Below are 538,633 nucleotides of genomic sequence, written 5' to 3' on the forward strand. Positions count from 1 at the left end.
TTGTTTTCCACTTAATTAGTGGAAGGCCAAAGTGGGTGTTCTTTTTGAAATGTTAGCTTGAGGATTCTGACTTTGTCTCCTAAAAGCCTATTTCAACTTTGCCCATTTGAATTGAATTCTTCCATGTTTCCCTTTTCTTTCTTTCCTGTGCCTCTGTCCTTTTCTGTCCCAGTGATAACCAGAGTCAAAGGTTCTTACTATTTTTTTTTCTTTTTTTTTTTTTCTATTGCAAGAGAAAGATTAGAGGGAGTTTGCATATTATTGCTGAGGAAAAGTAGCATGACTCAGATTTTGAAGCTCTCAAAAATCATTTACTGAAAGCACATTTGGGGATAGAGAGCTCTGTGTCTTAACTGATCAGCAGTGAGCTGCACTTATTCTGTCCCACTATTGCTGAGATGGGGAGGGAAGAGGTCAGAAGGGCCCCAAGGGCAGTAACTGGGAGACCAGAGGCACTAATGGTTCTCCAAGGAAAACTCCACTGCCAGACTGGGCCATTTTTCCAGTATATAAAGAACTGCTTTCATTAATATAATATGTGAAGCACTATTTTTTTTTTAAAAGTCTTTATTGTTGAAAGTATTACATATGTCCAATCCCTCCCCCCCCCCCCACCTTATCCTCCTCCAGCCTGCTTCTGCCCTCTCTCCCTCAACCTCCCACCCCAGCCCAGGCCCTCACTACCCCATTGTCCATGGGCCATGCACTTATGCATACAAAGTCCTTGACTGATTACCTTCCCTCCAAGATTCCTCATTCTGTTCCAGGCTTCCATGTCTCTGGATCCACTCCGTTTATCAGTTTACTTTGTTACTTATATTCCACAGATGAGTGAGATCATGTGATACTTGTCTACTGATGGGCATTTGGGCTGTTTCCAGATCTTAACTATTGTAAATTGTGCTGCTATGAACATAGGGGTGCGTACATTTTTCCTAATTGGTATTTTGGGTTTCTTAGGGATATATTCCTAGATGTGAAATCACTGGGTCAAATGGCAATTCCATATTTAATTTTTTGAAGAAACTCCATACTGTTTTCCATATGGCTGCACCAAGACTGCATTCCCAACAGCAGGGCACTAGGGTTCCCGTTTATCCACATCCTAGCCAGCACTTGTCATTTGTTGATGGTAGACATTCTGACAGGTGTGAGGTGATATACCTCATTGTCATTTTAATTTGCATCTCTCTGCCGAACAGTGACTTTGAGCATTTTTTCATATGTCTCTTGGCCATCTGTATGTCCTCTTTGGAAAAGTGTGTAGGTCCTTTGCCTATTTTTTAATTGGATTGTCTGTCTTCCTTCTGTTATGAATTCCTTATATATTTTGGGTATTAACTCTTTATCAGATGTATCATTGCCAAATATGTTTTCCCTTTTTGTTTTGTTGATAATTTCTTTTGCTGTGTGGAAGGTTTTTATTTCGATGTAGTCCCATTTATTTTCTCCTTAGTTTCCTTTGCCCTAGGAGATGTATCAGCAAGCATTGCTACAAGAGATGTCTGAGATTTTGCTACCTATGTTGTCTTCTAGGATTTTTATGATTCATGACTTACACTTAAGTCTTTTACCCATTTTGAGTTTATTCTTGTATATGTTGTAAGTTGGTGGTATAGTTTCTTTTTTTTTTTTTTTTTTTTTTGCATGTATCTGTCCAATTTCCCAACACCATTTATTGAAGAGACTGTCTTGATTCCATTGTATGCTCTTGCCTCCTTTGTCAAATATTAATTGAGAGTAATGGCTTGGAACGATTTCTGGATTCTCTGTTCTCTTCCATTGATCTGTATGCCATGTGCCAGTACTTGGCTGTTACGATTGCAGGGGCTTTATAGTATAACCTGATATCTGGTATGTTAGTCCCTCTAACTTCGTTCTTCTGAAGATTTCTGTGGCTATTCAGGGTCTTTTATGGCTCCATATAAATACTTAGATTTGTGAAATATGCCATTGGTATTTCAATAAACAATGTTCAGTAGTATGGACATTCTAATGCTGCTAATTCTACCAATCTGTGAACACGATATATTCTTCCACTTGTTTATATTTTCCTCTATCTCTTTATTCAATGTCCTATAGTTTTCTGAGTGCAGGTCTTTTACCTCCTTAGATAAGTTTATTACCAAGTATCTTAATTTTTTTGTCGCAGTGGTAAGTGGCATTTTTTTTTAGTTTCTCTTTCTGAAAGATCATTATTGGTGTATAAAAATGCCATCGATTTCTGGGTGATATTTTTGTATCCTGCTACATTGCTGAATTCACTTATTAAGTCAAGTAGTTGTGGGTTGTTTTTTTTAAATATATTTTATTGATTTTTTACAGAGAGGAAGATAGAGGGATAGACAGTCAGAAACATCGATGAGAGAGAATCATCGATCAGCTGACCCCTACACGCGCGTGTGCGCGCGCACACACACACACACACACACACACACACACTGGGGATGTGCCTGCAACCAAGGCGCATGCCCTTGACTGGAATCTAACCTGGGACTTTTCAGTCCGAAGGCCGACGCTCTATCCACTGAGCCAAACCAGTTTCGGCCCAAGTAGTTTTTTGGTGGATTCTTTAGGGTTTTCTGTGTACAATATGTCACTTGCAAATAATGACAGTTTTACCTCCTCCTTTCCAATTTGGATGCCTTTTTATTTCTTTTTCTTGTTTGATCACTATAATTACGACTTCCAGTACTATTTTGAATAAGAGGCAACTTGCTGGATGTTTTTCTCTTTCTCCCCCTTCCTTTCTCTCTCTCTCTGTCTCTCTCTATCTCTCTGGAATCACTGGAAACATATCTTTGGATAAGAATTAAAAATATATTTTTTAAAATAAAATTCAATTTTGTCTATAACTGAAGTAAATTTTGTTTATAGATGAAGTCATAATAACCGAAATAATTTAAAATAGAGATGACACATTTATAATTAAAACAAATAACTGAAGTCAGAAAATTTTAAATACTAGAATTTATAATATTAAAGAAGTAACTATGAATGTAATTACACATCCTTTTACATTTTCAGACTAATAACAATATCATTAAATATTGTGAACTGAGCCCACAATATGTAAGAATATTTAAGAAGCAAGATAATATGCAAGACCAATTGTGTTTTCCCCCTAAAATCATTTCCAAAAACCTAAAACATAAATGCTGACCTTGTTAAAGAAAACAATGAGCCAGTGAATTTTTTTATCAGTTACAATTGATAGTAATTTGGAGAGAATATGTGAATATTTGGGGGAGGGAGGAGACTGGACTTTAACTGTGAGGAAAAATCAAACACGAAAATGAAAATGAAAACACAAGATAGAATTATCCTTCCCTCAAAGCACACAGGCTCTAGTCCACAGCTTATCTCTGCTCCTGTAATTCCAAGCCTTTGTCTCCATTAATGCCCAGGACAAAGTGAACAGTAGTACAAATCAAACTAATGCAGTCAGGCTAATACCTGGAGCGTCTCTATTATCTGGCCACTGCCTAAATAAGGTTATTTGGTCTCCTGTAATGGCATTTGTCTCTGTGAAGCCAGCCAGACAAAGCCCATCTTAGCTAAAGAGTGCTGTTGGGAACAATGGATGTGTGTGCTGGTGGTCAGCTTTTGAGTAAATCAGTGTTAATAGGTGCTTTCACCCCCTGCATTTTATCATGCATCACAAGAGTGGCATCAATTCCCCATACCACACCCAACAAATAGCATCCACCTGGGCCTGGCACTTCTAATGGCAGGGAGCTATGTGCTGCTAGTCCATTTACTTGATGTGGAACCCAAATCAAAATATGACAGATGGTGACTTGCTGTCTCCACTTCACTGAGCCCTATAGGACTGAAAACCCCTCTGTGTGCCTTTGGCTAAATTTAATGCTCATTTTAGCTGTTTTGTCTCCTGCTGGGGCACCAGCCCACAGCTGGAGCCCAGCAGCAACCCAGAAGCTTGCTCTTGGTGACTCCTACCACCCCACATCCCATTAGGTTCACCCTCCCCATTTTCCTCTCACATCTCCATGTCTCATCCTTTCTTGGCCACAGGAGCAGATACAGTCACAGGGAGTACACAGCAGAGAAGGGGGACAAAAGCGTTATCTGTCCAGGACTAGAAGGGGGAGCACCTATGAACAGGACCAGAGACCTGAGAAGATAATCTTACAAGGTTGTGAACAAACTCCTGGACATGCCCGGTGCTGCGCATGCATGTATCTGATCCTAACAGAACACCAAAGCTTTTGAGAACTAAACAACAGGGTAGGTAAGTACCTAGATATCCCTGGCCTGTGGGTGGCAAACATGCAGGATAGGTCTACAAAGCCTTTGAACATTGAATTGACATTGAAAACACAGGCAATAGAAGGCAAATCAGAACTTATAGCCTGAATCTAGCCAGGATGATTTAAAAAATTGTCCAGAGGAATGAAACAAGACTCAGAGTATCATATAACATAACATTCAAATGGCCAGATACAATCCAAAATCACTCATCATACAAAGAACCACAAAAGTCTGACCGATCTTATGGAAAAAGAAAATCAACAAACGCCAGCCCCAAGATGACTCAGATGTTGGAAATATTTGACAAAGACTTTTTTACCCCCTTTCTTTCCTTAAAAAATAAAAAAATAAAAAAATTGATATGTAACATATTCCTTTCAGGTATGCAACATAATGATTCAATATTTGCATGTACTACTGAATGAGCACCACAATCAATCCAGTTAAGATCCATCATCACACAGTTACAAATTATGTTTTTTCTTGTGATGAGACCTTTTAAGATTTTTCTATTGTAACTACTTTTGTTATTGTTGTTAATCTTCACCCCAGGATATTTTTCCATTGACTTTAGACAGAGTGGAAAGGAAGGAAGGAAGGGGGGAAAGAAGGAGGGAGAGTAAAAAAAAAGAGAGACATTGATGTGAGAGAGACACATCAACAAGTTGCCATCCACATGTGCCCCATCTAGGGCCAAGGATCAAACCTATAACCCAGGTACATACCATTGACTGGGAATAGAACCCATGACCCTTTGGTGCTTGGGCCAAAACTCTAACCACTGACCAACACAGGGCCTATCTTAACAACTTTTAAATATAAATATAGTAATACAGTATTATTAAGTACTGGAGACCCAATGCAAGAAATTAGTGCACTTGTCAGGGTCCCTCAGCCCAGCTGGTGCCCTCTCGCAGTCGAGAAGCCCTTAGGGGATGTCCAACTGATGGCTTTCTGTGGGGAGCGGGCCTAAGTCGTCAGTTGGACATCCATAGCACTGACATGGCTGCTGTGCTTGCCAGTCGTGAGCCCAGCTTCTGGCTGAGAGGTGTTTTTTCTGTGGGAGTGCACTGACCACCAGGAGGCAGCTCCTGTGTTGAGTGTCTGCCCCCTGGTGGTCAGTATGCATCATAGCAACTGGTTGTTCTGCTGTTCAGTCAATATGCATATTAGTCTTTTATTATATAGGATAGTCATGATGCTGTATATTATATCCCCAGGACATATGTATGTTTTAACGGAAGTTTGAACCTTTTGACCACCTTCAACCATTTTGTTCCTTCCCACCACTACCTCTGGTAACCACCGATATGTTCTCTGTATCTATGAGTTTGTTGGTTTTTTTGTGTTGTTGTTTTTTTAATTCCACATATAAGTGAGATCATATGGTATTTGTCTTTCTCTGATTTATTTCATTTGGCATATTGACCTCAAGGTCTATATATGTTGTTGCGAGTGTTAGTTTTATTCCTTTTTATGGCTAAACTAGAGGCTCAGTGCATGAAATTTGTGCATGGCTAGGGTCTGTAGGCCTGGCCGGCAATCACAGCCAACTGGGGCCTTCTGGCTGCTAGCCAGGGCCTTCCTTCCAGCTGCTGGCCAAGGCCTCCCTTCCCTGGCTTCCAGCTGCCGGCTGAGGCCTTCCTTCATTCCGCGCTGCCACCTGGTAGTCAGCGCACATAATAATAAGCAATAGAACTCCTGGTCTCCTGGTCCAACTCCTGTGGGGACACTTTGCATATTAGCCTTTCATATATATAGGTAATATTTTATTATATAAAATTTTTCTCTATCCATTTATGCATTGATAGACACTTATGTTTTTTCCATATCTTGGCTCTTTATATATATATAAAAGCCTCATATGCTAAGTGTCCAACCATTTGTTCTACCATTCGACCAATTGCTATGATGCGCACTGGCCACCAGGGGGCAGATGCTCAATGGAGGAGTTGCCCCCTGATAGTCGGTGTGCTTCCACAGTTAGTGCGCTGCTCAGCTGACCTACATGTGCCAGACGCCAGGCTCATGGCTGGCGAGCGCCACTGCAACTGTGCTAGGCTCTCTCATAGATACCCCCTTGCTTGCCCCTCTCCTATCCTGTCAGAGATGACATCAGGGCTGACTGGGTGTGAGCCCACAGCTGCTTCTCGGTCATGGGCGCACTAAGAAGGCCCTCGCACGGGTGTGTGGAGACCACAGTGAGCCTACCTAGTTGGGATAAGCGGGCTTGGGCTCCTCCCCAGTCGCCTGCTAGTTCACACACTACTACATCGCTCAGGGGATGTTGAATGGTTTCGGCCCGATTTCCGCAGGCCAAGCGAGGAACCCTACTGGTGCAAAAATCCATGCACTGGGCCTCTGGTTGTAAATAATGCTGTAGTGAACCTAGGAGTGCAGGTATCTTTTTGAATTAGCATTTTCATTTTCTTTGTATAAATACCCAGAAGTGGAATTGCTGGATCATATGGTAGTTCTATTTTTAATTTTTTGAGGAACCTCCATACTGTTTTCCATAGTGGCTGCACCAATTTAAATTCCCACTAACAGTATACAAGGGTTCCCTTTTCTCCACATCCTTGCCAACACTTGCTTTTTCTTGTCTTTTTTGTAATAGCCATTTTCACACATGTGAGATGGTATCTCATGTGATTTTGACTTGCATCTCCTTGATGATTAGTGATATTGAGCACCTTTTCCTGTGCCCGCTGGCCATCTGTATGTCTTCATTGGAAAAATGTCTAGTAAGTTCTTATGCCCATGTTTATATTGCATTGCTTTGGCTATGTGTTTTTGTTTGGTTTGGTTTCCTTTCTTTTTTTTTTTTAATATATATATTTTATTGATTTTTTTACAGAGAGGAAGGGAGAGGGATAGAAAACTAGAAATGTCAATGAGAGAGAAACATCGACCAGCTGCCTCTTGCACACCCCCTACCGGGGATGTGCCCGCAACCAAGGTACCTGCCCTTGACCGGAATCGAACCTGGGACCTTTCAGTCCGCAGACCGACGCTCTACCACTGAGCCAAACCAGTTTCGGCTGGTTTCCTTTCTTTTTGCTAAGGAATTGTATTAGTTTTTAATATATTTTGGATATCAATCCTTTATCAGATATATGATTTTCAAGTATTTTCTCCCATTCAGTACATTATCTTTTCATTTTGTTATGACTTCCATTGCTGTGCAGAAGCTTTTTAGTTTGATTTAGTCCCACTTGTTTATTTTTGCTTTTGTTGCTTTTGCTTTTTGTGTCAAATCCAAAAATCATCGCCAAGACCAATGTCAAGGAGCATACCACCTATGTTTTCTTCTAGGAGTTCTATGGTTGCATTTTCTTTCAAATGTAAACATAATTCAGCAATCCTACTTCTAGATATTTACCTTAAAGATATATATTTTTTTAATCCTCACCCGAGGATATTTTTTCATTGATTTTTTTTTCTTAAGAGAGAGTGGAAGAAAGAGGGAAAGACAGAAATATCAATGTGAGAGAAATACATCTATTGGTTGCCTCTTGCACGTGCCTTAACCAGAGTCTGCAGCCTAGATACTTGCCCTCGACTGAATTGAACCTGGGACTCTTTAATCCGAAGGCTGACGCTTTAGCAAAACCAGCTAGGGCTGTACAAAAGATATTTATAGGCATTTTATTCATAGTCAGCAAAAACTGGGAACAATCTGAATGTTTTTCAATGGATAAACAAACTGTGGTGCCTCCATACAATGGGCTACTACTGGGTTGTAAAGAGGAACAAACTACCGGTGCACACAAAAACATGGGTAAATCCCAAAAATATGCCAAGTGCAAGGAGCAAGTCTCCATGTTTTACAATGTACGTGGGAGAAAGAAAACCTCAAATTTGAATATAGGCAGAAGCAACAATATTCTTTCAAGTGAATGACAAGCATAATGAAGTAGAGCAGGGGTAATTTTCACACACTGTGTTTTCCCTATATCGCCTCAGACTAATGATAAAGAAGTATAAACAAATACTGGATTCTAGTTTGTAGGCTTGCTTTTCATAGTGGTATGGATTCGCAATTGCAACACTACTTCCTATGTATTATAGGTTTGAGCAAGTAAATATGTTAAGGATAATGGGGGCTGGTTTTCTCATGTTGGAAAAGGAAATTACAAGTAGGGGAAGAGAGGAAGGCTGGAACGAACCCTGCGGAGTTGGGTTAGGAATGAACGTATCAGTGAAGAGCAGTTGGTGGTAAGTGACTGTGATAGAACAGCTTCAAGAGAGCTGTGAATGGTAGGGTTGTGTCTGGCCCAGTATTTATAGAAGCCCCACACCCTGTCAGACTGTAACATTGCCCATCCACATTCTGAGATTGGCCTCACTTTTACATTAAAAAGATGATTTTCTGCCAATAGCACATTTTTTATTTGGAGACTTGGAACAATAATGAAAGAAACAGCCTGGGGCCTGTGCATTAGTCAGGCTCTCTCTGTTGCAAGAAAAGAAACCGAGCTCAAATGGATTGAAGCAATACGGGAATTTATTGGCACCTATCTTGGAAAGACTAGGAGTGGATTTAGCTTCAGGTCTATCTCGATCTGGAGGCTTGGATGCTGTCATCTGGGTGCTTTCTTCATTGCTCAGACTTTCTCTGCTGGGTGAGCATGATGGTTCGGACAGTACACGGCTCACCTCTGGTTAGCTTAGGAAGCTCAGCAGAAAGAGCCTGACCCCAGAATCTGACCTGGAGGCCCAGCTCCTGGGGTGGGAGAGAAAGGGCCCCCCTAGGACACTAGGGAATAGGGGTGGGGGAGTCCTAAAAGGCAGCACAGAGAGGAGAGTCCAACAAAGGAGTAATGACTCTCTATTGCTTGTCCTGCCACAGCCCACTTGTGAAGTTCTGACTTCTGTTTGTGCCCACCGGGCATGACTAGGTAAACTGCTCAAAGCAATGAAAGGCAAAACGACCTTAACTGCTTTTGACAAGTTCCTCTGAGCAGCTGTAAGCCCTCGTGGGCAGACCTCATGGGCAGGCTGGGCAGACCTGGGCGTGTCCTCCTCCCTATAGACCTGTTCCTAACACAGGAGCTTGCTCTTAGCATAAGCGCAGAGAACATTTGCTAACGTTTCCAGTACCTTCTAGGGGAGCCCCTTACTCTGACCAAGATCATCAGTGTGTCCTCCGTGGACCCCAGAGTACACCGGTTCTCAGGCAAGAAGTGGATATTCCTCTTTCAGAACACTTCTTGGCTCAGTCCCCAAGCCTCACCTGAAAAGAAGGGCTAATTTGTTCTAGGCACTTTATGCTTAAATCCTTAGTAGATGAATAAGTAACAGTCCACACTGAATTTGTGAGCATCGTGGCCTTTGGTGGAGGAACTTTGAGACTGAAGACTCCCCCTTCTGTGAGCTGACGCAGCCCGGTTCTTCTTGAGGAGCACCTTGGCCAGAGCATCCATGTGGCCTCACAGAGCCTGAGAGAGAAGAATTGTATTCCAGATATCTGCCAGAGTCTGTTCTTGGAGCTTGCTGCCCCTTAGATACTTAGCAAAAGCCAGTGCTTTAGCACAGGGACTCTCCAACATGAGAATCATGTGAAGTGCACGTTTAAAATGCAGATCCCTGGCCACGGCCCCTGCAGAATCAGAGAATCAGAGGCTGACCATGTGAGGAGTGGAGGGGAGATCTGTCTGCACAGGGAACAGAAAGTGCAAAAACCCTGAGGCAGGAAAGAGTGGTGGGAACTATACACAAAGTGAGCAAAAGGAAAAGGGGCAGGAGACAAAGGAGTCAGGGCCAGAGCGGGCAGGGCCTTGAGGACAGGGACAAGGCGATTGGGTTTTCATTTAAGTGTGACTGGAAGCCACTGAAAGTGTTATGTGACAGATGCTATAGATCGGATTTCCAATTTAAGAACATCACTCTGGTTATTCTGGGGGAAAAGGATTATTGAAAGGCAAGAAGGTGGAGAACCAGATGGGAGGCTTTAAGAGGGGGAGAGGCCAAAAGAGATGGTGGCTGGGCAGGGCATGGGTAGGGAGCTGGACAGCTGTTGAGACTGGGGATTTATTAACTTCACTCCTGGTGCATCTGATTATTCCTGTTTGTATTTCATTCTGTTCTTTATTTTATCCGTGCCCCCCACCTTTTTTTTTTTTTTTTTCCCAAAATGAAAATGTTCTTTTTATTATAAAAATAATACATTCTCAATGTTTAATATTTTAAAGTACAGGAAAGTTTAAAAAAAAAAAAAAAAAAGTAGTCACCAACAATCGCACCACCCTGAGATACTAGTGTCCTTGCAGACATACATCTACACATGCATTTGCATAAGTAGAACCCCACCACACATGCTACCTTATAACGCGCTTTTCTCACTGCGTAAAATAGCATGATCCCAGGTGTTTCCACGGTCTAAATTCGATGAGGGGAAGCTGAATCTGACTCAAGAGGATTTCTTTATTGTTTGTGCAAATTGTCTACGTCAAAGAAAGGTTTTTAAAGATATAGCTTTGAGTCCAGAAAGTTAGAAAACACAAGTAATTTTTCTAAAAGGCAGGGGAGGGGCTAGGGGATTTAAGAATTAAAGTTCCAGAAAATATATTCCAAACAGAGTAGCTAAAAAATGAGTGGAGTAATTTCCTCCCAGAAGGGAATGTGATGCTTGGGCAAAATTCCGTTGTTTATTTTGCATGGTCTTACCTCAGGCTACACACAAACCCAGAAAGCAGTGGCAGGAAGTGCCTTTCTGTGCCCTGGCGGGAATGGGGCTCTCCATGCGAAGCCTCTGGAGGTCTCGGGATTAGCCGGGAATCCTCAGAGCAACTTGCCCAAGACACTAATTGTATTTGTGTCTCTGTCTTTGTTTAGTGGCTTAGTCAGCTTTCGGGCTCACTATATTCATAATCATTGTGTTTTTTGTTTTTTAAATAAGGCTGAGATTCTAGTTTTATTTTCCTCCAGAAGAAAACAACTTAAAAACAGACTTACAGTTATTTTTTATACTTCTTATCTTCAGTAACTATTTAACAACCTTGATGTGGGAATGTTAAGTCTCCTTTCTCACCTTCGTCATCAAGTGGTTGAAACAGAAAGCAAAGGCCTTGGGATACTGGGACTCTGTCCTCAGCCATTAATTGCTTTCCTCAAGTCAAACATCCACCCCGTGGTTCAGCAAAGGAAAGCATCAAAGCAGACCGTGTATATTAGGAGAAGTGGGGTTTTACATTTTAATGATCTAACCTGAGCAAGCAGGACTAGTCCAAATATGAACTATACATTATAGGTGGTAGATATATGGTGTCCACTGTACATCTGGAGTCTAGGTTATTTATTGCTTCTCTTGCATTACTTAGTTTTATTAGCACAGTGTTTCCCAAACTTTTGACATATGTGTACCCCTTCTATAATTTTCGTAACACTGAGTACCCCTCGTACTCGTGAGAACGTAGAATTAGGCGCAGCTAAGCACGGTGCAGTGCATATCCCCACCAAACTCCGGTGCAACGAGTACCCACACCAAACTCTTCCCGTACCCCTGGGGGTACGCATACCACACTTTGGGAAACACTGTATTAGCGGATAACAAGCCTTTGTGGCAGGCAACGTTTAGAAAAGGATTCTTACATTTTAGCGGAGAGGGAGAATTAGGGGCTTGTCATTTTCCAGAATTTTGTGTAGGAAAAGCAGATACTGAGTATTTGAGCATGTCACCTGATTCCACAATAGGTTGTGGTCCCTTTTTAAGGGTTTTGAGATTTAATGTAGTTAATATCTTGTGTATTTGTCTGTTTTTATTTATACAAATAATATGTGAACACATTAATATTGAAAATGTGAACACATTATAAATAAAAGTTTCTTTGAAACCCTTGCCCCCCAAATCCCAGTCTCCCCACCCTCCTATATTTTTTATATCTATATTTTTTATTGATTTCAGAGAGGGAAGGAGAGGAGACAGAGATAGAAACACCAGTGATGAGAGAGAATCATCAATCAGCTGCCTCCAGCACATCCCACACTGGGAATCAAGCCTGCATCCTGGGCATGTACCTGATTAGGAATTGAACCATGACCTCCTGGTTCATAGATGGATGTCCAATCACTGAGCAAAACCTGCCAGATCCATGTTATGTTTTTAGCCATTTTTTATTGATAAACATTAAGGCTGTTTCTGTGTGTGTGTTTTTTTTTTTCAGCATTCAAAATAATAATAATGTTGCAGAAACAAGTTTGTATCTGTGCACAAATGTGACACCCCCCCCCCCCAAGATTAAATATCAAGAAGTAGAATGGATGTGGGGTAGAAATTAGAAGTTATTCATATGTTTCATTTTAATAGAAATTATCAATTTGCCTTCCAACATGACTTTCATCAGATCCAGCAAATATTTCTTTTTATTAAGCTTTGGGATAGGCTCACCCTGGGCTCCAAACAAAGCAGGGACAGGAGGAATATGAACCTGCCTTTCCCTCTAAAAAGGCTTAAGATTCATATATGGCCCCCATGTATTAATTGGCAAAATAAATCCAGGGAAATTAAACCCGATGCTAAGAAGAGACTGGTTACTTATAGAAGGTAGGGGATGGGAAAGGGATGGAAAGAAGGAAGAAATGGGAACAGGTAGTGAGAATGAAATGCCAAAATACTTCTCTGAGTATACCCACACGCTTTGTGTAGCTGGGACTCTTGGAACCAGGTAATGATTCACATACCTCCAAAATAAATAGATTATTCAAATCAACCAGGATTAGAAGGGAACCTCAAAACAGAACACCAACAATAAGGAATCTAAGTGTACTACAAATAAATAATGTAACCATATGGAGGAGGCAAGCGAGAAATAACCTAACTTAAGTAACACTGGGAAACAATAATTTGACTAGATACTATGAGACTAAAGATGAAAAGAACTGTACACACAGATTGTAGTTTGGTTAGTAAATTTGGTTCTTTCTGCGACTCTCTCAGAGGAGTGAATTATAATTCAGAACTATTTTATGTGCAAACTAGTCTGGGTCCCATTAGGAGACACAAAGCACACAGTATTTTGAATAAGGAAAGTTTAACAAGAGGTTGGAGAAATGAGGGATTGACTGGTAAGAAGTAGAGAGAATGCTAAAGAATCCTATATAATAAAAGGCTAATATGCAAATTGACCAAATGCCAGAACAACCAGTTGCTGTGATGTGCCCTGACCACCACAGGAGGTCAGGGGGCAGACACTCAACACAGGAGCTGCCCCCTGGTGGTCAGTGTGCTCCCACAGGGGAAGCGCCCCTCAGCCAGAAGCTGGGCTCACAGCTGGGGAGCGCAGCCACGTTGGAGAGAGCCTGTCCCACCTCCATGGCAGCACTAAGGATGTCTGACAGCGGGCCTAAGCCATCAATGAGACATCCCCCAAGGGCTCCAAACTGCAAGAGGGCAAGGCTGGGCTATGTGGACCTCCCCCCCCCCCTCCACCGAGTGCGTGAATTTTGTGCACCGGACTTCTAGTATAGGGATATCATGTGTAAGTAGCAGCCACTGCTTAGGGCTGAGAGAGACAAGCCAGGGAAGAGCCTGCTTCCCTCAAGGTGGAGCCAGAACCTGATGAAGGGGCCGCAGCTCACAAATGACAGGCAAGTCCTTGCGGTTCTGCGCTGTCAAAAATTGCCCAGAAATCCTCCCCCTGTGGGGCGAGGAAAGCTGTTGGGACAGAGAGGTGGCATTCTGCTATGAAATTGGCTGACAGAGGTCCAGGGAAGCCGCTGGGCACTGGCGCTTCGTGCTGTGTGTGGCAGGAGTCAGCATAGAATCTGGCGTGGGGGTGCTGTCTGCACAGGGAAGAAGCTGCCTGCACTTTGCGTGCTGGAAAAGCTACTCTTGCTGCCAGAAGGACACCCGAGACCAGGTCTTCCTCTTCCTCCCGCAGTGTCTCTCCATCGCCCTCTCCTGACAATGTAGAACCTGGTGCCAGCTGACGAAGGCAACTAAATGGATGAACTCAATTTTTGCTTATCAGGGAACGAAGGGTGGATTTGGACTTGAGAGGCAGTGCATTGATAACTGGCAGAGTCCATCCTTTAGCTATACGCGCCCTTTTACAGACATTTGAAGCCTTCCACTGCGAAACCTCTCCATAAGCCCACCTAATAAGAACACCTTCTTATCTTAGAAAGGAAGTTCTCCTGCTCTTCCCAGCCAGGTGACACACAAGCCCCACAGCTACTGTGACCATTGATGGCTGGGTTAGTTACTCCTTCTATCCAGCCACAGTCCCTCTGAAGATTCTGTTACCTAAAGACTGAACTGTAGAGCTAACACCAACAACTTGTACATAAAATAAACTCGAAAGGAAGAAATTAGCACATACAAATAAACACATATATGATAAGCCAATAGAACGGTAGTTTCTAGAATTAGCCAGGAGGCTGTAACTGATGTCTGTGACTGCCTTCTTCATGATTTCCCTCACCTTCAATCAGCTGCCTGGGGTTCTTTACCTGGTAGAGTGGCCCAGGTCTGAATTCTCAAAGACTCTGAGAACCTAATTGCCCTGCCTATCTTGGTTGCTGGTTTTCCATTATTTTTTACTATTGGACATGGAAGTACTAACAGATGGCCTAGAGAACTGGGTACATAAAGATACAGAGATAAATATAGGTGTCTGTATAAGTGTGCTAGTGTACACGCACATACAAATTTACTAGCTCTATCTCAGTGTTTTTCAACCTTTTTTGGGCAAAGGCACACTTGTTTCATGAAAAAAATCACGAGGCACACCACCATTAGAAAATGTTAAAAAATTTAACTCTGTGCCTATATTGACTATATATAAAGTAATTCTCTTGAATAGGAATCAAATAAACACAAAGAAAGTATTTTATAATTACTTTATTATGAAATATTAAGTAAACAAAATAGTGAAAAATTATAAAATTCTTGTCTTGTCTGCACCTACGGCACACCAGGCAACTAGTGTGCCGCGGAACAGCGGTTGAAAAACGCTGCTCTATCTAATGAGAGGGCTAACAGCACCCAGTAGCCATGAGCATACCTCGCGTCCATATTTTGGTTTCTAAAAATGATTTCCAATGGAAAAAAAAAAAACAAAAAACACCCGAAATCCTTGGAGAAAGTATTGATTTTAGCATTGGGGCAGGGATAATGTAAGATAGTTCCAGGACACCTTGTGTACCAGGAAGTAAGAACATGCTCAAAAACTGATGGGAGCATCTTGAAGGGACCCAGGACCCATCCTGCTGGGGCTTTCAATGGCCAAAGCTAAAACAACTTGAACAACAAAGTAAATAATGGGAGTATTGGAATAAAACCCACATAGTAAATAAGTATTCATGACCCCATACTTATGTAAACAAATAACTGAGTAAGTTAATGGGGAGAATCCTCCTAATTGCAATTAATAGAGAATAAATAAGAGAAACAGGAATGTCACCTTTAGAACACTACAGCAATAATTGTTGCATGCAAATACATTCATGGGTGCTAAAATTCGCTGGAGAAAATCTGAAGATAGACAGGATATTCACACCAACTCAATGTTTCTCCACTAAGCTATTACTTATGAGGGGAAATATTGGGTCGGCAGCTAAGTAATTGCGGATTTTTTAAAGAAAATCAAAGACAATTTTTTCATGGAACTAAATAACTTTATTCTGTAATGTATTGCCCATTTTGATCAATGACCTTTTGCCATCTTTCAGGCAGCATCATAATCCCACGTTCAAAAAACTTCTGGTTTTTATTAGCAAAAAACTGAATCAGGTACGATTTGACATCATCATCATTATTGAAATTTTTACCATTCAAGGAGTTTTGTAAAGATCGAAACAAAAAGTAATCAGATGGTGCAAGGTGAGGACTATATGGTGGATGTGGCAAAACATCCCAACCCAGCTCCATTAATTTTTGCCGAGTGACCAAAGATGTGTGTGGCCTTGCATTGTCATGATGGAATACAACACCTTTTCGATTTGTCAATTCGGGCCGCTTTTCTTCAACTGCATTGTTTAATTTCGTTAGTTGTTCAATGTAGACATCAGAATTGATCGTTCGGTTGGGTGGTAAGAGTTCAAAGTAGACAATTCCTTTGTAATCCCACCAAACTGATAACAAAACCTTCTTTTGATGAATATCAGCTTTTGATGTTGTTTGAGTTGGTTCACCTGGCCTGCTCCACGATCTTTTCCGCTTGATATTGTTGTAAACAACCCATTTTTCATTGCCAGTTATCAGTCGTTTTAAAAATGGATCATTTTCATTACGTTTCTTTAGCAAATCGCAGCTGCTAATGCATTGCGTTAACTGTGATTCTTTCAGTTCGTGAGGAACCCATGTATCGAGTTTTTGAACATAGCCAAGTTGTTTTAAGTGATTTTCAATGCATGTATGTGATACATGAAGCTTCTCTGCAATCTCACGTGTTGTACTGTGACAGTCCGAATTGATTATTGCTTTGATTAGGGCATCATCAACTTCAACTGGACGACCAGAGCGTCTTTCATCTTTGAGTGAAAAATCACCAGAAAGAAATTTGGCAAACCAATTTTGACACTGCCGTTCTTTTAAGGCTTCGTCACCATAAACAGCACATAACTTTTTATGAGCTTGCGATGCGTTTTTCCCTTTGCGGAAATAAAAAAGCAAAATATGACGAAAATGTTCCTTTTGATTTTCCATTTTTCAACGAATGCCAAACAAAAACTACAAAACAGATCAAAAAACTTTTTTTACTGATTAACAGCTGAATAGCCAACTATCAAATACAAAATGTGTTTTACATTTGTACTATGTCTGCAAACCTAAAAATTCAACTGAAGCCATATATGTGTGAAACCCGCAATTACTTAGTTGCCGACCCAATAGTAATTTTACAGTAGATACACCTGGCATACACCATCTTAACCAAATGATGAGGAGTAAAATAAGACAGAGTGATCACATACTCCTGACAGGATGCATAACACTGCTTCTCTGACATTCTTACCAAAATTTCATCACTTCAGTTCAGTCATGAAAAAATCAGACAAATCCAAATGAAGGGACACTTTTGAGCACTCCTAAGTAGTGTCAAGGTCAAGAGAGACTGAGTACCTTTCAGAGATTGAAGAGACTACGGAGACATGAAAACAAAATGCAACCCGGCCAGCGCTGCTCAATTGTTGAGCGTTGACCTATGAACCAGGAGGTTACAATTCAATTCCTGGTCCTGCCTGAGTTGTGGGCTCGATCCCCAGTGTGGGGAGTGCAGGAGGCAGCCGATTGACGATTCCTCTCATCATTGATGTTTTTATCTCTCCCTTCCTCTCTGAAATTAATTTTAAAAAAAATAGATTAAAAAACAAACACCACACATAGCAAAAAAACAAACAAAAACAAAACACTAAATGCAATGTTAGATTCTTGATTGGCTCCCGGACCAGACAAAGAACATTACTGGATCCTTGATACAGTGTGATGAGAAGGCACTTCACCCGTGCAATCTCTCTCAAAAACACATAACACATGTCTGCTCATGAGAAAAAAATCAAAGTGCAATAGAGGGGTAGCTTGCAAAAACTCTGACCAATACTGGAAACTGCCAAAGTCATCAGAAACAAAGTAAGAAGTTGTCAACAGCCAAGAGCAGCCGGAGGAGGACAGGCAACTAAATGTAAGGTGATGTTTTGGATGGGATCCTGGAACAGAAAAGCAACATGAGATAAAAACAAAGGAAATCTGAATAAAGTATTGGCTTTAGTTATTAATAATGAATCAACCTTGATTCATTTATTGTGGCAAATGTACCATACTGATGTAAAATGTTAATAAAACAGGATACTGCTTAGGAGGCAGATGGGAACTCTCTGTATTATCTTGTCAATTTTTCTATAAATTTTTAAATAATGATTCTAAAATTTAAAAGTTTAGTTTAGCCGGGACCGGTTTGGCTCAGTGGATAGAGCGTCGGCCTGCGGACTGAAAGGTCCCGGGTTCGATTCCGGTCAAGGGCATGTACCTTGGTTGCGGGTGCATCCCCAGTAGGGGGTGTGCAGGAGGCAGCTGATCGATGATTCTCTCTCATGGATGTTTCTAACTCTCTATCCCTCTCTCTTCCTCTCTGTGAAAAATCAATAAAATATATTTATTAAAAAAAAAAAAAAGTTTAGTTTAAAAACAGGGACTGTAGCGGGAAGTAGGAAGACTGGTGAAATTCCAGTAATGTCTGTAGATTACTCAGTAGTATTATATTAATGTTAAGTGTCTGGTTTGGATAATTGTGGTGTGGTTGTATAAGAGCTTAACATTAGGGGGAGCTGGGAGGAGAGTATATGGGTATGGGTACTCTTTGAACTATTTTTGTAACTTCTGTAAATTTAAAAATATTTCAAAAACATTTTTTAATGAACTTGAACTGTGGCCATTTTTTTTTTTAAGGAATCCAATCTATGGCCTTGCACGCCAGTCTCAGCGTTGGCCTGGCGACGATCTATGCATACTTTTAAAGGTATAGACTTTGTCAAGTGCAGCCAATGTACATATGGCTCAACTTTATGGAAAGCAGCTTGGAAGTCATGAACAAAGCTGGAAGCGCAACCAAGGCCGTAAATGAGCCCGCCTGGAGAGTCCCAGGGAAGCACTGTGAGACATTACATAATGGCAGCCAGCAGCGAAGGAAGAATTTGTTTTAGGTTTCCAGTTTAAAGACACATATTTATGTGCACTGGGGAAGGCCCGTGGAAGCCAGCGGCTGACCCCTCTTCGAAGGGAGGTGAGTGTGTCCCTCCCCCCTTCCCCCCTCAGGCTGCACTAGCCTGCAGGGAGGCCGCGGGGTCTCACCTGTGAGCTCAGAGGGCTCTTGTGGGAGGAGGAAGCGCCTGGCCAGGAGGGCATTTCAAGCCTCTGGGGATTCTCTGCGTTTTCATTGCTGGTGTGAGGCTGACTTCTCTTGCTCTTAAACTTGGCTCAACGCCTTGCTCGGAGGCTGTTTTTGCAATCTGTCACTCCCTTGCTCCATCTCTAGCAAAATGTAGCTCCAGAATTTCCTGCTCCAGGGCCTTAGGTTGGGAGACCAGAGTCGGGGCGCATTGCATTTTTGCACAACGGAAGGGCATTGGTTGGCCCTCCCTTGGCAGTGGGGGTTGGGGGGATTGTGCCCTAGAAGGCTCCGACACATGGGCTGCCGCCCTCGGCGTCTGGGTGTGCAAGTTAACCAACGGTGAGACTCCCCTGCTGGGAGAGATGGAGAGGCCTCCCTGCCGTTATAAAACCAGCATAGTATGCGCCACGGCCCTGGCCCCTGTTCCCCGACACAGGCCCTGAGCTAGTGCCTGCCAACGTGTGAACTGGGGTGGGGAGGCGAAGAGCCTGAGCAAATACTTAGCAACTGTTTTCCCTTTGCTTCTGTTAGTCTCATATGTCAATGTAACTGGGTTTAGGGATGGCAGATAGCTAGTGAATCGTTATCCCGGTGTGTCTGTGAAGGTGTATCTTGAAAATATTAGCATTTGAATTGGTGGACTGAGTAAATCCCAAAGGCAGATGGGCTCAGCCCCAAACTGAACAAAAAGGCAGAGGAAGAGAGCGAACTGTCTTCTCCTTCCCTGATGTCTGGGCCTCTGGTCTGACTTTCAGACTCCGGTGGGACGTTCCCCACCGGCCCCCAGTTTCAGGCTTCCGGACTTGGACTGAAAGACTCTGCCCGCTGCCCGGGTCTCCAGCTTGCAGGCAGCAGATCATGGGCCTCTCGCCTCCAGAATAAACCTCCTCATCTGCATCTCTAAGCATCCTATCCGTTCTGCCTCTCTAGGGAATCTGCACTAGCTCAACCTCCTCTTGGTTCTCTTCTGGTCCCTCTGAACCCTCCTCTCAGGGCGCATTTCTTCTGGCTTCTGTTAGTGCATAGAATGCAGGAGACATCTGGATCCATGATGCAGCATAGTCTCCAAGTAGCGGTGTGTCCTTTGGGCAAACCAGGGAAGCCCCTGCGCCTCCCATCCTTCATGTGTGAAATGGGACTCTCTGGCTGCCTCCCAGGCTCGAGGGCTCTGCGAAGTGTGGGCACCACCCTGGAGGGTGAGGGCAGGGCTCATGACCTGGAGCGTTTCTTCCCAGTGCCACGCACAGTGCGCAGCATACAAGTGATACTCAGCTGAGTGCTTGCTCAGTAAACAGTTGAATATAAAAATGTTAGTCATTATGTTATGCGTTTACATATGTCACAAACCGTGCCATTCACATTCACAATGGTATTGGGAAGAGAAAAAAAAGAATGAATCTGGTGGTCATAGGTATAGTGAGATAATTTGAGAAATAAATTGGCTAAGAGTTGGCACCGTTGCTTCCGTTGTTTATTGGCCGTATCTCATGTGAGTGGCTCTGTGGGGCCTCTTTCCTCCTGACATAGGTGACCTGTCTGGGAGCTTTGTTTCTGGGCATTGATTACCCAGCTTAAATCCTAACCTGCTGACATCACATGTCCATTTCCTTAAGAGTGACTTTAGAGGAGCCAGGAAAGGCTGACTCCCCTTTAAAAGTTCAAACAAGCCAGCCGAAACCGGTTTGGCTCTGTGGATAGAGCCTCAGCCTGCGGACTGAAAAGTCCTGGGTTCAATTCCCGTCAAGGGCATGTTCCTTGGTTGCGGGCACATCCCCAGTAGGGGGCATGCAGGAGGCAGCTGATTGATGACGCTCTCATTGATGTTGTTTCTAACTCTCTCTCTCCATTCCTCTCTGTAAAAAAATCAATAAAATATATTTTAAAAAAATTAAAAAATAAAAAAAGTTCAAACAAGCCAAAAGGCATTCAGAGGAAACAGAGGAAAACTGTTCCTCAGAGAGATAAGGAGAGGAATTACTTCCTTTAAGCAAGAACTAGCTGTACTGCAAGAGAGGCCACTGCTGAGTAAGAAAGAGCTGCTCTTGGGTACTGAGGAAAGTGGTAATTGTAATGGAACTTCCCTTGCTTTTAAAGACCTAGTTGAAATTTGTTTTAAAGCATGAAATAATGTGACTAGGAAATGGAAAATAGTCAGTAATGATAGAAAATTGGAAGATAAACTTAGGATACCTATCATCCCACTCAGGAATTCCAAAAAGAGAGTAAACAGAGGAAAAGGAGGAGAGAAAGAGGTCAAAGAAATACTCAAAAGAACTTTCTAGAATTCAAGAACATGCACCTCCAAAGTGAAGGGCCACAATGAATGAAGATACTCATATCTGTTAAACTTCAGTACAGTAGTCTAAAGAGTGCAACTTTAAAGCTGAGAGAGAGAGAGAGAGAGAGAGAGAGAGAGAGAGAGAGAGAGAGAGAGAAGAAAGGCTTTCAAAGGACCAGGAATAAAAAGGCTATCAGACTCATAAACCACAACCTCAGGAGCTGAAGGGAGAGCAACAGTGCCTTCAACATTCCAGTGGAAATTTGCTTTCAACATAGAATTCAATACCCAGTCAAATTATTAATCAACTGTGATCTTCAATAAAGATACTTTTTAGACATGCAGGGTCTCACAAAATTTACCTCGCATGCCTTTCTCAAGAAGCTAAAGAGGGCAGAGACCGGTTTGGCTCAATGGATAGAGCGTCGGCTTGGGGACTGAGGGGTCCTGGGTTCGATTCCGGTCAAGGGCATGTACCTTGGTTGCGGGCATATCCCCAGTGGGGGGTGTGCAAGAGGCAGCTGATTGATAACACTCTCTCATCGATGTTTCTAACTCTCTATCTCTCTCCCTTCCTCTCTGTACAAAATCAATAAAATATATTTAAAAAAAAAAAAAAAAAAAAGCTAAAGAGGGATATGCCTCACCAAAATGAGTGAGAAAACCCAGAAAAATACATAAGATCCAGGAAATAGGATTCCAACACAAGAGAGAAGGAAAGGGAATGACAGCTGGAGAACACGGTCCTGACTGGGGCAGGAGCATGTGGACTCCAGGGAGAATTCTCCCAAAATAGCAGGAACTGAGAGGAGAGTGAATGCCCTGACCTGGGAAAGGTGTGTGGGAAGAGTTAACAAGGGGGTTACATGAAACAAAACAAACACTTAAAAAAAATTATTGATTTTTTACAGAGAGGAAGGGAGAGGGATAGAGAGCTAGAAACATCGATGAGAGAGAAACATCGACCAGCTGCCTCCCGCACACCCCCCACTGGGAATGTGCCCTCAACCAATGTACATGCCCCCGACCAGAATTGAACCCGGGACCCTTCAGTCCACAGACCAATGCTCTATCCACTGAGCCAAACCGGTTTCGGCAAAAAAACACTTTTAAAACAGGTAAATACTACACGCTACACGTGCATGCACACACACACTCACACACACGTTATAACAAGAAAGGAAACACTATCACCCAATACTGCTTGCCTTATGGGTGAATAATGTTTTACATGGCTGTGATAATATAAACACGGACTATTGATTTAACTAAAATCCTAATACTGTATCTTAGTCAAGCTCCCAACAAAAAACAGTTCTCAAATGGGGTGCAATTTTAGGAGAATTTCGTAAGGAAGTTTGTGGGCCGGGTGAAAAGAAACTACAGGGGCTGACACCAATACAAAATAATATTGTAAATAAACTGGTAATTAAAAAAAAAATCCCCCTATTATTTGAGAGGGGAAAGAAACTATAAGAGAAGGAGAAGTCCCAGTATGGGGGTTCGATTACTCCCTGACCCCTACCTGAGGAGGCAGCCATCAGAAACTGGAGAGAGAGCTGAAACTGGTTTGGCTCAGTGGTAGAGCGTTGGTCTGTGGACTGAAGGGTCCCAGGTTCGATTCCGGTCAAGGACATGTGCCTTGGTTGCAGGCACATCCCCGGTGGGGGATGTGCAAGAGGCAGCTCGTCAATGTTTCTAGCTCTCTCTCTCCCTTCCTCTCTGTAAAAAAATCAATAAAATATATTTTAAAAAACTGGAGAGAGAGAGAGCTAAATGGATAGGCTGCCTGGCAGCGAGCGGAGTCAGGACTCAGCCTCCCACAGCAACCTGACAGGGACGCAGCCCAGAGCACAAATACCTCTCGCTCTCTTTCCCCCCCACCTGCCTGCCTGATCCCACATTGGCCTGAGGGTAGGAGAGCCCATTGATGTGGTCTGTGCAGGTCAGAGCGATTCAGGAAGGACTAGGGAAGACATCCAACATAAATCTTAGTGGGCGGATAGAGGAAGGGAATGTAAGGAGGCACAATTCTCATGTGTCATAAAGAACAGGAAGTTAGGAGCCAGTGTCTGATCTGGCCATTCAAGAAAGGCAAGACCAGAATGCCATTCAGAAATTTGGCAGCGAATGCCGGCAAAGAGCTCAGAGAGCTGAAGGAGGGTGCTGTGGGGAGTGAGAGTCAGAAGGGACAGGTCAGATGACTACTGTTTTATTTTATACGTCTATCAGTACTAATAAGACTTTAAAAGTTTGTACATAGCCCGGCTGGCGTAGCTTAGTGGTTGAGCGTCAGCCTATGAACCAGGAATCATGGTTCAATTCCCGGTCAGGGCACATGCCTGGGTTGCAGGCTTGATCCCCAGTGTAGGGCATGCAGCAGGCAGAGGATTGGTGGTTCTCTCTCATTATTGATGTTTCTACTTCTCTCTCTCTCTCTCTTTCTCTCTCTCTCTCTCTCTCTCTCTCTCTCTCTCTCTCTCTCCCTCCCTCCCTCCCTCCCTCCCTCCCTCCCTCCCTCCCTCCCTCCCTGCCTCCTTCCCTTCCTCCTTCCCTTGCTATATGAAATCAATAAAAAGATATTAAAAAAAAAAAACTTTGTACGTATATAACTTTTAATTAATATGAAAAAAATATCCAGTCTAATCATGAGAAAACATCAGACAGATTTTAATAGAGGGGCATCCTACAAAACATCTAACCAGCACTACTCAAAATTGTTAAGGCCATTAAATACAAGGGAAGTCTGAGAAGTTGTCATAGTTAAGATGACCCTAAGTCATAGCAGCTAAATGCTATGGCATGAAGTACTGGTAAAAACTAAGGATTGAGCCCACAGCCCAGGCATGTGCCCTTGACTGGAATTGACCCTGGGACCCTTCAATCCTCAAGCCAATGCTCTATCCACTGAGCCAAACCAGCTAGGGCTCCCTAGGCTTTTTAATTTAATTTTTTTTTTTTTTTTTTACATTCAAGACATTAAATCCAAGACTCTCGTCAACAATCCAGGTTATTCATTAATTAGTTAAGTATGTACAAAATGTGACTACAAGCTTGGCACTTGGGAAATGGGACCTTTTCAAAATACAACCCTGTGATTATTGCCCTTAAACCCTCAGAAGCTGCCAGTGTCATGTAGGTTTAGATTCAAACCAGGGTAGAAAGGCCTGCCTGCCTCCTCCTGCAGGTCTCCCAGCTCACCTTACACCATCCCTCCACACCTCTCTCCCCTCCAATCACCCTGGCCTCTTTGGGTCTTTGAAGATGCCATGTTCCTTACTGTCCCAGGACCTTTGCATACGCTGTTCCCTCTGTCCAGAGCACTCTTCCTCTCTCTGCTCCCCTCCCTTTTGCCCAGTGGCTCTTATACTTGGAAGCTCAGCTCAGGTGTCACTTCTTTAGAGACAACCATCTACTTGTAGTTATCTCCTGGTCCTGTAGCTACCAGAGTAAGGCCTGTGTCCCCATGGAATGATTGCTTTAGGTTCTGTGACAGCTGGGACAGTGAGTTGTCAGAGATAGTGTCTGTGTTGTTCACACTGGTCTCTAGCTCTTGGCAGAATACCTGATATGGTTCAGACACTGTGAGTATTTGTTGAATGAATGAATGAATGAATGATAAACATGTTATGGTCCAGAGCCTGCGCGTCCCTGCGGTCCCGAATCGCCATCACTCCATCCCACTGGCATCACCAGCATCACCGCCTTCACCTCCTTCACCACCATCCCCGCCTTCACCACGGTCCCCTCCATCCCTTCCATCTCCCCCATCCCCCCATCCCCCCATCCCCTCCATCCCCTCCATCCCCTCATCCCCTCCACCCCCTCCACCCCCCCCACCCCCCCCACCCCTCCATCACCTCCATCCCCTCCATTCCCTCCACCCCCTCCATCCCTTCCACCCCCTTCATCCCCTCCACCCCTCCATCACCTTCATCCCCTCCATTCCCTCCATCCCCTCCATTCCCTCCACCCCTCCATCCCTTCCATCCTCCCCATCCCCCCATCCCCCCATCCCCTCCATTCCCTCCATCCCCTCATCCCCTCCATCCCCTCCACCCCCTCCACTCCCTCCATCCCCTCTACCCCCTCCATCCCCTCCACCCCCTCCATCCCCCCATCCCCCCATCCCCTCCACCCCCTCCACCCCCTCCACCCCCTCCATCCCCTCCACCCCCTCCATCCCCTCCACCCCCTCCACCCCCTCCATCCCCTCCACCCCCTCCACCCCCTCCATCCCCCCCATCCCCTCCACCCCCCCATCCCTTCCATCCCCTCCACTCCCTCCATCCCCTCCACTCCCTCCATCCCCCCCACCCCCTCCACCCCCCCATCCCCTCCATCCCCTCCACCCCCTCCATCCCCTCCATCCCCTCCATCCCCCCCACCCCCTCCATCCCCTCCACCCCCTCCATCCCCTCCATCCCCTCCACCCCTCCATCCCCCTCCATCCCCTCCATCCCCTCCATCCCCTCCACCCCCTCCATCCCCTCCACCCCCTCCATCCCCTCCATCCCCTCCATCCCCTCCATCCCCTCCACCCCCTCCATCCCCTCCATCCCCTCCACCCCCTCCATCCCCTCCACCCCCTCCATCCCCTCCACCCCTCCATCCCCTCCATCCCCTCCACCCCCCCATCCCCTCCACCCCCTCCATCCCCTCCACCCCCTCCATCCCCTCCATCCCCTCCATCCCCTCCACCCCCTCCATCCCCTCCATCCCCTCCATCCCCTCCATCCCCTCCACCCCCTCCATCCCCTCCACCCCCTCCATCCCCTCCATCCCCTCCATCCCCTCCACCCCCTCCATCCCCTCCACCCCCTCCATCCCCTCCATCCCCTCCACCCCCTCCATCCCCTCCACCCCTCCATCCCCTCCATCCCCTCCACCCCCCCATCCCCTCCACCCCCTCCATCCCCTCCACCCCCTCCACCCCCTCCATCCCCTCCACCCCCTCTATCCCCTCCATCCCCTCCACCCCCTCCATCCCCTCCACCCCCTCCATCCCCTCCATCCCCTCCATCCCCTCCATCCCCTCCACCCCCTCCATCCCCTCCACCCCCTCCATCCCCTCCATCCCCTCCATCCCCTCCACCCCCTCCATCCCCTCCACCCCCTCCATCCCCTCCACCCCCTCCATTCCCTCCACCCCCTCCATCCCCTCCACCCCCTCCACCCCCTCCATCCCCTCCATCCCCTCCATCCCCTCCATCCCCTCCACCCCCTCCATCCCCTCCACACCCCATCCCCCCCATCCCCTCCACCCCCTCCACCCCCTCCACCCCCCCATCCCCTCCATCCCCCCACCCCCTCCATCCCCTCCATCCCCTCCATCCCCTCCACCCCCCCATCCCCTCCACCCCCTCCACCCCCCATCCCCTCCACCCCCTCCACCCCCCCATCCCCTCCACCCCCTCCATTCCCTCCACCCCCTCCATCCCCTCCACCCCCTCCATCCCCTCCATCCCCTCCATCCCCTCCACCCCCTCCATCCCCTCCACCCCCTCCATCCCCTCCATCCCCTCCACCCCCTCCATTCCCTCCACCCCCTCCATCCCCTCCACCCCCTCCATCCCCTCCATCCCCTCCATCCCCTCCATCCCCTCCACCCCCTCCATCCCCTCCATCCCCTCCATCCCCTCCATCCCCTCCATCCCCTCCACCCCCTCCATCCCCTCCATCCCCTCCACCCCCTCCATTCCCTCCACCCCCTCCATCCCCTCCACCCCCTCCATCCCCTCCATCCCCTCCATCCCCTCCATCCCCTCCACCCCCTCCATCCCCTCCACCCCCCATCCCCCCCATCCCCTCCACCCCCTCCACCCCCTCCACCCCCCCATCCCCTCCATCCCCCCACCCCCTCCATCCCCTCCATCCCCTCCATCCCCTCCACCCCCCCATCCCCTCCACCCCCTCCACCCCCCCATCCCCTCCACCCCCTCCACCCCCCCCATCCCCCCATCCCCTCCATCCCCCCCACCCCCTCCATCCCCCCACCCCCTCCACCCCCTCCACCCCCTCCATCCCTCCATCCCCTCCACCCCCTTTATCCCCTCCACCCCCTCCACCCCCCCATCCCCTCCACCCACTCCATCCCCTCCACCCCCCCATCCCCTCCATCCCCCCACCCCCTCCATCCCCTCCATCCCCTCCATCCCCCTCCACCCCCTCCACCCCCTCCATCCCTCCATCCCCTCCACCCCCTTTATCCCCTCCACCCCCTCCACCCCCCCATCCCCTCCACCCCCTCCATCCCCTCCACCCCCCCACCCCCTCCACCCCCTCCACCCCCTCCATCCCCTCCACCTCCTCCATCCCCCCATCCCCTCCATCCCCCCATCCCCTCCACCCCCTCCATCCCTCCATCCCCTCCACCCCCTTTATCCCCCCATCCCCTCCATCCCCCCATCCCCTCCATCCCCTCCATCCCTCCATCCCCTCCACCCCTCCATCCCCCCACCCCCTCCATCCCCTTCATCCCCTCCACCCCCTCCACCCCCCCATCCCCTCCATCCCCCCACCCCCTCCATCCCCTCCATCCCCCTCCACCCCCTCCACCCCCCCATCCCCTCCATCCCCCCCACCCCCTCCATCCCTCCATCCCCTCCACCCCCTTTATCCCCCCATCCCCCCATCCCCTCCATCCCCTCCATCCCCCCATCCCCTCCACCCCCTCCATCCCCCTCCATCCCCCCACCCCCTCCATCCCCTCCACCCCCTCCATCCCCTCCATCCCCCTCCACCCCCTCCACCCCCTCAACCCCCTCCATCCCCTCCACCCCCTCCACCCCCTCCACCCCCTCCACCCCACCATCCCCTCCACCCCCCCACTCCCTCCACCCCCTCCACCCCCCCACCCCCTCCATCCCCTCCACCCCCTCCACCCCCCCACCCCCTCCATCCCCTCATCCCCTCCATCCCCCCCATCCCTTCCATCCCCTCCATCCCTCCATCCCCCTCATCCCCTCCATCCCCAGAGGGAGCCCGTGCTGGGTGGGAGCGGGCGCCTGGCTCGCTCCCTCGCGGTCTGCAGCGTCCTGGCCTCCTGGCCGGAGAGAGGGAGAGAGGCCGGGAGAGGACAGGGTGGACAGTGTCACTGGCAGCCAAAGGGAAGCGAAGTAAACAGTCCCATTGGCACCAGAGCCCCAGTTACACAGGAAGCCGCTGGGCGTTATGTGAGCATTCAGTAGTCACAGGCCGCCAATTCACACCGACGTGTGGTGGTCTCCACCAGAACTCCTCTCTAGCAAAGCAGACTTGTCCCTTTAGCACCCCCCCCCTACCCCCCGCCCCGGCTCCACCCCTGCAGCTTCCTCCGTGAGCCTCAGCGGCGCTGGGACCTCACCGGGCCCACCTCAGCCCCTGCACCTGCCGCAGGGTCCGGTGGGTGGGGGCCACGGGCACCCGGGAATCAGGCCAAGGGGAGGAGGTGTGCCCTGTGGGGTGGGGCGGCCGGAGGAAGGGGGGCAGGGGGCAGGGGCGTGAGCAGAGCCGCCAGGAGAGGCAGCCCCGGAGGCGTCCAGGCTGCTCTGGTGCGGAGGCGCTGCCGGCTGGCTCCAACAGCCCCCGCCCCGTCCGGTTGGATGCACACCCGCCCGAGCCTCTCACCGCTGGAACGGGGTGACCTGGGCGTGCCCACCTCACGGCGCTGCCGGGCCGAGCTGGGTGAAGGGAGGAAGGTGGCGACATGGGACCTTCTGCTCATCCGTCAGCTGCTCACACCGTCACATCGCAGCTGCCAGCGGCCAGGGGGGCCTCGCCCGCACCCGCAGGGGCTGGGCTGCAGGGACGACTCCGCTTTCTCCTTTAAAACCTGCACGTACACAGGTGTGCGCGCCCAGCACCCCCCCCCCCCCCCCCCGCCCCTTGTTCTCCGCAGGTCAGCCCCTGGGCTGTTCCTAACTCTCGGCCAGCAAGCCCTCTGTCCTGGGGTGAGGCCTGTGGGGGTGGGCTGCCAGCACCCGGCGTTTCCCGGGCCGGCCGTCCCTTTCCCGTGGGCTCTCACATGGCCTTGGGGGCAGCGGGGAGCCTGTGGCCCTTCCACACAGCCCCGGGGCGACCATGTCCACGGACATGAGGTTCGGGCCCCCCTGTCCCGATGGTGTGACCCCCGTTCACGGGGAGGGCCGCTGTGGTCCCCACGGCCGGCCCCCAGGCCCCCGCGGCACGGGGCGGGCTGCCCGGCTGATGTGGGCGACAAGGAGCGGAGCAGCTCAGCGGGTTCAGCGCAGACCCCGCTCGGGTTGCTGCGTGCGCCGGCGTGTTTCCCGGCTGTGGAAACGGTGTTTGTCCACTTGTGCAGGTTCCTGGTTGATTTTTGAAGAAGGTTTGCCGACCTCTCACTGGCTGGCATGGAAGTCGGACTCCTGCGCACGCGGCCACCTGCCACCGCTGTGGGCAAGTTGGGGCTCCTCGGTGTGTGTGTGTGTGTGTGTGTGTGTGTGTGTGTGTGTGTGACAGAGTGGGAGGTGGGTGTGAAGCTGTGAAGGTTGGGGGCAGCAGAGGCCCCCTCAGGAGAGGAGCACATCCCCTCCATCCAGCCAAACAGGAAGCGAAGTTTAGCCGCTCCGTGGGAGGGGATTCCCCAAGTTCTCCACTCTGTCAGCGGAGTGTGGACATGAACCAGGCTCTGCCCACTCTGAGTCACGTGCCCTTTCCCTTCCACTGAGTGCTCTTCACTTCGGCAGTTATCATTGGCAGTACGAGTTCTAGGATATTTTCACCCACCCACCCACCCATCCATTCACCCACCCATTCACCCATCCACCCATCCACCCATCCATCCACCCACCCATTCACCCATTCACCCATCCACCCATCCACCCATCCACCCATCCATCCACCCACCCATTCACCCATTCACCCATCCACCCATCCATCCATCCATCCATCCATCCATCCCATCCATTCCATCCATCCATTCCATCCATCCATCCATCCACCCAATCCATCCCATCCATCCCATCCATCCATCCATCCACCCATCTACCCACCCATTCACCCATCCAGCCATCCATCCACCCACCCATTCACCCATCTACCCATCCATCCACCCACCCATCCCATCCATCCACCCATTCACCCTTCCACCCATCCATTCATCCACCTAATCATTCACCCATACATCCACCCACCCATTCACCCACCCACCCACCCATTCACCCACACATCCACCCATTCACCCACACATTCACCCATTCACCCACCCACCCATTCACCCATCCATCCATCCATCCCACCCATCCACCCACCCATCCATCCACCCATCCACCCATCCATCCAACCACCTACTCATTCACCCATCCACCCATCCATTCACCCACCCATCCCATCCATCCACTCATTCACCCTTCCACCCATCCATCCACCCACCCATTCACCCACCCACCCACCTATTCACCCACACATCCACCCATTCACCCACCCACCCACCCATTCACCCACACATCCACCCATTCACCCATCCATCCACCCATCCATCCACACATCCACACACCCACCCACCCATCATTCATCAATTTATCCATTCATACATCCATTTACCCATTTATCCACCATCGATCCATCCACACACCCATCCATTTACCTACCCACCCATTGATCATCCATCTACCCTCTTACCCATCCATCACCCATTCATCTATCCACCCATCCATTCATTTATCACCATTCATCCATGCACATATCCATTCACCCACCCACCCATCTCCTCATCCATCCATCCATCCATCCAACCACCCCCTCAGTACTTGTTAAGTTCCCACTATGTGCCCAGAACTGTGCTGGGTCCTGAGAATAAGTGGAAGATAAAAAGTGACACAGCCCAGAGTCATGACCCTTGTATCTCAAGGGACACGGGCCTCAGGAAAGGCCTTGCAGACCCTCCTGAGCTCACTGTTAGCCTGGATGACGATAGGCCCTTCCTGGGGAAAGCAGTAAGCTTTAATTACCCTCCGAGCTGAAGTCCCTAAACCCATGATTCTCAACCCAAATTTTATTTGTGGAAAAAAGTGTGCAGAGCATTTACATTAAAAAAATTCGTTTCGCCAAAACCAGTTTGGCTCAGTGGATAGAGTGTCGGCCTGTGGACTGAAAGGTCCCAGGTTCAATTCCGATCAAGGGCATGTACCTTGGTTGCAGGCACATCCCCAGTGTGTGTGTGTGTGTGTGTGTGTGTGTGTGTGTGGTGGAGGGTGCAGGAGGCAGCTGATCGATGTTTCTCTCTCATCGATGTTTCTAACTCTCTCTCTCACTTCCTCTCTGTAAAAAAATCAATAAAATATATTAAAAACAAAAACAAACAAAAACACATGTTATGGTCCAAAGCCTTCCAGTCTAGTGTAACTCCAAACCAGAGTATTAGCTTCTGAAAGGGAGAGAGGTGGCCATTTCCCCAGCTACTGTCTGGGTCTCAGCTGCCCTTGGGTCAGACTGCCTCAGCTCCTGGCCCACCTCCCTGCAACAGTGACATTCACACAGCCATTCGTTTATTTCAGTTTCACAAAAATACACTGAGGTCTGCATTCTCATCATTCCTGCTGCTGCTGAGGAATCGGACATCTAGAGAGGTTAAGTGAACTGCTCAAAGCCACGTGGTTAGTGAAGCCCGTATTTGACCTGGTTTTCTTACCACCTCCTGGACTCTACTTCTCTGAAACAGCACCAGTTTTGGGGCAAAAGAGAGTATTTACACCTGTGCTGGGGGGTTTGCCTCAAGAATTTTAAAAGATGCAATACCTGCCGAAACCGGTTTGGCTCAACGGATAGAGCTTTGGTTTGAGGACTGAAGGGTCCCAAGTTCAATTTTGGTCAAGGGCATATACCTTGGTTTTGGGCACATCCCAGGGGGTGTGCAAGAGGCAGCTGATTGATGATTCTCTCTCATCATCGATGTTTCTAACTCTCTATCCCTCTCTTTCTCTCTGTGAAAAATCAATAAAATATATTAAATTTTAAAAAAAGATGCAATACCTGACTAGTCAGGGGCACTGACCTCTTTTCCCTTGGATCGTCAAATTCAAAAATGACAACAGCTGGGGGGGAAAAGAGACAGACATAATACCTTAAACAATAAAGAATTTAGAACGTGAAAGAAAATGACAACAGCCAACAAAACAGTAGCCCTCCAGCGTGAATGAATCAAAATTATACCCACTTTTTATGTCAGATCGACACAAACAATACTATATATATTTTGGTGTGCCATTGGATTTTAGTAATTCGTTTATGTGTGCCATGAGATGAAAAAGGTTGAAAATCGCTGCCCTGGAAAGATGTGCTCTGTTCTCGTGCTGTCTGGGAGTGTTAGGGTGTCTGAGATCTGGACCGGGAGCGCCCCCTTGCGGTTACCATGGAGACTGGGGTTTCGTTAAGTGGCCGTGGATGCGGAGCCATTGCCCTGGCACCAAGTCCGCGTCTGGGGATTTCGAGGTTCAGGGTTGGGTCATCCGCCCCGGGTATTCCGGCCGTCCCTAGCCTGGGCCTCTTGGGTGGCCGGTGGCTCCAAGGCTGTTTTGGGAAGGATGCGGGGCCGGCACACAATGCAAAGTCAGGGGGAGGGGGTAAGAAGGGGGTGGGGGTGGGGTAAAGAGAGAGTCATTTGAGTCTAGGGTCTCCTCGGGGGAGGGGGTAAGAAGGGGGTGGGGGTGGGGTAAAGAGAGAGTCATTTGAGTCTAGGGTCTCCTCCCTGACAGTCTCACTTCCTAGCTGTGAAGAAGAGATGATGAAAACTATCCCTTGGAGCTTGGCATCCAGGCAGCCTTGGGGACTAGGGCAGAGGCTGGGCTCTCAGGAGGGTGCCAGTGTTCAGAATAAAGCCTCGCCTGGGAGACTGGAGAGGGGAGTGGGGGTGGTGGGGGTGGAATCATTACCTTTAATGTCTTGATTAGAACATAAAACACGACTTGACCACAATACCGAAAATAGATGAGAATTTCGGCCCACTGCTTCTAACTAACCCCTATTTATAAAAATGGTCTTTAGTTGGCTAAAAATAATTCAGGATACTAACAAAATCCAAGCATTCTATTAAGTGTTTTTCTTTTATTGATTTCAGAAAGGAAGGGAGTGGGAGAGAAAGACAATGATGAGAATCATTGATCAGCTGCCTCTTGCACACTCCTCACTGGGGATGGAGCCCACAGCCGGCATGTGCCCTGACTGGGATTTGAACTCTGACTTTCATAGGTTGACGCTCAAACACTGAACCGTGCCAGCCGGGCTTAAGGATTTTTCTTATCTGGTTAGGTTCCAGGTGCATTCAAGAAGTATATTTGCATTTTGTCAACAGTTTATTTTAAAGCAATTTAATCTGTTTAATTCCCAGCTTCATTCCAAATGGGAATGGAGGCAGCAACAGTTTCTTGCCTTCTGACGTGTGCCAGGCGCTGGAGGCAGAGAGGGGACTCAGACAGGGCTGGGTCTGGGGGATGAATGCGGTTGTGTCTGGGCCACAAGCAATCCTGGCCTTGGTGGGTAGACCATGCGTTGTACTTGGGGAGTACTTCATTCTCTGGTCAACCACACAGCTAGCTGTTGCCTGGAGGAAGGTGTGGTCCATAAAAGCTGGGGTGGGATGGGGAGGAAACTGGCCCCTCATTTTATCTCGGTTCCCAGTAAAGAGGTTTACTTCTTGCAGCCTCACAAATAGGTGTAACCGGACAATCAATGGGTCCATGCTGCCTGTCACTACTTAAGCCAATTAAGCCGAGACAGGGTTGAATCATATATTAACAAGAGAGGCCCGGTGCCCTGGGTATCAGTGGGGTCCCTTGGCCTGGCCTACAGGGATTGGGCTGAAACTGGCTCTCCGACATCCCCTGAGGGATCCCAGATTTCAAGAGGGTGGTTCTCCGGTGATGTACCTTGAAATCAGGTTCCCTCCTCTCTGGTTCTGGGCGTATCATCTGAGAACTGCAGCTGCCAAGTCACCGCAGCTCGGCAGCTCCTGCACTGAGCATCTGCCCCTGCTGGTCATTGGGCGTCATAGCTACCAGTCAGACAGTTGGACGGTTTCTTAGACTCTTATATATATAGATTTATTCTAATACTGCTGGCAGTATGAGAGAACAGCAGGTCAGCCACAAATCTGCTCTGAAGCCCCCCATAAGCCTGTTGCTTATGCAGTAGATCCTCGGGTTACATCAGAGATCTGTTCCTAAGTCAGAACTTACCTACATAAGCACCTACGTCACTCACATGGAGCACATACACAGCAGTAATGAAGTGAAACAGTCAAAACAATTTAAGAAAAAGATAACAATTCCTGACCTTTACTTGTGGTAAATAAATAATAAAAAACATAAAGCACATATGTACATGTTGAAATGACGGAACTTTTTTTTTAATAAATAAATGGGAGATTGCGATGTAACCATGAAATGACATCTGTTGAGTCCGAGGTAACCTGAGGACTGCTGGTATAGGGTAGGAAAAGGATTACATGGGGAAGTAGGGATTACAGGCATGGGGAAGTAGGAGCCTGGCGTGGGACTCCATTGTTTGGGCACCAAGGTTGTCAATCAATCTTTCTATGATAATAGGCAATTCTTGGAATGAGAATGGACTGCATTCCAAGGTTGACTCCCTGGTCCAAGGTTGACTCCCAGGTCTCAGGGGCACACAACCCCCAGCCAGTTTAGAATGTCCTTTCTTTATCCAAAAAGGCAATTGTGGTTAACAGAGCATGATTAATATTTCCCATAACCAGCCCTAGCTGGTTTGGCTCAATGAATAGAGCATCAGCCTGCGGACTGAAGGGTCCTGGGTTCGATTCTGGGCAAAGGCACATGCCCAGGTTGTGGGCTTGATTCCCAGTAGGGAGCACATAGGAGGCAGCCAATCAATGATTCTCTCTCATCGATGTTTCTATCTCTCTCTCTCTCTTTCCCTTTCCCTTTCTCTCTGAAATTAATGAAAATATATTTAAAAAAATATTTCCCATAACCATAACTAGTCTCCAATATTCTATTTTTGCTCCTAAGAGGTCTAGTCAGTTTGGCTCAGTGGATAGAGTGTCAGCCTGCAGACCAAAGGGTCCGGGGTTCCGTTCCAGTCAAGGGCATGTCTCTGTCTTTCCCTCTCTCTTCCACTCTCCCAAAATATCAGTGGAAAAAATATTCTCAGGTGAGGCTTAACAACAACAAAAATGCTGCCCCTAACGAAGCGTTAGGATAGATAAAGGGGATGAGAGGAAAAGAATCAAGAGAAAACCAGAATGGGGAGGGTGTTGCCTAATGCCAATTTCTCTTTATTTCCTGACCAAATTTGACCCTTTGATGTGTGTGGTTCTTCCACCCCCCACCCCACAGGAATGTCTGTGGCCTCCCTAGGGAGGGAGGGCCTTTCAGTCCCTGGCCTGAGGTACGTCATTCTGACCGTGACTCAGAGTGGACACGCTGTGTCCTCTGCACGCCTTTAGAAAAGCTGGAGCGTTCTCAGCTCTGCAGCCTGTTTTCAGAGCTGTCAGTGGCCAGCCTGGGCAGTGAGCTGTGGTGGAGGGAAATACAATGGAGGGTGTGGTGGTTAGAAAGGGAGCAGGAACTTTTCTGGGGCATCCCTGACACTCAACCATATGGTGACATGAGTAAAAACCAGGAAGAAACACTCTCTTTTCCCCAATGCCCTCAAGTCCTCCCTCTATCCTGAGCTCCAAGAACCCCTTCTTTTTACTGGAGTTGAACTCCAGGACAAAGGAAGAAATGCAAATGCCCCTTAAATGCCTGGTCAGAAAAGCCGATTAACATGGCCATGAGCGATGGAGCAGTTTGGCAACTTTAAATGAGCATCATCTAGCTGTTCTGATTCTAGGAGTGTATCTTTAGGAAACAGTTGAGTCAAGATAAATGTGTGAGGATATCTTTGAATCACTGATTATAAAAGAAGTCACTCGGAAGGAGATTGGATAATAAATTATGGAGCATATCTAAGGCTGCAATGTCATAGGTTCAGGAGCCTAAGGAGACCGCAGCCTCATGATTTCTTTAGTGTTTCACCAACACCCATATGGTCCTGGCCTCCTGTCAGCCCCTCACATTCACGGTAAAAACCTCTGACTTCCCCTGCTGTGGGGGCTGGGGAGGATTTTGTGAGGAGCTCTAGTGGAGGAGAAGCAGAAAGGGGGGGGGGGGTTGGTCCAGACAAAGGAGGGAGCAATGAAGAAGAGCATGGTGGTTGGATTCAAGTGCAAATATACAAAACAAAGCAGGGAGGAAGATTGTGGTGAGAAGTTGTGTGATCTTAGCTCCTCCTCGCCTCTGAGCTTCCTGTTCCAAACAGAGATACTACTGTCCAGTTCACAAGGGTGTACGTTTGACAAGAGCATTGGTTTCGTCAGACCTGAATTTGAGTCTCAGGTACCAGCTATGTGGCCGTATGCAAGTCAGTTAATGAGAGATTGTAGCATCTATTGAGTGCTTGCTGTGTGGTAACCAATAGAATCCTCCCCAGCCTAGGATACTTTCTCTTGTTTTCATTCCAGTCTACAGGGGCTGAGAACAGAAACGTGGAGAGAAGGAGACACTTGTCCGAGGTCCCAGCCAGGATTTCTGTAACCATCACATTACCTTAACTTTCCTGCGTGGAAAACTGAGATAACAATAAAACCACAATTCCCTGTGTGGTTGGAACGATTCAAGAAGAGGCCTGGCAAAGAGTAGGTGCTTATTAAATTATTATTAAAACTGTTATTATATTCTCTGCATTTTCCCGAGTTTTTGAAGGGAGCAGACATCACTTGCATAAATCCTTTGCTTAAAAAAAAAAAAAAAAAAAAAAAAAAGACCTCAGGTGAGGGGGTAGATACTGCAGCTGCCAAGTTCCCCGAGGTTATCTGGAGCGCGACAATAGGGGCGTGGCTTAGAGGGAGGGGCGGGGCCAAGAAGGAGGGCCAGGCTTGAGGGGCGGGGCTAGGACCCGGGAGCTCAGGCTGGGGGCGGGGCCTAGAGGGAAGGGGCGGAGCACAGGCCGGCGGCGCATGCTCTGTGGGACGGCCCACTCCGCCGCCGCCGCTGCCGCCAGCGCCACCGCCCACTCCGGGCTGGCTCGCAGCGGTCGTGCGGGGCGCAGACCACGGCCCGGGTGGACGAGCGCACGGCCATGGCCCCGTGGCTGCAGCTCTGCTCCGTCTTCTTCACTGTCAACGCCTGTCTGAACGGCTCGCAGCTGGCCGTGGCGGCGGGCGGCCCCGGCAGAGCGCGGGGCGCGGACACCTGTGGCTGGAGGGTAAGGAGCAGAGCGAGCGGCTTCCTCGCGGTCCCCGAAGGCGCGGCGGGCGCGGTGCGCGCAGGTGCTCGCGGGGCGGGCGGCGGAGTTGGCGCGGACTTGCTTGCTTTCTGCGGGGTCCGCTGCCGGGCTGGGGTCCCCCCGCGGCTCCAGACCTCCCTCCCTCCCTCTCGGGGCTCGCGTCCGCCAGCCCCAGCTCCGATGAGAGAGTCCGCAGACCCCCCGCTTTGTGTTGCTAATGAGACGCGGCCACTGGCTCGGGTCCGGCGCCTGGAGGCGGGCGAGAGGGGCGCCCGGCGGCGGCGGGTGGGAGAAGGGTGCCCCCCATCTTTTGTTCCTGGTCCGGGACCTCCGACGCCTCAGGGTTGTGCTCCCCGGAGCTGGGACCCTCCGAGCTGTCGGGCCGTAGGGCGCTGTCCTGGGTGGGAGCGGGCGTCTTCCCCGATCGCTGGTCCATCCGGGCTCCGCAGACTCCCGGGACCGTCCGGAGCGGACCCGGGGCGCCGGGGAGGGATGCGCCCCCGCTCGCGGCCGCTTTGTTCCTTCCAGTCCCGCCCTCTCACTCCACGTCCACACCATCCCCGACTCCTGGCTCGCTGGGTTCCCCATCCACCCCTTCCTCTGCGAATTGTCTCGCGGATGCTTCCCAGCCCCACTCCACGCCACAGCTTGAACTGGGGATAATTTTTTTCATCGCCAAAGGGAGGCAGGGGTTTGTCATCTCGGTCAGGTGTCCGGGACGGCCCTGGGGAGGCGCGCGCCGAGCGCTCGGAGCCCTGTCCCAGGCGAGCGGCGCTGACTGGGCGGCCGGGCAGGGGGTGAGGCCCCGTCCCGGAGACTGTCTGCATCCATCTGCTCCGGGAGAACCTCCCGCGGAAGCCAGGGCACTCACAGCCTTCAGCCTTGTGTAGAGGACACGGGCTGGGCTTTGTGCTCAGGCAGCTCTGCTCCTGTGCAGCCATGAGCCTCAATGTCTTCACCCGGAAAGTGGGAGGAAGTGGGGATTTCCTACTTTCCCAGCACTGTTGCTCCGAGGGATGGGTTGACCCACGTCTTCCGGAGTGCCCCGAGGGCCTCAGCACCATCAGAGTCTAAGCCCTGACCCCCCTTTAGGGCCGCGGGTGGATGCCTCTGGCTCACTTGCCCCACATCCTGAGAAACACAGCATGGGAGACCAGGTGTGAGCCAGGCAGCTGGGTTGTCTGTGAGACAGCCATGGCCCACCATCCCACAACCCCGCGGTAAATATAAAGCCTCCTCCGTTAGAGTAAAACATCGCATTTCTTTACTCCCATTTTAACAAAACGTCACTTGTGTTTCTATTTAAAGAGAAACAGATACCAAGTTTTCTTCGGTTTTCAGTTGTGAGTTTTCCTGAAAGCTATCTCATGTTGACCCTCCTCGGTGTTTTGGATCTGGACTGACAGGTTGGCTCTGGAATAACTGTAACAGCATCCCCGGCATTTTATGCCCGGATTTCGTATGACGGCATAGGCGAACCAGTCCAAGTTCCAGTTTTCCCGCCATGGCCCAAGTGGCTTCGTGTGTCAGGACACAAAGCTTGTGTGGAGTTTCAGTGCGGTGGGGAGCAGAGCCTGTGGGTGGTGTGTTCTCTCTTCCTGCGGGAATGTGTTCTCGTCCCCTCAGCCTGCACCCCCACAGAACTAATGGGGTGCCTTTCCCCCAGGGCCTCGCATTTGTGCTGAGCCCTCTCCCACCACCACTTCTCCTTGGGGCTCCGCCAGTCCTTTCCTTGGGTCATCTTCATCCCCTTCCTGAATGAGCACGGGGCCTCTGGGCCATCTCCAGGGTCTAGGCTCTTCCCTCTGGGACTTGCCCTTGGGTGCATGTGATGGAGCCACCAGCTTGTCTGCCTGCCTTGCCTATCCAGCTAGCTGCCCAGCCCCTCTCGCCCAGCTTCCTGGCTCCTGTGCCCTTCTTGCTGCGAAGGCATCCTGGGATGCCTGCTTCTCTGAGAAAATGTTTGGCTTAAGTCTCAGGTCAGGTGATGCCTCCCCTGAGAAGGCCTCCCAGAATGCCACTCCCCCTGCCTTGCCTTCTCACCAGACTACATCGTCTGCATTTATTTGTTCACATCCGCATCTTCAGGCCAGTTTCCGGCAGGCACCTAACCTCACGTGGCGGCCTCAGAGCCTGGGACCCCGGACATCTTGGCTGAAGCCAGTTAGACCCTGCTAAGTGCTGTGCACAGTGATAGATTTTAAGAAGCGGGGGAGAGATCAGAGCACCGGGCTCCAGTGTCCTCTCCACAGCAGGCTCATGCACATGCTCTTCCTGCTGGTGTTCCTTCCTTTTACACCTCAGCCTCCCTCTCAGCTCCAGCATCACTTCCTGCTCGAAGCCTTCCCCGCTCCCACCTCTCTAGCCAGGTTCTTCCAGAAGCTGGTGCCCAAGGACTGGCCAGTAAGTGCTGGTGGTGTACAGGGACCTGAGAATTTGACTCATGTCCGAGTCTCCTACCCGGTCGTGGGTGTTCAGGCCATAGGCAGATGTTGGTCTCCATTATGAGGTTGCTTACCGTGTGGCTGGGGCTGTGTGACCATACAAGACGAAGGGTCGACTGTGGGTGATGCACACAGGAGCGGGCTTCCCACGGCGGGTCCAGGCCACACAGAACCTCCGAGGGGGAGGGGGACAGCGGGGTGGAGAGAGCCTGGAGGAGGGGCCGGACTTGGGTGCTGGAGAGGAGCTCAGCGGAGATCAAGCCCCCTTGATCTCCAGGAAGCATTTGTTCCAGGAACTCTGGCCCTGCAGGAATGTGTATTTTCCCAGGACTTGTGAGGTGGCTGCAGCCAGCTCGCCCTCCCTTGGCAGCTCTGCTAACACGCCCTTCAGGGCTGCCCTCAGAGGAGCCGGCCTGGGTGACGTGGTCAGATTTCACAACCTCCCCATTATTAGCGGTGCAATTAAGGGCTGATACCATCTCGAACACAGCTCGGTGTTTTAGAAATGAGTTATGGGCACACTTCCTCCGCTACTTAAAAAAAAATCTCGTAGGGCCCTTGCCAGGTAGAGTTGCTCTTTGAGTAGTGAATACACTTTCCCCAAAAGTACCAATTTGCAAACTTGTAGCAGGGAAGTTTTGCATCGCGCTTTTTGATAGGGAGATGGGCTTGTTTGTGTTGGGTAACTTTCTGTCAATGGCTCGAGCTGAGGTTTTCCCTCCCCTTTTGTCTTGCTGAGGGTCTGAGGGGCCTGCTTATGGAGCGGACAATCAGGGGTCTGCTTGTGCAGGTTTTTATTTCGGTGGCTTCCCCGGCAGTGGGGGAGGAGAAGCATAGCTTACCTTCCTGCCTGAATGGTGGCACGCACGCCTTCTCTGGCCTCTTAGCCAGGAACACAGCTTCTAGCCCCCAAACCTGCGCTGCTTCAGGAATCCGGGAAGCTAGAATGCTGGCATTGTCTTTACAGTGAAGTTTCCCATTTAAGGCAAATCCTTCATCTCAAAAGGTAGGAAGAAACATGGTGGTGCTTGGAAAAGAAGAGGTTTCCAGCTGGTTAAAATTTAGGTCCCCGATAAACTCCAGTCCAAGAACTCTGCTTGGCTGTGGGCCCGGGCATGTTTATTTGATTCTGAATTGGATGCGTTTTCATTCACTTGCAGCCTGGGGCTCCCCCAGCCCCGCATCTGGCCTGCCTGTGGCCATGTTGTCCGTGTTCTACATGCTCGTGTGTCCCTTACCGCGTTCCTGGTGAGAAGGGACGCGGTGCCGTGGGACACGTTTTTCAGAGACGTTTTCATTCGGATGATACTTCTTCTGACCTGCCGGGCAGTGTTAAGTGGAGCCCTCCTGCCCCGCCCTCTCTCTGGAGCAGCCCTCCCTCCTCTCCCCCCTCGACCCCGAGCCCCCGCGGAGCCCGGGCATTGTGCTCCTTATTAACTCGGGAGGCGGCTGGGTGGATGTGAGGCAGCCACTTCCGAACAAGATTTCTCCGTGTGAGCCCAGAGGCTCCCAGCACCAGGATTGCCCAGGAGCTGGTTAGCAGGCAGATTCAAGGAGAAGGGGACAAGAGTGGGCGTGAGGCGGGGCCCGGGAACTGGCATTGTAACAAGTTCCTCTGATGCTCCCTCAAGGGGGAGAGGCATTGCCTTAGGGGACAGGCTCCCAGGATCCGGAGGAAGGGGAGAGAAGCCACATGCTCCAAACATGTAAAGTCAGTTTGATTCCAAACCATTTCACTGGGCTTAGAGGCGAGAGTGGAGGCTCTGCCAGCGCCCTGGACAATGGAAGGGGTCAGGTGGACTGAGGGAGGACGAGGGGAGCCAGCTGGGCGGGGCACCCCAGTCTGAGTGGGCGCCTCTGGCCTGGGGGAAGGGGACCTGACACTCCCACCGGGGTTCCTCCCCAGAACAGCTGGGCTCGTCTGGAAAACAGTCTCAGGAAAGGCGAGCAGGATCCAAATCGTATTCTCAGCAGCAGCTCAAACCTCACAGACGCTTCCCTACAAAGGAAAAAACGGCTAATGCCTTTTTAAGTCTTTATTTTAAGTTGAGTATTTTTCAAGCTCCATTTGGCCTAAAATATGGTGTGTGTGTGTGTGTGTGTGTGTGTGTGTGTGTGTGTGTGTTTAACATTTCAAACCCTCTTTTCCCACATTGGCCACTAAACTTTTACATACCCTGCCCCAGCAGATGTCTGCTGCCGCCACCGGGGCCGGCCCATCAGCAATTAATTGTCCTTTCATTCCCCCTCGCTGCCTGTCGCGCCTGCCTCTGACGGATGGGTTTTTAGGCTTCCGGAAGCGTGGGCCCCCACCCTTGATTCCTAAGGTGGGAGCTTCTCTGGCCGGGGCCGGGGCAGGGGCAGCGCCTGCCACCCTCGCCTGGCCGCTGAGATCTTTTCCATGTTGCACTCGGAGGGTCTCCGTGCCTCCCGGGGGGCTGTCTGTGCCGGTCGGTGCTGCGGGGCCCCCTCTGCCCGCCGGCGGGGGCCATGCCCTCCTGGGCAGTGTTTGTCTTGGCCGCTGCGTCCTCCCGAATGGGGCTGCCACACGTTGAGGTAACTGATGGCCCAGCAGCACATTGTCTCCTCCGGGGCCGGGCCTTTGAAGCTCTTCCTGGTGGGAAGTAAAGAGACTTATTTGCTCTATTAAAATGCCTCGGTATTTCCTCTGTTTAACCACAGGCCACTTCCTTTCTGCCACTCTAAACCCCGCGGGGCCACCGGCTGATTGAAAAGACACCAGCCCAGGGGTGATCACATCCCATTGAAACAGATAGTCTTACCACAGATGAAAGCGGGGGCCTGTCTCTAAGAGGAAGACAGATCTGAGGGGGGGATCCTTAGATGGCGCCTTACCTTGCTCAAAAAATTTAGCCTGTTGACGCCATTCACACTTGAAGTCCTGAATGCATGAATGGGTACTTTTTTTTTTTTTTTTTTTTAAAGAAGGGAAGCCTAAATTGTCATCAAAGTAGTGTATGTTGTATCTGCCTATGGCAGGTTAAAACGATCTCATCAGCTGGATTTCCCATTGTGTGAGTTGGAAACTGCCGTGTCTGGGAAGAGCATGATGTCTGCTCGCAGACAGCCGTGCTGGGCTTACTCCCTGCTTGCAGACTCCGTCTGCTGGGTCTCATGTGCTCAGAAGTCCGAGTAGGAAGTTTGTAGCATAAATAATACCGAGACTATCTCCAGGGAGACTGGCCCTCATCCTTTCCCAAGCAGCATCTTAAAAGAAGGTTTAATTAATAACAGCAGGCAGGAAACGAAAAATTGAACAATTAAAAAATTACCTAAGTAACGAAGATTGGAAATTTGAACTCCATCTGTATCTTGTTTTTATCAAGGGGCCTAAAAAAAAAAAAAAAAAAGGAGTAACTAGTTCGTTTCTAATGGAGACTATTATTTTAACATTTACAATTCCATTGTTCGAAGTATCCATGATAAAACCAGCTTCCCCTTTCTTTGGTTCCTTGTTTGGGAATGTTGGGGGAAGGTGGATGTAGCTAATTAAGGCTACACCATTTAAAGGGGGGACTTAATAGGTACCAGCTGTCCTCAACAAATCACTACCGGTAGATGGACGACAGAATAAAGATGTGATGTGAACACACATGTAATTCTCTTCTAAAACGGAAGTTGTCCTATAAATTGTCTGATTTAATAGCGCAAATGAAAACTACCTCTACTGTGCACTCTCAGAAAGCATTTGTTTTATAGCCAAACCTAATGGTAAATGTCTTATTTGCATAAGGCTGGTACTTTGAGTTGAAAGGGCAGTCAATGGCAAGTATTGTTGGGAGTTGAACAAATTGTAATTTTATTGCATGCTTCTTCACTCTAAACTGCTCTAATAGACATTAATCACGAGGCTTTTCATGAAAGATTACACTTTGTAGGGAAGCTTGCTTGAACTTATCAGAAATGCCGTATAAAGTGGGAAGAGCAACTTTGAAAAGTGAAGGGAAATTAATAGTATTAAAGTGTTCAGATGGATATTTGCATCTCACGTTAAGTGAATACTTCAAATGAGTCCTTTTGAAATCATAAGGGAGTCGGCTTTAAAAACCTAACTCTTTAGGTTTAGAAAGTATTTTATTCTCTTGAAAACTAGGAGTCTTTCCAAGTGTTCTGTTTTGTCAGTTTTGTAGATCCTCCCCCCATTGAATGGTAACCCTTTTAAAAAATATGCTGGCTATGCCCCAGACTTCTGTTCTGGGATGGACAGTTTTACTCAGGAGGAGGAGGGTGGATGGGGATGAGGGAGGGTTTCCTTGGAACGAGGAGGTCCATTTTCCTGAGACAGGCCATATGGTTTAGAAATTTCTCTGTGGTTTATTCTGTCCAGGTGATTTCTGGTTTCTCCCCTCCTGAAACGGCCCTCCTTTTATCCCAGGAAAATGCCGTGCGATCCAGACCAAATGCAGGCGCAGCCCGCCATTGTGGGCCCCGCTGAGTGACAGCCGATGACCCTCTTCCTCTGCAGCGGGCCCATTTGCTCTGGGTGGGGCTCAGGCACTCACACGGTCAGCACTTACTGTCACTGCTCAGTATCTAAAGCGTAAACAGACTTACTTGGAGTGAGGAGGCGAGAGACTGAGCAGCTTCTCTGTAGGATTGTGGAGCGGTTCTGCAGGGATGGCAAGCCTAGCGCCCACCTTTGCTTTTCAGTCTGTTGCTCAGTTGGTTCCCAGAAACTCTGCCTTCTTGCTTGCCTTGCCTCAGTTTCCTCTGCTTTGGTGGAGGCCCACTTTTCTTTGTGAGGCTTTTCCACCATCACTTGGCCTCCCCGTGGGAATTTCGCCTGTGCCATCAGGCCTGTGGGTGGTTTAGAGCCGTGGTCGGCAAACTCATTAGTCAGCAGAGCGGCAAACCCTGGCTCGGGAGCCGCATGTGGCTTGCGTGCCGCAGTTTGCCGACCACTGGTTTAGAGGGAAGTTAGAGGAAGGGATCAGGATGGCTGAAGAGGTCAGGTCCTACTGAGGGGACGTTGAGCAGGGCCTGGTGGTGAGTGGAGCCAGGAGGAGGGGTGACTGTTTTAGTTTTCTGTTTTTATTTCAGGGAGAGGAAGGGAGAGGGAGAGATAGAAACATAGATGGGCCGCCTCCCGCACGCCCCCTACTGGAGATCAAGCCCGAAACCCAGGCCCTTGCTCTGACCTGGAATCCAGCTGTGACCTCCTGGTTCATGGGTTGACACTCAACCACTGAGCCACACTGCCTGGGCATGGGGTGACAGTCTAGGCAGAAAGAGGTGTGGGCAAAGCTGGAGGAGGGTGGCTCACTGGAAGGCAGAGGGACAGGAAAGCTGACGATGGGGTTGGGACTAGGTAATGGAGTCCCTTGAGTTTGCCTGCCTGGCCTGTTAGGCACGGTGAGGTGCAGCTTGGGAAGTTTCTCCGGTGCATGGAGTGACCTGCAGTGCCCGTTCTTTCATTCAGCGATGGCCTGAGAAGGATAGCAAAACACCCAGACGTCACTGCCCGATTTAAACAGCAGCCCCCTGCTCCTCTGTCCTCCGTGAGACACACACAGTGCTCCCCTGTCTGTCCGTCTGCCCCCTCCGCGGCAAGGTCAGCTCCGTGAGGCAGGGCCTTTCCCCGCCTGTTCCTGCGGCCTCCCTCTCAAGGTCAGAGGCAGACCCCTGGCAGCTGCTCCCCCTCTGGTTCTGCGGTGGCAGAGTGCTCTGCGCGGAGTTAAAACGGGCTGAGGAGGGCAGGCTGAACAGGCAGGGGATCTCGGGTGGCTTCTGGGAGGAGGTGACACAGGAGGCAAGCAGTTACAATACAAACTTCCTCTGAAGCTGTAGCTCCTTACGTTCTGTTAACGTTGGCCATCGTGTTGCGTTAGGGGCTGAGGAGAGCATGACGATACGCCCCACCTATGCATTCACACCACAGACTATGGGCCCGACATGCCCCGCACTGACTGCTGCTGGGCTGCAGGGACTGGTACAGGCGTGATTGGGGCCAGCGGCGGAGGCGAGTGCCCTTTGCAAGTTGTCTGTTGCTTGAAGAGAATATTTGGCCTGTCCAGATTGCTGCCCTGCAGATGAGAAAAGTCTGTAAAACGTTACTGCTAAGCTAAGGTGACCAGACGTCCCGCTTTTGGCGGGACAGTCCCGATTTTGAACAATTTGTCCCGTGTCCCACGGTGTTTTATTTATTTTATTATTTTTTAAAAATATATTTTATTGATTTTTTACAGAGAGGAAGAGAGAGGGATAGAGAGTTAGAAACATCAATCAGTCGCCTCTTGCACACCCCCTGCTGGGGACGCACTGGCAACCAAGGTACATGCCCTTGACTGGAATCGAACCTGGGACCTTTTAGTCCGCAGGCCGACCCTCTATCCACTGAGCCAAACCATTTTCGGCTCCCGCGGCGTTTTAAAAAGTCCCCCAAATCGGGACTTTTTAAAAACGCCGTGGGAGGCGGGACAGACTGTTAAAAAACAGGACGTCTGGTCACCTTATGCTAAGCACCAACTCAGCCTCCCGGCTGGGCCTGGGTGAAGCCACGGGGACGAAAGGGCCCCTCGCAGCAGCCTGCAGCGGGCGTGCATCCCCTGCCTCACTGTACTTCAGGCCCCTCTTGGGAATGCATTCCCTCTTCTGAGGCTGCCAGAGGGTCCCTCCAGAATCAGGGATGCTCTTTGCCTCCTTTCCGGGGCTGTGGGCTTGCCGGCCAGCTGGGGTAATGAGTTTTTTGCCTGGCTTTGATTTCCATGCCTTGCCTCCCTGTGGGAGGAACTAGATATTTCTGATCTTACCTCTCCGCTCATATTCAGATCCAGCCAAGCAATCAGTGACTTCCCGGGCTTTTTGTGGGAGACTGTGGGAAAAGTCCTGGTTGGCTGGCTATGAATTAATGAAATCCTTAGAAGCCTTCACTAAAGATAGCTCCTGTGGTTTAAAGAAATAGCATTGCCCCTTTTCATTTGAGAAAGAGGTCATGCCGTTTTACTGAAATCAAGCAGAGAAATTGTAACATCTGGTCGAGCCGCCCGGAGGCTGCTTCCAGGCGGGGCAGGCGCGGCGGGTCCGGTGCCCTTCCCAGCGTCCTGTGCGCCGGAGGTGACCGGCACCCTCCTCAGGCTGCTTCCCTCCCGCCCTGCTCCTTTGGGAAGCCCCGGGGAGACAGAAATTGTGTCCGGTGTCTTTGCACTTGAACACATTTCCCATCTACGGAACTCCCTTCCTTTTACTTAAAGGGAACCGTTTCTTTTCAGGGGATAGTTTTTTGAGTTGGCCTAGACCAGGGTCATCGTTTTTCTTTTATCTCATTAAGTAAATGATGGGGTTGGATAACCCCGGGAGAGTTTGGGCAGAAGGGGAGGTTTAACGAACTGATTTAAAAAGTTTTTTTTTTATATTCCTTGGAACTCTGATAAGAGGAGAAAGAATGACAAACTGCAGGAGAGTTTTCGGCAAAGGCATAATGTGGGTTTCAAAGGGACCTGTGACTTTTTAAAGAGCTGTAAGACATGAGTGTCTTAAATGTCTGTCTGCTGTGTGTCTATCTGCCCAGTGAAGTGAATGTTATAATGTTCTTATATTTATCCTGGATCTACTCTGGATTAAGACTATGTAGTTTTCCATGAAAAATATTAGTAATATTTTGGGGCATACACTTTCTGAAACTAAACAGCAAGCTGACGTTGCTGCCCAGCCCCCACCCAGACCTCAGCCAGCCAGCCAGCCAGCCACCTGTCCCTGGGACTTCTCTTTACTGGACTGTCTCCCCCGTATTTTGTATTCTGAAAATTTTCAAGCCTATGGAAAAGTTGAAAAAACAGCAACATGAACACCAATTCCCCATTGCCTAGAGCAGTGGTCGGCAAACTCATTAATCAACAGAGCGGCAAACTGGCTCTCGAGCTGCATGTGGCTCACGAGCCGCAGTTTCCCGACCAACTGGCCTAGAGTCACTGGTTCTTAACATTTTACCACATGTACCTCCGTTGTCGTATTGTCCTTCGTGATTTCATGTTGAATCACATTTTGGATTCAGACAAGGTCACTGATTACTTTTTTTTTTTTTTTTTAATCTTTATCTGAGTATATGTTTTTTTCTTGATTTTTTTTTGAGAGGAAGAGAGAGAGAGGAACATTGGTGTGAGAGAGAAACATTGATCAGTTGCCTCCTGTACATGCCTTGACTGGGGAACTATTCTGCAGCCTAGGGATGTGCCCTGACCAGGAGTTGAACCCACGACCTTGCGGTGTATGGGACCGTGCTTCAGCCAACTAAGCCGCCCAGCCAAGGCAGCTCAGTGCGTTTAGGTGGCCTGTCTGCTTTAGTCTAGAAGAGTTCCTTCACCTTTTGCTTGGTTCTTTATAACATACCATTCCGAAGAGTCCAGGTCACTTGTGTAGACAGCCCCACCATTTGGGTTTCTCGTTGTTTCCTCATGATTAGGGTCAAGTTAAATATTTTGGCAAGATCCTTCCAAAGGTGATCCTGGGAGTTGTCCTATTTTAGGTGTCCATAGGTAAAAAAAATACAGGTGCAGTTAAGGCAGTGAGAAATGTTGGTTTCATAGCAGCACAATCTATAATAGCTAGAATTTGGAAACAGCCTAGGTGCCCGTCAGCAGATGATTGGGTCAAAAAACTATGGTACATCTACATAATGGAATACTATGCTGTCATAAAAAAGAAGGAATTCTCATCATTTGCAGCAACCTGGATGGAATTGAAGAACATCATGCTGAGTGAAATAAGCCAGTCAATGAAAGAGAAACACCACATGACCTCACTCATTTATGGATAATAAAGAGCACTATAAACTGATGAACCAAAAGATAAGATATAGAGACAGCAAAGCAACAAGCAGACTGTCAAGTTACAGCGGGGAGGGGAGGGAGATCTGGGGGAGATAGATCAACCAAAGGACTTGTATACATGCATATAAGTACAACCAATGGGCACAAAACTCTGGGGAGGGAGGGTATGAATGGGAGGGGGGGAATGGTAAGATATGTACATAGATAATAATTTAATAAAAAAGAAAAAGAAAAAAGAAATGTTGGCTGCACACAGAGACCTTTCTGATGATTTAACCCAGTTTAGTCTTGCATTGTCTTTAAAAAACAAACACAATGCTTTACATGAGGCTTCCGCTTTTCGCTAGGGAGGGTCCAGAAAAGGTGCAGGGTGTTGTGTGTGCTGTGCTGGAATCTCTCTCTAAAAACGGTTTGAAATTAGCATTGCTCGCTCAAATTTAGGACCTCTGTGTCTCGAGAACACTTAAGGCTTTTGCTCTTCACGTGGGCCTGTTGCAGACAGGGGTCGATGTTGCCCTCAGCGACTGGTAACGAGTCCCCGCTAAAACCTCTCTTTGGCCGGGGCAGGTTTACGCCCCAGTGCTCCCTCACGCCAAAATCCAGCCATTTCTTTCCTTTGTGCTAAGAAAACATTAAACTTTATTTCCAGGAAAGGCCACCTCACTCACAACGTCCTCAGAGTCAGTCTCCAGCCTGTTGGCTCTGTGATTGCGTAGTGCCTGAACTACTTTACTAGACTCCCTTGCGGACAGTTTCATTAGTGTCACTGGAATTAACTATCTTTCTACCTAATCACATGGCTTTTCTTTCTTCTGTTTGTCCCTCCCCCAGACTCAGGGGCCCAGACACGTAAAGTTAATATTGATTATTTTTCCGAAGTAAGTTAAAACATCAAAAAAGCGACACATTGTTATGGCCGAGGGCACCAGGGAAACGGCGGAGACAAAACCCCCATCTTTTATTCATAAGCCCGGCGGCTGCGAGGGCAGGGGCGGGCCCGCGGGCCTCCTCCCCGCTGGCCGTGCAATGTCCTGCGGAGAGGTAATAGTGGGACATTCAGCATCCAGAGAATGGACCACAGAGGTTCCACTTTGCTTTTCATTCTCTTTTCTGGCACTGGGTCCCCATCCCCTCTGCACCCTGACAGTGAAAGGCCAGAAAGCAGCGCTCTGGATGCTGGCGGGGGCTGCGGCCGCCCAGCCCAGTGGGCCGGGCCCTGTGCTGGAATGCAGGCCCAACACAAAGGCAGGCCGGCCGGGGTGGGCCTGCCCTCGGAGGGGTGCCCTCCCGGTGCCTTTGCTTTGCCTGGTTTGCTCTGGTCACAGGAGAGAAAGTTCTTGTTTCCATGGTTCTGCTCCCCTTGGTTTTGGTGGAAGTGCCTTTGATTTCCCAAAGCCAGGGGTGGGGCTCTAAGGATTTCTGTGCTGGGGACGCACTGAGCCAGGGAACTGGACGCACTGAGGCAGAGAGCCTGAGGCTGCAAGCCCCCCGAGACCATAAGATCTACACTCCCCCCAGCCCCCCATACATTGTCTTTGAATATAGAGAAACCAGGCAGCATTTTGCTAAACGAGGCCTGAAATGTGACTTATAGCTGTGGTCGGCAAACCGCGGCTCACGAGCCACATGTGGCTCTTTGGCCCCTTGAGTGTGGCTCTTCCACAAAATACCACGGCCTGGGCGAGTCTATTTTGAAGAAGTGGTGTTAGAAGACATTTAAGTTTAAAAAATGTGGCTCTCAAAAGAAATTCCAGTTGTTGTACTGTTGATATTAGGCTCTGTTGACTGATGAGTTTGCCGACCACTGACCTAGAGCAATTGTTCTCTAATTGGGGGTGATTTTGGGGATCTCTGGAGACAGTTTGGGTTGTCACAGCTGGGAGGAGCAGATGCATTTAGCAGGTAGGGGCCAGGGATGTTGGTCAGCATCCCACAGTGCACAAGTTGGCCCTCCCAGTAAATAATTATCTGGCCCGTTTTGTCAATAGTGCCGAGGTGAGAAACTCTGATTTAGGGGTCTCATTTTAGTGTTTGAATTTCTCAGCTCACATAGCCTCATAACACTTTTCAATTTCCTTTCTGTTTAACAGAAGCTGCCGGTTCTATAAATCCGCACGCGGGATGAATTTCCATTAAACTCTCCAAGACATATGATTAAACTATTGTGGTGCTCCTAGGAGATATGCTGTGAACGCAGCTATGATTTTAAATGCAAAAGAGGATTCTGTGTGTGTGTGTGTGGGGGGGGAATGGCCATCATTTGATCAAAGTAGCATAACCTGTGCCTCTGTTTTTGTGACTCACTGATGGTCTGTGGATAACATTACATTTTTTTCAGCATGAAACCCAACACTTCAAATCCCTAAAGCAGTCTCAAATTTATGGTTAATAAAAGCATTTATTGTACTGGATGTCATCTGTTATATCACTCTGGGGCTAGAAACTGGCAAGCAGTGGACAGGAAATATTTTCATTTCAAATCGCTTCAATCTTATGGTCTAGGGGCAAAAGTGTCTGATTTCAGGAAAGCCGAGTTGAATAGCATAGTAATGAATGCATTTTTACTTGATTAAGCAGGCATTCTCTCCCTTTCAAACAATCTCCTCTCTTTGGCTTGGTGGGGCTAAATAAACATGTGATGTTAACCGATAGCATTTCTCATGTTGGCCATACTTTTTCCTTTGATCATCTTAAAACTTCTCGGTGTTTTTCAGGAATCCTCTGCAGAGCTGGAGCTGAGAGGGAGGAGGTTGGGAGGGGGGGCGGTCTGAACTCAAGGGTTAGTTAGCCCTGTTTGTAACTTAGTTTACTCTCTGAGCAGGGGTGGTTTTCTGAGATGACGCCAACTCTTCCACATTCCCCTTTAAAAATTGCCCTTGGGATCACGAATTTCGGAGGAAAAACACATTTTGATTTTTTTTTTTTTTTTTTTTTTTTTTTTTTTTTTTTTTAAGGCTGCAATTTTGCTGTTTTTTGAGTCCTGACCTCCTACATCCATCTGTGTCCGGGCAGCAGTCAGGGTGAGGAGGGCTCCAGCCAGGGGCAGCCTGGTGTGGTGGCCATCCACGCAGGACGGGTCCCGGCCGCCCAGGCCGTGGCCTGTGCGTCTAAGGCATGGCTGCCCGGGGGGCCTGGAGGGAGGCGGTTGTTTCTGATGTGGTTCCCTTCTGTCCAGATGAGGACTCCGTGGCACAGGGAGCCAGGAAGGGATTAGGGTGGGAGGCCACGTGACGCCGAGAGGCCTGTCTCCGCCAGAAACCGGAGCCAGCGCTCTGTTCTGCCCATGCCCCCAGCGGCCAGGCTCGCCCTGCCTCCCGCGCCCCCCGCCTGAGATGGACCTCTGCCATGGGGAACAAAGCAGGCGTGGGGGCGGGCGGAGAGCAAGGCGAGGTGCCGGGGAAGGCAGTGCTGATAATTAAATTAAACTAGGATTAGGCAGAGGTTCCCTAACCTGGCTGATTACCAGAAGCACCTGAGGAACATTCTTGGGGGTGGGGGGGTGGGTGAGGGGAGATTCCGGGCCTCACCCCAGACCTGCTTAAGTGGGATTTCCAGGGGAAGGCCAGGAATCTGAGTTTTCACAGAAGCTGCCAGGTTAGTGGTTGGCTGGGTTTTGGGGGAGGGAGGGCGGGTTTGACACCGAAGGGGCAGTCCTAGGGAATGTCTTGGGATCACGGAGCTGTTGTTTATGCTGATGGTGGCGGTGGATACACCAGTGCACACATCTGCACATTTAGTTGTATATTTGTACACGTGTAAGCGCAGGGGACGGTGCACCGACAAACACCCAGCTCACGAGGTGTGAACTCAGCACGCTGCCTGGGTGAGACTGAGCGAGCACGTGGGTGTCGGGTGACGCGGCAGATGGCGCCTGGTGGCGGTGGGAAGAGCCGTCCAGCTGTGGGGAGGTGTCCCTGCAGCTGCAGAGGCAGGCGGGCGGGCGGGTGCTGAGCTCCCAGCCCAGCACCATCCAGGAGAACTTCCTGTGGCAATGGATGTCCTTCCCCACACAGTCCAGGAACCATCCCTGTGGCTGACATGTGGCTGGCGTGACTGAGGAACTGAATTTAATTTACTCGACGAATCTAGTGTCAGTGGCTCCATGTGGGCGGAGGCCACTATCTTGAAGAGCCTGCCCTCGGAAGCAGACTCGGTCACGCCGGGGCATTGGCTCTGTGCCAGGTGCGCCCTGGGCCCAGTGGTCCTCGGTGCTCGAAAGACAATAGTAAGTCATCCCACGATTGGGCAAGACGGAACACCGGAGGACCTGTGGGTTGGGAAGGACAGGGGAAAAGGAACCTTGGAACGGAGACTGACGAGGGACCTGCCCAGGCAGAGGACCGTCTTGCCGAGTGGAGGCATTTGCTCGGCTTCCCCTGTGCCGGAGTCGGAGAGCACCGGCCCTGGCCCCAGGCCCTGCCCGGCCTCCCGGCCTCGTTGGTCTTAAAAGATGATGGGGATGCTCTAATTGTGCTTCTGTTGCAACAGGCTTTCCAGGAAGCCACTGGAGGGCCCAGGGGGGTGATGTACAGACTGGTTGGGGGCAGGGGGGCGGTGTCTGGTCTGACTGACTGAGGGTGAGCCCAGCCCACCTACCAGGACAGAGTGTGATGAAAAACCCGCGTGGGCATATCCTCCTCCTCTTTGGAGAATTAAGTGTTATAAAAAGGGTAACTGGCCGAAATCGGTTTGGCTCAGTAGATAAAGCGTCGGTTTGCAGACTGAAAGGTCCCAGGTTCGATTCCGGTCAAGGGCATGTACCTTGGTTGCAGGCACATCCCCAGTAGGGCGTGTGCCAGAGGCAGCTGGTCGATGTTTCTCCCTCATCGATGTTTGTAGCTGTCTATCTCTCTCTCCCTTCCTCTCTGTAAAATCTCAATAAAATATATTAAAAAAAATAAAAAGGGTAACTGGGCATAAACCTCCTCCTTGATGCCTAGAGCACATGCCCTGTCTTGGTTGGTGTTGAGGCACAGTCACCTCCCACACACGGATTTACGTTATCTTCAACAGTGCTACTTTCCCCAATGTGTTCATAAAAGAGTGAGATTCTGAGAGCGTACCTTTTTATTAGTGCGACCCAAAAGGTGAACAGAAATAATGTTTCCAATTTGTAAACGTACTTGTTCTTCCATAAATTTTCTAAATGGGTAACAAAAAATTTCATGAGCCATGAGCTTATCACTAAGGAGGTTTTGTTAATCTGGTTTTAAAATAGGATTTACTTGAAAGCCTAAGGCACGGCTTTCAAATTAGTAGAGCTAATTTTATTTTTATATATGAAAACGTCACTTTTTGGATCGGGAAGAGAAGGGCATTCTGAATCATGGCCTATTTCAGCAGAGTTTCCTTGTCTTGCCCTTACAAACGGGTAACTTCAAACTAATGCAAAAAGGAAAAATAGCTTACTGGGCATTGACTAGTCAATGCTGATTCTCTCACTCTTGAGCACACGGATACACTTTGCTGTAGAGGAGAAATCATCGTATTTATATTTGTTATGGCTGTTTTTTCCCAAGGTATTTTCATGTATTGACACAGTTCACAGACGTGCCCCTTTTAGTGGCCACGTGATATTTTCATGTTGTGTACCCTCCCCTACCCCTTGCCAACTATTTCCAGGTTATTACTGTTACAAAGCTTCTGTGAAATCTTCATACAGATCAGTTTTCTGCCATATTGGTTTGTCTGCTTGGCATGCATTCCCCAAAGCGGAGCGAAGGCTTTGCCGCTTGCAGCTCGTGCTGCGTGTTTACCAACCGCCCTGTATCATGGTCGGGACTGGGAAGAATTGTATTTTGGGAAAAGGGCCAATTTGTTCCACAAATTCTGGCTCTACCATTGATACTGTTTGTTTTGTGACCTGGGGAAATTTCATCTGTAAAATATTATCCAATAAAGAGGGAATATGCTAATTGACCCTCGCACCGCTGCAAAGATGGCAGTGCCCACAGCCAATAAAGAGGGAATATGCTAATTGACTGCCCTGCCCTCAAAGATGGAGGAGCCCACAGCCACAAGATGGTGGCACCCAGTCTCCTCAGCCCCACCGGGGCAGCAGGTGTGCAGCCTCCGGAGTCCCCTAGTCTCCTCACTCCCCCCAGCCACCTAGGGCTGGTCTGAGGTGCAGGCAAACCTCAGATGGCAGCTACCCAGCCACCCAGGGCCAGCCTGAGTCGCAGGCAAGTCTTGGATGGTGGCTGTCCAGCCGCTCAGGGCCGCCCGAGGCTCAGATAACCAGGGCTGGCCAAGGCTTGCACTGCTGGCAGTGGCAGCAGCAGAGGTGTGATGGGGCGTCACCTTCCCCTGATCACCAGCTTACCTCCCGCCCCTGTGAGAGCCGGCAGGCTGGGCTAAGGGGACCCCCCTCCTGTGCATGAATTTTCATGTACCAGGCCTCTAGTGGGTTAATAATAGTTTATCTTTCAGGATTGTCTTGAGACCTAAGTGTGATACTGTCTTTAAGACATTTATCTCTATGATTGGCCACATAGCAATTACTTAGTGATTGTTTAGTGCCAGTCTGTTACCAGAGGAATAACTGCTTATTTTCCCACAGCCTCAAAAATATTGACATTTAAAATTTCTGTTGACCCTGTACGTCATACTCGTTTCATTTTGGATTTATTAGAGAAGGACCGAATCTTGCTACCTTGTCATTTATCTTCTGAGTAAGTTTTAGTGTTTGTAAGTCTGGTAGTATTAAAGGAAGGTGTGGATGAAATGTTGCTTAGTAGAGAGCAGTAGGGCAAATGTCTAAGTGAATAGACGAGGGTTTTAAAGTAGAATATTGATTGCATGGATCTTTGGAACTTAACACATTATGAAAACAGTTATATGTAAGTATTATCATGGGAATTCTTTTTGTACCAGTAATTTGGCTAGCAAACCTTTGATTTTATATATAATTTCCAAGGTCGAGTTTGCATTGATCATGCATTTCCCATAAATAAGAAATAAGTTTCTCATAGTTTACTGGAATTTTTATAAGTCTGGATATTGAAGTAGAAGCCATTCTGTTAGACTGTCTCATTTATATTGGTGCCACATAAGAGAACCAGGCATCCCAGCCCAGCCGAGTGTGACTACATACAGGGTAGGTGACCCTTCCTCCTGACCCTCAGTTTCTTTATCTGGAAAATGGGACAGTCAGACTAGAATTAGTCTTTTTTTAAAAATACATTTTATTGATTTTTTACAGAAAGGAAGGGAGAGGGATAGAGAGAAACATTGATGAGAAAGAAACATCGATCCGCTGTCTCCAGCACACCCCCTACTGGGGATGTGCCCGCAACCAAGGTACGTGCCCTTGATCGGAATCGAACCTGGGACCCTTCAGTCCATAGGCCGATGCTCTATCCACTGAGCCAAACCGGTTAGGGCTGGAATTATTCTTAAGAATTTAGCAATGATTTTTATTGAGATAACTAGAACCTTCAATTCACAGGATGTCATTTTTCTGTCCTATCCACTCCATCTTGGTATTGAACTGATCACTTCTATTTGAACCCTGACTCTTGCCTCTTGTACTTGGGTGTCGGCTTCTGATCTCTCTTGAGAAAGGTCACCTGTGTGTGGTCCTTTCTGCAGATATACATATTTAAATATATTTTTATTGATTGCAGGGAGGAGAGAGGGAGGGAGAGGGAAAGAGAGATAGAAACATCAGTGATGAGAGAGAATCACCGATCAGCTGCCTGCTGCACGCCCCACAGCAGGGACCGAGCCCACAACCCGGCATGTGCCCCAGTTCTGACCGGGAATCCAGCCTCGACCTCCAGGTTCATAGGTTGGTGCTCAACTTTTGAGCCACGCCAGCTGGCCAGATATTTTCTAACAGAACCAAAGTATTTGTCCTTCATATCGTTTTGAAATTTAAAAAAAACAAAAAAAGAAAACAACCTTATACAGAGATTGCTTTGTTTTTGGGCTTCCCCAGTGGTCTTCCCTCCTTCCCCCCCGTCATTGTTGATTTGCCTGTTTACTCGGAACTGCCTAGGGTGTCCATCTGCCTCCATCCTTTGCATTTCCTGGGCATTTGTTCACCTGGCCCAGGGCCCTCTCAAACCGCTTGTTTTTCAACATTACACTACTGTTAATGATTGATTTCAACCCATTTAGTCTTCTGGGCCAGGAGCTTTTAGGGCCCAATCCATCACGGAATCCATAAACAAGGGCACTGCCTCAGACTCCCCGAGAGCTCAGAGTTACACGGGAGTGTTGACAGTCCCGGAGGCCTGGACTGCTCTGTCAGCAGCTGCTGGGGAGAGGACGGGGGTACGTGCTAGGTGGTGGCGGGGGCAGGAGAAAGGCAGCCACAGATAACGAGGACTAGGGGTGATCTGCATGTGGGTAATGGCTGAGCTGAGAGATTAATTTTGTTGCCCCTGCCCCACCCCCATTTGCGCCAAGCTCTCCTTAGGAAAGCTGAAGAGGTGTGTTCCGTCCACGCCCCAGCTCCTCACCCAGGCATAGCTGTCGCCCAGGCTTCCCTCTGGGTTCAGGAGCCGTCATCCTGAGTGAGCACCACCGGCCCAGGTTAGGGTGGAGTTGCTCTACGGGGTCCCCTGGCTGCGATCAGAGCCTTCTGGAAAAGCCCCTTCCCCTGAAAAGGGGAGTCCTGGCCACCCTCCACAGACAGAGCAAATACTCGCCCTTAGAATGCACGGGTGTGTGGCCCTGCGGGGCCCGGGAGGGAGCGGAGGGAAAGCGGAGCTTTGAGGAGATAAGGGGAAGGCTGGTGCTGGCTCCCCGATGGGCAGGAGGAGACAAGAATGCCCGATAAGCCGTCAGGAAGATGGTCCCCTGCAGAGGGGTCTGTGACACAGGCCAGAGCAGGAAGAGGTGGTGAGGGGCTGGGGAAGAGGTCGCCCCTTCAGAGGCCAGAAGGGCCTGCAGCGTGAGGGCCCCCAGGAAGGCGGTCTTGATGAAGAGCCTTATCTCCAGGGGTCACGCCCTCTGGAAGCTCTGGGCTTAGGCCGGGGTGATGACAGGCTGCCCTGGGAAGGCCCCGGGTGGCTGTGAACCAGGGCCTCCACCTGCAGCAGCAGAGCAGATGTGCGGGAGGGTGTGCGGCTTCCACACCGAAAGGCTCTCCCCCGATAAAGCCGGGCTGGGACGGCCTTTCCCGAACCTTCCCAACACCAGGGCGGGAGTGGGCGGGCCTGTTTGGCCTGTGGCTCGGGGCCTGTGCCAGAGGAACCCTGGACACCATGCCTAGTCTGTAATGCTCGCAAGAGTCTTTGAGGGTCTCCCCAGTGCCCTTCGCTGGTGACTCAGTGCGTCTGTGTGCTTTGGTGGCGGGGCCGGATGGCTGCATGAGGCCGGGAGGGCGGGCCGGGGCACAGCGCCTTGGAGTCCACTCCTGGCTCGGAGCTCCTTCTCCTCGCTCTGCTCTGGCTGGTGGAAGCTTGCACCTCTGCAGAAAGCTCTTGGCTGGAAAAAAACATCCTGCAATGGGCTTCCTAGCTATGGAAATGGACGAAGGAGGTCCATGGAAAGGGACCCTTCCTCTCCATGTGGGTAATAGCTGAGCTAAGAGATTAATTTCCTCTGTCCCGATGCACCTCCCGCGCCCGCAGGTACAGAAACATTTAACTCCAGAGGAGTGGCTTGAGAGGCGCCGGTGTTCTCATTTGGAAATGGGAAGCTGGCACCGCCCAAAAGGTGCCTGCCCACGCATCCAGCCTTCGATCAAGTCATGCGTCTGTCACACCCACAGGAATGCCCCTTCCCGGGCACTGCGCCCTTGTCTCCGTCCCTCTCAGGCTCTCCCCCGGGGCCCAGCAGCCCCTGCACCCAGGCGTCTGGGACCCTCTATGAATAAGGGCTGGATTGCCCCTCTGAGGACAGATACCCCGATTACACAAGTTAGGACTTTGTGTGGGGCCAGCATTTTCAGGAGCGTGTGATGCCCAGAGAAGCCCAGCGACGCGGCGGATCTGGGGTAAGCACAATCTCCACGCCCCAGGCTCCTTCCCGTAGGGTCCTGGCAGCCTCCAGGGACCACGGCTGCTCATCCAGGCACGGACCTCTGACCCCTGGGGGCCGTAAGAGGGTGTCCCCAGGGCTGCCTCTCTGGTGGGGTCACCGTGCTCACCCTCGGGACACGGATGAGGGTGTCCAGGCTTTTCCAGGAGCTTCCCCGAGTGGCGGGAGGTTCTGGTATTGAGAGTTCCCTCTGCCTCTGCGAAGGGAGCACTTCAAAGGGGATCCCGGCCCCCGCCCCATCCCGGCGGAAGGTGGCGGGAGGAAGCAGTGGCTGACAGCGGCGTTAAACAAACTCCAAGGTAGGTCACATTGCTGACATACCATTTCCTCCGCCCTGCCAGCAGCTGCCCTCTGCTTTGAAAGGGGGCTTAGCTGCTCATATAAACTCTGGTTTGTGATAATGTAAACTATTATTAGGATTATCTTTTTATTCATAATATATGCCTGCCTCTCTGTCTCCCTTATTTATGCTCCGTTTGAAACACTCATTTGCCGTCAGTACCTGGAGCCAGCAGCAGCCCTTCTGAGAAGGAAGAGCGCTTCATAAAAGGACTCTGGGAATTAACTCTGGGCGGAGGAAGCTTTAAATCTCAGCAAAGCTTCCTGGTTAAAACTGAGATGGGATGTTGGCAAAACATTTCTGTTAAAAAAATTTTTTTTGTTTTTAAGAAAAGGAAGGTTGCCGAAACCGGTTTGGCTCAGTGGATAGAGCGTCGGCCTGCAGACTCAAGGGTCCCGGGTTCGATTCCGGTCCAGGGCATGTACCTTGGTTGCGGGCACATCCCCGGTGGCGGGGGGGTGCAGGAGGCAGCTGATGGATGTTTCTCTCCATCGATGGAGAGATGTTTCTCACTCTATCCCTCTCCCTTCCTCTCTTTAAAAAAAAATCAATAATAATAAAAAAGCTTAAAAAACTAAAAGATGCATTTAAAAAATAAATAAAAAAATTAAAAAAAGGAAGGTTTGTCTCAGTGTAATTGTTTTAATACACAGAGGCTTGAATCTTACTCGAGAGAGAACCTTTGGCTTTCAGAGGCTCTCCCCTCATTTGTCACCATGCAGGACGTTCTGGAAGTCAGAGGAGTCCAGGGGCTCGGGCGGGCAGCCCTGAGGTGGCCAGGCCCTGCCCCTGCCCCTGCCCCTGCCCCTGCCCGGAGATGCCCAGAGGGTCCCCCCTCAGGTGTTCGGTGTTTGTGTGTCAGCAGAGGGCAGGTGGGTGTGGGAGCCAAGAAAAACCAATAACCTTCCCAAATTTTAATAAAATGTCTCTCCCAACCTTTTGTTTCTCCCTCCTCTCCTCCCCAAAAGAAAGAACAGACTGAATTTCTAAGCACATCTGGACACTGTTTTCGTAAAGCTCTTACCCTGAATTCCCAGAAGGAATGTATTGGCTCCCATTTTTCCAAGCAAAAACTGAAATGTCTCCTTTGTTTATAAGTACTGTGCTTGCATATTTTAATAAAACTGTAAAGAAAAGGAATTGCACCGATTCGATGGTCCTTGGCTAGGCCAGCACGCTCTCCTTTAGGCCTCCTGAAGCCTCTGGGAGGTGCTGAAAGTTTACGGCTGTTTTGGTGGGGGCGGGGGCGGGGAAGGGAGGAGAGGGGGCTCCAAGTGTCCCTTTAGAAGTTAGTCTTCCTGCTTTCCGGGCTGTAAGTGTTGGGGCGGGGTGCTCACAGCCCTGGCCTGTCTGTTCTGCTCTTGCTACCAGGCCTTCTTCATAGATATACTACGATCAGGATGTTCCAGATCTGAGCCCAGATCTGCACTGGAACCTGTGTACCACCTCTTATCAGATAGTGTCTGTCTTCTTCTTAGAGGCAAAACCTACTAGAGGCTTAGTGTTGCTAAGAATCATTGATATGTGCCTCCTAGGCAGAGTTCTTCTGTTATGGAGACAATCTCAAAGGAGCGTCAGACTTTTAAAGATGAGATAGAGAGGCATTTGCTACATTGGGAAACTTCTGAGAGGATGTGGTTGCTTTTAAACGGGTGATTGCAGAAGTTCTTTTTGTATGCCCTTAGAAACGATGTTTCTGCATTGAAGACTGGAGTGCCGTGTGGTTAAGTGATGAGGGCCATAGCGCTGTTACTACCCAATCAGTGCTCATCAGCGATAAGCACTGAACCAGTGTGGTGGTTACTGCTTCCTGGCCTGCGCCTTTCTCTAGAGCTGCTCTGGGGGTCTGGAAAGAACCTCGAGAGGTGTGATACTCCTGCAGGCCTCTTCTTAGAGACGAATCGCATTTCAGCTTTGTTTATCCCCCTGCTTTTTGGGGAAGAAGGTTGTTGGGGACGAAGCCACAACGGATCCACCAGCCTGTCAGTGCTGGGGGGGGGGGGGCGGGGGGGGGGCGCATCTGTCAAATGCCCACACGTGTTGAGTAATGTCCGAAACAGGATGGTGTGAACAATTAATGTTTGTGTTTGTGCCTTGTGGAAAAATGTACAATTTTTATGAGCTCTGGACCAAAAAAAAAAAAGATTTGTCTACATTGAAATTTAACTTGATAACTTTGAGTCCTACCAATAATGTTGTAGCTTATTTTTTTGAACTTTTATTTTTCTTTGAGTTCTGAGAAATGGTTGGTTATTCCAAATGCTGGCTATTAGACCAGGTAGCTAGGGGCATTTGGATATATTTTCCTATATAATAAAAGGCTAACATGCAAATGGACCGACCAGTGGAACAACTGACAGAACGACTGATCGCTCAGACACACACTGACCACCAGGGGGAAGACGCTCAACGCAGGAGCTATCCCTGGTGGTCAGTGCACTCCCACAGGCAGAGCGCCGCCCAGCCAAAAGCCGGGCTCATGGCTGGCAAGTGCAGCAGTGATGGTGAGAGCCTCTCCCGTCTCCACAGCTGCGCCAAGGATCAGCGAGCAGGCGGGTGGTAAAGAGTGAGGGGTCACGGACTGTGAGAGGGATGTCTGACTTCCAGCGTAGGCCCACTCTCCAGGGAGCAGGCCTAAGCTAGTAGGCGGACATCCCCCTGGGGGGTGTCCTGGACTGTGAGAGGGTGCAGGCGGTGAGAGGGTGCAGGCTGAGTTGAGGGAACACCCACCCCCCTCGGTGCATGAATTTTGTGCACTGGGCCTCTAGTATGTGTGTGTGTGTGTGTGTGTGTGTGTGTGTGTGTATGTATATATAGACCTGGTTTAGAACTAGTGATTAGTTCAACCTTGCTTGCTCCTGCATTCTTGGGGAGCACTGTGATTTGGGGTCCTGTGTTCTCCACAACCTGGGAGTTGGCAAGGTCTTGAGCGGGGTGGGTGGCCTTGCCTCTGAATGCTGGTGTGGTGTGTGCACCCTGAACCGAGACAGTGAACCGCGAGCCTTCCCAGGGCCTTTTCCAGTGCCGGTGTCGCTTGCTTTCTACGTTTCCAAGCCGACGAAAAGATTTCATTTGGACGGTTCTTAATAACATGCTTCCTGCTTTTACGGGAAACCAGGGATGAGCCTGAACCGCAGCCAACGCCGGGGAGTTTATGTGGAGGAGTTGTTCTGTGTTCTACACGATCCGTCAGGGTAAGTGTTTGCTCAGGGACCCATGTAACCAGAAAGGTGGTTTTCATGTTGAAAACATCCTCCTTGACATTCTTTTACATGTAACCTATTTGATGTTCTTTATTTTAACTTTATTTCACTCTCCTCTGCCTTTTCTGCTTCCCCTGCTGTTTTCCAATCTAACTTTTTCTTTTTTTAAAATAATGTTTTACTGATTTTTTTTTTTTTTTTTTTTTTTTTTTTTTTTACAGAGAGGAAGGGAGAGGGAGAGAGAGTCAGAAACATTGATGAGAGAGAAACATTGATTCAGTTGCCTCCTGCACACTTCCTCCTGGGGATGTGCCCGCAACCAAGGTCCATGCCCTTGACCAGAATTGAACCTGGGACACTTCAGTCCATAGGCCGATGCTCTATCCACTGAGCCAAACTGGTCCGGGCCAATCTCACTTTTTCTATGTTCTTTCCCTCCTCATGCGCCCTCTCTGTGGTAAGTCTCACGAAGCCCAGGTCCTGGTCCTTGGTTGAGTTTTACTCCTATTAGCGAGCCCGTCTGTCCTTACGGTTCTGCAGTCTGACGTCACGCATGCCTTCCTGCCTTCCCATCCACGTTTCAGAAAGCATAGTGTTAGAAGGTACCCTCAGTCACCTCATCTTCACAGTTTGTTCCACACGCCCTTAAAGCAGAAAAGACTCTCCATCCCCAGTGACCTCTTTATTGTAAAACCACTAACCTTCCAGGATGCCTCAAGAGGAGCCCCCAAGTTACTTCTGAATACTCATCCTCACGTCTGTATCTCATTCGTTGCGAGGTCCTGCCATTTTTCCCTAAAAATGCCTCTCCCACAAGCCCTTTCACCACCTCCCCACCTTTGCCACCCCTCGCACCTCACGTCTGGACAGCTGTGGTGCACGTCTGGCCTCCTGAGCCCCGCTCGTCCACCTTCTGGATTCCTCTGCAAACGTGGCTACAGCACGGTGTTATTACTGTTGTTTTTCTGCTCAGAACCTTTTTTTCTTAAACTGTGGTGAAATACACGTAACATTTACCATTTTAACACCTTCGAAGCGTTGGGTTCAGCGGCGTAAGTACATTCTCATTGTCGTGCAACCGTCACCACCACCCATCTCCAGGGCGTCTGTCTTCCTAAACTGAGTCTCTGTACTCAAACCCTGACTCCCGTTCTCCCCGCCCCTAACCCCCAACCCCGAACCCCTCCCAACCCCGAACCCTTGCCAACCCCCTTTATTCCACTGTCTGTCGCTGTGAACTTGATGACGCCAGGTACCTCACATAAGAGGGATCCTACAGTATCTGTCCTTTTGTGCCCATGTCAGATTTAAAGCTTATATTTAGTGATCCTCATCTTTAGGGATTTTGATGAAAAGCTGGTAAAAGCTAAGAAAGGGCCCTTGTTTTCGAGTCTTCTTTCTCTCTTTGGCATTGGGGAGCTGTACCTGAGAGCACGGCACTGGGTTACCCCAGGCGTAGACAGGAAAGCCGAGGAGTGCCGGAGTGACCGGGGAGATCAGAGACCGATGGAGACGCCCATCGTGGGCCTCTGTGGCGCTCATCCCAAATTTGTTGACGTTTTGTTGTCATGAAGGGACGATGGGTAGAAATTGGAGGTGGAGGGTGATTAGGACACCCCTCTCTCTTTCCTAAACGCCTCCCTCTGTCTTCGTTACAGGGAGTCAGGCCTGTCTTGAGAACAAGAGGCTGTGTGCAGTGAGACCCCAGTGCCAGCGTTTTCTGTCTTATCAGTGGCCCCTCCAGTCTGCAGGCCCTGGGGTCCAACTCATCCCTTTGATTCAACTCTCTGGTCCTTTGGGTTCATCCTTTGTAGCTGCTGTCTTATTGCCTCGTTCTTTTTTTTTTTTTTTTTTTTTTTTTTTTCTTTTTTTTTTTCAAATCAATCTTTATTGTTCATATTATTACAAAGGTTCCTCATTTCTTCCCCCCTCCACCAGGTTCCCACCCCACCCTCCGCCCCCTCCCCATCCCCCATTGTCCTCATCCATAGGTGCACAGTTTATGTTCAGTCTCTTCCTCCCTCCCTTTCCCCGATAGTAAATCCCTTTTCAGATAGTAAATCTGTTACTTAGCATTATCTCATATCAATAATACCTCCACATGCCCAATGATACACTTCACACAAAAGACATTTCCAAATAGGTCAACCAGCCTCATCCAGGCCCCACCCAAGGCACTTACAGATCAACACCCCAGCGCTATACTAACTCAACACATCCAGATCTAAGCCTTCATCACTTGATTCAGCAGACCCTCAAGTTCCCGCAAAAGTTTCCAGCCATGTCTGAGAGGCAGCCGTGGGCAGGTACAGGCGAGGAGCGAGCTGTTTCGGGCCTGGCTGCTCCGGGCCTGGCCTCTGTTGCTCTGGTTCGTTCCACAACCAGCTGCTCCGGGTCTGGTCACTGCCGCTCCCGACCTAGTTGCTCTGGACTTGGCTGTTGCTGCTACAGGCCTGGCCGCACCCGACCCGGCTGCTCTGGGACCGGTTGCTCCGGTCCCGGCCGCTCCGGGCCTGGCCGCTCCCAGCCTGACAGCCGCTGCTCCGGGCCTGGCTGCTCCCAGCCTGGCAGCCATTGCTCCTGGCCTGGCCTCACCAGACCCGGCTGCTCCGGGCCTAGCCGCTCCCAGCCTGGCAGCCGCTGCTCCTGGCCTGGCCGCACCAGACCCGGCTGTTCCGGGCCTGGCCGCTCCTAGCCTGGCAGCCGCTGCTCCTGGCCTGGCCGCACCAGACCCGGCTGCTCCGGGCCTGGCCGCTCCCAGCCTGGCAGCTGCTGCTCCGGGCCTGGCCGCACAAGACCCGGCTGCTCCGGGCCTGGCCGCTCCCAGCCTGGCAGTCGCTGCTCCGGGCCTGGCCGCACCAGACCCGGCTGCTCCGGGCCTGGACGCTCCCAGCCTGTTATTGCCTCGTTCTTGTCTCCTTTCTCCGTCTGACCCATTGCTGCCTCGGCCTGGGTCAGAGACCCTTTCCCTGAGCTCCTGCCTGCCAGGTCAGGCTCGTGCCCACACGTGAGGGACCACTGTGTTCAGGTCTTATCTGCCTCCAAGATGCACCATACGCAGAACACAGGCCACTGTCCAGCCCACCCCTCTGATGCCCACACTTCCAGGCCAGGCCGCAGAGGGTGGGGTTGCCGGACATGTCTGCTCCGGCTCCACATCATCCCGAGGAGTAGCAGCCGGGTATGGAATGTTTACCCTGTGGATGGTGTGGTGCTCCCAGGTGCTCTGTGAGTTCCCCTCCCCACCTGCACACTGGGCGTGCCCTGGGGTCCAGACTGAGACCTGCCTCTTCGGTGAGGACCGGTCCCTGAGCAGCCTTCCTCTGTTTGCGGCCCCTTCTCTCCCTTCTCTGAGATCCTACTTCACCAGGAACTCAATCGCATGATTTAGCACCATGGTCGGCAGACTGCGGCTCGAGAGCCACATGTGGCTCTTGGGCCCCTTGAGTGTGGCTCTTCCACAAGATACCACGGCCTGGGCGAGTCTATTTTGAAGAAGAGGCGTTAGAAGAAGTTTAAGAAATGTGGCTCTCCAAAGAAATATCAATCGTTGTCCTGTTGATATTTGGCTCTGTTGACTAAGGAGTTTGCCGACCACTAACTTAGCACATTCATTCTACTGTATAAGGTATCGTGTTATGGCCTCTAATCTTATGTCTTGAGTCATTAATCTAGAGTTTTTATTTAAAACGGATTTTGTTTTGTCTTTCAAAATGAATTGCAAACTCGTGGAGGTGGCTTAACGCTCCATCTCTCAAAATGGCCCTCCCAGTGGAAAGCCTATTTCTCTGAGACATCGGCGGATACATTCTGGGGCATTGGCTGCAGTTTTTCATGAACAAATGATGGATACATTTCCCAAGACACCTCTCTATAAATTTGCTTTTTGACCTGAAGATGTCACACTTGTTCCTCTCTCTTCAAATGGGCCGTCCCCCCTCTTTTCCTCTTGACCTTAGATGATGATGTCACCACACACTTAACCAAGGACGCGGCAGCTGGTGGGACCCTCACCTCCCCACCATCTCATCCCCCGCCTGAGCATCATTCGTACCACACGGGTTGCCTTCAGGGAATGGGAATGAAGGCCACCAACTCCACGGTCTCCTCTCGTCTCTCCTTTGCCTTAAATTTGTAAATTTATAAAAATAAAAAAGCCCTCTTCAACAGAGAAGCCTATCATCCCACTCTTAGGATTCTTTGTTTGAGAACCACGGTTCACACCCGTTGTGGGCAGTAGGGGAAGAGGCGGAGCAGATGTGGTACATTTCCCAGCCCCCTGCCAGCATGCCCTGGGTTGGCCTGTCTGTCTGGACATCTCCTCCTCAGGGACCTGTGAGTGTACAGATCTGCTGGTCTGACCACCTGGTCCCATGTCCACCCAGCTCCCGAGTCTTAGTTTGAGATAATTTTAACCAGAACTTTGGACTCTCTTATTTTTAAAAATTCTTAATCAGTGCTTTTGATCTTTTTTGGTAAGTTTCTGTTTCACCCTGACTTCATGACAAAAGGTTACAGGCTGCCCTGGCCAGTGTGGCTCAGTTGGTCGTGCACGGAAAGGTTTATTTCTGGTCAGGTTGCTGGTTTATTTGCAAATACTTGATATTTCTCACATCGATGTTTCCCTCCTTCTCCCTCCCCATCTCCTGTTCTTTCCTCTCCCTTCCTCTCTCTCTAGGATCAATAAAAACATTTTTTAAAAAGTTAGAGGCATCACCCTAGCTGGTTTGGCTCCGTGGATAGAGCTTCTGCCTGCGGACTGAAGGGTCCTAGGTTTGATTCTGGTCAAGGGCATAGGCCCAGGTTGCAGGCTTGATCCCAGTGAGGGCCGTGCAGGAGGCAGCTCATCAATAGTTCTCTCTCATCGATGTTTCTCTCTCTCCCTCTCCCTTCCTCTCTGAAGTCAATAAAACATATTTTTTTAAAAAGTTAAAAAATTTAACTTTTTTTTTTTTAATTTCTATATATTGCTTTGATTTTTGTAAACATGTCTCTCCCTGGGAAGCCTAAAGAAGGGGTCAGGTGCATTGATTTCTGCCTGTTGCCTGGCCTGGAAGGTTGTGAGAGGCATCGACTGGCCTCAGCCCCATGGAAGCAGAGCAGGAACCCACTGAGGCCGTTTAGTCCGGGAGGAGGTGTGCTCCTGCTGCTGCTCCATCTGCCTCAGCAGCACTATCCCCACCAGCTCCCACTCCCCGAGGTCCTCCCTGTACCTCCCCATCCACCTCTCCTGACACCTCCCCACCCACCTCTCCCTGTGCCTCCCCGCCCACCTCTCCCCGCGCCTCTCCACCCACCTCTCCCCGCACCTCCCCACCCACCTCTCCCCGCACCTCCCCATCCACTTCTCCCCGCACCTCCCCATCCACCTCTCCTGACACCTCCCCACCCACCTCTCCCTGTGCCTCCCCGCCCACCTCTCCCCGCGCCTCTCCACCCACCTCTCCCCGCACCTCCCCATCCACCTCTCCCCGCACCTCCCCATCCACCTCTCCCCGCACCTCCCCACCCACCTCTCCCCGCACCTCCCCACCCACCTCCCCACCCACCTCTCCCCGCGCCTCCCCACCCACCTCTCCCCCGCACCTCCCCACCCACCTCTCCCCCGCACCTCCCCATCCACCTCTCCCCGCGCCTCCCCACCCACCTCTCCCCCGCCAGTCACTCCAGGAGGCCTCGGAGAGGGGGTGCGGGAGACCTCCCTTCCCAGGAACTCCGCCCGCCTCCTCCACTCACGGGAACACTTATCTGAATCTGAAATGGACCGAGCCGGGGATACTTCATTTTTATATCATCATTTTCCCTCCTCGTCGGAATGACATTGTAGCTGTTCACGGAAATGAAAACAAAGCTGAATGCTTCTTGGCAAATACAATAATTTCCTGGCCTGAACCACACAGTGATTTAATTGGTATGTCATTGTGTGTGTGTGTGTCTGCATGTGTGTGCTTTAATGGGAATTCCATGTGGTATCATTGGGAAATTAGGAAAAGTAGAGTCTCGTAGATTTATTGCTTGTGGTCCAAGGGCAGACTGCTGGCTTCCCTCCGAGGAGCCGGAGACCCGAGGTGTGGGGATCGTCAGCGCTGGGACAGATCCTTCCGACGGTCTGGTCTGCTGTTTTAAAACCGGTTTGGCCAACGGTAAAAACCGGAACCAACAGGGAGACGATTTCCCCTTTGAAACGCGTGAGGCTCATCCAGATAAACGTGCGGGGGACTCGGCATCGTGTCAAGCGATGGCGTTTTACTGGTGAAGCTTGAACTGGGTTTTGGAATGTCTGGAGACGTCACAGCCGTGGCCTGTTCTTCGTTTGGAAAATGGGAGTTTCCGATCATCCCGGAGTGGCTCTTGGGCAGGCAGGTATGCATCCAAAGCCCAGCCCAGCCTTGTGTACGGACCGCAGACCCCGGGGCCTGCAGAGAGAGCGTCGGACGGCAGTGGGAAGAGCAGCTGCTCTCTCTGTCTTCTGGGCGCTCTCTGTTCCTTCCCAGGCTAGGCCGGGAACAAAGGAATAGGAGCCAGCGGCATGTTTATTTTTTAACCCGATTCAGTGAAACCGACTGCAGGCATGACATTTGTCACCTGCGATCAGAAAAGCGATAGCCGGTCTCCCCTAATGGATTCATGTGCTTAACAGCAGAAGTCGTTTGCCTTTTATATAGCTGCTTTGTAACCCTTGCGAGCCCCAACATCTTGAACAAAACGTTCATTACTGAGCTGTAACAAATACGACCTATAAAGGATTACGGCGGAGTCATTAATCTAGGGTTTTTATTTAAAACAGATTTTGCTCCCAGCCACCCCGCTCCGCCGTTTGAATTTCATTTTTAATTGCCATGGTTTCCCTCGGATCGCTACCCCGCGCCCCGTGACTTTCTGCAGACCCGCTGCTAAGCTTCCCAGCCACTGACGAGGCAGGCCTGGGGATGGGGCCCGGACGGGTTTCGCAGGCCCCGAAGCCTCCCGAGATCCTGGGTGCAAGCTCGCAGGGGTGCCCCGCTCCCACCAAATTCTCAAAAGGACCCGTGTCCCCCAATAAACAGCTCGCGGAGACGATGCAGGTTAGTAAATGAGAGGATCTCAGAGATGGGGACCCTGGCGGTGGTAGTCCTGCCGACAGGGGAAAGGTGACGGGCTTGCAGGATGCCGCAGCTCTCCAGCTCACTCTCCGGTCTGATCCGTGTTCAGAAGTCCGGGGATATCCCCGGGCCTTTAGCACACACATCTGGCACATCAGCCCATGCACACACGTGAAGGGGACCCCTGTGCTCACGGGCGCTGGGTGTTGCACAGCCTGGGACTCACGCTGTCCGAGCACCGTCGCCACCTTTGTTCGTTCTGACCCTCATGCACGCTGGACAGGTGAGGTGGCCTTGGGAACCGGCGGGCGGGCACCCGGTGCTCGGGAAGGGCCTCCGCTGGGAGGGGGACGACTGGGACGTTCACTCGGAGACTGGATAGTTTTCTCAAGTCACTCCGGTTCCCACGAGTCTGGGAAAAGCGAGACTGCTGCGAATGGCCCCCGAGTGTGTGGTGGGCCGGGGGGGAGGCTGCGGTGGGGAGCGGGGGTGGCGGGGCTTGTTCGCATGCTTGTTAACATTTGAGGGTCTTTGACAAAGGAAGTCTAATGCCTTGCCCCCGTCAGCCGGCGATTGCCCCCGGGGGGCCCCGCGGTGCACAGGAAGTCAGACACTAATGATGTTAGTGGAGGGACAAAGGCGCCCGGCCCGGGAAGGGCCTAATTGCTGTGTCCGGCTCCCAGGCGGCCAGCCCGAAGCGGGAGGGGGCTGGGCAGGATGCACTAAGTGTTAACACCTGGAGCTGGAGCTCTGCCTTCCTGGAGCTTTTTTTTCTTTCTTTCTTCTGTGTGGCTGGGTGTGTGTGCACACACATAGATACACACGCACAAATCCGGCTGCGTCGCAGAGGGGCGTTTTGGGATGTGGTATCTAAGAGACTAGAAGGAAATGGTTCAAGCAGAAGGTCATACTGAGCCAGGGCAGGGCTGACAGCCGGAGGCCTGAGCCGTCTCCGCGGCCCGAGGGGCTGGGTGACGGTCACCGTTCTCTCCTGGGAACGCCTCCCCTTGCAGATGGGCAGGTACATAGTCGAAGGGTCGCTGTGGCTTGGGCTTGGAACAGTTGAGTCAGAACCGGTGGGAGCATGCTCTGGAGCAGTGGTCGGCAAACTCATTAGTCAACAGAGCCAAATATCAACAGTACAACGATTGGAATGTCTTTTGAGAGCCAAGTTTTTTAAACTTAAACTTCTTCTAACACCACTTCTTCAACGTAGACTCACCCAGGCCATGGTATTTTGTGGAAGAGCCACACTCAAGGGGCCAAAGAGCCGCATGTGGCTTGCGAGCCGCAGTTCGCTGGCCCTGGGGGGAAGTGAGGAGGGTCTTCATCTCTATCTTGCTCGAGCCGGAGTCGCAGGGAGGAGGGGCTCTGGCAGGACGTTGGCTGACGGGGGCCCCTACCAGCACCCACGGGGAGCGAGGTTGCAGATGTGTGTATCTGAGTTCACACCCGGAAGAGTGTGTTGGAGGGGTTGCAGCCTAGGGAAGCCCAGAGGCACCCCCATGTCACTAAGTGGGGTCTCTGGATGCTTCATGTTCGCACGTGGCTGTGGCCCAGGGGCCTGTGAAGCCCCCGATGGCCGTGGGGCGCTCTGGGAATGCCCCCACATTGTGTGAGGGACGTGTCCGGGGAAATCAGATAAGGCCTATTTCACAGGGTTCCCCTGTGGGCTCTCGGGACCCTCTCCCCTTCACAGCAGCAGGGTCAGCAGAGTAAAAAGGGCACCCCCGTGCGTGGCTGTGGACCGAGGGGCCTGCCCGGGTCCCTCCCGCAGCCGGGTGGCGGGGACGCTTTGCGCACAGGTGGGTTCGCTGGGATTCCTGCAGCCAGGGAACGAGAGCGTTTCAAAAGGATCTGCGAAGCCTGTCTCCCTCCTGGAGGAAGGGGTGGGGGGAGGGGGCACAAATAACGTTTGAAAAGCGGCCTAATGTTGACTCGCTGCTTCCCACTGTTTCCGTAAGGAGGCCTCCCCGTGCCCGACCACCTCGCGGACGGGAATAACGGGCTGACAGGAGGGGTCGCCTGGCTTTCCAGCACGGCCTGCGGTGTTCCCATTAGCACTAAACCGAAAAGGGCGGGCTCCCCTAGCTTCGAGACACGTGCGATCCACCTTGAAGGAAGCACATGTGCGGAGACCTTGCCTGGCGGGAGGAGGCTGGGTCCCCATGGCAACATCACAATCCCCCGCGTCTGCAGGCATTGGTGCTGTGAAAGCAGAATCCCAGATGTGATACGGGGCTCGGAGGCTCCGTCCGGGGCCTCGGAAGCGGTATTTGAAGTCGGCACCGTTCCGCGCGCCTCCTGTGTGGTCCCGAGGCCCTTTATTAGTGATTTTGTTTTGATCCGGACATTTCCTCCGAGCTTAGGCATCACAAGCAGGCCCACGGCCTTGCCTTCTCCTCCATTGTTAATCACTGTTTTGCCCTCTGGAGCGAAGTCTTTGTGGCTACCTTCCCGGCCGGGCCGGGCCGGGCTGGGCGAGGGGAGCGGGGGCTGCTCCTCTGGGAGGGAGGGCGGGTGGGGGTGCGGATGGCGGGCTGTTCCCTTCCCGCCCGGTGTTTACGGAGCCGGCTGAGCCGCCCGAGCTGTCTGTGCCTGTGAGACTGCACATGGCCCGCGGCTGCCTTCAGAGCCGGCCCGCGGACATGCGGTTCTCATTTGCGTGGGGCGGGCGTGGCGTGTGCAGCGGAGGGGAAAGGCTGGCTCTCCGGCCAGAGGCCTGCTTTATGGCCGCCTTTAACGTTTGGAGGATTGGGAGAGTGGGACAATCCTGTCTGTTTGCGAGGATCGGCCGCAGGAGGACGCACGGCCCAGATCCCTAACAGGCTAATTGGACAAAGCGCTGGGCTTTTGGCTCCGTGAAAACCAAGGAGGCTGCCGAGCTTTGTTTTGTTTTTAAACACAGGGGAAAAGTCAGCCTGTGTGCGCGTGTGCGTGTGTGTGTGTGTGCGCGCGCTCTTTAACTTCATGTGCATGTTCCCATGGCAAAGCAATACAAAAATCATAAAGCCGGGAGCAGGGAAGGGCGTTTTAAAATGTATTAAATCCCACTTAGGCCAACACCCTTTAGAAAAGTTGCTGTCCTATTGTAATAGCCAAATGCATCAAATGTGGTATGCCTTACACTTAATACAATGCTGTATGTCCATCAGGTCTCAACTGAAAAATGAGAGAAAGCAACGTTGCTCTGTGAGAAACAAGTCATAAAAGCTTGAACACATTCTTAGCGTGCGTGAAGGGACTTCCTTGGCGGGTGGGGGTGGGGGTGGGGATGGGGGTGGGCTGGGGGAGGGTAGGGGTAGGGGTAGAGGTGGAGGTGGGGGTGGGGGTGGGCTGGGGGAGGGTTAGGGTAGGGGTAGAGGTGGAGGTGGGGGTGGGGGTGGGGATGAGGGTGGGAGTGGGGTAGAGATGGAGGTAGAGGTGGGGGTGGGAGTGGGGGTAGGGTTGGGGGTAGGGGTGGGGGTGAGGGTGGGGGTGGGGGTGGGCTGGGAAAGATGCTCAGCTGAAGGCTGGGGCTCTCCTCTCCGCTTGATAAGCAGGACACATGGTAACTTGGCATGGGCTGGCTCCGTGTTGGAGCTCAGAAACAATTGTCCCTTCAGCTTTCCTTGGGGGAGCGTGAAATTAGGAACATGTGTGTGCTGATTAGCAACATGTCAGAGATGAATCATGATTACGGCTTTGGTCTGGTGCACAGGCGATGCTGCGGAGCAGCGATTTCCTACCTCCTTGAGCAAATCTCTCTAATTAGCTTAAGATCTCTGGGTCTTTCGGGGCCGACGTGGTAATTGCTGGTGGGAACCCACGGGCACTCCCCCCAGAGCTTGTGTGTTCCCCACTAGACACCCAAGACCCCCCCCACACACACACACACCCAGACAGCTGGCTGGCACCCTCCTGTCTGAAGCTGGTTGCATTGAGATGGGGAGTGAGAGAGAACAGCTCCCCGGAATGTGGAGCGAAATATCTTGAATAGATCCAGGCGCAAGCTGGCTCTGTGATTTATTTTCCTTGTGTTTTGTGTTTGCCAGCATTCTCCTCGGCTTACATCACCTGGGGCTTCTCTGCCTTTGCCGGCTTTTTTTTTTTTAAGTGGAAGGTTTGAACCGAAGTAAGTGGGGTCTGTCTTCGTTTAGGAAACCCTCCGAACCTGCATGGAACACGTTGACCCCGTGGTCTGCCGCTTGCCCTCACCCTGTCCACCGGTCAGAGGCAGGAGGCGCCCGGCCCGCTGTTTCCTCTCAGCCTCACAGAGCCTCTGTCTTTGTGATCCCGTTGACACGCTGGAAACCCGAGACGGAGACACGGGTTACGGAAAACAGAGAGCCGGCCTTCGTTTTAACGCGTTCCTTTGCGCACCTACAAAAAGCCCAGCCTCTTCAGCTCTTTCTAATGCCTTTGTACACATTCCCCCCCGGAATCAGCTCCCTCAAACAGGACCAGCTTTCTGGAGGTTCCTTCATTGGCTTGAGAGCAGTCTTGTGTGTAAGCCTCGCTGTTGGGCCTGCCTTCCATCTGAATAGCCCCCCCCCTCCCCCATACACACACACTCAGCACCGTCCTTTTCAAAATTCACCTTGTCCAGAATGGCAGTGCAGCTGTTGTGGCGCCGGGTGGGTGACGAGCTCTGGGGAGCTGGGTCTTCAGGGCCCGGGATCTGCAGGGCCCTCAGGGAACGGGCCGCCGGTGCCCCTGGGGGCGCTGCTGGCTGCTCCGTGGCCGGCCGCCCGGCTGTCTGTGTCCAGGTCTTTGCTTCTGCCATCTCGGTGGAGCATGGGGTAGGTTTTTGCCTTTTGAATTTTATCCCTTTAGAGCACTTATCCTCGCCCCCCCTCCTTCCTGGGGAAAAGATGTTTTCTCCATTATGTTCCCGCTCCCGCGGTGCTCGCTGCAGAGCTGCAGGCACCCGGGGCCGGCTGCTCTCCTCCCAAATTAGAAACGGCCGCGAGGGTGGCGAACGGGTGGCTAATGAGCTGAGGCCGTGACACCCGCGGCCACGGCGCTGGCATTTATGGCTCTTCAGTAACAGGCAACAAACAAGTATTAGTAATTGTCAGCTTATTAAATATCAAAACGGGTGTAGTAGCTGAAAGCTTGGAATGGTTTCCTGAAGAATGACTTCCAAAGCTGCGGACCAGCTTTAGACGTTGCCTTATCTGTGCTTTCCGTGTGGGCCTTGGTTGTAAGTCCATAAATCACCCTGTCACACCAAGCCTGCTACTCCTGGGTTCTCTGTGTGCATGGTCCGGCTCGATCAAGCATTCACGAATTCAGACGGAAAACTACTATTTACCGAGGGCTGGCCGTGTGCCAGGCCGGGGCCTGTCGGACAGGCACTGGTGGGGGCACAGAGAACTGTTCTGGTCATTTTGCCTTTTGCCTTTCGTCTCTCCTAATCTGGTCCAACCCGATCTGGTCCAATGTCTCAGGGATGGAGTCCCTGGGCTGGAGTCCCCAGTTCCCACCAAGACCGTTAGCAGAGCCCCTTGGTTGGCCTGGTGGCCCGTGCTTTCTGCCACCTGCCCGTCTCCCTCTCTTCCCACAATCCCACCAAGGTCTGGAGGCCGGAGACAGGTCCCACCTGAAGGTCCCGTGAGCATCCGCTCCCCCGGCTGCCTCGCATATCCCCTGGCAGGGGATGCTTCCACGAAGTTTACTGGGGCAGGAATCTTTGCCAGAACGAAGACATAACCATTTCAAGATGTGTCCGATGCAGTGCAGAGTGCTGGGCGTGTGTCCTCACTCACAGCCCCCACCCCAGCCCTTCCAGGCAGTGTCCGTCCAGCACTTCAGAGCTCAGGGGAGGGGGCCCAGGAAGGGTTAGCGGCTTGCCCAAGGTCACACAGCTGCAGAATGGCACCGATGCGAACACACATCTGTGCCACCCCCGGAGCCCGTTCTGTTCACCACTCTCCTGCCTCAGGCAGGCCCCCGGCCCCCGAACCCCTAGGACGGCAACGCCTCGGGCAGCAGCTCTGAGGGCCGGTGCTCCGTGTCTGCTCAGCCCGGGGGGAGAGGGTGCAGGCACAAGCGGCGGGTTTGCTTGTGGGCGTGTGCGGGAGGTGGCGAGTGACAGCTCACACGTGTGTGACATTGAAATCCATTTCGTTCATACTGCAGCTGAGATTACGTGTGTGTGTGTGTGTGTGTGTGTGTGTGTGAGCGTTGACTTGCTGCTGTGGTACATGACCACAATTCAGTGGCTCACCCTGCACACATGCATCCTCTTCAAGGTTTTGAAGCCAGGATTCCAGAATGAGCATCGCGGGGCTGACATCCTGGTGCTGCGGGGCTGGTTGCTTCTGGAGGCTCTGGGACAGGGGTCGGCAAACTCATTAGTCAGCAGAGCCAAATATCAGCAGTACGACGACGATTGAGATTTCTTTTGAGAGCCATATTTTTAAACTTAAACGTCTTCTAATGCCGTTCTTCAAAATAAGACTCCCCCAGGCCATGGTGTTTTGTGGAAGAGCCACACTCAAGGGGCCAAAGAGCTGCAAGTGGCTCGAGAGCCGCAGTTTGCCGACCACGGCTCTGGGAGAATCTGCTGTTGGCCTTTCCCAGTGCACTGGGAGTTCAGGAGTTCGTCCGCATTCCTTGGCTTGTTAGCCCCTTCCTCCTCCTCCTCCTCCGCCTTCGCAGCCAGTAGCATAGCATCCTTAGGGCAGTGTCTGTCCCTCTGTCTGCCTCCTGCTTCCGTGACCACACCTCCTTCTGACTCTGACCGTCCTGTCTCCCTTTTATGGGGACCCTCGTGATTACCTGAGCCCACCTGGATAATCCAGAATAGTCTCCTCAACCCAGGATCCTCAAAATTAGTGACACAGTTCTTTTCCCTGCGTAAAGTAACGCAGGCTCAGTGTGGGATTACAATGTGGGCATGTTAGGGGTGCTGTTATCCTGTGTCCCTCAGAGGGTGAGGAAAGCAGTCCGGCTCTCTGGGCTGGCCAGGCACACCATTTCTCAGGCCGCTGAGGGCTCTGGAGCAGGGCCAGCGGGTTTTGGGTGCGAGCTGAGGACAGCCCGCTGGCATCGTCTGATGCACATCCTGAGAAGCCAGGCCCTCCGTGAGGTCCGGGCGGGAAAGACCTTCACAGCACACGCAAGCACTGGCACCTGCGGTGGTGTCCTTGCTCCAAGCTCCACGGCCCAGCTCGGATGGCCCCAGGGTCTCTGGGTCTCTGGTTTTCTGTGGAGTTAGAGGGACCATTTTATATCTCCGTCAGCAGTGACACTCCCATGCTCACATCAGGTGAGGGTGCAGGCTGGCTGATGATCAGGAACACAGTGTGGTAGCGGCTGGGCTGAGCTGGGAAGCCCACGGGGGAGCGGGATTTGGGGCGGTAGGAAGGGCATTCTGGGAATAGGGAAGAGCCCAAGAACGTGCTGAGCTGCAGCGGGGTCTGGAAGAAGAGAGAGGAGAGCAACCCGTCAGGGATGGCTTAGGAGGCACAGGAAGCGCGTGGTGGGCCTGGAGCAGAGGGAGGAGGGCAGGTTTGCACAGGAGGAGAGCACCCTGGTGGCCAGAGTCCCCTGAGGTCAGGACCCAAGTCTAGTTCAGGGCCAAGTGCCCAGCCCATCATGGCCAGGGTGGAGAGCTCAGTGGGTGGTGAGCGGGTGCCACATGCAGCCGGTTCATGAGAACAGTCCGCACGTTGTCACAGAGACCTCCTTTGGCGGGATTTAGGTTCCCAATCGAAGGATACAGCACCTCTCCCTGGGGCTCCTTCCCACCATGCATTGCTCATTGCCACTGCCTCATAATGACCTGTAAAACCATGTTGCAATAGAAGTACAGGGAAGACGAGGAAAAAATGAGAAGGTGACAGAGGCCTACAAGGACGGGGATTGGTCCTGTGTGCCGTGGAGCAGGCTGTGGACAGGTGCGTTCGTTCCCCTTTCGAAAAGTGCTTTCTCTGCGTGGCTTCACAAGGCCCTCCTGACACTCCTTCCGGGGAAGTCCGCAAACTATCCTTTAAAAAAAAAAAATTATTGGTGTTTAAAGAGAGAGGAAGGGAGAGGGAGAGGGAAATAGAAACATCGATGGAAGATAAACATCACCTATCAGCTTCCTCCTGCACGCCCCCTGCTGGGGATCCAGCCCACAATCCAGGCATGTGCCCCAACTGGGAATCCACTGGGAATCGAACCATGATTTCTTGGTTTCTGGACTAATGCTCAACCGCGGAGCCACACCGGCCGTGCCACGCAAACTGCCTTTGTAAAAACCAGTGGAGGAGGCGGGGCCCACGGGGTTTGCCTGTGGTGTCAGCGGGAGGATGAAGGACCGAGGAGGTTACTGTGGGCCCCAATTTGTGTTTTTGTTTCCCTCCCAGGACGCTGCCTTTTTCTCTCCGTTCTAGCTCCGTTATCCTCCCCGCTGCTACGCTCCGGTCACGGCGGCGCTGCCCTGACATTTCGCACACTGCATGCTTCTTTATGGCTCTCCCCCCCCCCCCCCCCCCACCCTGCTACATGTATCTTGCATGCCATCGACACGGAGTTCTTGGAAGGCCGGGTATTGAGGCTTGCCTGTGTGCCCTGCCTGTGACCCACGTACCCAGTCTCTCTTCTCTGGAAGAATGAGCTATTCGCTCCCGAGGCAGGGACCCTGGCTGCTTTGCTCACCCCTGTCCCAGCATCCTGTCCGGCTCCTAACAGATGCCCAGTGAGGCATGTCGGGGATGGAAGAGGGGAGAAGGCCGCGGCTGAGTTCTCGGGCATTACCGACGGGCTGTGGGGTGGCTTTTTCTCCTGACCTCCTGCAGGCGCTGTTGCTCTGGTCCTGGCCACCTGGTTGGTGGTGGTGGTGGGGGGGTGTCCTCTCGTTGCACACACTGGCCTCATCGCCAAGCAGTGATGGCAGAGTTTGGGCTTTTCATAAGGTGGCCACATTTTCCAAAGTGTTCTCGGTGAGAAATTCTGGGATCCTGTGCTGGTGGGGGGAGGGAGGATGGGAAGGGAAAGCTGGAGAAGGAGGGGGACAGGGAGAAGGGGAGCCCAGGAGGCGTACGTTGGGCCGGTACGTCATGTTGATTTAGACTTTCTGTGACTGCGCACTCCTCATTTTAATGAGAACGGTGTGTGTGTGTGTGTGTGTGTGTCCGTGTCCATCTGTCCCCCTCTGCACAGCTGTGCTTTCCCAGGGTCCCGTCTGTCTGAGCTCAGGGGTACGGTTTCAGCGGGCACGCCGTGTGAGCACCCGGGAGCATGTGCCGGTGCTGGGCTGTGGCCGGAGACCCCGGCTCCCAGAAGCGCTCTGACTGGGTGCCTCGCCGTAACCATTGCCCGTTAAGTGCCGGGCCGCCGGCATATGGTTTCCCCACGGCCCTCCGATGGCGTGGAAACTTCCGCGGTGTGGTTGGAATATTTTCCCATCACTTAGCATCTCAGAATTAGCATGATTGGGGGAATTCTGTAGCGAATGCCGAGGGGCACGTTTGCAGGTCGTTACAGAGACGGTGAGGCGGAGCCCCTCTTTCCCAGGGTGGGTGAGCGGTGGGTGAGGAGGAGGCGGGCGCGGGAGGGTCCCGGGGCGCCCTCTCATTAAAGCGGGAAGCCTGGCGGGGTTGTTATCCCTGCCGCTGAGCACGCAGATGGCTGACGGCCACATCGCCAAGCGTTGGAGTTAGACCTTTTAACGTCTTTTTCTTTTCTTTTTTCTTTTATAACCCACCCTATATATTCCAAGTGAAGGCACGGATGCAGAGAAGAATTTTCTCATTAAAAGTAACAGCTTGTTCCCACACTCATTCCTGGTCTTGGAACGAGAGACCCGTTTCCTTAGGCTGCAGGAATGGCCTATCTGTCGTGGCTTAATAGAGCTTTTGGACGGGTGTCTGCTAGGTGACTTGATAACCGATCCGGGCTTTCTAACCACCTGGGAGGGCTCCAGCTGGCAACTCACGTCTCTCCCCCAGCTCCACTGTTAATGAGTTGTTGTTTGAGCCCCAAACGGAGAACAGCCTGCCCCTATTGTCTTAGGGAAGTGAGTGCTCACGGTCCCTCCCCAGGGCCCGCCCACGGTTCGGGGTCTCCTGGGCCGGAGGGAGGGAGCCGGGCGGCCAGAGGGGCCCGGAGCTGGGAAAGCGTGGGGCCGGGCATGAGCCTGGGTCTCGGAGGTCCTGTGTGCGGTTTGACTCCGCGGGGATCGGTGCCGGAAGAGCAAATTGGCTTCCCTCCTCATCGTGTTTTCTTGTTTTCCCGCAGGGAGTGGGGCCGGCTAGCAGAAACAGCGGGCTGCACAACATCACCTTCAGATATGACAGTAAGTAACTGGCGTGACCTCCGAAGAATGGAGCCCTGTGAGGGAGCCAGGGCTTACACGGTCGCACTTAGCCAAGGACCCTGCAGGGCCCGGGGTGAAGGAATCTTCGGAACCCGCTCAGGTTCTGTCAGCAGAGCTAAAGCAGCTCAGTCTCAGCTAAGCCCCTCAGGAATTTGGGACAGCTCAAGCCGTCTCCGTGGTGTTTGGAGAAGCTGTGTACGGAGGCCCCCCGATTGCCTGAGGATGTGGCCGTGGCCGTAGAACAGATGCAGCTGTCTGCAGGGCCACCCGGCGCAGGGGCAGCTGGGAGCGGCCGGGGCTGTGGCCCGGGCGGCCCTGTCCCCTCGGGGGAGCCCCGTCCAGCCGCCGTGGCCCTGAGGAATTCCCCCGAGGAGAGCCAGAAGTGATTTCCAAGAAGAGCGGGAGATTTGCGTGTTTCTGTGAACATTTTTTAACACTGGCATTTATTTAAAAGTTTTCGGAGACACAGAGTGGGCCAACGGAGCCTGTTCCAGATTGGCGCGCGGGCCTTCGGCTGGCTGCCGTCTCTGATCCAGGCCTGGGTTCCAACCCCGGTTCCCCGAGGATCACATTGGGCGATTGGACTTCTCCAGGCCTCAGTTTTCTCATGGTCAAACAAAAGATCAAATTTTTATTATTTTATTATTTTTTAAAAATATATCTTACTGAATTTTTTACAGAGCGGGAGAAGGATAGAGAGTCAGAAACATCGATGAGAGAGAAACATCAATCAGCTGCCTCCTGCGCACCCCCTACTGGGGATGTGCCCGCAACCAAGGTACATGCCCTTGACCGGAATCGAACCTGGGACCTTTCAGTCCACAGACCGACACTCCATCCACTGAGCCAAATCGGCTAGGGCAAAGATTAAATTTGTAAAAAAATTTCTTCCTTAGTGTAATTTTTTTGCATATGAGTGTAGTAGTTTAATGCATGTAAAGTACAAAAGTAAGCAAACCAACCTAAGGTGTTCCTCAGCATTATTTGAGGCTTACACACAGCGACCGCTCAGCGGTAGCCGGCCTGCACTCAGTGATTGACATCTGTCAATATTAGAAGTTATTCCAACTGGAGTCGGCACACAAGCACCTCTCTGGCCCCTTCTCTCACGGCTACGTGGCCGGCTGACATGTTTCCTGAGGGCAAGGCGGGGCGCTTTTTCTGACTAAGCATGCATAGCCTCTTCCTGGGCTTTCACGCCCACGAAGGTAATTACATACAATTGTGAGCATGTTAGCCTTCGGAGCCATCATTTACAAGCAAAAATGACAAGAAGGAGCTTGACTGGTATTCAGGGACCCCTGCCCTTGGACTCACCTCTGGGGGAGGGTTAGGAGAGTCCATGGAATAAGGATGGCGGGAGGTCACATGGGGTCTCTGGAGTGATCACAGCTAGAGCAGGGCCTCCCTGGGGGTGTGTACAGTCTTAACGGTTTTGAGATACACGTATGTATGTCGAATGCATGCCCGAAACAAGGGACTTCCAGACAAAACAGTCATTTCATGTTAGTGTGCGCCCGCTCTCGGTGCATGTTGTGATTCTCATGAAGGATTTGCAAGTCCCTGATACTTAATTCAGCTAAGTAAAGACATGTGTAAGGGATCTTTCTTTGAGTTAGAAAGTTAATTTCTAGTCTATGTTCTTGGTCCTGGCAGATCTTGTATTACATTCAAAAGTTCAGGATTTTCCGGTCAGCTGCAAACAAGTATGTGCATCTCTGATTTAATAGGGGGATTTGTGAAAGAGGATCTGTACCTGTGGAACTTAAAAGTATCTTATTGTTTTCTTCATGAGACTAGATAGTTGGCCCGTGTGCCAGTGGGTATCTCTGATTTTCTTTCTAAGTTTGCAGCATTTAATTAGAATTTAATTCACAACTGAAATTGACTCCTAAGACATCTAAAGTTCAGTTGCATTTTGGCAAAATGTCATTTGGGCATACTTTTTTTTTTTTTTTTTGTAACCAAAATCCAAAACATTAGAGTTGCTAATAATTGGATCCAGGCTGTGTAAAGTACATTTATTGTTTTCCATTGAGAAATATGTTTCTCTCGTCCATAAGGAAGTTCCTGTTATGGCTTAGTTGACTGGTTGCTAGTTCTGTTTGAAATAGCTAAAAGCCAATTACCAAGTTTTCACCAAAAGTATTAAACTACAAAATCTTATTTTTCTATTCTTTTGCCGTTTGATGTTATAAAGAAAGAAAACACCTTGCCATGAAATCATAATGAAATTTCACAGGTCTCCTTGCCTCCTTTCGCATTGCATTTCTAATTTCTTCTTCAGGCTCTGAGTGGGGAAAATGCTTGAGTAGGTTGTAACACAGTTTTCTTAATTCTTTGACATTTTTGTCTAAGAATTAAGACAAAAAATTAATTCTTAGACTTTTTATTTGCATAATTGCATGTACAGAAAGCAGGAGAGTGCTCATGTTGGCATTAGGGTTGAACCAAGGATCAACCATGATTTTCTCTTGTTCACGTGTCTTTTCCTAAAGCAGTTGGAGTCAAAGGTTTCTCTTTTGGTATTGACTTCAATAAGTGAAAAGGTTTGAGCTTTGCAGGTGGGAGGGGATCGTGCTGTTTTTTTAATACTGGGCAGCGGGGCTTAGCCGGGATTTTTGCAGGCTGAATACTTCTGATTCAGAACTCGTTCGAATCATCAGCTCTGTGTTGAAGATGGAATGGCAGGAGTCCAGCATGTGCATCCAAGGCTGCTTTCTGTCCTGACCCTGGGCTGGTCCGCAGTGGATCCTGTGCCACCCAGCCGCCCTCTCTCCATGCAGCTTCCTCACTTGTGTAATGAGGATATTGCACCAGATGTTAACTCACCCCCCCGCCCCTCGTTCTAAAATTCTCTCCTGCACCCAGAGGACACATGTTGAATGCTCTGAGAGTGCATTTTCATCAGAAGTAGAATTCAGTTTTTTGGATTATTAGCATCTTTTCAGAAGACGTAACACTGCAGTGTAGGAGGGCTGTTTTGAAGCAGATGGGAGAACACCTGATGGTTCAGGCAAGAAAGGAGGATGAAAAACCGTGTGGAGGGTGGAGCTGCGAAACGGAGCTCTGTGAGTTAGTGAGCGTGTTGTCCCTCAATAAGAACGTTTTAAAAGGAGGAGGATGATGTGCTCGTTCAGAGCTTAGGAGGCTGCCCATTACTTCTTTATTTTTTAAAATATATTTTATTGATTTCAGAGAGGAAGGGAGAGGGAGAGAGGGATAGAAACATCAATGATGAGAGAGAATCACTGATGGGCTGCCTCTTAGCTCTGAACGCCCCCTACTGGGGATCAAGCCCGAAACCCAGGCACGTGCCCTTGGCTGGAATTGAACCTGGGATCCCTCAGTCCGCAGACTGACGCTCTATCCATTGAGCCAAACCATTTAGGGCTTGTCCATTACTTCTGGGACGTTCATGCTTCTTGTTCATATTGTCTCTTAATCTTTAAATAACCAGTGGACATTTTTAGTCCCGAACATGGCAATTGTGCAGTCCAGTTTTGGGGGGGCGGGGGGCGAGAGGGTGGGAGTGCAGCAGACTCGGCAGGCTGCTCAGAAAACACCTGTGGAGGCTTCGCCGCGAGGAAAACAGCCGGACCTGGGAGGGGGCGCGGGTGGCTGGGATTGAAGACCTGCGGCGGCAGATCCTGAGGATGTTTTTCAAGCTTCACCATCGAGAAGGAAAGGGAGACGGAGCAGCACAAGACTGTGACTCGGTGGCGCCGGGGATGGTGGTGGCTCCCTGAAGGAGTGGCCGGAGGGCCTGCGGCCGTTCTCGGAACCCCCGCCCTCCGCCTGGCTGGAGCTGCCGGCCGTTTAGGATCTCGCAGACTCTGACGGCGTCTTCAGTAAAACCGGTGGCCCAGCTGCTCCCGCGGTCGTGGCGGCATTGGCAGGTGGCAGTGAGCGATGGCCCCGGACAAAGTCAGCGGGTCGGGTCTTTTTCAGCCGTGTGGCCTCTGGGCCGGGGGGTGCTGTGGCGCCTGGTGAGTGGGAACACACCCTTCGCCCGCGCCGAGGCCAGCGAACACGGGAGGCGCTTTGCCAGTCACCGAGTCAGTATCTTTTGCAGCTTCTAGTTGATGACGCCTTCCCTCTCCCGCGGAGTCACATCCTCATTTTATTTCCTCTTCCCCCCAGATACCTTGCCCTCAAGCTTGCTTCTGAAAACAGGCAAACCCAGATTACCCAACCATTGTTGTGTCTCACATGACTCTCTAATGCTGAAAACTGAACGAATGTAAACGATTATTGATTCGGGTAAAATTTCACAGTAGTAAAAAACAGTTGATGCCACACACACACACACACACACACACACACACACAAACTCTAGCCCATCAAGGATACTGCTAACCTTTGTCCTGGGCTCTAATAGAGGGGTTGTGGGGGTGGGGTTGGTGCTACAAATCAGTGTCACTGCAGCATCTTCTGCTTTTCCAAACAGTCCACCTTCGACCTCGCCTTTGGGCTTCTGAGGCCCACACAGTGGATTCGGCCACCTGCAGGCATGCTTTGTGTGACTTGGGAAGATAAACTTGGAAATTAAAAAAAAAAAAAAAAAAAGGCTTTTAAACGTGACTGTTCTATTCTCCTCCCAACTCTCTCCAGACTGCACCACGTACTTGAATCCGGTGGGGAAGCACGTGATCGCCGACGCCCAGAACATCACCATCAGCCAGTACGCCTGCCACGACCAGGTGGCAGTCACCATTCTTTGGTCCCCAGGGGCCCTGGGTAAGCGGCCAAAATGGGGCCCATGGGGGAGGGGTGGCTGGGTGGGTGGTGCCCAGTGTGAGGGCCCCAGACCCCCGGCCTCCAGGGGTGAGGCAGATCTTGACACGGGCGTAGCGCTGGTTGTCTCGGGCACAGACACCTCCTGCTTGTGTGCTGGGCATGCTCAGGGCTCGAGGCTGTGCCCCGTGGCTCCTCGTTCGCTCCCGTGGCGGTTAAGGAGAGAGACGTGGGTTTGAAACACTCAGTGGTGAGTGATGCATGGCCCAGGCCTTGCTTGGCCCCGGGGCCTCGGCCGCGGGGGAGGCTGGGTGGCCCGTCCAGGGACGTGAAGGCCCATCCAGCGCGGACGGTCTCCAGCCTCGCAGATGTGTGCAGGCCCGGCTCTGGCACCTTCTGTGAGTTTTCAGGAAAACCCCAGTTGGTTTCGTGAGAAACCATGAAACCAACAATTTTTAAAATGTTGGCAACAAGCTGAGTTTTTATTTAAACTGTGTGGGCTGGAGAAACCAGGCTGGAAGGAAGGCAGAGGAAAAGCAAACCCGCGTTATCTGGCCAGATGCAGGTCAGGGCCACGCTGCGTGTCCTCTCTCGGGAGCTGATGGCACACAGGAGGGATGGCAGAGTGGAATGTGCGGCTGGCAAGGGCCCCTGTCTTCCAGGGGGGCCTACGTCTGAACCCAGAATCCCAAGAGGCCCTCAGCCCTCACGGAGCCCCTGCTTCCCCATCTGTGGAGGGCAGTTGACTGCCCCTGGGTTTGCGGTAGGAATTCTAGACACAGTACAGTACATGTTTTAGAGAGAGTTCTTAACAAACTGTGGCTATTGTTACCATCGTCAGAACCTGGTCCTTCAGCATTGCTACCCAATCTTAGCATTTAAAAAAATAAATAAACAATCTGGCCAAGGGGAAACTAAAATAAAATCTGAACTTTAAAATCTGGATGGATGCATCTCAGAAGGACCAGAGTGCAGGAGAGGTGAGTGCAGGGAGAGGGAGGAGGAGTCATACCGGTGGGCCTGGCTCCCTTATCCGTGTTAGTACCGCTGGGTCTGAACCCACCGGGTTTCCAAAAATAACATTATCTCAACATGTAAAGATACACACATTCTCTGTGGATGAAGGGGAAGTGGCCGCTCCCTGTAAGGCTAAATGGCCAAGGGGTTGGCCTGATGGGTTGCAGGCTCCCTCTTTAGGATGAAAGGAAGAGAGGTGAGCTGGTGGCAGGGAACTGAAATGTGGCACAGCATGGCAGAAGGTTGTAGTTTACCTGCATGGTGATTTGGCTGGGGGTGGAGGGAGGAGGGAGGAGGCTGGACAGGTCCCGTCTGTTTCTGTGAGGTCCCCAAAGGAAGCTCTTTGGGAGCCAGAAAAACATATGGGTTAAGAGTATTCTGGGTTTGAGTCCTACCTCTGCCATTTAATTTCCTGGGTAACCCTGGGCAAGTCATTTAATGTCTCTACACCTCAGTTTCTTCGTCAATAAAATGGGAATCATAATGCCTTTTTTTAATTTTTTTTTTATGGTTGTTAGGATTTAATGACATAAGTGATGAGAAGGGGTAAATAAGTTCCTGTAAGGGAAGCTGTCCTATAAAATTGCTGAACTCTTTATAACTACAATCCTATATAATAAAAGGGTAATATGCAAATTGACCGAATGACAGAACAACCAGTCGCTATGATACGCATTGACCACCAGGGGAGCAGATGCTCAATGCAGGAGCTGCCCGTAGTGGTCAGTGCACTCCCACAGGGGAGCGCCACTCAGCCAGCAGCCCTGAGCCAGGCGCATGGCTGCCCACCTCCACAGCAGCGCTAAGGATGTCTGACTGTGGGGAGTGGGCCTAAGCCATCAGTTGGACATCACGCGAGGGGTCCTGGACTGCGAGAGGGTGCAGGCTGGGCTGAGGGACACCCCCCCCCCCCCCCCAGGGCACGGATCTCGTGTGTCCTGGGCCTCTAGTATAATATAACTGCTAACAGAATTGTGATAAAGGTGTTACTGTGATTTAAGATTTACATTTGCTGTCTCTTCCCTCCACTCTCAGGCTTGGCAGGTCTTTTAAAAATGAGGACTAGAGCCCTGGCCAGTGTGGCTCAGTTGGTTAGTACATCGATCTGTGCAGCAAAGCGTTGTGGGTTCAATTCCCATTCAAGGCGCATACCTAGGTTGCAGGTTCGATGCCTGGTTGGGGCACGTACGGGAGGCAGCCGATGGATGTTTCTCACATCGGTGTTTCTCCCTCTTTCTCTCTCTACCTCTTCCCCTCTCTCTAAAATCAATTAAGTAATAATAATAAAGACAAGATCCACCTACTCCCACCCTGTACAGTAATGTAATTACATTAATTTTTATGTAATTGTGACGTGTAGTATTTAATCGTATTCATTACCTGGCTTTTGTTAAAGTAGTAGTTCTAGGGGGCATTGCATGAATGAAATCTTAATATAAATTATAAGAATTTGTTAAAAAAAAAATTGGGGGGAGGCCCGGCTGCAATGGCCCAGTAGTTGAGTGTCAACATATGAACCTGGAGGTCAAGGTTTGATTTCTGGTCAGGGCACATGCTCAGCTTGTGGGCTCCATCCCCAGTTGGGGGTGGGGCAAGCAGGAGGCAGCCAGTCAATGATTCTCTCTCATCATTGATGTTTCTATCACTTTCCCCCCTTCCTCCCTGAAATCAATAAAAATTATTATTATTATTATTATTATTTTTAATTCTGAGAAGGAGGAATTGCAAAAGTCTAGTTCTGTGAGATCTACTGAATAGTTGCCGGATCTTAGCAGAATGTTCGAACCTCGGGCTAGTGGTCAGCTAGGGTGTCACCCCCTCAGGAAGCTTTGTACTTGGAATATAACCGAGTTGCTACCTGCACACACCGTGTGCAGACTCCCCGGAAACAGGAAGCTCTCCTTGCCCGTCCTTTGCCCAGCCCGCCATAAAATACGTGCTTTTAATCAAATAGTTGGAGGACTGGAGAACCTGTTGGAAAGAGAAAAAGATTTCCCCGGCCTTTGCCATCCATCATTTTCCCACCTGGTTAATTGCATCCTGTGTAATTACTCTGGCCCCGGGAGGGGAAGGCGGGACACTCTGCTTGTCTGGCGCGCAGAAAGAATGCGAAATCGATATCGTGCCAGTGGAGGCCGGCGGGGGGACCTGCAGCTGCCGCTGGACTCCTCCGGTCTCCCTGGGATACGGAGCCCGGCCTGGCTCTTGCGGACATCGGAGCTTAATCCTTTTGAAAGCTTCTAGTCCGACGTGCCGCGGGGGAAGCTCAGGTGGCGGGGGCCGGGCCGGCGCCTTTCAGCGGCGCGGCGGGCGTGCGGGGCCTCTGTGCCGGGCGAGGAGCGCCCGCCGGGCAGCCCGTGGGTGCCTGCCTTTCAGGCCAGATTAGAGCCAGCCCCGCTTTGTGCACCGCACTGGCACGCTCGCCACCTGTTTCATCTCAGGCCCAGGAACCCCTTGGGAGCAGACACTCACTTTGCTGGGAATTTTGCGTGTGGCTCATTGAAACATGCCAGCCAGAACAGGACTGAAGTTTAAGGCGGAAACACAGTTTGGGGAGAGTCCCTAGGCAGCCGCGTGATTTGTCCGTTGAATACACCCTGGCTGATAATGACCTAGAAATCACGTATTCCACTGCAGACTCCTTCTGACCAGTTGTGACTGGAGTCTGAGCATGTGAGCCCTGCCGTCCCAGAGGCCGGGGGCGGTGGGTGGTGAGAGGGTGGGGTAGAAGCAGAGACGATCGCCCGGCCTGGACCAGAGGGATGCAGAGGGTGTGATTTTCCTTCCTGTGAACGCAGAGGTGCTGGCCGGGGTTAATAATTCCTGTAACTGCTGCGTAGGCGGAGAGGACGGTAATCTCGGAGGGAGGGAGGTGTGTTCCGAAGTCGTTAGGCCCCCCCTTTAATGAAAGCGTTCCGCTCTGCTCAGGCATCGAATTCCTGAAAGGGTTTCGGGTCATCCTGGAGGAGCTGAAGTCAGAGGGGAGGCAGTGCCAGCAGCTGATTCTAAAGGACCCGAAGCAGCTCAACAGCAGCTTCAAAAGAACCGTGAGTCGCACACGGGAATGTGCCCCTGAGGACCATTGTTCCGGGTCTGAATGGGCTATTCAGAGTCTGGGAAACCGGAGAAAGGGGGGCCATGGGGGCCGCCCCACCTGCTCAGGTGGGCGAGGACGGCGGGCAGCCCCGCCAACCCCGCACACTCCCCGCAGCCCCTGCGCGGCCGCACACACGGCTCCGGTTACTCACCAGACAGCCGTCCCGGGAGCGTCTGTGGGCTCCTCCCCACCATCCTCGAAGTTCAGAGTGAACAAGCTCTGGCTTCCTTGCCAAAGAGCAGATGGCATTGTTGATCTTCATGGTTAGTGAGGGATCCAGACCTAAACTGGATCCAGAAAATACAGCCCCGACTTCCTCCTTCCCTGGGAGCCGTCCCCGGCTCGGGAGCCGTGTGCGGTGACGTCCGGGCGGACCGAGCTCGCCGGGGTAGGTGGAGGTGGGTCATTTCTCCATGACGTCACCTGTGTTTTTGCTCCCTTTTAGGGAATGGAATCTCAGCCTTTCCTGAATATGAAGTTTGAGACGGATTACTTCGTCAAGATTGTCCCTTTTCCTTCCATTAAAAATGAGAGCAATTATCACCCTTTCTTTTTCAGAACCCGAGGTGAGTTTGGTCTTTCTGCCTGGTTCCCATGGTGACATTTCTGCTTTTAATTTTCCACAGATCGGTGTTTAAGAAACCCACCAGATACTGGTCTAAAACCAGCATGGTACAGAGAAAAGCAACCTTTAGAATTGAGGTTTGGCCCAGGATGCTGTGAGTCATGTATTAAAACCATTTGATTAAAAAAAAAAAAAAATAGGAATAAGCCCAGCTGGCGTGGCTCAGTGGTGGAGCCTGGATCTATGAACCAGGAGATCAGGGTTCAGTTCCTGGTCAGGGCACATGCCCGGGTTGTGGGCTCAAACCTCAGTGCGGGAGGCAGCCGGTCAATGATTCTCTTCATTATTAATGTTTCTATCTCTTTCCCCCTTTCCCTCACTCTCTGAAATCAATAAAATATATTTTAAAAAATAGGAATAAGAAATATAAGTTGTTTTTTGGGGTAAAGCATGAAATGATTTCATCTTCTGTCATCAGGAGGGTGGCCTCGGTGATGATTCCCTGTCGTTTTCAGGGTTAGATTAAGAAAAGTAAGCAGTGTTCCCGAGATCACCTCTTCCTGGAAATTTACTTATTCTTTCTACTCATTTATTTAGCACCTATGTGCTAGGCCCTGCTCTAAATGCTTTCCAAATACTAGCCTAGCGTACCCTGTGACAAAGAATGTAATCTTACCGTCTCAGTGATGAGATGTGGCTCACACACACAGGTCAAAGGGCTTTCTGGAGCTGAAACCCCAGAAGTCTGACTTCAGATCCACGCCCTCCAGCCCTAAGCATGCTGCCCGGCCTCCTCTTCATCTGCTCTGCACACAGTGTCCCCCTCCTCTCCCTGAGCCGCAGGCACCCTGAGGGCTGCAGCAGGTCTCTCTGCCTTCCCTGCCAGCCGTTCCATCTGGCATTCCAGGGTCAGAGGATCCGACAAGCCCTCCTATGTGACCTGGTTGCCCTCTTCCTCCTCCGTGGTGCTTTTATTCTCAACGCCCGTCTTCATCAGTGTTCCCTTTGCGGAACGCGTACTCTGGCTATTTTCTTCTAGTCCGTCTCTTTTTTTGTTTCCTACGCAGCAAAGTTATTTTTATAATAATTGGTCTCATTTAAAAAAAAAAAATTTTTTTTTAATCGATTTCAGAGAGAAAGGAAGAGGGAGAGAAAGAAACATCAAAGATGAGAGAGAATCATTGATGGGGACCAAGCCGTAACCTGGGCATGTGTCCTTACTGGGAATCAAACCATGACCTCTTGATTCATAGGTTGACACTCAACCCCAAGCCACACCCACTAGGCTCATTTTTCTTTTTTTTTTTTTTTTTAAATATATTTTATTGATTTTGTACAGAGAGGAAGGGAGAGAGATAGAGAGTCGATGAGAGAGAGTCATCAATCAGCTGCCTCTTGCACACCCCCCACTGGGGATATGCCCGCAACCAAGGCACATGCCCCCGACCGGAATCGAACCCGGGACCCCTCAGTCCCCAAGCCGACGCTCTATCCATTGAGCCAAACCGGTCTCGGCTAGGCTCATTTTTCTTAATTAAATAAGATTCCATTGGGAAAAGACCATTAGCACCTAACATAACCTCATACATAACGACCAGAGGGAGGATCCAAAGCATGTGTTCATAAAAAACTTGCCTAAATCAAACCTAGCATAATTTTTTAAATATGGTTTTTAAAAAATATATTTTTATTGATTTCAAAGACAGGAAGGGAGAAGGAGAAAGAGATTGAAACATCAATGATGAGAGAATCATTGATGGGCTGCCTCCTGCACGCCCCACACTGGGGATCAAGCCCACAACCTGGGCAAGTGCCCTGACTGGGAATTGAACCATAACCTCCTGGTTTATAGGTTGACACTCAACCACTGAGCCATGCTGGCTGGGCAAGTATGATTTTAATTGATTCAGAGAGGAAGAGAGAGGGGTAGAGAGAGAAACATTGATGAGAGAGAAGCGAGGACTAGCTGCCTCCTCATGCCCCCCCACTGGGGATCAAGCCTGCAACCCGGGCATGTGCCCAGATCAGGAACCAAACCGGTGACCTGGTGCATGAGTTGACGCTCAACCACTGAGCCACACCAGCTGGGCAGACTTGGCATAATTTAAGATTAATTTTTCCCGTTGGAATCAGTCAGTGTGTCTCTTTGGGACTGAGGGGTAGGCAGGAAATGTGCTTATCACTGTTTCACTACAGTGACCTTGAGGCTGCCTTTGGTTTTCTTGGACTTGTATGGGCCTCTTCCAGAGGGTTCTCCCTGGGTTAGCAACATGGCATATTGGACTAGCTACAATAGTTGGCCTCTCTCACTGTGTTTCTATTGCATTGAAATCGTTTCAAAGTATTGGCTTCGGTGCCTGGTTTTCAGCACAGATGCTACCACTCCTTAGTAAATGCCCGATGTCACTTTTAGACTCAATCAACAGGATTTTAAATTAGAAAGCTAGTGAAGGTTAAAATAGTCCGAGACCGTTAACAGGCTCACTTCGATCTCCTGTGCCCACAGGGGGCCAGGGCCAGCATCTCTTCTGTTTACAGCGAACGCAGCTCCACGTGGCAGTGGCACGAACACTCCTGCTGCCCGGGGCTGCTGGCCTTGAGACTGTGTAATGCTTGGCGAGCTTTTAAAATCCGCGTGACTCTGTGCTGTTGTCGTACAGTGACCTGCATTCAAGTTTTTAGGTTGTGCACTTTTAAGTTTTCATAAGATCCAGCTGAACTGCACCGAACATCAGTGTTGAATCGATATATTTCGTACCCTTCCCAGCAGCACCCGGTGCCACATATTCATGTTTGTTGAATTGTTGGGCAAGAAAAATGTCAAACTGTCCGATAACCAAAACACATGTCTCTCTGTCAACAGCCTGCGACCTGTTGTTACAGCCGGACAACCTGGCCTGCAAGCCCTGTAAGTAGAGCTGCCCTTGCCTGGGCGGGGTGCCCCCCGGTGGTGTCGGGGGCCGTGGGGTGCTCACGCGGGTCCCTCCTCCCCCCAGTCTGGAAGCCTCGGAACCTGAACATCACCCAGCACGGCTCAGACATGCAGGTGTCCTTCAGCCACGCGCCTCACGCCTTCGGCTTCCGCTTCTTCTACCTTCACTACAGACTCAAGCACGAGGGGCCCTTCAAGCGAAAGACCTGCAAACAGGTGGGCCACTCCGTGTTCTAAAGTGACCCCCGAGCCCCCGCCATGTGGATGGTTCAGCATGAGCATTAGGTGATGTTGACGCTCAGCAGTGGGTAGATATTCCAGACTATTATCACTGGGTGTGTCTCAGAACATTTTGCCGTCACCCCTCACTCCCCGATTACCTGCACCCCCAGCTGTCCCGGTGGTGACGCAGCCCGGTAAGGATATTACCAAGGACCCACGGTAATGAAGCATTTCTAGTTTGTTCTTCTGTAAGTCAAACATGAACCAGGTGCCCCCTGGGTGGCAGCCACCAAGCTCTGCTCATGGAAGCCTTACCACCCTGTGAAGCAGAGGCTGCTGTCGGCCCCGCTGTACAGATGGGGAGCCTGGGATCTCACAGCTGTCGGTGGGAAAAGTACATGTTGGAGCCTTGTCACTGGCATTTCAGTGGCTGCTGGCTTTCCACATAGGCCAAGGTTAAGTAGAAACTCAGTGACCAAGTTCTTACCCTGGAGGCGGTCAAGGGGAGTGGGAAAGGTGTCATGGGAGCTCGCAGGACTGCGGGGCCGGCCCCGGGAGCCGCGAGAGGTGGTCAGTGGTGGTGGAGACCCCAGCGGCTCCCTGGGCGGGCATGCTCCTGGGTGTGTGCAGTGTGGCTTTCCTGCCGGCTCTCACCGCTTCTGACCTTCTGCTCAAGTTAAAATTATGGCAAATAAACACAAACACGGGCAGGTGATTTTTCTCCCCCCTCTTTTATTAAGTAAAGGCTATTCTAAGTACATCATTTCTTTGTTTCCAAATAAAATATTCCTGCTGAGGGTACCACCAGCCAAGTGTGCAGTATGACAGGAGTCCCACACTCTCCCAGGCCTTTTACCAAAGTGAAGTTCAGATAAGGTGGCAGATGAGCACAGTTGCTTTCTGATATGATTAACGGCTCCTAGAAAAATAAATAAATAAAAAGTTTATATGTTTTGGGGGAACAGAGGGGTCCTGATGACCTTTATCCAAGAAGCAAGTTTTAAAAGTATTGTTTCTTTACAGGAGCAAAATACAGAGACAACCAGCTGCCTCCTTCAAAATGTATCTCCAGGTGATTATATAATCGAGGTGCGTATAACTCAAGAGAGCCGTTATTAATTCTACAGAATGAGTCCAGCTCATTTAAAATCCCAACTGTTTACAACACTAAATTTCAAACCATTGAAGGTGTGCAGTTATATTTTTACATGGTCCTTAACATGCTTTTTAAAAAGTTTATATGATATTGATCTTTGATTTATTTTATTAAATATCTCAAAATAAATATCTTTGTGTGACCATCTAGTCCACATAACCATGACTTAAAACTTCTATATTCCTTCTTCCTTACAAAGGTATATTTTTAAAACTTTAGTTTCTAAAATGTCTTGTTTTAGTAATGAAACAGCAAAGCAAAAGCTATGTCCACTACATCTGCCTATACTTTTCTAGATTTCTGCTGACATTGTCCTGTATAAATTTACATGAGTTCTAAGTTCTGCTTAAAAGAGCGTGTAAATGATAAGAATTTTTTCTTTTCTTCTTGTAATTTCTTTTCCAGTATCAGACATACTGCAGAAACAGGAGTAAAAGGAAAATAGAAAGAGAAATTAAAAATTGTCCATAGCCTTCCTATCCAGAGACAGCCAACATGTCTTAACATTTTGGTAGAAACACTTGGTTCTTGCATTACTCTGTAGCAATGTGTGGTTTTGAGCAGACACACCCTCTTAAAGCATTCAGTAAGATCAGTGGTAAGATGCTATTCAGTTGAAAATTGTTAGAACCTGGAATCACTAGCTGGTTTCATCAATGAACAAACACCCCTTTCATTCATGAAGAAGACATGACTTTTGACTTGGTAGAGCAGAGCTGTGTCTGACCAGAGATGTGTCTACCTCTGCTGGTGAATGATCACAGCGGCAGCCCTGCCCTCCCCGTCGTTCTCCTTCCTCCCGCCCCGCACTGCCCACGACGAAAGCATGGACTCTGTTGAGATGCTATCACTTAAAATAATAATGCAGCGTCCTCTGTTTTGCAGCTGGTGGATGACACTAATACAACAAGAAAAGTGGTGCATTATGCTTTAAAGCCAGGTAAGGCTTTTTTTTTGTGTGAAACGTTGGCTCTGGACTAGAGTATACATACCAAGGTCTCTGCACCTAATGGTTTTACAAAAACAAAACACAACAAAAACTTGAGCTCCTTTCTCTCACGGGCTGGGCTGTTCCATCAGCTCTGACTTCCCTCCGCCCTCATGTGGATGCCTGGAAGATCAAAGGCAGTGTGGTGTGTGTCTTCTGGAACTAAATAAATAGTCAATTGTCCTCCGAAGAAAAGGGTGGTGGGAGGTTTCCTTAGGCAAAATTCTCACTCAAAGGCATTTACAGTTAGCAGACTGTTGAACTGTTTCTTCAAAACGAATCCCTTTTTTAAAATTACCGAACCGACAGCAGAGAAAGGTGGTCAAGGGGCCCTACACCCTGTCATGCGGCTTAGACGGAAAAGGAAAAAGAAAACACGGGTTCTCTTTGAAGCCGTTCCGCCGCTCGAGTGTAACAGCCTTCCCTTTGGGCTTTCCCAGTGCACTCCCCGTGGGCCGGGCCCATCCGAGCCGTGGCCATCACCGTGCCGCTGGTGGTCATTTCGGCGTTCGCCACCCTCTTCACCGTGATGTGCCGCAAGAAGCAGCAAGGTCTGTGGGCGGGGTGTCCCCGCCAGGGGCAGGGCCTGAGGGCTGGTCCCCCCAGGCGGGCCTCTGGGAGGCCCTGGGGGCTCCTGGCCTCTGTGTGGCAGTGTCACCTCTTGTTTCTTGACGATGACATTAGGGCGCCCGGTCTTAGGGGACAGGACAAAGCATTGCTCATTGCTGTCCATCTTACCTTCTTTCCCAAATTTAGAAAACATATATTCACATTTAGATGAAGAGAGCTCTGAGTCCTCCGCCTACGCCACGGCACTCCCCCGGGAGAGGCTGCGGCCGCGGCCGAAGGTCTTCCTCTGCTATTCCAGCAAAGACGGCCAGAACCACATGAATGTTGTCCAGTGTTTCGCCTACTTCCTCCAGGACTTCTGTGGCTGCGAGGTAAGGAATCTCAGGTCTCTCACTTAAAAAAAATTTTTTTAAAATATATTTTATTGATTTATTATAGAGAGGAAGGGAGAGGGATAGAGAGCTGGAAGCATCGAAGAGAGAGAAACATCGACCAGCTGCCTCCTGCACACCCCCTACCGGTGATGTGCCCGCAACCAAGGTACATGCCCTTGACCAAATCAAACCTGGGACTTTTCAGTCTGCAGGCAGATGCTCGATCCACTGAGCCAAACTGGTTCGGCAACAAGTCTCTCACCTTCTGTGGGGGGCATGGGGCACATGCTCTGCACCCTCTCCTGGCCACCTTGTCCCTCCTCCAGGCCTCCTTAGGGGGTACCTGCCCTCCAGCAGTGCCTGGCTTCCAACTCGGGGTCCGCCTCGCACTCTTCATCCAGTCTCTTCTACTCATCACTTTTCTCATGCTCAGTTCTATCCCTGACTTCACTCAGGCTCAGAAGCTTTGATGGCACCCACCTGGCAGGAAGTTGTATGGGGACAAAGGGCAGGCAGCTGCCCAGGGAGCATGTAGTGGAGGTGGGGAGAGGTGGTCACTCGACAGCATTGGAAGGTCAGAGAGATCAGGGCAAGTAAAGTAGCAGGTTTGACAATGTGGGGGAACTTTGCTAAGAAGGGGAAATAATAATGCATCAAGCGCTCAAATGGTCTGCTGTGGTTTTTCATCTGTTCTTCTGAGTTAAGCTATTCAAACGTAGCTATTCTATAATGATATAGTGTTAATCTTAGAGCGAAGTTTGACGCTCTCATGGACACGTTTCTTACGAATGCAAGAATTGTACAATAATTATGTAGTTGGGTTATTTGTGCCTGCTGGAGGGTTTCTCGGAATCTCCCCATGCGGTGAGGCTGCCCCCTAGTGTAAAAGAAACGTACTTACAAGGCTGGGCCGGTTTCCCAATGCAGGGAGGTGGAGAGAGGTTGGCAGATTAGCACATGTGCTAAAAAGCAACAGCAAACGATTGCAATACTGTAGAAAATTTGGAAACTAGAAAAATATGACAAAAAATGGCCTGTAATCCCCACTTGGAGAAACAAGGAATGATGGTTACTATTTGGTGTATTTGCTTCCAGACTTTCTGCAGAGATGAAGTCATACACACAGTTTTGCATTTTGAATAGGTCGGAGTTATTTTCTCTGTCTCATTTTAATAATTGTTTACACAATTAGCAGCTTTATATAAACTGCAATTTTAATCAGCCACATGATCCATGTTATTTCAAATTGTTAAACATCTCAGTACTTCAATATTGCCTCATTTCTAATGATTTTCCAAAGACAGATTCCTGGAAATGGAATTGCTGGATTAAACATAGGAACATTTTTCAAAATGCTTGGTATATAATCTCTTAGACTTTATAATTTATAACGTTGGGAGAATTAGAGCATGTGTAAGACAATTCAGGATTATTTTCAGCAAGTGGAAAGACAGATGTTGAGGGTTTCTTCCCCTTGGTAACACCGTAGAGCAGAAGGCAAAGTCATTTTAGATCTCCTTCCCCCTCAACAGACTGTGGCTGTTGTGTTTGGGCATAACCATTGGGAATTAGTTTCTGAGCTATAGAAAGGAAGAGAAGCCCTAGTTGGCTTGGCTCAGTGAAGAGAGCATTGACCTGCGGACTGAAGGGTCCTGGGTTCAATTCCAGTCAAGGGCATGTACCTCGGCTGTAGGCTCAATCTCCAGCCCTGGTTGGTGCAGGTGCGGGAGGCAACCAATTAATGTCTCTCTCTTACATTGTTTCTCTCTCTGTCTCTCCCTGTCCTTTCATCCTTTTATTCTCTTAAAAAAAAAAAATCAATGGTGAAATACCCTTGGGTGAGAATTAGCTAAAAAAAAAAAAAAGAAAAGAAAGAAAGAAAGAAAGAAAGAAAGAAAGAAAGAAAGAAAGAAAGGAGGAGAGAGATACACTTGCCAAGAGATGATTTCAGTAGAATCAGATGAAAATGGTCTGAGAAGGTGAAGACCTCTGAGGGGGCCTGGTTTTCTTCTCCCATCCTCAGTCTCCCTGCCAGACCCCCTTTGGGGTTAAAGGCCATGTAGGATATGACTGTGAGGACCACTGTGAAGTATGGTGGGAAGTGCTGGTCACTCATGAATTAACCAGAATGGCCATGTTACTGCAGTCCACCCTCCTCTCCAGCCACTGACCAACTAGTAAATAGCATGGCTTTGAGATGGCTGGGGAGGTCCTCTTTGTCAGTCATACTCTGTGGCCATGAGTCATCCCAACATTGTGGGTGATGTGACATCCAGACCTGAACCCCATTTCTCAACCCACTTTGGGGGTCCCTCACCCACGTCCCTCCATCACCTTTCAGCTTTCTCTCTGGGACCTGACACCCCCCCCCCCCCCCCCACCACCACCACCACCCACCACCACATGTAGGCAGCCTCACTTATCAGGTAGACCAACCCCAGGGCCTACGTTTTCAATGTTCTGCATCACACATGATTAAGTCCCTTGAGGGCCTCACACATGATGTGTTTTAGGCAGGTTGTGAGAAGCTCTGTGCTTCTGTCCTTTCACGTGTAGGACAGGAGTGGTAATGACCCCACTAAACCGAGGGCATTATGCTAAACCGAGGACATGATACAGAGGGTCTGCTGTGTGACCATCACCCATGGACTGTTAGCTGTTCCTCAGGGCCAGGTCACCTTACAGCTGCCAATGATTAAGGGAGAGATAATGTGCCCTTTTTAAAAAACATATATATTTTTATTTCAGAGAAAGGGAGAGGGAGAGAGAAATAGAAACATCAATGATGAGAGAATCATTGATTGGCTGTCTCCTGCACCCCCATCACTGGGGATCAAGTCAGTAACTCCTGCATGTGCCAATGACTGGAATCGAATCCGGGACCCTTCAGTTCGCAGGTTGATACCCTATCCGCTGAGCCAAACCAGCTTGGACTGATTTGTAACAATCCTTGCGCGACACTGCAGGCTGTCTCAGTGAGTGTGGGTCCTGTCTTCCCAGGTGGCTCTGGACCTATGGGAAGACTTCAGCCTCTGCCGGGAAGGGCAGAGAGAATGGGTCATCCAGAAGATCCACGAGTCCCAATTCATCATCGTGGTCTGTTCCAAAGGCATGAAGTACTTCGTGGACAAGAAGAACTACAAGCACAAAGGAGGCGGCCGCGGCTCCGGGAAAGGCGAGCTCTTCCTGGTGGCCGTGGCCGCCATCGCCGAAAAGCTCCGCCAGGCTAAGCAGAGCTCCTCGGCGGTGGCGCTCAGCAAGTTCATCGCCGTCTACTTCGACTATTCCTGCGAGGGGGACGTTCCTGGCGTCCTGGACCTAAGCACCAAGTACAAGCTCATGGACCACCTGCCCCAGCTCTGCTCCCACCTGCACTCGCGAGGCCACGGCTTCCCGCGAGACCACGGCCTCCCGCGAGACCACAGCTTCCCACGAGACCACAGCCTCCCGCGAGAACACGGCCTCCCGCGAGATCACGGCCTCCCAGAACTCGGACACGTCAGCAGGAGGAACTACTTCCGGAGCAAGGCGGGCCGGTCCCTGTACGTGGCCATCTGCAACATGCACCAGTTCATCGACGAGGAGCCCGACTGGTTTGAGAAGCAGTTTGTGCCTTCGCAGCCTCCCCCGCTCCGCCGCCAGGAGCCGGTCCTGGAGAAGTTCGACTCTGGTCTGGTGCTGAATGATGTCATGTGCAAACTGGGGCCCGAAAGTGACCTCAAGGCTGAGGTGCCGGCCCCCGGGTCACCAGAGGGGCAGCAGCTGGGCCCCGACGAGGCCGCGGAGGCCGCGGGCGCCCCGGTCCTGCAGCCCCTGCTGCGCGCCGGGAAGGCGGTGGGCGCCTCGGGCATGCCGCGGGACTCGGGCATCTACGACTCCTCCGTGCCCTCCTCCGAGCTGTCTCTGCCCCTCATGGAAGGGCTGTCGGCGGACCAAACAGAAACGTCCTCGCTGACCGAGAGCGTGTCGTCCTCCTCGGGCCTGGGTAAGGCCGGGGCCCCAAGAGCCAGTGGGTCTGTTCGCATACAGGCCCAGCGTTTGCTCCTAATCCCGATATCGGTGAAAGTGCTTTCCTAGTTTGGGGGCAGGCCTGTGTGGCAGTGACACCTGATGGGAAGTAACACAACTGCATTGATAGTTTCAGTGGCTGCCAGGTAATGGGAGTGTTCATAGGTCTGAGCTGATGCTAAATTACGGTGAACTGCCCAGTTCTACGTTATGTAATATACAACGTGTGCCCTATGCCACCTTCCTAAACCTTAGAAACATCCAAATACCAAAATGCAGTGGTCCCCAACAGTGTTCGATGACCTGGATCTTTGTTGGGACTTGCACTGTTCACCATCCCCATGTCTTTCAAGCCACATCTGTTGAACCTGGGTTCAGGGATGCGGTGTTCTCCCCACAGCTCAGCACAGTTCCAAGTAGGGCCTGAGGGAGGCCCCATTTCCCCAGGGAGCCCCTGCAGGACGCCGTGTCATCCTTACTGTGCCTGTGACCAGCTGGAGTCAGGCATGCAAACCCTTGACTCACCACAAGGGAACTGGGGCCTCTTAGCCGCTTGAGCTGTTTGGGATGCCTGCCTCACTTGCCTAAAGCCTGTGGTCCAAACCCAGGGTCTGCCATGTTCTGGTCTGAGTGCCCAGTTTCGTGAGGTGTGACCTGTGTCCCTGCTCTCTCTTCTTTCCTTAGGTGAGGAGGACCCTCCTGCCCTTCCGTCCAAGCTCCTCGCCTCCGGGGTGTGTAAAGCAGAACCTGGTTGCTGCAGCTACACTGGTGAACTCCACGCTGTCGCCCCTTTGTAACCAAACGGAAGAGTCTAAGCATTGCCACTTTAGCTGCCGCCTCTCTGGTTCCCCAGCTCATCTCTCTCTGGCTGAGTAGCCCACTTGGAGCTGAGGGTGTTTGGAGTGAAATTCCTGCCAGTACTTGTTCTCCTTGCCCTTATCCTCAAACAGATATCTTGGCAAAGTCTCCAGTTTTCTAAAACCATATGGAGCCCGGAAAGGCATGTCCATAAGATCTGACAACAGCTTGCCATGGTAGGTCAGACCTTGGGTTAGAGCCAATCCTGAGAGGTAGAGAGGAAACATAACAAAAAGAAACAGGAAAATACCTGCACTGATCGTTCAGACTAATTTATCTCTGCAAACGTTGCCTGTTCATTGTTGGCTACTTTGATTTGAAATGCTTTGTAGAAAAAGCACTTTTAATACCTTCACAACCACAGAAATCAACTGTCAGTCTGTCTGGAACCCATGTCATTAGGGATGATACTCCTGCCCCCTTTAGGTGGGGGACTTACGATGTGGGGGCTGCTGGGCCAGGATAACTGTCTAGACTGTCTGACTGAGTTGGGCTGGTCAACACACAATGGCTCCAGAACTCAGCTCCCAGGACCACCTCTGGGTCTGAGTAGCATCACGCGAGGGCCCGGTCTGCCTGCCAAGCTCTTCTGGGCTACATTTGCTGTGCTGTATCTCAGATGGTGGTGCCTGGAATTTTATTCTTGAGAGACCGATACACAACTGGACTCTAGTACTGGAAGTTGAGGTTCATGTGTCACTTGGCTTCCGGTCTAAAAGCTGTGTCCAAAATATTCGGGGTCAGAACCCACTGAAATACAGCCGTGTGTGGAGGTGGTGGCCAGTGAATCTGCTGAACTGGTTTTGACTAATGACAAACCTCTTTTTAAGAAGGTGAAAGGAGGGAACTGTTCCAAAGATGTGTGTGCTCTTCGAATATTGTCTGAAGAAGTCATGGGACCTGAAATCACTAAGTTCTTGAATCTGAAAGTGTTCTCCCCACAACCCAGCCTGTGACTCATGTTTCACTTTTTGTTTCTTTTGTACTCACAGTGAAAGATTTATCTCTCGTACTCCTTCTTACTGAAAACAGCTATTTGGAGCTTAGAAGGAAAGAATTTTCTATAAAAAAAAAAAAAAAAAAAGGAAAATGTTCCGTTTTTATGAATGACTTCCCGATAGAATTTCTGTTTCCAAAGGGAAAATAGTTCCCTTCTCCTCCCTGTGCCCTTCGGGGTGTGAGCACCCTCTCCCACCCTTTTCATAGATGCTGTTGGACTTGGCACCCTGTCTTCTCAGCATTTTCCCCAGGGACCATGTTTTTGCCACCAGCAAAAAGCACTGATGTGAAAGGATGCTGGGAAGCAGCCAAGGCGGTGGGAGGCGGGAGGGGCAGCATTCTCTTTCCAAGCACATGCTCGGCAGGTGGGAGGGAAAGATTACACGCTCCTGGAAAGAAGAGGTTTGGGTATATTTTTGATGCAAATGCCACACTTCCTGCTCTGCACAGGCAGCTGGCAGCTTCTTGGGAGAAGAACGTGATTGTCTGTTCTCTGGCATCGAGTTTCCTGCAGCTGCTCTGAGGGAGAGACAAGTGAGCAGCAGAACTGCCTCCCCCGTGGCTTGTTGTTGGAGAAGAGACGTTCCATGTTTATCCCCGTGAAATAGAGGACAAGCACAGAGCTCCTGCCCACATGTGACCGTCCTGCCACCCCATCCTTGGCATGCTGTGAAGGAGCTCGGGCAGTTCAAACTTGCCAACATACGAACGTTATGAGAGAGATTTCTATTGAGACCAAATGGTGTATGCTCCAAAGGAACTAAGGGCCACTTTTAGGATAGATGTTCAGCTTTGCTTGTGAAATGAGGATCTATGCGAAAGTGGCCCCAGTGACAGCATGGAGGATGGGGTCAGGGGGAGCATTCCTAATGTGGGCAGAGAGCTTGCTAAGTGAACTCACTTATGAAAATGGAAGGGAAAAAAGGTGCTAGTCCAAATATCAGGTACTGTTTTAGGTTGGATTTAAGGTTTGGGCACTTATTTTGAAATACAAATATTTGTGATCAACAAAATTGAACGGTTGTACACTGGGAATGTCCAACTCAGAATAAGTTGAGAAGTCCAGTTTCCTTGATTTGCCTTATTAGTTTCACTATAATTCTCCCCCCCCCCCCCCCCCATCTCATCCTGGGAATGGGAATAATTGCCTTGTAGATTAAGGCAAAACATCTGTTTTAAGCAGAGCTCTATTTTTTTTTTTTTTATTCTCACATTGTTCTGGCCAGTGGAAATGATAAGCCAGAATTCAGATAAAGGTTCTATAAGTCACAGGCTTTTAGACATTAGGGAAACAAGCAGAGTATAGGGATGATCTGAAGTCCTTGATCCTGAGAGTCAGTGGCTTGTGGAGCTAATTTAGAAGGTGTTCTCTGGACCGAAAGACATGTATAAGTCCAAGGTTCCAGGTTACTGAGAAGCCTGCAGGGAGTTGAAGATGGTTGTTTATCTTAGCCCACAGTACCCTGCAGAAAGGACTTAGCATCTGACACAGTCATCTTTGCCAAGAGAGTAAGTGATAACAGAGGTGAGAGAAAGCCCAGGTAAAGGTGTGCTCTTCTCTCAGGTCAACGACAAGGGACCGCCTAGGAGAAACCAGCCACCCACACTGTCGGCATAACGCCCTCCAGAGGGCCAAGTCCTGGGCCTTTGAACAACACTGATCTCTAGAAAGAAGTCCTTCAGATCCAGGCCCAGGTCAGTGACTCGTAGCTAGGTAATAAGTATTTTGAGACAAACATGAGATCAGCGGCCTATAAAATTAAGAGAGAGTTTTTTGATTGACACATAAACAGTAACTGAAGATAGTGCCAGATCAGAGGTTCAAAATTATGTCTTTTGCAACCCGGACATCTTTGGAATCCACTGTATAGTAATTTAAGTTCAGGTATGTTTGTCAAAGTTTAGTCTTCATAGCCACATGTGTCTTTTTATTTTATTATTTTTTTAAACCAACCTCTAGTCTCAGGTTTCCTGACTTAAGTGTAAACAAACAGGAAAACCATTTCTAAACATGTGGGTTTATGTGATTTTCTTCAGAGTCCTCCCACGCAAAGGGTTGAGCAGCTTTTCTTTAAAAAAAAAAAAAAAAAAGAAAGAAAGAAAAAATAAAAGGAAGTAAAAACAGCTATTTTGTTGGAGAAGAAATAGTACACCCTCCTCCCCAAAGAGAGAAAACCCTATAGCAGTATGCAACTGCCTGACACTAATTCGGCTCCCTTAGAGAGAGGAATTACTCTTCATGTCCTTATTGGAGAGAAGTGGACAAGCCAATGTGAAGGTCATTAGACTTTTCTATTTTGTTGGTGAAAACTGCTACCCTTATTTAGTAGATGGTATGTCTTTAGGGGGCACCAGTGTGGCAGGCGAGGTGTAATGATAAATGCGGTGTGATTATAAGTGGCAGTGACATGCCCTCTCAGTGTTGGAGAGACATAGGGCATGGTGGGGACCATGGCAAACTGAAGGGCTCCTCTCCTTCCTACAGGCCGCAGGTACTCCAGCCAATTGTGACACAGAGTTTCCTGATCTTCCCATCTTTCAAGAGAAGCTGAGAATTTGGGTTTTTACATGAAAAATTCTGATTTGTTTAGAATTGGCAACTAAATTACAAAATATTTTAAAATGCATTCAGACCCAGTAGAACACATGGGTGGACCTGATTTGGCCCACTAGCTGCCAGTTTGTCACCAATCTCTGCTTCATAAGATTTGAAATGAAAGGCATGAATGTACATTCATATAGATTTCTGGTACCACCAGTAAATGCTCTTGCTAAATGCAGTCAGTAGCTGGAGTGCTGCTTTCCCTCATTGTTCCCCCAAAGAAATGTGATATGATTGTGAATGTATGTGAAATGTTTTGATTGCTTTCTTTACATTTTGTGTTTTCAGAGAAAGGCAAGCCAGTTGTTAATATTAAAATGAGATTTATGTTCTCCCAATTAAAAAAATATAACATTTGAAACAATTTCACTTAAGCTGTACAACTGAAGGACCTTATTTGTAATTTTAGCGCTTGGTTTAAAAAGTTTTTTAGATGATGTACAATCCAGAGCTAAGGCCAAGACTGAATAAGGAAAAGCAGACATTGTGGGGAATAGGGCAAGGGATTCAGTGTGTACTAGAGCCGGGTATTTGCATTGTCTTCTGCTTTAAATGACCCGTGAATTAATTCTGGTTCCGAGGTGTGAAATTATATACCAAGAAAAGCCTTTTTTTTGGTATTGAGATAGTAGTTAGGAGTCCTCATGGGGTATTGGGCCGTCCTTGCTCTATCTCCTCCTTTCCAGGCGCGGGGTGAAAATAAACAAAAGGAAGTCTGACTGTAAGCCAATAGCTCTGATTCCGATTTCAGAGTTCGGGGGTTGGTGAAAGTTTGGGTTATCTAGCATGCTCCCCCTGATGACAGACAAGGCTGCGCCTGAATTATTTCAGACATATGGCTGTGGATGGGATTCTGGATGTTCAGCAAAGGAGATTCTGTAACCTATCCTGCTGATCAGATAGTTCTTTGTACGTCTTCCCTATAGAAATTCAAACCAGCCTTCTTTTGTTCACATGCAGTGGAAAAAGAACAGCTGGTCACCTTCCCTGTGTTTGAAAACCATAGTGAAATCATTCCCCTGGAGTTTTTATTTCAATGATAAATAATCCCACCTACTTAAGCCATTTTTCATAGCTCTTATTTTCCAAGGACTTAGTAATTTTCCCTGCTATTCTGTTTCCCAGCTTCATACTCAGTTTAACTGCCCAAATAGAATGAGGTGTCTTATTCACATTGGTGCTTTGTGAAGGCCAAGCTCAGAATGGGGATTACAAGGAAATTCTTCTGTGCCCAGCTTCTCTTACTACTAAAAAATTGAATGGCACTTTATAAAATGATATATCACCTATATTCATTTGGGGATTGTTTGATTGCCATTTTTGTTGTCATTGTTTTTGTTCTTTTTTCTTGGTGGCAGTCAGTACTCTTAATAATAGGTGCCCCCTCAACCCCCGTGCTTAAACATTTGGTGCACATTCTTTTTTAAATATATTTTATTGATTTTTTACAGAGAGGAAGGGAGAGGGATAAAGAGCTAGAAACATTGATGAGAGAGAAACATCGACCAGTTGCCTCCTGCACAACCCCCACAGGGGATGTGCCCGCAGCCAATGTATTGATACATGCCCTTGACCGGAATCGAACCTGGGACCCTACAGTCTGCAGACCAACGCTCTATCCACTGAGCCAAACCGGTTTCAGCTGGTGCACATTCTTAATGTGTTTAATGCAATTCCTGAATTTCTTCAAGGTACTCTTTAAGACCAGCTCTTACCTTCTGAGTGGCAGGTGGTACTCCCTCCCAATTTTGGGTTTTATTTTTATATCTCTAGACATTACCTTTATGACTCTCAATATTATTAAAGGGTTCAGACTTCAGTTTGACCGCTGGTGAGATAGACAGCAGTTGCTAAAGGTTAAATTGCCGAGGTCGAATGTAGACCTCTTGGGAATTTTGGTTAGTGTCTTCTCTCCTGCTCTTTGGTTCCTTTCCAAAATTCAGCTGGGACCACAGACTCCCCTCGGGGCCTTTTTATGTTCTAAAAGGTTGCAGCCATGGCTCTGAATTAACCATGTGCTGTATTTTCACACCCAGAAGGTGTAACAAAAGCAAACCATTATGACTGGTTTATGCCACATAAAACTTCAGATGCAAAGAAGCAATCTTTGTTTGTAAGTGATGTAGACAAAGCTGACTGCTCTATTCATTCGACAAAAAAAATTATCATTGGATTATACTAATGTGTAATCATCTGTTATTTTTTTTTTTAAAGGGTGCGTGTGTGTTTTATATTGAAAAAAAAAGTGAGTGTGAACAGAAAAAACTTGTAAAAATCAAATGTGTTCACTTAGAAAATAGGTGACTTCTGTTTTCAGGGTTAGTTTTTCCTTTCCTACTACAGACGCTCCCTGTTAGCACATTCTTGGGAGAAAACCTGTGGAACATGGTGGTTACTGCCCTTGTCTTTGTTTCATCTTTAAGTTTGTCCCTTGTGGGGTCTGGTGGAATAGTGAGCACTGACAGACTAGCATTATTTTACATTGAAAAAATGTCTTTTTTGATTTGTACATAACTGAATAGGTGACAGTAGATCACAGCTGACATTTGCAAAATGTTGTTTTTGTACTTTTAGAATTTCTGCATCAAATAAAGTGTTTTGTTTTTAGAGTGTCGTGGTTCATTATTCTAGATGATCTTTCCTGTTTCCTGAATAGCTGGGGTTCCTAACCTAGTTTCCTGAGGGCTCTCCCTCTGAGATGGAGAGAGGTTGTCCAGGGTGAGGAGGCAAGGGTGTCAGTATGCCTCGTGCTTTAAATCAGAGGAAAGGAGCCTGCTGCCTTGACCATTTACCTCACCCTCCGTGGGCAGTTTCCCGCTGCCTGTGTGGCGTCTGGAGCAGGAACAGGAATACATCCGGGAGAAGCTTGGCTCTCAGAATATATGGACTTTCTTTGCAGACATTTGACAAGAGCCGTTACAAGTTGGGAGCCACTAAGACATTTCCTGTAATTCACAGAAAAAGAGGTGCCTGCTCATTCTTCCGACAGACATGGTCTCGCCTCCTTTGTGCTTGGTGCTGAGTTAACTTTTTTTTAAAAAAAATATGTTTTATTGATTTTTCAAAGAGAGGAAGGAAGAGGGATAGAGAGCTAGAAACGTCGATGAGAGAGAAATATCGACCAGCTGCCTCTTGCACACCCCCTACCAAGGATGTGCCCGCAACCAATGTACATACCCCTGACCAGAATCGAACCTGGGACCTTTCAGTCCGCAGACCAACGCTCTACCGCTGAGCCAAACCGGCTTCAGCCTGAGTTAACTTCTTGGTGCGCATTGATTTCGGAGTCAGTTCCCAGCTCTGCTACTATCACTGTGACTCTGACTGCATCTTTGGGTCTTAGTTTCTCATCCAAAGACTGGACCAGTCAAAGGCCCTGCTTCCCAGGGAGGTGAATTGAACAGGGTGATGGATGTGACGTGCTTTCTGGCACATAGTACAGTTGCCCCTTGAACAACATGGGTTTGAACTGAGCGTTCCCTTATCTGTGGATCCTCCCCCCCCCCCCCCGCCCCCCAAGTATATCAGATAAGATGCACACACGATCCCTCCATATCTTCGGGTTTCGCATCTGCTGACAAGCAGCCACGGATGTGGAGGGCCATTACCCGAAAAGAATATGGTGGCAGTTTAGATCTTAGGAGCATAAGACTTGAAAAATCAGGTTTCCTTGTTTATTGTTCCTTCCCCCTCTCTTCCTTCCAACAGAAGGAGCGGTAAAACCGCTCCCAACGGAGCACCGAGGTTCCCGAGAGGAGGGAATTCTGTCAAGTTCTTGCCTCAGATACCTTGGCCCCGCCTTCATTTTTCCTGTGTATCCATCCAGGATACTGCTGGTGGTTTTGCTCACTGAGTTCTAGCCCATGCTCTCTGCTGGTATCCATAATTCCTAAGAACCAGTGTGCGAGTGCTAAGTGCTTTATACACCATCGTCTCCGTTATCTTCACAGCTACTCCTCAAGGTGGGTCATGTTGCTGTCCCCACTTTATAGACAAGCTCAGAGAGGTGCTCACTGACTCCTGATCTCAGCTGGTTAGGCACAGAGCAAGGATATCAGCCATGGCAAACCCTGCCCAGGCTGCTTCGGTGTCACCTTGGTAAGGGTCTAGTCATCTAGGTAGTGGCGGACTCGGTGTCTGTGTGTGGTCAAAGGCAGTAGAGCTTTCCCAGGATGGCAGTGACGCCAGAGAGGAAGTGATGGCAATCTCTGAATGCCATGGCTAATACCTGCTCTGAGTGCTCCTCATGCCTTTGTCACCACAGCCCCACGTGGAAAGGTACTATTAGCATAGCATCTTCATTTTTGAGATGCTAAGGCTTGGAAATTAGGTAGTTTTACTGAGGGCACAAGCAAGGAATTGGCAGCACTGGTATTCAGATGTCTGAAGCATCCTTATTCCTAACCCATGGGCTACCCTGTTTGCCAGTACAGTGTACAGGGAAAAGAAAGAACTTTTAGTAGCAAGTTATGGTGACTTGGTTCACTTCTGAATCCAAATACTGAAGGTAAATTTGGTTTAAGGTTAAGCAGCTTGTTCTAAAATGACTCATCTGGAAGAGTCTCATAAAGCATGTGCTGCAATAAGTGAATTCCTTTCTTTTTCTTGCATTAAAAGTTATAGCTAATACTTTCTATTAGTGGGGTGGGGTGGGGAGAATCCTCTTTGGGCAGCATGAGAAACCCTATTTTTTTTTTACCATATTGTTAGAAAGCAGTCCATTTTTACAGCTGCTTAGGGACCTTAGAGTAGCCAGCATCTGTGGGGCCTCCCTACTGGGTTTATGTTGCTTTTCAGAAGCCCACACTTTAAGAGGTAGCAGAGACCAGCTTCCCCACACAGGCTTTAAGTAGAAAAACCCCTCATTTTACTTTAGTTAAGAGACTACAGGCAATAAGTTAAGCAGGGGTGGGAAAGGGAGGAGACACAAAATGTAGCTGCTGTTTTGGGTGTAGTGGGTTCTCAGTAAGAGACAGTTCTTCACCCCTCTCCATTATACCTGCGCCCACCATCCATAGGAACAAAAACAGAATTGGTCCAAGAACAGGATAGGAAGAGAATACAATGATGGGAAAGATGGACAAAACATGGAGCAAGGCCTTTTTCCATGAGAAAAAAATTCAAGTGGATTCTTTGGGATTCAGGGAAAGTAAGATCGGTGGGCGTGGTTCCCTGGCATCTTTCTGGAGCGCTATTGCACCATCTGTCACATCTATAGATGACGCAACCTTTTATAACATTTGAGAGTCTAAAGGGTGAACTGGGGACAGTGACGAATAACATGATTCTTGTCCTGACTGCATTTTTTTTTATATATGGGGCTGTGGCAAATTGCTCTGAGCCTTTGGGTGTGTGTGTGTGTGTGTGTGTGTGTGTGTGTGTGTGTGTGTTTGTGTTTTAAAGATAGTAATGATACCCATTGTGGGGATTGAATGTGATGTGGTCTATAATGTACCCAAGGCCATGCTTCACAAGTGTTAGGCACTTGGTAAATCATGGCTATTAGATAGTCTGTTCAAGAGCAGGTCTTGGACTTGGGGGGCCATAATGAGATGGGTGGGAGAATCCTCCCTCTTCTTAGGGTTTTCAGCCCAGGGACATGCCTGGCTGATTTGGTGGTGGTTTAGAAAGGAAAGGGGTGGGCATTGAGGAGGGGGAGGTGCTCCTAGAAAAATTAAGACAGTAATTCGGGGGTTATTCATAGTTGACTGTTCATAGCCTGTGACAGTTGACCCTGAACTCTTGAGATCTTCTGACATTCTATTCACCAGGCTTCTCTTTTCCTAGTTGCCTTCTAGCCCCAATAGAGACACATTTATCAAGACTTGCTGCTTCAAGGTCCCTGTGCCAGACAGATGACCACACTCCACTCTGGATGTGAACAAAAGCATTTCTGTAACCAGCTATCAGTACGGGGTCAGGGGAATGTTCCGACTTTTAGAAGTTGGAAGGGGGCAGAGATCCAATAATAGTCCTTCAGGATGAGACCCCTCTTCCTGTGGTTTCCTCCCCTCCCCCCACTCCTGCTGGTCATGAACCTTCCAGGGAGTGGGCAGGTGTCAGCTTCCAGACAAGATGTAATGTTTCCCACTGGGCTGGGCAAGGTCAGGCCATGGAGAACTTGCAGCAGAGAAAGACTGGAGCATGCCTGGTGGCAGAATGCAAACCGGTCAAGTCGTGGCTTTAGTGTGTGCACCTGAAGTTAGATGCACTTCAGTGTTCTGCACACGTGTGTGTGAGTGTGCAGTCTTATCGATGAGATTGTTTTACTATGTCATTTTCAGCATTATGATTAGAGAGGTCTTAGGCATTCTCAATTTAGATCCCAGCTCCCCCTGGCTGTGTGCTGGTAGGCAGGTGACTTGACCTGGTTAGGACTTAGTTTTCCCATTTGGAAAATGGGTCATAGTCATATACCTCACAGGGCTGCTGTGAGGCTTGAGTGGGAGGCCAGGTGTAGTTCTGGGCACGGAGCCTGGCACACAGGAAGTAGGTCAGGGGTGTGCAGTTATAAAGCAGGGTCCCCATATGTCTCCTTCAACCCTGGCCTGGGTAGCTGACGGGCTAGATAACAGAACTGGATTTCCTGTCTCCTGGAGGTCTCGGTACCGCAGGGCAGCTGGCAGTGGCCTTCCCAGGAGATGGCCACTCGATCAGGTGGCACAGTGCCCTGTTTGAAACCGCCAGTGGCCCTGGAGGTGAACACCAAAGTTCCCACCTGGCCCCCTGCACACTCTTTGTCTCATGTCCCTTTCTCTTCTGTGGTCAGACCAGACTTTATTCCTCACTCATCGTTCCCACCCTGAGGCCTTTGCATATGCTGTTTCTTCTGCCTGAAACACCCTCTCCTGGTCTCCTTTCCTCTGTCGCAGTCAAACATTCCCTGACCACAGTCCAGCCTGGTCTGGGTTCTACCAGATGCCACTAGGAGTGCTTTACTCAGCTTGTGTGATTGTGTAAGCGTCCTACCCTCTGGGCAGGCTGGATTGAACCTTTCCGTGTTCCTCTAACCAGGGTTCTGTGAGCAGAAAGGATTTGCTTTAAAAGAAGCCTCTTATTAGCTACTTGAAGAGCATTGGTTAGGCCTGAACAAGAAGACCCAACACCTTAATCCTCACACAGGCATCGCCTTCCCCTGGACAAAGACTGCACCAGGTTAGTGTTGCTACATCAGTATGTAGCACTGCTTTGACTCCCACTCACCCTGCAGTGCTACAGGCAGGAAAAGTTGAACGTCCCTTCCAGTAATTCCACTTCTAGGGTTTTCTCTTTAGGGAATAACCAGAAATATCAGTCAAACTTTATTTTGCAAAGGTTTTCATCACCAAGCATTTCTCTGATACTGAGAAATGTGGAACAAGCCAAGTACCAGTTGGAATAAATATATTAGAGAAATATGCTAATTAACCTGGACGCTGTGGTGGGTTGACCGGACAGGAGGAGGTGGCCTGCGCAGTGTCGGGGGCGGGCAGCAGGGGCCTCAGCGTGCCTGCGCTGGGGGAGAGCCTGCTCAGCAGCAGCTGCAGCTGCTGTGGGGCCTGCAGAGTGAGGCAGGAGCCAGACCAGTAACTCGAGGGTGGGGGGCGCCGCATAATTTCGAATTGCACTTTGGGCTCCTAGTTAATGATGAGAAGAGGGTACATTGACTTGGCGAGACAGCTGGGTTGGTTAGAGTGCTGTCCCGATACACCATGGTTGCAGGTTTTGATCCCTGGTCAGGGCACATATAAGAATCAAATCAACCAATGGCCCTGGCCAGTGTGGCTCAGTTGATTGAGCCTCCTCCCGTGCACTGAAAGGTCCCTGGTTTGATTCCCAGTCAGGACACATATCCAGGTTGTGGGTTCAATCCTTGGTTGGGGAATGTGCAGGAGGCAATCGATCAATACTTTGTCATTAATGTTTCTCTTTCTCTCTTCTTCCCTCCCTCCCTCCCTCCCTCTCTCTTCTTCCTCTCTCTCAAATCAATAAAAAGAAAAAACAATGTAATATGTTTTGTTTTTTTTAAGATTCAACTAATGAATGCATAAATAAGTGGAACAACAAATCAATGCTTCTTTCTCAAATCAATAAAATAAAATTAAAAAATCAGAGGGCACATTTATACAGTAGGCCAACAACTAACCCTTAACAATTACTTTGTAGAAGAATATTTCATGACGAAGGAAAAGACTCCATACATTAAATAAAAAAAGGATATAAATTAACAGTGGTTATTGATATGTTTTCTCTCACTATCAGTATACGCAGTATTTTCTACATTGTTTTACAATGAGTGGTATTGTATCATCATTGGGTTTTATTTTATTTTTTTAGAATATATTTTTATTGATTTCAGAGAGGAAGAGAGAAAGACAGAAATATCAATGATGAGAGATGCTTCCTGCATGCCCCCTACTGGGGATCGAACCCACAACCCGGGACCGAAGGTTCTCAGGCAGATGTTCTATCCACTGAGCCAAATGGGGGCTATCAGTGGGTTTTAAACAAGATGGAACCCGATGAGCACCGGGAGGCCAGGGTGGTGGTCTCCGTGTCTTGCCCTTGCCCTTGGCCATGTCTCTCCTGCAGTTGCTTTCTCTGATTGAGCTCCTCCAGGCCCTCACCCTACTTTCCACCTGGCACCAGTCAAAGTGCATTGTCCACTCTCCCCCAGGCCATTCAGGGCCCCCCTGCAGACACCCTGACTTTCTCAATTGATGATTTACTGAGGTGACTGCCCTGGTTCCCCCTTCCTAACTACCCTTTTAGAGTTTGGGGTGATGAACTGAATTTGAGAATAGACCTTTATGCACTGATCATCAATGTCTTCTGGCCTCTCTATCAGTTTCCAAACTGGACAGTAACCCACATTTCCTGCCCATCTCCTCCCCTCCCCCCACCAAAGGACTCTCTTTGGGTCTACCACCTATTCCCAGAGTCCCAGCCTCAGTCCAGGGACCAAGTTTCCCCTCCCCTTTCCACCCCAGGGCCACGCATGGAGGAGATGGGCACTGCATATAAACCCGTACGGAATTCAGTTGATTTGTTTTAACCTAGAAATTCTACTTGCAGATCTATTCTGATTTCTGGAAACCCTGAATTATTAAACGGGAAGTTAAGAAGTTGCCCTTAGTAATAATGAAAACGCATGTTGCCTTTGCTGTGTACAGGGGACTTTCAGCCACTACATCTGTGCCTCACTCAGCAGCCTGAACTTTTCAAGGGTCAAGGTCTGCTGTCTCACCTTCGCCACCAAGGGCCTTCCAGCCCCTTTGCCCCCAACCTGCCCCTCTCCAGAAGTGTGCCCTGTGCTCTCTCTCCTCCCAGCGTCCACACCTCCTGTTCTCTCCACCTTTGCTCTGCCTGGTTCCCTAGGCTGGTCAGGGCTTAGCCGAGGCCCACTTCCCACAGGAAGCCTCCCTGTGCCTGAATCTGGGCCCCGCTTCCTGCAGACTGTCTCTCGGCATGGCCTCCTCCCTAACTGCCCCAGAGGTGAGGGGTCTGTGTCCCCATCAGCTGTGAGCTCAGGAGGTCAGGGGCTGTGTCTGTCCTGGTGACAGAATTCAGCGGCATGTAGCAGATGCTCCAATCGTCGTTCAGTGGTAGCTAATGGAAATAAAACTCTCATCTTTGACCAGGCTGCTAGCACACCGGGTGCTGGTGTGCAGGTCTGAAGTGCCTGCTGAGTTCTGGGTTGTTATTAACCAGCATGGCCGGCTGCCTTGGGGAGCCTCCGCAGCGTAGAGCAGGGAGAATTACAAAGGTTTTGGGGGAAAAGGTTGAGAACGGGGGCTCTGGATACAGGTTTTGCCCTTGGAATTGTAGCGCGGGGGAGGGCATGTGCTACTTGAACAGGAAACAGATGGGTCAAGAGGCACTGAGTTTGGGGTCAAGGAGCCCCTTTGAAACTGAAGTGGAATGAAGCTGCAGCTGTTGGAATGATCGTTGGTTTGCTCAAGATGCTCCGTTTTTGGCCCAAAAGGCAGGCTGTGGGCCAGGAAGAGGCCACCCAACACTTTGAGGCTGAGTGCCTGCCTGCAAGGAGAGACGGGTTGCAACGAGGAGAGTCTCAGCTGTGCCGGAGAAAGTTCCGAACACCGTGCTGGTCGTGGGGCTGAGCTGGGAGAGGGACATCCCAGCTGTCAGGACAGGTGCCTCCCGGGGAGCCCCCGCACCCTCTCCCCTGTGCCAGGACGCTGTTTTAGCTCACCCCCGGGAGAGAGTGAGGAGGCCCCGCCTCGCCTGGCAGTCCTTGGCCCCTGAGCCAGTGCGGGCTCCATCTAAGCTTCAGTTCTTTCACCCGAGGGGTCCACACAGCCCTACCCCTCACAGGGCAGTTATGAATGTTCAAGTGCAGTGTTTCCCCAACTTTTGACATACGTGTACCCCTTCTATAATTTTCGTAACGCTGAGTACCCCTCGTACTCATGAGAACGTAGAATTAGGCGCAGCTAAGCACGGTGCAGTGCAAATCCCCACCGAACTCCGGTGCAACGCGTACCCCCACCAAACTCTTCCCGTGCCCCTGGGGGTACGCGTACCACACTTTGGGAAACACTGAAGTAGAGGAAACACCGAAAAGATATATCTGGCACAAGAAAACAACTAATGGATTTTGTATTTTTATCGTCATGGAGCCTGTTGTAGAGGGCGTTCTTTATTCCTGACTTTGTGAGGACAGTAAGCGTTTATCTGTTGAATGAATGAGTGAATGAATGAATGAATGAAAAAGTTTTATTTAGCCTGTCTGGCGTGGCTCCGTGGTTGAGTGTTCACCTATGAACCAGGAGGTCCAGGTTTGATTCTGGTCAGGGCACATGCCCGGTGGTTGTAGCTGGATGCCCCCACCCTGTGGGGGGTGTGCAGGAGGCAGCCGATCCATGATTTTCTCTCATCACTGATGTTTCTATCTCTCCCTCTTCCTTCCTCTAAGAAATAAGTAAATTATATATATATATATATATATATATATATATATATATATATATAATTTTAAAGTTTTACTTAGCCGGGACTGGTTTGGCTCAATGGATAGAGTGTTGGCTTGGGGACTGAAGGGTCCCAGGTTCGATTCCGGTCAAGGGCATGTACCTTGGTTGCGGTCATATCCCAGGTGGGGGGTGTGCAGGAGGCAGCTGATCGATGACACTCTCTCATCGATGTTTCTGACTATCTCTCTCCCTTCCTCTCTGTATAAAATCAATAAAATATATTTTAATAAAAAATTAAAGTTTTACTTAGATTCCCACGTTTATTTCCCCACGGCTGGCCCAAGGCACGTCTGGCTGCAGCTCTTTGAGGCTCAGTGTCCGCCTTCCCAGACTCCCAGCCCCCCCCCCCCCCCCCCCATGCCAGGAGAGCGGGGCGCGGGCAGGAGCCGGCACGCCCGGAGTCTGCCCGGCGGCGGGGAGGGCGCCCGCACCCCGGATTGGGCGGCCCCTCCCGCTCCCACCCCGTCCCGGAGCCGGTGTGCGCGGGGGGGGGGGGGGGGGGGGGGTAGGGGTGGGACGGGGGCGGGGGGGGGGGAACCTCCCTCCGGAGGCCGGCTCAGGTGGCGGGGATGCCCTGGGGGCCAGGTAGCCCGCCCTCCCTCCTCCCTTCTTAGCCTGCCCCGGGGCGGGCGGGGCGCGGGGAGGAGGGAGTGCCCCGCCGGGGTCCCCGGCCACCCAGTGCGGCCTCCGCGGGGGTCCGGGGCCCGCCTCCTGCCCACGTGGCCCGCAGGCCGCCCGCCCCGCCCCGGGGAGCCGCCGCCGCCGCCGCGGTGCGCCCTCCAGCCCGCCCGCCGGCCGCTCCCCGCGCGAGGTGAGTGCGGGAGGTCAGCGGCCCCACCTCCCCCGGACCTCCCGGCGGGACTCCCCGCTGGACTCCCCGCTGGACTCCCCGCTGGACACCCGGGGCGGACGGCCGGCCGGCTCCTCCCGCCCCGCTCTCAGCGGCGCTGCCCCGCCCTCCCCTCCCGGCGCGCCCTCCGTGGTCCCGGCGCCCGCGGCGGCTCTGCCCGCTCCCTCCCCGCGGGCCCCGGAGCCGCGCAGGTGCCCGGGGCGCAGGTGGGCAGAGCCGGGACCCCGGCCCGCGTCCCTGCGGCCTCCAGCTCCGGGCCGCCGTGCCCGCGCCGCTTCCGGGGCAGCCGCCACCTGTGCGGGAGCAGCCCCTCCGCTCCCGGCCTCGGGGCGCCCGCGGCGCGCAGGCCCCGGGCCCCCGGGGGCCGGGCTGCATCTTTCCAACCGCGCGGCCCGACGATCCGAGACCCCGCGAGGGCGCGGACACCCAGGGTAAGGGGAGCCTCCGGGGCCGTGGCCGGAGGGGGCGAGCGTTTCCGAGCCTGAGGCCGGCTGACCGGGGAAAGGCGCTCCCCGGCTCTGCACGAGGAAGAGCTGCCCCGGCTTTCCCAGCCTCCTGGTCCCGGCGGGACCGCTGCTGAGCGGAGCGGCGTGTTCCTAGAGGAGCTGCTGGCTTCCCTTAAAGCCTGAACGGACGGACGCACCGGACGGACTGACGGACGCACCTGCAGACACTCGTCTCTGAGTACGTGAGGCCCCAGGTGCAGTCGCTCTCTGGGCTGGGTGTGCCAGGGAAGAGCTGTGCTATGTTTTTGTCTTAGCTGTGTAATCCTGGGCAAGTTACTTCACCTACCCGTGCCTCGGTTTCTCATCTGTGAGATGAGGATGATGATAATTATACAAACCGTAAAGGGCTGGGTAAGGTCAAAGTTCTTAAAGTTGTGCCCGGTACGGGGTAAGTGCTCCCTGTGTGAGCTGCTCTTATTGTTACGGCTGACACCTGTCCGTGCTCAGCCCCAGCTCCCCAGCGAGGAGGGTGAGCAGGCTTTCGCGCCTTCCCTTCTCCCATCTGGGAGCTGCACCATCCAGACAGTGGCTGTGGTGTCCCCTCCAGCCCGGAAACCCCGGGGCTTGGCAGTAGCCCTCGGTACGGTTCGCCAGCTTGTGCAGAATGTTTCTCAGGATGTGCAACCGGTCAGGGATGGCCTTTGTCAAGGGAAATGGGGTCTCTTACCTCCTCTGGAAGCTGAGGGGTGTAGCTGGATGTTTGCCTCTCCGGGGTGGGGTGGATAAAGTTTCACTTGAATTCCTTTGGGCTTGGGCCCGGTGACAGCCTGACATTCTCTAGTCTCTGTGAGCGGAGGAGTCTATTTCGGTGCTCAGGGGCCTGAACTTGTCCCCAGCGCCCCATTCTTCCACCTCCTGCAGGCTGTCCCCCTCATCCGTGTCCCTGGGCTGCCCCAGCTCCGTTTCTTCTCGCAGTGGTGACCCCAGAAAGGAGTTCTGGACCTGGGGCTGCAGGAACCTCCTAAAAGGCAGGTGAGGGGCCTGGAGCACGGGTTTGTGTTTTCCCAGAGGGGGCCCTTTTCATCATGTTCTGCAAAATGGCAGCGCCTCACCAAAGCGGACCCCGAACTGCCGGTGGGGAGATGTTTGCTCTCACCCCCTGGGCAGGGCAGGCCCGAATTTTTAGGGAGTCAAAATGGCGTTATTACCTCTGCCTCCGGGACACGGAGGTGTGCACGTGTTCCTTCATGCCCTGGCTCAGAGCACAGCACCCCGTGGACAGGTCAGATCCAGCTTGACTTGAGGAAATCTGATGAGGGAAGCCAATTGAGGAAAGGAGGGTCAGGGCGTGGGGGAGGGGATGTCGGCCTTTGGCGGGCCTTTAGGCTGGAAGGCAGTTCATGAAAATTTGAGCTCCAGCTGTCAGGAGACTCTTCAGGGCCTTGGCACCCGCTCTTCCCTCTGCTGAGCACACTCTTCCAGCACTTCTCACGCCCGGCACCTTCCCGCCCTGCCCTCCGATGGCTCCTCTGTCCAAAGCAGGCCCTCCCCCCATTTGTTTCTGTCACCTTCTCTCATCGCATTTTTTTCTTTTCCACAGAGCTTACCTGAAATGGTCCTACTCGTGTATCTATTTATGGTTTTATTGTCTGCTTCCACCCAGGAGAATGCAGAATCCAAGAGGGCAGAAATGTGGCCTCTGGCACACAGTAGATGCTCAGTAAATGTCTCCGGAGTGACAGAATGAATGAGCATCCACTGAGTGAAATGAGGTGCGGCTGGGAACTGGTAAAAGCAGTGAAATGCACAGGAACTGGCCATTAGTCAGGAGCTCTGGGCTAAAAGTGGCACTTTTTTAACATCTCGTTCAACCTGTGCTTTCAACCACCTCTGCAACTTTTCCTCCTAGTTATTGCCAACTGGAGCTTGAATGCTCCAGTGACAGTGAAACCACTGCCTCCCAGGCAGCCCATGCTATTGGAGGAAAGATGTGGGATGCAAAGGACCAGATGTAGTCTCTGTATCCGCCCTGATAAGGACGAGAGGTGGCCTCCAGGTTTTGCACGCTACCCCTCCAGTCCTGGTCCGCTCTGCAGCCCGATCACCATCCTCCGTCACTGCCCATCCTGGCGAGCTGCCTCCGCTTCTGTGCCGTCACGGAGGTTCTTGAGCTCTCGGGTGCTACTGAGCCCTCTGTCATCAGGAGGGGCCTCAGGCACCCAGCGAAAACTGCTGTAGTTTAGGGATCTTCGAAGCCAAGCTCTGTAATGTTCAGGTGACTGGTGACTGCATTGGGCAGTGGGGGAGAGTGCGACTCGGGGAATGGAGGGTGTGGCTCCGTTTCTTTCACTCTTGTTCTTCTCCTGGGTTTTCTGAATCATTCTTTAATCAATCTACTCATTGTAGCTCTAGCTATATTAAAAAAAAAAAATGTAACCCTTGGACCCGTTATCCTGGTGGTTTGTACAAATATTGTCTGATTCATATCGCCTTGCAAGTACAGATTGAAACTCGAGTGAAAGTGAAATGTTTTTCTATGTGATTCTGATTCATTGAGTCAGTTCAGCTTTCTGTGTGGGTGTGGTGGGTGGAGTGGCGTTTGGAGATAAGCTTTTCTTTCTTCTTCACTTTAGTGAAAATTGTCCGTTTAGATATGAAAACACTTTTAAAATTAAAAAAGACAAGACTGAGGACTGTAGTTAGTTCAAGTCATACCTATACCTGTGCTTTAGACACTCAGCTTGTTTACTCCGTCTATTCCAGAATCATCTATGGAGGGAGGGCTTTGGTGCTGGGCCTCACAGCAGTCAAGAAAACCAACCGTGGTCCTCCCTTGTGGTGTTTACGCCCGGGCGGCAGAGATGGACAGCAGACAACTAAATCTAATCTATGATGCTGGGGTGTGATGGGTGTGATGAAGAAAATGAAGCTGGTTAGGGGATCCAGAGTGACTGGATGGAGGCAGTGTTGGTTTGGTCAGGGAAGGTCTCTCTGAAGCAGCAGCGTTTGAGCAGAAACCGGAGGAAGCAGTTGTGTAGATACCTGGGGAAGACCATTCCATCATACGGAACCCAGGTTTGTGGCTGAAGGCCTGTTGTGGCCAGTCTGTGTCATGCGGGAAGGCAGAGCGAAGTAAGGCCGTGTGGGCAGGACCTCTCTGTCTCCTCCCCAGCCCGGGGGAGTGGCTGCAGTAGTAGCTTACCTCCACTGCCAGCCAGCACAGGGTAACTTTGTGGGTCTGGACTTGCTGTTCTGCTGAATTCTCCAATCCTGAGCTCCGTGATAGTTTCCTGGAAGCCGGAGCAGGGCACTGGCTGCCTTTGCAGCGAATGGGAATGTCTGGAGGCTGTAGAAACTGGAACACAGTTAGGGTCCCGTGTTCCAATCTCAGCCGCGCTCTTACTAGCGGAGTGACCGTGGACAAGGTGCCCAGCCTCTCCGAGCCTCAGTTTAGTTTCATCATCTACCTCGTAGGTTTGCTGTGAGGATTAAATTGGAATTATTTGACAAGAGCTAGTCCCTGCCACAGCTAGCTTGCAGGAAGGGCTGGCCGTGGCATCATCTGATGACCCAGGCCACTGCATCACTGCTTTGTGCTCCTGTCGGGAAGGTGTGCTCACACGATGGAAGCTCATCATTCAGATTTGGAGAGGTTTTAAATATATATTTTTATTGATTTCAGAGAGGAAGGGAGACTGGGGGGGGGGGAGAGAGAGAGAGAGACAGACATCAATGGTGAGAAAGAATCATCGATTAGCTGCCTCCTGCATGCCCCCTACTAGGGATCAAGCCCGAAACCTGGGCATGTGCCCTTGACCTGAATCAAACACCCAGGACACTTTAGTCCACAGGCCGATGCTGTGCCCACTGAGCCAAACCAGGTAGGGCTGGAGATTTTTAAAAATATATATTTTTATTTATTTTAGAGAGGAAGGGAGAGGGAGAGAGAGAGAGAGAGGGAGAGAGGGAGAGGGAGAGGGAGAGGGAGAGGGAGAGGGAGAGGGAGAGAGAGAGAGAGAGAGAGAGAGAGAGAGAGAGAGAGAGAGAGAGAGAGAGAAACATCAATGGTGAGAGAGAATCATCGATGGGCTGTCTCCTGCATGCTGGCACCACCCCCCCCCCCCCCCGGGGGATTGAGCCTGCAACCAGATATGGAGATTTTACCAAGAGTAGGCACTCTCCTTTTCAGAGACAATCTTATTAGGAGCCAATCGGATAATGGAGTTGGGGTCAGCTTCTTATGAGACAGAAGCCAGGTGTGAAATGCCATCAAGGCTTCCTTCCCGGTCACAGCAGCCCGCCATCCTCTCACCCGCTGCTCTCACACCAGCCTCCCCAGCCCCCGGCCTAAGTGGTCCTCACGTGTACCCATGCCCTTGGTCCCTGAAGGGTATGCAACATCCTTGCAACCTGGCTGCTTCAACTCCCCGTCCCAATGATTTATTTTCATCTCATCCCACCCCACCCCACCCGCTGGACCCTCTGATGGAACTGAGCCTGACAGCCCCCTCCACGTTCACATCTTAGCTCCTGCTTGTCCCTCTTCTCGGAATCCTCTTCTGCTCTGTCCACCGTCAGACTTCCACTCGCCCAGCTCCAGTGGCCTCTTCCCTCTTCCCTTCCGCTTCAGCTAGAAAAATGCTTTTATTTATTTATTTTTTGCATGCAAAACCCTAATTATATCCTTAGTATACACAAATGCAAGCAAGTCGGAAGTTGTAGAGGAAATAATAATTCCACCTTCCCCATTTCAGCTTGCTTCCAGAGGAAACATTTATGATCAGGTGGCTGTATGTTTCTCTTGTGTTTTTACATTTAGGTGTGTGTACCTGGGAATAGCTTTGAAAACCAACACAACGGGCTCATTTTCCAAGTCTTATTCTCCAACTGATTTTTTTCCATTTAGTCACAGTGTCCATGGCATCGCTCCTCTTTGTTACCTGCCTTCACTCCCTGTCCCTGGGAGGAGCGTACAGGTTCCTGTGAAATACGTGTTCAGTTCTCTTGGCCATGGACTTAGCAGTGGTCCTGCAGGTCATATGATAACCCTGTGTTTAATATTTTGAGGATCTGCCTATGATTTCTGAAGTGACTGCACCATCTTCAATCTCACCAGCCATGTTTGAGGATTCCTGTTATTCCACAGCCCCACCAATAATTGTTATTGTCCTTCTTTTTTATTAGCCATCCTAGTGCACTTAAAGTGGTATCTCGTGGTTTTGAGTTTTATTTCCCTAATGGGAAGTGGTGTGGAATATCTTTTTTGTTTGTTTGTTTCTATGTAACTTTATTTTTCTTTCTCTTTTAAAAAATTTTTTTTATTGATTAAGTTATTACATATGTGTCCTTTCTCCCCCATTGCCTCTTTATCTCCCCCCCTTCCCCAACTCATGGCCTCACCCCCCTGGTGTCTGTGTCCATTGGTTAGGCCTATATGCATGCAAACAAGTCTTTTGGTTGACCTCTCCACCTTATCTCCACCTTCCCCTACCTTTCCTCTGAGGTTTGATGATCTGATCAATGCTTCTCTGTTTCTGGATATGTTTTTATTCATCAGTTTATGTTGTTCATTATATTCCATAAATGAGTGAGATCATTATCTTTCTCTGACGGACTTATTTCACTTAATATAATGCTTTCCAGTTCCATCCATGCTGTTGCAAATGCTAAGAATTCCTTCTTTTTGTACCACAGCGTAGTATTCCATTGTGAAGATATACCAGTTTTTTAATCCACTCATCTGCTGATGGTCGCTTAGGCTGTTTCCAAATCTTAGCTACGGTGAATTGTGCTGCTATGAACATAGGGGTGCATATATACTTTCTGATTGGTGTTTCTAGTTTCTTGGGATATATTCCTAGAAGAATATATCCTGGGTCAAATGGGAGTTCCATTTTTAGTTTTTTGAGGAAACTCCATACTGTTCTCCATTGAGTGGCTGCATTCCCACCAGCAGTGCATGAGGGTTCCTTTTTCTCCGCATCCTCGCCAGCACTTGTCGTTTGTTGATTTGTTGATGATAGCCATTCTGACAGATTGGCTTCTTAAACTTAGTATAGTAATATGCATCTGATTATGAGTCTTTTCATGGTTTGGTATGGTTCATTACTTTTTAGTGCTGAATAGCATTTTATTGTGTAACATACCACAGTTTGTTTATATAAAGGATATCTTGGTTGATTCTAAGTTTTGGCAATTATGAATAAAGCTGCTACAAACAGCCATGTGCAGTTTTTTTGTGGACATAAGTTTTCAGTTCCTTTGGGTAAACACTAGAGAGACCAGCTGCTGGATCATATGGTTTAAGAGCATGTTCAGTTTTGTAAGAAACCACCAAACTGTCTTTCAAAGTGGCTGTTCCATTTTGCATTCCCACCAGCAATGTATCAGAGTTCCTGTTGCTCCACATTCTTGTTAGCATTTGGTGGTGTCAGTGTTCTGGATTTTGACCATTCTAATAAGTGTGTAGTGCTATCTTATTGTTGTTTTTTAATTTGTTTTTCCCTGGTGACATATAATGTGGAACATCTTTTCATATGCTTATTTGTCATCTATATATCTTCCTCTTCTTCTTTTTTTAAATGTATCTTTATTGTTTGAAAGTGTTACAGCTGCCTGCCTTTACCCCCCATTGACTCCCTCCACCTCTCCCCTCTCCCAGCCCTTCACTGCACTGTTGTCTATGTCCATGAGATATGCATATATGCAAATAAATTCTTTGGTTAATATGTCTTCTTTGGTAAGGTGTCTGTTAAGATCTTTGGCCTTTATTTTTTCTTATTGTTGAGTTTTATGAGTTCTTTGTATATTTTGGTAACTGTCCTTTTCACGTGTGTCTTTTGCAAATATTTTCTCCCAGTCTGTGACTTGTCTTCCAGTCCTCCGTCGCTGTCTATTGCAGAGCATTTTTAATTTTAATGAAGTCCAGTGTTTCCATTACTTTTTTCATGAATCATGTTTTGGTTTATTTAAAAAGGCACCTCCATACCCAAGGCCATCTAGGTTTTCTTCTAGGAGTTTTATACTTTCGCATTTCATAATTAGGTCCATGATGTTTTGCGTTAATGTTGTAAAGGGTGTGAGGTCCGTGTTTAGATTAACTTTTTGCGTGTGGAGGTCCATTTGTTCTAGCACCATTTATTGAAGATTAGCTTTGCTCCATTGTATTGCCTTTGTTCCTTTGTCAAACATCAGTTGACTGTGTTCAATGTGGGTCTATATACGGGCTCTCTGTTTGGTTCATGGTTCTGTTTGTTTATTCTTTTGCTAGTATTACATTGTCTTAATTACTGTAGCTTTGTAGTAAATTCTGATGTCAGATAGTATCAGTCCTCCAGCTTTGTTCTTCAATATTGTGTTGGCTGAATATCTTTACATGTGCTTATTGACTATTTATATATCTTTTTTGGGACCCTTTGCCTATTTTTAAAAATTGGTTGTTTGTATTTTTATTATTGTTATCAGTGTTCTTTATATATTGTAGATTCAGTCCTTTATCAGATACATGATTTTTAAATATTTTCTCCCATTTTGTGGGTTATCTTTTAACTTTCTTGATGGTGTTTTTTTTAAGTACAAGATTTTAATTTGATGAAATCCAATTTATCTATTTTTCTTCTGTTGCTTGTGTTTTTGGTATCATACCTAAGAAACCTTTGGCTAATCCAAGGTCAAGAGGATTTATACCCAAGTTTTCTTCTAACAATTTTATAGTTTTAGCTCTTAGATTTAGGTCTTTAGCCATTTTGAGTTAATTTTTTTTGTGTGTGTTGAGGTAGAGGTCCAACTTCATTCTTTTGCATGTCGATAGCCTGTTGTGCCAGCACCATTTGCTGAAAGGTTATACTTCCCATTCAGTTGTCTTAACATCCTTGTCAAAAATCAGCTGGCCATAAATGTAAGTATTTATTTCTGCACTCTCTGTTCTATTCCATTGTCTAGATGTCTGTCCATATGCCAGTGCCACTGTCTGTACTGTCTTGATGACTGTCGCTTTGTAGCAGGCTTTGAAATCAAGAAGTGAGTCCCCCAGCTTTCTCCATTTTCATGATTGTTTTGGTTTTTCTGGGTCCCCATAAGAATTTTAGGACCAGCTGGTCAATTTTGCAGAACAGACAGCTGGGTTTTGACAGGGGCTGTGTTGAGGCTGTAGGTGAGTGATAGTGTTGCCCTCTCAACAGCACTAAGTCTGGATCCTGAAGTACCTTTTTCATCAGTCACTCAGCTCCACTAGTCAGTGAGTCTCCTGAGGAGACACTCAGAAGCCCATCCTTCAAGCTGTGCAAAAATCTAGGGCCATCTGCCTCTCTTCTCCTTGATAAAGAAAGCGACACGATACGATGTATTGTTTAATTTAAGGCCGGAGACCTTGGATAAAACATTTAACTCTTGAGTTAGACATAGGAGTACATCTGGCCCTGGCTGAGCCTGTGACTGACCTGGTTTCTCTATTCGGAGTGCGTGATGGAGATCCCTGCCGGTCCTCCCACACTCCCCTGCCTCCTGGCCTTGGGAAGGTAGGTGAGACCTGGGGGTCCTCACAGTATTGGGCTGAGACCACATTTTGACTAATCTTATCTATTGGGCAAAGATGTAGCATTTAATTTAAAGAAAAGGTCCTGCTGCTTAAGCAACTTTTGTGTCCCCACTGTCCTCAATTCACTGGCGTCCTAGGTTGAAGAATGAAATAAAATTAGGAAGGGATAAAAAAAAATAAGAAGGGAATACTATCACATATTAAAGTATTAAAATGCTAGAGGTCCAGTGTATGAAAATTCATGCACTGGGGTGGGGTCACCTCAGCCCAACCTGCCCCCTCTACAGTCTGGGAGCCTCAGGGGCAGGAGGTGACCCGGTGATCAGGGGAAGGTGACGCCCCATCACATCTCTGCTGCTGCCACTGCCGGCAGTGCCAACCTCGGCCAGCCCTGGTTACCTGAGCCTTGGGTGGCCCTGAGTATCTGGGCAGCCGCCATCCGAGGCTTGCCTGCACCTTGGGCTGGCCCTGGGTGGTTGGGGGGCTGAGGGGACTGGGGGACTCCAGAGACAGGCATGTGGAGCGGCCAGACCCGCCTGAGGGTAGACACAGCCATGCAGTGCACCTGCCTCCCCAGCAGGGCTGAAAAGACTGGGCGCCGCTGTCTTTGAGGGTGTGGCAGTCAATCAGCATATTCCCTCCTTATTGGCTGTGGGTGCCACCATCTTTGTGAGGGTATGACAGTCAATGAGCATATTCCCTCTTTATTACAATAGATAGGATTCGCTTACACCCTATATGTACTTACGAGTTCCAGGTGTAATGCTTCGGCACAAGTCGAGGATGGTATCCTCATGGAAGAAGAAATAAAAAGTGAAGAGCCTACATGAGAATTAGTAGGAACCAGGATTCCCAAACTTCAGGAACAACCTGCACATCCACTCACCTCTCAGCCTGCTCCGGGCTGGGGCGAACGGCACCATTTTAAACAAAACGGCGCTGGTGTGTGTGGTCATTGCACTTGTTTACTCTCGGTTTTTCAAAGAGGCAATTAAAGTGCATTGATATGGGTTGAGTTTTTAGCTTGTTTCTGGAGAGGAAAAAGTTATATACAATAGAAATTATTTTTCTTTAATCTTCACCCAAGAATACGTTTATTGATTTTATTATTTATTTAAATTCTCATCCGAGAATATTTTTTCATTGATTTTTTTTTTTTAAGAGGGAGTGGAAGAGAGAGGCTAAGACAGAGAGAAACATCAATGTGAGAGAAACACATCGATTGGTTACCTCCTGCACGCACCCCGACCGGGGCCTGGGCCAGAGAGGAGCCTGCAGCTGAGGTCCGATCTTTGACCAGAATTGAACTCTGAGCCAAAATGGCTGTTTATTGATTTTAGAGAGAAAGAGAAAGAGAGAAACACCCATGTGAGAGAGAAACATTGATTGGTTGCCTCCAGTATGCACCCCCGACCAAGGATCGTACCTGAAACCTAGGTAGATGCCCTTACCAGGAATCGAACCTGAGCCTTTGGTGTATGGAGGATGAGCCACCTGGCAGGACTGCTGCGGAAATTATTTTGAGATCTTTATAACCTACGCACCTTGGTTACCAGGCTCCCGTTACCTCAGCTGTCAGAGCAGGCAGCGTGTGGGGATTTTATTTTCCGTTCTTCAGTGAGGGGGGGGTGTGTGCACATGTACGTGCACTTGGAAAGTTAGGGGAAACACACGATGATATAACCCAACCCCAGAACAAGGAAGCGTGTCAAAGAGCCGAGTTTCCAGCCTCAGAAGGTGCAGCTTAGCTGGCCCGGAGTAACCTCTGTCTCTGACACATCTCCCGCGGGGGCGGGGGGGCTGCTTCTCTCCAGCATGGCTTTAATTTTACAAAAGCCCTGTGAAGTCTTGCAGACTCAAGTGGTTTTCTTAAATCACGCACATTTCATGAGTGCTGGGCTGGGCAGGGCCGCACTAATCCTCGGCCAGCATTGTGAGTCAGAAAACACTTACATGACCGCCGAACCCTTTGAGGAGAGGGAGCTGGCAGTGCGTTGAGGGCGGCGGAGTGACTCTCGCACCGCGCTGCAGCACGTGAGGGGCAGAGCTGGTCCCAGGGTTAGCAGCTCTACTGTATTGTGCTCATAAAGTTATTTTATCTCTCAGAGTGAGATGATACCGCTGTCAAATTTTATTGAGCACTCATGACACAGTGGGGGCTGGCTTTTCACACTAGCTTTTGGCAGTGACTCAGGGTAGGAAATAAATCTAGATTGCGACATGCCCTTGTGCAGATCGAAAGCAAAAGTTTGGTAAAATAATACTTGCCCTGTGAATGTCTAGTGTGTGTCCTCAGATAATTTTTTTATTTTTTTCCTGTCTGAGGCCGCCTTGGACCATTCTTTTTCTATGTTAGTGAGTTTATGCTTTTTTAAAAAGGATGGTTGTGAGACCCGCTAAATGTACTTCACTCATGGGTCAAAACCTGCTGCTTGAAAAACACTCTGCTAGACAATTTACTACCTTATGTGCTTTACAAATGTTACTATAGTCCTCACAGTGACCTCCCGGAGGGGTCTTACCAGCCCCGTTTTTATGGAGGGGCACAGAGACCTAAGCTGCCCAGAGTCACGCATTGGAGCTGGGACTGAGCCCTGTAAGAAGGTCCTGGTGTGAATCCAGGTCACTCACCTCTCTCCTGTGGTGATTAGGGAATAGGCTGTAATTTAATATCCCAATGAGTTCTTACATGTTGGAAAAGTAGTGACAAAATGGATACAAAATAATATCCCTTTTGTAACCTAGAAGTTGCATATAAAAACAAATGTATCCAGTGGGATGGCTTTGACCCGGATATGGACAGATGTCATTCTTCCTAGGAATTTTCAGGAAACGGTGGTTATGGAGGCTTGGGGGAGGGTGCAGGTCTGCAGGGCAGCAGCAGCCTGACGACTCAGGGAGGAGCTGCCGTTTGAGTGCAAAGACTGTCCGCTGGCAGAATTCCTTCTTGCTGAGGGAGGTCAGTCTTTGTACTGTGAAGGCCTTCAACTGATGGGTTGAGGCCCACCCACATTATGAGGAGCCATCTGCTTTACTCAGAGTCTACTGATTTAACTACGAATTTCACCTAAAACTTCCTGCACCTTCATAGAAATACCTAGTATAACGCTTGACCAAATACCGGGGCTCTGTGGTCTAGCCAAGTTGACACAAAAAATTAAGCATCGCAGCGGGGTAAGATACCGTTTGAAGTTGTTCAGGGGAAAGGAAAAAGGCAGTGGGAAGCGAGGGTGTGATATGTTACCAAGAGGAGAACGTTTCAGAATGAACTTTGGATGGATTGCAGAATGAGCCCCTCTCCGGTTCCCATGTCCCCAGGCGTGTGTGTGTGTGTGTGTGTGTGTGTGTGCGCGCGCGCGTGCGGTGGGGCGGGGGGGGGGGGGGGTGGGGGGTGGGGGGTGGGTTACAACCTGGGCTGGCAGATGGAGGGGGAACAGGTTTCCTTGCTTGGAGTTGAATGGATTTTTCTCACCTTTCACTTTTAGACCAGACACCTGAGACTTCGTGGCCCTAAGTAAACAGCCATTGTCTGCTCAGTGGCTTTATCTGAGGGGCCGTGTGTGCTAATGCAGCGTTTGTGTCTCAGCTGGAACATCGGACACGTGGCTTCCCTCTCCGGTGCCACAAGCCACCACACAGCCGCGGTGCCCCGTGGGTCACGGGTCACAGTAACGGTTGGATCTGGGTTGTCTGGGTGGGACTCAGGCTATACCTGAGAACATGGTATCCAGATAACACCCAATTTATTACAGTTTTTATTTCATCTTATTTTTATTGAGATGTAACTTATGTACTGCGAAATTGACCCTTTAAAATATACAGATGAGCAGATTTCAGTATAGTTGCAAGATTAGGCAGCCATTACAGCTATTTATTCCAGAACATTTTCATCATCCCAAAATACAGCTTTTATTTTGAACGTGATTTAAACGTGAAAGAACACTGTCTTCTGGATCAGCCCCATCAGCAGACAGATATGCTGTTATTTCTCCCAACTGACGGACAAGGCACAACCCAAACCCTCTTCTCTCCTGCTCCTCCCGCCAGTTGTGTCCCCGTTTCTCTTCAGTTTAGAGCCAAACTTCTTGAAAGCAGGTTGTCTGGACTGGCCGACTCCAGCTCTTTTCCTCCCATTCTCTCTCACTTAAAAACGTTCCCAGAAAATGCTCACCATAGAACACTGGCCATCCTGACTGTTGTCCAGGTCAGCAGTGTTAAGCATGTTCACATTTTTGTGCAGCCATCTCCAGAACCTTTCCATCTTGGAAAACTGAAACCCTGCATCCTTCAGGCGACAGTTTCCATGTCTCCCTCCCCGGCCCCTGGTAACCAGCATTCTGCTCTCTCTCTCTCTGAGTTCAGCCCGTATCGGTACCAAAGACGAGTGGAATCAGTATAAATAAGACACTTGCCTTTTGTGACTGGCTTGTTTTACTGAGCACCATGTTCTCAAGGTTCATCTTGTCGCATGCGTCGGGCTGAATGATATTCCATTGTACACAGGCTGCATTTTGTTCCCTTGTCTGTGGAGGGATCCTCGGTCGCTCCCCCGCTGGCTGTTGTAACACCGTCAGGAGCCTCTGCCGCCCCGGCCTGCGGTGGCTGCGGGCTGTCCATCCCGATGGCCGGTCCTCCGGCCCCAGCCTGCCTGGGCTGCAGGTGGCGCCTTTTCTTCCCCGAAGCCCTTTCTCCACCCGGCTTCCAGGGCACCGAGCTCGCCTGGTCCTCTCCCTCATCTCAGTCCAGGGCACCTCCATCCTCCGAGGCTCCGCCGGGGCTGCATCTTTGGCTCTTGGATCTCTCATCGGACACATCAGAAAATCCCACCGTCTGTCCCAGCGGTCGGCAAACTCATCAGTCAACAGAGCCCAATACCAACAGGACAACGATTGGAATTTTTTTGGAGAGCCACATTTTTTTAAACAACTTCTAATGCCCCTTCTTCAAAATAGACTCTCCCAGGCCGTGGTATTTTGTGGAAGAGCCACACTCAAGGGGCCAAAGAGCCGCACGTGGCTCGCCAGCCTCAGTGTGCCGACCACGGGTCTGTACTTTGAAAACACACCTGGACGGTGGCAGTGCTTCCTGCCCCGGCTGTGGCCACCTGTCCCCGCCTCGCTCCCCTCCCACCGGGGTGACCGTGGTCTCCTGCCGGGTGTCCAGTCTCCGTCCTGACATCCCTCCAGCTCGTCCTCCACTCAGAGCAGAGGGTCCTGCTCCAGGGCCGGGCAGATCCCCGCCGCTGCTCCGCTCAAAACCGGGGGAGCTCGCCTCTCACAGCAAAACGAGCGTCTCATCTCGGCACGGAAGCCCCACCGCCTGGCGGTGTCCGCTCCGACTCCCCCTCCACTCCTCTTCCCCTCGCCCTCCTTCCTCCACGCGGCCTCTGCGCTGGCCTCCTCCCGCAGGGGGCAGCAGGTCAGCGGTCCTGAGATCGGACTCCTCAGGCCCTCTGACCTGCTGTTCCCCTGACCGGATGCTCCTCAGCCTCTCCTCAGCCTCTCCGCACTGTCCCTGGCGATCCTGTAACTGTTACCACTTCTGTGACACCCCTCCCGCCGCCTTCCTGCTGCCACTCACTGACAGGGTGCGTTTCCTTACTCAGCCTGTGGTCTACTCCCCCCCCCCCCCCCCCCCCAAAATGTAAATTCCATGGGGGCTGGGTTGTTGTTTTTGTACATTTCGTTCCCTGCCATATTCCAGCACCTGCCCTGGCACCGCACAGACATTCAGTAAGCATTTGTTGAACCAATAAATGCAAGTTTGGAAAATAGATATAAAAAGGATTTTATGATTCCTCTATTATGACATGAATTTGCCAGCATTTTTTCTCACCTGTAAATTGTTCTCTGTGTGTGTCCCCTCTGTCTTTTCTACAACATACTCCTGCACAAGCCTCCTTTTATTTTTTTAAGTTGCTACATAGCCTTCCTGATTATTACTTGTTGAACAGCGGAATGATTCATTGAGTGGCTGTAGCAACTTTGTTTAACCTTGCTGTTTTGGTCCACACCGATGGCGGCCTCCAAGTCCTCGCTGTTGTGATTGCTCCACAGTGAGTGTCCGTGCTGGGCATGTGCCAGCCTCCCCCCCTCCCCCGGAGGGAGCCCCCCTTCTCCGGAGCCCGCTGGGGGCCCGGCCCAGGCCGGCCTGGCCCGGCGTGGTCCCCACCCTCCTGCCTGTGCTGTCGGGCTTCCCCAGCGTCATCCTCACTCGCTCAGAAGCAGCAGAGATGCTCAGGGGCACCCGGGCCCAGAGCAGTGAGGACTGGGTTCTGAGTGTGAGTGGCCACAGCATGAGGGGAGGTGGGCACATCGTCTCTGGACCCGGTCACTTGGCTGTTTGAGCTGCTCCCTTTGCACCCCCCTAGCTGGAGTTGGATCTCTCGCGGTAAGGAATGAGTCCAGGCCAGTGGTCAGCAAACTCATTAGTCAACAGAGCCAAATATCAACAGTACAATGATTGGAATTTCTTTTGAGAGCCAAATTTTTTAAACTTCTTCTAATGCCACTTCTTCAACATAGACTCGCGCAGGCCGTGGTATTTTGTGGAAGAGCCACACTCAAGGGGCCAAAGAGCCGCACGTGGCTTGCGAGCCGCAGTTTGCCGACCACTGGTGTAGACTAATATGACACGGTGTGGATCATCTCCCCATTCTGTCTTTTTAAAGTTGTTTTTTAGTCCACAGCAAGGAAAGGTGTTCAAGACCCGAGAAAAGCCTTGTTCAGGCTAGAAAATGCATGGAGGCAGAGCAGTTCGATTTTTTTTTTTTTTTTTTTTTTTTTTTTTTTTTTTTTGTCACAACTGGAGAAACGATGTAAAAGCATTGGGGTCAGATGTTGGCACTGCCATCTGACAGGGTAACCTCAGTTTCTTTGTCTGTAAAATGGGCATGGAAGTAACCACAGCCCATTTCGGAAAACCGTTCTGAGGATGAAATGGGTTAATGCACACAGTGTCCGGAGGGGGTGTGGCCCGGAGGGAGGGCGCTCCCTGAGTGCCAGCCTGGCAGCTGCTGCGTTAGGGCGCCAGACTCTTAAGAGTGTAGGAGGACTTGAGCATAGAACTACCATGTGACCCATCAGTCCCGCTCCTGGGCACTTACCCAAAGGAATAGAAAGGAAGGTCTCAAACAGATTCTTGACCACCCATGTTCACAGCAGCATTATTCACAATATCACAGTAGCTCCTTGGCAGGTGAATGGATAGACAAAACGTGATCTGTACATGTGTTAACGAAAAAAACATTGAAACCTGTAAAGAATTTTTTATGAGTTTATTTGAGCCAAAACTGTCGACATATGCCGGGAAGCAGAACCTCAACGGATCGAGATAATGCTCCGAAGAATGGTGGGTTACATTTCTCTATTTATACACTGAAATCAAAGGAGGGACATAGGTGGGTTACATGAAATTCATTGGTGATGGAGTAAGGAGGCGGGAGAAAGCAAAGCGGTGGGAAACTCCTGGGATTGGATAAAAAGTAAAATGATGGAGTGTACTCAGTTGAGTGCAGGAACAATTAACATGACAAAGAAGGAATTTGAGGCATCTGTCCTGGTGCCCACCACATTTGGTTGTTCCCCAGGGGCTCTGGAAAAAGGGAAGTTACAAGTTACCCAGACATCTCACAGATATGTTATCTTAGAGGCAAAAAGGCAAATGGGCTCAGTAAAAAGATCAAAGTTGATCTTTGTCTGGGAAAATATCTGGGACATGACTACCTACTATAACCTGTTAGATATTTAATTTCCAAACCATCTTTTGTGGTTATCTTAGGTCTCTGGGTTTGCAAGACTGCCACGCAGGCCTTCCCTGAGCTTGTCAGGTTAGCATGTGGCTTTTTCCTTTCACACATGCAAGGGAATGTAACTCAGCCATACACAGGAGGTAAATTCTGACACATGCTACCACATGGATGAGCCCGGAAACCATTGTGCTAAACGAAACAAGCCAGACACAGAAGGACACGTGTCGGGTAATGACTCTCCCACGAGGTGCCTAGCATAGCCAATTCAGAGACACCGAGTGGACCAGAGGGGCCAGGGCCCCGGGAGTGGAGGATGGGGGGTTACTGTTTAATGTGACAGAGCTGTGTGTGTGACGACGAGACAGCTCTGGAGGTGGACAGTGGTGACTGTGGTACAGCATTGTGAATGCACCTAATGCCACTGAAATGTACCTTAACAATGGTGACCGTGGTAAGCAATCTGCATGTTAGGTAATTTCACCACACTTTAAAAAAGCACAAGAGGAGTTAGAGAGTGTGAATGGGTGTGAGATGTTTGTTTACAGGTTGAAGCTAAATCAAAGTGGACCACACAGTGAGCAAACAAGCACAAACCGCAAAAGAAGTGGTGGTGGGGGAGGGGCGTAAACCACCCACAGGAGCCCAGCGGGTGCTGCTCAGACCTGACACTGCAGGCTGAGGTGTGGTGTGGCAGGGGCAGGCGCCAGGCCAGAGGGTGAAGAATGGCCGACAAAGAGAGCTCTTGGTGAGCGTGGGCAGGTCACTGAGGTCCCAGGTCAGATGGCCCGGCCCAGGTCTGGAGCCCCTGAGTCACAGCTGGGCCTCCAGTGGACAAAGGGATGTGGCAGGGAGGGGCGGGGCTATGACTCAGAGGCCACTGCTCTGGGCTTCCTCCAGGCACCCCTCCCCCCACCCCTCCGTTCCTGGCTCTGCTTCTCCCTGTGGGGTGGAGGCAGGTGTACCTGCTTCCCGGGCAGGCCCCTGGGAAGGCTCCCAGCAAACCTGGGAGCGGTCCAGAGGCCTTCGGCAGCTCCTTGGTTAGAAAACACAGGTGGCAGCTGCATTGTTGGGCTCAGGGCTCTGCACATTTCATATCCCTTCAGCCTCTCCGCCGGCCTCCTCAGTTTCCCTCTCCAGCAGAGGAAATGGGCTTGTGAGGGTTAAGCAACTTGCCTCAGGCTACACAGGCGGCAGATGGGCGAGCTGGGTTTGCACTTGTTGCTGACTCAGGAACCTGGACTTGTAACCACGCTAACACACACTCTTGCACACACGGACTCCAAAATGTGACTTATCTCTAGGTCAGAGGTTTAAAGAGAATTTTAGCAACTTTTCCTTGTGCTCGTTGTTATGCCCAAGTGTCATAAACCCCAAAGACTACCAGGGAGCCGAATCCGATGCAATTGCAGAAAGCCTGTATTTATTTCGGACTAGTCTGAGCTCAGTCCCACGTACACCAACGAGGGCATGGCAAGAAAGAGAAAGAACTTAACATATCAATGGGTTTTATAGGGAGGGTGATGCCGCTACCTTGGCTGACCTGATTGGTTGGGTTAGGCCTAGAATCCAGTTACCGGAAGCTGGACCCGCTTCACCCTGCCCTCTCACCCCGCCTGCCCTCTCACTCGTGAAAAAAAGTGGGAAAATACAGATAGTGATGTTTTACAACAAAAAGGGCATCATTAAATCCAATGGCAGTGTAGCATTTCAGGTGTTGAAGAGTGGATTATATTAAACAGATCCACTGCGTACTGAGTGCCACTCCCTGTGCTGGACACTGAGAGGACGGTAGAGACACTTCTGTCCAGCGTTCGTAAAACTGTGACGACATTTCAAAACCAGGCCCACACCGGCCAGTGTGGCTCAGGTTGAGCATAAATTCATGAACCAGGAAGTCGGTTCGATTCCTGGTCAGGGCACATGCCTGGGTTGCAGACTCGATCCCCAGTAGTGGGTATACAGGAGGTAGCTTATCAGTGATTCTCTCTCATCATTGATGTTTCTCTCTCTCTCCCTCTCCCTTCCTCTCTCTGAAATCAACTTACATACACACACACCCCTAATGCATCCTGCTTAAAACAAACAAATAAACAAACAAACAAAAAACCAGGCCCATTGGGAACAAGTGATCATAAATGTTACAATAGAGAAAATAGGTATAATGTAGATTGCCCCCTTAGGGAGCAAGCTGTAATGGTCATTTCCAAAGCTTTCGTTGTTTTTCTATGTGTAAAAGGGCACATGTCTTGTTTTATAGAAAAATCTCTTATAAGATTTTTATTTGAGGTGCGAGGTCCAGTGCATGGATTTGTGCACATTGAAAGGAAATTAGAAGGTGGCCAGCATGGCACAAGATGGGCCGAACACACCTTGGAGCCAACCTCCCCAGTCCCTCCCCGGCTGCTGCATCTGGGGCGGCACCAGGGCTTGAAGGGCACCTGCAGAGTGAGCAGGGTCCCTCTGGCAGGTGGGGTCCCTCCACATGGCCTGCAGGGATCGGGCCAAAACCAGCAGTCTGACATCCTTCCGAGGGGTCCCGGAATGCAAGAGGGCATTCTGCAAAGTTGTCGCTCAGCAGCTCTGCCCCCTGGTGGTCATTGCACATCATAGCTACTGGCTGGTTGGCTGGTTGCATAGGCTTTTATATATATATATATATATATATATATATATATATATATATATATATATATATATGGACTAGTGGCCCAGTGCGTGAAATTTGTGCATTGGGCGGGGGGTTCCCCTCAGCTCAGCCTGTACCCTCTTCAATCAGACATCCCTCTCACAATCTGGGACCACTGGCTCCTAACTGCTCACCTGCCTTCCTGCCTGCCGGATTCTCTCTAACTGCCTCTGCCTGCCTGCTTGCCTGCTTGCCCCTAACAGCCCTCCCCTGCCGGCCTGATCTCACCCCAACTGCTCTCCCCTGCCAACCTGATCTTGCTCCCAACTGCCTCTGCCTTGGCCTCACACCTAGGACCCAGAATTCCCTCCTCCGGCCAGTCACAGGCACCTGGGACCTGGGCTGGCTTCATCTGGGCCGGCTGAAGCCGCAGGGGACCACAGGGCGAACCGCTTTTCTCCCTCTCCTGGGCCACAGCCGTAGGCACTAGCGCCCAGGGCTGGCTTTGTCTGGAAGACGTCTGGTCTAATTAGCACATTACCCTTTTATCAGTATAGATTGTGGGAAATATATAACCTTTTTTGCTTTACAGTCACTTCTTGGTGAGTGGGACAATGTTAAGGGCAGGCCCAAAAAGTTAAAACCTGATAAATTCAGGGGAAAGGAAATTTATTTTAGCTAATGGTTTAACTCTTGTCTTCTGAAATTTTATCAGAGGTGCTGACTTGGTGGTGAAATTGATTCATTTAGGTGGCCTCTCCTCACCTTTTCTCCAGTCTAATATCAAGAGCAAAAATTAAGCACCTCCTTTTTGTTCATCACAGTAGGAGGCATTCATTCATCCCTTCATCCAGCAAGTATGTATGAGCGGCGTGATGGCTGGGGTTGACTTCCCTGGGAGGGCTGCGGAAGATACAGATTGGAAATGAGTGACCATTGCAGTGGTACGGTGGCCACATTCTTTCTGCTTTTGTATGTGTGCTGGGTGCTGGGAAGCCTTGTGGCCAAGACAGACTCAGGCTCTGCTCTTCTGGAGTCAACAGACAGACTCACTCAGGAAACAGATGTTAATCAAATAGTCACATGAAGGCAAGAGACATTCATTACAGCTGGGATAAGTGCTGAGAAGTCACGAGCAGAGATACAGGAGTCTGCAGTATAGACCCTGTTCCATCCAGGATTGGAGGATAAGCTGAGTTCTCAGCTGGAGGTACCATCGAGGGGGAAGGTGTGTGTGTGTGTGTGTGTGTGTGTGTGTGTGTGTGCACGTACGCGCATACCTATGTGTACTCCATGGTCAAGAGGAATCTTTATGTTTCTTTGCCTGCCTGAACCATGGTGTGATAGAAGCATTTTAGGGTAGACCAGTTGACTGCTTTTCAGTCTCAGTTTTTTTGTACAGGTTCAAGAAGGTAACGGAGATCTAGCATAAGAAACTTTTTACCTTCACCTACAATTCCCTAAATGTTCCAGCAAGACCCCCATCCCTTCCCTCCTCAGCTTGTGAGCATGCTATTCCTCCTTTTCAGAACATTCCCCTGCTCAGGGCCAGCTCCTCTGTGTCTGGGTTCAGATGTTACAAAGGGGCCTTTTCTGAGAACTTTTCCCTGTTTACTCTCCTCCCTCGCTTTTTAAAATCCTCACCTGAGGATATGTTTATTGATTTTAGAGAGAGAAGAAGAAAGAGAGAGAGCGAAATAACGATGTGAGAGGGAAACATTGATTGGTTGCCTCCTGCATGAGCCCTGACCAGGGATTGAACCTGTAGTCTTACCGTGTATGAGATGACATTCCCACCACTGAGCCACCTGTCTCTTCCCTGGGCTGTGAGCATGGTGACAGCAGGGCTCTCCGTGGTCACATTCAGTGGCCTCTGAGCTCCCGGCCTACAGATGCAGTTAGTGGGCAATCAGCAGGCCTGACAGCCTAAGCAACCAGGTGCTACCTTACATTGTGCCTGTGCATGTTCCTACTTGGTAATTTTGCATTTTAAAAGATTTTTACTCATGTACTATTGTCAAAATGGATTTATGGGACATTGTGGAAACTTCATGTGAGGTGAGAGTGTTTTGTATCTGGTTTGTGTCCAGAAATTCAAACAAAAGGAACATGGGTATCTGGATTCTGTTGGGCTGCAGGAGGCGATGTGGAATTAGATGCCGGTAAAGGATGGGGGTGTCGGGGAAGCCACATCTTCCCCTGGGGTGACAAAGATGGGTCTTTCTTGTGGTATCTGGTTTGTGGTCACATCTGATAGAATTTTACCCTAAAAGTATACCCCAGCCACCTTTATTTCATGCTATACACACAAAAATGTCAAGAGGAGTTGAGGACCTGAAGGTGGAAGGTAAATCAATGGAACTTCTAACAGAGAAGAATATCTGCATGAAATTAGGGTAGCCACCGATTTCTTAAACAAGACACAAACAGCACTACCAAAAAGGAAAAAGCTTGTAAGTTGGACTTTGTTAAAAATAAGAACGCTTTATCAAAAGACAATATTAAGAGGAAGGAATAATCAAGTCTGGGAGAAGATATTTGAAATACGTATGTCCAGTGCATATCCAAAATACATAAAGAACCCCTACAAACCAATAAGAAATAGACAACCCAATTTTAAAAAGACAGAAGACTTGAGCGGACACGTGTCACCAAAGAGGATTCCAGATGCCCGGTTAGCATATGGAAAGGTGCTTAACCTCAGTAGTCATCAGAGAAACACACATTTAACCATATACCACCACTTGTCTACCTGGAATGGCTAAAGTGAAAACGGCTGATAAGAAAAGTGGAGCAACTGAAACTCTCATGCACTGTTAGCAGGGTATGAAGTGGCACGACCATTTTAGAAAACATTTTGGCAGTGTCTGTGCCGACCTGTGTCACAGCCACTTCCCTCCTGGGTATATACCCAAGAGACATGAGTGTATGAGCCCCCAAGGCCTTGTGGGCTCATGAGTGATCATAGCAGCTTTATTCATAATTACCCCCAAATGGAAACAGCCCAGCTGCCTATCAGCAGCCATATGGATAAGCAAATCATGATCTAGCCATACAGTGGCATATACTTGGCCAGGATAAATAAAGAGCCTTAGGGTAGGGCGTTGACTAGGAGGGCGTGAACAAACCTTCTAAAATGTAGATTTTGATTTGGTTGGTGATTGCATGGGAATGTAAATATCTAAAAACCTTAGTGAGCCGAAACCGGTTTGGCTCAGTGGTAGAGCATTGGTCTGCGAACTGAAAGGTCCCAGGTTAGATTCCGGTCAAGGACATGTACAATACATTGGTTGCAAGAGGCAGCTGGTCGATGTTTCTCTCTCATCGACTTTTCTAGCTCTCTATCTCTCTCCTTTCCTCTCTGTAAAAAATCAATAAAATATATTAAAAAAAATAAAAATAAAAACCTTAGTGAATTGTATACTTAAGATTTGTGCACTTTATGAATGTCGTCAGCAGGATGGTACCTGGGGCTGGTCCTGGGAGGAAGGGTGGGGAGATGAGACAATGTCAGAGGGCAGGGCAGGCTGGCGAGGAAGGGAGGTCGGCCCTGTGAGAGGCCCGAGTGCCTTTGCATGAGCTGCTCCCTGCCCCCGAGGCTGGCCGCAGCTGTGGCTCCCATCCGTGTGTTCCTGTAGCGTGTGAGCAGTCGCTGCCGTTCGTTCCGGTCAGGGTCAGCCAGAGGGTGCAGAAGGAATCGGCGCTCGGGAGGGAGGGAGGGCGGCCTTCCCGGCTTCTGTGTTGTTTGAAGGAGAGGTGCATCGAGCTGGTGCTTGCCGAGTGGTTCTCCCTGGGCCCTCTGTTGTGGCCTCGCCCGGAGGGAACAGAGCCTGCCTGCTGGCTAGCTTTCCAGGGAGCCGCGGATGAAGTGGCGGTGGCTGCTGTGCCTGGGTGGTGGTTGGAGGGGATCCAGGGAGGAGGAAGAACCTGCCTCTGTCTGCCCAGGCACATCTCTGAGCGCCCACGCCCTGGCCGATCCTCAGTAACAAATGAAAGGCTGTCCTGTAGGTGGCCCGGGGCAGCCGCGGTCTGCGGGCGCAGAGCTCCGAGCTGGACGGGCCGCGGTGCCCAGGAGCGGGCCTGTGCCCCAGATTGTGTGTGCGTGTGCGGGGGCGCTCCCGCCGGCTTCTCTCTGAGGGGAGGCGGTCACGCTTCATCTCCAGGCCTGTGGGCTGGCTGGCTGAGCAGCACACACGCGCCCTGGTGTGGATCTGCTGGCCAGCACGGTTGGGTTATGTGTGTTTATGTCTTTGTGACTTGTTGTGTTCTGTGTTAAGACACCAGGAGACAACAAGGAAAGTGTAAGGGTTAAGAGTGAAGGCCAAGCCAGAACCGGTTTGGCTCAGTGGATAGAGCGTCGGCTTGCGGACTGAAAGGTCCCAGGTTCGATTCTGGTCAAGGGCATGTACCTTGGTTGCGGGCACATCCCCAGTAGGGGATGGGCAAGAGGCAGCTGGTTGATATTTTTCTCTCATCGATGTTTTTAGCTTTCTATCCCTCACCCTTCCTCTCTGTAAAAAAATCAATAAAATATATTTAAAAAATAAGAGTGAAGGCCAGGATGCCTGGGTTCCCAGACATGACACTGCAGCAGGAGCGGGTGGCAGCCCGTGCTCAGGCGCCGAGCACTGAGACGGGGAGAGTCGCCATGGGCTGGTGGCCTTGGGCAGATGGCTCTGCCCCTCGGTCTTCCGTTTCTTCATCGGATAACAGAGGGTCGGTGAGGGACACATCTGGACAGCATGGGAGTGGTAACCAGGCACCGTCTGTGTTGTTATGTAGATTTACCGAGGTGATTCACATAAAGCACTCGGGGCCGGGCACACCATCAGCGCCCGTAGGTGTCCGTGGCGGCGGCGGCGGCGGCGGGGGAGAGCACGTGGACCTGCCTCAGCGCCCAGGGCCCGGGAACGTGCGTGGAAAGCACCGGGGCTCACTGCGCATGTCAGCACTCGGTGCTTCGCTGTTTTTAATTATTCCATTATCCTACCATAGCATCTACCACCCCTTATCTACAGTTACAGATCAAGAAACCGTAAAAGAAGTTGGGTGCACACTCCTCTGATGACTAACCCTGACCTGGTTTAACAGGAGGCTATTTATAGCACATGGCAGAGACCGTCCCATGCTCCGCGGCAGAAACTTGGATGCTCGGGTTTGGCGTCACGTGCTGTACATGTTTAGTATTACCTTTCTGAAACACAAACGTTGCGAATGCTGAGACGCATTCGGCCCCGAGGGTCGGGAAGGCAGATGGCGGGCTCCTCCGCTGTAGTGTATTCTCCCGCTGGCCAGGGAGGCTGTTTGCTCCTTTGGGCGAATATGAAAAGGAGGCTGCAGTGCGTATCCTGGATAGACCGGGCCTGCCCCGGCCACTGGGCATGCAGGTTTTAAATCCTGGAAGCTGTCGGCAGATTGCCTTCCAGAGAGGTGAGAGGAAAGGAGAGCTCCACCAGGAGCGTGTGGATGCAAGTTGGGTCCTGTTAGCCCCCTGCTCCTGGGAGCCTGGCTCCTTCCCGTGGTGCCCACAGCCTTCCTCTCCCAGTCTGGCCTGTCCTCCCAGTCTCTGACGCCCTGGCCTTTGTGTCATTACCGGTCCTCCTTCAGGCCTCTCATCCTCGGGCCCCAGACCCGCTGCAGAGTCCCGTGGTCAGTGAGGGACCGCCCTCCCCTTCCGTGTGCCCCTGGAGGGGAGGAGGGCGCAGCCAGCACAGGGCTGCGTCTGCTCCGGGGCCGTGCCTCTGGGGGGAGCTGGGACCCCTTTCGGTTCTGGGAGTCCTGCCAGGGCACTGAGGCCTCTGAGCTCAGAGGGACCAGAGGGAGCAGACGCGGTGGGGACACTCCGTGGGAAGGCGCCGAGGCCAGTTGTTTGGGGGGAAGATTTGTATCTTCAGGTCTGGAGATTTGTATCTTCTCCGTGGGAAGCAGAGGGCTGAGCCAGGGAGGGACCTGGCTGACCGGGCTTGTGCTTTCCATCCCGCAGGTCAGGGGAGGTGACGAGCCGTGTTCGCAGTGGAGCTGGCGGGAAGGGGTGGAGGGAGGAAGGGGGTAAGGAGAGGGGAAGGTCCAGGGCACCTCCCAGGCCTCTGCGCTCCGGCTGTGGTGGATGGAGGGGTCCTGCCTCGGGAAGGGGCGGGAGGGATGACAGTGAAAAGAGCGAGCGCTCTGGCTGCCGGGGTTCAAACCCCAGCTCCGCACTTGGTGCCAGGTCCTCGCTGCCTGTCTATACGATGGCGGCTGCTGACCCCCCGGAGGGCTGTGAGTGCGGACAGTGCTAACCGGGCCAGGGGGCTGGCGCGCCCTGGGTGCTGAGTCGGTGCAGATCTTCCCTCCCTTGTGCCAGGCAGCCACCTCTCCGCCCCTCCCCCCCCCCCCCCCAGACCCGGCCTCTCCGCTGGCATTGCCTTCCAGCCGGCAGTGTGTTTCCCCGCTGGGCTCAGGGCCCCTCAGCACCCGGAGCGCAGGCTCTGGGGCCCGGACACCTGCTGAGGAGTTCCCTCAGGGGACCCAGCCGCTCCCCGCGGGGCAGCAACCGTCTCCTCAGAGCGGGGTACCAGGGCGCCCCCGGGGAGGTGCCGCTGGAATGAAGGAGCGTGGGAATGAACGCGCCACCAACCGCTGCATGGCCGTGACCTCCCACAGGTAAGCCAGCCGCTGGACCCAGGCCTGGGCCGGCTGCCTCAGGCGCCTGGAGGACCTGTGACGTGTCGGTTCTCAGGCCTGGCCTCGGAGGAGGTTCTGATCCAGAAGGTCTGCGCTGGCTGGCTCTGTGCCGCACCCCGTGTGGACACCTGCGGGCTCTGAGGCTGGGGGTCCTCCTGGCTCGGACACCCTGTGGCTCCCATGGGAGCGGACGGCCCTGGTCTGCAGGCCCCGCCCTGCTGGGCGAGGGTGGCTCTCTGGGTGCCAGGTCACCAGGTGGGGTTTCTGGGTCGTGGCGGCAGCTGCCCCCTCCTGCCATCGGCAGGAATGTAACTGCCCGGATGTTCTGAACTCGAATGTCCTGCTGCTTCCTCCAGTGATTTCCAATATCTTCATCACAGCCGATGCCCCAGCCACTTGGGGGCCTGTGCCCCCATGCTGGTGTAGGTCTGTGGTCTCATTTGCCTTGCCAGCCCCTTGGGAGGCGTCATGGGGACCAGCTCCTCTGATCCTAGCAGAGGCCAGAGCTCAAGTGCTGGGCTTTGCCTCCGGAAGCACCTGCCCCTTCCGTGGTCTGTTCCTCCCCGGACACAGGAGCCATTGTAACCAAGCGGACGGGGCCTCCTTCACGCCTCTCCCCTGCCCCCTGCACACTGCTGGGGGGTGGTGGTGGTGGTTTGCTCTTGACCGCTGCCAGTCTGCTGAGGACAGGGGTCCCATCACCGTGTCAGGGTCTCCCTGCTGTGTTTCCCGCCCGAGCAGCGGGTGAGGGCTCAGCGGCTGGTGGAGGAGGCGGCGCTGCACACGGACTCAGCCGCGGGGCTCAGGCTGCTCCCCACTCACTGTCATTCCCGCGTGTGCCATGGGCGTGTGCCTCTCCGAGGGAGGGGCGGGGAGCGGGGTGCAGCCCCGGAGGCCTCCGCAGAGCCTGCCCGGTCTCCGTCTGGGTGGGGAGGCAGGTGGTGGGCTGTAGCCTCTGCCTGTCTGGGCCAGCAGGAGGGGCGGGGGCTCAAGGGCCAGTCTGGGGCTACCGTCACTCAAGTCACTTTCTCTGTCGCTGTGGCCGAGGCTGCCAGGTCGCTGCCTCTTGAGATCCCTGAGCCTGTACCGTCTTGCCTTCTGGGTGGGTCTGGAAGGTTCTGCCCTGGGGATTTCGTATTCTCGGGAAGTGCTTCCCCCGCTTTCCATCCTCCTGTTTGCTCAGCATCCCGGCTCCTGAAGCCTCAGAGACCACGCCGTGTTACTTCAGAGCCCGAGGCTCCGTTGTTGTCTATAATGTAAATGTTATTTATAAATCACAGCGTGGATGTTTTAGGAGCTAGGGGAAAATCACGGTACTGTGTCATTATGGCACCACGGAATCACATCTCTCTTGCGTTTAGGTTGTGTAAACTAAACTAGAAGCTCTTAGAAAGAAGAAACAGTGGTTTAATCCCACTGTCCCCTGTAAGTGAGTGGATGTTTGGAGAGAGTGGGAATTTGGGGGTGATGAATCTGCAGGTCCCCCAAGCTGGCCCCACACCCCACGTGCCCCAGCTAGTGTGGGGCAGTCCCGTGTGTGAGTCTGGGGGTTACAGGTCTGTGTGTCCCCTCTGTGCTGACCGCTGACCTTACCTGCAGTCAGGGGAACACACAGCCCCTCCTCCAGCACCAGCCCTGCTGGGCTCCTCTTCCTGAGGGGCTTTCCAGGGGGGTTTGGACTCTGCAGGATTTCCTCACTGGCTTTAGAATTTGCCCCCCAGAAAGCTACAGTTGGTCCCCACTTCTCAGGGTCTCTCTCGGGGGACACGTGGTGTCAGAGCACAGAGCTGGAGCTCAGCTTTAGCCAGAGAGGTTTATTGTGTGGGGAGGCGGGCTGCATACTGACTCAGGCACCGGGGCCCAGGGTTCAGAGGACGTTTGCAGACCGGGACCCAGGGCTCAGGCCCGCTCAGCTGTGTAATCCCCGCTGCCCTGCTGGAGGCCGGCCCGGCGGCGGCTGGAGCCCACTTCCTCCCCCATAGCACGTGCACAGAGTGTGCCTCCCACGGCGTCCGCGTGTGCCTCAGTGACGTCTGCAGTAGGTTGTTGATTTCTCTTGGTCATCTCCTCCCTTTAGCTACCGCCCCGGAGATTTCAGAGGATTAGGAACGGTCTCCGTGGCTGGCTCCACACCGCTCCATGAAGCATCGCTTACAGCTGGGGCAGGAGCGTGCACGGTCCTGCAGGCGCCGGGCAGCACCCTTCGGCGTGCAGAGCACTCAGGCCTGCAGCCCCTGTCCCGCAGGCAGTGCGAGGCGATGGAGGAGCGGCCCGGCCCGCCGGCCTGAGCTGAGCTAGAGGGTGTGGAGTGTGTCCGTTCCCTGGAGGCTGGCGAAGGTCAGGCCAGGAAAACGCTCGCTGTCCGGTTTCATCCCCAGCTGGGGAAATCGACCCCAGTGCCTCCTAGGGCCACTGAGCATGACTCTTCTCCACTGTGGGCTCCGTTCTGGGGGAGGAGGGACAAGCGCCATTGTTTTTGGTGCTTCTGCCCCGGTTCTTCCGATCACCAGCTCCGTGAGGCTGGGCAGAGCTCGAACCCCTCGGTGCCTCGGTTTGCTCATCCGTGAGGAGGTAAGAGTCCCTGCCTCACAAGGTTGCCGAAAGCGGCCAATGGGTCCCGGCGTTTGGGGCTCCATGCAGGTGTGTGGGGTGAGGAAGAGGGCAGTGCTGACGGGGTGACAGGTCCCCGGGCAGCCTGCCTGCGTCCCTCAGCCCGACTCTGCCTGGACAGTGTCCATCTCATAGCAGCTGGTGCACACGGGGCCCCAGACTGCTCCGGCCATGGTCCCCTCCTCCTGCCTGAGGGTCCTCCCCGAATGGATAAGCATGGTCTCTGTCCGCCAATAAAAGGGTCCCGAGTGTCCACTGAGGATGTTATTGGACGAGCCCTGCAGAGAGGCAGGCGGGCAGTAGTAGTTTTGCACACAGTAAGGTTTTTCATGCTTATTTGTTGCATTGGAACTATTTCGTCGTATGAGAACGTACCTCCCCCCACCCCCTTAACTGAGTCATATAGGAGAGGGGATGCCCGGCTGAACACAGAGTACCCTGTGGCCTAAGGACAGGCCGCCTGCAGCTGGACAGGACCTGACCCCTGTGGTGTCCCCATGGACCCTCGTTCTCAAATCTGGGACCTGATCTTCCCCGGGGAACAAACACTGGAGACTCGTGACGAGGCCCTGAGGACCGGCCTCGCCTCCTCCCCACCCGAGCCTGAGGACCGGCCTCGCCTCCTCACCCCCGGCCTGCACCCGGGCAGTGAGACCTGCACTGCCACCCGCCCTGGGGCACGCTCAGCCCAACCTGTCCTTGTAGCTCAGTGTGGAGGGTCGGATGCTGAGCCCGAGGGCTGCCTGGCCAGAGTGTTCAAAGTCCTTGTTGGGGCAAGTGTGACCGTGGCCTTAGCCTGTTGCGTCTGTTTCACCAGGGGACACCTTGGCATTGTGTTTAGAAGTATTGTACCTCATCTCCCCATCGTACATCTTCCTCGGGAGCGTGAGGGACATAGGGCTCGGTGGGTACTGTGGGGCTTTGTGGCATGGAGCCTCCTTTTTGTGAACCTTGGTGGCCAGCTCGGCTCGGAGGCTGTTTATTTCTTCCCCTGGGTGGTGATGGCCTCCGTGGCGGCCTGATTCTGAGCAGGCTTGTGCCATCCTCATTAGGGTGCAGAACGCAGTTAGCCGGATGTGTTCATTTGTTCCACAGTACTGTTCTTGTCAGTGTGCTCACAGCTGGCGAGGCATAAACCCTGGAGAAGCTGGGGAGACTCGGCACACAGGTGGGATGTGGGTGAGGAAGGTGTGTGCGGGAGCACTGGGGGCACTGGAATAGCACTGGGGAGGCCTGGGGGTGCTGGGATAGCACTGGGGAGGGCCTGGGGGCGCTGGGATAGCACTGGGGAGGCCTGGGGGCGCTGGGATGGCACTGGGGAGGGCTGGGGGTGCTGGGATAGCACTGGGGAGGCCTGGGGGCTCTGGGATAGCACTGGGGAGGGCTGGGGGTGCTGGGATAGCACTGGGGAGGGCTGGGGGTGCTGGGATGGCACTGGGGAGGGTTGGGGGTGCTGGGATGGCACTGGGGAGGGCTGGGGGTGCTGGGATAGCACTGGGGAGGGCTAGGGGTGCTGGGATGGCACTGGGGAGGGCTGGGGGCGCTGGGATGGCACTGGGGAGGGCTGGGGGCGCTGGGATAGCACTGGGGAGGGCTGGGGGTGCTGGGATAGCACTGGGGAGGGCCTGGGGGCGCTGGGATAGCACTGGGGAGGGCTGGGGGCTCTGGGATAGCACTGGGGAGGGCTTGGGGGCGCTGGGTTAGCATTGGGAAGGGCCTGGGGGCACTGGGATGGCACTGGGGAAAGCCTGGTGGGGGCGCTGGGTTAGCACTGGGGTGGGCCTGGGGGCACTTGGATGCCCTGAGGACTGTGGGCGGTTGGTGTACAGGATTATCTCATTTAACCCGGGGTGCACGCCCCACCGGGGTGAGATTCCGTCTGTGATGCCCGCAGGCTGGTGGAGGTGCCAATCCCCTGACCGCTCCCCTGAGACTGTGCGTCCCTGTTGCCGCTTAATCACACATTTCAGTGTCAGGATTAGTGTGGGTGTTTTTTTAAAAAAAATATTTTATTGATTTTACACAGAGAGGAATTGAGAGGGACAGAGCATTAGAAACGTCAATGAGAGAGAAACATCGACCAGCTGCCTCTTGCACACCCCCCACTGGGGATGTGCCCGCAACCAAGGTACATGCCCTTGACTGGAACCGAACCTGGGACCTTTCAGTCCGCAGGCCGACGCTCTACCACTGAGCCAAACCAGTCCCAGCAGTGTGGGTGTTTTTTTTTTTTTTTTTTTTTTTTTTTTTTTTTTTTGTGTGTGTGTGTGTGTGTGTTTTAACTTTGCAATGTTTTTAGCAACCCTACAGAACATAAACACTTTTTGTGGTTGTTCTTGTAAAGCTGTGAGCAGTACAGTATAACTGAAGCCCATCCTAACCTCCAGCCAGTCCCAGGCCCCTCCTCAGTGGCAGCCGCTCACACAGAATGTCTCCTCGGTGGTCTGCACAGTCCCAGGCGCAGGCCTTCCCTCTGTGTCCCTGTGGGTACTGCCCCGGATCTGTGGGAGGACGGGGGCCGGGGCCGGGGCCAGCGGATCTGTGGGAGGACGGGGGGACAGGGCCGGTGGATCTGTGGGAGGGAGGACGGGGACCGGGGCTGGCGGATCTGTGGGGGGTGGGAGGGGGAAGAGGCCGGTGGATCTGTGGGGGGAGAGGGGGATGGGGCCGGTGGATCTGTGGGAGGACGGGGGGCTGGGGGGCCGGGCCAGCGGATCTGTGGGAGGACGGGGGACCGGGGCCGGGGCCGGCACAGGCGTGCTGCGGTGGCCACACGGGCCCGGGCTCTGTTTGGCAGCTGACTGTGGGCTGGGTCTCGGGGACTGAGTGCTCAGGCTCGGTCTCGCCGGTTCGGCTCTGTGGCCTCAGGAGCCCTCGGGCCCCGTGGCCTTGTTTTCAGCCAAGGCCTCCGGGTCACGTTCCCCGGCCGTCGGGGAGGTGAGGTCATCCGGGGCAGGTGGCGTGGGACTCTGAGGTCATAGCCTCCGTTGTCCACTCAGCCTTCAACCCTGACTTCGGTGTTGGCCCTGAGATTGGCAGACAAAAACAATACTAAAGTATCCAGCTCTCTCCCTCTCCTGATAAGAGCCTGGAGGACAGACCCTGACTGTTGTTTACTGATGAATGTGTATGAATGCCCAGCGGACGCGGAGCAGGGAGCACGCGGCCCTTTGGCGAACCTCTCGAGAGGGTGTGTCCTCTTTTGAGATCCGAGGCTGAGAGGATCTCATTTCTGAACTCCAGACCTATCGGATGATAAATGTGTGCCGTGTGGGGCCACCACGTGTGTGGCAGCTTGTTCTGGAAGCAGCAGGAAGCGAATGCAGGGCGGTTCTGTAGAGGACTGCCGACAACATTCTAGAAAATTGCCTCCTGAGGCACCTGTGTGTGTAGCAACAAATGCAGGCTGAGTGGTGACTGCCGCCGTCTGCCAGGGGGCTGGACCAACGTGTGTCCCCACCAGCAGCAGGCGTGGGAGTTCTTGTCCCGCGTCCTCACCGACACTCGCTGCCTCCCGAGCAGAGCTGTTTTTCAGGGCGGAATCAGTGGGACTTCATGTCCAGGGGACACTTCGCAGGAGGCTGGTGCCCAGCCAGGGTCGGCCTGTGCTGCCCTGCCAGCGGTGGGAGGAGGGAGGAGGGGCAGGGCCGGAGTGCCTGGCCGGGAGCCCTGCGGTCCTCTCCGTGGGAGTGCCGGGGTGGGAAGTGGTGGTAACTGCAGGTTAATGCAGGACTTCCCGGCTGAAGGGCTGGAACAGCATGCCTCTTTGTCACTTTCCGAGGAACCGAGGTGAGCGGTGGGGATCCCCGAGGTGGAAAGAAGCCTGAGCTGCTCAGCCAGCTCCTCAGAGTGTGAAAACTGCCCTGACTTACAGTGCTGCCACCTCAAGCTCATCGCAGCCTCTGGGGCTCCGGTTTTGCTGTCTGTCAGATGGGTGTGATCCTGCCTGCCCGAGGGGCTGGGAGGGCGAGGGAGTGTCTGAGGGAGGGAGTGTCTGAGTGAGGGAGGGAGTGTCTGAGTGAGGGAGGGAGTGTCTGAGTGAGAGCCTCAGTTTGCTGCCACAAACAGGTGCTGAGTCAGCAAGGCTGTGGTGGCTACTGACACCCCTATTGAGCACATGCATTCCTTTTACAGAAGTTGGCATTTCTGGATTCAGATGTTCAGGGGGCTGAGTGGCTGCCTGGAGAAGGGTCTGAGGATACCACCCGCTTGGTGGGCCCGTGGAGGGTGGGCTCTGACCTCTGCCCGTTGCTCGGGCCTGGACGTGTGTGCGGAGAGCCCCGTTGTGGGCACCGTTGGGGGAGGCAGCTGTCGGAGCCCTCTGCGGCGTCTCCTGGGCTGCAGGAGAGCATGGTGTGCTGAGCAAACGTGGCTTCCAGGCTGAGGTGAGGCGGCTGCGGTGTTCAAGCTGCCTGAGGTGCAGATGCTTGCTCTCCTCTCCCTTCGGGGCAGGGCTGCAGTGGCGCCTCTGGGACTGCCTCAAGTCCCACTACCCTTCCACCTCTCTTCCTTCCGGGATCCACGCCTTCCCTTTCGCCATATTCGGAGCCCTCCGTAATGCGCAGACCTCGGCTGATGAAGTTAAGTTCTGATGAAGGCCAGAGCAGTAGCCCAAGACCTGGGCCTCGATGCTAAAAATAACTCAAGGCACGCTCTCTGCGAGTGAGAGGAGCGGTGCTGGGAGCTGTGGCTGGGGATTCCCAGCACTGACTGCCCAACGCCTTGTGGTGCAGGGTCCCAGGACCTTGGGAAACATCCAAATGATGTTTTCATCCGGGAGTAGGCCCACCCCCGGTGGAGACTGGGCCACGCAGGCCCGTGTCGCTCAGCAGCTCAAACAGCTGAGGCCGTGGAGCTGGGCCATGACGACGGCACTAGCGTGGAAGATCGTGGGTCAAAATCACCCTGAGCCGCCTGATGCCTGAGAGGCACTAGGTTGGAGACCACAGGCCATCCTGCAATATGGGCTGCAAAACCAGTTCTTTCAGCACTGCCACCGATGTCTGTTTGGTTGACACCAGATGAAGTAGCTGGTTTGTGTTTGGAACCATGTTGTAGAAATAGAATTCGTCTTTTAATGCTAAAACCGTATCCCGGGTGGTGAGGAGTGCAGTACCTGAGACTGCAGAGGCAACCTCAGCGTCCTGTCTCAGACTCCCCGGGGGGCAGATGCCCATCGGCGTGTCCCTCGCTAGCTCTGTCTGTCGCTGCCCCGTGGCTGTCTCTGTCATTCCTAAGCACATAGACTGGAGTCCTCGGGTATCGTGTACAGGTGGACGGCATTTTCCCAAACCAAGCGGTCACCTTGTGGAGTCAGGCTCACTGCTCAGACTCGTGGACCCCAGCGTTTCCAAGTCTTCACACTAGAAGATAATGCAACCTTGTCAATGCCTCCTCATCCATCAAACATTGATGGCATGCCTACTTGAAATTGCATGTGGTTTTACCAAAATTGTAACAAAAAAGAGTTTGGCCTCACCTGTCTCCGTAGTCAGAGCATGCCCCAAGCTCCAAACAACCAAATCCACCCTCAGAGGAGTCCTAGTGGAAATATTTAATATAGTCCCAACTGGGATGAGAGTGAAGTAGCCATAAAAACAGGACCCAATGAAACAGTGACTCAAGGAATGAGGTGAGAAGGTGGCCATGCTCCAGTTAGTCGCAGGCCAGGTGCCTTCCGTGTTTTTGCTCTGTTATGTCCAAGAGCATTGTCATTATCTGCAGGGTCAGAGCTGAGCTCCAGCCAGGGTGACCAAGCATGCCTATGGCTTAAGACCTCGAAAGGGAAGTGGCACATACCACTTCCTTTCACATTTCCTTGGGAATTTAGATACCTGGCTGCACCTAGCTGCAATGATGCCTGGGAAATCTGTTGAAACTTGAATAATTATGGAAGAAGGGGAGATGGGTTTTGATGGTCAGCGGGCAGCCTTTCACATACTATCCCCCTTTATGTATTTAATGCAGTTCATCGTGTGTTTGCAATATAAATGCACACAGGTTATAGATATTGGCTGTTTTGCCTTTTCCAGGAAGAAGACCTCAGCCTGCCACGCTGTGTATGGGGAGAGTTCCACAGTAATGAATCAGTGTGTCTTCAGAGGAATGGAAGAAAACAAGGAAAGGTAAAACTATCTCTAAAAATTGAAATGAAAAATTTTTACCTGCAACAGCTAAATGCAGTACAGAACTTCATCTGTGCCTGTGTAAGACAGTGGAGGCCATCACAAAATTAGAGGTAGCCAAGTTTCATGTGTCCCCTATTAATATCTCTAATTTATTTTTATTTTATTAATTTGAGAGAGAAAGAAACATGGATGTGTTCACTTATTTATGCATTCATTGGTTGCTTCTTGTATGTATCCTACCTGGAGGTCAACCCCATCACCTTGCGATGATGCTCTAACTAACTGAGCTAGCTGGCCAGGGCTGATATCTCTAATTTCTGACAGCATATCTACCTTTGATAAGTATAAGGGATTTTTTCTAGGATTTAGAGGGAAGAGTTTCTATAAATATAACTGATGTGGTATAGAATTAGAAATTTTATTTCAAAAACTGTGGACACCCTGGCCAGTGTGGCTCAGTGGTTGAGTATCACCCATGCACCCGGAGGTCATTGGTTCAGTTCTTGGTCAAGGCTCATGCCCGGGTTGCTGGCTTGATCCCCAGTCCAGGGCATGCAGGAGACAGCCAATTGAAGTTTCTCTCTCATTGATGCTTTTATCTTTATCTCTCCCTTCCTCTCTCTGAAATCAATAAAAAAAGCCAAAAGACAAAACTCTGGACACTCATTCCAAGAAACTGTGGACGTATGCTCAGGTGTGTTGTATCCACATTTGTGTGTGGCCAGTCCTCCCGGAGGAGGCAAAGGCAGACCCTTACTCTTGGTAGCTGCATCTTCTCTTGAAGTCATGATCTCTTCTTCCTTCCATCTCCTTTTGCTTTTCCTTAAAAATAAATGTATTAATTTAATTTTAGTGCCCAGGAAGTGCCTGGATATATTTTCCTAGTTAAAAATAAGAGTGAAGTCCCATGGACTCACCCCTTTCCCAGTTTTATTTTCATCCCCTCCCTCACTCCCTCCCGCCTTTCCTCGAGGTACCTCTGTGATCCACTTTGTGCATTTCCTGCCAGGACTTTTTTAGGTGCCTATATACATAGAAAAAAGTCATTCTTTTCTTCCTTTTTTCTTTTTTAATTTCTGTTCTTTAAATATAGGCTGTAATATTATGCTTGCTGGTCTACTTTGTAACCTTTTAAAATAATTCAACTGTATGTCTTAAAATATTTTCAAGACAGTAATGTGAATTTACTTTGTTTTTATGCTTCAGCAAAGGGAGCCGTGTATCTACAGTCTGAGAATACCCTGCTCACTGAGCTGTTTCCTGCTGCTGTGGGTGGGTCGGCTCTGCGTTTGGCCTTTGTAACACATTTGTGATGGACTTGTTGGTACGTGCCTCCTGAGCACGTGGACAGCTTGCTTTTGTAGGTGGTTACGGAGGAGTGGAGTTGTTGGGTCATCCTGCGTGTGCCTTTAAGATCTCAGTAAATCTTGCCAAATCGTTCTCTGAAGAGCATCACTTGTCAACAGGGTCTCAGATTTCCTGTCCCAGGGTTCCCGCCTCCTGCCACACTTCTGTTCTTCATGCTGAACAGTGGCATCGCTCTGCTATCACAATTTCCTCCTCGTTCTCTTTACTCCGGGGAAGTTCATCTTTTCGGGTCTCTGTTACCTGTTTTCATCTCCCAGTGGTCCTCACAGGGACTCAGTGACCTATCCTGAGGCCCAGGGCATCTGTCAGCCTTGGTCCTTCCCAGGAGTAGGTGCCACTTCATTTTCTCTTCTGAAAAGTATTCAGGAATGCTCCTCCAGGAGAGGTCGTCCCAGGATTACTGAGGGGGTTTTGAAGAGCCTTTGGTAGGATTTCTCTACTTCAGGCTGTTTTATCCACCACCACCACCATCACTATTACCACCACCAACACCATCACCATCATCACTACCATCGCTACCACTACTACCTCTACCACCACCACCACCACTACTGTCTCCATCACCACCAACACCACCACAACCACCATCACCATAATCACCACCACCGTCATCACCACCAACCCCCCCCCACCCCCCCCAACACCATTCTCATCATCGAGGGCAACAATATGAGTATTTGCCATGTGCCGGGCTCTGTGTGGGTCACTTAGTTTACTTAACTCATTTAATTCTCACAATGGTCCTATAAGGAAGTTGATTATTAATCCATCATGGTCAATAGATAACATTAGGATGGAGATTCATTTAAAACCAAACTCTGCCCTCGCTGGTTTGGCTCAGTGGATAGATTGTTGGCCTGTGGACCAAAGGGTTCTGGGTTTGATTCCGGTCAAGGGCACATACCTCAGTTGCAGGCTCCTCGCTGGCCTGGGCCCTGGTTGGGGAGCCTACAGGAGGCAACCAATGGATGTGTTTCTCTCACATCGATGTTTCTGTCTTTCTCTTTCTCTTCCACCCTTTCTAAAGGACCAATGGAAAAATATCCTTGGGTGAGGATTAAAATAATGACAATAATTAATAATAATAATAATAATAATAATAATAAATAAAACTAACCTCAACAATAAGAATTACAACAAAATCCGTGCCTCTGTGGAGCCCCAGCTCCTAGTCACTGCTCTCACGTTCAGTGACTGACAGACTCACACTCGCTGAGGGGTGAGTTCTTGTGGACGTGGCTGTGGAGCCATCACGCCGTTTGCGGTTGCCTTGATTGCACTCAGTTGTTATTCCTCAGCGGGGTCTTCAAGAGGAGCCTGTGGGAGGTGGGAGGGTGGTTTAGGGTTTTGTCCGCATCCAGCATGTGCACGTGAGCTCTTGCATAACACCAGCCCCTCTGTTCTGGTGGACAGTTGAGGGTGGCAGCCTCACTCACATTCATCCAAAACACTTCTCTGAAAAAGGTGCTCAGGTTGATCATCTTTGTTATGGGGAGAAAGTCTACATTATTTGGAAAAATACACCCACTCGCCCGTGGAAGGGAGAGGAAGTTCTTTACTTACCCCCAATAGACCCGATCAGCATCCTACTCTAAAGCGTATAACTTTAGCTCTAGTTCTAAAGGCAGGCAGGGTGCAATTTCAAATGTCTTCCTGAGCACCCCGTCTCCTTCTGTTTCAGAGGCTCTCGGGCTAGGAGAGTTGTAGGCTCGTTGTATCATTTCTTGGGTCCTCATCGTCACAGCTTTAAGCAGTCAGGCCTAGAGTGAGGAAATGATGGTTCCAGCCCACACAGAGATAAGCCTTGGACTCAGGTCTCTGGGGTCTGGCCCTGGCTCTTTGGACAACATCACAGCTCCCTCTCATGTGATTATCAGGAGACCAATCAGCTCTTTTCCCCCAAACTAGAGCTTATTAGCAAGAGGGTGCCTTGAAAGAAAATAGCCCATTTGATCGACCAATTGATTATCTATTCAGTGGGCATGTATTTAATACCCTGCACCAGAGACAAAGGGGTGGGTACGATGTGAGTTCGTAGGGAATTCAGAGTCTTGGGGGTTGAGGAGGCAGTTGCATATACAATGAGCAATGGCTAAAGGAAAACCTTCAGTTCTTGATTGGTTCATAGGGACAATAACCGTATCTCCCGCAGAGGGTTGCTGGGGCATGCCCTGAGTTAATCATAGGAAAGCACCTGGCGTATAATGAGCGCCCGATAAAAGCAGCTGTTTTCATTTTTGTTTATTTTTATTGCTGCAAAGAAAGAAGAACCTAAGCTTTTTCTATCAGGAGATTGATAGGGCCAGGCTTGTGTGTTAGAATGGTAATGAGGTGACTCAGTGTCTCACCCTCTGCACATGTCTCTTCTTAGTGGCTAAGATACTGGACTGAATCCCAGGGGACCAGGTCTCGCCTGTTTCGCTCACGCTGTTTCCATGATGTGCCTAGGACAGGAAGGCAAACTAGTCAAAGACACAGTCGTTGGATTTTTTTAAATGGTTAACCTTTCCCCCCCTTTCCATTAGGATCTTTAAAATATTATTGTAGCCAAAACCTGGCTGTGTGTCCCTCATTGGCTTAAAAGAAAGGCGTTGGTTAATGATCATTTTCCTTTCAATCCAAAAATTTTAAATATATTATTTAAAGCAACTGCAACTCTCATGATGGCAGATGGGATCTGTGTCTTCTCATTGACCTCAGGGCAATGCCAGGGATATAGACGTCACTCACTAAACATTTGTTGAGTAAATATGGAAATGGAACAGGCTCCTCATTACATTCATGGGTATAATCTTATTAAATTATTGTTGAAGTAATTTAATGAGTGCACATGACCTTATTTGAGACACATGAAGACCCAGAGAGGAAAGCAGTATTTTACAGATGAGAAACTGAGATTTTGAAAGGCAAAGGGCCAGGCGGTAGTCTTGTAGCAGGGAATGAAGTGCCTAGACTCAGACCCAGTACCCTGAGCTCTATTTTCTCCATTGTTATGGTTTTTGTTTGTTTGTTTTTTTACCTAACCAAGTCTTTATTATCCGTCCTTGTACTGGCCAGAGGCATCAGTTAGACAGCGTCTTGTAGGATCTGCCACGAGCCACTGAAAAAGACCTTCAGTGAGTGTGGCTAGTCCTCTACATTGTAATAATATCTGCTAGTTCCGGCATGCGCCTCTTTTGATATACATTGGTCCAAACACCACAGCAACTGAGCAGAATACACATGGTTTGCCTCCATTCTGCAGATGAGAAAACAGTGTTAAGTGCCTGCCCAATATCACAGGTGCGAGTGTCTGACACTCTCCCCACACCCTGCTTCCAGGCCTCCCCGTCTGCATGTCCCCAGTGCGGTCCGTGCAGCAGCAGGTGTCAGGGCTGATACCTCCCTTCTCTCTCTCTTTTTTCTTTCATCCCTCCCGTGATACCTCCCTTCTCTTGAGAGACCCCTTGAGCACACTGACCTTTTATTTATTTATTTATTTATTTATTTATTATTATTTTAAATATATTTTATTGATTTTGTACAGAGAGGAAGGGAGAGAGATAGAGAGCTAGAAACATCGATGAGAGAGAGTCATCGATCAGCTGCCTCCTGCACACCCCCTACCGGGGATATGCCCGCAACCAAGGTACATGCCCTTGACCGGAATCGAACCCGGGACCCTTCAGTCCCCAAGCCGACGCTCTATCCACTGAGCCAAACCGGTCTCGGCCACACTGACCTTTTAGAGGCTCTGTTGGGTCCCGGGAGAAAGGCCACACTTGGCTGAGCTAAGCCAGCAGTGCTCAACAGTTCGGCCACAGGCCCCATTCTTTCCCTGCAGTGCCTACTGACGCTGGGAGGAAACCAGGCTGTAAGGAGCATACAGCGGGGGAAGCGGACGGACTCTCCCAGAAGTCACCTTGGACAGGCGAAGGGCTCTGTCCCAGGTCCCGGGGCTGGTGAGTGGGGAGTGAAGGCTGCAGCCTGGGGTCAGGAGAGGTTGCGCGCTCCCTCTGTTGGCACTCCAGCTCCTCAAGGTCAGAGCTGTCTCCTGGAGGGCGGAGGAGGTGGCGCAGGCGCACACAGCCCTTTGGGCGGTGAGCAGAGAGCTAATAAAACCAGTGACCAGAACAGCTCTGGCCGAAGGCCGAGATGGGAGCTGATAAGCATTAAGGACGGGCAGGGAAACAAGCCCATCTGCAGGTGGTACAGAGCAGCCACCCTGGAGCATGAGCATGGCACAGGGCTCTGGGGCAAGTCTCCATTTTGGATGCAGCCCTTCACATTGCCATCTAGAAATGACTGGGTTTTAGCCGGTTCAGTCCACCAAGGCTGCACACAGGCGGGGAGCCTGCCTGGGCCAGCGATGTGTGTCACTGCCCCGACAAGGCCCCGCCTTGCAGGAGAGTGACGTCTACAGGGCCCGCACAAGGGCGGTGCTCAAAACACACTGGAAGAAACGAGCAAGCCAGAGGAGATTTTTACTTTCATAAAGGAGACACATTTGTGCAATCTGAGAGGGAGGGCCCTGCCTTCTCTGAGCATTTCCCTCAAGCGTGGAAGGCTGCTGAGCGATGATGGGATGCTGACTGACTGGCCGGCCTACTGAGTGCATGCACGAGTGAACAAACAAACGAGCAAACTTAAACCTTCCTGTCCCTCCAGTGGGGCCTGAATCCTCACCAGCTCTGTTCATAGGAAGGTTTACACAAAGGGCAAAGACTTCTTCCCTTACAATTCTCTATGTGCTTGCTGAACGCCTCTGCTGCCCAGCTGAGGAAACTGAGGCACAGAGAAGCGAGGAGACCTGCTCACAGTCACTGATGGCAGCAGAAAACCTCACTCCCCTGGGGCTTAACTTTCTAGAAATCCTGTGTCCTTCTGAGTCAGCATTTAGAAGTGGCAAGTAATGGTTGCTGAGTCAGTAAGTGCCGAGGGAATAAGTCTCCTCGCAGTAAAGCCACTTGGTTGGAGGAGGAAATGTCTGTGAATCACAGGAGTGCAGCCGTGCCTGCAGGGGGACGTGCGGCCGGTGGGAGGGCTGTGGGGAGCCCCTCTCCTTGGGGAGGGTGGGGTTGGCCCCAGGCGGGCTGAGGTCCTTCTTACTGGCAGGCGTTGTCACATCATTTCACCCCCTACTCCTTGTCCTCATCTGCCCCCTCCACTTGTCAGTTCAAAAACACGAGTGAGTATGTACTGTGTTTCGGACACCACCCCCGGGCTAGGGACTCCCCTCATCCCTTCTCCCTGTAGACGGGAGCAGAGTCCCTCTGCAGAACGGGGGCAGCTGCTGGGGCTGCCCCAGGGATGAGGCTGGGCTTTGGCCAAGATAAGCCATTGAGGAGCCGGGTGGGCATTCTAGCCTCATTGGGAGCCCATCAGCATGTTCCCAATTCCAGGCAGTCCCCTCCTGTGACAGGGAGCTGCAGGAGGGCGGAGGGGAGGGGTGGGAGGGAGACGCTGGATCAGTTGTTGAAGTTCCTGAGCGTCAGCCTGCCATCGGTGATGGGGAGGACAGAGGTAGTCACTAGTAGGTTGTGAAAGTTGATGCGAAGGCTCAGTGTGGTAAGAAATCTTAGCGAGTGGTCACAGCACACGGCACTAGTCTGCTGTGAGCCTGTACCTCGTTCTCCCACCACCCACAGGGCCAAGAGGCGCTGTCAGAACCCATGCCCTGCACTTCCCCGTGACAGTCCCTGGGGCATGGCGCTCACTTTGAAAAAGTCATCCAGCAGCTATTTGAGTAGCTGCCGTGTGCTTAGCTCTCTGGGGATACAGTCAGACGTGGACGTCAGACATGGACCATGCTTACAGTCTGGAAGGCCGATGCATTTATGCAATGGGAGACAAGCAGGGCTTACCAAGGGCCTGGCAGGGCCTGGCACACAGCATGTACCTGGGAAATGTTTAAAAACACACACACGTGAGGAACTCAGGAGGACACGGCGCTTTGAGGTGGTGCCAGGAAAACACAGCTCCTGGGACACAGCAGGTGGGAAAGTGTCTGAGGGCTTGGCCTCTGGCCCCACTTACTGGGAGTGGAGCTCCCAGCCCTTCCCTGAGGACAGTGATGGCGGGTGAGAGGCAGCGTCTGTCCGACGCTGAGCTCTGCTGGGTGGAGAGCGTGCACACATGTCAGCCTCCCGCCTGGGAATCTGATGGAAAATCCACGCCAAGCAAGAGCATAGCACTTCGCCTGGAGGTGAATCAGCCTTTTCAACATGAGGGCCGAGAATCAGGCTTGGAGGGCCGCAGGAGGCTGGGGCGGGGGCACTGGACCCCGATGGTTGATGTGCTCACTGGGCCCACAGATGTGCACAGCTGGCAGGATGCATTTAGGAAGCACTGGCTTCATCCGGGGTGTTCTGCTAGCGGGTGGCTGGGGAGAGTCTTTTTTTTTTTTTTTTCAAATATTTTTATTGATTTTAGAGAGGAAAAGAGAGGGCTAGAAACATCTTTGATGAGAATCCTTGATTGGCTTCCTCCTGCACACCCCCCTACTGAGTAACCCAGGCACGTGCCCTTAATGGGAATCGAACCTGGGACCTCCAGTCCACAGGCCGGCGCTCCCTGGGAGAGACTGAGACTCTGTTCTTTAGGGGGGAGAAGAAGGCGGGAACTCGGCTTAGCTTTCCCGGGGTCGCTGCTGGGACTTGAGCTGCATGCAGGCTTGGTTCCACCTGTGTGCACTGTGTGTGTGTGTGTGGGTGCACTGTGTGTGTGTGTGTGTGTGTTTGTGTGCACTGTGTGTGTGTGTGGGTGCAGTCTGAGCAGAGCCAATGTCTTCCTTGGGGGGGAGGGGGCGGGAGGTGCTGATGGAGGGCCTGCTGGGCTCAGGGATGGGCTTGTGACTAGGACAGGCAGGGGCCTGCTATTAATCTAGCAGCATCCCTGCCCTGGACGAAACAGGAAGCAGAATCAACATGAAAGGAGCCCTGACTGGGAAGCATGGCGGCCCGAAGTCAGGTCTCGGTGTGGGGGTAGGATTAAGGGGAGGGCGGGGGTAAACTGGCTGGTGTGGGGGACAGAAGCTTCAATGTGTAGGGTTTGCCTGTTTCTGTGGTGTAAATACTCCGCCATAGCTAGCTTCAACCTCCTAAGCAAAGTCACTGAGGGGTGCCCCCTCGCCTCTCCCAGGGTGACCCCTCAGCACAGCCCTGCGTGAGCCCCACCTCCGAGGGCCATGTCCTCATCGCTGAGGAGAGCGGGTGGGACTGGACACGGAGAAATTCCTTGGCCGACTGCCGAGCATTATGTAAATGCAAAGCGGTGACGGTTTCTCATAACTTGGGAGTTTCGTGACTAACACTGTCTCCCAGCTATTCTACTCGGGATCCATGGCCAAGAGCAGGGTGTGATAAACAGGACGATCTGTTTAAAAACCGTTTTTTGTTATTGTTGTTTTTAAACAAACTGCTTTAAGAAAATGTAAATCTTTTCTGTATTTCAAAAAGGAATAACAAATTACTTGTAGAAACCTAAGAAATTACAAGCAATTGAAAGAAGAAAATAGAGATTTATTTTGTCCTTTGAATAGAATCATTGGATGGGATTTTTTTTAATTGGATACATTTGACAGGTAATATTGTGTAGATTTAAGGTGTACAGCATGTTGCTTTGGTACATTTACATGTTGTAATATGCTTGCTGTTGTAATAACATTTAGCACATTATATACTTACGGTTCAATACTGTGTGTTCAGTGTACTGTACATTGGGTTTCCATGGCTTATTTAGGCTGTGATCTTACTGCTCCCTTAGACACACCCTCCCGTTTGCAGTGAGGGGCCTGTCGGAGGGGTGCCGGGCCTGGAGGGCACAGTGAGTGAGTGGCAGGGGTGGGGTTAGGACGTTGGATGCTGTTTCTTAGGCTGCGGCAATGCCCAGCTGTGTTTGCCAGGCTGTCCTCATTTAGGACTAAGGTGTTTTTTTCCATTTGTAACTTCAAATACATGAGAAAAGCTTTCACCATCTCCTGACTTCCCCCTTGCTTGCTCACTGACCCCGTATCCCCAAGTCCCCGTAGTCCTCATTTCTTTGGTGTGCCCATCACACTCTGAGGATTTTTCTGTAGCAACTCATCCCCCCCACCCCCCCATGTAGCTACTGTGTTAGTTTTGGTGGTGGTGGAGTTTTGCAGTTTTTCATTTTCCATGTTCTGATTGTTCCAGTCTCACCTGTCAGTCATTTCGTGTTACATTATTATAGGCATTAGAAGGGCTGTATAATATCTCATTCACTTGACGATGCTGAGTGACTGCCGTGCGCCCCCCGCTCAGGCTGGGTGAGCAGGAGCCGAGGCTGCCCTGCCGCACAGAGTGCCGTGACCGGGGAGTCAGCTGTAGCTCATCGTCACACGGACGGGACAGTCTGTGAGGTCACGGTGACGGAGTGTGGGCGAGCTTTAATAACCTGTTCTCTGTTTCCCAGGGCAAATTAAAGGGAGGTTTTGCCTCTTTAATGAGACGTGGGGATGCTTCCCTGGCGTGCAGCGGGCACACTTTTTCTCTTGTGGAAAGTAAAAAAAAAGCATTGTAAAGCTATCCATATTGTAGAGACGGTTGTGCTTGTGGAATAGGTATAAGTTCTCTTGTTAAACATTTAACAACCCTTGCTTTGTGTTCTTTACCCGTTTATTACATGTCCTTAAAGGAACTGGGTTTTACATTGTATTTTTATACCCAGCTGTATACTTGGAAAATTTGCAAACCAACAGGAGATTAACAGAATAGTATGTCCTTTTCCTAGATTTTGTCTGAACGTTTGCCTCCTGTGATCTCTGTGTGTGTGTGTGTGTGTGTGCGCGCACACACACATACACACCATTTCCTCTCTGAACTCCTAAATATTTTGACCTATAACTCCCAAATGTAACGATATTCTCCTATATAATCACCTACTATTATCCATCTCTGTAAATAAACTAATATCCAGTCCATATTCCACTTTCCTCAGTTGTGGCAAAACTTACAGCTATTTCTCCTTCTCCCTCAGCCCCCACCCACCATCCAGGGACCACTCTTGGCTGGAGCATTGCATTCGGTTGTTGTGTCTCTCTGTTTCCTTCAGCCTGGAGCAGGCCTCCCTGTTTCTGCCCTCCGTGATGTCAGCATTGCAGAGTCCGATCCACGGTCTGGATTTGTCTGAGCGTGTCCTCACGGTGCCATTGGCCTGGTCCCTCCGTCCCTCTCTCCCCTGATGTCAGGTGAAGCCCAGAGGCTGCAGTGGGCTCAGGAATAGCATTTAGTGACAAGGCCTCACTGGTGACATTGTCACCCCTCGAGGTCAGGATGACCCGGCTGGTGACACTGAATTGACACCTGGTTAAGACCTACAGCCTGTACTGTGTCTTCATTTAGACCTGATAGAGATGTTATGTTGACCATAATTCTATCATGTATCAGGAAGGAAAAACCCTTATAATAACAAATTCTCTCTCACCCTAAATACAGGCCAGGTTTATTTATTTATTTATTTATTTATTTATTTATTTTTTAAATTAATTTTGAGAGAAGGAGAGGAAGGAATGAGAGAGAGAGAGAGAGAGAGAGAGAGAGAGAGAGAGAGAGAGAGAGAAGAGAAAGAGAAATATGAGAGAGAGAGAGATTTGTTGTTCCACTTAAGCACTCATTGGTTGGTTTGTACCCTTCCCTGTGCCCTGCCCCCTCCCACCGGGCCCCAGGGGCCATGGAAGCATTTTAAGTAGGAGAACAACATGATCAAATTTACATTTGGAGGAAAGACCTCTGGCTGGAGGAGGAAAAAGATTTGACAGGAGACCCAGCTTGGAGGGGGACCCACAGGGCTTGCCCAGGTGACAGGGGAGTGGAGAGTTTCAGGAAATGGGTCCCTGGTCAGCAGAGAAGGTTGAGCCAAGGCACCTGGCTGGAGGATCTGGGTTTGCTTAGAGCTGTGCCGGGCACTTCAGGCGTTCCACCGAAATTTACGCAGAGCGAGAAGAGGGCCGTGGCCGAGTGCAAGAGGGAGTGCGTTTAGAATAAATCACTTATGTTCGCTGGATCGCCAGCGTAGTTCATGGTGTTTTTATTTTGTAACTAAGGCAGCTACTGACTTATAACCTTTTTTGTTAATGTTGGTTAATATTATGAAGTTGTCCTACTGGTTCTAATAGTTTTTCAGATCTTATTTTATTTTTTATGGGGAGGAATTTTTCTAGGCATATAATCACATCATCTGCAAGTTAATAAAATTTCACTTCCTCTTTCTTTCCAGTTGGTAGAAAAAATAAAATTTACATTGTCTAATTGGATGGCAGGTGCTTCCTGAATAATGTTAAATAATTATGATATTGAGGGTCATTTAAAAATATGTTTTTATTGATTTTTAGAGAGAAAAAAGGGAGAGAGGATGGGGGCGGGGGGAGAGAGAGAAACATCTATAATGAGAGGGAGTCATGGATCGGCTGCCTACTGCATGCCCCCTCCTGTGGATTGAGCATACAACCCCGGCCTGTGCCCTGACTGGGAACCGAACTGTGACCTCCTGGTTCACAGATCAAAGCTCAGCCCCTGAGCCCCGCTGGCCGGCCCCGCGGGCCGTTGTTAACATACAGTGACTTCAGTGCGGCAGCCCTGACGGCTCCTGGAGATGTGATGCAGCTTTCGGTTGGAGTGATAGTTCTCAGAAGGAAGTTTCCCTCTCTTCCTCCTTTGTTAAGATATATTTATCTTAAGTCAGGAATAAGTGTTGAAATTGAACAAGATTGGCATCTAAGGAGCCATATGTGTTTTTCTTTTGACTCTTTTAAAAAATATATATATATCTTATTGATTTTCTTACAGAGAGGAAGGGAGAGAGATAGAGAGCTAGAAACGTTGATGAGAGAGAAACATCGACCAGCTGCCTCTTGCACACCCCCTACTGGGGATGTGCCCGCAACCAAGGTACATGCCCTTGACCCGAATGGAACCTGGGACCTTTCAGTCTGCAGACCGACGCTCTACCACTGAGCCAAACCGGTTTCGGCTTTCTTCTGACTTTTAATGAGATGAATTATAGTGATAGGTTTCCTAATATTGACTGATCCTTGCCTTCCTGGAGTGAATCACATTGGCTTGCGATATAATTTTCTAGTGAGGAGGTATTTTAAGCTACTTGCCATCATTTAGGTTAATGCTCTATAAAGGTGCTGCTGGCTTATTCTGTGGCTTACAGCAAACGCTGACAGGATGGCTTTACTTCAGTGTGAGAAGTCCAAGCGAGAGCGACCAACGAGTCATTCACCCATTAGGTCAGTGCACCATTACCCAATGCTGGATATGCGTGGCCTCCAGGGCCCCGGGTAACTCAGGGACCTGGGATTCCATTCGTCAGGATTTGTTGCTCTTGCAAGTGACAGAAGCACAATCGGCGTTTGGGTTAAGCACGTGGGGAATGTAATGGCTCATATAGATGGAAGGCAGCTTCAGGCACGGCTGGCCCCGGGGCTCAGCGGTATTAGGCCCTGGGCTTGCTCTTTCCTTATTCGGCTCCGCTTTCTTCTGCGTTGGCTTTATTCCCAGGAAGCCTTTCTCCACGTGACACCTCCCAGAAGCTCCAGGCCGACACCCGCCCACAGCTGTGCAGAGAGAGTGCATCATTCCCACTGTCCCGGCAGGACTCCCACAAGCCCTCCCATGGAGCCCGGCCACAGGCTCTCTCCGGGGCTGGAGGGCGGGGCCGAAGGTCAGCCTCTGCCGGCCTGAGGGGGGGAGGGCTGGGGTGGCCCCCCAATGGGAAGGCCAGGAAGTCTTACCTACTGACCGGGAACCAGATGCTGGGCAGAGAGACACCCAGGGCCCATGCCACCGGGGCCAGCAGTGTCCTTTCTTCAGCGAGTGGGAGGGGGGCCTGCCAGGGGCTGTGATCCTGACCCCGCTGAGGGCCCAGCGAGGCAGCTGCAGCATCAGGACTCGAAGGCTCTGCCTGTGTTCTGGGTCCTCATTGGCTCCCCTGACCTGTACCTGGAAACAGGAGTGGGGAGGAAAAGCATCGGTCCTTCATGACGGATTCCGGCCTCACCCTCACCCCGACCTCGCAGCCAACATGGTGATTCTTCTCGGTGGTTCTGTGCTGCCCCCTTTTCATAATGAACGTAGACGGTAGACACTTTTAAAGGGGTGTCTGATGGGGACATGAGATACTTTACATGGAGCGTTTATAGTAACAGAAGTTTTAATTTGGCAAATCTTGCCTGGCCCTATTTATCATCTCTTCAAATGTATTTTTCTTCTTCTTCTGACCTTTAGTAAGTTGTAAATATATGTGGCGTGTGTATGCCAGCCTCAGGGTACAGCTCGGTGAGTTTTTACATGTGTGTGGCCCTCAGACCCAGGTGCCCCACTGCAGCTCCTCCCTTAGCCCCCCTTCCCCTGCACGCCCCACCTCCTTCTGGAAGAACCGTGACTTCCTCCCCTGCTGGGCCTCAGGCTGCACCTGAGCGCCGTCCCAGGTGTGGAGACCGAGGCCCGGGACAGGGAAACCTGCTCCTGACGACCTGTGCTGGGGAGGGAGGGGGAGGCCACCGACCACGAGGGGAGTCGGCTGCCCTTGGGGCAGTTCTTGCTCCAGACCCAGCGAGCGCCCACCCAGTGCCTGTCCTCTAACCGGGTGCCAGCGGGCTCCCTGTTCCCTTGCTCTTTTCTCACAAATGAGGAAACCAAGGCCCAGAATGAGAAGGGATTTGCTGAAGGTCATGAGCTGATGGACACGAGCTGGAGACAGGTGAATGGGCTGTGGCTTCCAGCCAGCTACCCGCTGGCGCTGCCGCCGCCGTTCCACTCAGTGGTCCTGGGGCCGGATCGTTGTCCTCGTGGGCTTTATCGTGGGCCTTATCACTCCTCATTTCATCGTCCTCTTGGTCTTTCCCTCTGGACATTCCGTGAGGGATGGTAGAGAGTAGAAAGGGTGTAGATGTTGGAATCAGATAGTCTTGGGTTCAAATTCCTGCTCTGTGTTATGACCTTGGGCAAGGATGTTAACCTGCCTGAGAACCTCAGTGTCTTTATCTGTGGATGGGATAATATCAATACCAACCTCAGAGGGTGGCTGTGAGGATTAAACGAGATGACATGTATTACATGCTCAGCACATGGTCTGGAACATGCTATTTCTATATTTGTAAAGCCAGGTTATAGCATTTCTTGGGGGGAGGATAGAGGTGACATAAAAGTAAGATGACAGCCCTGGCTGGTTTGGCTCAGTGGATAGAGCCTGGGGACTGAAGGTTCCGGATTTGATTCTGGCCAAGGGCACATGCCGGGGTTCCGGGCTCAATCCCCAGTAGGGGGTGTGCAGGAGGCAGCTGATCAATGATTCTCTCTCATCATTGACGTTTCTATCTTTCTCTCCCTGTCCCTCTCTGAAATCAATAAAAATATATTTAAAAAATAAAAAATAAAAGTAAATTGACAAATAACACAGTCTCTTTGAAATGTGATCACTTTAACACAACTCTAATTTTGCCATTCTGGCGTAGCTTAGTAATTAATGAAGGCATCATGTGTAAAGAGCCCGGGCTCTGGAAATGGGCTGCCTCTGTTCAAATCCTGATGCCCCGTACCGCTGTGTAACCTTGGACACACTACTTCATTTCTCTGTGCTCTAGGTTCCTATATATATATATATAAAAGGCTTATAAAAGGACCTATCTTATAGGGTGGTTCTGAGGATTAAATGAGATAATGCAATTTCTCAGCCCAGTGCTAGTTGCTGTGCAATAAAGGCGATAATTATTATTACCTGATAATTGCATGACTGATAATGGGGCTTATTATTTCTCTTTGCCCTTTAAATGTCCTGATGGACATTGGCCTTGGTTTTCAGTCTGAAAACCCTCTGCACCGGCTTCTCTGCAAGTTCTCTCCGTCTCCATTTGTCCTGACCGTTGGTGGTAACGGAATTCGGGGGAGAGGCCTGAATGCCAGGCAGCAGCATCCCCCCGACGTCGCAGAAAGAGGCCGGCTCCCGGAGAAGCGTGAATGGGCCCCTCTCCTGGGCCGGGCGTTTTGTGCAGCGGGGACAATGCGTGGCTTTCATGGGTGACTCACCCTCGGGCAGCCGCGGCCACACGTGGGAGAAGCAGAATGGAGGGCAGCCCCGTGTGTGTCCACAGGGAGTTGGTGGTTGCACCGTGGGCGCGTCTGGGGGAGGCAGGGCCCATTTCTCCCAGGACCGGAGCGTCAGCTCAACGAGCGCTGGGTCAACGGAAAGGATGTGAGAACATAAAAGCTGCTATCTTGGTGACTCGGCCTTTTTAGTTGGAAAAAAATGCTCCTTTCAGCTCTGAATGAGCCCCTTGAGCTGCGGGGAGCAGTGCCAGTTAGCCCACATTTATTAGAAACTGGGTTAGTGGACTTTCTCTCTTTCAGGCGTGTCCCGCGTGTTGGAGCCCGTCCAGCGGCTGGCACAGTAACGGCCGCTGAGCCCGCCTGGCTGTGCGGAGGTGGAGGCAGCTGGGTGAGCATCCAGCCCCCTCCTCCAGCTTCTCAGGCTCCTCCCAACCGCGTTTGCCAGCTCCTCGGGGAATGCTGACTCTCCCCTGGATTTTCCTGAGGATCCATCTACGGGGTTTATCTTTGCCCGCCTCAGCTGTTTGGCAAACATACCAACACGTCCTCACTGGTAGATCCTTATTTTCCTCTCCAGTACAAGTGTTTCCTCTCCCAGGGGAAATGATGCAGATTTCCTTTTTGTCTGGTGACTTCCTCCTGGTGTGTGTGTGTGTGTGTGTGTGTGTGTGTGTGTGTGAGAGAGAGAGAGGGGGGTGGGGGGGGAGAGGGAGAGGGAGAGGGAGAGAACACGCACTTCTCTCTCTCCCTCTCCCAGGCCTCAGGGTGCCTTCCTCCTCCTGGGGGCTGGGACCCGCAGGCAGTGATACAGAGACTCCCTTGTCTGCCGGGTTCCCTCCAGCTGATGAGCCAGGTCATTTTCAAACGCCTGACACCTGCTGATCAGAACGGCCAGCTGCGGCCACTGAGCTCGCCCTCCCCCAGGGGAGATGAGAATAGACGGGGAGGGACCGCGAGCCCCAGCGCTGAGGACACCGTCCCGCGGTCACGGCTGGGCGGGCGTTTGGTCGGACAACTGGGCCGCCCAGGCTCCCGGGCGGTGCGAACGCCCCCGGGACAGTTGGGCTGCGCGTGGGAGCGGCCTTTAAAGGACAGGAAGACGCTCCCATGTGCCCTGTGTGATGTGACCCCCGTGGGCTGTTCCCGGAGCAGCATGGCTTTGGGGAAAGCAGTTTTAGTCATCCACCGGCCTCCTCGTTTGAAAGTGCCGTGATTGATATGTGCGGGCCATGTGTGTATCGTGACATACGTTAAATCGGGCGGTGGGATGGGGGTAGCGGATGGCTGAAGAGCAGGGTGTGAGCGGGTGTGCTCCTCTTTCCTGGCTGTGCGGGGGTGTCCTCAGGGATCTCCCCTGGAGTGGGCTGCTCTGTGGGCTGCCTGGGGGTCCTGAGGGCGGACTCAGACTCAGGGGGTGCTTCCCGAAGGGCAGCTGCCTCCGCTGTGGGAGTCGGCCGGCCCCCTGGGGCTGGAGATCAGAGAGCTCCTCGGGCCTGGAGCTGCGCGGGGCTTTGTGGAATGATCCTTGCTTGTCCTGAATGTGCTGTGGTCGTGACAGTGGAACAAGGGGCTTCTTGTAGAGGCAGGCGCACTTTCGAGGAATCTAACATAATTTTAGGGGAGCTTCAAGAAAAATAATCTTAAAATATCATTTTCCGAATTTTGTAAACACACAAGACCGTATGGACACCTTTCTAAAGAGGGGCTGGGCTTCCTCTGGCTCCGGTATAACCATGTGGCGCTGAGGCAAAGCCAGCAGAGATGCACCGAGGAGGTTTTCGGAGGCGGGGAAGTAAGAGGTGCGCCTCTAGGCTGGATTGGAAAGGGGGCGTAGTGTTCCCCTGTGTGTGCACAGCTACTCAGCCTTCAAGTTGTAGCAAATACCAGGCATAGACATTTATGAACATGAATGGGCGTGGCTGTGTTCCAATAAAACTTTATATATAAACAGGCAGAGGGCTGGATTTGGCTCTCAGGTTTGCCAACCTCTGGCGTAGACAATGAACAATTTCAGGTTGTTTGGCAGATTTTTGCTAAAAATTTTGTTTGTTTAAAAAGTTAAAAACAAATATTAATGGGGGGAATAGGGGGTCCTAATATATGGTGACAGAAGGTTTGACTTTGGATGGTGGGCACATGGTGCAAAGAGACCCACACCTGAAACCTGGTTGATCATGGGATCATATTGACCAAAGTCACCCCCATAAATTTAATGTAAAGAAAATGACAAATTTTTACTTTTATACACTTCATTTTTATTACATTATTAATTTTGTTAAATACATTCACTTAATAAGTATTATTGTTAATTTATTAACTATAAAAAAAGCTTTGAGAAGTTTAGAAAAATTTAAAGAGAAAATTTAAAAGTTACCTGTCGTGCTACCATCAGGAGATGCTGTTGGGGTTACTGCGGGATGTTTCCTCCTCTTTCATCGGTCTGCCCATAGTGCATGTGGGGCATTTTAGTGGATGATGCTATCCTTCAGCTTGGTTCCGGCTTTCTCCTGGAATGCAGGTGCAGGTGGTGATGGCGGGGTTGTGGTTTGGGACGAGGGCGTTGTCATGGTAAGACCGTGGACAGAGCGTCCGAGTCCTGGGTGTGAGGCCGGGGGCCGGTCCCATTAGTTCACCTGAACAACAGATGCTCATCCCGCCCACCTTCCCTGGTGGTCGTGAGGATTAACTGGGAGGATCCATGGAGGGGGCCTGGTTCTCGGCCAGGCGCAGAGTAAGGCTCGATGCATCAGACATCGTTATTGTTATTGTTGTTATTATTATTATTATTATTATTATTATTATTGGGGTGGTGGTGTAGGAGTGGCAGCAGTTCCTGGGTCTGAGGCAGGTCCTGGAGCTGGTGCTCTGCCCTGAGACCACAGTCCATGCTCAGCCTCACCCATCCCAGCGCGGCTTTACGGGGAGCAGCGAGGTCCCCGGCCCCACGGGCTCCCACGGGCTCTCCACGAGGGAGTTAACGTCCTCAGAGGGTGCCGTGCAGGACCCAGGCTATGCATCGCCACCCTCCCGCCCCCCGGACCCTGCCGCTGCCGCTGCCCTTTCCTCAGTGAGGCCAGAGGCTCTGTGCGCACGAGGAGAGGGAGTGACGGCGAGCAGGACCTGCAGTGGACAAAGCACTCCCAGACCAGGTCTCATAAAGGAGGCTAACTGCTGCCCAGCATAGTCAGGGGCCGAGTGGTTATGTCCTTGAACAGGCGAGGAGAACAAAACCCATGGTCCCACGCAGGTACATGACTGTAAGGACACCTCCTGCTCTGATGTCAGGCCCACACCTGCTACCTTCGCTTTGGCTCAGACCTGGGGGTCTCAGCCTCGGCACCTCTGGCATTTTGGGCAGCAGAGTTCTTTGCCTTGGGGCTGTCCTGGGCTCAGTGATAGGGCGTTTCGTAGCATCTCCAGTCTGTGCTCGCTAGATGCCGGTACTCGCTGGTGGCCACGTGGAGGTGGCAGTAATGTCATGACAGTGACAACCCGAGTTGTGACAACCCAAAATGTCTCCACACATCGCCACATTGCTCTTAGGGCAGCGGTCAGCAAACTGCGGCTCGAGAGCCACACGTGGCGTGCGAGCCGCTGTTTGCCGCTCTGTTGACGAATGAGTTTGCAGACCACTGGGGATAGGGGCTTAATCACAAGGAACAACAACAGCCTGCAGTTATTGGAATCGAGAGTCTAGGTCAGTGGTCGGCAAACTCATTCGTCAACAGAGCGGCAAACCGCGACTCACGAGCCGCAGTTTGCCGACCACTGTCTCAGGGAAAGAGGATGCACGTATTGACTGCTGTGGGTAGGTGGGATTGAGAGCCACTCACTACCGGACTCGACTTGCTGTCTTCCCTGTGTTAAATGGAAATCTGCAGGGAGCTCCCTGTCAGGGGCAGAGAAAGGTGAGGGTCTCGTTCAGGTGGTTTAGCTTGACCTCCTTACGCCTAGAACGTATTTCACTTCCATCCGCTGTGACTGTGCTCCGTCACCAGGCAGCAGGCCTCCTGCCGTGGGAAATGTGGCTCCCGGGCCCCCGTTTCACCTTCCCGCCACCCCCTCCGCGCGGCCGCCTTGCACGGAGCCGTGTGCCCACGTCCCTGCAACCAGGGGGGAGTGCAGACCTTTTCCCCGGGACTGAAGCCTGTCTGACATTTCCTCTTGGTCTCTCCTTCCCGGAGCTCCCGTGTCACTCCCCTGCTGACTTCCTTTTTCGTAGCTTGCTGCCGCTAATCTCTCCGTCCCAAGTGGCATGGATTGTGTCTAAGAGTGCAAGACAGTGAGCAACGACGTGAAGGATATTTTGTAAAAACAGCCCATCTGTATTCTTCAGGAGAACGCTCCCCATTATCACGCCTCTTACAGACGTCGGGGCCCTTGGTTTCCGATGAATCGGATTCTTAGGAGTCAGCGCTCTGGGCAGACACCTTATTGTGCAAGGGGCAGAAGGAAGGGGGCAGTTTCCATACTTAAAGCTAGTGAGTGAGGCACAGATTGCAAACGGCCAAGATTCGTCTACACAACCTCCGAGCCGTGCAGAGAGGAGAGCGTGCGTGGTGTGGTGTGTGCGGCTCCGTGCAGTACACACACGTTTAGATGTCAGTGCACAGCGAGGCGTCCCCGTGCACACAGATTCCCCCGGGCTCTTAGTAACGGAAGGGTGTGTGCGGAGCGTACGTCCCTGAGCCCTGGGCCTCGAAGGCGCTGCGATGTGGCCGCAGAGAGCCGGGTGGGCGGAAGCTGGGCTGGCAGGCGGCTGGGAGGGAGCAGGTGCCTGGGATCGGGCTCCTGCTCCGCCGCTTGCTGCTGTGTGATCCAGTTCAAGTCTGTGGCCCTGCTGGGCCTCGGTCTCATTACCTCGAACGTCGGGATGGTGATATGGACACCTGCGCCTGGCACGGAGCGAGAGGCTCGCTGAGTGCTAACCGTCACTGCCATTACGTTCTTACCAGTGAGTCTGAGAACTCGGTTTTCATTCCTGCACGTCTTGGCTTGAGTGTCCCTTAAGGCAGTGTTTCCCAACCTTCTCTCATGATGAGAATCACCTGGTGGAGTTGTTAAAACACAGATTCCTGAATCCCAACTAAGAAGTGCTAAACTAGAATTTTTGGGAACATATAGGTAAAATTGTATACTTAACTAGTGCTCTAAGACAGATTTTATATACAGAGCACTAAGTTAGGTATGCAATTTTACCTATATGTTCTCAAAAATTCTAGTTTAGCACTTCTTAGTTGGGATTCAGGAAACTGTGTTTTAACAACTCCACCAGGTGATTCTCATCATGAGAGAAGGTTGGGAAACACTGCCTTAAGGTAAGGTGACCAGACGTCCCGCTTTTGGCGGGACAAATTGTTAAAAATCGGGACTGTCCCACCATAAGCGGGACATCTGGTCACCTTACCTTAAGGAGATGTGGAGCAGCGTGCTCTTTCCCTGGCTCAGCCGCCGAGGGCGCCGAGGCTCTGCCCGTGCCCCCCCCCCCCCCCCCCCCCCCGCCTCTCTCTCTCGCTGCAGCGGGGCTCGCTGTCTCATCTCCTCCAGCAACTTGGCAGCCCAGAGCCGCCCGCACACCCAGCCTGGCCCGCCGATGACAAAATGCCGATGTGGCTCTGACCGCCTCAAAAGCCCGCCCGCCCGCCTCTGACCTCCCTGTCCCTGGCCGAAGGGCGCTATGACTGGGGGAGGTGTTATGAGAGCCCACAGAGGTCAGAGGGGCTGGGGAGGACGGTTAACCGGCCCTGGCTCCCTGGCCGCTCCATGTTGAAGTGTTGGCAGGCCGGGGGCACAGGTCCCCAGTCTTGTAGATTTCCATTGAAGGGATTATTTTTTGTCCTGATTTTTGTGAAATACTTTAACTTCAGAGTTTATTCATGTGTGTTCCAACCGAAGGGAAAAGTGAAAAGTTAAGCAATCTGGTAAAGGGGGGGAAAAACAAGCCAGACTCAGGAAGAGGCGTTCCAGCGTTAAAAGGGGACGGGGCCACCCCATGATGAGAATGGAAGCAGCCGCGGGCGGCTCGTTCCCTCTCCCCGGAACCCTTTCCCTGCCTCGTTCCAGCCCCCAATGGGGATACGGTCCACCGTGGCCACATCTACCCGTCCGCCGAGATAATCCCGAAGGCAGAAGCCTCATGTAAAACCCCCCAAGTCCTGTGAGAATTCTTCAGATTTTGAAATATTGGCAACTAACTGGGGATTTTTTTTTTAAATCTTTTTTTAAATCATGTCTCTGGGCTGGAATTGAAAAGCCAGCTGCTTGCAAGGGACTTGAGAGATGCTGAGCTTGTCCTTCAGGGTTTGCAGAGGAGGACACGGATGTCCAGAGAAAAGTGAGTGGCCTGGCCGTGATCTCAGAGGTGGGTTTGAATCCGGATTTCTGGGGCCCCGGTGCTGGCCTCTCTCCTGCAGTTCCATCCAAACCGTGTGTTCCTGGTTAGCTTCCAGGGGGGCCGTTGAGCAGGGTTTTTTGTTGTTGTTGTTGTTTTTAAAAATATATATTTTATTGATTTTTTACAGAGAGGAAGAGAGAGGGATAGAGAGTTAGAAACATCAATCAGTTGCCTTCTGCACACCCCTACTGGGATGTGTCCGCAACCCAGGTACATGCCCTTGACTGGAATCGAACCTGGGACCTCTCAGTCCGCAGGCCGACGCTCTGTCCACTGAGCCAGACCGGTTTCGGCTGAGCAGGGCTTTGTGGCAGGTGTTGGGCCATCGGGGCTTCGCTGCGGAGCCGCGGGAGGATGACAGGCCTGAGCCCCCAGAAGCGTGAGCCCAGCCTTCACTGTCGGTTGACTCCGGGGCGCTCCCAGCACCCAGGGGAGGCTGTTCTCGGCAGAGCCACGTCCTCGGACTCATCATCCCGAGAAGCATGTGGACCTAATGTTGCTGAAGTTTAATCTGTTCTAGGAAAGCACATGGCTGGACAGAGACTTTTCTGCTCAGGAATCTGGACAGTTTAAAGCACTTTGGCGATCGTAGCCTGCTCTGTGGCGTCAGGAATTCAGCCTTCTCCTTTGGCCAGAAAAGATCGGGCTGCCCTGGACCGGGCAGCGAACCCCAGCTGCTCAGAGGAGCAGCCCTGCTGGGGTAAAGCGATGAGAAACTTGCCTTTGCCGGCTGGTTGGTTGTGGCCAATGACTGGCCAAGGGGCTCAGAGATCGGTGCTTCCTGTTATGCAGGAGGGGAGGGGAGGGGCTTGAGCCTTCATGCAATGTGCTGCTCCGTCTGCTCATAAAAAGGAGAGAAGTTTTGTTTGTGCAAATCACAGCACCGTGAATCCCAAACACCGAAGTCAGTCCCTTTGAAGGAAGTTGATCAGGATCCAGGAGCACCATCGGGCTCTGGGAGGGTGACTCATGACCCAGAGCTCTGGAACACACCCGTGCATGCCCCGCTAGGAAGAGGCTATACAAGGCGGTAAATGCGGGCGCGTCAGGCAGGGCCTCTGTTTAAAAAAATCAATGTGTGTGATAGTCAAGGCATCCAGCTCCTTGGAGCAACCAGGCGATTAAAAAAAAAAAAAAAAAAGGTTCTGCAGAAATCCAGGCTGGCTGCCTGCTCCTCTCTGGAGGGCCAGGGGGATAAACAGAACGGGTTCTCGGGCAGCCTCCACAGCAGGCACGTGCGTGCGGTGGCAGCTCCTTTGTGAGTGCCCCCCTCGGGGCGGCTGGAAGGGTTTCTGGAACCAGCGTCCTCTGTGGCTCTCAGCACACGGACGACCGGTTGGAGGAAGGAAGTGTGATTTACGTAGCTGAGATATGGCGTCATGGACCCCCCACCTCCACCCCCTAAAGTTCTAGAACAAACTGAGAATTCATGTGCATCCACAGTTTATTAACTTTTTATAGACAAATATCATACATGCAGAAAAGGGTACAAATAACCACACAGCTTCCTGGGTTTTCACATACCAAATGCACCTTTGCAATCGGCACCCAGATCAAGAAACGTGGCGTGTCCTGTGCCCCAGAAATGCTCCCGTGATTCTCTTCGGGGGGAACCACTGTCCTGATTGCTGTCTATAGTAATAAAGGGTAATATGCTAATCAGACTGGACGTCCTTCCTGATGAAGCCAGCTGGGGCCGGAGGGAAGCCAGCCGGGTCCCGGGTGCCTGAGGGTGGCCAGGGTAAGCCGGCCTGGATCCTGGGTGCCTGCGGGTGGCCAGAGGGGGGAAGCCCAGGTCCCGGATGCCAGAGGGAAGCTGGTGCTGGCAGCCAGGGGAAGGAAGGCCTGCTCTTACACGAATGTTCATGCATCGGGCCTCTAGTCTTGGTATAAGCGGCATCCCCAGGTGGTTGTGGTTTTGAGCTTGAAGAGTCCTAAGCAAGCCGAAACCGGTTTAGCTCAGTGGATAGAGCATCAGCTTGCAGACCGAAAGGTCCCAGGTTCGATTCCGGTCAAGAGCATGTACCTTGGTTGTGGGTGCATCCCCAGTAGGGGTGTGTGCAAGAGGCAGCTGATCGAAGTTTCTTTCATCAGTGTTTCTAACTCTCTATCCCTCTCTCTTCCTCTCTGTAAAAAAATCAATAAAATATATTAAACAAAAAAACACACAAAACATCGATGAGAGAAACATTGATCAGCTGCCACCTGCACACCCCCCACTGGGGATGTGCCCGCAACCAAGGTACATGCCCTTGACCAGAATCAAACCTGGGACCTTTCAGTCTGCAGACTGACGCTCTACCACTGAGCCAAACCGGTTTCGGTTCATTGATGTTTTTAACTCTCTATCTCTCTCTCTTCCTCTCTGTAAAAAATCAATAAAATATATTTTTAAAAAAAAAGAAAGAAAAAAAAAGAAGAAAAAAAAAGAGTCCTAAGCAGGGCGGTGCCCTAAAGCTGAGGGAACACTCAGCCGGGGATGACTGAATACCAGGCAGGAGACTCCCCGTTAGTGGTTGGGGGGAGGTGGATCTGCAGGCTTCCCCCAGAGAGCGGGCCGGGGGCTGTCCGGGGCCGGCGGTGCACGGAACTCGTGATGGTGCTGGCGATGTGCATGCTGCCGACGTGTGACCGTGTGAGGCCCGATTGTCCAGGAAGGCCGAGCCGCCTGTGGGGGTGGAGCGGGGTCCTGAACTGGAGCCAGAGGGAGACGCCATGTGCCGTGGCAGATGGAAATCTGATCGTCCCGGATGCTGCCTGTCAGCACGGGGGCTCCTGCTCGCCGAGGCCCGCGGACAAAGGGGCCGAGGATGCGGGGCCGAGGATGCGGGGCCGAGGATGCAGCTCCGCCTGATGAGGGCCTCTCTCTCGGCCCGCGGTGTGGGGTTTCTCCGAGGGAAGCCATTAGCCGCTCCGGTGGTTTTCTCAAAAACAACGGAAACCTGGCCGGTGGGCGTGGCGGTGCCACGTGTCCGGGCCGGTCCCTGACCCCGGCAGCTGGGCCCTCCGGCAGGTGTGGCGTCCGGCCGCGCCATGGTTCCTTCTCGCGTTACTCGAATGTGCGGCCGGGATGGCTTCTATATATACACTTGCTTTGTGGGGCCCAAGGCGCAGGGGAGGCGGCCGGTCCCATTGGAAGTGGCTCCTGTTCACTCAGCGTTCATTCAACATTCATAGCGCCGGCGGCACGCCAGCTGCTGGGGGACTCTCCTCCCAGGTGTGGTCACCGGCCTCTGGTGCCGGTGTCACAGGCGAGGGAGCTGCGGTGTGGGGCTGTGTGTGTGCGTCTGTCTCTCTGGAGGCGTGCTGCTCCCGTCCCGAGGAGAAACGGATCCCAAACAAAAAGTGATGATGATAACGTAAGAAATTTTGTACATGAGGAAATGCGCGGCACATGAGTGCGAGGGGTTCTTTCTGTTCCAGGGCCAAGAGCCTTCTGCGTATGGTCCAGGTTACGGTTTGTTGTGCCGGCTCTGTGCTGGGCACACCACAGACGTGATTCTTCACCTTGACATCAGCCTCCTGGAGGGGATGTCCCTGCTCCTTCAAGAACTCAGTGTAGCCGAAACTGGTTTGGCTCAGTGGATAGAGCGTCTGTCTGCGGACTGAAAGGTCCCAGTTCGATTCCAGTCAAGGGCATGTACCCTGATTGCGGGCACATCCCCAGTAGGGGGTGTGCAAGAGGCAGCTGGTTGATGTTTCTCTCTCATCGATGTTTCTAGCTCTCTCTCCCTCTCTCCCTTCCTCCCTGTAAAAAAAAATCACTAAAATATATTTTAAAACAAACAAACAACAACAAAAAAGAACCCAGTGTAGCAGCTGCAAACCTTTACCCTCAGCCGCTGGGCAAGGGCAAGGAAGGATGCTGACAGAGCGGATGGGACAGGAGGGGCGGCTGACCAGCAGTGGGAATGTGCTCCTGGGTCAGAGGACACCCCTGGGTCTCTGTCATTCATGCTGAGTTTATTGTTAGGCGGTCAGTGTGGTTTTCACCGGTAACACTCCTTTTGCTGTTGTCGCAGTTGATTGTGTGTGGGGGACAGGAGCGCTCAGATGGCAGGTAGGTTACAGCAGACACTTCCCCTGTCAAAGGCAGTGTTTGCCTCTTTGGGCCTCTGCTGCTTACTGACTTCGGTCCTGCCTCAGTTTTCTCACCTGTCAAATGGGTTTGATATGAGTACCTACGACAGGATTGTTAGCATAATCAAAATTAAGTACTCAGTGACCACCCACGGAGGTTTCTCTTCAGTTATTCCTGCGTGTTCCTGCATATTAAATCTCCCCAATTCACATGTGAGGTGCCCAGGAGAAGCAGCCTACCCAACAGTGCAGCTTAAAATGCTGGCCTTGCCCAGCAGGTGTGGCTCAGTGGTTGAAAATCGACCCATGAACCAAGAGGTCACCGATTTGATTCCCCTTCAGGGCAGGTGCCTAGGATGTGGGTTTCACCCCCAGTAGGTGACATGCAGAAGGCAGCCAATCAGTGTTTCTCTCTCTTTGATGTTTCTCACTCTATCTCCCCCTCTCCATTCCTCTCTCTAAAATCAATAAAAACATATTTTTAAAAAAGAAATACTGATTTTTTTTTTTTTTTTAATGTTGGCCTTATAATAAGAGCTGGGAGGAGGGGTGAATGGGTACAGGGTTTCTTGATGGGGTGATTAAAATGTTCTGGAACTAGATAACGGTGGTGATTGTACACCATTGTGAATGTAATAAATGCCACTGAATTGTATACTTCAAAACGATTACTATGTTTAATTTAAAAAATCAGGTCTTATACAGTTTCCGTTTTAGGAAGACTGGGCTCCTGGGTGAATTTTAACAAACCTCTTATAAAGGGGAGATCCATTCTCTCTTTGCACCCCCATTTATTTCTGGGGATTGCGTGGACTACACTATGCGTGTAGTGAAGGTGTGTCATGAAGTCGCAGTGCTTAGCCTGGCCGGATGAGAGGTTGGGGACTGGGCCAGGTGGGAGATTGAAGATGTTGCTGCCTCCCTCACATTAGAATAGTGTGTGTATGTGCTTGGCCTCGGCCAGAACAGAAGGAAAAGCCAGGCATGGGCCGTCGGAAGGACCAGGGCCCAGTGGAAGGGAAGGCAGGAAGGCCCACCCCTGACCCATTCCAGGAAGGAAGCTCTGAGGGCGTTGCCTTTTCTCTGGCGAGTTGTCGTCTCTTACGAACGTGGGAACATCATCAGGGCGGGTCCGTTAGAAAGTGAAGCCACTGAACAGTCCGCTAGTGAGTGGCTCCAGCCTGTCACGCCCTCGCTGGGTTTTGTAACGAGTTGCAGACGACAGGACATTTCGCTAGGACGGTCCGGTGCTCCTAGCACTTTGTTGTCGGTGTCCTGTGTCCCTTATTCCACTCCGTGTTTAGAGACAGGTGGCAGCTCGTCTGCCTTCCTCTCTGAATGAATGAGCTCCGAGATGCAAGGACTGTGGTGTGTGTGTGAGTGTGTGTGCGTGTGTGTGCATGAGAGAGAGAGAGAGAGAGAGAGAGAGAGAGAGAGAGAGAGCGCCGCTTACCTCCTGTGTTTGTTTCCTTAGCCTAAAAAGTCCGTCTCATTGGGCTAAAGTCAAGGCGTTGGCAGGACCGGCTCCTCCTGGAGGCTCTAGGGGAGAGTCCGTGTCTTTGATTTTTCAGTTTCTGGAGGTCGCCTGTGTCCCTCGGGTGGTCGCCCCTTCTTTGCCCCGCTCCAACCTCTGCTTTGTCATGGCACCTGCTACAGCTCTGTGGTAAGGACCCCTTCCAGGGACAGTCTCCCTCCGACAGGGACCCCTTTGGTTTCCCTGGCCCACCCAGCTGATCCCAGGATCAGCTCCTCATCTCACGGCCCTTTATGTTCACGACCAACCTCGGGTATTTATCGAAGCCGTCTCCCAGCGTGGCGGAGAGATGTCAGGTTAGCATGCTCTCGTCACCCTCGGGTGCTAGGGAAGGTCAGCTTCGGGTCTCCCACACTTTTCTGGTCCGAGTGCAGGGTCCTGGTCCAGTCAGTGCTGTGGTCCCCACGGTGGGGTGGCCCAGCTTCTCTTCATTCGCCGTCTTAGCCGGTTGGAAGCAGAATCACATGAGGATTGCGGAGTGGAGTGTGGTCACCATCCACCAGGGGAAAGGCGTGCATGTGCTGTGGACACGGGGGCAGGCCCCCCGGGTCTCCTGTGCTCTCCTAGTGCGACTGAGAAAGACACTCGGCGTGTCACTCCCACCCGGGAGCGCGGTGAGGTAGGCGAGGGCCTTCCCCGTGCCAGCCGAGACCTCCTCCTCCTCTCGTGGGCACCCCGGACACGGGCCGCGCCCGCTGAGGCGGGAACAGACCCAGCAGCCCAGGAACCCGGGACCTGGCTGCTGCCGTTGTTTTTGCCTGGACCCCTGTCACACCACAAGCAGAAGCAGAAGGATCCTGTCTCCAGATCTTTAATCCCATCGGTGAAGTCCCTTTGCCATGCGAGGTAGCGTGTTTACAGCTTGTAGGGGTTAGGACAGGGGCATCTTCTGGGGGCCATTATTCAGCCCACCTCACCAACACGGGACCTGCAGGGCTAAGCGCGCAGATCCTGGCTCAGCCCCTCTCCAGCTTTGTGATGTTGGTGTTGCTTACTGTCTCTTTAAAGAGTCTCCTCATCCATCTAACGTGGGGGTGATAATAGTACTTCCTCTTTTTCTGAGACTTAGAATAACAGGCGTGAAGTGTGTAGAACAGTGCCTGACAGAGTAAGTGCGTCACCTATGCTCGTCACCTATGCTCACTGTTGCTACCTCCTTGTTTCTTGTGTGTGTGTGTGTGTGTGTGTGTGTCTGACTTACCTCACTTAGCATAATGTGCTCTGCTTCTCTTGGGTCACTTTTTACCGTACGCAGAAATGTACTGATGGCTTTGTCTCTCCAACATAAAGTTACCCTGAATCATGCTTGTCTGGGTACCTCCTATCCAGAAGGGAAATACCTTATATGTAAGGAGATAGGATATTCAATCCACCCAGCTTTCATTTAATCAACGGTGGTAGAAAATTGAGAGTTAATACACCGTAAAACAATCCAACCAAGATTGAGTTGGTCATTTAAAAGGCAGGTGTAGCCTGGCAGGCGTGGCTCAGTGGTTGAGCATTGATCTAGGAACCAGGAAGTCACGGTTTGATTCAAGGTCAGGGCCCATGCCCGGGTTTTAGACTCAATCCCCAGTGGGGAATGTGCAGGAGGCAGTAACCAATGGCCTCTCTCATCGTTGATGTTTCTGTCTCCCTGTCCCTCTCCCTTCCTCTCTGAAATAAATAAAAATACATATTTTTTTAAAAAAAGCAGGTGTACCGTGGTATTGAGTAAGATCAGTCTGTAGCACGGAGAGGTCTTCATCTTCCAAAGCATGACAAGCACTTGCCCGTGAAGCCTTTTGCTGCAAAGAGGCTGTGAGAGAGAGGTTGGCCCCTGAGGGAAGGCATTGCCATCCCCTTGTCCATCCCTGCCCCCTCACTATCCTGTTCCTAATAACCGCTCAGAAGGTGTGTGAAGGCATGCTCCCTTTTCCAGGGCGGTGGTTCTGTTGACACTTAATGGGTGGAACGTCATGTTGTTGTGGTAAATATATACATTTAATTCAATAATCTCACTTTGGGTTTTAGGACAAAAGGCTACAAGACTAACTTATCTTTTGTGAGGAAATATTTTCTGTTGCTTTATAGAATGATACATATATAGTGCTAAAAGGTAGGAAGAGGCTAACTTAGCATAACTGATTCAATGGGCTACAGTTCAAGTCTTTTTCTTTTCTTTTCTTTTCTTTTCTTTTCTTTTCTTTTCTTTTCTTTTCTTTTCTTCTCTTTTCTTCTCTTTTCTTCTCTTTTCTTCTCTTTTCTTCTCTTTTCTTTTCACTTTGCCATCCCTTTGGTGAGACTTCGTCTTTATTCGTCTTTATGCTCTCACCATGGCTGCTCATTTCCTGCCCTCGCTTCCGTGTTCTCGCCGGGGTGGGGGCGGGTGTATCAGAGAGGCAAAGGCCTCTGAGAATCCTCAGTAGATTTCTGTCCACATCTTTGCCCAGAGCTGAACGGTGTGTCCAGCAGCTGCAGGGAGGTCTGGAAGGTCAGACTGCGTGGATTCTGTCAGAAGGACAAAGGGTGCACCAGCGTCTGCTGTGATTGCCTAAAGCAGTTGTCGGCAAACTCGTTAGTCCGCAGAGCCAAATATCAACAGGACAACGATTGAAATTTCTTTGGAGAGCCAATTTTTTTAAACTTAAACTTCTTCTAACACCACTTCTTCAAAATAGACTCGCCCAGGCTGTGGTTTTTTGTGGAAATATATCAAATAGAATATTGCAGAGTAAGTATAACATAGTTTGATGCCATTTATGTAAAGTTTACGTGCAGGAACACTATTGCTTTTAGTTGCATAGTAATGGAAAAACATGAATAGGGCATCAACACATTCAAAAGTGAGAAAAAGGAAAGAATATTCTCAGGGAGGGACAGACAGTGAGCATCAGTCATTCCTTAATCGGGGAGGATCCAAGCGTGCTTACATGTGTGTGCATGGGTGGGTGTGATGGTAGCTGCTAAGGATAGGACTCTCCGAGTGCCCATGTATATATACATGGACGTGACTGCCTCTGGATCCGGGAATGACCAGTCCTACAGTGTGGGGCAGGGATGAAGACAAGCTGTGTTTGATTCGTCTTCCCCTGAAACAGTTTGAGTTAAAAACCAGACCGAGGAAACCCACGTGGCTGCAAAAAAACAAAACTCAAGGGACCAAAGAGCCTCATGTGGCTCTCAAGCCGCAGTTTGCCGACCACGGGCCTAGAGAAACTCTGGCTGGTGCAGGTCTCCAAGGAGATGTGAACAAGCATGGCTGCGCGTTTATTGCAGCATCGTTGGTAATGTGAAATACCACAAACACCCTAAACATCCGACACTGGGAGGATACACAGACCCAGTGCTATCTCGTCCATACAGTCAAGTGCTATAGAGCAGTGTTTCCCAACCTTCTCTCATGATGAGAATCACCTGGTGGAGTTGTTAAAACACAGATTCCTGAATCCCAACTAAGAAGTGCTAAACTAGAATTTTGGGGAACATATAGGTAAAATTGTATACTTAACTAGTGCTCTAAGACAGATTTTATATACAGAGCACTAAGTTAGGTATGCAATTTTACCTATATGTTCTCAAAAATTCTAGTTTAGCACTTCTTAGTTGGGATTCAGGAATCTGTGTTTTAACAACTCCACCAGGTGATTCTCATCATGAGAGAAGGTTGGGAAACACTGCTATAGAGCATGTGATTTGCATGTATCCGTGTGTATAAATCTCAGAAATATATCAAATAGAATATTGCAGAGTAAGTATAACATAGTTTGATCCCATTTATGTAAAGTTTACGTGCAGGAACACTATTGCTTATAGTTGCATAGTAATGGAAAAACATGAATGGGGGATCAACACATTCAAAAGTGAGAAAAAGGAAAGAATATTATCAGGGAGGGACAGACAGTGAGCATCGGTCATTCCTTAATCGGGGAGGATCCAGGATTTGTGGGGCCTGCTGCATATATAATTTGGGGGGGGTCCTTTTTAAGAAAACGAGGGTCCCACCATGGGCTTTACTCTGAATCCGACTCTGCCGGGTGATTGTGAGGGTGTGAGTAATGTACTGAGGAGGCGTTTCTGAAGATCGGTGGGATGCTCTTTGTGGATGAATAATAGTCACAGTCATCATCACATTTATGGAACCCTTGCTATAGGGCAGGGACTAGGCTAAGCATTTGGTGGATTTTTGTTTGTTTGTTTTCCCATCGATTCCTCACAACTAATTTATGATGCAGATGCTGCTTATTAGCTGTCTTTTATGGCTAAGGAAGCAGAGGCTCGGGTTAAGGTCATTTGACCAAGGCCACGTGGCTAGAACCCGAGAGAGCTGGGCTTCAGGCTCATGGAGCACAATAGGCCTTGTGGACTGTGGGCCCAGCACACCACACTCAGTGACCTCTCCATTGTTCCCATGCGTGTGGTGCTCTCGTCAGTAAAGATTCGTTATTTTTAGTTAACAGGAGGAAGGGCAATAGGACCTGAAAATAGCGTTTCTTCCCATCATGTGGAGGTAATTTTTGGAATTGGACCGTGTGCTCTTTAGTGGTTTTTCTCAAAGCAGTTGAGTTGATGAGTAGGCAAGAATGATTCGTGATGAGGTAAATGTCATTGATTCAAAGACTTCTGATTGAAAAAAACAAACATTCCTCCATTGTGGCTCAGTTGGTTGAAGCATTGTCCCATTCACGGAAGGGTCTTGGGTTCGATTTGCAGTCAGTGCTTATAACTAGGTTGCAAGTTCGAGCCCCCGTTGGGGCATATATGGGAGGCAACTGATTGATGTCTCTCACATCAGTGTTTCTCTCCCTCTCGCCTCCTCTCTCTCTAAAGTGAAAAGTAAAAGAAATTAAAAACAAACAAAACAAAAAAAGGTCCAGATCCTTGTGCTTCATCTGTTGGCTGAGCTAGAGCTAATGCAAAGTCCAGTTACGAATAATCGAGAAGTCAGTCCCGAGGACTCTCTGGTAATAAAGCTCGGGGACGCTCTCCCCATTGGGACATAGCTTAGGCATTGCGAGGCCCCCAAGCGTGCTGACACATGTGTGCATGGGTGGGTGTGACGGTAGCTGCTGAGGACAGGACTCTCCGGGTGCCCGTGTACATACACACGGACGTGACTGCCTCTGCATCCGGGAGTGACCCGTCCCAGAGCGCGGGGCAGGGAGGAAGACAAGCTGCGTTGGATGCGTCTTCCCCTGAAACAGTTTGAGTTGAAAGCCAGACCGAGGAAACCCATGGCTGCTGGCGTTTGGGGAAGACTTCCCAGTCCTGAGGAATGGTCTTCCCGGGGCGGGGGCACAAGGTCCGGCTGCGGGCGCCTGTGCCCCCCCCCCCTCCCCGGGGACTGGACCGTGGCCACGGACGAGCTCACGGCCCCTCCGAGCCCCGGGCCGGTCACTGCGCCGGAGCCCCCGCAGGGAGAGAGGCGTGAACCGGGATCGGCCGGTGTTGTTCTTGGCTGCAGGGAGGGGAAGGAGAAACGGCAGCCTGACTGGGAAGGAGGGAACCAAGCCACCTTCCTGGTCACATTTAACGAGCCGCAGTGTTTGTAAATATTGGACAGTGTCTGTTACCACGGAACGGCCGTGCCAAGTGATTGAGAGGGCGGCCGGCCTCCCTCTGTGTCATTTCACTGGTGTGTGTGTGTGTGTGTGTGTGTGTATGTGTGTGTGTGTGTGTGTGTGTGTGTGTGTGAGAGAGAGAGAGAGAGAGAGAGAGAGAGAGAGAGAGAGAGATTGTGTTTTGTGGTTCTCGGGTGGATTAAAGGGACGGTGGTTTTCAGTTGTCTGTGTGCAGGAAGCCTTGGCCAATGGAAGGAGCTGGCAGTGGAGAGCGAGCAGAGTCTGAGATGTTACTGCTGTGGGGTTTGCACAGACAGCCTGAGAGCCCTGAAAGCTGCGCTGCCCCCGCGCTCAGGGCCAGAGGCGCGGCGTCTGGCCGGCCTCCGTTTGCAGACGAGGAAGCAGGGCCCCGGAGCCTGCACGCACTGCTGCTCCGGGTTCGCAGGGAGTGAGGCCTCTGGAATGTGGGCGTTTTACAAGCTACAGGCGTCCTCCAGGAACTCTGAGTTGGAATGGAGCCCCCGAAGAAGTGAGAATAGAAAAACCCTAATTACAGGGGGGATGGCAGACCGGGCAGTGGGGTGGGGCGCACCGGAGACTCTGGGAGCACTGCCCCCTTGTCCCCCATCTCCAGGGGCCTCTCACCCTGTTCCCGGGCCCCCCCTCTGCGGAGCCGGGCAGAGGCGAGGTGGAGGTGGAAAAAGCCCCTGGAAACAGCTCCACGGAGCTCCTGGGACAGCCCGCCCGGGGGCTCTGTGTGGGGCCAGCCCGGCTTGTGGAGAGGCTGTCAGAGCCCAGGCTCCCGGGTCCTTCCTGCTCAGCCCAGCCCATCGCTGGCTGTCGGGGGCAGGGTTTGTGTCTGGCATCTCCTCCCGCCCACCCTGAGCTGCCTTCCTCTTGCTGGCAGCCCCTTCCAAGAAGCCCCTTCCTCAGCCCTCCTCAAGGCCAGTCCCCTCCAGGCCAGGCACCGGGCAGAAAGGACCACACATGGACCCTGCCCCGAGCGAAGGAGCCCCTCCCTCCGGGCACCATGGACAGGCGGGAGGCCTCAGGGGAGGAGTCTCTGAGGAAGGCCCTGGGCTCGGAAGGCTCCTCGGAGGACAGCTCGGGGCGGGTCTCCTGAGCTCCCCTGCTCAGGGAGGCCCAGGATGCCAGGCCTGGAGGTGAGGGCGGGGGTCTGGCTCTCAGGGCCGGAGAAGGGGGTGGGATGCTGGGGTGAGAGCTCCGGGGAACAGGTGCAGGAGTAGGCGGGGTCGGGATGGGGGTAGTGGTTAGAGCGTCTACTTAACTTAGATTTTATTCCATAAGAGCTGTGGAACCTTTCCAAGATTTGAGATGGGGTTTAGGGGTGAGGAGAGGATGGCTGAACGTGAGACGTAACAGCTTCGCTGGCTTCGGTGTGCAGGGGGAGCTAAGAGAGGGGACGGGAGGGGAGGATGTCTGAGGCCCAGTGGATGCAGAAAGGAGGGGAAGGGGAGGGGCAGTCTCCGGGGGCCCAGTGGGTGTGGGGAGATGGTGACGCCCCCGATTCCAGATCTACAGCATGGTGATATGGGACAGTGCTAAGACTAAGTGGGCCTCGTGGGCCTCGTGGGCCTGCTCACCCAGAGTACCCACCCCTGTGCCCCTCTCTCAGTGACACCCACCCACCCCTGTGCCCCTCTCTCAGTGACACCCACCCACCCCTGTGCCCCTCTCTCAGTGACACCCACCCACCCCTGTGCCCCTCTCTCAGTGACACCCACCCACTCCTGTGCCCCTCTCTCAGTGACACCCACCCACCCCTGTGCCCCTCTCTCAGTGACACCCACCCCCCCTGTGCCCCTCTCTCAGTGACACCCACCCCCCCTGTGCCCCTCTCTCAGAGACACCCACCCACCCCTGTGCCCCTCTCTCAGTGATACCCACCCACCCCTGTGCCCCTCTCTCAGAGACACCCACCCACCCCTGTGCCCCTCTCTCAGTGACACCCACCCACCCCTGTGCCCCTCTCTCAGTGATACCCACCCACCCCTGTGCCCCTCTCTCAGTGACACCCACCCCCCCTGTGCCCCTCTCTCAGTGACACCCACCCACCCCTGTGCCCCTCTCTCAGTGACACCCACCCCCCCTGTGCCCCTCTCTCAGTGACACCCACCCACCCCTGTGCCCCTCTCTCAGTGACACCCACCCACCCCTGTGCCCCTCTCTCAGTGACACCCACCCACTCCTGTGCCCCTCTCTCAGTGATACCCACCCACCCCTGTGCCCCTCTCTCAGAGACACCCACCCACCCCTGTGCCCCTCTCTCAGTGACACCCACCCACCCCTGTGCCCCTCTCTCAGTGATACCCACCCACCCCTGTGCCCCTCTCTCAGAGACACCCACCCACCCCTGTGCCCCTCTCTCAGTGACACCCACCCACTCCTGTGCCCCTCTCTCAGTGACACCCACCCCCCCTGTGCCCCTCTCTCAGAGACACCCACCCACCCCTGTGCCCCTCTCTCAGTGACACCCACCCACCCCTGTGCCCCTCTCTCAGTGATACCCACCCACCCCTGTGCCCCTCTCTCAGAGACACCCACCCACCCCTGTGCCCCTCTCTCAGTGACACCCACCCACTCCTGTGCCCCTCTCTCAGTGACACCCACCCCCCCTGTGCCCCTCTCTCAGTGACACCCACCCACTCCTGTGCCCCTCTCTCAGTGACACCCACCCCCCCTGTGCCCCTCTCTCAGAGACACCCACCCACCCCTGTGCCTATCTCTCAGTGTCACCCACCCCTGGGCCCCTCCCCCTTTGCTGGCTCAGCTGATGGGTTACTACTCGTCACGTGTGGGAGTTAATGATTGGGGGTGTTAATATGTCATCCGGTTGTGGCAACCTGTTTCCATTTTATTTATTTATTTTTTTATTTTTAAACATCTTTATTTCATTTTTTTAATCCAAGAATCATTTCTTTTTCTTCTATTTTTAAAAATTACTTTATTGATTAAGGTATCACATATTTGCCCTCATCCCCTCATTTCCACTGTAAACAGAGGCCCCCAGGGCCTGCTGGACTAACGGAGTCCTCAGAGCTCTTAGCTCAGCCCGGAAACTTTCATTAGAGTTTCAGCAGAGCACCTTCGATTGTCCGGTTTTATCTTCACCTTGGCTTTTGGTTCCCTCTGGTAGAGTCTCAAATTAAGACCAGGTTAAAAGAAATTGTACACTAAGAAAATTTACTCTCTTTTGCCCTCTCGTGGCAGACTCTTGAACACCTCTTTTAATTTTTAATTTTATTGATTTTAGAGTAAAAAGCTATTTTTCATTAAAAATGTGTTACTTATGTAAACAGAATGGGTTCATTATCATTTTCTTGTCTATATACTTCATTGTCCTAAAAGTTTTCATCTTAATTTAATTTTATTATTTTTTTAAAAAGCTATTATGTTTTTATTGATTTTATAGAGAGGAATGGAGAGGGATAGCAAGATAGAAACATCATTGAGAGAGAAACGTCGGGCTGCCTCCTGCACGCCCCCAACAGGGGATCGAGCCCTGACCCTCACTGGGAATTGAACCAGTGACCTCTTGGTTCCTGAGTCAATGCTCAACCACTGAGCCACACAGATGGGGTCTTATTTTAATTTTAATTTCTTTTTAAAATTTTTATCCTATATATTGATAATAAAGAGCTAATATGCTAATTAGACCAAACAGCAGAACAACCATCCCGATGACCTTCTGGATAGCTGTGAGGGCTGAGCCCCTTGCAAGAATTTCGTGTATCTGGCCTCTAGTTTTTAATAAAATACTTCAAGCATATAGAAAAGTGTGCAGACAATACCAAAATCTTCATGAACCCACCACCAAGCTCTCTCTCTCTCTCTCTTTTCCTCCCCTCTCTCCTTTCCCTTCTTCCTCCCTTCTTTCCTTCTGTGCAATTTTATTTTATCTTTTTATTTCCATTGTCCACCCCCTCCTCTTTTGCATCCATCAGCTTGTTTTCTATATCTATGAGTCTGTTTCTGTTTATTTATTTCTTTTTCTTTTTCTGTTTATTTATTTATTTTTCTTTTTCTATATTCTACATATAAGTGAAATCATATTGTATTTGTCTTTCTCTGTCTGACTTATTTCACTTAGCATAATACCCTCAAGGTCCATCCTTGTTGTCACAGATAGTAAGATTTCATCCTTTTCTTATTGCTGAATAATATTACATTGAATAAACTGAATATAAATCCAGGAGCAAGGATTACCCTTCCATTTATTTGTATTTTATTCAGTTTATTCAATGTCTTAATAGTTTTTAGAATATAGGCACTTAAAAAAGAAACTCTTAAATATATTCCTAGGTATTTTGTACTTTTTGATGCATTTGTGAAGTAGATTTTTTAAAATTTCTTCTTTTGAGCATTATGGTATATAGAACTGCAACAGATTTCTGTGTATTGATTTTGTATGTTGCAACTTTACTTAAGTCATTTATTAGTTCTAATATTTTTTGGGGGGAGTCTTTAGGGTTTTCATCTGCAAATAAAGAGTTTTCTTCTTCCTTTCCTGTTTGGGGCCTCTTATTTCTCTGTCCTGCCTGATTGCTCTGGCTGGATTCCGGTGCTGTGCTGGAGAGAGCTGGTGGTAGTGGGAACCTTGTCTTGTTCCTGATCTTAGAGGAAAGATTTTCAGCTTTTCACTGTTGCATATGATGTTAGCTGTGCGTTTGTCATATGTCTTTTCTTATCCTGAGATATGTTCCTCCTAGGCCCACTTTGCTGAGAATTATGGGTTGTTGCTGTTTGTTTTTTGAAACAAATGGTTTATTTGGTGACAAGGAGTAGAGAGGAATTCTTAATTCCTCTCTCTTCTGCTGACTGGACCGCAATGGTCAAAGGGCTGGCAGCACACAAGAATTCCCTCGCAGGCTTTGACCTTTTGCAGAAGTGCAAAGATGCCCGAGTTTGCATACAACGCACAATTACTATTTTCTAGTCAGAAGTGCCGGCTGTTGTGGTCTCCGGTGTATTAGCAGTTTCTAACGTCTCCTTGCCTCCAGGTTTCGTGGCAGGAAGCAGACGGAATTCCTTGATGTTCTATGGTGACTTGGTTAATGCCCAGGCCCCAGCCAGCTGTGGGGGCAGTCTGTATTCCAGCGTGGTCAGAAGTTTTCCTCTGTGAATCTGGCCTCATCATTGCCAGCGGCCTTGGTCTGGGCCTATTACTGGACAAGCAGCCACGGCCACGTGCGGTGATTTAGCTCGGTGCAGGCATTGCATATTTCCTTCTTCATGACGGACAACTCAAAGCGCTTAGTCAGATCCTCGTTGTCTGTGGGTGATCACAGACGAATGTAGGACTGATGCTTATCACTTCCAGGCACTCCTCAACACGCTTATCAAGGAGGCTGGCTGTGGTCCGCGGTACAAGGCATTCGACAGCTTTTGACAGCTTTTGCCGCACAGATATCATCAAGAATTGTGCAAGGTTAGTTTCTGGCAGGGCTTTCTCGAGCTCTTCGACTGTGCTGGTTCTCTGGGAGGGCGGGGTGGCGTCATCTGGTAGGCTTGGCCTTCCGGGCCATCTGGACGGTAGGCGACCTTGTAACTGTCTGTAATGTACTTCAACATCCCGAGACCGTCTTCTCCGAGACGTCCATGAGATTGTGATAGTTTGTGTAGGCCACGAGGAACTCAAAGGTGGGGAGCTCAGGATTGTGGATCTAATCAATTTCTTCATTCTGGAACTGGCGTCCACTTTTAAAAAGATATATATTTTATCCCTAGCCGGTTTGGCTCAGTAGATAGAGCATTGGTCTGTGGACTGAAAGATCCCAGGTTCGATTCCATTCAAGGACATGTACTTTGGTTGCGGGCACATCCCCAGTAGAGGGTGTGCAGGAGGCAGCTGATTGATGTTTCTCTCTCATCAATGTTTCTAACTCTCTATCCTTCTCTCTTCCTGTCTGTAAAAAAAAAAAAAAAATCAATAAAATATATTTTAAAAATATTTTTTTATTGATTTCAGAGAGGAAGGGAGAGGGAGGGAGAGATAGAAATGTCAATGATGAGAGAGAATCTTGGATCGGCTGCCTCCTGCACGCCCCCCACTGGGGATCGAGCCCTACCACCCACGCATGTGCCCTGACCTGAAATCAAACCATGACCTCCTGCTTCATCGGTCATTGCTCAACCAGCCATGCTGGTTGGGCGAACTGGTGTCCAATTTTGTCAACATGGCCAGTGCCACCAACCACCAGCATCTTACGGGCTGGCTCTGGAGCAGTTCCCATATATAAATTCAGGCCCGGCTCATTGTGGCCCATGGTAAAAGGCTTGGCCATAGCTCCCTCTGGAATGATATTCATCAGGGGAGTTTCAATCTCGAGGAATCTCAACTCATCTAAGAGGCGGCTCACACTCTGTGATGATCTTAGAGCAGGTGATACATTTCTGCCTCATAAAATAATTCAGGATCAAGTCCAAGCATCTCTGATGATACCGGGTTTCCTTGTCTTCGAGGCCAAAGTGAAAATGAGGTAACATATGCCAGCAAGGACACAGCAGTGCGATCCCTTAGGGAACGATGCTCAGCTCAGCCTCCTTGATTTTCCCAGGATTCCTCTGAACGCCAGTTATGTCTCTCTGACACTGTTATCGATGAGGATACATTCTTCTTCTGACGTGTAACTTCTGGAATTGGCCGTGACTTGCCACTTGACCCCCTTTCCTCGAAGGTCACAGAAGCTAAGCTTTCCCCCGGGAGCTCTTGGCCCATGGGTCCTGCCTGCCGCCTCTAAGGTGATGCCCCTCAGGGGGCCCCCAGGCTGCAGGTGGCTGTGTTCCTGGAGGAAGTGAGTGAGCAAGACGCCGACACGGAACTTGTGTGGGTACGGGTCTTCCCCACTGACCTTCAGCTGGTGGGCTGCTGGGCTGCCAATCTGTTTGTGCTGGTTTGGGTCCAGACTCTCCTCCTCGGCTCCACATCAGCCAGGGGTGTGGGTGGGGCTGGTGGCTGCAGCAGGGGCCTGGCTGGGTTGTTTCTCACTGAGCTCCTTCTCCATTACCTTCTTCTCAGCTTCCAGGCATCTTTGAAGCTCCTTCTTTTACGAGAAAGTGCCTTGTCCTTGTAAAGGGCAGTGAAAGGAGCAAGTGGACCCAGTTGCAGCTCCCCCTCTTCCGACTGTGCCCAGGAGGTTGGGTGCAGGGACCCCCTACCAGGCCTGACAGCAGCTTGCGTCAGCATGGCCGAGCGCCATGGAACGAATGACCACCTCCACTCACTGCTCAGTCTCTTCTGGCCACCATCCACACTCACCTCAGTTTCCTGACCAGAGGTCAAATCTGAAAGGTGTTGAGAGTTTTTATCAAAAAAGGATGTTGGATTTTTTCAAATGCTCTTCCTGTATCTACTGAGTTTTTTTAAGCTTTATTTTGTTAATATGATGCATCACACGGATTGGTTTACAGAGGGTGAGCCATCCTTGCATCCCTCCTATGAATCCCACTTGGTCGTGGGGAATAGTCCTTGGAATGTGTTGTTGAATTTGCTAATATTTTGTGAATATTTGCATCTATAATCATCAAAGATGTTCGCCTATAGTTTCTTTTTTTTGTGAGAAGGTAAAAAAAAAAAAGAATTTACAGGTTTTGGTTTTGGGAAAGGCTGGCTTTATAAAATGGGTTTGGAAGCATTCCTTCCCCTTTTTAAGTAGTTTAAAAAGGGTCTGTATTAATTATTCTTCGAGTGTTTGGTAGAATTAACCTGTAATGTCATCTGGCCCTAGACTTGTATTTGTTGGGAGTTTTTTGATTACCGCTTCAATTCATTGTTAGTAATTGGTCTGTTCCAATTTTGTATTTATTTCTGGTTCAGTCTTAAAAGTTTATATACTTCTAGGAATTTATCCAGTTCTTTTAGGTTTTCAAATTGATTGTTCATAGTATTCTTTAGTAATCTGTATTTCTCTGTGGTTGTGATGTCTCTTTCATTTATGATTTTATTTATTTGGGCTCTCTTTTTTTCTTGTTGAGTTTGGCTAAAAGTTTGTCTATTTTAAAGAACCAGCTCTTAGTATTACTGATCTTTTTTTTTTTTTTTTTTTAAAAAGTATGTTTTGTTTATTTACTCTCTGACTTTAACTCTTTCCTTCCTTCTGTTTACTTTGGGTTTTGTTTGTTTTTTCTAGTTCAGGATTTTTCTTTTTCCTTGAGGTAGGCCTCCATACCTATGAGCTTCCCTTTCAGAACTGTTTTTGCTGCATCCCATAAATTTTGAAAAGTATTTCTATTTTCATTTGTTTCAAGATAGTCTTTGATTTCTTGTTAGATTTCCTCTTTGATCTACTGGCTGTTTAGTCTCCACATATTTGTGGGTTTTTTCCAAGTTTTCTTTCTGTAGTTGATTGATTTTTAGTTTTATGCCATTGTGGTCAGAAAAGATGCTGGATATGAAAATTTATATACTAAGAAAAAATACTCCCTTTCGTCCCCGAGTGTCAGAATCTATTTTTTTTTTTTTAAAGAATAGTTTATTGATTTTTAGAGAGGAAGGGAGAGGGAGAGAGAGAGAAACATCGATGTGAAGGTACAACATGGAATGGCTGACTGCTGCATGCCTTCCTACCGGGATCGATCTCACAATGCAGGCATGTAGCCTGATGGGGAATTGAACTGGCAACCTTTCAGTGCACGGATGACACCCAACCACTGAACCACACTAACAGGACCTCTAGTGGCAGAGTCTTGAACACCTTTTTTCAGTTCTCACTGCTTTGGAATTGATTTTAAAAATAAGGAGTGCCTGTCTCCTCACTATCTGATATTATCACGGCCATTGAGTCAGTTCCTAAGGGAGCATAAAGGCATATAGAATTGAGAGGTCTGGATTTTTAATTTTTAGCATTTCACACTATTCTTTGATATAATTAATATCTTGAGGTATTACAAACCCAAGGCTAAGAATTGATGCTGTGTGTACCAGCCATCATCCCTGCTAAATATCTTATTTTCTTCTATTATCCTGGACTCTGGAGACTATGGGAAGGAGGTCCTGTGTGGCGTCCTTGGTCTGTCAGGAAAAATATTAAAATATTACCCATCCATCTGAGTGTAGTATCTTGAGACAAATAAAGCTCATAATGGAAAAAATAAATAAACTCTCCTGGGAAGTGAATGGGGCTGTCGGAGTTCTTTTCCCTTCTTGACATATCATTTTAGAGAAATGCTCATATTCTCCACAAAGTGGGCTCTTTTAAAAAACAAAACAAAACAAAAAAAAACCCCTGAACAAATGGACTTAAGTTCTCAACGTGTTACAACTCCATTTCCAGCGCTGAAGCAGGCGAGAGCCCAGCACAGAGCCTGACGCAGCATCGACCCAGATGCTAGGTGCCTGCCGGCTTTCTATTCCCGCAGCATGTAGACCTCTTTCTGCCGCTTTGCCATGTTTTTGTCTTTGCATTCTTTATATGGAAAATTGGCTCACGTTTTATATAAAGGTGTGTTGTTTAGTTAAAGCCTTGCAGTATTCTAAATATAGCATCCAGTGGTCATAACAATTATGAAAGTAACATGTGTACATTGTATTTTATATTCTACTAGAGGCCCGGTGAACGAAATTTGTGCACTGGTTGAGGGGGTTCCCTCTGCCCAGCCTGTGCCCTCTCACAGCCTGGGACCCCTCGGGGGATGTCCGACTGCCTATGTCCCCAGGGATCAGGCCTAAGCCGGCAGGAGGACATCCTCCTCGCACGCCGGGACCCCTTGCTCCTTCCCGCCCACCTGCTCGCCGCTCCTTAGCACCGCTGTCGAGGTGGGAGAGCTCCCGCCCCTGCCACTGAGCTGTCTTCTGGCTGAGCTTCACTCCCCCTGTGGGAGCGCACTGACCCCCAGGGGCAGCTCCTGTGTTGTGCGTCTGCCCCCTGGTGGTCAGTGGGTATCATAGTGACTGGTTGTTCTGCCGGTAGTTCCGCTGTTCGGTCCGTTTGCCTATTAGGGTTTTATTATATAGGATAATGTGCTTTCATCCATGATCCCTGAACCTTTAATGAGTTATGAATATTTCCCCTTCCAGACCAGGGCACTGAGGCTCAGGCAGGGTAAGCAACATGTGCAGACTCACACAGTTAATGACCAGCCTCTGGCCAGGGTTTTCTGCTCCCGGGGCTGGTGGTGGTCACCTTACGGGAGAGAGGAGAATCCCCGTTCTCAGGAGACGGTTGTACGTTTTGAGAGAACAGCGGTGTTTTTTATGGGAATATGTAGAAATCACCCTATTGTAGGATCTCACAAGTCCTCTTGAATAGGCATTGGTGTGTGGACTTGGTGAATAAGCAGACGGTGGAGCTGGGCCAAACAACGGAAGGCACTGAGGTGGACAGAGGGCCTGGCGCAGAGCTGATGGTGCCCAGGGATCACGATTCTCCCTGTGATGTGTGCTGAGGTTGGCACCCCGTACAGAGGCGTCCTCTCCCTCTCAGGAACTGGGACTTTGCCAGCTGCTTGGATCTGGCTCCTCCCCAGTTACTAGAGAAGGGTCCCATGGAGTTACAGCAATATGATTCTCAAACACAGCTCCTCTCCACCCTGTGAGGTCAGTCTGTATCCTTAGGATGCACATGGGGGGACTCTACTTGACAGTCATGTCACCGTGTTGATAGAGCAGGTGTTGGTAGAAAGGCCCTAATCACAGATGTTGGCAGTCACACAACCTTCTTTCCATTTCTCCTGTGTGCCATACTCCCTGCCACAGGGCCTTTGCACATGTCACTTCTGCCGGGAATGCTCTCCCCTGCATTCTTCATCTCATAGAGCTCATACGGAGGTTTACTTTTTCTGAAAACCTCCATTAACTGTGTAAATGTATACTTAGCCATGCAGCTCATTAATGAGAGAACTTAATGACCGAGGGAAAGAAAGCTGGTTCTAAGAAGTATCCAGGAAGATGTGTGTGTGTGTGTGTGTGTGTGTGTGTGTGTTTATGCATGTGAGTGTGTGTGTATATAAGTATATATACTCATATATATACACTCACATATGTGTGTATATGTATACATGTATGTATACACATACTAGTTTGTGTATGTATATAGTCATGAAAAAATGTGGAAAAAAGAATGTTGGGATAAGATTCTTATCCCAGCCTGAAATATAAACTGTTTAAATTGTAACCTTTGGAATTACTTTTAACCTGCCAGAAGTTGTCAGTCTTCTACAAGTTAACATCCTAACTTCATAGAGTCTGGGCCCCTGGGATCTCGCTGTCTCTGCATTCAGACCCTCTGGAGTTTCTGGGGGGAAGCAGGTAGCTTTGATTCGGGGGGGTCTGTCTGTGAAGTGTGGAGTCTGATTAATATAACAGCCTCTTAGAGTGGAAATGGGGTGCTTTTGGGGGTCACCTGCAGACACTTGGCCGAACTCCCCAAGTTGCTGGGTTCTCTGAGGCAGAGCTGGAGCACTCACCTCTTAGGTGACATTCACGTGCACAGTAAGAGAAACAAGTGAGGGCTGAAGTGAAATACTATATGACCTTATACTTTCTCTCAGACCCTTTTTTTTTTTTTTAAATTGCAGTTCAGATTAATAACAAAACAAAGAACTACAGAAGGTATTTGAGACTGACGCCTCAAGGCAGTACTTTTTTCCAGCTGTGGGTTTCCAATACTGACCAGCAGGGGGCACTCTTCCCTCACTTTCAGTGTGTTTTTCTGCGTGAAACTGTTCTCTTATGAAGGCAGCAACCCCGCTGTCTCCTGCCCTCAGCCCTGGAAGAGATTTCACTTCTCAGTATTTCTAGTTTAATGGTGAGTTCTCAAGGGTGGGGCTTCCCCTCTTAGAGCTGCAGTGTCTGTGCTGTTATTTGAACATTGGCACCTACTGTTGTCCAGCAAGCAAAGCCCAGGCGGCAGAGCCGGCCCCGGGCCCCCAGGGGCGGCGAACATGCGTGTCCTCGGCGGGCCGTGCCCTGCGATGCGTGTGCCTTCCGGCCGTCCCGGGGGCGAGGACGGGGCCAGCACCCGGGCAGTGAGCTTCGCGAGGCCCACGTCTGTGTTAGTTTAAACCCGTGGTGTCTGTGTTAGGTTTCCTTATGTTTCTTTGTTTTTCTTTGGAAGCATTCATAGGCCAGTGCTGAAAAAAATTACCATCCTTCGCTCCAAAGGAAATAGAATTCCCATCACATTTTGGATTTCCAGGAGGCCAGCCAATGATGCTTTGCCGATAGCAGGTGGGGTGTCGGCGAGCACAGGCCCCCGAGGAGTGTGAGGAGCTGAGGATCGCTTTCCGCTGTGTATGGCAGCCGGGCCTCCGTGTTTGCTTTTCCCCCCTCCTCCTCTCCAGTGCACCCCGAGAGCCGAACAAACTCAAAATATTTTCCTTTCCTCAGTGGGCCCTCGGCGGGCGCCGTCTGTGAAGTCCGGGGGCGAATATTCACTCGGTTATAGGTCAGTGTTGGCCGTTAAAAGTGAACTTTATAAAACAGAAAGTGGAGCCGAAACCGGTTTGGCTCAGTGGATAGAGCATCGGCCTGCAGACTGAAAGATCCCTGGTTCCATTCCAGTCAAGGGCATGTACCTTGGTTGTGGGCACATCCCCAGTGGGGGGTGTGCAGGAGGCAGCTGATTGATGTCTTTCTCTCATCGATGTTTCTAACTCTATCTCTTTCTCTTCCTCTCTGTAAAAAAATCAATGAAATACATTTTTTAAAAAACACCCTGTATTAAAAAAATAAAAATAAATTTAAAAAGTGCACAAAGGAATTTTAAAAAAGTTCTACCACTGTCATGATGTATTACAGAGTTTTCCTTATCTTTTTTTAAACATGAGTTTATTCATTATGTAACTTGACACCATACTTCAAAATTCAAGAATTTACTACAGTCATTTTCTCATGACATGGGCAAATCAGAAACTGCAGGGAGGGGCTGACCCCTCCCTCCCACCCTGAGACCTACCCAGCACCCCTCCCCCTGTGGGGAGTCTGTCCCTCACCGGCGTCCGCTGTCATGGAGTGAGGACCTTCTCCGAGTGGGACAGGCTAGGCTCCAGGAGAACAACAATCAGCCAGGCAGCCAGGGAGTCAGCGGGTGGGACGGAGAGAAAGCAAACAGGGGAAGGCAGCAGGTGGGGTTCCCTGCAGGCCCAGGGCAGGGCAGCCTGCCGAAGCCTGCCCTGTTGGGGGGCTGGATTCAAACACTGGGTTTGGAGTTTCCCTGTGAGGAGGCGGCCCACGGGTATCAGGACTGGGGGACCTCCCGTGTGGGTTCGCTGGGAGCTGGGAGCCGGAGCGCGTGGGGCGCACCTGATGGACTGGGGTACTCCGCTGAGGGAGTGGGGCGCACCTGATGGACTGGGGTACTCCGCTGAGGGAGTGGGGCGCACCTGATGGACTGGGGTACTCCGCTGAGGGAGTGGGGCGCACCTGATGGACTGGGGTACTCCGCTGAGGGAGTGGGGCGCACCTGATGGACTGGGGTACTCCGCTGAGGGAGTGGGGTGCACCTGATGGACCGGGGTACTCCGCCGAGGGAGACGTGGAACCCGGCGGCTTCAGAGCCTGCAGAAGGGGTCCCAAGGGCGGTGCTTTCTGACGCAGGACGTGGGTGGTTGTTGGGGGCGTCGCAGGCCGATGTCAGAGGCGGAGGGACTTTTCATAGGAAGCTTTGGGGCCCAGCACAGTCTGAAGGCATATGCATCGGGCCAGAAGTCGCCAGCCCTGCGTGTGACAGGGACCAGCAGCACCTGGAACCAGCAGCCAGGGCAGTGCAGGCGCCACAAGGGGGGAGGCAGAGGTGCCCAGAGCCCACCCCCACCTCAGGGGGGCAGCTGCCACTCAGCCCCGCTGGCCGCTGTCATATGTGGGAGGGAGAGCGCTCTGCGACAGTGAGCTGAAAACAGGTGCCTGGCTTCTTAGTGAAATCTCCCGCATTTTTGAATGTTAGAATCAATCAATCTTCTCCATCCCTCCCTCCCTCCCTTCCTCCCTCCCTATGTCACAAGTCACCTTCTTGGTCATATAAGATATATCAGCAGTGTGCCTGTTTATGACTTGTGCCCAAAACGTAACTGAGAGGTTCAATATTACGATTTTTCATCGTTTGCTTGTTCCATTGTATGCTTTTGTAACGGGCATATAGTATTTCTAAAAGCAGGGGGCACAAGGACAACATCTTTATAACCCAAGGGCCTACTTGTCTTTTAATTCTTGGTGATGCTACCTGGACAGGTGGGAGGCCGCCAGGTCGCCCGGATTGTGGGCGTGGCTGCTGGAGTGTTGGCTCCGGGAAGAGGGAAGACGGAAGACGTGGGTCTGCTGGCTGAGGCAGCAGGCAGGTGGGGACCTGGATGCCTGTTACGTGCTGGGCGCTCTCCTCTGCTCGCTCTGTTCCCTCACACTCCCGGTCCTCCTCTCCCTCATTCACGGATTCACCGGGTGCTGAGCATTGATCTGCCCCCTAGGGCACAGCAGTGAACAAAGGAGACAGAAGCCCCCACTCATGGCCCTGGAGTGGAGGGAACCAGCGAGGAGCGCTGAGTAAGGCGTAGGCGAGGTCTGAGGGGATCAACACCGCAGGGGAAGGGCAGGGGTGGGGGCGGCGAGGCTGGGGAGCGCGGTGGTTTCTGCAGGGTGGTCTGGGAGGGTCCTACTGAGAAGAGACCTGAGGAGAGGTGTCACTCCCTCGCACATGTATCGTCCTTATTTCTGTGTGTCGGGCACTCGGCTAGGCACTGGGTGTGTGTGTTGGGGGGGGTCCCTGGGAGCATTTCCATTTTGTCGTTTGCTTTCTTTTACAAAGAAAGGAGACATAGTTATTTGGGGTTATATGGACAGATATATAATGCACACTTGTTAGAATCTTTTTTTTTTTTTTTTAAATGGACTCAGCAAAACCAGGGACAGTTCTGCCTTCAGGCATGGCTGGATCCAGGTGGCGAATCCACTGTCACCAGGAGTCTCTCTCTCTAGGTCTCTCACTCTACTTTCCTTAGGTTAACTTCCTTATCGAGTAGGCTCTCTGTACACAACGCCCTGCACAATTCATGCCCATCGGGGGCCTGGGCTGGCCCTTCCTGAATCACAGGGTCTGAGTGCCGGGGAGAGGGCATCCCACACAGGAAACCAGGGTGCTGTTGGCAGAAGGAGGGGAGCCCAATGTCAGGCAATGAGGAGCAGCTGACATCTGCCCGAGCAACACTTGCATCAAGAGAGCAGGAAGGAAGAAAAGAGCCCGCAGGAGGGTAGCCTGTCACCAGCTGCCCACATAACCCGGAGCCAGCTCTCAGTTTTCCCTCCGCTCCGTGAGGGTGGGAGACCAGGTGGCTCTCTGAGGATCTTTCCACCTTATTTGAAAACAGACACTAGTTAATGGAATTACTGGGTTTCAGACAAACCAGGGTCATGGATTCTGGTGAAGCTCACACACGGGGGGTGGTGGTTGGCATGGCCAGTGCGGCTTCCCGGGTCCGTGGGAGCCCGGAGAGACCACCCCTGCTGACAGTGTGGGCATGAGGTTCTCAGGATTTTAAAGGAAAATTGGAATGCTACCATGTGGCCTTCAGGCTTCCATGAAGTACCTTAAATGGTGGTTTTGCTCAATGGTGTCTATGTTGAGTACAGGAAGTGGGTTTATTTTGATGAATAATCTTTTCAAAGGAGCCAGTGAGAAGGGCACTGAACCTGGGGACCTCACTGCCCATTAGCCTGTTTGTGGCGCTCAGCGGGGTCTGCGTGAACCGTGCGAACACTGGCCCGGCGGGCCCTCCGGCCAGTGCTGTCGACAGGAGTGCTTTCTGATTGCACGTCGGGCTGTAGGACTGCACAGGCGGTGGCCGGGGAGAGGCTGAGGCTCCTGCTTTTCTGCCAGCACCTTGCATGGGCGATAAGAGTTATTAATAACCACCAATCACAGCCGGTGTGTCCTTCACATGCTTGGGTCTACTTCCAGCTCACAACAGCTCTGCAAAGCGTAAAACCCAGCAGTAGCCCTTTTCTTCTTTTTCTAATGCATCCTTGGGGCCAAACCTTGGCGAAGGGTCCCCCGTGAACAAGTGCCAGAGCCAGAACTCAGACTCAGCCCTGCCAGGCCCTGAGGTCCCGGCAGAGGTTCACCACCACTCTGCACTCTGCATGGCCTCTGCGCCCCATCTCCCTGCCAGCCCTGGATTCACAATTAGTCTGGTCCAAATGCATGTAAGGGGCCTGGGGAACCCCAAGTAGGTTCCCCATCTTGTAGAGACTTGAGCAGGTTGGGGACAGAGAAGAAGATGAGTTTCTGCAGGGGCTGCATCCCTAAATCAGGGCTCCCAATCCAGGAGAGAGTGTCTTTGCCTGGGCAACAAGGGGTGGTTGCCATGGCAGTAGCTATGGCAACACTGATGCAAGCGCAGGCCCTGTTCCCACCGGAGCCCAGCTGGTGAGCCGGAAGATAAGGTGCCCAAGAGAGCGGGGTGGGCGCTTGCTCTACCCTGTGCTTCCGATGGGTCATATTTGATGGAAATATTAGTGGACAGCCCATAGCTGATCAGCACGATTCATTTCTTTCTCCCCAGTTTGAGGCCAGGCAAATCCTCAGGGCTGAGAGCCAGCCTCCTGGACACAGGCTCTCCGGCTGTCACCTTGAGTGGCGTGAGGCACAGTAACATTTCTCCCTCTTCCTCAGAAGGTCTTTCTCTGAGAAGGGCCCTTCCTCAGAATTGCCCTCTTCCCCAGGACTCCGGGGTGGTTTGCTCTCTGTCAGGGTGATGAGTCACCTCAGTGTGAATGGGCCCTAAGCAGCCTTTCTCCTTTTCGCATGTTCCTTTGTTGGTAACAAGTCGGACCTGGTCCCGCCCCCATGTTTCGCTGACAGTTTGGGAACAAACATGTTTTTGTGTGGCTCAGTGACTGCCAAAAACAGCATTTATGGAGCTTCTAATTACCTTGGAGAATGTGGTAGGTCCCGTATCAGAGTCAATACGCTGCCCTAAGCGATGCCGGCTAATTGAAGGATTTTGGGTGTTTTTAACCGAGTTAGTATCAACAGAGCATTTGTTGGAGATGCCCATCTCTGAGAACTCGTTTGTAGATTTGAGATTTTCCTTTTGAGGTTCTGGGCCACCCACATACTGATTTAAGAGCTTCTGATCAATGTATTATTGGATGACGTGTGGGGACTGTTTTCCCTCCCGGGCACAGAGCCCTCCTGGAGCCCCGTTATTAGGGACCAGGAGGTAGGGTGTCTGTAAGGCTGCTTTGTGAGTTAGACTCTCCAGGACCTGGGAAACACGGATCAACCGCTTTCCCATTTGCTTCTGATTTGTATATAGTTTGACAGAACAATTCCAAAGAGTTTTTTTTTTTTTTTTTTTTTTTTTAGATTTCTTCTTAAGACAAAAAGTGGGAAGATAGTTCAGGGTGATTTAAAAAAAAAAAAAATGTCTTGTAAAGATTTTTTGTTTGACCCAAATGCCCTTAAAACATTAAGGAACCCAGCCATTAAAAATGTTAAAGTAAAATTATACCTTTATTAAAGAATAACATGCATGCAGTAAAGTATACCAACTAATCTGCATGGATTTTTATTTGTAGATGTCGAGAAACCAATAAATAAGACTAATCTCTCATCTTTGTTAATTATTATTATTTTTTATTTAAAGTACAGTTCTACCCCATTTAAAGAGAAACCAACCCAGTAACACTGGCTCTGGGCCTAGTACATCGTAAGCATGTTACTTTCCATCTCCTTTGTTGGCGCTGCTTCTGCTATGTTTTTAAAAAAAACATATATTTCATTGATTTTTTACAGAGAGGAAGGGAGAGGGAGAGAGAGTTTGAAACATGAAAGAGAGAAACATCAATCAGCTGCCTCGTGCACACCCTCTACTGGGGATGTGCCCACAACCAAGGTACATGCCCTTGACTGGAATCGAATCTGAGACCCTCGAGTCCACAGGCCGACACTTTATCCACTGAGCCAAGCTGGTTAGGGCTGCAATGGCTTTAATATCTGTTTCTTTCCCTCATATTCTCTGGAACCAATGTGCCTCGGTTTGAATCCTGGTTCTGCCACCTACTAGCTGTGTGACTTGGGGGAAGCCACTTACCCTCTCTGAGCTTCAGCCTCCTCATCTGTAAAGTGGCAATAATAGAAGTACCTGCTCAGGAAATTGTTCTGAGGATTGAGTGAGTTCATGTTTATGAAGCACTCAGAACAGTGTCTGGCACATGTGTCTTTGGTTTTGTTTTGTTTTTAAATATATTTTATTGATTTTGTACAGAGAGGAAGGGAGAGAGATAGAGAGTTAGAAACATCGATGAGAGTCATTGACCAGTTGCCTCTTGCACACCCCCACTGGGGATATGCTCGCAACCAAGGTACATGCCCTTGACCGAAATCGAACCTGGGACCCTTTAGTCCCCAAGCCGACACTCTATCCACTGAGCCAAACCGGTTTCAGCTTGTTTTGTTTTTAAAGGAAACCCTACAGAACATGCTCTCCATGACAGAGCGACTGGGGATTCTCCCCGTCCCTACGTCAAAGGTGCGAGGTGCCCGTGAGCTGGGAGGACTTTGACCTGATCCCACCTCCGTGGGGCTGAGGGGCTCTCCCCACTGGGGAGCTTCAGTGTCTCAGTTCAGACCACGGGCGCCTCTCCGTGTTGGCTCAGGGACAGGTGGGGGACGGACTATACTAAGAGTCCTGGTTGAAAACACACACACTCAGGAAAGAACGGGCTCTTCCCAGGCAGGGCTTTAGGAAAACAACAATCTGCTGCTCCTTGATTAAAGGGTAGCAAACTAATTATCCTTTCCGCAGGGCCTCGAGCCCTGTCTGCTTGCTGTGACCTGGGGTGCAGGATGTGGATTTCCTTAGGAAGCAATGAAGCCTTTACTATTGAAAATGTGCTGTGATTCTGATGGATGCAAGGGCGGGGGGGGGGGGGGGGGGGGGGGGGGGGGGTGTGTCGGCAGAGAGGGAGAACAACGATCCCTTTGCTTTTAAAGGCAACCCCTAAGCACCTTAGAAACATCAACTGCAGGTCAGCACTTTCAGAATATGAAAAAAGTAATAATTTTCTCAAATTGGATTTCCAAAGGACTCAGTTACAAAATCTTCCTGCAAAAATATTCCGTAATTTCTGCTAATTAGACCGGCTTACAATTAGCTGGCTATTTGAAGTTTGGTGCTGCCAGCAAGGTGTCATCCACCCCTCGTGATGGAGACCAGAATGTCAGAGGGAGGAGCCGGGAAGCACGTAATTTTTCATGCTAGATGAATGCCACGTGGTATTGGTTCCAGTTTTGTTTTTAGCTAAGGGAGGGGAATGAAACATTCCATTTGGGATGATTTGTGTACGATTTGTCTTCCATACCATCCCTGCTCAGGATGGGGAGTTCCCATTGACCTATACTCCTTGGCTGGAAAAATATCAAGAAAGTTCAAGAAGGTCTTACAAATATTTATGGAGCAGCTACCACGTGCCAGGCACCGAGAGGGTGGGATGAAACATGAAAAGGACAGATGAAATGCCTGCCCACACGGCACTCACGCGCACTGGCCAATACTGAGATCCTGTCAGCGAGTATTCCCTGCAGTCAGTCAGTGCTTCTAGGTGCCCCTCAGCTCTCACCCCCACATCCACTCAGCTCCAGGGGTCTCTGCTTTGCTGGTTTCAGTGGGCGATTCCCCATCCCCTCCTTAGCGAACGAGTTGGGCAGTCCTCCTGGGAACACTTCCTTCGCTGGCCTCTGGCGGTGCCTCTCAGTTCTTCCCTCCTGCCTGCAGGCTGATGACTCTGGAATAGTCTCCAGTTCTTACATCCAGCTGCCAACTCCACATTTCCACTTCGAGGTCCATACCAGCTCAAATTCGACATTTCAGATGAGCTGCGTATCCAGATCTTCTCCGCCCTTCCAATGGCTCAGGCTAACATCCTTAGAGCATCCTTTCCTTCTTGTTTATTTCACCCTCTATATCCGATCCACCATCAAATCCTATGACCCTGCTACCTTCAAATACGGGCATAATTCCGCCACTGCTCACCACCCCCACCGCCGCCATCTCAGTCCCAGGTCCCGGCTTCCCTCACCTGGGCCCTGCGGGAACTTCCTCATCCCTTCTCTGCTCCTTGTCTGGCCCGTCCAGCTGCGTTCTCCACACAGCAGTGAGAACAGTCCTTGTAAAACGTGGGGAGATAATGTTTCTCTTCTGCTCAGAATCCTCCTGGGACTTCCTGTCTCACTCAGACTAAAATTCAGAGATCTTCGGCCTTTTTGGCTAAGATCAAGTGTAAAATTCAGAGACCTTGCAGAGTCGGTAAGACCCTTGGCATCCGGTTCCTGTCCCCTCCATGGCTTTACTCTTTGCTCACTCTCTCACCCCCACTTCAGCGGTCCTGGAGATGCTGCCCCTTAGCTGTGTCTCAGGGGCTGTGCTGTCCACCTAGACTTTCTTTCCCTTTCTTCAGATCTCTGTTCAAGCATCACTTTGATGGAGGAAGCTTCTGAGCACTCTGCGTGAAACAGCAGCTAACCCCATTATCCCCACCCCCTACCGTGCTGTGTTTCTCTCCACAGAACTTACCACCTCCTCGTGTAAACGCTGAGCGAGCAGGAGCTGTGTTTTACTCTCTGCAGGATTCCGTAGGCCTGCACAATGCCTGACATGTAATCGGCACTCAGCAAATATTTAGAGCTAACATTTAGCAGAGCGTCCAGGGCGAGCTTTGCAGGAGTTATTTATTTACTCCTCATAGCAACCCTATCAGGTCTAAGTCCTGTCACGCCCATTTTCAGATTGGTAACTGAGGAACTTGAGTTGGTAACTCAAGTTGGGGAAGTTCTGTGAATTGCCCGAGGTCACCGGTGAGCGTGGGCTTGCACCCAGGTCTTTGAGGGCTGCAGGGGCCGTGCTCTGGCCACCTCTGTCTCTGGAGAGGTTTACGGGGGCTGCCCAGCGCATGGCAATGTGAGGGAGCACCCCGTGGCCTCTCTGGACTTGAAACAGGGAAATGGACGGGAGTGTTTGTTAGGATGGGATGGTGTCTCTCAGGGTGTTTGAGGTTCAATTTGTTGGGGAAAGTTCCGGCATCTTTTTTTTTTTTTTTTAAATATATTTTATTGATTTTTCACAGAGAGGAAGGGAGAGAGAGAGAGAGCTAGAAACGTCGATGAGAGAGAAACATCGTCCAGCTGCCTCTTGCATACCCCCTATTGGGGATGTGCCCGCAACCAAGGTACATGCCCTTGACCGGAATCGAACCTGGGACCTTTCAGTCTGCAGACCGACGCTCTACCTCTGAGCCAAACCGGCTTCGGCAAGTTCCGGCATCTTGCAGGTATTTTTCTCCTGGAGGGAACCACATTGGGCGAGTGAGGTGCAAACATTGGGGCGAGTGAGGTGGGTTGGGGCGAGTGAGGTAGTCCACAGCACTCTCCTAGGCCCCGGGGAAGGCGCCACATCAGAGCCAGCCCTGCCCTCGCCACCAGGGCCCCCGTCAGCGCTGTTCTCTAGGGCACCTCTGGCCAGGGCCTGGCTGACTGTGAGGACCTTTCGTTCACAAAGTGCCTATTTAGGGTCCAGCTCAGCCTGAGAGAGACCTGGGGAAGAGGAGGCTGAGCTGGTGCAGCTCCACAGCTGAGTGGCAGGCCTGCCAGGTCCATGCCCCGTGCTCAGAAGGCCCCATGAGGTAGCCTCAACTATGGGACACTTCTCTCCCCCCTCCCTCCTTCTCTTCATCTCCCTCCGTTTTCCTTCTTCCCTCTTCTCCCCTCTCCCTCCCTCCCTCACTGCCTCCCTCCCTCCCTCCCCTTCTCCTTCAAGCACCTGTGATTTTGTTGATGTTGTCAGTGTGTCCATGGGCCACTCTGTGATACTGTTGGCCACAGACTGACCAAGGGCCAGCACAGCACGTCCAGTCTCCAGCTGCTCATTGCATCCTCTGAACACGGGGGAGCGCAGAGGCGGCCGTGAATCCAATTCACAGAGGCCTGCCCTCCCCGAGCTTTGGCCAGGGAGGGGCTCACCCTGGAGCACACCTTGTGTGGCCGGGCCCTGAGAGCTTCACACCCATGAACTCATCTAACCCTCACAGTGGCCCTGGGAGGGGTCCCGTGGTCGCCCCGTTTCACAGACGGGAAGGCAGGGGACAGAGAGCTTAAGTCACTTCCCCCTGTGGCCCAGCTGGTGACCGTGTCTGCGCTTCTCACCACTGTGCCCTCTGCTCCTTCACGGCGCCAACTCAAGTCACCGAAATCCGTTTACCAAGGGCAGTTCTTCTGGGAGACGGGACCCGGGAAAAGCTGTCCTATGCGCAGGAAGCCCACGTTCAAGAGGGAAATGCGGCAGAATGGGCGGTGAGATGGGAGAAGAAGATGGAAGGGCTGTGGCTGCAGCATTTGGGAGCGGAGACCTGGGCCGGAGAGAGGGAGGAGGCGCAGACTGCCAGAGAGCGTGGGGGTTTTTATCGTGGTTGAGTGATTCACGTAAACGCGTGTCTCAGAAGCAGGCGTGGAGGGTGGATTTCCCGGGAGTGCCGATGAAATGTCACGCCGAAGCCATTTTCATCAGGTCCAGGGCTGCACAGCAGGCTTGCTCTCCTTGCTTCCTTTTACAGGGTTCCTTCATCTGCAGTGGTTATCAGCCTTTTATTTAATATTATGATTTCATGGGGATTTTTTCTATAAATATACCTTTCTATTTGGCCAGCAAATATCTGAATGTCACCCCCACTTTTTAAAATACGTGGTTAAATACACAGAACATATTTGCTATTTGAAAGTATATGATAATTCAGTGGTGTTTTAAAGTATGTAACAATCCAGTGGCATTAATTACAGTCGCAGTGTTGTGCATTCAGCATCACTACCTCCAGGACTTTCCATCACCCCAAAGGAAACCATGTGCCTCTTCCATAGTCATCCTCATTCCTCTCTTCCCCCGCCCCTGGCCACCACTAGTCTGCTTTTTGTCTCCGTGGCTTTTCCTATTCTGGCCATTTTATATAAATGAAACCACTCAATATGTAGCCTTCTGCCTCTGGCTTCTTTCACTTTGTGCGTTTTCAAGATTGTTCCCTGTTGTAGCATGTTATCAGTACTTTGTTCCTTTAAAAAAAAAAAAAAATATATATATATATATATATATATATATATATATATATACATACATACACACATATATATGTATATATATGTGTGTATGTGTGCAATCTTTATTGATTTCTGAGAGGAAGGGAGAGGAAAAGAGAGATAGGAACATCAATGATGAGAGAGAATCATTGATTGGCTGCCTCTTGCTCGTCCCCTAATGGGGATCAAGCCCTCAACCCAGGATGTACCCTTGACTGGAATAGAACCTGGGACCCTTCAGTTCGCAGGCTAATGCTCTATCCATTAAGCCAAACCAGCCTAGGGCATTTCATTTCTGTTTATGATTGAATGAAATTCCACTGTATGCACATGGCACATTTGTTTATTCATTCACCAGTTGATGGAATTTAATATGTATCTTTTTAATATGGTTGCCAGCCTACCAGCCACGTGCTAGACACTTTACTGCACGCTATATCCTGACTATGTAAAGAGCCCTCACATATGTAATAAAGAACACCCCTTTACCTAAATGAACAAGAGGCCTGAACAAGCATTTCACAAAAGGAGAACTACAAATATAATAATTCCATTGTTTTAAAGAATCACTTCAATCCCTGTTTAGGGAACTCTAGGGTTGGTTTGAACAGAGTAGCGCACATTATTGAGGAACTGATCACAGATGTTGGTTTGGGACACTCTCCATTTGGGAAGAATTTCGTTTGTTTCTCTGCTCAAGTAAAACTTTTGTGCATTTGTGACCGGAAGGTCATTGCCCTTGAGTTTTCATGTGCTCCCTCTCTTCTGAATTCAGATGGACACCAAAATCATTTTGGGGATAACGTTTTTAAAAATGAAAAGTGTCTCTTTTCATGTGGGTCTAAATTTACATATTTAGGCTGACACACACTGCTGAGACATAGAACAGTGGGTCTTCAACGCCTGAAGCTCCTTGAATCTGCACGTGTTTATTTCTCTCCACCTCTGCTGGCCAGTGTGGAGGCACATGCCACCCGCCACGTGCCACTGTTAGCACTGAAGCTTGGCCGGTGTCAGTTAAGATGTGCTGTAAGAGTAAAATGCTCACTGGGTTTTGAAGACATAGTGTAAAAAAAAAAAAAAAAGGAAAATATCTCTAGTATTTTTTTCTATTGATTACATGTTGAACTAACAATAGTATCTGGATATATTGGGTTACATAAACTGTATAATTAAAATTAAACCCATTTCTTTTTCCTTTCTTGCTGTGACTAATAGAAATTTTAAGATTACATATGTGGCTGGCACAGTGTTTCTATTGGATAGTGCTGTTCTAAAAACAAGATGGCAGTCCTAGCTAGTGTGGTTCAGTGGATAGAGCGTCAGCCTGCGGACTGAAGGGTCCTGGGTTCGATTCCAGTCAAGGGCTCATACCTCAGTTGCAGGCTCCCAGCCTTGGTCAAGGGCATTGCAGGGGGCAATCAATCTATGTGTCTCTCTCACATCGGTAATTTCTCTCTGTCTCTTCCTCTCCCTTCCACTCTCTTTTATTTATTTATTTTTTAATTATTATCTGTGTACATATTTTAACATTGTCCCCCCCCCCTCCCATGCATACCCCCCCTTCCCAGAGTTTTGTGTCCATTGGTTGTACTTATATGCATGTATACAAGTCCTTCGGTTGATCTCTTATCCCCCCAGATCTCCCTCCCCTCCCCGCTGTAATTTGACAGTCTGCTTGTTGCTTTATTGACTTTATATCTGTCTTTTGGATCATTGGTTTATAATGTTCTTTAATATCCATAAATGAGTGAGGTCATGTGGTGTTTCTCTTTCATTGACTGGCTTATTTCACTCAGCATGATGTTCTCTAATTCTATCCAGGTTGCTGCAAATGATGAGAATTCCTTCTTTTTTATGGCAGCATAGTATTCCATTGTGTAGATATACCAAAGTTTTTTGATCCAATCATCTGCTGACGGGCACCTAGGCTGTTTCCAAATCCTAGCTATTGTAGATTGTGCTGCTATGAACATAGGGGTGCATATATCCTTTCTGATTGGTGTTTCTAGTTTCTTGGGATATATTCCTAGGAGTCCTTCCACTCTCTTTTAAAAATCAATGGGAAAAAAATATCCTCAGGTGAGGGTTAAAAAAAAAATCATTAAAAAATTAATTAAAAAAAAAAAAAAAAAAAGCTGGCCGAGGGTGGAGAACGAGAGGCAGAGACCTGCGTGGATGCTCCGGTGTCTGCGCCTTCGGAATCTTGAATGTGCCCCATGAGAGGCTGCAGTGGGTCTGGACGCCTGCAGTGGCCCCTCAGATGGTCTCTGCCTTCGCTCTGAACCCCCTGGCTACTTTCTCCTCTCTCCAGCCACAGAGAGCCTTCTAAAGGCAAATCTCATGTCACTCCCCATGTGTGCCTTCAGGGAGCCCGTGGCCACCGCCACCCAACACTGATTGGCCTTTAAGACTCTGCCCTCATCTCGACCTCCTTTCCCACCTGCCAAGGCCTTTGTATAAACATTGTCACAATTATAGGCACAGTATGTTTCCACAGTGAGGATATTAAAATACAGAAGGCGAGAGGTAATGTCCACATTTATTCTGCCCTTCCCCCACCCCAGCTACATAATCAGTCACTGTCAACAGTTGGGCATGTATCCTTCCAGGGCCTTAACTTTGCATACACATAGCTGATTGTGTGTGTGTGTGTGTGTGTGTGTGTGTATACACATGCATATATGTATATATAAACATAAACAGGTTTACAGCTTGTCCTACCTCTTATTTCACATACCATAGTTTAAGGTCTTTGCTGACTAGGACATAAGTATACCTCAATATTTTTAATGCATGCCTTAGTATTTTATTGTATGGCTATGCCATAATTTATTCATTTGTTTCATATTGTTTTTAATTATAAATATTTCACCCATAGCAAAATTATAGACTACTATAACATTCATCTCTGTACCCTCTAAATCCTATTTAATAAAAGAGTAATATGCAAACTGACCATCACGCCAACACACAAGATGGCTGCCCCCATGTGGACACAAGATGGTCAGCAGGGGAGGGCAGTTGGGAGGAACCAGGTCTGCAAGAGAGGGTAGTTTTGGGTGATTAGGCCAGTAGGGGAGGGCAGTTGGGAGGGACCAGTCCTGCAAGGAAGGGCAGTTGGGGGTGATCAAGTCTGCAGAGGAGGGCAGTTAGGGTGACCAGGCTGGCAGACGCAGTTAGGGTGACCAGGCTGGCAGACGAGGGAAGTTGGGAGAGACTGGGCCTGCAGGGGAGAGCAGTTGGATGGGACCAGTCCTGCAGGGGAGGGCAGTTGCGGGGGGGGGGGGTACCATGCTGGCAGAAGAGGGAAGTTGGGGGCAAACAGGCTGGCAGGGGACAGTTAGGCATCAATCAGGCTGCAGGGGTGAGTGGTTAGGGGGTGATCAGGCTTGCAGGCAGAAGTGGTTAGGGGCAATCGGGGAGGCAGGCAGGCGAGCAGTTGGGAATCAGCAGTCCTGGATTATGAGAGGGATGTCTGACTGCCTGTTTAGGCCTGATCCTGGTAGGGCAGTCGGACATCCCTCAAGGGGTCCCAGATTGGAGAGGGTGCAGGCTTGGCTGAGGGACACCCCACACCCCGTGCATAAATTTTGTGCACTGGGCCTCTAGTATAGTTCATCAACATTTTGTTCTATTGGCTTCAGAATGTTTTTTTGTTAATCCTCACCTGAGGATATTATTTTCCATTTATTTTTAGAGAGAGTGAAAGGGAGGGAGGGAGAGAGAAACACACACACACACACACACACACACACACACACACACACACATTGATGTGAGAGAGACACATCAATTGGATTTTTCTTTCCTCACATGCCCTAGTTGGGGCCAGGGATTGAACTTGAAACCCAGGCATGTGCCCTTAAGTGGGCACATAATTGACAGGAAATAGAGGGTTAGTATTGAGCCATAACATGAGCCAAGTGTGGCTCAGTGAGCACAGAACATGTTAATGGGTGGTTGCCTCTGTGCTTTTGTTCAAGAGAGAAGCCAAAGTGGTGAGCTTTTCATTGTGCAAACTTCCTTACAGAGAGTTTCTCCTCAAAGAACTGGGTCTTCGCCTGGCTGACCACCTGCCAGTCCCTTCTCGATTATGTGCTCAGGACAGAAACTAAAAAGACATTTAAGTGAAAGAAAACCACCATCATCTGAAGTGGTCTGACCAGAATGAAAATATCTGGCACAGGTGGTACCGCATTCAGCACTAACTTTTCTTACAAAGTATGGCTGTTTGGTTTTCCTAGCAATGCTGCAATTTTCTTCATGGATGGAGAGAAGTAAAACAAAAGAAAGAAAAGGAACATTTGTTTTTAAATTGACATATATAGAGAGAAACATTGATTTGTTGTTCCACTTATTTGTGCATTCATTGGCTGCTTCTTATACGTGTCCTGACTGGGGATTGAACCCACAACTTTGATGTATCAGGACGACACTCAAACCAATTGAAGCTAAAAGGAAAGTTTTGTTAGCAAGATGCTCTGATTGAGACTTACTGGTAAGACATTAAAATATTTAAAACATATACAACAGGCTGGCAAGGATGATAATTTTTAGGAAGGGGAAAAAAGGGCAGGAAATTAGAGTGCAAAGGGGGGTCTCTTTTCACAGTTACCTTGTGCTCATATTTGTGGCCATGTTGTCACCTAATATAAATATTCATAGCACATTGAAGCCATTGTTTTATTTATACAATATTTTATCCAGTCGGTAAGAATCAGTGCTTTACCAACAATAATGATAGGTAACATTCTAAACTATCGGTCAAAGAGAGTCTTAATAATAATAATAATAATAATAATGGCTAATTTGAGCACCAATTAAGAGCCAGGCTCTTTGCTAAACATTTTACATGGTCCATCTGTTTTGTGAAAAGAGTGTCGCCCCCACTTTACAGATGAGAAGCGGAAGGCTCAGAGGGAGTAGAGTGCAGGCAGCCTGGTTGAAGTCCCAGTGAGATAGGGAGGGAGCCACGCCAGTCTCGGAGCCCCACGTAGATCTCCCCGGAGCACCAGTCTCCTGGCCCCGTGCAGCGACAGGCTGCGGAAACAGTGGGGATGTTCGCCTCTGAACCCTGCTCTTAGGAGCTGTTGTGGAAATGGGCACTAATGCTTTCTCAGGGCGGTGGGAAAGAATCAGGTTTGTGCCCAGCTGGCATAGCTCAGTGATTGAACATCAACCTGTGAACCAGGAGGCCATGGTTCAGTTCCAGATCTAGGCTCATGCCTGAGTTGTGGGCTAAGTCCCCAGTGTGGAGCGTGCAGGAGGCAGCCAATCAGTGATTCTCTCTCATCATTGATGTTTCTCTCTCCCTTCCTCTCTGAAATCAATAAAAATATATTATTATTATTATTTTTTTAAAATATATATATATTTTATTGTTTTTTTTACAGAGAGGAAGGGAGAGGGATAGAGAGTTAGAAACATCGATGAGAGAGAATCATTGATCAGCTGCCTCCTGCACACCTCCTACTGAGGATGTGCCCACAACCAAGGTACATGCCCTTGACCGGAATCGAACCCGGGTCCCTTCAGTCCGAAGGCCGACACTCTATCCACTGAGCCAAACCGGTTTCGGCTATTATTATTATTTATTTATTTATTTATTTATTTATTTTTTAAATATCTGTTTTCGCATGGTGGGAAGACACATGTTCTTGCCAACCCTAAGGCCCACAGCTCCTGAGCTCGTTCTGATGAGTGCAGCCAGCCACACACCTGACTTTGAGATCCTTTCCTAAGTGCACTTGAAGCCTGACTTCACTCCTACGTGGCATTTCTCCTCTCCTGAGGGAGGAGAGTTTGTAATGTCTCTTCCTCACCTTTCCTGGGGTTGTACCCTCCTTCCGGGCAAGGAGCTGTCCCTCCTGTTCAGCACTGCCTCTCCCCTGCACCCCGACCCTGTCTTCCCATCAGCCCCTCCGCACAGCCGATGCTCACTGGATAGCATCATCTCCCTGACGTCTGCGGTCCTCCCCGTGTGTGTGTGTCTGTTTGTGTGTGTGTGCGCGCACAGGCCCAGCTCATATTAGGGTCCCAAGGACTAGACATGCTGTAGGGCACTCCTCCCACCCATTACGAGGCCCCTCTCTCTGCATTTCTCTGTGTTGGGGAAACCTGTTGACAGTGCGAAGACGTTGCTTCAGAAACAGAAGACGTACACCCAGGTCTGGTGGCCCTCCCGCTGCGGGGACTGGCCGAGACAGGCCTCTGAGGGGGTGCAGCTTATGCTGCCAGCCTTGCTCTCGGGCTGTGTCTTCAGAAAGAAGCTTCTCGGGAGAGCGGTTTCCCTCCCTGCAGCTGTCCTGCAGGGCCACCTGGGTGGCCGTGCTTGGTGGGGGAGAAGAGGAGACTGTGATGCCAGATTAGATTGTACATGTGAATGCTGTGGGAGCTGGTGAAGGAATGCAAGGGTGGGGAGCCCTTCTCTCCTGGCTCCTGGCAGCTTCCCCGCCCCAGGAGGGTGGGTCCACACTGCCCGGGGGTGCCCTGGACTGACAGGCCTGCCCTGAGAGGCCGCACAGTGGGAGGCCCTGCCAGATGGACGCCCTCCCACCAGGAACCCCCAGGCTGCGTTCCTGTGAAGGCTGCTCTGCCCGGCTGGGCGGGGCTTCTCTCTTATGAGAGGGGCTACGCCCTCTGAGTCTGGACTCAGACACATCTGGGTATGAATTCCAACCTGGTCACCTTCCTGCTGTGCCACTTATAGTATGTGGTTTAACTCTCTGAGCCTGAGTTTATCTCATCTGTCAAGTGGGGTAATGATAATATCCCATTATACCATAATATTATATGAAAATATATTATGATACAAACTTGTAATGTATTACTTTTTAAGTCTGGAATGCCATTATAATGTGTTATACATATTATAAGGTATAACTCCATTATAATAATATTATCTCTATGTCACGTATTAGAATGATAATACACCCTAGAGCACATGTGTCAAACACAAGGCCCGAGGGCCAAATCCAGCCCGCCAGGCCTTGCAATGTGGCCCGCACCGCGCTGTCATCACTGCACTCCGCTGTCAGTTTATGACATTGTCAGTTTATGACTGTTCAGTAAACCATTCGGCCTGCGATTTAGGCTGGATTTTAGATTTTGGCCCCTTCTCTGATTGAGTTCGACACCCCTACCCTAGAGTAATAACCTATCTTATTGTTGTTATTGTGAGACTTAGATTATGTAGGCAAAGTGTTTAGCAGAGGGCCTGGTGCATCATGTAACTTAATCACCGTTAATGATTGTGATTGTCATTGTCTGTGGACTAAGCCTTTACCCAGAATGTTCTGGTATGTGTTGTTGTTTTGGAAGCAGCGAAGCTCATCAAATGATTAGAAAGCAAAGCCCAGTTATAACCCAGGAGGGAGGGGAGGGGATGGAATCCGGGGAGAAGTCCTGTTGAGTTCTGAGTGTTGTTGTTTTTAAGGGGGAATTGTCTTTTCAGAAGAGCTTAGACCAACATGTTACTTAATAGAGAAGGATATTAAATCTAAATAACCACCCCCGTGTTCTCTGTCTGTCTTGAGATATGATTAGCCTGGGGTTTTATTGTATGTGTGGGCGAGGAGGACGGGGGGCAGAGGGGGCTGGATAGAAAGACACATAAGCTGTTGTCCCAGCTCTCCCGTGTCAGTCCTGTGTCCCTGGGTGAAGGCTGTTCTTGGAGCCAGGATTTGGAGGAGCGGGGGTGGCATCTGTTGAGAACTTAGCAGAGATAGAACTTAACTCTGTGCTGGGTATTATTTCTCCCAGGAATCTGAAAGCTTAAACGATTAAGCCTTATGCTGAGTCCCATGTCCTGGGTCACCCAGCTAATAAAACACCATGGCATTTGAGATCAGACCGTTGAGATCAGGATCCTGATTTTACCTGTGTGAGGAAAGTGAAGTCGCTTGTGTTGAGGTCTCCGTTTTCTTGTCTACTAAATGGGTGCAGTAATGAACCCCAGCGCAGTGTGAGAGTCTGTGAGGTTAACTTTACGAACTATTAGCATATGCTCTTTTAAGTACTCAATACCCATTAGCTGCTGCTATTACAGGATTTACCTTGCATGTTATCTCTTTTTAAGATTTATATATATATTGATTTCAGAGAAGACGGGAGAGAGATAGAGAGAAACATCAATGATGAGAGAGAATCATTGATTGCCTGCCTCCTGCACGCCCCACATTGGGGACTGAGCCCGCAATCTGGGCATGTGCCCTGACCGGGAATGGAACTGTGACCTCCTGGTTCATAGGTTGATGCTCAACCACTGAGCCACCATGGCCAGGCGCCAATCAAGATTTTACCCAGGCCTGACACCCTGCGGAGCCTACTCAGTGCTCACTGCTGACGGTGGCAGGGGACTATGGGAAGGTGCGACTACCATGTAAAAACCAACAACACACCCTTCCGGTCCAGCAGTGACTAAAACCTCCGGGAAAGTACAGGAGGACCTTTTCCAGGGATGCTTTTTGATGAGATGGTCCAACAAACATGACTTGAGTATCCATACGACAGAGGTGACATTTTGGGGAGGAGTGATTTATCACTCCAGAACGATGTGTGCCAAAGGTGCCCTGTAGGTATGTTGGCAGCCACAGAATTACATTCACTTGGCAAGACAGAAATAAGGTGTCCCTGGTGTGCCTGGAGCCTCCCAGCCATGTTGCCACTCTCTCCTTCCCTAGTTACCTGCCCCTTGTGCAGGCCTGACCTGAAGCTGTCTCCATGGCATCCGAGGAGACTGGCTCGTGTGGAGAGATGAATAGGTGAGGAAACCAGTCCCAGCGTGCTAGGCAGTGGCTCCGTGCCCTGCTGGTTGTCGCTTTAAAAGTCTCGCGCCCCAGTGTGGCCTGCGTGGCGGTGCTGGGGCTCCCCAAGGCCTTGAGCGGGGAGAGCGCCCGGCTGGGCCGGAGCTATAAACATCACCTGGTGGCGTTCACCGGGGACTCCTGTGAGTGTGAGAGAGAAAGATCAACGTTGGGAGTTTGGTCTGGTCGGTCTGGCTTGTTGATGTTGCATCTAGTTTGAATTTTCAGATTTATTTTCTTTTTGAAGGGTGAGGGATAGACTGCTTTAAAGGATCCTGGGGGCTGGGAGGGAGGTTGGAATGAATCTGGCTGCTGGAGGCTGCAGGGCTGGAGAGCGGCCTCCTGTGCCTGGGCCATTTCTCCAGGCACCTTTGTTTGTGAGGAAGCTGCATCTGAAGCCGGCAGTTTCCTCTGACTATCGAACCCGCGAGTAACACACACACTGTCTTGTCTTTTCTCCTCTCTTAGGCCTAAAAGGCAGCGGCAGAACAACTTTCCCATGTTCCCCTCTCCTAAGGCCTGGAACTTCCGAGGGGTAAGTGTTTTCCCTGGGTGTGTCCTGGTCTAGAAGCTCCAGAGAGGACCCTGACGGGGTCGCTTTCCATCAGTCTCCACCGAGAAAGCTTCTGCGCTTTACACTCGGGAAGTCACATTTGCATCAGCGGTTGCGGTTTAATTAGCAAATGGAAGTGGCCCAATGGGCGTCCGCCGAGGCTCGCTCTCCCTGAAGGTCTGGGCTCCTGGAAGCATCCTGAGGACGCTCAGAGGGGTCAAGGTCAATGGGGTGGGCGTTGTGGCTGTTCTCTTGGGAACATGGAGGAAACCAGTCTATGGTGAAGAAAAAAAAAATCAGAAATGTGCAGTCTGTTAATGTATAAATTTATGACTTCATGAGGAGCTTTGTTTTCCAGAAGTCTGTCAGCTTTAAAGAGACTTTCCAGGTAATCATAAAATGCTCCCAATCATACACATTTAGAGGTATAGGAAGTGTCAGTTCTAACCTCTTTTTGATGCAAAGGTTTCTTCCTTAAAATAATAATAAAAAAAAATAATAATGTATGGGAGACTTCTTCTGGCCTCTGTGACTTATTGGTAAAGTTCGACAAACGGAGATCAAGATACACCAGAGTGAGGTGGTTTGGGGCCTTGGTCAGTTGCCAGCTTGCTCTGTGTTCAGATCTATTCTCTCCGCCTCAGAGCATAATCCTCCATGACACGGGGGTGGAAGGGGATCCAACCTAGTGGGACCACTCACCCCCAGCCAGGACATGCTTTACAACCATCATATGGTGATGGCAACTAAAGAACAAGAGCGGCTCAGGATGCAAGGATACATTATCCAGCGGAGAACATGTTCTAGCTGAGTGCACCTCCCAGACTGTCAGGCTGAGCAGTGCTTGCTGTCCTCGGGCGTTTAGTGAGTGCCTCGTTTTCTCCTTTGTTGAGGAAGTACGGTTTTAGGGCTCTGTGCTAGCAAATTCCCCATTTTTCTATGTATGGCAGAGAAAACCATTGTAAGCGTTCGGACTTTCATTCCTCTTTAGCTTATACAGAAAAAGGTTCCTGTGTTCGTTCACTCCGGCGCTGGGCATTGGTGGATTAGGGGGTGGGGTGGGGAGCAGAGGAGGTGAGAAACGGATTGGGAAGGCCAAGAGGGGGAGGAACCGCCCGCTGTGGAGGAGAAGTGGGGAGGGACACAGTGAGGGCCAAGGAGGGAGCTGGGGACAGAGCACTGGGGCGACGGTGTGGTTGGCAGCTTGAGGAGCAGACATTTTGGGGAAAGAGTTTCAAAATAACTTTTAAGGAAAGTGTTTCTGAGTGAATTGTGTTGCACCCCCCTCTTCGTCTTTCTGGGAAACATGCTCTGCAGATCTGCATCGCTCCTCAAGGCGTTCGGAATAGCTGACACGTCCCTTCTTCCTACCAAGCAGTTTATCCCTTTTACAAATTGTCGTTGGTATTGACTACAGATTGTGTCCTTCGGTTCCCATGCTTATTTAAGGAGACAGGCCCTAGGTGTACCCACCCCTTCGGTACCCACTCCCCTGCCCTTCCAGGCAAGGGTGGTGCTCTCACTAGACCCCTGGGTGCTACACATACAGTCATGGAGAGAAGCTAAGACAATGGTCTTGGTTGGGGCGGTTATGGTGGGAACATTACAAATAAAACCAGAACGGAATGGGGGGAACGAGAAGACAGGACCCTGGGGTGTCTTGCTTTGAGACAACTCCCTGGTCAGGTGCTCACTGCACATCTGGTTCCCATCTGGTTGGGGCAGATGAGCTCAACATTTCCACCCTTTCTTGTGAAAATATTTGCTATAGCCCTTCCAGTAGGCTGAACGACAGAGAGAGAGAGAGAGAGAGAGAGAGAGAGAGAGAGAGAGAGAGAGAGAGAGAGAGACTGACTCAGGGAGGAAACTTACCCTAGAAATGTGAACATTTCAGAAGCACCACGTCTGCCATTGCCTATTGGTCACCTGGGAGATACTTAGGAAGACCTACTGTGTGTGAGGCATTGTATTATGTACCAGAACTGAGATTTCAGTTAAATACCAATCAAATTTCAGGGCTATGCTCATCTTGTCTCTTTCTCCAGGGCCTGGTTTTCACTCTTGCTTAGGCTATCTGGGAAAACATTCTTAAACCCTGGTGTCTTAGTCAGGACTGTTTTAGTTACAAGTGCCAGAAACTCAGTTACAGCCAGCTCAGGCGGACAGGGGCGTTGATGGTTCATTTGATGGAAGGGCACGGAGATGGGTAGGCTTCCGCGCGGTGCTCTTCTGGGACTCTCCCTCTCGGCTTTGCCACTCTCGGGGGATTGGTCTTTGCCTACTGCACGTGGACTTCTTTTTGGAGAAGGTGATCACAAACAGCCACACATTCCCAGAGAAAAGAGAGAAATTTTTGTTTCCAGGGTCCACATATGAAATCCCCGTGTAGGATTCTGATTCTTGGGTCACATACCTTGGCCAGTCACTGTGTGGTCAACAGGATTGGACAGGCTTTGGTCACGTGCTCCGTCTGAGGGAGCTGGGTGATCAGGGCTTGTGATTGACAGCCCCACTAGGGCCACTTACTGTGGTGGGGAAGGGGCATTTGCTCCAAGGAAGAGTTTGGTGCTGTGGCTAAAAGGTAGTTGGTTGCTAGACAGACAGGAAATCAGGATGACTGCTCCTAGGGTCACTCTTCAGACAGTACTCCGTGCCTGCTCCTCTCTACCTTAACACATCCCAGGTGGTCTGTTTGGAAGGAAGTTGACAAACCCTCCGTGTAGCTGAGTGGTTCTTGAAGGTCAGACTGAAATGCTCTGAAATTCATAATTCAGTAGAGTGACAGAGTCTCTGATACTCAGAGCACACCTGGTCAGGTTATTATTTATTGTGGCCTTACCATGGCTACTCTGCAGAAGGCTTCTGGCTTTCTCTTCTCTGCCAGCCTCACTTTGTACATTTTTATCCATTTATTGAACACGAGAGTGCTGGTGCATGAAATTTGTGCATGGGTAGGGCTCCTGGGCCTGGCTGGCCATCAGAGCAGATTGGAGCCTTCCTTTGCTCCACTCCGCCCCCTGGTGGTCAGCAAACATCATAGTGAGTGATCAAACTGCTCTCCCAGTCAAACTCCCGAGGGGACACTTTGCATATTAGCCTTTTATATCTATACATTGGCTTCAGGCAAGGGTTTGGCAGTCCCACAAGATAGATGGTATTTATTCCCACTTCAGAGACTAGGAAACTGAGCCCATATCTGCTAATTGGCATATCTGTCACCTCTGTAGTAAGTGTCAGAGCCAGCACTCAACTCAGGATTGTCTGTCCCGGGGCCATTAGAGCACACTGTTTCTTCAAAACAAGGCTGCTGACATCAAAGGAGTGTGGACATGAAGATCTTTATGAAACAAGGGAGTGTCCTGTGCTAAACTTTTCATCACCTAGAATCCCTTTCATTCCCTTCTACTCCCCCTGGACTTCAGTTTTAAAGTTTTGATCTTTCCGACTGTATTTGTGGAAAAGTAACTCATTGCCTCATTCTGTATCAGCAATTATGACAACAACAGCAACAGCTCCATTAATCCCAGGTAACTCACCTCAGCATTTCATTACACAAGGCATTCTGTTGAGCACTTTGAGCAAATCTTACTTCCCAGAACGATCCCCAGAGGAAGATGTTATTTGAGCCTCATCCTCATTTTAGAGATGAGGAGAGAGGGCAGCTTAGTTTTCTAAATTACCACAGATTTAGCAGCTTGAAACAACACCTATCCATTAGCACACAGTTGTGTAGATCAGGGGTTTGAACCTGGCATGGCTGGCTTCTCTGCTCACAAGACTGAAATCAAGGTGTTGGCCGGGGTGGGGTCTTATCTGAGGCTCCAGGGCCTCTTACACCTCATTCAGGTGATTGGTTATAGGACTGAGGTCCCTGTTTCTTTGCAGGCGGGCTGCTGGGGGTCACGCTCAGCTCCTAGAGGCTGTTTCAGGTCCCTGCCTGTGACTCCTTCCATCTCCGAAGCCAGCGATAGAGAATCTCTCTCATGTCAAGTGTCTCTTAATCTTCAACTCTCAATGACTCGAGGAAGAGCCCAGTTCCTCTCAGGGGCTCACCCGGATCCTCTTCCTCTTGATCATCTAAAAGTCGATGATTATAGGGATGAGACCCCATTACTTCTCAGGTTCTGCCTGCCCCCCAAAGCAGGGGATTTTACAAGGTGTGTACCCTAGGGGGTGGGGATGCCGGGGAGTTCTGGAATTCTGCCCACTCCATTAATGGCTCTGTGGTGGCGCTTGCTCAGGGTCACATGACAGGGGAGCAGCAGAGCTGGAATTCAAATCTGAGCTCACCTCATTCCAAACCCGTGTTCTCTGCCAGCACCTTTTAGAAACTTCTCGTTAGGATGAAATTACTTGCAAGTGGGGGACATATGTGCAATGTTCACCTTATATTAACCTCCTTAGTTCACAAAGGACTCTTGCAAAGCAATAACCCAAATTGGAAACCCAACAGGAAAATTATTGAAGAATCTGAATAGGCAGCACAGAAGAGAACATAATATATATGACCAGTAAATGAAGTCAAATTGTTCACTCTAACTCATACTTTTAAAATGTTCTTAAGTTACAAATAAGAAATGACACTATGATAATATATTTCATTTATTTAGCTCTTTCCTGGTTAGCTACTGTTTCCAGTGCTTTGTATGTCATCACATTCCCAACAGTCCCAATAGGTAGGTGCTGTTGTTATGCCCACTTTCCAGGTGGGCAAACTGAGGCCCAGAATCTTAATTGCACATCCCCAAGGTCTCTGCAGTCTGGCTTCAGAGCCTGTGCTCTCAACCATGTGATTGCTGAATGAGTGCAAATGATGCAGAAGCATATAATGTAAAACACGTGTGTATCGCTTTAAGCCAGTAAGTCAAGAAAAGCAAACTGAAGTAACAAAAACTGAAACAACCCCCTTTTGTAAGGAGACAATATATGCATATAGACACAGAAAGGAGTCCGAAGGACCGTCACTGTTGACCGACAATTTGGGGTTGGTGAGGTCCCAGGGAATGGCTGCTGTGTAGTGAAATACTTTTGTAATGTCCGATTTCTTTAGAAAGAATATATATATTATAATGGGTGAAAAACAATAAACTTGTAATAATTAAAAACAAACTTCTTCCGAAACCGGTTTGGCTCAGTGGTTAGAGTGTTGGCCTGCGGACTGAAAAGTCCCAGGTTCGATTCCGGTCAAGGGCATGTACCTTCGTTGTGGGCACATCCCCAGTAGCTGGTGTGCAGGAGGCAGCTGATCGATGTTTCTTTCTCATCAATGTTTCTAACTCTCTATCCCTCTCTCTTCTTCTCTGTGAAAAATCAATAAAATATATTTTTTTAAAAACACACAAACTTCTCCCACAATCACCGTCTTCCATAAGCAAGAGGAGGTTCACTGTAAAGTTTTGGGTGCTTAGAGAACACCAGGGTGCATTATTGAGCATGTGTTGGGGCAAACATCTGGGGGCTGATAAAATCTGGGCGCATAGAAGAGGACACCCCTCCCCCAGTGTACTGTCTTCCCCATCTTCCCACGCTCCCGCCTCCCTACTGCCCTGATGGTCTCCATGCTGCCCCTGCACAGCCCACCCTCTGAGTTTGGTGGACAGTTTGGGGCAGTTATTATAAAAGCTTACGTGGTGAAAAGGCACATTCTTTGGGGTCAGAATGCCAACTGGAAACTTCAGACAAGACACCTTTCAGAGCGTCAAGCTCCTTGTCTGCAAAACTAGGACAACAATGCTGTCTTCGCAAAACATGAGACTTGGCTGCAGTGTGCTAAGTGATCCCAGTAATGCCTCCGTGGAGCGAGGGGTGCGGAAAATATTAGCTGCTTGTAACTAGGAGTCTCTCCTACCTGAAATGTCTGTTTTATACACTTGTACTTACTAGATGCCTTTTCCATGTGCGGTGCCCCTCAGAAGGAAAAAATGACTCTGGTTTCCGCTTAGACCTCTTGTCTCATTTCCCTTCGGGAGGGGCGGCAGCCAGCCTGCGATTAGACGCTGACACCTGTGAGGAAACGCTCATGTCATCTTCCGTCTGCCGACACCGAAAATACGCCCGGCACATGGAAGCTCGTTTTTAGAGTCAAAAGCAGTTTCTTTTTTTGGCCACATGTGAGGTCTCTGGGGACAGTGGCTTGTATGTCTGCTGTGCCGGATCCTGCATTTTTGATGCAGAATTTATGGATGCCTGTGTGTATGTTATGCAGTTACCAATTCAGTTATTCCCCTTCTGTTCCAGAGTTGTGCATGGTGAAAGATACTTTTGACTTTAGCCTTGTGGGTTAGCTAGGAAGTCTTGTTGCAAGTGATGGAAACTCAACCCAAATTGGCTTAAAAGCAAGGGAGAGTTTTTTGTTTGTTCGTTTGTTTGTTTATGACCGAGGTGTGGGGAATATCTCTAGGGGTGCCCTGGGGCCTCAGAAGCCCCTGGAACTAGGCACCAGGACCCCATGAAGGTCCCCGCCTCCTCTCTGTAATTTGCTGTCTTTTTTTCTGCCGACTGACTTCCTCCATTTCTTTATACAGTAGACCCATGGTCAGCAAACAGCGGCTTGCAAGCCACATGCGGCTCTTTGGCCCCTTGAATGTGGCTCTTCCACAAAATACCACAGCCTGGACGAGTCTCTTGAAGGAGTGGCGTTAGAAGAAGTTTAAGTTTAAAAATTTGGCTCTCCAAAGAAATTTCAGTTGTACTGTTGATATTTGGCTCTGTTGACGAATGAGTTTGCTGACCACTGCTGTAGACATACAGCCATCTGCAGAGAGACAACCTTTTGGCTCTCAGAGTCAAAATTACCAGGGAGGGCTTTTGGTGTGCCCAGCTTGGTCAGGTGGATACTCCTGGACCAATCAGCAATGGCCATGGAACGGAGCTCTGCTGTACCACTATGGTGGCTCCATGGTAACCATAGTAACCTGGAGGAAGAAGGGCAGAGGCTGACTAGACAGATGCAAGCAATTCTTGTCTACATAGTAAGTCTTCCCCATCTCTCAAGTGAACAAAACTCCTATTGGTTTGATTTTTTTTTTTCACTCCTGACAGTCTGATCTGGGAGCAAAAGTTAGACTGCTCATGTGACAAAAAACAACAGTTCTGTAGGTTAATTGAAACACTAGCAGCCCCTGGAAAATTACATTCTGTGATGGATGAGACCATTTCTATAATATTGGGAAGTAGTAGAGCTGCGTTGGTTTTTTGTTTGTTTGTTTGTTTGTTTGTTTGTTTTGTTTTTATTCTATTGATTTTTTACAGAGAGGAAGAGAGAGGGATAGAGAGAAACATCGATGATAGAGAAACATCGGATCAGCTGCCTCTTGCACATCCCCTTTTGGGGATGTGCCCGCAACCAAGGCACATGCCCCTGACCAGAATCGAACCTGGGACCCTTCAGTCTGCAGGCCTACGCTCTATCCACTGAGCCAAACCGGCTTTGGAGAGTTGGTGGTTTTAAATAAGAGGTGGTTTTAAATAAGGTGGTTTTAAAAAGGGGCACCGCACATGGAAAAGGCATCTAGTAAGTACAAGTGTATAAAACAGACATTTCAGGTAGGAGAGACTCCTAGTTACAAGCAGCTAATATTTTCCGCACCCCTCGCTCCACGGAGAAGCAGAAGGAGAAGGCCAGCTGAGTATATCTGAGGAAGGACAGAGGCCCCTCAGTAGGATGGAGGAGGGTAGGTGGCACAGTCTTATTTGGAGAGATTTAAATGCAATCCTTGTGGCACCGTTAAAATTTTTCTTTGCAATAAAAATATAGGTGACCCAGAAGCAGTCTAAGTATTGCTTTGTGGTTTGTCACATTTATAACTTTTCATGGAGTTTCCCCCCTTCCATTTTTTATTTTTAATCAATTTAGCCTTTATTATACAAACACTATCAGAGCAGTGCTCTCGGCACCTCCTGAAGGCCCTCGGGCAGTGTGGAGCATGGGAGGGGACGGTGTTATTGAGAAATGAAGGATTACGTCACCTTGGAAAATTTCTTTTCTGAAGCCGGACCTTCCCCCTCAGTTTCCCTTTCCCCCTTCCGTGTGAAATGTCATTTCTCTGTTTCCTGCCCATGTCAGAAGCTGGGGTGGGAAGTGAAGCCTCGCGTGGGGGTCAGTGAAAGTCCTGCCACTGAACTTTTCTTCTCTCTCATTAGTCTTTTTCTTTTCCCAGTGAATGTGGCCCAGTGAACAGATTGGAATGGGTTTAGCTCATTGTGACTCTAAATAGCCGCTCCTCCTCCTTTAAGTGCTCACATCGCACTGTCAGTTAAACCAACTGAAACACACAGCTGGAAGCAAGGGGTGGGGGGAGAGATGAGTAAGTTGAACTACGGAGAGGGTGCACATGGGACGGAAGGATCCCACCTGAGCCCTGAGGTTAACAATGCCAATACATCCTTTCTCTCTATTGCATCGGCCTTCTCCACTGATGATGTGGTTGCAAGGACCAGGGTTGAAATTCAAGCAAGAGGCCCACAGACTGAATGTTCCCTGGGCCAATGACATACGCTTGCTTTATCAAAAAGTCTCAAAAGCAAGTATACCTGGTCAGCAGCTGGAGTTTGCCAATGAGCTGGCGGACACCTGACTAATTTCTGCTTCATTTGTGTTTCTCGGGCGGAGGAGCCAGGACGGTGTCTCCAGTGGTAGCCATATAAGCCTCACATGTGCCAGTGCCCATGCCCACTTAGTGCCTCGTAAGCCTCATACATATTTACTGCATAACGAACAGTAGCTGGTACCTTATGAATATTAGGTATCTTTTGCTCTTCTACCCTTTCCAATCTATGTTTAGCACACACGTGCTCTACTTACTAACCACTTATGAGAATTAAATTAAATAATCCACATCAGGTTTTTAACACTGAGTCTATGACATACTAATTGCTGAATAAATACTTTCCTGTATTACATCCACTCATCAGAAACTGTGGGCAACATTGGGAAAAGTGGGGGAAATTTTCCTGGAAAGAGAATGAGGCAAAGGTAGCCCAAAACATTACCAGTATAATAGAAAAACTTTTCTTTTATCTAATATTTTTCCATGTTATGGAGTGATTAGTTTTCAAACCTTGGGATATGGGAGTCTGAGTCTGGACCATTTGCTCTTTGCATGTATGTGTTATTAAAGGAAAAAAAAAACCACATTGGAGGTATATGGGATTACGCACTGATTTAGAGGGAGGAAAGAACATTTCTCATGTAAAAAGGTGTTAAATGAATTTTAAATGTAGTCTACATATATTCTTGAACATTCTAATGTGTTCTGATAAGTGTTGACTTATGGGCATTCAAATCTCACGTATCTCGAGAAGTCTGGCAGTGGATTCAGCCTGAATTTATTTTGCTCACATCTCTGCACTGGGCATCGCTCCGTACTGCCACAGCCTGGTACATCAAACCGACTGACCTTGGCTTCTTCGCCATGGCACCTTAGTTGCTCAATGAGAACACCCAACAAGTGTCTACATTCTTCTCATGTTTGTGGTTTTGGTTGCATTTTTATATGTGGGAAAAATTAACATCTTGTTTTGAATGATAGAAGAAGATTATTTTGATATTGAAGGAACATTTGAAATCATTGGCCTCAGCAGGTTGGTCCAAGGATTGGAAAATTTTCCAAGTGTTGTTTTTCACCTACAGAATTAAGCAGCCTTTTAAAGCATATTTATATTGATTTTAGAGAGTGTAAAGGAGAAGGATAGAGAGATAGAAACATCCACCAGAGAGAAACATCGGTCGGCTGCCTTCTGCATGCCCCCCTCATGGGGATCGAGCCTGCAACCCAGGCATGTGCCCTGACTGGGAGTGGAACCTTAACCTTCTAATCAGCCTTTTAGGAAGTGATAACTTGACATACTGGTGAGGGTGCAGTAGGACATACAGGTGTTCAGTGCCGGTGTTACTTCATCTCATCTTTCTAGAAAACTGTTTGTGTCAAGAACCATAAACATATTTATGGTTATTGGCCCCAAAACTTCACTTCTAGCTCTGTCCTGGATAACTCACCAGGATTAAGATTTATGCACAGAGATGCTCACTGTGGCAGTCATTATAATGATAGAAAAAGTGGAAAAAGCCTGCGTGTCCAACAGTGTGGGACAGTTGGAGAAAACTGTGTTTTATCCACACGCATGCATGTTATGCAACCATAGGGGATGTTAAAGAAGAGTGTTAATTCAGGGGAATTTTTTTTATTGTTAGTTTTTTAAAGTAGAAAATAAAATTGTACTTATAATAATGATCCAACTATGAAAAAAAATTCATTTAGAGGGACTGAAAGAAAATATGCCAAAATATTAATAAGGATTTCCTCTCAGTAAGTGAGGTTATACTTGATACATTTTCTTTGTTTTGTTTTGAGTTCTCCAAGTTTCTACAGGATGCATACATACATGATTTTTATACTCAAGGAGAAGAAAATTGGGGTTGAGAAGACATATATTTAAACTGCAGGTTTGAAGTGGAGTTTTAGGTTTGAACATTTAAGAATACAAATCACCCCAGCAAGCATAAATCTAAGTTAGAAAAGCTCATTGAATTGGTCTAAGTTCCACGGTTACTTAAGATGGAATTTTAAAATATGGTATGTGTTTGTGGAGGAGTTTCAAATGTGAGAACTTGCTAAAAGTGAACTTGAAGGAATTTTGTCTTCCTTTTCTAACAACAACGACCACAAAATCCATAAATCTTACTTGGATATTTGAGAGGGGAGGAAAGCACCTTAATAAGAATGAGTGCTGTACAGTCAGGAGAAACCACAGCTCTAAAACCATCCTCCTCCAACGAGTTAATAATATTCCAATGGTTAATAGGTAACTCAGTTGTAATTCAGTTACATCTTACTGCATTGGGGCACATTATTTTTACGGCTTCTGGATGATGGCTTGGGATAATACTTTGGAATATCACTTTGGGAAAATTAGAGAAAAACACCTAATATGGCAGCCTTTCCTCCTCATGAGCTTATTATTGAAACTCAGAGGACTAGAGATTGCAAACTTGGCCTAGGAATTTTGATGTCAAAAATATACTTGGCTTGCCCTGGCCAGTGTGGCTCAATTGGTTAGAGCAGGGGTCGGCAACTTTTAAGACATAAAGAGCCACTTGGACCTGTTTTCGAAGGGAAAAAAAAAACCTGGGAGCCGCAAAACCATTGTGACATTTAAAACAAATATAACACTGCATATATTGTTTCTTACCTTAATGCTTTATACCGGATCGTGCAGAAACAGGATTTTTTCACTTAACAAAAAGAGCCGCATGCGGCTCCGGAGCCGGAGGTTGCCGACACCTGAGTTAGAGTGTTGTCCCATACACCAGAAGGTGATGGATTCGATTCCCAGTAAGGGCACATATTCATGTTTCAGGTTTCATCCCTGGTGGGGGCACATAGGGTAGACAACTGATCAATGTTTCTCACATTGATGTTTCTCCCTCTCCCTCTCCCTCTCCCTCTCTCCCTCTCCCCCTCCCCCTCTCCCCCTCCCTCTCCCTCCCCCTCCCCCTCTTCCTCTCTCCCTCTCCCTCTCCCTCTCCCTCTCCCTCTCCCTCTCCCTCTCCCCCTCTTTTCTTTTCTCTCTCTCTCAAACCAATAAAACGTATTCTAAGGTGAAGATTTAAAAAAAAGATACTTGGCTTTTAAAAAATACCCTCCATCTCCCCCCTCCCCCAATAAAAATACCCTCCACCCCAAAAGTAAGTTTTCATGGTAGAGCTTGTGTAATTAAAGTCAAATGCATTTTTCTTGGGGCCAACTTTTCCCAGGCATCAATAGGTTTATCACCAAATTCTAAAACTTCTCAAAGAAGGAAAATCTTGAGTTTTAGGCTGGAATAGTCTTTTCAAGTCTATAGAATTGGCACAAATGGACAAGATTTGCTGTTCTTGAGACACAATAAAGTCTCCTGTTGCCTATTTGACAGTCTTGATGTCATGTCCTTTTTCCCTTCTCTTAAAAATGTATTCATTTTATTATCCAGAGTGACTAAGAGGCCTGCATGTGTGCCACTCAGTGCTTGTTCTCGCTCCGCTCTCCTTTCTCTCGCACCCGCTGCTCAGGAAGTGACTGCTCCCTCTTGTTTTGTGAGTCATTCTGATGTAGCTCACCCCACCCCGGCCCCTCCATTGAGTCCCTCCTACTTGACATCATCTCTCTACTTGAATAAATGCCCATTTCCCTTCACTTGTCCACTTGCATTTTTTTTTCTATTTTTTTTTTCTATTTTAGAGTTCAGTTTAAAGACCATTGTTGCCTACTATATGTATCTTTTACATGCAATTTTGTGTTATCCAGTGGTTTAAAACTTCTTTCATATATTAAGAAATATTTCTGCTGCAGCCCTTCTGGTGTGGCTCAGTGCTTGAATGTTGACCCATAAACCAGGAGGTCATGGTTTGATTCCTGGTCAGGGCACATGCTTGGGTTTCGGGCTCAATTCCCAGTAGAGAGCATGCAGGAGGCAGCCTATCAGTGATGTTTCTCTCTCTTCGATATTCCCATTTCTCTATCTATCTCCCTTCCTCTCTCTCAAATCAATGAAAACACAGTTTTTTAAAAAGTGCACTGGACAAGAATAGGGGAAAAAGTTCTTTACCATTAGGCAGTAAGTAGACAATGCAAGTCAGTTATTTTGGTTTTAGAAATTCTAGTAACTTATTTAAAAAACCTGTCTACATGTGTACTTCTGGAAGAAACACAGAGGTTTTTTTCCACTGGGTATTCTCCACTCAGCAGCCTTCTGTTTTTTACACTTGACACTGGTTTTATTTCTAGAAAAACTCAGTTTTGAAAGTCTGGTAGGTTTTGGCTCAGTGGATAGAGTTTTGGCCTGCGGATTGAAGGGTCCCGGGTTTGATTCTGGTCAAGGACACATACCCGAGTTGTGGGCTTGATCCCCAGCATATATATATAAAGAAAGTCTCTGGTATAGCCATAGGAGAAGATAAAAACATTTTCACGTGTTGTTAGGTTTGTTTATTTAAACAAAATCATGCAACTGTTGTTGCTTACAGTCATGGGGCTCATTCCTGCTGGCCTGGCAGTGTTTATGTTGGCAAAGGTGAGCCGATGCTATCAGGAGTCCATTGTGTACTGTTTGCATAGTGGGATGGGGCATCCAGCTCAAGCCAGTTGTGAGAAATGTGTTGAATTAGTTGAGTGATTTTTATTGAAGTGCTGTCTGGTTGGTAAGGGGCAGCCTGTGACTGATGAGGAGAGCTCAAGTCCCTAAGAGGCCCCCAGCCGCAGCTGATGGGCTGGGTTAGCAGATTACTAACTCAGCTTCTAGAACAGGCTGCACCTGGAGTGGGCCGGCCACCCCACTGCACGGAAGAGAAGTGTCCGCGAATGATAACACTGGCAAAGGCAAGTTCCCTCTCCACATTGTCCTTTGATGCTGCAGGTCCTTGGAACCTCAGTGGATCCAGGGCTATTCCAGAAACTTCGGCCAAGGCTGTCACAAAACAGTCACAGGGATGGGAAGTACAGCACAGGGTATATAGTCAGTAATATTGCAATAACTGTGTATGGTGTCAAGTGGGTACTAGACTTACAGATGGATTACCTCATAAGTTATATGCTTCAAAAATCGGGACTTTTTTTTAAAACGCCGTGGGATGCGGGACAAATTGTTAAAAATCGGGACTGTCCCGCCAAAAGCGGGACGTCTGGTCACCTTAACTATGCTGTACATATTGAAACTAATACAATATTGAATACCAACTGTAATTGAAAAAAATTATTTACAAAAAAAGAAAAGAAACTTCACCAAGAAATCTGCTGATTTTCCTTAGTTAATAGCATCTAAACAAGGTTTTCCTTCAAGGACAATCATCCAATTATCCAGTGGGATAACTCAGAAGCAAGAACATTAAAGATACATCGTGTTTGAGTTTATATTTTTGCTCTTAGAACAACTTCACTACTTGACATCTTGGTTGTAGTAGAAACATAGGGAATAATTTTTTTTTCTTCAGTCTCCTTAAGCCACTGGCATGTCTCCTAGCAAAGGTTTTCAAAGTGTGGTTCTTGGACAGCGGCAGCAGCAGGACCTGGGAGCTCGTTAGAAATGCAGAATCTCAGGCCCCACCCAGGCCTGAGCCCACATCTGCATTTTATCAGACCCCCCTGATCTGTGGCACACTGAAGTCTGAGGGACACTCTGACTTTCAGGGCAGTCCAGATTCAGCTTGCAGATACCATTAACTCAATAGAGGTTTCACATGGAAATCTTCAGTCAGGATGTGGAGTGATGGGAATTGACTTGTGGTCTGTCCGTTCCTTCTCTCTCTCTCTCAAATCAGAAAAGTAGGGCTATGGTGAATAGTTAACCACCGAACTCCAGCCACTTGGAACCAAAATGACTAGTTCAGATCTCTGGTTCAGGTGTAAGAAGCCACAGGCAGGGTTGAAAATTCTGGTATCTCTGTCCTCATATCCCAATCTACACTCTCTTTCCCCACCTGGGAGCACACAAGTCATAGAGCATGCTCTTTGTCCATGGGGAGATCCTCCCCAGACTCTTCTCTCTAACTCAGACGATGTATTTGTTCTCCTGGTGCGCACATAGTAGGCCTTATTTGCTCTCCTGTTGTGCACACAGTAGGCCTTCTGCTGACCTTGGGGGCGCCCTGTGTTGTCCCGGGCAGCAAAGCCACCACACCCTGATGTGTGGTGACTCATAGGCCAAGCAGCAACTTTCGATAAAGGAGGGGAGGGTGTCCATCCACTTCTCACCGAGGCCCCTGTGTTACGCAATGCCTTTCCTGCCTTAGTTATTCACTGGTCTTGCTCTGCCCGTCCGGTGTCCTGGCTGCTGGTTTTTGTTTTTTGTTTTGTTTTTGGTTCTGCAACTGAAGAATTTGACCTCTCTGGAGTATTAATATCCCCCTCCACCCTGGCCTTTTCTCAGCAGCTTCTCCTCAGGTGGCAGTCACCGGGGGCAGAGGCATCGCTTCCAGACACCGCTGTGGCTCAGTTGGGCCATGTCTTCATTTCGAGAGATCTGGGGAGAGGCTAAGCTGATTACAGGGCTCGAGTGGGGCCCTGAGTGCGTTTCAGATTTGGAATGCAAATTGTTTGCAGTAATTATAGCCTGCGCTCTGTCCTGCTCGGCCCCCATGGTCATTATCCCGATGCAGAATAAGCAGTTTTGTGCTTTCAGAGTGGGAGGTAATGAGGGGGAGAGGGGCTCTTGAGGGACATTAAGGGGTATTTTCAGAGCCGGTCTCCAAGCCCGAGTGGGAGTAGAACAGACCTAGAAGTGTGGTGGGGTGTCACCACTGACAAGCTCTGTGACCAGGGGTCAGGACTCAAACTCCCTGAGCCTCAGTGCCCTCCAGCCCTTGTATTGGAGGTTGCCATGGTGATGAGATGGCAGTGATGTGATGACATGGTACCTGGTGAGTAGCAGGTGCCCAACACGGGGGAATTTCACAGCCTGGCATAAGGGCAGATATCCACAACGGGAAGACACACACCCCTTTTTAAAAAATTTATTTTTATGGTTGGAAGTATTACAGATGTCTCCCTTTTATTCCCCATTTACCCCCTCCACCCTGCACCCGGCCCTCCCAGGCCTTCACCACACTATTGTCTGTGTCCATGGGCTATGCATCCATGCAGATAAGTTCCCTGGTTAATCTCTCTCATCCCTCCACCCCTGCCTTCCCTCTAAAGTTCTTTAGTCTGTTGCATGCTTCTGGATCTATTTTGTTCATCAGTTTATTTTGTTCATTAGATTCCACATATGAGTGAGATCATGTGATACTTGTCTTTCTCTGACTGGCTTATTTTGCTTAGCACAATACTCTCCAGGTCCCTCCTTGCTGTCTCAAAGGGTAAGAGATTCCAGCACTCCTCCCCCCCCTTTTTTTTTACAGCTGCCTAGTATCCCATGGTGTCAATGTACCACAGCTTTTTTATCCACTCATCTGATGGGCACTTAGGCTGTTTCCAGGTCTTAGCTATTGTAAATTGCGCTACTATGAACTTAGAGGTGCATGTGTTCTTTCTGATGAGTGTTTCAGGTTTCTTAGGATATATTCCTAGAAGTGGGATCACTGGGTCAAATGGCAGTTGCATTTTTAATTTTTTTAGAAACCTCCATACTGTTTTCCACAGTGGCTATCCCAGTTTGCATTCCTACCAGCAGTGTACCACGGTTCCCTTTTCTCCACATCCTTGTCAGCACTTGTCCTTTGTTGATTTGTTTATGGTAGCCATTCTGAAAGCTGTGAGGTAATACTTTATTATCATTTTAATTTGCATCTCTCTGATGATTAGTGACTGATCATTTTTTCATAGTCTCTCGGCCATCTCTGTATGTCCACTTTAGAGAACTATCTATTTAGGTCCTTTGCCCATTTTTTTAATTGGATTGTATGTCTTCCTTTTGTTAAGTTGAATGAGTTCCTTATATATTTTGGATATTATCCTTTATCAGATGTATGATTGCCAAATATGTTCTCTCATACAGTTTGCTCCCTTTTCATTTTCATTTTATTGGTAGTTTCTTTTGTTGCGCTGAAGCTTTTTGTTTTGATGTAGTCCCATTTGTTTATGTTCTCCTTTGTCCTAGGACAGTGGTCAGCAAACTCATTAGTCAACAGAGCCGCAGTTTCCTGACCACTGCCCTAGGAGATGTATTGGTAAACATATTGCTGTGAGAGATGTCTGAGATTTTGCTGCCTGTGTTTTCTTCCAGGATTTTTATATTTTTGCGACTTACATTTAAGTCTTTTATCCATTCTGAGTTTATTCTTGTGTATGATGTAAGTTGGTGGTCTAGTTTTAGTTTTTTGCATGTACCTGCCAATTTTCTCAACACCATTTATTAAAGAGACTGTCTTGACTCCATTGTATGCTCTTGCCTCCTTTGTCAAATATTAATTGAGCGTAATGGCCTGGGTTGATTTCTGGGTTTCCTGTTCTTTTCCATTGATCTGTATGCCTTGTGCCAGTACCTGGCTGTTTTGATTGCAGTGGCTTTATAGTATAACCTGATATCTGGTATGCTGATTCCTCTAACTTTATTCTTCTTTCTCAAGACTGCTGTGGCTATTTGGGGTCTTTTTTGGTTTCATATAAAATGTTAGGAGTATTTGTTGTAGATCTGTGAAATATACCATTGGTATTTTACTAGAGCTTGCATTGAACTTATAGATTGCTTTGGGTGTATGGACATTTTAATGATGCTAATTCTACCAATCCATGAACAAGGTATATTCTTCCATTTGTTTATATCTCCCTCTGTCTCTTTTTTCCTTCTTCTATCTCTTTTTCAACGTCTTGTGTTTTCTGAGTACAGGTATTTTACCTCCTTTATTCCTAAGTATTTTAATTTTTTGTTACTTACAGTGATAAGTGGGATTTTTTTTTTTAGATTCTTTTTCTAAGAGATCATTATCTATATATATAAAAGCCTAAGTGACCAAATGACCGAATGACTGAATGACCAGTCAACCTGTCACTATGATGCACACTGACCACCAGGGGCAGACGCTCAATGCAGGAGCTGCCTGGTGGTGGTCAATGTGCTACCACAGCCAACCTCCCATGATCCCTCCCCTGCTGGCCAACCTCCCATGTCCCGGCCCTGATCATGTACTGGTGGGCTCCTTTGGCCTGGCCTGTGCCCCTCTCGCAATCCGGGACCCCTCGGGGGATGTTGGAGAGCTGGTGTTAGCCTGATCCTGAAGGCCAGGCTGAGGGAACCACACTGGTGCACAAATTCGTGCATCAGGCCTCTAGTTGGTATATAAAAATGCCATTGATTTCTGGGTGTTATTTTGGTATCCTGCTACATTGCCGAATTCATTTATTAAATCACGTCGTTTTTTGGTGGAGTCTTTAAGGTTTTCTGTGTACAATATGCCATTGGCAAATTATGACAACAGTTTTAGTTCCTCCTTTCCAATTTGGATGTCTTTTATTTCTTCTTCTTGTTTGATTACTGTGACTAGGACTTCTAGTACTGTATTGAAGAAGAATGGTGAAAGCAGACATCCCTATCTTGTTCCTGTTCTTAGGGGAAATACTTTTAGTTTTTGCCTGTTGGATATGTTGTCTGTAGGTTTGTCACATATGGCCTTTATTATGTTGAGGCATGATCCCTCTATTCCCACTTTGCTGAGAGTTTGTGTTTTGTTTTGTTTTTAATCAAAAATGGATGTTGGGTTTTGTTGAATTCTTTTTCTGTGTCCATTGATATGTTCATGTGATTTTTGTATTTCAGGTTGTTTGTGTGATGTGTCGTATTTATTGATTTACAAATATTGTATGAGCCTAGCATCCCGGGATAAACCCCCGCCCCCCCCCCGTGGTCACGGCATACACCCTTGTTAAGGGTGATTCCCGTGCACCCGCTGGTTACCCCTTGCATCCTGCAGAGGGTCTGTTGCATACACTGTACGGGTCTGAGAATTGAGGAGTTGGAATGCTGGCTCCAGTCAGGTTTTTCTGGGTATCAGTCTAGCTGCATGCCCTTTCGCAAATTCGATTAACATCGCGGGGCCATGGGTTTTCTCATGTGTATAATGGACATCAGAATTGCATGAGATTTACAGGGCTGTGGGGAAATTACATGTGAAAAACGAAATCAAGCAGCAGTGCTTGGCACAAACTATGGAGAGGGTGCTATTGTTACTTTCTTTGCAGAAATGAGGAAATCCTGTGTGGCGGAGCCCAAGCTCACATGGGTGCCACCTGGGGGAGGCCAAAAACCATGGCACCTGCTTCTGGGCACCTCTCCTCAAACCCCTGACTTTGGCTGAAAAACTCTTTTTTTTTTTTTAATTGGCTTAAAACATTATAATACTATTATTATATAAGGTTGCATGTTCCATATTTAAAAATATGTTTTTATTATATATCATAATACATATGCTATAATGATAGCAGTAACAACTATTTGCATAGATTTGCATCCCCATTGGAAATGTCCCACCCATTGTCAGCACCAATAATTGCTTTTTGTCGGCCCTCATGGGACATAGTTGTCCATGATGTTACTGTAGAGCTCATTCTTATATCATCTCCAGGGCGTTGCTGTTGTTCTTATCATGTGCCAGGCATTGTTTTAAGCAACTAACTCCATCCTCACAAAGACCCTCTGTGGCAGATGCTCTTATTATCCCCATTTAATAGATGATGAAACTGAGGCGCGGAAGAGTTAAGTACGTCGGCAGAGGTCACACAGTAAGTGATAGCCCTGGAATTTGAATCCAGGTTGTTTGGCTCAGAATTCCCATTCCTAACTCCTGTACTAAATGGCCTTTATTAATTTCCAGTCTACTTTCCAGATGCTAGGCCCTTGTCATCCTGGCTGACGTCAGCTACAAATTTAGCCCATCATTTTCCGGGGCCTGTTACTGTGTGCTGGTTCTCAACCAGCCCCAGAGAGTCTTTCTGGGGACCCCTCCCACAGCCCCCAGATGCTCATTCAACGCAGGAGGCCCTGTGTGCCTCAACCCTGTACATTTTTTTTTAATGAGCCTTTCACTTTAATGATGACACAAGCCAGAGGTGAGGATCCTGTTACCACACCGAGGGAATCTGGGCAGAGGTGGTTGGAGCTGTAAAGTCAAGTAGCGGGGGAATTCCTTCTTTTCTCCATACATTTCCGATGCAAGAGCTCTGTGTAATTTCACATTCCGGGAGGGGAAGGCAGAGCTTAACTCCTGTTGGGAGGGCACATTTACCTCACGTCTCATTCAGCAGGGAGAGGGAGTCGGGAGGCATAGACACGGAATTTGTTTTGTTGTTAAAATTCTGGTGTTTAGCTGATGTATTTAAAATAGGAAACAGGAAACCAAGATATCTCAAGCAGTATTATATAGCCATGGCCTCTGTTCCTGACAAAAAGAATGGTGGTTGCTATTGCTATTAAAATGAAATAAATTAATCACAGGATATGTGCTGGAAAGGAAATTAACAGGGTATTGTGATGGAGGATGGTGGGGGTGTGCTGTGTGGTCTTTCAGACAGCCTGGTCATTGAAGACCTTCTGTAACCCGAGACTGAACTATGAGAAGGATGCTGCTGCAATGGGAAGAGCCGGAGGAGTTTTCTGGAGAGCAAGTGCAAAGGCCCTGAGGCAGGAAAGAGCCTAATAAGGAACAGCAAGTGTGGCCAGAGTTTGAGAGGAGGGTGAAGCGTAGAATGAGGTGAGGTCCAGCAAGGAAACATGAGCCCATTGATGCAGGGCCCTATAGGCCAGGGGGTCAGTGTTTAGGTTGAATTTGTAGTGTGAAAGAAGCCATTCAGTCCTTGGGCTTCGAATCATCTGTGGGGTCCTGGCTGGTGTTGCTCAATAAATAGAGGCATCAGCCTGTGGACTGAAGAGTCTCAGGTTTGATTCCAGTCAAGGGCACATGCCTGGGTTGCAGGCTTGATCTCCAGTTGGGGGTATGCAGGAGGTAGCCGATCCATGATTCTCACTCATCATTGATGTTGAGAAAGAGAAAATACAGTGTTCATTGATGATCACTCTCTCCCTCTCTCTTCCTCTCTAAAATAAATAAAAATATATTAAAAAGCCGAAACCAGTTTGGCTCAGTGGATAAAGTGTCGGCCTGCGGACTGAAAGGTCCCGGGTTCGATTTCAGTCAAGGGCATGTACCTCAGTTGCAGGTACATCCCCAGTAGGGGGTGTGCAAGAGGCAGCTGATGGATCTCTCTCTCATCGATATGTCTAACTCTCTATCCTTCTCTCTTCCTCTCTGTAAAAAAATCAACAAAATATATTTTAAAAATGTATATATATATTAAAAAGAAAAAAAGAATAATCTGTGGGATTGATTTCTGGAATACTTCAGCTCTAGCTTTTCCTGTGTTCTGTGTGCATGAACTGAACTCTAGCAATAAAACCCAGGTCTGATTAAACAGAAAATGAATGTATTAAAGTACATACTAGTAGGAAGCTCAGGTAATTTTGGAGGGATCAGGGAACCAGGAACAACCCCAAATTACACTACCAAACATTTCCTACAAGGACACCATTGTTGCCACTACTGGGTGGGTGTTGGTGGTGCCACTGGCACCAGTTATAGAACACTATAGGCCCGGTGCACAAATTCATGCACCAGTGGGGTCCTTCGGCCTGGCCTGTGGGATCAAGCCAAAACCTGCTCTCTGACATCCCTCGAAGGGTCCCAGATTGCGAGAGGGCACAGGCCAGGCTGAGGGACCTCACTGGTGTTCAATCGGGGCCTGACTCAGCAGCAAGCTAACCTGCCAGTTGGAGCATCTGCCCCCTGGAGGTCAGTGCACATCATATTGACTGGTTGACTGTCTTCCCCCTGGTGGTCAGTGCATATCATAGTGACTAGTTGACTGATGGACTATCTGCCCCCTGGTGGTCAGTGTATGTCATAGTGAGCACTTGAGTGGTCTTAGCGTATTAGCATATTACGCTTTGATTGGTTGAACAGACGACTGGATGATGGACACTTAGCATATTAGGCTTTTATTATATAGGATGGCTACTCCATCTGCACTCACTGCTTCCTCTGTGAGCTGTCTCCACCCTCACCAGAACCGTGTCTGCAGAGTCCCTGCTGCTTTGCATGCCAGTTTCTGATGCCAAGTCTGAAGTGGGAGTATCTGATTGGCTGAGCCTCACTCAGGCTCTCGTGCTCTAGCTGCAAAGGAAGCTGGAAAAGTGAATGTTGGCATCCTCATCTCCTTTGGTGGAATGTGGGAACCCTGTGATTTCTGAGTTGGGGCTTCCCCAACCTAGGAAGGGGTTTGAGCTGTGGAGTCTCCAGAGGGTGATAAATGTCCCTTACAGAGACAGTAGTGACTCTTGGAGACACTTGGCCTTAGCAGTGTTCATCTAATGGGTGGTGGCACTTTAAGGAAGACCTGACTGCTTTCCTCTTAGACAGTGATTTAAAAAAAAAAAAAAAAAAAAAAAAAAAAAAGAGTGCCGGATTTTGAAGCAACTATTTTTCAATCTGATGAGAAGCTAGGAACTATTTTTTTTTTTTTAAGTTAATTGAGTTTGTGCAGGTGTGTGGGGTAGCATGTTTCTGCTGGGTTTATCAGGATTTTCATTCCTGCTGGAAATGCCATAGCTATTGTCAGTGCTTATAATTGCTTCTTGTGATGGCCACGTGGGGCTTATTGTCCAAGAGTTTGCTGCAAAGTTTATTGTTTATCTTCTTCTGTCTCCAGGAAGCTGCATGGCCAAGTCTCTGAGCCTCTCCAGGAAGTCTGATTTAAAGGGACAACCTCCAGGGCCGAGCCCTAACTGGGAGGAGGCACTGAGCTTCCCTAGGGAGGGGCCTTTTCTGAGTATCGTCCATTGGTTTGCAGGTTTGCAGTGTTTTGGTGATTCCTTTCCGATTCTAATTTAAGGGAAAAGGTGACTTTACAGTATTCTTCTAGGACACAAAGGCACACACCTGACAAAATAAAGCACAAAAACCATTTGCACTGTTAGGAAAAAGAATGTTCTGAGTCCTGAGGGTCTACACACGCTTTTCAATCTCTTGGTATTGCCTTGGGGGTGTTTTCATAAAAGTTTTGGGCCCAAGGACTTCAAGAAAGTCAGCATTATATACCATTTAAAAAATAGGTAGGACTTAAGTTTTAACGACCTTCCCATTTCTCCCCCTCTATTGGAGTGAAGAGGGGAAATGGAAAATTGCACATTTCTATTGCTTTTTTCTTATTAGGTACCCAGTTGACAGTTCTCACGTATATCGGGGTAAAAATCAAACTCTGTGGTATTTAGTATCAACTCTTCAGCTTGCTAAGAGGAAAATTTGAACTAATGTTCATCATTACACCAAAAACCTTCCTTTTCTGCTTGAAAAAAAGTAAGCAAAGTCATTATTACTGTGCTTTGTCGTTAACATTTTTTTTTCTTATGGAAAATTTAAACTTATACAAAAATAGAAAGAGTAATATAATGACCCTCTGATATCCCTGTCGTTTTTAGTTCTAGATCAGTTATTCCTGTGGTTCTCTCTTCAGCCTGGGAGGGATAATGGAATTATTATTTCTGTCTTACAGATGAGAAAACCGAGGGTGAAGGAAGTTAAGAAGTGACTTACCAGGTCATTTGAGCAGTCATGCCAGAGCCCAAAATCACAGGGTTCCCGTATTAATTTACTGTTGATTATTCCAGCCAGCCAGTTATTCCTAGAAACTGTCCTTGAGGAGACATCTGGAGTCAGAGCCACAAGGAGGAACTTTCTAATAAAAATTATTTCTGCTTTTGCTATATATTGTTATCTAAGAAATTCAGTTTGTCAAGAGTGGCTTTGTGAGAGAAGCAACTTTCTCAAAATCCTCCTGAGTATTCAAGTGCTGGGAATCCCAGCCCCCTTCCTCATCTTCAGATGTTCCACTTCTCATCAATGTTGACAGTTATAATGCTGAATAGTAAGTCTCATTTCTAAGTAAGGAAGTTCTTTGGCTGATAGGTATCAGCTAACCAGTTTTTTAAGCCTTTCTTTTTCCTAAGAATTGGGCAGAGGTCAACACCCCCTGGAGTTTCGCTTTTAACTGACAGTCTAAGGAAGGGGACTTGGCGGCCCTTTGAAAAAAGCCATAGACAGGTCCTTTGAGTTTCTAAGAAATAACCCGAGTGAGCTGGTTTGCAAGCGCCCCAGTCTGCTCTGTGCCAAAGTTCTCGGGGCTTCCTGGGCCTGTGTTCGTCAAGGGGCCAGGCTGGGCTGGTGGTAGTAGCTTCGCAGCATACTGGTTTCTTTGGTTTTCATTTGCTTTTTTAAAAATAGCTGTCTATGTATCAGTTGCAAAATAATGCAGGGAATTTGATTATACCAGTTCAGATTTGTTGAAAATACAGTGCTCCAACTGTGGCTCGTGACTAAACCAGCAAGATAAGCACTCAAGATTAGCCATGATTAGCAGTCTGTGGAGACGGCCATGCTCAAGCCTCACTTATATTTAGTTCTCGTGTCGAAACCACAGATGAAGACTTTGCTATTTATTCACTCTTGGCCTGGGGCAGCCAGGTCTGCTCCCACATTCTTCTCATCACGTTGCAATCCTGTTGATGACTCATGATGTTGAGCATCTTTTGTCTTCTTTGGTGAGATGTCTGTTTAGATCTTCTGCCCCTATTTTAATCGGATTGTTTGTGGGTTTTGCTATTGAGTTGTATGAGTTTTTATATATTTTGGATATTAACTCCTTATCAGATACATGATTTGAAATTATTCAGTAGGTTGTCTTTTCACTTTATTGATGGTTTTCTTTGCTGTGCAGAAGCTTTTTAGTTTGGTGTCATCTCACTTCTCTATTTTTGCTTTTGCTGCTTTTGCTTCTTAGTGTCAGATTCAAAAAGTCATCCCCAAGCCTATATTAGGAGCTTACCACCAATATTTTCTTCTGGTGTTTTATGATTTCAGGTCTTACATTCCAGTTTTTGGTCACCAACTTTTTAAATTTTATTGATTATTGGTTTTGAGAGAGAGAGGGAGGGGAGAGGGCATGGAATGGATTTGTTGTTCCACTTATTCATGCATTCGTTGGTTGATTCCTGCATGTGCTCTGACTGGCGATCGAACCCGAAACCTTGGCATCCTGGGACAACACTCTAGCCATCTGCGCTACCCAGCCAGGGCCTGGTCATCAACTTTTAATGAAGAAGTAATTCTACTGAGATCTCACCATTTTGTTTTATGCAAATGAACTTATCACAACCCTGATGAGTATGTTTCTTATAATATTTTTGGTAGAAAATATTAGAAACAGCTAGAAACTTCTCAATAGAAAATGTCCTTAGGTGTAAAGAATAATAACAACACAGGAAATATGTCAATTTGAATTCCAGTGACTAGAGGAGCATTGTGGGGTCTTAGCTAGGCTCCCATTTTGGTTCCAGACCTTTTAGAGTCTAATAAGAAGTTGGCTATTTAATGGATGTGGAGAACAGGTGCCAACTCCATACACTTAAAGAAAAATGTTATACCCTGAGAACCCCTAGGGTTTCATAGTTTTATATGTTTCTTTTTAATATTGCACTTTAATCTATGCAGATTTTCCCCCCTAGTGAATGTGAAGTAGGGCCTAAAAAGAGGCATTTGTTTTTTATTCTCTCAAGAAATGAATTGTCCCATTTGTTAGTGATCCTCTCCACTAGTGGCCTGCAGTCCAACCTTTGCCGTCTGCCACCTTGTGGAATCTCCTCGGGCAGGTTTCTGGCTGTCTCTTCTGGCGGCTGGATGTGAGCAGCGGGAGCTCTGAAGTCAGAGCCTCCAGGCTCCACTCCTGACCCCGCCACCTCCAGGCCCTGCTGAGCAGGCTCATCCCCCTGTGTGAGTCTCAGCTTTTAGAAATCTGTACAGTGGAGATGATAGTATGACCGACCTCAGGACAGTTGTAAAGATCAAATGACCCAGCCGGCATGGCTTAGTGGTTGAGTGTTGATCTATGGAGTAGAAGGTTATGGTTTGATTCCCGGTCAGCCGGAATTGCCAGGATTTGCCAGCTCCATCCCCAGTGTGGGGTGTGCAGGAGGCAGCCGATCAATGATTCTCTCTCATCATTGATGTTTCTTTCTCTCTCCCTCTCCCTTCCTCTCTAAAATCAGTAAAAATGTGTTTTTTAAAAATCAAATTAAAAAATTCATGGTAAGTTCTCATATTAAAACATCAAAGGTCTGCAGTCAACATTTATGGTTTCAGTGATTGTGGCTTTAGAATGTTTTCGTATCTGCTCACAGGTGCACTTTCGTCCTGAGTTATGTTCTCAGCGTGGGGAGAGGGAAGAGCAGTGAGCAGTTACAGGCGACATTTCAAGCGCCTCTTTTATGTTTGCTGGGAGTTCACAGGGCAGGGGCTAAAAAATTAATAAGCAAAGTACTTCTATACCATGAGGGCTCTGCAGTAGGGGTCCAAACTGTATATGATGTGGAAAGATGCTCTGGGTGATATCTGAGAAAAAGGAAGTGGTAGAATAATGTTATCATTCTACTTTTGGTACACACACACACACACACACACACACTCACACACTCACACCAAAATGTTATACTCAGCAACCTATGTGTTTAGAAGGAAATGTCTAAAAGGATCACCATCAGATTACAAACTGGTGGCTCTTGGGTCAGATCTAGCCAGCAATGCCCAGCGGGAGTAGCTCAGTGGTTGGGAGTCGATTATGAACCAGGAAGTCATGGTTCAATTCCCATGACTAACATGGTTTGATTCAGGTTAGTGCACATGCCTAGGTTGTGGGCTCGATCCCCAGTGGGGGGAATGCAGAGACAGCAGGTCAGTAATTCTCTCTTATCATTGATGTTTCTATCTCGCTCTCCCTCTCCCTCTATGAAATCAATAAAAATATATTTTAAAAAATCGAGCCAGTAACTTTTTTGTTTGTTTGTGGTATTTTTTAAAATAATGAGGCATCAGTTGCCAGCATTTAAACACTGGGATATTTTTATATAAAACCTGGATTTCCAGCTTCTCTTGAAAAACCTTTAATGTCTGGTCACCCTGGGCCAATAGTCCTGGCAACCCCAACAAGCTGGAGCTGACCTAAGGCCAACACTGTCGGTGGTGCCCGGTGCCCACCCAGCCTTGCCTGCCGGCGCTGACAGCATGTGGCTGTGTGCCCCCCTGTCTACATCGGGCTCTGACGTGGGAGCTGAATTCCACGTGGGCCAGTGAGGTTGGAGTGAAGCATCTTATTTTGGAAGATTCGCTTTTCACTCACATGTGTCAAACACAAGGCCCGCGGGCCAAATCCAGCCCACCAGGCCTTGCAATGTGGCCCGCACCGCGCTGTCATCACTGCACTCCGCTGTCAGTTTATGACATTGTCAGTTTATGACTGTTCAGTAAACCATTCGGCCCGCGATTTAGGCTGGATTTTAGATTTTGGCCCCTTCTCTGATTGAGTTCGACACCCCTATTTACATGCTCTGTGTGCTCTGCATGTGTTAGCGTGATTCTAAGCTAGTTTTCACATTAGGACTCAATAGAGAAACACGTTTGACTCCCTGGCGGGGTCCTAGATGCCGCACAGAAGCCCACACTCCTGTCCCTTCGTAAGCTCCCGTGACGAAGCTCAGACCGGCCTGGAGCCCTGCGGGAGGAGCCTCTCCCTGGGCGGGCACCGGCTTCATGGCTGGGGCCGGGGCCTCCGGTCAGAGCAGGGGCATCAGAGGAAACGGCCGTGCCCCGTCCTTTCCTTCCTCTTTGCAGGCTGCCCGCTGGCCTGCCAGGGCCTCTGCTGCTCCTCCTTCCTCCCTCCCCCTCCACCCCTACCTGCCCCGGAGCCCACTCTGGTTTCACCTCCTCCAGGAAGGGCTGCCACCCCCGGGTTTCGGTTCTCCGTTCTCGGCCGGGCAGCAGCGGAAGTCAGGGAGGCCTCATCATTCTAGGGTTTGTTTGTGTGAATGTGCCTCCCACACCCCCTGACGAGAAAGATGTGCCGTGGGGATCTCAGATTCTGTTTGGATCCCGACCTTGGCTGCGGGGCTCCGCAAAGTGGCCTGTTTGAAAATCCTCCAGGAGCGAGTGGCGTGACTGGGTGCACGGGCACCTCCACGGGCCCTGGGGGGACTGACGTTCTTCATTCGCTGAGCTGCTTCAGTCACCAAAGCTGGCGGATCGAGGGTTGTCACCGGCCTGTCCACATTCAGGGCCCTTTTGGTGCAGTAGGGTGAAGCAAGAGGCCTTCTCAGGAATGCCTCCCTCTCTCTGTCTGCCACCCCCCCCCCTGCTGTGTGGGGAATCTTTGGGAAGCAGGGGATCCCAAGGCTGAGCTGAAACCCACCTTGTGTGGGCACCGCTGTTTGATTTGCACACGTTACTGAGTGTTTCCTGGGTGCCTGACCAGGCAGGGACCGCATGTGGGTCTTGAGGTGACCCAGAAGCTTGCCTGAAAGGCCTGAACCTTTTCACAGTGATTTCACTTCCTTCTTTCTCAGATACTACCCCCTCACACACACACACACACACACACACATACACACCCATGCTCCTTGAAGCAAAACCCCGGCTGGCAGAGCGGTGCTTTCAAAGCATTTGCTTTCCTTCCAAAGCGCCCTGTGGCTCTGCACCCCGCCCTGCTGTTCTCCTCGGTTCTGCCTAGAACACCCTCAGCATCCTGCCCGTGTGTCTCTGGCTCTGAGAAACCTCCCCAGACTTTGTCCCCATAAAAAATGCATTTGCCAGGCTCACTCATTTCTCGCCCCCCTCAACACTTTCTGCAAGTTCCTGGCGGCATTTATCTTATTCTTGGCCATCAGCAGTTCGTCTTCGTTCCTGCCAGAGCCCGGTGCGTCCCTGTGTGGACAGGGCAGAAGGCTCGCTTCAGAGGCCCTGTCTCAGGGGTCTAGCCGCTGGCCTGAGAGAGTGGGAGAGCTGCTTTCTTGTAAGCTCGGAAGTGGAGTTTTGGATTGAATCTCGTTCAAGTGAACCCTCTTCCTTCATTGGGCTCCCCACTTTACTCAGGGCTAAGAGAGGTAAAAGCTCTTAAAAAGTGTGTGCCTTTATAAGCATGCCTTGGGGAACTCTGGGATAAGTCTTTGCAGCCTAATGTTGCAATTAGAAAAAATTCTGCGTCCTGGCCAGTGCGGCTGTTGGTTTGGCGTCATCCCCTGCACGAAGGGTTTGCTGGTTCGAGTCCTAGTCAGGGCATATGCCCATGTTGTGGGCTTGATCCCAGGTCTGGGGCGTGCAGCCAATCAACAGTGTTTCACTCAAACATCGATGCTTCTCTCCCCCCCCCCCCCCCAACCTCCATTCCTCTCTCTTCCTCTCTCTCTAAAAATCAAAGAGAAGAAAACGTTTTTGCGATTCAAATACTACCTTGTTAGGGAACTGAAAAATAAAATAAAAAAATTTGAAAACGACACCGGAGCTATGTCTCCTTGGGCTTGAGGCTCTCCACCACTGTGCAGGGTGAGGGTGTTGATTTGTTTGCGGGGAGGGGATGAATGGGACATAGTTTTCATCTGAAACCTTGCAGTTCACTGTGAAACTGTCTTTCTCACCCAGAGAACCTGGGTTTTGCATATGGCAGGGAATTGGGGCAAGGCATTCAGTCTGGTGAGATCCCCGGCTCATCGAATGAGAAATGCCAGCCAAGAGTTATTCCATAATAACTCAGAAGAGCAGTCAGGCCTCTCGTAACCCATGTCAAAAGCTGAAAGGGAGGTTTCCAGAAGCAGCTATTTTGAAGAAGCTCTGACGAGAACATTTGCTTAAGAAAAAAAAGAAAGAAAGCCACGGATGGGTGTGGTGCTCACCACCGCTCTCACTCACTGGGCTGCTGTGAGATTGGGACTCGGTGTGGGCTCTGTATCCAGGCAGGGCCTCCGACTTTTGGGTGAAGCTCACGTGGGCTATTGATTTCTCCCTGAGTACCCTGAGCTCTGCTCCCAGCGTTCCTCCTCCCTTCCCCTCACCCCAGCATTGGGTCTGCAAAGCTGCAGGGCGGGGGCAGGATGTCCTAGCGGCTCAGCCTGCAGAGCTGCCAACATGCCCAGCCGGGCTTTAGGTGGGGACCCAGGGAACACGGTTTCTTTCTTATAGGCTGGGATTGTCAGCCAGGAACCGAATCTCTTGGGTCCCTTTGAATGCCCAAAGCGCGGGTGCTCCGAGAAGCAACAGCACAGGCAGCGGGCGGCTGGTGTGGTTCTCAGCTCCTGACACTTGTAACTGATCGCCCCTGTCACTTCCTGTCGTGCAGCCCAAGGAGGGGGAGGAGTTCCTTCAAGGGAAACCATGCTCTACTCTGCTCGGAGTATCCCGTCCGTCCCGTCCGCAGGGCTCCGCCACAGCTAGGGGCGGGGGACTCCCGCGTGGATGAGGCCGGAGCGCCCCATGGTGTGGTGTTGCTTCTTTGTCCGAGCTCAGGTAAGCTCCCTGCAGCCGAGCTGGGGCTGGGCCAGCTCCCAGTGCCCACCCAGGCCTGGCTGAGCGGTGCCAGGGGCTGAGGTGGTGGAGGGCGCAGCTGTCCATTTCTCTCCCAAGAAGCTGAGCGGGAAGCTGCTAAGAACACCTGGAGTGGTGGAGGCAGACTTCTGCCTCCCGTTAGTCTGACCCAGGAGAGAGCCTGTGGTTGAGTGTCAGACCACAGCTGGTTGAGCTTTGGTGGAGATGGTGAGTTAAGCGGAGCGCCTGGGTGTCAGCGTGTCCTTGGGCATCTGTGATTGGAGGAGAGCGAGGGGAGGTGGGCCTTGCACTCTTGGCCCACGATGCTGGCATATTAATTTTTATGAGACCCGTTTTCAGTTAATGGGGAAGAAGAAAGGATGCAGCTGCCTTCTGTGTGGTGTGTTTGGATCACACCGTGGATTTCCAAGACCTTCTCTTCCTTGTGTTGGAAGATGGTCAGACTAAGTTTTCCAAGTTCATTCTGCTCGGAGCAACCTTTCTTTGTAGGTTTCCTTAAAGCAATCCTGGTGGTTTGAATATATTCATCATCGGGAAGATGAAGTCCGATAATATCGGCGGAGACTCTGACCCGCTAGTGTTCGCATTGAGAGTGTGGGTGCCTGGCCTGGGTCATTTCAGGAGGGGCTCATTAGGAGCCCCGAGGCTCACTCTGTTCCTTTTATTTATTTGTTTGTTTGTGAGTAGGTATTGAAGCTTTGGAGAAGCCAAAACTATAGTCTAAAGGAAATGCCATTGCTTTTTCTATTTTTCCCATCAGAATTGTGTTTCAGAATTATATTGCTAATTCCATCTCTCTGGTGCATGACCATTATAGACATATTGTACATTTTTATGGTTTTTTTTTTTTTTTTTTTAGTCTTTTCATGTGATTTGGGTGGTCTCAGTGTATATCTTCGTTCCCATCTCACTCACCCAGCTATTCGCTCACCTGATAAAGAATAACTTTTGAGCCTTTGAGATATGGAAATGGACAACATCTATAATGATTTACCATACTTCAGTACAACAGTGCTAGGAAATAGTATGATGATAGCTAACGTTTATTAGATACTCTTCATGTTCCTAAGCACTTTATTCACATTAGCTCATGAGATTCTTACAGCACTGTGGGGTTTGGCTGTTAGTATCATTGCCATTTTGCAGATGGTAAAGCTGAGGCTTAGAGAAGATAAGTAATTTAATCTGCCCAAGGTGACCCAGCTGGTTAGTAGGGGATCAGACTTCAACTTCAGGCAGAAGGGATCCAGAAATGACATTCTTAGCCATTGTGCGCTATGTGATGGTTTTAATGACGGGTCCCTTCCCACATCCGTCACAGGCAGCATCCTCGGTGACACTTTACTTTTCAGAACTTTGGCAGATCAGCCCGTTTTGGCGGATTAACAGCCGTGGTCCAATTAACACCGACATAAGAGGTCCTTGTGACAAGTCCCCACCTTCTCTGGACTCAGTTTCCCCACCTCTCAGACATGTCTCTAAACTCGTTTTAGCTCTTATATGAATCTGAGGTATGCAAATACCTTGTCCAAAAAGTAAAATATAGTTCTCACATCTTCCGTATTTCACAGTCAAATGATTTAATGAGTGCTTTTAATGGCACGTTTCCCAAGAGTAGCACTGGAACTCAAAATGTAATTGTATGGCTAGTACTGATCTTTATTCTGCTCTTGAAGATATTATTAAATGAATTTTTATGTCTTGGCTCTGAGAGCCTCCAGGAAAGGACCTGGAGGAATTGGGTTGGATTGGTAATTGGATGTGAAGGGTGAGTAAGGGACAGATGTCATGCATTCATCCTCTGAGATTTGGCAACGCTGGTTCTGTGGGAAAATGATAGAGTGTAATGGTTAAGGGCATGGCTTTTAAACCACAGAGATTTAGGTCTGAGTCCCAGCTTTGCCTCTTAGTAGCCATGCACCCCTCTGTGTGTTATCCAGCCTCTGCGAATCTGTTTCCTCCTCTGTGAAATGGGAATAATAAATAGTGTCTGCCTTTAGGATTGCCATGAGGGGCACATGAAATGACTCCTGATGGTGCCTCGCACAGAGTCCGTACTCACAACAGTGATTTATGTCGCAGGTCTTATCGACCATAAAACGTGTTGGTTGCTACCAGAAAAAAGGATCCCTCGTGTGTGCATAAGGGCTTAGCCACCGCAGGGCTGTGAGCCGCCTCTGTCCGCGGTGAGGGGCCTGGCCTGACTGTGTGGAGGGAAGGAAGCGGCGTGTTCCTCGGAAGGCCGGTGCTTCGTCTTAAAGCGCCGGTTCCAGCCGTGTTTTTACAGCTTTCCCAGAACGCCGAGTGGGAGCCACCGAGGGGAAGTTGATTCAAACCAGATCCTAAACAGGCCTCTCCTGATGGAACACTCAGAGGTGACTCGGAGAGGGCGAGGTCAGGGTGCTGACCCCGGAGTGGCCACCAGGACAGAAACAATGGGTGACTCCAGGACCTAAATATAGCCTATGGGGATGTCCCTCAGGGCAGCCAGCTCCCGATGCTGCGCGGGTCGGTGGGTCCCTTGGGGAGAGCTCAGAAAGCAGCCCTTTTGCTCTTTCAGCCCCGAATAAGTTTATTCTAACTTCTCAGACCTCAAATACCTGCCTATTTGGCAGGCCGTGTCCCCACCTTTTCCCTTCCACGTCTTGCTAGTGGCGTGTACCGCCTCTCTCCCTTGCTCCTTGTAGACCCCATGCAGCTGCGGCCACAAACTCCAGGTGCTCCCATCGCAGTGCTCCTCATGGAGCACTGGCTGGGAGTCAGGAGTTTGGGGTTCAAAGTCTAGGTGTTAGGGTTCACCTTGGGCAGTGCTGGACTTCCTGGGCTCAGATTCTCCAGGAGAGACGTGCTGTTAAGAACCTGGGTGCTGGAGAGTGACAGTCTGGGTTCGACCCTCCCTGCCATTGACCTCGGGAAGTTCCTTACCTCTCCGTGCCTCAGTTACCTTCCCTGCAAAATGAAATGACGCTAGTATCTGCCTCAGACCCTGGAAGGAGTTTATAAAATATCTGTGAAACCCTTCAGACTAGTGTATCCTGTCAGTGCTCAAAAAATGCTCTGATTGTGATTGTGATTTGTAGGGAAATGAGACTTGATATGGGTCATTGTTTCCTAAACTTCACTCATGTTCCCCATCTCCACATACCACTTGTGCTGCTATTTTTTACTTACTGTTTTTCTTTAAATTTGCTACTTGTTTCTTAGGCTGATCTTAAGCAATAATAGTCCTGACGTCAGTAAACACTGTAATGTGTTCCCTAAAACATTATAATAGATGCACCCATGTCCGCAGCATGTGGTCTGACATGACATTGTGTCACCAGTGCGTCCACTTCCCACATTTTGGGGGCCGTGGAGCCGGGGGCTCGGAGGGCCTGAGGCCAGGCTGCTGCCTGCTGGTGACACTGCTCCTCCCCCCAGGCGGACAGCACCGATCCTCTCACTCAGCAAATGCTGCCTGAGAACCAGCGTGGTGCGTGACTCGGTGCCGGGAGCCAAGATGGCCAAAATATGGGTCTCTAGCCCCTGCTGTCCTCTTTGAGTGGGACTTTGCCAGCCCAGAGGAAGTGGAATGGAGAGAGCCATAGAACGACCCAACTGCTGAAATCCCGCCTGAATGAGAAGAGAAGCCAAAGCCATTCCCAGCCTGGAACCTCTGGATGAGGGTAAAGGAGACGGTCTCAGGCCACTTTTGCTGAGCAACAACCACCCCAAACTCAGTGGCAAACAATAATAAGTATTTATTTTTATGCTCATGCTATCCTATATAATAAAAGGCTAATATGCAAATCGTCCCCTTGGCCAGGAGTTTGAACAGCAGTTCAACCGTGAGTTCGACCAGGGGCTGGATCCAGCCAGCCAACCACCTGTGGCCCCTCCTCCCTGCCACCCCGCCCTCGGTCAGCCCCCTCCGCCCCAATCGGGGGTGGTGCCAGCCCTCTAACCTCCCGAGACCCCTCCACCTGGCCAGGCCCTACCCATGCACAAATTCGTGCCCCAGACCTCTAGTAGGCAATAAAACTGAGACTTATGCTCAGATACAATTAGGTTTCATTCCACCAGTACCTGGTTAAGAAAAAGGATCTTCATTCTGACCTATCAGTTTCATGGCTCACGTTACGAAGACATGGTTGACATACATGCCACGTCTCCCCTGTAGGACCATTGGGGTGTGGGTCCTTTAGGGCAGAGCCGTGTCGTCTCTTCCTCTAGGTCTCCCCTTTCCACTTTGTCCCTCAGCCCTCACCCAGAGCTGTGTGCACAGACCGCTGAGAGTGCAGGATGGTTGGGGCTGAGACCAGGAGGGACATTTGTCAAGCCAGGGGGTCAGGTCAAGCCACGGGTGGAAGGGGCGGAGGGCTGGAGCAGGGGAGGGATTGGTTCCTGCGCCGTCCTGGAGCTCTTATTTGGAGCCGATCTTCTATTCTTAGTTTCGAAGGCACTTTGTTCTCGGGTGCATTGTTTTAACAGCGGCCAGGAAGTCAGTCCCTGCTCGGGGTCAGCAGTGCCCCTGGTTCCTGCTGGGGCCGCCCAGGTGGGAAGTGTACTGGTTCATTTCAGGGCTGATATTTCATCATCAGGATCATCGCCGCCCTGTCTCCGCTTGTTGCCCACCCTGTCTGCACAGCACAGGGAAGGCCGAGGAGGGAAAAAAGAGCCTAGTGAATCTATTCTTCTTGGTAGCAATAGTAGTAAACTACACTTATTCCGCGTAAAAAGAAAAATGCTAAAATCTGGTCTCAACAACAGAACACTGGGCCTTCTGAAAGAATAAGTGCCATAGATGTAATTTTTTAAAATATATGTATTTTATTGATATTTTTATAGAGAGGAAGAGAGAGGGATAGAGAATTAGAAACATCGATGAGCCAAAACCGGTTTGGCTCAGTGGTAGAGCGTCGGTCTGCAGACTGAAAGGTCCCAGGTTCGATTCTGGTCAAGGGCATGTACCTTGGTTGCAGGCATATCCCCGGTAGGGGGTGTGCAAGAGGCAGCTGGTCGATGTTTCTCTCTCATCGACGTTTCTAGCTCTCTATCCCTCTCTCCTCCTCTCTGTAAAAAATCAATAAAAATATATTTAAAAAAAGAAAAAAGAAACATCGATGAGAGAGAATCATCGATCAGCTGCCTCTTGCACACACCCTACCGGGGATATGCCCACAACCAAGTTACATGCCCTTGACCGGAATCGAACCTGGGACCTTTCAGTCCGCAGGCTGATGATCTATCCACTGAGCCAAACCGGTTTTGGCCACTTATGTAATTTTAACGTTCCTAGTAGCCACATTAAAATATGTGGGATTAATGTTAATGTTGCATTTGACCCAATATATATATCCAAATATTAGCATTTCAACATGTAATCAGTATAAAAATTACCAAGGCCCTGGTTATCATGGCTCCGTTGGTTGGAGCATCATCCTGTGTACCAAAAGGTGATGGGTTCGATTCCCAGTCAGGGCACATACCCGGGAGCTTATGGGAGGCAACTCATTGATGTTTCTGTCCCACATCAATCTCTCCAAAAAAGTTTTTAAGAAATAAAAAAATAAAGTGAGATACCTGCTAATAAAAACATTTATTAAGAAGACATTTTATTTCCTTTTTCACACTAAGTTTTCAAAATCAAGTGTATGTTAATAACATCTGAACCTCTCTGAGTTCACTCACCACAGTTCGGATGCTCGGTATACGTGGCTCATAGTAGCCTCTGGAGAGTGCAGGTCTAGAGCAGTGGCATCCAGAAGGACTATCTAAACAGCTAAATGCACCTCATAGCTATCATATTGGACAGTGCAACTCGAGAGATTTGGTCATACTAGCAAAATACGAATTATTCACTAAACCTGATCAAAGCATTGTTTTTCATTTACCACATTGGCAGAGAGTAAAAAGTTTGATAACACTGTTTGGCATGGGTAACAGGACCTTTCACACATGGCCAGTAGGAGAATAAATGAGAATGGCCTTAATAAAGGGAGGACAATTTGGCAATGTTTATAAAAATTACTAATGTACATTGCCTTTGGCCCAGCAGTTCCATCCTGAAAATTGCAGCCTTTTATGTGTATAGAGTAAGTTATATAGAAGGATATTTGTTGCAGCAAAAGATTGGAAACCACATACATAGCTAGTCATTAGGAGACTAGTTAAATAAGTTATGGTACCTTTTAAAAATGTAATCTGCAACTGTTGAAAAATGTGAAGCCAACTTGATGGTGCGGAAGGCTGCCCAAGACGCAGTGCTGAACGAGCAGAGCCATGCATGTAGCATGATGCCATTAGGTTCAAGAAATGACTTATTTTTGTCCAGAGCAGCTCTGGACGAATGTGAAAGGAACTGATCACAATGGTGCCTCCCAAGGGTATACCATACAATGACAAATTTTGGAATTTCAGTCACTTGAATTATCTGCTCAAACAATAAATATCTAAAACATACAAAGAAAGAACTCTAAGGGAAGGGTGAATCAAAGAGAGTTCCCTAGAGGAGATGACCTCTGGGCTGGGATGTGAAAGATGCATAGGAGCCCTCTGGCAGCAGGAAGCTGGGGTTCAGAGGCATGAACGAGCAGGACAGGTTCAGGCACTTGTGTTTTCCCAGTGGCGGGCAGCGACCTCAGTGTGCAGAGTAGGGTGGTCATGGAGTTTGGACAGGCACTGGATTGGCCAAGTGGGAAGAGTTCCATGAGCAGAGTTTGGATGTAACCCTGTGAGCCAAAGGCAGTCATGGACCGTTTGAAGGAAGTGGGAGATGACATGACTGGCGTGTGGAAGACAACGCTTGGCAGAGGGGTGTCTGCTTTGGGACCGTGGTTCTCCGTGTCGTCAGGGACCCCTACGAGTCCCCAAGACCTGAGAACTATGTCATTACAAATCAAATTTTTCTTCATGGGTGTCAACCAGGGTAGCAATCACAGACGGATCGCAGAGGCAGGTGAGGGAAGCCAGCTGTTTTCTGTGCAGCCAGACATTAGGAGAGCTGTGCTTTAAGAGAACAATGCTTCTCTTCTCACTGGTATTTTGTTTTTGAAAAATAGAGTTACTTTTCATTAAAATATGGTAAATAGATTAATAAGTAATATCCTTTACTTTAGAACAGTGTTTCCCAAACTTTTGACATATGTGCACCCCTTCTATAATTTTCGTAACGCTGAGTACCCCTCGTACTCATGAGAACGTAGAATTAGGCGCAGCTAAGCACGGTGCAGTGCATATCCCCACCAAACTCCGGTGCAACGCGTACCCACACCAAACTCTCCCCGTGCCCCTGGGGGTACGTGTACCACACTTTGGGAAACACTGCTTTAGAAGGAGTACTTTTCATGCGCACGGTTGGACGGGCCTTCTTCTTCGCTGGACACGGCCAATGTGGTGTTCAGGTGCTTCGTGGAGGTTGGTGTTCAGGTGCTTCTTGGAGGGCGGCCTCCGCCTCTTTTGGGCCTCATGCTGGGAATCTGGCCGTGACTGTAGATGTTATTGATCAGAACAGGGCTCTGGTCAATGGACCTTGCACTCAAGTGCGGAGACAGGCTGTGCCTTTCAAACACATGCAGCTCCCCGACTTCATCCTCAGGTTCCCGCACAGTGCCCGCTAGAAGAGTGCTTGCTCAGCCTGGCAGAAGGCAGGTAACAGTACAAAATGGACAGCCACGAATGGGCCAGGAAGATTGAAGCCAGGGGGGGAAAAAGCCAAGATGACCTTGTAACGGACTTTTGTTCATTACAAAGTCTTGAAGGCCAAGAAAATGAGGAACTGAATAGTCAGGCTTCAAGTGAGGAAGCTTCCAAAGGCGGCTCTCCTGGAAGCTTTTCCCTAAAAAGTACCTGCTGCTAACAGTGCTGCTGCTGCAGAGGTTCCAGCAGCAAAGGTGAGCGCTGTAGGCAAGAAGGCTGCAGCCCAGAAGGTTCCTGCCTGCAAGCTCTAGCCCAGAAAGTACCTGCTCCAAAGGCATCTGGCAAGAAAGCCTAAGGATATGAGGCTATTATCCTAGTCTAGTGGCCCGGTGCACAAATTTGTGCACATCAAAAGGAAATTAATTAGAAAAAATATTTTAATGTCGCTATTCACCCTCTCTATAATAGAAATGTCAACCAAATTCACGATTGACAGTGACAAATCGAAACACACGTGTGCAATTGGTACCAGCGAGAGCTTTATATGTAACATGCATACATGAGTCAGCTTAGCCTCTTAAAGATATAGAATAAACTTGCTTAATTAGACCTGCTTTCTGACTTAGCTAAACATTTTCCAGCCCAGTGAAGCACTCCAACTTCTCTCTCAGGTAATTGTCAGCAACACAGCAGTAAATATCAATACAAAGCAGATTATTATTGTAGATTATGCAGGGACAACAAAGGGTAAGATATTTAACTGCAGTAGTGTTTGACTATATCCTATGCAATGAGAAAACCTGAATTCATTTTCAAGTTCTACGTAGACATTTCTTACTTCTTTTCAGTTGGGTCAAGTTTCTAAGCTTTCTAAATCTCTGTTTTCTGGCTAATGAAAAGAAAATAGGTCCACTGAGTCTCCTTTCTACCTAGTCCAGGACTTCTTTGAGGATCAAATCAGATGAGACACAGGAAACCACTTCACAGAGATTTAGTTAAAGTGTGAAATGTTTGCACCTGGCTATAAAGCAAGTTGTGTTCCTGGGCTGAAGAAACTGCAAGGAGGCTAGTTGCTAGGGAGAGGAAGCCAGGTGTTGCTACGTGATGTCATTACCCAGATGGTTGGACACTTAGTATATTAGCCTTTTATATATCTATAATAATCTATAATAATAAAAGCATAATATGCTAATTAGTCCGGATTTCCTTCTGGACATCCTTCCAGACGACCTTCCGGATGAAGCCAGGGCTGCAAGGGAAGTGTGGGTGCCGTGTCACATAGGGAACCTGGTGCCGGCAGCTGGGGGAAGGAAGGCCTATCTTGTATGAATTTTGTGCATTGGGCCTCTACTCTATACAATAAAAGCCTAAGCGACTGTTATGATGGAACAACCAGAATGACTGGTTGCTATGATGCGCCCTGACCACCAGGGGGCAGATGCTCAATGCAGGAGCTGCCCCCTGGTGGTCAGAGCACCGCTCAGCCAGAAGCTGGGCTCACGGCTGGCCAGCACAGTGGTGGTGGCCGGAGCCACTCCCACCTCCATGGCAGCGCTAAAGAGCAGTGAGCCAGGTGGTAAGGAGTAGCAAGCAGGCAGGGCGGTAAGGAGCGAGGGGGACTGCAAGAGGAATGCCCGACATTTCCCAGGGGGTCCCAGACTGTGAGAGGGCACAGGCCCAGCTAAGGGACCCCCTACCCCCAGTGCACAAATTTTGTACACCGGGCCTCTAGTATAGATATAAAAGGCTAATATGCTAAGTGTCCCTCTGACTGTCTGACCAGTCGCTATGTCGTGCACTGACCACCAGGGGGCAGACACTGAAAGCAAGAGCTGCAGAGTTGCAATGACTTGGCAGCGGCATTTCTCTAGAGATGCACCCTGAAACCAGAGAGGAAGGAGCCCAGTTCCTCGCAGGACTTGCGCGATTACCTTCCACCATGGGTTATGTTGTTGCTGGGGCACTGTCGGCTCCAAATCCGGTTTACTACACACTTGCATTTGCATTCCACACCCTGTATGACAGCAACTTTGCAGAGTGCCCTCTCGCACTGTGGGACCCCTTGGGGGCTATTGGAGAGCTCATTTTGGCCCAGTCCCCACAGGCCAGGCCTAGGGACCTCACCTGCGGGAGGGGCCCACTTACTCCCCAGGTGCTGGGGAGGGACCAAGGAGGTTGGCTCCAGAGTGTGTCAGCCTATCTCACCCAGTCCCACCCCACCAGCCACCTCCTAATTAATTTCCTTTCGTGCACCGGTCACTAGTAAAGATAATAATGGCCCTAATCTGTGTGGCTCAGTTGGTTGGAGAGTTACCACGCGTTTGATTCCCGAGCAGGACATGTACCCAGGTTGCAAGATTGATCCCAGGTTAGGGCATGTGTGGGAGGCAGCCAATCAGTGTTTCTTTCTCTCTCTCTCCCTCCCCCTCTCTCCAGATTTATAAACACACACACACACATCCTCATGTCAGGATTTTTTTTTTTTAAGGTAGTACTGATTCTTTTTGGAAAAAATACACTTTTTAAATTAATTTTTCTAATACAAATATTGATATAAACCACGTAAACAAAAGCTCTTTGGAGTGCAATGATTTTTAAAAGTACAGAGAGATCCTGAGATTAAAACAAAAAAATTTGAGAACTGTTGGCAGAGAGGCCCCGTGTGCCTGTAATTCTGGTTGGATCAGAAGAACCTGCAGGGAGCAAATGCAGCTCTCCCAACGTGAGTCAGGGAGGCGGGTGAGCGGCCGTGCCGGAGCAGGTGTGCGTTTTATGTGTCTGCGTGCAATGAAGTGGTGTGGGCAGGTGTGTGTGACAGGGAACGCTGGGTTGATGGATCGATTTTCATAGGTGGGAATGTCACTGCATGCCATGTGCCCTACTTCTGCACTAACAGACACGTCTGTTACTTCAGTCCTTTGCTGTTATAAACATCCAAAACATCCATGCACACGCTGCCTCCAGCCACGTGCATAGGTTGCCCTAGAGCGTCTTCCTACAGGTGGAGTGCTGGGCAGCAAGGCAGATGCATCCTCAGCTTGGCTGGATGATGGCAGGCTGCTCTCTCCCCTGGACCCTCCCTCCAGCCCTTAGAATTATCCGACCTCTAAATTCTGCCAACCCAATGGGTGTGAAATGGCACCTGGCTGTTTTAACCCCTACCCCACCATCACCCTTACACCCACTCCCCACCTTGGAGCATAAGATACTAAGCTCTAAATTGCACACACACACACACACACACACACACAGTCATATAAATATACACGCATATGTCAATCCTCAGTATTCACAGATTCTGTATTTGCCCTCTTACTAGAATTTATTTGTAAGCCCCGAATCAGTGCTCGCAGCGCTTTGCAGCCATGCATGGACAGAGCAGTGAACATTTGAGTCACCCGGCATACACCTTCCCAGCTGAGGGCCGACCAGGCAACGCTGCCTTCTTGCTCCACTTCTCATACTGGAAGCAAGAGTCTTTTTCATGGTCTGTCTGGTGCCATGCTTTCCACATTTTTGAGTTTTTGGTTGACTACACTGTTTACAATACCCTCCCTCCCCGCCCACCCCCACCCCTACCCCCACTCCCACCCCCACCTGGGTGCAGTGCTATCATGCTACCCAGGGTTCCTGGGCACAGGAGGCTGCGGGGTGTCTCTCAGAGCATGTACACCTGTTGGATGGGCTGCCTTCCAGCGCAAGTTCTATAACTTGCTGTGGGCCATGGGTTCAAAGTCAGTGAATCAAAAATATCCTACCTAATATGAGAGAAACATGCAAATTAACTGCACCTTTGCTATGCCCACGAGCCCCACCCACCAGCCAATCAGGATGAATATGCAAATTAACCAAACCAAGATGGAAGTTAATTTGCATATCCAGGCCAGAGCAAAGACTGAAGATGTGTAGAAAGAAGCCAAGCTCTTCGGAGAAGCAAGCAAGCGGGGCGGGGGAGAAGGAAGGGAAGCAGGCGGGGCAGCGGCCACAGCAGGAAGCCCTATTGCAGAAATCTTCCTGCAAGGGGCCTCTCGAACCTTAAATAAACACACGTAAGACCAGACACATGTTTTGAAATGGTTGATGGGAATATTGTGACCAGAGGGTGGCAGGAGCTTACCCCCGTATTTCCTCTAGGAGCAGTAGCTCAGCATTCACTCAGTTATTGCTCATGGAGACTTATAGAACTTCACCCCACAAATAACAAGCCCCCACTGTGTGTATGTATGCATGTATGTATGCACATATGTGTGTATACATGCATGTATGTGTGTTTTTCCTCACCCTTGCTCACTCTCCTTTTTACCTCTTTTCTTTTTTCTCCCCATCCCTTGCATTTTCCGTTCTCTGTCATTGACCACTGGTCTTTCTGGCATTAGCCTTGAGTCCTCAGAAGGTACCCAGGGAAGGTGCCTCTGTCCATTCGCTCAGCACTTCATTTGTGGTCACTCTCTTTGTGCCGTGCACAGGGCCATGCTGGGACCTCAGCACCAACCTTGTGTTTCAAAAGTATCACCTAGAGATGGGACTGTTGCAATGTGTGACGTTGAGGCAAATGGAGAATCTCATATTTACTTCTAGAAAGCGTTTCCCAACCTCTGCCATTCTCATTCCCACTTCCCGCCCTGACCCAGCGGTCTCCTTAGCCGCAGGTTTTCATAGAGGCACACGCCATCGGAAGGAAACTTTAGAGGTCATCTGGACCAACGCCCTTATTGTACAGATAATGAAACAGATCCAGAGAGGGGAAGTGAAATGCTCAAGATCACATCGCTAGTTCGATGGCCTTAAAAAATAGATAACAACCTGTTATTAATTGTTCCCCAGTTGCTCTCTTTTACTACTTATGGATCAGGTAAAAAAAGAGAGATTATATCAGTTGTGATCTGGCAACTTCTGATAAAAAATTTATAAAACAATTGTGTACATTGTTATCAAGCCAGAGAAAATATACAAATATATATTTAAAAAAACTATTTAGACTGAAACTTTTTTTTTAGTTGAAGCATTTCATAGATATGTTTGCAACATAAAGGGCTTTTAAATTCTTTTTTTGGGTGGTTTTCACCATCAAGTATCCTATATAATAAAAGCCTAATATGCTAAGTGTCCCATTGTCTGGTCATCTGTTCAACTAATCAAAGTGCAATATGCTAATGATATGCTAAGACCACTAAACCACTTGCTATGATGTGCACTGACCATCAGGGGGCAGATGCTCCAACTGGTAAGTTAGCTTGCTGCTGGTGTCTGGCCAACGGGGACTGAGCTGAGACAGGCCAGACATGCCCTGGAGTCCTCCTGTGGTCCCTCCTCGGCTGGCCAACCTCCCACGTCCCTCCCAAGCCCCATTCGTGCACCGGTGGGGTCCCTCAGCAATCCGGGCCAAGGGACCTACCCCCCCCAGTGCATGGATTTTGTGCACCCGGGCCTCCAGCCTTTTGTAATAGACCCTTATGAGATGTAGTATAGCTCTAAGAGCCAGGACTGTGACAGCAGAGGGGGAGAAATCTCCCACAGAGCCGACCAGGAAATAGATCCAGCAGACCTCGCTTCCCGCTCACTCCCCAAACCCAGACCTCCACGCCCTCCCCTCCCAAAAAGGGAAAACGTGCCCAGTGAAGATAACGTGCCCATCCTCAAACAAAGCCCGGCTGACTCTCCGGGTCCCCCAAGGGCTCCCGTTTCCTGTGGCTAAAGTTAGACCTCTTAGATACGAATTTCATTTTTAATCCATGACTGGGCAGACAGGGCCACAAATCCTCTCCAGAGAGGATGGGGAGCGGAGGGGGCGCTCTGCAGTGCTCCTGGGGGGGGGGGGGGGGAAGGGGCGCGGGCGGGGCCAGAGCGCCGCTTTGTCTGTACTTGTCATGAGCAGCGGACACGCATGGGGCGGTTACTTTGTGTGACAGTCACGAGACTGAATTTCCACAAAGAAAGTGTTTCCTACACCTCACTCATTTGTGAGTCCCCCTTCACCACAGCCACATAGAAAAATACTCGACATTTTCAACCAAACAAATAGTTTTTATATTTATCTTCAATGGAAAAGTTTATATTATCATGATCAACAAAACCAATATTTTTGCCATAAATAGACTATAACTAGGAAGATAAGTAAATAACACACAACACGGTGTAACTAGATTCTAGAAGATGCTATTGCAGCCAGAGAAGAAAGATTGAGGTTGGTAAGCATTAGGTGGGTATTAAAGATGAGATAGCCCCCATCTGAGCTTTTCTCCTTCCAGCTGGACAGTAAATTAAAAACGTAATAACTTTCTTTTTTTAAAATATATTTCTTTATTTATTTCAGAGAGGAAGGGAGGAGACTGAGACAGAAACATCAATGACGAGAGAAAATCATTGATCAGCTGCCTCCTGCACATCCCCTGCTGCAAATCGAGCCCACAACCCAGGCATGTGCCCTTGGCCAGAATTGAACCTGGGCCCCTTCAGTCCACAGGCTAACGCTCTATCCACTGAGCCAACCCGGCGAGGGCCGTAATAACTTTCTTATTATGTGTTCTGAGGCTGGGTACATGCTTTTGTAGCAAACTCTCCAACTCATGTCCCCTAGCCTCAGCCTAGATGCTACCCGCAGAGTCCCCTCTGCCCACCTCTGACTACCTGTGTTCTCTACCTGAGGGGTGTCCAGCCAAGAAGGTTGACATCCCGAGGAGCCCCCTTCATTGAGGAGAGGCAGGAGTTGGTGGGTTGAATATTTTCCCTCCTCACCCCTCAGCTGAAAATCATGAGATATGGTCTAGTGTATCAAGGTTGGACCCCAGCTGTCCACGGCCGTGACCTGTCCACTCCACTCCCTTTTGTGACTTCCCTCCGTTTCCCACCTCACACAGTTCTTCCTGGCGTTCACGCCCACGTAAACAGCTGGTGCCTACTAAGTCTTTACCCCGGGATCTGCTTTGAAGAGAACCCAAACCAGGATAGCTGGTAGGCACACGGCCTCCTGTGGTCTCACAGCCACGGCGGCACCCGGCCTGACCTTGGGGAAGTGCTGCCTGGAGGTGTACACCCAAATAAGCAACTTAGCTTTTTTCCCTGTAAAGTCCAGGTTTACATTCCATTCAAACGCTGGGTGTTCAGCTCTCTCTGCCATTTTCCCTAGCACATTGGTGATCCTCTGTGCTGGTGAGTCCGTCGTTCCCACGTTCGCTCTTCTTCTTCCTCTACGGTAGGGGTGTCGAACTCAATCAGAGAAGGGGCCAAAATCTAAAATCCAGCCTAAATCGCGGGCCGAATGGTTTACTGAACAGTCATAAACTGACAATGTCATAAACTGACAGCGGAGTGCAGTGATGACAGCGCGGTGCGGGCCACATTGCAAGGCCTGGCGGGCTGGATTTGGCCCGCGGGCCTTGTGTTTGACACATGTGCTCTACGGTATTATCGCCGTTTGCTATTGAGCCTGGTGTTCCTGGATTTGCCTGTAAAGTCTTCACGGTGTGGCATTTATTGGTCGTTTGCCAGCATGAGCCGTCCACTGAGTAGAATGGCACTGTCCGCCTGCGCGCGCTCCGAGCAGATGCTCACGGACGATGAATCGGCGATGAGCTCCGGCTGAGAGGCGGCGGGCTGGTGTGGCCAGACTCACAGAGACACTACCGCCCAGGCTTTTGCAACGTCCCGAGGAGAGCCAGGACCCCAAACTCAGGGAGATCAAAAAGGCGCTTCTGCAGATGGAGCTTCTGTTTCAGCCTGAATCCCATGAGCAGTTTCAAAGCAGAACAGATGTCCTAATGGGGAGAGGGTTTCTTGTTTCAGTTTGGGTTCGTGCCTGGAATGTCTGGTCCCATGAACCTAGACTGTTCAGAGAGTGGTGAAGGCCAGGGTGAACTGTATTCCTCGGGATCTATCAAAGAGTCAGAGGCATTATTTTCATTTTGTGGTTGCTGTTTTGTTAATTCTCACCTGAGGATATTTTTCCCAGTCATTTTTAGAAAGAGTGGGAGGAAGGGAAAGAGGGAGGAAGGGGGAAAGAGAGAGAGAGAGAGAGAGAGAGAGAGAGAGAGAGAGAGAGAGAGAGAGAGAGAGAAACATCAGTGTGAGAAAGGCACATTGACTGGTTGCCTCCCATGTGCCCCAGCCATGGCTAGGGATTGATTGAACCTGCAACCCAGGCACGTGCCCTTGACCGGGAGTTGACCCTTTGCTTGCGGGCCAACACTCTAACCACTGAGCAACACTTACCAGGGCAAGAGTCAGAAACATTTTGAAATGATATGGGATTAAGACCTCCCACAGGAAGGCAGGAATAGGGCCAGCTTCATGAACCGGGCTCTAGCTCAGAAGGGCTCCACTCTGTAGGCACATAAATCGCCTAATAATAACATGTGTTTAAGATTGAGATGACCTTCCTCTGAGGAGTCTCCCCGACCACTCTTCTCGTGGCTCTGCCCCTACCTCCTTTTACGTTATCCTGGTTTACTTTCTTCATGGCACTCAGTGCCCGCTGTACCAGCCTGTTCACTTGTGTACTGGGTTATCATCTCTGACCCCCTGCTGCTGCTGCTTGGCTGTATTCTTCCTGAGGGCAAAGACTGTTTGCTATCTTTAGGAGCTTCCACAGTGCCTGGGTGGTAGTAGATGCCCCATAAAATATTAGTTGAAACAATGGACCTATCTAATGAAATTCATTCTTCTGAATCTGTTGTTCCTGGTTTTTTATTGTCAAAATACATCAATATTGTGGGCCCCAGAATGAAAATTCTATGGCTGACATGTCTTGCTATTTCAGTCTTCCTGAAAAGAAATTCTACAGCATTATACTTGCCAGTTGGGGGTAGGAGGGTTATTCTGTTCCTATGTGTCAGTCAACAAACATTTGTTGATTTTGTTCTGTGTGCTGGGCTAGGCCTTTAGAAATATCCAGGGCAATGGTGGTCCCGAGAGACTTCCTTTCTTGGTGAAACACTGATTTCCTGGGAAATGAATTAAACGCTGGATAAAAAGGTTCTGATTCTGCAAAACCCAGACCCTCGGTCTCAGACTGCAGGATAAAAGCGGCTGGGACGGGCTTTGAAGCAAAAATCAGGATCAGAAAGTTCAGCGCCAAGTCCTTTCCCCTCCAGCAGCCGTTTGCGGCTCACCACAACTCTTGCTTTCTACTCAGACCCCGACAGGACATGGCAGTGCTGCTGGAGAAGGGGGTGCCGAATACCTGCCTGTCCCTGGCGTGTGGGGGCCCTCTGCCCCCCTCCTGTAATTTGGGGCTGTGGGGAGGCCCTCCTCCACTTTCAAAGGCAGCTGCAGAGGGAAAATGTCCCTCTAATCACAGCTGACGTCTTTCCAGACACCGCACCAAGCGGTAACTGGCTTTCACATTACCGTTCTGAGGGCTTCCCTGCGGACTGCGGCCAGGAGTGTTACTTAAGTTTGTCAGGACTGCCGCTCTGACAGCTCTGGCTGCCTCTGTGCCAATGCTCTCGGGCCGGACAGGGAGCGGGGTCTTTGTCACACGGCTTCTCCGGAATCGCCTCCAGCGGCCACGCTGCGAGGAGCCACAATTAAGAGACATTGCTGCCCTAGCTGGTCTGGCTCAGTGAATAGAGCACAGGCCTGGGGACTGAAGGGTCCCAGGTTCGATTCCAGTCAAGGGCATGCATCTTGGTTGCAGGCACATCCCCAGTAGGGGGTGTGCAGGAGGCAGCTGATCGATGCTTCTCTCTCATTGATGTTTCTAGCTCTCTGTCCTTCTCCCTTCCTCTCTGTAAAAAAATCATTAAATATATATATATTTTTTTAAAAGGAGACATTGGCCGAGACTGGTTTGGCTCAATGGATAGAGCGTCAGCTTGGGGACTGAAGGATCCCGGGTTCGATTCCGGTCGGGGGCATGTACCTTGGTTGCGGGTATATCCCCAGTAGGGGGTGTGCAAGAGGCAGCTGATCGATGACTCTCTCTCATCGATGTTTCTAACTCTCTATCTCTCTCCCTTCCTCTCTGTACAAAATCAATAAAATACATTAAAAAATAAATAAATAAAAATAAAAAAATAAAAAGAGACATTGTTGCTATATTCAAGTACATGGTTTTAAGGAGAAGGGTATTCATGATTACACAGTTATTTTGCTTATGGTTGTCCCGTTGTTGCTCAGAGAGAGGAACATTTCTGAGGCTTAGCCCAGCACACAGATAGACAGCCTGTGGTAAGAGTTTCCAGTTTTATCTGAGAGACCACAGTTTTGATCAAATCCTTACATTATATTCATTTGGGTCCTAAGGCATTGTGCTCCAGTTACTGCCAACCGAATTCTGCCGCAGTGCCGGGCGGACTCACTGCCTTGCAGGAGGCCTGGGCTGTGGGCACCAAGGGTTGGCAGCTCCGTGGAGCTGAGTCCACAGCAGGCAGGCAGGCCCGGTGCCCCTGGCATTGAGTGCACATCGATGCTCTGAAGAGGAACGGATGGGCATGGAGCTGTTTACAGCGTCTTTTTTTTTTTTTTTTTTCAGGACAGGAAGGGGATGTATAGGTTATTTGTGAATTTATTTTGTTTTACTTCGGCAACATTATTTGTTTATTTTTTAAAGGCAGAAGATGTATTCTCTCTGAAGAGAAACGAGAGCATGGCACCATTGTTTTGGTATAATTTGAAACTTGAGAAGTAGTAAGTTTAGAGTAAGGTACTCGTGAATCCCAAAGCCAGATGCTCTGATGGTTTACATTAGGTCCCATTTGCTTTATACACTCCTCTCCCCTTCGACTCTATGTATCTCCGTCTCTTTATATATTTACAGGTAGACTGTATATACATACACGTGTGTGTAGCATATGAATGTAAATTACTTTCCTTCCTATTTGAGAATGAATTGCAGACATTATGTCCCTTTAACACCAAATGTTTTAATTCAGTGTGTGTTTCCTAAGAAAAAGAGCATCCTCTCACACAGTACCAAAGGCAGGACATTTAGCCTGGACAAGACATAGTAACTGCTCCACCATTTATTTCTTAGATCCACCACTGTCTCAGGGATGTATCTTATAGCTGTTGTTTTTGCTGGACCAGAATCCAGTTCAGGATCACGCGATGCATTTATTGTCATTTCTCTTTATCTGGAACAGTTCTCCAGGCTTTCTTAGTGTTTCTTGATTTTGACAATTTTGAAGAGTAGAGGCCAGTTATGTTGTACAGTTTTCCTCAATGTGGGTTTATTAGATGACTCTTCTTGATTAGATTCATAGCATGAATTAAAAAAAATATATCTAGAGTGATGGGAGAATACTGTTTTGTTTTGTTTTTTCAGGCTATGGCTAAGGCTCTGTGGTCTTTAAGACAGGAAAAGGCAGTAACACATATGAGTGAAGAACTGAGAACTCTCCTTGTAAAATCTCCTTGTAGGTTCCTAGCCTGGTCAGTATGATTCAGTGGTTAAGCGTCGACCTATGAACCAGCAGGTCAGGGTTCAAATCCCGGCCAGTACATATGCCTGGGTTGCAGGCTTGATCCCCAGTGTGGGGCTTGCAGGAGGCAGCTGATCAATGATTCTCTTTCATCATTGATGTTTCTATCGCTCTCTCCCTCTCCCTCCCTCTTTGAAATCAATAAAAATATATTTTAAAAAACTCAGGTTCCCAGTATAATCACATTTGAATCCGAATTGTGCAGTTGAATCATCTAAGTTGATTGATTCCATGGAGTAATTCTCTAGAAATTAAGTAATTATTGTATTTGGACATTCCTTAAACTATCTGGATAATATTTTTGCTGATTGGGACTTCATAGCATTCCATATGGGAATATATATATATATTTTTTAATGGGAATTCATGATATTGTTAAAAAAAAAAAAGTGAATAAACAAATAAAAGAGGGCCAGGAAAGCACCAGTATTAAGAAAGTTTTATGAACCAAGGTTGTGATTAATCTAATTCAGTGTACTTGAGACCCAGTAGAAAAAAACAAAATAATTGTAATTACTAGAGGCCTAGAGAAAAAGTACTCTGGTTAATTTGATTTTGTGCTTTTGTTGTATCCCATTATTGAAAAATCTATGTGACTGTGAAGCCCCCTGATCCCATTTTAGGTTGGTGCCCATAATGAAGTGTTTCTAGAACATTCTTTCTGGGAAATATACCCGCCACCTGTCTGCCCCGAGCACACAGGTTTTCTGTCTTCTCTCCAGCTCCGTGGCCTTGAGTGTCCTGGAGGGAAGAGCAGTCTGTAAACGTCTGTGAAATGACAGTGACTCTGGCTGTTGGCTCTCAAGGCTGGTGGTGGCTCAGGGGGCGGGGCTGGGTCTGCTCCTCCTCCCACTTGCCTGTGGGGTATGATTTCCTCCCCACAGACGAGGAAGACCTTTCCTTGGCCACGAAGAACTCATCTCTGCTTCCAAACGAGCTGTGGGCCCCATGTTCAGTGGCCAACATCAATAACTGGGGCTTTTTCTGGCTTGCCAGAGTCAAGTTCATGGGCAGACTTTCACACATGTTAAATGTTTGCTCCATGGATTTCCCCTCCGGTGGTTGCTCGCAGTTGCTGTCACTGCTGCTGTTGCTACTGCGACTAATCGTGGGTACCTGAGTGGGTGCTGTGTGGCAGGCATTGTGCTGAGCCCTTTCCCACCTCAATCCACTTAACTCTCACAATAACCTCTGTATTCCCGTTTTATAGATGAGGAAACGGGTTCCAAAGGGTGAAGGGATGTGCTTAAGGTCCTACAACAAATAAATGGCGTAACTGGTATGCGAACCCACCGAGTCTGACGTGAGGGCCCACCTCGCACCTTCAGACCACTGTTAATGACATCTGAGAGCAAAACCGCCTATTTTTGTTAGTTAAGATTTATTTTTTTATTTTTTTATTTTTTTTAATATATTTTATTTATTTTTTACAGAGAGGAAGGGAGAGAGATAGAGAGCTAGAAACGTCGATGAGAGAGAAACATCGACTAGCTGCCTCTTTGCACACCCCCTACCAGGGATGTGCCTGCAACCAACGTACATGCCCTTGACCAGAATCGAACCTGGGACCTTTCAGTCCGCAGACCGACGCTCTACTGCCGAGCCAAACCGGTTTTGGCGAGTTAGTTAGGATTTTTTACCAGTAGGTCAGAGAGCACCATGATTTCCTGGTTCTCCACCCTGTGAGCACCTTTGAAAATCTAGAAAAGAACAGTGCTCCTGAATGCTGTAAAAAGAGAGGATATTTTTTAAATGAGGAAAAAACCCCAGCAGTGTATTAAAAATGGAGTAGGGGGGTCCCTCTCTCGGTTCTCCTGCTCACCCCTGGAGCGTCAGACAGGAGAGAAGCAAAATGTGGATCCTTTCCCTGCTCCAAACGTGAGTTTAGTGAGTTCAAGTTCCAGGTAAGGGCAAGAACAAAACACAAAATGCTTTCGCTAATCTCTCTTCCAAAGAAGGCACAGATGAAAGGCGAGGCATCAAAGCCTCTGAAACCACCAACGCTGTTTGCCAGCAAAGAGATAAATCACAAGGGTTTGCGATCTGGTTTGAATTTATTAATTATAAATTACTAATCAGGGCAATTGGCTGTCAGGTCGGGCGCTGCTCTCTCTCCCTCGGTGCATCGTTGCTGCTCTGGCCACTTGGTTATTAAATAGAAAAGCCCTCTGATTAAATAACAGGGCCGTTCCAGCACCAGCCAGTTCGGTTGTGGCCATTGGAGATGGCCAGGCCTCGCGTTTGCCCTGTCTCCGTGAGAGACGTGGGAGCGACACGCAGCCAACATGACTGGAAGTATCCAGAGAGCACCGTCTCCAACCGTGTGTGACATGGGTGAGAGGGGGTCAGGCTGCACCCAGGTCTCCCATAGGAATCCCCCTCCACAGTTATCCACCTGCCTGCCTCTCACAGTCACATAGCAACAGCACAGCAGCCACAATAGTAGTAATGGTACAGATGGTAACAACCACAGGAGCAATCATTACGGCCATTTTTTGATCTTTTCCATGTGCTTGGCCCTGTTCTAAATACCTTATCTCCTTTAATCCTGGAAACAACACTATGACAGAGAAACCAACGCTTATAGAAACGTTTTATAGACACATACATCCCACACACATGGAACCTGGCCCATCATAGATGCTCAGTAACTAATTGTTGAGTGAATGAAGGGCTAAAAAGGTAATTTGCTCAAGGTCACACCAAGTAGCAGATGGATTTTGAACCCAGGTCTGTCTCATTTATGCTCTTAATGTCCTTGAAGTGTGTAAGTAAATGCATTGTGAGCCTTTTTATATTGTTGTCAAGCACATTGTTTTAAACAAATATTTAAATTTATTTTATATGAGTTTAATACATTAAATAAAACACATATTGTTTCGAGAAATATAAAAAGAGAAATAGCATTTGTGGCAGAAAGATGAGTGGTGTGGGAGTCAGGCCTAAGGAAAAATCCCCTCTCCGGCATTTACTGTTTGTGACCTTGAGCAAGCCTCTGAGCTTGACGGCCCTCTGTAAAACGAACACAGTACTTGCTTACACCGGACTAACGGGGAGCTTAAAGGCCGTTCCTCTCAGCTGTGAGCACACTGCATGGCTCTCTCTCTGCAGCTGCCCTGGTCCCTCGCTCGTGTATGGGGAGGCACCTGGTGATTGTGCTTTGCTTGTAAGACACGATGTGAAAGGACTCCAAGATTTGGATCTAGGGAGAATGGAAAGATAAGATACTCAGCTTTGGACCGGGCCAGCTCTCCTAAAAATCGATCCGCAGAGATTTGGGTCAGTGCTGCTTCAGACAGCTGCACCCAGAACCACGGAAAAAGCAACTGTTCACAGACCATTTGCTAATGAGATTCAGATGTCTGCCCTGTGCTGTCAGAAGGTAGCCACGCCTGAAAGGAGACAGCCATTGTGTGGCCCCGGGAACAGTGACCGAAGTGGGGTGGGAAGAAGACAAGTGGAAGCTTCAAACTCAGACAGCAGGATGGAGGCCCCAGTGATGAATCCCAGAGTCCACCGGGTCCACCCAGAGGTGCCTCTGTCTCCACCAGGTCTCACGTCCGAATGTACAGAGGCCTTTGCTCTGTTCCAGAGTAGCCAAGGGCCTCCTCCTGGTTGTTTTTTGATTGGAGAAGCATGAGAGGGTTTTCCCAGAACCCAAACACTTCTAGAAAATTGTCTCCATCCAGTGTGTAACCGGCAGGGCTAAGGAATCTGATAGTATGTTTCATTGTTTTCAGAAATTCCCCTCTATCCCTGCCTTTCCTTCCTGCCCCAGGAGGCACCTCGGGTTCAGACAGAGGACTCAGGTGCCACCCCTTTCAGTTTATTTATGACTGGACTCGGCTGACCGTTTCCTTTGAAGGGAGGTGTGATCAGGCTTGGATTCCTTGCTCCTAAAGCACAGGGCTGAGTCCCAGGCTCTGGCTCAGGACGGCGTATGGACAGACGCCCTGGCCATGGTGCCTCACCCTTGGACAGATCTGACCTTTCCTCTCATAGGATCAGTGGAAGTTACAAATGCCCCACGTGGACCAATGTCTGGGCCGCTGTGATTTCTTTTCACCTGTCTATGTATTTTAAGGAAAACAAATGCCCCCACTGGTAAGGAAAACTCTCTTTCTTATTGGCAAAGCAAGAATTGTAGCCTGAACCTTGCAGGCTTTGAGTCTCCGAGGAAATTGGAGGCTGAAGAATTGCAGCCTTCAGTGATTTTGCTTTTGAGGTTTTGATTTAATTTTGGCAGCCAGGTGGTTAGCGGAAAGGAAGGGTGTCACCCCAAAAACACAGGCCTCCTTTATTCATCCTTTTAGTCACTCATTCAGAAATTATTCACTGGCCTGCCACGCAGGGCACTGGGGTTTCAAGTTAATGTGCTCAAGTCAGAGAGCGCAGACTGAGGCACAATTGTTGGGCTCACCCATGGTGCTTTGTTCCCGTGGCTGGAAGGGAGGGGACTGGGCATTGGCTTCAGAAAATTTGACAAGAATAACAGGGCGGGTCTGTGGCTCCTCAAATTAGCTGAGAGCCTGTGAGACCAAGTGTGTAAATGCAGACAGTTCACACACAGGTCCCTCCTGCCCAGGAACTCCCCCAGGTAAGCTGTGCATGGCTTCCGGTGCACAAGGGAGGTAAAATGGCTCATTTGCTAGCCTATCCAGGACCACAGAATGGTATAGGTTATCCAGTCTAGATAGGTACACTGTCTTCAAGGCCAATTCTCTAGTAAAATCCTATATAATAAGAGGCTAATATGCAAATCGACCGAACGGTGGAACGACTGGTCGCTATGCCATGCACAGACCACCAGGGGACAGACGCTCAATGTAGGAGCTGTCCCCTGGTAGTCAGTGAGCTCCCACAGGGGGCGTGCTGTTCAGCCAGAAGCCCTGAGCTGGGCTCACAGCTGGTGAGTGCAATAGCGGTGTGGGAGCCTGCCCTGCCTCCATGGTGGTGTTAAGGATGTCCAACTGCCAGCTTAGACATCTCCCAAGGCTCCCAGACTGTGAGAGGGCACAGGTCAGGCTGAGGGGACCCCACCCCTGAGTGCACGAATTTTGTGCACTGGGCCTCTAGTGGAGTCATAAAGATGTTTCCTCCAAAATTCCTCACGTGCAGTACTTTCTTCACCTCTCTGCCAGACTCTGGGACCGGAAGGAACAGAAGGGAAGCATGTAGCTTGAAGCCAGGTAGATCTAGGTTAGAATCCAGGCTCTGCCACTTGCTAATTATAGAACATTAGGCAAGTCCTGCCCTTCTCTGAGCCTCTGTCTCCTCCTCTGCAAACTGGATATAATACTTGTCCCTACCACATGGAGTGATCACGAGGATCGAATGAGATCATGCATGAACGGATTTAGTTCTGTGGTCAGTATTTAGTGTGTGTTTAGCAGACTAAAACTGCCACGCTTACCAGACCGAGTATTATCATTATTAATAGCTTTGGGGAAGTAGAGCCACATTATCAATAGCTTCAAAGTAAAGCCACACCCCCTGTTTTTGAAGATACTCATTTGCCTGTGTCTCCAGGGCTTACATTTCCTGCTGGTGGTTTATCCCGGGGAACTGTTCTTTAGATCATTGCCATGAACGAGCTCTCCAATGTATTTGAGAAAAGTCCGGGGTGGGATTTGGAAGTTCCTGGGGGAGATGTTCAGCACCAGCACGGGGCTATTTCACGTGTGGGCTCTTTATCATGGGGGTTGGTGATGCGGGCCAGGCTGTTGGAACGGGTGCCCTTTCTGGAGCTGGGTAATTGGTGACGAGAACAAGTTTCTCAAAGAAAGCAGGACCAAAGCATTAAACATATATAAAGAAATATTCTTCTGGGGCAGTCAGCCACGTACCAGGCACTACACCGGGTTCTAGGAAGATGATCAGGACAGACCAAGTCCTGCCTTCATGGGCTTCCATCTCATGAGAAGGTCAACCAAAGACTAAAAAACAAAACATTGAATTAAATTATCTTTATGAAATGGGTCTCTCCTGCTACTATCTGTCTGGGCATCTCCTCTGACTCATTCACGGTGGAGATCACAACCGAAGTATTCCTTTTTCTTTTTACTCCCAATTAGTGGGCATGGATCATGCCTGGCGCATGGCCCAGGACTCAGAGGAGGGCTTTGCACACCAGCAGTGCTCGGTGAACATAGAATGAGTGGACAGATGACTAAGCGATGCTCTGGGCCAGAGTCTACACTTCAGGTTTCTTTGCAGCAGCCAGTCACCACCCTGTGTAATGGAAATAAATTAAAAAATACACTTTCATAATCCACGCAGCTTTTATTGCATAAGATTTATGGGTTTCTTAAGGAGATCCTTCTGCACCTGATTCACTGGCTATGACTTAGTGAAAAAGGCCACTAGAGGACTTGTATCTTCTGGATTGGACACTTGGGCAGAAGTGCCTGGGGTGAGGGCTACTCAGAAGACTGGGCTTGAGTGCCGGGTAGTGTGTTGAGTCGGTCTGAAGAGGGCTGCATGCCTGTGAGGAAAAGGGCCTCTTATTATCGCCTCTCCTGTTCCTCCTCTTGGGGTAACAGGCTACTGCTGTTAGCGTGGACAGCATCCCTGAGCCCCAGGAATGGAACTACGGCAGCATAATGTTCTGTGACCTGGTAGTGCTAGGTAGCTGCATACATCTGCATGGCTTCCAGTGTGGGTAATCCATAACGACTTATTGTGCCCTACTATGTGCCAGGATTCCTTCCAGGAACCCTATACAAATCATCTATGTGCCTCCCAACTGCCTGCCCGGTAGGCATCATTTCCACGTTACAAATAACATCCAGTAGCCTCAAGCCCCCTCTTGGCATTTCCCAGGATCCCAGGTATAATAAATACTGTAGCCTCTCGTGGCAAGAGCAGCTGGACTCAGGAAGGGCTGAGTGGTCCTGGGCACCCCACTTCTGCACTCCAGGACTAGCTGATGGCAGCCTTCTCCCGTTTGCTGTGCTGTGTACCGCTGCTCACCACAGCCCTCCAGGCAGAGGCTACCAGACATTCCAGATGGCAGAGGAATCCTAACCTATTTGCCAAACTTGCTTTAAATGATGCCCTGGATTCAGAGTGTTACACTTGGAGCAGATTGCTTGTTTCCCCTGACCTGTTTATTCACCTGTGGAGGGGAACTCTCCATCACCGTGCTTGCCTCTTGCCTCCAAAGTATAAGCCACGGAATTGGCTTCACTGTCAACCCCATGCCACTTTCATTGTAACTGGATATGAATCAGTCAGGGTCAGGACCCTCCCCAAATAGGAAGCATTCTCAAGAAAGGTAAGGGCTGCCGAAACAGGTTTGGCTCAGTGGATAGAGCGTTGGCCTGCAGACTGAAAGGTCCCAGGTTCGATTCCGGTCAAGGGCATGTACTGTGGTTGTGGGCACATCCCCAGTGGGGTGGGGGAGGGGGGTGCAGGAGGCAGCTGGTCGATGTTTCTCTCTCATCGATGTTTCTAGCTCTCTATTTCTCTCCCTTCCTCTCTATAAAAAAAATCAATAAAATATATTAAAAAAAAAAAAAAAGGGCTAGCAGCATCTTCTCAAGGCTCCCCCAAAGGGGAGTATTTGACTCCCAGGAACCACGTGGCCAGCTGGCTGATGCGGGTTCCCGTGCACCATCGCAGAACAGCTGATTTCGCGTCCTGGCTCCCGGCACTGGGTCTCTGAATCATGCCCCTGCTTGAGTGGAATAGGAACCCCCATATTGGAGTTGAGAACGGGTGACTCAGGGAAGTAAGGTGACTCTCCCTAGACTGTTTGGATCTCACTGCATTAGAGTTAATCATGTAAGTGTCCCTCCCACGTGAGAGCTGCTGATCTTTGCCTTCCCAGGAACAAGCACACGTCCTGGCACATAGGGGTGCACAACAAATCTTTACTGAAGTGAAAAATTACTAGGATAATTACAGTAAGATGGACAAGGACAGCTCTGGTTGCTCTCTAGTCCCTGCCAGTGTTCACGCTCAGGGCCTGGTAGAGGAAGAGAAAGGGGTGGACTTCTTTGGGGGATCGAAGGCTCCCAGTGGCTCTCGACTCTGCTGTCACTTCATGCCAGTGATTCGGGTCCATTGGTAGCTTTCTGTCCAGTCGGAGACGGAGATTTAGCAAGTCACAGGTCAGGGCCTCCAGCAATACTTGCCTGGCGGGTTGAGCTGGGATGCAGAAGAGAGGTGAGTGTATCTTGGATGAGCCTTTATTGTGATGTGAAGATTTGAGTTTTTGTTCTTTTCATAAAGTGGAAAATGTATTTTTCTGCATCTTACCTGGCAGACTTCTTTGGTCATAAGTTCATTGGAATTACAGTTCTCAGTTCAAGCAGTGACTTTCCTGAATCTCAGTCTGTAAAAGAGGAAGGTTGGAGACTGTACAAGGTTTGTTCTAGCATTCTGGTTCTGCAGTTACATCAGGACCCTGGAGGAGGTTGAGAACAGATTTAAATTACTCTGGTACAAAGCAGTTCTAAAAATGGAATGTCTTTAACTGAATTAGACTTTCTCTCTAGTCTAGATTTTTCTTTTGTGTGAGTCAGAATCTGAACTTTGTGTCTAAATTTCTAAACCTTGACATATGAAGAAATTTGGAGGGGGAAAATACAGGGAAACAAATTTTAGCAGCATGAATACAAATAACAACACAAAGCAGTGTAATAGTTTCCCATACTTCCTTAAAACTATCCGTGTATTATATATTAAAGGTTTTGGGGAACAGGTTAGAAATGACAAGGATTGCATGTGCTGCTTGATTGCATTTTTTCCCTTTCCTAAGTCAAAGCCACAAACCATGTTTACATCTGAACTTTGTTTTACTGTTTGTTTTTCAGCGAAAACGGAAGCAGAGCGCCCAGGATGAAGATGCTGTTAGCCTGTGTAGTCTCGACATTGGTGTAAGTACAGCATTTCCCACTGCCTGCCTTGGAACACCCCTCCTTCTCCATCTATCTGTCAACCTGCTGGGCACGTCACATGGCTTCGAGAATCTGACTGTGGAAGTCGTGACCTGGGAGGAAATTCTTTTTAAACAAAATATTTCATTTCACTGGAGTTGGCTGTGTGGCCAACTTAAACTTTCAAGCCAGCTAGTACGCCACTCGTCTTTCCTCTCGTAAAATGAGTTATGAGCTCAGCGCATCTGGGTAGAATCTAGAAAAAGGCCACCGTGCTGTTTCGGAAGCTGGTTCTAGAGGAGGCACTAGATGTTTGTCCCCCTTTGGAGATGTTAGCGAGTTGACCCAACACAGGCAGCTGGCGGCCCAAAGGCCAGAATTCTCCAGCAGCCAGCGGAGGGAGGGGCTTCGGATTCAGCTGATGGTAATTTAAATTATGATTCTTACTATCTGTGTCACACCTTTCCTCACCTCTGAGTCCTCATCTGGGAAATGGGGGTGAGAGGACTTAGCCTAACAGAATTTTTATGAGAATCAAAACAAAAGTGAGAATATGATGCACAGTATCTAGTGCGTATAGCCACCCACCAAATATTAATATTAATCAGCCTTACTGTGTTTTCTTTAAAAAAAAAAAAAAAGTTTGCAAATGCTATTTAAGTGGCATGGTAGTTGAGTGCTGGTGATGACAGAGGTAAAAAGCTTTCTTTTTGAACCTTCATAGAACTTGGATTGTTGGGTTCTCATCCGACAACATTTATTTGCCGGTGTGAGCAATGCTCTCTCAGTTACTTTTAGTTCCTACAGAGTTTTCTGTACTGCGACAGCCATGATGGAGTGAACCTGAGCTGTCACCTAATTAATGAATTTGCACATGTTTATAAGGTGTTTGTTTCCATCTTTAGGCTATCATTAATGAAGTCTGACCAGTTTACTAGGTTGCCATGGCTACAGGAAAAAACAACAACTGGTGTGCTTCTGGGTTTTACTTGACTCACTGAATATTGTATTATTGACAGCTGAAGTCTATGGAACTTCCTTCATCAGCAGCAATTTCTTTATGTTTGAATGCTTTACGTTTTGTGAAACTTTCAGAATTTAAGTCACCCTTAGCTGGTTCCCTCACTTTGCCAATGAAGAAAGAGAAGCCCAGGGAGGGAGGTGTCCTGATTTAGGGAAGACTTCGATCTAGGTCATCTCTAAGATCATGCCTCATTGTTCATTTCTCCTCAACTGTATTTATTTTTCAGGAAAATGTGTCTCTAGTAGCTTTTTATCAAAGAACCTCTAAACTCTTTTGTGTGAAAGATTACTATTTTCAATTACAGATTGTGATTTTTTTTCTCTTTCTCTCCTTTTAAGCATCTCATACCATGTTTTGTCACAGTAAAGCGACTTTCTTGATACTTTGGGATTCAAGTATGGCCACATCCCTTTCTGATGTGCTGGCATTTTTTTCCCTGAATCTTACGGATTCTGGAGCCTGGGCAGAGTTCCCTCCAGACATTGTCACATTATTATAAAAATTGTAAAAGCTGAAAGAATCCCAGAAGCTGTTGGAGGGCATGAAAACCGATGTTTTGCAGGTTTGCTGACAGTTCTTGTCACGTGGAGGTGGCAGGAAGTGACAGGTTGAGGAAGTGGTCCTGATGGTCAGTGCCTGGCACCTCGCCGGCACTCGGGAGAGAGGAGTTCAATTGAATGAAGTGGGGGTGAGGCCACCTTTGAGAAAGTGTTTTGCCATAAAGGCAACAATGTCTCAATAAATATTTGAGTCCAACAAATTAACCATCTGGTAAATAAATGGCCTTTGAAGGTAAAAGCTTTCTTTTTGAATCTTCATAGATGGTGGGTTATTGGGTTCTGATCTGACAACAGAGTTTTCTGTGATGCAAGCAGCCATGATGGAGCAAAGGGGCTTCTTAGTGGGGATACGCAGACCAGTGACAGTCCCCTTAACGAACAGCATGACCGCAGAGTGGCTTTGAGCCTGTTTCTATGTGTCGTGGAAAGTAGCAGCAGAAAGAGGTGGTTCCGATGGGTGACTCATACTGGAGGATGCGAGGGTTTGAGAAAGTACTATTAGTAACTCTCGATTTTGATTCCATTAATAAGTGGAAAGACTTTCACCAGATAACTTTGAACAAGAAGTTGCTAGATGGGGGGAGGGAGTCTTTGGGGGATCATCCTCAAGTTTCTGTTGAGCGCCAGCTGAGTGCTGCATACACAGTGAGCTCTTGGTAAACAGTTATCGGCTGATGAATGTTAAAATTAAAAATAGTGAGCCCCCCAGTTTATGTGGCATTCAGCACCCTTTTAAAGAAATGTATCGGTGACATGAAATGTGACACAGATGAAATCTTCTCCCTTGGATTAAAAAGTATGCATAGATCCCTAGCCAGTTTTGCTTAGTGGATAGAGCGTTGGCCTGCAGACTGATGGGTCCAGGTTCGATTCCAGTCAAGGGCATACACCTCGGTTACAGGCTCCTCCCAAGCCCAGGCCCTGGTCAGGACTCATGCAGGAGTGTTTCTCTCACATCAATATTTCTCTCTGCCTTTCCCTCTCTCTTCCACTCTCTCTGAAAATCAATGGACAAACATCAAAGGTATGCATAGAGCCCCTCAGGGTGTCGGAGTGACATTCCCAGTGACATCTTGCTTTGCTTTTAAAGCCTCAGGTGAGGATTCTGATAGTTGCCTGGCGTTTTCTACACTGCCCTCCGACCTCTCACAGAACTCGGGCTTAGAGACCAAACAGGAGTGGATACGCTAAGAAAAGAGCTTATTCTGACAGAGCAGGGTCCTCCGTTGTTTGGGGATCACAGACTCCTCCGGGAATCTGGTAATAGCCCCGGGCTCCAGAAAGCTTTACCAGATTGACGTGTGATTTGGTGGGCCCCTGGAGCCCAGCCAAGACCCCATGCTCGAAGGGTTTGGAAGGGTCTGGAGGCACAGTGACGTATCTCCACAGAACCATCCTCCCACCCTTCACCCCCAGCACTTGGTGAAAAATGCATTGTGACTGGCGAGCCCACAGGATGTGATGATATAATTGGTCTCTATTTTTTCCCATCGCTTTACCCAATCCGCTTGCTGGCTGAGCCCCCAGCTTCCTGGCAGGATAGAATAGAAACTGTTCCAGAAAAATAAAAAATAAAAGAGCAACCTATACTTTTGAGAACAATTTGCAGAATAGAGAATGCTCCCAGCAGCCGCCTACAAATCTCCCTCACGTCAGAGGAAGTGAGTGGGACGATTTCAGGGACATTTCCTCCCCGTCAGCACTTTTCCAGCTTAAGTTCTAATGGGTGAGAGATGCCTGAGTGAAGAGCGGGGGTCCATGGTGCCCCGGGAAGGGCCCTGGTGGGAGAGCCAGGTGTGTCCCAGCGCAGGGCACTGCTCAGCACCAAGCAGCCTTTCTGAAAAACAAATGAGTTTGGAGGTGGGGACGGGGAGAATAAAAATAGTTTCCAATGATAAAAATAATGTAAAAGACAAAAAGGAATATATGTTCTTGGCAGAAAGTTTGGAAACTTTGAACAATAGAATTCAATAAACCCATCATGAAGCAGTAGCTACGTTTTGGTGTATTACCTTCCTGGCATTAGACACACACTCACTTTAAATATTTTTCATTAGGAAATAGAGCAGACATACAAAATGGTGTAAAGGATAAAATAAATTTCCATGTAGTTATCAATGCAGCTGAAGAAATAGGCCCTTAACAGCAAAGCTACTTATTGATTTCTGTATTTTTTCATTTACTTTACTGATTGAGATCCTGTTACCACATCTTGAAATAGTCTTCCAGGGCATTATTTTTAGTAATGAGGCTCAGAGAGATAAGCAATTTGCTTCAGGTCCCAGCTTATTGGAGATTTAAACCCAGGATGGCTGGGTTGCACTGCTTCCCCTGCTGCCTCCAGGACAGGCCGGAAAAGAAAGTGTTTGGCTCCGTGGCTTCTGGTAGTGGTGTGATGGGTCCTGATGGCAAACCACCTTCGAGGTTTATGACACACATCCCCAATTTCCATACTGTGCTTTCCCGTTACTTATCCTGTTGCTCAAATCACAAGTGTTGATGTCCAAGGGGAAAAGCTTCCTGTCTCGATTAAGCCAAATAATGTTTCCTTGCTACCCTGTTCCCCTGAAAATAAGACAGTGTCTTATATTAATTTTTGCTCCCAAAGATGCGCTAGGTCTTATTTTCAGGGGATGTCTTATTTTTCCATGAAGAAGAATACAGTACACATTTATTGTTAAATGAAAATAAAGGAAATTTATTACCTGTATACGGTACGGTAGTATGGCAGTTGTCAACACAAACTAGACAAACTGTGAATTCTACAGTATCAAGAATTTACTCATTTATTCAATGATAATCATGTCATCATCTTCTGGAACATCATCATAACAATCCAATTCCTGAATTTCCTGGTGAATTTCTTGTGACTCCATTTCTTTCAGAATCAGTGGACCAAATCTCTCATGTTTAGCCTGGGGGGGAGTTATTTTCGGGGGGATGCCTTATATTTCACTCAGAAGGAAACCTGTAAGTAGGTCTTATTTTCGGAGGATGTCTTATTTTCAGGGAAACATGGTAGGTTAAGTTAAACCAGACACCAAGTAGCAGCAGGAATGTTTCATCTCTGCTCAGCCGAGTTCAGATAATTAAAAAAGATACCATTTCTGTGGTTTTGTTTCTCTTGGTCTGTTTTGGAACTTGCTAACTGGGCAGAGTAGTTTTGCCCCGGCCAGCGTGAGGCCTCGATGAAGTACATGGATTTCCATAATGCTCTTATTGCTGAGGAGACCAGGCCTGCCTCTGAGATTGGGTCTTCAATAGAACTCATTTGTTTTTTAGAAAGGATGCTTGGTGCTGAGCAGTGCCCTGCGCTGGGACACACCTGGCTCTCCCACCAGGGCTTTTCCCGGGGCACCATGGACCCCCGCTCTTCACTCAGGCATCTCTCATCCATTAGAACTTAAGCTGGAAAAGTGCTGTGGGGGAAGAAGTGTCCTAAGGAGGCGGAGACCCAATGTTGAATTCAAGGTTGTTCTCACGCTGCCATCTCTGATGGCAAATTTGCTCATTGTTGACATAGACACATTGCATCTTAGATTAGGTGGTGGTCCGTACTCATCACTGTGATCTTCTTCCCTTTGACCCACCTCTTCAAAAGCACAGTGACAGAGGAATCCCAAGGAGCGTCAGGACAGGCGCTCAGAAATTAACGATGTAGCAGAGTGTCGGTCATCGTTTCAGGGTGACACCCAGGGGCCATGCTAAATGCAGTTCTTGTGCTCCAAGAATAGTTGTTTGAATTTGTCATCAGAAATGCAAACTTTGGGAGCTAGAGACTGATCCCCATTTTGAACCTCAGTTTCCTCAACTGAAGCTGAAACTGTAACAGTGCCCCACCTTCGAGTTGTAAGGATTAAAACGAGTTAATTCCTGTAAAGCACTCAGGACCCGGCTCATATTAAGGACAAAAAGCAATAGCTATTGTTGCTTGTTTGTTTCATACAAAATCAACTATGGGTAAATTTGAGGTACTGGTTGTTGGCACCAATATTTCATAAGCAGAACTGATCATGAAATTTTTAAAAATACCAGTATCTGAGGAGACATATGCAAGGAGTTTTACTGCAGCATTTTGAATAGTAGCCAAAAGCTGGAAACAGCATAAATATCGGAATTATATAGACTTTTAAATATATTACAAAATATAAATATAACACACAATATTAGAACACATAAAATATGAAGTATGCTCCTAGATCTTTACAAATATATTTGTCCATTCAAAGGAACAAGCACGGAAGATCATACATCGCATTGAGGTTAGTGATTATGTTAGGACAGGGGTCGGCAAACTGTGGCTTCTTCTAATGCCACTTCTTCCAAATAGACTCGCCCAGGCCAAAAACCGACTTCTGCACATGGGCCACGAGTTTCAATCGCACTGTACTTGTGCACCCGCATGTGCTGTTTTGTGGAAGAGCCACACTCAAGGGGCCAAAGAGCCGCATGTGGCTCGTGAGCTGAGGTTTGCCGACCACTGTGTTAGGAGAATGGAATTACAAGAAAGGATGACTGGGTTCCAGAGGTCATGACCTTTGACATATTGTGAAACCTAGGAACATCCCTTCTCCCCAGAAGACTGCTTATATGTATTTAAAGTAAAATACACAAGATTACAACAAAACCCACGCTATATTGAAATATGGTTGTACAAATATTTAAAAACAAATTTGTAATAAGACTTACATATGTGCTTCTTAATGAATAAGGTAACAAGATCTGGCAACAAGTCTAATAACTAATAAACCTAACAGGAGGTAGAGCAAATGATTATTTTGAAATATCCACACTAATCACACTATGATTTAAACACATAGTGACTTCTATGGTGACAAACTCATTGGTCTGCTGATGCCTCTGTGATTTGCCTCCTGCACTCACCCCAATTGGGGCTGGATCTCAAATCTACAACCGAGGTATGAGCCCTTGACCAGAATCGAACCCAAAACCTTTGGTTCATGGGCTGACACTCTAATCACTGAGCTAAGTGGCCAGGGCTGTCATTTTTTTTAGAGATGAATACTGAAGGAGTAGACTGTCATGATATCTGTAATTTACTTTTGAATACTTTCACATACTGGTAAAATATAAAGTGAATATTTTAAAAAGAAATTTTTTTTTCTTTTTAATTACTAACATTACATACATTCCCATCATTTAAAAAAATCAAACAACAGAAATAGAGCTAACAGCCCTTTGACCACCCCCATCCCACTCACCTCCTCAGGAATAATCCCGGTTATCAGCTCAGTCTCCTCCTGGATATTCAGACAGGTAATAGGTACAGAAATTTAAAAATTAGTTTGTGGTGGTATTTTTAAGGACATAAAGGTTGTCATCTTTTGTTTTACTTTGCAACTTGCTCTCCTTTCCTTTTAAGTAATCTTTACTTTTTTAGAACAGTCTTAGGGTCACAGCAAAGTTAAGCAGAAATGACAGAGAGTTTCCATCTACCCTCTGCCTTCATGCGCGCACGGCCTCTCCCTCTATCCCCGTCCCCACGAGAGCAGTACGTTTGTGGCATCGGGTAAGCACACTCATCGTAACCACCCACAGCCCATAGTTCGTATTTGTGTTCACTTGGTGTTGTGCATCCTGGGAGTTTTGACAAATGTGTGATGACACGTATCCACCATGATCGTGCCCTACAAAGTAGTTTCACGGCCCTAGAAATTCTCCGAGCCCCACTTGCTCATTCCTCTACGCTCTCACTGGCAACACCGATAGTTCTATTGTTCGCAGAGTTTTGCCTTTTCCAGTCTGTCATACAGTAGGTAGCCTTTTCAGACTGGCTTATTTCACTTCATTATATGCATTGAAGTTCTCCATGTCTTCTTGTGGCTGGAGAACACCTTTTCTTTCTCTTTCTTTCTTTCTTTCTTTCTTTCTTTCTTTCTTTCTTTCTTTTTTTTAAATCACTGAAGTAATATTCCATTGTATGCACAGAGCACAATTTACGTATCCAGTCACCTAGTGAAGGAGATGGTTCATTGCCTGGCTGCCCGTTCATGCACAAAAGCAGTGAGTCACAGTTTGTTTTGACCTGATTCTCCATGGAGAGGCACTTCTGTCCTTCCCAGTATTTCCTAGTCCCAACAATGACAGTCCTCATCCCCCAGAACCAGGAGTAAGGTCGATGCAAAAAAAAAAACACACAAAACAAACAAACAAAAAAAACCTTAATAAAGAAATTATAAACAATAAAAATAAATAAATAAAGCCTGTGGATGCATGCTCTTTAAGTGAGTGTGAATAGTAGTAAGTTGCCATTGTTAGAGTTTAGATTCCTGTGCTGAAGCAGAAAGCAAAGTGTTACCAAATGCAGGTCTAAGCAGGCTGTTAAAATTGATGGAGAAGGAGCCAAAGCCTGTTTGGCTCAGTGGTAGAGCGTCGGTCTGCGGACTGAAAGGTCCCAGGTTCCATTCCGGTCAAGGGCATGTACCTTGGTTGTGGGCACATCCCTGGTAGGGGGTGTGCAAGAGGCAGCTGGTCGATGTTTCTCTCTCATCGACGTTTCTAGCTCTCTCTCCCTCTCTCCTCCTCTCTGCAAAAAATCAATAAAATATATATATTTTTTAAAAATTGATGGAGAAGGAAAGTTCTGTTTCCATCATGTATGCTTCACTTAAATAATAGTGTGGGCAGCTCTTAGACTTAGCTATCCAGAAATAGCATTTGTGGTTTAAAAAGAAAGAAAGAAATAAGAGACTATCCTTGCGAATTCAAAGAATAAGTTTGTTATATTGGCAAAGTTCACATCTCAACTGCCTTTAACATCTTGTTTATCCTTAATTCTACTTAGAGATTATTTGCAGTAAAATAGTCACTAGAAAAAATAATTGTTCACAAGTGCTTTTTCTGATGATTTTTTTTTTCTAAAAGGTAGTCTGGGTCTGTCCCCCTGAAAATTATGTAGATAATCTTGATTAGGAAGTTCCATCTAGGCTTCCATTCCAGATAATTGAGTTTTTCCCCAAATGACTTATATAATTGCATCAAGCCTCATCTTTGATCTCGTTATATATTCCTGGTTTCAATAGCAGAAATTTTGGGGGCTTTTTTTCTTTTCTTTTTCCCTTGACATTTAAATTCTTGGGTAACTTTGGAAAAAGGTCAAAATAACGGAGGGTCCAGGTGAATTCTTGTGTCTTCCTGCATCTGCAGTCTAACTGACACTGCTGTTTTCACATCATGTTATGGAGAAAGTCAACCCAGTATCAGCAGGTGGTTTCTCTACAAGCATCACTTCATGGCCAGTATTGATGGTGAAGCATTTGAAACAGAATCCTCTGCTTCTCTTCAGTGGTCAAAATGCCAGCGCCATCCTGCAGGGACCAAAGGTGTTTGTTGTGATGCTTTCGTGAGCAGATTGACCTCTTCCTTTGATGTTTCTATAAATGAGATTTCTTCTACTCCCCTCACATCTCAAAATATCAGTTTCTAAAATTGGAATCTTCTAGGAACACTAAAATCAATAGATTTAAAGTGTTTTCTTTTGCCTTTCCTTGGCAAGGCAAAGTGATTTTTTTGCCGGCCAGGTCTATATAAATCCCATCCAAGGGTAATACTATTTGTTACTATAGAATTGATGAACTCATATGGTTATCCTTTAGTTCATTCATTGCATGTACTAATTCAATCAAGCAGTATTAATGGAGCTGTACCCTGGGTCAGGCGCAAGGACATTTGAAGGAAGTGAAACTTAGGACTCATTCATCTGCAGAGGAGTGCAAATTGCTCTTGATTTTGTCACAGAGTTAACCAAGCACGGAGAAGGCACATCTTAATGCACCCAGCACTGGTTTCTGCTTTCTGTAAGGGAATAATTCCACATTGTTGGTTGGTTGGTTGGTTTTCAAATAAATAAATATTGCTATCTATTCTTCTGGTAACATTTTTCTACCTTAGAATATCCTTGAAATTGATTTATTTTCTTGCTGCTGTTCAACCCGAAGGTTTGACTGGGGAAGTGCTTCACCGTGTTTTATGGAAAAGCTGACCTTGAGAAATTGTACTGTGTGGCAGGTGAGCTTTACACCTGTGCTCTCCTTACTGTGAGCTTATAGGGATTGGGAGCACTGGGTTTTAGAGCAAGATCTCTCAGACTTTTAGACCGGAAGGGGATCTGGAAGAGAGTGTCTTGTTGAGTGCATTTCATTGTGTAGATGTGGCAGTTGAAGCTGGGATAAGTCAAGCGTTGTCCTGCCCAAAGTTACTGATGACGAGTGAGAATACAAGTCTTGGGCCTAATGTTCCGATTGGACCTTAAACCCCAGAGGAGGGAGAAGCTAACAGTTCTGGTTTTGGCATCATGAATACTGGCCTCACCACTCCCTACTTGTGTGACCTTGGACAACATATTCAAACTCTTCTGTGTTATGGGTTTCTTGGCTGGAAAAATACAGATGATAATAAGGTTGCTGTAAGGACTCAATACGATGATACAAGTAGGGGTGTGGCACAATGTGGCAACAGGTAAGTGTGCTTACTATTGATATTGCAAAAATAATCCAGGACCATAGAATAGGGACATTGTCTATATATTAGGCAATATGTCTCCCTGGTGCCCAAGAAAGTGCCTGGTATATATCCAACCATTAGTTAAGATTAGTTGAATGGATTTTTTTTTTCCTAATGTAAATTTGGTAACTCTGATAAATACATGATACCAGGAAAGAGAAAATAAAGATGCTCATGTACTGCTTAAAACAAGAGGGCTGTGGAGGTCTATTCCTTTTTAGGTGGAACAAAATTGTTTTTAAAGAGGTTTTTTTTTTTGCCGAAACCGGTTTGGCTCAGTGGATAGAGCATCGGTCTGCGGACTGAAAGGTCCCAGGTTCAATTCCGGTCAAGGGCATGTACATTGGTTGCGGGTACATCCCTGGCAGGGGGTGTGCAGGAGGCAGCTGGTCGATGTTTCTCTCTCATTGACGTTTCTAGCTCTCTATCCCTCTTCCTTCCTCTCTGTGGAAAACCAATTATATATATTTGTATATATAATTTGTATGTGTGTGTGTATATATATATATATATATATATATATATATATATATATGAGCGTTTTGGTTTTTTTTTTATAAAGCTGTTGATTTCATCCTGCAAAGCTTCATTCAGATCCAAACAATCTCAATCAACAGGTGACTGACTGATAGCAGCACTGTCAGCTGAGCTCTGCCTTTCAGGAGAGCCAGAACCACACTATGACCCCCTCCAGCGGGACCCCCTGTATCAGGCCTCCGTCATCACAATGGCCGGGTGGTTCCAGGGGCCTCCCACCTGGTCGCCCTGCATCTGCCTTTGACCCTCAGCTGTCTGCTATCAACACCGCAGCTGGAAGGTTTCCTTTAAGCCTAAACCGCACGCTGTCTCTCTCATGTCCCTCCCCTCACTCAGTGGCATTGCCACATCCTCCTAGTGGTCCCCGAGGTTCTGGACCTCATCACCTACTCCCTCTCCTTTCCCTGGGCTCTCACCACATTGTCCACCCCTTATTCTCCTCCGCTCAAACTCCGGGCCTTAGCAATTGCTGGTTCTCTCTAAGCGGAGGGCTCATTTACATACCCATGTGACTGACTTCCTTCCCCCTTTTCCTTCTGGTAGTTCCACAGATGTTCTTAGAGGGGCTTTTTCTGTCTCCCTGGGTTGAATATCATCTCCATTCCCAGACCCCACTCCACCCCTGAATTCCCTATGCCTCTTACCCGACTTTATTTTTTTCTTCATAGTATTTATCACCACCTGCCACATGATGTATTTTCTACTTACTGTATTAGTGTCTGTCCATACCAAAATATCACTTTTGTTTCATTCTTCTGCCATATTCCTAGTATCTTGGATAGTACCTGGCACGGAGGGTGTCCACTTAACATTTGTGGGATAAATGAGTGGCCACTGTGAGGTTCCTATGTTTCATTCCGTCTTTAGAAGGTTACTGCAAACATGAGCTGGCTTTATGTTGGCAACACTTTCAGGATGTCTGTCTTCCTCTAGATATGCATGTGCATTCCCTCAATTTTTAAGAAAAGCCATAAAACATGAGGCAAAACCAAGGCCTACCTGGAGAGACCTTGTGGTACACAAAGCAAGATAAGAGAGCTTGCTGCCCGGCTTCAACAAGCTCATAAAATAAATCAGCCCGGACACACGGAGATATAAGCAGTGTGGAATGCACCGGGATTCCTGCAGATGTGAATTGCTAGTGCCAGTGCTTCCACATCCACCCAGCCGGTGCTGCAGGAATCTCAGGGTAATATAATAGTAGGAATGGAAATTTCCTGTTAAAATGAAAACCAACCCCCACACACACTCCCCGCGAAGTCTCCATTTCTTTCCATTTAATTGGCATTTATTGAGTGCAAAGACCGCTCGGGGTGCCCGCCCCGTGGTGAGAGAAGGAGCGGTGTGGGTAAGGAGCTGTCAGTCACACTCATCTCCGGGCTCTCCGTTGAATGGGAAGGAGTATATGCCAGGCCGTTTAAAGCAGTGGACTACCAGGACGTATGTAATATGTATCTCACCTTGGAATGTGTCCTGGTAATTACACTGAAATGTGAGCTTGCCCGAATTCTTGGGCATTTTTGAGAAAACAGGAAAGCTGCTTTGGAGAGACCCAGCTTTGTAGGGACTATTATAGAATGTTCTGGGTTCTCCCAGCGGGACTGGGTGGAATTCTTCCCCGATCACCCTCACGGGGACCCTTACCTGGGCTGGTGATTCAGAGCGCCTCCCCTTTACCCGCGTGCTTAGCTTCTCGCACCGGGAGAAGGTGAATACGGCTGTGGCTTAAATGCCTTTCATGGACTATAAGCTTCAAAGACGGTGGAAAACTACGTAAGAGGAGCTAAATGGACCCCCAAATGGACCTGATTATTTCCTCCGCTTAATTATGCTTATAACTTAAAAGGAAAAATGGCTTTTAGAAGTTATTACCCAAAGGCAGGTGGAACCACTGTCGCTAACAGAGGCCACTGCTCACAGATGGCACCTCGCCAGCCACCTGTCTCATTGTCATCAGAGCTACTCAGCTCCACCGAGGAGGCAGAAGAGAGACAACATCTTAACGTGGCTTGGTTTTCACAAATGTAAACTTATGTTTAGCTGAAAACACTTGGCTTTAAAAAATTGTAAATTATCTTCTTACTGTCAGTATTTCACATTGTGTTACCTTCACTAGAAAAGGGAGTTTGCTTGTGAGTAAGTTTCTGAAGAGCCTTTTGCACAGCTGCTGACAACTCTGTTTGCCCTGCTCTTTGCCATAGCGGGATCATTCTTCTGCCAGGTTAATAATCCATACTCCGTCACATCGTGTCTCTGCCACATCGCTGCTTTAAGTTTTGCTGTGTATCTCCATGATGGTCTCTCTCCCTCATACAACCCAGCAATTGAGGCTGAAATTTAATTTTTTTAATTTTTTAATTAAATTATTATCTGTGTACATATCTTACCTTTGGAAATTTAATTTAAATTATTGTCACGTTGCAGAAGTAGGCCTGCCATGTGCATGCCGCCCCCATGGGGATGAGGAGGAGTGTCTGAAATGAGAAATGAGCTGGCTGCTGGAGGCAGTCATGAGGAATGTGTCTGCAAGCAGGGATGCATGAGGGAGGGTTATCTCTGTGTGTTCTGTAATGAAGGTCATGATTTATGGGCTCCCGGGAAACCACGGTAAAAGAGAAATTGCCATTGGCTCCTGGATTTTTTATTTAGTTTGGGAGCTTATGTTGACTGAAGGTCTCATGTTGTTGGTGAAGCAGTGACAGTTTACTGAGTACACTTTGAAATGTTGTTATATCTTACTAGAGGCCCAGTGCACAAAATTTGTGCAAGGGGCTCAGCCCTTGCAGCCCTGGCTTCGTAGAAGGACATCCAGAAGGTTGTCCAGAAGGTTGTTCGGTTGTCTGGTCTAATTAGCATATTACAATTTTATTATTATAGATGTGATGTGGTTTTGTGGTCTTAAATATGTGAGCATGCTTCTAAGAGAAGGGTGTCCCGTAACTTCCCTCTTCCTAGAAAGGTCTCTGTTAGGTGGCATTGATCATTGACTAGCTTCTCACAGTATAGGTGATTAAGAAGACATGTCTAGTCTCGATCAAGGGCCTTACATGTATATTTAAGTTCCTTTTCTCAGTTATTTTTTCATTCCTATCATACTGATTGAGCATCTCCTATCCTTGCACTGTGTTGATGATGAGTTGATAAAATGACGAACAAGCCCTGGCTGGTGTCGCTGTGTTGAGGGCAGGGGTGGGGAACCTTGTTTTCTGCCAAGGGCCATTGGATATTTGTAATATCATTCGAGGGCCATACCAAATTATCAACTTAAAAATTAGCCTGCTCGCCGAAACCGGTTTGGCTCAGTGGATAGAGCGTCGGCCTGCGGACTGAAAGGTCCCAGTTCGATTCCGGTCAAGGGCATGTACCTTGGTTGCGGGCACATCCCCTGTAGGGGTGTGCAAGAGACAGCTGGTTGATGTTTCTCTCTCATCAATGTTTCTAGCTCTCTATCTCTCTCCCTTCCTCTCTGTAAAAAATCAATAAAATATATATATTTTTTAAATTAGTCTGCTCTATTTGGTCAAACATTTAATTACCCCGAATGCCTTGGCAGGGCCAGACCAAACGATTTTGAGTTTCAGTTTCCACATCTATAAAGTTATCTAGTCAGATTACATCCTTTCCAGTGCCCACATTCCCTGTATCCATGACATTTTTTCAGGTAGATGACTAAAAGGTAAATACAATTAAGATGCTGGTTAACGATGGGAAACCAATATGTAAGTTTGCTCATGTAACCACCTTGCTTCACGTCCTTCTCTCCTACACCTTGGGATGGTGGAAGAAGACAGCAGTTAGGGGCCACGGATGTGTGCATTTCTATTTCTAATTATAGCAAACGCAAGACTGTTCTTCAATCAGGATGCTGTCTTAGTTCCTGTAGGCCGCTATAACAAAATACTGTGGTCTGGGTGGCTTAAAGAACAAATAATTATTTCTTAGAGTTCTGGAGGCTAGGACACCCAAGATCAGGGTGGCAGCAGATTCAGTTTCTGGTGAGAGCTCTCTTCCTGGCTTGCAGACAACCACCTTCTAACCTTCTCACCGTCCCGCCTGGCGGAAAGAGAGCTGTGATCTCACTTGCTCTCCTTATATGGATACACGAAGCTCACCAGGCCCCCTCCCCCTCATGGCCTCAGCTAAGCCTAATTACTTCCCAAATTACTTCCAAAATACCATCACAGCAAGGGGTAGGGCTTCAACATATGAATCTCGGATTTGGGGGGGGGGGGGGGGACATAAACATTCAGCTCAGAACAGATGCCTTTTTAAAACACACCACATGTGTGATTCATTAGAAAACAAAACCCTTCGGATGAGGATGGGTGAAAGCAGAGATTCTAATGGGGCTGCCCAGTGTCCACAGCCTAAATGAAGTGGAAAAGCTAGAGGAGTTTTTGCTCAGGGGCTTCCTTCGACTCTTCTGTCCTTTGATTTTGGAATCCTTTGTCAGCAGTTGTAACCAGCACGCTTAGCTGCCCCCACACACATTTTCCAGTGGGGGAGTGTTGATAACATTTCAGTGACTTAAAAAAAAAAATCTAATGGCAGGGCCCAAGGCAAGGCGGGAGGTGTAATTTGCTGGTCTGCCTTGGTCAGCTGCGCACAGCAGCCCGTCCCCTGTGAGCCTGTAAATGAGCGCGCAGGGCCACGGAGATCCCCCGGGGCGCACGGTTTAGCCTTGGCCTCACAGACGAGCTGCAAATTCAAACAAGAGCAGCACTGTTGGCCTTCAGACTGCAAGCGGGCTGCTTTCTTTCTGACGCGTCGCCCGGGGGAAATAATCCTGATAAAAGCTTTTTTGTTTAGCCCTTGGAACCAGAGCAGGGATTTAGGGAAGGAGCCTTTCCCTTGTAAAGAAGCAGTTCGACCTTGGCTCAGCAGTAGCTGTTCAGCAGTAGACCTGGATTCAAAGTGGGCCGGGGGGGGGGGGGGGTGTTTGAGAGAGGGATTGTGGTGCAGAGAGGTTCTTGGGTGGCTCTCAGGTCATTTGGGGGCTCTCACACTTACAGACAGATGAACTGCCACCGTGCCCAGTCCACACACACACACACACACACACCCGTGCCTTTGCCTCAGGGCTGTTCCTTGTAGACTCCACGTGGCCAGAAGGTCTGGGACTTAAATGTAAGCCCCATTTCAAGCTCTGGATGACAACCTGTGATTTTGACTTGGTAACAGACTGACCAGAGGAAACCCCGCATTTTTAGTGCACGCTGTCTCAGGCGTATGGGTTGACACCTAAGGACATCATAGATGGATCTATTTATCTAAGTCCTCTTTTCGAGACCAATGGAATGTTTTCCATTTATTCTACCTAATTTTCTAGTCGGCTTTTTCTAATAGTGCATGCAAAATTTAATTTAGAAGTATTTAACCAACCCAGGTTTTGTATGCAAGGCAATTAAAAAGCCAAAATTAAAAGCAGAAACTTTTTTTCTTTCCCCCTTTTCTGGATTCTCTCAACCCTTATTCACCTCAAGGATTTTTTTATTTTAAGAATATCTCACCGAAACCAGTTTGGCTCAGTTGATAGAGTGTCGGTCTGCGGACTAAAAGGTCCCAGGTTCGATTCCGGTGAAGGGCATGTACATTGGTTGTGGGCACATCCCCAGTAGGGGGTGTGCAGGAGACAGCTGGTCAGTGTTTCTCTCTCATCGACGTTTCTAGCTCTCCATCTCTCTTCCTTCCTCTCTGCAAAAAAATCAATAAAATATATTTTAAAAAAAAAAGAATATCTCAAGTAAAGCCACGGCCTGCTACTTAAAACCAGTGGCTCTGAGAGGAAGTCGCCCCAGTTCACCAGGTGCAAAGCTGGGAGTTTGTGGGCACAGTGGCCCTTGCTGGTACCTCACACCAGGTCCTGGTTCGCAGGGTGGTTCTGGGTGGGCTGCTTCAGACTCCTGCTGGGTACGCCAAGTCAACAGTGAGAGAAATGTCCAAACGTGTAGAGAATTTTTTAAGAGTTTATTTGAGCCAAATTGATGACATGTGCCAGGGAGCAAAATCTCAAATGTCCTGGAGAATAAATTTTGCAGTTTCTTTTATGCATTTGAGAGTACGGAGGGAATGGAAGGAGGATTACATGAAGGTAGGAGGGAGCAACTCGGGGATGGCATCATAGGATAGTTAAGATTGGGGGTGGCCCCACTGCCGTGAGCTGGTGTGGCTCAGTGGTTGAGCATCGACCCATGAACCAGGAGGTCATGGTTTGATTCCTGGTCAGGGCACATGCCCAGGTTGTGGGCTCAATCCCCCCAATTAGGGGGCTTACAGGAGTCAGCCTATTGACAATTCTCTCTCATCATTGATGTTTCTATCTTTCTTTCCCTCTCTCTTCCTTTCTTTTTCTGAAATCAATAAAGACTTATTTTAAAAAATTATTTGGGATGGCCATGTGGAGACTAGTTTATAGGTAGTTAAGAGTATGTGTTCTCTTGCCGAAACCGGTTTGGCTCAGTGGATAGAGCATCGGCCTGCGGACTGAAGGGTCCCGGGTTCGATTCCGGTCAAGGGCATGTAACTTGGTTGCGGGTACATCCCCAGTCGGGGGTGGGCAGGAGGCAGCTGGTCGATGTTTCTCTCTCATCAACATTTCTAACTCTCTTTCCCTCTCAATTCCTCTCTGTGTAAAATCAATAAAAAATATATTAAAAAAAAAAAAAGAGTATGTGTTCTCCAATCAATGATTCTTTCTTATCATTGATGTTTCTATCTCCCTCTCTCTTCCTCTCTCTGAAATCAACTTTAAAAATAAAAAGATTATGCTCTCTTGAGGGTGGTTATGGTTATTTCAAAGGTGTGTTAACCTAGATGCACAGAAACAATGGCAGGGCTTGCTTAAGGCAAAGGCAAACCTTCTATTAAAAAGTTATGGATGGAAAAAGGGTTCTTTGAAAGGCAGCCTCTCAGGTGATCTGATCATAAATTCTTAACTTGGCAGGTTGTGTGGGTCTTCACACCCCAGGCACATAGCTTTTTAAAGACCCCCTTCCACCCACAGTGATGACCACTTTAATGGGTGCTGATGGGAATGGTTCTAATTATTTGCATTTTTTTAGTTTTTTCAAATACCTGGGCCTTTTTCTCCTGAAAAAAAAAAAAAAAGTTTTAAAATTATTGCCTTGTTATCGGTCTGTGATCTGGCAGCTTAGGAAATATGGCCCATGGCTGTAGCCCTGGATGCTTATATAACAGGCTTTAGTCCCCATAGTTCCTTCTAAAGGGAGAATGTGTGTCAGGGATTTGAAAAGCTCTAATGTAAATCTTTTTAAAATATATTTTATTGATTTTACACAGAGAGGAATTGAGAGGGACAGATAGTTAGAAACGTCGATGAGAGAGAAACATCGACCAGCTGCCTCTTGTACACCCCCCACTGGGGATGTGCCCTCAACCAAGGTACATGCCCTTGACCGGAATCGAACCCGGGACCTTTCAGTCTGCAGGCCGACGCTCTATCCACTGAGCCAAACCGGTCCTGGCTCTAATGTAAATTTTTAAAGAAATAATATTGCTTAGACCGTACTGAGATTATAAAGAAACAAGTAATTGATCTTGGGAGGCAGAGCAAAGCTTCTAAACAAGCTCTAGAAAGCCTGTAGTTTTTTTTGTTTTTGTTTTTGTAATTCCAGTTTTATTATAGCAGAGGAGTCAGCTGCTATTATGACGGAGGTAGGATAGAATTTTCACTTTGGGAAAATTCTAAAACAAAAGATACAAGTAAACGAGAGGGGATCTATTAGATTTGATGACTTAAGAATCCTTCAGTCCTGCCTGGCTGGGTGGCTCAGTTGGTTGGAGCATGGTCCCATACACCAAAAGATCGCAGGTTCAATTCCTAATCAGGGCACATACCCAGGTTTCGGGTTCCATCCCCAGATGGGGCGTGTACAGCAAGCAACCCATCAGTGCTTCTCACATCAATGTTTCTCTCTCTCCCTTTCTCACTCTCTAATATCAATAAAAACATATCCTTGGGATTAAAAACAATAATAACCCTTCAGTCCCATGTTGGTATTTGAAGGCTCTGGGGTAAAGGGCTTGAGAAAAAGGTTATTCCTCTCCGTATCCCTCACTTCTTTTGCTGTCTGAGTTGGGTGTAATTCACATGGCTCGGTGCTCTTCCATGGGCACCTTCCTTGGGAGATGTCCTCCAGGGTCCGGATGGGCTGGATGTGGATTATGATTGTCCAGCCCCTGGCAGACGTCTTTGATGGACACCAGGGTAGGCCACCAGCCCCACCATCTCCTTCCTCACCGTCGACCCTCTGGTCTTTGGAATAAAACTAGTGAAGTGACATCACTGGGACACTCTGGAAGCCAAATAGTGAAATTGAAAAATGACACTTGTCTTTTTTGTAGTTTTCAACATTAGATTTCCTTTTATTCTAGGATTACGGGTAAATATTTGGAATTGCCACCGGGGATGGCATCAGTCGTGTATCCTCTGGGCCGCAGACTTGGGAGGGTCTGGCTCAGCCTCGGAGCTTTTCCCCTCCGGTGCTGTAGTTGCTGCTGTCACTGAGGGGGAGGCAGTCCAGAGGACCTGATTTTCTATCAATAAAGGTCCATTGATTGCTACCAAGAGGAGGTTTTTTTTAAAAGAGTCAGAATCCACTTTCTTGAGAAATCATTTTATCATAAACTCTGGATTAAAATGTTTGGCTCAGTGGATAAGAGCGTCGGCCCTCGGGCTGAAGGGTCCCAGGTTCCATTCCGGTCAAGGTCACATACCTTGGTTGCAGGCTCAGTCCCAGCCCTGGTCAGGTGCGTGCAGGAGGCAGCCAATCAATGTCTCTCTCACACTGATGTTTCTCTCTGTCTCTCCTCCTCTCTTTCACTCTCTCTAAATGTCAATGGGAAAATATCCTCAGGTGAGGAATAACAACAACAAAATTTTTTTTTTTAAATGGGCACAGTAATTTTGCTTGACAATCTTTGTCTTTCTCATCACAAAAAAAACCCTTTGGTGGCTGCAGGCACCTCTTCATCCAGCCCCTCACCTTCTCTCTCCTCTCCCCTCTCAGCTCCATTCCCTCTGGGATCCACTCCAGTCTGGATTCCTCCCCTAACCCTTGTAGCCGCACTCCACATGTTGGTGTTGAATAAATGACCCAACTGCCGTGGCCACATGTAATGCATCTTTTTCCCTCCTGACCTCTGCTCCGTGGTGTGGCTGACCCTTCCTGGTCAAGTTCTCCCTTCCACTCTCTCTGGACCACACACTCTCCTATCCGTCCTCCCCTTTCTGGCCACGCCCGCTGGGATTCTCTGGTGGACGCCTCCTCCTGGGGGGCCGGCCATCGGGGTCCTGAGGGAGGCCTCCCTGGGCTTTATACTTAACGAGTCTCGGCTGTGACTCCCTTCCTCCCTCTCACTCCCTTTGACATATTTGTGTCCCCCTGAGCAGGACCTCTTGGTTGCCAAAGCCAGAAACCTGGGAGGTGGCGTGGCTTCTTACCTCTCCCTCAAGTCTGGACCCGTCTGCCTCCGCAGTGTCTCCGGAACCCTCTGGTTTTCTCCACCCGGTCCCTGGCCCGCGTTCGTGCTGGCACCTCGGAGATCAGCCTGCCTCCCTCTCCCCTCACACCCATTCCCCCCTGAGGCCAGTGGGGTCTTCCCACAGCACAAGGCAGGTGGCTGCTCTGTGATTTCGCACCTTTGCGGACTCCTCCCGTTCCCTCTGGAGAAATCCTGAGGATAAAGCCCAGTTCTTCATGTGGCTTTCCAGAGGCAGCCCCAGCCCACCTCTGGGTTTTAACCATTCCACACCCACCCCCACGCTAGCTGAATACACTGTCATTTTTTTTTATTTTTTTTTTTACCATAGTCCTGCCCACCTGCTGGTCCTGCTGCCTGGAATTTTCTTTCTTTCGTCCTCGCCCCCGCCTGCTCGTTCTCAGATTTCTGCTTTCTCCTGAGAAGCCCTCCCTGGTGCTCAAAGAGAGTGAGGTGCCCCTTCTGGAGGCTTCCACAGAAGCCTGCATTCACTTGCTATGATGTACCCACAGTGCCTGGCACAACTCCTGGCACATAGTCTGTGCTTCACAGATACTCAGCATGGAGGGGGAAAGAGGCTCTGGAAAGTTTAAAGCACTCGTTGATTTTGGTTCTTAACAAAAGCTCTAATGAAAACTCAGCAAGAGAACCTTGAACCACAAGGTAACTCATATATATATATGTATATATGAAGCCTAAAGATATTTTTTCCATTGAATTTCAGAGACAGTGGAAGGAAGGGAGGGAGGGAGGAAATGTGAGAGAGAGAGAGAGAGAGAGAGAGAGAGAGAGAGAGAGAGAGAGAGAGAGAGAGAGAGAGAGGAGAGATTGCCTTCTGCACATGCCCTGGGGCAGTGCCCTTGACTGGGAATTGAACCTGTGACCCTTCGGTCCGCAGACCCAACCCTCAAACCAGTGAGCCAAGCTGGCGGGGGCACTCAGTGATAGTTTTGAGGTTGGAAGACGGAAGTTTCTGACTTGTCATCTCCAACTTTTCCTCTGACAACACTGTCGCCTGTTCTGTGACCCCTGCCCCCCGTGCTCAGGTACTAGAGGGAAGTGCGTGCGGATTTGCAGGAAATCAAAACGAGGTGCAACATACGTACAGATGTCCGTGTACGGATCAAATTCAGCGTTTAAAAAATCGCCTCTTCCTGGGAGGTCTCGTTTTCTTAAACAAAATCTTTCGAACTTCAAAGGGAGACTCTGAACTGAAGCGCTGGCTACTTTTAGCCCCGCTTTCTGCTCTCTGAGGCGCAGGCATGAGCTGTGCATCCACCGAGCAGCCAGCCAGGCTTCCTCTGTGGGAAGTCATAATTCTCGTGAGTCAGGGAATGGTTGAGCGGATAAAGCGGACATGTCAGGTTGAGGTTTGATGAATCAGCCACTCCAGCCTGAAGCTGGAAAGATTACCAGCTGCATACTTCACATTTTCTCCTCCAATTTGACCGTTAAGAATGGCATATTATGCGAGTGGGGTTTTTTTACAGCACGTGAATCAGCTTGTGACAACTCTGTAGGGTTTTTTCCTTTAATCCTTTGAAACAAAAGAGAATGAGCCATGTTTCTGATTTGCAGAAGAAGGGGGGAAAGGGTGCAGTCCTGTAGCTTTCTGCTGATGCAGTTATGCGTTTCAGAAAACAGCAATTTGGGTCTTGGAGTGTGTGCACGTGTGTGTGTGTGTGTGTGTGTGTGTGTGTGTGTGTGTGTGTCTCCCCCAAAGATGATGTTAACATTCAGGGGATCGGGCTGCTCACCAGGTTGTGCCTGCTGAACACTGGTGCTGTGATGGGATCGGGTCACTGGCAGGCAATGTGTGGGTCCAAGGGTCCCTTTTTTCATGTCTCCAACATTTCTGGGCTCTGATTCAACTCAAAGAAACTACAAGAGGAAGAACCAGGAAAGAACACTTACTCAGATCCTCCCTCCTATGAGATAAAAGCACTCCAGATATAAAAAGGGCAATGAATAGTGAAATAGGATTAGACACCCAGGGGCCTTCAGAGACCCATCTGGTAGGGTTCTCGGGGCGGGGGGGGGGGGGGGGGGAGTTTCTGGCTTCCATACTAAGGCGTTTTTGTTGCAGTGACCCTCAGCGCTGCTCTGCGGGGGGCTAACAGACTCGAAGGCTGGGAAACTCTGGTGGGAGCAGGGTGAGTAAGAGGGGATGGGGAGACTCAGGTCTTCAGGGCCCGCTGGACCCTCCCCGGGCAGATCAGGTGACAGCAGGCTCCTACTAGGTGACACTCCATCAAGAACCATTGAAGGTGAGTTTTCTGCCCCACAGGTGATGTGATCCAGTCAACGTAATAATGCTGAGTCACTATAAAAAAGTAGATTCATAGATAAATGTTGGTGTATACATTATATATAAAGAGAAAAGATAGATCTGAAATGATTTCATTAAACATTTGTCTAAAGATAAGCTTTGGGTGATTTTAATTTTCTTCTTTTTGCTTGTCTGTATGTTCTGGTTTTTCTGCAAAGATCATGTGTTACTTATACACACACACACACACACACACACACACACACACACACACACCAAAACAAAACAAAACCCAACAACCCACACTAATAACAGGTTTGTTTGTTTTTTAAGAAAAAAGAGTATTGAAGGAGCCCTGGCCAATGTAGCTCAGTTGGTTGGAGCATTGTTCTGTACACTAAAAGGTCCCGGGTTCAATCCCCAGTCAAGGCACATACCCAGATTGTGGGTTCAATCCCCAGTCAGGGAGCCTGGGAGGCACCTGATATCTCTCTCTCTCTCTCTCTCTCTCTCTCTCTCTCTCTCTCTCTCTCTCTCTCTCTCATCAATAAAAACATACCTTTTGTGAGGATTTAAAAAAAGAAGAGGGTATTAGAGGAAAGACTGCGGAAAGGAAAGCCCATTAGGAGGTATATACCACCTCCAGGTGAGGCATGACAAGGTGGGAAGGAGGAAGTGGGTTGTGAGTGGAATCCGGTGTGCTGGGAGACAGACAGCGGAGGGAGGGCAGCAGGGAGGCCTTGGTGATGTTCAGGGGCCTCTGTCCGTCCCTGGAGCAGAGATGGAGGAAGAAGGGACAGGAGTACCTTATAGAGGAAGTGGAAACATGGGGGACACAGACCCCACCCCAGCACACAGCTGGGGATCTCAGGTAGGAATTTGAGGGCCTCTCCCCATGGGAAGGCCACGTGGTAGACAAGCAAGTAGGTGAATCTGGGAACCAGACCACCTGGCTTCTTGTGCTCCACTCTATCACTTACTAATCACATGACTTTAAACAAGTTCCTTGACCTCTCTTGTGCCTCAGTTTCCCCCATCTGTATATGGGGATAATAATAATAATACCTACCTCATATGGTTGTTATAGGGATTGAATGAGTTAATGTTTGCAAAGTGGTTAGCACAGGACCTGGCATTCATAAGCTCTCTATGACTGATAAGGAGAAACCAGAATTGGAGCCCCTTGAGGACCGGGACTGTATGTTTAATTGGACCTTCTCCAAGTGCCTCACATAGTGATGGGCAGGTATATTGTAAACACTATGCATTGCATATAGCTGTCAAATACATAAACACGACAATTCACTTTTTAATAATTATATCTCAGATGGCTTTGTTTTCTGTGCATGGGGCGGGGGAGGGAGGGTGGGGAGCGGAAACCTCATTTCAAGTTCCAAATAACCAAGTTTACAAAGAAATCTTGGTACACGACTGTTTCATCAGACGAGGACAGCCTGCCTGTATTTTCAAAAATTCCAGGAACCACAGGGCCTGTCCCTACATATGATGGATGATGTGGAAAAGCATCAATTAAACAAAAATAGGGCTTAAAAACTCTGCTGAGCAGTGTCTGGCGGTGCATTGCTGTGGTGGGAGAAGCACTGCTTAAAACTCAGAAAAGGCATAAAGCAACTTAGTTTTGGATTTTGGGCCAAAATTGATAAGATCTGAGGCACGGGGCTACATTTTGTAAGGCATGTTTTCCAAAAGGCCCTTTCAGCTGTCATGTCCCACCTGCAGTGCTGAGGCAGCCTTCGAGGGGGGGTGGAGGGAGGCAGGCACGGTATTTTTAGAATACATTGTTCCCCAAATTCTAGAAACAGCCAACCCGAGTTGAAAAATGGGATTTGAGACACACTCTTCCACTCTTTGTGCTACTTTAAGATTAATATCTAGAAATAGGAAGAAAAAAAAAAAAGTGTTTTCTTTGCTAAGTTTCTTATTTCTCCCAGAGATGGGGAGGGACCATCTATTTTGGGCTATGGGAGTTGGCAAAACATCATCTTTAAGGTAACAGACCACAGGCATCATGGGAGGGAGGGAGGGATTCAATGTGAGAACTTTCTCCTGAGGTCATGGTACATGAATAATAAGAGCAGCTAGTCGGCATTGAACTTTTACTGTATGGCTTATTTTCTCCTTCATGCCTTTCGACGATCCTGAGAAGTTGCTACTTACTTATTACTGTCCCCATTTTACAGATGAAAAGAATGAGGCTGAAACAGGGAAAGAAACTCTATCAAAGCTGCAACTCTGCATTGCTAGAATGAACCCGGAGACTACCCTAAACCGTGCTGTATGCATGTACAAAAGAGCCTCCTTGAGCATGCGTTATTTTTATTTTAAATAAGTCAGAGTTCCAGCTTTCCATGCAAACCATGTGAAGAAGAATTATGCACATTTCTGGTGAAAGGCCATATGATTCTGTGGGCCCAGGACACAGAATCATATGGTGATATTTTGTAATCCCTGGGATTTATAGGTTGAAGTCGCTTCAGAAAAGGCCGGCTCTCATGTCTGTGGGAGGTAATGAGGCTTGGCTCACTACAATTAAGGTAAAAATAAATCTCTTTTATGGTTTTACTAAATAAAGAGCTGGCTACCTGCTGATAATAATTACGGTTCAGTCCGGTCTTTTTTAGAAGCCACCTGCACAGCGTGTGCGTTGAGATGTCTTAGTGGGAGAGCTGAGCGCTGTTCTCTCTCCCCTCGCCCCAGGAAACTTCCATTCCATGATGGCAGCAGTAACTCCTGTTTGTTGAGCTTCTCCATTCCCCCCCCCCCCCCCCCAGAAGTGGTACCAGTTCCTTTACGTATGCTTTATTATTATTTAAATCTCCAAAAAGCCCTCTAAGTGAGAGCATATCGTAGCCAGTATACATTTGTGGAAACCAAGCCTCTGAAAATTTAAGGGGAATTGCCTGAAGCCACGGAGCCAGCCCATGGCACATCTTAGACTTGACTCTCCAACTATTCTATTCTTGTGCCTTGTGGAAATGCTTAAGCATACACAGAATCCGAGAGACTGGTATGATGAAACCTCCATACACTGATTTACCCAGCTCCAATAGTTACCCACTGCTTACCATTTTCCTTTTACCTTTCCCCCATTCGCACATTCTTTCTTTTTATTTTTAACCTTAATCACATTTGAGCATCATATCATTTAATCTATAAATAAAAACCAAAGGTAGTTTAAATGTCACAACACCAGTATTTTTTTTTGGCCGCAAAGTTCCTTCCTCCTCAGCTCAAGCCTTGCTTTGCTCCACAGTGAACTTTTCTCTCTGGTTCACGGTGTTTGTCACGTTGTGATGTCTGTGTGCTGTTTCCTGTGCCTCACAGCCTCCGAGGGGGCAACCCCTGGATCATCCTTCCCCTTTCCCCACCCACCCCCTTCTCTGCCCCGAGTCGGTGGGGCCCAACTCCCGTTTATAAAAATGAAAGGTAAATGCTCTTAGAGACGTCTCAACTTTTCAGAAAGTGGAGGGTCACCATTTTCAAGCAATCCTCGGAAAACGAGAGACTCTTTGAAGGAAGAGATGAGAAAATGCGCAGCCTGCTGCCTCACCTCGGAAGCACCTTACATGTGTGGACAGCACAGTTGGCCAGTAACTGCTTGGGGAACTGAATTGAAGGTTCGAGATGAGGCTGAATTCTGGGATGGATTTGTGAGTTTGGTTCTTAGAATTATGCCGCAATTTAGGTGGGGATGAATTGGCTGCAGAGCAGAAGAAATTGCTTTCATGGAATAAATCCTGGAGTGTTGGGAAATTTCCCCCACAAATTGAAATTCTTACGAATCTTTCTGTCTATAGTTTGTGACTTGGTGGGAATAAACGAAGCTTGGAATGTGGAATCAGAAAATCTGTGCCCCCCTCCTTCCACTGTTTTGCCTCGGATAACTGTGTGACCTTAGGCAGGACCCTTAACTTCTCTGAGCCCCTGTTTCTCTATCTATTCAGTAAATGCAACTGAGTGCCTACCATGTGCTGGGCACCGGACAGGGAGGGGAAGGAGACAGGATACAAGGCCCTGGGCCCACTAAGGATACATTTGGTCAAAGCCTGGATCTGAAGAGGGGTGACTGTATGTATGGGAAAAGGTTATGAAGTTATACCTTGAACAAACCCTGTTCTGAAGGAGCACCATATAATTTCTGGTGTACAGAAGAGCATTCAAGGCAGCAAACCCAACAGCTGACACATACTTAGAGCCCATTCACGGCAATTTCTATAAATATGTACCTTTTGAACGAACAACACCTGGGCCCAGAAGGTCTCTAGTCATTTTTACCCTAACAATTAGCTCTTGTTAATTGTTGCTGACCACTTTCAGTATCAACATAAGCTCTTAGACATATGACCTGGTCTTTTCATTACTCCTGTTTCCTCCAGCTCCATTTTATGATTTCTACATTTCTGTTCAATTGTGTTGTGGTCTTGTGCTCCTTTGAGGTATGCAGGAGAGTAAAATATAGCAAATGAATGGGATAAGTAAAAGTCCCTTGGATTGGAGTGAAGAAGAAATTGTTATGGACTCAAGTAGAAGTTTACTAGTAATTGTTAAATATATATATATATATATATATATATATATATATATATATATATATATCCCTAATATGCAAATAGACCGAACAGCAGAACAGCTGGTTGCTATGGTGTGCACTGACCACCAGGGTGCACACACAGAACATGGCAGATGATGGCAGCAGGTGGCAGAACATGGAACATGATGGGCATTGGCCACAGTGGGATGGTGAAGCAGGTCAGCGGGGGCACCAGACCAAGGTTGGACACCAGTTGCTATCATCAGGGCGAGCCTCTGTGGTTACTGAAAATTCTTTTCTTCCATGTGCTGCAGTTCCACCAGGTGCTCAGATCTGCTGCCAGCATTGGCCATGCTCACACCTGCTGCCAGTGCCGGAGCCGCCACTCACACCTGCCAGCACCAGGCACTAGTCCTGATCACTTGGCGCCATCAGCGAGTCTAAGTGGTGGCTGCCGGCCCTGATCACCCCTCAGGGCTTTTCCATCTCTCTCTGCTCCTGAGGGGCAATTGGAGCAGCAGCCGCAGCTCACACTTGCTAACAGCACTGGCCCCGCTTGTACCTGCTGCTGGTGCCAGCCCCAGTTGCTCCGCGTTGTCAGCCAGTGCAAGTGGGGCTGGCGCCATCAGTGCATGGAAGCAGCAGCAATGGGAGCAGGGCTACTGGCAGACAGGGGACCAAGGGCCATGGCGGGAGGGGCTGGATAGGGGCACAGAGGATGGGCTGAGACCTGTCCCTGTTCCCACCATAGCCTTGTGGCCCACAGTTCCTTTCAAGGTGCACGAATTCGTGCACTGGGCCCCTATGTAGTATTATTATATAATGGATAGATTGATTACCTTGGGCAGGCTGGATTCAATTCCACTAGTGCAGGCTACCAGAACTAAGGAAACTCAGAGATCCTTAGAGTCGTGGAGAGTGAAGCTGCTTTTATGTTTCAGCCTTACGTTAGAGGTTTAGGGGCAGCTGCTACATGGCCAGAGCTGTGCTGGGCACTGGGGAAGTGAAGATGCGCGAGATACGGTCTTCGGCGTTGAGCAATCACAACTGCAGTGCAGTGTGACAGGTGTTGTTCCACGTGTCTTTATTCTTTCTTTATTTGCTCAGCAAACCTGGCCTTGGGGCCTTGCTGGGGAGTCTGGCTCTGATTCTGAAGGCCGTGGAGGCTTTGGAGGGAAGGATATGATCAGATTGGATTGGTCTTTTCAGAAGGTCAAGAACTGAGAGAGCAGCTTAATGAAGTCAGGGCCTGGCAGCTGGTAAATCCGTTAGGAAGTCAGGGAAATCTCCCAGGGAGATCGTTTCCTCACGGAGTTCTATGTGTTAAAATGTATGTTGTTCTGTCTCACTGTGACCAAAACAGGAAAAATCAATGAACAAAGAAACACAGCATACAGCACCAATGTTTGCAATAAGTCTCATTTCTATCCAGGGATCATCAAATAGACCCGGTAGCCCAATACTGCTGCTGTAGATTTTTGAACCCTTAAGTCAGCTAGCTGGGTAAGATTAAAGGTCCGTTACTTTAAAAAGTGCAACAGACCTTTTCTCGCTGGTTTATTATAACCTGTCAACTCAATACTGTTCATAAAAAGACTTTATTAAGAAGGCTTTGGAGTGCTGCTATAGATTTTTGCTCTCTCCTTACTAGTGGGACCAGGCTCTCTATGGTTTCACCCCTGGGTTCAGATGGAGGAGTGGAAGCAAATGTGACGTATTAGTTATCTTTAACAATATTACCACCACGTTAGCAGCTTCAAACAGCCCATGTTTATTATCTCAGAGTTTCTGTGGGTCAGGAGTCTGATGCAGCTTATCTGGATCCTCTACTTTTGGTTCTCAGAACTCTACCAACCAACCTGTTGACCGGGGCTGTGGTCTCATCTGAGGTTGGCCTGGGAAAGGATCTGCTTGCAAGCTCACGTGGTTGTTGGCAGCATTCAGTTCCTTGTGATTGCAGAGCCACATGCTTCTTATTGGCTATTGGGCCAAGGCTGCCCTCAGTTGCTAGAGGCTGCCCTCAACTCCTTGCCACCTGGGCTTCCCCACCTGACCTCTTGCTTCTTCAGTGCCAGTAAAGGAGAAATATGAGCCTTACAGTCTTACACGTAATCATGTAATCACATACACATAGTCATGTACATGCTGTGACTTTGCCATATTCTATATCTCTGGAAGCAAATTAATAGGCCAGCCTCTACTCAAGAGCAAGGAATCATTCAAGAACATGAACACAAGAAGGCAGGGGTCACAGGGGCCTCCCCAGGAGGCTGTCTGCGATCTGTGAGGTTTAGTGACTTGGTGGAGGCGATGGAACAGATAAGAGGGTGAAGGGACCACAGCCTGCAGGACTCCCAGAAAACACTGCTGTTGTCACAAGACCACCTAGGGAAATTGATCCAGAATCCCCACCAACTCTTTCAGGCTGGTTATATTAGTCCCATCCTGGTAGCAGCAGCAGTTGGTATTGGTTTTATTTTTCTTTTTTGTTTTGTTTTGTTTTTTTGTTTTGAAATGAAGAGAAACATCAATGTGAGAGAGAAACATCAATTGGTTGCCTCTGGTACAACTCTGGGGATTGAACCTGCAACCTGAATATATGCACTGACCCGGAATCGAACCTCCACCTTTTGGTGCACAGGATGACACTGTAACCAACTGAGCCAACCAACTGAGCCACACCAGCAGGGCTGTTTTGTTTCATTTAATAAATATTACCTTCTTTCCCTGAAAGATGTTGCTCCTTTTAGTTGTTCTTAACTCTAATTTGTTTAACTAAACTAATTTGAATAATAGTCATTTGAGGGAAATTAACAGAGGCAGGCAGGATTCCAGATACCTGCTGAGAAGCTTCGGGTAGCAATTTCAAGCATTATTTTATTAATTTAATGATGAACTACAAGTAAAGGAATTTAATGGTTCTCAGAAAAGCTAATCCTGGTACCATGGTGAATATATCTTGAGTGTAGTTTTCTGTCTCAGTTTTCCTACCTACAATTCCACAAGGTGTAGTATCCATACTAATAAGATATTCCAATGGGAACTTGGACATAATAATTTTTAACATAAACTGAAAATCTTACATAATAGAAATTGATTTGCATTCTCCACTATTGAGAAGAACTGGCCATGAAGCTTTAAATAATTGTCATGCACTGCTTGCTTTCTTTATTTCCTTTTCTTAGACAGTCTTGTCAGTGACCTTGACAGGTGAATATTATCTTCATTTTGCAAATTATGAGTCTGAGATTCAAGGATGTTGTTTAACAAGACCATGAGTTAGGATTCTGCCTGACTCTGTATCCTGTTAACCTGTCACTGAACCAGGAATTATGGAACTCAGGTTGATCCCTCATTCAGATTGCTATCCATGTATTTATTTTCCTGAAATGAAATCTGTGGCAGTTGTTGTTTATTTGTTTTTTGGCTAAAACAACAGACATTATTCTCACACAGTTCCAGAGGCAAGAAGGCCAAAATCAAGGTGTCAGCAGGTTTGGTCTCTCCTGAGGCCTCTTTCCTTGGCTTGCAGAGGTTCAAGTGCTTGCTCTGTCCTCACATGGTTGTCCTACCATGCCTGAGTGCCCCGTAGGTCTTTCTAGTGGCAGTTTTTCAGGAGCCAGAAACCATAGAACTTAAAAGAAAAGGGAGTTGCTTCTTGTGTCATTGTTCTCTAAGAAAAGTGTTCTATGCCCTGGCGGGTGTCGCTCCGTTGGTCATTGTCCCATGCACCAGGAGGTTGCTGGTTTGATTCCTGGTCAAGGACACATGCCCTTGTGCAGGTTCAATCCCTGGTAGTCTCTCCCTCCCCCCATTCCTCTCTCTTTAAAAAATAATCAATAAGCTATTATTTAAAAAAAAAAAAAAAGTATTATAGAAAAACCAAGGGTTGAATTGCATGATATTTTCACCTTTTAAGATAAAAAACATATATACACACTATGGGAATACAATTCAGCAATTTTTAAAAGAAATGAAATGAAGGAAAGAAGGAAGAATGAATGAATGAATGGGAAAAAGGAATGGGAAAACATGAGGTAGATCTGAGGTGAAAGATTGCCAAGATATATTGGTAAATTTAATACATCAAGTTACAATAAAAATATCAAGTCACAAAAATTAGAATATGATGCCATTTGTGTGCTAAACTAAACCACATAAAAAGATAAAAGCAATTCTGTTTATTTTTAAATTTTTATTTATTGGTTTTATTTTTTTAGAGAGAGAAACATTGATTTGTTGTTTCATTTATTTATGTATTCATTTATATTATTGACTGATTCTTGTATGTGCTCTAGGGATTGAACCCGCAACCTAGGTGTATCAGAGTGATGCTCTAACCCAGTGGTCGGCAAACTGCGGCTCCTGAGCCACGGTTTGCCGCTCTGTTGATTAATGAGTTTGCCGACCACTGCTCTAACCAATTGAGCTACCTGACCAGGGCTCAGTCATTTTATTTTTTAAAGATAAATTAATTGAGAGCATAACACCCTGAAAGGTAACACCCTAAATTTATTGGACCCAGTGGCAATCTGGGGTAACTTGAGTCTAATCTTTAATATTTTAAGTTTCTACAAGGAGAAAGTATTTATGTGTTACTTATGTGATTAGAAGTTCCTTTTGAAGTAGTTGAGTATTGAACACAAAGTCAGCCCACCTCATGACTAGCCCAGCCAAAAGTCACAGTTATTTGTAAGTCATTTCAGCAAGTAGAAAAGGATGGACTAAAAATACCACATCACCATGTGGACCCCTTCTCCGCCACCCCCCCCCCCTTGAGATTTCTAAATTAGCTATGTCTTTGATGTCTGGCCATTGTCTGATTAGAGTCCTTGCTCAGGAGTTAGCTATGGCCACCCTGCGGAGAGTCCGTGATGAGCCATTCGGGACAGAGATGAGTGAGCAGGTCGGCTTCCTCCCAGACATCTCTGTGCTTCATCACTGCACCTGCGTTAGGTAATCTTCCAGGGCCGGATGAGTCTGTGTTGGGTAGGCGGGGGAGACGGGGGGGAAAGGAGGGATAGTTGATAGAGAAGAGAGGGCTAAGAAAAGAAACTCTTCTTTGAAGGTAAAGTATTGGTTCTAGGCATCTACTAGGAATCATTTAGTGTCCAGACTGATGAACCCCGTTGATAACCAGTCTAATGAGTCTGGTATGGACTCTATCCCTATCATCGCCAGTCACAATTCAATGCAAAAAAACAAAACAAAACAAAACAAAAAAACTTGCTTTCGTGCTGTTGAAGCAACATTTTACTGATGACTTTTTGGTTTTCCCTTTGTCTTTCGTTCAGTTGACATGGCACCCATTTTCCTTCCTTTAAAATATTTCCCATTACTGGAAAAGATCGGAAATTGTTTGCTGAGCAACATTTAATCTTTCTTGTTTTTGAGTTTGACACGCATCTTCATCCAATTCTTGTAATTGTTGGTCTTCAAACTTTTGTGGGTTTACCTAGTCATTCTTTCTCTTTCACATCAAAATCATCACTTTTAAAATGTTTAAACCAGCATTCACAAGTATCTTGAAATGGAGCATGTTCACCATACGCTTCCCAAAGTATATGATAACTTTCAGAAGCACTTTTCTTCAAAATAATGAATAAAATCTTCCCACAAATGCTCTTTTTTGGGGGGCATGAAATTTGACATTTTTAAGTGTAAAAATATCTATGATGTTAGCACCTTCAGAAAATTTGATATAGGAAGTTTTGAAGCTCGCTGTCAATACAACAAAAGTGCATAACTATCAAATTGCATATATCTCAACATATGTGTAACTCCATCTATTGAAAAAAATCCACATTATTAACCGGTTCACTGGTATGTAACTTACGGTAAATTAGCTCAGTCCTCAGCATTAAGATCCAAGTTTGTTGAATACCTTTTTTCCTAATCTGCATTAAAATAAACATTTTTAACTATTAAAAATCTGTTTATCCATGTGAATCTTCATATGATATTTCACAGTCTGCTAGACTGCATGGGCCATGCTGAGGGAAACATCGTCAGACGTGTGATGAGCATAGGCTTTGGAGAGGAACTGGGTTCAAATCTTGCCTTAACCTTCTTAGACTCAATTTCCCCACCGCAAAGTAGGCTTACTTATAGTAGTTTCTGTGTCATAGAGCAGTTGTGAGGATTACCTGAGCTAATATCTACGTGTAATACTTACAAACTATTAGCAAAATGTGTAGTACTTACAACTATTAGCAAAAGAAAAATGTCTTTGCAAATAATAAGGCAAATGTGAAGATCCTGAGTAAGTATAACATCTATACGAGTGAAAGATGCTGCCATCCTTTGGTGAGGATTCAGTGCTCAACTTCTCATTTTGGAAATCTGTATGTATATGGTGGCAAGGGGTGGTTCTCTATGCTATTACTTTTTGGTCCTCTTTGTGTTAACATTTTAATGGAATTACCTATTTCAAAACAGTCTGATGGCTGAAAAGGGTAAAACACAGACTCTGAGTGATTACAGGGCTTCTCTGAAAGGCATAGACTCACACCCAAGAAGTTTTCTAATTAAATGGTCTTTGTGAAGGTGGAGTCTCTAACAGAGTGGGGCAAAAATAGGTTTACAGTTGTTCATATGGAAAATAATACTTTTTAATTTTTTTATTGACTTTTTTTAGAGCGAGAGAGAGAAACATCAATCAGTTGCTTCCCACATGCTCCTTGACTAGGAATTGAACCTGGAACCTGGGTATGTGCCCTGACCGGGAATCAACCCTGCCACCTTTTGGTGTATGGGACTACCCTCCAACCAACTGAGCCACACCAACTAGGGCAATATTACAATTATCTCTAATAATAAAAGCATAATATGCTAATTAGAGTGGATGGCCAAACAGCTGAACGACCATGCAGACGACCTTCTGGACGAAGCCAGGCACCAAGGCTGCGAGGGCCGAGGCAGCTGCCCGCATGTGAAGGCTGAGCCCCTTGCATGAGTTTTGTGTGTCAGTCCTCTAGTTAATAAATAATCATACAAGAAAAAACTGTTGTTTTGTGTACTCACAACTATAACCCTACTTTTGTCCCAGCTTATATATGTGCTCTCTCTCTAGTGCTTGCTAGTTAATTTTGTACTTAGAAAAGTGAAGTTTACTCAGCTACTCAACATATATATTGATTTTAGAGAGTAAGGGAGGGGGAAACATAATTTATGAGAGAGAGTCATTGATAGGCTGCCTCCTACACACCTCACACTGGCGATTGAGCCCACAATCCGGCTATGTGCCCTGACCAGGAATAGAACCATGACCTTCTGGTTCATAGGTAGATGCTCAACCACTGAGCCACACCGGCTGGGCTGTTTCACTATTTTTAAAACCTTTTCTAGCTCAGTGAACCTTCCTACCCATGAAATTTAATAAAGCAACATCATAGGTATTCTTACCTTTTAAAAAGAAGGAAAAAAAATACTACTTTAGTCTTCATCTAATAAAATAAATACTTTTTTTAAGTTTTGAACACATGGTATTCATTTTATAATATATCACCTAGTGAATTTCCCTTGTACTCCTGTCTGATTTTGCATCCTTTCAAGAGTAAGATTTGGCCCTAGCCGGTTTGGCTCTGTGGATGGAACGTTGGCCTGTGGACTGAAGGGTCCCAGGTTCGATTCCGGTCAAGGGCATGTACCTTGGTTGCAGGCACATCCCCAGTGGGGGTTGTGCAGGAGGCAGGTGATTGATGTTTCTTTCTCATCAATGTTTCTAACTATCCATCTCCCTTCCTCTCTATAATAAAATCAATAAAGTATATATTTTTTAAAAAGAATAAGATTTGTCTTCTCAGTGTTAAAATTGGGTGCAGTGAAGAGGTTCCTGGGAAGGTGAGTCAGGACAGCGCCGGACTTCCAGCCTTCTACTGACTGCTGCTGATGCTCCCTGCGCTCAGCTCCTCAGCCAGCACACACTTCTAATCTCCTGTGAGAGACAAGCGTATAAACAATGAACTGCGGCTCGGGGAATGTGTGTTGTAACCGAGATATTTTTAACAGGGAGATGTCTGATGGGAGCATGCTTGGACTCCCAACCTTCTTATCTGTGAAATGTGGGAACTGGATGACATCTCTGTTCCATTCCCGCCTTGACTCCCTGGGAGCCTGTAGGAACACAGACCCTGTCCTGTCCTGGGACCTTTGCTTTTATGTGGTCATTGAAGAGCAAGTGCACGTTGGACACGGTAATATTTATGGCCGTCTGGAGCAGTGTTTTTCCCTGTTGCTGACCATTGGCTGCTCTCCTAAGCACAGCCTGGGTTTTTCATTATAGTTTATCAGAGAAAGTCTCCACTTCTCCTGTGCAGAATGTCTAAGACAATATTAAGAAGGAACCTCTTGCCCGGCCAATTTGGCTCAGAGGTTAGAGAGTTGGCCCTGGGACTGAATGGTCACAGGATCGATTCCAATCAAGGGCACGTACCTTGCTTGCAGGCCCGATCTTTGGCCCTGGTCAAGGTACATGTGGGAATCTCACATTGATGTTTCTCTCTCTCTCTCTCTCTCTCTCTCTCTCTCTCTCTCTCTCTCTCTCTGCCTCTCCCCCTCCCTTCCACTCTCTCAAAAAGTCAATGGAAGCCCTAACTGGTTTGGCTCATTGGATAGAGCGTCAGCCTGCGGACTCAAGGGTCCCAGGTTTGATTCCGGTTAAGGGCATGTACCTTGGTTGTAGGTATATCCCCACTGAGGGGTGTGCAGGAGGCAGCTGATCGATGACTCTCTCTCATCGATGTTTCTAGCTCTCTATCCCTCTCCCTTCCTCTTTGTAAAAAATCAATTAAAAAAAATATTTCTTAAAAATCAGTGGAAAAAAATATCGCTGGGTGAGGATGAACAAACAAAAGAAAGTAACCTCTTTGCCTCACCGTACTAAAAATATGCCCTTAAAAACAAGGTGAGCTGCCTCTCACCTCCCACTTCCTCTTAGCAAAGTGCAGAGGCTGACACAGTGCCAAGATGAGATAATACCTGGATCTGGTGGTTTAAGTCATCCCTAAAGGGCTTCCTGTCAGATGAAACACTTCCAGGCCTGAGGGTGCCAGGATCCTGCAGCAGAGTTTGCAAACCTGGGGACCAGTCCCGTGTTCTTACTACTCTGCTCACTCCTTTTCTCAGGCGGGTAAAGGTTTAAAATGTGACTCTTTGCTAGGAGCTGTCAGTGTAAAGAAGATAGCCTTCTAGAGTTAAAGGGTCCTTGCAATAACGTCCGCAAACCCAATCAGTAAAGCCTCAGCTACTAGACCCCTTGAGATTTGGGGAGAAGGTGCAGGGTGGAGAATTATAATATGTCTGAATAACCAAGCCCTCATTCTTCTTTGTTTTTTGTAATCCTCACCCAAGAATATGTTAGAGGGAGGGAAAAGGGGGGAGAGAGACAGACAGACAAAGACAGAGACAGGCATTGATCATTTGCCTTCCCAACAAGCCCCAACTGGGGATCGAACCCAAAACCTGGCTATGTGCCTGACTGGGAATCAACCCCATGATCCTTCAATGCACGGAGGATGCTCTAACCATCTGAGCCACACTGGCCAGGGCTATTTTGTATTTTTAATAAACTTTCACTTCAGAATAATTTTAGATTTATAGAAAAGTTGCAAATATAGTACAGAGAGTTCTTGTATGCCCTTCCCTCAGCTTCCCTTAATGTTAATACCTTACATAATCTTGGTTCATTTGTCAAAATCAAGAAAGTAGCGTTGATATAGTACTGCTAACGAAAGTACAGTCTATTTGGATTTCATCATACATTCTTCTTTAAAAACCAGGATAATGAAACTCACCCACACACCAATATATAAATATATAAAATCCCACTTTTAAAATGTACATTTGCAAATACACAATTTATCCAGTTATATAAATAGGTATTATGCCTTTTGACAGGTGAACATAATCATCACCAGTCATCTTGCTCTGCTGCGTGGCATTGGCTTCTTGATTTTTCGGGCTGTTTGGCCCCAGGAATTCAGGCTTTTTTAGTCCTCTGGTCTGCTCGCCATAGTTTTCCCAGCTCCTGTCCCATTGCCAGGCTGCCAGCTGTACTCTCCTGCCGTCAGCATTTCCGTCTGTTACAGACCTCCTTCTCACATCTATATTTCAGCTGCTAACCTTTAAAGACTTTATAACCAGGTACGTGGCCTTCCTATCAATAGAATTACGGAGAGGAGAAATACCTATAACTTAGGTACATGGGCTATATTAGCGTGTGGATTATGACATTTTTTTCAACAACCCTTTTATTCCAAGTTTTTGACCAGGTTTTGATAGATAGCAATGCAAAGTTCAGTGATAATTTAATAAAATCCAGATTGTACTATGTAGATCTTTTTACCCCCCCCCCCAAAGGCACCCTAGTATTATGTACTTTCAATGTATTTTAATTATCGTTCCACCACCTAACCACTGACCTACGTAAAATTTTTAATTATTTCCCCCCATGGTGTTTTCCACATGTTTTACAAAAATATTTGTTTATTATAGAAGACCTGGGAAACATTGATAAGTTTTTTTCCTATATCTTTATTTTGAAAGGCTACATAATATTCCATTTTATGGCTATATTTAGCGCCTATAGAAAGTTATTTAGGTTGTTTCTATTTTTTTTAAAGCATAAATAATCCTGTTATGAACAGTCTGGCAGTTATACTTCTGCACACATCCAAGAGGCTGTCTCTCCAGGGGTGACATTGTTGCATCAAAACCATGCACTGTGAGGGCTCTGACGGCCCACATTGACCAGAGTGTTAACAATATGCCATTTTCCAGCGGCCGAAGGGAGTTTATAATCCCAACGTTGCAGGGAGGAGGTGTTTGAGCCGCTGTGCACATACAGCGGAAAGGAAACACGCCCTGCCTACCTCAGAATCACTGCTTGTGTGTTCACACTGGGTGAATTCACAGTCAGAAGTAAGCCTCTTTAGGGGACTTAGTGACTGCGGGGAGCAAGCTGTCTGCCAAGACCTGCTGCAGTGTGCTGTGACCTCATGGGCTAGAGGTGAGGGCCTTGCACTCCAGGGTTTACCAGGGGCAGGTTTCCACAGGCTCTGCCTCCGCAGCATTTCCTTGCCTGCCAGCTTCAAATAGCTTCATGAAATAATGAGTAGTCATCCTCTTCCCGTTGGTAATTATTGGACCATCTTTTATCCTCATTTTTTCCCCCCGCCTGGTGGACTGTCAGGCAAAACTTCTTGGCAAGGTTTCTAGCCAGTTAAAGAGGGACTCATTCCACTGAGCGGTCAGTTCCAGTCGGCGTGGCTGATGGCACTGTGGAGGTAACGCTGGACCAGGAGGCCCGGGCGTGATCCCCCACAAACTCGGTTGCTCACGCTGTTTTCAGAATACGGTAGCAGAAGTAGGAAAATGCCTGGATTCTTTGCTTGCTCCCTCCCCTTCCTTGTAAATAAGGTCTCTTTTGGTTAAACTCTTCTCTGGGATGTAGGCATCACTATTCTTTTTCACTAACAGTTCAGCATCCGTCTTTTCAAAAGCTAAAAATAAAATTTCTGAACTTTCTGATTCTGATCCTGACGCTACTGTTTCTTTAGGAAATCATTTGTTTATCAAATAAAGCATACTTTCCGCAGGCTCTGCATCTCTGAAAGCATGAATTCATGTTGAATGTCTGGAGGACGGGCTTTCTGGAGAGAGTCAAGTCTACCTAATGCAGGCCAATTCTTTGCATTGTTGCTGGCTCTTTCACGGTGTCTTTTTATACAAGGTGGGGCAAAACCTAGGTCTACAGTTGTTTGTATGACCAATAATACAATGATTAATAAGTAATAATATAAGAATAAGCTCTGTATTTCATGTACCCACAAACGTGAACTTACTTTTGCTCTCCTTGTATCTTCTCTAGCTGCCTTGTGTCTCCAGGACAGGTGTGGGCCATTCATAATGGGGTTGGAATCACATTGTATCCCCAGGCACAGGATCGTGATGGGCCCGTGTAGGGACTCTGGGTGGGTGAGTGAATGAATCATTGAATGAATGAAATCACTGAGTGAGTTGAGTCAAATGAATGGGTGTCCCAGTTAATTAGAATAATCCCATGGTGGGATTTATAAGGTTTCAGAACTAACTTGTAATTTAAAATGTCAACTATCTCTCATTTCCCCCCAAATAGTAATGGGTTGGAGTTAGTGTAACATTTCTGTGCACAAAGAGAGTATGAAGGAATCTTAAAAGCAAAGCAAAACCCACTCTACACAAGGCTTCCTTCCATGTAGGTAAGAGGTGACCTTTATTCCTTTAGAAACGTTTCACCAATGACTCATCAAAAACAAATATCTGTTTTTTTCCCCTGGTTCTTTCTAAATTTGCTAACCTGGCCTCATCCAACCATCAGGAGTTACCTCTTAAGCTTAGAGGATGGGGGAGGAGTAAGGAAACGAAGGCTTGCATTAATCAGATTATAAACTTGATGCTTTTGCCTGCTGCACTGTGTCAAGAAGGTCAAAAACAGCCCTAGCCGGTTTGGCTCAGTGGATAGTGCATTGGCCTGTGAACTGAAAGATCCCAGGTTCGATTCCAGTCAAAGGCATATCCCCGGTCTGTGGGTTCGATCCCCAGTGGGGGACTTGCAGGAGCAGCTGATCAATGAGTCTCTCTAATCATGGATGTTTCTATCTCTCTCTCCCTCTTCTTTCCTCTCTGAAATCAATAAAAAACATTTTTTTTTTTAAATCACTCCAATCACTTCCCTTCACTTTAAAAATAATTAAAAGTCTTTCTTAAATTTATAAAAATGTGCTTCCTTCAGAACACTGGAAAAAATACCAAACAGGAAAATCACCCCACAGCCCTCATCCAGGTAACCACCATAAGTTTTGTGTTAAATTGCTCCCACGTGTCTCTCTCTCTCTCTGTCCACTGCTATATAAATAGCATAGGTTCACTGACTTTGGGGAAACTGAGGAAACGTAGACACGAGTCATTTCTTGATTCTCTGAGGAATTTTTTTGCACAGGAGGTCCTCCTGGAGGTGCATGATCCGGTTTCTTCCTCCTTTTTCCTGGAGCTGTGGGTGATTCAGGCCCCATGTTCGCCCTCTGGCCGGAGGTGTGCCAAACCGTCTGGGTCATTCTGTATGTGTGTGAGAAGGGGTGGGGAGGGGGAGTGGCATTATACATGGCTTTGTTTTCATACTAATGACACACAGTCCTATAGAGATGGTTTTGGTCCTTTGCTCCTTGATTTCTAGAAGGACTTCATGTATTGTGGAGATCAGAGCTTTCTGATACGAGTTTGTTGTTTGTCTTTTGACTTTGTTTATGATGTTTTACTGTGTTTGCCATGCAGATGGGTTTTTGTGTGTTTTGTATTTTGTGACATTTTAATCTATTAATGTCTTCTTTTCTTCTGGACTTTGAGTTATAGTTAGAAAAATCTTCCCTACACCAAGAAATGTGCCCGTCTTTTTCTAGAATTTATTTATTTTCACATTTACATTTAAATCTTTGATCCATTTGAAGTTTTTCCTGGTATACCGTGTGAAATAGGGGCTTTAAAAAGAAAAACCACTTCAAAACATTTTTGGCCGGGTAGCTCAGTTGGTTAGAGCATCGTGCTGATATACCGAGGTTACGTGTTCAATCCCTGGCCAGGACACATACAAGAATCAACCAATGGATGCATAGATAAGTGGATCAAGTCAATGTTTCTCTCTCTCTAAAAAAAAAAATCAGCAATAAACTTTTTTTAAAAAAGAGTAAAAGTGGGTATATTGGTGTCACCATGATGAGTAGGAAGTTGTTCACAGTTCTAAGGAGACCGCTAGCCTGAAGCTTTGGTAAGGATGTTCCTGTCTGCTGTGATGATCAAGTGCAGGGTGGTGGATGGCTGAGAGAGGATAACCAGGCAAATGAAACTTTCGGAGGGAGCTTTGGATACTCATGAGACCCTGGTTCCTCATGCCCTCAGCTTCCAAAAGCTCACCTGTGACACATCCTTCATGTTTTCCTACATTCCTCTCTTTGGCTTTCTTATGAAATGATTCCTCAGCCATCCTAAGTTTGGTTTTGACAAAAAGTGTTATTTTACCAGTAGGTTATCACACTTGCCTGCTAGTTTCAAGGAACTCACAGTCTCATTGAGGGAAGTGAGACTTAGATATGTAATGTATATCCTGAATAATGTAAGAGAGCAAGGAGGCGAGTACTCATTTATACGGTAAAGACCTTTGTGTATGCATTTGAATAGAAACTTTTCCAGTTGCAAGTGACAGAAACACAACTCAGATTCTTTTAAGCAAAAAGGGAATTTATGCTTACATAACAGAAAAGTCCAAGATTATTGCCTTCAGTCATGGCTCACTTTCCTAGGTGCTCATTTTCCTCAGGAATTTCTCTCTCTCTTTTCACTTCTCGGTTTTTATTTCTCTTTGGTGGCTCCATTCTCAGATATGTCCTCCCTTCCTGGTGGCAGTATGGCTCCCAGCAGCTCTTAGCTTACCTGCTTCTAATTTCCAGCTGCTTTCTTGCCCAGTTCTTCCTGAAAAAATCCCAAGCCTGATTCTCATGTTCCTTCCTGAACCAATTGCTGTGACCAGCAAGAGGGGCTGCTGGTTGGCCAGTCCTGAGTCACATATACTCACAAGGGGACTGACTGGGCTCAGTCCCTTTGAAACGACAAGCACTGAGAGAGGCAGTTTCCCCGAAGATGGAAGGACTGCTATTAAAAGAGGGAGGGACTGATGCGGAGCGAGTCAAAGCCCCAGAGTGCCCTGCAGCGTGAACTTCTTGTTCTCAGACTCTACTCCAGGTGTCATGACTGGAGCAGTTGGGCTTGGTTAAGCCTGTAAAATGAAGGCTCACCGAGTTATGTCATGTGATGATGAAGAGCAATAGCTTTTGTCAGTTCTCACCAGCATTACAAAAGAAAACTGCCCAAACCTGTCCGAGTTTCTAATTGAATTTTTTGGAAAGCTACCATCAATGTTTGTCAAACTCCAAAACCCAATTAAAAAAATAAAATAAAATAAAAAAAGAACCAAAAAAAAAAACCACACACACACACACACACAGAGAGAGAGAGAGAGAGAGAGAGAGAGAGAGTACTGTTGTTCTCTTCTCGACCACTGACTATGTTTTGGGAAAAGAACAAGGTCTTGAATTGGGCAGGGTTCTTTTTTTTTTTTTTTAAATATGTTGGAAAGGAGAAGGAGAGGGAGAGGGAGGAGAGAGAGAACAAAAGAAAGAAACATCAGTGATGAGAAAGAATCATTTATTGGTTGCCTCCTGCACGCCCCACACTGGGGATCGAGCCTGCATCCTGGGCATGCGCCCTTGCCTGGACTTGAACCCCGGGACCCTTCAGTCCGCAGGCTGACACTCTATTCACCGAGCCAAACCGGCTAGGGCACAGGCAGGATTCTTAATTGGTGCTTTTACAAATCATGTACTCATTCCACACCCGAATGTTCTACCTCTTGTGAGGAGTGAGGCATGAGTGCAGGGTCTTTGTCAATGAAGTGGCCTGGCTGCTTTGTTGGCTGTGCCAAGAGCAGTAGCTAACATTGTGTCCAGCACCGGGCTCCTGCCTTCTGGGACCATCTCATTCAGTCCTCACAGCAGCCCTGTGTCCTCTGCCCACCCTTATTTTATAGGTGAGGAAACTGAGGCTCCGAGAGAGTTACTCACCCAGGATCCCAGAGCAAAGGTGAGTCAGAATTCACCTTCAGTGCCCGGGCTCCTAACGTCTCAGCAATTAACTGGCTGTGGAACCCTGACCTTGTCACCTCACAAGGTTTTCGCATTCCTTTTTAGAGGTGAATGTTGTTAGGAGAATCTTTAAACAGGGATGCCACTAACGTGTCTTACTCTCAGAATCCTGGTGTATATTTACCTCTTGATAATGATGGACCACATATAATAAATAAAAAAGAATCCCCAGATTTTCATAATTGGTTTCCTCCCACCTTTTCCAGAACTAGCATTCCATTCCTTTCCTCTTATCTTTAGGAAGGAAGGCAAGGAGCCAGGATACTGACCAATTTGGCCATCAGCTCTGAATTTTAGAATTATCAATGATCTTCAAAAAATAGAATGATCTGTAAGATCTGGTGAGTATATATGCCTGTGGGTAAATCGTTCAAAGGCCGAGCTTTTAAACAGATCTGAGTTTGAATCATGGTCCTGTCACTGTGACCTCAAAGCAGTTAGGGAACCTGTCTGAGCCTCAGGTTCCTCATCTGTAAAGGGGGTCATTAGGAGGTCTGAGCTCACAGGCTGACATAGGATTAAAGGAGATGACGCTTACAAAGGACTCAGCAGTGCTGCCCCTAATAAGTGTCTAAAGGGCCAGCTGCCAGGAATACAATCATTTATTCTTACAATTACTATTATTATTTGCAACTGTGATTATTTCTTATCCTCAGCCTTCCCCCCCTCTGAAATAAACTGCACAGCAACAAGAGCTGCATTTTTATCACTGACATTTAATAAACATCTTCTCTTTGCTGTGGTTTGCAAAGCACCTTGCAATTTCCTCTCTTCCCTAATTCCTGGAATTTTGTTTGTTTGAACTTGAATTGTTTAAAGCTTTCTGTTCAGCAGATTCTCTTGTGTGTGTGTGTGTGTGTGTGTGTGTGTGTGTGTGTGTATGTGTGTGTGTGTGTGTGTGTGTGTGTGTGTGTGTGTGTCCCCCGGTGTCCAGAAACTTGGAAACGGTAGCTTTTCCATAATCTTCAGCAGAAGTTGCACTAACTCCCTGCAGGGTCGGTGACTGTCGCTCAGTCTTCGCTTCCAGCTGGCTGTCTAGCTTGTTCTGTTCCCCTTCTTTCCCGGAGTCTTTCCTCTTTGTTGAGCTTTTCTAAGGGGAATATCTCGCAGGGCTTTCTCTAAAATATTCTTGCCTCCTCCGTGCAAGATTAAGCTGTTATCTTGGTGGCAGGTACTGATAAACACCACAGAGAGTCGCAAATGGTCGTGTGGCTTGGCTCACAGATCAGTGCGTTATTCCAAGTGATAACGCTTCCTGCAGAAGCCTTGTTATAAAACGCCGATCATGTATGGCATCCCTGGTTCTCCCAGTTAAAATAACCCAGGGTCTAGTTGTTTTTTTCCTTCCCCAAGGAGCGTCCCTGGAATTCGTTTGGTGGCCAAAGAAACGCATGAGGGCACATATCAGATTCTTAGTCAGGATAACCTCCCATCTGCAGAGCATCTTATAGATCCCAAAGCACTTCCGTGTATGCGTTCTCACCAGGAACTTGTCTCTGGAGCGGATCAGATGTGTCTGTCTGGGAGGTGAGGGGGGGAAGAGGAGAGCATCCAGGATGCTGGCGGCGGGATGGGATTTTGAGGTGATTAGCAGTCTGGTAGGTGCCGTGAGGATGTGCCTGGGCTGGACCATGATAAGATGGAGAACTGGACCTCTGTTTTCTGGAGCTTTTCTCAGTCGTGCGAATAATATATGACCTGTGAGAGGATTTCACAAGACTCCGAGGGAACCTCAATCATAAAACAGTCCTTTGTAGATTCATTTACACTGCTGTCTTCTTTTCCTCCTGGGTTATGTCTAAGACATCCATCTTATCTTGTAACATCTTACTCGGCCTCTGCTGCAAGAGGAAACTGGTGGATAATTCTTGCTTCCTGATCAAAATAGGTGAATTCCTAGCAGAGCTCATTGGAAAGATATTTGGGGGGATAGGAAGAGAATATATCTTTCTTTAATTTTGGAAGACTTCCAAAAAAGAAGGGGGGTGGGGGACACATACATGAAGAAACTGAAGGCTCACAAAATTTAAGGAAACCCCGCTAACCAAAATTGTTTGCATCAGCATGGTCACACACCTCAGCTCAGTAACTCCCCTTTCATTATTGTCATTATAAAAATAACATAACCACATGGCCCATCGTTGGTAGACTGCCCTTCTGAGGCCACCGGGATTTTTATTTTGTGCATTTTCCCTGCCGCGCTTGTCCACGTCTAGGCAGGCTGCAGAGGTGCCCTGATAATCAGTCCTCTTCCTGCCTTTCTAACCCAGCATGTTTCATGTTGCTTGACTTCCTACGTGGACTTGTTAATGTTTACACGGTGCTTATCCAGGGGCTGTCCTATAATTTAATTAAACATCCTCTGTTGTTGGACATTGAGATTTCAGGGTAACTGCGTGCAGGGCCTGCAGCCAGCCTGACCCCTATTTCCTGCTCTGCCACTTCCTAGTCGTGCCTCTTAGGGACACAGTACAAAGAATACTTTGCTCAAAGGGTTGTTTAGAGAACGTATCTACAGCATTTCACGTAGTTCCTGGCATATAGTGTGTTCTCCAGATGTAGTAGCTAGCCTATTGTTATTTCCGGTTCATCACTATTAAATGACTAGGCACTGAAAATATTTTATTTCGGTTTTCTTTTGGTAAATTCACACATGTAGAAACATTTGCACTTTTGTGTTGCCCTTGGTATATACTGACATGTCTTGATGTAATAGTTTTTACTGTCATCAGCAATTGTAAGTGTGCCATTTTCACTGTACTCTCACCAGCATTGGAAACTAACTTTCTAAGTTGGGCAGTTTAGTATGTTAAACATGACACCTTATGATCTGCCCACGCTAGAGAAGTAGGGAGAATAGTAAAATTAGCACCTCCTTCCCCCCAACATCCAGCTTCAGCAATCTCGCACACTGTTTTGGGGCGTACTTCAAGCAAATCTCAATCCTCATATCATTTTACTTGTCAGTACTTCGGTATACATCTCTCTACCTGATAGGGATGTTTTATTGTTTTTACATAACTGCCAAACTTAAGACTACTAAGAATTTATTAGTATCATCAAGTTCCCCAAATTCACATTTGCCTTTGGACTGCATCGTAGGTGATATTAAAGGATTCTTGTTAATTTTTCTCAAAGAGGTTCTTGTACAGTTGGCCTGTTTGAATCAGGGTCCCAGCATGCTCCACCCATTTCTTATGGGTAACATTCTGTAAAACTCTGTCTCCCTCCCTCTATTTTCTACCCATGCTATTGATCTGTTGTAGGAACTCAGTCATTTGTCTTGTGAAATGTTTTCTATTCCGGATTCAGGGATTGCTTTCTCCCGATATGGCGCTACTTTTTCCTTGATCCTCCTATTCTCTGTAAACTGGTGAGTAGAACTGGAGGTCTGATAAGTATTTTCCTTAATTTTTAAAGGGACAACACATCTTTAAAGTCCTTCCCTCAGTAGAGTTCTATGCAGTTGACCAGCTACCAATTGTAACTGGCCTTTCCAGGGACAGGAGAACAGCACAAAGGTTCAATTGACCATGAAACTAGCTGGAAGAAGTTGAATAGATTAGCCATTGCTCTGGAAGTCATTCTTTCTTTGCTCCAGTGCCCTAAAAAGGGACCTAGAGGTAGGCGTGGGAAGGCCCTGCCTTCAGGAGTTCTAGGTTGGGAGATAATAAGAAAAGTTCTTAATTTTGAAAAGTTAAGTGATTTCATTTTGAAAAATGAGTGGTAGTAACGGTTGTTAGAACTCAAAAGGAGGAACCATCTCCTGTGGGCTGGTTGATTTGGGAAGGCTTCTCAGAAGAACTTGGTCTGGGATTTGAATAATTGGTGATATTTGAAAAGGCGGGGAAGGGGGAGGGGAGGGAGGAGCTATTCAGGACATGAGTTCAAAGTTACATAAAACTTCTTAAATGTCAGTTAACAGTCAATCAATCCACTCCTGTGGGTGGCTTTCGGTACATATCTTCTGAATCTTTTTCTTTAATTTAGTCAGCAAATACGTATGGAGATCTTATTATGTGCCAGCCTGTGTGTGTATGTGTGTGTGTGTGTGTGTGTGTGTGTGTGTGTGTGTGTGTGTGTGCTGGGAACATGGCTCATGAGGCTACCTGTTTTCATGGAAGAAACATCAGCAAGGAATCAGATGAACTGAGGTTACTCTGAAATCCTGTTTTTAGAATAAAAGTACAAAGAGAACTCCTGGAGGTTGTTGCTCCCGGGATCTCAAGATGGAGACCTCAGCGGGTCTGAGGCCGGGGCACATGGCCCCCTTTCCAGGGAGGACAAGACTCTGCTATTTTAATTTTTTCTAAAAAGTCATATATATGTGGCTTAAGTTTTTTCGCTCTGTTATTTTCTTTCCTTCCTTCTCTTTCTTTCTTGAGGAAGCACTTTATCCTTTGAGCTCTAAAGCTAAGCTGGAAACACATGAAACAATATTTGTCACTACCCTGGGCAACGATACAATTGAAAATGAGAGGAATTCTTAGCTCCACTCAGCTCACCTTTGTTCGGATTCCAAATGTGTGGGCTAGAGGCAGGGGGAGGGCTCACCTGCGGTTACCCCCCTGGGAGAGGTGTGCTCATTGGCACAAAGGAGAATTGATCTTCAGTTTGAAAATGGCTTATGGAGGAGCGGGTGGCTGGGAACAAAAGAAAGGCATTGCTGTTGGTATTGTTGACATAATCATACATCTTCTGCAGCAGCTCAGCTTCTGTCAATTTGATCCAGATCTGTTTTCCTTTTGAAGTCAGTTCTGTCAGCATCTATTGAGTGCTTGCTGTGTGCTGTCGGGATCATTTCTAAAGGAGAGACTTAGCTCTCCTCCCCATTATCTGCACCAGCTCTCTCTACCCCACAGCATCCCAATAAGCTAGGGATGTACAGTGTGGTTGTTATATAAACACAGCATCAGTGTGAGCCCCCTGCAACCTTCCCCATGATTCCCGTGAGGTCCTCTTTTCTTTTCTCTTCCTCTGTCACATCATATTCAGTAGAATGGCAGAATTTTTAGGGTGAAAGGGAATTGAGGATCCATGCTCGCAAGTGTATTCCACTACTTCCCCCAACCAAGATACCACGATAGAGGGTCAGCTCAAGCCTTGACCCTTTCTTCCTTGACCGCCTGGTTATAAAATGAATGTGGTTCATGTTCCACAAGACCTGGATTGGAAGACTCTAATCCATTACATTCTGATTGATCAAGACAGGATCCAGGAACATCAAATGATTTGTCCGCAGCTCCCAGGAGTCTGTGGCTAAACCGAGACTAAAACCCGAGGCCGCTTGAGCCACGCACACCCTCCATATAAAGCCACCTGGCCCCTGTTGTGGGAAAATATGGCTTCCCTGTGGACCTGGGCCATGCTGCGGCCAACAACATTCCATCCTTGTGTGTGTGTGTGTGGGGGGGGGGGGGGGGGTGCAGCTGTGGATAAGGACATTGTTGTTCAGCAGACCGAGTTCTAGTGTAGATCGGGAGCTATGTGACCTGGAGCACATTATTTCACCTTTGTGAGCCTCTTTGCCCTCAGCTATAGGAAAGCGCACTCTTCAGCAGGTTGCAAGGACTCGGTAACACGTGTCATGTGCTTGTCATGGGCCTGGCATAGAGCAGATGGCAGTGAACATTATTTTCTAGCATTTTGGCACTCACACGTAACTCCCCGAATCACAGTGGTTCCTTGTTCTCCAAAGTCAACTCAAACCTGTCTGCATTGCTCCTGTTTTTGAAAGAGGATCCAATACGGGATTTTTTGCTCTGGGGATTCTACTCTTAGAAATTATTTAAAATCTTTGTGTCCACACTGTCTTTTTGATGGGTTGGTTGGTTCAGGGGCTTTGAAAATATTTTTCTTTTTTTCCTCCTCCAGACTTACCTCGAAGCTCTCTTCTGGACCATAATAAACCTAGTTACTGTCTATGAAATTGCTGCTGTGTGTCAGCCTCTTACATGGCTTCCCTATAATCTTCCCCTCCACCCTTTGAAGTGGGTGCTATTGTATTCTAATTGCAGATGAGGGCACCGAGGCCTTGGAAGATTGAGAAACTTGCTTGATTGTTGAGGATATTTTGGAGGCGAATGGAGGAGCACACTTGTGTGACCTGCAGTTGTCTGGATGTAAGAGTGTGTTTAGGGTGACTCTAGCATCTGGGATTTCCAACTGTCAGGGACCTGAGTGACCATCCAACCTCATATTAACCAGCAGGGGAAACTGGTGAGCAAAAAGGTCACAGGACTTGACCAAAGTTGATGTACGAGTCGAGGGCTAAGGTTTGAACACAGGTCTTCTGACTGTCGCTTGTTCTTTCCAACATGGCTAATAGGCTCGCATCCTTGACCCTCAGCATCATGGTCTCTGGCATTGACTGCAGAAATTATGTTCCGCTTCATCATTGGAACTAGAGGTTCTGACGCAAAGTACTTGGGTTTAAACCCCAGCTGTGCCCCTTACCAGCTTTAGACTTGGGTCAAGTTGCTTAAGCTCCCTGTGCCTCAGTTTCTCCTTTAATAGATGTCCCAACCTCATTGGATTGTTGTGAGGATTATCAGAGATACATCCTGTAAAGTCAAACAGAGAGCAAACCCTCAGTCAGTATTAGCTCTGGCCATCATTGGTTGAGCTCTGGTCACTTGCCAGCACTGGGCTTACAACCGTGAACAAGAGTCATGATTCTTGCCCTTAGGGAGCTTACAGTCAAGTGGAAGACACAGAATAAAGAATGAAGTGCATGGTTTGTTGGTTAACTCTGGTTCCATCTGTTATCTCCAAGGCACTGTTCAGAAGTTGCTGCAATGCATCTTTGTCTTTAGTTCCGATTTTTAAAATGTGTGACATCGGTGTAAGTGTTTTGTATTGGCATCTGGTCGTGTCCACAGGGCCCTCAGCCTTGAGAAGCCCCTGGTGTTCAGCTCTCACCAGCAGCCGTCTGTGTCTGTGCATTGCACTCAGGAGAGAACTGGCTGCAGCCCTGCTACTTGGACATAAGCAGAGCCTGTTACAAAGACAGAGAGGAAGTCATGCCTGGCAGGGGGTTGGGGGATCCACACAGCAGCAAGCCTTTGTCACTGAAGGAACAGAGGGCTCTCACAGTCATAACAGCCTGTAGGAAGAGGACACAGTAGGAACCAAATGTTGTCGTACAGATAACACGGCACCATGCGGCCAAGGACCTATTTTTAAGTGACAGTGTATTTTAGGCCCGTTCCCTTCCATTTTTAGTCTCGCTGCATTTTCTTTTCAGTATTTCATTGGTCACCATTGATCTTACCCCTGCTTCAATCTTGTTTTCTCGGCCGTTTGATGTTAGAGAAATCCATATGCTTATGCATTTCCTGACAAATGAAGATATCGAGCTGAATTTTCTGATGACCCCTTGTGAAATATGATTATACTGAATCGACCCAAACTGCGGGCTGCCTATATCAAACTTGCTGGTTTTAAGCAAGGATGCTTTTGTCAATAGCATTATTGTTTTTATTTTCTTTCCTGAAATAAAACAGCATAAAATTTAAACAATACTTCATGTATACATCAGTTGTTGCTATTTTATAGAATCATAGAAGATAAGCATTTTTTAATAATATTTTTTAATTGATTCTAGCAAGGAAGGGAGAGAGAGATAGAAACATTAATGATGAGAGAGAATCATTGACCGGTGCCTCCTGCATGCCCCACACTGGGGATCAAGCCTGCAACCTGAGCATGTGCCCTGACCAGGAATCGAACCGTGACCTCCTGGTTCATAGGTCGAGGTTCAAACATTGATCCACGCCGGTTAGGAAGACCAGCATTTTTGTTTAAATCTCCTTATTTTATAGTTCAAGAAACTGCACCTCGGAGAGTTTACTTGCCTTGCCGAAGGTCACACAGCAAATTTAGGTGTAGAACCAGGATTAGACCCCATGCCTTCAAAGTTAGGTCAGTCCGACTCTTCACTGTGCTGCTTTCATGATGTATGTTCAGTAACGAAATCAGCATTTGAAACCATTCGTTTAAATGAAAGAATTAACACCTTTGGAAGCAAGGATCTCCAAATCCCATCTTTTCTTCTCTAACTCATTGAAACAGAAGGGAGTGGGGTGTTTTATATACAGAAAGGTAACAATAATGTGGATTATTTGTTTACCTTGTATCTAAAACACTGACATACGTATTAACTCATTAAACCATTAAAACCCCATTAAAGCCTTGAAACTCTCATATCCCCATTTCACGGATGATTAAACTGAGGTTTGGCCTAGTTAAATAAATTGTCCAAAGTCCTATAGACAGCAAGCTGAACTCGGTATTTGCATCTAAGCTTCTTTTTACAGAGCTTGTGTTGCCCTATATCCTATCAGGTACTAAAGGATGAGCTGTTGAATATTCCATGCATTTTTACTTTAGAGCCAAAAATTAATGTCACCAGGCAATGCATTTATACTATTTTTCAGTTTATTGGAGGAGTCTGTATGGTTTGTGTGTTTTTTTCCGCTTTGTAACTTTGCACCTTCCATATGAAAAGTTCCTCTAGGAAATGAAAATGAATTCGAGGGAAGGAAGCCTCCATTACTCCGGCTTCCAGCCGGTACAGGTGCTTGGTCTCTGGACCGGTAGGAAGGCGAATGCGGGCCTCTCTCCGCTGGAGCCCGTACCCTAGAGAAGCGTCTGAATTCAGGAATGATGCCAGGCTGGGTAGGGGCGCGGAAGGGAGGAAAGGGATGTGGTGTGTTCAGAGCCCATAACTCAGGAAATGTGATGGCACCTAATTTCAGAGCGGTCGGAGGCAAGCCTTTCGGAAGAGAATAATGAGCTATTGTTGCAGGCTTTTTGCTTTGATGGGTGGGTTGTTTTTATAAAGTTTTATGAACAGGAAACGGCAGCAGAATGCTGATCCCTTTGGTTTTTGAGCTCTCTGCCAGCATCGTGTTCAATTTTATTTTTGAGCGATGGTGACAGGCACTTCCTCCAACACTTCTGGGCGCAGAGCAATAACAAGCTGCATTTCAGAACCACAGGAGACCCGCAGGAAGACCTGGAGCTGCGGGTCTTCTTAGGAACGAACGTCGTGGGGCAGATCGGATCCCTCCCTCTCCCCGGAGAAAGACGGCTCTCTCAGAGACCAAGGCGCTCTGCAGAGCATTTCCTTCACAAACATTCTGGAAACTGTGCCCAACACGTGGAAAACCTCCAGTGTGCATCCGAATGGATCTTGCTGTGGCAAAGAAAATACTGATCTAGTTCCCCCTCCTTCCTGGAATCATAAAACCCAGCTATTGTTCGCCCTGGACGATGACTTCATCCAAAAGAAGGTGGTCCTACCTGTTGTGCGTTTTTTGGATGCACTGAACCAACGTCTCAGGCATCTGGCTGCCAACTCCGGAGATGTTAAAGGCTTTTTGTTTCTGGAGGGCATTTATTCATTGCTTACCTTATAAAATTTATGTCTTATTGCGTTTTCCTGGCACCAGCGCAACCCTTGTCCCTACCCATTGCATTTGGCTTTTCTGAGCCCGGAGGCAGCACTGGGTTGTTAAAGTTCAAGGAGGAAGCCACGTGATGTTGGCTTTACAATTTTAATTCTCTCTTACCTCTACCCTCCCTTCCTCCCACTCCCTGACAGATGGGTTTTGTGCAGCGTGCCCTGGGTTTCAATCAGACCGAGCTCTCAGGGCATTTGTCATGTTCCAGGAAGGCCAGGCGGGAGACCATGGTCGTCCCTTGGTACACTGGCCAGCAGGGCAGTTTCCTTGGGTTAAAAAGTCCTCGAGTCCATAATTGCCCCTCAGTCTGGGCACTTCAGATAAGTGCCATGCTTCATCTTGCAGAAACAGGCAAAAATCTCCCCTACCCCTTTAAAAGTCAGTCCCTCCGGGCCCAGCTCAAGAGAGCAAAGTTTAACTCCGCCGGTGTGGCTGGCTCCATCCCCAGTGTGGGGCGTGTGGGAGACAGCCGATCAATGATTCTCTCTCATCATTGACGTTTCTCTCTCTCTCCCTCTCCCTTCTTCTTTGAAATCAATAAAAATATATTTAAATAGCACTAGGTATGAGCATGGCAAGTTGAAAAGCAAAACAAAATGGTGGTTTAACCTGAAATAAAAGCAGAGCAGGAAAAGGAAGACAGTGCCCTTGGGGGAAGGAAGGGGTTCAGATGAGCATGTTACACGGTGTCTCTGAAAACACACTATTTGACGTACCTTTGCCACCGGAGTTCCAGGCTCCTGGGAAGCCCACCCGGTTCGGGAATTAGTGTAACTGGCCGGCTGTGCGTAAGAAGCCCGGGGAACTGGAAGCTCAGTAATGTCTGAGCGGGCCCACAGCCTACTCCGCAGGCGCGGGCTCTCAGAGGGCTTTCGCTGCGTCTTGGACTCTTCAAGAAGATAAGCGTTAGGGGCCCAGGGGTGCTTTCCCCCATGTCTTTCAGCTGTGATATTGTGCATATGGCTTCTCGTCCCATCTCAGAAACTTCTGTTCCTCCTTGCAAAAAATTCTCCTCTGGATTTACCTCCTTCGCGATGTGTTCTTTGATGAGCTCCATTTCAATTTCATTCTTATTGAACAATCACGGGTCCTCCTACCCTGTGCCAGCCTGGTGGAAGGGGCTGGAGTCTCTGTGGTGAGCAAGATAGACACGCCCCCCGTGCCCTGGCAGCTCGCGGCCGTTGAGCAGTGGAGACACATCAAGTCAGTCCCTGTGAGCGGGGTGAGTCCAGGGAAAGAGAGGCGCTGAGCACTGTGGGGGCACCAAGCCAGGGTTCTCCTTCCGAGCCTGGGCCTCGGGGACGGCCTTAGCCAGAAAGCCGTCTGGTGGTTGGCCTCCTCGTGCCAAGGAACTAAATGACCAACGTTGGTGAACCAGAGGCTGATGCTTGTGTTCAGCCTTCTGTTGCCAAGGCTCTCGGTTCCGTCAGAATTGTGGGCATGGGAGACGTGTGTTTGCCCAGCTTAGTTTTGGATGTGAGATGAGGAAAAAAAATTCAAATACAGCAGAAGCGCGTGTAAGCCAGGTTAACCAAAGTGCTCAGTGAACCTGCACCTCCCAACCCCTCTGTCGTGTTGTCGGATGCTCTGAGCTGGGGGAATGCTTCAGCTAACGGGCTGCTCTCTCCAGCCCACCCCGGCTCCCGCCAGGCGAGTGAGGCGTGTGCTGGCTGGGAGTCCGCTTCTGCTAGCTGAGCTTGTTCTGCAGTTAAGTTCCTTCACACACGCCAGCCCCCTCCTCACCTCCCCACAGCCCCAGGTCTTGTTCAAGTAAACATCTCAAGCCAGCTCCCCTCCTCCGACTGCTACAGCTAATTTTTTAAAAACTTAAATGCAGTGTCGTGCCCCCAGGCTATGAAGATAAGCTTGTTTTTCATTGGAGCTGGATACTAGATTGTAAATCAGGTCCCCAGAGCCAGAACAGGTCTCCCGGTGGGTGGCTCAGCTGGCAGTTTACCTGAAGCCTGGACTTGCATATTTTTCACTGTATTCCCCAAGGCATCCTTGTGTACATAGCAGCCTGTCTAGCACGTTTCTCAGTGCTGGATGAGCAAAGAAGCCGTTCCCATGCCCGTTTTGGGTTTTGATGCTGCCACATCGTACCCCTGGGCAGCTCTGGCTTGAGGATCTGCAGTCAGAGTGTTTCTGAAGGAGGGGGCCCAGGTTAACTATTGGGTTCTCTGATAATTGTGATCTGGATTTCTGGAGTCCATTGCTAAAGATTCCAATTCCACAGACCCAACGTGGGGCCCGGGGATATGGATTTGATAAGTTTCTTGGTTGATTTCATCGCAGGTAGTCTCTGGAACTATTGTCTCTGAATTCCCAGAAGTCATGTTTCTACAAATGTGTTTTCAAATCCCAGCCAGACGGATGAATACTGTTATGTTTTATTCTATAGACATTTGCTCCTCTTTTTAACTCCTCTGGAATTGATCACGTGTTATAATTTAATTGGCAGCTTTTTTTTTTTCTTTCCTGGTAGTACATAAAATAATGCCACATATTACAGTCTGTGGTATCTTAGGTTTGATGAAATACAGTACTCTGCTGAGTTTGTAGTTGATAGAAAACACTTCCAATATCCAAAGCTAGACTTTATACATTTGGATTCTAATTTCTCTGCGCAACAGTTTGTATTTTAAAACGTACACAATGCATACATTAGCTGTAGTCCCCGGGGAATAAATAGTTTTGGGGTATAAACACATTGATGGAATTATTGGTCAAAAATGTTAAAGACTCTCAAACAAATGCAGACTACCCATAAAGTTCAAAGTCCCTTTAGTATTCTGCAGAAAGTGGTCTCAGAGATGGCTTGGATTCTCTAAGCAAAACAAGCTATTGATAGTAATCAGCTAACACTGGAGAAGGTCAGGATTCTTATTGCAACATCTGGAGCGAAGGCAAGTTTCCCATCACACATGCTGTGCAGCCAAAACAATAATGAATTGAGCTCTATGGTGTTTTTATTTCATCACGGAGATTGCATTTCTGCCCCCAAAATCATTTAAATGTGGTGGTAAAGGTTGTTTTGGGAAAGACCAAACTTTGGAACATTCTGTGCCCCTCCCAAATTTCTTCTTCAAGTATTGTCTTTTCACTGATCTTTTGAAGCGCATTTTTGTATCTGAAGCAGTTTAAGACAATTTTCTATACCGCCCACAGCCTGCCTTACTCCATATTCTTCCTTATTCTCTTGTCCATTTCATATGTTATGAAACCTGTCATTCAATTAAGGGTCAAGTTTGGGCATCAGGGAAAGATTCTAAGCATGTCAATATTCTGAGGCTTCTTGACACTCAGCCTTTTAAAAAAATGATTGGGGGCGGGCAGGGAGAGTGATAGAGAGAAATATCAACTTGTTGTTCCACTTATTTATGCATTCATTGGTTGATTCTTATATATGCCCTGATCGGGGATTGAACCCGCAATCTTGGTGTATCGGGACAATGCTCTAAACAACTCAGTTACCAGGCCAGGGCTGGCACTCAACCATTGTTTTCTTTGCACTGCCATGCCTAAGCTAACTTTTGACATCAATCAACGATCAAGGTCTAAAGTGAAAATATCCTTGAGGTCAAAATTAAAAGATTCATCTGGCTCTGATGCCATATTTCAGCTTTACTCTATCTTTAATGCAGTGTTTCTCAGCAGTGGCCCTGTTGGCATTTTGGACCTGTTAACTCTTTTGTTGTGGAGGGGTGTCCTGTGCGTTATAGGATGTTTCCTAGCTTCCTGGGCCTCTACCTACGAGATACCACCAGCACTCTCCCCCAGGGACAATGGAAAGTCTATCCAGACATTGCCAATGTCACCTCCAGAGTTAAAATCGCATCCCCACCCCCACCCCCGTGTAGAGAATCACAGCTGTAATGAACCAGAGCCTAGGGAATGCACCTGTGTGTGGCCTATCAGGGCAAGACAGATATTCACTCCCCCTTTTTCCCCCAAACATAAAGTCTTGATTATTTTTGCATTAGAGTTAGTAATCCATAGGATTAGCTCAATCCTAGGAGAAAGAGAAAAATTCTGTCACTTAACCAGTTTTGCAGACTTGTTTCAGAAAATGAGATCTTTAAGAGAATGCAAGAATGAAGCCTTCCAGCTTCAGAATATCTAGGGATGTATTTTCATAAATCTAGGCTGGAGCTAGTAGACATATCCCCAGGCAGTGGGAGAGTAATAACCCTGGTATGATCTTAGATATCATCAGTGCTTCATTTGTGCCATTTCTACCTGTCTGGTAGTAAACCATAGTCCTGATCTCTCAGGATTCACTGCCAGAACTTCTGCAAACTTTTTAAAACCCCCTCTCCCATCAAGACTGAAGATGCAGAGAGGAGAGGGAGCTGGGTCATTAACTGGGAATGCCACCCAAATGGAAGGGGAGGGGAGGGGTGTTGGTACACACGTGTGTCCGACATGTGGCTACATGACCATATCAGAGGAGCAGGGACAGAAGAGACTGCTTTAGTTGCCGAGGAAGCAGGCTCAGGTCTGAAGGCCGTGCTTTGGAGGATGGCTACTGTGACTTGAGCTCCTTTTGCTAGTGCTTACCTCTCTGCAGAGGTCACCGCTGGACGGCCATGTTTTACAGTCAGCATGGTCCTTGAGCAGGTGTGTATTCCTGGCATTGAGGTTCAGGAATGGGTGGAAAAGAGGAGAGAAACCTAATTCATTGAGCACTTGATCTGTAATAGGCGTTCTTACTTACTAGATGAATGAATGAATGAATCGAACGAATGAATGAACAAGTGAGGCTTAGGGAAAAGAAGAACACACTAACCCTCATGCTAAGTATAATGCTGACAGGACAAAGCATCGTCCCTTCGGCCGAGAAGACGGTCACAACCGCTGTAACGTGGGAAGTTTTAGCCTCGTGCTGAGCCCGTCCTGCTCACAGTCACGGGAGTGAGCCTAAGGCGCTGATTGATGGTCTTCCAGCCATGCCGGGCTGACTGCTCGTCTGAGAGGAGCCACAATCAGCGGTGGGCTTGTGTGCGGAGACCCACCACCCTCCCAGCAGCACAAATGAGCCTGCTCGGCCCCCGCGAGCACGCAGGCCCCGCTCCTGGCACCGGTCCTGGAAATGCAGAACAGACTTCTTTATTCCAGGCTCCAGGCTTCTGGCTAGCGGGGAACACTGCCCGGCTGTGAAGCGTTTTATAGGATTATAAGGGGTTTTGCCGAAGGCGAGTTCTGAAAGGCACTTTGTGCTGCTGCTTTGAGTGGAGCTGACTGTGAGGGCAGTGTTGTTCCTAAGCCTGTAAACACACACACACACACACACACACACACACACACACACACGGTGGGGAATGCTGGGCTCCTGGGGCCCGCTCAGCTGGGCAGCATCGCAGAGCTGGGCGGCTTCACTCGGCTGTGACACCAGCCTCAGGTGTGTGCTTGGAACCCTTCTGTGGAGCAGCTGCTTTCTGACAAAGTCTTTGGTGACAGACACCCCAGGTTGAAATCCTAGCCAGATTTCCCAAACCCCAAACCTGCTCATTTGGGAGCAGCACACCACACTGAGAAGGTTTGAAGTCAGGGCACAAGATGGAAATCGTGTGGGGTCAATACCCTCCAAAATCCTTTAACTGTCTCAGGCCTCCCAAGAAAACCCCAGACTGCCATCTCTCTCACCTTCCTTCTGGGGCCTATTTTCATTTCGTTTTGTTTTTTTGGCAGCACTATGTAAATTGTTATTGGCCATTGGCTATAAATCAATTCTCCTCTCTTCTCCCTCTCCTCTTCCTCTCCCTCCAGTTCTCCCTAGCATGGATCATAGAAAAGGGTGTAACCTTGCACATATGTGTGTGAGGAAGCATATTGGTTGATTTTTATGGATCAAACTCTTTTAAGGGGGGGCAAGTAAAAAACGTTATAAGAAAGTGAACATGGAAGCGTTCTCATCAACCCACGACTGTTCTTTGCTCGGTGATGGTTGTACTTAAACCTGAGTCTAAAGCGCCCTCCCTTCCTTCGGCTTTGTTCATTACCACCCTGGATTTCATGGTGTGCCAGGTTTCCTGCCTGGCCCTGCAGATCCTGCAGTGAGGAGTCTGATCCTGGGGGTTGTCACTCTCTTCTTCACCAAATGCTGGAGGACAAGGCCCAGCAAGCTCCACCAGGGATCAAAGCCCTGGGAAGCCGAAACCGGTTTGGCTGGGTGGATAGAGCGGACTGAAGGGTCCCAGGTTCGATTCTGGTTAAGGGCACATCCCCAGTGGGGGAGGGGGGTGAAAAAGACAGCTGATGGATGTGTCTCTCTCATTGATGTTTCTAACTCTCTATCCCTCTCTCTTCCTCTCTGTAAAAAAAAAATCAATAAAATGAGAGGGCAGGGCAGGGCGAGGATGAGCTCCCGACTCCGCCCCACAGGGCGGAGTTATCCCTAGCCCTCACCCAACCAATCAGGGTTAGCCGAGGCAGTGACATCACCACCGACTGGAGTAAAACCCCTGGACTGGGCGAAATTCGCTCTCTCTTCCGCCATGCTGCCGGCGTGAGTGGGACAGAGCCCATGCTAGCATGGAAAAGGCTCTTTTGTTTATTGCATCGGACTCGGCTCCCTGGTGGTCCTTGGGGATCACGAAGTCTGGGTGTAACATAATATATATATATATAATATATATATATATATATATATATATATATATATATATATATATATATATATTTAAATATATTTTATTGATTTTATACAGAGAGGAAGGGAGAGAGATAGAGAGTGAGAAACATCGATGAGAGAGAGTCATCGATCAGCTGCCTCTTGCACACCCCCTACCGGGGATATGCCCGCAACCAAGGTACATGCCCTTGACCGGAATCGAACCTGGGACCCTTCAGTCCCCAAGCCATAGAGCCAAACCGGTCCCGGCATAAAATATATACTTTTTAAAAGCCCTGGGAAATTAGAAATTAGTTTTTAAAAGTTAAAATGATCATTACCGCCAAAACCGGTTTGGCTCAATGGATAGAGCGTCGGCTTGGGGACTGAAGGGTCCCGGGTTCGATTCCGGTCAAGGGCATGTACCTTGGTTGCGGGCATATCCCCGGTGGGGGGTGTGCAAGAGGCAGCTGATCGATGACTCTCTCTCATCGATGTTTCTGGCTCTCTATCTCTCTCCCTTCCTCTCTGTACAAAATCAATAAAATATATATATTTTTAAAAACGATCATTACCTCAAGTTACTCTGTAGATTGTACTGTTGGATTTTCTACGCCCTCCTTATCAGAGTCCCGGCCACAGTGAGCGTGGTTTGGGGTTTCTCCTTCTCCCGTGTGCAGGAGCGAGTGGGGAAGGAAGTGAGTAGTCTGTTTCCATGGTCTCTGCTTCCGGCTGAGGGCAGAGTCCTCAGTTCCCACTGTTGGAACTGGGAGAGTCCTGGGCTGTTGCTGACAGAGTCCTCTAGTCCAGCGGTCGCCCTCCAGTGGTCCGTGAAGCCCGAAACGTTGGCGACCGCTGCTCTCGTCGGGATGGCGGGCCCGTGGGAGCCAGAGCAGGGCGGGAATGAGCAGCAGGGCAGGTGCTTCAGCTCACGTCCTTGGCAGCCAAGCGAGCCTTCGCTGAGGCGTCTCCCGCCTCCTGGCCCTGCTTTGGCTGCAGCATTACCCAGGGGCTGCTTTGGTGAAGGTGCCCTTGGAGATGGGGGCCCTCTCACCCCCCCACCGAGCTTAGCCACGCTTGTGGAGAGCACCCCTGTGAGCACCCCATCCGCGCAGCCCAGGCTGACAGGACCCAGCTGTGCTCAGGAGCGCAGGGAGGGAAGATCAGTGGTCCCGCCCCGCTTCCTGATCACTGCTTTACGGCCCACGTTTGAGAGGAAACAGGTGCTCTCTTCAGCCTCAGTTGGAGCCTGCTCCTTCAGAGCCTCCTTCATGCCCAAGGCAGAAAAGCTGGGCCTGATCCTCCTAGAACTCCTCCTGGAGGCAGTTTATCTTCCCTTGGTAGGCGGGGAAGCGGGTGGATTTAGTGCCAGGGTGTGTGGTTTTGGTACCTGCGGTGAAAGAGCCCTGTGTCCTGAGGTTTCCTCTTTAGGAAGTGGGAACTGAGGATTCTGCCCTCAGCTGGAAGCAGAGGCCACGGACACAGGGACTACACACTTCCTTTCCCACTCCCTCCTGCACACGCGGAAGAAGTAGGAACCACATCTCCCCAAACCACAGGCGCCGAGGCCGGGACCCTGATAAGGAGGGCGTAGCAAAGCCAACGGTGCAATCTGCAGAGTAACTTGAGGTAATGATCATTTTAATTTTTAAGAAATTTAATTTCCCAAGAAACGCGTGAATATATTTTTCTTGTAAAAAATTTAAGAACAGCCCTAGCCACCAGGTGGAATATTGTCCTGTACCCCAAAAGGTTGCAGGTTCGATTCCGAGTCAGGGCACATACCTAGGTTTCAGGTTCAATCACAGATCCCCAGTGCATATGGGAGACAAGCAGTCAATGTTTCTCTCTTCCTCTTCCCCTCCCTCCCTTCCTCTTTCCTTCCTTTCTCCCTCTTCCCTTCCTCGCTCCTCCCTCTTCCTCCCTCCTCCCTCTTCCTCCCTCCTTTTTCTCTCCTCTCTCTTCCTCCCTCCTTCTTTCCCTCCCTCCCTCCTCTTCCCCCTTCCTTATCTCCCCCTCCCCCTCCCTCTAAAATTCAATAAAAACACCCTCGGGTGAGGATTAAACACAATTCTAAGAGCATTAGCTATACTCTTGGTCTCCTTTGTTACCTTTAATCCCTTAATGCCAGGTACCCTCTGGTACTGAGTGCCTCCCCTGGGCTCTAAGAACTCGTGATAGGCGTTTGCTGCGGCGCCTTCTGGATGGTTTCCAATGGTACTTACCTCCAGGTATCTATAGAAAATATATGGTATTCTCTTGTAAATGTGTTTTTACACGGTGCTTACCCTGTAATTAATTTTTAACTGAACCTCATACATTAAAGATCTTCCCACTCCAGACCCATAGACCCATCTTTTTGGACCGCTGCTGAGGGCGCTCCATAATGAGGAGCGTGTATTTAAGGATTCCCTGTGGATGGATATTAGCTGTTTCCAGGTGCAACTTGGTTTTCACTGGACAGGGCTGCAGCAGATGACCTGGTAATTGCCTGCTGGGCATTTGCAGTGTGCTTTTTTTTTCTGTAAGGGGAGGTAGATTGACTGCCTGGAGGCTGCAGAGAAATGGGCCCCGGGGAACTCTCTGGAGGTGGTTACAAGTGTTTATGTTTGTCATCCCTTAAGGGCTGTTCACTTAAAATGGGCGCGTTTGCCAGGCCGATGCGCCCCGCGTTGAGCGTCCTGGGCTGGATCCCAGCGCGTGCCTGGGGTGCGGACTCGACCCCCAGTGGGGGGCGTGCAGGAGGCGCCAAGGGGTGTTTCTCTCTCATGGGTGCTTTTGTCTCTGTATCCCTCTCCCTTCCTTTCTCTCTCTCACAAATCCATAAAACCATTTTTTTAAATGGGGCGCATTTTACTGTTTATGGACTCTGTTATAATGGCGTTCATTTTTTAAAAAAAAATGTGTGTGCGGGGAGCCTGGCTGGGAATAAGCAAGGTGGGCTTTTATTTATTTTTTATTTTTTAAAATATATTTTATTGATAGTTTACAGAGAGAGGAATAGAGAATTAGAAACATCGATGAGAGAGAATCACCGACCAGCTGCCTCCTGCACGCCCCCACCTGGGGATGTGCCCGCAAACAATGTACGTGCCCTTGACCGGAATGGAATCTGGGACCCTTCAGTCCGCAGACAGATACTCTATCCACTGAGCCAAACCGGTTTCGGCCAGAGGCCTTTTAAAGGCTTGCTTCCCCCGAGCAGATTCCCTCCGCGCTGCTTCCCGCCTGGGCCTGCGGGGCGGAATCTGGGCTCCCTGGGTGAGACGCCCCGCCCACCACGTCCACCCCGCCCACCAGGGGGCGTGTTCTATTGTGGCCCCGCCCCGGCCGGCGCGCGGGGCTGGGTGCCTGCGGGCTAGAAGCCGGCTGTCAGTCAGTCTCCGCGTCGCCGCGGCGCCCGGCACCGTGGAGCTGGGGCCCCCCTTCGCCTGGGAGTTCTGTACTCGCATCGGGTCGACGGTGACACCCCAGAGGGCAGGCCCGGCAGCCGCCATGGTGGCCAAGGATTACCCCTTCTACCTCTCGGTCAAGAGGGCGAACTGCAGCCTGGAGGTGCCCCCGGCCAGCAGTCCGGCCAAGGACGCCGAGGTAGGGGCTCTCCTTGGACTGTCTCTCCGGTCCGGCTCCGTGTCACTGTCTCTGTTTCCACTTCCCCCTCTTTCCGCCTCTGACACATACCTCCCCTGGCTCCCTCTCTCCCTGTCTCCCTTCTGTACCCGCCCTGTGGATCAAGCCTGCGCCACCTTCTTCTCCCCGTCCCCGTCCCCATCCCTGTTCCTCTCCACCCGGGAGCAGCAGCCTCTGGCCCCTGCCCCTCCTCCCCCAGCCCCTGCTTCCTGCAAGGCTCTCACACTGTCAGTCTTCTGTCTAGACCTGGCAGGGGGACTTCCTACTGTATCAGCAGGCCCAGTTCCAGGAAGAGCTACTCTTTTAAGGGTCCCTTCCCTCTTGCCGGGGTTGGGGGAGCAGGGGTGGTCTTGGGGACCCTTTAGGATATCTCACCTGTCAGGCTTGGCAGCAAAGGCTGCCGCACCTCTGCATGTTACCTGTGGCCATGGGGCCAGTCCGCTAGGGGTCTGGGAACTAAATGATCCTTTGAGTGCCTCCCACCTGGGTCCTGGAAATGAGTTGAAGTCCCGGGGGCAGGGTGAAGCTGTCTTGGAGCATTAGAAATATTTCTCTTCCTGGGAACTTGCCTGTGGATCTGTCCCCTCCCTGTGGATCAAGCCTGCACCACCTTCTTCTCTTGGCAAGCTATGGTGAAACTCGCAGGGCCCAGCTCATCACTGTTGCTCACGTGTGTGAGTGGGGATTCATACTCACCACCACCCACCCCCGGACCAGGGAAAGTATGGAGGCCGGTGTGTATCCGGCCTTCCTGGGGGTCTCACCCACTCTCCACCCACCCTCCCACCCCCCACCCTCCACCCACCCTCCACCCTACCCTTGGATCTGCTTGGCTGTGTGCGCTCGGCTCACAGCATGGAAGATTCATTGCCTCTAGCGAGAACTGCTCTAAGCTGACAAGCTTCCAGTCTCTAGCTGTGATCAGACTTCTGTAAGCTGAGCCCAAACTAACGTCTCCCCCATCCCTCCCGCTGCCCCTCCTCCTCCCAGCTCAGTTGTACATCTTCACAAAGAGTTTTTGTTCCAGCAGCTGTGGAAGTGTTATGGCCCCGATGGTGTTTGGATTCTTGTTTAAGTTGTGACAGGTCGGCACCTGCATAGGATTCAGGTTGTTCAGGCTCGGGGATGGCTAGAATGGCTTTTCAATGGGAACTTCATAATCTAATGAATGTAGGAGCCGTGAAGTGAGTGCCCCTCGAACTGGCTTCCTTTTGGAAGGAGGCAAAGCATAACCGAGTTTAATTAATAAATCGAACGGGGTCACATAAAACCACGGTGAAAATTGCTCTGGGCTCTGACTAGTTCCTTCTTGCTATCACGTATTCCTGTGTGCTTTAGGAGTTTGGTGAAAGACGTGGGTTAAAACTCATCTGCTTAGTCTTTTCTTATTCTTAGAGTGTAAATATATCTGTGTGTCACAAATGTGATGAAAGAAATGTGTCACCAAATGTCCAATATTTCCCTAAGGGATCCAGATTATATAATGTACTTTCATTTTATGAAGAAGTACTGGTGTGGGAGTAAGGATGGGGGAGGAACTCTTTTTTTTTTTTTTTAATTGTGTAAATCCAAGTAGAAGTATCTCTTATGCTGGCTGTACCTTGAGACAGAGGTGCCCAGTCCGGTATAATTCCAAGTTTCGTTGATCTGGCGTATCACTTCCTGATAATGATGATGGGCAAAGTTGGAAGAAGAAACCTAAGCGAGTTTGGGGCTAGTTTTCTGGTTTCAGTATCCGTGCAAAAGACAGCTAAGTTTTGTGGGGCTCACTTCTCCTTAAGCAGTTAATGAAAATATATTTTCTACCAGCAGGTGTCATCAGTATTTGTGCTTAAAAGTCAGCATTCACTTGTTAGCCTTTTGAAAACACGATTATATACTTGTTTCTAAAGGAGACATTGTTGGTTTCTATGAAAGTAATTTCTTAAGATTGATCATTTTCTTTGCAGAAGGAATGTGGTTATAATAATAACATAAAAAACCTGGCCTTTCTAAAATCCTTTTTGACCTTCAAAGGCAGTTACAGCAAAGCACCTGTGCCTTTAGATGTATAATGGCTATTCCTTCTGCATTTGCTATGGGGAGGACAGGGGGACAGGGCTGAATGGGAAAGTGCCTTCTAGTGTTTGTTTTTGTCATTGCAACCAGTGTGATAGGGAAGGCCACTTAGGGGAGGGGCAGGTGTCATTGATGTGCATTTGATAACATACATTTGAGTTAAAATGTCCAACAATAAAGATTTTCTTCAAAGAAAATGATTAACAGAATTTATGCTCAAGATTTACCATAAGTGCTTTGTAATTTTTTTTTATTTCAATGATGGTTCCCAATGAAAGGAAAAAATGACATATTTTGAAATTTTCTTTAAAATTTTTAGACAAAAGTATTCTGCATGGACTATGACATTAATATAATACTGCTTCTTGATCTAGTATTTCTTATGACATGGGTGTATGAGTTGGGTTGCAAATGTTCAGTTTTAATGCTCATAACCAGGTAGGTCCTTCTGGCTTTAATCGTTAACTGAAATCTAAGGAGCTTATTAGTTCGTGGCTCTAGACTTTCCCTGGAAACGTGGTATCACGTGAGCACCACTAAGCCTATTTCTTCTGATCATTGATGCAGCTTTGCTCAATTGATCTTTGTTTTTATATTTATCAGGTGCTTCCTTCCCATGCCAGGAGGGACTGGTGCTTGTAGCATGTTAGATGCTCCCAACACCTGACCAAGTCATTAAAAGGAAAGCTGTTAGGTTCACGAATTATACCAATTGTAGCTTAAAAGGCACTGTTTCCCCATGGGGAGGTGTGCTCTTCAAGAAAAAAGACTCAGCCGAAACCGGTTTGGCTCAATGGATAGAGCGTTGGCTTGGGTACTGAAGGGTCCCTGAGTTCTATTCCGGTCAAGGGCATGTACCTTGGTTGCAGGCATATCCCCAGTTGGGGGTGTGCAAGAGGCAGCTGATCGATGACTCTCTCTCATTGATGTTTCTAACTATCTCTCACCCTTCCTCTCTGTACAAAATCAATAAAAAATTAAAATTAAAATTAAAAAAAGACTCAAATGAGTGACTTACGTTGGCTAAGGATTCTGGAGCCCGGTGTAAGGTCTTAAGGGTTTGGGGTCCATTTAATTTTTAAGGAACATCCAAGGAGGTGTTTCTGTTGTTTTCTTTCTAAGAATTACAGGACAGTTTGATGGACAGCTTAGTTTTGGTTTTAAGATTCGCTGTCTCGGATATTGGTCAGGATTAAGCCAGATTTAGTTAGTGGTATTTGTAGTCATTGCCTTCGTCCTTTTTGTCTCTTATACGTTCTGGTTTTGACTCATCCAGTAGTAGCCTTGTGTGGCCCTTGGAATGATACCTATTGAGAGATGAAGGAGTTCTGGTTCTTTTCTAAGTACCATGTCTAGTGTCTTACTTGAGACTCAGCCATGCTGTGAGGTTAACATAAAGCACATAATATCCTCTCCATGAATAAAGACACCGAGGGGAGGCGACTTGCAGAAAGTCACACAAAAAATCAGCAGCTGAGCTGAAACCGGTTTGGCTCAGTGAGTAGAGCGTCGGCCTATGGAGTGAAAGGTCCTAGGTTCAATTCCGGTCCAGGGCACGTACCTTGGTTGCGGGCACATCCTCAGTGGAGGATGTGCAGGAGGCAGCTGATCGATGTTTCTAGCTCTCTATCTCTCTCCCTTTCTCTCTGTAAAAAATCAATAAAAATATATTTTAAAAATGTTTAAAAAAAAAAATCAGCAGCTGAGCCAAGATCCAATGCCAGATTTAGTCCAGAGTTTAATACCTAGTGGCATCTAAGGGTGTTTATCTCTGTGAAGAAAAAAAAAAAAGTAGGGGGTGTGTGTAAAACTTAACAGACATGTAAAATGCTTTCAAGTATTTATTTTAAATATAGAATCTTGAGTATTTTATGTAACTGAGAAATACCTTTAAGCTTTAGCTCTAAAAAGTAAAGTAAACCCTATGCCTCTGTCATAATTTATGCCCCAATCAGTCCACATATGTGTTTGGAAATTGTATACACCTGGGGCTGTATTCCTAGCATGCCATTGGAGAGCTAAAAGAGTCAACTGGTTTCCAGTAATTTATACATTTTTTGAAATCTGTATCATATAGTGTTGAGTGACAGTATGTACAACCAACTGCATGAAAATAGTTCCAAGGAGTTATTGCACTAAGAGTCCTGGGATTTCTTCAAATGACTAACTAAATAGACTCCATGAATCATGTGACCCCAGATCTTGCTGGGTGAGGAGCCATGTGGAGTTACACAGGTACAAGCTATACCTTGCTGACAGGATTTGGTTATGGTCATCCAGTCTTGTTCAGATGGGATATATCTCAGGGGTCTTGGGCCTCCAGGATGCACATGAACTAGGAGTAGGTTTGTTAGAGGAAAATATGGTGACGTTACACATGTACATTTGAGGTCAAGGCATCCACTCTGGAATAAGACTGCCTGGGCTCCAGTGCCACCTGCTAATGGCGTGGCCTTGGACAAGTTACTGTGCCTCTCCGAGCACATATTTCCTCAGTGACAATGGGGATGAAATAGTTCTGCCTCCCTGGGACTGTAGTGAGAGTCAGTGAGATGGTTCATGTACAGTGCTAAGCACAGTGCTTGGCACATATTAGGTGCTCAATAAATATCGTCATCAAGACCTCCACATCTCAAAAAGATTCCTAAAACAATTTTAAGAAGCGTGACCGCCATCTTAATTTCCTGATGCTGTTTTGAGCACAGCAGTGCAGTAGAGATCTTCTTGTAGTCTTCTAAACATCATCTCTCTCTGGGGTTGGTATCATTGCCCCTTTTTGTAGAAGAAAGTTAGGATTAGAGCTGGGTAGTGGGCCTTTCCGGGGTGGCTGAGCTAGTAGGTGGAGGAGCCAATACTCGCACCCTAGTCCGACCTTGGAGTCCTTACTTTCCCAATCACAGCGCCTTGCCTCTAAATGACTCGATCTCTGGTCTCCTCGCCGCATAACACATGAAGAATGAACCCCCTCACGGTCAGAGGCCCATTTTTTTCCTGAGTGTCTGGATGGGAGACCTCCCCAGAAGTCAGTACTTGAGACTGGGACCCACAGAAGTGGAATTTGCAAACCTCTCTTTGCTGGTGGGGAGAGTGGGGGAGCATCAGGGGCAGGCAGTAGGTTTCCTTAACTTCCGTTTGTGTTTCTCAGCAGGGAGCTGGTCTTTGGCAGAATTCTGCAGGCTCAGCTCTGTGGAGGTGACACCGTTAGTTCTGCAATTAGTCACTTTGCTGATCTACATTAACCGCCAGCCTTCTAAGTAAACCAATAGCAGGAAGGCCCTGACCGCCATATGGATCTTTGTAAACTGTCATTTTCTCAAGACACTCTGCGAGTGCCTATAAGATCCTGGACCGGAGCCACTGTTTTCATAACAACTAAATGAAAATAAATTACTGATCATATCCTAATTTCGCAAAGTCCTGCGCACATGTAATTGTTATTAATGGCACCGGGTGTATATCTGAAAGGGCGACGTCATTTGTGATGTATGCATGCAGTTGCCTTCCGTAATCTGTCAGCGCTGGTAACAGGTACAGGTCACCCAAAATGAGGCCGTGGCTGCGATTCCATTGCCATTTATTCTTGTTGTGTTGGCTGATGGACCATTGGCGTGAAGGGCAGTGGCCTTTAATGCCTTTCATTTTTTATGAATTGACACCAGTTATTAGCTTAGAAGAGACGGTGTCATAAATTAACCAAGAAAGGCTTCTGGACCTTTGACTGGCTGGAATAGGAGTCTTTTTAAGTCTAGAAACACTTGTGCCTGGACCTCCTGTGGGTGGGCTATTGTGTCCTTTTGCAAGAAGGCAGCTCAGTTGTTACTAAAGGTCAGTTCATTGAAGCTGCACCACAAACCTATGGTAAACCCACTAAACTTTTTCTCTCTCAGGCTCTAAGATGAGGAGGAAAGGAATAACAAAAGGGGGGATTTATGAAACAAGCAAACAAAACTAGCCTGCATGAAGTGACCCAGGGTCATTTCATTCGAGAACCTCCGAGTGGGAAAGGCCTATGGAGAATATGGAGCCCAGTTTGTATCCCCTGCTCAATCCATTCCGCCTGCTCAACACCTGCGGGGACAGGGAGCTCATTACTTTTAAGGCGGCACATTCTGTCTTTGCTCAGTGTGGAGCAGGAGAAATTTCTCTCTTAGTTGCAGTGATGCCTTCTGGAGCTGAATATTACTTTCTCATGGGTAATGCTTTCTCGTGGGTTATTCCCTTCAATATTTGAAAACTCGTCTCCTCCCCCCTCACCCCCTCTTCTTCCCCTCAGGTGCTCATCTTCTCCTGGCTAGACTCCTAGTTCCTCTAACACTTCCAAACAGAACGTGCTGTCCAACTTATTTTTTCTTGCTTGCTTGTTTCTACCGGGCATCCCGGTGTGCTTGGAAATCTTGCGTATTGATCAGCCCCAAGACACTGTATGATGCCGCACCAACAGCAGGGTTTCTTTTATACTTACCGTGCTTCCTTAGACCAAGGACGTGGACTAATACATTGAAATGGATTTTTGAAATAGAGACGACAGACTAAAAATTAATATCTTTGGCATATAAATAATTTATACACATGTAAAAGAACACTCCAAGTTGTCCAATGACAAATGTGCGATTCGCACACTGGAACTATCCAAGTAACATTATTTAAAATATTCAACCTAACAGAAAGTATAGAAATAAAAAAGGCAAAAAAATAATAAGGTGCTGTTTCATACTTCATTGATGTCACAAATATCTGAAAGATATGATAAAACCCAGTGCTGGGGATGTTGCAGGGAAATAACAGACTTGTGGGATGAGGGGACTTGTCAGTGCACATTAAAAGACAGAAAAAAGCTTTGGGCCCAGTGTCCCAGTTCTGGGGAGGGAGAGCTGTTTGTCCAAAGTTGTTCATAATGATATCATTTGCAATAATGCTCACATTTTATGTTTGTGAATTTTATATGTTTCAAAGCACTTTTATATTCTTTGCCTCACCTGAGTATATCTTCATATATATATAAAAATATAAATATATATGTATATTTTTTAATTGATTTCAGAGAGGAAGGGAGTAGTAGAAATAGGTAGAAACATCAATGACAAGAGAGAATCATTGATCGGCTGCTTCCTGCATGCCCCACACTGAAGATCGAGCCCACAACCCATGGGATATATGCCCTGACAGGGAATTGAACCATGACCTCCTGGTTCATAGGTAATGCTCAACCACTGAGCCACACCAGCTGGGCTCTCTTCATTTTAAAGATGAGGCTACTAAAAGTCAGAGGGGTTCCGTGATTTCCCTGGGATCACACAGCTAGGAGGGGCAGAGCTAGAGCTCTGGAGGTCCAGTTGTCTGATTCCAGCCCAGCACCCTCTCATACTTATCTATACTCATCAGAAACACCAACAACCTCCTGACCTATAATGGAGGAATCGTTCCATGTACCATGGCCTCTGACACACGTGTCGGGGGCATCATTTGAGCCATTGCACACTAGCAAACAGATCTACCCTAGTGTTCCTGAAAAAAAAAAAAAAAAAAAAAAAAGGTTGAGCATAATCATATGCATGATGTAACCAATCTGAATATATATGCATGACCATGGGATGTAGAGAGAAGTGGGGGGGAGGGATGTTTCAGAAAGAGCACCTCCCTTTCTCCCCTCCCTTTCTCATGGTGCTCGCTAACTTCTCATTCGCAGAAACACCACCCAGTATTCAAATAGCACTTGGCTGCTTTCACCCCATTATCTCCTTTGAACCCTGCACCAGCTGGGGGAACTGAGCAAGGCAAGGACTGTCTTCTTTGTTATCAACGGAAGAAACAGAGATTCAGAGCGATTAGGAGGCTGGGCCAAAACGTTGGCCTCTCCTTGCCTAGCCTTGACCTCTTGGCATAACACAGTGTTGGCTTAAGCCAGGCATGTTCCTGAGTGAGTCAGTTGTAAACAGCACTGTTTTTGGGGTGTCCAAAGTGATCCCTATACACTTGGCTAGGATTTGCCTTGGGGCCAGTTGACTGGTGGGCCTTTCCCTTGGCGTGTACTCCAGCAGATCCAAGTGCAAGGTTTTTATATTTGATGTGAAATCCCTGTTAGAGTCATCAAAAAGCCCACGAAGAATAGATAGACCCAAACTCCTTTTTTTTTTTTTCTTTTTTAAAATGTATTTTTATTGATTTCGGAGAGGGAGAGAGAAACGTCAATGATGAGAGAATCATTAATCTGCCTCTTGCACACCCCACACTGGGGAATCGAGCCCACAACCTGGGCATGTGCCCTGACTGGGAATGGAACAGTGACCTCCTGCTTCATAGATTGATGCTCAACCACTGAGTCACACTGGTGTGGCTAGGCCCAAACTTCTATCCGTGTAGATGACATCCCTTAAAATGATGTCTTCCTGCACTCTGCAGGTCTAGTTTGCAGCAGAGGCGATCATTGAATGACAAGGAGAAATAGAGCTTTTCCCTGAGGGTACTTCTGTAGAGACATCACTAGAAGTTGGCAAACTGGCTAACATAAAACGGAGATCCAATGTCAGGATCTTGGAAAAATAAAGCTAAATGTTTAGCAGGTACCACACACTGAGGAAGAAGCCAGAGGAAGGGGAAAAGGAACCAGCGAGTGGTTGGAAAGAGATGGAGTTGGGCCCAAGGCCAAGGGGGCTAAGTGATAAGGCTCCTTTTGTGTGCTTTTTGGCCCCAACACAAGGCCAGTGTAAACTCCCTGCTCAAGTGTGTTATCTTACTAACATTTCATAATCCCCACTTGACACGGGCATGTCAAGAACAACCCCAAGCAAACAGAGAGGCTAATTAAAGGTCACTGGCCAAGACTATTATTTTTCACTTCACATGTGTTGGGGAGGGGTGTGGGTGGCTCATCAATATCCTGCTAGGTTTTGACAGTCTGGGTTCATTTTCACACGCCTCTGTCAGTCATTCGCCATTGGCCATGCTGGTTGGTGATTGCCTTGGGTGCTTCTGGGTATGGTATTGCAGGAGGGGACTGAGACTGCTGCGAAGAAGGAAATAGATTGCTCAAAGAGGAAAAATTGATGGTAGCTTAAGTGTCAACCACAGACAGGAGGTGAACAGTCACCTCCTTCCGCCTCAGCTGTTTGATGGTGTCTTATAGGCGAGTTTTCATTTGAAGGAGAAATGTCATTAAAGAACCCTGGTTTTCTCTTGTTAGTCTCTGAATGTCGTATGTCCAGGCTTTACGAGTCTAGGAGAGTGAGCTTTGTTCTGGTTCAACATGGGCTGATGGGAACTCACTTCGGAGGACTCTCACTGGCTCATCTGTGTTTCTTTACCAGCATTTATTTCTAAGTTGGTTCATACAAGAATTTACCTACTAGTTGGGGACAGGGCACAAGTAGACTCAGCTTCTTGAAACCTCAGAGCCTTTGTTTCTGGAATGAGCAGGCTGGGTTAGATCATTATTTCTCAGAAGGTCAGTTCCATGTCTCTTATGATTGCTCAAGCGACATAGGACAAGGTGATACAGAGGAATCAGCTAGTGGTTGGAAAGAGATGGAGTTGGGCCTAAGACACAAAATAAGTATATTTTTTATCCTCACCTAAGGATATGTGTGTTGTTGTTTTTTTAAATTATTTTAGAGAGAGAAACATCAATGTGAGAGAGAAACATTGACCAGTTGCCTCTCATATGCACCTCATCTGGGGATCAAAGCGCAACCTAGATATGTGCCCTGACAGGAAATCGAAACTGTGACCTTTCGGTGTACAGGACAATCTTCCAACAACTGAGCCACATAGGCCAAGGCAAGGCATAGAATAATTTTGAATCACTTTCTCTTCCCAGTTCTCTACCAACCCTTCTGATAGTGTCCAGGAGAAAGTCTCAGTTTGCAGCTAGTATACCTTTTGCTAATGTATCCTTAACAACTCGCTGTCACTTGCTAATTTTCCTTTTTAAGGAAATGCAGGCTTTAGGCTCTGCATCCTCTGGGCAGGAGTGTCTAACAAGCATCTAACAATAGGACTCATTTTTTTAAAGTTGGTTGCTAATTATGGCAATTGATTTTCCCTGTAAGGCAGTGATATTGTTTGTTTTTACAAGTTTGCTTAAGTAAAATATGAGTTACTTAAGAAAATATTAACTACACAATAGCTCAGGTGATATGTACATTTGGCAAAAAAAAAAAAAAAAAAAAAAAAAAAATTGTCACGATGGTATCAACCATTTAGACACAGTGCCTTAGGGGCGTGTTCTGAGCCGTTCTGGAACCAGAACTCTGCCACAGTAAGTTCTCACATTTGGGCACAGCCACTTACAGGCTAAACTTGAAATTTGGACTTTGAGCATGGGACCCAGATTTCAAATATAAAGATTTTTAAACTGATAAAAGCTGGCCTTAAAAAAACAAAAAACTGGTCTTAATGTATTGTACATTGACTAAATGTTGGCCAATTAAAAAAACAAACAAACTGGATTTCTGTTCTAAAAACAAATCTGTCTCTTTTCAAAGCTTCAGAGTTAGTTTCCAAAGTTCCAGCTGAAATCATCTAACCTATCTTCCTTTGCTCTTCCCCCTGAGGGGAGGATTGAGCAATTTGGGGCAGCCGTAGAGTGAAGTGGTTAGGAACGTGGGTTTGAGGGTCAGGCTGAGCTGTGTTTGAATGGCCGCTTGTGAGTCACAGCGGGACCTGGGACCAGTGACGCATCCTCTAAGCCTCAGTTTCCTGGCCTGTAAAATGGGAACTTCCGAGGGAATCCTGGAGAAGAAATGGACACGCAGAGGCGCCCCAGAGCAAGTGCCCACAGCTCCCTGGCGGCGGCAGCAGCCTCTGTTTTGCATGTATATTCGTGGAGCGGAAGCTTGGGTGACCAGCCCTGTCAGTGGTCTGCTGGGAGGTCACTTTCCTTTTAGGAAACACCCACCCAGTTTCCCAGGGGTTCGAATTGGCACTGGGCGATATATATATATATATATATATATATATATATGTGTGTGTGTGTGTGTGTGTGTGTGTGTATATATATATATATATATATATATATTTTTTTTTTTTTTTTTTTTTTTTTTTTTAACAAAAGATGTTCCACGCCCACTGGTATGCTTCACATTCATTCCTGCCAGGTAGGATGAAAAATGTCTAGTGTGGTTTTCAACGATTCCCATAATGCCTTTCACACAGGAGATGGTGTTTGGGCTCTGGGTGGAGGAGCTCTGGCCACAGGAAATGAGGAGCAGGTCCTCTGTCCTCACAGCCAGCTACCACCTGACAGGCTTCGTCAGGAAATCTCAACCACGCTCCTAGCGAGGACACAGGCCCGGGAAGGTGAGATGCCCTGTTCACAAGCAGGCCACTTTAATTACAAGTGGATCCTGAGATAGCAATGTGGGGAAACTCCATAGTGTGGTGGGTGTGAGTTGGAGAAGAGTTAAGACAACTAAAAATGACCCCTAATGCTCTTTGATTGTCAGGAAGTATCTACTGAGACTAGACTCCAGCTAGCATTTTTCCTCCTGGGCTTAAAAAATAAGAGAAAGGCACGCAAGAAACTTCTACTTGGATTTGACCAACTCATCTACAGCCCTAGCATATAGGCAGGAATTGTCAGTCAGCAGAAGGGGTGTAGGGTAAGGTGACCAGACGTCCCGATTTTGGCGGGACAGTCCCGATTTTCAACAATTTATCAAATTGTTAAAAATTGAGACGTCTGGTCATCTTAGTAAGGAAGCAGGCAGTCTCACTGGGGAGTTTGGCAGACTGGGAGGCGGGCAGTGCTGGGAGGTGGCCATCCAGCGAACCTGCGATGCTGGATGATAATCCCCCACTTCCCACATGTGCCTTTGGGAGAACACTGACTGCTGGGCGCGCCTGCGCAGGCCCCTGTGTGCCTGGCTGGCCCCTCAAAGATGCTGGGGGAGGAGACCAGAGGGGCTGTGGATTCCAGAGTGACAGGCTCCAATGTGGGAAGAACAGCTTCTACTTTCCCACCCCCTGCCTCTGTCTCCACCGCCCTCCGCCTCTGCAGTCCTGGTTTCCTTCGGGGTTCCCGCCTGGCCTCGGAAGTGAGCAGCACTGTGGTGAAGTGCCTAGGCCTTGCTGAGTAAAAGCCTTGGGGCTCACTCCTGGCTCTGACACTCACGCCACTGGCTGTACGACCTCAGGCAAGGTTCGTAACCCCACCGAGCCTCAGTTTCCTGCTTTGTGAAATGGGTATGTCAATAATACTCACGTAAGAGAAGTCAAGGAAATCCGGCACAGAAAGCACTTTGGCACAGCGTGGCGTGAAGTCATCCTCGGTGTCGTTGCCATTATGTCATTTGTGCTGGAAGAGGAGGTTGTGCGTCCTGGGAAGCCAGTGCGGGGGTGGCGGAGGAAGGCTCTCAACTCAGGCAGACTTGACTTTGAATTTCAGCTCTGCCAATTAATTGCTGAGTATGACTTGGGGCAGGTCGCTTCCCTTCTCTGAACACCTGCCTCCTCTTCTATAAAATGGAGTGATGGGGTTGCTATACCAAATAGATGAGTGGATGAGTGTGTGTGTGTGTGTGTGTGTGTGTGTGTGTGTGTTTTCCTATTTATGTGTGCATGTTCCTGCTTATGTTCCAGCCCCCCCCCCCCCCCCCGGGGTAACTCCATGACTCTTGGTGCCTCCTCCTTCACACCCAGGGGTCCCCATTGTCTACATAGCACTTCCTTCTCTACTTGTCAGAAGAATCACAGCTGAGCGATTTCTCAGTTTCTAGAGAATTGCTAGAATCTGAGCAGGCAGGGGCCCTGGCAGCACATAATTTAGCAGTTCAGAAGGCGTCAGTCGCAGGCTCAGGCAACCTCCTTGCACCCCACTTCTGCTTTGCAAATTCCAGGAGCAGCCCAGAGCCTGACTCTTAAATTGCAGAGCAGAAGGAGGAAGTGCCTGCCGGGTAAATGAGCCTTTCCCTCCATCCCTGGGGGGGCCGTGGGGGAACCTTGTCCAGGGAAATTGTTGCCTCGTTATCCCCCCCCCCCCCCCCCCCCCCCCCCCCCGTCGTTACCTCTGTGCATGGCCTGTGCTGGAAAACTCCTGGGAGCTTGGCCCCTTTCTGCAGGAATAAATAACTTTCTTCTTCTACCACAAAACTGCCTTTGTTTCTTCTGGAAACTTTTATTGGCACCCCTTCGCCCCGACTCTCCAGTGGCTTAACCAACATTTCTCACAAGAAACGTAACAGTCAAATCACAGGTTTGTATTTACTTCTTTTCCTTTAAGTCAACTTGCCATTGTCTATTCATTTTCCCTCTGGTGTCTTTGCAATTGAAATGATCCGGGAGGGACTGTGGACCAGAGCTGGCTCTCTGTGGCTTCTGTCTGCTTTTGTCATTGGCGTGTGATACGCTCTTTTTCAAATTCACAGGCTTCTGAGTTTTAATAGTCTGTAGATAATGATACATCTGGCTGCATGTTAATTGCTGAGAGTTAGAAATGACACATAACCGCCGTGTTTCAAGGTTGCAAATGTACAGTCCTGAGCGCCAGTGTTTTTTATGAGCCTTTGGAAAAATCCATTGTTGGTGGGCATTTTTTAATGCCCATGATTAAAAATGTGGCACAGAATGAAAACTATCTCCAATCAAGTTCATGTTGTGTTCTGCATGTTCAATTTCCTGAACAGCATGCCTTGTCCCATATTTTTTCTTACATCTCATTCATAGGTCCGTGAGTGGTGAGATACAAGTTGAAAGACACACACACAGGAAAGTTAATTTTTTTATTTTATTTTATACTCGATTCCATCAAGTCACTTGGGCTGTGTGACTGGTCGCTGCTTCCATTTTGAATAACCGGGTCCCGGTGTATTCTGTTCTCAGCAGAGAGCAGGCTGTGCTGAAACGCCCAGGTGCGGAGTTTGGGGTCCTCCGTGCGGGTGCGTGCTGGAGGATGTGCGTGGACCAGTGATCTGAGGGATGCGATGTGCCAGGAGAGAAGGCCTGGTGCTCCCAGGGAGCACAGCACGTGTCTTCAGTGTTTCCTCTCTTCAAGGCTTGTTCGCTCAAAGTCATTGTTCTCAGAAACAGACACTGTCTGGGGAACATGCAGTGCGAGTCGTGTTCTCCTCCTGCAGACCCGGGGTCCTGGTCAGATGTCCCCTGTAGGTTTCACCCAGCAGCTGAATGTGGGACCACTGTCCCAGCCTCGTCCTCAGTCAGATGGCAGACCTGGCTGTCAGCGCTCCTTGCCTGAGATGTGCTGGATTGTGCCAGATTCTGCTGGAACAGGCTGTTCTTCCCTTGGGACATTGAGATTATGATCTAGGCATCCTTTGTCATCTTTTCATTTTTTTTTTCTCCTCCTCTTCTGGGAAGTTGAGAGAATGCTGGGCTTCGAGGAATGGCAGGCGGGTGAGAGAGAACTTGGCAGTGGATCCATGTGGTCCTTCCTGGAAGCCAAAGGTAGCATGCTATGTAGGGGAGACCTTCCACCTTGAACATCTGGCAGGGGTTGGATGCATATCGTTGAGTCAGTCAAACTGTACACATTCGTGAGTTCCTATCACTGCCTCACCCCAGATAGCACTGGGATCAGGCAAGATTGGAGACCAGTTTTTCTAGCCAGTGACCCAGCAATGTGGGGTGCAGTGGGAACGGGAGAAGCAGATCTCAAGCCCCACCTACTTGGGTTCCCTTCCCCCACTCAGGTTCTGGTTTGGGGATGTCAAGGCTAAAGTTTTTCTCTCCTCAGGACGTAGCCTTGGATCCTGCCATACCACCCCCAGGTTTGCTCTTTCTGGCCAGAGCTTGACTGAACAGTCAGTCAAGGTACAGGAAGAAAGGGAAGGCAGGAACGTGACATCAAAATACTGGTCTCACAGCCGTTGGGCCTCGGTGGTGAGAGCTTGTCTTCGGTGAGATGGTGGCAGGGGGGCTCCAGCGTTGTCCCCGGGAGGCCAGGGGGAAATCCAGAGCAGAACGCACAGGGCGGGAGTACGGGGCAGGTTTGTTTCAGGCACACTGCAGGCAGGGTCTCTCGTCAGCTCCCCAGCAACTCCGGGGCGGAATCGGAGAGTCACCCCCACTTCCCCGGGGAGACAAGCCCTTGGAGGTGGCCCGATGTCAGGGTGTTGAGACCATAGGATACTGAGCTCAGAAAAGTTATCTCCTATTTTACCCTTAAGTCCTGTACAGAGAATCACCATTCTCGGAGCCAGAGTGATAAGAACTTGGTCACTTGCTACAGAGGTTTTCGGAGTAATTCTAAGCGCTGGGGAAGTCTCAGCAAATGCCTCGAAAGTACCCTACACAACAGTTCCGGAACCCTGAGCAGGGGTGGAATGCCCGGGGGCATTGTCCTCCTCCTCCTCCCCCCCCCCCCCCCAAAGGGAAGCCAGGGAAGCCCTTGAACCGAGATAAACAAGCACAGCATTGATATCCCACCTCAGGGTTTCCAAGAAGTCAATAGGAAATGACCCGACAGGGCCTTCCTCTGGGCCCTGGGGCTGTGATTAGGCCACCACGCCGCCCCCAGGGGCCTCGTTGGCATCCAACCCCCAGGGATGTGCAGCTTTGGCCCCCGGTTTCCAGACCTGGGGACCCTTGTGGCATCGTGGTCACGTTCCTCCCTCTGGCATTCTTGCCCAAAATGCATAGCCTCGAGCTAATCGTGAGAACACATCTCCCGAAAAGCCGGCCTCTGCCCGCAGCCCTCACCTCCAGGAGGCCAAGCTCTGAGCAGCTGGCCCTGCCGCCTCCACAGAGGAAGAGCGGTGCTTGCCCCTCAGAGGCAGATGTGAGCCAGGGACCGCAGGGAGGGCTGAGTGTCCCACTTCCTCTTTCTCCGAAGGGCTGCCGCGCCGCGTCTGGGCCTGACCAAGATGAGTTTCAGGCAGTGGGCTGGCGTTTGCTGAAAGGAACTTATTGGGGTGTGGGTATGCATGTCTCCTTCTGCCCAAGGTTAAGTAATAGTAACATCCTGTGCAAGAGAACTTGAATGTGGTTTTCTACTAAACTCCCATATTTTAGGGCTGTTTATTAGATGTGTTTAATCCTGGGCCAATTTAACCAGTAGCAGACTAATAAAATAACAACTTTGGGCACGTTGCCAGGACAAATGTTGACTTACCCTTATAATGTTGACTGAAATGAATAACTTTGAAAGTAATTGAGGAGTGAAACCTTAGCCAAAAATACAGTGTCTAAAACAGTGGTTCTGTTTTATTTTACTGGCACAGCTAAGAGATTACACTCCATAAGCTAGGCTGCTGCTGCCTGCTGCAGCTCTCAAAGTCCTACCTTTTTTCTTTTTTTTTTTTAATCCTCACCCAAGGGTATTTTTCCATTGATTTTTTAAAAATATATTTTATTGATTTTTTACAGAAAGGAAGAGAGAGGGATAGAGAGTTAGAAACATTGATGAGAGAGAATCATCGATCAGCTGCCTCCTACATATTCCCTACTGGGGATGTGCCTGCAACCAAGGTACATGCCCTTAACCAGAATTGAACCTGGGACCCTTCAGTCCGCAGACCGACGCTTTATCCACCGAGCCAAACCGGTTTCGGCTCCATTGATTTTTAGAGAGAGTGGAAGAGAAAGGGAAAATCAGAGAGCAAAATTGATGTGAGAGAAACATATCGATTAATTGCCCCCTGCACGAGCCCTGATCAGGCCCTTGCAGGGGAGGCAGGCCCTTGACCAGAATCGAGCCCGGGACCCTTCAGTCCACCGACTGATGCAGTATCCACTGAGCCAAACTGGCTAGGGCTCAGAGCTCTACCTTTTACTGAATTATTTCCCAAGGTTCTTTTATTTTTTTCAGCGTACAAACCATCATTCAGCAAACATGAATTTCCCTGTGGAAGACAAATAGGATAGGTTATTTTTCCCATGTGGGGGGAGAAAAATTCCATGATAATGAGAAGAATAAAAATAATAATGTGCTTGAGGTCTTCCCTCAAAAACAAAATGGTCTGCCTCCTGAGAGTTTGCGGTAAAATTGTTTCTCTAGGCTGTGTATACTGGATGAAACCCATCTAGCTCCCTCCACTCCCCACCTTTCCTTCACTTTGTCATTTGGTTTATACAGATGTTAGAGAGCCATACTGTTTTTCTAGCATGTTTTGGACTTGAAGGAAGCAGTGAAGGCCTGGAGGAAATGATGCCAGGATGACCACAGGAGTTGTCATGAAATGCGATTTCTTTCAATCCCTTCCTTCTATGCATTATACGGGAAGCTGTGTTTGGGCAGGGACTGAGCAGGCTCTCAGAGGCTCATGCCAGCATTGTCTGAGCTCAGTCAAATGTGCGCCTGATGCCTCTCCCTTCACCACGGCTGCCCTAAAATGACCACCACGTAGACTGACCTTGACCAGATGCTGGGGATGCTGACTGGACTCTGGTGCTGACTGACTGTCCCGGGCAAAGACAAACCCCCTATGCAGGGAGTAAGTCGTAATTTCTGCAACCTTAGTGGTGTTCAGTGGTGTGCCCCTGAGGGTTGATGGTTGATTTTTGTGGATTTGCCCAGACCATCTTGGGACACCTCCATCATATGCTTTTCAGCATTTCCATGGGGGAAGGGGCTAGAGAAATGATCAGACCTTTCAGCACAGCAATCTAACACCCTGCCTGCAGCACTGCAGCAGCGTGGCCATGGGACTAAGCATGTTCTGAGATTTTATTTAGCCAGGCTCTCCTTGTTTCCCATTAGCAAATAAAGATTACCCCCCTCCCCAACACACACACACACACACACACACACACACACACACACACACACCAGCCCTTGTTTTTTTCTTTTAAAGAAGGAAGGAAATTGGGATGTTTTCCTTCAAGGGTCCGGCAGGGAGAGAGTTAGGCCATGTTATCAAAGAGGAAATCAGACCTCCCTTGGGTGCTGGAGCGAGGCAGCCTGACTCCAGGGGGAAGATAAACAGAGGGGCGTGGCCTCCTCTGTGAGGGAGCCAGGGAGCTGTTCCAGGTGGTTTATCAAGGTCCACAGCGCCTGAGCTCCTTTGTTGGGATCACTGATAAGCATCTCTTGGGGAAAATTACAGTTCTGGATTTGAAGATTGTTTGCTCACCTTATGGGTTAGAAGTCAATAATTCTGACATGGGTTTGGCCTAATCAATGAAGCCAGGTTTTGATTAGATGTGGGACTCATTTTTTTTTTTTTCTTTTCAATTTCTGGAAACAGATGCCAGAGGAAAGAAAACAGAAAAAAATACTTTTCATGGAAATTTTGGAGTTGGAAACCATAATTTCTTTACTGGTGTTTGCTTTCTCTCTCCCCCCCCCACCCCCACCCCATTTCATTCATAGATAGATAGATAGATAGATAGATAGATAGATAGATAGATAGATAGATTGTAAAGGGTCACTTTCAGGCTCCAGAGAAGCTCCCCTTCCTGTTTCTGCAGCCCCACTGCTCTTGCTCAGGCTCCTCATTGCTGCCTCTGCCCTGCAACCACTGGGGATGCCCTGCCTGATGCCCACATGCCCCACTCCTTGCCCGCTGCAGCCAACACTGACTCTGCTGGGCACTCTGCCTGGACCAGCCTCTGGCTCTCCCTGTTCCCTAGGAGAAGCTCTTCCTAGGTGACACCTGTCAGTGAGCCCATTTTGCAGGTGCCCGGTAATCACCGGCAGAACTGGAATTAAAAGGAGGCACGTAGTCACAGCGTCTCTCTTCCAGGATGTGTACTCATCACAGAGGGAGTGCAGGAGGTCTCCCTCACTCACGGTGCCATATGGTGACCTGTTGTCTACCACACTCCAAAATATTAAACGGAAAATTCCAGAAACAAACAGCTCATGCGTTTTAAATTGCACACTGTTCTGGGTGGTGTAATGAAACCTCGTGCTGTGCTGCCCAGGACATGAATCATCCCTTTGTCCAACAGATTCATGCTCCACATGGCCCCTGCCCGTTAGCCAGTTAGTAGCGTCTCAGTTATCAGATCACCTCTGGGGTACCGCAGTGCTTGTGGTCAGGTCACCCCTCCTTCACTTAGTAATGGCCCTAAGCACAAGAGGAGTGATACTGGCAATTCAGATATGCCAGCGAGAAGCGGTCAAGTGCATCGTTTAAGTGAAAAGGTGACATTTCTCTGAGTAAGGAAAGAAAAAAACTTGTATGCTGAGGTTGCTAAACTCTACAGTAGGAACAAATCCTCCGTGAAATTGTAAAGAAGGAAAAAGAACATTGTGCTAGTTTTGCTCAAACTGCAAAAGTTACAGCCACAGTGCATGGTAAGTGCTTAATTAAGATGCTAAAGACATAAAACTTTATCATAGGTGCGTATGTTTAGGAAAAACACATCGTGTATAGTATATAGTTCAGTACAGTCCATTTCAGGCATCCACTGGGAGTCTTGGAACATCCCCCCCTTCCCCCGAGGCGGGAGCGGGCGTGGTTACTGTGCTAGTAACTTTACAATCTAGAAATCCAACAGACACGCCTGTATTCCTTTCCTAGGGCTGCTGTAACCAAGTACCACATGCTGGTGGCTTCGAATAACAGAAATATATTTTCCATGGCTCTGGGGACTCGAAGTCCAGAGTTAAGGTCTCAGCACAGCATGATCCCTCTGAAATCCATGGGAGAATCCTTTCTTGCCTTCCTAGCTCCTGGGGTTGGCTGTCAGTCTTCGGTGTTCTGTGTATGGTAGATAAATCATCCCGTCGCTCTCTTTGTCATCACATGGCATTCTCCCTGTGTGTCTCTTATGAGGACACCAGTGATTGGGTTTAAGTAATCTAGTGTGGCTCCATCCTAACTTGATTACCTCAGCAAAGATCCTATTTCCATATAGGGTCATATTCATAGGTTCGGGGGTAGAAATTCATCATATCTTTTTGGAGGGACACAGTTCAACTCATAGCGCCATCTTATCCAACAGGTCCAAGTTGTCATCAGCAGTGATAACCTATAGGGACATAATGCACCCTGGTATGATGCACCGAGAAGGGCATATTACTCTGCGGTTACCTCGTTCTTATTTAATCATGCTAGCGCTCCTCAATTACTCTGAGGTTGTAACTTCCTTTTTATTTTATTTTATGATATCACATAATTGTCCTCATCCCCCCCCCATTCCCATGCCAAACCCCTCCCCACATATGCCCCCACCCCCCTGTTGTCCATGGCCACTGGCTAGGCCCATATGCATGCACACAAGTCCTTTGGTTGATCTCTTCCTCTTACCCCCACCCTCCCCTACTTTCCGTCTGAGGTTTGAAAGTCTGATCGCTGCTTCTCTTTCTCTGGGTCTGTTTTGTTCATCAGTTTATGTTGTTCATTATTTCTTCTAGATGTGTGAGATCATGTGACCTAAGAAATAACATGAAGGTGATGAGAGCATCCTAGAGGGTTACTGGGTGGGTGAAACGTGGCCCCTGGGTGTGCACCCTGTTGCACAGATGGAGCTCAGCTAATGCTGCCCTGGTATTTCCAAGCATTGGAAAGGCTTTTTTATTTATTTATTTATTTTATGACTCCAGCAACTCATGGGCAAAAGCATCTGCTGACACACTTGGTTCTCCTCTCTCTTGCTCCTGGCCAGGTGCAGAGCAGCCAGGAGCAGTGCTTCCTGGCAGCAGAGCAGTCTAAGTCCCGCACCTGTGTCTGTGCTTCTGGGCCCTCGGGGCTGTGGGTACGGCCCAGTGAAGGTGCAGCTACAACTGTAACCATGAAATGCAGGGAGAATGAGTGGGGGTTTCCTTATGCCATGCCTATTAGAATGGAACTGTTTGTGAAGGAATAAAACATTGTGCTAGCCCTGGCCAGTGTGCTCAGTTGGTTGGGCATCATCCTGTGCGCTGAAAGGTTGCTGGTTCAATTCTCGGCCAGGGCACATGCCCCGATTGATGAAAAAAATATGACCTCCATGCCTTTCTTCATTCTCCCCTTCCTCTTACCCCTCTCTTCTTTGTTCCCCTTTATTATTTTTTCTCCCTTGTCCTCTGAAAAAAAGAAAAAGCATTTGATAAAAGTTCGTATGGATTCATGATAACAATTCACAGCAAACATAGCATGAAGGGAACTTTCTCTACTTGAAAAGGGGTGTCTTGTCCGTGCTTTCAAGAAACATAATACTTAAGGATGAAATCTTCATATTAACCTGTTAACCGAGCGGGACGTATGAATTCGTCAAACGTAAACAATATCGGGTACGGGTAGGACGTATGAATACGTCCTTGAAATATATGTTGTGCCCTGAAATGGGCGGGACATATATTTCTGAACAACAAAGGTATTAGTCATCCATACATGTCTCAACATGAATTTAAGACATGGAGGGAATCAGTATAATTTTGCTATTGAGAGTGGTGGATGTGTTCTGGGTGAGCAGTGACGGGTATGTACTTACACTTACCTACCTATTTTCGTATTATATATTATTTACTTATATTTTTTATATCTCCAACCTTTATATAATAAAAAAAATATAAAATTGATCCAATCATCAATAATTTGTCAGAAAAGTTTAAACGTTTTATGTATGTGAATGAGAAATATGCGTAGATGAATCTCTTCTATTATGGAAAGGGAATTTATCTTGGAAACAATATATATCTACAAAAAGAGCTAGATTTGGAATGAAGTTGTTTATTTTGAGTGAAAGCCAATCTGGATACGTACAAAATATAATTTTATACACAGGCAAGGACACAAATTATGGTTCGAACTACCCACAAGAAAAACAATCAACAAGAATTGTTTTGGAGTTAACACATGACTTACTGAATAAAGGGTATAGATTTACTTAGATAATTTCTATACGTCAATTCATTTGGCTGAACTTTTGTGTCAAAACAATGCAGACATTGTTGGAACAATGAGGATAAACAGAGTCGGAATCCCCAGTGAAATAAAAGCAAAAAAATTACAGAAAAATGAACATATGTAAGAATCAAAGACAAACTTGTGGTTTTAAAATGGAAGGATAAAAAAGACGTATTGATGCTCAGTTCTATTCATAATGACGAAAAGACAATGATTGAAAAGAGAGGAAGAAGGCAAGAAAAACCGAATGTTGTCCTGGATTATAACAAGAAAATGGGCGGCGTAGATTTGGGAGATGGAGTTATGGTGGCCTACACGGCTGCCCATAATAGGGTAAAAAAGTTTTATAAAAAAAATTTTCTACAATTAATTGATATGTGCTGCTTCGAAGCATATATTATATACAAAAAAGATAAAGGTCATTTGGATCGATTACACTTTTTTTTTTTTAAATATATTTTATTGATTTTTTACATCTATATTTCAATTTTTTAAACTCAATATTTCTATTTTATTTGTGTGCTTTTGTTTATTGTTCTGTAATTGTAAACTTTTTTTTATATTTTTATTGTATATAGAAATAAAAAAATATATTTTTTGTAATCTTTATAATTGTTTGTAAAATTTATAATTTTTTAATTCGATGTTTCCATTTTTTGGTTGGTATTCTTTTCTATTTGTTTATAATTTTTATTATTTTCCTTTGTGCTTTATATATAAATAAACGAAAAAATATATATTTCATTTATTTTGATTAAGTATAAATAAAAATAATAATAATATAAAATTATGTCCACTGGGCGTGACGTACTGACACGTCCTAGTGAAAGAGTATGCGCCTGTTGTACGTTGCGTAATTAAAAAGGGAACTCCCCGGTTAACAGGTTAATCACTTCTGATTCAGGAATTAGACTCGTGTACGCAGTAGCTCAGCTTGTAATCAACAGTATACAGGTGGTTCTAGCCATTGCAATAAGACAAGAAAAATAAAAGGCTGTAAGGCTGGAAAAGATGCAACAGAACTGTGTTGTTATTCAGAGAACGCTGCCTACATGAAACATGCAATGCCTTTTACTTTTCTTCTCTTTTAACTTTATTTAGCGTGCTGCCCTTCTGCTCTGTCTTAAAATGGCGTGGTGAGGGCGGTGTCTGCACTTGAGACAGGGCGCCTTGTTCCTGGGTTTAGCATGCTAAACCTGCCCGGCATGGTCTGGCCGTCGAGTTGTTGGACTCGGAAGCCTCTGCAATGAGATGTGTTTTGTCTCCTTTCTATAACGCCCAGAAGCAACCCTGGTATTGCATTTGCTAGTCCTGAGTAGAGCTGTCTAACTAGAATCTGGGAACGTTTTCCCTGAGGGCTCTTTTTAGACAGCAGGAAAATGTAGCTGGATTCATACTGACTAAATGGAAAAGAAAAATTAAATTAGGCCAAGATTGTTTTTTTAATCGCCTATTCTCACTGAACGTATTTCATACTTCACTCCTGTGGGTCATGCACAGCACCTCCTCCTTGGACCCGAAAGCCTGGCTTTAAAATCGCACCTGCCTGCTCTGCTGGACTGCAGCACTAAGTTTCTGGTTAATTGTTCATTACTTGGGAATGAGACTGGCAGAGAGCAGCCCGGGGTTGACTTCCGCACGGTCAGTGCCTTAGGAAGGGAGCTTTCATGGCCGTCTCGTTAGCAGCCCTGCACGGCCTTCAGAGGAGCTGGCGTTGGCATCACGTGTTACGTTCTGCAGCTGTCCAACTGGGTCGTGTGAAAGGACAGCAAAGTCAGCAAAACCTCAGAAAAGATGACACAGCAGGTGGAACAGAGCTGAGTCTTCTCCTGTCCTGCCAAGCGTGCAATACTCCCTGCCCCTTCTTAAAGCGAGAGAACTCAATTGGCATTTGCCCTTCAACCTCCCCACTCTGACATAGACTCTGTGACCCATCCACGTTAGCCATTAAAGGAACAGAGGCCCAGGAGCCTCCGGGTGCTGAAGTGGGTGCAGGATTACTGGAGACCAAGTCCTGGCCCCCACCCCAGGAAATCCCATGCATCTCACTTGCTGCAGTGCAGTTCATGCCACCAAAGGTGGTGATACCACAACGCTGGCATTGCCAGCCTAAGGCAGGACCCACGTAGAGGAATTCAGGGGGTGCTCAAGAGTGTGTGCGTGTGTGTGTGTGTGCGCGTGCGTGCGTGCGTGCGTGTGTGTGTGTGTGTGCACGCGTGTGTATTCATTATGCCAGTGATGCAGCTCTTACGTAAAACGTATTTTTGAAATCCTCCTCTGAGGACAGATGCTCGGGAGCCAGGAATTGGAGGGGGAACATCCTGAAGGGCACTGTCACCTGGAGCAGCAGAGCTCTTGGATCTCTCAGCCACGGCAGGGATTAGAATGCGAGGTCTCTTTCGTTGAGAGGTTTATCTTTCGTGTTTTGGAGCTGAGCCTTCCCAGTGTTGGGAGAGTTTCCTATGGTCCAGCTCAGCAAGCCGAGAAGCTGGAGAGGTAGCCGGCAGCCTGGATACGTTCTCCGTCTTGGAAAAGGGCTTCACTGCTTCGAGAAATCGTGACCTCACTCCTGGCCACAGTGCAGAACTGTTCTTGTTTTTATATTTAATTGCCAGCAAAGCTGGGTCCGTGTCAGAGAAGGCTTCTGATGTCTGAGGCTGGCAAGGGCACAAAATGACATGAGGGCTTCTTGGCAGAATCCCAAATCCAGACAGAATTTTCCCAAGCACCTACTATGTTCAGAACACCCTGCAGGGATGTCCTGGAGAGGCGGAAGTTCTGGCTTGCTCCTCCAAACTCTGAGAGAAAGCGACGGCTGAGAAAGAAAGATGAGCATCTTGAGACTCCCCCTGGAGATGATCGAGGTTCGCCACAACGTTTGTCACGTTTGGCCTTTTCCACTAAAAGCTGGTGTGTTCACGTGCTGTCCGGCGCCCACCGCAGGTCAGATGGAGCTTAGGAAGACAAGGGTAACTGCTCTCTTTGTCCTTGCAGGATGTGTTGTCTGTCGTCTCCGTCTCTCGGTCTGCTGTCTTATTTGTGTAATTCTTGTCTGCAGAGTCCCTGGCACTGGTAGGGTCTCTCACCCACCAGCTTGGTTTTGGGGTGACGTGCAGATTTGCCTGTGTTTTATGTGGAGGTGGTTTTCAAAGCTTACGGTTGTATATAGTATAAAAACTGATTGCCCACGGCAGGGTTTTTTCTCTTTGTGCATTTTCTTCTGCTGTCTGGTTTTTCTTTGTAAGTATTGTGTACCTTTCAAATATACCGAATATGCAAACATGCTTTCTTAAGAGCCCAGGAATAGAAGAACTTCTTTAATTTTTTTTAAATTGGTTAACTAAAAGATTCCTTGTGCTTTAGAAAACCCAGTGCATATAGAAATGTGGAGAGTGGCTTTAGGCAAGGTGAAAAAAAAGGTTTTTCAAAAGAAGACGCCAGAAGCCTCAGAGGCAGCCGCCTGACAAGGTCACTGGATGGGAAGTCTGAGGCAGCTTTCCTCTCAGGAGGGTTTGGGGAGAATGATGTTACCGAGTTAAACACTGTCAGCTATTGGGAGTGGGGGCAGGGAGCAGGTCTGGCCCCTTCGCCGTGTGCTCAGAGGCTGCTTCTGTTGACATCTGGCTGCCATTGCTCCTTCGGGCTCCTGAGCCAGGTCACCTCCACGCAGCTGGAGCGAGACAGGGCACTGCTTGCGTTTCACAGATCCGTGAGCAGCTCGTGAGTGGGACAGACTTGTGGTGGAGTTATGTTTTCTTCAGCATCGACTTGACGTTTTCATTTCTTTCTTCTTTTTTATCCTACAGGAGCCTAGTAATAAACGGGTCAAACCCCTTTCCAGAGTTACGTCACTAGCAAACCTCATCCCGCCCGTGAAGGCTACCCCACTGAAGCGCTTCAGCCAAACCCTGCAGGTAAGAGGCACAGCGGGCTCCTGTGTGCAGAAAACCATGTGCGAGAAGGGCGTTGCTGTTTTACCCAGAGTCTGCCCTGGTTTCAGGCTGACCTGAATCGAGGTTTATTTCAATAGAAGGGAGCAAGGGAGGGGTCTGAAAGGAAGAAAGAGGTGTTTCAAGTTGTAAACTAGGGTCAGGCGGTGTTCTCTGAGAGGGGTAACGTGAGGAGTCATCTCTGTGCGGTCTTTTCTCACAAATCGTATTTCCGAGTTGCACGCCCTATTCCGACGCCCTCTGACAGGTTTCCTTCTAACATGCCTCTGGGCCTCCTGAGGATGTGAATCAGAGGGCAAGAGAACCTCATGGTGCAGGTCGGGATCTGCATTTTGTAGCACATGGGAAAGGATTCAGCCCCCCTCTGTCTTCTTACGGCCCAAGAGCTAGGGGTGCTTTTTCCTTTTCTGCATGGCTGAGGAAAACTTAAAGAGGGATTATATTCTACCGCACATGAAAATGATCCAAATTTCTAATTTCAGTGCCTATGAGTAAAGTTGTGCTGGGACCCAGGTATGCCCAGTATTTATGTCCTGCTTTTGACTATGGCTGCTTTTGTACTCCAGTGGCAGAGTCTAGTGGTTGTGATCAGAGACCATATGGCCCACAAGGTCAAAAGTATTTGCTATCTGGTTCTTGGCAGAAAATGTGAGCGGACCCCTTGCTTAAGGACAGGGGTCTGGAAATGAAGCATCTTAGCTCTGACTTCGGCTCTGTCGCTCCAATACTTTGTCACCTTGGGCGGCAGATGACGTAACATCTCCAGGTCTTGCTTTAATTCCTAACGGGTGGACTGGGGTTGATGCCACCAGCTCCTTTACAGAATTGTTGTAAATATTTACAAGATAGTGCATTTAAAAGGCTTGGTATAGTGCCTTGATCCTTAGTCAGCAATCACTTATTTACTAATTAGTTAGCCAGGAAGTAAATATTATCTATTGTAGTAATTGTTTGGTTAACAAGTGGTGGTAGTTGTTCTTGCTCTTGAACTCCTGATAGAGTTTATCTTTTAAAGTGAAAGCTGAGATTTGTCCAGGCCTCCAACCCAATTTGAGAATCATCTCTTGTAATCTGAAGCCCACAAAAGTCATGGCTGAGAAGGGTCATCTTGTTTAGCTGAGAAGTTGACTTGAATCTGCCTTTTCTCACTTGTCCTGAACAGTTTTCTTTGTAGTATTTTTTTTTTTCCTTGACTTTGTGGGTCATTAGGGAAATTGTGGACTGGAACCCAGGGCTTGTCCCATGCTCTGATAATCTATGACTTGAGAATGATTTGAGTTTCTCTCCTCCCCTCCTGTCACTGCGTCCACATCATTCAGCCGATGTGCTATGACTCCGAGTTGCCCAAACTATTCTTGCTTGGGCTTCTCGGAGTCATGGCACATATAGAAGTATTTCGAATCATTTGGAGAAAAATTGATCTTTTAACAACGGTATGAGTCCATTGATTCTCCATTTGGGGGGAAATAAAATTATGTTCCTACACACTATTCTCAAAAATAAGTTCCAGAGGGAAGAGAGATCTAAACATTCAACAAAAGGTCAAACCTTTGGAAGGAAATATGAAGTTAAGACAAAGTCTTCTTAAACAAATCACAACCAGATATATAACTATAAATTAAAAAATGATAAATTTGGCTCTAACCAGTTTGGCTCAGTGGAGAGAGCGTCAGCCTGTGGACTGAAGGGTCCCAGGTTTGATTCCGGTCCTCCAGAGATTCCATCCTCTCTGGTGCTCCTCCCCTGACGTGCCCATGCCTCAGTTAACCCTGCTCACAGTGTCTTCTGGATGAATACCTCAGCACGTGGTTACCTATAGGCTTGGCTCTGGTTCTGTTGGTGCTGGGGCCTCTGGGTACCCCAGGTCCCCTTTGTGGGAGAGCAGAGGGGGGAAAAGAAGGTTGTCTGGAGGAGGCAGACGAAGGGCTTTGAAGCTAGTGGAGAAAAATGTGTTTACCTTCTCTCCCCCGTGACCAGCCCCTCAGCCCTCTGGCCAAGTTCATGGCAGGCTTCCTCTGGAAGATTCATCACTGCCCTAGTCCCGCACATCTGGTCTTTTGCTGAGTTCTGCTTTTTGGAAATTATTCAGCTTGTCTACTGCTATTGCACCCTTTCCTTTCCATCCCGGCGACTGTGGCTCAAGTCCATTCACTCTGTAGCCATTTCCCCCGCTTAAGTATGAGACCCCCATGTTGCCAGCATCTCTCCTCATTGTCTCCTGGGACAGTCCACCCTCTGCCCAAGGAAGGGCCTCACTCACCCCCTCGTCATGCATCAGGCCCTCTTCCTGAGATCATGGCGCTTACATTCTAGATAGAGTTGCTTTCTGACAACTCCGTGGCCACATCTGGCCCTCAAGTTGTGTTTTGTTTGGCTGCACAGTGCTTTGAGCTAACAATTAAAAACCAAACAGCCTGTGTAAGGACCTGGCCTTCTGACTCCTCTTGAGGAACTGGAAGGCTTGGTGGTGCTGGGCCTCTGTTCCCACATGGCAGTGAGGAGCCGGGCCTGTAGCCAGCCAGCCGTCACCTGCAGATGTCCCCATTGTCATACCTTCAACATCTTTTCTTTGGCTTCCCTGGCAACCTTTATTTCTTTTCTCCTGCTGCTGCTCCATGCAGATCCTACACAGGGAGCACTGCAGGAAATATTTGATCACCTTGACTATTTGCATTGACCTAGAGAACTGGGGCAGAAAGAAATCAAGCCATGTCTGAGATGCAGCAGACGAGGCAAGGATGAGAAAGCCAGACCCGAGGGAGGGATCTGACATGTGGAAATTAGTTTCTAAAACCTCAAAGGTTTTTTTTTTTTTTTTTTTTAGCAAAATAATTTTTATTTACTTTTTTAAAATATCATGGGTAATAGCTAACTCCAGGCTCCAATTATGGACAGAAACAACCCAGCAGAGTTATGCATGGTGGTTGTGCACGTAGACACAGAGAGAACTTGAGCAATGTGCGTATGCTGTGAGTGTGTCCTTGAGGGGTCAGCAAATGGGAATACGCTCCTGTGGTTGTATGCAGAGTTCAGCGGCCATGTTTGCAGGGGGACCTGGGAAGCACCCCCAAATATTTCCAACAGTCACCTTGGTGCGTGCAGTGCAAGTTCTGCAAAATTATTTCCAGTCCTAGCATCTCCATAATCCCATGTCCTTATTGCTTCCTGCACCAGCTAGGGTGGGATAGGATGCTGATGCAGCCTGAGGAGCAGGGAGGAGGAGAGAGAAGGGGAAGTCCCAAAGCGGGTACTCAGTGGGCCGGCCTCAGATCCTTCCCCATTTTGCCTCCTGTGGCCTTGACGCCCATTCTAAAAGGAGAGGAACAGAGAACACGGAGGGTAGGGGCTGCCTCCCAGCATTCACTTCTTACCATGTGTACATATTTATGCCCTTTCTCCTTACAAAAGCAACGCAAGGCTGCAATTGAGCAGCTTGGCTCTCTGCCACAGAGCCCCTTGCCCTGGTTCCTGGCTCCTTAGAGCCATACATATCCCTTTGGATGTCCAGTTGTGTCTCTCACGTTGGGCTCCTTTTATTAGAGGAGAAGAGATGAGTGAGGCCCAAACACCCACACACGATGCTTTAGTCAATCACAGAGCACTTAGCAGTCCTTCCTCTGGCTCCTCGGGAGGCTGATGGAGAGTGCGGGGCTGGCAGCCTCTTCCAGAGGTTAGAACCCCACTCACCAGCAGAGTGGTGCTTGCAGCAGCTCCGAGAGACACTACAGGCCTTGTTCCCTCTTCCTCCCTCATGCCCCACATGGGCTGGGGGCTCGGGCCTCCGCACAAAGGCGGCGTTTGTGGAGGCCAGAGAGGGACAGCCAACTGCACGGCGCTCCGTCTGCTGCTGACGGGGGACTAGCACTGCTGGTAGATGGAGCACAGATGTCTGGGTCCCTCCGGGCCCATAAATCCTCCACGACCCTGCCCGGAGGAAAATCCGGCCCAGCTCCAAGAAGGACCTGCATGCACTCCCGTGGAGTGAGGACGCGAGCTCGCCTTCCGCCCCCCCTTGGCCAGTCACCCCGGCGCAGCTGTGCACGCCTGGCGGGCTCATTCTGGTCCAGCGTGCGCTGGGGAATGCCGCGTTCATTGCAGTGTCATTGAGCCTGCCTCCTCTTTGAACGTGAACTTTCTTTTTTTTCCTTTTTCTTTTTTTTCCATTATAAAAGTGTACGTTTGTTAAGGAAAAATACAGAAAAGGAGAAAGAGAAAAGGACACATACGTACAACCTTTCACTCTAAAATAACGCCTGTTGGGATTTTAATCATTCTCTTTCAAGTGTCATTCCAGGTATAACTACATAACCTACACACCCTGAGACTAATTTGGGGTTACTCCCAGTCCATCCAGCCTTATCTTGGTGTGATCTGTTCAGTTTTGGAGGAGACCTCCCACAAAGACAGTGGGGGACTGGTTTTTTGTGCATCTCTGTTGGTCTTGGCCTCACATATTTCCAAGCTGTACGGTTGGGTACTGAAAGGTTCCTCTTTATCATTGTTACAACCTCTTGGGGGAATTATACCTTTTATTAAAGTTAAATGATTCCATTTATTTCTTGTAATGTTTTGTGGGTTTTTTAACTTTAATTTTTTTTTATTATTTATTTTTTTTGCATTTTGCCTCATTCATTCTTATTTTTTCTTTGTAAGTTAGCTGGATGAGAATTTTTTATGGCTTAGGGGAAATATTATTGATATATCACAGTTATTCTTGGAAATATGGTCATAATTTAATGGACTGTGCATATATTATTCCAGTGTAGATGTGATTTATTTTATATAACCAGTCTCCTATTAATGGATATTTAGGCTGTGAATATTTTTACATTATTACATAACTCTGTATGGAGAATGGTTTTTTAAGGTGCTTGTTCTTTTTCTTTAAATACCTACATTCTGTTGTGCTTTCTTTTCTGGTTATGTAACACCATTAAAAAATAGAAAAATATAGAGAAGCACAGAGAACAGAGTAAAAATCCCTCATAATCCCATCTCCTATCACCACAAAACTTCTGTTAACATGTTGGCATATACTCAGTCAATCTTTTCTTTTACTATATATTTACATGTGTATTTTGTTAAACAAAATCATAATCATATTATAGCACTACTTTTAACTTGCTTTTGTCTTAACAGTATAAAATAATCTTATAGTATGAGAGTATATATCCAAGTTATTAAATATTTTTCACAAACTTGATTCTTACTGGGTATATATATATATATATATACTCTTTCATTAAAAGGCTATACCAGTTTATTTAATCATTCTTTTGTTATTGGATATTTCAGTTGTTTTCATTTTTCCACCATTATAAAATGCTTTAGACATCCTGATCACAAATCTTTACCCCACTCTGTAATAATATATCACCTTTGCAACAGATAAAAATATTTAAGATTTGAAAATCTTATATGATGAACATATTAGAGAGGGGACGCTTAGTGCAGTGGCCTTGGGACAGGGGTGGAAGGAAGGGTGGGAGGGCTTGGGTTGAGCCTGGAATGGCTCAGAGGTGATGAGGACGGAGGGGAGAAAGGGCATGTCAGATCTGAGGAACAGCTGAGAGAAGACTGGTGGCATCTTGCTTTGGGAAATAAGTAGGAGGAGAACCCAAGCATATTTGCTTGCTCTCCATGGCTGGAAAGCATGATTTTCTTCTCCAAGGACCTCACACTTAGTCCCCTGGCCCAAGGTCACACACTTTCTGTAACTCACCAAAGTCCTTGGTCCTACGTTATTTGGCAGGCACAGAAACAAGCGTGGTGTGTGTGTGTGTGTGTGTGTGTGGAGGAGCCAACCAGAAACCATACTGCCTTTCTATCTAGAAGGTAAAGGTATAGCTGAGAGGTGACCATGTCAAGGGGAACTCCTGACCTCCTGCCAATCTTTACTTCCCTACAGTAGTAGTTAAACCATTGGAATAGTTGATTATAATGGAAAACTTGTCAATTTTTACTTAGTAATAGCAACTCAGTTAGTGGAGCATTTTCTCATATGCCTTTTGGCCTTCTGTATGTCCACTTTAGAAAACTGTTCTATTTAGATCCTTTGCTCATTTTTTAAAATATATATTTTATTGATTTTTTTACAGAGAGGAAGAGAGATGGATAGAGAGTTAGAAACATCGATAAGAGAGAATCATCGATCAGCTGCCTCTTGCACATCCCCTATTGGGGATGTGCCTGCAACCAAGATACATGCCCTTGACCGGAATCGAACCTGGAACCTTTCAGTCCGCAGGCTGACGCTCTATCCACTGAGCCAAACCTGTTTCGGCTCCTTAGCCCATTTTAATTGGATTATTTATCTTCCTTATGTTAAGTTGTATGAGTTCCCTATAGATGTTGGAGATTAAAACCTTATCAGAGATAACATTAGCAAATGTATTCTTCCATGCAGTGGGTTCTCTTGTTTTGTTGACAGTTTCTTTTGCCCTGCAGAAGCTTTTTATTGTGATGTAGAACCATTTGTTTATTTTCCCCTTAGTTCCCATTGTCCTAGGAGATGTATCCATAAACATGTTGCTACCAAAGATGTCTGAGATTTTGCTGCCAATGGTTTCTTCTCTTTTTACTATGTTTTTAATGTGCATTAATCTGAACCAGATTTTATTTATGTGGTTTTATGTTTACAGCGTCGCTGAACTCAGTGTTCATGGTCTTGCTGGTTTTGCCTACTGGTTTTGTTTTTTCTTATTAATACCTCTTCATTCTGGAAAATCTGGAAAACAAACGTAGAGCAGTATGAAGTTGGATATGAAAATCACCCCTAGTCTCTACCAACCATGGTGACACCAATGAACATTTTGTGTTTAAATAGGGATCTCCCTTCTCTTACTTAATTCTGCATGTGAGACCTTCCCGTTATCAAGTTTTTCTCAAAAATAAGTGACTGTATAATGTTCCCTTTTACGGTTACACTGTAATTTATTCCATCCCTATTGTTGGTCATGTTAGACTATTTCTTCAACACTGTACTGCCGAGGGGTTTTCTTCTTCTGTAAGTCATCCTCATGAAGGTCCCTCAAGGGTGCTATTTGTGTCCAAGTAGTTCCAAGATGCCTGCTATTTGCTAATGAATGAAAACATATAAATAAACACTGATGGTGGCAGTGCAGATGGTGGAGTAGTAACGATGATAGCTAACAACCATTTCCTACGGACCCTGTGCCAGCACTTGGCTAAGCCCTTGACATTTTCTTATCTAACCCTCACTACAACCTTGTGAGATACTATTACCACAGCCCTTCCACCTATAAGGAAACCAAGATCCAAAGGGATTAACTTCCCCAAGGTCCCCTGGCTTCCGAGCGGACTTGAAGCCAAGTCTGTTTGGCCTCAAAGCCTTTGTTCTTTACCTAACTCCATGTTGTGTGGCCAAAAGACCGGGCTCAGACCCTATTCCAGCCCTTGCCTTGTTCCAGTCACTTTAGTCCTCTGGTGCTTGGATTTCTCGTCTTTTAAAAGGGAGCACAGCACCCGAACCTGGCCCGTGCCTCTCCCAGGATTAGCGTGAGGTTCGGATGTGCTGGAGGCCACACAGCGGGCAAGCGTTGCTTGTCGATTTAAGTTAAATGTTCTCATCAAGCCTTAGGTGAGACACTCCGCCACTGGGCTGTTGGAGAACGTTTTCTGGCCCCAGCCGAAACCACTGAACCTTTTGTCTTAGCCCATTGTAGTAGCGACACGGGAAAGTGTTTTCTTCCTATAGCTCATAGCTCCCAGGCCATTTAATAATAAACTGTCTGTCACCACATAGCGATGGGAGGCGTCAAGAAGTTCCTGGCTGGAGCTCTTTTTTAGGAGCGTGTTGTCTTTGGCTTGGAGAGACCTTCTGTTTTTTGGAAAAGGTGAGGGAGCACGCTGCTGAACAGGCAGCGTTAGCAAACCCAATCTGCCCCATCGCGCCTCGCCTGCTGGGCTTACATTTCCTCCGACACATGCCCCCGCCTGACGGACAGTCCCCTGGGCCCCTGCAGCGCCTTTTCCACCACCAACTCGGCATAAACACGGGCACCCACTTCCTCCGTGCGCGTTATCTCTGCCCACGATGGCCGTTGTTATTGTAGCTGCTCGCAGTTACGAGCTTCGGGTTTTTGGCTCCTTTGCTAGGCAGCTTTCCCTCATGGAAACTCTTGCTTGTCCTGGAACGGTTTTCATTCCAGGCCCAGAACCCCACCACCATGCCAGGCGGGGGATTTCTGGATGTGTTTCTGTTTTGTATGCCATTGCTCCCAAGCCTGGGTCCCTCTTTCTCAAGTGAGCCCCCCTCCTGGTCCCCACAGACCCCTGTTTCTCACCCCGGGACAGCCAGCCATGTGTAGCGGTGTGGAGGTTGTTGTAACAGGGGCGGGGCACTGCTGGCATCTAGTGATTGGCAGTAAGGGTCCTGCAGAACACCCTATCATCGCAGGACAGCCCCTCACCAGACAGAATTTTCTGGTCCAAAATGCTAGTGGTGGCAAGGGTGAGAAATAGCCTGAAACTCCTCCGTTTGGGTACATGCACCCCACACCTGAGTCTTACCCTAGAGCACATGTGTCAAACACAAGGCCCGCGGGCCAAATCCAGCCCGCCAGGCCTTGCAATGTGGCCCGCACCACGCTGTCATCACTGCACTCCGCTGTCAGTTTATGACATTGTCAGTTTATGACTGTTCAGTAAACCATTCGGCCCGCGATTTAGGCTGGATTTTAGATTTTGGCCCCTTCTCTGATTGAGTTCGACATTCCTACCCTAGAGGAAGCAGGGTAGGCTGTTGAGGGGAGGAGAGGTTGGACTGAAATAGACCAGACCTAGGTGTCATTCTGAGTTTAAACCATGGACCTGGGTTTAAGTTCTGCGGCACTCTTCATTCGCTGCGTGACCTAGAGCAAAGTGTCACCCTCTCTGAACCTCACGTTTCCCCGTGTGCAGAACAGGGGTAGGACTCCTTACCCTGGGGTACAGCAGGGCTCTGCAGCTCCCCTCCCAGTGCCCAGCACATACCACATGCCATTCTTTCAATAGGCACCCTCTCTGAGCCTCCGTTTCCTTATCATAAAGTGGGAATCAGTCCCCACCTTGCAGGGCGGTTGTGAGGACCAGAGAGAACTCACCACAAGTGCTAAGCGTGGGAGGCACGCAACAGCCCGTGTATGACATACATGGTCCTTCCCCTTAGTTCCCAAGCCCAGCAATCACCAAGGAAACACAGCAACAGAGCTCACCGGGCATGGCTCACTCATTTTTCTTCAAACTGCAGCAGAAGAAAATCTCCAACTCTCTGGGAGTTCTCAATATATACATGAAAATATGCCCGATCTTACATTCAAAACATGTAACAGAAATGAAGGAGGTATGGTTGTTTTTCCTGTTAGGTTGATGATAATGTCCTGTTGCCGAGAGTCTGGAAAAGGTGTACTGTCATGCCATACACCTTTCTGGGACAGGCGGTTGGGAGGTCACCTTGGCAGTACATAGCAAATGTTAAAATGTTGATTTTCTTAAACAAGGACTTCGTATACATAAAGGATGTTCATGGAGGCACTTTTTGCAATAGCCAGATACGAGAAAGGATCTAAATATCCATTCGTTGGAGTTAGTTTGCATCCATGTGGTCCACCCAGATATGGGTTACTAACTCGGCAGCCATTAAAAAAAAGAGTGAGCCCCAGCTAGGATGCTGTGTTGATTGGAGCATTGTCCTGTACACTGAGCTGCAGGATCAGTTCCTGGTGGGGCACATACCTAGATTGCAGGTTCCATGTTCCATTCCTGGTTGGGGTGCATTCAGGAGGCAACCGATTGATGTTTCTCTCACCTCTCTCTCTCTCTCTCTCTCTCTCTCTCTCTCTCTCTCTCTCTCTCTCTCTCTTCTTCCCGTCTCTTTCATTTCCTCCTTTCCTCTCTCTCTAAAATCGTGATGGAATGTTTGGAACCAGATAAAGATGACGGTTGCACAACATGCACAACATTGTGAATATACTAGAGGCCACTGAATTGCTCACTTGAAATTTTGTTCATTTTATGTTGTGTGAAGTTTCACCTCGATAAATTCTTATTCTTATTACTATTTTTGGTAATCCTCACCCAAAGATATTTTTCCATTGATTATTTTAGAGAGTGGAAGGGAGGAAATGGAGGCAGGGGAGAAACGTCAATGTGGGAGACACACCAATTGGTTGCCTTCTGCACAAGCCCCAACGAGGGCCACGGATCGAACCTGCAACCCCAGTAATCAAGCCTGAGACCCTTCAGTGCCAGGGCCAGCACTGAACACACCCACTAGGACAATAAATTATTATTTTAAGTCAGTCTTTTATACTAACATGGAAAGACATTGTTAAATGAAAAGATAAAACTTTCTGTTTTCTGTGAATGTTAGCAATTGGGAAGAAGAGGTTTGACAAGATCTAGAACAAACTTAATAGCATTTACGTCTGTTAAGTGGACTTGAAAATAGAGGATTTGTACTTAATTCTTTTTTTTACACATTTCTCTTTTTTTAAATTCTTTATTGAATAAAGTTTTACATATGTCTCCTTTGTCCCCATTGACCTCTACCCGCCCACTCCCACCCCCTGGCACATGCCCTAGCCCCCATGTACTTAATTTTATATACTTGGTAACGTACGGAAATTTAAAGTTAGCATAAATTACTTTCAAACTGTTGGTGGGGAGGGGGATTTTGAAGTTTGCGGGCACTAACAGGTGGGTGATTGAGTCTCTCCAGTGAAAGTGGAAAATGTCTTTCATTCGAATCTGCCTTTTTGTGTGTGTGCCCTCTCGCTGCTCTATAACTCTCCTTCCCCTCGGGCGGGGATCAGAACCACTAGCGGAGATGAGTGGGTTATTTGATGACTCACTTTGCTTGTTTTGACCTTTCCTTGCCTGTGGCTAATTGATTCTGCGTGCCGGGGATCTCCGCCTCAGTCTGCTCCTCTCTCAGGGGGCCTGTTTTCAGATCGCAGGATTCAGGAGATACCATTCGGGAAGTGCGTGTTTGGAGCAAGTACATTCTTGACCAGCCCGGGGCTGGTCCGGCAGCCGGGAGCTGGAGCCGGTTAACGAGCCCAGCAGCTCGGGGCTGCCAGGCCAGCCTCAGGAGCTGTGTTGCTACTTGCAGGCAGAGCTGGCTTCCTGCTGGTAACACCCTGAGGCCCCTTGGAAATTTCTTTTTACATTTTTCACTTACTCATTTTTCTTGAATTATAAAAATGAGTGAACTAGAATAAAAATTAACAAAATTTTTTTTAAAATGTGTAAACTAGGATAAAAATTACCAATATTAAAAAAAAATAGCTTTGTGGCATCCTCTTTGCTCATATGCATTTTTTTATGACCATAAACTGTTCATATACTGATTTAAAAAATTTTTTTTATTGATTTCAGAGATGAAGGGAGAGAGATAGAAACATCAATGATGAGAGAGAATCATTGATCAGCTGCCTCCTACACACCCCACACTGGGGATCAAGCCCACAACCCAGGCATGTGCCCTGACCATGAATTGAACTGTGACCTCTTTGTTCTTAGGTCAACACTCAACCATACCAACTGGGCTCATATACTGATTTAATCTTGTTTTTGCATAGAAGGAATTTTCAGCTGTTAAAGTTGTCCAGTAAATTAGCTCAGAATTGTCTTAATGATACATAATATTCCATTAAGCAGATGAGTTATACTTGATTTAGCAATGTCCTCATGTGAATAGTTGTCTTAAAAATTTCTTTTGTAGCCCTAACCAGTTTGGCTCAGTAGATAGAGTCGGCCTGTGGACTCAAGGGTGCCGGGTTCGATTCTGGTCAAAGGCATGTACCTTGGTTGCGGGCACATCCCCAGTAGGGGGTGTGCAGGAGGCAGCTGATTGATGTTTCTCTCTCATCGATGTTTCTAGCTCTCTCTCCCTCTCCTTTCCTCTCTTTAAAAAAATCAATAAAATATATATTTTTAAATGTCTTTTGTAAGTTTTTTTGAATCTCAAAATATTTGGAAGCCATCTCATAATATCTTCATGAGGATGACACATATGTCACATATAAAATCAGTTCTTGCCCTCAGTAAATCTATAATTCAGAGCAGGTGACCACTAAGTATAATAAAATGTGATTGTTACTGTATCAGCAACATGTCCAAATTGCTCTAGGAGAGCATGGGAGAACATTGGTAAAGCCTTCCTAGAGGAGGTGTCTGAAGACAGGAATTAACTAGGTAAGAAATGGAAGAAAAGCTTTCTAGAAAGAAAAGACTTCTTTTTTAAAAAATATATATTTTATTGATTTTTTACAGAGAGGAAGGGCGAGATATAGAGAGCTAGAAACATCAATGAGAGAGAGACATCGACCAGCTGCCTCCTGCACATCCCCCACCGGGGATGTGCCCGCAACCAAGGTACATGCCTTTGACCGGAATTGAATCCAGGACCCTTCAGTCTGCAGATCGACGCTCCATCCACTGAGCCAAACCAGTTTCAGCAGAAACGACTTCTTGAAAGAAGCACAGAAGATGGCAAAGCATGATGCATGTAGGGAATGGCAGATAGTCTACTAGGGATAGAGATACCATAGTAGGGCTATTGAATGGGTGAGTTGCAGGAAGTGATACTATATATTGTACATGTATTCTCTGGTCATATTATAGGAGGCATTCTGCACCACACTGAAGAGTTGGCAATTTATACTGTAGGCAATAGATAGGTGGCCACAGCCACGGCAGGGAGCACTAGCTAAGTAAGAATGTGGGTGTTTTGTTGTTGTTTGTTTTTTAATATATTTTATTTATTTTGTACAGAGAGGAAGGGAAAGAGATAGAGAACTAGAAACATCGATGAGGGAGAGTCATCGATCAGTTGTCTCTTGCACACCCCCTACTGGGGATATGCCCGCAACCAAGGTACATGCCCTTGACCAGAATCGAACCCGGGTCCCTTCAGTCCCCAAGCCGACGCTCTATCCATTGAGCCAAACCGGTCTTGGCTGTTTTTTAATATTTTTTTTATTTATTTCAGAGATGAAGGGAGAGGGAGAGAGAAAAAGAGAGAGAAGCATCAATGATGAGAGAATCCTTGGTCAGCTATTTCTTCACACCCCCTACTGGGAATCGAACCTGCAATTCTGGCATGTGCTCTGATCAGGAATCAAACCGTGAGCACCTCTTGATTCATAGATCAATGCTCAACCATGAGCCACGCTGGCCAGGCAAGAATGTGGTTTTGAGCACAGCAACACCTCATTGTTTTAGCAAACTTTCTAATAAATGTTTTGGAATTTAGGCTGAAGGCTGAATATGATGCTTTCTTCTTGATCATTTGTATTTGTCAAGAGAAAGCACTGTGGTAGCATGTTCCAGCCATAAGGGTGCACTTTGGGTGGTTAGACTGGGACCTCTTTGGAAAATAACTCGGGGACAGGCATCATTTGCTTGATACTTAGTATGTGCATTAGGTGGTACTTTTCAGTTGACAGAACCTTCACTGAGATGAATGCAAACAGAGAGGAGGGTGTATTAAGCCCCTTAGTCTAAGGCTGGCTCTTCCTGGCTTCAAGCACAGTGGGATCCGGGTACTCTCACCCTGTGGATAAAGCTTGTTCCCTCCTCCACGCCCTCCATTGGTGTCTCTCTCCATCCCTCATTCTGTGCCCCTTTATTCCTCCCTATATCAGACTGACTCTTCTCTGTGACCAGAGAGCGTAGCTGCCAAAGAAACTTCTGCTTATGTGAACTCTTGGAGCTCACCATCCCAAAAGAATAAAGAGTCTTTCGCGCTTTCTCCCATGACTCATGAAATGTCAGGGACTCACAGGCCCCTTCCAGAACCAGGGGGGAGCACTCTGACTGGTCAGGTCTGGGGGAGCCCTGCCACAGTGAGTCAGATAGAATAGCAAGGAGAGTGGGATTCTGTTCCTAGGAGGAGGAGGAGGAGAGTGGGAGTAGAATTCTTTTAAGGACATCTACTACTGTTGATTGCTGTTCTTCTGAAGAGAGGAAATGTTTAACGGGAGAAAAGAAGACCCGTCGCTTGTCCGAGAGCTGCCTTGGTGCGTGTGCTTGTGTTTATCCAGATCGCGGGTACTCCCCGCACCTGCGGGAGAGTGGCCCCTTGCCCAGTTCTCCTTAGCACGTAGGCTCAAGACAATGCCCTCCTTCCCAAAAGGCCTCTGGCAGCGTCCCCTCTTTCTTGCAGATGTCTGATTTGTGTTCTGTCAGGGACAGGAAGCTGCTCGAGTGACCCGCCCCGTCCTGCTGCCCCGTGACGGCTTGTTTTTCTTCTCGTTCAGCGTTCCATCAGCTTCCGCAGCGAGAGCCGCCCCGACATCCTCGCCCCCCGGCCCTGGTCCCGAAATGCTGCCCCCTCGAGCACCAAGCGGCGAGACAGCAAGCTGTGGAGTGAGACCTTCGACGTGTGCGTCAATCAGATGCTTACATCCAAGGAGATCAAACGTCAGGAGGTAGGCGGGGGGCCCACGGAGCTGGCCCTGTGCCTGGCAGCAGGTGCACAGCAGGTCCACACCCCTCCTTCCATCAGTTCTCCTTGGCATCTGTAGAAGGAGGGCAAATGGGGGTGTCAGACCTTTTAAGGAACCGAGAAACCAGCATTCAGCTGGGTGGGTATGGCCCCCACTGGAAAAAGAAACTTATGTGAACATCTGAGTTGACAAAGAAGGTGATTGGGGACGTGTCTATTTTGGATCCTAGAATTCACAAAAGCAATCATAATCATTTAGTAACATTTTGATAGCAACTTCTGTAATATTTTAAAATATTCAGTTAGTGAAACTTTGAGTGATTCAGTGTTGTGGAAAATTTTTCTAGGGAATGCAGTTAATTTCGTTTCCTTATAAGTTTTCTGTATCAATAGCCCTAAATGGCTATGATCATATTACCCTTTATGGAGAGTTCATCCCGAACCAGGCTGTGCTATAAACACTTCAAACGTGCATCATCTCGTGAAATCCTTAGAATTTCTGTTTTTGGGGCAAACTTGACCTTGGAAAAGGGAGTACTTGAAAACTTTCTAGGTTTTTGACTCAGCAATTCTTTTCTAGGAATCTGTCTGCCAGGCACACTTATGCACAGATGAAAAGATGTATGTGTGAGCTTATTCATCACAGTAATGTTTAGAACAGTGTCAGAAACAGCCTGAACGCCAGGGACTGGTTAAATAGTGAATGTCCATACATAGGATTCTGTGTAGCTGTGGAAACACACAAAAAGTGCTGATATGTATGAATGGCTACTGGAGAAAGCAAAGCACAAAATAGGGTGAAGGGTATGCGACTATTTATGTGAAAGAAGAAGGAAGGGAAAATGAATGTATGTGTGTATATGTTATTTTTTTTTAAACCATAGAACATAACCTACACCTGTAACCTATATATTCGTGTTGATCAATGTCACCCCAATCAATTTAATTAATAAATAATTTTTAAAAATATATATTTTATTGACTTTTTACAGAGAGAAAGAGAAAGGGATAGAAGAGCTAGAAACATCGATGAGAGAGAATCATCGATCAGCTGCCTCTTTTTTTTTTTTTTTTCATCAGCTGCCTCTTGCACATCCCTTACTGGGGATGTGCCTACAACCAAGGTACTTGCCCTTGACTGGAATTGAACCTGGGACCTTTCAGTCTGCAGACCGACACTCTATCCACTGAGCCAAACCGGTTTTGGCATAAATAATTTTTAAAAATTTTAAAAACAGACAATATAGCATTTCTAGAAGCAAGGAACACAAGGAACTGGTAATATTGTTGCCTCTTTGGAGGAGAACTGGGCAGTTGGGAGGAGTTGAGAGGGAAAAGTTTTCAGCATGTATAAATGTGTGCACTCTAACTTTTGAACCTAGTCAATATATTATCTATTTTAAAATAAGTAAATAAAGCATTTATTTGCACTTAAAAAGTCCTCTGGGCGAAACCGGTTTGGCTCAGTGGTAGAGCGTCGGTCTGCGGACGTAAAGGTCCCAGGTTCGATTCTGGTCAGGGCCATGTACGTTGGTTGCGGGCACATCCCCGGTAGGGGGTGTGCAGGAGGCAGCTGGTCGATGTTTCTCTCTCATTGATGTTTCTAGTTCTCTCTCTCTCTCCATTCCTCTCTGTAAAAAATAAAATATATTAAAAATTTTCAATAAAATATATTAAAAAAAAAAAAAGTCCTCTGAGGAAATATGGCAAGATCTTAATGATGTTTAAGGAGATAATATGGGAATTCAAAAAAATTTTTCTTTTTATACTTTCCTGTGTTTTCCAAGTGTTCCTAGTGTGCATGTATTACGTGTGCAGCCTGACGGGTTCTGCAGGTGAGGAAATTAGCAAGGCACAGTGGGCGCCAGAAACCTGCAGGGCCAGCTTCCGAACCCAGGCCCTGTCCCGTTCCAAAGCCCTCGGTCTTCGCGGTGACACTGTGGCGCCCCCACAGAGAACTGGCTGCGGCCTGTGCCCCTGTGGAGTCCTGTGATCTTCCTCCTCCGGGGTCACACTGGGTCAGACAGTCAGGCTGTGTACGTGAGCGCTGGTAAAGCAGGTGTGCAGTTGAGGAAGGCCCAAGTGAAGGCGAGCGCAGGGTGCCCTGCCAGCGCACGTCCTGGTTCTGTGGTCACAGAAGATGCCGCCGTTCGGGAAAGCTGAAAAGGCCGGGTACCAGACTTCTCTGTACTATTTGTTTAACTTCACATGTGAGTCTCTATTTCGAAATAAAAGATTAAACAAAATAGAGTAGCAGGAGGGCATGGCGTCCAGGCCTCCCTGGGCCTCGGAGGGACACCGTGTACTGGCCCCCGGGGCGTGTCCAGCTCCGCCAACCCCAGGGCTGGAGGGGTTCTCCACCCTCTCCCTTCTGCCCTGCCGGCTGCAGGAGATGCAGGAGTCCCCGAGCTAGCCCCACACACGTGCGGTCTTTTCATAACGTAATGTTTGCCACCGCTGCTTAGACTCCCAGAGGAGAGTGGAAGGGCGTTCTGCACACCATAGCTTTTAAATCGTGATGGCGTAATAGAGCCCATTAGACCTGGTCCCTTGACGCACTCTAGCGCACAGCCGGCTCCTGTAATTTTATTTATTGTGCCGTGTAGGGCTGCAAAGTAATTGAGAATGAATTAACTTCACCAGACTAATTTAGAGTGATAAAATATTAGACTCTTCCTATAATTCCAGCCTCAGGACAAGTAGCCGATAAGAAAAGCTTTCCGTTGAGATGCACCTCATGTTGAGCAGAAAGCAAGACAAATGGTGATGGCTCAGTTCATAATGCTGCCACATCCACCACCGAGAGCAGGCCCCAAGTCCTTCACTCTGATTGCCACTCACCACAAACTCGTATCCATCCATGGCTCAATCTGTAACGATTTCACCTAAAATAGTTCCCTCTTGTGGGCTGCATCAGAGTTCTACAGCATGGAAGACGACTTGTTGGATTGGACGCCTATGGTGGAGCCCCTTTACCCCACAGACAGATAAGCACATTATTCAGAAGTTTTCCTTGGTAGGTTCTGGCCACGTGATCCATTTGCTGCAGGTCAATCTGACTTTTTAAGAATCCTTTAAAGCCGAAACCAGTTTGGCTCAGTGGATAGAGCGTCGGCCTGTGGACTGGAAGGTCCCGGGTTCGATTCCAGTCAAGGGCACGTACCTTGGTTGCGGGCACATCCCCAGTGGGTGTGTGTGCAAGAGGCAGCTGGTTGATGACTCTCTCCCATCGACGTTTCTAACTCTCTTATCTCTCTTAATTCCTCTCTGTGTAAAATCAATAAAATATATATATTTTTTTAATTAAGAATTCTTTAAAAATAACTTAAGAAATGAGTGGATTTGGAGCTTTGAGCGCTGGAGCCAGCTCTGTTTGAATTTGGTCTCATAAGTGAGCTACTTCAGTGGATGTGTTTATCTTCCCTCGCAGGCAATCTTTGAGCTCTCCCAAGGAGAAGAGGACTTGATAGAGGACTTGAAATTGGCAAAAAAGGTAAATTTAAATCCAGTGGTCTTGTGCGTCACCTTGTGTTTTTCCCCTCTAACTTCACAATTCTGAGGTTGTCTTTCCGAGCACTCCGTTTGACTAAGGTCATCCAGAACTGAGAAGAACCTGCACACGCCAAGCAGTGAGGCAAAGGGCTCAAAACAAGAAGGCCCTCTGGACCGGGCCCCTTTACGGGTTCTCCTCTGCATGCCTCCAGTGCACCTCAAAGGGTACTTCCGTTTAATCAGAAAATTGGTGGATGTACCTATGTTTTGTGGTCCTAGAAGTTGTGCAGGGCCTCCTTATCTACAGGAGAGAAAGGGTAGATGGGCTGAAGCTGGAATTGTGTGTTAGAAATAGTCATTGGAATCTCCTAAGTGGATAATATGGTTGAGTCACTTGTGTACTAACATGTAAGTTAGGATCTTTTATACGGAAGTTTGTTTTTTAATCACATGGTGTGTGGGAAGATGGATGAAATGAAACCCATGTCTTGTAGCCAATGTAGTCCTTTTTTTTTTTTTTTTTTTTTTAATCCTCACCTGAGGATATGTTTCCCATTGATTTTTTAGAGAAAAAGGAAGGGTGGGAGAAAGAGGGAGAGAGAAATAGTAATGTGAAAGAGACACATCAATTGGTTGCCTTCTGCACCTGCCCAGACTAGGGCTGGGGATCAGACCTGCAACCCAGGTATGTGCCCTTGATTGGGAACCGAATCCCTGACCCTTCTGTGCATGGGCCAATGCTCTAACCACTTAACCACACCCGTCTGGGCTTGAACTATTTTTTAAACATATGTTTAACTTGCCGTGTGTTTTATCTTCCCAGTTAACTTTATAAATCTTGAAGGCAGGGACTGTGCCATTCTATTACAGTGCCCTGGAAATAATCGGGTGTTCTTGTGGGTTAATTATCATTAATAAGAGGTGGTCATAATGTTAATTTTTAAAACATACAAATCAAATCTGCTCTATAATTAGGATTTGTGCCCTTTCCTAGATGTATGATACAGGAATTTAAAAAAAAAATCTACTTTGGTTTATTAACATCCACAAAAGACTTAAGGCAATGCTGGACTCCCATCTGCTCCAGCCACACCCATCTGCTGTTTCTGCAATATCATGGGAGAACTTGCTGGGGAGAGCCAAACATTCTGTTCTTCTCAGGGCCTCTCAGAAGCCATTTACATGAACAACTTACTTCCTCTGAGTTTCAATGTCTGCTTCCATCTCTTGTGGTTCTCTCGCAGGCCTATCACGACCCCATGCTGAAGCTCTCCATAATGACAGAGCAGGAGTTGAATCAGATTTTTGGAACACTGGACTCCCTGATTCCTCTTCACGAAGGTATAATTTCGTTCCCAGGATGAGTTGTGACTTGTAGCCTTAATTGAGCTGCCTTATACAAGTCATGATTATGTAATAATATGAGTAACTCAGAACCTACCTCCAGCCTCCTTCGTATTTGAGTGCCTAACAACATGAGCGTTCTGTTTGTTTACCAGAGCTCCTCCGCCAGCTTCGAGATGTCCGGAAGCCTGATGGCTCAACTGAACACGTCGGTGCCATCCTCGTGGGCTGGGTAAGAAGAGTTCTCTGGTCTTGATTGAAGATAAATGTCAATCACTGAAATGGAGTTTCATATTAGCTAGACTTTTCTTATTATTAGCAAACACTGATTTCACACCAGAAACGAACAAAACAGCAAATTCCTTGTAAAATTTATCATTATAGTTAGGCTGTATCTCTTCCAAGCAAAGAAAAGAATTTTTTTTCTTATTACACATTTATTGCATTTAAAGATAACATACCCTTTTTTCCAGTAAAATAAAGTAACATTAGTTAATGTTCTATTCAGGCCAATTATAATTATTACCAATTCTATTCCAGTACAAATTTAGGGGCATATTCCTATCCATCATGATTTAAAAACAAAACAAAAAACTTTTAAATATATTTTTAAAATATATGTTTATATTGATTTTTTTTAATAGAGAGGAAGGGAGAAAGAGAGAGAAACATTGATGTGGGAGAGAAACATCCATCCACTGCCTCCTGTAAGCACCCGATCAGGGATTGAACCAGAAACCAGGGTAGGTGCCCTGACGGAGAATCAAACCTGTGACCTTTTGGTTCATGGGTTTAAGCTCAACCACTGAGCCACGCTGGCCAGGGCCTTAGAAAAGCTTTTATTCAGCCTGTCAAAAACCTCTTATAGCCAAATGTAGTTTCATAAACAAGGTGATGACTAAATGTTGTTGTTGTTTAGCATATATCTGATTCCAAGAGACTTCATAGGAGAGCTGGCTAGAATGCTGACCTTCATCTCAATACTGTATAACCCTTTCCTTTCCGAATTGAAGAGATCAGCTGTGACCTTAGATCAGGGCTTCCAAATTCATGGTCCTGGGCTGAATGTGTGTTTTATTGGGTCCATAAGGTGGTTGTTCATTTATTTATTTTGGACCAGGCATGTGCTCTCATGTCACAGTCCCCATCACTCCTATGGCATGCTTCTGTTTCCGTCTGTGGATGCTTGAGGGTTCTACCCCAGCCCCAGGTATTTTACATTTGTTCTGAACCAGGTGGTGAACACAGAGTACTCTGATGACTCCTTCCAGACAGGCTTAGGTCTCTCATCCTTCTGATCCACACAATGATCTAGAACAGGGGTGTGGAACCTTTTTTCTGCCAAGGGCCATTTGGATATTTATAGCAACATTTGCAGGCCATACAAAATTACCAACTTAAAAATTAGCCTGCTCTATTTGGTCAAATATTTAATTAACTCACCCCAAATATTTAATTAAATCATTTTGGCCAGACCCATGGTCGGCAAACTGCAGCTCGCGAGCCACATGGGGCTCTTTGGCCCCCTGAGTGTGGCTCTTTCACAAAATACCACACCCTGGGTGAGTCTATTTTGAAGAAGTGGTGTTAGAAGAAGTTTAAGTTTAAAAATTTGGCTCTCAAAAGAAATTTCAATCGTTGTACTGTTGATATTTGGCTCTGTTGACTAATGAGTTTGCCGACCCCTGGGCCAGACCAAATGATTGCGAGAGCCTATAATGCGTTTGCCACCCCTGATCTAGAAAATAGGCAGACACTGCCACAACAGCAAGTATTAGGGTCGTCCACTGTTTGGAGAGCAATGTGAAGGTTATAAATTCTACTCCCCCCATGTGAGTTCTCTTTATGCAGTTCCATTTGCATTTGTCTTTTAGCCTTCCTAAAACCTGCTGGTTCCTAAGTTTTGACATTGACCTCTTCTATTAACTTACGCTTCTCGATTATGATTGCCTTGATTCAGAAACTTGGAGGGTTTCATGACTTAACTACCGTTAGTTCAGGAGTCAATTTTAGCAGTAAGGCTGAAATATCCCAGGGGCATCTGAAAGGCAAGCAATGTTCTCATATGAATAATTTAGAAAATGTGCTTGAATATTTCAGGAGAGGTCATTCATCTTATATTTTTGACTTTCACTTTTTTATTATAAGCTGTGGAAGATGTTTTAACTTCTTCAGCTCCAAAGAAATTTCGGTAAAGAGAGCCAGACAGCTGGAGACAGAGAAGGCGCGATGAGAAGAGAGGGTGCACTCCCTGCGCTTACACTTCTGAGTCTGCGGGCCGCTCTGATGGGAGCTGGGGGGCCAGGGAGACCCCACTCCAGAATCAGCGTGGTGACTGCTGTTTCTGATGAGATGGCACCATGGAGCTGCATGGTTTCCATAGACACCAACATACAAGTTGTCAGTTTGTGTCAGAAGCAAAAGTACAGGCATTTGCCTTATTATTATTATTTTTTTTTTTCTGAAAGAAATATTTGTCACTTTTATTAGAAAATCGGTTTGCTCTAGGGGTAGCTGTTCAGTTCTTTCGGCCCATGGCTGGCTGAATCCTTCAGACATCCAGTGGGACTTGCAGCTTGAGGAGCATCCTGAAATTAAACAACTGGCCCCTTGTGACCAGGCCTCGTAGAAATGGTCCTTGTTTATCAGGCCGACGAGCTGTTAAAGGTTTTCCCTCTTTTAACTGCAGATGTGTCCGTGCGAGTGGGAACTGTAAACCAAAGGGCCCATCTGTTTGAGTTCTGGTCTTTTTAACAGAACAAAATAAACATCTCAGTGGACTTTGAATGAGAAAAGTCAGAGCCCATTTGACCCATGAAAAATTGATTTATTCCCCCCAAAAGAAAAAGGGGGGGGGCCCTTTTAAACAAGTGAGCCTGCCAAGTGGGTTAGCCCTGACCAGTCCTTTTGACCTTTGAACGAATCGATGACTTTTACTTTGAAGGCCTTCCAGGAGTGGTGGATGGTGTTATTTTTTTCAGGGAACCTCCCTGGGTACTGAGGATCAGTCTCCCTGTACGGGGTCAGCCCGCTCTCATCAGCCTCCCCATCAAAAAGAAAAAACTTCCCAAGTGACTTACCTTCACACTAACACTCTTTTCAGTAATAAAAAACAATTTAGAAGCTCTCCCAGGCACAAGTTCTCATGTTAATTTGGGTTCTGATTCCATTTTAATTCCAAGGAGAGAGGCGGGGCACATGAAAGCAAAAATATAGATTTGTTCTGTGCCACTTTTCACACTGTTAGGGAGACAGAAGGAATTTCTTAAAAAGTGAGGGTTTCCCTCATGAATTCTTTCTTGATCGTCCGTTTAAAGAGATGGTGGGTTCAGAGCTTTGCAAGTGGGATGGGAAGAGAACACACTCAGACTGGTTTTGTCTCCAGCTGAGCTAGTGTAGTCTTGCTTCTCTAAACCACAGATTCTTCCATAAAAATATGCCAGGGATAAATAATGATAATAGCTGGCACTTACTGACTCTTAACCAGGAGCCACGCTCGTGCTACACTTTTTATCTGCTTATTTCACTAAAGGAGAGGAGGACATGAGTCTGTGCATTTTGTAGGTGGAGAAGCTGAGGCTCAGAAGGGTCACCTGACTAGTCACAGCCCGAGTTAAGGCTTTGAAATGATTCTCCCCGATCCCAGTCTGTCCTCTTCACCACTGTGTTGTCTGTCACCGCTCACATTTCACATAGGTGCACGTGTATGTAATTGGGAACTGAGATGTGTACATTCTTCACCTCTTATCTAGCTGTAGATCACTTGTGGCCTCTTCTAGTCAGGGAACTGCGCCAGAGCGCCTCACAGGTCATGCCCAGGAAATGAGCACCCTGTCAGGTGTGAACACAGGACCAGAGCCCGATTTGGTTGCCATGGCAGCGGGGGCGGCAGGATCACAGAGAGTAATGGCTCATTGGGCAGTGAGCAGCGGTGTCTTTGGGGCCTCCTCACTGGTTTACATCCGATGGTTACTGCTGATATAATGACCACATCAGGCATTTCCAAGTCTCTTTAAAAGGCGAGGAAGTGGAAATGAAATTGAGAGGGCCTGAGGCTCCTTTTAATTAACTCTGAAGATCTAAATTACAACCCACAAACCATATCTGCTGTGTGTGTGTGTGTGTGTGTGTGTGTGTGTGTGTGTGTGTTATCATCACCTTCACATACAAGATTAAGGAAAGAATTTCTGCAACTCTTAACACAAATAGAAGTTTTTCATAACATCTAAGGAAGATAAATGTTTCCAAGGAATATCAAACTCAACAATGAACTTTTTAAATATTGCTTCCTTGGTATCCTTTTTTGGTTTCAATCACTGAGAAAATAATTTCAGTAAGAGTGGTAAAAGAAGCAGCAAAATATTTAAACTTTGACCCATGGTTCAGATGCTGCCGCAACTTATTTTTAAGCTGTATTCCCAAATAATCAAATATTTTCTAATCCTGTAATCCATTAAACATTCATTTATTTGTTAATTCAGAATACAGACTGCTGTACAGTAGGCCCAGTGCAAAGTGCTGAGGATACAGAAACAAGACTCTCTTGCTCCTGTCTTGCAATGAATCCCACTGCAGAGCAGGTGTCCTGGTGGGTTCATAGTCTGGGGGCGAGAAGCACACAGCAAGGTCATTGGCTGCTTTTTATTGCCTCCAGGAACTTTCTGGAAGCTGACAGCCAGTGCCTTAGGAGGCTTAGTATAGGGTGCCCTTCTGGAAGGAGACAGTGGGGCTGAAGTGTCCCAAGGTCTTTAAGCGTAAGTTGTGTTTTGCTTGGTAGTGTGATGTTAACCATTGGGTAGAGCCAAGAATGATTCCTGGCCTGTCAGAACTAATGTAAAAGATTCTACTAAATGCTTCTTGCATCACATTTTTTACTAATTACATTTTTGCTCTAACCTCTTGAAGTTCTTTATAATCTGTCCACCTTTGAAGCAGTCAACCTTAAACTAAAGTTGAGGTGCTTGCCGAAACCAGTTTGGCTCAATGGATAGAGCATCGGCTTGGGGACTGAAGGGTCCCGGGTTCGATTCCGGTCAAGGGCATGTACGTTGGTTGCGGGTATATCCCCAGTAGGGGGTGTGCAAGAGGCAGCCGATCGATGACTCTCTCTCTCATCGATGTTTCTAACTCTCTATCTCTCTCCCTTCCTCTCTGTACAAAATCAATAAAATATATATTTAAAAAAATAAAATCAAGTTGAGGTGCTTTCTCCAAGCTCTGCCACGGGCTGGCTGCATATCTGGGTGCTTGCTTTCTTTTTATGCCACTAAGTCTTCTAGATATATTTCTGATGAATAATTTTAAAAGAAAATTTTTACTAGGATGTTCTCCCCTCACCAGATACTTCTGGAAGTTTAGGGAAATTATGAACTATATGCATATGCAATAATTTGAGTTCTTTTGTTTCTAGCTTAGGTTGTCAGAAATGCAAACAAATTTGAATCAGATTTTAATCAAAATAAATTAAGTTGGTCCTAACAATCAAGAAAGGAAACATGCAACTAAAACAGTTACTTTGTGCAAGCAAATCAGAGCCAAAAGACGTTGTTCCATTGTCATCTTGAAGACTCCATTGGTCTGTGTCCTTCAGCCTTTGCAGATAAAGGAATGTGGGCCAGGCCTGGAGTTAGGCTTTGTTCAGTCCCAGCAAGTGGTGTTAACTGTAGCTCCATTGGTGGTAACACTCCAACCCTCTTCTCCTGTTCCTTTCTTAGCTGCCTTGTCTCAGCTCCTACGACAGCTACTGCAGCAATCAGGTAGCCGCCAAAGCCCTGCTGGACCACAAGAAACAAGACCACCGGGTCCAGGATTTCCTTCAGCGATGCTTAGAATCCCCCTTCAGCCGCAAACTAGATCTGTGGAATTTCCTCGATATTCCGAGAAGCCGCCTGGTCAAATACCCTCTGCTCCTCCGAGAAATCCTGAGGCACACACCGAATGATAACCCAGACCAGCAGCACCTGGAAGAAGCTGTAAGTTTCTTTCTTTCTCTCCTGCCTCTTATTTCCCCCCAGGGGACAGCAGAGGATTAGGTAAATGGGTGAATGAAGGGTCCCTGGGTACATGGGCTTCAGCCACCGTGGGTTCTAGGCGTGACTCTGCTATCAACCATATTTTTTTTTTTTCAAGTCACGTCTCCTCTCTCAGTTTCCTAACCTACCAAATGTAGTGTTTACTTGCAGTGCACTCTAAAGTTCCTTTGATGCTACCATTTTTTGATTCTGCAGTCTGTTTGTTACCATTGCTGTGAGGGTCAGAAATCTCTGGGATGATTTTAAGTTGAATATTTTTGCTTAGTTAGCAAATTGGAGTTGCTTTTTACCTGAGCCCCAAGGCCCATTTTTGAAATCAGCACCCACTTAAAATGTAGCTCTCTTCAGTCAATTGGATGCAGGCCTCCAGTTGCAGTGCGGGCCTAGGGCTGCTCACCGGTGAGTGTTTATTAAGATGGGGGGAGATGGGGTCTGCATCGGGAGAAGAAGGTAAACTGTGAGCATTCTGCCCGGAGAGCTGGGCTCTGATCGGGGTACTCGGCGGGGCGGGCAGGGGACATGGCAGGCTGGAGGAGCCAAGGGCCTGTGCAGGGAGTGAAGATGTGACAGGACAGGTCCTGGCTGGGCAGAGGCCCGGAGCGGTCAGACCGAGGTTGAGGACAATCTGAGAAAACAGAGGAAGAGGAGGCAGAGAATGGGAGTGGATAGCTGATTACATAGAGGATTTTACGTGTCAACTCGAGACATTTTCTCTCTGTTGTGTTTTTGTTTTCTAAGTAGCTGGGATTCGGGTTCAAATCCCAGCCCCATCGCAACAAACTGTGTAACCTTGGGCAAGTCACCTCCCGGTCTGTAGGATGGGGGACAGAGGCGGGGAGTCTAGGGACGGTCGCTTGGTGCAGCTGCCCAGGTATGCAGTCATGGGAGCCTGCTCGGCAGTGGCAGGAGGTGTGGAGGCAGGGACTCATTCATAGGGCTCGTTCCCAGACTGTGTCTGTGACAGCAACAGAAAGGATGTTTGTCGGTGGTTTGAAAATCAGAAGCCTTGAACCTGCTGAGCAACCTGCCCATCTCCTCCCGAAGAAGGGCTTAATAATAAGTAGTAACAACAACACTAACAGTAATACCTGCAGACGTTTCTTGAATACCTACTAAGTCAGCTCTTAGTTCATCTTCAGAGTAGTCTATGAGATAACTTCTTTTTTAAAAACATATATATTTTACTGATTTATTTTTTTTTTTTACCGAGAGGAAGGGAGAGGGATGGTTAGAGAGTTACAAACATCGATCAGCTGCCTCCTGCACACCCCCCTCCTGCACACCCACAACCAAGGCACACGCCCCTGACCAGAATTGAACCAGGGACCTTTCAGTCCACTGAGCCAAACCAGTCAGGGCTGAGATAACTTCTTGTTAGGACCATTTTCCAGATGAGGCTTGGAGGGGGAAACAATTTGTCGGGTTCAGAGCTAGCAAGGGATGAGGCTGCTGTCTGAACCTGTCAGTGCAGACTGAAAATCCAGGGCCCTTTCCTCTTCCTTGTGATCCTATACCGTGGAGCGGAAAGCCTGGCCTCTCTGAGCCCTGCTGCCTTTGGAATGACAGGAAGCGAAGCTGTCCACCAAGCTCTGTGGAGAGGCCTCTCGGGTGCAGAGCTGGGCCGGTGCCTCCATGTAAGGACAGAGAAGAAAGAGAAAAGACTGTCCTGATTCATGAGGTGTCTGGCAGGCCCGCCTCACAAAGACCAGGCCCGCAGTCGAGCACGATGGGGAATGCGGGCACCGGGGGTGAGGCCCATCTCACTCCATCATGTCTGTTTTTATTACTGGGGAGAGTGCAGTAGAGTTGCCTCCTTTCCATATTTCATCCCAGCCAGTGTGTGGTCTGCAGGAATGAAAGCAGGGACCTCACGCTAGTCTAAATAATTACTTTTTTAAAGCACACGAGCTTGCTTACAGTTTTATTGCATAAGATTTCTTCTTTTTAATATGCAGCATGAAATAATAATACTCTGTGTATAAAAAATAAATAAATAAAAATAAAGCCGAAACTGGTTTGGCTCAGTGGTAGAGCGTCGGTCTGCAGACTGAAGGGTCCCAAGTTCGATTCCGGTCAAGGGCATGTACATTGGTTGGGGCACATCCCCAGTAGGGGCTGTGCAAGAGGCAGCTGGTCTATGTTTCTCTCTCATCGATGTTTCTAGCTCTCTATCCTTCTCTCCTCCCCTCTGTAAAAAATCAATAAAATATATTTTTTTTTAAAAAGAAGTATAAAAATATTTTTAAAATAAAATAAAATAATAAATAAAAATAAAAAACATACCCCGTGAGCTAAAGCTTGAACTGGAAGCCAGGGAGATAAGAATATGATGGTTTGCACCAATTTCCCTAGTGCAGAACATGTGACGTCCTTCTCCGAAGTTGACTTTGCACCTGGTCATTCAGGCAGATTTGTGCGCGAAGCATGGGGAAACCCGCATTGGAAAATGCCTGCAAAGCAAGTCTTCTGAATGCCCACTTACATAATGTAGGCGCCACACTTTTTAGTCTTCTTTTCAAAATCCTTGTGGCATTATCCCAGATGAGCAGAAGCATTTAGCCCTGTGCTCTTGGGTGCATGGTGAATGTTTGATAAACATAAATGCAGCTTAACTCATATGTCCTCTGAATAAATGTTCCACCTATGAAAATGGAATAAAAAAAATTAAAACACAGAGCACTAAGTAAACTGCTTCTACACCAAGCATTCAGACCTGTGACTTAGATCTAAAGGAAGTCTTGCTGCTAATGCAATGCATAAACTACCACATCGTTATTAGAATTTCTTAACAGTGTTTTGGAGGCTTCACAGAAATTTCCCCCCAAAAAAAGAAAAATTCTTAAAATAGGGCTGTATATTCAGATATTCCGGGAGCTAGTTGTTTAATGTTTTAAATTCTCAGGATGGTTCCAGCCAGAAGATGATCCTTCAGACTGTCTCATCACTGTTCCCCAACTCCTATAAAAAATAAAAATAAATAAAAAATCACTGCAATCAGTGGGAAGAACAGTCCTGCTTTTGATGCAGTGAAGGCTGCTATTGTTGGTCCATGTCAGGGGCCTGTGAGGAGATGCTATTACCACCCAAGGGACTAGCCAGACAGGGCTTTCAGATTCCACTCTGAGCATGATGAATCCAGCATCTGTGGGCTTAATCCCTGTTCAGTTACCAGGTATCGTTCGTCATATACCGTTACCAGCCCCTTCCCTTTGGTTTGGTGAGAGAGGCAACAATCCATTAATTTAAATGTACAGCTGCCGCGATGCTTTTGGCAGTCTGCTCTATTTAGCTTTGTTCCTCGATGAAATTCTACAAAATAAACTCCTCTCAGGAACCAGTGCAGAGAGAATAGGCTCTGACAGTGTAGCGGTGGATATAAATACAAAATAAGATTTTTAATAAAGCAGAGTCACTACTATACATGTACATATAGACTATGGAATAACACGGATGGTTTCCATTGTTTTGTCTCTTTATACTTTCAAACGCCGGAGGAAAAAAGCACCTTGGAAAGTAGTCACAGTTGCCCGAGGAGCCACTGTGGTGTTTGAGTTTATTAATCTTCATGTGATACGCCAGCTCTTCGGTTCCTGAGTTAAATTAGGAAGTGAACACGTCTTTATGCCTGCGGTGCATCTTTCTTCTGGTTTCCTGGACACTTGCACGAAACTCAGAAAATTGACTCAAGTGCTGGTTCACGTCAGCTGCCCAGTTATACTTAGTAGTAATTAACTTATAAAATGAGTCATAACAATGAATGCCAAGATCTTTAAAAGCAAGGAAATATATGGATTCTATAACATATTGAAAATGTACCAAAGTAAAAAGATAATGAATCAGTGGCTCAGATACCTCCCATGTAATATTTTTAAGCTTCTTGAGGATAGAGACCCTCTCATTTCTTTGAATGCACCCAACCTATGTTAACAATGAACAGATGTTCAATAAGCATTAGTTTAATTAAGTTAAAGGATGAGTCATAGCTGTAGCAAATTCTGTGCCATTTCTTTTTGTTTGTCTTTTAAAGTAGTGATAAATAAGCAGTCATCTTTGAAAACCAAGAGGGGAGCCGGCCGGTGTGGCTCAGAGGTTGAGCCTAACGTATGAACCAGGAGGTCATGGTTTAATTCCCGGTCAGGGCACATGCCCAGGTTGTGGGCTCCATCCCCAGTAGAGGGTGTGCAGAAGGCAGCCAATCAATGATGTTCTCTCATCATTGATGTTTCTATCCCCTCTCCCTTTCCATCTCCCTCTCCCGCTCTCTTTCTGAAATCAATAAAAAATATATTTTAAAAGAATTATCTTTGAAACTCTTTTTTACTGATTTCAGAGAGGAAGGGAGAGAGGGAGAGAGAGAATCATCCATGAGGAGAGAAAATCATGGATTGGCTGCCTCTTGTACGCCCCTTCCTAGGGATGGAGCTCACAACCTAGGCATGTGCCCTGACTGGGAATCGAACCTGGGACCCTTTTGTCCACAGGCCAACGCTCTATCCACTGAGCCAAACCAACTAGGGCGATCTTTGAAACTCTTAATAGCTACAAAAGTATACAGATTATGCATCTGTTCCTAGGCTACTGTCACCAGGCTCTAGCTCGGAGCGGTATGCTTTTCTGTCACACTCACATGGATTCTCCAGTTATAACTGGTAGAAGTTTTCATCCAGTTGCTTTGAGAAGAAGGTCATTTCACTCGCATGTGAAAAATAATCAACCATCGCCGGGACCGGTTTGGCTCAGTGAATAGAGCATCGGCCTGCGGACTGAAAGGTCCCAGGTTCAATTCCGGTCAAGGGCATGTACCTTGGTTGCAGGCACATCCCCAGTGGGGTGTGTGCAAGAGGCAGCTGGTTAGTGTTTCTCTCTCATCGACGTTTCTAACTCGCTGTCCCTCTCAATTCCTCTCTGTGTAAAATCAATAAAATATATATATTTTTTTAAAATAATCAACCATCTTAGAAACAATTCACTACCACTTCAACATGTTACAAGACCTGGTAACTTTTTAAGCTCTCTCAGTTAATGCCACCACAAGGCCGTTGGGACTTCGGGTCTTTTCACTATTAGGGGACAGCGGAAGTCATTACTCTGCCTTTGATTGGCGTCTTAGGATTTTTTGCTCAACTGATTTCCTTTGTTTTCTAGTATTTTCTAACTTTCAGATGTACCTAAGTGATAGGACAATACATCCAAATTCACGCCCCCTGATCATGTCTCAGTGCCGTGCTCTTTCTGTTTTGTTTTGCTTTGCTTCATTTTATATTAGCAGCATTGCATCTACCATTGCTTCGAAATCCCTCTACCCCCTCACTTGTTTTCACATGTGCTGAGGCTTGGGCCTAAATGTGTGTAGTAGCTGTGAGTTCTGCATATTGAAAACAGTACCTTCTATCTTATCCTCTCAGATAAGATTATTCACCAACATTAGTTTTGTATATAATACAAATATCTGTATGTGTGTACAAATAAATGTATGTGTTTATATGCATAAATACATGTATATGTCTGTGTGTGTGTGTATATAGATGGATAGATAGATACAGAATATTAAAAGCATTGTATTTGTCCCCTTTCCCAAAGCAGCAACTTAGATACTGGAATCTCAGAATTAGATCCAGGTATATCATGGTGACCTTCTAGGCTGAGGCCCAGGGACGTGTTAGCGTGGGTGGTTTGCTTCCATTCCCCATACTTTTATTTGTTTCCACAGATAAACATCATTCAGGGAATCGTGGCAGAAATCAACATCAAGACTGGGGAGTCGGAATGCCATTATTACAAAGAACGGCTTCTTTACTTGGAAGAAGGCCAGAAGGACTCCCTGATCGACAACTCGCGAGTGCTGTGTTGTCACGGCGAACTGAAGAACAACCGGGGCATGGTGAGTGGTGACTCCCCTTCGGCGGTCTCCCCTGGGCCTCCCCCAACACGCAATCCATCTGCTGCTGAGCCTCCTGTGACCCTGCCTTCCCTGCCCAGGGTCATGTTCTTTAGACAAAAATGGCTTCTCCTTTGTCTTTTATATCAGAGACTCACATATACGTGGATATGTATAATTATATACATTTGTATATTATATGGTTATAATTTATATATCAGTAACATATATTACACATACATGTTTATAATTTATGTGTACATATGCTGTATTAGTTTTATGACCAGAACATAGAAAGGATTTTGGAAAACAACATAGAGTTGCCCATGTTTCGTTTTGTTTGATCATAACCTTCAAAAGCAAACACAGAACAGTTACCTCCTCCCGCTTGGCTATCGGGAAACAGCAGGTGATCTCAGGGAACAGCTCTTACGTGGAGTGCAGTTAGCATTGGGAGAAACTCTTTCCTTTCCTATGGATTGTCACCCATCTACAGACTGACATTTTGAGACCAATGTTTTGTTTTTTTAAATAGTAATCTACCTCCCATTAGCTGTATATCTTCCTTTGGCCTGTAGATACCCCATTTCCTGGCTTTTATTCCTGAATAGAAACTGAAATTGTCCTTCCTCTCCTATCAAGGACAAATCTGCCCTGGAGCACTTACTGCAGTGGGTTGTTGCAGTTCTCTGCCTCTCTGTCAGTATCTGCCATTATCCATGCTCTTTGAGAGAGGACTGTGCCCTGTCAATTCCCACAACCTATTCTGAGGGAGTGAGTGAATGCTTATATAAAGAAAGGATGAATTTGAATTATATGAGAGTTAAAAAGTCATTCAACTGACGAGGCTATTTTTATGTATAGTCAGTAGAAAATAATGCTGATACATGTTATATGTTATAATTTTTATGTTATAATGTAAAATATATTTTATATAATACATAAACTTTATTATCTATCCTATATATTTAAATTCAGTGTTGACAAAGAGTCTCCATTTTTACTGTATTTTATCTTCAATATCTTGGAATGAAAGCCAAAACTATATTTATATTTTAAAAATATTTGTATTTGTTTCAGAGAAGAAGGGAAAGAGAGAGAGAGAGAGAGATACATCAATGATGACAGAGAAGCATTGATCGGCTGCCTCTTCCACATTCCTGGTGGGATCAAGCCCATCACCCAGGAATCAAACCTTCTGGTTCATAGGTCGACACTCACCCATTGAACCATGCTGGCTGGTCGGCCAAAACTATCTTGGAGAGTTCTTAATCAAGCTGTGGTAACTCAAGGGATATCGTTTTGACCTGGACTGTGAAATGGCATTTAAGAGCAGGCTTGGAAATGTTAATTACGTCACAGCATGTAATGTACAGCACAGGGAATATAGTCAATTATATCATAGTAATTTTGTATGGTGACAGATGGCTACTGGACTTAACATAGTAATCACTTTGTAAGGTACTGAAATATCAAATCACTATGTTGTATACCAGAAGCTAGTGTAACATTGTGTCAACTATACTTTAATAAAAAAAAGAAGGTAATAAGATTACTACCAGGAGCATAAATTTGAAAAATTATTTTAAAAACTGACTCATGAAGTAAGAGAAAAATATATACTATTCTATAACAACAACAAAAATGTTTTTTTCCAATGTGAGTTTCTACTCATTTCCTTTTTGAGACTTTTAAGTTGACAATCCCAAATACTAGAAAGCCAAAACCCAGCTGCAGAGTGGTGGATCTTCTCAGTTCCCTCACTAAGCATTTCCAACAGTGCGAAGCGTCTGTCTGGCACATGAAACTGAATGGAGCCCGTTTACCCCCTCCTCCACCCGGCTAAAGTGCTTTCGTGATGTGGTTTGACACAAGCCTTTATTTTTGAGATTTTCTTTTGCCCACAGCACACACATCAGTCGTCAGGCTTTTAAACACAAGCTCTTCGGAGAGCTGAGGTTCTGATAAACTCAACTGAGAGGGACCGCGTCTTTGATCTTTTCTCTCTTGGCTGAAGCAGCATGCTCTGTTTTCTCCGGGAACGGGCAGTGTTCCAAGGGGGGGAGCCTGGATGAAGCTGGTAATCAGCTCTGTGGTTGAAGGAACAAGTGTTTGTGTTTTGTTTGTTTTGTTTTGTTTTGTTTTAGTTTGGGGAGAAGAGATTAATAATAAGCTTTGATATACCAGTCTTATCCTTTATAGACTACTAGAGGCCCGATGCATGAAATTCGTGCAAGAGTAGACCTTCCTTCCCTCAGCTGCTGGCACCGGCATCCCTCACAGCCCCCGGCTTCATCCGGAAGGTCATCCAGAAGGATGTCCGGTCTAATTAGCATATTATGCTTTTATTATTATAGATCATTCATTTTGACCTCCTAGGATTATATTGAGTAATGTAGACAAAAGTCAGGGAGGTACTATCTCCCCCTCCCTCACTCCCCCTCTTTATTCTGTTCCCCTTTTTCATATGGGAGCTGGGGCCATGTGAGTCTGCACAGGTTCTGAGTTGCAATGTGAAGGCAGTCCTGGCTGCTGATGTCTGTAGGCAGAAAGACCTTCTCCATGGGGCCCTGGGAAGGATCCTATAAGAAAGGCAATGGGTGCATCTGGAAATGCCTAGGACCTGCCTGACTTCTGTTTCCCTGGAGGTGCATTTGAGCCTAGGGTGTATAATCCAGTGTGAACTTGGTACCTGTGGGCCTCTTAGTCCAGGAACCAGCTACTCATCCTGTGGATTCTTCTCTCCTAGAAACTGCACGTCTTCCTGTTCCAAGAAGTGCTGGTGATCACCCGAGCCATCACGCACAACGAGCAGCTCTGCTACCAGCTGTACCGGCAGCCGATCCCCGTGAAGGACCTCCTGCTGGAGGACCTGCAGGATGGAGAAGTGAGGCTGGGCGGCTCCCTGCGCGGGGCATTCAGCAACAACGAGAGAAGTATGTTCTAAGCTGTTGCGTGTTTAGTGCAGTGGTGGTTCAGAGGGAGTGGCTGGCTGGTGAAAAGAGAAGAGCCTTGGCCTTGGAGTTGAACTGCCTCCTAGAGCCATATCACTGCTTACTGGTTGTGTAGCCTTGTTCAATCTCTGGGAGCCTTGGTTTTTTCATGTGCCAAGTGGGGATGCAGGCAGACCTACTCCATAAGGTGGTTTTAAGGGTTTTAAGTAAGATGCTGCAAGTAAACCTGCCTGTACATAACTGAACTGGTGCTTCTTAAGCTCCTTTCTCTCTCTTCCTATTGTATAAAAGCGTGCTTCATACCAGACAGTCCCTTTGTGAACACCAGTTGCATAACAGTGCCTTTTGTAGTGGAGCTGTCTAAAGAGACATACGAATGGTCGATTGGGCTGCTGGTTCATTTGTACTGACTCGAATGGGCTTCTCTAACCTGAGGCTGAATAAGCAAAGGCGCTAACGAAGGGGAGCTAAGATAGCCATCGAGTATCTTCTGTGTGTCAAGCACTCTTCTAGGCACTAGTACACCCTGGTAAACAAACAGTTAAAGGTGTTGCCCCTATGGAGTTTACATTGTGATGGAGGAGGTAGATGAGAAAGAAATATTCTGGGTGCTGTTAAGGATACTAAATCCAAGTAAGGGGATAGCAGTAGGCGATCTGTTTTTAGATGAGGTGGCCAGGACAGCCTTCTTTGAGAAAGTGACATTTTGACTTTTGGGGTAACATTCGCATCATATTGTCAGAATCATTAATATGTACTACCTCTTAGCTACTCATCAGTCCTCCCCCTAGTATGGTGGTAGTAGTAGTAGTAGTAGTAGTAGTAACTTTTATTTCTCCAATACTGGCTACATGCCAGCCATTGTACAAGGGCTTCCATTATTCCTCATAATGATCTCATATAAGGCAGATTATCTTTGTTTCCCTCATTTTACAAATAAGGAAACTGAGGCATAAAGGAGTGAAGGCACTTGCCCAAGACAAAGAGTGGAGCCCGAATGTATGTGAGCAGGAGGTGGCTCCCAGTCTTGACTGCAGGGATATGCAAGGGAACTGGCCGGACGCAGATCCTTCTTGAACCAAGTGGTGCACGTGGCATGTGGGGCGTTAAACGCCAGTTGGTGTTGTTATTAAACTAAATAAAATGTCTTTCACAGTGTGCACTCCTGTTTTTTAAATGCACACAAATTCCTGTTGAGATCTTAAACATGTAACTTCATTTTTCAATGAAACTGAATTCGTAACCGCTCTGCGTCATTACGTATCTTCTCAATCACTGGATACTAAATGAAAAGTTCCATCGTGGAGGCTCATAGGCATGTTTTGATGTTACAAAGAGCTTCTGGAACTTGAAACACTCTCCAGGTGAGGAAATGGTTGAAATCACAGACTACCAGGCACACCTTAGACCTGGTGATTCTGAATCTCTAAGGGTAGGGCCCAGGAACCTATGTTTTTAATAATCTCCTCAGGGCATTTTGATAACACAGCCAGGTTGGGTGAACAGTACGCTGGGGTCCCCTGAAACGTGACTTTGTTTTTACGGGCTGATACCATTTGCTAGCTTCTGAGGGCAGCTGAGAGCTAGACCGGTGTCAACTCTGGTTGACGGACGGTGGCCGCAGGGCACTGCTGAGCCATGTCCTGGACCCGTGGGACACATCTGTGATCAGTCAGTGATGCCTGTGCCATGGGGACCTGGGTTAGTGCCACTGCAATTATTCTCTAGGCCTGGGAGAGTATCTGTCCATTGACCTTTTTTTCATGTGTTCTCATTTCTAGTTAAAAACTTCTTTAGAGTAAGTTTCAAAAATGGATCCCAAAGTCAGACCCACTCACTACAAGCCAACGACACCTTCAACAAACAGCAGTGGCTCAACTGTATCCGCCAAGCCAAAGAAACCGTGCTGTGTGCCGCCGGGCAGGCCGAGGTGCCGGACTCCGAGGGGCCGTTCCTAAATCCCGCCGCTGGGAGCAGGGAGCCGCAGGGAGAAACGAAACTTGAGCAGATGGACCAATCGGACAGTGACTCGGACTGCAGCATGGACACGAGTGAGGTCAGCCTCGACTGCGAGCGCATGGAACAGACGGACTCCTCCTGTGGGAATAGCAAGCACGTTGAAAGCAATGTCTGACAGAAGCCAGTGCTTCCCGGAAGTAGCCCTGTGTCTTACCTGTACAGTATTTGCATTCCACTCACGGAACGGTTGGAGAAGCACTTTTTAATAACGTTGTGACCGTGTCAACCCAGTCTCTCGTGTCTGTATCTTTGTCCCTCGTACTGTAACTGCCCGTGTGTCTGTGTGAGCTGGTCTGTGGCCTGTTCTCCTGTATTGTGTTTCACAAGTGTCTGGATGGATGAAGAGGTACTTGAACAACTTATTCTCAGATGTCCTGCTGGATTAAAAAAAAAAAAAAAAAATAGAAAAGGAGTCTCTCAACTACTGTTTCATGTAGATTCTTCGAGTCCTCCCATGTTTTCTAGTGCTTTTCTAGCTCTTTGGTGTGGTAGCTGAAGGCACAGTGGTTAGGGGGCCTTGCACACGGGGCATGAGGAAGTGGCTTGTGTGCCATGATGGCATTCGAAGGACAACTGGGAAAGACTGATACTGGCAGTGAACTTGCCTCGTTGTTGTACAACCACAGAGCATGTCAACATCCCTGGGGGCCCCGAAGGCTTCATTTTGCAAAGGAAGAAATACCCTCTTGACCTTGTCGTGTCATCCAGTGCAAATCTGATGCAGTAATCTTAGGGCATGAACCAGAGTCTGGCCTTCCCAGGACCAGCGCAAAAGCAGCTGTCCGCTCTGACTCTTGAACTGAAATGTGCATTGCACCCGGAGTCTCTGTCATCATTGCTGGCCTGCCTGGGAGAGCCGTTTCTAGCCTAAAACATCAGAATAAATCTCAGAGCGCCTGGGGAAACCTGGCAGGATAGCAAGGAAGCCCATCGCCATTGTGTTCCATCTGCCAAGGCCTCCGCACCTGTCAGAGCATGAATGAAGGGATGAGGGAAAAGCACTGAAACCGAGTCAGCAACTCTGTTTATAGAGACGTGAGAAGAGTTTGGAAGAAGTGCGTTCATCAGGACCTTATGTGAGAAATGGTGAAAGAGCAAAGCAAGGTCCAGCTCCCTTCCGGAAGCAGCTGGATCCTCGGGCTTTCCTGCTCTGCTTTTGGGTCCTGAGGTTGCCGTCTCTTGGTCTGTCCTGCGAGTCACCGTTACCTTCTCCAAAGACCAACTTAATTAACTCTATGATTAATTAGGATCTGGTAGCCAAACTAGTATCTCTTTGTCCAGCCTTGATTGACAACAAAGAGTGGGTCTTAGACCTTTAAAAAAGTTACCAAATTCACAGAAAAGCTCCTGTGAGTGTAAATATTAGGGGTGACCTGTGCAAAGTTATACCCACACCAGCACTAGTAGTAACGATGCTAAATCATTGCCAAAATGGTTTGTTGTTTTTTTTTTTAAATCTTCTGTGTCTTTCAAGTTTACAGAAAAGAAAGCAGTAAATAGTATGTTGTCATTTTATTACGTACAGCTGTCATGTGCATTCAGAGAAGCTGTGTGACAAGATTTATCAATATAGAAACAAGGTATATTACTTATTTTTCAAAAACAAAAGATATTGTGGTCAATTTTACCCTGTAAGCTTATTTCCGTATTTATAGATCTTAACCCGCAGTGAATTTTTTTTTTCTATTGCAAGTTTATTTAAAACTGCTCCGTTTCTCAAGTTGTTACTGACTTTGGGAGTGAATGAACCTGCTGCAGACGGAAGCAGAGAGAAGGTGTTTGATGGTGGGAAAGAAATGGCTCATTCTTTGCAGGAGCCATCGGACACTTTGGCCAGTGCGTCAGGAAAAGCGGTCCATCGAGAGCTGACCTTTGGGGAAAAAGTCAATGAATGTTCTGATGAAATGAATGTTTTTATATCATGGCCTTAAACTTTCTGGGAGCATTTCAAATAAATTACCTGAAAATGTTGTCCTCTTTGTGTACAGTCTCTACCCTACAAACATCAAATTTCAACTACTTCCCTGGGGGGTTCTTTCCAAAATTTTTGCTTGTTCCCAAATGCAAATTTTGAAAGAGGGTGCAGGTTGAAATGAATGCTTTTCTTTGATCTATCAAAGCTTTTGCATAACTCAGTATTTCTAAGATTATTCTCTGCTCACCCACTTATCCATTTATTAGTTTTTAACAATCTTGAATCTGTATTACTAGTATGTATCAAGTACTAACTCAGAATTCTTACAGAAAAGAAGTGTTGGATCTCACTGTTGAAGAACTCAAGACGAAACAATGGAAGGCAAATTTCACTTTGAAATTCTTTGGTTATTTTTATAATAAAACATTGTTATAGTGGACAATTTGAGTGGGGGGTGTTCATTAAAGCTACAATATATTAATAGTTGGTTTTCTGAATGCTTAAGTTAAAAAATTGACAAATGAGTTAGTTTACCTGTTTTTACGTAGGTAGACAGGCTTGTGTAATTAACATTAAGTATGCAGGAAAAGTTTAATTTCACACTTTTCTACATCTATTACAGTAATTTTTACCAATAGGCCTAGTAAATGCTTGCATTCGCCAGCCACCTTGAGGAAGCAAATGCACATGGTTGGGGCATGGCTTAGGGCATGTACCCTGGGAACTGCTGCAGAGAGTCATGCCACCACGTGACAATACAATCAATTACCACATGCCTTGCAGAATCTCAGCGTGAAGATGGGGGAGAGTGGGTGGAAAGAGATCAACCAAAGAATTTGTATGTATATGTGCATAACCCATGGACACAGACAATAGGGTGGTGAAGGCCCAGGGTCGGGGGTTGAGTGGGATGGAAGGGGTCAGTGGAGGAAAAAATGGAGGCATGTGTAATACTTTCAACAATAAAGATTTAATTTAAAAAAAAAAAATCTGAAGTCCGTTAAATTGAGGTCCACAAAATCGAGGGTTTATTGTGTTCCCCCAAAGAGGGATTTTAGGATGAAAAAATTAAACAGTTATAAGCTACCGGTAACCAATTGTCAATAGCATGCTGGCCCAATAAAGCTGGTAATTGGTCTTATCTTTATAAGAAGGTCTTACCATTTTCTTTTATATAATGTTAATTACCAGAGTAATCAAAATATTCACATAAATTTAACTCCAAATGAAAACTCACCCTTTCTTTTCTTCCTTGTCTCCTTCCTCCTTCCTTCTCAGCCTTCTTGTCCTTCTTCAGGGCCACTTTGGCTATTCCTTCCACTTTTCACTCCAGGATTGCATTGACTTCAATACTCTGTGCTAGCTAGCATGTTAGAAAACATCTTAACTGACAATGGGTGGGTTAGTACAAATGACTGAGGGCAAAATGGTTTTCTCCAGTCTACTTTCAGGATGTTATCTGACACACAACTAAATGTAATCCTCGCAGTCTAAATGAAGTTCAAGCAAAGAGGAGAGCCACAACTAGCAGTTTTGTGCAAAATTGGAGTGTGGATTCAGCTTCTGGGTTGTGGTCACCACCACCGACTGCTTTTGTTTCCATTCCTAGCACAGTTTGCAGCAGCTGAGACTGAAGAGCTCTTCATCACAGTCCTTCTTAACCGTGTCTCTGTGCTCACAGGAAACTGCAACCCTCCATCTTGGTGAGCTAGCCACTCAACTTTTCACTTAAATTCAGTCCATGCCCACCTGCAGATTCTCTATCAGCCTGAGGACCCTGGAAAATTTGATAAAGAGAACGCCTTACCACTTGGGCTTCCCTTGGCATGGTAGACAAAACCATCTTATTGATGCAGTTGATTCATTTGAGTCATGTTATCTTGTTTATCGGCAGAACTGTAGACTTACGGTGCGGGAAGGGAATTTGAAGAGGGTCCCTAAAGCCCAAACCCACCGAAGGAATCTGAAGATGATGGAGACTGAATACACAAGGAGAAAAGACAACTGTATTCCATGTACCTCAAGGGTGCTTATGCAAACAAGTTTGCAGAACAGTCACTGCTCTTCATGTCACATCTACCAAGGAAGCCTAGCACTCTGCTCCGTACATCTACCCAAAGAAGCAGTTGGTTAATTGACCTGGAAAACACACAATATCTTATTAGTTTCACATAGAACATAGTATTTCTACTTTTATATTTTATGGCAGCTATAATAATAATTAAAAAAAAAATACAAACTCTAACTGGTTTGGCTCAGCGGACAGAGTGTCGGCCTGGGGACTGAAGAATCCCTGGTTCAATACCGGTCAAGGGCATGTACCTTGGTTGCAGGTACATCCCCAGTAGGTGGAGTGCAAGAGGCAGCTGATTGATTGATATTTCTCTCTCATCGATGTTTCTAACTCTCCCTCTCCCTTCCTCTCTGTGAAAAATCAATAAAATACATTAAAAAACAAACAAAAAAACTACAGACAAGAAATTGCTCACAATTAGCAAAACAAATTTTTTTTTCTTACAGAAAAATAAATTTGGAAACAGCTTCCCCAAAAAATGACCTGGTGGATTAGAAAAAAATTAGAAACCAGGCTCTGTATCTTTAGGAAACTGGATATGCATTCCTAACAACTTGTCCACTTACACATGTTCAGAAACAAACACACTTAAATATTAGTGAACTGTGTTATCTGTGAAGGTTTGAAAAAATGTCATCCTAGGTTTCCTATTCAGTGTATCTCCTTATCCCATGTCTGAGAAGTGGGGACAATGTAAACAGACGGTTTAAAAGGTGAAATGGTGTCTGTGAAATCGGAAATCACTCGGAGAACTATTAAGAGCTTATAGTTTTCATTGGGCTGGCTGCATCTCTTGACACGAAGTCACAGTTCCACTCTGAATTCCAGTATTCCATCCAGCCTAGGGAAGGATTTAATAATTACTTTTAAATTTGCACATGGTATTATGAAATTGTTCAATGACACTACTAAGTTATGACCTGTCTCAGTATCCGTTGAGTGCCTCAGTTGATTACTGTGCACTACATTGACTACTAAGGATTTTAGCTAATTGAGGTTTCCACATCTCTTCACCCAGTAAGAGCTCTGAGTATTATTCCATTTACAACTACCCAGTCTTCCTTGGCCTGCCTCACGAAGGTTCACCTACACATGCATGGTCAAGGAGACCTCCTATTCAGATATCTGGGGCTGTTTTCTGCATAGCTCCCTAGTCTCTAAGGTTCGGCCTGACAACCTTGGCCTCCCCAGATTCTCAGTTCAGTCAGGGTGCTGGGCTCTGCCTCCATCATCCTTCCTGCATTCACAGCCTGGGGTCTGCCTCTGATAAAATATCTGGATGGTTGTAAAGCTTACCTTTTGGTTTCCTTCTCTTGGGAATTATGATCCATACTGTGTGTTGTCTAATGTCTGAATATGATTGTTTTATATATTTTGGCCAGTTTCCTAGTTGTTTCTAGTGGGAGAATAAGTCTGATCTTTGTTATTCCACTATGACTGAAAGCAGTAGTCCCAAAATTATTTTATAAATTCCTGTTTTAGAATATACCAGTTATCTGCTATAATAAAAGCATAATATGCTAACTAGATCGGACAGCCAGACGACCTTCCGGATGAAGCCAGGGCTGGGAAGGCTGAGGCAAGTCGCTACAGCTGTGAGGGCTGAGTCCCTTGCATGAATTTCGTGCATCAGGCCTCCAGTATATACATGACATGTAATATTAGTGAGCCTAAAAAAAGGAGTGAAATTCTGATACATGCTACAACATAGATAAATCTTGCGGTCATTATTCTAAGTATATAAGGCGATCACAAAAAGACATATTGTATGATTCGACTAATATAAGGTACCTAGACTAGACAAAATCAGAGACAAAGTAGAATGGTGTTACCACTGACTGGCAGAGGGGGAATGGAGAATTTTTGTTTAATGGGTATCAAGTTGCAGTTGTCCAACATGGACCCTGTTCTGAGAATTGGTTATACATAATGTGAATGTTCTTAACTCTACTGAACTATACACTTAAAATGATTAGGATGATAAATTTTTTGTATGTATTTTTGCCATAATTAAAAAAAATAAAACAGTGAACACTTAGTGTTCCACATACTTTATATTTAATCTGACCAACAACCCCTTGTGGTTTAGGTGCAATGATCTTCATTTTACAGATGAGGAAACTCGGGCACATAGTTAGAACATGTGCTCACATGACTCTTCTGCTGAATAATATTGTAATAACTATGCCTGGTGCAGGGTTGGGACTAGGCTTATCGTAATGATCATTTTTGTAAGGCATATAAATGTCTAATTATTATGTTGTACACCTGAAACTAATACAATATTGTATATCAACTATAATGTAAAAACATAAAATAATTGTTTGGCAATATAGAAAAGCTGCTAGGGGTTTTTTAAAATTATTGGTGATGTTTTGCTGCTCTCTGCTGGACTGTTTGTGTATATGCTCCTGAGAGTCTGTGTTTTTTGCAAAAAAAAAAAAAAAGAAAAAGAAAGAAAGAAAGAAAAAGGGGGAGTGGGGATTATGAAGTGCCAAATTTGTCCAGTGTTAGATTCTTTTCTCAGAGCCTTACGCTTCAAGGTGATGTCTTAGATATTCTACAAGGGCTTAATTTCAAATTTTATTTTTAAACACATTTACATTATTTTTTTACATTAAAAACAATATTGTACATTTAAATGTTACAGAGCCAATATTGACACACCAGATACTGCCTGAAACTAGTCTTAGAATGGAAAAAAAGTATCGTCAGCCATTCATTGTGAGAGCAGGCAGGAAGTGATGGATTACAAAGAACTTTATAGGAATTCACTGGTGACTTCCTGGATATAAGAAATTACAAAGTGGAAAAAGTCAAATGTGACTATGAAGTTTGGAATCCGCCTGGTTAATGTCACAAAAGAAAGAGCCAAATCAGAAGGAAATTGGTGGTTGAGTGAAGTGATGAGGGGATTAAGTTTTATTACATACATCTTTTTCCCTATTAAGTGAGTTTTCTATATTATAGTGGTCAGCTCTACATGCTAAGGTCAATATAACCCCAAAATATAGTGAGTTCATACATCTTCAATAAGTGGGATATTTTTTAGATAATAAACTGCTTACATGTTCAAATGCAAGCAATTTATTTCACTGTGACTTTTTGTTACTAAATAAATCAACTAATAATTTTTAAAAGAAAGAAATCTAAAGACATGCAGTCTTCCCATTATCACTCCATTTCAAATCCTGTGGTCCTCTGTTAAATAATTCCAATAGGAAAAAATACCTATAATGTTTTACAGAGGATTAAAAATTATGAACTATTATAAGTCTTCTGCATAATTATGAATTGGAAGCATTTCCATTCTTTATATGGTTTATTTTGAAATGCCTCATCAAAAGCATCATCTCACGGTTTACTATTTGGTCTTTTCAGAGAATTAAAATTACACAGATTGTGGTAGGAAGGAGGACAGCAATAGCTTTCTGCAGTAGCTATTATTGATTTCTTCCACCTCTTTCCTTCTTTCCTTTGAAATTCTCTTATGCTATCACTTCTTGGCCTTTTGGCTAAGATCAAGTGAAATTCTCTTATGCTGTAACAGCCTTGTTTGTGTCGAGGCTGACAATTACCAAGAATAGTGAAGTCCCAAGCCATCTGCTGCCTAGATTTTTGCAACAGTCTCCTAACTGGTCTTCTTGCTTTCAGGTTATATCCCTAAAACCCACCTTCAATAACAGAAACCAGAATGATTGGTCTGAAATGCACATCTGATTGAATCAGCTTCTACCTAAAGTCTTTGTTTTTACTTTTGTTTTGGTTACAAGGAAATATTTATTACTTCATTACTTTAAAAATATATGTTTTCATTTATTTCAGAGAGAGAGAGAGCGCGCGAGAGCGAGCACTGGGGATCGAGCCTACAACCCAGACATGTGCCCTTGACCAGAATCGAACCTGGGACCCTTCGGTCCGCAGGCTGCTGCTCTCTCCACTGAGCCAAACAGTTAGAGCTAGCAGGCTAATTAAGTTGAGAATTTTGTATGGCCCATAAATGATGTCATAAATATCCAAATGGCCCTTGGCATAAAAAAGGTTCCCATTCCTATTGCAGAGTAAAGGTAATGTGTGATATGGGCCCAACATCACCATCTTACGTATAAACGGAACCTTAGGAAACACTTGCTGGATGCGGTGAAGCATGGTAGCAATCATCCTGCTGTTTTGGCTTCTGTGCTTATTGGCTTGCTAAAAACAATAGAAAAGTTGCGTTGATTTTCTGAACTTCTGTATGCTATCCCAATCGATTGAACACTCCATTGTTGGCGGTTTGAATATCCTCTTGATTGTGATCTTACCGGTCATAGGAACACATTCTTCGGTACCTGAAGACCAGGACTCTAAATTGCCTCAGTGATCCAAAGACCCAGAACTATCATCAATCCTTGTAGATAACTAACTTGCTCAATTCCGCTTCTGTAACTGCTTTGTGCAAACGCAAAGATGTAATGGATACCTTGTGATATTCTGCCTATATAAGCCTGAGGGTGCCAGCATTTTGGGGCTGTGAGATTTGGAGTGCTATTGCCCCCTCGTAGCTGCTGGCTTTTGAGTAAAGGACTCCGTAATTCGATTTCTTGATTGAGGTGTCCTTTGTGTGATTCGTGGTTACACTACAACAGCGGCACTGTTTCTAAATTCACTCATTCCCGTGTTTATCTGGGTACTATCTGAGAAAGAAGATTCATTTATTACTTGTATTCTGGCTGTGTCTCTAAGAAAAGCAACCACTTGACTGTTGAATTTTTAAGTCTGTTTTTTTTTCATCTTTTCTGCCTGGAAAAACCTGTTGTCTCCTGATGCAGCCTCCTGGGCATGGATGAACTGAGAGGCACAGTGAGAAAATGAAAATGTAATACTATTATCCATTCGCCATGGAATGTGCTTCACCACCTTAAACAGAAAAGGTGGCTTTACTTACCTGATTTTAAAAACTGGGTGACATGGGCCCTTAAATCACCTCCACCCCTTTTATTTGCCTATGATTTTTCTGGACTCTCTTAAAAGGAAATGAAGTTAAAAAAAAAAAAAAAAAAAAAAAAAAAAGGCCAGACGTTTTAAGGCCTGATTTCCCCTCTGTGTGAGTACAGAACTTTAGTCCAGACCCTCCTGAGTTGTCTGGTTTTTTAAACAGGAAGACCGCTACTTCCTTAGTGTTAAGACATTCCCTGTTCTGTGAGGAATTTTTATTTGTAAGGGGTGCATGCATTCCTTCTCTGACCCTTCCCTGCACACAAGAAGCTACTCTAAGACTGTGCCCCAAGATTGCAATGTAAACCAGCAGCCTAAAGAGCGTGCTGCTGCGCCCGAGCGGACTTATCCTAAAGGCATGGAGGCGGAGCGGGCCACGCTGTTGGCCAAAGAGGTGGCTGATCACAGCATCCTCGCTCCCTGATGCCTTTCACACAACAGTAAGTTTTATTAACCAGAGCCTACTCGCCTGTGTGAAAAACTTGGAAATGAGATGGACTGTGTGGGTGGATGGCTGCAAACACATGTCTGGTTAAAACTTGATATGGTGACAGCAGTTAGCTGCCTTCCATGGAGGGGGAGCCATGACCATTTAAACAAAGTTCTTGGAGAAGAAAAGCACAAGATAACAAGCTGTTTCTTTCTCACTGTTTTAGAGATGATGTTTCAAGCTGGTGGCCCATTTAGAAATCTCTGCATTAATATACTTGGATGACAATGTCAACTTACACATATCTGAACAAGCTTCCTTCCATCCTCTAAATCCATCTACACATTGTGCCTTTATTTCTGCTATATAGGTCTCCATTGGAAAATTACAGGTAAAAGATTGTAAGGCAAAAGAAAAAGAAAAAAAAAAACACTTAAAAACACACGTACACAAACTCTACCTAAAGTCTTTAAATTCTTCTCTTATCTTTTCAAGCAGGAGATATGTCGGGTCTGTGGTTTAGATAAGTTGGCCTCTCAGCTTCTTGCCTCACCCTGTCCATCACAGGACCAGCTGTGCTTCCCTGCAGCATAAATCTGTTTGCTTCTCACAGTTATCTTTATTTCTTTATTGTCCTCTCTACCTACATTCCTATTATGCTCCCTCCACTTCAACTTCTCCTCTGGCCTTTGCTAACTCAGAGCCTCTTCTAGATGGCCTCCTTTGCCTGATTATCTCTTCAAGCAGGATATATGTCTGTCTTTAATCCCTGCATCAGTTACAGTTCTGGAAAGCACAGGTTGATCAGTAAGTAATTGCTAACTAAACAAGTTTAATAAACAAGTACCAGCAACGTTGGTGTAGTAATCTATAAGTTGCAGTGTCCCAGTGTGAGGGCATAATAAGGCATTCTCCTGACTTGTAAGTGTCCTAGGTTATTATAGATAGGCTGTGGTTGGAGGTTATTTGAGACATTGAGACAGACTTGTATGTTACTAGAGGCCTGGTGCACAAAATTTGTGCATTGGGGGGGGGGGGTGTCCCTCAGCCTGACCTGCAACCTCTCCAACCTGGGACCACTTGGGGGACATCCCTCTCATAATCCAGGACTGCTGGTTCCTAACCGCTCGCCTGCCTACCTGATTGACACCTAACTGTCCCCCTGCCAGCCCAGTTGCCCCCAACTGCCCTCCCTGCCAGCCTGACCACCCTCAACTGCCCTTCTGCAGGCCTGGTCACCCCAACTACCCTCCCCTTCTGGCCTGATCTCACCCCCAACTACCCTCCCCTGCCGGCTTGATAGCCCCCAACTGTCCTCCCCTGCCAACTTGGTCACCCCCAACTGTTCTCCCCTACAAGCCCAGTCGCCCCCACTGCCCTCCCCTGCTGACCATCTTGTGGTGGCCATGTTGTGATGACATGGGGGTGGCCATCTTGTGACAACATCCTAGGCTTTTATTATATAGGATTATATTAAAAAACACACAACACATAAAACTTGCAATTTGACTCTTATTTCAGACCTCTTTAGGTAGGAAATAGGGATGTGGAATTTTGCTTGAATAATTTCTAAAGCTTGAATATTTGGGACAACTTATGTGCAATTATATAAGATTCTAAATTCTAATATGCTTTTTATAGAAATAGTATCTTCACACTTAGAGTATAAAATACTTGTAAAATTTGACAGTCTTAAATATCTTACATTGTTATTATTTTTGCAGGAAACAAACTCAAAAAAGGTCATAGGACCTATGATTACAGACTGACTAGGAGAGTGAAGAGTTCATTCACATTTAAAGAAAGAAACAGCACATAACAGTGAGTGCAACTGATCAACATCTCTGTTAGGGATGTGGATAAATATCTCCTAAAGGAATTATGGAGTTATATTATTTTATTACTATTTTTATTAAGGAAATACATACAAATAGTATTTTATATGTAATATATGTTTTGAGTTTTTTAAGAAATAAAGCAAGACTGATTTTTTAAAAATATTATTAGCAAGCATATTCTGTCCCAAGAGAATATGATTCTCAAGAGAATGGCACAAACCACATTTAGAATTCCTCTAGATATGTAACCGAACACCGTATTGTCTTCAATTAGATAAATGTCTGGTGTTATGTTTCTATAATTTATGTAAATTGCAACCATAGATCTATAATTACCCTATTTAAACTTGGCTGGTTCCCCAAAGACTTCTTAGAAGAAAACTTAAAATAATAATTAGTTGCCTATCTTTTCAGAGCCACTGGGGGTGGGGTACTAATATTCTAGGCTGTAATTTTTGTATCTATTTTTGCATATTTCTTCTAGCCAGGAATATTTTTACATTAAGTGGGAAGATAATTGGGAAAAACATGTTTTTGTGTGTGTTTGAGAATATTATGGTAAAGGACACTTGAAATAGGTATTTAAAGCCAAACAATAATCTAACTTGTATTTTAAATAGTTGAAATGCAATTTTTAGAAAAAGAATTTGGAATATATAATATTATAAGAGAACATTTTTATCACCCTAAAAAGAAACCTGGATTTTTTAGCTTCCACCCTAAATCCACCCATTCCTCCAGTACTATATAGCCACTACTTTCTGTCTCTATAGATTTCCCTATTCCAGACATTTCATATAAATGAAATTGTATATTTGGCTATTTGTACTGTTTTTTTTTTCACTTAGCATAGTTTTTGAGTTCATCTATTTTTTTTTTTTTTTATCATGTGTCAGTATTTTATTTTTTTGTGTGGCCAAATATTATTTGCACATCTATTCAATATTTGATGGGACATTTATTAATTAGTGTCTCCATTTATTTTATTTTTTTATTGATTTTAGAAAAAGAAGGGGGAGGAGAGAGAGGGAGGGAGATAAACATCTATTTGTTATTCAACTTATTTATGCATTTATTGGTTGCTTCCTGTATGTGTCTTGACCAGAGATTGAACCCACAACGTTGGTGTGTCAGGAGGATGCTCTAATCAACTGAGCTACCTGGCCAGGGCTAATTAAGGTCCTTTTAAAATCAGGTATAGCAAGAGGTCATGTCAGCTATACCTTTTATTTTGGGGCTTTTATGCATTGGGGAGAAAATACCCAAAGTTAAAGTCTGAGTAGCTTTCTGGTCCTACGAAGCACCAAATAATAAAGCAATAATCTGAGTCATGTGACATAAAAGGGAAGCAGATTTTCAGTCCTGTTGTTAGTCAAGGAAACTGGAAGACTGACTTAATTCTGTCTTCCACAAATTACATACAAATCCTAGGTGCCTTAGGAAAAAGTGAAAATGAAGTGTTTGTAAGGTTGTTGGTGGGAAGTTTCCTATTCACTGAGAATAAAAGAGGGACAAACAGGGGAGGAGAAGAGATACATGGAGGAGTGATTAAAAAGCATTAGTGCTGTAACCTCATAATTTATCTTTATTTCTCTTGAGAGCCTTAATTAACAAATTAAAGATCCCAGAGATCTACAAGCAAATGTAGTTTCAAGAGCCTGAAATTGGAGTAAGGAGATGTAAATTTGAGTCCTGTTTATCCCTTGCTCGTATAGTGGTGTTTCCTTCAGCAAGACAGTTAAGCTACCATTTCCTTCTCTGCTAAAAGTGGCAATATTTCTCTGGCGACTGCTATGAAGATTAAATCAGGTGATGGGAGCACAAGACTATAAACCCAGGGGCAGGATGAATGTTTACTTTCAGTTGGTTTCCCAGAAGGCCAGACTGGGGTCTGGTAGCAGATAGAGTCTTTAAGAAATATTTGTTGTGAGAATAAATAAAGCATATGATAAATTATAGGGAGGTATTCAAATGTTCTTTCTGTAGTATTACTCCTTTCCCTCCAATTTATTCAGTCTTCCTAATTGAATGAGGAGACGTTATTCTTCTGAAAACATGAATTTCTATACAAGTTTCTTTGCCCTCCTTTATTATAAAAACATAAACTTAAAACACTTTTCCCCCCACATATTTTACCACTCTTTGCACTTTTGTAGTGTACCACTTCCTTTTGAGCATTTTTCCCTCTCTTTTTGCACCAACCTTCTTCTTAGAAAACTCCACAAACACTATGTGAAGTTAGTATAAACCTGAGGCTTTCTTCAGGTGGAAATGGCAGAGGTGTAAATGATCTTGTAAGTAGGCCTAGACTGGCCAACCAGCTGATACAACATAATGATCACTTCCAAGAGTTAAATCCTTTTGATTTTCAACAAGTCTTGGATTTGGCAAAGAAAATTTACCTGTCTTCTAAAATTCAGTAAAAGGCACTTTAAATTTGTATAAATCATTTACAGAGAGTTGATAGATACACCATAATTTATATTTTGGGTAAATCTAGATTCCCATATAATGAAGCCAGTTTGTTTAAATCAAGATAAACCTGTAAATACTTAATAAGATAAACCCAAATCAGGTTATATAAGTGATTGTTTTTTTTGAAAATATATTTTATTGATTTTTTTACAGAGAGGAAGAGAGAGGGATAGAGAGAAACATCAATGAGAGAGAAACATTAATCAGCTGCCTCTTGCACACCCCCTACTGGGGATGTGCCCCCAACCAGGGTACATGCCCTTGACTGGAATCCAACCTGGGACCTTTCAGTCCGCAGACCGATGCTCTATCCGCCCCGACTGGCGTCTAGCAACCAGTGACGTTATGCGGACTCCTGACGTCACTGCTGTGTGGAGGCGGAGCGGAGGTCGGAGTGAGCAATGAGCGCGGGGCAGGAGAAAGGATACTTTCGCAGATGCATGTAGAAAAACAGGAGGATTAGAGCAGACGGGACACGGCAAAGGTGGTGAGTGCTGGTCTGTCTCTGGTGACACTACCTGGTGCTCTCGGCCGCCCTCATGATGACTGAAGGTTCTCAGTCAGTGGCAGACCCTGCTCCAGCCCAGATCCAGGCCCCAGCAAGCCCAGTGACAGTCCCCAGGCAGGTCCCAGGGGGTAAATGTCTGATAAAGGGGTAGGAGGGATGTCTGGTGAAGGTGTTCAGTGGCACAGGGGTGGGGGATCACTTAAAATTACACAGGAGGATCAGAGGGGGCAATCAAAATGACACAGGAGGATCAAAGGGGGTTAGAAAAATGGTAATCCCCCCTCTGATTCTCTTGTGCCATTTTGATTCCCCCCTCTGATCCCCCTGTGTCATTTTAAGTGATCCCCCTCCCCCCACCTTGATACATGAGAGATTTGGTCCACTGATTCTGAAAGAAATGGAGTCACAAGAAATTCACCAGGAAATTCAGGAATTGGATTGTTATGATGATGTTCCAGAAGATGATGACATGATTGTCATTAAATAAATGAATAAATTCTTGATACTGTAGGATTCACAGTTTGGTTTGTGTTGACAACTACTGTACTACTGTACTGTATACAGGTAATTCATTTCCTTTATTTTCATTTAACAATAAATGTGTACCGTATTCTTCTTCAAGGAAAAATAAGACATCCCCTGAAAATAAGACCTAGCGCATCTTTGGGAGCAAAAATTAATATAAGACACTGTCTTATTTTCGGGGAAACAGGGTAGTAAATATATACTGTGTTCCAGGCACTATGTCAGGTTTTGGGAATACTGTGCTAAGTAAACCAAGACATCTTCCCTCAGCCCATGAAGTGGGGCATAGGTCTAGTGGGAGAGAGAGATTTAAATTAAATAATCCCACAAAGGAGGAAGTAGTCACAGATTGAGTGGGATGTAAATAGTCTGGGTGAAAGGAACAAGGTTCTATGAGAACACCCAAGAGGGGAACCCAAGCTAGAACAGAAGTGGGTTGATCAAGGAAGCTTACACAAGGAAGTGAACCTTAAACCAAAGAAATGTAGGAGCTAATGGGGAGGAAGTTAGTGAGGAGAGCATAGTACACTGGGGAAATAGCATGTGCTAAGGTTGACCATGTGGCCAGGAGAGCTCAGCAAGTGTGCCAGACTGAGGAAGCACCAAGAAGGAGTTTAGGGAAGTCAAGTAGACGGAGAAAGTTCAACCAGGGCAAGAGTCACCAGGGCTCTAAAAGTCATATGAAGAATTCTTTTCTTTATTATCCCTTGAACTAGAGGCCTGGTGCATGAAATTCATGCACTTGTTGGGGGTGGGGGGGTGTTTCCCTCAGCCCAGCCTGTGCCCTTTCGCAATCAGGGACCCCTTGGAGGATGTCCAGGGAGTAGGCCTAAGCCAGTAGTCAGACATCCTTAGCGCTGCTGCGAAGGCAGGAGAGGCTCCCACCACCACCATTGCACTCACCAGCCTGTAACTCTGGCTTCTGGCTGAGCAGTGCTCCCACAAGGGGAGTGCACTGGCCACCAGGGGATAGCTCCTGTGTCGAGCATCTTCTCCCTGGTGGTCAGTGTGCATCCTAGCAAGTTTTGCATATTAGCCTTTTGTTATATCGGATAATAAGAACCTGTAGAGGAGTTTTGTTTCATTTTGTTTATGTTATTGTTTAATTAAAGAATAACATCATAGAGTAAAATGCATATCTCTTTAAGGGCACAGTTCAATAAAAATTAAATATGTGTACATTGTCTGTTACACCACCTAGATCAAGATATAGAACATTTCCATAATTTCAAAAAGTTCTTTCATGTCCCCTTTGAGTTAATATACCACCCCCTCTCCCAAAAAGGAAACACTATTCTTTTATTACCATAGATTATTTCTGTCTGGCCTTGAACTCATAGGAATGGAATCATACCATATATAATATTGTGTCTGGTTTATTTCATTTAACATTATGCCTGTAAGATTCATCCAGGGCATCACATGTAACAGAAGATTTACAAGAGTTTGACTCAAAAAGGAAACAAAAATGTAAACATTAGTCACCGCTCTTAACTACTGGATTTAGTGGAGATTCGTAGTTATCATCAGCTGGCATAGTAGTTTAAGGGACACTTGCATACTTGCTCATCCCTAACTATAATCTTATTTTCAACTTAGGATTCTTTTTCTGCCTTCTCTTCATCGCATGGAAAGACTTCCAGACAAACCATTGGTGAACTTCATTCCAGATTGTTGCTAAAGTAAAAGGGTCTTTCTTATACTTTCTTAGGACAAATTCAAGAAATATCTGTTCAATAAGATTATTATTTTAGTTTAAGCATCTGGAAGGAATGGCAATTTCATATTTTTAAATGCATCTGAATAGGCAATGAAATTGTAGTTTTATAATACTGTCTTTATTCATATAATAACCAGACTAATTAATCTCTAAGATCCTTAAAGTTTATTAATTAGATCTATTAGTGATGGTTTTGTTGATTGGCCTCTATTATCTTTCCCTAGAGCTGCATTTCAATGGAAATGTCCAGAAAAAAAAAGAAAGAAAGAAAGCAGCTTCCTAGTTCTGAAACCTTGAAGATTTGAAGATTCAGGTATTTGTGAGCATCAGATAACATCTTTTACCTAAGAAACAAAACAAAACATAACAAAAATACCCCACATGAAATTGCTTTGCAAATGTAACAGATTGTTGTTACTATCAATTCTTATTAGTGACTTTATTCACTTCAAAGGTACATTATTAATGCTTTTGTTTTACTATGTGTAAATCCTTTAACTCTGATTATATATTTACTTAATTGCTATGATTAGCATGTGGAAGTCTATAATTCCTCTGCATTGAAATATATGGGAGCTTCCAGTCAAGATATCAAAATTACAACTAAACTACAGAACCACCATCATTCAGAACCACCTAAATGGAAGTCCTACAACTACAGAATTAAAGAAGAGACCACATTGAAAGTGGTAGGAGGCCAGAAATACAGAATGGGCTAGTCACACCTTCAAATTATATGAAACGTTAAAGGGTCTTCTGTATGAAGAAGAAAAAAGATAAAAAATATGAACACTAAAATGGCAATACATATCAACAATTGGATCTAGGAAACAAAATGAACAAGCAGAACAGAAATAGACTCATAGATTCAGAGAACATTTTGATAGTTGCCAGATGGGAGGGTTTGAGGGGATGGGTAAAAAAGGTGGAGGGATTAAGAAATACAAATTGGTTGTTACAGAATAGTCAGGGGGATGTAAAATACAGTATAGGGAATATAGTCAATAATATTCTAATAACTATGTATGGTGTCAGATGGGTGTGAAATTATTGTGATGATTACTTAGTAAGTAATGTAATGTCTAATCACTGTGTTGTACACCTGAAACAAATATAATAATGTATGTTATCTGTAATTAATATAATAATGTATGTTATCTGTAATTGAAAATTTTTTTAAATAATTTTAAAAAGAAACATAGCCCTAGCTGGTTTGGCTCAGTGGATAGAGCATCGGCCTGCAGACTGAAGGATCCCAGATTCGATTCAGGCCAAGGGCACATGCCAGAGTTGGAGGCTTGATCTCCATTAGGGGGCGTGAAGGAGGCAGCCAATCCGTGATTCTCATTATTGATGTTTCTATCTTTCCCTCTCCCTTCCTCTCTAAAATCAATAAAAATATATTAAAGAGCTGAAACCGGTTTGGCTCAGTAGATAGAGTGTCAGCCTGTGAACTGAAAGGTCCCGGGTTCGATTCCGGTCAAGGGCATGTATCTTGGTTGCGGGCACATCCCCAGTGGGAGAGTGCAAGAGGCAGCTGGTCGATGTTTCTCTCTCATCGATGTTTCTAACTCTCTCTCCCTCTCAATTCCTCTCTGTGAAAAATCAATAAAATGTGTATATATATATATATATATATATATATATATATATATATATATAAGAAACTATCCAAGGGTGGGGAAACTACCCAAAACAAAACATAAAATTATTGTATTGGCTTTCTGGATGATTATTAAGATATTACTGTTTCACTCTTGTATGAACAGGGTTTTTAAAAATCTTCTTTTGCTTTAAAGTATGAAAGGATATAAAGTGAAAGTCTCTCCCATTTGTCTTCCAGACCATTCCCTTTCCTCAGGCAACCAATTTGCTATTTACTTATGTAGCCTTCCACAAAAGTTTTATACAAATAAGTGCATATACTTAACTGCATTTCCCTTTCAGGGGTACAGATGCTACATTCTATTCTTTTTTTTTTTTTTTGCACATAATGAGCTTCTTTATCAGAAAAAAAATGAGTATCTACTTCATAGAATTTATGTGAAAATTAAATAAAGTTAACATATGTAAATCACTTTAAAAAATGCCAGGCAAGTTGTAACCTCTATGTTAATTTTGTTGTTGTTAATCCTCACCCAAGAGTTTGTTTTTTTCCATTGATTTTTAGAGAGAGTAGAAGTGTGTGTGTGTTGGGGGGGGGGGTTAGAGGGGGATAAGGAGGCCTCCATGGGGTCAGCCTGAGGTGCCCCTGCACTCTTAGGGCATTTCTACTGCTGTACCAAGAGGACACCCATCTTCTGTGGACTTGGAATTCCTGGAGAGATGCATTTATGAACAACTGGTAATAATTTCTTAAGTCCTTCCTCTTCCTTTTCCTTTGTGCTGTGTTTTGGAACATCCAAAAACCATGAACTTGAACAATGTTAGTAATGAAGAGTTTGACTGCTATTTCCTCAATGAGGGCTTTACTGCCAAGGACCTTCTAGACCAAAAAATTGACCAAGTCTCTTCTTCCAGTGATAAGGATGCCTTCTCTGTTGCAGATCTGGAAGACATTCTGAAGAAACACCTGAAGTGGTTAAAAGCTCTTCCTCAGTATACCCCCTTTTATTCAGTCAAATGCAGTGACAGCAGAACCACAGTGAAGACTCCAGCTGTCATCGGGAGAGGACTTGACTATGCCAGCAAGACTGAAATACAATTAGTGCAGAGTCTTGGGGTGCCTCCAGGGAGGATTATCTATGCAAATCCTTGTAAACAAGTGTTTCCGATTAAATAAGATGCCACTAATGGAATCCAGATGATGACTTTTGATAGTGAAGTTGAGTTGATGAAAGTTGCCAGCTCACATCCAAAGGCAAAGTTGGTTTTACGGATTGCAAAGCAGCCCGTGGTCTCGGTGTTAAATTTGGTGCCATACTTAAAACCAGCAAGCTTCTTTTTGGAACAAGTGAAAGAGCTACATATTGATGTCATTGGTGTCAGCTTCCACATGGGAAGTGGTGTACTGACCCTGAGATCTTCATGCAGGCCATCTCTGATGCCCCCTATGCCTTTGACATGGGTGCTGAGGTTGGTTTCAACATGTATCTGCTGGGTATTGATGGTGGCTTTCCTGGATCTTAGTACAGTAATTAACCCAGTATTTTACAACAGCCTCCAGAGTGACACTCATCGCTGAGCCAGGCAGATACTATGTTGCATCAGCTTTCACAATTGCAGTTAATTGCCAAAAGACTGGTAGCAAAGGAACAAACAGGTTCTGATGAATTAAGTGAAAAAACCTTTATGTATTACATAAGTGATGGAGTATATGGATCGTTTAATTGCATTTTCTATGATCATGTGCACATGAAGCACCTTCTGCAGAAGAGTCCCAAACCAGATGAGAGGTATTCTTTTTGTTTTATTTTTATTTTATTTTATTGATTTTGTACAGAGAGGAAGGGAGAGAGATAGAGAGTTAGAAACATCGATGAGAGAGTCATCGATGAGCTACCTCTTGCACACCCCCTACTGGAGACATGCCCGCAACCAAGGTACGTGCCCTTGACCGGAATCGAACCTGGGACCTTTCAGTCCGCAGACCGATGCTCTACCACTGAGCCAAACCGGTTTCGGCGAGAGGTATTCTTCATCCAGCATGTGGGGCCAACCTGTGACAGCCTCGATTGCATTGTAGAGCACTGCAGCTTACCCAAGATGCATATGGGGGGACTGGATGCTCTTTGAAAACATGGGTGCTTACACAATTGCTGCTGCTTCTATTTTCAATGGATTCCAGAGGCAGGCCATCTACTGTGTGATGACATGGTTGGCATGGCAACTGATGTGGCAAGTCCAGAATGACTTTCAGCCCGAGGTGGAGAAGCAGAAACACCAGTGCTCTGCTTGTGTCTGGTGGCTGGGAGAGTGGGATTTCAGCTCCTGTTAATGTGTAGATGCCATTCTTGAAGCTGTTATGCAAGTGTAGCTTGAATTAAGGGGCTTGGAGGGACCATTTAACTTAATTATTGATAATTTTGAAATGTCTTTGTAAGTGGGGTTGGCACAGATGGAACAAGGTGGAAGGCGTAGGTGACAGGGTCACACTTATCTGTATTCCTTTGGAAACTATTTGAATTTTGTTTTATATTGATTTTTATTCAATTTTAAACATGCTACTGCAGAGTGCCCTTTAGCTGCTGGGCAAGCATTTGTAGCTTGTACATTGGCAGAACAGGCCAGAGGCTTAGTGTTGTGACCTGTTTTAACAACAAAGTACCTTGAAAATTAAAAAAATAAAATAAACATTTATTTTTATTGATTTCAGTGAGGAAGACAGAAGGAAAGATAGAAACATCAATGATGAGAGAGAATCACTGATTGGCTGTCTCCTGCATAACCCACACTGGGGATCGATCCTAAAATCTGAGCACGTACCCTGACCAGAATCAAACAATGACCTCCTGGTTCATAAATCAACACTGAACCACTGAACCACACCAGCTAGGCTCTATATTTTTATTGCTGTGTAACAAATCCAAAATGTTAGTGGCTTAAAGCAATATCCATGTATTGCCTCACAGTTTCTATATGTTAGAGTCTGGGTATGGCTTAGCTGGTTTCTGTGCCTGGGTCTCACAACGGTGACGTCATTGTGTCAGCTGGGCTGCTTTCTCACCTGTACACTCAGCAGGAAAGAATTTTCTTCTACAGTAAGTGCTCTCAAGTTGTTGGCAGCTGTAGAATTCATGGCAGCTTGCTTCTTCAAAGCCGATGGGAGAGTCTGCTGCTTGGAGGATTTCTTCAGGGAATGTATATGTTCTCTGTTTTTTAAAAAATTGAGATATAATCCATATATTATACAGTCTATCCTTTTAAACTGTATAATTTGTGGGGTTTAGTATATTCACAAAATTGTGCAACTAACAGCATATCTAGTTCCAGAATATTGTTATCACCCCAAAAGGTAATCCCATAATTAATTAGCAGTCTTTCCTCATTCTCTCCTCTCCCCAGCTCCTGGTAACCACCTATCTTCTGTTGTTATGAATTTGCCTATTTTCAACTTTCATATGAATGGAATCATACTATATGTAACTTTTTGTATCTAGTTTTTCTCTTAACATAATTTTTTCAAGGTTCTTCCACATGGTAGCATGTATCAATATTTCATTCCTTTATATGGCGGTATTCCATTGTATGGATATACCCTATGATAGATATTTAGGTTGTTTCCAATCCTTTGCTATTACAAACACTTGTCCCATTACAATCAATAGTGGATATCCTTGAATAAACATTAAGAATGTGAATGAGTATGTATATCTGTATTATAAATTTCTAGAAGTAAAATGGTGAAGTCAAAGGTTTATACATCAGTAATACTGATAGTATTGCTGAATTATACCATTTATATCCTGTCTTTTAAAATACTGTTTGAGGAAGTGATATGAAATGGCAAAGTGGAAAATGCACTGGGTTCTGGACTTCGTTTTGCCACTAAGAAGAGAAGTTAGCATATAGCGGTTATTAAGAGCATGGGCTTTGGAGGCAGACTGCCTGGGTTAGAATCTTGGTTCTGCCATTTATAAATTAAATGACCTTAAGAAAGTTAAATACTCTGTCTCAGTTTCCTTATCTGTAAAATAGAGATAGCATTAATATTTTGTGTGGGGATTAATGAGATAATACATTAAATACTTTTATACCAGTGCTTGGCACATAGAAAGTACTCAATACATGTTAACTGTAATTATTAGTTTCCTGTTTGATCTTGGGCTACTGCCCTTTCCTGTTTATTTTATTTTTTCCATCACCATTTGTCTCTCTCCCCTCCCTTCCTCTCTGAAATCAATAAAATAACACTTTTTAAATGAGCATTTTGTTTCAATATAGCTCATATGTTTTCATCAGTATTTTTTCATGTTTTTACATGAACTGTTTACTAAAAGGAATAATTGTTTTATTATACTCATTGTCCTTCCATTTACTCAGCTGATTCAAATAGGTTGGGCAAACCATGATTAAGCTTTTCCATATAGGCTGTTATTCCATACCGGGATGTTTATCACAGGACATAGGAATTCAACTTTCATGCTGCTCTTGAGGATGTTCTCTAAGTAGCAAGGCCTAGAGCAGAAGTGGGGAACCTTTTTTCCTGCAAAGGGCCATTTGGATATTTCTGACATCGTTCGCTGGCCTACCAAAATTATCAACTTAAAAATTAGCCTGTTATATTTGGTCAAACATTTCACTCCTAATGTCTTGGCAGGGCCAGACCAAATGATTTCCTGGACCTTAAGTGGCCCAAGGGGCAAACATTCCCAAGCCCTGGCCTAGAATTTTGTTATAATTATAGTTTTGGTTAGTTATCTTCTTAGGAGACAGCTGGAGTTTAAGAATCAAGATTTGGGTTCCAATACTGATCTTGCTGCCAGGAGACTAAACTAAGTGTCAATCCTCATGTCTTCATCCATAATACATAAAGGTGCACAGCTGCTGTGGAGATTAGGTCTTGGAGAAGTAGTCAGGTGTAAGTACTTTGTGATGGAATTAAAAAGGCCTAACTTCAAGTTCTGATTTCCATAACTTCATTTTATTCAAGGTCTTGAAATACTTTTAAAAATTGTGCATAATACAGGAATAGCTCAGATATACTGCAGGTTCAGTTCCAGATTACGTCAATAAAAGTCAGTTGTAATCTTTTTGTCCAAGAAAGCCAGCTGTAATCTTTTTGCAGGTGGAGAGTCTGGCCTTCAATTTGTAAAAAAAACCCGCAACATCTGTGAAGCTCAAGCAAGGCACATTAAAACAAGGTATGCCTGTGGTATCTCCCTGATAGTTATTGTGAGGATTAAATGGAGATGATGTAACTCATCTTGTCCAGTGTCTAGTAGAAAGCAACCAGAAACCAGTGATAGCGGTTTTAACCTAGTCAGCAAAACTATTCAAAAGGCATTCGACTTGCTGTTATTTTCAAGTACCACTTGCTGTATATTTTTTATTGAGTATTATTTTTTTTTTCTTCAGTATACACTCACCATAGGAAACCAAAGACACCAAAGGAAAACAATTTAAATCACCAGAACAAAATCCTGTAAACACTAGGCTGAAGTCATATGAAAGGATTCCAGGTATTGATTGCTTGCAAGAGGCGGACAACCACTTCTAACTCATCAAGCTGGTGTGGCTCTGTAGTTGAGCATTGACCCCATGGACCAGGAGGTCATTTCATCGCCAGTTGAGGCACATGCCTGGGTTGCAGGCTGGATCCCCAGTGAGGGGCCTGCAGGAGACTGCCGATGGACAATTCTGTCATTATTTTTTTAAAATATATTTTATTATTTTTCAGAGCGGAAGGGAGAGAGATAGAGAGCTAGAAACATCGATGAGAAAGATACATCAACCAGCTGCCTCCTGCAAATTCCCCGCCCCCACCGGGGATGTTCCCGGGCTGCTCCAATGGACATGCCCTTGACCGGAATCGAACCCGGGACCCCTCAGTCCGCAGGCCGACGCTCTATCCACTGAGCCAAACCGGTTTCGGCTTCCCTGTCATTACTCTCTCCCTTTCTCTCTTAAAAAAAAAATCAAAAAATATTTTTTAAAACATATAAAAGAGTGGGGGCCTGGTGGAAGTAATCTATTGTAAAGATGCAAGATCCAGTGAGAATGGCACCTCCCTGAACTCGGGTGAGGCTTTGCCAGAGGCTTTCAAGCTCTGGTGCTGCAGTTCATTCTCTTATCTTCTCCACAGGCTTTTAGTTGCATCTGTTCCAAAGACCGGCTTCATCCGGCACCCGCTGCCGGCGTCCAGTTTGGGCCTGTGTAACGCCTGCGCAGACAAGGAAGGTAGTTTTCTTTCAAAATAGGCGACACCTGGTGGGACGCGCCTCGGAGACCCACAGCGCTGGTCGGCACGGTCTCCCCTGAGGCCCATCCAACCCGCGGCCGGCGGGCGTCGAGGTGTTCGCGGGGCGTCGCGGGCGCCCCTTTTGGCGGGCTCCGGCGCCCGAGGCCCCGCCCCCCGGCGCCATCGTATCCGCGCCCGCCCTCATTGGGCGCCGCGCCCCCATTGGCGGAGCGGCCCACGAGGACCCCGCCCCCTCCCGGCTCAGACGCGAGCACGTTGAGTGGCGGGGGGCCGGCGAAGGATCGGGCGGGCGAGGAGCGGCTCCCGGGGGCCGGCGGCACGGTTGGAGCGCCCGCTGTGGGGGGCCCTCGAGAGACCCCCTGAGTCCGGAGCGCGGCCTGAGGGGACGGGCGGGGGTGGGAGGGGGAGGGTGGGCTGAGAGCAGCTCGGCGGCCAGGCTGGCCTGCCGCCCCTTCCCCCCACCCCCTTCACCTTGTCGGCAGAAGCTTCCCGGGCTGCTCACGCCGGCGCGATGGCGACTGCTGCGGAGACGGAAGCCTCTCCGCTGACGGACCCGAGCTGCGAAAGTGGCGGCGGCGGAGGCGGCGACGAGGAGATGAAGCGGGCGCTTCCGCAGCCCGAGTCTTCCCCACAAAATGGCGGCGGCGGCGGCGGCCCCAGCATCTGGGAGCCCGGCAGCGGCGGCGGCGGCGGCTGCGGTGGCGCGGCGCCTGAGGAGACGGCGGCCCCGGCCACGGCGAGCGTCAGCCAAGAGCAGCCTCGGGACTCGGCTGAAGCGGGCGCGGCCGCTCTCCCCAAAGGCCTCGAAGAGCCCGAAAAACCCGTTAGGAGGATTTTTCAGATCCCCAGGAAGAGCAGAGAAAAGAAAGGTGGTGCTTCCCTTCTTCCCTAATCCCTTCCTTTCTCTCTCTCTTTCCCCCCCCATCTTTTCATTAGAATCTGTCTCCTCTTCCCACACCCATCGGAGACGTAAACACGCTCCCTCCCTCCCTCGCCGCCACGGCCGCCCAGAGGCTGCGCTGGGAGCGAGAGGAAGGCGGCGGAACCACGCTCCTCGGCTCCCCCTCTTCCCCGAGGAAGCTTGGGAAGGAGCTCTCTCAGGTCTGAAGCTTGTCCGGAAAGGCTGCAGCTGCCCGAGGGAAAAAAAGATGGTGCTCGGAGCCCCTCCCTCCTACCCACCCACCTAACCCCTGAAGGCAGAGAAGCCGGTGTGTGGCCTCCGAAAGATGCTGCCGAGAAGTCTCGCTGTGGAAATAGCCCGTGGCCACGGATTCTGGAGCTTTCTCCCAGGCCATTCGTTGCTAAGAGGATCACAAGTGCCGCTTCTCCTTGTGGAAATTTCTTCAGCTCTATGTGTCTACCTGAAATCTGCTGGATGTCAGCGTCTTCCCTTGTCTAGAATAATCTCCATTAGATGTGATTCATGCACACTGCTATATTTTCCATCACACTTCCATTACCATGTAGATGATTTTTTTTTCTCTTGGTTTTGAAGAGTTTGCTTAAATAGGCTGCTCGCTCTCTCCTCTTAAATCCAAACTTCAGTGTATTTTTATATTGTATTGGAGAAGAATGGGAAGGTAGGCTCTTGGTGCAGTAACTTCCCTATGGGGGGGAAAAAAATAGGGAGAGGTTAGCTTATGCCCAAGAGTCTCCAATAAGAACCTTCAGATGAAACAACAACAACAAAGTCAAATTTTTGGAGCCAAAATGAGAACAGTTACATGAACTACGTTATCTTTTTTTTTTTTTTTTTTTTTTTAAACTTACTGCCATATTTCTGACATTTTAATGGAGATCAGAATTATTGTTTTCTATTATAGCACTATTTTTGACTAGCCGGTGATACAGGATGTTCTGGATTAAGTCAGTTTAAACCCTCTCTTTTACTTACTGCGTGATTCAGTTTGTCATGATTTACTTTGTAAAATAGTGAACATTTTTATTTACAGAAAACATAATTTAGTAAAGACAGGATCTGGAATGAAGCGTGTGCTTCTTTCCACCTGCATAGCCAACTCCATTTGCCCAATTGAAATTGTTAGAGCCATTTACCAGTTAGGTACATATACTGTTAATTTCTGTTTGGATGACAAAGCCAAGATCCTTGTGAGAAAAAGTGGTGACAAAGGTGAAGTTACCTTTTGTCCACCAGCATGAGGATGTTTCTAGAAATAAGTTAATGTAATATGTTCCAGGTTGAAGAGGGTGTTTGTAAAGGTCAAGGTTGTCAGTTCTTTTGTTTCAGTTATATAGTAAAGAGCGCTTTACGAGGAAAGTTAATGCCCTGCCTAAATTATCAATTGGTAGTAGGTTGTAAGTAAATTCAGATGGGCCCTTCTTATGATTTATTGGCATATCATGGTTTATGATCCTTTTGATGGGATCATAAAATTGGCCTAGAAACCTTCACAGTTTGATTTGAAATGAGAGAAGGCACTAGAAAGTGTTGAGAGGCATTGTCGTTTTGTGTCTTTTAAGTAAGATAAATTGTGAAGCTGCTATATTTTAACACACTAAAAGTGGATATAATTCAGGAATTAGGAAATAAGAAATTGTTATCTCCTGAGTCTGATGCCCTTTGGGGAAAATTTATATTTACCATTTTCACTTAGAGGCTAAAGGTGGTTACCTTTTTCTTGTTAGGGAGGTTTTGAATAAGGAAAATATGACATAATGGACTTTTTCATGTGTAGTGGAAGTGATGAGTTTTTAACTTGCCTAAATATTTATACACTGAGCAGCAGCTATTCAAATAATGCAATCATTAAAATGATTTAAATAGGGCCTTTAAAATTAAATAAACAGCTATTTTACCACCATGGACTTGATTCTGTCCAAGCTGAAAGCAGTTGGTGCTTGATAGAATTTAGTAGAAAAATTCAACTTTTCATTATTTTTTATTTCTTATAATTAAATGGTTTCTTTCTAAGCCTCACCAGAGGATATTTTTCCATTTATTTTTAGAGCATGGAAAGGAGGAGTAGAGACAGAGAGAAACATTGATGTGAGAGAGGCACATTGATTGGTTGCTTCCTGCACATTGATTGGTTGCTTCCTGCACATTGATTGGTTGCCTCCTGCATGTGCCCCAATCCTGGCCAGGGCCAGGGATCAAGCCCACAATGGTATGTGCCTTTGGCTGGAATCTAACCCAGGACCCTTCTAGGGGCCGACGTTCTGCCCACTGAGTCAAATAAGCTAGGGTTTCATTTTTTAAAACAAAATGCTTTATCAGAAGCAGTGCAGGAGATACTGTGAGTTTCACAATTTCAAAATCATCTTGGAAGTTTTGAAAGGTGTAAGATTTGTCTAGGTATAAGTCTACTAATCATGAGCAGTAGATCATTTTAGTAGATACCTCTGCTTGAACTTTTCAAGTATCAAAGGTTCTGTCGCAATCATATTTTAATATGGAGAATCTTTTCTTGTGGCTATGTTTTCCACTGAAATTTAAGATTAGGACTTGAATATTTTTGGTACCTTAAAGGTAAATACTATGTGAGTATAGTAACGTGTTGACTCGGTTTTCTTTGTCTTGACAATAGGGTAACATCCAAAATACTGCCATTCTAATTAAGTAATGTCAAATACTTTATAATGTTTAGCAAGTTATAGGCATTATAAGCAGGTTATATGTGTTAACTAAATCTCAACAATACTATGTGGTAGGTACTATTCCCATTTTATATCGTTTTTTTTTTTTTTTAGAGCTGAACGCGCTTTTTTTTAATATATTTTATTGAATTTTTACAGAGGAGAAGGGAGAGGGATAGATAGTTAGAAACGTCGATGAGAGAGAAACATCAACCAGCTGCCTCTTGCACACCCCCTACGGGGGATGTGCCCGCAACCAATGTACATGCCCTTGGCTGGAATCAAACCTGGGACCTTTCAGTCCGCAGACCGACGCTCTACCACTGAGCTAAACCGGCTTCGGCTTCGGCACTATTCCCATTTTATAGATGAGGAAAGTGAAGTACTGAGAGGTTCAATAATTTGCCCAAATCACACAGCTAGTAATTGGTGGAGTTGCGATTTGAACCTAGGTGTAGAGTACCTGTCACTAAAACTGTAGCAAGACTTCTCTTTTTAATATATGAGTTTTATTTAATTTTTGATCTGATCTATTTTAAAAAGTTTTTAAAATATTATTTCAGAGAAGAAGAGAGGTAGGCACATCAATAATGAGAGAATCATTGATCAGCTGCCTCTTGCATGCCCCCTACTGGGGATTGAGCCAACAATCCGAGAATCTTAAATCCTAAGGCCAAAGCTCTATCCACTGAGCCAAACCAGCTAGGGTAAAAGTGTTCCTTTTTAACCTAAATTTAGAAATGGTTAGCATGTCTTCATTCCTGGGGAATTGAGATTAAGTTCATTATAAAATTAATACATTTAATCAGTACTGATAGATTAAATGACCTAACTATTGACTGGAAGAGTAAAATTTTACTCTAATATATGTTGTGTTATTTATTGGCTGGGCTGTTTTCTATAGCAGTGTAAAGAGGCACTTGTACATTTAAATTGTAGAATTGCATTTTTTCAGTAGACGTTTTACTATTGCCTTCTTTTACTCTAAAATCTAATACTGTAAGTCATCAAAAGTAAGTTAAAATGGTAATTGTATTTGATACAGTTTTTCCCTCCAAAGGTTTTGGGAAATCACTTTCTGTAAAACGTGTTTTGGTTAATGTTTTATGTAGGGCACAAGATTAACTGCTCATATATGGGTGTCTCGTGCATGTGTATCATACACCTGCATCCATACTGGTCTAATCTTAGACTAATTCTCACTTTCCATCTTTTCCCACAAAATTTGTAATTTTTTTTTGGAACTGTCTCCTTCTTAAGGAAATGTGTATGGTGTTTCATTAGCTCTGAATGAATGACTGGGTTCTAAGTACCATTGATTTCTCTACACAGAAGTAAACCTGAGAATGAAAGTGTAGGCAGAATCGGGTTATTCACATAAAATGTTTGATAGGTACATATAAATACTACATAATGGAAGTAAAATTTTCTTTGACCCTGACCCTAGTCCAAAGAAAAAGTCAGTAGTGTCATATTTGTACTTGTCTCTGTAGATCTCTGCCAGCGTATTCATTGCTAATTCTGCAATATGTTCAACCTTGATTTAGAGATGAAAGCACCATTCCTAAAGTCTGTAGCAGTTTTATTAGAATGAAGAAAAGTGATTTTTAAAGTAACTTATTTATTGTAAGGAACAAATGGATATTTATTGGGTTTTAATCATTAATACTAGTAGACTTCAGAGAGGTTGATTCACAGAGAATTACCACATATGATCCCCAGAATTTTTGTTATTTCCTTTTCTTCCATTAATTAGTCACTTTAAATTTGAATGAATACTTCATATTATTCACTTGAGTGTTTTGAAAAGGGTCCACCTTTTAAAAGTTGAGCTTTTTTGTGTGTGCATATACACAATTTTAATAGAAATACAAAAGATCAGGATTGACTCTAAATTGGTAAAGGTAATTGTGGAAAAATGTTCCTTTGACTAAGGAATTATTTGATGACTTAAATTTTATTTCTTTTTCAACTGCATAAATAACATTAAATTCTTGAGTATGTTTTGTATGCTACCAGTAATGAAAAATATTTAGTGATAATATGAATTTGGAGTCAGGAGATTTGGATTCTAGTTCTGATTCTGTGATACAGTGTTTTCTTATCCGAATTATAAATCTCCAAGTATCTTTGTAAATCTCTTATTCCTATAAAATTTAAGTTAGGATAGGGAAATCTTACGAATTGTGATTAGAAATCAACTCAGTAGTCATCATTCTGGCATGCATTTGAAGGAGGTCATGCAAATAAGTAAAATTGTATGTTTCTTACTGTATCCCTGCTGCTAACCTTTATAAACAAACAAATAAAAAAAGGTTTCCGTGGCCTTTGGCCCTATTAAATTTATTACAATGAGAAAGATTTCAGAGAAGACACATAAGAGGGTAGAAATAGCATAATCCTAGGCATCAAATTCTTTTTGTTTTATAGTTAATTTCCTATGTTTTAAGTGTTTTATATGACTTCATTTTTTAAAGTGAGGAAGAAGAATATATATATATACACACACACACACACACACACACACACACACATATATATATATATATATATATATATATATATATATATATATATATTCTAGATCTTGGAAATAAAGTTTGAGCACTTATACACACACACGCACTTTAAAAAAAAACAAACCACTTAGAATTCAGAATAGGAGCTCTGGGAAGCCTGAATTTAAATCCCAGCTTCCCTATTAATTGTGTTACCTTGGGCAAGTTAACTTCAGCTGTCTCAGTTTTATTTGTGAAATGGGCACAATGAACTAAATTAAATAGGGTGGTTTTGATTATTAGGTGAGGTAATGCATGTAAAGCTCTGAAAAGTAGTAATGACCCACTAATTATTAGTCTCAATAATGGTTAGAATCCAGAGAACAAAATATTGGATACTGACTTCCTTTAAGTGAAATGGATGATTAATAGATAAAATGTTTTGTTCCCCATTTGGATAGTCACAGGATTGTTTATTCTTGCCTCAAAAAAATGGCCCATAATTAAGATTACGATTTATAAGTATTATCTGTAAAGGAAGTGAGGATATGTTGACCAGAGTATATCTAATGTTTAGAGTATTATTAAGGATGACAAAATAGACCACCAGGGAATGCACATTCACAACAGAATAGTTAAATTTCTAAACTACTTTTACGGGCATATTGACCTGAATTCTTAAAAATAGTTTCTCTTTAGTACAATACTTCGGGATGAAACAGAAATGTTAAGTACTTTTTTGAAAATAACTTAAATGTTAATTGCTATATAAACTTATATGATTTAACTTAATTTTTCTCATGATTAGATTGATGGTAGAAATAGTGTTGGAGCAGCTCAACTAAGAAAGCAATTTCTTTTATGAAGATTTGTAAAATTACCTAGAAATTTGAAGCCATATGATACTTTTTGGCATATTTTAGATATCTGAGGTCACTTTGTTAGTTTAGAAACATACAAATTGCCCTAGCCAGTTTTGCTCAGTGGATAGAGCATCAGCCCTCATACTGGAGGGTTCTGGGTTCAATTCCGGTCAAGGGCATGTACCTTGGTTGCAGGCTTGATCCCTGGCCATTGTTGGGGTACATGGGAAGCAACCAATTCATGTGTCTGTCACATCGATGTTTTTTTCTTTGTCCCTCCCCTTCCCACTCTCTATGAAAATCAATGGGGGGGAAAAAACCCACAAATCTATCATGCATTAACTATTCAACTATTTTTTAATTGAATTTATTGGGGTGACATTGGTTAATAAAATTATATAGATTTCAGGTATACAATTCTATAATACCGTGTTTCCCCGAAAATAAGACATCCTCCGAAAATAAGACCTAGCGCATGGAAAGATAAAACATCCCCTGAAAATAAGACCTAGCGCAACTTTGGGAGAAAAAATTAATATAACACACTGTCTTATTTTCGGGGAAATTGTATATTATCTGTATATTGTGTTTACAACCCAAGTCAAATCTACTTCAATCATCACTTATCCCCCTTTATCCTCTTCTACAATCCCCCCTTTTCCTCTGCTCATCATACTGTTTATATTGTCTTTCTGAGTTTTGTTTTTTGCTTAATCCCTTCACCTTTTCACCAAGCACCTCAAATCCCCTCCCTTCTGACAGCTGTCAGTCTATTCTTTGTATCTATAGTTTCTATTTTGTTAGTTTACTTATTTTCTTTTTTTTTAATTTTTAATTTTTAACTTTATTTTTTATATATATTTTATTGATTTTTAACAGAGAGAAAGGGAGAGAGATAGAGAGCTAGAAACGTCGATGAGAGAGAAACATCGACCAGCTGCCTCTTGCACACCCCCTATCGGGGATGTGCCCACAACCAAGGTACATGCCCTTGACCGGAATCGAACCTGGGACCTTTCAGTCCGCAGACCGACGCTCTACCACTGAGCCAAACCGACTTCGGCTTATTTTCTTATTTTGTTCATTAGGTTCCAAGTGAAATCTTTTCCATGTGTTGTCTTGTGTGGCATGAGGCATATAGTGGTTACTTATGATAGCTAAATTTCTTCTACAAATGAGAGAATTGAGCTTATGTTTGATTAAGTAATTGATTTACCCCCAGGTCTCCATAAAGCCAAAAAATGCTAGGTAGGATATTTGCATTCAGGTTTGACTCTCAAACTTCACATTTTTTCACTAAGTTTTTGTAATAAATGTCCTACCACTTGTTAGTAATACCAGGTGCCAATCGATGCAGCATATCTAACTGTTGTACTAAACACCAAATGGAATCATTTTCTTTTAAAGACACCTAAATGTTTTATTCAATGTTTTTATGCTTTTTCAGTTAGGGTGGAAACAGTTCGGTGAAATAAATGGTCCACTATTTCAGTGTAGCGAAAAATAGGAGTTAAGTATATGGGCAAGTTCATGTGAGAGTCTAGGCAATTTAGGTTGCCTAATGTAGCATCCCTAAGATTTACAAAATTATAGCATTGTGTGCATGTTTAATGTGAGGTGGTTATTGCTAAAGGATTTGAGCAACTGCTTTTCATTTTTCTTTAGTGAATCAATAAGTATCTCTTCTGCATATCACAAAGTAAGATAATCTTGAAGTCTTTGAAATTTTTTTGTAAAAGCCCACAAAAATAAAATAAACTGCATTTAAGAATCCATCTGAAAATTAATATTTTTCATTTTTAGCACTTTTTCAGCCATTAACTCCAGGATCTCGTGAATTTGAAGATGTTTTAAATATTCTCCATTCATCTTACCTTGATCCAACCTCAGTAACAAATTTTAACTATAAATGTGCTTGCTTGGTACATAACGAGCTTCTGGAAAAAGAGGTATGTTTTAAATTGTAATTGTCAGATTCTACAGAATCAATTAGTAGCCTGTAATTTGTTTTGTTTTTCTTTTCTTTAAAAATGTTAAAGTTTTTACCTAGCTGGAATGACTGTTGGCTTAGTGTTGTCCTGTGCACTGAAAAGTTGCTGGTTCTTTTTTTTTTAATTTTTATTTTTTTTAATTTAATATATTTTATTGATTTTTTACAGAGAGGAAGGGAGAGAGAGAGAGAGCTAGAAACGTCGATGAGAAACATCCATCAGCTGCCTCTTGCACAACCCTTACTGGGGATGTGCCCGCAACCAAGGTACATGCCCTTGACCGGAATCGAACCCGGGACCTTTCAGTCCACAGACCGACGCTCTACCACTGAGCCAAACCGGTTTCGGCAAGTTGCTGGTTCTATTACCAGTCAGGGCATATGCCTGGTTTCCAGGTTCAGTCTCCAGTTGGGGCATGTACAGAAGGTAGCCCATCGATGTTTCTCTCTCACATCAGTGTTTTTCTTTCTCACATCAATGTTTTTTTCTCTCTCCCTTCCTCTAAGCATGTCCTTGAGTGAAGATTAAAAAAAGAAAGCTAGCCCTAGCCAGTTTGGCTTAATGGAAAGAGTGTCAGCCTGCAGGTCCCAGGTTCCATTCTGGTCAAGGGCACATGCCTAGGTTGCAGGCTCAGTCCCCAGTGTGGGGTATGCAGGAGGTAGCTGATCAATGATACTCTCTCATCATTGATGTTTCTATCTCTCCTCCCTTCCTCTCTGAAATCAATAAAAATGTATTTAAAAAAAAAAAAGTTTCTAGGAAAGCCAACTTATGGAAGGGAAAACATTTAGTATTAAATGACATCTTTTTAACTATATATTATGCCTAAATTGGAGCATAATGAAATCAAGTGTGTATATTTTTTTAGGATATGCTTAATTCCCCCCCTCCCAAACTGTTGATTGATGTTTGGATTATCTTTTTTTTTTTAAACTATATTTTATTGATTTTTTTTTACAGAGAGGAAGAGAGAGGGATAGAGAGTTAGAAACATCAATGAGAGAGAATCATTGATCAGCTGCCTCTTGCACAACCCCTACTGGGGATGTGCCTGCAACCAAGGTACATGCCCTTGACTGAAATCAAACCTGGGACCTTTCAGTCCACAGGCCGATGCTCTATCCACTAAGCCAAACTGGTTTCGGCCCATCCTCATTTTATTTTATTATTATTTTTTTAATAAACCTTATTGTTCATATTATTACAAATGTTCATTTTTTTCCCCTCCACCAGGTTCCTACCCCACCCTCTGCCCTTTACCCAACCCCCATTGTCCTCATCCATAGGTGCACAGTTTATGTTCAGTCTCTTCCCGCACCCCCCACTCTTTTCCCTGAGAACCATCAGACCACACCCCTTCCATACCTCTGATTCTATTATATTCAATAGTTAATATTGTTCATCAGGTTTTTTAATTCCCTTGGTTTTTAGATTCACTTCTTAATAGTTATGTATTTGTTGTTCATAATTTTTATCTTTATTTTCTTTCTCTTCCGAAAGAACCCCCTTCAGCAATTCATATAATTGTGGTTTGGTGGTGATGAACTCCTTTAGCTTTTTTTTATTAGTGAAGCTCTTTATCTGGCCTTCGATTCTGAGTGATAACTTTGCTGGGAAGATTATTTTTGGCTGTAGGTTCTTGCTATTCATCACCTTGAATATTTCTTGCCATTCCCGTCTGGCCTGCATGGTTTCTGTTGAGAAATCAGCTGACAATTGTATGGATGTTCCTTTATAGGTAACTACCCATTTCTCTCTTGCTGCTTTTAATATTCTCTCTTTGAATTTGCTCTTGGAATTTTAATTATGATGTATCTTGGAGTGGTCCTCTTTGGATTTCTTTTGTTTGGGGTTCTGTGTGCTTCCTGGACTTATAAGTCTAATTCTTTCCCCAGATGGGGGAAGTTTTCTGTCACTATTTCTTTCAGTATATTTTCGGTATCTTGCTCTCTCTCTTCTGGGACCCCCATAATTCTGATGTTGGTTTGCTTGAATTTGTCCCAGAGGATTCTTACATTATCTTCAACTTTCTGGATTCTCTTGTCTTCTTGCTTCTGCGGAGAAGTATCTTCTGGCTCTTTTATGTTTCAAATCTTTGACTTGATTCTTGCGATCTTCCATTCTGTTTTTAGGACTCTGTATAATATTTTTTATTTCAGACAATGTATTCTTTATTTCTTGTTGATCCATTATTATTTCTTGTTGATCCCTTATTATTTCTAGTTGATCCCTTTTCAAATCCTCATAGGTCTTATCAACCTATTCTAGGAAATTCTTAAAAAACCTTATAAGCGTGGTTTTGAATTCTATATCCAGTCGCTTTTTGTCCTCCATTTCTTTCGTTTGTGATCTGTTTCCTTGTCTTGGCATTTTCGCAGCTTCCCTGAGTTGGTAGCCTTAAAAGTCTCTGTGTTCAGCTTGGATGGGGCGGAGTTTCAGGGTGGAGCCTACAGCCTGGCTTCCGTCAGCCACGTTCTATGAGGCTCCTGAGTCTCAGTATTCCTCAGGGTCCTTCAGTACTCATTGCAAGCACCTCTGAGAGAAAGGTGCCCTTGAGTTTCGCCTGCTACCAAACAGTCGAGGCTCTCCCCCAATGAGCCCGGAACTGGGTTCAGTTCAGTAGGAAGTGGGGGTGGAAGTGGGGTTCAGAGCAGTCTGGAACTTTTGTCTCCTTCCCGCTAGGGCAATCCAGTGGCACAGTCAACCGCCCGTTCTCTGAGTGCAATGTGCGCGCCTCGGGGACTTCCTTTTGCCACTCCCCTAGGTTTCCGCCTTACAGCCCAGGTTTCCTCTGTATGAGCCTGGTTCCCCAGGGTCTGTCCTAGAACGGGTTCAGTGCAGTCAGAACTGGATCTCAGCACAGTCCGGAGCTTTTGTCTCCTTCCCATTAGGGAAATCTAGCAGCAGAGCTAACAGTGCGTCCTCTGCGCGTAATGTGCGCGCCTCCGGGGCTCTGCCTTTCGTCGCTCCCCTGAGATTCTGCCTAACAGCCCAGGCTCCCTCTGTATGAGCCTGGGTCCCCAAGGTCTGGCCTAGAACTGGGGTTCAGTGCTGTCGGATCTGGAGTTCAGCACAGTCTGGAGCTTTTATCTCCTTCCCGCTAGGGATCGCCAGCCAGGCACTCAGCCTCCCCCTCCTCTCCGGCACCGTCCTCTCCGTGCGCGCGACGTGTCTCTGTACCTTAGGCTTTTACAGCTCCTCTGATTTTCCTTCTGGTTTTCTCTTTCCTTCTCATTGTAGAATTTCTAGTCAGTCGACTTTCCTGTAGTTCTGGGTAATGTCCATTTTGTATTTTAGTTGTATTTTATTGAAATTGTTGTGAGGCTGCAGATAGGTGTTACCTATGTCGCCATCTTGGATTCTCGATGTTTGGATTATCTTAATAGTAAAATTCTTAGTGAATAAAGTATGAACAGGGGGAAACAGTTAAGCATGTTAGATAGTGAATTTACCTCTCATGTATGAGAATATTCTTTTGAGTTTTGATTTAGGAAAAGCCAACATGTAATTCTGAAGTGTAATACAAATGAGGTGTTTAGAAATATTTGATGTATAAATTGCTTTCTAATGTACATAAATACTATTAATTTTGTATTTTTTTAAAGTTGGTTAACTCAGTATTACCAAATTTTAACTTTGAAAGGACCTCTAATGTTACTGACTCCCAAAAAAAATGAAAACCTTGGTAGTTTGATGTGGTTTCATTTTATGACAGATTATTTGTTAATTTTATATGAAAATTGAGTCTATAGATTCTCTGATTATATTATTAAAGACCAATAATGGCCTGTCTACTACATATAGATCTATTAGATATGGGCTCCATATTTTGAATATATCTATCATGTATCTTTAGATACAAGCAAAAGCCAGCAGTTTTGTGGTGACTTAGAGTTCAGATGTACTTAAACCAAGTCGGTCTTTATCCTGGTAATATGTTTGGAATGTGTTTTATGTACGTAGCATTAGAATACACTTTTAAGAAATGAAACATTTTTTCTTGTCTAATTGAGTTTATAGTTTAGAAGTGGGTCATTTAACAGATTTATTAAGCCACTTAGTCTTTGTAGTGCACAATGTTAAAATGAGTGATCCAAAAATAACTAAAACTTGAACTTAAAAATAGAGTTGGAATTGTAAAATTTTAATAGAAATTAAGTTAAAATTGATAAATACTAGATGCTCATTTGACTATATTGTGAAGGTAAAGAACCAATTAAAACAGTAAAAAAATGGGAACACAAACTATAAAGAGAGAAAATATAATTTGTACTTTAGTAGGTTTAAAATTTTTTAAAAACAAAATTACTGAACTCTTAGCTTAAAAAATGTAATTACATGCTACAGAGCTGTTTATAGGTTTAATTTCACTTAGTTTACAGAAAAACGAAGAGAACTGAAGTTTGATGGCCGTTCAGATAAAGAACTTTCAGAATCCTATGCATTTTTGATGGTTAATCGCTATCAGGTAAGTGATTCATTTAAAAAAAAAAGCAATTTGAGAATGTTCCCATTGTTAGTTACTAATTTTTCATTTATTCAACAGTACACTTGATAATTATAAGTAGCATGTTCTTGATGTATAAGTAGAAGAAATAATTTAGTGAGGCAAAGCTATTTCATTGTTTTGTGATTTGTTTTTCAAAGGTGCTCATTTTTTCCTGACAAAACCTATTTTTTTACCTTAGAATGTGCTTGATAATGAATAATTTTCCCTTTATTAAAATATATCCTTTATTGGTTATATGTGCTTGGAGCCAGTTTTTCATCTTTAATTGATTCTTTAAAATTTCTTTTTTTATTTCAGAGAGGAAGGGAGAGTTCGAGAGAGAGAAACATCAATGATGAGAGAGAATCATTGATTGGCTGCCTCCTGCACACCCCCTACTGGGGATTGAGCCTGCAAGCTGGGCATGTGCCCCAACTGGGAATCAAACCGTGACCTCCTGGTTCATAGGCTTTAGTTGAGTTACTTTCTCTTTAAATAGTTTTAATTCACTTTAAAATGGGATGCTTATATATGAGCGATATGAATTCTGTGTATCTAGCATAAACAAAACTGGATTCCAGTTATGGTTACATTAGAAGTGTAAGCCAGTTTCACGTTAATATTTAGTCATAAACTGTTTTATATATAAAATTTCTATAATGTTAAAAATACATAGTTTAGAAACTTAGATTTTATTTAAAACAAGTTTACAGAATATCTTTTCACATTTTTAATGTGTTATGATTGCACACAAAAGATGAAGTGTTTTGTTTATTTAGGTTCAAAGCATATGTGAAAAAGGACTAGAGGTGGGCCAGTCCAAAATAACAATTCTTGGCAGTCCTTCCATGGGTAATCTTTTTTTCTTTTTTCATTTGTGTACTATGAAGTTGCCATTTAAAATTATATTATTTGATTTTACTGCAATTCTTACCATTACATTTATGTATTAGAGGCCCAGTGCACGAAATTTATGCATAGAGGGCAGGGGGCGTGTCCCTCAGCCTGGCCTGCACCCTCTCTAATCTGGGATCCCTTGGGGGATGCCGACTGCAGGTTTAGGCCCGATCCAATCTTGCACTGCTGGCTCCTAACCACTCACCTGCCTGCCAGCCTGATCACCCTAACTGCTCTCCCCTGCTGGCCTGACCCACCTAACTGCTCTTCCCAGCCTACCTGATCCCTCTACCTGCTCTCCCTGGCCTACCTGCCGCCCTTAACTACCTCTGCTTCGGCCCTGCCCCATGGCTTTGTTTGGAAGGACGTCTAGATAGAAGATGTCTGGTCTAATTAGCATATTACCCTTTTATTAGTTGTCATAGTTCCAGAAAAGGAGACCGATTTTAGGTTTTGTGACGTGAAACCAGTTTTATTATTTGTTTTTAATTTTTGCATGCTATCCAAAATGCTTTTTGTAATAACACAGTAAAAAAAAAAAAAAGGTGCTTTTTTTTTTTTTTTTTTGTCTTAGTCGAGTACTAGTGGTTTGAAATTTTCTATTAGTTTCATATTTTGTTCTGGTTTTATTTTTGTGTTGGTGAAATATAAGGTATCTTTGCTCTCATTACATTTTCTAAAAAGGTGTCAGTCATATAATTTCTTATCATTAGATTAAATATTTATATTTTTTTGTATTTGTGTCATTCAAATTTAAATTAAAGAAGTTTTTCCTCTTTATTAGGTATCTATCTTTCTAAGTATCCTGATTTGTTACAAGCTAATCCTTTGGAAGCTGGGACAGTGGGTGATGTTATTATTTTTAAAATAATGAAGGTAATTTCAACTTTTACATTTCATATATCAAAGACAACATTTGATTTGGATTTTAGTTGACCCTGTTTTTAGGAGATTAAATTAAAAAACAGCTTGCTTGTGTTTGGTATAGAAAGATACTTTTGAGAATGATTTGCCATCTTTGATGTAAGCTTACTGTATTTTAGAGTTTGCCTTTTCTTTCAAAAAAAATAGAATGAAGAATGGAGGGTAATATATTGGTAATGTTATTTAGACTAGCGAAAAGTATTGTGAATAAAATTTTTTCTTTCTTATAAAATAAATTCAAACACTTTTTTATGGTTAACTTTTTCTTCAATATTTACAAAATGTGTTGGGTGTTACTTTATTATCACATATTAAAGGGGAAAAAACCTGTTGTTATAGGTGACCTATATTCAAAGAAATAGTCTGTAATAATATAGTCAATAATTAGGTTTGGGTGGACTTAAAATGTTTTCTCTGTTTTAGGGTAAAATAAAAAGTATATATGAACCCATGGGTGTAAAAAGTGCTTTGGATCCAACACCAAAGCATGAATGTCATGTGTCGAAGAATGCCAATAGAATTACATCACTTTTGGCTTACCGAGCCTATGAGCTTACTCAAGTAGGTACCTGAATCCATTTTAGTGTTACCATATGATATCTGTTTGTCACCAAATCCTTTAAAATGTCCCATTTTCAGTTCCTTCTGCCACCACACCAGTCTAGGCTCTGGTTTCCACATATTATTCCCAGACTCCAGTGTCTTGGCTGTTTGTCCAGTGTTTCCAAGACAACTTAGAAATATAGACTTACAGATATTCAGAATCCTTAGCCTAATTCACCCTGCCTGTACACTGTTTTGTCCATCATGTTTTTTTGTTTTTGTTTTTTTATGAGCTCTGCCCTTACCTCATTTCATTTTGAAGCCTTGGCTTTTCTTGGCTTAGAGTTTTTGCCTAATAATATAATATTCATCCTTCAAAGTTGAGTTGAAGCCCCTTAAAATACCTTAATTCATATTATTTTGTACTATTGATTTGATAAAATATTTTCTACTTTAACTTTTAAGATGCAAACTTAAATTAAGTTTTAAGCTTTATTCAGATATAATTGATACACAGTAAACTACACATACTTGAAAGTGTTCTAATTGATGTATTTTAGTCATTGTGTTATATATGATGTTTGACTATAAAGTAAGGTCATTTTTAAAGTAATGTTTCTAACAAATGTGCAGGACGCAGCCAATTGATATTTAAATTAAAAAACTTAATATTTTATTTTTGAAGAATCTCAGTGTGCAAGACCTGTTGGTGGGGGCTTTTAGCAAAAATTATATTCACCAAGGTTGTCTGGACGGACTCTTTTGATTACCTTCTGGACAGTGGTAGTATTGGTAGATAAGAGATATAAACTTATAGTAATTATTGACCTTTCTAGGAGAACTTATAAACTGGCTTGATATTTCAAAAAACTTTCCAGGCATTTTCAGAGCAACAACATACCCCAAGGGAATGGACTTTGAAGGATAATGCCTTGTTTATAAACTGAGGCACTCTTTTTAAAAAACTTTTTATTTATTTCAGAGTGGAAGCGAAAAGGAAAAGGGGATAGAAACATCAATGATGAGAGAGAATCATTGTTCGGCTGCCTCCTGCATACTCCCCTACTGGGGATCGAGCCTGTAACCCAGGCCTGTGTCCTGACCAGGAATCTGAACCATAACGTCTTGGTTCATGGGTTAACGCACTCAACCACTGAGTCACACTGGCCGGACAAACTACTAGTCTGCAAGTCACAAAACCCTGGTCTAATAGGTGAAGGGGAGATGCAGATGGGCAGAAGGAAGAGGGTCACGACCTATGTTTGTGATCTCTCTTTTTTTGTCTGCAGTTAAAGCAAAGACTATGTTTTCCTTTTGACATGAACAACATGGTAGGTTTGGTTGAGGTTGTGTGTAGTATTTTAATTTTGTATTAAATTGGCTTTTCTGAGCTGATATGGGAGCCCCATTTGTAACATTTTTATGAGGAAATTTGTTGACCATATTCCTCATGGTCATCTCTTTAAGAAATAAAATTTTGGAAAACCTACTAGTATTTTGGCATCATATATATATATATATATATATATATACACACACACACACACACTCACACACACACACATGCAGAATATCTTATAACATAAAATGAATATAAAGTACAAATTATTAAATTGGCAAGCAGTGCTTAAAGATATTTTCTGATAGAGGCACATTCAAGTGTTATATTTTTCAAAAAATCAGGCAGATAAATATAAGATTCCCACTCTGTATTTTTGCTTTCTTAAGTTAATTTTGCATTTTCTTATTTTTAGTATTACTTTTATGAGTATGGCTTTGATGAACTAAGGCGAAGACCAAGACACGTGTGTCCATATGCAGTTGTGTCTTTTACTTACCAAGATGATATACAACCTCCGAAGTTTGTGCCTTCATTAAGGTAAGGTTTAGGAGTTTTGAGCATCTTTCAGAATGATATTATATATCTTGGACTGCATAGTTAGAAGGAGCCCTTTGTTTTGTTTCCATCCGCCCCCCCTTAAGATTAATTAGATACATAAATATTCATTGTGATTTAAAAAGTCAGTGTAGCCCGGCTGGTATGACACATTAGTTGAGCATTGACCTATGAACCAAAAGGTCACGTTCGATTCCTGGTCAGGAAACATGCCTAAGTTGCAGGTTTGACCCCCCTCCCAGTGGCATGCAAGAGGCAGCCAATCAGTGATTCTCATAATTAGTGTTTCTATCTTTTTCTCCCTTTCTGAAATCAGTAAAAATATATTTTTGAGGTTAACCTTTTTATTAGTTTCCAGATCCAAGTGTTGTCTTCATTTGTTTGAGATCTAACACTTTTTTCATACCATGAAACGATCAAGTATGGATTCACATATCCAAACATTTCTATGTGTGTATGTATCTATATCATTCCTATGATACATTTGTTATGGTGCCTTTCAGCACTTTAATAATTATGAGGTCATACTTTCAGGAATAATGACTATCCATTAATTTTCTTTGCCTTCTCTTTGATTCCATCTTTTAACCTTCATAGCATTTAAAACAAGCATTGATTGAACATCCTTTCTGTACCTTGAATGCCACTTTTAATGTGCCTGCCTTAGGGCCTCTGCATTTGCTGTTCCTTCTCTTTCCCCCAAGTATCTGCATAATGTACAGCTGCACTTCCTTAAAGGTGACCTTATTAATGATGTCTTCTGTGATATTTTTTTAACCTTTGTACTCTTATTGTCTGTTTTTACTCCTTAGAACTTAAACCCATCACCATCTGATAAATACCTTTCTTATTGTTGTCTGTCTACCTCATGAGAGTATAAGCTCTATGAAGGCTGGGGACTTATTCATCCCTGTAGTCCTGTTACTTAGAATATTAGTAAATTTTTATTGAATAATGAATGACTACATTTAAATATGTATTGGGGCCATTTCTTTGAATCTTATCACTAGAACTAGACACCCGGTTTATGAAATTCATTCACGTGGGGGAAGGGGCCATGTCCCTCAGCCTAGCCTGCACCCTCTCCAATCTGGGACCCTTCAGGGATGTCTGACTGCCCGTTTAGACCTGATCCCAGTGGGTCTAAACAGGCAGTCAGACATCCCTCTCACAATCCAGGACTGCTGGCTCCCAACTGCTCATCTGCTTGCTTGCCTGATTGTCTCTAATCACTTCTGCCTGCCAGCCTGATCACCCCCTAGCCACTCCCCTGCCAGCCTGATTGACACCTAACTGCTTCCCTGCTGGCCCAATTGCCCCTAATTGCCTTCCCCTGCTGACCTTGTCACCCCTAACTGGGTGACTGCCCACCCTTGCTGGCCTGGTTGCCCCTAACTGTCCTCCCCTACAGCCCCAGTCAACCCTAACTTCCCTCCCTTGCCAGCCTAGTTTCCCCTAACTGCCCTCCACTCACAGCCTGGTCACCCCTAAGTGCCCTCCCCTGCAGACCTGGGTTCCTGCTAACTGCCCTCCCCTACAGACCTGGATCCCCCCCTAACTACCCCCTCCTCCCCGTAGGCTTGATCCTCCCCAACTGCCCTCCCCTGCAGGCCTGATCCCCCCCTGCCAGCCATCTTGTGGGCATCTTTGACCACATTGGGGTGGCCATCTGTGTGTTGGAGTGTTGGTCAATTTGTATATTACCTCTTTAATATAAAGGATAAAGTAATTAACAGAGATTTTAATAAACTCTTCTTTTCTCCTGATGAATATTTTTGGGTAAAACAGTACCTTAGTTTTTGGCAAATAAGGTAATTCAAGTCAAGTAAGTAATTATTTTCTCCAAGTAAACTTGGATTTATTAAATGTTACAGTAAGCAATTACTGCTCCCCCCTACTTGGATGGAGAACTTAATTCTCTTGTATAGTATGCATTAAAAATAGCACCTATCTCAAAGTCCTGAGTGTTAACTTTTATATTAACAATTAGTAATTAAAAAAAATTTTTTTTTGTAGATCTAACAGCTTTAATGCAGATAGAAACACAGGTAAGATTCTTTAGTTTTCTAAATTGAAAGAGTACATGCACATAGTAAAAAAATAATGAATTAAGTGCTTTGATTTATTTTCATAATGAATGAGAGTCTACAAAGTATGAAAAGGAGGGTGAGGCCATGCTCTGATACAGGATCAACATTTGGTCATCTAGGCATAAGGTATCCTTGAGAAGCTGCTGCTGCTGCGAATAGATCAGGTTTGACCACTTGGATTGATAATAGTAAACAATACAAGTTTCACAATTCAGCCTTTTAAAAGTATTAAATTCGTCAAAGGTTTAGGTCAGGTTTTTCCACAATGAAAAGAGATTGAGTAGAAGGTATGAGACATAGTATGGATTCATGTAGTTAACCGGATTTCATATAGTCTCCTTGGGGGGAAATAAGAGGATAGACTAGATTGTCTTTGCTCCTCAGTTTTTTGATATGAAGACATTTAGACAAAATTGTTATTTTCTGCAGCTGAAGTAATTTTGTAGAGGAAACGATAGCTTAAACAAAAAAGCCTAATATTTGAATTCTCCTGTAAATAAAAATTTCAAATGCTTTGTTTTGTTCTACAAAACCTTATTTCTAGATGTTTTTCCCCTTTTTTCTAGTAAACATATATTTGCTTCTGGGTTGCCAAGAATTGTGTCTTTACCCCACCCTTTTTTTTTTTTTTTTTAAAGATAAATTTCATTATACCTTGTGGAAGGGACAGCTTTTAAATAAAGGAAAGCTTTTGTGCTATATTTCTCTGAGGTCAGCCACTCGTGCTTTTTTGCCTATCAAACTGTAAGTATGCAATATTGAAAAAATAGCAATTTCTCTACTTGCTTTTCTTATTTATATTTAAATTTTATTTTGGGCTCTGACCAGTTTGGCTCTGTGGATAGAATGTCAGCTTTTCGGACAGAGGGGTCAAAGGTTCAGTTCCGGTCAGGGGCATGTGCCTCAGTTGCAGGCACATCCCCGGTGGGGAGTGTGCAGGAGGCACTGAATCGATGTTTCTCTCTCATTGATGTCTCTAACTCTCTCTCTCTCTCCCTTCCTCTCTGTAAAAAATCAATAAAATATATTTTAAATTTTACTTTGGTACTTTGATCCATAAGAACTTAGATATCAGTATTGGTTTGTTTTTTTAAAAAGATTGATTTGATATCTTTAGAAACTTAATTGGTACAATAAGTCCTCTGGTTTTTTTCTTGGTGTGAAGATAGGCTAAAAAGTCATACACATTCATGGCTTAAAACTTTTTCCTAATGAATTTAAATCGTTAAAGTGATTTTTAAAAGTTTTATCCTATCCCTGGCTGCTTTGGCTCAGTTGGTTAGAGTATTGTCTCAGACACTGAAAAGTGGCAAGTTTGAATCCCTGGTAAGGGTGCGGTCAGGAGGCAACCTAATCAATTGATGTTTCTCTCTAATATCGATGTTTCTTTAACTTCTCTCTTCCTACTCCCCCTCTGTGTCTTTCTCCCTCTCTCCTCTTTTTTCTTTCTAAAATCAATACAAAAATTTTTATCTTAATTAGATGTATTTTCCATATGGCTGTTTGAACACCTGGATCAGACCTAAATGGGCAGTCGAACATCCCTCTCACAATCCAGGATTGCTGGCTCCCAACTGCTTGCCTGCCTGCCTTCCTGATTGCCCCCTAACTACTTCTGCCTGCCAGCCTGATCACACCCTAACCACTCCCCTGCCAGCCAGTTTGCATATAGCTGCCCTCCACTGCAGGCCTGGTCCCCCCCCCAATTGCTCTCCACTGCAGGCCTGGGTCCCCCCAAACTGCCCTTCCCTGCAAGCTGTTCACTCCCAACTTCCCTCCTCTGTCTCCTGGTCACCCTTAAATGCTCTCCCCTGCAGGCTTGATCACCCCCAACTGCCCTCCCTGCTGGTCTGATCGCCCACAACTGTCCTCCCTTTTAGATCTGGTCCCTCCCAGTTGCCCTTCCTTGCTGGCCACCTTATGTCCACATGGGGGCAGCCATTTGTGTGTTGGAGTGACAGTCAATTTGCATATCATCCTTTTATTATGTAGGATTTAGAAAGGATAGAGGCCTGGTGCACGGGGGGGGGGGGGGGGGGGGGCAGCTAGTTTGCCCTGAAGGGTATCCCTTATCAGGGTGGGAGTTCCCTTTGGGCATGGGGTGGCCTGGGCAAGGGACCTGTGGTGGTTTGCAGGCCGGCCCTGCCCCCCGGAGACCCAAGCAGAGGCCCTGGTATCTGGGATTTATTTATCTTCTATAATTGAAACTTTGTACCTTTGAGCAGAGAGAAGCCTCCTGCTCACTCTGTGGCCACAGCCATTTTTGTTGGGATTTATTTATCTTCTATAATTGAAACTTTGTAGCCTTGAGTGGAGGTGCCAGGGCAGGTAGAAAGCTTGAGTTCCTCCATCACCGGGGGCAACCCAAGCCTCCTGCTCTTTCCATGGTCTAGCCATCTTGGTTGGGTTAATTTGCATACTGGCTCCTGATTGGGTGGTGGGCATGGCTGATGGGTATAGCTGAGGTATAATCAATTTGCATATTACTCTTTTATTAGATAAGATTGGCATGTAGAATTCGCTTTTGTCTTAAATTTGGAAGGTTGGTAATATTGCCATACTGTGTATCTATTTACCTGTACATCTGGACTTTCCATATCAAATCATCTTTAAAGTACAGTATTAATAAATATGCTCTTTGTTTTCCAGCAACGTGTGTGTGTGTGTGTGTGTGTGTGTGTGTGTGTGTGTGTGTGTAAAAGAGAGATACCATTGCTGGAGTTAAAAATACATGTAAGGAAATATGCTTCTTCAATTTTCTTTTAGTCCTGAGAAGCTAGATGTTGAAACAGTTATGAGTATTGATCATCTGAAACAGAAAATTCCTCCAGCACTGTTTTACAGGGAAGCATACTTCGGTTCAAATGAAGGTGAAGTAATTTAATTTTACTGAAATATAAGAAGCAGATTTGAATCTGAATATTTACTATGTATTTTTTCTTATGTCAGTTTTGAAGAATGGAATGTATTGCAGTCTTTATGAAGTCATAGAAAAGACAAGAATTGGAAGTAACATGGAGAGTTTACTGCAAAAACTAGAGAAAGAAAAACTTGTGAGTAAAATTTAAAATGTTCTTTCTTCCTTACAAATTGTTAATAAGTGATCATATTAATATTTCAGTTTATTTCATTTTTATCTCAGAAAGTACCACAAGGTCTCTGTTTTTGTTGCTACTATTTAATTAACAGCATTTTACTATGGCCTTTGATACTCTCCTTTATAGCCGTGATACTTAGACCTTCTACAGAGCAGTCTTCCCATGAAGTGTCTTCGTGGTATTTTGTAGTTGTGACTGTGATATTAAAAAAAAACAACAACACTTTTTGAATGTCATGTATTTATGTAAGTTCAGTAAAAACTGAGGGAAAGAGACTCTGTTCTCATAGACCAGTGGTCAGTAAACTCATTAGTTAACGGAGTGGCAAACTGCAGCTCAGGAGCCGCATGTAGCTCAAGAGCCACAGTTTACCAACCACTGTCCTAGACCACACAGCGATAAATGAAATTACTCAAATAGGTGTGGTTCCAGTAGAGACATTGCCATATTTAAAGATTTTTTAAAAAAGGTGCTTTGTGAGGTTGAAGAAATGAAAGAACATTGTTGTAGTTCAGAGAAAGTGGTAGAACATGAGGCTGGAAAAGGGTGTAGGAATCTATATCCTACAGCATCATGCAGGCAGTGTTCAAATATTTGGAAGTTTGGACTTGATCCTAAGAGCAATGGTTTTTAAAGGGAGTTGGATGAGGTTTTGATTACGTATGCAGCATGATCAAATCTTTGTTTTGTGCTTACCTTGGTTATTATGTAGACAATGAAGGAGGGAGAGAGAGATGATGTATGTTTGGATGAGAAAGGTAAGAATGATGAGACTGGTTTAAGAGATTTTGCATATTAGCCTTTTATTTTATATAGAAGGATTTCTTTTTATTATTTTTTTTATTAAGGTATTATGTAAGATAACATATCTTACCTTTGCCCCACACCCCACTACAGGTCAGTGGGTATCCTACCTAATAAGAGAGTATTATGCAAATTGACTGTCACTCCAACACACAAGATGGCTGCTCCCATGTGGACACAAGATGGCCAGCAGGAGAGGGCAGTTGGAAGGGACCAGGCATGCAAGGGAGGGCAGTTAGGGGTTGCCAGGCCTGTAGGGGAGGGCAGTTAGGGGCGATCAGGCTGGCAGGGGAGTGGTTAGTTGTGATTAGGCTGGCAGGCAGGCAAGCAGTTGGGAGCCAGCCGTCCTTGATTGTGAGAGGGATGTCCAACTGTCCTTTTAGGCCCCATCGCAGTAGGACATCTCTTGAGGGGTCCCAGATTGGAGAGGGTGCAGGCTGGGCTGAGGGGCACACCCCCCATGCACGAGTTTTGTGCATTGGACCTCTAGTTGAATATATTGAATTTAGGTAGAGAAATTACGTCAGGCATCAGATTGTGATGGGTTCAGGAGTGATGCTAATATGTACAGTTTAGTTGAAGGAGATGAGGTGATTGCAGAGAAGAGTAGTGGCTATCCCAAGGATTCTGTTAACATGAGATAAAGGTGAATTCATGTTTAAATGCTAATCATGTTCCAGTAGAAAGAAGGTGTTTTTTTTTGTGTGTTATTTTTTTTGTGTGTGCAGGTATGCCATTTCATACAGGTTATTTAGCAGTTTACTTATTTTTACTCCTTACGTTTTGAGGCTCAGTTTCCAGGTATTCAAATGGAGATTTGTATCACTGATTTTCAGAACCCACAACTTTATTTTAATTGTCTACATAGGTTTTTCATTGTATACATATAGATTTGCTTAACCAATCCATTGTTTATAGATGGGAGCATCAAGCTATATACAAATTTATAGGTAGAATTTGTAAACTTATGAATTGGTGGACACTCAGCAATAACTCTTTGAACAACTGGTTAGAAACCTTTAGGCCAGGCATCTTATAACATACACATACATACACACAAATGCACGCACATTCAATACATGTGAATATATATTTATATTTATACTAGAGGCTTAGTGCACAAAATTTGTGCACTCAGAGGGGGGCTGGGGGGAGCATCTCTCAGCCTGGCCCGCACCCTCTCGAAATGTGGGAGCCCTCAAGGCATGTCCGATTGCCATGGAGATGGGAGAGGCTCCCACCAACACCGCTGCGCTCACCAGCCGTGAGCCTGGCTTCTGGCTGAGGGAGTGCACTAACCACCAAGGGGCAGCTCCTGGATTGAGTATGTGCCCCCTGGTGGTCAGTGCACATCATAGTGACTGGTCATTCTGCCGTTCGGGCAATTTGCTTATTAGCCTTTTATCATATAGGAGGATTTATTTTTTATTTTTTAAATTTATTATTTTATTTTTTATTAAGGTATTATGTGTGTACATACAATACCTTAATAAAAAATTTGGTATCCTGCTATATTACCATTGCCCCCACCACCACCCACTCCCATACATGTCCTCACCCCCAATGTTTTGCATCCTTTGGTTATTCTTATATGCATGCATATAAGTCCTTCGGTTGACCTCTTATCTCCCCCACCTCTCCCTAACCTTCCCGCTATAATTTACAGTCTGTTTGATGCTTTACTGCCTCTTTATCTATCTTTTTGTTCATCAGTTTATAATGTTTTTTATCCACAAATGAGTGAGATCATGTATTTTTCTTTCATTGCCTGGCTTATTTCACTTAGCATAATGCTCCCCAGTTCCATCCATGCTGCGGCAAATGGTAAGAATTCCTTCTTTTTTATAGCAGTATAGTATTCCATTGTGTAGATGTACCATAGTTTTCTAATCCACTCATCTGCTGATGGGCATTTTGACTGTTTCCAAATATTAGCCATGGTGAATTGTGCTGCTATGAACACAGGGGTGCATATACCCTTTCTGGTTGGTGTTTCTAGTTTCTTGAAATATATTCCTAGAAGTGGGATTGGTGGGTCAAATGGGAGTTCCATTTTCAGTTTTTTGAGGAAACTCCATACTGTTTTCCACAGTGGCTGCACCAGTCTGTATTCTGACCAACAGTGTATGACGGTTCCTTTTTCTCCACATCCTCTCCAACACTTGTCATATGTTGTTGATAGCCATTCTGACAGGTGTGAGATGGTACTGCATTGTCATCTTGATTTGCATCTATTTAGTGACCTTGAGCATATTTTCATGTATCTCTTGGCCTTCCTTCAGTCTTCTTTTGAAAAGATTCTATTTAGGTCCATTGCCCATTTTTTTTATTGGATCATTTATCTTTTATTAAGTTCTATAAGCTGCCTGTAGATGTTGGAGAATAAACCTTTATCAAATATGTTCTTTCATACAGTGGACTTTCTTATTGTTTTGTTGATGGTTTCTTTTGCTGTGAAAAAGCTTTTTATTTTGATGTAGTCCAATTTGTTTATTTTCTCTTTAGTTTCCATTGCCCTAGAAGCAGTATCAGTGAAGAAGTTCTTTCGGCATATGTCTGAGATTTTGCTGCCTGTAGATTCCTCTAGTATTTTTATGGTTTCCCATCTTATGTTTAAGTCCTTGATCCATTTTGAGTTTATTTTTGTATAATGTGTAAGTTGGTGATCTAGTTTCATTATTTTTCATATATCTGTCCAATTTCACAACACCATTTCTTGAAGAGACTGTCTTGGCTCCATTGTATGTTCATGTCTCTTTTGCCAAATATTAATTGAGCAGAGTAGTTTGGGTTGATATCTGAATTCTCTATTCTATTCCATTGGTCTAAATGTCTGTTCTTGTGCCAGTACCAGGCTGTTTTGAGAACAGTGGCTTTGTAATACAGCTTGAAATCTGGTATTGAGATCCCTCTTACTTTATTATTCTTTCTCAGAATTGTTGTGGCTATTCGGGGTCTTTTTTTATTCCATATGAGTTTTTGGAGAGTTCTTTCTAGGTCTGTGAAATATGCTGTTGGTATTTTAATGGGGAGTGCATTGAATCTATAGATTGCTTTGGGTACTATAGACATTTTAATTATGTTGATTCTACTAACCCATGGTATAATATAACATGGTATATTCTTCCATTTGTTTATATCTTTCTCTATCTCTTTTTTTTTTCAGTGTCTTGTAGTTTTCCACGTATAAATCTTTTACCTCCTTAGTTAAGTTTATTCCTTGGTATCTTAATTTTTTGGTGCAATGGTAAATGGGATTGCTTTTTTGTCTCTGTAAATTCACTATTGGTGTATAGAAATGTCATAGATTTCTTGGCGTTAATTTTGTATCCTGCTACATTACTGAATTCATTTTTTAATTCTGTTAGAGTTTTTTGATGGAGTCTTTCGGGGTTTTTATGTACAGTATCATGTCATCTGCAAATAAGGACAGCTTATTTTTTCCAATTTGGATGCCTTTTATTTCTTTTTCTTGTCTAATTGCAGTGGCTAACACTTCCAGTACTATGTCAAACAGGTGTGGTGAGAGTGGGCATCCCTGTCTTGTTCCTGTTCTTTGGGGAAATGGTTTTAGTTTTTGCTCATTGAGTATGATGTTAACTGTGGGTTTATCATTATAGCTTTTACTATGTTGAGGTAATGATCCTTCTATTTCCACTTTGTTGATAGTTTTTTATCAAGAAAGGGTATTGGGTTTTGTCATATGCTTTTTCTGCATCAATTGATATGACTGTGATTTTTATCTCTCAATTTGTTTATGTAATGTATCATGTTTATTGATTTGCTGATATTGTACCATCCTTGCATTTCTGGGATAAATCCTACTTGGTGTATGATCTTTCTGATGTACTGCTGGAGCTGGTTTGCTAGAATTTTGTTGAGGATATTGGCCTGTAATTCTCCTTCATTGTGTTGTCTTTATCTGGTTTTGGTATTAGGGTAAGGTGACCAGACATCCTGCTTTTGGCAGGACAGTCCCGGTTTTTAACAGTTTGTCCCGCGTCCTGTGATACTGCCCTCATAGGAGCTTGGAAGTGTTCCTTCCTTTTAATTTTTTTTGAATAGTCTGAGGAGGATAGGTTTTAGTTCTTCCTTGAATGTTTGGTAAAACTCTCCTGTGAAGCCATCTGGCCCCGAGCTTTTGTTTGCCGGGAGCTTTTGATAACGGCTTCAATTTCTTCCATAGTTATGGCCTATTGAGCTGTTTAGATTCTTCCTGATTGAGTTTTGGAAGGTTGTGCTTTTCTAGGAATCTGTCCATTTCCTCCAGGTTGTCCAGTTTGTTGGAATAGAGTTGTTTGTAGTATTTTGTAATAATCCTTTGTATTTCAGTAGGATCTATTGTTATTTCACCTCTTTCATTTCTGATTTTGTTTATTTGGGTCCTCTCTCTTTGCTTCTTGGTGAGCCTGGGTAGAGGTTCATCAATCTTGCTTATCCTTTCAAAGAACCAGCTCTTGGTTTTGTTGATCTTTTGTATTGTACCTTTGGTCTCTATGTCATTTATCTCCACTCTGATCTTTATTATTTCCTTCCTTCTGCTTACCCTGGGCTTTTCTTGTTGCTCTTTTTCTAACTCTTTGAGTTGTAGGGTTAGGTAATTTATTACCATTGTTTCTTTTTTTGAGGTAGGCTTGTAGAGCTGTGAACTTCCCTCTTAAGACTGCTTATCCCATAGATTTTGTATTGTTGTGTTTTCATTGTCATTTGTTGCCATGGTGTTTTTTATTTCTTCCTTGATCTCTCTGGTAACCCAGTCATTGTTTAATAGCATGCTGTTTAGTCTCCATGTGTTTGATTTCTTTGGATTGTGTTTATTGTAGTTGATTTCCAGTTTTATGCCACTGTGGTCTGAGAAGATACTTGATATGATTTCTTTGTTCTTGGATTTGAAGAGACTGCCTGTGTTCCAACATATGGTCTGTCTTTGAAAATGACCCATGTGCACTTGAGAAAAATGTATGCTCTGTGGCTTTGGGGTGAAATGTTCTGAAGATGTCAATTAATTCCATCTGGTCTAGTGAGTCACTTAGGATTGGGGTTTCTTTGCTGATTTTTTGTTTAGAGGATTTGTCCAATGGTGATAGTAGGATATTAAATTCTCTTACTATGATTGTATTGATGTCAATCTCTCCCTTGATTTCCTCCAGGAGGTTTTTATTTTTTTTATTTGGGTGCTCCTGTATTGGGTGCGTAATATGTTTACCAGAGTTATTTCTTCTTGTTCCATTGCTCCCTATAGTGTTATGAAGTGCCTTTTTTATCTCTTGTTATGTCCTTCACTTTAAGATCTAATTTGTCAGATATAAGTATTGCTGCCCCAGGTTTTCTTTTTATTTCTATTTGCCTGGAAAGCCTTTTTCCATCCCTTCACCCTCAGTCTGTGTGCATCTTTTTTTCTGAGGTGGATTTCTTATAAACGGCAGATATATGGATCTTGTTTTCTTATCCAATCCATTACCCTGTGTCTTTTGATTGGGGTAATTTATCCATTTACATTTAAAGTTATTATTGATAGGTACTTATTTGTCGCCATTTTTATTCTTTACCCCTGTGTTCCTTCTTCACTTCCTTTTATTTATTTATTTTTTTACAGCAGACCCTTTAGCATTTCTTGCATTGCTGGTTTGGTGGTAATAAATTCCCTTAGTCCTTTTTTTGTCTGAAGCTCCTGATTTCACCTTCAATTTTGATTGATAACCTTTTTGGATACAGTATTCTTGGAATCAGACCCTTTCTTTGCATGACATTGTATATTTCATCCCATTCCCTTCTGGTCTGATGAGTTTCTGTTAAGAAATTAGTTGCTAGTCTGATGGAGGTTCCTTTGTATATAATTTTCTGTCTCTGGCTACTTTTAAGATTCTTACTTTGTTGTTGTTTGCCAATTTAATTGTAATGTGCTTTGGTGTCAGTCTTTTGGGGTTCATTTTGCTTGGGACTCTGTGAGCTTCTTGGATTTATGTGGGTTTTTTCCTTCTCTATATCAGGGAAGTTTTTCTGTCATTATTCCTTCAAACAGGTTTTCTATTCCTTGCTCAATTTCCTCTCCTTCTGGAACTCCTATTTTACGGATGTTGTTTTGTTTCGTGTTATCCCAAAGTTCCCTTAGGCCAGGGGTCCTCAAACTTTTTAAAGTGGGGGCCACATCACGGTCCCTCAGAGAGCTGGAGGGCCGGACTATATGAACTACTAATTCCTACTGTAACCCCTCGGCTGCGCTCACTGCCCAAAAAACCTGGCGGGCAGGATCAGACTCCTCTGCGGGCCGCATGTGGCCCGCGGGCCGTATTTTGAAGACCCCTGCCTTAGGCTCTCCTCTTGCTTTTTAATTAATTTTTTTTTTTTAGAAACTGCTCTACATGGGTATTTTTTCCTATCTTGTTTTCTAGTTCACTGATGCGGTCCTCTGCTTCTTCTAGTGTACTCTTGATGCTTTCTATTGAGTTCTTTACAGCAGCAATGCCATTTTTAATTTCTTCTTGTTTCTACTCATATTGTCGAATTTGTCTTTCATTCTTTTCAGCCACCTTATGACCATTTCTCTGAATTCTTTCTCTAATAGGTTGCTTGCTTCTATTTTGTTTACTTCCTTTTCTGGTGATGTCTGCTTTTCTTTCATATGCAGGCTGTTTATTTGTTTCCCCATGGTCTCTTTTCTCTGGATGTCTAGTTATGTAGTTCTCTCTTTCCTGAGGCAGGATCTGTGTCACTGCGGGTCTGGGCTCACTCAGGGGGCCTTTGGGATTCAGTTTGGATGGAAGGCCTGACTTCCTCTCTGTCTGGTGGTCTTATTCAGTGTTAGGCCATGTGGGTCTCTCCAGATAGCAGTTCAGAGCACAGAGGCTTATTCTCAGTGTGACCTCATCCACATAGCTACTGGGGCCTGGCTCTTCTCTGGGTCATTCAACTGCATGCAGCTGTGGCTGGTTGGGGAGTGTGGGGAGGCAGAGCTCTATTTGGGAGGATTTCTTGTTTCCCTCTGAAAGCCTGGCTATAATAGAAGTGTTCCTCATGATCAAAATCTGTTCAGTTACTGAGTTCAGAAAGTAAAAGTGAAAGTGTAGATATTTAGTTTGGATCTGGTGAGTTATCCAAATCAGATAGCTTTTACATTTCAGAGAATGAGTGTTGAGAATCTGGACTGTGAGCAGTTTATCAGAAAATCATATTTTCTCTTCAGTTCCTAATAATGAAAATCTTTGGAAGGATAAGAAGGATGCTGGCATTTTGTTCTTAATCTGTGCGAGGTTTGTGGAAGACTGGGTCTTTCCAGAATCAAGAAGTGAAGTAATATCCTAGATCTTAGAGAGAATGGGCATTCCATAAGAATACACTACCTGAATTTCATGCACTGGGCCTCTAGTCAAATAATAAAAATGCACACACTGGGCTAATACTCTTTTCTGAAAGAAACAGTAAGATGTAACAAATAGAGGCAGTAGGGGCATAGAGTTTATAGGTATGATTTTCCTTTTCTTTCATTTAAAAAAAATATTTTTATTGATTTCAGAGAAGAAAGGAGAGGGAGAGAAAGATAGGAACATTGATGATGAGAATCATTGATCTTCTCCTCCTACACACCCCTACTGGAGATTGAGCCTGCAACCCAGGCATGTGCCCTTGACCGGGAATTATGACTTCCTGGTTCATAAGTTGATGCTCAACCACTGAGCCATGCTGGCTGGCTGTGTATTTCCTTTTCTAGAGAGCTTAAACTTTCTTTGAGCTAAAGTCACAGTTATTACTGCTAAAGCCTGTCTGGGTGTTTTTAGGGTGTTAATTCCCTTAGAATTGAGGACAGTGGTCTTTATAAAGACCACTCACTAAGCCACAGGAATTTTAAAAGCCTGGTATTTGGAGTGGGTGAAAAATTAAAATAATTTGTGACCACACACAACATGAAAATTTTATTTGTGTTTTACAACTTACTGTTTTGACAACCAGGAGTTGGACAAAATGTTATAAAGGATATGATATATAAAACTTTTAGATAAAAGTGTTTGAGTCTGAAACAAAATATTTATGTACACTGTCCACCTTTTGAGTGTTCAAACAATGTTTTATTTATTTATTTATTTATTATTATTTTTTAATATATTTTATTGATTTTGTACAGAGAGGAAGGGAGAGAGATAGAGAGTTAGAAACATCGATGAGAGAGAGTCATCGATCAGCTGCCTCTTGCACACCCCCTACTGGGGATATGCCCGCAACCAAGGTACATGCCCTTGACCGGAATCGAACCCGGGACCCTTCAGTCCCCAAGCCGACGCTCTATCCATTGAGCCAAACCGGTCTCGGCCAAACAATGTTTTATTAAATGTAAATTGGTAGCATAGTTTTCAGCCTTAAAATTATGGGTTCGTACACAAATTTTGTTTGTTGGAATTATTTAATAGGAATTTGTGGCACAAGTTTTCTTTCAAGGGAATCATTCCACTTCAAAAGGGTATACTCTCCAGTGCATTCCTGGCTAACTTGGCATTCTTGTCTTTTTATAATTTATCCTAGGATCTTTCTTTGTATGCTTGTCTTGGACATTTGTCCTAATCTGCCCTTACCCATTTGCCAGGCATAAGTATTCTGATGTCTATCATATTATAACTCTGCCTTTGTTCAGATGTTGCCTCTGTTGAAATGTCCATCCCCCAATCTCAGGTTCTTGGCACTGTACCCATCCTTCAAAATTCACCTCCAAGTACTCTTTGTTTCTTTTCTGATCATAAATGAACTGTATTTTTTCCTTCATGTTGTTTTGTAAATCTTATTAAGAATTTGTCTGTCTTAATCTAATTATTGATATTTTCTGTGTATCTCTGTCCACCCAATTATAAACTACTCGTGATCTTGTATTGTCTTTAAAGTAATTTCTGGCAAGGCAATTTGCCTTATGTGTGAAAGATTTTCATTAAATATCTGAAGAATTAGCAACACATTTCATTTGTGATTAGCCTGAACTCTTAAAGGCAGCATTTGCGTTATACTTGTTTTATATTTCCAACATCCAGCACACTGCCTTTGCAATCAGCATGTCTTTTGAATTGCTTTTGAAGGGTTTAGTTTGACACTTATATTTTAGTGTCAAGGGAAAATCAACAAGTTGGTTTCACAGTAAATTAGAGGAATTTTCTCATTTAAGTTACGAAAACTAAACAATATTTTATTAGAATTCTGTGAATTAGCAGAGTTGGAGAAGAGTTTTTAACAATGAAGGGGCAATATGTTTTCTAACACTTTGCACTCCGCTGTCCCCTCTCAGGGGACATCGGAATTCTAGCATATCACTCGGATGTCCCCTCTCAGGGGACATTGCAGTTTATTAGTGATTACGGGGAATTGAGTTATTTCAACGCACGTTTCCGCCGCAAAGTAGCTTCGAGTAGCTGGTAGCCAATGTCCAGAATGGTTCGGAGTGAAAAGGGTTAAAGATGATCAAGAACTAATTAGCAGAAACTTCTGTATCTGCCTTATGGATAGTAATAATAAAGCAGATTAAATTTTTTCCCTCTTCTAAAAATGCAGGTTCTTGTTAAACCTTTGGGTGACCGAGGATACCTTTTTCTTCTCTCTCCTTTTCAAATGGTTTCTCCATATGGTAGGTAATGTCTTTAATTTTTATAATTCTTTTTTAAGTTTTTAGGTAAAACACATTGCCAATTAATTTGACTTTTGTTTTTTTAGAACATCAAACTGCCAGATCTCGAATCCTACATGCTTTGTTTCTGTTTCAAGAATCTAGAGGCATAGTTACTTGTAAGTTCTTTGACTATCTTAATCCAGTCTTATAGATACGTATATTGAAAATTTCCAGATAACTCTCTAAGGAGTTTGTTTTTCTTATATCATGTTTTAGGAAATACTGGGGTAGTAAGAGATATTTGCAATGTAAAGTACAAATTATATGACTTGATTTATTTTTTTACTATGAAAAATTATTTGGGTTTTAATAGTTTCCCTCCCCCCACTAAATGTTAATTATAATTGTTATAACACAATAGCTTTTGGGGGTTTTATAAAATATGATTTTTTAAAAATCTTAGTTCATTTTTGCATTCACATTTTAGCAATTGTAAAAGCATCATGTGCTGGCCTAAATATTAGGCCATTCAAAATTAATTAGAATTTTTCACACTGATATCAGACAAAATCTGCTTTTCACCATTCCTAAGAACTAACTTTAGTGCTATTTTAAGATAAAGTTCCCACTAATGGCTTTCACTGTTAGATTAAGAATGAGATTCTCAGTTGTAGCACTCTGTGCCTGCATATCTCCTTATAGGGATAGAGTTCTTACGAAGGTGTTACAACAGGAAAGAATGCCATTGCTATCCTGGTTAGGACTATCTTATGAGGAGCCTCATATCTTGCCCTGCTTCTTTATTTCTCCTGATATTTTGCTTGCCCCAAGTTGGAAGGCCTAATTACAAAAGGAAATGAGATCTTCAATGAGTGGGTACTTTTCCCTTTAAAAATATAATATGTTCTATAATTTTCTTTGTTTTAGTTTCTTATCGGCTTGTTTTAGACCCCTAGACTTAGAAACATGTGATTTGTATATTTCTATGTTACATATATGTATTAAGGTACATACGAGTTTGGTTCACCATTAATGTATGAATGTTAACATTTCTTTGGCAATATATAGATCTGTATTTGATTAGTTTCTTCATTGCTAACATGGCGTACTCTTTTTGTTTACAGCACAAAAAGGTTCAACCAATGTAGCACCACCGGAAAGACACGAGAGCATGCAAGATATATTAAAAATAACTCAGTTTTTACAATTTGCTTTGATTCGGTGTCGAAAGGAATTCAAAAATATAAATAGTATAAATTTCCATTCTGTCGTTGAAAAGTATGTATGTGAATTTTTTAAGCGAGGTTTTGGTTCAGGTAAACGAGAGTTTACTATGTTTCCATATGATTCACGATTAGATGATAAAAAATTCTTATACCCAGCTCCAAGAAATAAATCCCATATTGATGATTGTTTGCGCACCTATATTTTTCGGCCTGAAATGTATCAGTTACCTATTTGTCAGTTAAAAGAGCTATTTGAAGACAATAGAAAACTTCAACAGTTTGGTCAACTTTCAGATTATGAAGGCCACGAAGAAATGAATGGCACAAAAAAGAAATTTGGGAAACGAAATAACTCAAGGGGTGAGACTATTAAACCTGGAAAGCAGAAGTCATCTCACTCTTTGGATTATGATAAGGATAGAGTCAAAGAATTGATTAATTTGATTCAATCTAGGAAAAAAAATGTGGGTGGGGACTCAGACACAGAAGATATGAGAAGCAAAACTTTCTTGAAGAGGAAGCTTGAGGATCTGCCTGAAAATATGAGAAAGTTCGCCAAAACCAGTAATTTAGCTGAAAATTGCCATCTATATGAAGGTAAAATATCAGTTTGCTCATATAATATAAAAATAACCAAAAATATAGTAAAGTAGCTCTGTCCTTGCTTCTAGGATAGGGGTCTGCAGATTACAAAATGAAAGCCAATCCAGCCTGTTTTCTGTTTTTGTAAAGAAAGTACTGGAATACAGCCGTGCCTGTTCATTTATGTGTATACATAGCTGCTTTCACACTATTCTGGCAGAGTTGGGACAGATTTTATGGCCCACAAAGAACAAAATATTTACTGCCCGGTCCTTCACAGAAAATACAGTTATTTGCCAACTCCTACCCTAGCACATTGGATTTCTGAATTGTGTAGCGTAGACAAATGTGAGAAAGTATTCTCAGCTTTTAGCCTACTAATTGGACCACTTGTCCTTTTATATTTCTTTAATTTTATAATTGGAAAAGTATAAAATATTGGGGGTTTGAGGAGTGTTACTTAATGAGGGGAATCTTCTTAACTTTAAAATAAAATTTCTTAGATGCCATTACTGTTTTTCTTAGATGCATACATATGTTTTTTTCTACCCTGGGAATCCAGTAATATGTTTGCGCCCCCCCCTCCCTTTTTCCCCCTAGTTTTCTTTGCTTTAGTTGACATAAGAAGAAATGGGAGGCCTTTGTCTTAATGTGTTTCAATATTGCAACTATTTTAAAATACTTTTTTTATCTATATTTTTAAGATTTTTACACTGCTAGTACATAAGCATGAAATACGTTTCTTTATATTTAGTACCTTTTTGGTAACAGTCTACATTTTATGCTGCTGCTACTGTTCTTATTAACTAGGCAGATATTTAATAACATGTGGCTAGTGGCTGCCATATTGGATAGTGCAGAAAGCTTAATTTAAATGAAACAAAAATTAATTTCCTTTGTTAAACCAGCTAAACCACTTTATTGAACAGTACAGATCAAGAACATTTGCATCTTTGCAGAGAATTTTATTTGACAGTGTTGTTTTCAATAACTTTTTTTTACGTTTTCTAACGTATCTTTGTCCGTATTCTTATCACCTGGGTGACTTCCTAGCTTCTATCACTCACTTCAGTATGATGCTCTTCTCAATACTGCTTTGCTCATTTGCCACCGATCTCAGTTTCTGTATTCATCTTTCAGGTTTTTTTCTGGGTTGGCAACATCTACCCTGAGTAGCCATATTCCCCATTCTTCCTTTACATGCTCCTTGGTTAAAGCTCATCTTTCTCAGAATATGTCTTGATTAGCCATTTATCATACTTCTATTTCTTTCTTTTTGAAGCATCTTTGATTTCTCTCAAGCGTTCATATCTATGCAGTTCAGATCCTTCCAGAATAAATTTCTAGATGTTCTGCTCCTTGATGCTTTTCATCTCCTTTAGCTTATGCTGGATTTCTGCTGTGTGCTGAACCTGTTGACTGTGTCTGATCCATACTGTCAACATGTATCTTGAGATTTAAGATCTTCCTATGTACTAGGTGCTTTATATATGTGGACTCATTTAGTTCTTGAATACTAGACATTACTATCCTTATTTTACAGACAACAAAGTAATTTCTGAGAAATTAAATAAGTATCTAAAGCTATGTAGTTCACTAATCCATGATTAAACTCAGTTCTGACTAACTCTAAAGTATTGTTCCTAAACTTGGCTCTATTTCCTAGCACTGAGCACATGAGAGGCGAGATAAGTAAAGTTTGGTGCCATTTTTAGCTGATATTGACTAATTTTGTACATGTGAAAAAGTGTGGGTGAAAATCAGGCTTTATCAATAAAGTGATGGTGAAGCCATGCTAATTATAATAGACCAAAGGAGAAATGCAGCAGGGCAAAGGGATGGATAGGTTAAACTAGAATAGTGATGATCAGACTTGCATTTCTAGGTGTTTCTCACTTGTTTCTTTGTAGTCATTTTGCACACTTTAGTTCTGATTACTAAAATTAGAGATTTAAAGATTATATTCTAACATCTAAATTACTCTGATCTTTTTTTTAAGTAAATGTTAATTGATTTTTTTTTGAGAGAGAGAGAGAGAGAAAAAACATGCATGTGAGAGAAATATCATTTGGTTGCTTCCTGTATGCGCTCCAACTGGACTGGGAATTGAACCCATAACCTAGGAATGTGCTCTGCCACCTTTTGGTGTACAGAGGGATGCTCCAGTCAACTGAGTCACACCAGGCAGGGCTAAAATACCCTGATCTTGATTTGGTGGTGAACCCATTCATTTAATAAGAGGTAACCTTCCATCTTCCCTACCCTCTTTAACATGAACTTTTAAAGATATGATTTATATACAACGTACCCATTTTAAGGGCAATTTGATGAATTTTTATAGCTATGTTAATACTACTTCAATATATAGAACATTTTTAATGTACTATCACTCCAATATATAAAATGTTTTTATTACACTGCCTTATATTCCTTGGTAGCTAATCTCACCCCAACACTGATCTGCTTTCTGCCTCTGTTGATTAATTTTGCCTGCTGTGTATGTACATATAATTAGAATCATACAGTATGTACTCTGCTCTTTGATGTTTTGTTTTTTGCTGTAGTACATTATACCTTACCCAGGTTTTACTTTTCTTCAGCATTAAAAGCACATGACTTTCTGAATGTCTACCCCCTTTGCAAGTTTTTAAATATATTGTTTGCAGAATTCCCAGGTTTGTACCCACTTAGAGCCAGCTCTTATAGTGCTTTCTGTTCTTAATGCAAAGTTAGTGTAGATTTTTTTAGGTAATCTAGTCAATTGAGATAAGCCTTAGATGATAAGAATGTCAGACAGTATCTTAAGGACAAAACATAAAAGCTATAAAGGAGATAGAACTCAAATTAAGTCATGGGTTCTTTTTTTCCTTTAGTGTAATTTGTATATCTTTCTAATATTTTGCAAAGTAGCAACAAATATTTTATTTCTTGTCCAGCATCTGGTTGACTTGGGGGTTTTGTTAGTAGATTTTAAGGAAACTGTAGTATGGTCATTAATAAATATATTATCCATATTACCAACTTGATGTTTAAGCTCATTTATCCATTAATAGATTTTTCAAATTATGTAAATAAATTTTCATTTAATAGGAATTTTGACCTATGTGCAAAAGTTTAGAACCAGTCATATTTGTAAAGGGATGGATGTACATGTAGTCGACTGAGTTCCTGCCCATAAATGTCTATGATGATTAATTTTTATGTATTATACAGTCAATTTTAAAATTAGTATGCTAGCCTTCCAAACTCAACTTTAAGAGATGACTTCTTTCTCTTTTCCCTTTAGAGTCTCCACAGCCCGTTTGCTCACTTGGGCATGACACTGACTTGCAGCAGGAGGATACCTCTAACTCTGGTGTTGCTGACATCCATAGGCTGTTTAATTTGCTATCAGAAACATTAGCAAATGCGCGCAATTCTGATGCATCCCTGACAGACACAGTCAACAAAGCCTTAGGATTGAATTCTGATGGTGCCTATGAAGAGCTGAGGCAAAAGCATGAATATGAATTGAATTCTAACCGAGATAAGAAAGAATATGAGCAGCTTACTTGTGCAAACATTGAAAATGCACATTTTAAGGGCACTCGGAGCCCATTGCTAGACGCTGATACATCGTCTGTAAAGTATCCTGTTGCTCTTTCTACCAGTGAAGTAGGCACTGACCATAAACTACATTTGAAAGAAGTAAGCTTTATATATTTTGATTATACGTTTGCTTTTGTGAATGTGTATGTGAAAGAGAGGATGTGCTTTAATTGTTTTTTTCCTCCCTTTTAAAAAGAAAACATTTCAATAAGTGTCCAGGATAGTATCTCTAAGTTATCCCTTTTTACAAAGAGTTGACTAGAAAAGTAGTTTTCCTTCCTGATTGTAGGTTTATTGATAGTCCCAAGATTTACCTATGGTGATAACGTTAAGGCTAGACTATCTATTTTTCAGAAATGGCTTATTGGAAGTTAATTCCATGTCGTTTCATAATAAATTTGAATTCTCGAAACATTGGCTTTCTGCTAGAAATACCATTACCCATAGGTGAAGCAGATGAGGTGAGTAAAGTCAGTGCACTAGTATTACAAACAAGGTTAGATACTTTGAATTGCCTTTAAGATTACCACTGAAGTGACACTCAGCCTTACTTGACAGGGCATCCAGCTTATTTATGACTTCTGTTGAGTACTGATCTCTAGCTGAGAAGTAGTCTTATATTCCCCCAATAAGTGACTATATTACTGAAGAACAATACTAGGATGGCAACATCCTAAGGGCTTATTTCTAATTTACTCTTCATTTTCTCTTCCCTGCCTTTGGCTAAAAGTCATATGTATGTCCGTAGCATTTGTCCATGTAGTTTTCAGATACTTACTGCAGGGGAAGGATGATTGTAGGAGGCTCACTTGGGGAGATATGTAAAGTAGGCACTGAGAAACTAATTTATGTTGTTAGCATTTCCTAACATGTTTAGTACTCTACATTGGGTTGTTAAAGGCCAAACTGAGCTCACCGCCTATGTTTGTAACTAAAGTTCTGTTGGAACACAGCCATGCCTGTTTGTTTAGATATTGCCTTGGCTGCTTTTTGCACTACAATGACAGTGCTAAGCATCTGAGTATATGGCCCACAAAGCCTAAAATAACTTGGTGCTTGAATGAAAAAGTTGACCAACCTCAGTTCTAATTCAATATCAAATAATGTTTTGAAGGAAAGGTGTTTTAATGTAAGGCTCAAGTATTATTAATTTACCATGTTGATTTGACTAATTTTCAATGTTCAGATTGAAGGCTGTGAATTTGCTGTGAAAAAATGGTTGTTTATTCTTAACATTAAAATGAATTGAAAAGAAAGTTATTGAATATGTCCTCTTAATTTTTAGGAACCAAATTTAATTAACATGAGTAATTTTGAAGATTGCAGTTTGTGTCCCAATATTCCCATTGAACATGGATTCCATAAACAATCTAAGTCAAATAATGTTGAAGAGACTGAAATACATTGGAAACTGATTCCAATTACAGGTAAGAACAAGTGTACTGGGAATTAGGTTCACTTGGTTTTACTTAGGGACCAGAGTTTCATCTTTTCTATTGATAGATCCTACTCTTGAGTGCTTTGTCTTGGCTCTGACATCTTCAGTGTCTTACTTTGAGCAATATAATGTTTATCAAGTGTTACTGTTCTTGGTCAGATCAGCAAGTATCTGCAAAAAGTCCTGTTAAGAAATAGGGATTTAAAACAAGCTTCTTCTCTGAATGGAGTTTAGCATGTAAATTTCCAAATGAAAATTATTGGCAGAAATTGAGTTTCTAATAAGGTGAGATAAATACAGAGATGCAGTGATGGTCTTTGGACAGCCAGTAAATGCTATCTGCTCAAATTATAAGCTTTCTTATAATAAGCTGTCATCAAAGAAGTGGTCATATTGAGGTTCATCTATTTAAAAGAAAATTTGATTTCTTAGTATTGGATTATCTTGGCATAATTGGATCATTATGGAGAATGTCCTAAAATGCAAATATCCTGGGAAGCTTAATGAACCATGGGGTAAAAATAGTTTAGCAAATGTTGAAAGATCATTTTGCAGTATCCTAATTTCTCTGTGCAAACACATGTATGAGCACCTATATACATAATCTTAAGATTCTAAGTTTTTATTCATCTTTGTTAGCTAAGCATTTCTTGAAATATTTCCAGGGCACATCTTTTCCATTTCTGGACCTTTGTTTAACCTTTAAAAGGGAAAAAGTAGATTGATTTATAACCTAGAAGCTACTGAGACTTCCAAGGATTCTGAGAAGAATTTCTAAAACTTTGATAAATTTCCTTGGGCTTCAGCATCATTTTCTACTTAGCACCTTACCAGAGAGGGTAAGAGGCCTAGGAATGATGGTAGAGAGGCAACTGTTTCTCACTTGGGAGCTGAGGGTGTCAGTGTTAGTGGGAGAACAGAATAAGGAAGTAATGGGTACAAGATGATGATCCTAACCGTTCCTCATTTAGGTACCATTACAGTTCATTTCAGAGCCATTCGAAGGCACAATATCTAGGTGTTGATATTCCATCATCACCTGAATAGAAAGGGAAGCAACTTCCCATTTCTGAATGAGCCTTTAGGATTATTTTAGGCAAATTAAGGACTACTTGGATTTGTTAGTATTTGGGGTTGTCTCAGAGCTGCTTACTAGGTATCATCAATATCTGAAGAGAGTCTACAAGTCTAATGGATGCTTTCTGTTAGAAGGGAATGAAAGAAGCCCAGAAGACCAGCTGGGGAAACATGGTGAAAAACAAATGCCAGGTGAGAAGGCTCCCTTTGCTTTCCCTCCCTCCCACTGTGCCCTTCTTCAGAATTGCTACTTGCATTTCTGGTCTTCCATCAGTAGGGCATCAATTTAAGTTCTGTTAATTACAGAAAATTTGGATTATATCATTTATACCATTACTTGATTTGTATAAAATATTTTATAAAGAATGTATTCAAAGAAGTCACTACATATTCATAGAGATTACAGTTGTTTCTTCACCTACAGTCAATTCTATCAATTTCACTTCTGAAGGATGTTTTATGTGAAGCAGTCTTTAAGTTTCTCTTAATTTTATACAAATACATGGAGGTGAAGCCATTTATCTTTGTACATTACTCCTAATCTTGAAATTTTTTAACCCAATTCTTCTTATAATGGTAAAGTTAATTTCTGCAGATAATTTAAATTAGAGATTAGGGAACTTTCCCATTCCAGAAACGTTTACAGGTAGTAACGATTAGCTAGTTGCAGTGGGTGCAACTAAGAGAGTCTTCTGTCTGAGCTCAGTCAGTTCAACATCCCTGCATGGTCATAGGCTTTGTTTTCTTAGAGTTTGGTAGTGGGTCTTTTTTACTTATCGTTTTGTTGATCTTACTCTTTTAGAAATCTTAACACGTTAAGCGCCAAGCTTGTTTTGTCTTCCTGTTTCAGTCACTTGTGACTGACATGGTGCTTAACGTGTTAAGTGGTTTTTTGGGGGGAAGGAAAGCTAAATGAATTTTGATTTTTTAGTAGTTCTTTACAGTTATTCCTCTCTTTTAGAAATTAAAAAGACTTTTAGTTCAAGATTCTCTTGAATAAAGATATTATATTTCCTAGATAAAGATGACCTAAATGGATACATGTAGGTGACACCATCCAGATCATTGTGTAGAAAGAACACTTGCAGCCCCTGAGGCTTTCTTTTGCATCTTCCTAGTTACTGCTCTTCCTGCCCCTAGTAGTTACCACTAAATGTGACTTCTTTCATCATAGATTAGTTTTACCTGTCCTTGAATTTAAGATATATGGAACCTTCCTGTCCTCCTGTTTTGGGGTCTTTCACTGAACATTATGTCTGGTATTCACCTGTGTTTTGTGACTATCAGTAATTCTTTCTCTTCAGGAGCAGCAGGTATCTTGTTTATACTTCAAAATGCTTCATGAGCATCAGCAGTTTTCTTATATGGCATGCCATCTATTGTGATTGAAAGTACAAATATCTGAATACTACTTGCTTTTCATTTAAAAGACAAAGTATTGCAATGCTTGAATAACAATAGAAAACATGCATTATTATGGATATTGGCATGTTTCTTAATTGAGGAAGACATTTTAAAAATAAAATAAACCTACCAGTTAAAATCATATAGGGGAAATTTGTGCAAAATTAAATTAGGTAGTGATCATTTGCATTTTTAAAATGGATTTGGTTTAGAGCCTTTTTAATATAAAGAATTCCCCAGGTAGATTTAAGTCATATTTCATCTTTTAAAAATTCCCTTTATCAATAGCCCTTCAAGAATAAGTTTATAGGTGTGAACTATAGTTATAGATTTTGGGGAGCAAGTATTTTATTTAAAATAATAAGTGATTCAGAAGTTTTTAAGTTACAGGTGGTCCTCAACCCATTTGTTTTATGAGGTACAATTAAAATCTTTAAACAAATTAGGCATTTGACATGGTACATAATTCAAGAAATACATAAAATACTTCAAAAAGTAAATCTTCCACTCCTAGCACAAACATTTTACATATGCACTAGACCCTATATTAAAATTTAAAAAGAATATTTAGTATTACTGAGTTATTTTCTGGAATTTGAATTTTCTGACTTACCAGTTAATACAATTTCAATTCGTACCATGGTATTGGATATTTTGCTCCCCTTCTCTTCCACCTACAAACCTGCTGTGGTTTTCTTACCCTGCGGACTGTACTTTTACAGCAGTTAATGGTTACAGTGGTTCATGGCAACCACTGGGGTTGATAGAGAAATGTTACAAGCTGACTGCAGCTGAGGCTGTTTAAAACCTTTAGAAAAGTGTGAGTGTGGGAAAATAAAATCTGAATTTTGTGTAAAGAGGGCATGCTGCTACACCTAGGTGAATAGGGAATTCACTGTATCTTTAAAGTACTATAGTTTTGAAAACTAGTACCTGGACTTTCTGACTTAGAGGCACCATTACATATACTAGAATAGCAATTTTGGCTAAGATTTTTTTTTTTAATTAGTAATTTTTAAAGGATAAAATTGTGTAGTATTAACCTTATAGTCAAAGATCAGAAATTTTTTCTTTTTCTAAAATATAATATTAAATCGTTGTTAAAGGTCTTTCCCCTTGTTTTTGAAAAGGGACTTAGGGTACCTATTTTGAAATGTAATTTCAAAAACATTTTGTTTGAATTTAGGATTTGTAGGCAGGGAGGGAATTATCTTATGGGTTGAGCTAATTGTCAAGAATCAAAAGTTAAATAATTCTATTAGCATCAGTTAGCTGAATGACCTCTTTATCTTAAATGATTTCTCTTGGAATTATTTTGAAACAAAATAAAAATACTTAAGAAAGCACTGTCAAAATGTTACTCTTAATGCAACTTTGAAATATGTTATTTTCTGTATTATTGAGCCTTTTCCCCCCTGATAAATTGAAGTCCCTAACATTGTAGGAAATCCATTAAGCAACCTCATAGGAGAAAGTAATCTGGAAACATAAAAATAATTATCCTACATCATGAATACAACTCTTAAGTTGGACGTTATTCCCCCATTATTTTAGTTTGGCATTCTTTCAATTGCCTTACTCTCAAATTTTCCTATCAAGACTATCCTAATATATAAAAATCCAGGGGCTGTTTTGACCAAGACAACCAGATGACCAAACAGCAGGCTGCGTGGGGTGACCAGGCCAGCAGGGGCGGGGGATAATGAGGGGCGACCAGGGCAGGGGGAAGTTGGGGGTGACCAGGTCTATGGGGGGAGGGGGAGCAGTTAGGAGTGATTGGGCAGGCAGGCAGGTGAGCGGTTAGGAGACAGCGGTCTAGGATTGTGAGAGGAATGTCCAAGGGGTCCCAGATTGGAGAGGGTGCAGACTGGGCTGAGGGGACCTTCCCCTCTTGCACGAATTTTGTGTACTGGCCCTCTAGTATTATATTACTACTAGAGGCCCGGTGCACGAAATTCATGCTCAGGTAGGGTCCCTAGGCCTGGCCAGCAATCAGGGCTGATCAGGGCCTTCCATCTGCTGGTAGGCGCCTTCCTTCATTCCATACCACCCTCTGATGGCCAGCGGACATCATAGTGAGTGATCAAACTCCCAAGGGGACAGTTTGCATATTAGCCTTTTATAGACATAGATAGTAGACGGTACTTGACAAAGAATATAGGGTTGGAGCAAGCTGTTGCAACTGACTATCCTGATTAAAACATGTCTATTAAAGTCAGACAGAAAGGTAGGGAAGCAGAAATAACTTGTATTGATGCCAAATTGGCCCTTTTCATACCATCATTTGTGATTTTTATTCTACCTTCCAATGTGTGATTAGTTCTAATTACCTTTTTTTCCCCTCAAAAAAAATGTTTGTTTTTTCAAATGTTATTTTTTTCAATTACTCTTATAATAAACTCTTCCTGTATAGGTATGAAATCACCAGAAGAACAACTGGTGTATCTGCCACCACAGGAGACCTTTCCTAACGACCCCCGGGTAGTAAGTAGACAGAGAAGTTCTGATTACCAGTTTCCATCCTCTCCATTTACAGACACACTAAAGGGCACCACTGAGGAGAACGTGTTAACAGGTCAGGTGATGACAGTGGAGGAGCAGTGTGTGCCAGCAGCAGAGCCGCCTGCAGTGAACGAAACCACAGAGAGCACAGTGTTAGGAGAATACAATATCTTTTCTAGGAAGATAGAAGAGATTTTGAAGCAAAAGAATGTTTCATATGTCAGTAGAATTCCCACACCTGTCTTTTCAACACAAGAGAAGATGAAACGACTTTCTCAGTTCATATGTTCTAAGACTTCCAAAGCTGGTATACAGGAGTTTGTAGATGACTTGCATGTGAAACTAAATTCTATTATTATCAAAGCAACAGCCAAGGGTGGGAATTGGCCACCAGTCAGTCTTAATGGTTCTGGTACTAAGATAGCATTGAATTCTCTAGGAAGACATATCATACCAGTTTCCTCAAGTGACTTCAATAAACACCTTGAACCACTTTGTAGTGATACTTTGAAAAACACCATCTCTACTGAGCAGCATCCTTCAACTTTGGGTTTAACTGAAATAGAAGTGAACCAGCCACACCATGCCATGGAGCTAATGGTGACTTCTGATCATACTGTACCTGATGATACTGCTCAGGAAACAGAAAAGGAAACAAAACCACCCAGTGATGTAGACATTTCTGCCCAGCCAGCTCTTTCAAATTTTATAAGCAAATTAGAACCTGAAGTATTTAACAGTTTGGTTAAAATCATGAAAGATGTCCAGAGAAATACTGTGAAATTTTACATTCATGAAGAAGAAGAGAGCGTGCTCTGTAAAGAAATAAAGGTAACTAAAAGAGAGGTTTATATATTGTATGAACTTGACATGTTGGATCTGACTTCTATAAAGATCATTTTTTTAATATATTTTAATAATTTAATGCAGAATGGAATGAAAGACTTAAGTTCAACTAAACTGAAAACTTGTGATGTAAATATCTTAGAATTTAGATTATTGTTTAAAGACCATTGTTACATACTGCAAATACCTTTAAACTATTCAAAGATTTTAAATATTTCTTACTTTGGTTTTTAATGACAGGGAGGGAAAGATACAGAGGGATAAAGGAATTTGTCAGTATTTACCCCATGGGTTTTATCAAATAAAAAAATAAAACTGTCCAGGAATAACCTTATGATAAAATATTTTGGTGTTTCTTGATACCTGATCATGTCAGGTTCCCTATAGCCTTTATTGATCAAAAAATACTAAGACTCCCCAGTCATGAAAGAGTCTTCACTGCAAGATTTTTTTTTTCTATTGAAGCTACAGAGTAGATGAGGGCTTTTAGTTTTTTAAAAAAACAACACATGTATTTTTGTGTGTGTATAGGGTTAGACATAGGTCTACAAAATAATAGGTATGTAAATTATATATCCAAACAGTTCTATGGGTTTAATAAGCAATTATAATTCACTAACCTGTAGGATTTTAATTCCTTAAGGGAATGCCTTATGTTTTAAAATAAATACGTGCTCTACTTACACAATTTACTTGCCATGATGAATTTCTGATTGTTTTGTAAGAGAAAGCAAAAGAAACTATAAATAAGTGACTTATAAGCCCAGAGTGACCCTGAAACTCCATGCTGCTGATATGTCCTGAGCCTTTGTCATCTTGGGGATCTCCTATTAATGTCCGCATGCTTCATGCGGTGTGCCCAGGAGAACCGAGCATGGAAACGAGAGTGCGCTCAGTGTGTCTTTAATTCTTTGTGGTTTCTTGGGAGGATGCAACCAGACTTACTAAGAATTCAGTTCCTTGGTTGCATTTTGTCTTGTTTGATTGAACATAGAGCTTCTCTATTTTTCCCAGCGCCAGAACATGTGCCCAAGGATGGTACTCTGGGCCAAAACTGCATATTGGTGTGGGCTACATGAGAACCAAGGGCCTCGTGTATTCAGCATTACCCCACCTCCCCCCACCACAATTTGAAACTGATTATAACACACAGGAAATGCTTTTAATTCAGTCTGGAGTGGATTAAGTCATATTTCTGTTGTTTAAGGGTGGGAAAGCTCTGATTTACAAATCTGATAGGAAATCAGATTGGAACTTTTTAAATCAATATCATCGGAATATTTCTGGCAAAAATGTTATCAAGAATAAAAATGGTGAATAAAATGTTAAAGTTTCCTAAAGATTTCTGGAGTCAAACTGATTTGTTATTGTAAAGTAAAACCTCGATATAAAGGACTAATTCAGGTGAGAGGGTGTCTGTTAAAGCTAAAACTTCATTATATAATCCATTATATAATAAAGGTTTTCCGAATATGTATGTTAAGAAATTGATAAATTAGTTTACCTGTTTCTACTTTATGTATGAAAAGTTTAATTTCACAGAAATGTTTTCTATTACAGGAATTTAAAATGTATACTAAATAGGTCTAATAAGTGTTTGCATTCACTAGTCACCAAGAGTAACAAATGCACATGACTGGGGCATGGTGTAGCACACGTCAGAACATCGGCTGACATGTGTTGAAAATGCTGCAGTCACTCTATATGACAACAGATCATTTGCTGAACACTGTTATAAGCAGTGACTTTTAAAAAAAATATATTTTATTGATTTTTTACAGAGAGGAAGGGAGAAGGACAGAGAGTTAGAAACATAGATCTACTGCCTGCTGCACACCCCTCACTGGGGATGTGCCCAGAACCAAGGTGCATGCCCTTGACTGGAATCGAACCTGGGACCCTTCAGTCTACAGCCCAATGCTCTATCCACTGAGCCAAACTGGTTTTGGCTATGAGCAGTGACTCTTGAATTTAAATATGTATACTTTAGTTGTAGATAAGTAATATTTATATCAGCAAAATTACCAGTGGGGTTTTGTTTTTTGTTTTTTTCCAACACAGGCCTATTCGCTAGAATTTGTTTAAAATAACAGTGAAATAATAACAAAAAATTAACCTGTAAATTTAATTATAAGCAAATCTTGGTTAAAAGCATTTTAAAATTAATGGTGTTAATTTTCACATGACGTACAGACTAAAAAATTTGTCCGTTAAATCCGAAGTCCATTAAATCGAGGATTTACTGTATGCATTAAAATGAACTCTCATTTAAAGTTCTTAATGTAAAAAGACCAACAATTATAAGCAGGCCTGACAGTAATTTATCTTATTACCTGACTGTAAGCTGCTCTCAGATCTGCCCAGAAGCTTTACAGGTTAAATCAAAACCAAATTCTTTTGATCTACTTTAGTTTAGAGCTCCATAGAAACAACCCCTGAGGGTGTGATACAAAGACCAGTAGACTGGTTTTGAGGTAAGCTGGGTTTAGATTTATACTAACTAGCCTGCCAACCTTGAGAATATGAATTTGCTCCTGTGTCTGAGAAATGAGGAATGTGACTTTCAGGATCCTGCAGTTTGCTTCAGAGTTCCTCCAGCAAGCTAAGGGAGATCTGCTTGGACTACATGTGTCCTTTGAAAGGTAGTACCTTTTTGGGAATGTTGTGAGTTAAATGAGTGGTCAGAAAAGTGGTTTGTAATTCTGAAGGAGTATACCAATAACATTACTGCAGATAACCAAGGGCCTGCTTTGGGGGGGGAAAAAAAAAAAAAAAGGAAAATGGGAGTGAGGAAATGGTTGATGATTGGGCTCTTGGTTGCCTAGAATAAGTAGTGGATCTGGGTTAAGAACCTGGGCTAATCCATTGTTTGTACTATGGTTTTTTTTTATACCCCACACTGTCGTTTACTTAGCTTCGATTGCATAGCATTGTAACATGTGGCTGTGACCATTCAGTTCTGAGCTTTAGATTCAATAAAAGCAGACTTGATGATCCCTAAGACTTGGATCTAGCTTAGTTTATCAGTTTATTTTGCAGTTCTAATGTTAAATGGATGTTTGCAAAAGAGCTTTATAATGTTGATTTAGTTTTCTTTTCTTAACAGGAATATCTTATCAAGTTAGGCAATACAGAATGTCATCCAGAACAGTTTTTGGAAAGAAGATCAAAAATAGATAAACTATTAATTATTATTCAAAATGAAGACATTGCAGGCTTCATTCACAAGGTAGACTAAGTCAAATTTACAACTTATTTTGGGTTACAAAACATCCTTATTATAGAATCTTACTGCCTTTGAAACTAAAACTGTTGATTTTTAAAATATCCTCATAAGCTTTAAAGGAGATAAAACTTTGAGGTTTGGATATTTAGGGCCGAGACCTAAACGACCCTTGTATGAATCAGCTTGTGAGATTCAAGTCTGTACCCCTATAAAATTTTAAATGGCAGCACATCACAAACCTATGTCACTCAAGTCTGCTGACTCTCTTTATATTTAGTCATCTCTTCATTTGTATGTCCCAGGTAAAACCCAATTTTACCCCCTTTGCCAAACTGGCCATTAATTATCCCTTAGATTTGGAGGTACCCCATTTAGCCTTTTTTAAAATTATTATCCTTTATTGATTGAGGTGTTACATATATGTCCTATCCCCTCATTGCCCCTCACCCCCTGGTGTCTGTGTCCATTGGCTATGCTTCTTGCATGCATACCCAGTTAGTCTTATGAGCCTCTCTCAAGTCCTGCTGCCCTTTGAAGCCTTTCCGAACTGTTCAGTGTCATGTAGGTTCTTGCTCTCGTTTGAATTGATTGTACTCACAGGGCCAGACAAGCTAGCATTTTTAATTGTTTCCAGATCTATTCTGCCTTTTCCTTAGAGTGTTTTCTAGCAATGGTAGGTAGAAAAAACCGATTACATAAATGTTGGTTTATATATTTGGAAATAATGTTGGGAATATTTTGTGCTTGGCTTAGGTTAGCCATAGTGCATTTTGTTAATACTTCTCTTGTAGGTTATTTAACACTAGGGTCAGTTCATTCCCTTATTTGTCCTTATTTCTGTTTTTATTTTGTTACTTAAATAGGTACCTGGCCTGGTGACTTTAAAGAAGCTCCCCTGCGTTAGTTTTGCTGGTGTTGATAGTCTGGATGATGTTAAAAATCATACATACAATGAATTATTTATATCTGGAGGTTTTATTGTTTCTGATGAATCCATTCTAAATCCAGAAGTTATCACAATTGGTAAGGTTTATGCATTCTTTTGAGCACATAACCTCTCTCTTGCCTAAGTTTTTTCTCAATAACTCACTCACACTTGTTACTGTATTATCCATTCAGCCAGTCATAGATAACTAGTACATTTCCATTCATTTTCTTGAGCTTTTTACCTCAAATTCCCCATTCTTAGTCTTTAAAAATAATTTCCTCTAAATTTGTTCTAAAGCAAGTAAGGCTCTCTATACCTACTGCACTTGGATTACTTCTGGTTTATTGTCATCAACATGTTCTTTTTTATAATGTGTAGATGTGATATTCTCAGATCTAAAAGAGAATATAAAAATGTCTCCTTTAGAGGTGGGGGAGAGAAAGAAACTAATACTTAGGAATGTAGGTGTTTCTACACAATATCACTATACACTTATGTAATTGAGTTTGGGTAGATTGTTATTTATTGAATTTAAAATCAACTTCATTATCTCTAACAGAAAACCTTAAAATTTTTTTTTTTTTCCGGCCCAGAAAACCTTAAAAATTTTTTGACATTCCTTGAGGAACTTAGTACTCCAGAAGGAAAATGGCAATGGAAAGTCCACTGTAAGTTTCAGAAAAAACTAAAGGAACTGGGAAGGTAAGATTTCAAGAAAAACCTATATGATGGTTGTTGATTTAACATTTTGTGCACATGGATGTTGACAAAATTTCTTTCTGAATTTCGCAGTTTATAGATTATGGGTGCTGTTCAGTTTTTCCTTAGCCAGCTATAAGGGAATGTGATTCTAAATTATTCTAACCTATTTGCAAGTGGTATTATTTAGGTAGAAGTTTGCTGAAGTTCTGGTTATGTATATAGGTAAAATTGGTTTGACCTTTGCTACTTAGGGGTTTTGAATAATCATCAGAATGGAATAATCAGTGGTCTTTATTGTTTTTACTGAAGTGTATGCTCACTAGATCAGGCTCTCCCATTTAAGGGTTACCTTATGTTGCTAATTTAATAACGGCACACTTATAACTGAGACAAAGATTGGTTTCACCATATATAGGGATTTGTGATCAGGACATTTACTTATGTCCTAATCACCTACATGGCTAGAAGTCACTTCTCAAAGTGTGAACCTTGGAGCAATATCCCTTTGGGAGGCTCCACAAACAATTATGTAATCAGATGAGTTTGGGTTCCTATAATGTACTATTCACATATGTAAGGATCTGATAAACTCTGTAGTTAAGAATTGTTTTACATTTTTGTCAACCAGCATTTCTTAAACTTAGACCACAAATTTTTTCTAATATTTATTGATATTCCATGGTACACACTTAAGGAAATTCATGCTTAAATAATTTTAAAGTATTTGACTTTTGGTAGTAATTCTTTTTTTCTTTTAATCCTCACCTGAGAATACTGAATTACTTAATTTCACAGATTTTAGAGGGAGAGAAACATGGATTGGCTGCATCCCATATGTATTCCGACCAGGGTCAAACACCCAGCCTAGGCATGTGATGTGACTGGGAATTGAACCTAAAACCTTTTTGGTGTAGGAGACAACACACCAACTGAAGCCACCCAGCCTGGCGGTAGTAATTCACTTTTTAAAAGCTTGTTTTACCTTTAAATCTTACTTTACATAACAGCAGTACTGAGGCCCAAAGGTCTAACTTGTACAAAGTTAATACCATCCTATTCCTGACAATAGTTGTTCATTTTCTTTTTGTTACCCATTTATGCCTTTACTAAAGTTCTAAATTGGAGAAAATAAAGAGAACTGTAATTTGTTACTTAATAAGTGAATGATTGAGCTTTTAGTCTACACTGAATAGTTGGCCCTCAAGCTTTGCCTGCAGAGAAAGCCCCTGAACTTTACATGTGGTTTGCACAATTGCTGTTCTCTCTCTCTCCCCTAAGAAGCATGTCTGTATCAGGCAGTAGGTTAAGGAGTGCAGTTGTCATTAGTTGCCTCAAGTTAGAGATTATAGTTTACATTTGAAGCAGGAACTTCCACAGTAAATTTTAGGAGATACTGAACTACTTAATTTCACAGATTGAATGCTAAAGCTCTAAGTCTGTTGACGCTTCTGAATGTCTATCAGAAGAAACATCTGGTTGAAATTTTGTCTTACCACAATTGCGATTCACAAGCTCGAAATGCTCCAGAATTGGACTGCCTTATTAGACTTCAGGCTCAGAATATACAGCAACGACACATTGTTTTTTTAACAGGTAAGCAGTGGTCTTCAGTTTTCTACTATAAGAATGTGGATGAAAGGATTGTGTGAGGCCATAGTGGGTATTGACTGTTAAGATATGATTCTGAAAAGGGTGGTGGAAAGAATTTTAGGAGGGCTGGGAGCAGACATCAGCATTTTGTCCATGTACATTTTCAAGTATTTTACACTGAAAACGTTTTGTTTTTAATTTAGAAAAGAATATCCAGATGCCCTCAAGTTATACAGACAGTGGAATAGTAGTTGCATCTGCTGCAGCTTTTATGCAAAACTTTAAAGATCTCGTGGGCTATCACAGCTTGGTCACAGAAGAAAACCTTCCACTGCTTGGTGCTAATGAGAATCTTGAGTCGCAGTCAGGTAATGTTTTAATAGTTTTCATTTTCTTGAAGGCAGACAGAAAAAGAGGAATGGTTTCACTCTTTCCATATGATGAGATGCCTATTTTGAAACCACTCACACCTCAGGTAAAGAGCTTCAGGGGAAGTGTTTCAATGAATTTATCATTTTTAATATACACAAAATCTGCTCACTTATTATACAGTAGTCAATACAAGCTGTTAGTTTTTATAGACTGCATACTATAAAGTAGGCATTTTTCTCTTTGAGGTATTGTAAGCTTTATTGGCTGCTGTTGTCAGCAAAGGGGTTATATTTTTTAAAAGGACACCAGAAGTGGGGATTTGACATTGGGGTACGAAATATCCCCAGATGTTAAGTAATTTAATAAAAAGCTGTAGGGCTATCCATAGCTTTAGCCTTTTGTGCAATGGCCTCTGCTTTGGTTCCAGGTTTTATATAAAAGATGTCTTTTTGGTTTTGATGAAAAGCAGAGATCATTTGATAGAGCTTACCAGTTTAGTAATCCAGTGAAGCTAGATGTCAGAATTTTTATTTTGTATTTGTCTTGTCAAATACTGAATTACCGTATAACTTTAGATGCTGTTTTGACATTAACCCCTTTGGAGCTGGGAGTTGGGATTTCCCAACATTAAACGTGAACACATTTCGCAGAAGCTTTTAGCATCGGATTATCTGGACATTCACACCTAGTGTGAGTGTTGTGACTAAGTGAACTTGTGGCAGAAGACCAAGATTTAAGGGATTGTGGACTTGCAGACCCTGACGCATTATATTGTGTGAGTAGTGTGTAATTTTAAAGTTTAAATTGTATATTTCAATAGAGTAGGACTTTTTGTTTTTTAAATGTAGCTCTTTTAGAAAACGATGAAAAGGATGAAGAGGATATGTCTCTGGATTCAGGGGATGAAATCTCACAAATAGAAGTGTACAGCAGTTCAGAAATATTGGCGAAAGAGACCAAAGGATCACGTGGAACAGATCAAAATAAGAATATTCAAATTGAGTTGCAATCGTCTCTTGACGTGCAAAAAAGTTTATTAGAAGATAAGACTTATCAAATTGTTTCTGAAGAGAGAGCTTCTATTGATGTAAGCTCTGAAGGACAGAACAATTCAGCTGAACAAGATTCATATAGCAACTTTCAGGTTTATCAAAATCAATTAAATATGTCCCATCAGTGTAGTCATTTTAATGTTCTCACTCACCAGACATTTTTGGGAACACCATATGCCCTTTCATCAAGTCAGTCTCAAAGTGAAAATTACTTTTTATCTGCTTATTCTGAAAGGTTGGGGGGAAAATGACTTTCCAGGCCATCTTCAAAAGAAAAATAATTACAGTAACTTTTTTTTTTTTTTACATAGGTTGTTAATGGACTTTTTCTGTTTCTTAAAAGTGAATTAACAATTTATATTTCATTCTTTAAGCAAGAAGTTTCTGTCCTTACTGAAATGTTTCCCCCTTTTATTTAAATCATGATGGCCTGTAACCGTTAAAGCATATGAAAATTGAAATAAATATATATATATATTTTTAACATATATTGTACTTGGAATTATCTCATTGGCACTTTTTAAGTTTTATGTTTGTATGTCATCTGTACTTTGGCTTCAAATTGAAGTCTGTTTTATATATAAAACTAGGTGTTCGCAAAAGGATAGTAAACAGCAATGGCTTTCCTCTATTGTTAGATGATACCAACTACTTTTGCTGAAATGATGTATCAACTATTGTATTTATTTTCACTTAAGCTTTTGTATAGTTTTTATACAGGTATAAGCCAGTGATATTAATAAATATTTACAGGATTTTGGCTCAGTACCTCAAGATTTATCTAATAATTCCGTTTCATTTTTTTTTTTAAGATAATAAACTATGTACATAATAAGACTTAGGCCTTAATACCAGGCAGCATTTTTTTTTTCTTTTGGCATGTTGCTAAAATTTTGGTCAACCTATTATTTTAGAGTACTTGGTAATTATAATTTTCAGTGCTTGTTTGGCCCTTGACTTCAGTTTCAAAAATATGTTTATTAAAGGCACTGGACAATTTGGAACAAAACCTTTGCCTATAAGTTTTTAAACTGATAGAAAAGAAGTCTTTTTGAGGTGGTAAGTACTTAAATGCTAGATTAAAACAACTTCTTAAATTCACAGATTTGTATGTGGTGGAGACAAATTTTAAACCCACAACTACTGCCAATAACTGCCTCTCCGTTACTAATGCAAACTTGTAAATGTCTTTGAAAAAAACTGTAGTTCCTACAATAAGTCATAAAAACAGGAAGAAAAAAATTACCATGTGAGCTTAAATGGAATCGATTATTTTTGTAAAAGTTGGGATATATTAAACCAGACTTATAAATCTTTTATAGAGTAAAATACATAGGTATTGTATTAAGGTAAGTCCTAATACCCAGATTGTAACTGAGCAGAAAACTGTTTTATTAAAAAATTATTATATATACATATATAGCATTTTATTACAGAATATACAAGTTTTAAATAAGCATTTAAAAATAAATCTAGGCTATTTGAAAAAAAAAATACAGTTTAAGCAATGAGCACATTTTATAATTTAGAAGACAAATGTGAAGGATTTGATTTTCTATATTGAAAATGAAGAACTAAAATTATCTTCTTGATTGGCAGCTAAAGGCATGAGATTAGTTTCCAATTCCCTTTGCTTCTGGAGAAGGCCCTGAAATCACATCGATATGTTAGTAAGGTGTGTAGCAGACTTGCACATTATTCCTATTTTACCTTGTTAATCCAGAATTGTATTAAGCTAACTCAATCTATATGAAACCAAACCTATCATTAAAAAACAGTTTTCTTCATAATCCTGTTAGTAAGGATGATTTTCTAGTTAATACTTGAATCACCAATTTGTAGTACAAGAGACATTATTGGTAAATGACTTAACATGGAAAAAGGCATTCCTAAAATGGCAGTGTAAAAATCATAGCCTTAAATAGTGATTTTTATTTTTACCTAAGAAAGATTAGAATTCACAGTAATTGGTCTGGAATAAAAAGTAGTCTGAGTAAGGTTATACATATAATTTCATACTGAATTCTATTACTTGTAAATGTTCTTTGGGACTTATGTCAATTCTAAACACTGCCAACATATCCACTTTTAAAAGGTGTGAACTGCAGTTCAAAGAATCTCTTCTACCATCATTGTATATTTATTTTCTGCCTTTGGTTTTAGGGCCTTATTGATTGGTCATGTTTTACAATAATGTATGCATTTGTTTTTCATTCAATAAAAATGTCTTAATATTTGAACTGAATCATTTCATGCTGGAAATTCTTAAAACATGGCTAAGACATCAAACATTTCAATTTAAGAATAAAATATAGGCTAAAGTAGATTTCCAGTTCTTACAGAAAATATAAACTGTTTCACATTTAACTATAAACCTACTTATCCCCCAATCCTGTAGATAACTGACTTTTTGTTGTTTTAACTGGGGTGCAGTCACATAAATCATGTAACCAACCAGGCATTTGGTAAAACAGTCATTCCAACGCTAGAAAAGTCACATCCACACTTCATAAAAGTTCATACCTGTCTTAGTTCTGATAGTCCCTTTAGGATTGCTTGCTGTCTATCCCGGTTTTTCACCAAATTAGGATTAAGAAGTGGGTCCCTGTCCGAGTCAAATAGCTGTCGTTCTTGATCACAATCTAAAGTCAGATGAAAATGACAAAAACACTTCTATGATATATACAGCACTATGTTATTGTATATTCTAAGGATTCATAATGAATTTATGTCCTAGGAAAGCACTGAGCAAAATTTAATAATGGACCTCAAAAAGCTTGCGCAAACCTTGTTATGATACTTTGTAGGATAGGAATACCAATTCTGAATTACCAATTTTGAATTTACAATTAAAGGGGAGAAATACTTACTATGTGGATTTTGGTACTGAGGATCCTGGGTTAGAGGCCTAGACAATGGTGCATCTGGATCAAGGTAATAGATCTCATTGGTTCGAACATAGGGAATAAAATGAGATGGTTCAGAAATCCTAGGTGATAACTCTGTTTGATTGCCTCCCGAGATCAGATTTTCTCTTTCATAATTACTTTTTTTCAGTGTCTGTTGAGTTCTGTTTTTCATCACAGGAACCTGTGGTGATTGAGACCTGTATTTAAAAAAATAAAACACCATAGGGACTAATGTAAATTGTATATTTCAGATTAACCGTATCTAATCTTTAATTGCATTTCAATTTATCCTAAATGTATTTATAATACCTTTAGAAACAGATTGGGATTGAGTTTTTAATACTTGCTAAAGATATGTATACTCTACTGGGATGGGGTAGGGATTAAACTACTAGATCTGGGGGGCGGGGGGGCAATGCTAGCAAGGTTACTTAATTCTAATGTTTCTCAATTCATCATAAAGTAATGTACTTACATCTGACCTAAACTTGCTGTTAGAACCATATTATGAGACAACTCTGAACCAGCTATTTCTTACATTAAAGACATAAAAATTGTAACAGTTACAAATCTATCATTGGTTAATTGAATTTTTCATTATCCACATCAGTCATTTCTTCTCCCCCCCCCCCCCCCCCAATCCAACCAGAATGTCTTAGATTGACACTGTTCACATACCTAAACACAATCCAACAGCCTTCAAAATCTAGGTAATTTTAAATGCCAGCTGCCCTTTCCATTTTAACCTCTATCTATTCCTAACCTCAAAATCACACTTTCCTGTTTCTATCTTCATATACATATATACTTGACCTTACCTATATTTTGAGCAAATATTTTGTATCTCTTATACCACATACACAGTACTAAGTAACTATGGAAATCGATCTATTCTTAACATACCTTTCTTTGCTGAAATAACTAATTTTCAGGGGTTCTTCTTCCTAAAAGATGGATAAATGCGGTTAGTAGTAATACTATTTGCATATGTTTGCACAATACTTTGTGTTTATTTGTTGAAAAACATCTAAGGATAATATTTGAATAAAAGATATTAGACTTTGTAATTTTCCAAAGTCAGAACCAATCCATTATTTTCTGATTTTATAAATTATCCTCTGTCTGTATGGATCTAAAGTTCTGAATAGGTGTTTGAATAAAGAACAGCTTTAATCTATATATGACTTAAGGGTAAACTTTTTCTATAAAGGAAACACTTGGCTTGGCCATGTGGTCTTTGTTGCAACTACTCTAAACACAGTAGCTGTTGTGTGAAGCCAGCCAAAGAATGAGCATAGCTGTGTATCAACAGAATTTTATTTACAAAAGCAGCAGCAGGATGAATTTGCCCATGGGCCATAGTTTACCATCTCCCAGTGTAAACCAAAGAAAACTTCTAGAACTCCAGACATAGAAACAGCCTTGTGAAAACATGCGTGTGGGGAACTGTGTTTTCAATCTAGAACATCAATATATGCTCTTAAATATATTTTAAGATATAAGAGCTTTCTTTACCTTTTTGACTAAATGCGACCTGAACTTTGGCTCCGTTTCTTGATGAGATGAACGAAGAACTGGTGAAGTGCCTCTGTTTTGAGAGAGGTTTCCAGGATTATTTCTTTCTACTAAATGTAGCAGTTCCATTTGCCTTCTTACTTTTTTTTCTTCTCTTTGCTTTTGAAGCTGTTTAGGGTACTTTTCTGATGCTGGAATATACGCTTTGAGTGGCTTATTTATATTCCATTCAGGGCTTTTAGAACATTTCTTCATATGTTTTGTTTGTTTCTCTGTTCTTGTGAACTGATGACACTGGTCATTACACCAACTGTTATCTTTTTCTAAGTTGGCCCCTTTATTCTGACTTCTTAGTTCTTGTTTGTTTTTCTGAGTGTTAAACTGTTCATTAAATTCTGCAGGAATCTCAGGAGATGAACAATGTATAATTTCCCTTTCTATTACTGATCCACAGTGTGATTCTGCACTGGTGAATATTGCAATATTTAAGTCATCTGAAAAAAGAGCTTAATATGATTCTTAAAAATGGTTACAACATACCTAACAAGATATATTAAAAATATACCTTTAAAAATAATAAGCGTTGTATTAATTACTGCCCTCTAAAATGTTTGTAAAATTCTTAACACGCATTCTATACCCATTAAATACCCCCTCTTCCTCTCACTTCAATTCCATGAATTTTACTATAAGTGCCTCATGTAAGTAAGCACAGAGTATTTGTCTTTTTGTGACTGGTTATTTTCACTTAGCATAATGCCCTCAATTCATCCATGTTGTAGAATGTGTCAGGATTTTTTCCCTTTATAAGGCTTAACCCTTTGCACTCCGAACCATTCTGGACATTGGCTACCAGCTACTCGACGCTACTTTGCGAAATGTGCGTTGAGTTAACTCAATTCCCCGTAATCACTAATAAACTGCAATATCCCCTGAGAGGGGACATCCGAGTGATATGCTAGAATTCTGATGTCCCCTGAGAGGGGACAGCGGAGTGCAAAGGGTTAATAATACACACTGTATACCACATTTGTTTATACACTCATCTGTGAAGGGACACAAAGGTTAAAAATGCTGCTATGAATATGGGTGTCCAGATACCTTTTAGAGACCTTACTTTCTCCAGTTCTTGCAGGTATACAAAAATTCCTAGATCATATGATTTTCTATTCCCACCAATAATGCATGAGGGTTCTAATTTCCTCCATTAAACCATTAAAAAAATCTATTGATTTTAGAGAGGAAGGTAGGATATAGAAACAGTAACGATGAGAAAAAAATCGATTTGCTGTCTCTCCTGCACACTCCACACTGGCAATCAAACCGTGACCTTCTGGTTCATAGGTCAAAACTCAACCACAGAGCCTGCGGCTAGGCTTTTAAACCATTAAGTGTACAGTTCAGTGGTATCAAGCACACCTTCAATGCCACACGATTTTAGAACCTTTCATCACCCCAGACAGAAATCCTGTACCCACTAAGCAGAATCTCCCATTTCATACACGCTCTACTCCACTTTCCATCTCTAATTTGTTCACTCACCCTAGGTTTCTCAAACAAGTAGATCTTCTTTTATGCCAGGTGTGGGCAATCTTTTTTTTTCTGCCAAGGGCCATGTGTATACTTACAACATCATTTGCAGGCTATACAAATTATCAACTTAAAAATTAGCCTGCTAGCCAAAACCGGTTTGGCTCAGTGGTAGAGCGTCGGTCTGCGGACTGAAAGGTCCCAGGTTCGATTCCAGTCAAGGGCATGTACCTTGGTTGCGGGCACATCCCCAGCGGGGGATGTGCAGGAGGCAGCTGATTGATGATTCTCATCGATATTTCTAACTATCCCTCTCTGTAAAAAAATCAAAATATATATATTTTTTAAAAAATTAGCCTGCTATATTTGGTCAAACGTCATTAACTCATCCCTAATGCCGTGGCAGGGCTTTTTACAATCTGCAGGCCGGATGTTCCCCATTCTTGATTATGTTATACTATACATCAGAACTTCATAGGATTCATTTGTAGCATCACATATTATAGACCATTTTTTAAGACTTTTTAAAGAAAACCTTCCACAGGATTGTCTTCGCTTTCACTTGAATATATAAATACCATATATAATACCATCTTGTATACCTAAGTATAGTTCTGAGAAAAAGTCTACATTTTTTTCCTATCAACGATAACTGACAAACTTTTCATCAAAAGCAGTGTAAAAAATATCTTGTGAGATGTGAAATTTTCTTAGCTTGAAATTAGCAAATTACATAAAAATAAAAGGATTTGGAAAATATCCTTCAGTCATTTTCATTCCAGAGGAACTGGGGAAAAAGAACTATCCTCGAACCAAATTTTCAGGGAAATGTTGCTGTTAATATAAAGTCACGTTGCATTTCATGTTGTTTTACCATTTATATGCCATAAGCATCTACAGACTCAAATATTGAACCTTTTTAAAATTCGAAATATTGTGGCAGTTAAGTAGCTTAAGCCCTTCTCTCTCTCATACCATTGTGCTTTCCCTGCAGATTATTGCTGACTCACATACAACCTTTCACTTTTTTCCATTCTAAAAAAACAAGAAAATTTCCAGTATCTTTTATCTATATATATAAAAGGCTAAGTTACCTACCGTACGTCCTTCTGACCGGCACATATGACATGCAATGGCAATTTAAAAATAAACATTGACTCATATACAATACATATAAAGCTCTCACTGGCGCCAATCTAGACAGTAATATTCCTCCCTGAACCCGTTTTTGGACATGGTTAGTTATATGTTGCTTTCTCTCGAGTTCGAAGAGCATGTGACTAAAGTTATAAATACTTCATCACAAGGGAAGTTAGTCAAGCACTCTGAAAGTGTTTTTACTCCTTTTTTTTTTTCTTAAAGGATTCTGCTTATTTTAAAAAATATATGTTTTATTGATTTTGTACAGAGAGGAAGGAGAGAGATAGAGTTAGAAACATCGATGAGAGAGAGTCATCGATCAGCTGCCTCTTGCACACCCCCTACTGGGGATATGCCCGCAACCAAGGTACATGCCCTTGACCGGAATGGAACCTGGGACCCTTCAGTCCCCAAGCCAATACTCTATCCATTGAGCCAAACCGGTTTTGGTATGTTTTTACTCAATGTGGTATACAGGGAGATAATAGAATAAGTTTAATCAATTTATTAGTCATTGTTTCTATCAATGTTTTTATAGCCTGTCTTTGTTATGTTATTTACAAACCTGTCTTTATGTTATTTACTAATTTATTTTCATATACATTTTACTAATTTTCTTTCACCTTTAACACTTATATTATAGAGAAAGGGCGAATAGCAATATTAAAATATTTTTTCTAATTAATTTCCTTTCAGTGTGCATGAATCTGTGCACCGGGCCATTAGTTACATTATAATAATCAGTGATGTGCTCAGCTAACACAGCTGTACTGTATAACCAACTGAACAACCACTTTGCAAAGACTAACTTATTAGAATTTTAAATTTACAAGTAAATAAAGGGCTCTTTATTCTGTTTTGACCTATGTGTTTGACAACAAAATGAATAATGGGAAGGTAGCACCTAAAGAGTACATTTCCTGGACAAAAGAATGATTCATGTCCTAGGTGGGACAGTACAAGATTTCATCACAGCACTCAGAATGGCATGCAATTAAAAATGTATTGGTTCTTTCTGGAATTTTTCATATAAAATTTTTGGATCACGGTTAATCTAAGTTAACGTAAAGTGAATCTGTGGATAACTGAGGGCTATAAGTGAATCACTTCAGATGTACAGACAGACACACAAACTAAAAGTGAAGAGATGGCGAAAAAAGGACATTATATAATGATAAAAAGATCAATCCAACAAGAGAACATAATGTGTATTTATGTACCCATAAATATAAAGTAATTATTAAACACAAAGGGAGAAATAGCAATGTAATAATAGATGTTAATACCCCCACTTACCTCAGAAAATCAATAATATTGACCATACATGAAATGTTAGACCAGATGTAATTCACAGATATACACAAAACAGCCCAACCAAAAGCAACAGAGTGCACATTTTTCTTGATTGCACACAGAATATTACCCAAGATAGATCATGCGTAAGAGCACAAAACAAGTCAATAAGTATTTGAAGACTGAAATCATACCAAACACTGTTTTCCAACCACAATAGTATGAAACTAAAAATGAATTACAAGGAAACTGAAAAATCACAAATGTGGATATTAAACAACATGCTACTCAATAACCAATGGGTCAAAGATGAAATCAAATTTCAAAAAATACCCTGAGACAAAATGGAAATACAACTGAAAGTTATGGGATGTAGTGACAGCAATTCCAAGAGGTAAGTTCATCACAATAAATGCCTACATCAAGAAATAAGAAAAATCTCAACCTAATTATAGAAAAAGAATAATGACAAAAGTTAGTAGACATTAGGAAATAAAGAACACAGCAGAAATAAAAAGACAATAGAAAGGATCAATGAAACTTAAGAGCTGGTTCTTTGAAAAGGTAAAATTGATAAACCTTCAGTTTGATTCACCAAGAAAAAAAAAGTCTCAAATCAGAAATGAAAGATGTTATAGCCGATACCACAGAAATATAAAAAATCATGAGACGACTATGAAAAATTATATACCAAGAGATTTTAGAATCTGTAAGAAATAAATTCCTAGCACCATAAAATCTAACAAGACTGAATTGTGAAGAAATATTTAAACAAACTAGTAAGGAAAATGAGTAATCAAAAACCTCCCAACAAACAAGTCACAACCAGACTGTTTTACTAGTAAATTACACCAATCATTCAAAGAATTATTACCAATCCTTTTACAAAAAAATTAGATAAGGAGGGAATGCTTCAAAGCTAATATTATAAAGCCAGCATTACCCTGATACTAAAACCAGAAAAGTATGTCACAAGAAAGTATAATCACAACCCAATAACCCTCATGAACACACATGCAAAAATCCACACCAAATATTAACAAAGTGAATTCAACAATACATTAAAAGAATTATACACCATGAAGAAGTTTGATTTATTTCAGGGACACAAGGATGATTCAATACATGCAATCAATGAGATACACCACTTTAATAAATACAGGTTCGCCTAACTGGTTTGACTCAGTGGATAGAGCGTTGGACTGCGGATTGAAGGGTCCCGGGTTCAATTCTAGTCAAGGCCATGTACCCTAGTTGTGGGCAGATCCCCAGTAAGGGGTGTGCAGGAGGCAGCTGGTCAATGTTTCTCTCTCATCAATGTTTCTGGCTATCCCTCTCCCTCTCTGTAAAAAAATCAATAAAATATATTTTAAGAAATACAGGTTGTATATGATCATCTCAATAGAGGTAGAAAAGCATTTGACAAAATTCAAGTTACATCCTATATAATAAAAGGCTAATATGCAAATAGACCGAACAATGGAACAATCCATCACTATGATGTGCACTGACATCAACGTCATTTCTCACTCAACATTAGTTCACAATTAAAATTGTGAACAAAGATATAGAGTAACTGGAACCCTCATACACTGATTATGTGGGAATATAAAATGGTACAAGTATTCTGGAAAACAATTTGGTAGTTCCTCAAAATACTAAACGTACAGTTACTATATGGCTTAGCAATGCTCTTCATCTCTCCCAAGAGCCCTGAAAGTATATGTCTACACAATAACATGCAGATGAATGTTCATAGCAGCATACTCATAACAGCCAAAAGTAGAAGTAACCCAAATGCCTATTAACTGATGAAGGAATAAACAAATTGTAGGACATTCATAACATAAATATTATTCAGCAATAAAAGAAAATGAAGTACTATCCTGTAACACAACATGAATGAACCTTAAAACATTATGTTCAAGTGAAAAAAAAATCCAGACACAAAAAGACCACACATTAGGTATGATTCCAATTATATGAAATGTCTGGAATAGGCAAATCTAGAGCTAGAAAGATTAGTGGTTGCCTAGAAATGAAGTGGAGGAAGGAAATGGAATGACTGCTGATGGGTACTGGGTTTCTTTTTAGAGTGATAAAAATGTTCTAAAATTCATTGTGATTATGGTTATACAACTCTGAATACAAAAACTGAACTGTACTCTTTAAAAAAACACTAGTGTTATACTATGGAATTATATCTCAATAAAATTGTTATAAAGAACTGAAAAACCAAGAGATCCCTTTACTTTTTAATTTATCGAAAACTTTGAATTCCTTAAATTATTAAACTTTAAATTAATTGAACTTAATTACAATTATGACTTTAATCTTAAGTAAAATTTAAACCAAATAACAATTTCTAAACAAATACCTGTTTGCACACCAGTATCCTTCTTAGGAGAGTTCGTAGAATTGATACAGGGGTTCATTTTACCACTGACTTCATCCAAGCCATGTCTTGAATTTGAAATGGTGTTAGTAGATTCATTAAATTCCACTTGAACTGTATCAAATGGCAAGAGAAATCAGTTATGTGATAACATAATAGTTCAGGAATATTAACCCTTTGCACTCCGAACCATTCTGGACTTTGGCTACCAGCTACTCGACGCTACTTTGCGGCGGAAACGTGCATTGAATTAACTCAATTCCCCGTAATCACTAATAAACTGCAATGTCCCCTGAGAGGGGACATCCGAGTGATATGCTAGAATTCCGATGTCCCCTGAGAGGGGACAGCGGAGTGCAAAGGGTTAATAGAAATTATGAATAGCAGTAACTATGTGCAAACCTTTAAGTAGTATGAACAATGCAAAATAATTATGTTTCTAATAAAAAGTTACCTACATTATTGAATATAGGGCGACTACTCAATAGATGTCGCCATAAAAATAGGTATAGAATAATCATTTTACCTATTGTGAGCAAAGTAAAAAAACATCAACCAAAGGACTTGTGTGCATCCATATAAGCCTAACCAGTGGTCATGGACAACAGGGGGTGGGTATACGTGGGGGTTTGGAATGGGAAAGGGGGGATGAGGACAATTATATGATACCATAATCAATAAAGAAATTAAAAAATAAAATAAAAAAGAAAACGTATATGAAAAGTATATTATTATTTAGTTGTATTCTTAAGACAATTTCCCAAATAAAATATTATAAAGATACATCAGTTCAAGCTCTAAAATTCCTTTAAAAATATCTAGTTAAGGAATAAATTTAACTAAGGAAGTAAAGGACCTATATGCGGAAAACTACACGACACTGAAAAAAGAGATAGAGGAAGATGTAAAGAGATGGAAGAACATACCATGTTCATGGATTGGTAGAATCAACATCATCAAAATGTCCATACTTCCTAAAGCAATCTATAGGTTCAATGCACTCCCCATTAAAATACCAACGGCATATTTCACTGACCTAGAAAGAAGACTCCAAAAGTTCATTTGGAACAATAAAAGACCCCGAATAGCCACAGCAATCCTGAGAAAGAAGAGTAAAGTAGGAGAGATCTCAATACCAGGCCAATACAGACTTCAAACTGTATTACAAAGCCACTGTTCTCAAAACAGCCTGGTACTGGCACAAGAACAGACATAGAGATCAATGGGATAGAATCGAGAACCCAGATATCAACCCAAATCACCATGCTCAATTTATTTGACAAAGGGGGCACGAATATACAATGGAGTCAAGACAGTTTCTTCAATAAATGGTGTTGGGAAAATTGGACAGACACATGCAAAAGAATGAAACTAGATCACCAACTTACACCATACACAAAAAATAAATTCAAAATGGATACAGGACTTAAACATCAGACGGGAAACCATAAAAACACTAGAAGCATCCACAGGCAGCAAAATCTCAGACGTATGCCAAAAGAACTTCTTTACTGATACTGCCCCTAGTAGTACCTACCCATCTGTATCACATAAGCATTACAATATTATTGACCATATTCCCTCTGCTGGAAGCTAAAGAGAAAATAAAAAATGGGACTACATCAAAATAAAAAGCTTTTTTACAGCAAAAGAAACCATCAACAAAACAAGAAAGCCCACGGTGTGGGAGAACCTATTTGCAAATAATACCACTGATAATGGTTTAATCTCCAACATCTACAGACAGCTTATACAACTAAATAAAAGGAAGATGAATGATCCAATTAAGAAATGGGCAATGGACCTAAATAGAATATTTTCAAAAGAAGACAGAAGGAAGGCCAAAAGGCACATGAAAACATGCTCAAAGTCACTAATTATCCGAGAGATGCAAATCAAAACAACAATGCGGTACCACCTCACACCTGTCAGAATGGCCAACATCAACAAATCAACAAACGACAAGTGTTGGCGAGGTTGCGGAGAAAAAGGAACCCTCGTGCACTGCTGGTGGGAATGCAGACTGGTGCAACCACTGTGGAGAACAGTATGGAGTTTCCTCAAAAAACTGAAAATGGAACTCCCATTTGACCCAGTAATCCCACTCCTAGGAATATATCCCAAGAAACTAGAAACACCAATCAGAAAGGATATATGCACCCCTATGTTCATAGCAGCACAATCTACAATAGCCAGAATTTGGAAACAGCCTAGGTGCCCGTCAGCAGATGATTGGATCAAAAAACTTTGGTACATCTACACAATGGAATACTATGCTGCCATAAAAAAGAAGGAATTCTCATCATTTGCAGCAACCTGGATGGAATTGGAGAACATCATGCTGAGTGAAATAAGCCAATCAATGAAAGAGAAACACCACATGACCTCACTCATTTCTGGATAATAAAGAACATTATAAACTGACGAACCAAAAGATAGATATAGAGACAGTAAAGCAACAAGCAGACAGTCAAATTACAGTGGGAGGGGAGGGAGATCTGGGGGAGATAATAGATCAACCGAAGGACTTGTATACATGCATTTAAGTATAACCAATGGACATAAAACTCTGGGGAGGGAGGGTATGTATGGGAAGGAGAGAGGGGGCAAAAAAAAAAATCAATAAAATATATTTTAAAAAATGTAATTAATATTAAACGTGTTTAAAAAATATATACAAGCTTGAGAATTAAAAAAAATTAAAAAAATAAAATAAAAATATCTAGTTAATAGTTGTGTTAAAGGTATTAAAAACAGTCAATTATTTAAAGTCAACTTCAAAAAATATTACAAATAAAATTCTACTGTTGTTTACCGCCAAGATTTTTAATCAATCTAGAAGTGTCATGTCCCTTTTGAGCCAATTCTCGGATTCTCTGTTCTTGTTTTAGTCTCTGTGCCAGCTCCTGTGCTCTCTGCATTGTCTGGAAGAGTTCATTTGTCTTGAGAGTTATTATTTCCTATCAATATTAAAGTAAAAAAATGTATTAAATTACCAAATACATACAAACTTAAATATTCTCAGTAGATATTTTCTAAGCTCCTACTATGTACTCAGTTGTATTAAAGATACTAGTGGAAGAGTCAACAGAGAAAACTCCTTCCCTTTGGAAAATTACTCTCTAATATTTTTTTTAAAGCAATCTTTAATTTTAGTAGATATAAAATGGCATTTCATTGTGGTTTTAATTTACATTTCACTGGTGACTAATGAGACAGAGCTACTTTTTAAATATTCACTGGCTGTTTTTCTTCTGTAAAGTGGTAAAGTACCTGTTCCAGACTTTTGCTCATTCTTTCATTGGATTTTTGTTGTTGATTTATACAATTTAAATTTTTATTTAAAAAAAATATTATTGATTTCAGAAAGGGAGAAAGAGAGCTAGAAACGTCAGTGAGAGAGAATCACTGATTGGCTGCCTCCCGCATGACCCATGGGGAATAGAGCCTACAATTCAGGCATATGCCCTGATGGGAACTGAACTGTGACCTCCCGGTTCATAGGTCAATGGCCAGCCATTAAGCCACACTGGCCAGGTTATTTTCCATTAGAGTGGCATACAATATTACTTTCAGGAGTACAGCATAGTGATTAGACATTTATATTCTTACAAAGTAATCGTACCAACAATTCTAGAAGTACCTACCCATCTGTACCACATAAGCATTACAATATTATTGACCATATTCCTTCTGCTGTACTTCACATCTCCATGACTGGTTTTATGACGGGCAATTTGCACATCTTAAACCATTTCCTTTTTTCACCTAACCCTCCCCCCCATCTGCCAAACCATCAAAATAATCTCTGTATCTATGAGTATATGTGTTGTTTATTTTGGTTTTTAGATTCCACATGCAAGTGAAATCATGGTATTTACTCACTCACTGACTCACTCATTCATTTAGCATTATTCCCTCTACATCAATTCCATGTTGTTGGAGATGGCAAGATTCCATTTTTTGTGAGTTAGTAGTATTCACATTGTATTATACATATGTACCACCTGTTTTACAAATTTATCTATCAATGGACACAGGTTAATTCCATATCTTGGCTGCTATAAATAATGTTGCAATGAACATAGGGATATATATGTCTTTTTGAATCTGTGTTTGGGGTTTCTTCAGATAAATACCCGTAAGTGGAATTGCTGGGTCCTTATTTGTCTCTTGCAATAGCCTTTCTTTTATAGTCTATTTTGTCTGACATAAATATTGCTACCCCAGTTTTTTTGCTGTTTCTAGTGCATGAAATATATTTTTTCATCACTTTATTTTCAGTCTGTGTCTTTCTAGCTGAAGTGGGTGTCTTGTATGTAGTGTATGTATGGGTCTTATTTTCTTAGCCATTCAACAACCCTATTTCTTTCATTTGGAGCATTTGATTTTCATTTAAAGTAACTATTGGTATGTATGTAATTACTCATATGTTGGTTTATTTGGGGTTTTGTTTGTTTGTTTTTGTCTTTTCAATTACAAATGTTCAATGTCCCTTGAACATTTCTTATAATACTGGTTTGATGATGAACTTCTCTAGCCTTTTCTAATCTGGCAAGCTAAATAATAGCTTTGCTAGATAAAGTAATCTTGGTTATGGGTCCTTGCTTTTCATCACTTTAAATATTTCATAACAATCCCTTCTGGCCTACTACAAGTTTCTTTTGAGAAATCAGCTGATGGTCTTGTGATAGCAACTTTGGAGGTAATTAACTGATTTTGTCTTGATTTTAAGATTCTCTTTGTCTTAAACCTTTGGCATTTTAATTATGATGTGTCTTCGTATGGGCCTCTTTGGGTTCATCTTGTTTAGAACTCTCAGTGCTTCCTGGGCTTGTATGTCTATATTCTTCAAGTTTGGAAAATTTTCCATCATTATTTCTTCAAATAGAATGTTAGTATGATTGAAATTGTCCCAGAGACCCCTTAATGTAGCCTTTTTTTTTTTTTTTCTTGTTGCTCTTCTGGATGGGTATTTTCTGCTACTTTATCTCCCAAATATCTGCTTCATTTAATCTGTTGATTCCCTAGAATATATTCTTCTTTTCAGTCACTGAATTCTGCACATCTGATTGTCTCTTTTAAATTTTCTATCTCCATTTTTATGTTTCCTATATTTGTTGAAGCTCTGAGATAATCTACTTATTCTTGCCTGAATTTCATTGATCAGCCTTATAACCAGTGTTTTGAACTCTGCATCTGGTAGACTGCATGACTCCATTTTATGTAATTATTTTTCTGGTGTTTTGTTCTGTTCTTTCATTTGGGACATGGTTCTTAGTCTCCTCATTTTGCCGGCCTTCCTGTATTTGTTTCTATGTATTATGTAGCGCTGCTATGTTTCCCAGTCTTGGTACAGTGGCCTTATGTAATAGGTGTCCTATGGGACTGACTGGCTTAATCTATCTAGTCTACCTGGTCCTATGTGTGGGTTGTGTGTTCTGGAAAATTGACTCTCAGGATGATTAGTTGTGAAGGCTGGCCTTGTGCAGGGATTTATCCTATGGAGTAGGATTCATTTCAACAAGGCTGTGGTGCCTGCAGAGTCTACCATTTTGGTATATACTTTGTGGAGGTGATTGGGTGGTACTCTGGTGTGGTCTGAAGCTGGCCACCTGGTATAAAATACAGAGTGATCTGAAGATGGTTGCCACTGATGCTGGCTGGGCTTGGTGGTATGTGGGAGAGGCTAAGCTGTGACCTGAGGCAAGCTGCCACTAGTGCCAGAGTTCCTTATCTGGAGTTTGTGAACCCTTGAGGTTTCAGGAGATAAGACAGGCTCTTTGTATGAAAAAAGCTCCTGGAAGCAATTTGGTGGGCCCAAAAGTTGGGTGGGGCAGGATATCAGGGAATCAACAGATGGGATGATTGCTGTTAGCCAGAATAATGGATATTCAGATCTGGCATCACTTAAGCCTGCAGGCTGGGTGTGGGTTGGGCACAATAAAGGAACAAAGGCTTCTACCAGCACTTCAGTCTAGAAGAAAGCTAAACATACAACCCTTGGCCTGAAGCCAGACAATTCAATTCTATTCCATATGTCCCCTGAGCTTTTCAGAAGTCTGTGCATTCCAGGACAACTCCATCTTACTCCACAATCTCTGCTGGTTTTGAAGCCAAAGTCATGGGACTTCTCTTCCTGGCAATGGAACCCCTAGGCTAAGGAGCCTGGTATGGAGCTGGGACTCCATGCTCCTCAGGAAGACCTCTGCAGCCGAGATATCCCTCTCAGTTTTTAACCACCACATGCAGGTGTGGAAACAGCCAGATCCGCATCTCTGGGCTTCCTACCAGTCTCCACCTGGCTTCTGTATATCCTTAGTTATAAGACTTCTGTTCAGCTAGACTTCAAGTGATAATCAATGATAGCTGTTCTGCAATTTATTTGTAATTTGGATGTAACCTTGGGAGGAGATGAGCACATTTACCCCCTCCAACATCTTGACCAGAAGTCTTTTTTTCTACAGCTTTGTTAGACCACAAATATAAGAATTTATAATAATAAAGCTTTCAAAGTTTCTAAACCAATGGTCAATTCCACCAGAATTCTATTAAGATTAAAAATAGATTACTAAGAGGTAAAATATAAATTTTATGGGCATTTATTGCAATACAAGCAAATGATACTTTGATTTTTTTCATGTATATAATTATATATGAAAAAACAATATATAGTTAACTATACATAGTTATTTCATAGTAGTTGACTCAGCCTATTGAACATAATGAAATCAGAACCCAGACCATGTGTCTCTTCATTAATTTTGAAGGTTGCAAGTTCAAAAAGCAAGGAAATGTTGGCTTTTGGCCCCATAGGAAGAGCTCTATATTCTACTTTGTAAACCTAAAGAATCTTTGGTAATTCATGTCAATATATGACTTGTTCTTTGTCAATTCAACTTGACACCACCATATCTATACTATCTGTACCATTTAATATAGTGATTCTCCTAGCCAATCAGATATCTACTCTTTTTATTTTCATTCATTCATTTATTGGATATCTATTCTTTTTAAAAGACCCTTAATCAATCCCTGTCAATTACTCTCTCTATATATGCTCCTATTCACCTGAGACACAGACAGAAAGGCCAATCATTCTGTTAACATTTCTAGAACATTAATCCTATCTAATAAAATAATAATATGCAAATTAACCACCACTCTATTACACCCACAAGCCACACTCACCAGCTAATCAGAGCCTGTATGCAAATAAACCCAACCAAGATGGCAACAGACACAGAGAGCAGGAGGGAGGCTTGAGTTTCCCAGGCAATGGAGGAAGCCAAGCTTTCCACCTGCCCTTACCAGCCTAGGCCTCCACTCAAGGCTACAAAGTTTCAATTATAAAAGGTAAACAAATCCAAACAGAAATGGCAGCAGTCACAGAGCTGGAAAGAACAGGAGGCTAGGGTTGCCCCTGGCAATGGAGGAAGCAAAGCTTTCCACACACCCTGGCAGGCCCAGGCCTCTACTCCAGGCTACAAAGTTTCAATTATAGAAGATAAATAAATTCCAACAGAAATGGCTGCCAGCCATGGAGCCAGCAGGTGGCTTAGCTCCGCTCCAGTCTACAAAGTTTCAATTGTGGAAGGTAAATTCCACATACCAGGGCCTCCGCTTGGGTCGCCAGGAGGTGTGGCCAGCCTGCAAACCACCACAGGCCCCTCGCCTAGGCTGCCCCATGCCTCAAGGGATCCCCCACGCTGATCTGGGACATCCTTCAGGGAAAATCAGCTGGCCCCCACCTGTAACCCAGGCCTCTATCCTATCTAATAAAAAAGTAATATGCAGATTGACTATCACTCCAACACACAATATGGCTGCCCCCATGTGGACACAAGATGGCCAGCACAAAATGGCCAGCAGTAGAGGGCAGTTGGGGAGGCACCAGGCCTGCAAGGCAGGGCAGTTGAGAGGGACCAGACCTACAAGGGAGGGTAGTTGGAGGCGATCAACCCTGCAGGGGAGGGCAGTTAGGGGTGACCAGGATGACAGAGGAGGGAAGTTGGGGGCAAACAGGCTGGCAGGGGAGCAGATAGACATCAATCAGGCTGGCATGGGAGTGGTTAGGGGGTGATCAGGCAGAAGCAGAGGCAATCAGGAAGGCGAGCAGTTGGAAGCCAGCAGTCTTGGATTGTGAGAGGGATATCCTACTCCCCTTTTAAGCCCGAACCCCCGGGATTGGGCCTAAACGGGCAGTAAGACATCCCTCGAGGGGTCCCAGATTGGAGAGGGTGCAGGCTGGGCTGAGACAAACCTCCCCCCAACTCCCTTGCATGAATATCATGCACGGGGCCTTTAGTATATTAATAATTGCTTTGAAAAAATTTTAAGATCAAACACATGGATAACTTTTTTGTGCTATAACAACTCATCTTGACTTCCTTCTTAGCAGAGAAAAAAAAAAAAAAGCAATATAGCATTTGTGAACTAATCACTAATCATTTGAAATAAAACCTTCTCCAGAATCCTCAACTTTTATAACTTTTTTAATGCAAAGCTTTAATGTCTCCCCATAAAGCTTCAAAATTTCAAAATTCATGAAAATGTTGAACTTTTGGTTATTTTTACTTTAAGAGCACATTCACTTTTACTCTAAAATATTTCAGTTAGAATATAAATACCTACTTCCTTTTGTTTTTGCTTAAGTATGTCTTCTTCATACTGTTTCTGCATCTCTTCTCGTTCCCGTGCTAAGCGAAGCTCCTCTTCTTGTTCTTCCTTCTTTCTTTGCTCTTCTTGCAACTGCTTCTTCCTACGCTTTTCTTCTACCTGAGCAGTGATGGCTTTCTAGATATAAACAGTCATATAAATCAGTCACAAACTTAAAAAACCCAGGATGCATTTGTTTTGGTGTTTTTAAGCCAAACACCAAAACAAATAAGTTTATCAGTACACAGAAATTCTCATCCTGATGGAATTCAGGAGAACTAAAAATATCCAATATTAACTTAAAATTTAGTACCATTTAATATATGCAATCTATATATTAAAAATCTTTGAAAATATTATGAGAAGTGAAATAAGCCAATCTGAGAAAGACAACTATCACATAATCTCACTTATCTGTGGAATCTAATGAAAAAAATGAACTGATCAAAATAAGACCCAAAGAGAAGAGATAAACCAAAAAAATTATATAATTACTAATGACCCAGTGCACGAATTTGTGCACCCTGAAAGGAAATTTATCAGAAGAAATATTTTAATATCGCTATTTGTCTTTTATAATAGAAGTGCCAAATTCACGATCAACAATGATAGATTGAAACACACATGCGACTGGCGCCAGCCAAGAGCTTTATCTGTATCATGCATGCACGAGTAAACTTAAGCCTTTTATATATGTATGAAAAACTTGCTTCATTAAACCTGCTTTCTGATTTAGCTAAACTTTTCCAGCTCAGTGAAGCACCCCAACTTCTCTTTCAAGTATTAATTGTTGGCAACACAGCAGTAAATATCAACACAAAGCAGATAATTGTTGGCAACACAGCAGTAAATATCAACACAAAGCAGATTATTATTGTAGATCACACAGGGAGAACAAAGGGCAAAATATTAACCCTTTGCACTCCGCTGTCCCCTCTCAGGGGACATCGGAATTCTAGCATATCACTCGGATGTCCCCTCTCAGGGGACATTGCAGTTTATTAGTGATTACGGGGAATTGAGTTATTTCAACGCACGTTTCCGCTACAAAGTAGCGTCGAGTAGCTGGTAGCCAATGTCCAGAATGGTTCGGAGTGCAAAAGGTTAACTGCAGCAATGTTTGACTATATTCTGCGCAATGAGAAAACCTGAAGTAATTTTCAAGGTCCACCATTTCTTATTTCAAGTTTCTAAGCTTTCTAAATCTCCATTTTCTGGCTAATGAAAATAGGATTACACTGTGTCTCCTATCTACCCACTTCTGTGAGGATCAAATGAGATGAGGCACATGAAAATGCTTCAGAGATTTGGTTAAAGTGTAAAAAGTTTCCACCTGGCTATTAAGCAAGTTGTGTTCCTGAGCTAAAAAAACTGCAAGGAGGCTAGTCGCTAGGGATAGGAAGCTGGGATTGCTACATGACATCATTATCTGGTGCCCACAGCAACTATTTTCGGGCTGGGCTGGGCTGTGGGCTGCATTTTGCACCATTGAGTCTCAGTGTCAGCTGCAATTTGGTGGTGTCACTCCAGGGTGGTGGCAGGGCCTGTGTTTCACTTGGAGGAAGCCAAGGGTTTATTGCTTTGTGAGCACCAAATGGCCTGTCACTAGGGAGAGGAAGCTTGGTATTGCTACATAACATCACTACCCAGTGCCAACAGCCACCATTTCCAGGCTGGGCTGAGCTCTGGACTGCATTTTGTGCCATGGGGTTGTGGCAGCATTGGCTGTGATTTTTGGGGCTGTTGCTCTGGGGTGGTGTGCGGGGGGTGGGGGTGGGGGGCTTGTGTCTCACTTGGGGGAAGCCAAGTATTGCTTTGTTGGCACCAGGTCCGCAGTGCTGTCTTTTTGTAAATGGCCAGTGTACATCACAGCAGCTCCTGTGTTGAGCATCTACTCCCTGGTAGTCAGTGCACATCATAGTTGGAGGGAGACTTAGCATATTAGCCTTTTATAGATATGGATATGCATGGACACAGGCAATAAGGTAGTGAAGACCTAGTGGGGAAGGACAGGAAGGAGGAAACTGGGAGATATCTGTAATACTATCGTTAATAAAATATATATTAAAAATAAATAAATAAGTCTGAAAGCTTTTCTCCTGCTTTTTTTTTTTTTTAAATTTTTACTAAAATATATATTTTATTGATTTTTTACAGAGAGGGAGAGAGAGGGATAGAGAGAAACATTGATGAGAATCATCGATTAGCTGCCTCTTGCACACCCCCCCCTGAGGATGTGGCCGCAACCAAGGTATGTTCCCTTGACCGGAATCGAACCTGGGACCCTTCAGTCCACAAGCCGACACTCTATCCATTGAGCCAAACTGGTTTCGGCTTTTCTCCTGCTTAAAAAAAAAATCTTCCCTTCCTGCCAGCCGGTATAGTTCAGTTGGTTGAGCATCATCCCATATACTAAGAGGATGCTGGTTTTTTCCCCAGTAATGGCAGATGCCCTGGATGCGGGCTCAATCCCCAGTGGAAGACATATATGAGGCAGCCTATCAATATTTCCCTCCCTCCATCTTCCTCTGTCTCTGACATCAATAAAAACATTTTTTAAAATCTTCTCTTCTGGAGAGCAGGTAGCTGTATTATGAGATACTGATTCTCAGCATTTTGAGTATAAACCTGATGCCAGTTGGGAGTAAAGGATTAGATTGATCAAGGGATTGGACAAGGCCAATGCTATAATTTTATAATTTTTAATTTCCATTTATTTAGGTTATCTATTGGTCATAAATAAGGCAAAGAACCAATGCTTTACAAAGCAATACCTGATGTTCTAACTGTTTTTGTCGCCGCCTATCTCTTTCTTCAATCTGAGCTGGGTCCAAGAGAGCAGTCATAGAACGGAGAAAGCTGGCAAGATAGATACATTAGCTATTTAAAACCATCAAAATATGGATTTAATGAGATACTAAATCATTTTTGTTTGGAATATATCTATAATCATTTCTATTTTACAGAAAAATATCAAACCTGAAATAGTATATAAACTGATATACTATAAATATAATAAGTCCTAAAAAAGCACACTTTTTAAAACATCAATAAATATTGAAGTATAAACTTACTTTGTTTTTTGACTGCTTGGGATTGCCGCATCTCTAAAAGGTTTTGTTATATACTCCTCTTCTAAAGGTTCAATCTGGCTTCCAGTTGTAGGTGTAGGAACACTGCTGATGTCAGCCAGCTCCTGAGGGTCCGGAGAGATACAGAAGTACTCTGGTTGTTTGTATGTTGACCGAGAGGACAGCTGAGACTGAGAATTAAAATGCATTGCCCATCTGTCATGTTCTTCATCCTAATCATGACAAATAAGAATTGCTAAGAATGTTTCCAATTGTTCTCACATCTAAAATCTTAAATGACAATCAAACATAATTTCTAAGTCACCACACAACAGAATAAGCATCATAAAAATTAACAAAGCTGCCTATTGTATTTATTCCATATACATTTAGATAAATAGCTTGGAGAAAAGAAATTCAAAGAAGTAGGAAATTTCTAAAAAGTTACAAAAAACTATGCAAAAAGCATTATTAAATTCATCAATGAAAGCGTCACAAGAATAAATGTGGAATAATTCGTATAATCTAGTCTTGTCAAATAGTTACAGAATAGCCTTAAGATTAAAAACTTTGAAATTCACTGTCAAAATGGCTAGCATCAATAAATCAACAAACAACAAATATTGGCGAGGATATGGGGAAAAGGGAACCCTGTGCCCTATGGAAAAGTATGGAGGTTCCTCAAAAAATTAAAAACAGAACTATCTTATGACCCAGCAATTCCACTTCTGGGTTTTTATCTGAAGAAATCAAAAATACTAATTCAGAAAGATACATGCATCCCTTTGTTCACTGTTGCATTAGTTACAATAGAGCAGATATGAAAGCAACCTAAATGTCTATCAACAAACAATGGGGTAAAGATGGTGTGGTACATAAATACAATAGGACAATAATCAGCCATAAAAAAAAATATTTTACCATTTGCAACAATATGGATAAACCTAGAAGGTATTATGCTAAGTAAATTAAGTCAGACAGACAAAGAAAAATACCACATGATTTCACTTATAGATGAAATATGTTTTAAAAAATAATTTTTATTGATTTCAGAGAGGAAAGGAGAGGAAGAGAGGAACATCAATGATGAAAGTCACTGTTTGGCTGCCTCCTGCATGCCCCATGCTGGGCATCAAGCCCACCACCAGGGCACGTGCCTAGGCCAGGAATCGAACGCTGAGCCCCTGGTTCACAGGTCAGTGCTCAGCCACTGAGCCACACCAGTCAGGCTGCGGAATCTTAAAAAAATAAAATTAAATAAATAAATAAAATAATGAAAAAAATAAAAGCCCAGATTGGCTCAGTAGCTAGAGCACTGGTTTGCAGATGGAAGGGCCCAGGGTTCAATTCCAGTCAAGGACATGTACTTCGGTTGCAGGCACCTCCCTGGCCTAGTTGGGGGTGTGTGTGGGAGACAACCAATCAATTTGTCTCTCTCACAATAATAAATCTCTCTGTGTCTTTCCCACTTCTTTCCACTCTCGATCTAAAAAAAAAAAAAAAAAAAAAAAAAAAAAAATCAATGGAGAGAATATCCTTTGGTGAGAATTAACAAAAATAAAAAACAAAACAGCAATGAACTCACAGATACAGAGAATAAGCTGACAGTTGAAGATGGAAGATTTGGTTGGGAGCTCAGTGAAAAAGATAAAGGGATTAATAAGTACAAATTGGCAGATACAAAATAGTCACAGGGATGTAAAAGACAACATAGGGAATGTGCTAGTATTCAATCTACAATAATCTACAATAATAAAAACATAATATGCTAATTAGACCAGACATCCTTTCGGCAAAACCCAGGTGCCTGCTGGTGACTGGAAGGAAGCCTGGGTCCTGAGTGGGGGGCTGCAGAGGGAAGCTGGTGCCGTCAGCGGGGAGAAGGAAGGCCTACTCTTGCAGAATTCCGTGCATTGGACCTCTAGTAATATAATAACGATGTATGGTGCCAGGTGGTACTACACTTATGGCAAAGGAGAATCACTTCATGAATTATATAATGTCTAACCACTATGCTGTACACCTGAAACTAATATAATGCTGAATGTCAACTGTAATAGAAAAAAAATTTTCACTTTGAAATTTTTTTCATTTATATCCATAAAACTGTGTAAGCTACCTTTAAAGATACATTTTTTTCTTCTGTTTTTCTTTGCCCATCATCTTGAATTTGTTTGTTCAACTCTTCAATCCATTTGCTCTGCTGTTCCTGTTTCACACTACTGAAAGGGTGCTCTGGCAGTAATGCTTCCTAAATAAAGTTATCAATACCATTTAAAATACAGTTTTCCCTAGCCACTTTATATTTACAAATCTTAACCAAAGTTTACATAAATTTAATAAATTTATTTTTAAGAAGAGAAATAATTTTAAACAAAAAATTCTAGTATATTAGTAGATATTGATTTTTTTTTTTTTTTTTATCTATCTCTAATGAAAAAATAGAAAATTCTCCAAAGCAATGATATCGAGTTTCCAAAATTCTAACCTAAAGTAGTCTCACTTAGATTTGGAAAGGAGTTACATTGACAATTTAAAATAGATGAATACTGTTTTACAGTTGGCTTCAAAATACAAAAAATACTGGACCCAGAGCCAGGAGGCAAGGAGACCAACTTTCTCTATTGAATAGTAATGTCTTTTTCTAGGATACTCTTCTTTTCCATTTCTGCTATTATAGCCCTATCACCATCTATGTCATTTCATTAAGAAAAATATATTGTGCCCTGACTGATGTGGCTCAGTTGGCTGAGTGTCATTCCGTGCACCGGAAGGTCAGTGGTTCAATGCCCAGTTAGGGCACATACCCAAATTGTGGGTTTGATGCCTGGCTGGGGTACATACAGGACACAACCAATCAATGTTTCTCTCTCACATTGATGTTTCTCTCTCTCTCCCTCTTTCCCTCCCACTCTCAAAAAAATCAATAAAAATTAAAAAGTGAAATTATCAAAAAACTTATAGTGTCCAGATTAAGTTTTTAATTCTAAGAAAGCAAAAAACAAAAGAGTACTATAAAAATTTGTTGTTGCTTTACCTTATGAGAGTGTAGTATGCTCCAACAAAAAGAAAAGAATGTACTGTATTCTACTCAAATTGCCTTAAATGCAACAGCTAAGCAACAAGCATTTTGTTATGTGAAATAATGGCAAGATATAATTCTAAATAGTTTGACAGTACACTGGCAATATACCTCCAAATGTTACTCTCTGCCCTTGTTTATACCAGAAACAAGGGCAAAAGCTCATAATTTACAAACAATTACTTTCATCAAAGGAAATATTTATACAAAAAGAAAATCTTTTGATCCCAGCCCTGCCTCTTCCAGACAGTAGGATGTGGTGATTCAATTCCCCTCACCCCTCCGGCTTGGTGGAGTCCAGAGAACTGACGGTGTTGGGAAAAAAATAAAATAAAAATGGGGGGTGGGTGGGGGAATGGCACTGGAAGATGAGAAGGAAAATGGTGAGGAACTGGGTTTAGTGAGAGCATATATATTTTTGTTAACATAGCCACCACAGGCAAGCAAGGCTAGTTGTCTGCTATTTCAGGTTGGTAGATTTTCCCAGGAATTCTTCCCCCATGGATCATCTAAGCCCAGAAACCTTCTTGCCAACCTCGCATGTCTGTTACTTCTCTTTGTCTACTACCTTCAGGCTATGTGGGGAAGACCTCTCTCCCCCCAGCCACCACCCCGAAATAAAATTAACACTTAAAATTAACAAAAGTCACACTTGGTAAGCATTAGTTTGAATCAGGAAAATAGCAAATATTGTTAGGTCTGATCAAATAATTGAATCAATAACCCTTCCCCTGGGAACTGACCTTTATGCCACTTCACAATGGATATTCCACTTGCTTAGACCACATTACACTTGCTAATACCATTCTCTCTCCCCTCTGGAGTTTCCCAGAATCGGGACCTGCACAGAGAATTCTCTGCCGAGAAAAAGTTAACCAAGATTCCTTTAAAAACTTCTGACCGCCCCCCAACTTTGGGGGCTGATGCCATTTTAGGGCTCAGCCCATCTGGGTTTCCATATGACTAATAAATTCATAATTCTTTACCCCTTTTGGCCTCATGCATTCCTCCTTCGGCGATCCTAACATTTGGTGCTGAAACCTGGAAGGGTTCTACTGCGATGGGGAGCCATCATCCTGGCTTTGATCATCCTGAGTTTGGTACTCAGAGAGCAGTAGGCAGCAGCAGCTTGACCTGGGCTTAACTCTAAATCCTACTCAGGTGACTCAATTGCAAGTCTCAATTAGGCCTCTCTCCCTTATGGCCCCTCTCAAACCAGCCAAGGAGGATGCTGGATCCAGAATCTCTCCTTCTCCATTGCTGTCCCTCCATCCCACACCAGCCAATCTTCTCTAGGTGACTGATGTTCCATAATTTCCCTTGTCTCAAGTCTTCTGCCCCATCTCGCTCATTGACTTATCAAAAGTCTCTTGTCTCAAAAGTCCTAGCACTAGACCAGAAGTCTCCTGAGCCATGTGGCTTTGGGTCCTTCTAGATTGGGGACGCCCAGTCCAGAAGGTCACCTCTCATTTCACATGGTGATTTGTTTAGCAGTGGGACACCAGGCCTAAACAGTCACCTTTGGATTTGTGGTCTATCATACCTTCCTCTCTCCTGAGCCACACTAACACTCCCTCTGCACACTCACGAGCGAGATCATGCCCAACTAGCATTTTATTTTGTAACACTGTTTGGCCACAATATAAACTAGATAAAAGTCTCAACCGGCACTTTCAATTTTAACACATTGCAGTAACTGCTGTCACTGCAATGGAAAATAGTCAGAGATTCCCTATCTCCAAGCCTTTTACACCCTTCAGTCCCAATCCTCTCTCAGTCCTGCTCTACCCATCAGATCTTTCTCCTTCACACAAAACATCATACCCCTAACACTTCTAATTCTGAATATACTTTTGACCCAGCAGACCACCAATCTCTACCCCCTTACACATCCTCTCCCTCACCTGCAGTTGATCCCCAAAACCCAGACCCTCCTAACTAGCAACCACCTTTCCCCTCAGCCCCTGAGAGCCCAAGTCCCAAGAATGCAAGCTCCAAAACAGCCTTTCCCAACTAACACTTGCTCTCAGGCCCAAATTCCCGAAGACCACCCTCCTCAACAGCCTCTTATGACAAAATTAATGAAACCACTCAAAGCCCTGACAAAAACCCAGCTCTCTCTTTCTTCCATCTCATGGAGGCCTTACAGAAATATACCACCTTAGACTCCACCTCCCCAGAGGGAACCCTTCTTCTAAACACCCATTTTATATCCCGATCAGCCCTGACATACAGCATAAACTTCAAAAAAATAGACATAGGTCCACAAACCCCTCAAAAAGACTTCATTAACCTGGCTTTTAAGGTTTTTAGTAATAGAGACGAGGAGACCCAAATCAAAAAACAGAGGCGAAATCAGGCCAAGGCTGAGGCCCAGACGAAGGCCTTTCAGCTCCTAGCACCGCTCTCACGAACCCCAAATGAAGTGCTGGTCCTCCAACCAAGGGTAAGTCAGGGGCTAAGCCTCTTCTAGGCCCATGCTTTAATGCAACAAGGAAGGACACTGAATCAAGTCCTGCCCAAGCCCGAGACCCCCACCTGGGCCCTGCCCAAGGTGAAGAAAGGAAGGCCACTGGAAATGAGACTATAATCTGGCCCCTCCAGGTTGGACCTCAGCAAGGCCACCCCCTGGATCTGGTTTGGAGCTCCCAGACCTCCTGGGACTGGCCACTGAAGACTCAAGCTGCCCAGGTCCTGACAAGGCCCCACAGACTTACATCACCAGGACAGAGCCTCGGGTAATGACTGCGGTGGCAGGTAAGCCAATCTTGTTTTAATTTACACGGGGCCACTTATTCTGCCCTCTCCAAATTTGAGGGGACCCTTGTCTACTTCTCGGTCTCTATTACGGGGGTTGACAGAATAGCCTCAGTCATTAGCCACCTCGCCTCTACAATGCATCTTACTAAATACCCCCATTCACTCTTTTCTCATTCTACCTCGGTGTCTGGCCAGGGCTACCACGCATCCCCTCATAAAACCCAATTGTCCCAAATGTCAGTCACCTACCTCAGTTTTACTCTCACCCCACAAAGCCACGCCATTCCTTAGAATATAAAGGCCTATCTCCTAAATGACTGTCCCCTCCTCTAAACAGGAAATACTCTCTCAGGCTCGCTGGTACTCTCTCCTCTGAGTTCCTAACTTCAGACTTCTTGCAAAGCTCCTCTTTGACATGACATGGCGAAGAGATCCCCTCATTGAGCCTTTAGATTCCAAGGCCAGCACTCTCACCCTTTAATGCTCTGAAAACTGCTCTCACCTAAGCACCTTCTCAACCCCTCTTGCCAAAGAACAGCTGTCTTTACTACAAACTGCAAACGCTTACTTAACGGTCCTGCTGAACTCATTATCACCCAAACCTTAGCATGTTTTATCTCTAAGGGAAAATGTGGCAGTTTTAAATCCAAACTGCTAGATGCCTGGAAACTGCAGTCCTAGAACAGGCTACTGGGCCTGCTCTCTCCTCCCCCTGTCAATTCTCCAGTCTCAAATACCTATACATAATTTTCCAAAGTCTTGATAACTTAAAGTCTTCGAAGGATGGCTGGGTTAAATGATAAACATCTAAATATTTTTAAATACATAAATACTGAAGCACTGATTGCTAGACAAGTTTTAATTCACCTGCCCTTAGTTTTTATTACAGAAGATCTCTTGTACTTTGTTGAATGTATTTTCTTAAAAGTAAGGGTGTGTTTAAAGTGTGTTCATAAATGTATATGCTAGCTGTTTACTTTTTGACTAAAGCTGGTTATTTGTGAATAGGTAGAAGGTTTGTGTTGTCCATTAAGTCAGGACTGATCACCCCTGATGTCCAAAGGGACCCCTTCTCCCCTAGTAAGCTAAAGCAGCCCAACCCAGGCTATCTCCTGTTGCTTATGCCCTTGTATCTAATCCCAGACTTTATTTCCACCGCTCATTCACAGTCCTTGACACTATCACTGAAAACCTCAATAGGCCTTCCTGCTTGATATTTAGGAACCTCTCTCCCCTTTTCTAGCCTTCTTAAAAATCATACACTTCAAAGGACACCAAGTCAGGAATGAATCTGTAATACAGGCAAACAACAAAGCAGACCAGGAAGCCAAGGCAGCGGCTCAGAGGAAGCCCACCATCTCCCCAGCTATTAGCTATACCTCATATAACACCCTAACACACTCCAGAGGAATTTAGTCCTAATAGTTCTTGGGGCCACTTAGGAAGGCCCATGGTTAAAACTTCAGGGAAGATACATCCTTCCCTAGGGACAGGCCCACAATATCTTACGGGCTATTCACAATTCCCTACATATAGGAAAGACTGCTTTTACAACTCCTTAACCCCCTCATCACATGTCTTAGCCTAGCCTCCCTACTGCAAGATATCACCAAAACCTGTTCTACATACTTGTTACTCAGTATCTCTCCAAGGACAGGTTAGACCTCCTCTTTCCCCACTCACAGTCAAGGGGCCAAATCCCTGGACAAGACTGGAAAATGGATTTCACTTGCATGCCACCTATTAAAAGAACCAAATTATCTTTTAACCCAGTCTCAGGCTGGTAGAACCCATTACCCACTACGTCTGACCTACCTCATTATAATTAGATAATGGACCTACTTTCCTTTCTCAAATGACTCATCAGGTCTCCTCCACTCTGAAAATCCAGTGGAACTTACACCCACTTTCCCCACCAGCCCCAATCTTCAAGCAAGGTAGAAAAGGCAAGTTCTTTAATTAAGGAATTAACTCTCAAAACTAAAGAACCTTAGCCGGGACCGGTTTGGCTCAGTGGATAGAGCGTCGGCCTGCGGACTGAAAGGTCCCGGGTTCGATTCCGGTTGAGGGCATGTACCTTGGTTGTAGGCACATCCCCAGTAGGGGGTGTGCAGGAGGCAGCTGATCGATGATTCTCTCTCATCGATGTTTCTAACTCTCTATCCCTCTCTCTTCCTCTCTGTGAAAAAAATCAATAAAATATATTTTTTTTAAAATAAAAAATAAAATAAAAAAAACTAAAGAACCTTAAACTACTCTCCTACCTCTAGCCCTCATGCACATCAGGGCAATCCCCCCATGCACCCACCTTTCTTAGTCCCTTTGAACTCATGTATGGAAGACCCTTCTTATTGGGAAACTTCCCTTCCATAGAGATCCCTCTCCGAGACTAAGTCCCCATTTTAAATCTCATCATACAATTACTGAAGAACATGCTGATCAGGTCTTCCCTCTACTTTTACAGGAGACATCCCCCCTTCTCCTCCTAAAGGGATCCACCAATAATTTACAGCCCTGATGCAAGGCCCTTATCAGATACTCTTATCTGCCCCAATTGCAGCTAAACTATCAGGGCATACTCCATGATTCTCCCTTTCCAAATTAAAACCCATCCCTAGCCAAGACCGGTTTGGCTCAATGGATAGAGCGTCGGCTTGGGGACTGAAGGGTCCCGGGTTCGATTCCGGTCAAGGGCATGTACCTTGGTTGCGGGCATATCCCCAGTGGGGGGTGTGCAAGAGGCAGCTGATCGATGACTCTCTCTCATTGATGTTTCTAACTCTCTATCTCTCTCCTTCCTCTCTGTACAAAATCAATAAAAATATATTTAAAATTATAAAACCCATCCCTGGAAAACCTCAATCACATGAGCTGGAGTTCCCTAACATTTTTTAAATTTAAAGAGCACAATGTACTCAGTAAATATTAACTGGTAATTAAAAATACTTACATTCACTACTTCAAGGAAAACAGGTTAGTGATCAAGTACTAAAACCCATAAATATTCAAAGTAATGACACTTAGGACTTACCTCTAAAATCTGACTAGCTCTAGATGATGAGTGACCATCAGCCTGGACCACCGTTACCTGACTGGGAGACTGTGACAGAATTCTGGAAACACTAGCAGAAGTCTAAAAACAAATAGAAAAACAAAGGCACATTTTCTTCCTCTCATATCAAACACAGGCAAAATTTAAAGTTCACCTGAGGGACACCTGGTATGTATTTGTTTGACTTGATAAACTTATAGTGAATACCACACAGTCAGTGGTAGAATTCTGTGAACACCTAAAAATTGTAGTTCTTTATAAGAGCCTAAAGATGGAGCCTAAAGGCTGATACCTACTAACATAGTAAGATAATTTACAGAATGCTAACAGAGACTAGTTGAGATTATAATTAAATTCAAAATAAGTGTTCTCAAATAGCATCTAAAAAATAAGGGTGTTTTTTTTTTTTTAAATATCCTTTAAAAAAATTAAGTAGAAATATATACATATTCTTAATAAATATGTCAGGGGGAGGCAGGACTGAGTGAAAGGGGGTAAAGGAATTAGCTAAAGAACAAATATGCATAGCTCATGGACACAGAAACAATGAGGTGATGGCCAGAGGGAAGAGGTGGAAAATGGGGACATTTGTAATAGTGTAAACAATAAAAACAAAGTAAAAAAACAATGAAGTGTGCCTTCAGTAATATAAATATGCTTTAAAAATAAATTTATGATCTGAACATGACTTAGCATTACAAAATTTCAATTAAGATGTCTTATATTCCATAAATGATTTTGATACTCTTACCTTTGACTGGTCAAGAATTCGAACTTTTTCCCATACTAATTTATCACTTTCAGATTTTTCCCAAGTATTATTCCATTTTTCTGGAGTTTCTTTTTCTTTCTTCTTTAAAGCAACCTGTTCATCTGGAAATAATGTCCTTTTTTAAAAAATGTACAATAACTGTAAAAAAAAAATCATGTAAACAAATCATGACCTTCTTAAAGAGTGCAGATTCCAACACAGATTAAAATTGTTTTGAATGGAGGAGATTAACTCACAAGAGAAAAAATTTAAGGGAGATGGAATAAAACATTTAATAAGAACCAAATTTAAGCATGGCACAAATGGATGTTATAATGTCTATTACAATTATCAATAAAGAGATTTTTTCAGGACAACATAGTTTATATTATGCTAATTATTCTTAAGTTCTACTTTCCTGAAATGTTCAGTCAATTATTGGTAAGATATATGAAAGTAACAACTCTGGATTCAGAGAATCCTTGGGATCAAATCCAAGTTCAACTATTTCCCCATTATATATCTATGAACAAATTACTGTTCACTTCTCTAAACCTGATTGTTCTTCTGAAAAAAGAGAGTATAACAGTGCCTATTTCAATACAGGGCCTGGCACAAAATAAATATTTAATAAATGTCAGCATTATTCATAACTGTGAAAAGAGTAAAAAATATAAAATCTTGTGCTAACAAAACAATATAAATAAACAAGGCCCCAAATCAATAGTTCTTAAAACGTCAAAGATATATAAATTTAAATTCCAAGAAAATTAATGAAAGCATAGCTTTAACAAAAAAGATGTGATTTTCTAACAGTATCAAGTAAAAGAAAACTGTATTTTTAAAGATAAAAATTAAAGCATAAAACATTAGACATTTCCAAGTAGTTCCATATCTTACCTCAGAAGTTTTGTACTGTATTTTGATAAGCTGGATTTTATTTAAAAATATTTAAAGCTGAAATTATGCTATAAACACAGATCAGATCTCCAAATCTCTTGATACTGCTACCATATATTTAATTTCTTCATTCTTCTGTTGCCATCACTTCCAATATCAATTCACTCCCTAATTCTTCTGCTTATCTCTTTTTCTACATCACCATCCTGTATCAGCATGACTGCCTTACAGGAGGGTGAAGCTCATCTTCAAGCTCTTAGTACAGCTATTTCTAAAAAGTACAACTATTACTTCATGTATTTTCCAAACTATGGACTACAAGTCTAGTCCAAGAAATAATGGGAGTTTCTTAGTTATTATCAATATTTTAAGACCCTAACAAAAATTATAAATATTTCTGTTATACAGTTTCTACAGGCTGACAAAAAGCAATAAGCTTGTTTTTGTGTAGAATACACTAATTGATATCATATTGATAATTCTTCATTAGAACATTTTAATTATTTTTAAAAATTAACTCAATTATTTTTTTTCTTAAATATATTTTATTGATTTTTTACAGAGAGGAAGGGAGAGAGATAGAGAGCTAGAAACATCAATGAGAGAGTCACCGATCAGCTGCCTCTTGCACACCCCCACCGGGGATATGCCCGCAACCAAGGTACATGCCCTTGACCGGTATCGAACCCGGGACCTTTCAGTCCCCAAGCCGACACTCTATCCATTGAGCCAAACTGGTCTCGGCTAACTCAATTATTTTTAAATAAAACCATCTTTAAACCAACAGGATTTCTGTAATGGAAAAATATGATAATGGATTTTCAAGAAATGAGAAAAGTTTAGGAATCTTTGAGATCCAGAAGCTCTGGAATGACATTGATGACATCAATGCTCACCTTTAGCTTTTGGTACACACCAAAACAAAGGTACAACCTAAGTGCATGTTAAACCACAATCTTTTTATACATTTACAGAGAACTCCTCTAAATGGCAAATGTTATAAAACTTTTGATAATATTATACTGAAGGATCTATTTCATCCTTAATAAATATTCTGTAAGCCAACCAAACTACAATAATAGGTGTTAATAATTACCAAGCTCTTTCCTCCACTGGGCTTTTTTTGCTTCCAACAAATTTCTATCACGTTCTCTTTCCCCCAGAGTACTGAATATGTCTGATGGTATCCATACATTCTCTCTGAGACAAAACACAAAAAAATCACTGAAACCTTATTATACATTTTGACACAACATACTCCATAGTATTCAGTAATAAACTTTTAACTAGCTCTTAAGTCTTCAGAGTTAATATTTCACAAGAAAGTCAAGAAAAAATCATATTCACAAGATATGAGTTACATACATGGCAATTTTCTGCTCAAACTGCTGAGATGTCTCCTGACTTTTATTTAAAACAGATTTATTTTCATCCTGGACACATGACACCTCAGTTTTTTGGAGTAGTTCCATAACCTTCTCATCCTTATGCGGATTAGGAATACTGTTTAAATGTAGACTGTACTGACCTAGGAAGTAAAATGCATGTTTTAAAATTAACACTAAAATTGCATCTATTACCTTATTTTAGCATAATGCTATACAGTTTAAAAAACATTGCCTTACACATCACCTAATTATTTCTCACAGCAATCTTTGCAGTGGGTATTATGACTCACTTTTTGTCAAAAAAGGAAACTGAGCAGAGCCGTACAAATTCCTGAATCAAACAACAAACAAGAACAAAAATAAACTTCCATTTACTCCTGCCAACATATACTATAAATAATATAAACAAAAACAATTGACAACTCTATTGAGAATAAAAGCAAAAAGCTCTATGAAAACTCACTACCGTTTCCTAATGTAGCTTGGAAATCAGTGAAAAACTTTACCATGGGCCACTGGCTTTATGCCCCAGCTATATCTATTCCAAATATTTTGGACTCATGCTTGGCTTTATTCTACATTGCTCCTTAACATGCTAGTCCTCCTAGTGAAGAAAAAGCATATCCAATATGTAGGTCATTATATGATTAGGAAAATTCTGCTTTTAACTTTATTGATATTTTCTCTCATTCTCTTTGCCAAGTTTTTATTTTTTTGTTTTCTGAAGTAAAATTCTAGACTTACAAGACAAAATCTAGCTCTAACTTAACAAAGGATAATCTAGACCAAGAGAATGTAGATGACTCCATCTTAGCACCTTGGGAGTATATCTTCATATACTTTATTTGGAGAACTCTTCCTGGTGACAATTTTATTTTTATTTATTTCACTATTGCCTCACAAAATGTTAATGATATTTCTACTCATTCACAATTCCTTAGCTCAAAGCTTAAATAAGGTTTCTTACAATTATGATTATTGAAACAGAAGGCATGTCATATTCTTTTCTTTTTAAAAAAATATATTTTATTGATTTTTTACAAAGAGGAAGGGAGAGAGATAGAGAGTTAGAAACATGGATGAGAGAGAAGCATCCATCAGCTGCCTCCTGCATGCCCCGCACTGGGGATGTGCCCACAGCCAAGGTACATGCCCTTGACCGGAATCGAATCCGGGACCCTTCAGTCCGCAGGCCGATGCTCCATCCACTGAGCCACACCAGTTTCAGCAGAAGGCATGTAATATTTTACTACTCCTTTCAACTTTGTATTTTAAAAAGATAGTGCTGCCAATCCTTAGCATAGATTGCGAGTTAGGAAAAGCAAAATGTAAGGGCCAGGAAAATCAACATTTTCAGCAAGCAAGTCAAATCTTCACAGTAGAGGGTCCCTCAATTTTCACTAGAAGTACTATAATGGTTTGGTGGAACATTTTATATAATTCTTTTTTTTTTTTAATATATTTTATTGATTTTTTTACAGAGAGGAAGGGAGAGAGATAGAGAGCTAGAAACGTCGATGAGAGAAAAACATCGACCAGTTGCCTCTTGCACACCCCCTACGGGGGATGTGCCCGCAACCAAGGTACATGCTCTTGACTGGAATCGAACCCGGGACCTTTCAGTCCACAGACCAACGCTCTACCACTGAGCCAAACCGGTTTTGACCATTTTATATAATTCTTTTTAATGTAAGTAACGTTTGCTACATTCTAATAAAAGTACAGTAGTGTTCTGTGTTAACATCTTTTCTAGAGTTCACAGAAAACTGGATTTCTTAAGGCTATGGCTCATGAGAATAATATTCTGGGCATTAACCATATATATGACATATTATAAAAGTAATCCTGTACATTTATTTACCTTGAGAACAATCATTTTGAAAAACTGTTACGTTAAAATAGAATTTAAGAGGCACAGTTTTGAAAAATTCAATGAACCTGAAATTCTAAAACATTTTATATCAATAAAATGTATTACGTAAAACTTCAGGTCTTACTTGTTTCCTCCTCCTTTCCATTCTCAGTCAGGAACATGGATCTATTTCCATGGTTTACATTCATCAAAATCTGTTGAAGTTGGTCTTGTGTTAGACACACCAAATTACTCTTCATATTTTCACCTGTGATGTGATTTTTGCAAGGCTGCTGTTTAGCTATTACAGATGTATTTAAGGTGTTTCTAGTCTTCTGTATGTTAGGGGTTGTAGGTGAACTCTCTTTCCGGATATGAAGACAGTCTTTATCAGCATACTGCTTGCATAAATCTTTAGCCAAACTATTTTTTTCACCTTTTGCCAGTGATGCTTCTGAACCAATTCTCTTCTTTTCCAAAAGTTTTTCACTACTGATACAAGTATTTTGTGTTGACTTTAGAATGCATCCAGTTTGTTTTGTTCTTAAAGGACATTTTCCAATCTTGGTCTTATTTCTCATCTGTTAAAATACCAAAAATGTATTCTTTATTACAGCCCATGAAAAATCAATAATTATCTTGATATATATGATAAATCAGGCCTTTAAACTTTTTCCCATTTAGCTAATATATATCAAAAAAAACAAAACACCTAACTTTTAACCTTTGCAAATCTTCACTTGAAAGCTTTACCAATGACTAGAAATATTTAATTCAGAATAAAGTATATGAAGAACTTTTATTCTAGTTGTTATAGGACATCTCCATTCTACTTCAGCACTGAATCTCATGCAATAACATCATTACAGGGGTGGGGTGGGGGTGAGAGTGGGGGGGTGTTCCTCAGCCTGGCCTGCACCCTCTCCAATCTGGGAACTCCTTGAAGGATGTCCTACTGCCGGTTTACAGGGATTGGGCCAAAACCAGCAGTTGAAGATCCCTCTCACAATCAGGGACTGCTGGCTCCAGCCGCTCACCTGCCTGCCTCCTGCCTGATTGCCCCTAACCACTCTGTCTGCTGGCCTGGTAGCCCCCAAATGTCCCCCCACCAGCCAAATCACCTCCAACTGCTCCCCCTGCTGGCCTGCTCACTCTCACCTTCCCTCCCCATTGGCCTGCTCAACCCCAACTGCCCCCCTGCTGGCCTGCTCACTCCAAATTGCCCCCCCCCTATTGTCCTGATCACCTCCAATTGACCCCCAATGACTGCTTGCTCACCCCCAACTAGCCCCCCTGCTGGTCTGCTTACCCCCAACGGCCCCTGCTATCCCAATCCCATCCTGGCCTGATCACCCCTCCTGGTGACCCAAGGTCCCAGTCCCTCCTTTTTTTATTTTCAGTACCTAACCTCCATTGCCAGAGGCAACCCAAGCCTCCTGCTCTCTCCAGCTCTGTGGCAGCCACCATTTTTGTTGGGATTTATTTATCTCCTATAACTGAAACTGTGTAGCCTTGATCTGAGGCCAGGACTGGTCAGGGTGGGCGGGAAACTTGGCTTCTTCCATTGCCAGGGCAACCCAAGCCTCTTGCTTGCTCCACCTACGTGGCAGGCCACCATCTTGGTTGGGTTAATTTGCATACTCGCTCCTGACTGCTGGTAGGCATAGCTTGGGGTAGTGAAGTGATGGTTAATTTGCATGTTCCTCTTTTATTAGTGTAGATAAGCTACTAGCCCTTATTCCTTGAATAATTTAACCCATGGGTCACATCCCTCTAACATAACTCTGCCTTAGTTATCAGTGCTTTCATATCCATAGATCATTCTTCCAATAAATTGGTCTCTCATTTCCTTGAACTCTGTTTCTATACTCTTGTCCTTCATACTACCTCAGTTACTCATTCCCATAGTGCTACCCTGTTTCCCCGAAAATAAGACAGTGTCTTATATTAATTTTTTCTCCCAGAGTTGCGCTAGGTCTTATTTTCAGGGGATGTCTTATCTTTCCATGTGCTAGGTCTTATTTTCAGAGGATGTCTTATTTTCGGGGAAACACGGTATTTTATACTGACCTTGTAACTACTCATAATTGCAATCCCTCCATAATCTATTTCAAGCATTGCACATGACCACCACCTCCTATTTTTTTCCAGCTTAACTTTCTTAACATATCCCAACAATTCTCTAACTCTGCTGGGATCTATATTGATCCTACCACCTTCCTCTTGTCCTTGCATCCCTCTTTACCCATCTTAACCCTTTGCACTCCGCTGTCCCCTCTCAGGGGACATCGGAATTCTAGCATATCACTCGGATGTCCCTTCTCAGGGGAGTTTATTAGTGATTACGGGGAATTGAGTTATTTCAATGTACTCCGCCGCAAAGTAGCGTCGAGTAGCTGGTAGCCAATGTCCAGAATGGTTCGGAGTGCAAAGGGTTAAATTCCATGATCAACCAAAACCATCACTGTTTTCCATTCTCAACTTCTCTGTTCTATATCAAATATACTTGGCAAATCCCAAACCTGGTAAAATCTAATTTTTCACCTACTCTGTGCCTGCAACCAAAGAGAAAAACACACAGTCACAACATACAGTTTCATTTTAAATACATACCCAAGAACCACCAATGGTTCTTCATGCTACCTGGCAGGCACACATTTCCAAAGTTCATTTAGTCTCATCTCATTCATTTAGCAACAATCTCAACTTTCTCCTAGCCCCTAATACTTTCTTTCATACTCATTCTCAGCTGAAGACCTTGATTAATATTTCACTAAAAATTTCACAAGGAAGCATTTAGAAAAAAGAAAAAAGAAAAACACCTTTGTTTCTACCATCAAATCTGTATCAGCATCTGTACTCAAACTGCTTGCCCTCCTGTTACTGACACATCCCATAACCCTTTCTCAAGAATCTCTCTCTAGGAATACTTTGCTTTTTCTTGAATCATCACCATTTCTTTTCCACTGTTAACATCTTTTTTGCCATCTTAAAAAATTATTGATCCCACTTTCTCCTCTCATCTTCTATAATCCCAACCCAACCAAGCTTTCACCCAACCACCTGACCCAAACTGCTCATCAAAGTCACTAATAATTTGTACATTGCTAAATTCAATTACTACCAATTTTCAAACTCTCATCTTAACCTCTATCTGACCTGGCAGTGTCCAATACAGTTGATTATTACTTCCATTTTGAAACCCTTTCTCTATATTCACTTATAGGATTCCACAATCCTGGTTCTTTTTGCTACTACTCCTCCTAGTGGCTCCTTCTTTTCTCTCAGATCTCTTAAAACTGGAATGCCTAGGGCTCAGTCCCAAGATCTCTTCTTGAGTTTCTAATAGACATTTCAAACTCAGCATGTCCCAAACTAAACTCCTGATCTCCCTCTTGCCCCTAATAACTTCCCTGTCTTTCCTATCTCAGTTACTAATGCCAAAAAATTTACAATTATCCTTGAATCTTCTCTAAAAGGCTTCATTTAACTTGTCATCAAACCTTGTTTTGCTCCATCTCCAAAATATATCCTAATCTGATACTACTCTTAAACATCTCTTGCCACCTCTCTGTTCTAAGCCACTACCTTGTCTAAATTACTGAAAAACCTTCTAACTGGTTTTCCTGCTTCTACCCTTGCTCCACAGTCTATTCTCAACCAGCAGCCACTGTGATTATCTTAATACTAGAGGCCCATTGCACACAATTCATTTCCGTTTGCCTCAGCTGGCCGCCTGGCCCACTGCTGCTAGTAGCTCTCCGCTGCCCATAGCTCTCTACCTCTAGTAGCTCACGCCCACAGCATGCTATGATAGCGTGATGGCATGACAACCGTGCCTTTTATGATATAGATGTTAGTCAGAGCATGCCACTTTCTTCAAAAGCTTCTAATGGCTTCCCATCTCACTTGGGGAAAAAGCTGAACTTCTCACTCTGACCAAATATTTAATGATCAGGTATACTCCCATTTGCCTCCATTATCTCATCTCTAATCTCATTTTCTCTAAGCCTCTAGCCATTAGGGCATCTTGTTCTTTAAATTCAACAAGAAGCTTCAGTCTTAGTCCTTAGCACTAGTCAGTTCCTCTACCTGGAATATTCTTCCTTCAGATTCTATAAGGCTCATTCATTCACGTCCTTCAAATATGTGCTCCAATATCACCAGCTTAATGAGTTCCTCTCTGTCCACTCTTATTTAAAACTGCAGGTTTCCTGCTCTATTTTCACTCCCACCTCCCTAGTTCTTTTTCCCCACTAGGTGTTTAATAAATTTTTGTTCAATAACTATCCTTAACTATGCCATTTTAGAAAATGAATTCTTTATCCCTCATCTCTCCTCCAAATTAGCTCCCCTTTACAAAATATCCCATTTCTGTGGCTCTTTACTTTTAATCTCTCAGGCCAGAAACCATGGAGTTATCTTTGACTCTTTATCTTCCTTTTCTAGTCTTTTTTTTTTTTTTTTTTTTTTTTTAGCTAAGTAGCAAATATTGGTTCTTACTTTCAAGCCTTATTCTCATCATTTACACAACAGTAAGCCTAAAACTAGGTTTTCATTTCATTACTAGTTCACAGCTAGCCTATCTCCAATTTATCCCATTTAATCTACTATACATTTCTGCAAACCCAACTAACCTAAAATAATTCCAATAGTCATTTAATCATTAAGTGTTTTTTATGTGCTACTATGGGAAAAAGAATTGGAAGTGTAAAGTTGAATAAGACAATATTCTTACTACCAAGGAATGAAGTAGGTGCCACGTGACTTTCATCTAGATTATCATATCCCAATTTTCCCTGTCTTTCAATAAAGTGCACAATACACAATCAAACTTTGACCAATTCACCAAACCCATATTGTCCTACTTTTGTAATCTCCCATCCCTTTGGCTATTTTAATACAACAAATTCTGAAAATGAGAGGTAGAAAACTCAAATGCCTACTGTATTGTAGAGTGGGTGAAACCTAGGATAAACTGAACAGTACTTTTCCGCCTAAAGGAGAACCAAGCTACAATACAAAACAAAACAAAAACAACAACAAAAACCTACACTACTAAAAAAAAAAATCTATTTACTAGATCATCCAATATTTCAAGGGAACCAAAATTGCCATGTTTTACTTTAAATTTTCCAATTTTTAGACATTGGAGACTCATTCTGGTTTTTAAAAACCACTTTGTGGATTAAGCAAATTATCAACAGACTGCAAATAAACTGAACCTAACACCTCAGTTTTCAACTACTACAGCTCCTACTAATCTTACCCTTCTTTGACTTATACTAGCTTTTTTTTTTTTTTTTTTTTTTTTTTAGGCATTGGTAGTTGAGCATTTCATTTCTCTAAGTGTCTCACTTGAACTGCTAAGTGCAATGTATTCCCTTAAATATCTTGAAAATCTTTCCCTTCTTTAACAGATCTGTTAGGATAAAACTATCCTTCATAGAGTTGCCTGAAGCCCTACAACACAAATTAAATTATATCTAGCCCACTTTTCAAAAAGTCTTTAGTGATCCTGACATGAAGTTCAAATAAATTCAAACTGAGTATTCATTTAAACTCTTCATGATTGTAAGCCCGCCAAGCTTTATGTTCTATACTTCCCAAGGTACACACTATTTCCCAAATGCTAATTATGCTTTGTAGCTCAGTATTTTGCCCACCATTTCATGAACTCAGAATACACTTCCTTACTTCTTTGACTATAAATATCTTTTTAAAAAATACATTTTATTTAATTTTTACAGAAAGGAAGGGAGATAAGAGTTAGAAACATTGATGAGAGAGAAACATCAATCAGCTGCCTCCTGCACACCCCCCACTGGAGATGTGCCCATAACTAAGGTACATGCCCTTGACTGCAATCAATCCTTAATGAGCATTCCCTGGTCTTTTCAAACGACAAAGAGTTGCTCTTTCCTATGTTTTCAAAATATATATTATTGATTTCAGAGAGGAACGGAGAAGGAGAGAAACATCAATGATGAGAATAATTGATAGGTTGCCTCTTATACATGCCCTACTGAGGATGGAGCCCACAACTCAGGCATGTGCCCTTGACCAGAATCAAACACAGGATGACACTCTATCCACTGAGCCTAACCAGCAAGGGCTGTTTTCTTCTATTTATAACCCTAATATTTTATTCTTGTATTATATAGTTATTTATCTGATACTCCCACTCCAAAAAACAAAGATTAGGTTTTATTCCTCTCTCTTAGTCTCAGAATAAAGCCAAGAATACAGCTCTACACATATATTGGACTTTTACAGTGTACTAAATCCTTGTTAAATAGAAACCTACTAACTGGAGCTCTAATTTAACTAGATTACTTTACCACATTACAATTACATCAAAAATAATATACACACAAAAAGAAAATAAATAAGAAACAAATGCAAAAACAAAGAAATATATAGAAAAGATCTTCAAAAATATTTAACAAAGTAGTAAGAAAAAACTTGGCACAAGAACACTATATATTCAGCTCAACTCTAAATACTTTTTGTAGCTTAATTCAAAGAACAATGAAAAGAGGCAACAAAAAATTGTAAACTACCAAACAAATATTCAATTATATTCAAGTTACCTAATAAGAAAAAAATGTAACCTGGATCATTTCTCTAGTGGTTATGGAATAAGATGACTTTAATAGCTCAAAAAGGAGGGTCTTTCTCATAAACATTTTTAGGTAGCATGTTGCTCTTTTACCTAGTTTAATTCTACCAATATTTTTCATAATATAAAGATAGTATCCAATGCAGTTGTTTAATATTGGCTGATTTCACAATTTTTGAGGCCAGGATCCCAAGGCCAGAACCAGAGAAAAGTAACATTTTAAAATAGGAAATGTGTAGCCCTGGTTGGCATTCTCAGTGGTTGGAGCTTCAGTCAAGGGCACTACCTGGTGGCAGGACCGATCCCCTTCCCCACTGGCACATGTGGAAAGCAATCAATCACTGTGTCTCTGCACTTAGATGTTTCTCTCTCACCCTCTCTAAAATCAACAGAAAAAAAATATCCTCACATCTGCGGTGAGGATTAAAAATATATACTACTATTGATATATAAAATGTACTTCCTAGCCCTAACTGGTTTGCCTCAGTGGATAGAGCCTGCAGACTGAAGGGTCCCAGGTTCGATTCCAGTTAAAGGCATGTACCTTGGTTGCAAGCACATCTCCAGTAGGGGGTGTGCAAGAGGCAGCTGATTGATGTTTCTCTCTCATCAATGTTTCTAACTCTCTATCCCCCACCCTTCCTCTCTGAAAAAAAGTCAATAAAATATATTAAAAAAATAAAATAAAATGTACTTCCTAGCACTAATATTGTATATATCCTTTAGTGTGTCACTACTTTAATTTTCACATGTAGAAAAAGCTGTACAAAAATTTTTAATGTTTTATATTTCAAATAATTTGTGAGATAATTTTGAGTTTAGAAATCATAAATTATTCATGACACTAAATCATTAATATTCTTTCATTTATCTTCCTATAAGCCTAAGAAATAAGGCTAGTAACTATCTTTACTTTGTATTCATTAACACAGATTCAAAATGCAGGAGAGATTTTGATAGAATTAAGGAAGTTCTCTAATCACAGAGTTAAACTTGATGATGAGAGAGTTCAGTTGTGTTTAAAGAGCACACCACGAAGATGGTAGTATTTCAACCTGTGAGGAATGGGTAAAACAATTATAGATAGGTACTGCAGGAACTTACCCAGTAGGAAAAAAGAAAAACACTATGAAGAGAGAATTCATGAATAAATTACTAAGAAAAGAAAGAATTCAACATACAGCTGCCAAAGTGTGAAGTTTGAGAAGTTAAAAAACTGATTAAAACAAAAAAAGGGAAATAAATACTAGTGTTTGGGATTTTTATTTTCTGCGAAGAAAGGGGGATCTCGGCAAGCTCTATAAATAGGGAAGAATAGCTCCCTGAAATAAAAATCAATACAGAAGGAAAACTTACATCAGTATTTTTTTTCCAGTTTTACTGAGGTATAATTGACAATTTAAGATTTGTGTATATTAAGGTATAAAACGATAATTTGTTACATGTCTACACTGTGAAATAATCACCTAATACTTATAATTAACATAACCATCACCTCATGGTTACCATTTATCAGTATTTTGGAGATCCAAAAGCAACAGGGATAAATCCAAACAATTTGCTTTACGATATATAATTTAAAATTAGCATCATCTGATACTTATTAGTTACTCTAGAAACTACAGTAAAATATCCCTAGACCACAGATAAAATTTTGTGATGATTCTACCAAAAGTCTATGACTAGTAACCTATTTATTTATAGGCATGAAAGGTATCTCCAGGTGTTCTAAATTAGTTAAAAAGACAATTAAATGTCTTCACAAAAATGGTGTAGCTAGCACGTCCATCAAGGACATCAATGAAAGAGGGAACATCTGAGAGAGAATAGAGGCTAGGGGAGGTAGAAATCATCTAATACAAGTTGCTTAAAGAGGGACTGTACTGGTTAATGTGACTCAAATAAAAACAGTTGTAATATTTTAACAGGGCAAGGGCAAGAAAAAATACAATCTGTAGTCAAACATTAAGGAGCACATAATGTATATAAGTATATACAGAGAGAAATAATTTTTATTGGTAGCTTGTGGAATTATTCTAATCATCACCAGCCATTTATCAACATGGTGGGTATTAAAACAATCTCTACCAATTGATTAAACCTGGAAGAAACAGCAAAGACATCAAGGGCTCAGAATTGTAAAGTGCCATATCATCCACAATGGGCTCCATTCATAAACATGCAAGAAAAACTTTAAGATGCTGCAAAGAAAAGGGAAAAAAGGGAATACTGTAAGGAAGAGCAGAGTAGAAATTTCGGCTGATGTTAATCTAAAAATGGAAAAGAAGAAAAAAAAAAAGAGTACAAAGTAGTGATATCAAACTTTTTTTTATAGTGGTAATGTAATTTTGTAGAAAAAGGTACTATGGCCTTAGCCAGTTTGGCTCAGTGGCTAGAGCATCAGCCCACCAACTGAAGGGTCCCAGTTTCAATTCCAATTCCTTTCAAGGACACGTACCTTGTCTCAGGTTCCCTGGCCCCGGTCGGGGGTGTGTGCAGGAAGTAACCAATCAATTTGTCTCTCTCACATAGATATTTCTCTGTCTCTCCCTTCTACTCTCTCTAAAAATCAATGGAAAAAATATCCTTGGTGAGGATTAACAAAAAGAAAAAAACACTATGGGTTCCTAATTTAAAAAAAAAATTTAGCCGAGACCGTTTGGCTCAGTGGATAGAGCGCCGTACTGCGGACTGAAAGGTCCCAGTTTTGATTCCGGTCAAGGGCACATCTCCAGTAGGGGGTGTGCAAAAGGCAGCTGATCGATGATTCTCTCTATTGATGTTTCTAACTCTCTTTCCCTCTCTGTAAAAAATCAATAAAATATATATTAAAAAAAAAATTTTAATTTTTAAATTATCATTAAGCTCAAGTTTGATCTCTTAAAGGAGAAAGCTAAATGCATGTAAGAATTTGTGAGTCAAATATACCCTTTTGGTGTGGAAAATGGCAGTATGAGGATGTAAAGTGTAGTCTAGGGCACACAGTCAATGTTGTATTATCTGTGTATTGTGCCAGGTGAGTATGCTTTTTAAAGTTTACTGCTGTCTCATCACTATGCTCTACACCTGAAACTAATATAAATTATTGAATGTCAACTGTAATTGAAAAATAAATTTTTTTAAAAATGGAATGAGTATGAAAAGAAAAAATTTTGTTTTCAAGTATGAATATATATTTTTAAACATCTTGGGAACTGTACTGTCCAGTACAGTAGCTATTACATATAAAATTTAAAATTCACTTCCTCAGTCAATAACCACCTACCACTAGTGGCTACTATATTGGAAGCACTAGTTTTAGAACATTTCCAGCACTGCTCTAGAGAAAAGGGTTCTAAAAGGCTTTTACAACAGAAAAATTATTATTCCATTCCTGCGAAAGAACCAGCCTGAAGACAAGGGAACAGTAACTTCTTACCATCACTCCTAACCCCTTATAATATTTTAGCACAGATTATTTTCAAATCACTGTAAGAAAACCACATTTTACATGTGAAAATAGGTCAGGTCAAAGTCATTTCTTTGGCTTACCTTTACAGAAATGTTTGATTGACGTTCTACAAAAGAAAAAGAAAAATTACTGAACTATCAACTGAAAACATACTAAGGCAATTATAAAAATTTGTTTAAATTAGCATTGTTTTAAGATATTAATATCAGTAGAAATATTAACCCCAAAAAGCATTAACTTGGGATCCTGAGTGTTGTTTTATATTATGGTTTAAGTATTTCTACTTCATCTTTATTTCCCAAGGTAAAATATAAACAGGTCAGGGGAAAAGAAAATAATGTAAATGAGAAGACTACCAAAGTATATACTCTTATTTTAAAATTAATATGAAAAATGGCTTTAGCAACTGTGGTCTTACTGTAGATTTAATTTTCTCAAACATTACATTCTTTACATGCACAGAACATAAATAAGTACATTTTCACTTAGGTTATACATTAGATAATTAGGATATTTGCTACATGCAAATATAATGAAGAGATATATAACACATGAACTATATTGGAACATTAAATTTCATGAATACTGACAGTGGTAAGCAGTGATGTACCTTGAATTGACTAAAAATTAATTTGAGGAAGTTAGGGTAAACTTTTTCAAAGTACCATTTAAATATCCCTCTACTACAGGTAAAAAGTCAGTTAAAGTAGTATAAATTTTATACAGGAATTTTAAAAGTTAACATTTTTAGATTCCAGTAATTTAGCATACCATATGGAGATAATATTAGCTTGGTTTTTCCATCCAGTAATTCAGTTTCAAGCTTTAAACCATCTCTGCAAAATAAAAGAAAGTTGTCTGTAAGAAACAGCAAATGTTTTAAATAATCAGAAACGATCACTTGAACCTGAGAGTAAATCTGTTCTTTTGAATTATACAGTAATCTTATAAATATTAAACCATTCTTTTAATTAAAAACACTTTAAATCTGAGATAAAACTAAAAACTACAGGGAGATGCACATTATTGAAACTTTCCAATAATTAAAAGAATTATCTTTAACCTGACACTTCATTTTGTTACTGGTAAGCAACAAATTAATTCAGTTATCATACTATCATTTAATTCTTATAACTCTAGACTGGAAAAAATAATGCTAAAACTCCTCACTTGGCAGAAACCGGTTTGGCTCAGCGGTAGAGCATCGGTCTGCGGACTGAAAAGTCCCAGGTTCGATTCCGGTCAGGGGCATGTACGTACCTTGGTTGCGGGCACATCCCCAGTAGGGGGTGTGCAAGAGGCAGCTGGTTGATGATTCTCTCTCATCGACGTTTCTAGCTCTCTATCTCTCTCCCTTCCTGTCTGTAAAAAAATCAATAAAATATATTTTAAAATAAATAAATAAATAAAACTCCTCACTTGGAGCAAAACATATCTAACTCCATTTATTAGTTTCATAATGATCTCATGATTAACATTTTATGGCACGCTTGTGCATTATTTTTTTATTGTTTGAAGCATTACAAATAGTAGTACATATGTCTCCTTTTTTCCCCCTTATCCTCCCCCCAGCCTCCCCACCCCCCTGCCTATGCCTTCACCTGCCCCCCACCCCCGTCTTATATCCATTGGTTATGTTTATATGCATGCATACAAGTCCGTTGATTGATCTCTTACAGCCCCCTCCCAACCTCCCTTGCCTTCCAACGTGTACATTATTTGAAAATGAGCTATCATGTTGCCGCCCCAGTTATTCACGGTACGAGCGTCGAGTTTCACTCTATTTCAACTAATATATATTCATATTTACTGACACATTTGTTATCCCAATAAATCCACAGAAATTATTTATATTCAAAATAATTTAATTCTTGTGTTATTTGTTAATTGTATTATTTTCCATACTAACAACTATAAATCTACTTTTGCCCTGCACTCTGTAAAAAAACTGTGGCTGCTATACATTTTTTAAAGATTTTTTAAAATTGCCGAAACCGTTTTTGGCTCAGTGGATAGAGCGTCAGCCTGCGGATTGAAAGGTTCAGGGTTCGATTCAGGTCAAGGGCATGTACTTTGGTTGCGGGCACATCCCCAGTGGGGGGGGTGCAAGAGGCAGCTGGTCAATCGATTTATCTCTCTCATCAACGTTTCTAACTCTCTATCCCTCTCAATTCCTCTCTGTGTAAAAATCAATAAAATATATTAAAAAAAAGATTTCTTAAAATTGATTTTATGGAGTTACAGCAAAAGAAACCATCAACAAAACAACAAGAAAGCCCACTAAATGGGAAAACATAATTGCAAATATTATCACTGATAAAGTTTAATCTCCAACATCTACATACAGCTTATACAACTAAATAAAAGGAAGATAAATGACCCAATTAAAAAATGGACAATGGACCTAAATAGAATATTTTCAAAAGAAGACAGAAGGAAGGCCAAAAGGCACATGAAAACATGCTCAAAGTCACTAATTATCCGAGAGATGCAAATCAAAACAACAATGCGGTACCATCTCACACCTGTCAGAATGGCGAACATCAACAAATCAACAAACGACAAGTGTTGGCGAGGTTGTGGAGAAAAAGGAACCCTCGTGCACTGCTGGTGGGAATGCAGACTGGTGCAACCACTGTGGAGAACAGTATGGAGTTTCCTCAAAAAACTGAAAATGGAACTCCCATTTGACCCAGTAATCACACTCCTAGGAATATATCCCAAGAAACTAGAAACACCAATCAGAAAGGATATATGCACCCCTATGTTCATAGCAGCACAATTCAACATAGCTAAGATTTGGAAACAGCCTAGGTGCCCGTCAGCAAATGATTGGATCAAAAAACTATGGTACATCTACACAATGGAATACTATGCTGCCATAAAAAAGAAGGAATTCTCATCATTTGCAGCAACCTGGATGGATTTGGAGAACATCATGCCGAGTGAAATAAGCTAGTCAATGAAAGAGAACCACCACATGACCTCACTCATTTATGGATAATAAAGAGCATTATAAACTGATGAACCAAAAGATATAGAGACAGTAAAGCAATAAGCAGACTGTCAAATTACAGTGGGGAGGGGAGGGAGATCTGGGGGAGATAGATCAACCAAAGGACTTGTATACATGCATATAAGTACAACCAATGGACACAAAACTCTGGGGAGGGAGGGCATGTATTGAGGGGGGGGGGAATGGTATATGTACACACATAACAATTTAATAAAAAATAAATAAATAATAAATATATATGTATATTTTTCCCCCTGAAAAAAATAATAGATTTTATGGAGGGTGAAAGAAAAATATCGGTGGCCTCCAGCACGCCCCCTACTGGGGATCGAGCCCGTACCCTGATTCGGGGGGAGAGGGAGGAGGAAGGGGATGCAACCAGCAACTCTGCAGTGCTAGGGTCCCGGATGTCCAACCACCTGAGCCCACAGGCCAGCGCCGGCTACTATCCTTCTAATTTGTGCCAGGAGACATTGTTGATAAACTTGTACATCTGTGAGGGTCTTCATAAAAACTCCTCTAAACACAAAAGTAGCAGCCCACAACGTTAATTTAATATTTCAGTTTTAAAAAAAGGGGAAAAAAAAGGTGGGACAAAAGTGACTTCCAAGAGACAAAACTAGCTCCGGCGGAGAGAGGCTGGGAAAGGTCTGGTGAGGAACACGTCGCCCCCACGTGCTGGCGAGGATAAAACCCGGGGAGAGGCGGCTGGAAGGGCTTCCCCGTGGCAGGGACACGGAGGGCTCGTGTTCACGCCGGTGAAACACACACTCTCAGTGGAACCGCCAAGCGCCTCCGCGTGGCGGGGCTGCGGGTCAATTCCCTCCGGCTGCCCCGTTTCCTCACCCCCGAATTCTCCAACAAAAGTCCTATGTGCTAATCCATGTGAAGTTGGCTGCGTTAGGGGGCTTTTCGCCTTCTTTAAAACGTTCCACTTTACTAAAACCGGTTTTGCTCATCGGCCTAAGGACTGAAAGGTCCCAGGTTCGGTTCAGTCCCAGGCTTGGTTGTGGGCACATCCCCAGTGGGGGGTGTGCAGGAGGCGGCTGATTGATGATTCTCTCTCATGGATGTTTCTAACTCTATCCCTCTCCCTTTCTCTCTGTAAAAAAAAATCAATAATGTGTGTGTGTATGTATATATATATATATATATATATATATATATATATATATATATATATATTTTTTTTTTTTTTTTTTTTTTTTTAAATGTTACACTTCTCCCTGATGAAAACAAAGGAGGCAGCAGTCCTTTTTCATCCCCTGGGCGCCTGCAGAGGGGCCTGGCCTGCGCGGCGCCCCGGAAACCCCACCGGAAACCCCGGGACCCCGCCGCGGGCGTCCACCTCCTCCGCGCGCCCGCACGACCAGCAGCCTCTCCTCCCAGGGCCCAGGGCAGGTGCAGGGAACCGGCTTGGGCCAGGCCCCGCCCCGGGAAACCGCCAAGCTTGGCCTTTCCATGCCCCCGCTCCCGTTTCCTCCGCTCCTGCACGCCTCTCCTCCCTCAGGAGGGAAAGGGGTTTAACTCAGCTGCGAAGTGGGAAGCCAGGGCAGCGGCGGGCGGTGAAGGCCGCCCGGGGCCCCGCCCACTTCGCCTCAGGGCGCCGCAGGCCCGGAAGGTTCTCTGAGGAGCCCTAGGGCCCACCCAGCCTCACGCCCTCTAAAGCGGGGGCCCCTTCCTCACCCCAAGCTTACCCCAAGTTCATGGCCTGACCTCTCGTTCCCTCCACCGGCGCCCAAGCCTCTTGTGTACGTCCGTTGCCGGAGCGGATCAAGAAGCTCAACGCCGATTGGGTGCAGAGACGCCGGCAGGCGGAGAGAGGACCAATGGGGGTTGGTGTTGCTGGTGGGTGCGCTCATCGGGGCGCAGCTGTGCGGCCACAGGCTTCCCGGGCCCCACCTGGAGCTCCCGGTCGCACACGTGGATGGAAGAGGCCCCCGCCACTCGGAATTGTGCCCGCCCCAGAGGTCAAGGCCTCAGAGAAGTGCCTCAGCCCAGGGGGAGGTGGCAAAAGCAGGGAGAAACAAAAAGCATACACATCTTTAGGAAATGAACGTTTTCTAAGTTTTATACCCCGAAGAGAGGCTTGGTTAAGTTGTACAACAAGTGAGAGATGGAAGGGAGGAAACCACTATGACGGTTGCAGGGCGTGGCTTGTGCCTTGCTCTGACCTCAAGCATGAAGCCTAGCACATTGTAGCTCTTTGTAAATGAGCAGCAACAATTGCAAGTGCTCAGCAAATTAAGCTTTTAGGTGCCAGGCGTGGCTCTAAGCGCCTCATGTCTACTATTTCAGTTTTCAGACATGATCCTAAGGCACAGAGAGGGTAAGCAACTGGTCCAAGGGTCACGCACGGATCCAGAGCCCATGCATGGCCCAATCTAGTGTTACATGAGTCTTCCTATTCATCCTCCAAATAACATCTTAAGCGCCCCCTGGAGACCACCAGCCGGTGACATAGGAGCCGGTTCTCTGAACTCCCCAATCAGGATACTAATACATTGAAGATCCCGGGTCAGTGGGAGCTTCACCGCAGACAGTTGATGTCATTAGCTTCTTTTCGCCACAGCGCCAGGCGCGGAGCAGTATAGGCAGTACATAGTTCTTAAACGATGAACAGCAAAATTAAAAAAAAAAAAAAAAATGACAACTTTATAAAATTCAACTGGATTATATTTCATGATGAAGATGCCCCTGGATGACAATGCAGTTACTAAAAGTTCACAGTTTTTTCATCTACTTTTATGTGATTTTTACAAACTATAGCTGTAATAAATTAGGCACATTGAATTCTCTTGGAATGTTCAGTGAAAACGCAGAGATTTTAAATATTTACTAGGTACCTGGGATGTAGAGAATATATTTAAGTAAACATCTGTTAACTTGCTTGACTGAATAAATAAAGACGTACCAATGTACATTTGACCCCATGTTTTATTTTTAAGGAATTCATATATATATATATATATATATATATATATATATATATATATATATATATATTTAAAGGTTAAAAGGATTTAAAGCAACATGTTAACAGATTTTTTTCTGGGAGGTAGGATGGTATGACTTTAAATTTTTTATTTTGGTTCTAACTTACTATGAAAATGTTTAAGTAAACAAAAAAATGACAGAATAGTACAATAAACACCTGTATCCTCAACCTGGATTTGACAGTTGTTAATGTTTTGCACATTTCCTTTATCTTCCTCTTTCTCTCTCTCTTCCCACAGGAGCAGGCAGGCACAGGGAAGTGGCATCCCTAAATACACATACACACACACATACACACACACACACACACACACACACACACACTTTTTTTGCATCACTATTTGCAAGTTAGTTACAGACATTATAACACTTCCCATAAACATTAAAGCATGTATCTCCTAAGAATATGATCTTCTATTAACCATAGCATTATTACGCCAAAGAAAGTTAGCAATTTCATGATAACATCAAATGTTCTGTGCCTATTTATGTTCCATCTCTATTTAACTTTCCCACTTATACTAAGAATATCTTACAGCTTTTTATTTTGAAAGCCAGAGCCAATCAAGGATTATACTTGGCGTTAAGGATCCCTTATCGATCTCTGTCTCCCACTCTCTCCCAAAAAAACATAGTATATTTATTAATAAACGATTAACCTTTACATATTTTATTTTTTGCTATAGAAATATCTATAACAAAAGTTTATATTTATTTGAACCATTTTTAAGTGTACAATTCTGTGGCACAATGTTGTGCAACCATCACCAGTATTAGTTTCCAAAACTCTTTCATTACCTCAAATAGAAACTGTATACTCATTAAGAAACAATCCTCCAATCCTTCTTTCCCCCAAACCCCTGGAAATCTCTAGTCTCATTCTGTCTCTTTATGAATTAGTCTATTCTAGATATTTCACATAAGTGGGATCATATGTTTGTCCTTTTGTACCTGGCATCTTTCTAGCATAATGTTCAAGGTTCATCTGTGTTGTGGCCTATATCAGAACTTCACTCCTTTTTATGGCCAAATAATATTATATATATATATATATATATATATATATATATATATATATATAGGAATGAATATATATATATATATATATATTGGAATGAATATATATATATATATATGCCACTTCTGTTTATTCATTCTTCTTCTATCGGCAGGTGGGTTGTTTCCATGTTTTAGCTCTTGTGAATAATGATGCTGCAGTGAATGTTGGTGTTTGTTTGAATCCCTGTGTGTTAGTTAGGGTTCTCTAGAGAAACAGAATCAATAGTGTGTATCTGTGTGTGTGTGTGTGTGTGTGTGTGTGTAGAGAGAGAGAGAGTTTTTACAAAAAAATATTTTCTGCCTGACCTGTGTGGTTCAATGGTTGAGTGTCGACCTATGAACTATGAAGTTACGGTTCAATTCCTGGTCAGGGCATATACCTGGGTTATGGGCTCAATCCCCAGTGTGTGGGGTGTGCAGGAAGCAGTGGATCAATGACTCCCTCATCATTGATGTTTCTATATCTCTCTCCTCTCCCTTCCTCACTGAAATCAATAAAAACAGATTTTTAAAAAGAAATGCTTTCTTTAAAATGACAGTAGGTTTTGAAAATTTTTTACCAAGAAGGGAAGAGAGCTTGTAACTTATTTAGTTATCTGTGACTTCCCTGACTTTAACTTTCAATTAAATTCATTTAAAGGGCAGTGCAAGACCTTCCTAAGATGATGAATGTATATATCTTGCTCACCACAAAGTAAACAAAAGTAATTATGATTATTTGAACTGTTTATATCAGTAAAAAAGCATAAGAGCCAAAACCAGTTTGGCCTGCAGACTGAAAGGTCCCAGATTTGATTCCGATAAAGGGCGTGTACCTTGGTTGCGGACACATCCCTAGTGGGGGGTGTGCAAGAGGCAGCTGATCGATGATTCTCTCTCATTGATGTTTCTAACTCTCTATCCCTCTCTCTTCCTCTTTGTAAAAATCAATAAAATACATATTTTTAAAAAGCATAAGAAAAATCTCTTCATATGCATTTATTTTGCTTAGCCACCTAAATCCCAAGTGTGTAAATCATTTCCTTCTTTAAATACTGTGTGTTTTTTATCTTTGTATGAATAAATTGCTGCTTTTATCAAGTGCCTGATAAGGTAGTCTTAAGTTAAAAATCATGTCTTTATTTTGCTTCTGGGGGTTTGTATCAGCCTGGGTCCAATCAGGAGAGAGAAGTCACACCACAATTTGAACAAGGGAACATTTTATATGAGGATTGTTAACTCTAACAGGAGATTGGTGTACTGAGAGTTTAGGTAGTAGGAAGTAAAGAGAGCTCTACAAACTATAGGAATAATAGATGTAAGAACCAGTTAGACAAAGTTCCCACGGGAGAGCCTCCTTGTGCCCAGGACTGAGGTACAGACCTTGCTGGAGGCTTGTGCCTCTCCAGGGTCCTGGAGGAATCTGTTCAAGAAGGTGTCTCACCAGGAGCCCTCCACTACAAAACTGCCTGAGCGGGTCGCTGAGCTGGACTGAGGGGGGGAGGGGGGGACTGCAGGTGGCTGTGTGCTGCCAGCTGGTGTGCTCCGCAGGAGTTGAGTGCTGGGGAGGCTGTGTGTGCCAGGGGCTGGACACTGGAGAGGCTGCCCATGCTGCAGGAGCTGGGAACAAGGGGGTGGGGGGTGTGGTTGGGGTGCGGAGCCTCATTTGCTGAGGAGCTGGATTCTGGGGACCCTGCCATGTAAGTACACTGGACTCAGGAACGGTACTCTGTTCCTGCAGTGTCTCTCCAGCCCCCTCTACCAAGAAAGCTTAACAACCTGCCAGCTACAAAGGAAACATGCTCAAAGGGCCCAGATCCACTTTTTCAGAGTAAGCATAAAGTATGAATTGGAAACTGAGCCAAAAAAAATTTTTTTTGAGCACTGTAGAATTACATTTTTGATCTCCCAAAACATTCATTGATAGCATGAATTTAATACCAATATAAAGTTTCTCAACAAAGAGCTGAATCATAACAGGAGGCTCATTCCATCATCTGATGGACATTGAATACCAACTGATTTAGGTATGAATATAGCATATTCTGCTTGAGAAGATTATGTATTTCAGGTGTGTTTACATATTGCTGTCTATTTTAGAGCTCATTTGTTTAACAGCACTCTCCTTATAATATGTAAATTTTATTAATAAAAAAAACTGACTTTAAAACATTATGATAGTAAAGTGCACAGATATTAAGAGTACAATGCAAAGAGTTTTGGTAAATTTACAGAACAATTTAAATACCACTTCAATCACAATACAGAACTGTTCTCTTGTAGCCCCGTCTATGAATTCCCTCCCCTTTCTCTTGGCAATCACTGTTCTGATTTCTTTCACCTCCAAACAGAACGCAAGTCTGCCAATACTCTGGTTTTAGTCCAATGAGACCCATATCAGACTTTTGACCTTACAGTTCTGACATAACTGTAAGATAATAAACGTGTATTGTTTTAAACCACCAAGTGTGTGACAAATTGTTAAAGCAGTAATAAAACTAGTGCCTATTCTTATTCCATAAATAAGAGCACACCTTCTTCCTAGTATAGCATCTAAAAAGAATTGAGCTCTGCAGATCTGATTGAGATTTGATCACTGTTGTGATGAACAAACTGTAGAATTTGTTTTAGGACGGTGAATGGCTTGGTATGCCCTAGCTTTCCTCATCTCACATCGTCCCCTTACTGCGCCCCACCCACCCACCCCTCCACCCCCGCCACCACCACATGCATGCAAACATAAAAGCACAAACACTCACCTGACTCGGAAAGATGTGGCCTGCCACAAATATGTTTAAGATCCCTCTTTAGCAACAGCATCGAAAGAGAAGACTTTCTCCTCCTGATAACCTAGACACCACACGCTCCTCTTTTGGTGGTGGTTTGATATTCATCTAAACCATTTTATTCTTCCATGAAAGGGCTGGAGGAGGTGGGAAAGGAATGATTGCTGATGGGGTGATGTCTCAGGGTCAATATCTTTCCTCCTGGGATTGCCTCTATCGGGTTCAATAAAAGGACCTTTATAAGCTAAAGCACACACCAAGGTTACAGTCCTGGCCAGAGACAGTGACCAGGTGCTGGGAAGAATTGTAGGAGGAGCATGTTACCATCTGTATGGAGTATTTCACTACCAAACTGACCTGTCCCGTTTTTCTTTTCTACCTCCTGTGGCCCTGCTCCTCTCCCGAGTCCTTTGACTGCTCCCCTCTCTCTCCATTTTCATGCTCACACCTCCAAAAGGGCGGCTCTGAAACCACAGCTCTCCTTCCCTCCTTGACCACAGAATCCCGGGTTGGGGGCTGCCACCAGTTCTTTCCTGGTTCTGTGGAATCACCACGAATGTAGCAGAGGCCGTGCTGGATGTCCCCCTTCCCCAGCATGACTCTTGTTGGCCAGTCGCCCTTCTTTCTGTTAAGGACACAATGGCATTCCCACCTCAGGTCCTTGGTCATATTCTTTCTCTTTCCCAAATCTCCTTACGCTCCAGCTGTGACAGTATTTGTTATTTCCAATATTTGTTCTTCCCTCTCTTATCTCTGTGTCTTTTTAAAAAAAATTGATTTCAGAGAGAGGAGGAGAGAGGGAGAGGGCGATAGAAACATCAATGATGAGAGACAATCATTGATCGGTTGCCTCCTGCACACTCCCTATTTGAGATAGAGCTCAAAACCCAGGCATGTGCCCCGGGAATCGAACCCTGACCTTCTGGTTCATGGGTTGACGTTCAACCACTGAGCCACACCATTCAGGCTCTGTATCTTTTCTTTAGCTCCCCCTCTGCCTAAAATGTATTTTTCCCAACATGAACTACAATATAATGGGACAACATAAATTCATAATTTACATATTATCTTAGACATATCAAAGAAGAGAAAACACCATGATTATATAAGACTTAGTGACAACCAAAAAGTTACCTGGGCAGCTCTGAGTCTTAAATTTGGGGGAAATACTTTTGGAAACAATGGTATCAGAATAGAGCTCTCTCCGCTAATTCCCCAGGACGAAGAGCTGTTAGCACACAGATGTCTTCACTGGCAAGCCTTGATATAGCACACAGAAGGAAAAGGTGAACACACTTACCTATTAAATGTACACATGTGCCTAGTAAAACGTTTCCCAGTGATAAACGACACTGGAGAGAGATTTCCTTGGGATGGCCGTGAGGGTGGTAGGGAGTGGGACCGGGGGACAAACACGCAGTATGGATGGTATTGATAGTACAGTAGTTTCCCCTTAATCCTCAAGTTTGCTTTTCACAGTTTCTGTTACATGGGGTCATCTGCAGTCCAAAAATATTAAATGGAAAATTCCAGAAATAAACCATTCGTAAGTTTAAAGTTGTGTAACATTTTGAGTAGCATGATGAAATCTAATACCATTCCAGCTCCATTCTACCCCAGACATGAATCATCCCTTTGTCCAGCATATCCACACTGAATACACACTACATACACTCCCCTGCCCACTCCACCTCCCCTTTTTCCCCTACCTCACCTTCTTGTTTGCTAATTAGTAGCCACCCCAGTTATCCATTCAACTGTTCTATTTTATAGTTAGTTATTGTTGCTAATCTCTTATTGTGCCTAATTTGTAAATTAAACTTTATCATAGGTAAATGTGTATATGAAAAAACTTAGTATATATTCCTATATAATAAAAGCCTAATATGCAAATTGTCCCTTCAGGTGACCAGGAGACCGGGAGTTTGAACGCTCACTATGACATGCGCTAACCACCAGGGGGCAGCACGAAACATGTTGGGCATCAACAATGCACTGTGACCTCTCGCTGGCTACCTGGGGGCGAGGGTGATGGGGATGGAGTGCAGTGAGAATGTGGGGTGTCCACCAAGCTCCCTTTCACTGCTACCCTCTCCCAGGACACCAGGGCTTGTGTGCTGGGGAAGCACCCCCACACCCTCTTACGTATATACCCCTCTACCCCCGTGCTCAGGTGCCAAGTGCCTGTGAGGAGACCACCCCATGCTGTGTAGCGTCTCCCATAGTGAGTCAGCCATAGCTGTCGGGACTGCAGGAGTTGGTTGAGCTCCCCGTGGGTTCACACAGGAGCCAGTCTATGAGGCTGGCCAGGAGAGAGCACGCTGCCTGCCCAGCTTCTGTGCAGCGCCACTGGGTGGCCCAGAGGCCCATGCTGTGCCTCAGACTGAGGAGTCCAGTCATGCTCACAGCATCTCCGGGTGGGGACTTGGGTGTCATGACTCAGGTGGAGGGGGGCGTGTGGTTGGCCCAGAGGACTAGGTGCTACCCAGGGCCCTGAGGTTAGCTGGGACCTGCCTTTCCACACCAGACACTCATGGTTCGATCGCTGGCCAGCCCTAGGGACCACAGCCATGCATGAATTTTGTGCACCATGCCTCTAGTAGTATATATAGTGTTCAATAGTATCCACAGTATCAGGCATCCACTAAGGGTCTCACAGATTCCTCAAGGACAGGTGGTGGGGACACAAGTTTAGTTACGTTATTATTTATTATTTTTTTTCATGTCATAGTAAACACACACACACACACACACACACACACACACAATTCCTCCTTATGTTTACAATACAATTTGAAATATATAACTGCACTAATTGTCCACAAAGCAGTTATACAGGCTTTCATATATATATTTTGCTTTGCTCAAGCCCAGTTTATGTGGGAGATTTTTTTTAAAAATATATTTATTGATTTTGTACAGGGAGGAAGGGAGAGAGATAGCAAGTTAGAAACATCGAGGAGAGAGAATCATCGATCAGCTGCCTCTTGCACACCCCCTACTGGGGATGTGCCCGCAACCAAGGTACATGCCCTTGACCGAAATCGAACCCAGGACCCTTCAGTCCCCAAGCCAACGCTCTATCCACTGAGCCAAATCGGTTTTGGCACTGAGCCAAACTGGTTTCGGCTATGTGGGAGATTTTCACCTAATCGTGACACAGCAGATGGCATTGTAGGTCCAGTTTCTTATACAATAATAACATGCAGACATGTTCACAGATAAAACTTACTTTAGCTGAAGAAAATGTGATTTTAAATGGTTAACATAGAAAATATACAATTACAGTGTCATAACTCTTCCTGAGGATTTAGAGACATATTTTCTAATTATATTAAACCCATTAAAAATACCTTCTTAATAAAGTGAAAGCGACTTCTTAAGCAGAAATGGGAATCATCACCTCTTAAGAGATATTGAACAACCCTCATTCTCACAAGATATGAGTGATTGTCTGAACTAGTACTTCCAGTCTGACTCTCAAATAATCCCCTTACAGAAAAGTACTTAAGAATCTTCATGTTTTATTTCCACGGCGTAAGATTACATTTTCTGCAAGACTTTTTTTTTTTTTTTTTTAAAGTTGAACACAAAGATTAAATCGATTTTTGTTTAAGAACTGTAGATAGAAAATGTTACCAGTACTTTCTGTTTGCATTTCCCAGATTCTTTCTCCCCTCCCCAGATTTTTTTGACCCTGCTGTCTTTCTCTCATTAGCAAGAACTAGAGGCAGTGCAGCCAGACACAGGAGAGTACAAGCTCTGATTAAACCCAATCAGATTCAATTCCTGCTTTGCTGCTCACTGCTGTGAGGGGAAGCTAACTGGCTTCTCCGAGCCTCAGTGTCTTTCCCTATACCACGGAGATAATAAAAGCAATTAGCCTTTGAGGTATTGTGACAATCGGTACACAATATTACCGCGGATGAGGGTCCATGGGGATTGCCAGGCTCCACCCACTCTCACTGTTACCCTCCTGGAGGGTTCTCTCATCTCCCCCTACTTCCCCTCTTACAGAAAGTGTACCAACACCCAGCACCCAGCACTTTCCCCTCCCCACCTTTGGAGCTGCCCTTCATTGGGCCCTGATTGTTTTCCTTTCCCTCTCATTCTCTCGCCTATTCTGAAACTCTTCTCTCTCATGTTGCTCACCAGTGTCTTCGCTTGCTCCCAGTTTCCAAAGAAATTGGTGACAGACCTTGTTTATCCCTTCCCTGCTGGGGACACAGCCATCTTCTTGTTGGATCCACCCACCTTTCTCCCTGCTCCCCCCAAAGGCCCAGGGGAACTGAGAACTCCTTGCTCCATCCAGAAGATTGGCCAGATGGGCTTTTCTCCCAAGGTTAGAAGTATTTGAAAATGGGCCACTTCAGAAAGATGTTTGGAGGCATTCAATCATTATAGAATTTCCATTCAGTGCGAGAGATTTTTGTGCCAGTTTAACTTTGTTATTTTATTTTGTATATATTTTTGAAAGCTTTGTTAATTTTTCTAGAACATAAACTATATGTCACAGCAAGAATTACCTAACTTTATTTTACAGAGAATCATAAAAGTTTTAATCATGATATTCTTCTTGAACATAGAACAACAAAAACAACCAATTGATTGGTTGTTTCACTAGTAACATGTTGAAATAAGCTCCCACTTACTATATATTAGACATAGTGCAAAATAACTTAAAAGTGTTACTTCAATTTCTTCCTAAAAAATAAAAACTCAACTGTAGATACTAGAATTATCTCTATATTACAGATAAAACTGAGACTTAGAGAAGTTACATGACTTGAGTAAGGTCAGACAGTAAATAAGGATAACCTACCATTACTATTATTTTTTATTATTGAGCTGTAATTGATGTATAAAATTATATGTTTACAACATAATGATTCTACAATATATATGTATACTTTGCAAAATGATCAACACAATGAGTCTAGTTCACATCCATTGCCACACATAGTTATAATTTTTTATTAGTAATTTTAAGATCTACTCTTCTAGCAACTTTCAAATAGGCAGTACAGTACTATTAGCTATAATCACTATGCTACACATTACATCCATCGGACTTATTTATACTATAATGAGAAGCTTGTACATTGTGACCACCTTCACCCATTTTGCTCCATGTTTACTATTCTCTGATAAGTAGTCTGTATGAGGCTAATGTTCCTGATATTGGCCACTTAGCTTCTGAATCAAATCCATAGGTTCATCTTTTTAAAACTAGTTTTCAATTGTCAAAGAGCTTATTCACACATGAGTTTATTAGGATCTTTTTCTTCTTTTCCCTCCTCACCTCCAACAAACCTAGGTACAAACTCCATTGACTTTAACTCAGAAATGCATCTCACATGGATCCAGTTCTCTCCCCCTCCTCCTATTTCAAGCTAATATCACCTCTGTTTCTCAAATGGTGGTAACAACATCCTAACTTCTTCTCTTCTGTAAATATGCTCTACTTTTCTACGTGCATTAACTGCCTCTTTCACCCCATGTAAAATCCATGAGGGCAAGGACACTCTCTTGTTCAATACTCTATCACTATATCTCAGTGGGCATATAAAGAAAGTACATTCTTTACCCTGTTAGAATATTCTATATATTAGTGGAAACAGAGAAATAAGCAGATATATATAATACAGAGTGATAAGTGCTGTAAAATGGACATGCACAATATTTCGTTCATAGGGTACAATAGGCAGGGGAGCAATTCCACTTGGTGGCAAAAGTTTTCATGTGCTAAAAAAGATCTTCTAGGTTAAAAAGAAGTGTTCACCCGGTGGAAGAGGAGAAAGAATATTCCAGGCAGAAGAAACAATGTGGGCCAAGGCCTGGAGGCAGGTGCTGGTAAGTGCTGATTAGTGGGATGAAGACTATGAATACCTTGGTTTGGTTAGAGCCAATGGAGCATATGGGGAAATGGCAGAGGTGGGGGCAGTAGAGGGATGGGCCTCGTCGTGAAGGCATAAACAATTGGGGTGCTATAAAAGGGTCTGCAGCAGGGGAATAACCAGAGATACAGAAGATATACTAGTTTTCAACAACCTGGCTAGTGTTCCCTGAGTTGAGCATTGTCCTGTGTACTGAAAGGCCATCAGTTTGATTCCTGGTCAAGGCACATACCCAGGTTTTGGATTCAGTCCCTGCTCAGGGTTTGTATAAGAGGCAACTGATTGATGTTTCTCTCACATTGATTTTTCTCTCTTTCTCTCCTCTTTCTTTCCCTTCTCACTTTAAAATCAGTATGTGTATATATATATATATATATATATATATATATATATACACACACATATATAGATAGATAGACCCAAATTAAACTCCTACA

The 538,633-nt window shown here is 45.6% G+C and overlaps 4 protein-coding genes and 3 pseudogenes across 26 annotated transcripts; 5 read left to right on the top strand and 2 right to left on the bottom strand.

The window, feature by feature from the left end:
* The first annotated feature begins 37,373 nt into the window (after nucleotides 1–37,373).
* IL17RD (interleukin 17 receptor D) lies at nucleotides 37,374–106,487 on the top strand. 2 transcript variants are annotated; one of them, XM_084903123.1, is made up of 13 exons: nucleotides 37,374–37,599; nucleotides 79,678–79,735; nucleotides 84,371–84,496; nucleotides 88,439–88,557; nucleotides 89,053–89,173; nucleotides 92,036–92,080; nucleotides 92,169–92,320; nucleotides 93,350–93,415; nucleotides 94,368–94,422; nucleotides 94,911–95,021; nucleotides 95,227–95,411; nucleotides 98,415–99,399; nucleotides 100,107–106,487. In XM_084903123.1, the coding sequence occupies exons 1-13, from the start codon at nucleotides 37,474–37,476 to the stop codon at nucleotides 100,217–100,219; spliced, it is 2,262 nt and encodes a 753-aa protein (XP_084759249.1). In that variant the 5' UTR covers nucleotides 37,374–37,473; the 3' UTR covers nucleotides 100,220–106,487. The 2 variants fall into 2 exon arrangements, with proteins under 2 accessions (XP_084759249.1, XP_084759250.1); XM_084903124.1 differs by having other exon boundaries at nucleotides 95,248–95,411.
* A 9,376-nt stretch (nucleotides 106,488–115,863) lies between these two features.
* On the top strand, nucleotides 115,864–399,936 carry ARHGEF3 (Rho guanine nucleotide exchange factor 3). Of its 7 annotated transcripts, none has more exons than XM_084903131.1 (13): nucleotides 115,864–116,135; nucleotides 150,368–150,460; nucleotides 215,775–215,841; nucleotides 273,591–273,653; nucleotides 361,652–361,759; nucleotides 376,060–376,230; nucleotides 379,678–379,740; nucleotides 380,984–381,080; nucleotides 381,239–381,315; nucleotides 386,798–387,055; nucleotides 392,826–392,996; nucleotides 395,743–395,929; nucleotides 397,729–399,936. In XM_084903131.1, exons 2-13 carry the CDS (start codon nucleotides 150,417–150,419, stop codon nucleotides 398,079–398,081), a joined length of 1,659 nt encoding a protein of 552 aa, XP_084759257.1. In that variant the 5' UTR covers nucleotides 115,864–116,135; nucleotides 150,368–150,416; the 3' UTR covers nucleotides 398,082–399,936. The 7 variants fall into 7 exon arrangements, with proteins under 7 accessions (XP_084759257.1, XP_084759252.1, XP_084759253.1 ...); XM_084903126.1 differs by lacking the exon at nucleotides 115,864–116,135 and adding an exon at nucleotides 116,282–116,388; XM_084903127.1 differs by lacking the exons at nucleotides 115,864–116,135; nucleotides 150,368–150,460 and adding an exon at nucleotides 183,789–183,959.
* Nucleotides 188,421–190,637, bottom strand: LOC311632136 (lysine--tRNA ligase-like; annotated as a pseudogene). Its single transcript has 3 exons — nucleotides 190,610–190,637; nucleotides 189,660–190,370; nucleotides 188,421–189,033 (listed from the first exon to the last, which is right to left on the bottom strand). The product of its transcript is annotated as a lysine--tRNA ligase-like (transcript).
* Nucleotides 253,060–253,662, top strand: LOC311632137 (large ribosomal subunit protein eL14-like; annotated as a pseudogene). Its single transcript has one exon. The product of its transcript is annotated as a large ribosomal subunit protein eL14-like (transcript).
* A 16,776-nt stretch (nucleotides 399,937–416,712) lies between the features above and the next one.
* LOC311632069 (ornithine decarboxylase-like) lies at nucleotides 416,713–418,377 on the top strand (annotated as a pseudogene). Its single transcript has 2 exons — nucleotides 416,713–417,823; nucleotides 418,059–418,377. The product of its transcript is annotated as an ornithine decarboxylase-like (transcript).
* Nucleotides 418,378–422,800: 4,423 nt separating this feature from the next.
* On the top strand, nucleotides 422,801–478,333 carry TASOR (transcription activation suppressor; the record flags this gene model as incomplete). Of its 7 annotated transcripts, none has more annotated exons than XM_084903094.1 (24): nucleotides 422,801–423,158; nucleotides 431,051–431,196; nucleotides 435,614–435,706; nucleotides 436,507–436,579; nucleotides 437,409–437,500; nucleotides 437,972–438,109; nucleotides 439,846–439,970; nucleotides 442,005–442,036; nucleotides 442,717–442,822; nucleotides 444,845–444,948; nucleotides 445,028–445,131; nucleotides 455,506–455,578; nucleotides 455,665–455,736; nucleotides 456,685–457,383; nucleotides 460,655–461,055; nucleotides 462,242–462,383; nucleotides 463,604–463,663; nucleotides 467,289–468,208; nucleotides 471,330–471,452; nucleotides 472,313–472,472; nucleotides 472,971–473,079; nucleotides 474,494–474,672; nucleotides 474,873–475,037; nucleotides 475,617–478,333. In XM_084903094.1, 24 exons carry the CDS (start codon nucleotides 422,801–422,803, stop codon nucleotides 475,670–475,672), a joined length of 4,530 nt encoding a protein of 1,509 aa, XP_084759220.1. In that variant the 3' UTR covers nucleotides 475,673–478,333. The 7 variants fall into 7 exon arrangements, with proteins under 7 accessions (XP_084759220.1, XP_084759216.1, XP_084759222.1 ...); XM_084903090.1 differs by having other exon boundaries at nucleotides 475,890–478,333; XM_084903096.1 differs by having other exon boundaries at nucleotides 467,289–467,359; nucleotides 475,890–478,333.
* Nucleotides 477,462–527,247, bottom strand: CCDC66 (coiled-coil domain containing 66). Of its 7 annotated transcripts, none has more exons than XM_084903118.1 (19): nucleotides 527,176–527,247; nucleotides 523,234–523,298; nucleotides 522,543–522,568; nucleotides 512,535–512,970; nucleotides 510,515–510,677; nucleotides 510,246–510,349; nucleotides 508,250–508,371; nucleotides 507,478–507,579; nucleotides 500,724–500,855; nucleotides 498,608–498,837; nucleotides 498,308–498,392; nucleotides 495,510–495,671; nucleotides 489,691–489,835; nucleotides 486,858–486,989; nucleotides 480,518–480,978; nucleotides 479,906–479,946; nucleotides 478,964–479,199; nucleotides 478,617–478,735; nucleotides 477,462–477,741 (listed from the first exon to the last, which is right to left on the bottom strand). In XM_084903118.1, the coding sequence occupies exons 1-19, from the start codon at nucleotides 527,184–527,186 to the stop codon at nucleotides 477,649–477,651; spliced, it is 2,865 nt and encodes a 954-aa protein (XP_084759244.1). In that variant the 5' UTR covers nucleotides 527,187–527,247; the 3' UTR covers nucleotides 477,462–477,648. The 7 variants fall into 7 exon arrangements, with proteins under 7 accessions (XP_084759244.1, XP_084759242.1, XP_084759243.1 ...); XM_084903116.1 differs by having other exon boundaries at nucleotides 480,518–481,011; XM_084903117.1 differs by having other exon boundaries at nucleotides 480,518–481,011; nucleotides 500,724–500,851; nucleotides 507,474–507,579.
* Nucleotides 527,248–538,633: the final 11,386 nt, after the last annotated feature.

The sequence above is a fragment of the Pipistrellus hanaki genome, assembly GCF_964339955.1.
Source record: "Pipistrellus hanaki genome assembly, chromosome: 13".
Classification (NCBI taxonomy): Eukaryota; Metazoa; Chordata; class Mammalia; order Chiroptera; family Vespertilionidae; genus Pipistrellus; species Pipistrellus hanaki.

Bases quoted from the DNA above. Each gene is read 5' to 3' on its own strand.
- IL17RD (XM_084903123.1), top strand. From the start codon at position 37,474: ATGGCCCCGTGGCTGCAGCTCTGCTCCGTCTTCTTCACTGTCAACGCC. The intron at 89,174-92,035 runs GTGAGTTTGGTC...CTCTGTCAACAG, and splicing joins TTTCTTTTTCAGAACCCGAG to CCTGCGACCTGTTGTTACAG. The intron at 93,416-94,367 runs GTGCGTATAACT...TCTGTTTTGCAG, and splicing joins CAGGTGATTATATAATCGAG to CTGGTGGATGACACTAATAC.
- ARHGEF3 (XM_084903125.1), top strand. From the start codon at position 204,589: ATGTGCCCGCAACCAAGGTACATGCCCTTGACCGGAATCGAACCTGGG. The intron at 376,231-379,677 runs GTAGGCGGGGGG...CTTCCCTCGCAG, and splicing joins AGGAGATCAAACGTCAGGAG to GCAATCTTTGAGCTCTCCCA. The intron at 392,997-395,742 runs GTGAGTGGTGAC...CTTCTCTCCTAG, and splicing joins TGAAGAACAACCGGGGCATG to AAACTGCACGTCTTCCTGTT.
- CCDC66 (XM_084903116.1), bottom strand. The intron at 507,580-508,249 runs GTAAGAGTATCA...ATTTGTTTTTAG, and splicing joins GAATTCTTGACCAGTCAAAG to ACTTCTGCTAGTGTTTCCAG. The intron at 479,947-480,517 runs GTAAAGAAAGCT...TCCATCTTTTAG, and splicing joins GGTCGCATTTAGTCAAAAAG to GAAGAAGAACCCCTGAAAAT.